The following is a 576,716-nucleotide window of genomic DNA, read 5'->3' on the forward strand; positions in this document are numbered from 1 at the left end:
ACAGATAGACTAGTAGTTTGGAAGGATGTTGCCAAGTGAAGTCATTTAAAACACCCTTGAGTTGTTCACTATTGCGGTTCAACCCAGCAGGTTAACAGCACACAGCTGTTTGCTCAGCGCCGGCGCTGGGAGGGACAGAAAAAGAAGAGAAAATGATAATGATAAGAAAATATACAAAACAAATGACACAGAATGCAGTTTCCAGCAGCAACTGCACCCCCCTCGGCCACCTCCGAGTTATACACTGATCCTGACATCATATGGTATAGAATATCCCCTTGGCCAGTCCGGGTCCCCTGTCCTGGCCGTGTCCCCTCCCCGCTGCTTGTGGAATGCTGAACAGTCCTGGGCTTGGTGTGAACATTGCTTAGCAACAACCAAACATCAGCCTGTTAGCAACACTCCCCTCCTACCAAACCCAAAACGCAGCACTAGTCCAGCTACTAGGAAGAAAATGAACTCTATTCCAGCCGAAACCAGGGCATTCATTAAAAATCTTGAGAACAAATTATCTTTTTGTTGGAGTTTGGGGTTTCATGCAATACGTATAAGAGCAGAATTTGGATCTGGCATCTTTGAGGGCTGTAAAGTTTATCCAGATTGTTCTTTCCATATGTGATGGGCACTGTAAAGAGAAGTAGGAGGAATGCAAGGGAAAATCGAACTCAGGAGACAAATAAGTAGGTCTGCATGTTTCCATTACCCATCTCAGGGAAGAAGTGGAGTGCACCATATGCCGCCGCAGTGATGCATCGTGACGCCCATGGCCGTATTTTGTGATCCTTCGCAGTGACGGGGAGTATAGTGCAGCTTACCTGTGGTGCTACCTGTTGCTCTCACCTGTAAGAGGAGGAGGAGTTTGGAGGTGTCTTGCATCAGCTGGCAGGATGGCTTGTCATCCATGTATTCACACACTACGAATCATGTATTTTTCTGGGAGTTTTGCCTTGACACCTCAGCTGCCAACATGTGCATCACATCTCTTTTCCCTGTTCTTGTGTAGGTGCTGTCTGGTGCAATCAATGAACATCCTTCTGTGCTTTGGGGTGGAATCTGCACCCGTGTTTTCAGCCAAGAGTAGAGCACAGCGTGTAGGTGTTGTCTGGTGCAGTCAATGAACATCCTTCTGTGCTTTGGGGCAGAATGTGCGCTCGTGTTTTCCGCCCAGTGTGGAGGGGTTGTCTGCAAACCCCGGCGTTTGTTCCCCAAAGCCAGTGGAGGTTTTCAGGCAGTGTCTTGCAGAACTGGGGACCCCACTGGGCTGATTCCGTACGATGTTGCGTAAAACAGTCTGAGCAAGAAAGCAGCATCTCTGAGAGCTGGGCTCAGTTCAGGAAAGGGTTAATGAGCTCGCGGGGGTGTTTTGGCTCTTGAGTGTGCATTTCCCTGCTGACATCCCTCACCTGCTCAGCTCCTCTCATCCTGGCTCCTGTTGCGCTGAGCACAGCTCATCTGTTACAGCTCCGACAGCTCCTTCCTTTCTGCCGGCTCCGGCTGCCCCGCGGACACGTGTGAGCAGCCTCTGCGCCTCTGGCTGAGCCAGGAGAACGCGAGGCTGGTGCAGAGGAAGCCCCATCGCTCTTCGGGATGTTTTCTTGCCACGTTGCATCAATGTGCTTTGGCCCGCAGGTGCAGCAGGATAAAGGCCGAAAATACTTTCCTTGGTGATCATTGGAATAAATTGCTAAGATTTCTTACATTGATAAACTGAAAAGCAGGCGTGAGCTATTAGGTTAATAAGTCAGACTTTCTCGTAGAAAAGAACTTATTTATACATATACTGCAGCAACCTCGGTGTTGTTTGCAAAAATGGCTAAGAGCCCATCTAAATGTTTCCCTTAAACACAAGTGTGGGAGCGCCTCTAATTTAGTTATTGAAAGTGCATCTTGTGTTATGGAATGTGGCCCTGTTGTTTTCAGTAAGTTTTCCATGGTTTATAAATAATAAAGCTAATATATCCACAGCGGAACTAAGCGAAGGATGCCTGTTGTTTATTATGTGTGTACAGCACAGTACGGGCCAGAGTCCTCACTTCAACCCCGTTTCACAAAGGTGGAAAGTGAGTGAATGGATCACAGGTGGTCACTGGGGACTCCTGAACAGATAGGAACCTGGTTCCTAATTCCCCCCCAGCATGTAAATATAATGGTTTGTGTATCTTAATGAGTAAGCCAATGTAAGAGTGAAGCATGGCGCTCAGTGTGGGATGTTTTATGATAGCGCTGATCCGCTTTGACCCACGTGAGCACAGAAATCTCGCCCCTTTTGAACCTTTGTGGAAGGTGTGAGGGTTCAGTGCGTGTTTTATGGCCTGGCGTGTTTGAGCTGACAGGACTATGTGTGGTAGCGATGCCCCAAGGCAACTCCTGCTTAGGAAGTGGCCAAAAACAACAGCATCTTAACTTCAGTCCCAAGTCTTGAAGCAACTGGAAAATTGAGCAATTCTATTTCTTTCTGTTGCTAGCTACCTATCCTATCAATTTATTTCTTCTTCCACACTTGAATGTTTTGTGTTTCCTCTTCCATTGTAATTGCCAGCTCGTAGATTGCTCTCTAAGGTCATTTTTGAGTTAAAGCACTCCCTGCTATCAGATAGCTTTGTCTGACTCCTGTAATTACAGTCTTTAATGTTGTGGTTCAGCTTTAGCTTTGGAAAAGCGCTGTAGACCACTCTCTTTTACTCTATGTCAGTTGAGACAGATGTACTGAGTATCGGACCAGTTCTCCAATTGAGCAGTGGAGAAGCTCTTGTTACTGGGGTGTTAATAGACCTTTTAAAGAGACTGGGCAGGGTATATCATGTGCCTTTGTTATCCAGCGCAGCGGTGTTACTGGAACCCTCTGGAGATGGATGGTATTGAGGGAAGGAAAGAAAGAGAGGGAGTATTGTGTCCAGAATGTGTCGTACATGGAGGATTTCTTTGTCACTGACTCCCTTGTTTGGATCCTTCTCTCTATTAATGTACAACCCGATGTTCACGTATGGGACTGGACCAGTCTGTGGTCTGTTTGTATTGACTGATGATCCACACCTTGGTGTTTTCTGGAGGAAGGATGGATTTCTTCCTGCACGACCCCCCGAGACAGCGGCTCGGAAGCCTCCCAAGCGCCCCTGGGCCTCCGTAGCCCTTCTTAGAGTTCATCTTGCTGCAGAACTCACTTCAGCCTGCCTTCCTCAAATTTAACGATAGAATTTCTTGTCCTAGGATGTGTGAGTGTACAACAGCCTTTATGACCTTGGAAACTTGTCTGTACCCGTCTGTCTTCTCCTAGTTTGTTCATTCTTTCCTTGTAGGTCATACATACATTTTTAATTAATATTTGTGGCTATTATTGTATTATGCTTGTTGCCTTCCTTTGGCCTCGCTTCCAATAGTCCATGTTGTCATGTGTAGGGATAAATCTTCGCTTAGTTAAATGTTGTTTCCTGGCCTGAGGAAAAGAAAACAAACCAAAATCTATTCTCAGCCTTTTCCAGTGTGCAAGATAGTCCTGTATTCCAAGAGTCTGATCTTGGCAATGACCGTCAAAAAGCAATGCGTGAACATGATATTGAGGTTGTTAATAGAATTAATCCAAGATTGAATGCTAAGCAACTGGGCTTTTTGTTTTCCATGTATGCTCGTTTGAATACTCGCATCTATCCAAGAGCTGTCCGGCAGCACACAGAAATACCAGCCCTTTAAAGATGATGTATTTAAATGTTTTGCTGAGCACCCTGCAACTGTATTTTTATTCTGGACCTTCTGGTGTTCCCTTAGCTTGGTGCTTATTGAGAGGAGACTCATCTTGAGTGAGTATTAATCTGTTTTTAATTGTGGCATCTAAAATAATTTAATGTCTGCCAGCGATTTGTAAGACACAAAATTTAGATGTTAAAAATGTGATTTATGCGAAATGGGCGAGGTTTTAGTGTTTCAAAACATCTCAGTGATTCTGGCATTCTGCCCAGTACTAATGCTATCGACTGAAAACAAACGGTGAGAGAACTTCAATTCTGGTTTTCTTATGAAACGGAGGTCTTTTCACGTCAGGTTTGGTATAATTTTCTCATCTCAGTTAATTTTTCATATTTAGTTTGAAGGTGCTTATGATTCTGAAAGGAGAGAAAACAACCCCCGGAGCAGCCCAGTCCTGGGGAGTTCAAAGGGTGTTGGTGGAGATGCGCCAATCCAGCACACAGCTGGGAAACCGTGAAAGGAATCGGGGAATAGGATCAGAAGCTGACTTGCTGAGTCCCCACGACCAGCCTTGCTGCTGCGGGCAGCCACGGCACAGGTGTCCTCAGTCAAGCTCCAGCCCAACAGAGGTGACCCTCTGATCCCAAGGTACACGTGCTTCCTAAAACCAGAGCGAGGGAGCATGTTTGTAGGATTATTGATGTATTTTGCATTAAGGTGATATCACCAAGTCAACATCATTATTTTCTTCACCCAGAGCCTGTTTCCTTCCCTCTCTCCGTGGCCGTCCTTCCCTCTCTCCGTGGCCGTCCTTCCCTCTCTCCGTGGCCGTCCTTCCCTCTCTCCATGGTCCCCATCAGCTCTACATGTCCATCCTGCCTACTCTAATTTTCCTGTTCTCCACAACCACTGAAAAACCACATTTCACTGCTCACTCACCTTAGTGACCCTCTGTCCATCTACCACACTTGTCCCCACCACCCTGTTCCCCTCTCCCTTTTCTCTCTTCTCCTCACAACATTGCACAATAACACCCAGGTCCAAACTGTCGCACAGACCTTTCATCGGGTGCTGATATTCAGCAACTTTCTATTCCTCCCAGGTTTCACTGCTTCAGATGAGACAACCGTGCTGGTGACCTTGTCTCCTTTATATATTGTTTATCTCCGCTTCCAACTTCTTTGATTTTGATCAGCTCTGCATTTTCTTTTCCATTTTGTGCTCCCCTGTTCCAGTCACTCACTATCTCCTCTTTTCTTTCCCATTTTCTTCCTTGCTGCTTTAATGAAGCTCCTTGACATAGTTTCTGGAGGTAGGTGAAATGCATGAGCATCTCTTTTCTGCTGCTCGTGCATCTGGAGCATCTGGATGCTTAGAGGTGCCTGGAGCAGAAGCCTTGGACGAGAAAACCCCATGGCCGTGGTGCTGCCCGACATCTGCTGGGACTCTGCCACGGACAGGACCGTAAATGGCACTGGGGAGAGAAAACGAGCAGTGGATGAGCCAGAAAGAGAGATATCGGTAAAGGAGACAGACAGTCTGAGAGTTACTCGTACCTTTTTCAATTTACCATCATAAATTTCATACCTGTGGAAATGTAAAAAGGTACCAAGTGCTGTGCTTGGGCTCGTGCTGCAGAGCACTGGGCAAAAGCGATCCCCGGACTTGTTGTTTTTGGTGTAAATCCATATCCCGGGAAGGAGCGGGGCTGGTTACGGGAGGAAAAGCAGGAGCTGACAGGTTTTAGAAACTGGTGGAAACGTGTTGAAGTGATTGAACAAAATCAGGAAACCAAGTTTTTCTCGTTGTCATCTGGATGGAAGAAAAGAATACGCCCGGTCTGAAAAAGAGGGTGACAATTTTCTCAGTAGGTGCACGTACCTTTACTAGCTTACGGATTGTAATTTTCTTACTGAAGCTGTCAGACACTTTGGGTTTCCCTTTAGGCAGGATTAACGGCAGCTGCTTCTGCAGTGACTGTTTTTTCCCTTGTTTTATAAAATATGGACGAATGCTATGCTCGTGCATTATCTGTGTGCTCGGAATAGACATTAACAATAAAACCCTGTAAGACGGCAGGGTTGTTTAGAAGATAAAAAAATCACGCTGTCATTTTTCCTGTGTTTACAATATGTGCCGCATCAAGGCGTTTCAGTTGCAGTGGGAAGCCGTTCCCTTTCTCATGACTTTATGTATGACTGCAGTGCACTCTGGAATTCTCTAGTGCTGAGAAATAAGAGCTGAAACCATTTTTTTCACACAGAAGTTTGAGACGAAAAGTTTAGCTAAGATTCACAAGTATTGTTTTGGCTGTGTAGAAGGAGGTCGGTACAGCCTGGATATGCCACACCAGAGACAGCATGGCCAGCAGCAGCGTCAACTGGGCAGAGTTATGTGATGGACAATGAAGATCTTGAAGATGTTGGGGAGGTGTAAGTGCTCCTGCCCGTGGCTCGGTCGCAGAGGAACAGCTCAAGCACGTGCCTGCCGTGCATCTTTGATGTCATCATGACGTCATGGCAATGCCTATAGATCCGAGAGCAGCTGGGGCCCGTTTGCGAGGTGCTGTGCGGCCAGAGGAGCTGCGAAAGGGTGGAACGTTAACAAGCAGGTACTGGGAGCAACGTAGAGAGAAAATGCGTGTGAGGAGCAGGTGAACTGTTGGGTAGGATTAAACCCTGGGGGTTATTTTGATACTGATTGCTCTACTTACACATGGAATGGCTTTTAGAGTCATGTTTCAGTCAGAAATTGTTGTCTCTGAGGGTGGTGAGAGCCTGGCCCAGGTTCCCAGAGAGGTGGTGGCTGAACCATCCCTGAGACATCCCAGGCCAGGCTGGACGGGGTCTGAGCAACCTGAGCTGGTGACGATGTCCCTGTCATGGCAGGGGAACTGGGGGAGCTGGGAAGGCCCCTGCAACCCAAACCATCTGTGATTCTATCTGTATGCTGACCTGCAGTTGTCAGCCTTGCAGGCAAAGCTGTGCGTCCCACACCATCAATACTTGACCTCGTGTTTGCTTCCATCATGCCTGAAGTAAGGAGACCCCAGCCCGTTCCTTGCATCAGGACCCCTGGGAGATGAGACGGTGTCTCTGGGGGATGTGGAAGGTGCCCAGAGAGCAGCAGGGGAACATCCTCTGTGTTTTGCGGTCCTGTTGTCTTTGTGCCAGGCTCTTTGCAGAGCGTGTTCTCCTCTCGGGCTCAGCGGGGAGCGAGGAGCCGAGCTCACCCCGGCTGGTGGGAGGAGATAAAGGCAGAGCGACGGGGACATGATCTGCTTAGCGATCAAATTAGGGTGGGCAGGGCTTGGCTGGAGGCTTTCTTTAATCTGCAATACGTGCTTCAGGTTCTTAATGACAAAACAGGCAATAAAGGTGAGTTAGCCTTTCCTAAATGAGTCGTTAGGTAAATTACATGGTTTTGCTTATGTCTTACATCTGAAAATCGGAAGGTTTTCAGCTTTTGGCAGAGAAAAATTGTTTTATGCTTTTGAGTGTTTTCATGGCAGCAATATTCCTTTTGTTCTTTTCCTCTTCCGTATATTTTTGTTACCCCCTCTTTGCTCTGGTAAGAATGTCATGGCAATACGTTAACAGGCAGGAGGCGAATCTTTCCTAATAAAACCCAAAGGTTGGGCCTTTAACTACTTGGCATAATCCCAGCACATCAAGACGTGTTATTTCGTGTTGGCAGCGGGTTTGGCTGAATAAGCAGCTGCCGTGGTGTGGGGCGCGTGTGAGTCGCCTCCTGCTAAGCCCGGCTTAACTACTGCAAACTGCCCTGGGGAAGCTCCGTGTTTATGGCCTCAATTTTCTCTTGCTTCACTAGGCTCATTTTTAAGGCGTTTGAAATACGACAACACGGCTACAGAAAATTGCTCTCCGTAGCATACCTCAACATAAACGTTTCACCTACCGCTAATTTTTCCTGCTACTGTCATCTGGCAATAAGTCTTCCCTTTAACTTAAAATATTTTTTTAATAATTTTGCCCTTAAAGTAAAGCCAAATATAGATATATTTAATTAGGAAAAGACATGGATCTATATATTTGGATGGTTAAAACAGCCCTTACCAGTATTACAGGTCCATCTTCTCTGTCCGACCCACACCCTGATGGTCCCCAATCCATCCCCATTCTCTGCTTGGCAGACACGGGAGCGTCTTCACCACTCCTCCTTTACCAGAGCAATCTTTATAACTTCTGATAGTTTCACACATTAAAAGTAACCTTAATTACCTTTCTCTTCACAAGTTTAGGGCTGTGAAGTGAGCACCTTTGATCACATTAATAGGTTTTGGTTTTCACAGATGTGCGTTTTCACCTCACATGACATATTGAGTATTTGGTTTGCTGTACAGACTACGCTAGACATGAATTATGTTCACTTAAATATGTTTTTATCTTTGGAAAACCGTTAAGTAGCGTATCAGGGCTGAGGGAAATACGTTCCCTCTGCAAATGCCGTTTGTGCTGGAATTTCCCTGCCCCGTCCCTCCTGGGAAAGCTCTTTTCCTCCTTGTGGGCTGGTTTCCACCAATCCCCTGTTCTCAGCCCATTTTGCGGGAGCCACAGAGCAGTGGGGTGTTAGATACAGACGTTTTCAGAAGTTGTTTCTCTTTCCTCTCTCCTGTAGACGTTTGAGATGGAAGAGACTTTCACAGAATCACAGAATCCCAGAATGTGAGGGGTTGGGAGGGCCCTGGAAAGCTCATCCAGTGCAATCCCCCCATGGAGCAGGAACACCCAGCTGAGGTTACACAGGAAGGTGTCCAGGCGGGTTGGAATGTCTGCACAGAAGGAGACTCCACAACCCCCCTGGGCAGCCTGGGCCAGGCTCTGCCACCCTCACCCCCAACAAGTTTCTTCTCCTCTTTCAGTGGAACCTCCTGTGTTCCAGTTTGCACCCATTGCCCCTTGTCCTGTCACTGGTTGTCACCCAGAAGAGCCTGGCTCCATCCTCCTGACACTCCCCCTTTCCATATTGATCCCATGAATGAGTCCCCCCTCAGTGTCCTCTTGTCCAGCTCCAGAGCCCCAGCTCCCTCAGCCTTTCCTCACACGGGAGATGCTCCACTCCCTGCAGCATCTTGGTGGCTGCGCTGGACTCTCTCCAGCAGTTCCCTGTCCTGCTGGAACTGAGGGGCCACAGCTGGACACAAGATTCCAGGTGTGGTCTCCCCAGGGCAGAGCAGAGGGGCAGGAGAACCTCTCTGACCTACTGACCACCCCCTTCTAACCCACCCCTGTGCAAGTGCTGCCTCTGCCTTTCATGAGCTGAATTTTGCCCCGGGCAATAGGGAATGATCCAGAGATTCCATGACTCCTCAGGAGCACCATCTCTGTTTCCTGGGACACGTTACATCCGTAGCATGTAATACATGCAGTCACTTCCAAATTCAGGGTGCAGGGGGATTCTCAGCTTTCTCTGCTCCTGGCGTTCCTCCAGCTGAAGATGTGACCCAGGAGAAATTGGGAATGCAGGCTGGGCCAACACAGGGCTGAACGACAAGGACAGAGGGACCTTTGTCCCGGCAGAGCCCGCGGTCACCTTGCCGGGTGAGGATGTCACCGAGGGTGGGGCGGCACCCAGCAAACCCTGAGCAGCATGGCAATAGTGTTATGGCCACTCGTGAGCTCTTCTGCATCCCCCTGAGGTCTAGTGATCCTTCCACATTCATCTCTGTTCTTCTTTGCAGTTTCATTTTTTCTGGCACAGACTGGATATATTTTAGCTGTTTAATACAATCTTTTTTTCATAGTCTTTTTTTCCTGTAGCAGCAGCTGTTTCAGAGCGTTTCACAAGAGATGAACCTCCACAATGAAAGGAGAGTTAAACATTTCTTCCCAGCCGAAAGCTTGGCTTGAAATGCTGCAGCAATTAACTAAAATTTGTTAGAACACGGGGATCCTTTACTCCCAATTTCTGGTTAATGCCTCTGCTTCAAGCTCTCACCATTTATCCCTCCACGTATCCCATTGTTCTCTCCTGCAGACAGGGGCTTCATACAAACACCATTTTAATTACTTTTATAAGTCATCAGCATAATCTGTGATGAAACGCCTCATACTTACTGAAGTCTTTGCTGCTTTTTTCCGTGTATTATATACAGCTTCTCATTAACTTTTTCAAGTCTAATTAAATTTCAGTCATCATTCTTACTTTTGCCCCTCCAGTATCGCTCTTTGGTGATTCTTCTTGTGATATTACAGTCTAGATGACATCACAAAATCTCATTTGCTTGGGTGGAGAATACATTTTAGCAAAGGAAGACTTGCAGCAAGTTCTTTATTTCTAAAGGAGACTTCTTTCTGGTTTGCTGAAAATGAAATAAACAGCAATTGGTGGTTACTTCTTAGAAATGCTGCTGTCAGATGACTGAAATACTTTGAACAAAGTTGGAATATTATTATGGTGAATTCTGGGTTTTTTGGATATTTTAGAAACAATAATATTTCTAATAACAGTTTAAATTGAAAAAAATGAGCTGACATTGACTCTTCAACCTCTGTGGTAAGGACATGGTACATGCCAAGAGAACATCGCTCCAGCTGTGATTATTTTAGAAAGAAGAGAAAGTGTAAGAACAATTTCAAGTCTCCTCTGCCTTATTTTAAGGAGTGTTGGTGTGATCTGAGAGGAGCAGAAGAGTTGCTGGTCGATGCCTTTGGCGTCATGCAGGCTACGAGTGATGGTTTCAGTGTCACTGAAGGCTGTTCAATCACTTTAACGGTGGCACACGAGCAGCGCACTATTGCGTAAAGATGCACGCTTTGTAAATCCAGAATAAACAATTAATTCCCTATCCTAAATTATCTTCCCCTAATGTTCCTAGTGGCCTCTCACCTTAATGTACAATTTTCAAAGTCTGTTATTAATGAGACATCTTGAACAATCCTTTCCTGTTTGCTCCTTATGTTTTTGCAATTCACTTCCATGAAAAGGTGTTTTTGGTCCTTATTCATAGACAGCACATGGTAACTCATGTCCTGTGCTGCTCCTTGGCTGTATCTTGCCACTGGGTCGTCCTTCCTTGCTTACTTCTGGCACAAGGTGCTTGGAATGGTGAGTAGGGATTGAGCTGTGAGGTCAATGGGAACCACATCACTAAATCATCATCAGGGCTCTGAAAATTAATCCCTATCCCTGCTGGATTTATCATGGATAGAGAACTATATGAAATACCGTGGATAAATCTCAGTTTATCTTTGAAAACTTGCTGCTCTTCTTTTTGTCCCTTATCTGCATCTGTTTGCTTATCTGCAGCATTTATTGCTAATGCTTCCTTGTGCCTGTGCTTCCACATCTTTGTAGTGACTGTTCTTTAACCTTTGAGCACTTGATTTCAATCTAAAAGCCCTAAACCAGGGCTCAGATTAGAAATGGAAATGAATATCCCAGCCAGGGGCCAAACCAAAGCCATTTTCCCCTTGATTCTCTTAACTTGGCGTGAAGTCCTTCTGCACATTTGTGTGAAGTTTCAAAGACTGTGCAGAATTTGGATCATGAGGCGTGAGGGTTCACGTTCACCTTCAGGAAGATCTGCCGCAGCTTATTGAGGGCTGGAGAGCCCCAAGATCTGCTGAGGAGCCCCCACCGCAGGTGAGATCCCATGGGACAGCAGCCTTGGGGCAGAGGTGCCACCTTCCCGTCCCACGTCCCCATCAGAGCCACCACCAGGTTGTAGCGCTCCCTTGGTGCCAGTGAAGAGCTGCTCACAACCTGCTCCTCACTTCCCCATATAAACCATCCCATCCTGCTCATGGTGAGACTTGCCCGGCCCAGCAAGTTGTGGTGGCATCTTGACAAAATGAGACCTGAACTTGGAAAAGCCCTTCTGCGCATTTCACTTACGCTCTTGTTTTTTCTCTAAGTATATCCAATTCTGTGCATCCTTTGACAATTCCCACGTCCTTCCAACTTGGACCATACTACAAATATTTAGAGGAATACTCTCAAATGACCATGTTAGCAAATCTGCCTCTTGGCCTGTTTCCCTAAAGGATGTATTTGGTATCTAAAGTGATTTTTGGCATTTTCCCTGTGAAGAGCATCCCTTCCTTCCTGCTCTCGCGCACCTCTCGAGTGCTCCTCAACCTGTCAGCCCTCCAGCTCTGTCTGACTGAGCCCTGGCCTGGGCTGAGCTATGTGACATGACACTTGATTGCTTTGTGTGTAGAAGAAATATTCCAGTGATCCATAGTCTGGTCCAGTGATTATCATTCTTCATTTAAAAATCATTTTTTCCAGTTTGAATTTTGCTGTTTTTACCTTCCAGCCATTCCTTCTTACCATTCCTCTTCTTCAGGAAACTAAAGCGGTTTTCGCTTCTCCATGTTTGTAACATTCCCTCTCACTTTTTCCTTTTTGATGAACAAAAACAGTGAATTCTTTGAATATCTTCAAAGAAGATATTTTCTCCCATTAAGATAAAGCTCCCTACACATCTTTCAGCATTAGTTTCTCCAACAAAGTATTTTCCATTTAATCCTACTCTATCCTTTTCTATTGGTACGTCCACACATTTTTTTGACATATTATTATTGTGGAAGCTGATGTTACCTGCTCACCATGACATGTAAGGTCATGTAGTACGTCAGCTATAGTGAAATAAGAAAGATTCAGCAGAGAATTCACTTGTTTAGTATCCTATAGTTGAGGAGGGATGAGCCAGGACCTTCTGTGCGCGAGATGATGCTAATTCTGCATCCATCATGGGTGTTTGGGTCTGGAGCTCATCTCAAGGGATGTCATTCCACCACCACCAGTTAATGTTCATTTAGGTGAGATGTGGATGCGGTCGCAGGGTTCTGTTGTATGTAAATACCGATTTGTTACAGAAAGACTTCTAAATTGTTCTCTCTGATTTGCTCATTTGACGGTGGAAGTTACCTGCAAAGCGTTCTGCAAGCATGAAATTCTGATTTATGGCTGAAGTGCAGCTTCTCTAGTATTTTCCTCTGGTTTACATGGTCAACCCGACGGGTATTTGTCGGAGGAGGTTTAACACCTGGCTCACAGCCCCTGGGGAGGTTTCTGGCTGTAGCTACAGCCCATCCCAGTTCAACCTATATGGGGTCTTCCTGGCCCTTGTTCCCTTCTGATACTGGCCCAAGAGGTGAAGCTGTGGCACAGACAGGCTTGTAGCCTCCACTTCACCCTGTTCCCCGGGAGTCTTTGTGCTGTCTGAACTAATTCCAAATGAAATCCCTTTTGAGTGGTTGGTGTCACACTAAGTTGCGTTCAGGTCAGGATGAGTCTCTTCGTGTGGTCCTCAGTGTCCGGTTATCCTTGCAGTAGGATATCTAGCATTTTTGCTTTATTTTCAGTTGTACGTGACCCTCCTGCTCCTGCCCAGAAGCCCAGGGCAGTCTGTGCTGTGGTCTCTGCACCGTGCACTTTGAAGTCTGTAATTACAGTGTGAAGAGCTACAAGACTTGGACCTCAGCAGCTTTTCAAGCTTCCTCTGTGTTGGTGTGACCTGTGGTGTAAAGCGCAGAGCAGCGGAGAACCAGGCCTGTGCTCACCACATTGATGTGAACATTAAGGTTTCGTAGTAATAACGGGAAACAATACGTGTTCAGTGAGTATTTTATAGTGATGTGGCCGATGGCGTTCTGGAAAGACAGGTTTAGAGCTTTACTGACATTGAGTTTAATAGAGCACATTGTCTGAACTTGTTTGCATCGATAAGAGAGGTGTTGGGGAGATCTTGCTTTCCTGCATTGGACCTTCCTGCTCTAGGCATTGGCTATTTAATGTTTTTCCTCCCATGTAGTGTACGTGGTTTCTACACCACCTCCTATAATTCCAGCAAAACCCTGAGCTTGTGCTGGGAGGTACTTAAAGCCAACGAACAGCTAAACAAGCACAAATCCTGTCTCCTGCTACTTTCCTTATATTCTGTTGGCGTTCTGTATGGACACTTTCCACCCGGTGCAGAAGACATTAAGGATTTTATGACGTTAGTATGCAGGTTTATTTTTTCTTCTTGCCTGCTCTAGGAGTCTTGACCCTGAGAAGATTTTTTGAGGGAAGGAAGGGGATGTGCTGGGTGATGCTGAGACTGATAAGCAGAGACGGCCCGTGAATTATGCATGTTGTTGAGCGCTCACCTTCAGGAAGCAGCAGGACTGGGATAGTGGATGACCAGCAGAGAGGACCTTGAACAGTAGCTTTGTGAGGCTTATTTATTTATCTATCAGTGCAGTCTTCTAGAAAGATTAATTATCTGAAGGAAAAACCTTGAGGGATCGCTTTTTGTTCTCATTGTATACATTTTGGACCAATAAAATAATGCTTTTCTGGTAGTCCTGATGAGCTGTACAACAAGCTAATACAGCACACAAGCGAAGAGGATTATTTGACCTGGCTATGCAAATACGAACATGTTTCAGCTCTCCCTGGCTTTTACGACCTTCATTAAGCACGGGGGAGCAGTTGAGCGCGCATACATTGACTCACACCCAGCCAAGACCATAAAGAGCAGCGCGGCGCAGCTCCCTCCCCAGGGCACGCAGAGTGTGCAGAGCTCGCTCAGCCCCATGCAGAACTGATTGTACCGCTCCTGCAGCTCAGATATCGAGACCTCCTCAGAAATTAGCACGCCAGGAAGGGACAGATTGCGACAGGAAGAGTTTGTGAGCTGTATGTGTGCGGGAATTACGGACCATGACTGCCGGTAATTGCGCACCTGGCTTTGAGTCACGTAGCACATGCAATTGCTGCACAGGACTTGTAAACTACGTCAGCTCCATTTTCTGAACAAAGTATCTAGACCTGTTTAATGTGCCGCCTGTACACATGACTAGGAATTCCCTTCAGTGCATTTGGTATTCTGAATAAATGGGGGATTAAAAGTGCCCGTGGCTTATCCTTTTTAGGACTTCTCCATGTGTAACCTGGGATGCACTCAAAGGATGCCCAGAGTCTCCCGCGATGGTCAATACCTTTCCACATCTAGAATTGGCTGGCTCATTAGCCATTGGTGGAGGGAGAGAATAAAAGGGATTTCAGTGGATTTATTGAGAGAGTTTCGAGGTTTGAAAGTACTGTCTACATTGTGGGGATTGTGAGGTCTCAAACATCTGCTGCTGTTCCTGGAGCCGCGTCTATGGGAGGGAGAAGCAATTCTCACCTGCTGCAGCTGGCTGGCCCCAATTTCATCCACTTTGAGAGGATTAGCAATGCCAGAGCACGGATTCAGTTTTGAGTTTGAAGTTTTTCCCTCTTTCCCAGCTTGCATGTAGGTTTTGCAAACTGGTGATGTGTCAGATTCAGAAACTCCTGGAGTCGTCTGTTTTACTGATGCACGTACAGCAGAGGCAGCTGTACTCAGCCCCCTCCTCCAGAACTCCATCTCTAGTGCCCGCCAGGCTTGTGGAATTGCCTCTGGTCACAGAAATGTGGTGGGAGTTGTCCTGCCCCGGCGCCCACCGTGACTGCCACAACCAGGGGAGCCGCAGGAGGAAGCCAACAAACCAGAAGGTCTCTCAAAGTTGGAAGTTTGCCTCTTGTTTGAAAAAAAATATTGCAAGGCTATGTCTTTTTTTCTGCCATAACCACGGTATTCACTAATGGTAACATTCAGGCTGAAACCTGCAGATCTCCTTTGGGATCTGATGCCACAATAGCAGACACACTATGACTCTTAAGAAAGTTGTTGTCTTTTCCCTGAAGTACTTCAGTCTTATCAATATAAGTATCCAAAGAATGATGTTCCTGGAAAGCAGCTGGTCCACAGCTGGGCTCCGGGGCTGCCGCACTGCTGGACACAGCCTGGCTCGGGTGGAGTGGGTTTTCTGCGTGACCTGAGGCTGCGGTTCTTTGGGAGAACAGGTGGTGACAAGACGTGCCTTCCAGCTCTGCTCTCTGGGGGAGCGGGTGGGAGTCAGGGACGAGGAGATACCACGGGCTGCTTCAGGTCACTGGAGGTTAAATTGCAAAGCTGCAGTTTAACTCACCCAAAGCACGACCGTTGCACCAGTTTTCTTTCAACACTTATAATTTTTCTCATTGTTACATTAGAGACCCATAATTACAAATTCCAACTCGGGCCTCTTATTAATCATCAGCCCTCCACGCTTGGGAGCCTCAGTGTTTCGTGTTTCAAGGCACCGATGGCCTTTGTTTGATCTTCCATCGCTGCAGATAAAGTGCCGTTGCCCTGACGCTGTGGGTATCATCTGGTAATTGGAAGAGCTCCTTCAGGCGTCTTATCTGAGCTGCGAGCGCAATACTTCATCATTACAATGAGTTAAAAGAACGCTGCCTTCATAAATTGTAATTCTGTGACTCCTTTGAAAAGGAATTAGTATTTTCTAATATCTTTCCCCTAACAAGCACCCGCGGGTAGTTATTCCAACAGGATTATTTCTTCACAATTAATGACGCAGCTTTCCCCTCTATGAAAGAAGAGGTTTGTGTTAATATTGTTTTTTCGTCGATAATGGGTAGTTGTAAAGGTCAGGCTGTCTAATACCTGCAATGCCACAACATTTGAGTGGGGGTTATGAAGATTAATAGGAAAATGATTAAAAGAAGCATTAGAAGAACCTTTGTAATTTAAATAGCTTGTCGCACTCTGCTTCGAAGCCTTTGTGAGTGCTGGCAACCAAAGTTCGGGAAGGAAGGGCAATTAAGAACAAGGGATCAGCTTATCAATGGCAAGGAGGAATGTGACCCGCCGAGCATCGCGCTCAGAGCCCGGCGGAGGGATCGGTGCTTTGGGCTCAGGGGTAACGATAAAGGGCTTCTCCAAATTAGCGCTTTGGAAACCTTGCAGATGTTCAGTGGAGACGAGATCAATTGAGCATCGTAGAGAAAGAGAAAAGAAATAAAATAATGAGATGAAGATACCGGGTCTGTCTCTCTGAGCAGGTGGATTAGAGACCCCAGAGATCCTTCCAGCTGAAATGATTCCAGGGTTTTGTGATATCTACTTTGCAAAAAGAGAGTTCCAAACACAGCGGGTTGAATGTAGTACCCAAATCCTCTTGGAAGGAATAACCTATTTCCTTTCAAAAAAAATGAATTCATGTCCATGTCAGAGCTTGCATCAATATCCTTGTTATTATTTTTATATGTTGAGTTTAATTCATATATTTTTATTAAAAATGTTGCCTTTAATATTAGTGCTGATGAATGGCAGGCTGTAGAAACATCGCATAAGTAGGTTTAACTACAGCTGTGTTCATTCTGATTAAATGGCATTGCAGCGATGTTTTATGAGCCCAGTGAGCAGGCTGGCGGGGATCTTCAGAGCTCAAAATATGCTGAATCTCATACCTGCCATCTCAGAGGAGCAGCGGGGCATCTTTCTTCTGTACCATCGCACGGGGAGTTAATGCTAATGTTGTACATCCCCCCGTTGCTCCCGGATCATTCTCTGTGCTATTGCTCTCAGGGGCAACATCCTCCTGGTCTGTTCACCTGCTCTAACGCTCTTCGTGCCCACCCCTGTTCCCGTGTTTGATGGTGCAGTTTCACTTGGCGCTTCCCTCGTGGCGATGCTGGCGGTTATTAAACTTGCTTACGCCCTCCTCTTCCTTCCTCGCTTCTCTTTCCACACGCGTTGTGTTGTATCCACCGCAACACTTTTGATCTTGCAAATAGCGCATGACTATTTTTGACAGCTCAGCAAATTAATGGTTTTGAAGCACCTTTCGTTTTCACTATGAAGATGGAAAAAAGAGTATTGTAGCAGTTTTGTGCAGAAGCTGTTCAGAGGAAAGCTTGCAGCGCTGAAATCACTGCCTGAGGAACAGCTTCAAGGATGAGGCAGAGGGCTGACCGAGCAGCGCTTAAAGAAAATAGCGTACATTTTCCATTGCTACCCTGCAATGACTTTGTTACTTAACAGATTCAATAATACAGAGCCTCTGCTATAGGGCACTGAGCCACGGGAGATATTTCACAGTAAATCAACATTTACTTCCTTGAGTTACGGAGAGAATTTCGTGGCCCCGAGGCCATTTGAACAAATGGATGGGAATAGATGGGAAAGCATGGTGGGGCTGGAAGGGGTTTTTTCGGCAACCTTCTCGCTGTGTCTAATGTCTCCGCACAGAGGAATGAGGAGGGTGTTATACAAAGGGATGTGTGTGTTTGCTGCTGATTTTCATGTTAAATAGCTTAGTGTAATATATAATATCATGTGTAGTTATGGCTTTCGACAACCAGAACCTTCACTCTTAAATCCTTTTAACTTTTTATTTCATGAAGAGAGCAGAATAAGAAATACTTAATGAAACTGGAATTTCGAGAAATTGTTTATTGAAAAAAAATTAGCAAAATGTGCCACATAAAACCTGCATCTAAATTTTGAAAATGTGTGAAGTCCCTTTAAGAGAGATATTGGTTTTGATAGCAGATGGAAATGGAAAGGTTGTTAATAGTGATATTTATGAACCACTTCTGAGTGTTGCTTGGAGAGGAGCAGATGCACTCATTTAGTGTGAAGTTATTGTCCTTTGGTTCAATGAATGCTACACGATCCCCACAAATCAAGAATAGTTATAAATCAGCAGGACTCCCAAGTGTCCTAAAACAATTGAGTTAGGGGATTTTTGGTGCAACAATTTCTTAACTAGTAAAGCAAATATGTAAAATAGAGCTCACAATACTGAAGGGATTTTAAAAGAGTGAGGAAGGTCTAAAGTGCTGATGAACAAAAGGGACAAGTGCAGGTCCCTGCAAAAGTAATTATAAAGTACAGTAGAAGGAATCAAGTTCTTGTTGAAGATATTGTGAATGTAAGTTGTGGTCAGACACACAGTTCGGCTCTGTAGCAGGATAAAATGTAATGTGTTGTGCTACAGAACAGATCAGACCGAATGATCTAATGGTCTTCTCGAGGCTTAAAATTGGTCAGTAACTCTTCTGCCAGTCCCTGTGGCAAAGTGACGCGACAACCCGCAGGACCCACTATGAATCTCACTTGGAAAGAAGAGTTATCAGGCCGTTTATCTTCGACCTGCCGCTGTGTGACGGAGCCGTGGTGGGTCCCGGCTGCCCTGTGAATGGTGACGTGTCTTTAGTTAGAAACGGGTGTAAGATTTAATGGGCGTTCGGCAGCGTTGTCACCCGTGCCCCGCGATGTGCCGCCGCGGCGAGCACTCTGCACGCTTAGCGGTGGGAGAACGGATATTTTCCGAAGAATCAGTCGTTTTTGGGAGCGTGTGAAGGACAAGGGTCGTGTGGCGAGTCCGGCCAAGGGGAGCTGGGTGGGAAGTGCCCCAGCACCGGGCGATGCTCGAACTGTGGCCCCACCAACACTCACATTCACCCTTAAAAAGATTTTTGAAGATGGCATTTCCTGGAAGAGTAGCAATATTTTTAATTTTTGAGAGAAGCAGCATCTGGGCATCAGAAATCCTTTAGTGAATATGTAGCATTAAACCAATGCATGTTAAAGCTATGGAATTACAGAATCCCAGAAGAGCCCGTCCGTACCAAGAGCCCAGCTCAGGTCTCCTCTCCTTGCCCGTGCAGCCTTAGGACTGACTTCTGGCTCCCGTCCTGCTAAACGGCCCTGCAAAAATTCCCAAATTTGTAACATTTATAATATGCCGTTTATTTTATAGCCCTAATAAAATCCTTCAGTGATAAATTATTTACATTAGCATTGTTACTCCCTGGTATGACTGTACCATTCAAAGCGATTTTCTTATCCCAGCAGCCAGTGACGTACTTCAAGGAGCCCAACCAAACGGCAAGAACAGGTTGAATTTGTGCTGTATAAAGCACTTTTAGTATCAGTAATACCATTATTTTTATTTTCTTGTAAACGCCAGCGTCTTATGCTGCTGCAGAAATAAGTTTGCACGTTGACATGTTCCACCACAAGAGCCTCGGGAGTGTGCAAGCGCCAGATTCCAACCGCTGTGCTGGAAGTTGCAGCTCTGCTGGCGCTTCGACTCTTGGAAACCAAAGGAAAAGTCCAGGATAAGTGCTATAAATAACCTCGCCTTCTTTTTCTACGTCGTGTGCTGGTAGCTGCATTTTCATATATCATAGTCTTTTTTTCAGCAATGAATAATTTAGCATGTTTTGAGGGTATTGCTAAATAAATCCTAAAGAAAATAGAATATGAGGAGGGAGAAGCCTACCAAGGTTAGTCACCCATCGCAAATTGTGCGTGTGTGAACGTGTAGAGGTACGTGCGTGTTGAATTATAGTCAGCTCACGTTTGTCAAAGGCCTTTGCCCACCAAAAATCCAGTGTAACAGCCACCTTGGGCGCACTGGTTTCTCTCTCTGAGCTGGAAAAGCCGTTCTGGGGGTGACGGTCCAGGAGATCCACTGAGGTTCAGTGAAGCATTTTGCATGCTTGTGCCTTAAGGGTTTTAGGGGCAGAAATGCAGGAGAGCGAGGAGAAAATGCAGGTAGAAATGCTGCTGAAAACCACCAGTCAACACAGAAGAATTTGCCGCTGCAGTTTGCGGTGGTTTTGGCACTAATGGCAGGAGCACAGGCGGCAGCAGAGCCCTGAGGTTTCCACACAAGGAGGAGCCGGAGACAGAAAACCAGGTTGTTCTATTCTAACGTATGGGGTTTGTTCACCAATGAGTGTTTTACCAACTCCGGGCGCCTCTGAAACACGAGGAGCTGCTGTTGGGGTTGTGTTCTCAGCTTGGTGCTTGGGCTGTTAGGTTAATTATTGATCTTTTTTCTTCCTCGCTGGTGGGCTGGATGGGTCAGTGTTGCGACCTGAGGGGATTTATTTGCAATGAATCTAAGAAACTGCAGAACCTTCATTGTGTATCCAACTCTCCACCCTCCTACTCCGCTTGTTGTGGCTCTGAATTTATTGGGCATGTGGGTTTAGAAGATGAAGATCATAATATAATTCCCCACATGCGTAAGTGAGCTCAGCTACAGCAGCCAAACAGGATAAATCAGGCGGATAAATCCCCCCAGGTGAATCCCAGCTCTTCGCAGTGGTTTTTTGGCTGTAGTTTCTTTGCTGGTGGTTTTTGGTGGTTGGGGATTTTCGGCAGCCGGCCGTACCTGGTTTTACACCCGCTTTAGCGCATCGTTTCCCCTGTGTAAATAAGCATCTCAGGTACCGAGGGCTCGGGAAGGAGACGGAATGTGCCCTGGAGGTCAGAGACCCCGTCCTGATGGACGAGGTGGAGGCTCCATCCGTCCTGGTAAAACTCGCGCTCAGCTCTGACTCTTCTAAGACGTTGCGGCTGGTTTCTCATGTTAACCTGCCCATTCTGCCTTCCCCAGGCTGGCACGAGTCCTGTACCCGGCATTTTCCTCCCTGTAGAGGTGCTTATCCCCTGTAATCACATTTCTTCTCCAATCGAGCTCTCAGGCTGTGGCACGTTCACTAAAAGAGAAACTTGTTTTAAACAAACCCAGGACAAATGGCATTTTTCTTAGAGACTCTTTGTGCGGTTTTTGGCCACGCTGGAGAACTTTGCAGCTGTCTCAATGTTTAGCAAGAGCTTCCTTATTTATTTTTTTTTTTTCCCTGAAGCTGTACAAGCCTAAAGGAATTCTCTCTGCTGTCCTGTGTCCATACTCTCTGTCCCTTTTGCTTTGTGTCCACCTCCTGTCTCTGGACATCGCTCTCTCACAGGCACCAGCGGGTTGGATAAGAACCACCAGCAGTTGGCTTTGTTACCCAGAAACGCGGGAAGCTGCTCTTACGTTCTTTCTGATGTGCTCCAGCTCACCTGCTCAGCAGAGATGAGTCAAGCTTAACAGCCCTTCAAGCACTGATCCTGGCTTACGGGAGCTCTCCTGCCCGCTTGGCAGTCGCAGGCGCTTGGGACCGGAGAGGTCGTTGCCGTCGGGCAGCCCTTGGGCGTCTGGAGCTCTGTCCTTGCTCTTCAGTTCATAGGATTGACATGGAAAGTTTGCTCTTGCTGTGCAGTGAAGAAGCTGGGGCTGTGCTGCAGGGTTTTGGCCAGGCAGGGCTTGCAGGAGAAGGTGGTGGGACACATGTTCTGCTTCAGGTCCCTCTTGCTCAAACCTCTGGTAGATCAAAAGCTGCCTTTGTTTCTGAAACTGTTTTCATGCCCTGATTTCAGGGATCTGCTGAACAAGTACAGGTGAAAATAGCGTGACATGTTATGGTCAGCTGCCTACAGAGCAATGTGAAAAGGCAGCGCCTTTGATCTGCTTCAAATAATGGTGTTTCTCGTACAGATAACAGCGCAGCCAGGGGAGAATTTCACGTGTGACGAGTGTGAATGGAGAGCTTTGCACTCAGTGGAAGAAACACCTCACCGTGGTGACTGCCACAGCAAGGGTGGCACAATGATGGGTTTGGAGATCCCCAGAGCGTTGGTGGCAAATCAAAGAAGGGACTTTGTGCATAATACAGACTGCTGTCAACAGAGAGCAGCTGGCTTGTTTCGGGGGCGATTTGGGTCCGTTTTAAACTGGACTCGGCACCAGGGCAGGTTTGAGGAGAGCTGGGCATCCTTCCTTGGGCGCCCACCTCCCTTTTATTGGACATCTTAAAAACAGTTACAGCATCAGAGGATGGGGAAATCTGGGCGGGTTTGTAAATGACTTGGAGAACAAGGTGCAGAAAGCAGGACAGGCCTGGTCTGGGGATGCCGAAGCGTTGCTGAAGCTGCTTTTGTTCTCTAATGCCAGACAAGTCTGCCAGCCTTGGCTCTGCTGCGAGCTTCCCTCTCCGTAATTAAAAATCAATTAGTATGTTTAGCAATTATCTAATTAACTCACTAAAGCTATCATGTTAGATTCATATCCAAACATGCCTCTAAATTGTATGTGTTGGTAATAATGCAAATGATGCCTTTATTGCTCATGTAAGTTTGAATTAATTGGGGCGCGTGACATTTCTGTTAGTTTTGCACACACCTAATACGCTGTACTTGGGGGTCTTTGGGTAAGCAATTAGCATCACGAAAACTTCCCTGGGAACGCAGTTTTGCGAGTCAGGACTTGCTCCCTGAAGCTCGGGCATGAGAAACAGGGCAAAATTAATCCCGCCACATCAGCACCAGCTTGCGGGAGCGTTTAAGTCAGCGCGAATGGGCTGTACCTGGGCTTATTCTCAGATAACTGGTGGCCCAAAGGACTAAGCACCCTGAGCAATGTGTCCCACGCTTGGCAAGTGGCCTTTCACTTGCTCTTTGTGTTTCGTTTAGGCTGGGATGTCGGTGCGGTGAGGACCGTCCCTGCCCAGCTGTGTTCACACTGTGTGTCTGCGCCCAGCCCCATCCTCTCAACAGTAATGGGAAAAGTGCCAGGGACCCCGTCATGTCCTGCATTCAGAGGTAAGGTCAAATTCATTATTGAGTTAGCACTTAGAAAGCCATCTATTAAGCCAGCTTAGGTAATTTTCTCTGCTGCAGCTAACAGAGAAAAGAAAGAAGAAAGGAAAACATCCATCATTTTGCAGCTGGCTCTAGAATGGGAAGTGGGAGCAGTTTTGCAGTCTCTGTTGTTTTCTGAAGCTACCTGGATGCCAGCGCTTTCCTGGGAACCTTGTTGTTCAACATATTAATGAGCGGGGTGTACAGAAAGGTAGAATAGCTCTGTAATGTGCGCCAGCTTTGCAGAGCCAAACGTTTATTTAGTCAAGCAAACTTAATGGCTTGAGTGCTTGCTAATGGGAATTGGAGAAAATCCATGGGCAAATAATAAAGACCCTATTGCAAAAGGTGGTTTGGGACTATCAGTCTGGATGGCAGGGAAGGCTCCCTGTGTGTTCAGGAATGGTGACTAAGAGGTGACAGATACTGCTGGTGACTTTGGAGCTCGTCCGCTCTGCAGCCTTGGCATAGCTGCAATTGCAGGTGTTGCCAAACAGTAATAAAGGCAGAAACCAATGCTTCTGTAAAACCCCAAGAGTCTGAAAAACAATGGGTGAAGCTCTAGAGGTTTTGCAGACCTTAAACCAGCAATATTCTCTCCCTTTGGGAACAACAGCAGTTTCCAAATCAGAAATCTGTATATTCGGCAGTTTTGGCGCCGCTGAGCAGGACTGATGGATGGATCAGTGGGCGCTTCAGAGATGGTCACTTCTGCCTTATTAATAGCCAGGAACGTGGCCAGAGAGAGAGCACGTGGTCACTGAATGGTGGGCACAAAGCCGTCTAACAGGCTTCTTCAATTCCCTGGGAGACGTTGGTCCTGAGTAGACTTGGGTTGTTTGGTGACGTGGAAGCCAAAGCTGAGATGTAATGGTGTGCGTCGGGGGCCTGGGTGAGTTATTCCGGTCTGGAAGCTGGATATCTTGGATCCTTCCATCGGTTGGAAACCTCTGCAGTGAAAAAATACAATAGAAAGGGGTCTGTCTGGGAAGTATAAGCAAAACGTGACTGTGGGCCAGATTTGTGGAGGTCGTTAGGTGCCGAAAGGTGCAGATAGTTCTGAAAAACCTGCATCCCGCAGCAGGTGGAAAGGAGACTAGAGAAGAGATGAGTGAATTCACAGCACCAATAAGGAGCTGTGAGGGAGCAGGGTCAGAGCGGGGTGGGCAGGTGAAGAGGGGAACATCCAGATTTACCGGAGCAGAGCGGGCGTTTAAGCGTGTGCTGAGACCCAGTGTCTTCAACAGGGACGTGAGCCCAGGTCCTGCAAGCAAAACACTGGTCTGTTTCCACTTTATGCGAGGTGCATCATCTTTGCAAATAAATATTCCTTTCTGTACTCAGATCCTGACATCTTAAAGGGCATTTAATATTATAATTGTTATTGAGAAGGAAATGAAACGTTTCTTTAGTACAGCTGCCCTCTCACAGCACTCAAAGCTTTTGGAGTTAACAGCGGGCACTGAAACAGGTGACTGATTTCATCGTGCTTAACATCTTGCTGACACTCCCAGGCTTCTGCCAAATGCACTTTCTGTGTTTGGTGTCTCATAGCTACATGAGATGCTCTTAAAAATTTATAAGTGCATGTTACAAAAGACAGTCTTTCAAGCGCAGAAGCCCACTAACTTGTATTCCTGCTCTGCCACCGAGAATAGAAAACGCATTAAGGTCTGTTTAAAGTTTTTATTGCTTTACAACCTACTGGAGCTGCTGAACCGTGTTGTAAGTTTGGAATAATTTAAAGGTTGTCTCCTAGAAGTAAGCAATTATCCTATTTACAGCTGCGTATTTGCAGTGTGATCTCTGCTACAGCAGTTGGAGGAAATGCAGCTTTGTTTGTGGAAACACTGCAGAGGAGGATTAGAAACAATAAATTAGACCTTGAATCGTTTCTCAATTTTTAAAAAGTGGCCATGATGGAATAATCTCCTTTTCCTCTTCCTCCAGACCGCTGCATGGTCTCTTCTATTTGGAAAAATTTCTGTTGTGGGATCTTTTCCTGTAAGTTGTGGAGGCCGATGTCTGCAGCGATGTGTGGACAGTCTCTGAGCACCTTTGCAGCACTGGCTGCTCGGGCCCCAGGCAGCGCATGCTCCGCGTGCCCGGCAGCCAGCGGGCGTTCGCTGCACGGCAGGGGCGCGGTAGAGAGACACAGTGACTGGACTGAGGCCGGATCTCAGGTCGCCAGCACAGCTCAACCTCCTCCGCTCTTACTCTCCTGTGTTTGTTCCTCACCAAATGCTTCATTTTTTTTAGTGTAGCAGAAAAAGGATTAAAGAATCACAGAATGTGAGGGGTTGAAGGGCCCTGGAAAGCTCATCCAGTGCAATCCCCCCATGGAGCAGGAACACCCAGCTGAGGTTACACAGGAAGGTGTCCAGGCGGGTTGGAATGTCTGCACAGAAGGAGACTCCACAACCCCCTGGGCAGCCTGGGCCAGGCTCTGCCACCCTCACCCCCAACAAGTTTCTTCTCCTCTTTCAGTGGAACCTCCTGTGTTCCAGTTTGCACCCATTGCCCCTTGTCCTGTCACTGGTTGTCACCAGCAGAGCCTGGCTCCATCCTCCTGACACTCCCCCTTTCCATATTGATCCCCATGAAAGAGGTCAAAGGTGTAGGTGCTTGAGGGGGGGAACTGAGATTTTCTCTTTCCCATTTCCCCTGTCCATTAAGCCTTTGGCACACAACTGCTGCTTATTTTAAAAGTCCCACACAGAGGGTAATGTAAGGGTGAAGGGGAAATAGGAGGTGACTCCAAGAGGAATTAATTTCCTGTTTATATACCCAAGAAAGTATATAATTATAAAGAAGGTATATACCTAAGCAGGTATGTAAGAAAGCATATATCAGTACTTAAGAGGCCTACAAGAAAGATGGGGACGGACTTTTGAGCAGGGCCTGTTGTGAAAGGACAAGGGGTGATGGTTTTAAACTAAAGGAGGGAGATTCAGGCTGGACATGAGGAAGGAATTGTTGCCCTGAGGGTGGTGAGAGCCTGGCCCAGGTTGGCCAGAGAGGTGGTGGCTGAACCATCCCTGGAGACATCCCAGGCCAGGCTGGACGGGGTCTGAGCACCCTGAGCTGGTGAAGATGTCCCTGCTCATGGCAGGGGGGAAATGGGCAGCTGGGAAGGTCCTTCAGCCCAAACCATCTGTGATTCTGTGAAGGAACTGAGCGATTCTGCAGCAGACTGGTCCAGGGGCAGATGCTGAGATGCTGTCAGCTTGTCCCTGGGCTGTTGGTGACAAGTGACTAAGGGCTCGCTGTGATAACGTTTGTGGTGGCTTGGTACTTAACCACACTTCTGGCACCAGGCAGCCCTCCTCCTGCAAACCCCACAAAAATCCCTTCTCAGTTCTGCAACGCACCGAAAAATCAATGTGTTGGTTTCTCAGGCTTGCAAGTATCTGCACAATTATTATCCATAGGAAGGACAGCAAAACTGTGGGATTTTTTCTTTCTCCCTTCCCTGAAGCTCTGCTGAGCCATCCAGGAGGAGGTGGTAGAGCTAATATTCAGATATATAACTTGGCTAAGAAAATGGGAGCTTCCAGCTTTGATTCTGAGCAGCAGGATAAATTGACTGAGAACATGAAGGTAGAAGGTATCTTGTGAGCGTGACCATGAAATACAGAGGTCACACGCTGCAGGAAGGCTATGGAAGAGTGAGAAGTGCAGAAAATGGAAAACAAATGAATCCAAACCACAAACAGCAAAAAAGCACCTCCCCAAACCCACGGGAAAACCACCGGGGACCTTCAACGGGGCCAAGTTCAGGAAACTCAGAACTGGGGGGTAAGGTCCTTTGGGAACCAAGCCCGCATGAAACAAGGAGTTCAGGAAAGCTGGCAGTTCTTTGAAAATGCTCTTAAGGGCACACATAAAATCCATCCCGGTGCCGAGGAGCAATAACAAGGGTAGTAAGAGACCACAGTGGCTAAATCATAAGCTCTTTTATTGACTGTGAGCAAAAAGCAATCGTACAGAAAGTAAAAAGTGGACCAGCTGTCCGAAAAATAGAGCGTAGGAGAATACTGGAAGCACAGAGGAAAAAGCAGCAAGACAAAAGCACAAAGCGAGGGTCAGGTAGAAAAGCGCTGAGAGGTGCGGCTGCGTGGGCTGCAAGAGGAGCCCCAGGGACCCCTGGGTCACGATGGGTGGACGCAGGTGGGACGCGCGGGTGCTGCCTTCAGGGTGGCTGGAGCTCCCAGTGCTTCTCCTTCCTCCCGTCCTTGCTGGAACAGCAGCAGACACCACGGTTCGCAAAGGGATGAGCACTCGAGCTAAAAGACTTTTAATAAACAATTTGCATAAGGGAGATTTTGGAGAAGCAGGCTGGTTTGACAGCACCATTTTGTTCTCATTGAGCTCGCCAGGTGATCGTTAGCAGTTACCTGCTAATCCTCCAATTTCCAGTTTAAGATTGGAAAATGACTAGCAAGATCTGGATGAAATGATATATGGGGTCAGCTTAATTCTTGGAGCAGCGGGCTGACCACAAACAGGTCTCAAAAGAGCGGAACCCTGCACCGAAGGTGGTGTCAGGGAAACTGTCCCTGTCTGCAGCAGCTTTTGGGATTTCTATGAGTTTACCAGAAGCTGCAGGTAAATATAAATCAGTCTGTAGCTGTGAGCTTTCCATTCGCCTATCTTAGCTTTGCTAGATAAAAGTTATGTTTTGAAAGATCTATGCTTGTGCTTTACCAGTAAACCAAAAATGCCTTCCTGGACGAATGTTAGAGCTGTAGTTTACCGTTTACATGGAAATCATGTAATTCTTTGGGAGTTTCATATGTTCATGCTCACCAAGAAGGTTTCAGTGAAGCAAACAGCAGCGGTGCAGCGTTAACAACACCACCTCTCCGTTGTCAGGCATTCAATTGCAGCGGCAATTCATGGCTCCTGACCAGGTCATAGCTGGAGATAAAGGTGTTTTTGTGGCACTTTGCAAACTCCAGGCTCTGTTGGCAACTGTCTCCAGCCAGCAGGTCAAACCTCCCTCGCAAATCCTGCAGCTGAATGAGGGTTTGGAAACGCGGCTGCCCAGGGAGCGTGTGTGCAACGGGCTGCACGAGGCTCACACACGAAGCAGATGCTCGTTCTAATTGAGTAACCTGAGCAGAAATGGCCTTTATAATAAAGGCAGATGTATCAGCCGGGGCTGCACCGGGACGCTTTTCTGTGTTGTGGGGAGCACTGGCAAAGTGACTTTTCTGGCGCTAAGGTAAATCACAGCCCCACACTGGCGTTTCCTTTCCCCCGTGCCCCACCAGGTTCCTCTCCAATGTCATGGAGAGGCCCGAGAAGTCCCGATTTCTTTGCGCAGCCAGACACTTGTTTTGCTGGCAGGGATACTGATGAGCCGGTCGCCCGGTGGGCTGGCGGGCGCTCCGAGTGCGGGGGCAGAGGGGAGTGTCAGCACATGGGCCAACTTGGGTCTAGGATCTGTTTTCTCATCTTTGTCCCCACTGTTTTCCCCTGATAAAACAACTGAATAGCATGGGTGCTATTTTCCTCTGCAGAGGAGGTATAGAGGAGGGGCATGTAGAATTCTATTTAAACATGTCAGTAAATGGATGAATTTTCCAGTTGTATTTTTTTTCTCGATAAAATATGTTCTGCTTCCCATGGTGGTTTGGCCCTGGCTGGACCCGGGCACACAGGCTGCTTTTTCGCTCCCCTTCCTCAGCTGGACAGGAGAGAGGAGAGAAAATAAAACGCAAGGCTTGTGGGTGGAGATGGGGACAGGGAGGTCGCTCTGCAGGTGCCACCACGGGCTGCAGGGACCTCTGCTCCGGCGCCTGGAGCATCTCCTGCCCCTTCTGCACTGACCCTGGTGTCCTCAGTTATTTCTGTCACTTATTCTCCCTCCTCTCTCTGGATGAAGTTGCCATTGCACAGACTTTTTTCCCCTGCTTCCTAAATGTTATCCCAGAGGCAGCAGCACCATTATTGATGGGCTTGACCTTGGCCAGTGGTGGGTCCATCTTGGATCCAGCTGCCATTGGCTCTCTCAGACATGGGAAAAGCTTCTTGCAGCTTCTCACAGAAGCCACCCCTGTAACCCCAGCTACAAAACCTTGCCATGCCAACCCAGTACCCTCACAGTGGCACCAGGCTGTGGCGCAGCACCGCGGCACGTCCGCTCAGAGCTCCTCAGGAACTAATGTGGTCAGCAAAAGTGTCCCCAGGGTTACAGCTGCTCACACTTATGAAGAAGAGAAATTGGGGAAGGTTAATGGAGACCAAAATCAATTCTACTGAGCACGATGTTACTGCAAGAAGACTGCAGAGCAGCTGCTACGGCTGTTACGGGTGGTCTGTTCCTAGCGCGTGGTTGTGTCCCCCAGAGCTTTGATTTACCATCGCCCCACTGACCTGTTGTGTGGCCCTGACGTGTCGGGAAGGCGTTAAGCTGGAAGGAGGCACTGGACAAGCGAACAGGGGCTGAGTTATACCCCCTTGCTCTTCCATCCCTCGTGTCCCAGAGCAAGTCGTGCAGCCTCGTCGTTCCGTGCGTTGGAGAACAGACCTCAGCTGGTTGTCACCCTCGAGGTGCTGCACAGCGAGGTCCTGAGCTCGATTTCCAGCTCCAGAGCTACATAGGCTCAATGTCACCAGTGAGTCCACAACAGAAACGCACGTGTAGCCTGTTTAATCCGTTCCCCTCGTGGTTCCTTTCTGTCTGTGTGATGAGAGCAGGTCCGGCCCGCAGCACACACGGGGCTGGCGGCGTGCGGCCGTGCACTAACACACCCAAGATGTTTCCTCCTCTGCAAATCCTCCAGCATCTTTCTGACCCAAGCGTACAAACGCGATGCTGAGCAGCACTGCTGAGGGAGTAAATACCTCGTAACCAAGCAGGTGCCTCGATTCGCGTTTGTGCCCGTGTGAACATTTATGATTTCATTTCATAATGGCGTTGCAGTGAGCTACGCCTTTACAAATAGGAAATTAAATCAGCTGGTGATGTAAACCTGCAGAGGAGAACAGGCAGCTGTAATGGTTCTTTATTGCTTATTTCATCTGCTGTTGCATTTTGCCATCGTCTGGTGCTTAGTGAAGTGTATGATTTATTCATAGAAGGCACTGTCACAGCCAAAGGGTTGTACAATAAACCACTGACAAGGCCTATGCCAAAAGCCATTAGGAAAAGAGAACAATAATCTAGACACAAAGTATTTACAGACCAAGTTGTCTTTAATTTAAAATCCTTTACTAAGGCTTGATGATAATTACATCACATTTCAAACCAGCCAATACTGACAGGCTTCTGTGTTTTCCCCACTGGTATTAAAAAATCTGCTGTAATTGAAATCTACTTTAAGAAGCTGCAACAAATTAATGTCATTTTAAGGTCATTGAAGCACTGGTGCATGCTGCTGAGAGCCAGACTTTTCTTTCTTAGTATTAGTGCCAGGCTGGCAGAGGAGTCGGTGGGACAGGTACGTGCGTAATGTGTCTATTGGGCTGGATCCTGACTGGTGGTCTGTCTCCTCTTCCTTCTGCTTCTCTCTCCCTCCCCATACAGAGGTGTGTATATATATATATGTTTAAAATATGTATTTTATATATATAGATGTGCTTTTCCTTCTTTGTGAAGGGGTGAGGTATCTTACCAATGTGGGGATGGAGAGATGCTGTAAAGCCCATCAATGCACTGGAATTGCCAAAGGGACGGTGCCTCGAGGGCTGCTCTGCCCCTCACGCCTCCCTCGTGGCTGCGGCTCTGTCTCCATCACTGCACACCACCGATTGCTTAGGAGGCTGTGAGAGCTGACGGTATCTCTGGATTCAGCATGATCCAGGATGATAAAACATCGATGTCAAAAAGCACAGGGGCAGAGGGAGGGAGATGTCAGTTTGTCATCATCCCCATGGGCACCTACACACCAGTGCATGTTTGGGAATGTTTGAGGGAATAGAGTGACTGTCAGCAAGTTTGCTGATGACACGGAGCTGGGAGCAGTGGTGACACTGGAAGCTGTGCTGCCATCAGAGACCTGGACAGGCTGGAGAGCTGGGCGGGGAGAAATGTAATGAAATATGACAAGGGCAAGTGTAGAGTCTTGAATATGGGCAGGAACAACCCCAGGTCCTAGTGTAAGTTGGGGAATGACCTGTTGGAGAGCAGCGTAGGGGAAAGGGACCTGGGGGTCCTGGGGACAGCAGGGTGACCATGAGCCAGCACTGGGCCCTTGTGGCCAGGAAGCCAATGGCACCTGGGGTGGGTTAGAAGGGGGTGGCCAGTAGGTCAGAGAGGTTCTCCTGCCCCTCTGCTCTGCCCTGGGGAGACCACACCTGGAATCTTGTGTCCAGCTGTGGCCCCTCAGTTCCAGCAGGACAGGGAACTGCTGGAGAGAGTCCAGCGCAGCCACCAAGATGCTGCAGGGAGTGGAGCATCTCCCGTGTGAGGAAAGGCTGAGGGAGCTGGGGCTCTGGAGCTGGACAAGAGGAGACTGAGGGGGGACTCATTCATGGGATCAATATGGAAAGGGGGAGTGTCAGGAGGATGGAGCCAGGCTCTTCTGGTGACAACCAGTGACAGGACAAGGGGCAATGGGTGCAAACTGGAACACAGGAGGCTCCACTTAAATATGAGAAGAAACTTGTTCCTGGTGAGGGTGGCAGAGCCTGGCCCAGGCTGCCCAGGGGGTTGTGGAGTCTCCTTCTGTGCAGACATTCCAACCCGCCTGGACACCTTCCTGTGTAACCTCATCTGGGTGTTCCTGCTCCATGGGGGGATTGCACTGGATGAGCTTTCCAGGGCCCTTCAACCCCTGACATCCTGGGGTTCTGTGTGAAATGGAACTGTGCAGATACAGCTTCTCCATAAATGGGAAATTGGCAGGTGACATGGTCATGGTGAAGCCTCTGAACCATGGACCATGTGGCAGTGGTGGCCACACACGTCCCTGCCTGGCCATGGGCACGTCACAGATTTGCAGAGTGTTTGGGGTTGAAGGGACCTCTGGAGATCCCCCAGTCCAACCCCCCCAGAGCAGATCACACAGGTGGGTCCAGGCGGTTTGAATGTCTCAGAGAAGGAGACTCCACACCCGCTCTGGGCAGCCTGGGCCAGGCTCTGGCACCTCCCAGCAAACAAGTTTCTCCTCATGTTCAGATGGACCCTCCTGTGTTTCAGTCTGTGCCCGTTGCCCCTCACCCTGGCGTTGGGCACCACTGAACAGAGTCTGGTCCATCCTCTGACACCCACCCTGAGATATTGATCCCATTGATCAGATCCCTCTCAGCTTCTCTTCTCCAGCTCAACAGCCCCAGCTCCCCCAGTGTCTCCTCATCACAAAGATGCTCCAGACCCCTCAGCATCTTTGTGTCCCTTGCAGGACTCCCAAGTAATTCCATGTCCTTCTTTAAGTGTGGATCCCTGCACTGGACACGAACTCCAGATGCGGCCTCACCAGGCAGAGCAGGGGGGCCACCTCTCCTTTGGGCCTTCACGATCTCTTTTACATTTCTGGTTTTTTGGAGCCTGTGCTCCAAAACAGCCTTCCCAAGCAGCAGTCCCTCTGCTGCAGCCAGGGCAATGGCTCTTCCCCACACCGACCTGTCAGACAGGGCGAGGGTGCCCACGTTGTGCATTTCCATCTGGAAGACAGACCCGTTTATTATGTTGAACTGTATTTATTATTTGCTAGACAAGGGCAGCGGTGGCAGCGTCAGGCACAGGCGACAGGAAAACTTTTGGTGCCTGTATGACGTTAGTGACATCTTGCTGGAATAAAGCAGGTTTTAGCGATCCCTTTGTGAAAGGTAAACACCTGTATTCTCCACAAACGGTGTTTCTTTTTGACAGAGGCACTTAATTTCACTGTGTCATACTATTCCCTCTAAGAAATCGGGGCATTTTCTCTGATGGAGGGTCTGCCCGCACTGTCAGAGATCTGCTTGTCCTGTGCTTGTTCAGCCCAACTCCTGCCAACTCCTGGCCAGCCCAGAGGAGACTGGGAGCTCTGGTGTCCATACCAAGAGTCATGGGGAAATTAAGGGAATAAACATATTGTTAGCATTTCCAAGGCTCATATAACGTAAAAAAAAAATGTAAGTCACAGAATCCCAGAATGGCCTGGGTTGGAAAAGCCCTCAGAGATCATCCAGTCCAACCCTTGGTCCAACTCCAGCCCATTGACCAGATCATGGCACTAAGTGCCATGTCCAGTCTCAGTTTCAAACCCTCCAGGGCTGGTGAGTCCAGCACCTCCCTGGGCAGCCATTCCAATCCTGACCACTCTCTCTGCACAGAATTGCTTTCTCATCTCCAGCCTCAGTTTCCCCTGGCAGAGTTGAAGCCCATGGCCCCTTGTCCTATTGCTGATGCCTGGGAGAAGAGCCCAACCCCCACCAGTCCGGATATAGATTGTGGGTGGTGAAGAAGAACAATGGAATCATCCCGAAGGCAGCAGCGTTGCTTTGGAGCTAAAAGTGGACCTTTAGTTTTTTCCTTAGTCTGCTAAAGCTGTGATTTATCCTGCACCGACTATGTCCTTGGAACAACATAAGTCAGTGCAGATTGCCTGCATCTATAAGCATAGCAGTTTTGGGTAGGCGTAGTTTTTAAAGGGTTAATGCCATCAGATGTCTCTATGCTGTTCCCTAGTAATATATATTTAATCACGTTTTGTGGCTACTTTTAGGAGACAAGAGGAGGCCGATGCGCCTCGCGTTCTGCGGTGCGGTGCAGGTGTGAGCAGTTGCAGGGCTCTGCCGATGGAGAGCAGCATCCCCATGGCTCACAGCCCCGCGAGCCGCAGCGTCGAGCGCGGGCTCCTGCCGATATTTACATTTGCTATAACTCTGTTCTCGCTTTACTTCTTTGTGATCTCGGGTGTCGCGGAGCTGTGAGGAATTGTTAAAGGACTTTGAAAGAACACATTCTGCTTTCTCTGTGATGTACAATGAAAGCGGCAGGAGGAAGAAAACTGTTTGTAAATCCAGCGGTGTAAAAGCAATCCTTTAATTAGCAGGCAGCCTAATGAAAGCAGTCCACTTTGGAAACAAAATACATCTAGAGGTCTGTCTCTGAGTGGGAATGCATATTGTGTTTATAGTCCCTTGAAGGATTTGAAGGTACTTTTGTTGTAAATTACGCCACTGTTCTCCAAAGAGTTTAGACAGTCCTTATTATTCCCAGCAGTGTTGGAGAAAAACTCGCAGCCATTTAAATAAGTGTTGTAGCATATGGAAGAGTTTTGTCACACCTCCTGCTCAGGAGATGTCCAAGCAAGGAGCTGGGTTGGCCACGGCCATGCTTGGGGACAGGTGGTTAGCCTGGTCTAACCTTCGGTCTAACCTTTGGTCTGACCCAGTGCAGTCATTCCCATGTTTAGTCAGCTCATATACTATTTCCTAAGCGCTTTCAGCAGCTGATGTGGGCAGGAGATGGGGTTGTGAACACCTGGGTGACCATGCTTGCTCCTTCAGAGCTGGAAAAGACATTGAGGATGTTTAGTTAAAGAATAGCAATTTAATTTGGACATCATGAATTCCTATTCTTCCCTTCCAAATGGGTTTAGACAGCAGATTTAGCCAGGTGATGACACAGGAAAAGAATGAGCAGGCAGGTGTTTAGGCACACAGGCTCCTGGAAATGCAGAACGATGTTCCTGATATGAGCTCTCAAATCTTCACACAAGTGGGGAAGGTCCAGTTGGAATTTTAGTTGAATGTTGTTGTTTGGAGCGGTTTTGTTTTAAAAAGGCGAGTGGAAATCTCCGCCTTGTCAGGGTCTCCTCTGGCTTCAGTAGGAGGAGATGGGGACATAAGCTTCACCCAGAAATAAAGGCTCCTTCCCCTCCTCTCAGCAGCTGTTGCGGGTCTGCAGTGTCTTCTGCTTTGGGGGATGTTTTAGGGCCCCAGCAGAGATTACTTCTGGAGTTCATGGCACTTCTCCAATAAGAGGCAGCACTTACCTGTCCTAGTGCTGAAAACAGACCAGGAATGAACCAACAAAAGACAAAGGCATGAAAATGCTCCCACTTCTCTAGGAAATGTCCCTGCACCTCCTCGCTGAGGCTGGAGGAACCGTCCCCTCTCATGGTCTTCATCCCGTCTCCCTCCTACCTGTCCCCTGGGTCCCTCATGTGTCACCGTGGCAATAGAAGCAAAACGAGTGTCCACCTGCAGGGACGGAGAGTTGGCAAGATGTAAAGAAAGGGAAAAGAGGAAATAAATCATGATTTTCTGGAAAAAACTGCCGCCGCCTGAAGCCGGCAGGTTGCTAGGGGTGGTTTCGGTGGGGCTGATGATGCTGCCGCTGTTTGTCACATCTTGTCTCTCTGAAGCCGCTGGCTGTGGGATGGGATTAGGTGGGAACGCCAGCCTGGCAAAGCCCGCTCGTTGCTGGAGCTCTGTACCCGAAAATGAACGCCTGCCTCCGCTGGCTCCCACGCCGGAGCCTTGGCAGGGGACTCAGCGCCCTGCCATCGCTCCCCAGACTGCTCAGAAATTACACTCAACCTACTGTTCTTCATCCGCCAGCATCGCAGACTTTACAGGACTTTTCTGTACAGGGTTTCCTTCAGCCGCTGTTTTCAACAAGCAGGAGATGCTGATAGCTTCAAAAATCCTGCTCGGGATATGGCATTAATATTTGATCTTCATTGAAGCCAAGGAGTTGTCTGACTTCTGCAGATGATGCAGAGAATAATAAAGCTTTTGTTTGTTCTTCCCGCAAGGAAAAAAAGAAAGGAAGCTTGGTTTGTGCTGATGTAAAGTGAATGCTAATGAGGTGCTTGTTAGTGGAGAAGCTGCAGCCGAGCTCTCTGCTTATGAAAATTTTCCAGCTCTGAATAGAGAAGAAGGTGAGGGAGGAAATGTGAGGGGCAGCGGGGTGTCCGACCACCAGTTCACTTGTGCATCTCCAGAACGTACCTGGACAGGGGGGATGCAGCGGGGTCGGGGTGATGCTCCAGTGAGGACATGTTACCGTGTGGAAATCACAGAATCAGTTAGGGTGGGAAAGACCTTTAAGATCACCAAGTCCAACCATCAACCTCACACTACCAACTTTACCCCTAAACCACATCCCTAAAATGAAGGTATTCAAATAAGCAAATAACCCGTTTTCACTGTAAGTGATTTTTGGGGGGTGGGGGAGGTTTTCCTAGAGTTTGGTCGGCAAAGGTTCTTCTGGTTATTGCGATGTTTCTGTCTTGAAAAACTAAAGAAGCAAAAGCTGATGCACAGATTTACTCAGCGCAAATCCACTGTGGGGGCCGAGGACTTGCATGTATTCTGAAAATTAAGATTTCTGTCTTCTCACTGGAATTTCAGCTTGGCAGTCCGGGTGTACCTGTTAACAGATGAGGTTCTCTTTGGCCCGTCGCCCTGCGCTTGCCCCAGTGAGCCCCAACAACGGGGCCTCTCGTCCGGCACCGCTGCCTTTGGCCACGCTTGGGTCCCGGGAAAAAGGAGCACTGGGTAAGTTACGAGAACAACCTGAATTTTTATATTTTTGGTCTATATTCTTCCTGTTGTGCTAATGCTAGAAATGTTTGGGTTTTAATTACTTCCTTTTTATAATAAAAGTTTGGGGTGGGCGAAAAGCAGCTATAAAGACAGGAGTGGGAAGGCTCTTGGCAGGAGGAAAACAAGGAGAAAGAAAGTTACTGCCTACTTAGAAAGTAATGAGATGAGCAATTAGCACGCCGGTGGAAATGAGGTGATCTCAAATGCAAAAGTCACTTCTGAGACATCCTCAGCAAATGCACCTTTCAAGGATGGGACCTTCTCCAAAAAGCATTTTAACCAAGTATTTTTTATGGGAACAGTTTTATCTTTGGATTGGGAGAAAACCATGCGAAGTCTACTGTTTCCGAGCAGAAACATTATATTGTTGAACTAACGCTGAGCCAATTTTCTGGAAATCTCAATTATTTTCCCTTTGTAGATTGTAAAGGCAGCCAGGGTCTGCTCTACTGCCTATAAAAGTCAATGGGAGATTTTGCATTAACTCTCCAGAGAGCTGGATCCGTTTGGTTTTCAGCTGCAAAGCCTTTAAGCTTTGCTTTTCTTTGAGCTATGTGAAAGGAAGATTTACGTATTGGCAAATTGCACCCGTGAGTTACAGAAGGACGCTGCTAATTTTCCACAAGCATTTTGAGCAGAAATAAGGTATGCAAATAAGACCTAAAAATCAAATATAAATGACCGAGCGTATCCTTGGTGTTGTGCTAAAAGTAACGCCAGGTAAGTGCTTTGTTTCCTTTTGGTTTTTACATCGCATAGTTGAGACTGGGAAGTGATTTAGGACAAAGAGCTCGTTAGTGTAAGCAGAACGAGTTGCTGCCACAGCCCTGTCCCTGTGCTATTTAGTGGTTTCTTGAGTTTTAGGAATGAATTGTCAGAGTTTTCTCTCCAGACATGAAGAGGGACATTTCTCAGTTCTGCCATTGTATATATTGAGTAATTACAGGACATTTTTGCCCTTAATGAAGATTTTCACTTTATTATTCGATGCTTACATGGCTGGAGCGGCACAAGTCTCTAGCAAGAGCTGCTCCTTGCCCTAGAGTGTGAGTGCTAAAGAAACGGGGCTTTGGGGGCTTGTTTGGACAGATAGGAAATAAAGATACAGGATGCTGTAGCTGTCTTTGTAGCAGGAGATCCAAAACATGCCTCTTTACTCCTGGGTGTTTTGGCCAAAAAAAAGCAATCTCTACAAATCCGGCTTTAGTGATGGTTGGTTGGTGGTGCTGAAGTGGTTGATAGAATCATAGAATCTTTTTTTTTTTGGAAGAGACCCACAAGATCATCGAGTCCAACCATAACCCACCCCAGCACTGCCCCATGTCCTTGAGAACCTCCTGTCCGTCTGTCCAGCCCTCCAGGGCTGGTGACTCCAGCACTGCCCTGGGCAGCCTGTTCCAATGCCCCACAGCCCTTTGGGGAAGAAATTGTTCCCCACATCCAACCTCAACCTCCCCTGGCGCAACTTGAGGCCGTTTCCTCAATGCTTGAGGAGCTGACTTTCTCAGACGATGGTGGATCTCTAAGATGGTTGATGGTTTGGGCCAGATGGAGATGCAGGGGATGCGTGTGCATGGACGGGCACGCACACGCTGAACCACGTTGTAAATCAGGCTCCTAAAGGTGACGTTCCCCTGGGAACAGATGGGCACGGAGGAGCAAGAGCTGCTGGTGCCGGCAGAGCTCGACTGGTGATGAATTTGCTCCGTTATCTTCACCATGGTCTGGAGTGTGCTGTCGTCTCTTCAGCAGCAGGATTTGCTTCCCTGCTCACCGGCTTTTCGAGCTCTAATAAAAGCCAGCCTGCGGGTAATCCCGCTCCGATCCGCGTCCCCCGGGCTGGCTCCATTCTGCTGGAAACACGGGCTCGGTACGGCTCGGAAACATAAATAAAACCAGAGCTCTCTGCTCTGGGTATGGCGGCTGCAAGAACACTCATGGTGTTCCGCTTCATTTCTGCCTGGGCTGGACTGCGAGCGTGATCTGGGCCGAAGCAGCGGCGCGGTGGAAGATGTTCCTCTGTGCCCACTGCTGCTCAGCGCCCTGGCGCTGGAGTTGTTCTTCAACCTGCGCTTCTCTCATGTGCGCTGGAAAAAATGTGAGTTAAAATGAATCCCCAGCCCTCTTCCCACAGCGACAGGAGCCACCGGGCATGTCCTGTTTGCCCATCGCGTTGGCCTGAGCATCCATCTCTTTCCTTTCCGCTCCCGCCACCCTTTCACAATGCACCAAAAGACTTTGCTGCTGGTAGCATTGATAATTCTATTTTAATTGCAGCTGCTTTATTTTAAATGGCAATTATTGAAAAAAAAACGTTGCCTCCTTAAACTTGAATGGGAGACAAAGGCTTGCAGATGCCTGGGCTGGGCTGGCAGTGCCGGGGCCCTGGGCAGAACACAATTTATCAGTGTTCTGCTATATTGTTTGTTTTTGGTGTGCAGCGCGTGTTGAGGGGAGGAAAGCGCGTTGCGGGCCTGGTCACTGCTTTACGGGCGCATTGCAAGACGCGTGTGGGCGGCATAATTGCAAAGAGAGTCTTGCCGGTATCTCATAATGAGAAAATATCTTAATTTAGTAGCAAGGGGCCTTACAGATGTAACAGAAGTTCAAACGCCTGACATTTTTTCTATACAGAAACCTGTCTCTTGATAGCATGCGCTCCTATAGTGGGAACAGCCACTTCCATTGTTTCATTTCCATCTCAAAGGAATCTCTACATCAAAGGTCAAAATCATCAATAGTTAACCAAACTAATTAATAGCTCCTAGGATCATCATTAAACACAATTTCTAACATAATTTGTATTTAATTCCACTCATGGTCCACCAGCTTGATAAACTTTTTTACAAGTTCTGTGTTCTAGAAGCTTAATTGCACTTCTGTTGTTGTGTTCTGAGTAATTAAATAGCAAATCAGGTTTATCTCTTATATATTAAATCTAGCAAGTGCTCTTTTAACAATCAATTGATATTTAATTACAACAGAGAAACTGCCCTATTAAATCTGAATTAAATGCTCATTCAAGACCATTAAAGTGTTACCAGGCCATCGAATAGCAAACACAATACAATGCAGCATAAACCGTTATGCGGTTGGTTTTCTGGGGCCGCTTTGTAAAGCCGAGTAGAAAAGCTGACCTCAGATGGCACTTTCTTCAATTTTAGGTGAATTCCTTAGGAAAATTACAATTACAAAATCAATGTTGCTTGACGAATGGTAGCAAAACCACAGGGGCTTATTTTATCTTTTAAGCTAGTCATGATAGCTTGGAAGGGAAGGATTGATGAGAAGCTCGGAATTCTGGAGCACGGGAAGGCAGGAGACACCTCAACTCTCGGCCTGTTTTCCTCCTCTGACAACTCAAGAGGAGCAGGATTTTGCCTTTGAAGCCCTGATAATAGTGGATAACAGGTAGATATGGTGACGAGGATGCCTTTATGTCAAGTTAATGGGCAAATAGAAAGAGAAAGATAAACATTATAATGAAAATGTCAGAATTTGAATTGCTTAGTGGGACAGAGGCATCGCAAACACCAAAAAAATACGTCATATTTCATTTTGCATGGACAAGATTCTTATATAATTCTCAATCAGAAAAAAACAAGTCTAGGTTTGACTAATTACCAACGATAAGCAAGCCTGGAGGAACCATCTACCATCTGCCAGCTCCACAATCCATCTCTGGTTTCATTGTGGTGGCTGAGCCGCTGCAGAAAGACAAAATACACATGGGGCTGAATATGGGTGAAAAAGCCTCAAACTCCTTCAGTGTCTGTAACGCGATGGGAAATATCCTTGTTCATTCATCCTTTGTGGGTCCAGAAGCTTCCAGAGCATCCAACCAAGCAGAGCCATGTCCCCCACAGTATTGACTTGGTCTTAGCAAGATCCCACCTCCTTCTGCTGAGCCCATTCTTCGGCTCCACCTGCATGAGCGGAGCTGCTTTATTTCTAATATTTCTAATATTTCTAATATTGGGTTTTTTTTGCAGTGCGTTGCGGAAGGCATTTAAGTGACTAATGTTTCATGCTGAAAGAGGAACCTCTATTACTCAGTGTAAACTGTTACTTCTGATGAGTTACAGGTCATTCATCAGTCAAATCTGGAACGTCCCATATATATTCATGCCTGCACGCTCTTAGAAGAGCGATGTTAATTTTGGTTTCTCTTGACTTGTTTTCCATCTTCATTTACCTGCACGCCGTAAGCTTGTAGTTTAAAAAAAAGAAGTGCAAATTTGTGTTTGATAATTTTGATTGGGTCAATTAACAGCGGAGCGACCTGCAAACCGTTAGGAACACACTGATGCCGGTGGAAGGCGTTGGATGCACCGAGCTCAGCGCTTTGGGCTCCGCAGAGATCAACAGGTGAAAACTTCCCATTTAAGGTGTATTTACACTCAAAATACATCTGATTACAGCGGAATCTTGTCGTATAATATTGACATGCAAATAGGAAAAGGGAAGAAAAGAAAATTAATAGTTCCTAATTTTTCCCCTTGTATCTGCCGTTCCGATGTCTTGTCTGTGGCACGTTTAAAGGCTTCTAAAGCCCCAGATTAAACCCCGTTTTGATCTGGCCTGGGGAATGCGGCACTGTAGAGGCAGAAGCCCTGGCTGCTCTGCTTGGCTTGGCCCCGAACCCGCTGGGCGAGGCTCCAACAGCCTCTTTATTGCTCAGCCCCTGCGTTTCCCTTTGGTCTCTTCACACCAGTAGCTGGTCTGGGCAAAGACAATGGTTTGGGCAACATGGTTTGCTGTAAGTTTAGACCTTGAGGTGCTAAACTCTTTTCCTTTTAAGTATCAGGTTTTGTCTACTTTCTTTTTTTTTTCAATGAAAGAACAAAACTGATTCTTTCTTTTGCAATGTGAGACAAAAAAATGTCCTTTAACACAGCAGGGTAACGATGTGGGGAAACTCTTTGAGCAGAATAAGGAAGTCTGCTCCTTGCAAGAGCATCCAGGGAGTGTTTGTACTGCTGGTTCAGGAGCCAGACCTTTCACAGAAATATATCCCTTATGCAATGAGAATGTATTCCCACGTTTAGAAGTCAGGAAGAAATGGATTTAGCTCGTGATCCCCTTTCTTTTAATCAGCTTAGCGTCGCGCTCCCAGCAATCACCGAGTAACGGGAGACAGCGATCCGTCTGTCAATATTGACGGGCGTTAAACGGCAGCGGTGTGCAGAGCCGCCGGAGCGCCGTCGGGGGGTAATTAGCAAACGAGGGATGCACAGGGCCAGGTTTTCAAGTGCACAATCCAGCCAAAGCTCTGGGCAGCGAAGCCGCTTGGAGCCGGCGCCGCGGAGCTCACGGGGCTCTCGCTCCTCCATTCGCAGCCCAGTTTTCACCCGGTGGATTCAGGGAACGTGCGGCCGCATTCCCACCTCTCGGCCAGGACTTTGTCCACGCTGGGTGAGGAGTTCAGGAAACCCAGGTCTCCTTTTGGTTCAGACAATAACAAGTGGTAGGGCTTTTTGCCTTTTTTTTCCTGAGAAATAATGTTTTTCCTTAGAAATAATTATTCCAGCTTCCACCAGCTGCCTGACCTTCCATATTTGATTGCAGGCTGGCTTATCTTTTTCACCATGCGTAAGTGACCCCTGAAAATGATTCACACCATTGCAATAACTTTCTACTTTTCAGCCATAGTAGTACCAGCATAACCCAAAAGATCCCAAGTTATTATTTCCCAGTTGAGGTCTCTGAACTCCTGAATGATTTCACTTTACAAATCTTGGCTCAAAGAAAAGTCTCAGCGGTTTGGAGAACAGATGAGTCTTGTGGCCCTGCTTTATTTCCCTCATCTTCTGCCAAAGAGCCTGCTGTCATCTTTTAATTATTCCCGAAACTGCTTTTTGCTGGAACAACCTTTAAATGAACGCAGGGGTCTCCGGGCCGGCTCTGCTATGGATACCTCTGGCCATAAAGAGTGGGGTTTGTACCTTCCCATAGTGTGTGTGCTTGACTTATAGGAGAACAACTTTGGGAACAGTTTAGTTATTCCACCAGTATTTGTAGTAAGTGAGAAAACAGACTTTCTGCCCAAATATATACATGAACACGTACTTTAAGAGCAGTACTTGGCCAGTTTTTTTGTTCACGTAGTCTAAGCATGGCACAGTTGATCTGAGAATGTTTCTGGAGGGAAGAGGTTGGGCTCCTTTGGCCATCCTTCCCATTACGTGTCCAAGCATCTCCCCGGAGATGGTCCATACCGTGACAGACACTATGGCAAGGTCAGGCATGTTCTCCACCCATTGATTCGGAGGTAGGGAACTGCCCACATTCTGCAAAATGAATTTCTACCTGCTCCTAAAGATCACCTGCCCTTCCAGGGCAATCAATGTTGCTAGGGTAGGATTTCAAGTGTTTTGCAATGGTTAACTTTGAGGGATGGAGGTTTCTGTGCTGATCTATATGCTTTTGATGCAAAATAGGAAAATGGAACTTCTCATTCTACAAGTTTTAAACACCCTGGAGTTCATTTAATGAAAACTTGTGTATGTCCATGTGACTATATGGAGTCAAGCAACCGAAAAAACCCCTTGAGAGAAATAATAGTGGCTTGGGTCTTGTGTTTAATGTCTTCTGAAGAAGGGAAAATAATTGACTATAGGTTCTATCATGACGAACGTGTATTTATATATATATATATATATATAAAAATCATTTATGTGATGCATAATCAAGCATTCACTTGCCTCCAGGTTGCCGGGTGGTCACAGAGCCCATGGGCACCCGGGACCCAGCACCGTCCTTGGCGGCTCCATTTCCAGCAGTGCGGGCAGAACTTGGCCATGAACGAAGGAGCAGCTGGGGCTGGGGGTAGTCAGGGCTCCCCCCAAACACGTCCCACCGTGTCCTGCTGCTCACGGTCAGTGTATCTCCACCCACTTTAAAGGTTCACGCTTCCGTTGGACGTGTTTTCTTCCAAGCCTGTGTGTTACATTATTTTTTCTTAATTGAAATCATATGGGTTTTAACATCTTTCTGTAATATTTCCCTGTCTACAGCAGATAAAAATCTCACCCTATTAGATATTGCCACCAACCCAGCGCATTAATATTCATCATTACCTTTATATGCTGCCTTTCAATTAATTTCCAGCCCACATGAAAGTTCTTCTACCTAAGCGTATTTAATTAGTTTTCAAGGTAGAATTTCTCTGAGACAGTAACTGCCACTTCACTCCAGATATAATACAGATGCCCTGAATCTGCTTTGATAAGTCTATTGAAAAAAACAATCAGGTTTGGCTAGCGAGTTATGGTTTTGATATATTCTACTGTCAGTGCTTTTCTGAACTGCTTAAGAGTGGAAAGATCTCAATCATTCCTGCCTCTAAAATGTGGTTTTGTGGAAAAAAGTCTTGATGGTGTATCAGTCTCCTTGTGCAATCACCCATGGGAGCCAGAGCCGTATTTGCCATAAACCCTCTTCTTAGGTGCCAATTTGGGCTTCAAAAGAGAGCAGGGAGTGAACAGTGAGTATTTTTGGTGAAGATGCACTGTGCAATGTACCTCATTGTAGGGTGCAGCTGATGGAACACGAGGGGTTGGGCTGCGTATCCATCCTGTCTCTCCACTTGGAGCCTCAGTAGCCACATTTACAGTCTCTCCCTTGCTGGCCATGCTGCATTTGAACCCTTCACCTCAATCATCAGAGGATATATCAGTGCGCGACCACTACAGGGCCCTTCGTTCTGTCATTTCTCAGACAAAAAATAACTAGCATTCAGTGTCACTCCAGCTGGCTTTTCAAAAGATTTATGGGTTTTGTTGTTGAGCGGGATATTATAAATAATGACTTTAAGTAAAAAATTATTGGACAGATGCTGCCTTCATGTCAAGTTTGATTGAGTAAATGCCAATGAAAAGTAGTTCTTCATAACGTATTCATCTTCTGACATAGAGGATATTGTTGTATCCTTGACAACAAAGCTTAAAAGAACAGCAAAACAAATGTACTCGTTATGTTGGCTGAAAATTAAGTGGACCAAAGCTGGATTGATCACCTCCTCATCACACGGTTCAGTAGCTGATGGTGTCCTCTGCTCACCTTTCCGTTCAGCGTTCTCGTTATTGTATTTCAGAAATAACAACCAGAGCAATGAGATGGCCGGGATCAGGAGAAAGAAAACATGCCAAGAATGTAAGAAAAGAACATGGTACCGGCATCAGCCCGGTGAGCTTGTCTATAAAATGCGCCTTTGGAAGCAGCTGTGGCTGCTGCTGACGGACGTCCATGTGATGGGCACATCAGCACAGAGTTCTTGTCTTGATTTGGTTTTATATATATGCATAATCTGCAATACATATATACATGTGTATATATACATGTATAAATATGTGTTTATGTGCCTGTGTTTTATATATACACATAATCGACTTCTAAAACGTAAGTTGTTAAGGAACTGTCAGATTGTTCAGTCCCTAAGCTTGAAGGGCTGTACTAATACTCGGTTTTGGAAGCAGGGGGGATTTGTCAGTAATTAGTGATATGCTGTTTCCATGGACTATGGCTGTTTCAGACAAACATAATGAAGACAGAGGAAATCCAGTAAACCCCTTTAAAAACCCATATTTTTCGTAGCTGCCAGATGTTGGCAGAGTGAGATTTAGTACCACTAAATGTTTTAGGGGGAAAAGTAATGAGTTCTCAGCAAGGTCAGGATCGTTATCAACCTCCATAGCTGTGGATTGTGTTTAAAGTACTGTTTGTATCAACAAAAACTGTTGGTTACGTGGCTGGCCGTGTCAGGTCATCCAGGCAGGGTTAGCATTGGTGACTAAACTTCCCATAATTAAATTTTAGGGGTCAGTTCTGGGTCAGAAGGAAATCAGAGCGAGGGGAAAGGCCATTTTGAAACATGCAGAGTGTCCACACTTGGGGAATGACTTGGTGTCCACAAGGGTGGGCTGATTTGGGAGCTGCCGTGTCGCCCTCCAGGCTGGTTCCTACTCAGAGTCTTCTTGATAGCAACAAGCATTAAAGGAGGTCTTAAATTATTTACTGTTGACTAGATGCTGCAGATCAGAAAACCTCTGTGTTACTCTGCATTTCTGAGAGGTGCTTGCCAAGGCTTCTCCTGGGCTTTGATGGAGCCGCGCGTTCCTCAGGGAGACGCGAATGTCTCTTTGATGCTTTGCTCGCTGGCGGAATTTGTGATTCAGCTGTAGATTCTTTGTGCTACACCTTGGGAAAAGGGACAGAGCTCTTCCAAGCTGAAGGCTGTACGTTGAGTGGGTGCCAAGCAGAAGGGTTTATTTGTGATTTGCTCCCTGTTGTTGCCCATATTCCAGGAGATGCTCCGGTGAGAGGCAGCAGCCTGACGCACAACGTGTGTTGACAGGCAGCTCAACATGAGCCACCAGTGTGCCCAGGTGGCCAAGAAGGCCAATGGTGTCCTGTCCTGTATCCAAACCAGCGTGGTCAGCAGGACAAGGGCAGTGACCCTTCCCCTGTGCTCTGCACTGGGGAGGCCACACCTGGAGTATTGTGTTCAGTTCTGGGCCCTCAGCTCAGGAAAGAGATTGAAGTGCTGGAGCGGGTCCAGAGAAGAGCAACAAGACTGGGGAAGGGACTGGAACACAAGCCCTATGGGGAGAGGCTGAGGGAGCTGGGCTTGTTTAGTCTGGAGAAGAGGAGGCTCAGAGCTGAGCTCAGCACTCTCTAGAACTACCTGAAGGGCAGTTCTAGCCAGGGGGGGATTGGGCTCTTCTCCCAGGCATCAGCGATAGGACAAGGGGCCATGGGCTTCAACTCTGCCAGGGGAAACTGAGGCTGGAGATGAGAAAGCAATTCTGTGCAGAGAGTGGTCAGGATTGGAATGGCTGCCCAGGGAGGTGCTGGACTCACCGGCCCTGGAGGGTTTGAAACTGAGACTGGACATGGCACTTAGTGCCATGATCTAGTCAATGGGCTGGAGTTGGACCAAGGGTTGGACTGGATGATCTCTGAGGGCTTTTCCAACCCAGGCCATGCTGTGATTCTGTGGAGTCCAGGAGGGGACGTGCACAAGCAGCACGGAAGGAAGAACAGAAAGCTGCAGGGACAATCCAGACTTTCAGAAGTGCAGGAACCTTCACAGAGAATGTCATATATTTTATTAGGAATTGGGCAAAAAGATGTTGTCCTTCCAGCTGAAGCACTGGGGAAGGGTTTGCAGCTGTGCAGAGGAGTAGGCAGCTGCTTTGTTCTCTTCGGTTAAGAAAACCGTCACCATGGTGTTTTGGTTTGTGCACAGTTAATGAAAAGTGAGATAATGGCTAATGAGCCAGTTATAAGCAGGAGCATAAGCTTATCCCCAAAATTTAACTATGGACTTAATCAAGGCGATCTACAGCATCTATTTGAAAAATTATTTACAGTTCCTGTGGTGACTTGCTATTAATGTAGCTTAAATCAACAAGAAATTAATTGCACACTCATGGTTCCAAGACTGTACAAACTACAAAAAGGAGGCAGGACACAAGCAGGTGACGGGGATGTTCATGTGGGCAGCTGCAAGTTTCCGAACATCCATGGCGCGCAGAAGCTGTTGCCTTGGCCATTGACCTGCATTGGCAGGTCTTCTGGTGGCTGCTGGGATGTCTTGGGGGACCATCCATATGTGTCTCTGTTCTCCTTCCCTCCTGTACCGTCTTCATCCCCCATGTCTCCTTTTCAACGCACAGAGACCTAACGCAGTCCCTTGCAGCTGATGGACAGACTCCCATTAGCTCCCAGTCTGCTCTGGAGTAGACCCTAGAGGCACAATCTCGCTCTTAATGTCACTATATGAAAAGGTCATTCTTGCAAGGCTAATAATGTATAAATACCAATTCACTTCGAATGGCAGAGACATTTTCCATTGTTATTCTCAGATATTTGAAATATGTTTTGTGAAAGTCATGAGAACAAGAGCACAGGAACACGGAAGATCCTCCAGGATCAGCACCTCATTTATGGCAACACCTGCAATGCAAAAAACCCAGGAAAATGTTAAGTTTTTGGACTTGAGATGTGGCTCATAAAGATTGTAGAATGGCAGAAACAGGAAACTAAATCTATACATTAGTACCGATTTACTTGATCCTCATACAGCTCCTTTCTGAGCGTGGTTTGTGCCAAGTGGCGGCTCCTTTGGTGAGGACGGCGTGTGGAGCAAATCCGGCACCCCAGGACCAGGCGGTTTAAAGAATGGAGCTCAGCTTGGTGATTCGCTGAATTGCTGTTATGATTATTTGGAAAATCTGATAATGACTCAGTTTAAAATGCATCAAACGTTCTTGGAGCTTGCAAACTGATTGTTGCAAAAATAATCATTATGGCGCATTATGCTGAAGTGTTTGTTTTATACTAATTGTTCTGACCTTCTTCATCTGTATTTGATGAGATTTCTATGCATAATTAAAAGGCCCTCCAGGAAAAAAAAAACAAGTAGTCAGCAAACTAATCTATAGAACAACTGCAGATCATTCCTATCACCTTCGTTCATTTAAAATTCAGTCTTCCTTTAAGATTTTTCCTTCATCAGTGCTTAGTATGAGCTAATTACAGGCCACTTTAGCCTGTTATTAAGATGCACACAGACGTTTTTCCCCATTGTGAAGCTTAATTTTTAAGTTTCTATGTACTTTAAGGCAGCCAGATGTTTCTTTAGGAAACAGCGGTGTGTGGGGGCTGGACCTGCTCAGCTCGCAGGGACCCCGGGTACAAGCAGAGTGTTCCCACTCTTATTTCTGGCCGTGAGAATGAGCCTCGAGGGAAATATTTCATTGAGTCTGTAATAAAATAACAGTGCTGCTTGTATTGAGGGGAAATTTAATTTGCAATAAGCTAGCGATCACATGCCTTCAAGATGGGAGCTGGAGTTTGGCAGATCCTCTCTTAGGAGATTTCCCGTTCTCCAGGAAAAGCCACTTACGTGTGGATAGTGTATTGTGCCTTTGGAAGGAAACAACGCTCTTTTTGTGTGCGGTTCCCTGTGTCTCTAAGGGGTGTTTGCTCAATGAAGATGATCAGTTCCTTCTCAGCAAGGCTCACTGAGCACTGGTGTGTGACATGGGATGGGGATCTCCCTTGCATAGAATCACAACATCATTTTGCTTGGAAAAAAACCTTTAAGATCATGGAGTCCAACCATAACCCCCCCTGGCACTGCCCCATGTCCTGAGAACCTCGTCTGTCTGTCCAGCCCTCCAGGGATGGTGACTCCAGCACTGCCCTGGGCAGCCTGTTCCAATGCTGAGGGAAAGATGGAATTTGTGGAGATCACAGAACCCCAGAATGTGAGGAGTTGGCAGGGCCCTGGAAAGCTCATCCAGTGCAATCCCCCCATGGAGCAGGAACACCCAGATGAGGTTACACAGGAAGGTGTCCAGGGGGTTGGAATGTCTGCGCAGAAGGAGACTCCACAACCCCCTGGGCAGCCTGGGCCAGGCTCTGCCACCCTCACCAGGAAGAAGTTTCTTCTCGTATTTAAGTGGAACCTCTTGTGTTCCAGTTTGCACCCATTACCCCTTGTCCTGTCACTGGTTGTCACCAGAAGAGCCTGGCTCCATCCTCCTGACACTCCCCCTTTCCATATTGATCCCCATGAATGAGTCCCCCCTCAGTCTCCTCTTGTCCAGCTCCAGAGCCCCAGCTCCCTCAGCCTTTCCTCACACGGGAGATGCTCCACTCCCTGCAGCATCTTGGTGGCTGCGCTGGACTCTCTCCAGCAGTTCCCTGTCCTGCTGGAACTGAGGGGCCACAGCTGGACACAAGATTCCAGGTGTGGTCTCCCCAGGGCAGAGCAGAGGGGCAGGAGAACCTCTCTGACCTACTGACCACCCCCTTCTAACCCACCCCAGGTCCCATTGGCTTCCTGGCCACAAGGGCAGAAGACAGATCAGAGAGGACGAGAGGAAATGTTTCCAGGGGAAAGATGTGGAGACCCACTGGAGAGAGTTTGGCTTGAGGCTCTTTACATCACAAAATCCTATTGGGAACTGCTTTGTCTTGACCTGCATCCCCCTGAATTTCTGGAGATCATTTCATCAGCTTATCGATAATTTTACTGGATAATGGTCATTATTTTATTTAACTTCAGTTCAAAGAATATAGATATTTGAAGTGGTGGTTTCACCACCACTAAAGTAGATATTGTTATTTATGATAGAGGAGTTTGGAGGCTTTTTTCTCTTCTTTGCCTTTGCCAGCCTGAGCGAGGAACCAACACAAGCACAGTGCGGTAGTCCTGAGGCTCTCAGAGCTCTGCAGTTTAGTGAGAATTTCAGCCTGTTCTTTCTGTTTAGCAAACTACCGCTGAAGCGCTAGTTGCTGTACTTTCAATTAAGCGAACTACCACTGCAGTGAACAGTAATTTAGCTAATGTGAAGTCTTAAAGCGTGGCTGTTTGTCGGCATCCGATCTACACGAGTAGACGCTTCTAACCTTGAGTAATGTAGGTATTTCAGTTGTGCCGTTCTGCCCAGGTGGTTAAAAACCCAACCATTAGTTGCCCCGTGTTAATCAGCAGGTAATTACTCCAGCTGTTTGGCAGCATCAGCAGAAGGGTCTCCTGTAGCTAGAAAGTACATCTTGTTACGGGGAAAAAAAACAGTTAAAAATGCCGTGAATATACCGTGTTGGTTCATTTCTATCTGTAACGCTCCGCTGTGGCGGTGTCTTTGGGGTGAGCAGTGCTTTATCTTCTCTCTCTAAACTGCTGTCTTGTAGACACTGAGGAAGGAAAGGTGCAAGAACTCTCTGGTCCCTGTTAATGAGCAGTTAGGGAATAAAAACCAGGCTCAAGATGAAGATCTAAGTAAGGACTGAATCCTGGTCGGACTTTGAGTTTGCTGAGGAGCTGGTGGAGCTCAGCCCTAAGTAGCTGCACTTATATCCCTGAATGAAAGCAAAGCGCTGAGCCCCTGTTTAATTAATAAACGCTGTGTGTGACACATTTTTGTGTCTGTAACTGGAAATGCACATAAGCACACACATTTCTAAATAAGACTAGGATGTTTTCCAAGGTGTTATAAATGTGGATTATATCTACTCTGTTTGCTAAAGACAATTAAAGGAGATAAAGCTTTAAAAGACAGGAACCGAAGCTGAGAGCTGAGTGTTCAGAGTCAAGTGGCCAACAAAACAGTGGCTGCATAACAAGATTTGCATCTCTTTAGCGTTCTCTCCCACTACAACCTTGACATTTTAAATTGGTCAATAGATGTGAAATCGCATTGATTCATTAATTTTTAAAAGCAAACTTTGAAAAGCAACCGAGGTGCATTTTAAAGAAAGGCGCATAGTTAGAAAGGTTAATTGTCGTTTCGAGTCACTTGGTAAAATCAATAGGACTTGGCGCTGTACCGCTGTCTGTGCTGGGATTCTGTGCAGAGCTGTAAAGCGCAGGGCTTTGGGAACAAGGCAGCGGCTGTCTGGGGACCCAGCGCTTGGACTTGGAGCAGAACAGCTGCTCCAAACTCCTTGTGAATAATGGAAAATAAGGGAAATGTTATTTTTGAAAGGACGGACTAGGTCACTGGGTGTCTTCGCTTACATGTGTACCACCCAGGAGCTGTTTGAAAAGCCACTGGCGAAGGGTGCGGAGTCACTCAGGCAGAAGGGGCAGAATTAAGGGGCTTTATCTGCTCCTCTTGCATTGTGGCACAGTATTTAGGGCCACGGTCCCTTCTACCTCCACCGAGGACCCTTTGAAGGTCCAGAAGGGCCAGTGCTCACCCACCATCCGTGCTCTGGCTACTGTCTGCTCTTTGCATGGCCCGTGGCCTCAATGTTCATCTGCTGGGCATGGTTCAAACCCGACTTTAGATGGGAAACAGGTCACAATTTCTGGAGGCAGAAGGGCTCGAGCACTTACTACAGGGTTGAAGGGCTTCATAGATGTGGTTTTGAGTAGAAGATGACAAAACGGATGCTTTTTCTCTCCTTTGCACATGAAAAACGTGGAGGCTCGGCGGGATCAAATGAAAAGCATCCCCTAATTTTAGGCGCTGTGTTTGGGATGCCGCGGCCCTGGTTTTGCTGAGTTGGTCGCCCGTGCTCCAAGAACAGGTCCTGCGGTCCCATCTCCTCCCTTTCCTGCCGCCACCAGCACCATCCTGCTGCGCTCTCAGTGCCACCTCCAGCCGGGAGTGCAAACATGATTCTTTGAGAGAATTACTAGATTTAAAAGATAAAACACAATGGGGCTTTTGTTAAGAACGTGAGTGCGTGGCTCTGGAAAGACGAAGCTATCTAAAATTAAAGCCAGCCAGCAGCGATGTGGACGCCACTGGTGCTTCCAGCGTGCAGCAGTGCAGAGCACCCTCGTGGGGGCTGTTCTTGTCACCACCCCCACCACGCAGCGGCCTCGAGTGTCCCCATCGCAGAGCTGCTCGTCCGAGTCATTCCCCTCTGAGCATCACTGCAACTGTGCATCGAGCCCCTTCCCCCCCCTCTCCCCGCACTGAGCTTCTGTACATGCAACGATACAAAAGCGAAAGCTCAGGTTTGTTGAGCTAATGCAATGGATCAGAATTGTTTAACATCCTTGTGTTCTTGCTCTGTACAGAGTGCATGTAGCACATTCAGTAACTTTTTACGTACATATACCTCTTCGTATGCATGGGTGAAAGCTCGTGAATGCCAGACTGAATTCAAGTTGTTGCTAGTTGCCATTGAAACCTTGCATATGAGTTTTAATTAAATATTGCTGATTAGTTCTAGTGTACCTGGCTTTATCCCTTTTTTCCTTGGGATTTAGCAGTAATTTTTATTTTAATGGCCCAATACTGTCCTTTTAACAACTCTATAAGGCTGCTCTTAAATGTTGTCCCTCCCCCTCTGATGGTAAGAAAAATGTCACAGAATTTGCACAATTGAGGCATCACTCTGGGTTTTCACTCATTGTCCCGTATCTCAGCTTCCCCAGGCACCCTCTTGGTGAAGGTGGAGCCTCCAGAGTAACAGCAACTGTCACCTGTGTGAGCAAATGGGCTGGTGCAGTGGCACAGAGCTGTGGATTCAAACTGGTGCTGTTTTAACCCAGAGTGTGGTGCTTTGCATGGCAGCAAGCTCGCCCACCTTCACAGAATCACAGAATCACAGCATCACAGCATGGCCTGGGTTGGAAAAGCCCTCAGAGCTCATCCAGTCCAACCCTTGGTCCAACTCCAGCCCATTGACTAGATCATGGCACTAAGTGCCATGGCCAGTCTCAGTTTCAAACCCTCCAGGGCCGGTGAGTCCAGCCCCTCCCTGGGCAGCCCTTCCTTCCTTGGCATTACGCGTTTCCCGTGTCAGGATTAGTGCACCGCAGTCTTCCCGCAGGTTCTGCTGGCGAAGGGGAGGGCGCAGTGAATCGCTGCGGAAGGTTGTTCCAGTTTCCCTGCTCTGTGCTGTTGCTCACCGAGGTGCAGAGGGAAGTTCCACCCGGACAAGCTCCCAGAAGCAGGGAGCACAGACCACATCAGCTTCACAGAACCCAGCTCCGCAGAGCTGCTCTGGACCAAAGCCATCTTTTGGACTCAATGATCCTTTCCAGTTCCAGACATTCTATGTAATCGTTGCCTGTGAGGATGTTTCTTAGCACAGTCTGCTCATGCTCATCGGTCTTGGCCTCTTGCAGCGCTCAGAGATTTCCACTGCGTGAGCAGGGGCTGGTGTAGATAGAAGTTGTCTTCTAGAGAGCGTTGGATGGCAAATTAGAGGAGGTTTAACTGGAAGGATGAAGAGACACGTAGCCAAAAGGTTTAAAACCCCCAGCAGTCCTCAGATCCAAGGTAAATGCTATGTGTATTTGATAGCGGGTGGCAGAAGTATATGCCATCTGCTGGGATTTTTGAGAGAGGGCTGGTTTTGGTGGTTTGTGTTGTATTGTCCGCTGTTTTCTCGTGTCCTGACTCATAGCTCGTGTTAGCCTGGCAGGAAGGCAAAGAGAAGTGATGCCCCCACCAGAGCAATTGCATGCTGGCAGTTTCAAACCCCAGGTCCCACAGAGGTGATGAGAGCAGCTCCCAGATGAGAGGAAACAGCCTCAAGTTGCAGCAAGGGAAGGTGAGATTGGATATTAGGAGAAATCTCTTCCCCAAAGGGCTGTGGGGCATTGGAACAGGCTGCCCAGGGCAGTGCTGGAGTCACCAGCCCTGGAGGGTTGGACAGACGGACATGAGGTTCTCAGGGACATGGGGCAGTGCCAGAGTTATGGTTGGACTTAATGAGGGTCTTTTCCAACCAGAAGGATTCTACAACTCTATGGTGATGGCTGATCAGGGCCATTAAGGCATTTTAGTGCTCCCAGGTCCCTGGCAATAATGAAACGTATCATGGATCCAATCTACCATCACCGTGTGATCTGGGCTTCATCCTTTCATCTTATTCTCCTTTAAAACAGCAGTAGGGGCAGATCCTTCAGTCTCCTTCAGTCCCCTCAGTTCTCTGCTTTGGGTTTGTCTTGTATTCTTGCCTGGACTAACTTCATGCCTTGGACACTGCGCTGTGCGGTCGCTGCCAGAACAGACCAGCCCTGCTCTTGGTTAAGCTCTCCCTGGGTTGTCTTCCTGCTGGTTTTCTGCCTCTTGTCTCTCTCTCTGCTTCCCCAGCTGCTCTTTCCTGGTCCTTCTGGTCCGTGCATCTCCCAACACACTGTGGGTTGTTTTCTCACTGCTTCAGTTTCTGCTCCTGTCCATCCTCACTCCATCCGCTTCCATCACGCTCCTGTCCCCCCACTTTGCTTTGAAGCATGACCAGAAACGTGGGATTTGCTGTAAGCAGGCTGGGTGGGATTTTCTGAAGCTAAAATGGATAAAACCTGGCGCAGTGTTTTCCTGGTGCCTCAGACTAAAGTTGGTACAAACGCAGCCCTAAGAAATCCAAATTAATCCAGGGCAGGATTCTAACTTTGAAAAGGCTCAGCTCAGGGCTGGCCTTGAAAAGCCTTTTTATTTTGGAACCGTTGGGTGTAGCCGGGTGAATGATTCCCTTTGCTGCCAAGCGGAGCCGTAGCACGCAGTGCGGGTTGGGGCGGGGGTTCGGGCAGCGGGGAGCTGTGGAGCCGCTGCAGGCGCCGTCGCTGTGCAGTCAACGCGGCTGGAAGCGGAGCAGGAAACAAGACGGGCCTTTGCGGCTGCACACGTCGGGGACCATTTCTTCTCCGGCGTTCGCAGCTCAAAAAGATGCACTTGAACCCTCTCCTGCCCAAAGCCGCGTGTGGACCGAGAGCGAACGGCTGCAGGGGGGGTTCGCTGCGCTCCCCCCTTCTCGCGCGTTCTGATGAGCGTCGGAAACTGGGCTCCTACTGCGGCTCTCTGAGCCGTGCTCAGGAAAGACAAAAACAATCACCGCTCTGTGCTCTGAGCACGGTTCGGTTGGGATCAGGTGATTAAAAAATATATATAATATATATACATATATAGATATATATATCATGTATATATATACACACATATATATAGATGTGTGTATATATGTCATATATCATATATATCATATATCATATAGATAATATATAATACATAATGTATATTATATAGTGTACATTATATATTATATAATATATAATGTACACTATATAATATACAAAATATATAATATATAATATATAATATATAATATATAATATATAATATATAATATATAATATATAATATATAATATATAATATATAATATATAATATATATACACACACATACATATATATACATATATATATTTACTATACACAGACCCATAAACTATCTCATTCCTCTTTAAAAGAAAGGGATATGTGTGTATATAGATATATAATGTATATACATATATATATATACACACACATATATATAGATATGTGTCTATATATATAAAATATATAACATATATAATATAATATAATATATATTATGTATATTATATAGTATAATATAGAATATAGAATATAGAATATATAAATGCACACACACACATATATATATGCACGTATATATATTTACTATACACAGACCTGTAAGCCATCTCATTCCTCTTTAAAGGAAAGGGATATGCGTATATATTTTATAGACAGATATATTCAGCAGCCCGACTGGTGTGTCTCCAGGTTTAACCTGGGCTTCTGTGCTGTGCGCAGCTGCGTTCCTCTGGGAGCCGCGCAGAGAGCAGCGTCCGCGGTGCCTCCGAGGAAACGGCTGCCCGCGTGTTCTAAGGTGCGCGTTGCTGGAACAACAAAGCTACAGGTGGGAAAATGTGATATTTCACTCCTGTTTGTTCGGGAAACAGTGATTCCGTTAGCGATGGGGTATTAGCAGACAGCACTGGTCCATGCGGTAGCATTGCTGAAGGTTGGTTTTGGCAAATAACTTGTTTTGGCAAATATTCTATGTGGCCTCACATCTGGAAGTTTGTGAAAGAGGCACGAGGATTTTTGGCAAAAAAAGCCCCAAATAAATAGTTTTTTTCCAAACGGGCTGTCTCCAAAGCACTTCTGTCCTGGTTAATTCAGGAACATTCAGTTAAATTGGTCTGTGAAGTTATAGCAGCTGAAGGATTTAATTTTTGGTGTCATTTTTGTGTATTTGAAGAACAAGTGGTGATGCTGCCCTGGCAATGAACAGTCTCTCTGTTTTTCTGTGCTATTAGTGATCTTGCAATTAAATGTCTACAATCAGCAGAGACAGAATCAGTGAACCTGGCTCGCCAAAATGGTACTATTGTGGTTTCTATTGTGGTGAAGTGAATCTCCAGCTGTATATCTGGGCTTGTATAATACTGGAAAAAAGCTCTTTTGTAGACTTCAGCAAAAAAACCCAGCCCTTGAACATCAGGATTTGATGATGTGTAGGCGGCAGTGTCTTTTATATACCCACATCGGAGATAAATGGTGGTTTTTTGTGTGTCAAAGAGGTGAATAAGCCATTTCGCTTTGCCTACAGTCACGTGGAGGAAAATTAATGACATTTGGTCCCGAGACGTGGGTAATACTGTCCAGAAGGCAAAGCCCTTTAAAGTAGTGGAGTTTTTGAGTCTGGCTTCTTTGCATCTTATCCATCCCGCCCGTGGGGCTGATGGAGATGGGAGCAGGTCTGGCGATCCAAAAGCTCCTGGAGACCCTCTGCAGCACCGGCCCCGCGGAGCAGCGTCGTGCATGGGGACGTGTCTGAACAGAAGGTTTGGGAGGGGGCGAAGGTTGGATCGCTGTCACTCTTCACACAGCCCTATTCTTCCGTGAGTCCAAATGCTTGTAAATGAAGAAGTAACGGAAAAGTGTCTTTTTTAACCTCAGTTTCTTATGGAAATTGGCTCAGTCTGCAGCCCAGCAAACAGAGAAGCATGAGGATGGAAATGCTGCACATCCCTTGTGCACAGCGCTGCATGGATTAACACATGATATTGCACACCCTTGTGCACAACGCTGCATGCATTAACACCAGATATTGCACATCCTCGTGCACAACGCTGCATGCATTAACACCAGATATTGCACATCCCTTGTGCACAGCGCTGCATGCATTAACACCAGATATTGCACACCCTTGTGCACAACGCTGCATGCATTAACGCCAGATATTGCACACCCTTGTGCACAGCGCTGCATGCATTAACACCAGATATTGCACATCCCTTGTGCACAGCGCTGCATGCATTAACACCAGATATTGCACACCCTTGTGCACAACGCTGCATGCATTAACGCCAGATATTGCACATCCCTTGTGCACAACGCTGCATGCATTAACACCAGATATTGCACATCCCTTGTGCACAACGCTGCATGCATTAACACCAGGGAGGAGTGTGCCAGAACCCCCCACCTTTCATGGATTAATACTCAGGAACAGGCTACTGTAAAGTTGTTTTGGGCTGCCTGACCTGATGCTCCACTGGGATCCCTTTGCACCTCCACGAGTATTTAAACGATCCTTTAAGTGACTGAAACTCCATAAACCCGTAGTTTATCCATCTGTTATGGTCCCTTCATGCTGCCCAAGCTATGTAAAGCAGCTTTGACATAACCGGCTGCTGAGAAACCCGATGGAACTGTTGAGGCTGAATGGACCAGCGCACATCGGCGGAGCCCCGGGAGCTGCGCCTTTCACCATGGAGTAATTGGGCTTGTTTAACCCCCCACTGCAGCCCAAGGGGGGCTGGATTAGTCCCTTTGGTGCTGCCAAGATGCACCACCCATAAGGACAGATATTGGGGCTCAGCTGCCATAGAGCATCATGTGGAACCCGACCGAGCTGAGCTCCAAGAGTGAGTAGCGCCGTGTCTAAGCTGGATGTCACGGCAAGGTTAATATCTGGGGTCTTTTCCTTCTCTGCACAATTCAATCATCAGCTGTTTGTGTTCGTAGCCACAAGCACTAAAATATAGTTTATGGCAGCGCTGTAAGAAGGGAACGTGGAGAAAGGCCATGACAATAAACACCCTTCAACACGCATTACCGTGAAGAGCACTAAAGCCGAAGTGACAGCCTAAAAAGAAAGAAGTGTCATCTTTGATTCATGCTGCTGTTGAATTAAGCAATATAATCACTGACAAATCAATCATTACCAGCCATAAACAACCGGTTCGTTAGTTGGCCTTCCTAAGGCAAAGCTGTGGACCATTAATGTGTTACACATTGGGCTGTTAACAGCAATAAGAATCAGCTCAACGCCATCAGGAGAATTACCAACAATAAAGACCAATTTTGAACACTGTGCGATGTAAAGCAGGATCAGAATCAATCAGAATAAATCACGAGTAATTCTCCCAAGCACAAAGAAATCACTATATTGTAAATATCGTTTTGCGAAGTACGAGATTCTGGTGGAACGTTTTAAACTGCTCAAACAGTATTTTTAGGGGAATAATCCTGAAGTAAGCACAAGTGTCAGCACTTTAAAATTACCGTTTTATTGGAGAGGGCACAGACCTTTCTCGAGGGGCTCAATGATATATTTTAGTAGGACTGACAACTTTCTTAAAGAAACAGGGACACGTGGGCCATTTTCCTTTTGCTCAGTTCATTATGAGTGATTTTCACTTAAAAACCCCCACCTTACTGTATTTCTTTTGAGAGCATCCGTTGCTGCATGTTCACCTAAAGCAGAGTGGCACTATCTGCAGAAAAAATAGATGATTCTTATTAAAGGACGAGGGAACCTACTTGCAGCAAAGCTGCAGATTTTCAGCAGACCCTCATTGTGAGCTCCGGGGCTGCCGATCACTGCACACCAAGCTGGGCCTTAACAAGCCAGACACAATACCAGCATTTTACCTTTTCTGCTGTAAACAGCTTTAATTTCTTGATGGATGTGCCTCTGTCTTGCATCTTTCTCACATTTTGCCGCATCTCAGCACACCTGTTATGGCTGTATCTGCTTTTTATTCTATTTATTCCTAACACCACTTATTATTCGTAGAAAGAGGCAATAAAAACAGTCAGAAAAAGCAAAAGAACAACAGAACATGTATGTCCTCCCTCTTCCTCCTGTATCTGCTATTCTACCCCATCACATTTCCAGCCCTCTCCTTCCCTCATAAACCTACAGGAGCCAAGAAACCTGTCTCACTGCCCATACTTCTGAAATACTCTTCTCAGTTAAAAAAAATTACCTAGATGTCAACAAACCTGAGAAGATTATCACAGATAGTAGCATGTGATTCAGTGAGAGCCTTTGACAACGCCAGTAGACAAATACTCTTCATTTAACCTCTTGCCTCGATGTTACTAAGTTAGAGGAGCAATAGCACAAGGTACTCAGCGTGGTTGTGACCCAGGTGTCGTGAGCCCATGGCCAAGTTGACTCTACCTGCAAGAGAAAGATCAAAAGGGCAAATTCCAGTTGCATCTGGAAGGGAGCTGGAAAGCCACTGCGGATCTGGAGGGTGTGCACACTGTTTACTTGCAAGAATAGCGATAATGACATCTTAGTGCTCTTGGGAGTCAACTCTTGGGTCAAACGCTTGGGAATATTGGATCCCATGGAGGCTTCAAGTGCAAAGTTGTATGTGAAACCATTGAGGAAGATTGAAGATCAGCTCCCTGATCTTTTCCTGTTCCCAGTCGCCAGCTGGAGGGCTGGTGAAGCATTGTTTGGGACAAAAGAACAGGAAGACAGCAAAGCAGAGGTGCCATCCATCGGCCATGGCAGTGGCCACACCAGCAGCTGCCCGGGCCAACCAGGACTCTGCACTCACAGCTCATCCAAAACGTCACCCCCTGACCAGCCAGGTTGTTGACAAAACTCAAGAGCTTAGGAGCTGTTTTTCTTAAAGCCCACTGTCTAAAAGAGAGAAGAAAACTCATTGAGGGCAGTGGTGATGGGGCGTGATCTGTGCTGCTGGGGTGGTGGGCGGCTGCTTTGGATTGCCGCTGAAGCAATGATACGTCCAGGTCTCAAAACAACATCAAGACAGACAACCAGCTCAAAAGCAAAGAACCCTCAAACTGTGGACAGACCATTTCTGGATGATGGAGTTTGAATTTGCAGATTAATTCTGGAACATTAGCAGGGTTTGCTTTATTTATTTGTATTATTTACCTTTTTATAGCATAAGCTCCTCAGGTTGTCTCTGCCTTCACCTGTGAATGTACAGAGCCCAGCACAATGCAAATGTGGCTTAGTCTGGCACTAACACTAATGTGTTACAAATTATGCATAAGCCTTTTTAAAATCTAAAACTGTACCTCTCCCAGATATGAAATCTGTCATAGCTTTACTCTTCATTTTTCTACATGCACTTTATGAATACTTTATATCTTTCTCGTATCACTTTATTTACTCCAATGAGATGGTATTTGTATGAGGGAGGTTGTGAGCAGAGTCCCAGAAACGAGATGCAAGATTACTTTTGTATTTTGGAATAAGCAGTAGCAGGTTTGTCAGACGCAGAATGCGTCACGTTAGTGCCAACTCCAGCTCGGGTCCCTGTACAGCGATTATGTTTAATGCATGAGATCTCTGCTCCTCCAAGGCACATCAGAGGTTCATCGCTGACCACTGATAAACACATTCATCCTCATTTGAAAGCTTTGTTGTAAGCTGTGTTCTTTTCTTGTCTCTCCTAATGGTCTCTCAGCAAGAGACACCTCTCCTGGGAGACGCTGCAGTCCAGAGCGGCGTTTCGGCTGAATCATCAGCTCGCTCAAGGTTTTCTTGCTGTATTAATGGAATTTCAGGACTTCTGAGAATTTTCACATTCCTTACCATGTGCTTTTCTTTTAGCCCGGGAACATGAGTGATTCGCCAGGCTCTGCGCCTCTTAATGATGAGAGCAGCGCTGGAACTCAGCCCCATCGCAGAGGTGTCCAAAGCCAGGTGGGCAGATCCAGCTCATGGCTTCTCTGCAAAGCAGGGAGGTCCAGCAGTGCTTGGGGGAGGAGGGGGGAAGAGCTTAAATGCAGCCGTCTCCCCATGTTGTCCTGTGGTTGATTTGGGTCTTTCTGGGCACACTGGCACGGCCGCACTCCTGCTCTCATCTCCCTCAGTTCTTCTTCTCCCTGGTTTATGTGGCCACTGTGACGTGGAGGAACATCTTTCTTGAACCATCTGCTGATGGGTCAGTACTTGTGTTTTTCTCTGTTTAATGGCTGATCCCTCACTTCTCTGCACTGAAATCTATTTGCCTAACACACGGTGACAGGAGAAGGGCTGAGATGTTGCGCGTGATAAACCATATCGTGTCTCTTTTGATACAGGGGAACAGGGTCTACACAAAGGTAAGGGTGGAGAAAGCAAACATAATATGATTATTGAAATTCCAAGGTGTAGAGGTATATATATATATTTTTTTTTACCCTGGAAAAAATGTTGGGGCATTGTGAGATCACAGAATTAATGGAGGCCATCCTTATTAAATGGGTAGTTGCTTCTCATAGAAATAAACTAATTTATGGTAGACCGCAGCAGTTCAGCATATATCAGCTTAAAGTATGTTGAGAGGCTAATGACACAGCTGCCGGAGAGCTGTGCAGACAGTACTGAATTAATCAGGCGCTTTGGACTATGAAACGCTGCAAAAAGGGGAAAAGACAAGTGTGTCTGCTCACTGAACCGCCTGTAGCCGAAATGGTACCCAGGGACCCCTTAACGGGAGTCAGCAAAAGAAGTGACCTTCATTACCAAAGCGCTGACTGGGCGCTTTCCGGCTCTGCTTCCCAGCGTCTCGGGTGGAGAAATATCGGGCAAAACCGTGTGCTCGGAATAAACAGCGATTCACGGCCTGTAAATGGACGGGTTTCAAAGGAGGATGGTGGCAGCATCCCATTTTGGGCCTGTAAATGGCAGAAGGATTTGTGCTTTGTTGCTGACTGCCTGCCGTGTTATTTATTCTATTTATCCTCGACTCTAAAAGGGAAAAATGAGTGTAATAATTCTTCTTTTTTTCCCAGTGTCTGTCGTATCTATTGCGCTTGAAAGCACTTCAGTGCAGGAATAACTTTCTTTTTGCTATAACTATACCCATACTGGGCACGTGGTGTGTAGAGACCCTGCAGAAATACTGTACTATTTGTCTCAATAGTAATAGATAGGTGTGTTTTTGCTTGCTTGACCATGCATGTAAATTCAGTGTAGGGTGACATATGTGATCCTGTATCCCTGCCAGCATTGCACAGAGCTCATAGGGTGCAAGCGGACACGCGGGGCTCCAGGGTGCAGCTCTTGGGCGAGAACCCCTGGCAGTTCTCTGTTCACGTAGCAAGCGCACTAATTGCTCACAGCGCAGCAGATTTACTGCGGCCAGGAGTGTCCGTACAGCATGACACGGGAAGCTGCTTCCAGAGAATTCTGCAGAGCAGCTGATTTTGGCGCGGCTGCTGCAGCCCATTCCCCGAGCGAGTCAGCGGGGCTGCCGTCAGGCCGGGGTCATGGAGCCGCCGGCCTCGCTGGAGACAGCTGGCACAGAGAGCCTGGGGCTCCCGGACACCGCAGGGTTTGTCCAGATCGCTGCCTGGAACAAAGCAAATGAGTCCGCAGGTTCGTGTCGTATATTTGTTTCCCCGCTTCCCACGACATGATCCCCAGGGTGACTTTCAGCAGTGTGCAGCAGATGCTTTGGGTACATCAAACAGCATCTTCTTCTAGGGGTCTGGAGCATCTTTCTTATGAGGAGAGACTGAGAGAGCTGGGGCTGTTCAGCTGGAGAAGAGAAGCTGAGAGGGGTCTGATCAATGGGATCAGTATCTCAGGGTGGGTGTCAGAGGATGGACCAGACTCTGTTCAGTGGTGCCCAACGCCAGGGTGAGGGGCAACGGGCACAGACTGAAACACAGGAGGGTCCATAACTTTGAGCCAGCACTGGGCCCTTGTGGCCAGGAAGCCAATGGTACCTGGGGTGGGTTAGAAGGGGGTGGTCAGTAGGTCAGAGAGGTTCTCCTGCCCCTCTGCTCTGCCCTGGGGAGACCACACCTGGAATCTTGTGTCCAGTTGTGGCCCCTCAGTTCCAGCAGGACAGGGAACTGCTGCAGAGAGTCCAGCGCAGCCACCAAGATGCTGCAGGGAGTGGAGCATCTCCCGTGTGAGGAAAGGCTGAGGGAGCTGGGGCTCTGGAGCTGGACAAGAGGAGACTGAGGGGGGACTCATTCATGGGATCAATATGGAAAGGGGGAGTGTCAGGAGGATGGAGCCAGGCTCTTCTGGTGACAACCAGTGACAGGACAAGGGGTAATGGGTGCAAACTGGAACACAGGAGGTTCCACTGAAATATGAGAAGAAACTTGTTGGGGTGAGGGTGGCAGAGCCTGGTCCAGGCTGCCCAGGGGGTTGTGGAGTCTCCTTCTGTGCAGACATTCCAACCCGCCTGGACACCTTCCTGTGGAACCTCAGCTGGGTGTTCCTGCTCCATGGGGGGATTGCACTGGATGAGCTTTCCAGGGCCCTTCCAATCCCTGACATCCTGGGGTTCTGTGATCCCTCTGCAGCTCCGGAAAGGCCAGGGTGTAAGTATTGATGTATCCTAATTTTTTTGAAAGCACATAATGCGATTCATATCACTAGACTTTATTCAAGGCCCATAGTTTAACAGTAATTCCATGCTACACTCAGCAGTAAAGATGCTTCTAGAGAAAAACATGTCTTATACAGATCCCTTGGGAGGAGATGAATCGCCCACACGGCCCATCTGCTCCGCAGTTGTTTCAGAGCAGCCCCATCCACCCGAGCAGGATTCTCACCCTGGGCCTGCACAGCTGACGCAGCAAAGAAGTTCTGGGGAAAGCGCTGGTGATGAGCAGAATCCTCCCCATAGAACAGCAAGACCAAGCCCTGCTCCTCTAAGATATATTTAGACCTCTAACTCCCATGGCAAACAGGAGTCTTAAGGGACTTGATAGAGTTACAAAAGCATCAAGATCAGACAAAGATGTGTTTGCTTTCCTTTGATCTCCTGCATTTGCAGAGTAAAGCTGAGGCCTTCCCAAGGCTCCTTCCATTGCTTCCCTGCCAGACGCTGCCCGCAGGCAGCAGAACCGCGGCTCCTGCTCTCGGGTGGGCTCTGCAGGACGCATTAGGACAGAAACCTGGGCGAGGACTCATGTTTGCGGTACCACCCATCTAGAAGTGGGTCAGGTTTGCCATTTAGAGACAAACAGCACTCCTAAAAAACTGCCCAGCCATAAACCAAAGCTCTGCTATGCTTTAAAACTGCTTTACGCAAAAGTATTGGTAAGTAATTCAAAGTTTTGGTTTTGCACATTTTATTTCCTCTACAAAAGCCAACATTTCAGCAACACCGCAAAAACAAAAAGCTTGGAGAAAATTAACTCATGTGGGATGACAAGCACCTCTCGGTGTTCAGGACTCACTCATTATGTGGTGTCTTCCTTCAGTGGCTCATCCCCGAGAGGCACATGATGGACAAACTGACGTGGGTATGATGATGTGGATGAATCCTGAATTTCTAGCTCCTGTTTTTCTAACCTACCTGTTTGTGAAGCAGTTTTGGGGTTATAATCTGTGTGGGTGCTCACAGAGCCTCTAGAACCAACAGTGCTGGTACCACCAACACTTAATAACCTGGTACGAACACTGGGCTAGAAGTCACACGAGAAAGGGAGAAGTTTAATGATTCCTCTATGCTGACTGCCATCTTCTATATTCCTCAATGGTTTTGTTGTGGTTGTTGCAGCCTGTACTGTTGCATCTGCTGGAAGAACAGCTGGTCAATTATTTCCTGCAGTCAGAGGCAATGTTAAGGGATTCAGAAACTGGACATAAAACAAAATCTGGACAATGCAGGACTTGGCTCATTTGTGTATTGTGTACTCAGAACTAGCACCAGCTGCCAGTTGATCCTTCGAGGCATTATTTTAATAAGTAGATTAAAGAAGGGAACCCAGGTGCAGCATAGATGTGGAAAGAAGGTCTCCTCTGAGCGATCACTGTGTTTGGTGGCATCAAAGCTTCCAGCAGATGGGTTTGTACAGCGCCGGTCGCGGCTTCAGCTGCCACTGATTTTGCACGTTGTTTGACTTCCAGTTTGTCGCCTGCCAAAGCCCAACTAAGCTCTTCTGACAAACGGCAAGCGGAAGAGTTTGAGAAGTGGAAAGCGGGACAGTAGCGAGGTTGGCTGTGATGGAATCAGGACCAGCCTCTTACCATCATCTGCAGGTATCAGTGGGGCAGCACAGGTCAGGTTTTGCTGTGGGCAGTGGGAGGGGGAAGGAGCCGCAGCAGAGGCAGCCCCAGCAGCCTGAGAAGCACCACTCCGGAGGGGAAAACAGCTTCAGACGGAAAATCATTACCTAAAGGGTAATTAATTGGCCACCATTAAATTTTCTACCAGCTGATTGACAGCGTGGAATAAAGGACAAAGAAATCCAATGCCACCAGTGTAGCGTTACAGACGTGCACATGGTGGAATGGCTGTTTCTGAAGAGCCATAATTTCATGCATTTTACACGGTCTTTGTGAGGGTAACTCTTCTCCTTGAAGCAGGGCCAGTGTTTCCTTCTCCAGCTTCTTTCGGAGGAATTCAGCACAGCGTGACCATGTCCATCACACGGGAAAAGTGCATGGCTGCTGCTCTGCTCCTCCTGCTTGCACAGGTGCTCTTTGGGCTTCCCTGCGTGTAACACGAACACTGGAGGCAATGCCTTCAGGTCCCGTTATGCAGAACTCACTGAATGTGATGCTTACACACTTTATCTGATGCTTCATAAACACAAGGCACCTCCTACGAAAGAAGGTAATAGGGAAAGTTGTGCCAGTATCAAATTTTAGAAGCTTCATTCCTCTTGTGGGAGTTAATACAGATTTACATGGGTGTTGCTGCTGAGGGGAAATTGTGGCTCACAAGGAGGGTGCTGGAGTTCCCGCTGTGAAAGGAAGAATTCCAGTAAAAATGACAAGTTACACTGGGTAATCAGGAGTGTTAAATTAAGAAACAGATATTGATAAGATTTCTGAGAATGGAATGGGATGGAATGGGATAGAATAGAATAGAATAATAGAATTGGAATGGAATGGAATGGAATGGAATGGAATGGAATGGAATGGAATGGAATGGAATGGAATACCAGGTTGGAAGGGGCCACAAGGATCATCTGGTCCAGCCTTTCTTGGAAAAATTAATTTCTGACTGATTAGAACAAATGATTTGAGAATACTTTATGAGGTAATTAAGCACCTATTAGATAAGAAGGGTTCAGTGCCAAAGACTGAGGATATAACTGTGTCCAGGTGCTGCGTTCCTGCATTATGGCTATTGAGCATTGTGTTCACATTTGAAAGGTGTCACTCCGGAGTGTCCCCAGCCTGTCCCCATGGCTGGTGGTGGTGGAGCAGCACCAGAAGGGCTGCTGCTGACAATCACACCTCATTGTACGGAGTGCCCAGATAATACCACCTTTTGGCCATTAAGTGAATTCCTAACATCCCTTTTGGAGCTTGATGCAACCAAGCTGAGCCCTGAACAGGTCAGAACATTCACAGCAAAGAATTACAGTCTGTGTCTTCAAACGGGAAGGAAAAATTCCCGTCTCATACAGCTTGTGTTTCTCTGCTGTCCTGAGCACAAAGCTATTTCTAGGGGTTTGGGTTGATTTTTTTGTTGCTATTTTGTAAAAACAGCTCCTTTGCCTATGCACCCTTAAAGCTGTTTAAAAATCCTCTTCTTTTACTGCTTTTCCTATGACAAAGAAAAAAAAATACACACCATAAAATCAATTTTCATTTAAAATTTTACCATTTTCATCCACGGGATTTTTCAAGCAGATCAATGGGTTTTAATTAGCTTGAGCTCGCCTTGTAGTTTCCATTTTGGTCATGTAGAAATATTTTTAACTGCAGCACAGGGAGGTCCCCCGAGGTGCAGCCTGAGCCTGCTCGAGAGGGCTCGGTCGGGTTTGCGTCGGGAGAGCTCCGGGGAGACCCGTGATCCATAAATGAGCGGTGATGAAGGAAGAAGTAAGTTGTGTTTTGATGCTATGGAGTGCAACTCCACTAATTGATGATTTAGATGAGGGGATTGAGACCATCATCAGCAAATTCACTGATGACACCAAGTTGGGAGGGAGTGTGGAGCTGCTGGAAGGCAGGAGGCTCTGCAGAGGATCTGGAGAGACTGGAAAAATGGGCCCATTCCAATGGGATGAAGTTCAACAAGGCCAAGTACCGGGTCCTGCACTTTGGCCACAACACCCCCCTGCAGCGCTCCAGGCTGGGCACAGAGTGGCTGGAGAGCAGTCAGGCAGAAAGGGACCTGGGGGACTAATGGACAGGAAGCTCAACATGAGCCACCAGTGTGCCCAGGTGGCCAAGAAGGCCAATGGTGTCCTGTCCTGTATCCAAACCAGCGTGGTCAGCAGGACAAGGGCAGTGACCCTTCCCCTGTGCTCTGCATTGGGGAGGCCACCCCTGGAGTATTGTGTTCAGTTCTGGGCCCTCAGCTCAGGAAAGAGATTGAAGTGCTGGAGCGGGTCCAGAGAAGAGCAACAAGACTGGGGAAGGGACTTGAGCACAAGCCCTATGGGGAGAGGCTGAGGGAGCTGGGCTTGTTTAGTCTGGAGAAGAGGAGGCTTAGAGCTGAGCTCAGCACTCTCTAGAACTACCTGAAGGGCAGTTCTAGCCAGGGGGGGATTGGGCTCTTCTCCCAGGCATCAGCAATAGGACAAGGGGCCATGGGCTTCAACTCTGCCAGGGGAAACTGAGGCTGGAGATGAGAAAGCAATTCTGTGCAGAGAGTGGTCAGGATTGGAATGGCTGCCCAGGGAAGGGCTGGACTCACCGGCCCTGGAGGGTTTGAAACTGAGACTGGACATGGCACTTAGTGCCATGATCTAGTCAATGGGCTGGAGTTGGACCAAGGGTTGGACTGGATGATCTCTGAGGGCTTTTCCAACCCAGGCCATTCTGGGATTCTGTGATAAAGTTACCTGCTAAACTCCAGCAGCCCAGGAGATAATGGCCTTGGCTCGTTACCCATGAACAAGAAATACATGATACAGGTCTAGGTGGGAATCTTTGCGTCTAGCAGCCTCTCAATAATATTTTTGCACCAGAATCACAGCATGTGTCACATACCATCATTTTTTCCACATGAAGAGAAAGCATGGCCACCTTTGGGCATTTGCCACATTTGGTAGATTGAAATTTACAATTCATTATTCAAGGTACTCATTGAATTGCCTACATTTCCGTTGACTTCATTACTGGTTATTAGGATATTTGTGGGCAAACAGCAGCTACTCCATTTGCACTCCGTCAGAGTTCCTGCCCTGTCCATGCAGTGACGTTACAATCAGGTTTTTGTGACATTACCCATTTGTCACCATGGGAACAATTTTTGAGATCACAAATAAGGGCTGTGGCACTAATGAATAAATAAGGAGGAAAGGGCGCTGATTACAAAGAAGGCATTAAAAATCTTTGCAATCAGCAGTAATAACAATAGCGAAAAATGCATGACAGATAATAAATGAGAAAATTCTCAGCATTACAGTGGAAAAACTCTGCTCGACTCCTGCCAGGTTTCTGTGCTTTGGGCCGGCGTGAATCTTCCCGAGGTCACCGTCTGCCTCGCAGAAAAATACCTGCTGATCAGAGCTTCATTTTGAAGGACGTATTTTCATTACAAGAATAACACTTCACCAGTATCACTTGCCAAAATCTTGTGAAGAGAAATATAAACTTGAAAATGCCCATGAAAACAAAAATTCTGCTCCACATTTGTTTTTGAAATACTTAATACTGATGGATTATTATTTTGTATTATTTGACAAAGTGACAAGAAACCAAGTAGGAGCCTCAAGCTGAAATAGCTTCTTATTGTGGTAGAAGAGTTTTATTATGACCAGATTTCCACTCTGTCTGTCTGCGGGATGCAATGATGCTGTGCTGGTGGTTGGTGGTGTAGCAAAGCTGTCCTGTCCCTGCAGGCAGCGATGCTGCTTGTTCCTGGGCTGGACCAGACCTGGTTCTTCCAAAGCCTTCAGGATCCAGAGCAGCGAGTGGGTCGGGGTCCTGATGCTCATGGGGTTTGTGGTTCTTCCTTCATCCATGTGCACACCTGGGGGAAATCCATGGGGAGACTTGTCAGTGATGTCATCCATGTCACCAATGTGTTCAGGTGTCAGCTGAAGGGCCTGGTGTCAGTTGTACCCAGGTATGGGTACATGCCACACCTCCATGGGTCAGTCATAGAATCCTAGAATCATTTTGGTTGGACGAGACCCTGAAGATCATTGAGTCCAACCACAACCAGACTCTGGCACTGACCTATGTCACTAAGTGCCTCATGGCCACATCTTTCAAACCCCTCCAGGGGTGGTGACTCCAGCACCGCAGATGGAGTGGGAAGCTGGAGGCTGCTTTTTCCTCCCTGCCAGCAGTCACTCCCAGCTCCGCTGGGGCCACCGCGATCACTGGGCTGGTCATAGCAGCCAAAGAAGACCAAAGCGCTGGCTCGTGTGATGCACAAATGCCTCCTCCCCACCGCTGCCCGATGCTCCCGTCCAGCACTTTCTCTTCATTTCTCATTATGAAATAGAACAGCTAGTTCAGGCCACAGATCCTTTAACTCATTCTCATGGGCAAACATTTGCAGAAGGCTTGTGGTTTTTGACTGTCAGACAAGCCGTGGAAAGCTGGTGTTTCTGACAGCGCATTCAGTAAACGTCCTTCCTCCCATAAGGGAGGGAGGGAACAACCACATTTTCCAGCTCTATTAAGATAAAGACTTTTAATAACAGATTTTAATCAAGAAGGTAGGCAGGAGAAACCACATTAATATATTTGGCTGTCATGCTAAGCCCTGGCTAATGTCCATTGGGATGGAAGAGGCCAGGGAGGGCAGGAAAACATTAATATCGACAATTAGAAGACTCAATTATGCCAAAGCATAGAAGAACAATGGAGCAAAAGCAGCTTCTGAGGCTCATACGGGATAAGCACTAACAGCACAATGGAATTATGTCTCCCTGCATTTCACTCAGAGTTAGCGTTAATACTAAGGGTGTCCCATGAACTCCTGCACCGAGTTCAGCGTCCTGATGCTTTAGCACTTCATTCCAAAATCCCTCCTGTAAACTTACTCAACACAGAGAAAGTGCCGTTCGTACCATGGTGGGAGTTAAACCTTCCTGCTGCCTCTGCTGGAGATGAGGGGGCTCCAGACCAACCACCTCCAGCTTTTGGAAAGTACCAAAGCACAACTGCCCCTCAGGTCCCTGACACCATGGCCGTGATCCTTGTCATTCCAGAAACTGTTTAGAAGGTTTTGCAGTAAGCCAAATCTCCTCCTTCCGAGCATTTTTCTTGGCCAGGCCACACACTTCAGTAGCTTTTCTAACAAGGCCCGGGCCTTCTCTCCCGGATTAGGCCAAATAGTGGAGTTTCAACCCTGTCTCCATCTTTCATCGTAAATTCAGAGAAAATAAGTCCAATTCTGCAAACACGCCATGTGTTGATTAAATTAACAGATATAACTGTGTGTACTTTATTGTTCAGATACACAAATTGCCAAAATCATACTTTAAATATACTCAAATCTAGAAATCACATTTGGAAAAAAACATCTACCAGTATTGCGGAGGAGACCTACTCTTGGATTTTGTGTATTTTGTGCTTTTCTGAGGAAGAAACGAACATGAACGACCTTCAAATCTTACAGAGAAAACCACTTTTCTCAAATGTTTAAACAACAAGTGTGTGTAGAGTTATCTGTGCTGGACAGGGACAATTCTGCAATATGCAGTCAGTGATATCGAAGTAATACACTAACATCCATAGCTTATTTTATGTGTCTTTAAAGAAGTTAGCATTGTAGTCCTCTTGTGTATCATATCTCAACAGAGCAAAGAAATCCGACTTTATTTCCTATTATCCCTATTATTTTAGAATTTGCTTCTTTCAAACCCTCAGAATTTTTGCTCCTGAGGGTTTAGAGCTCTGGAATATCTTACGCGTTTCTCACGGGTTCCTCCGAGGCTTCGGTCTCTGTGAAGGTCTCATTCTAAGCTCCCACGACAAGTGCCCTTGGATAAGGAAATTTTGCATTGTATTTTAAATGTAAAGGCGAATCAAAATGCCATCATTTCACTTTCCAGCTACTTCACCATCCTTCAGTCAATACATTTCTCCTTCCTTATCAAGAGGTCCCATAGTCATCCAGTACATTTTCATTTTTACTAGGAAGGGACCAGGTGAAGCAATCATAGAACCATAGAATAATTGGAAGGGGCCTGCAAAGGTCATCTAGTCCAATCCATTTTTTTTTGTAACTTCTTTTTGTTTGTTCGTTTGGTTTTTCATGTGTCCCTGTACTTCGTGTCTGAGGGCAGAATTTGGCCCTTCCCAATTTTTTCAAATAAAACACTTTGGCCACAGGAAAACCTTTTTGATAGCTGCCCCCCTTCAATTTGGTAGCATATTTTAATGTAGTCATTTTCCCTTAACAGTCCTATATTTTCAGAATTAGATTTTGCAGCTCTAGTGCACAAAGTTGGCTACAGTGTTGAACGGTGTCTTTTTAGAGTTCATCCCATCTTGCTGTACCATAGGACACCAGGAGATGTTTCCAAGCAAAACACAAGATCTAATCGTTATTGTCCACATATTTTCACCATCATTTGTACACTCATCACCTTGCACCTGAACTAACCATGGCCTTAGGTGATTTATTTGGGTGTTTTGTTCGTGGCGCCGGCTGCTTGGACAGAAGTCCTTACCGCACGTATCTGTGGTCGGATGCTCATTGTCATATCTCGTCCCAAACCCGCATTAGCACTCTGGGAATAAATGTGACAGAGTCCAATTTACACTGTGTGGGAAGAAACCAAAACTTTACACTGTTCATTAAAGTGCATCTGAATAAATTCATGTTACACACACACAAAAAAAAAGTGATTCCGATAAAAATAATACTTTTAAGGTAGAAACCTTGATGCCAAAGATATTTAAGGCTACAAAATGATTTATTTTTATTGTTTAAGGTTGAACCAGCTGAGCATCTTTGGGTTGCATAAATTTTCCACAAATAGTAGTTTATGTAACATTCTGTAATATTCATCATATCAGAAAAGATACAATCAACCCATTTGACCATTATTAAAATGTGAATTATGTGCAATCTCTTCTCTCTTATTATTACAGTTCTTTTGTATTTCTTAAGCCACACAAAATTTAATAAATCTTCGCAGGACTTAATAAAGAGCAGGAGATTTATATATGTACTAAGACATTCATTTGGTCCTCGTAGCCACGCTGAATTTATTTCCATCGGATTCCTCATCACCTGCTCGTTACCATATTTATTGCATTCTCTCGATTGCTTCTCAAAGCACGTACACATGAAATGTTCTCGGAAGAACGTCTGCACAGATGTTGTGTTCGTCAGGTAAATGCAACAATGCCGTCTGATCAGTAGTGAGTAATTGAGCAGACTTTGAGTAATTGAGAGGTTGTGGGTTCAAGCCGTTGCTCTCCATCATGGGACAGCTCCTGGAAAGCTCACTTACTTGCTCTTTTTTTTTCCAGAAGAAAAGAATATTTCGAAGAATAACCAGAAAACTGCCTGAATTTTAGCAAGAAACAAGTGTTGCCTTTGCACATGTCCTGGGTTTGTTAAAAACAAGTTTCTCTTGTAGTGAATGTGCCTGTCAGCTAAAGCTTCAGATCAGCTGCATTTTCCTGAAAGCCAGATCCATGTTTGGTAGACACAGCAATGGAATGCGAGGTCATTGATAAGGATGGATGGACATCTCGGGAGAGGGGCAACGAGAAACAGGTGACCAAAAACTGACCAACCCAGTATAACATCCCATTCACCTGATACTTCATAGAAAAGGGGAAGATCACGAGGATCTCGTCCCTTTTCCTTATGGCGACATTAGCAGAGGACCTTGCGAGTGGTCCCTGCGAACCGAGGCCAGGGACAGACTGAATCCAGCTCCGGTTGGCTGCAGAGTCCAGTCCAGGACTTCGGCGGCCGGCTCTGCAGTTGCCGGCACTTTCCAGATTGGTTGGTAGAGTTTGTATTATTTTCTCTATTTTATCAGCAGCATTAGTAAAACATTTTGAATTTTCCCAGCTCTCTTCTCTCTGTCCTTCTTTCCCTCCAATCGCCTGTCCTGAGTGGGAAGGGGGAGAGGGGGTTAACAATACACCTGCCAGGGTTTTATTGTCACCCCGCAATCTAAACCCTCGACAACATAGCACATGCATTATTTGTGATGGTTCAGGCCAAATCTCTCACCCCTTAATTCCTCATCAATCCCAACGTGTGGGTTTTTCCAGAAAGGACAAAGCTTCCATCTGAAACCCCTTACAGCAGCGTCGCCTCTTGCGTCTTCATCAAATAACACTATTTGTCTTCCTTTTTTCAACCTGGATACAGGGCAGGACCAAAAGCCCATCTGGAAGGGAACTGGAGGTCAGTCCCTGTTTGGTGTGTCGTGGCACTGGAAAATGTATTAATTGCCAGTGATCTTATCTCTAATCAGCAACGGGAAAGAAAAGCAGATGACCTGTGTAAAACTCCTCTTGATGACATAATTTCAGATCAAAATTTCAGTTCAGTGATCCCCGCTCGCCTGTAAAAGCCCTTGAGCTCTTGACATTATTACATGATTTGAAGAGATAACTCTAAAAACAAACATCGTACCACACAAACTTCTTGCCACTGGAACGGGTGATGTTTCAAAGCAGCTGAAATTTTCTTGAAACCATTAACTTGTCCACTTGTTTTATCCAGATGTGTGGCATTAAATGTTTTGGGGAAATTTGTTTTTTTTTCCTATTTTTTGATACCACTTGTCCGTGAAAATGCTATTTATTCCTTTGTTAATGTAGAAAGTGATCTATTTATTTCTTTCTTTATTTTGCTGCCTGTTTTCAAAGATACAATCCCAACTCGGAAAAAGAACTGTTCAAAATATTGGCTGAAGCAGTACCAATGAAAGCATAGAGAATATGGTTTGTAGTTGTAAAAAGGGACTTTTATTCAGAGAAAATACAACTCTGCTAACACCGTGGAACTCCACATCTGTCTGAGCATCTCCAGCACTGTTCCCATCCCTCGGAGGATGATTGCAGCACGCCCCGCTTGCTCCAATGGAATAAATACAGCCTGGGAAATTGTATTAGAATAGCCCAGATGGAGATTGTCAAAATATCAATCTCTGCAAGTAACTGAGACATATCTCAGGGAAAAAAGAAACAAACAGCACATGTAGGCCGCTGCTAATGAATCGCATTATTCATAATGTTGTTAATGACTCGGGCACAGATACCTTGTGTAATTAAATTATAAGGAAGCACGGTTTAAGCAGATGGAGCTTGTCGGAATGTTAATATGCTGCAAACTGCATTTCATACTAGAAACAGGACTAATGGTTTTGCTAAGATTTATATTCTAGTGCTATTTCATCCATTGCAATCCAGAATTTCAGGTTTCATCTGGCCGAATAGCTGTCTCCTGTGCATGTTACCCTGAGGGGTGTTCACATGGTGTTTCCTGATTTGTTCTTGTTTTGCTTCAGCGATGTCTCCTGAATCCTTAGTTTAGCCTTTATTTCTGCGTTCATCATCACACGGATAGGAGCGATATTGGAATAGAAGGTTTATTCCAAAGAGCCGGACCGCCTTCCAAACCGCTCCTTGGTGCAGATCTTCAGTCTTGTCGTGTAATTTACTCCTCCTCCTTTCTTCCCCCACTTATAACTCACAGTGTATGAATCTAATGAAAACAAGATTTTGGGACCTCTGAAATAACTTGAGAAAGTTGTTCTTCCATCGCTCTGATTGCGGTTTGCAGACCATGATCCCAAGGACCATCATTGCTGGGAGTCCCAGGTGTGCTGTGCTTCTCCCTGGGAAACTGATGGAACGACTTGTCCTCGGTGCCATCTCAAGGCATATCAAGGAGAAGAGGGTCAGCATGGCTTCAGTATTTAGTATTTTGTGCTAAAAGGCCATGAAATCCTACATGTTGAATTGCCCGGACATTTTGTAGTATGTTTTCAAAGTGCATACAAACGGTGACATCCAGTGACAGGACAAGGGGCAATGGGTTCAAACTGGAACACAAGAGGTTCCACTTAAATTTGAGAAGAAACTTGTTTGTGGTGAGGGTGGCAGAGCCTGGCCCAGGCTGCCCAGGGGGTTGTGGAGTCTCCTTCTGTGCAGACATTCCAACCCGCCTGGACACCTTCCTGTGTAACCTCAGCTGGGTGTTCCTGCTCCATGGGGGGATTGCACTGGATGAGCTTTCCAGGGCCCTTCAACCCCTCACATTCTGGGATTCTGGGATATTCCTGCCCCAAACCTCCATCCCTCTCCTCCCCAACACAGGTTTTCAGCTCTTCAGTGCCTTTTTCTCTTGTTTCTCAGATCGCAGGCTGCTAAGACGTGGCCAGAACACACCGATAACTCATCCCTGTTTGGAGTGGATGCTGTGTGTATACTGATGCACTATTTCCTTGGTTTGTGGTTTGGGGTTTTTTAATGTGTTTTTAGGTGTGTGCATTGCTTTTATTTTTTTGCCTACTTCCACGTTTCTTAAATAAATCATACATTTACATAAAAGTCTTACATTCCGAGGCATAATCACCTCACTGTACAGAACAAGTCACAGCCTGCACTTGGATTATTACATAGCTATTCCATATTAAATTATAGTCACGGCTATTAAAGGTGAAAGAAGGCTACTGCAGGATGGCAAGAGCCTTGCAGAGCCATTAGAAGCCCCACAAGGTCATTTGCAATTCACCATGCCTAATTAAGCTGTTCTCAGTGTTAACAGCTCAAAAAGCCATTCAAAGTCGTTTATGTGTCAGCTTTGTTGAGTAGAATATGAACTGTATGAGGTAAAAGCAAATAATGTGCAAGGGAAGATTCCTCACACCTGAAACAATCAGAACACGGTCTAAAGAAAAGCTAATTATACGGATGCCTTTTTGTGCTCATTAACAGATTTCATATGGGGAAAATACACCTCACCATGGCAGCTTAGGGGACCCAACAAAGCCAAAATGACTTTTGCCCTGTTAGCTCTGGAGAACAGGGGATAGAGGAGCTTCACGCGGCACTGACTGTTCCTCATTACAGCCCAGCAGGTGCCCGGAGCTACAGTCCATATTGGGGCAAACCAACAACATTCAGGCTTTTAATGCTGGTTGTCTGAATGCACAAAGTACCGTTTCCATCACTGTGAGTTTTCCCACATTCCTTCCAGGCCAGCCCGTACTTCTCCCCCATTCTCCCCACCCGGGGAACCTCAGTAAATTCATCAGTGAACCGAAATTACAAGGAACTGAGCAGTTCCACTCTCAACCAAGACGTTTAGACCATCTCGGTAGATGGTATTGGGACATTCAGCATGAAAATGGCAGAGATCCCCATGTTTGCTTTGGTTTATGCAAATGCAGGAAATTAAATGTCTCTCTGCCTGGAAAAATAAAATAAAAAATAAAATAAAATAAAAATAAAATAAAATTAAATAAAATTAAAATAAAATAAAATATCAGTTTTCCCACACTATTTCCCCTCTTAATACGAGTCACTGTGACACAGGGAAGGGAGGACGTGGTGGTAAAGCCCAAATACAATTGCTCATTGAAGTCAGTGGCTTTTGTAACTTATATAATTGTTTGATTTGAGCTGTCCATTTGAGAAGAGCATATTAAACAGATAAAAAATAGTGACTTAAAATAATCTAATCAGTTATTATTAACCAAGTTCTGCCTGTTTGCAGCTTTATCTGTGGTGTCTAGAACACTTGACAGTACAAAAGATGTTCCAAAAAATGAAGCACTCTGTTTGTTCTCCTTCCTGCGCAATGATGTATTGTACTTCACAGCCGGCAGTATGGTGTCGGGAGGTTGTATCTGCAGCTGTTCACTGCAGCCCGTCTGACACGCTGCGGTTGTGCCTCCGGCGTGTTTGCGCTGCCTGCCCATCCTGCTTGCGAATTCTGGCGAAGCTCCGACTTGTGAATTCTTGCGGGTCTGCTGCTTTTCCTCACCCTCCTCCGCGAGCCCCTGACAGGGAAACACGCCTCGCTGCCTTGGATATGGCATTTCTGTGCATTTAACGTCACGTTTCAATGCTGGTGCTCCATCAGCAGCCGAGGCAAGGAGAGCATCCAGCGCTGACGAACGGACGGTTCAGCTGCCTCTTTAGCTCTGGAAATGCTAAAACAGCTGCAGCAGGTGGAAGATGCCAAACCCAGGGGTGCACTGTCTGCTTTTCAATTATTCAGGGTATTGCTCACAACAACCTGAAAGGGCTTCACGGATGTATCAAAAATAGCGTGGTCAGCAGGACAAGGGCAGTGACCCTTCCCCTGTGCTCTGCATTGGGGAGGCCACACCTGGAGTATTGTGTTCAGTTCTGGGCCCTCAGCTCAGGAAAGAGATTGAAGTGCTGGAGGGTCCAGAGAAGAGCAACAAGACTGGGGAAGGGACTGGAACACAAGCCCTATGGGGAGAGGCTGAGGGAGCTGGGCTTGTTTAGTCTGGAGAAGAGGAGGCTTAGAGCTGAGCTCAGCACTCTCTAGAACTACCTGAAGGGCAGTTCTAGCCAGGGGGGGATTGGGCTCTTCTCCCAGGCATCAGCAATAGGACAAGGGGCCATGGGCTTCAACTCTGCCAGGGGAAACTGAGGCTGGAGATGAGAAAGCAATTCTGTGCAGAGAGAGTGGTCAGGATTGGAATGGCTGCCCAGGGAGGTGCTGGACTCACCGGCCCTGGAGGTTTTTAAACTGAGATTGGACATGGCACTTAGTGCCATGATCTAGTCAATGGGCTGGAGTTGGACCAAGGGTTGGACTGGATGATCCCTGAGGGCTTTTCCAACCCAGGCCATTCTGGGATTCTGGGATTCTGTGATTCTGTGATTCTGTGATGTGTCCTGCAGTATTGCCAGGCTGCACGTGTTAGGGTAGAAATCCTGTCTTTGAGAATATCCCCTGAAAACAGCACTATATACAAGGATGTATGGATCATACATCACTTGGCTGGCATGGAGGGTGCTCTGAGGACAGGTGAGCTGAAAGCAAACTGGTTGATCTTAACATGCCAGTTTGCTATTTCTGTGGGTTGTCATTCTTGACAGTGTAAAATGTGTTTTGCTGCTCATCTGGTTTCACAACCTCTTGGAGCTTCTGGAGGAGAGAAAAAATAACAAAATTTAAAAAATTTTTTAAAAAGGAAGCTTTTTGCCCATTCCTGTGATCTCGGCCATGCAGAATGAATGAGCTTTGCCATGGGCGATGAGAGGAAAACAGCGCACGTCCTTCACCCGCTCCCACCCGCGGCTCCACGAGGCGCTGCACGGCTCGGAGCGTGTCCGCACGCCGCTTGCACTGAAAATGACTAAGCAGACTCTATATAAGTGGTAAAGTCAGGGTGGCTGCCCTGCGTTCGTGGCTGGTGTCAGTACTGCCTTCCACAGGGAGGATTTCTCATAGCACTGTTAGGAAAAGGCTGGAATTGCTGACCGCCAGCTGTCCCCAATCAGTCCCTGCAGGATGCTCTGGGGTCCCAGGCCCGCCCCCCGCCAGCCCAGCACACAGCGCTGTGTGTAACGAGCTCAGAGCTCATTGAGAATTAGGACATCAAATTTGCAGAAAGCAAGCAGTACTTGTTTATTCTTTCTTCGCCAAAGCTCCGATTCGTTGTGATTCTGGGAAGGGAAAGGGGCCACGTTTACTGACAAGAAGGGTTTGCCTCTCCCCGAGCAGCTGGGAGGGGGATGAGTAACGTGGAGATCCCTTTGGGCTCTGTCCTGACGGGACACTGCGCCGTGTCAGCTACTGCCCTGGACCAGCACAGCCATTCTGAAACCTGGGATGGTATGCGGGGACGCATTTATATTGCAACACAGTTAACTGAGTGGGAAGGGGAGAGGGAGAGCAATGAAGAGATGTTAATTCCTTTTAATTCCAGTCCACTGCCAGAACATGCTCAAACAGTAAAGCTATGATGTCCATATTGTCAGGATGTGGGGCAGGGTGGGCAGCAGGAGCTCCTCTGGAGCCCAAGCCAAGGGTGTCTCCCGAGGGGTGGGCTCACTTTTCTAAGGGCAGGCTGGGAGGGTTTACACCCATGTGCAAAAACATTTTAAAAATCGATTCGTAAAGCTGTCAGCTACACCAAAAACCTCCCGATGTTCATCCTGCCCCTGAGCTGAGCCAGCAAATCAAGGACCCAGCTCCCAGCTCCTCTGAGGTTCCTTGTGCTCAACAACAAACAGCTGAAGCCAATGAAACTACATGGGTTTATATGCATGGAGGCTCTGGGTTGCTACTGATAGATGAGTCTGGGCAGCCGTGGCCATGCAGGTTCTTTAAGCTTTGAATCCAGCCTTACTACTCTCTCAATTACACACTAGATGGGCTTGTTTTCAACCAAGCGCTTGAAGTACAACTCAATCTCTTGTCCCACCCTCTGGCTACTTAGGTTTCAGCTGAAGTGACTTTACGCAAGGAATTAGCTGGGATTTGACGAGGGAGGTGGACACCAGCCAGGGCAGGAGGCCAGTGCTCACTGCTGTGGGTCTTCGGTGAGCTTTGGTGTTCGGACCGTGATGTGGCTCTGCTGGGCTGGCTCCGTGTGCTGCGGCTGCCGTGAAACACGAGCGTTCGCATCAAGAAGAAACGCGCTCCTATAAATCTGGTGAGGAAAGGGAGTGGAATTTACGCTGCGCGTGCTTTGGTTGTAGAAGCAGCAATTCAGCCAAGAGCTTTTCTTCGAAGAATAAAGCACGCCAAAGAAAATTAAAAAATAAAAAAAATGCAGAAAACAAGAAGCTCACAAAGGCACAACAGGTGCTTTTTCAGCTGGGGGGGTCGATCAGCCCCAGCTCCCACACTTCACCAGCAAAACACGCTGCTCTCCTAAATGCCAGCTTGCTGCAGTTTTCAGGTTGTTCACAGGAAGAGGAAGCTGCCTTAATTTCTGCACTGTTATATTTCACTCATTATATTTATTGTTTCTTACTGCGCTCCTTTATTACAAATGCGCATTGTGCCTTGAAGCTGATTTTTCTCGGCAATTGGTTATTCCTGGAGCTGCTTTGCTTCCTTTAGTTACAGCCCATCTGAATCGCTTCTCTTTTGTTATTGACTTCACTTTAGCTACAATTCCTTGCAGCAGGCTGGTGCTGTGAGTGCGGGGCCGTCCCCCCGCACAGGGCCCTGTGGGCTGGGAGAAAAGCTCTTCAGGATCTGACCCACCATCCAGCACTGAGCTGAAAAGGTGCATTTACGTCTTTGCAGAAGCCTCATTTTCTGCCTGTATTCTTTGAATGCGGTATCTTGGGGAGAAAAGTGCTCTTTTGAGATGGCCGGTCAAGAATTATAGCTTCTTACCTTACCTGAGTGCTGCTTTTGTGCTTCTCTATGTTTATTTCTTCCCTTGGAGGATGGATAGAGCAGATACTCATCAAGTGAAACACTTGTCATAGGAAACTGTAATGTTAGCCAGAGTGCCTGGACTGCTCTGCGTTCACCCCACGGGTACCGTCCCTTCCAAGTGCCACATCTCCCCGGGCTGGCACCGGAACAACCGGCACTTCACCAGTAGCTTTCTGGTGAAATGTAGCCCTTCCTGTCCAAAGCCATGATACTGAAGATGGTTCAGCTGTTACTAAAGGGCAGAAGTGTCTAAAATCCATCAACCTTTTTGTTTTTAAGGCAGGAATAAGTGTCTCTGTGTAAATCAAAACAAACTCTGGGGGAAATGAGTTTGGTTCCATCCTTACACATAAATACAGTGTTCAGTTCTGGGCCCCTCACGACAAGAACACCCTTGAGGTGCTGGAGCGAGTGGAGAGAAGGGAACGGAGCTGGTGAGGGGCTGGAGCACAAGTGTGATGGAGACTGAGGGACCTGGGGGGGTTCAGCTGGAGAACAGGAGCTGAGGGGAGACCTTCTGATCTCTGAACTGCCTGAAAGGAGCTTGGAGCCAGGGGGGGTCGGGCTCTGCTCCCCAGGAACAAGCGCCAGGAGCAGAGGAAACGGCCTCAAGTTGCGCCAGGGGAGGTTGAGGTTGGATGTGGGGAACAATGTCTTCCCCAAAGGGCTGTGGGGCATTGGAACAGGCTGCCCAGGGCAGTGCTGGAGTCACCATCCCTGGAGGGGTGGACAGACGGACATGAGGTTCTCAGGACGTGGGGCAGTGCTGGGGTGGGTTATGGTTGGACTCAATGATCTTGAGCGTTTCTTCCAACCAAAATGATTCTATGATCTCTCAAATCTTTCATATCAAACCAGTGAAATACTTTGCAGGTTTGTGGTTTTTTTTCCTTTTTTGATCTGCTGTCTGTCACCTGCAGAAAATGAGATTTGGTTTGGGTGCCTCATCTGTCCTGCAACCTGTCCTGGTGCGGATTGTGAAGAACGTCCCACAAGCCATTATGGGCATCCACTAAAAACCAGACTTAAAATTAATCTGCAAAAGTGGTGGGGTTTTTTACTTACTTGGAATTGGTTTTAAATATCAGCATTGACTTTCAAAATCATGGTAGAATTAAAAAGTTTGTAAAAGTTGTTCCAATGAGTGCCCAGAGAAGTGAATCACCGTGTGCCCCTAGGAACAAAACCCACGGAGCGCAGGGAGCACGGGACCATTTGATTGCTAAAGTTTGTTTTATTATTAAATATTATTATTAAATCCTGTGATAAATTAAAGTAGACCCATGTTAATAAGATAGAAAACTGGTTATTTCACCAAAAATCTTGCAAGCTCCTGATCCTGCCCATGTGGCTTAGGCTGGACTAAGTGCTCTGCCCAGCTCCCAGCACCAGGCTTGGTGCTGCTGCTAAACCGTGGCACCTAAACCATGAAAATCATCATTATAATAACTTGGAAAGTAGAGTCTAATGAGTTTGGGTTTTTTTTAATTAGCTGAATTTCTATCCTACGCAATCCAACAAGAAAATAGTTGCAGGAAGATACAAAATGTTAATAAAGGAGCATTTAATCTGACTTCTGTGTGACTCCATTTTAGACTTGATTGATCTAAGCATGAACATGACTTAGTGTGTTGAAACCAAACTCACCAGCTGTAATGAGAAGGACGCTGGTGTTGGTCTGTGATGGCTTTGTATGTTTTAATGTCAAATTAAACCTGTGCCCGTTCTCCCAAAGTCCGTGGAGCTCTGCCCAGCAGCACCAGCTGAGTGTCGCCTTGCGAACCTCCTACCCGTGGGACTCGCTAACAAAGAACAACAGGCTTGGGCTTGTTCACGTCCCCCCGCTGTTTTAAGAGGAAAACACACAGGAAAGCAATCTAGAGTGACAGAACACTTTTTAGTTCAAAAAAATATTGTTTTATGGAAGCCTAGAGCGTCAGCTGAACTGTGAACCCGAGAGGAGACGTTATGTTTTATACTCACTAACATCTCCCGTCCGGCACAGCGCTGTTAAACACCTCGGATCCACCAGGAAGCGAACATCTCCAATCAATTAAAGCAAGCTAATTCAAGGCAGCAGCATATGTCAGGCCTTTTTAATAAATGTTTCCATGATCTAGACCTTTTTATATACTGCATCTAAATTGTGTGCATCACTTCACGGCCCATTGACAACTCCGCTGCATGAGCAGCGATTTTCTGCAGTTGGTTCTGTATATATATATATATATTTATTTATTTGGTTTTTTATCTATTGATTAATTAATTGGGTATTTTCCCCCTACTGCAACAAAGCGAATCGTGTGGGCAGAACCGGGAAGCCTCCCACCAACATTGTTGCCAAAATTGTACTTGTAGCTTTCTTAAGTCAGGCTTTGCGCCCGAAAGCATTTGTGTAATATATAAGTGTAAACCCTCCATGGATGTGATGGGACCTGCTGTTGTATTCAGTCACCGGCGCACGGTTTGCTGGAGAGCTTCTCATCTTGGGTATTTTAGGAGGGGATAAGAAATGTTTCCAACCGCACTTATGGATGGGGCGAAACTGAGAAAGTGCATTTACATCAGTTGTTTCCAGTGAGAATTTGTCCTCCTGTTGGTGAATAGAAATTAAAGTAATTCATGATGTATGCTGATTTTAATTATTCTTTCTGTTTGAAGACAAACACGGAGGAATGAAGTGGTGTTGACCGTGTAGCTTCTGTTTCAATCCACTTGTTCCAATGTGTATTTAAACAGGGGAAAAAAAATTGAAATATAGTTTTCAGTTTACTCCAAAGACACTTGTGACAGTTTCTCTTCAATACCTTTGTCTGTGTTCTGTTCAAAACCAATAGTTTATAAATTCCAGATGTTCTTTAGAAGCCAATGCTGCTTGGTGCCAGTCTGGCTGCTTTTCCAGGGCAGTGAGTGCATCCCTTTCTAAATCAATGCTGCAAAACATAAGAAATATTAATATTTTCAGCCTTTGTGCAATATTATGTCCTCAGGCTGGACACTGATACTCACCAGCCTTGGACATCGTAGGGCTACCAGCACCTGAGCACAGTTAATCCCTGAGCTGGAGGAACCTAAAAAGTCCTATTGGCACCCAAGCTACTTTGACTGGGAAGGATCAATAGCACTTATTTGCAAGTGTTTAGAGTACATTATTTGCATTTGTGGAGGTAATGAAAAGACTATTGAATTTTAATGAGCATTATCTGGCTCCTCTGGAGAACTCAGATTCAACCCACAGATACTTTCGGGATGTTTCAAGACAACATTGTGGGCAAAATTCAGAGTAATTTCTGATGTTCTGCCGTTACAAAAAAAATACCTCTAAAGCCTGGATTTCCATAAACCACCCGCTTCCACAAGTTATTACAGAAACATAATAATGGGTCTATTGTACTATAAATTGTTTTGTCATTTTAAATTTCTAGTAACTGCTGAGAAGAAAAATTAAATAAATAAAATGACCTATTTTCCTCTATGAAACCAAACTTCGCTGTGAAAATGATTTTTTCTCCTGCACGTAATAACATTTAGATAAATAGATCAGCTTTTTCTCTACTACACGCTTCGGAATAAGTGATTTTACTAAATGTCCATGTAAATGTTTTAGATGGAAAAATACACAACGGGAAGTAATAAATACTGTAAGTCGGAACGGCCACATAATGCAGGATTGCTGTTCATCCCATGAGAATGCGTGTGCCGTGAACAGGTTTTGCAGGTGAGAAAGGTAGATAATAATACGTGGATATTTTAAAATAGATCTTGTAAAACAGCAGCAAGGTCGTGTTCACAGAAAAAATGCAATGTCTCAATTGCAGTGAGTTGTATTGATGTGTAGACAGAGCTGAGACATTCACATTCCTTAACTAGTTGCCCTCTTTCAATCCATTTGTATTGTTAACTGTTCTCGACTCTGCACTCCAAGAGGTTTTAAATTTTTATTTTAAATGCATGTTTCCAGACTAGTAATAAGCACCACAACTCCTTTTGTATTGATCATAATCATTTCGGTATTGAGAATGAAGCAAAGATTTGGACTCATCAAGAATCCTCCTCAACTTCTGGTAGGAAAGACGTGACCCAAGTGAATGTTGGAACTATCAGCCCCCTGTGCCTGGCGTGGAAGGTCTCCAGGAAGGAAGACGGTCAGCAAAGCTGATGTGGTCCTCACCCAGTTCTTAGTTTAGAAGAGCAAACCCTTTCAATCCGGTCTGGTTGGTTCTCTAGAAGCTGGTAGGAATAACTGGTGTTCTGCATGTGTGTGTGGTTCTTCAGGATTAGCAAATATGTTCCTATTTAGGACATTAAATGAGAAATAGTGGTGAAGTCTCCCTCTAAATAACTTGGCCATGTAATGAACAGATGCTCTGAGCAATAATCTAATCTGAGGACCAGAACCGTGAGAAAATGTAATAAAAACCGTGAAGATAGATGGACAATTACTGCGACAGGTGATGGCCAAACATAGCTCATGCCAGCAAATTGCAATTGCTTTTCCTGTAACAGCTAATTCTATAGGCAACAATAACATGGTAGGGCCCGTATGTTGGGATTTTGATGTATCTTCTACTGTAGTGACACATCACTGGTCACAACAAGGGATCACAACATGTTACAGATGCTCTTCCCCCACCCCAGAAAGCACCAGAACCTTCCCAACCAATAGATTGCTATGGTCATGCACACACCTGTTGGTTGACAGACAGGGCCCTTGACCAATGAGATGCCTTGGTTGAGAGACCTTTCTAGGCCACACCCATAAGTGGCCACAGCTCAGGTTCATGGAGGGGTAAGTGGAGCTCATTGGAGCTCCTGTTTCACTCTTTGGAGTTGGTTTTCCTGGGGCAGCAGGTCTGCAGTGGAAGACTCTTCTCCTTAGACTGGCCACTAAGCAAAGTTCCTTAGGGACTGAGACCCCTCACCAAACTGGTAAGTGACCTGATCCACCCTTGACACTCCTCACTTTGTAAGAGTGGGAACATGCACATTTTCAATCATTACTTTAGAGTTTTGGGATCCCTTGAGTTTCAATCAGCTGCATAGTAACTGAACTGACTGATATCCAACCCTGTGTTTTATGATGTTGTCAGAATGCTGAATAATTTTGGATATTTCAGCTGTTTCTCGTTGGTTTTCTGCTAAGCAGTTCTGGTTAGAATAAAGTCTGTTTGGAGCTTATTGTCTGTCCACATTGACTTTTGGGGTGCCTGCATGACACAGTGTAAATTCAATTAGAAGTGGCTAGTATGAAATATGCAATTATACGTATGGCTACAGGAAAGGATCTGTGGGAAAGATCTCAAACCAGGTACCTCCGTGGCCACAGATTGTGTGGTCCTTGCAGAAATCAGGCTGGGTAGGGATGTTTTGAGGCTCGGTCTGGGTTGATCTCAAAGCGGGTACCTGATGAACCAGCTGGGCCCTAAGGGAAAAACTCAACATCCGAGTACTTATTTTTCCCCGTAAACCTCCACAAAGGGTGTCTGAATGCACCACGGTCCCGTACCACATGTCATTTGGTCCCACAGATGGTTTGTGACATTTACAGGGTGGAGTTAAGAACCGCAGTGCAGAAGTTGGCATGTCTGGAATTATATAAGACAAAAACCCAACACCAATAAGTCTTTGTGTTGCCCGACTTCCAAAGGTTACATAAGCACTTGGTATTCTCTGTCGTTACCTTGAATGTGTCTTGCGCATCATCTGCGTTACCTGCACATGGATAACACCATTCAGCACCGCATTAAACTCTGAGAACTTTGGTGCGTGGCTGGAAATAGGGTGTCTGCCAATAGATTGACATAAACAGCGCTGGCTCTACACGTTGGAAGGTGATTGTGGGTCATCTCTGCTCCCTGCTAAGAGCGGCTGGCGCTGTTGTTTTAAATTCCTCCATTGCAATTCAGCCCCAGCTCCCGTCCCCTCGTTGCGAGCAGCCCATTCATCAGCTCGCTCATGCTGCTTCAATTAAATCCTATCGCGCTCCCAGGCAATGGAGCATCCGCTCCGGAGAGGAGTTTCAATTTGGTAAACAGGCCTGTAAATATGCTGCTGGGGATAAATTTGCCATCAGCGTGAGAGAAGTGAAGTAAAATGTGTGATTGCAGCTAGTTTTTATGTGCTAGGAGGCTGCTGAGATGTTACGGGGAGCGGGATCAATGTTTGTGCACCCTGTGCTTATCTGGAAGTTTTGTACCTATTTTATATTAGCTATTTTCAGGCAAATGTTCTGTGTCTGACTGATACTTCTCACTTGGAAAGCTACTTTTAAAATAATCTTGACCTAGATTTCTGTAATGAAAAGCAGCCAACAGCGCCAGAAAATGTTGTGCTCTTAGGGCTGTTTCATCTCCATTCCTTAAACACAGCTCATTTGAAATATATGAATTTAATCCATGTGAACGACTGATGGACAAGCACTGAGATTTTCAGCTGGTGGATTTTGGGCTGAAATGTGGTTTTGCTGGTGGAAAAAAGGGCTCTTCTTTGGCAGAGGCGATTTCTGGTTGCATCCTTGCTTGGTTTTGGAGTCGTGCTGAAGGCCGTAGCGATGCAAAGATGGTTTTTGGTGGCTCAGCATCATCCGGGAGACCAAGACAACGCTCTTCTTGCTCCCTATAACGCTGATCTTGGAGCCTCAGCAGTGGAACAGGATAATCCCTTTATTCCAGCTCACTGGCTGGGGATCAGCACTTTGCTGCCTCATTTGGGCACCTCAGGGACTGAGTGGGTGCAGTTTGGTACCTTACACCAAAATATTAGTGAGTATCTGAACCCCTTTCCTGTCTCCTCGGAGAGATCTGGATGCTGTACAAATTACATATATCAAATCAATATTCTGCTGCATCCTCATAATAGTTTTTTCTTGATAGCAACATGTCCAAGAACGAGGAAAGAGCACTTAGGAGCAAAAAGCTCTTAATTTTTAACCAGTGAATCTTGCCGTGAGTCCAGATAAGCACAGAAAACTACCAGAGTTCTGACACATTCAATGGCAAACAGAGCAGAAAACCCACAAATACAAAGAAAAGCATCTTGCTCCTAAGCTGAAGTTGTCTGGTGAGTCTCCTTCAAAACGCTGAGTTCAGCTGAACTCCTGAAACCAAGCAAATGTGCAATAAATAATTAAATTACTTCTTTATTGTCGAAGTGAGTTACCCGAAATAGAAATGTTTTCAGAAAGGATCAGCCGTGTTCACAGGAGGCAGGTGCTTCGGAGGGCATTAAAAACGCTGGTTTGGAAATAGCTTAAACTGCTTATTGCTGGCGCTGAGCAGAACGTCTCGGGGGTGGGGATCCCTCAAATGCAGCGTCGGGGGGGTCGGAGGGGTTGAAACCCACCGAGAGGTGACAAGGGGACCCGACGTGCCCAAGAGCACGTGCCGTCCCTTGGGGTGCTCAGAGCGTGCGGGACTGACCGTGTGTTCATTCAACCTACTGGATATTGGTCCGGTTTTCTCATCCCTTGGGATGCATTTCTCCAGAAAAAGAAGGAAAAAAATAATTCCAACATGTGAATTATTTCCTGGTACCATCTGTGCTCATCTTGAAATAGGCTCTGGTCCTGTGTATGTGAATATCACAGAAAGGGGAATTGAATTATTCTCTTTGCTGCTGTGCTGTTAGTGGATTACCCTGAAATCCACTGCTGCACGTTGGTTATATTTGAACATGAGTTTTCTTGTCTGTGTGTTATCCTCACAACACCTGGGGGGCACGGACAGTATGTCCATGAAGAAATAAAACAAGTTACATTAAATACTGGGTTTTTGATAGTGATGAGGTTCTCAGGACATGGGGCAGTGCTGGGGTGGGTTATGGTTGGAGTCGATGATCTGAGGTTCTTTTCCAACCAAAATGATTCTATGATCTCTCAAATCTTTCATATCAAACCAGTGAAACACTTTGCAGGTTTGTGGTTTTTTTCCTTTTTTGCTCTGGTGTCTGTCACCTGCAGAAAATGAGATTTGGTTTGGGTGCCTCATCTGTCCTGCAACCTGTCCTGCTGCGGATTGTGAAGAACGTCCCACAAGCCATTATGGGCATCCACCAAAACCAGACTTAAAATTAATCTGCAAAAGTGGTGGGTTTTTTTACTTACTTGGAATTGGTTTTAAATATCAGCATTGACTTTCAAAATCAGGGTAGAATTAAAAAGTTTGAAAAAGTTGTTCCAATGAGTGCCCAGAGAAGTGAATCACCGTGTGCCCCTAGGAACAAAACCCACGGAGCGCAGGGAGCACGGGACCATTCGATGGCTAAAGTTCATTTTATTATTAAATATTATTATTAAATCCTGTGATAAATGAAAGTAGCCCCATGTTAATAAGATAAAAGGAATAAATAAAAAAAACCAACAACACTGAAATTTGCCATCAGGCTTTATGTTAAAATCTTTCTGTGTGCACATATACAGATGCCCTGAAAGACCTAAAGACCTGTCCTCGTGTATGCTCTTAGATTTTATAGGAGATGGCATTATCCGATAGAAAACACTCTCAGCTAAGAGGAACTAAGTGCTTATGTTGTTTTTAATAGAAATCTTTTAAAGTTATAGGGCTGCATTTCACAGTTTGGTGCCTGCTGGTACAGAGCCCAACACAACCGCGTTTCATCTCCGCAGTGATTTGCAAGTGCTGCTGCAATAAAGAGAATAAAAATGCTGCCTTTTATCATAGAGCTAAAAAACTATACTTCTGATCTTTTTTTCACTTTGAGTGCATACTCCAAATGATACTAAATTACTAACATTTTGAATTATTAAAAAACCAATTCCATAAATTATTATACTAACGGTTTTTCTCACCGTGTGGATTGAGCAGGCTGTTGGAAATGCTGGAAATTGAAAGAATTGGTCTACTCCAATTCTGGAAACTAAATCAGTGGTCATCTTTGCCAAAAATACTTTTCTTTTCCTCCTTTTCCATGCATGTCGCAGTAGAACAGGTAGAACAAAAGCGCTTTTCCGGTATTCACATGTTCTTGTGGCAAATATTTGCTGTAAAAATGCACCAGAAACTTGTAAAGAAACATTGGGGAGAGAAACTAATTCTTTGCTGTATTTCCCCCCTGATTTTGAGAGCAGGCTGTGCTGCGCTTAGTTCCTACATTACTCAGCCCCATTTCTCAGGTGCGGTGATGTTGCAGACTGTTAAACTGTGTTATTTGCTTTCTGCCATTTGTGGACCCGAGTTTCCAGTCATAATTCACTGGTGTTTCCTTTCACACCCCAGCGGTATTGATGAGACAAGTAGTTCAGCGTTCCAGCTGTGAGGCACAATGCCCGCAACCATTTACCTGCCAGGAACGAACCCAGCGCTGCTCCTCTGGCCAGGATTTACCGTTCATTTCCTTGCTGCTAAAAGCCGGAATCAATAACCTCTACGCTATTTTTATCAGCCGGGTCTGGCACCGATGGGCAGATGAATCCACTCCACAATCATCAGAAGTTTTTGCCTTTTTTCATCCTTTATTTTATGGGAAACTGTCTCCAAAGGAGCAGGAAGGCTGGGCTGGCGACGCGGCTTAACTAAGCTGCCTCGGTGCTCTGGGTTTGAGGAGCAGGAAGGCTGGGCTGGCGACGCGGCTTAACTAAGCTGCCTCGGTGCTCCGGGTTTGAGGAGCAGGAAGGCTGGGCTGGAGACATGGCTTAACTAAGCCACCTTGGTGCTCCGGGTTTGAGGAGCAGGAAGGCTGGGCTGGAGACATGGCTTAACTAAGCCACCTTGGTGCTCCGGGTTTGAGGAGCAGGAAGGCTGGGCTGGAGACGTGGCTTAACTAAGCCGCCTCGGTGCTCTGGGTTTGCTGGGGGGGTCACAAAGAGAACAGTCACAATTTCACGCTCTCCTATTGCGATGAAAATTTGGAAATATGGCGAAAGACGTATTGCTGCTTTGTGAAGTGTGTCCGCTTTATCCTTTCAGCATTAGGAGCAGAAGGTACCGAACTTGCCCCAGGAGACAAACTACTGTGGTTTTTTTTACCTGATCTCTACTGGTTGCATTTATTGCATCTATTTTTCTGTAGCTACATCTAAGAAGACTCCAACAATGCATTATGGAATAGTCATTACGTCACAGCTCTGCAAATCTCAGTGTACATTAAACTGCATATAATGTAGAAAATATATCTGTCTATAGAGATATGAAATTTATTTGGGATGTGTATATATATATATGTACGTGTGTATATGTACGTGTGTATATGTACGTGTGTATATGTACGTATATACACGTATCTATACACGTGTATATGCGCGCGCGTGTGTGTATATATACGCGTGTGTGTGTATATACACACACATATATATATATATATACACACACACCCCCCTGTAATATGGGAGAAGCGGCCCTGACATTCTGGAACATGAAGTGAGAATTGTAGTTGAACCAGACTTGGGTACTTCATAGATAACTGAAGTGGCGCTGTATTTATGGGTTTTGTTTTTCTGTAGCACCAAACAAAATCCGTTTACAGGTGAACCTTTGGAAAGGTGGGTATGTTTTGCCACCATTTTTTCACTTGGCATCTTTCCTCTGGACCACATTCCTTCATTTGACTTGCACAAGTATCATAAAAGTCAGGATCAAAAATGTTCACTGAATCACAATATAAAGTGTTCCTAACTTGTCCCCGCTGTGGAACCCATTGCGATGTTTTAGAAGGAAATTAGCCCAGCGTGACGTGATCTGACAAATCCATATTGACTCTTCCTTCCTTCCGAACTCTATAATGTGCTCATTCCAGTATCTTTGTGGGATTTGAAGCTGGAGGAGGTTGAACTATAAAAACAACATTATTGAACTCATTTGTTTGGTGGTTGGTTGTTGGGGGGTTGGTGGTTGGTTGTTGGGGGTTTGGTGGTTGGTGGTTTGGTTTAGTTTGGGTTGTTGTTTGGTTTGGGGGGTTATTTTGTGGTGTTTTCTTTCTTTTTCAAACACGAGATGACTAAATTATCCCTTGAAGTAGCAAGAGAAAATGTGTGGTTTTTATTTTTATTCGAAGGCGAAAGAGCTGTTTGAATCAGTGACTGAAACTGTAGACTCAGAAGGATTTTTAAAAACTGTATTTCTACATAATCAGCTAAATCAGTCAACGAGGTTGATTTCTGATTGTGTAAGGTATTTAAAACACAGAGCAAGAATATCGCAACCATTTGCTTCTCAGGCTGAATTACTTTGGTATTTTCATTTCACTGCCTGTGTTTGACTGACACTAAGATCTCTTGCTCTTATTTTTTATGATTTTAGTATTATTGCCATTATTGCCATCTCCTAAATGGCTTTAGCATTTATTTTAAGCACAACTTACTGCTCTTTAGTTTTATTAGGAGTGATTTGAAGGCAGCGATATTGCAAACTGTGTAACACTGCGGGACAACTTCGTCCTTTATTGGCGGGTCATTGATGTGCTGGATGGAGAAATGTGAAGTAGCAAGAATTATCCAGCTGTTGTGTGTTTGCAGCTGTTAGTTGTTCAAAGGCTGATGTGGGGGGGTGGGGGAATAAGGAAAGGCTACAAATTCACAGTATTAAACCAAACACGGGAGCTGAGCCTTAGGAAACCTAAAAAGATTGAGGTAAGTCACAAGTATAGAGAGGAAAAACCACATCTATTCCAGTTGGGCTTCTTGGTTACTCTTTTAAGCATCATCTGGCTGAGTCAGCTGGATGATTTTATCTTCTTCCTTTTGATATAAAAAATAAAACTGAACTAAAAAAGTGATATAGTGTTGTATTTATGAGCTGTGCAGTTCCTGCTGGTCCACGTGCATGTGTCTCCAGCCTCAGTCACATCCACTCTGTCATATATAGATATATACACATACACACGCGCGTGCTCACACGCGCACACGGACACATGCGCGCACACACACCTGCGCTCACACACACACGTGTGCACGTGCACGCACATGCACGCACACGCACAAACTCACGTGCACGCACACACTCGCGCGCAGACGCGCACGCACACACGCACACACACACGAGCGCGCAGACGCGCACGCACACACGCACACACACGAGCGCGCTCACATGTGCGCGCACAAGCGCACACATAGGCAGGCACACACACTCACGCGCACAGACACAAGCGCTTCGGCGTGCACACGCACGCGCTCACACACATGTGCGTACACAAACTTGCACGCACACGCGCGCACACACACGCGCGCAAACACGCGCAAACACAAACATACACGCTCATGCGCTCACACATACGCGCGCGCTCACATGTGCACGCGCGCACACACACACAGACACACACATACGCGCTCACGCGCACACACGCGCGCTCTCACACACATAGATGCGTGCGCACACAGATACGCGGGCACGTGCTCACACACACGCACACACACACACATGCACACGCTCAAACGCGCGCGCCCACACACCTACTCGCATGCACACACACATGCACGTGCGAGCACACACTCATATGCGCACACACACACACATACACGGGCACGCGCTCTCACACACATACGGGCACACACACATGCATGCACACACGCGTGCGTGCACGCACGTGTGCACTCACATGCGCGCGCACACACATACACAGGCACACACACTCGCGTGCGCACACAGAAACGCGCACACACACGTGCATATGCAAACTCGCGCGCACGCACTCACACACATGTGTGCGCACACACATCCACGCAAACACACACATACGCGCACACACGCGTATGCGCTCACACACACGTGGGCGCATACACATATACGCACACACACACATACACGCGCACGCACTGTCACACACATATGCGCGCACGCACTCACTCGCACGCACATACGCGCGCACAGGTGCGCGCTCGCACACATACTCGCGCGCACACATAGGCGCAAACAGACACATGCGCGCTCACAAACACATATACGCGCATGCACACACTCGTGTACATGCAGATACACATACGCGCACGCACACACACGCGCTCACACACGCACATATACGTGTATGCGCACGCGCACACGCATACGTGCACAAACACGCGCGCACGCACAAACACACTCACTCGCACACACGTGCATGGACTCATGCGCGCAGACACATATACGTGCGCACGTACTCGCACACACATACGCGCCGGCACACACATACGCGCCCGCACACACGCGCGCACGCACACGCGCACATATACGCGGGCACGCACTCACACACACGCGCGCACACATATACACGCAAACATACACATACGCGCGCGCGCACACTCATATACACGCACTCGCACTCACATACACATACGCGCACGTGCTCACACACACACGCGCGCACACACTTTCGCGCGCACACAAGCGCGCAAACACACTCGCGTGCACGCACACACACGCGCGCACGCATTCAAACACGTACGTGCACACGCACACACACAAAAATATACGCGCGCACTCACACAGACATACAAGTGCGCATGCACTCACACAGGCATACGTGCATGCACGCACACACACAGACATGCACGCGCGCGAACACGCGCGCTCACACGCGTGCATACTCACACACATACGTGCGCGCACACAAACACGTACGCGCGCGTAGACGCACATACGTGCGCGCGCACACAGACATACGCGCGCGCACGCCCAAACACGCTCGCGCACACACATACACGCAAACACAGACATATGCACGCACACACATACACACGCGCACGCACTCACACACATACAACGCGTGCGCACACACACGCGCGCTTGCACTCACACACACTTACGCCCGCACGCGCTGACACACACATGCGCACACACACATACGCACGCACTCACACAGACATACGCGCGTGCGCGCACATACGCGCAAACACACGCGCGCGCTCACACACGTGCGTACTCACACACATGCGCGCGCGAACACATACGCGCGCGTACACGCACATACGTGCGCGCACACACACGCGCGCACACAGACATACGTGCGCACGCCCAAACACGCTCGCGCACGCACACGCGCGCACGCACAAACGCTCGAGCGTGCTCACGCATGCGCGCACACACAGACATACGCGCGCGTGCCTAAACACGCTCGCGCACACACGCAGACGCACACACACGCATACGTGCGCGCACACTCACAAACACGCTCGCGCGCGAGCCACACAGGCGCACACGCATACGCACACACATGTACGCGCGCGCGTAGAAACAGCTGTGAGGGACCATTACAGTCAAACTGTCCCTCTTCCAGTTCGCGTGGGCATTGTATAGTCTTTCAATATTAATAATGGTATGGAATTAATTATTCTAACAACCAAGCTACTGTAAACACATTGTGATATGCAGTTCTCACATTCTTTTGTAATGGAGTTAATTATATTTTGCTTTGAGGTCTTACGTAGCTAAAATTAATGATCCTCAAGCAAGAAATTCCGCAGGTGTCCTGGAGAAGACTTGGCTCTTCAAGCAGGACTTACCCTGTGATCCAGCAACTCTGGTTTACCTGAAGAAAGAGTATACGTGAACTGCTGCATGTCCACAGATTGTTCTGTTACAGCCAACAGAGCAGGGGCTGTTCTCCTGTGAAAAGTCCATACTGCTTTGTTTGTGCGCTGGTTTTCATTAACACACACATAGAAAGACAAACGAAGAATATGTCCAAAGCTGCTGCCCATGAAACCAGAGTCTTCTGTCTAAGCATGTATTCCTCCTTTTTTTAGACCTACCTTGCTGGTCTCAGTTAAAAACAAAACCCAACCCTAAAAACCCAAACCAACACCAACAAATGAAGCCAACAACACCAACTTCCCCATTATTAACCTTGCTGGCTTCTCTGCTTTCCTTTAGATGACCTCTCCAACTTTCTAAAAGTATTAGGACAACGCTGGAAACCAGTTGCCATGAAGTGTTAACGCAGCTTCGCTTCAAAGTGCAGTGGCGGTTCACAAACCTCCCGAGTGTCGTCCTCTGGGACACTCGGCTCCTTTCATCTCTGGTGGTTGATTTCAGCAGATTCCATCGTCTCACATCTGTCTCGCTGACAAAGATAAAATCCTCATTCCACCTACGGCAGCAAAAAAAGTTCCCTGCTGGTTACATCTGCATTTTCCACGTGCTCTTCCTCCCACTAAAGCCTCGTATTCTGGTTTTAAGACATGATGCTGCTGCTGCTCACTGGGCCCTGAATCCTCCTTGTTCCGTTTGCCTTATCTATCTCATTCCCATATTCCCTTTTTGCCCTGCTACCTCACTTCTATTGCATCTGTGGGATGATGTGCGTGCACGCACATCCTTGAACATTTCCTAAATCTTATAAATAATTACATTGGCACGCTTAATCACGCCAAAGATCACTCTCCGCTTTAGACGAGAAGTTCTGGTTATCCAGAGCCTCTGGTGTGTTTGACAAACACGGTCCAAGTATGGGAGTGAACACCAAAGCCCACGGGCCATAAAACACCTTTGGGTTCTCACCATGACAGTGCAAGGGTCAATGAACTTTACATTACAGACTTGTTCTTGCTTTCAGACACCTCTCAGAGAGCTGGGAGGTTCCACAAGCTGGTGTCGGTCATGACAAATGTGCGCGCTGAGCGGAGCACTCAAACTATACACGAGAAATCATGGCTCCAGGAGCACCTTGATGAGTCTGGGGAACACCAGAGATCACCTGCTGTCCACGTAGTCAGTGAAACAAATTAATGGAAAGGTTGCTGGAATGATCAAAATCTGTTAAATATGTTTTGAGTAGCTAATAATGTCCCTTCTTTGTTGGAAGTGATTCTTTTTCATTGAGCAGATCTGAACAGTTAATAAGGGGCATCTTTGCTCATTCTGTTCCTCAGCACCAAGTCACAGTCAAAGAGTGAAATTATTCTGTGCTTAAAAAGAAAACAGAACAATATGTTAAACTTGAGTTGTAAGTAATAATGTGTTTTCTGAAACAGTCCTTTTAGAAATTGTGTTTTCTCAAATCCTTGAATTATGCAGCATATTCAAAACGTGAAAGCAGCCACAACTTCATGCTCTGACCAAATAACTGCTATTTTAGTAACAAACAATCTTCACATCAATGGGACAAAATAGACACTTACAAACATTCTAGAGTGAAATTTACAGATCTGAGTTAGGGTAAACTAGGAATGGCGTGTTAGTTATAAAGAACCATCAATTTGCATAAAATGACATCGCATAGTAATTGCTTTTTATGCATTTGTGGTGTCACAGTTCTCACCATATTAAAGTTTTTATCACTTGTTTTGTTGTCTGAGCTCGTGCCACAATTACATTTGCAATTATGTACCTGCTGCTTCTCACCAATAGTCAACATCTATTGCTAATACTCCATGTTAAAGTTATCCTTTGAAATTATCATCACCACTTCTATTTTAGCAATAGTAGCATCGGCCCCAGCTTAGAGGAAATGCATGTGAGCTATGGGAAGCCTGACCTTGGAGAGGGGAATCTTAGGTCTGACTAATCGAGGCTTTTTACGTAGACATTCTTGCTCATTTTTCCTGAAGAAATCTTTGGTCAGGTATCTTTTCAGAAGATATCTGAGCAGCAGCATCTCCTCCTCAGGTCTTAGGACCACAAATACCTGTTTCTAGTCTGGGCAGAGAGAGACTTTCTCAACCCTCACTTTAAGATGTGCGATTTTTCATGTGATAAATTTGGGCTTTTTGCCCTTCTTACCGCCTTTTCCCGTTGACGTATCCAATGTGAGTATTGATTCCCGGGGACAGCTGCTGTCAGTTCAAGCAGACAGCATGGGTTTTCCTGATGTCCTTCAACTGCAGAACGACAAATGCTTCTTTCTTTGGGGTCCACCAGAAATGTCTGTTTCAAAAAAATGGATGCAATTTGTAATCACTGTATCTTTGAAATTGGTTCCCCCATCATTACAGAAACAAGATGATATCAAATTAATGTGAAATACATAGAATTAAATTAATCAGAGATCCAAATACGATCACATGCAGAAAAACTTTAAACTTAAACAAGATGAAAATCCATCTAAGCTTTTTGCCTGTATCACAGAACCACAGCATGGACTGGGTTGGAAAAGCCCTCAGAGATCATCAAGTCCAACCCTTGGTCCAACTCCAGCCCATTGACCAGATCATGGCACTAAGTGCCATGTCCAGTCTCAGTTTCAAACCCTCCAGGGCCGGTGAGTCCAGCCCCTCCCTGGGCAGCCATTCCAATCCTGACCACTCTCTCTGCACAGAATTGCTTTCTCATCTCCAGCCTCAGTTTCCCCTGGCAGAGTTGAAGCCCATGGCCCCTTGTCCTATTGCTGATGCCTGGGAGAAGAGCCCAATCCCCCCCTGGCTAGAACTGCCCTTCAGGTAGTTCTAGAGAGTGCTGAGCTCAGCTCTAAGCCTCCTCTTCTCCAGACTAAACAAGCCCAGCTCCCTCAGCCTCTCCCCATAGGGCTTGTGTTCCAGTCCCTTCCCCAGTCTTGTTGCTCTTCTCTGGACCCGCTCCAGCACTTTAATCTCTTTCCTGGAGATATGCTTTAGATATTTCCATTTACCAGCCAGGTTACTGCTGCATCAAATTAACGTGAAATACATAGAATTACATTAATCAGAGATCCAAATTCGATCACATACAGAAAAACTTTAAACTTAAACAAGATGCCTGTACGTTTTTCTTCACGTAAGAAGTCTGTGGTTTCAGTACAGCGAACGTTTCAGCTTGGGGGAACCATAGTCACCTGCAGAGGGGACGGGTTTTGTCTCCATGTTCCAGGAGAATCCATATCTACTTTCCTGAATTACCGGCTGCATTAAATGCACTCTGGGAAAAAACTACACCAATTTCTCCTGCAGCAGAGCATGATAAATTTCACTTACCCATAACAAAGCCGTATCTTAGGTATCAATTCCCATTCTCTCTTCTGGATGATCCATCATTTTCAGGACAGGCCAATCTTGCTCAAAGATTCTTCTCCCTGCCAAAGCTTTCGGATGCATTGCTCCGGAATTTTGATAGATGAATGCCTGTAGGGTATGAAGCATTTTCATCCTTTAAATGTTAAAAACTACAAAACAAGGTATATTATACATAATAACTCCTCCACTATCTCCTAAACATTAAAATGTAGAGAAGATTTATGCAAAAAATCGCACTACTAGTATTACTGAGGCTAGTAAGCAATTCTTGGATAAATTATGTTTTAATATCATATAGTCTTGATAAAAAGGGATGACAACTCTCTCCCAAGCTTAGTTCTTAGGAGGCCTGGCTTTCAAAACCTGCCCAGGGGAAGAGTTTATCTTCAGTTAACTTACGTGGGGGATGCTCTGTAACTATGAGCCCTTTATGTCATTTTAAGGTACGTTTGGCTGGAGAAACCTTTCACAGCCAAATAAAACTGCTTGTAGAGCAGTGCTGGTAGCCAGACCCACTCCACAGAAAAGCATCTGCTGCTCCAGTCCAGGCTGCAGAAGCCAAATGAGGTTCTAAAGCCAAATTTAATGACTTTGTGGGAATGGAGCAATAATATCCTATGCAAATATTTACTGTTGGGTTTGTATAATGAAGTTATTCATTCTAATTTATTAATCATGGAAAGAAAAGAGAAAGTAGCTGTAAGACACCAGAAGTAACGAGACAGAATAATATAGGTTTATGATTTCATAGGCAAGAAGAAACAGCGAACAAGAAGGTGCTTAAAGCTGGTTTTTCTAAGTCTTCATAAAAAAAAAACCCAAACAAACAAAAAACCACCCATGAATACAAATTAGGTTCTCCTGAGAATTAATATTAACGTAACTAACAACACCACAATGCAGAATCAGTGCAACACTATTTATCTGAGTTATAAATATTCAGCTCATCAAGACCCGGCGAAACCCATCTGAGCACTTCAGGAACTAAACACAGCAATTTCTAAACCATTAGTGATTACCTTGGGAAACTCAGAACAGGCTGGAAAGGTCCCCAAGGAGCAGGAAAGAGCAAATACAGGACCTCTCTTTAAAAAGGGAAAAGATAAGGAGAAAGCTATAGACTTATCAGCATAACCTCTGTAAAGACGGCCACTGAAACACTGCTTAGAGATCTATTTATGAGCTCTACAAGAGGAGGAAGATGATCAAATATCCACTGTGATTTTCTCCAAGGCAGTAGTGTCAAGCCAACACATTTTCTGTTATCATAAGAGTAATTGGAGGGAGAGGAAAGAGTCACTATGTTTGCTCTAGCGGCTCTTTTTACATAGTTGTACCTGACACCCCCATGAATGAAACACGATGAAGGTGAAACCATCGGACTATTGATGGGCCATCAGCTAAAACACTCCGAGATTAGTTCTCAGCATCTGTTTTAGGGCATGTGAAATGTGTCTTGCCAAGGGTTGTCCTGGATTTAGTGGTCTTAAATACTTCCCTTAGCATGCAGATGAAGAAGCAGAAAATCTGGGACATCATAATGTGTGGTTGTGAAACCATCGCTAGTGACGCCACTAAAGATCTTTAAAATGCCTGACAAAAATATCCTGAGGATTGCTTAAAGCTTTTGATCCTGTTTTAGAGCAGAGAGATAGAAAAGATGACCTCCCAGGGTCCCTTTGAGATGCGGCCATGTCACTCTTGAACTTGGATAATTTATTAAAGTGGTTGGAAAAATCTGTCTTGTCATGACACTGATGGGGATTATCTGCTTTGGGGAAGACTGTTGTTCATATTTATAGAAATGATGACATTAAGGAGACAGATACATTCCAATAACGCTGCCGCTGCAAAGGGGGAACCGGGTTATAAATGGAGAGCCACCAGTTCATGTGATTACCCCGACAGACATGGTAAGAAATGAACAAGAACATAGAAATTATTGGGACAACGAATCAGGGGAGGAGATAGGACCAGTTAAAATTAAAGTCGGGTGTTTATACATCTCTCAAAGGTTCTATATTAAGAATATATTCTGTTTCCTTCATTAAATGGAAGAAGTTTCTTACTTGATTAGTAGCTGTCGGTGATCTGTCTGGCTGCAACAGAGCAGACGTAGGGATGTGAAGAACTGGTCCCAGCAGGGGGGCAGCAGAGTCATCTCTGCCCACCGATGAGCTTCGGGGTGGCCAAACACCAGAGGGCACCTTTTGGAATATATACAGAATTCGCATGGAAGGATTTATTTGTGTGCTCGTTTCTAAACCACCCAAGCAGCCTCTCTTCTTCATGGGGTACACGGTAGCTTATTAGTTAACATATTTAACATTTCTGAAATCAGATGTGAATAATGGTCTTGGATTCCTACGCTACTTCTTTACATACTGGAAACACGATTCAATTTTAATTCTATTTCAAATGTCTTTTCTCTGACCTTGGATGAATTTCCCACCCACGTAATGAGAAGAGCAGCATTTCTTACCTGTCCCCTTGTGCTTGAGGTGCAGAACAGGTCGCAGTACCAGGAGTCGCTCCGGTCTCCGCTGAGATGACTCGGTTGCCTTGGCTGAGGCATCTGCAGAATTGCAATAATAATTATTGATATTAAGTAAGAAAAATTGCTATTTGGCATAAAAAAAATTCTGAAGCATGAAATTTTAGCTGACGATCTTGAACTCCGTTGCCATTTTGGAACTTCTTGAGACTTGTTTTACCATTTATTTTCCTTATTTGCTTATCATATTTTGCGTCAATAGAGTCATTTACAGGGGCCTAGTAGAATTCTTGGCCTTTACAAATTAGTGTTATGGAATATCACCTACTTCTTTCAGTCTCAAGCAGCAATCTTCATGATGAATGACATTTAATGAGACTTAATGGCATAACGCACTTATTTGTTTTATAATCTCTGCCATGCAAAGCACTGCACGATGGAAAAATGACATTTTTTATGGTACCTACGAGATTCAGAAAGAAAATGTAGGAAACCATGCTACTTCCATTCTGTCAGTCACATTCATTAAAGCAATTACATTGAATTGAAATCAACTTCAGAAGATCTTCCACATGCTTCAAACAGTGTATTTCCCTACAGTCTTTTGTTGTTGCTATTCTTTTGACATTACTGCCTGATCCGTTAAGAAATTATTATTAATGACACTTAAGAAATGAGTTTAATAGCCCTGAATGCTTGAACTGATTATTTATTAGAATATCGGAAAGGTGAACACAGATTCTTGATTCTCTTTCATGAGGAGAGACCCCAGTCCCATCCACACAACGCTCGTCACTGCGGTGCCAGGATAAATAATAATCCCTCAGTTTGATCACCTCTCAAGGCTCTTCATAAATGTGGCTTTATCTCTTCACATTAATGAAGCAGGTTAAGCAAAAGGAGCGTTTGTGCTCCAACAATTTAGCTGAAATCTAGTGCTGAATAAAGGGGAAATCACACACTCTGCATACCCTCAGTTCTGTTTGTCTTCTGAGTCAAGACCATTTACCGAGAAAATGTGTTTTTGCTGACCAAAGAGCTGATAAAAAGGTCTTCTGATGAGCAGATTAATGTCTGCGGTCACGGCGATCAGCAGTGAAACGCGTCTCACAAACATGCGTAACGCAAAGCAGAGATTTAAACGTTAACTCGAGCAGCGACAAAAGCGAACATTAGTGACAATCTTTATAGCTGCTTTGGTATCTGAAGCATTTGCAGCATCTGGAACAAACATAAGCTTTTAAAGTAATGAAACTATGGGCAAAGACAGATACCCAGATTTCAACGATTCTCTTGGTACAAATATTAATTAAATGGAGGCTAAGAGTTTCCTTTTTATTGGCTATTAGCTGCAGATTGCAGTTCTAGTTACACTTTTTGGTCTATAGCTGTTACAGGCCATGGGTTTTGATGCAGGAAATTTCTATTAATATATATTATCCCTATATAGAGCCATAGATAGAGCCATAGCTCTATATAGCCTATATAGAGCACTGGGTACCAGAGGCCTGAACGGGGACGCAATAGCTGCCGGGCTGCTGACCAGCAACCCAGCAGCAATAGAACAACGGTGAATAGAAGGCAATATTTTGGCCATAATGAACACTCCACTTCCAAAAACCAGGTTTGGAAGTCGAATAGAACAATGGGATGAGCTGTGTTTTACCCTCTGTCCATGCTTCCCCTCGGAAGCGTTTCCAAAGCAACACTAAATAGCACCCCTGTTGAGACAACACTATATTGCACTCCCGCGGAGAGGAATTTGCATTTCATTTGCAGATTATTATACCTGAGGCTTAGTCTAAACTGCTTTCAAATTTCCTTTGCTCCTATTGGGTATTCATGTCTGTGCCCAGATAGAATTTAGGAACTTGAAATTATGCTCCCATCACGTCCATGGCCATATGTTTCACCGTAAGAAGTTGGAAATAAGAAATGCCCGTCATTTTGCACAAATAGCTCATGTAAAATGGACAGATTAATAAGTCCAGGAAGAGCCACATTCTCTCTCATCTACACGGATATACTTCCCGCGGAGCACAATGGGGCTGCAGAAAGTAACTGGCTATCACATTTAAAAGTCAGGTTGAGTTTGTTTGGGGAAAATATATATATTTCAGAGAAACTCAGAGGATCACGGAACTGCTGAGGCTGGAGGCAGCTCTGGACATGTTCCTTCAGCCAAGAACAGCGAGCGCAGTTGTTCAGCTCTGTAAGATGCTCAGGACTTACAGCAAGTTTAACATTCAAATTACTTAAATGATATCACCCTACACCCTCTGACAACAGCCTTATATTGTCCCCAAGTGGCCAGCCCCTCCTTCCATGATCTATAAACTCTCCTCTTCCACTTGAGCTTACCCAGCAGTCCCTGTTTAACCACACGGGTCTCCTGGCTCCCTTCCTTGACTTCCTACATGTCGGGATTCTCTGATCTTGTGCCCGGTAGAAACAGACCGTGAACACCAACCAACTATCTTAGACCCCTTTACATTCAAGCAGCCTTGCCCATGGGATTTCCCCCAGCAATTGCCTGAAAAGGCCAAAGTTTGCCCTGCTAAAGTCCAGGGTTGCAATTCTGCTTGCTATCCTGCTCCTGCCACATGAGATGCTGAACTCCACCATCTCATGGGCGCTGCAACCCAGGCAGCCCTCAACCTTTACTGCTTCGACCAGACCCTCCTTGTTAGTGAGGATGAGATCCAGCAGTGCTCGTCTTCTAGTCGGCTCCTCCACCCTTTGCATGAGAAAGTTATCATCAAGGCATTGGAGGAACCTCCTGGACTGTGTCTGGCCAGCCGAGTCGTCCTTCCAACAAACGTCAGGGAAGTTCAAATCCCCCACCACAACCAGGGCCTGTGACTGTGGGGCTGCTCTCAGCTGTCTGGAGAGGCCTCATCAACTTCCTCACCCCAATCTGGTGGCCTGTGATAGACACCCAAACAGTATCACCCCCACCAGCCTGTCCCTTAATTCTCACCCATAGACTCTCAATTTGCTCCTCATCCGTGCCTGGACAATACTCAATACATTGTAGTTGCTCTCTCACATAAAGAGCAACTCCACCACCTCGCCTGGCTGGGCTGTCTTTCCTGACAAGGACACAGCCACTAGTTTGCTGAACCACTTGGCGTTTGTGAATAAGTGCAGTTAATAAGCCTCTGTTTTCCCAGTGATGTGCAAAACCACCCATCAGGTGAGGCAAGTAACTCCTGTCTTGTTTATTTTATTTTTTATGTCATCACAATAACATGATTAGGAAGATATTCTTTTAATAGTTGATACCCTATCGAATATTTTAAAGGGAAAATGGCTGATTTCACATTCTAAACCATGCTTGGAATATGTCCATTTCAACAAAGAATTTCATTAAGAAATCAAAAAAATGGAAGTACTACATCTTGGGTAACTAAGTTCTGAAATACGTGAGTGCTGTGGGAGGTTGCCAAGTCAGGCGCTTAGTTTGGTTTCCATTATGGAAAACTAAATGATATTATTGCTGCTGTTCTGGCAGGTTTTCGCATCCAAGTGAAAATTCGATACGTGCTGGAGAAAGTAGGGAAAATGTATTTCTGCACTAGGTGTGTTTTACGGTAAGAAGCCTGTGCACTGTGTTCGTTACTTTCTCTTCAATACAGAGGTAAAGAGATATTAGAGTGAAATTTCAGCTGTGGGAGGATGAATTAGGATGATGCTCCTTTCTCATCCAGGCTGGGCAGGACCCAGGGTTTGACAAGGCAGGCGATCAGTTCTATCCTGAACTTCCCCCGAGATCAGAGTGGTTGCTAAAATGCAAAAATGCAAACTCCCAAGACCTGTTCCAGTCCCAAATCCGCAGGATTTCAAGTGGAATGAGCGAGGAGGTGGGATGTACATGCTGCCACGTACGACACGCAGGGACGCAGGACCGAGTCTCTGCAGGGGACACAGACGTGGACGTGGCCCCTTGTTTCTGAGACCTCCCCACAGATGAACCAGTGCGCTGTTTCCCTAAGCTATAAACATTTGGACTCTGACAATGATAGCGGTTGTGTTTTGCTCTTCAGCTGACAAAACTGCAGCCAATTTAAAGACTGAGATACAGTGGTTTTCCAAAGTAGCAGTGGAGACCTCACCTATATGAACTGTCATCCCTTTACAGCTGTTTTCCTTAGGAGAAAGAATGGTAATATTTGCTCTGTAAGATGCCCAGGACTTACGGTAAGTTCAACATTCAAATTACTTGAATGATATTTCTGATCACCCTTCAGCTTTCCATTCTGTACATGACACGGACATCACCGTGTCCTGCCACCGCCTGACCGCGGAGCAAGGGACATCTGCAGAAATAGAAAACATCTTCCTTCTCTAAGATAAAGGATAGAAAATGGAACCTATTTAATTCACAATAATTATCCCTCCCCTCTGTGTGGTTGTGGCTTTGTTGTTTGTTTTTTAATGCAGAGAAGAACTAGATCCTATTCCACGAGAGAAGACTCGGGTTCACAGTTATGTTCCTGAACCATAGGAGTGTTGTACAGCTTTATGGACCTTAATTGAAAGGAAAGAAGCCAAACGCTGCTTAACTGCACAAAACCACGAAAGCTTATTATTAATAATAAGCTATTAATATAGTTACACACCAGCTTTTAACCCCAGGTATAGCTGGAGTTATTTATTGAGGTAGCCAGTCTCGTGAAATTTCAGTAGGGTTTGGTGAAAAATATAAGATAGCCCTGAAAAGGAAGAATCCCCCCGCTCCTTATCTAAGGGACAGTCAGCGGTCAGATATGAATTATTCTGTCCCAGTGACTCCCCATGGTTTTGTTTTTAAGGTGCCACAGCTTCCATGGAAGGAACAAATGGTGCTCCCAGAACTCTGCCAGCCTGGAGAAGATCTAATGCACGGTGCTACTGAAAACCTGTTAGAGGTCCTATGACAAATAAATAGGGTATACAATACTAAAAGTACATTTTCTCATTCCCCATTTACTTCCCAAGGAAAGTGGGTTTTTAATCCCTTCCCCAAAATAATCATGGAACATATAAACCTACTGAATCACTGAAAGACCATTGAACACCTTACAAATGAAATACAGAGATCTAAATAAATTTGGAGGAGCATTATTCTAACATCTTTTAAAAAATGTGTCAAGTATAACATTTCTGTCTTACTGCCTGTTACATTACCCGGCCATTAAAGATGTGTTATCTTTTGAAGGAACAGCAGAGATTAATGACCCGAACGAGAATGATGAATTCACTGCAGGATGAGGCAGACTTCTGAAACAAGCTGGCAAACAGAGGACAGAAATACTTAAACTAGATAAATAATGGAACAAGAAGGTCAAAAAAGGAGAAATTAACAGGCTGTTATTTTAAATTATTTGAATTCCATGCCTTACACTTAAAAAAATATATTAACCCATTATGTATATATTTATATTTTCTCTGTGCTAAATTTCCCCCACAAGGAAATCTCTTCCTTCCGCAATGTTAATGTTGTATTGAAAAAGATCTATATTGCAGTAGAAGGCGAGGCTGCTTCGGATGAGACCTGAGATGGAGCCTGTGAATTGCAGAGGGGACACCAGCATGGGGACGAGGGGTTCGGAGCATCGGGCTTGTCCGTCTGTCCCGCACCCGTCCCGCCGCTGCCATGGGGGGTAACGCGCCAGAGCAGCTGCTTCCAGACAACCACGCTTTGCTTTTGGTGTTCAATCATCTTTGTACGCTGTACATTAACTGCAGTAGCTGAAACTGAAATCTGTTACATAAAGGATATTAATGTGGTTAATAAGACAAGCAATTGCCCACCCGTGGCCCTAGACATATCCAATAAGTCTTTAATGACTTTTTTCTTTATTATTATTGCAATTTGCTACTATAAAACCACTAGGCCAATTTATGTCCATTTCATCTTTATCAGGAGGATTTCTGATGCAAGCAGTTTTAAATACTGGCAGTTTTTTTGTAACGTTTGGGTAAGTGATCTTCCCAAGTGGCACCGACCAGTTGCAGGGTCAGTTTGCTCCCAGATTCATTTAACTCTGTTCAGAAGAACCTATTTGCATTTATGGCCAGGAGTGTGCACTGTAAGGCCATAAGGTGCATAAAGCTCAAGCAATTACTGGGGCTTAAGGGCGAGCGGTGACACCTGCAGGTGACACAGGTGACACAGCCGTGTCCCGTTGCACAGGGACCTTCTGCCTCTCCGAAGCCGCAGGAGCCGTTCCAGCTGGACAGGACACACGTTGCTCCATGACAAACCAACACTCTACGCTCCTCCGCTAGCACTGGATACGGATGCAGAACAGTTCACCGGCGGCTTTGTTCCTTCAGCTCAAGCCCAAGACTGGAAAAGCAGGACTTTGTTCCCTTGCTGGGAACTGCAGTGAGGAGGAACAAACATCAGGAGAACAAAAATAAATAGGTATAAGTAAGTTGGTGCTGTGATGGAGTCAGAGCCAAAGGGAAGCGCGATAGCGGGAGAGGAGGGGTGGTGAGCCCGGCGCTGGTGCTGTCCCGTGGATCTGAAATACCCCCGTTTAAAAGAAAAATGAGAGGGGTGCTCAGCAGGAACGCCGGTGCAGACCGAACCTGCTGTACAAAGAAACATGGCAGAGAAATATCATCCCGGAACCGAAGTACATTCTGAAGGTACGGAGTGCTACGCACACGAATGATGCTAATTCGGTGAACTGCTGCAGCACATCTGACGCTGCCTTTGGAGTATTTAAAATATAGGTTGGGTTTGTAAGCCTGTATTTGCAGTTTAGTCAGGCTGGGACACTCCAGTGCTCCAGGCAGTGACTGGACATGCTGGGCAGGGCAAAGGGCAGTTAGTTATTCATTCCCTGAGATGAATGCGTTTTGTGGTGTGTGAGTACCACCTGAACTTCCCCCAGCCCCCTCCTGTCGGAGCACCCCCAGGAGAGCAGATCTGAACAGCAAATGCAGCGAAGCAGAACATGGTACAAAGCGATAAGGCTGCAAACACGGGATACATCAAGATTTTGCAGTTCCGAACAAGAAAAAAAGCAAGATCGCAATGCCAGTGCTCTTCCTTCGTAGCTGAAAAAGTATTTCACTGCTTACTGGGAAATATGCCATTTTCTACTCAGTGTGCACAGCTACTGCATGGTGTGTAACAGAATTACTACAAAACAGAATTAAAATGTTTAAAATTAGCAACCTCCGAGGGCTCAAGCGATAAAGATTCAAGCTCAGGAATGACACGATGCAAACGAAAGGCATCTATTGCAGCATCTGTGAAGAGCTCCCTGGCTCTGCGGGTAGAAAAGGAATTAGTGATTTAATTTATACCACAAGAAAAATGCCACGAGTATTAATTCTGCAGAGCTGCAATGGCAGATCACAAGTTATTAGAGTCCACACTTAATAAATCATTAAGAACAGAATCCGCTCGATCAGAGAACACTATTGCAATTGAACAAGGATTTCTCTGTGTGGTCGCTCCAGGACGGGGCTGCACGGTGGGGGACAAAGGCACACGCTGGCAGAAAAAGAGTGATTGCTTTTAGAGTAATTGAGACACTTGACAAGGGGATGAGCTGGGAGCTGCGGTGCAAGGATACAGAATGCTCATCACACAACCTCACGCGGTATTATTAGTAACAGTGGGAGAAAAGACACTTAATAGATCGTGAGACATTATCTAAGGGTCCAGACCTAACCCGAGGTAATGAAGAGCAGTGGTAAGGGAAAGGAGTCCCTACTGAGCACTCAGATTTGTGTATCGTGTTTGGATGCTTCGTACATCAGATTGAACGTCTTGTTTCTTGTAGTAATTACATTCTCATCAACATGTACGAGTCTCACTCACAGATTCTGATGTTTCTCTTCTACTTTCCCTTCTGGTCCCTTCAACCTACACCAACCCATCTTTCCACAATCTCCCTCATATCTTATTTAACCCCCTTATTTTCTGCCTTCACCCCTCTTTGTCCACTAGCTGCTTCGTTACATGACAGAAACAAACTTTAAGTTCCGATTTCTTTTCACCCCAAGCCCAACAAACACTTTTGTCCTTTGTGACCTCACAGCTGTCTAAAAATACTCAACGATGACCTTTTTGCCCTTGTGTCCTCCCTTGTCTCACCAGTATCTCCCAGTATCTCTCAGTGACCCAGGACACCACCTCAATTACTAATATCGTGAACAACCAAAGCAATTAGTCACCACATAATCTGAAGCAAAAAGAACTGAAGAATGAAATAGAAGATTTCTGTTAGTACCTTGTGTCTCATAACATGTACCCATCCTAACCCCCCATCTATCCCCAGGAAGAAACCATCGCACCAGAGGAAGGTTCACCTGGCTGAGAACCAAAAGCTTTTAAAAGGGGGATGAGTAGTCCAGGAGTATCTTGGCTATAACAAAATAAAGTGTAAATATATTGAATGCACATTATGTCGGAATGCTGACAGGTTATAAAGAGCCGTTGAACTCTGGGAAGATATATCTTTTGTGGGAGACAAAACCCTACACACCCATGATGACAAAACCAGGGAAATGCCATATTTTAATGGTAGACCAGGGAACACGGGAAGCACATCTAGAAATAATTTCACGGGGGAGGCAGTTTGTCACAGAGAGAGAAATGAGAAACCTGTGTTACACATTTTTCATCAACAAGTCTGCCCCATGACTCTCATCTTTCACCACTTTTACCTTTCTTGACTAGAAGTCTGGTCTCTGGGGAAAGCTCTTCTCTCATGATACACTGAAGGAACAACAACATCCTTACACACTTTCTTCTTGTGGTGTAAAGAGGGAAAAATAACCCCCAAACTCAGCTGCAGCTGATGAATCAAATCACCTGTTTTCCTGCAAGCAATTCGTTTAAGTCTTGAGTTTGCTAAGTATGACACATGGGTGGCTTCTCCACCAGCATCTCCATGTCAGTTCTGACAATCATTTGTGTGATTTTGCTGCTCGTCATAGTGGAAACAGTAACAATGGGCACCTTAGGCCTTCGACTGCCTCTGGGTTTTAGCAGACTTGATAATGGGGAGACTAGAGAGGAACAGAGATTGGGTCAGGTCAGAGCTCTGAAAGGCCATCTCCAAGAACCCTTTGCTCAGTCTCCTGCCCCTTCCCCAATCCCCTTTTCACCACTGACCTCTCGGAGGTAGCTTAGCTTGTAAATACACCAAACAGAACCTGCTGATGATCCATTTGGAGCCTTCCTGGCATTTGTCTGCTGTCCTCTCACAGGCTCCCTGCCATCTCCCCAGCCTGGAGCTGTGTGTTGGTCAGGCACCTTAATCCACGTGGAGGAGGATCTACTGGTTTAGGTCACTGACCACTTACAAAGGGATGCAAGTGTCCCCTGTCATAATGGCACCCCAAAGTCAATTTAGGTAGGCAATAAGCTCCAAACAGACTTTATTCTAATGAGAACTGTTCAGCAGAAAACCAACTAGAAACAGGGTTTATCCAAAATCATTCATCACTCTGACAACGTTATAAAACACAGGCTCAGATTCCGGTCAGTTCAGTTACTACACAGCCGAGTTGGAATCAAGGGATCCCAAAACTCTAGAGCAATGGTTCAAAATGCACATCTTCCCACCCTTAAAAATGAGGAGGCTCAAGCATATCCAGAACATCACTTACCAGGTCAGGGAGATGTCTCATTCTTCTATGAATGTTCCTTGCATGGTCAGTAAAGCAAGAGAGTCTCCAACTGCAAACCCACTGACCCAAGGAAACCAGCTGTACTGATGGCCTCCATTTATACCCTAGTTGAGTCAGCTGTGGTCAGTTATGGTAATGTGCCAGAAACATCTTGCAATCAAGGTGTTTAATTGGTCAAAGGCCCTGTCTGTCAACCAAAGGGCGTGTGCATGGCCAGAGTGGTCCATCAGGTTTCTGTTGCTTGGGGTGCATCTGTCACACTCCCTCAGCATTGACACTATTTGGCAGAAACATAGAGATTTCTAACTGTAATTAAGGCTTGCAGAAATGTGGAGTAAGAGCACTATGCTTGCAAGAGTAGGACAAGCACTGTGAGCCCCAGAAAAAGACACGTCCAACAATGAAGGGAATGCATCTCTACACTGTAGTGTGTAAAGCTTAGTAATGAGGTGTCTATTAGCATGGGCATTGTATGTTTTTAAAACCCTCTGGGCAGGTTTTTGATAAGTGCAAGCTCACAGCATAGCTTCCTCTTGTGCAATGAATGCCTGGGTCAAAATCCCTCCAATTGGCACTAAAATTTCTTCTTTACTAACTTCTCTTCAGCTGGAGGCTGAGGAGAGGACGGATGTTTCCAGCACAACAGATAACATCAACCAGCCCGACAAGAATTTATGAACGGGAGATGTGGACACCTTAGAAATGAATAATGACAAAGCACAGCTCACTAGAATGAAATCACATCTCTCCCAGAGAGCCGGAGATGTGCCGTTACCTCTGTCACGATGAAGGTAATCCACCTTTTGTTCTGTCAATACCCAGCTTATTAATACTGCTCTAAATTGCTTGTAGTCATACTCAAATCGTGGCCATTCCTACACCTTCTGTAGTCTGCCATGGCAAATCCAACGTGTCTTAGATGTAAACGCATCTCAGGAGAACAGATGTGGGAGAAAGGGACATCAGCAGTAGGTCAGACAAGGGGCTGCTCCGGTTGTACCCTTGATTTCATGTGGGAGATAAGGACAGAGCATTCTTTCAACTTTGAACGAAGAAAATAGTTAATTTAGCTGAAAAACATTTATAGCTGGCTACTGTGACTTTAAAACAAGTGCTTTCATTTAATAATTAATCCATTGAAATATAATGAGTTTCCAGAGGAAGCGGAAAAAAAACCCAGATGAGCACTAGGATAAGGAAATATAACAAATAACGTTTGGACAGGAGACTTCGGCACAAGTGAGGGCATTTAGTTGATCCGGCAGTCTCAGGATCTTTTCTAATCAAATATTCCCCATGATAACAGACATTTTTCCTTGAGATGAGTGTCTAGTAAAGACACCAGGAAAACAATCTGTAACTTCCTCTCTTTACGAAGAGAGTTCCACAGAACAGGGGGGCGAAGGGGCATGGCGGTGACGACTCTATCAGACATCCTGAAGAAACGCGTTGATGAACCGGATTATTTCTGCAGCAGCTCATCTCCTCAAAGCTGTTATTTTGAAGGCTTCTTTCAGCTATTGACAAGATCTTGACCTCAAAGGACCTGACTGATAAAGATGTGGATGTAGCTACTGTACTGTGGCTCCAGTATTCACAGTATTGACCGTTCACACGGAAGAGCGCTCTCCAGGAAAGGGAGATATGACCAGGCTCAAGCAGACCTGCAGTACAGCTGACCAAAAAAAGGAGGAAAACAATTTTGGAAGAAATCAACAGGTTTTGGCGCAGCAGGATGTTGCCTTGCTGATCAGTGCCGGCACATGGCAGCGATCCCCCAGTGTCCGTTCTGCAGTGGAATGCGGTGACAGAATCTTAAACGGTGCCTAAATCTCCATCCACCTTGTAGAAATACATCTTGCTGAAATAAAACATTCCACCCGTCTCTGTCCCAGTTAGACAGTCATCTGCAAAAGTGTGTTGATGGGGATAAAGCAAGGGAAGCAGATACTCATGGCTTGTCTGTGAAATGCAGCAGTTTGCATGCAGCACTCTCATGGCAATAAATGGCACCAGTTTCTTCTCACCTTGGGGCTCTGTGCTAGGAACTCAGGATCTATATGCCCAGGAACAAAGGCCATATAACCTCATGAAGATCAGTGAGGCCAAGTGAGAGGTTCTACACATGGGTCAGGTCGATCCCCAATGTCAGGATTGGGATCAACTGCTGGAGAGCCACCCCACAGAGAAGGACTTGGGGACACTGGTGGGTGAAAAACTGGATATGAGCCAGCAATGTGTGCTTACAGCCCAAAAAGCCAACTGCATCCTGGGCTGCGTACGAACAAGTCTGGGCAGCAACTCAATGTAGGTGATTCTCCCCCCCTCTATGCTCTCATGAAACCCCTCCTGGAGTCCTGCGTCCAGCTCCGGGTGCTCAGTACAAGAACGACATGGACCTGTGGGAGCAGGTCCGAAAGAGGGTCACAAAAATAACCCCGGGGCTGGAACACCTCTCCTTAGGGAGAAAAGCTGAGTGTTGGGGTTGTTGAGCCTGGAAACAAAGAGGGGAGACCTGACTGTGGTCTTTCTTTATAAGGTGGAGAAAGACTTTCTATCAAGGTTTGTAGGACAAGGGTAAAGATTTAGATCTTATGTGAGAAAGATGAGGGGGGTGAGACCCCGGAACAGGTTGCTCAGCGAACTTGAGTATGCCCCATCATTGGAAATATTCAACGTCAGGTTGGACGGGGCTTTGCGCGACCTGATCCAGTGAAAGACGCCCCTGCCCACCACGGCTGGGGTTGGAACTAGAAGGTCTTCAAGGTCCCTTCCAACCCAAACCATTCTGTGATTCTATCACAAAAGTCAAAACAGCGTTTGACAGCAAATGAAGCATACCAGTTTTTGTATTAATTCTTCCCAGCCCTTTCAGGTCTGTCACCCCGGATCATGCATAAAGCTATTAGTTCATTTATTCTCTGAATCATTACTACCAACTGTGCTAACTAACATAAAAAAGACTAATGGATTCCTTGAGAGAAAATTTATATGCAGGGTCAACTATTTGTTCTTTTTTAAAAGAGGCAGGCAATTATCACTACTTCCATTTAATGATGCCTTCTTTGAATATATGGCATATTTCTTGGAATAAAAGGCTACAAATCTGAGCATTCACTTGAAACAGAATTATTGATTCATCCAGCGTCAAATCTACTGTCTCATAATTACAGACAGTGAAAAGCTTCTCTCTCTCCCCTAACAGTGTCAAGCTGTTAATGTCAATCAAAAATGTCAGACAGCATTATAGAAATTGAACGCTGCAAGATGGATTTTGAGACTTACGGTCCAGCCCAGGTCCGTGAGGTGCTGAATGTCATCAGGGTGCACGGCTAAATGGCACTGCTGTTTCCTGTAATCTGTAAAGGAAAATGGCTCAATTGCTGTGTTAGAAGTAAGATTAGTGTATATTTTGAGTGCAATTACAGAATGGACTGTGTATCTTGAGCTAGTATTAAGTGTTATGGACAAGAGAGTTTTTCTGGTAGAATACTTTTGACAGAGAATGACCTACAGCGGCAAAAATCCGTACAATTTTCATAATCTTAAAGGTCTTTTCCAACCAAGATGATTCTCTGATTCTATTTGAGGAAAATGTCCTGATTTGCACTGGGAAACAAATATGTAGTTTCAATTTAAAAATCCTAAATTGTGCTTTCTTCACTGCTAGGAGTTGTTCGTGGAGGTTCAGGAGAGGCCACACTTGCACTTCTTTCTGAAGCACCAGTGGCGGTGCGCAGCGGTGTCACAGAGGCCCCCCAGGTTAATTTAAGGGACAATAGGGTCCAAACCAACTGTTATTAAACCGGTGAGAAACAGGGTTTAGCACTCCAAAGTGACTCGAATACAGGTTCGGATATCAGTTGAGGAAATGATGAAGGGGCAGCAATGAATCCAACAGGCGGTGCACAGAGGGCATGCACGGGGTTCACCAAACAGCGCCGGAGCCGCCCTGAGTCCGGGAGGGTCCACACTTGTCTGATACGGTTGGGGTTGTTGTAAAGGGACACACGTACTTGTACTGAATACGGAAAGTGCACTCTTGCAATCCTGCGAGGGTGAATTTATAACACACTCGCAATCCTTCGAGGAGAAATACACGTGCAAATGTGCACGGGATATTACACGTGATTATGTGGAAACACAGGAGGAAAATACACCCGCGATTCTGCGAGGGTTAATTTATACACGTGCTCGTATTGAGCACGGAAAGTGGGCGTGCAAATGTGCACGGAAAGTATAAATACACATGCAAATGTGCATGGACAGTAGATGCAGTCGCAATCCTGGGGATCAATATGGAAAGGGGGAGTGTCAGGAGGATGGAGCCAGGCTCTTCTGGTGACAACCAGTGACAGGACAAGGGACAATGGGTGCAAACTGGAACACAGGAGGTTTCACTGAAAGAGGAGAAGAAACTTGTTCGTGGTGAGGGTGTCAGAGCCTGGCCCAGGCTGCCCAGGGGGTTGTGGAGTCTCCTTCTGTGCAGACATTCCAACCCGCCTGGACACCTTCCTGTGGAACCTCAGCTGGGTGTTCCTGCTCCATGGGGGGATTGCACTGGATGAGCTTTCCAGGGCTCTTCAACCCCTGACATCCTGGGGTTCTGTGAGAAAGAAAGATTTTAAATTACATGTGCTAGCTTTTAAGCACAAGAGGTCGAGGGTATGAAATTAAATGAAGGAAAGAAAAATAACAGCCGATCTGAAAGGTTTTAGTAGGGAAACATTCTCACCTCTGCTCCTGCAGAAAGAGTTTGTCCTCAGCCTCCAAAAGAAAAAGCAGCACAGAAGAAAGGAAATTTCTTCCAGGAGGAGTAAGTGCATCATGGATGTGATTTTCAGAACAGCACTGAATGCTTGTTCTCAATGCACTCACTGGAATACAAGTGAAAATTTCCATAACCGCTGTCAACAAAAAGGAACTCACCTCTTCTGCATCTCCCCTCTGTGACCTGCTGCCTGTGCTGGATTCCTGCTTTCGGAACCCAGATCAAAGTGCATTAATTACATTGGAGACAGTGAAATCACACAACAGCCACCAGGCCTGTGTTCAAAATGAATAGCGCTTGCTCAGGAATGGTCGCAGACTCAGTGCCCTTTTACACAATAAATACTATGAGCTCACAGAAACCCATTCAAGCAACTCAGCAACACAACTCCAGATCTATAGTACTGGACCTGCACAAATTACAGATGCTGCTTGCACGGATTTCACTGAAATCTGGGATAAGAGCAAGCAAACGTGCACCAGTGGTTTGTCTCTTGAATACAGATGGTGCTATGGGCATCCTGGACGTGACATTTTGCCTCTTTTCTCGTCTCCTGCCTTCTATATTCCCTTTTATGCTGGAAATTGCTTGGATCGGGAATATTTTATCAGAACAACGCTCTGCACCTGGCATTGCAGAGCTGCCATGGCTGCAGGAATGCAAGCAATAACGATAATAATAGTCATAATAACAGCAATGATAGTAACAGTAATAATAGTATCAATGACAACATGATGATGCTCTGGACTCATGCCAATGGATGCTTTCTTAGCAGCTGAAACAAACTCCCCAAAACCAAGTCAGCAATGCGAGAAAGCAGAACCTTCACTCATCCAACACATCCCCTATTGCTAGCCAGGACGTGAGAAACTGCAACAGTAATTCATTAAATAGGGTCTAAATTAGATAGAGCAAATTAGTATTGCACCAATACTTGTGCAGCTCATGTTTTGGAATGCTTGAGGTAATTAGCAAAGCATTGGAGCAAATTTGCCCCTCACCTCATCATTTTAGTTTGGAAGGGAAGTGGGAGGAGTAAATGATGTATTTACTGCCGGCCCCTGTTGCTGCCCAATTGTCTGCTGACAGCTTTTCTTTCTGTTCTGACTCTGTATTATTTATGTGTGGTGAAGAACAGCAGGCGGTACAAAAGGACTTGGCCCTCGGCTGCTCTCTTAGAGCAGCAAAAGCAAAGGTCATCTGCAGATTTCATAGTTAACAGCTTCATGTGCTAATTCTGTGGGCTGGTAATGCAAACTGAAGCATCTTAGTATCCCTTGCACCCACAGCAAGGTGGAGCATGATTATTGTACGTTGCATTTTGGTTTGATACTGCATAATGTGGGGAAAAAATGTACTTCATTCCCTATTTCCTCCCCGCTACCTGCTGCCAGAGACCTGTAGAAACTTCACGATGAAATTAATACTGGAGACATTTATTTGGGTTTTGCTGCTTCTGATTTAATTGGTTTGGGTCTGTTTGTTAATTGAGGCAGAATTATGTGGCAAATGATGTGGATAGAAACATCTGTCGTGGGGGGAACATGGGTGCAAAGCAGGTGGGTGTGGGCAAATGCACCAAATTGAAGCACATTGGGCCCCAAATCTGACCATGATATGGAGAGAGACGACCATCATCTAGATTAAACAGCCAAGGTAGCCATCACAAAAGGCTTTGGAAATGAAGCTTGAGAAGAGGTAGCGAAGCAGCATGAATATTTGTAACAATGGGAAGAGACCGTGGGGCAGAAAGAGGTCAAAGCTGGTTTGATGCTACCAGAAGTGGCCCAGATGCCAGCAGGACCTCTCCAGGGCCACCCAGGACATCACATTCGGAGAGGGCTGTACACACCCGCCCTCTGCATGTTTGTGCACATGTGTAATTAAAGCTTTCTGAGATTAAAGGCAGGTGTTCCGGAACCTGTAGGCATTTATCACCATTTTTTGTGAGTGTCTGGTCTCGTGGCTCCCCTGTGCTGTCTCCAGTATTGATCCTGAACATGCGGTTCACTGATTGCCAGTTAATTAAATGTCGTTAATAAATCGATAAGCCACTTCAGCCCTGATTTGGTTTGAATGATGTGAGCCAAGCAGTTTTTTCCCTGCAGGTAATTGTGCTGGGGGGACCCGTCCTTTCCAGCAGGTGCAGAAAGGAATGGGGGAACCTGGCTGCACCTGCGGTCATTCCTGTGTGCTGGTCTACAAAACACCAAGTCAGACAAAGACTAAAGCTGTGACAGATGGATGGAGCTGGGGACCCCAAAACTGCCCGTTTTTTCCTGCAGCATGAGCAAAGCCAGCAAAGAGAAGCAGCTTCCTGCAAGTGATGCCTTGGATCACAGAATCCCAGAGTGTCAGGGGTTGGAGGGCCCTGGAAAGCTCATCCAGTGCAATCCCCCCATGGAGCAGGAACACCCAGCTGAGGTTACACAGGAAGGTGTCCAGGCGGGTTGGAATGTCTGCACAGAAGGAGACTCCACAACCCCCTGGGCAGCCTGGGCCAGGCTCTGCCACCCTCACCACAAACAAGTTTCTGCTCATACTTCAGTGGAACCTCCTGTGTTCCAGTTTGCACCCATTGCCCCTTGTCCTGTCCCTGGTTGTCACCAGAAGAGCCTGGCTCCATCCTCCTGACACTCCCCCTTTCCATCTTGATCCCCATGAATGAGTCCCCCCTCAGTGTCCTCTTGTCCAGCTCCAGAGCCCCAGCTCCCTCAGCCTTTCCTCACACGGGAGATGCTCCACTCCCTGCAGCATCTTGGTGGCTGCGCTGGACTCTCTGCAGCAGTTCCCTGTCCTGCTGGAGCTGAGGGGCCACAACTGGACACAAGATTCCAGGTGTGGTCTCCTCAGGGCAGAGTGGATGGGACCTCCTGGTTTGTTGCAAAGAGCTGGTGGTACCTGGACATGTCCTGCAGCCTCTGATTAAATCAAGATGCAACTGAGATGAGGGGAAACAAGAGACCTGTAAGTGGGCCACGAGTTTCTTCTGAGAGGGAAGGGGAGAGAAATATCCCCAGACTGGTAGGAAGCAGAAGTTACTTTAGCAATTAATGCCACTTTTCCCAATGAAGAGAGGGGGGGAATAAAAAATAAGTAAGAACCAGGTTAAGGAATTTATAAAATAGAAATTGTTTATGAATTAAATATAAGCATGCTAAGAAGTCTTATAAATCAATTCAAAGGAAAATAGATATGTTGAATGAATTTAAAGAAAAGCAAAGGACACGATTTGCATTCTGCCACTTCACTATAAATTATGAATCTTTTTGTTTGATGTCACTGCTTTGCTTGGGAAAGAAATCAGCCAGGCAAGTGAATTAATGAGAGTCCAAATATGTAAATACAGTGCAGACGCTGTGATGGAGCTGCCTCGCTGCTCCAATGGCACCGGGCGAGCACCCATCGCTTTGGGAGAGCACGCACAGCCACTTCGCTTTTACTGGGGTCTGGCGGGTACCCCAGAAAGATGTGGAGATGCTGAATTAGCCTGAAAAGCAGCTTTTTCTAAAAGGAGAATGTTTTCTGGCACAATGCAGAGTCATCCTAAGAAATTCACTTCAGAAGAGACTCCGGGGAAAAAAAGCACTAAATACGGTTAGGAAGAATAAGAAGATTTCAAGTGACAAGATCCAAAATCTGAGCAGAGCCTCCATTACAGAGTTTTGCAAGCAGTGTGAAATCCTCATGCAGGGTGCATAAAGCAGCTTGAAATCCACGGTGATGAGAGGAAATGAAGGTTATTGCACATCTAATGCATCCTGCCCTGTCCCAACCCGGGGGACATCCCTGAGGTCCCATTTGCAAACCCAAACCTCCACCCAAAGAGCCCAAAGACATGTTGTTGCTTCCTCCCAGCATGCTAACTAATGCCATTAATCACAGGTCCGTGCAATCTAATTGGCGTGCTGCTTGTGTGACTTGCGGCTCCCTCCTCTCCTTGCATTCTGCCCCACCCAAGTGTATTAAAGTCTCCCTCTGTAACAAGCGTCCCACTCAGGTGCATAAATCTCAAGTTCCTAAATGCAACTTCACAGAGAAGGTGGTTTATGTATTAATACACATTTATATAAAGTGCCAGCCGCTGGTTTAAATCAACATACCGGTCCAACAGTGCCAGCCAGCAGATGGGGCCAGACCGCAGTGCTCTGGTGTGCACCTTGCAAAGGCCTCAACGCCCACTCGGAGACGTCCTGGCCTTGGAAGGGGAGCTCCTCATCCTTGTTGGAGGAAGGCTCAGCAGCAAGAGATATCCCTCTTCACAATTTTACCCACTGGCGCCAACACCCCAACTTCAGCTCCCTGGGCTTGGGTGCGAGCTCCCCAACAGCAGGTGGGACACAGGCTCTTCCAGTGCATCCTCTATAATCTGATCAGAAGTGGTGAAGAGAACAAGGATTACGTTCCTAATGGGAAACTCAAGCCCAGAAAGGTGTAGGCAGAACTGGAGAACTGCTTCATTAAGTGTGCACAAGGATGCGGGTCTTACTGGGCACAAGAACTTGACCCGGTTGGGTCAATAAGCCTCAGTCAAGCGAAGATCCTTTCTTGACCATTGCAGATCCCACTTGTGCATCCTCCAGCATCTTTAGCTGTGATCTACCATTGAAATACAACTTTGGGAACCCAGAACTGACATCAAAGGATGTGAGATGCCCAAGTGAAACCTCCTCCTGCGTGCCACAGCCTGTTCCATCAAAGGACACCTTTGGCATGGACAATATTGTATCATTCTACATTACATTGCAATATGTTGCAGCTTCATAATAAATATATGCATTACACACCATAATCGATACCAGTTATATCATTAATAATTTATCTTACACTGCATGTAAAATCTACTAGAAAAATATAGCAGAACATAGCAGTAGCCACAGAAGGGCGGAAGTTTTTATAAATATCAAGAGCACCCATAAATAGAACACAAAATATGAAGAGAAATAAAGAGAGTTTGGGACAGTCTATATTGGATGTTCCCTAAATATGCACAATTGGCTACAGGCCTGTATTTGGTGTTTCCTAAAGCTTCAGACTATGAACAATGAACAAGTTTGTGCCCATCACAGCCCGGTGCTCTTGTGGGAGCTCAGCAAACTGGGATTGTACCTGAGGAACGAACGGGACACCTTTTCCCCCATAAAACTGCTTGAGATATACAGACCGTCCTTTTCCTTTACTGAAGGAAAACCTCCAGGGAGGGCGGAAAAAGAGTTAGATGGTCATTTGCAACTTCCGTTGTTTTTTTCCATTTAAAAAAGAATAAGCAATGAAACAAATATACCGTGTTCTATGAAATTGTGCTTAAACTGATCAATCTTTTCAAAAGCATTTCCTTTCCATGAAAAATTAGGTCAGTCACAGGGTATACACTCCCTTGATAAACATCAGAATGTAACTGATCTCTGCTTTACCGACTTTTTGCTGTATATTGGTGAGAAAATGAGTAATGCTACCCCGACTGGACAGGTGGAAAATGGTAACTGTACCTATGGGTCTCCTGAACTCGTTTCTTTGCTCTAGGAGCCTTTTGAGATATAATTTGTAAAAATGCTGCAGTGCATGAGCCTTCGCTGGGAAAACACAACCCAGGAGGGTGAGGAGCAAGGAAATAAGCTAAAGATGGTGTTTCACTGTTCTGTGAGTGTGACCTGGGTTGCCGAGGTCGACACGTGGCCCTGCTGTGGAAGGGGCGGCGGCGGGAGTTCAGATCTTTGTCCTTTCCGTTGGCTTCTCAACGCACCAATAAATCTGCCATTTGGTAAATTGGGAAGTGCATTAAAAGCTGTTCTGAGAACGGCTACGTGAGTGAAGGCAACCAGGAAATAACGCTGAACACAGACTTTGGCGTGTGCACTGAATTATATACAGTAAAGCATTTATTGCAATGCAAACCCGCTGGAGATGGAAGCCCAGAGCTGCCAGGCAGCCCCCGAGTCACCGTAATACCAGACTTGGGAAAACCCCCAAATCCCCATCATTGCCATGAAACTGGTTTTTGCTACTGAAGCAGCAGGAGATGAAATCAACACCTAGCGCTCCTTTAATTAATAATTTTCTGCTGTCTCCAGTCAATGGTAAGAGCGTTTGAAAGGGATGCAGTGGGGCATTATGGTATTGGGAGTTCTTTCAATTCTGCTAATCTGTCTATTTTAACTCCAAATATTTTTTAATAGAGATGACAAGAATTGATGTTCATCAGCCTCACATGGGCTGCCAGGCAAAGCTGGATCTCCAAATTCTAATCTATGGATTGGGATGATTGTCTGCAGAGAAGGAGACTCCACAGCCTCCCTGGGCAGCCTGGGCCAGGCTCTGACACCCTCACCAGGAAGAAATTTCTTCTCAGATTTCAGTGGAACCTCCTGTGTTCCCATTTGCACCCATTGGCCCTTGTCCTGTCACTGGTTGTCACCAGAAGAGCCTGGCTCCATCCTCCTGACACTCCCCCTTTCCATATTGATCCCCAGGAATGAGTCCCCCCTCAGTGTCCTCTTGTCCAGCTCCAGAGCCCCAGCTCCCTCAGCCTTTCCTCACACGGGAGATGCTCCACTCCCTGCAGCATCTTGGTGGCTGCGCTGGACTCTCTCCAGCAGTTCCCTGTCCTGCTGGAACTGAGGGGCCACAACTGGACACAAGATTCCAGGTGTGGTCTCCCCAGGGCAGAGCAGAGGGGCAGGAGAACCTCTCTGACCTACTGACCACCCCCTTCTAACCCACCCCAGGTACCATTGGCTTCCTGGCCACAAGGGCACAGTGCTGGCTCATGGTCACCTTGCTGTCCCCAGCACCCCCAGGTCCCTTTCCCCTACACTGCTCTCTAATAGGTCATTCCCCAACTTACACTGGAACCTGGGGTTGTTCCTGCCCAGATACAAGACTCTACACTTGCCCTTGTTCTATTTCATTAAATTTAATAAATTTAATGCAAGTAAATGAAAGCAAGGACTGGTGTGATGCTGCTCTGGGCTCTGAAATGATGCAACAGACATGGCTCATAGGACACTCGCTCATGGGCACGCTCAGTGTCCCCAGTGCACAAGGAAACACGGCTGGAAATGCTCATAACCATTGCAGGTCTGAGGGAAAATGTGCCATCGGCATTGCTCATCAATGCTCTTCTGCTGCGGTACAGCACAAGCAGCCCCTGGACCCCACAGAGAAACAGCATCATTTTCTCTGATGGCTTTTCAGAACAATTTTCTTGGGTTGGACAGTGATTTTCTTAAGGATGTGAAAGAGGAAAAGAAGCAAAACAAAGCAGCATCTCCATCAATGCATGAACTACAAGATCTCAAGCAAACTGTAAGCCCCACATTGTTTACTTGCCTACTAAGGATTCAAGCTCATTGAAGAATGTTCAGCTAATTAAATTTCTTAATTGGCTGAAAGTTCTGGCATGGACATAAGGAAAATAATTTTCCATTCCCAAGACAGATTATCTAACAGAACAGCTCCTACAGCACTGAGGAGAAAGGCTTCGAGAGGCATAAACTACCTCTTCGGTCTCAGGGTGTTCCCTATGAAGACTTTATGACTATTTAAATGTCCACTTCTCAGACTATTTACTGGATTTTAAAACATGCAGCTGGGCAGCATTGTCACCCCTTGCTGTCAGCTCTACCAGTCCATATGGCCGTTGTACAGATTGGCCAACTAACCGTATTTCTGTGGAATCAAATCTATGTTGCCCATTTAGGTACAAAAATATCAGCCACAAAACTATCATCACCTTTACCTGTACACATGCAGACTCATCTAAACACCTTGATTTCAGTCCCGCTGCTATCAGCCTATCAAGTCAAAAGGAGAGTGCAAAATGCATAAAGTAACAATGATGAATTAAGGTATGAAGAGCCTTTTGTATGGGCAATAATTGAATAGCTTCAGCTCGGCCTGGAAGGAGGCGCATGGCAGAAGTCTATAAAGCCATGTACAGCCTGAAGAAACTGCTCAGGGAATAATTGTTCTTGTCACTGTCAATAAAAGAACAAAGTGTGTTTTCATTTATTTATTACTTCCTACCGACATTGCCGAAGACAGCACGTTCAGCCTGATAAACCGTAATTGGGGCCTTAGGTTTGGGGATGTGCACCAATCGCTAGAAGACCTCAACCCACCACATGGTATTTAAATGGAATTCTTCAACAGCTCTGTGGGTGATTTAGTTTCTACAGGCCTCAGAATATTTTAAGTTTTGCAGCCACTTCAATACATTCCTTTTTTCCCCTGGTCTGACCTGCAGACTATTAACTGTATTAATTAGGAAACCATTTATACCTGCCTATTACATGATGTAAAGGAAAACAAACTAGCAAACAGCAGAAGATGAGATGCGGGTCTCATTCTGCTCCCGCACTGACCAGTGGCAGGAAGACGTAGTTTGTTTTTTGGTTACAGAATCACAGAATCCCAGAATGGACCGGGTTGGAAAAGCCCTCAGAGATCATCCAGTCCAACCCTTGGTCCAACTCCAGCCCATTGACCAGATCATGGCACTAAGTGCCATGTCCAGTCTCAGTTTCAAACCCTCCAGGGCCGGTGAGTCCAGCACCTCCCTGGGCAGCCATTCCAATCCTGACCACTCTCTCTGCACAGAATTGCTTTCTCATCTCCAGCCTCAGTTTCCCTGGCAGAGCTGAAGCCCATGGCCCCTTGTCCTATTGCTGATGCCTGGGAGAAGAGCCCAATCTCCACCTGGCTGGAACTGCCCTTCAGGTAGTTCTAGAGAGTGCTGAGCTCAGCTCTAAGCCTCCCCTTCTCCAGACTAAACAAGCCCAGCTCCCTCAGCCTCTCCCCATAGGGCTTGTGTTCCAGTCCCTTCCCCAGTCTTGTTGCTCTTCTCTGGACCCTCCAGCACTTCAATCTCTTTCCTGAGCTGAGGGGCCAGAACTGAACACAATACTCCAGGTGTGGCCTCCCCAGTGCAGAGCACAGGGGATAAACCACAACTGAAGGTGCACAAAGGGCTCTGATAAGCAACACATGGACATTACTGCAAGAACAGAGGTCACGTCTCGCTGGAGCACAGACCGGTCTCCAGAAGGACCCGTTTTTCACCTGGGGTGAAACAGAACAGCGCTATTTTATGCTTCACAGCAGCTATTACAAACTCAATTAGGATTCAGTAAATTATTTATGTACTTGCACTTGCACTTTGTACTTATGCTTGTACTTGCACTTTAAATCATTATTAATCAAGAATTAAGGGGCATGTATTGATCGACAGATAAAGGGTGAGATTTTCTAGCAGTTTCCAGGTTTTGCAAGGCCTGAGCAGACTGAGGAGCTCTGCTGGGGGTTGAGCCAGAGCCCATCTTAGACCAGGCCAGCTAAATCCTCAGGCTGGCTTAGGCTCTCCTGGCTTTAGTCCAGTTTCTCCCTAGAGGTATCAGGAGCAACAATCACCATGCAGCTCATTCCACATTGCCGTCCAAACTAGAAAATTAAATGTTCTTCTTGGCAATGCCTCTCACATTCAACAATGACATCATAAGCCTAAGTAAGTAGATTAGTTTTTTAAGCTAAATTTGTGTGGAACTAATCCTTGCCTTAGTTTACTTCAACAGTGAATCCTATTACTTACAATCATAGAATCATTTCAGTTGGAAGAGAACCTCAAGATCATCGAGTCCAACAATAATCTAACTCTGGCACTAAACTGTGTCCCTAAGGACTTCATCTATACATTGTCTAGAACTATACCCAGTGGACGAATCAGTTTAGGTTGTACCATATTCTTTCACTGGCAATTATTTTTTCTGTCACAAACTGTGTTTTGCAGAATGGTTGAGGTTGGAAGGGATTGTTGGAGGTCACCTAGTCCAATCCCCTTGCTCTAATACAGTTAGTTACGGAAGGTTGCCCAGGGATGCTTCCAGACAACTTTTGAATATCCCCAAGGATGGAAACTCCACAACACATTAGGCTGAGCTTATCCGTCAACCAGAATACTTGGTAGCAGTAATAAGAGAAATCTAATAACTTTGTTGTCTGACACCAGAAGATAAATGGTCAAAAATCACTCTGTGGAGATGAGAGGGAAAGAACTGATGACTGGACAGAAAGACGAAGACTGACCACGTTCAAGACAAAGCTCTCTAGAAACTCATGTCATGTGGGATTGCTGATCATGTTGCTCATGTTACACTGCCTACTCTTTTATTCTTAAAACAACAACAAACTTCTTAGTGAACTGAGTGCCTGGTTACATGGCAACCTGTATTTACACTCCATGCTGCTTATTTATACTCGTGGCATTGCTTCATGTAGCATTTGGCATCCAGAGCCAGTTGTATAAGATTCTGTATGTATAGGCAGGAAGAACAGACAAAACACCTGATTATGATAAGAGAGAAAAAACAATAATAATAAAAAGAAAATAAAAACCTATGGTATTTATACGTGTATTGGAGTATGTTTGTGTATCCCTATTAATAAAGAATGCAAGCCATACAATGAACACAACTTTGTATCTCATTTCCTTTCTGTTATGGCATTTTCAGCTGCTTTTAGGCAACAAGGGAGGCTGAAACTTGGAGAAGTTTGAAGGGAGATGAAGAGATAGACACGATTTTCGACCTCTTCCAACCGATCTGGTTTTCAACGTAGTCTGTGTCTTAATTACACACTTGGGTTTTTCAAACAAATACAGATTACTTTGTTTTAGAAGGTATTTTAAACACTAAAGCATGCAGGTGCTGGGCAGACTATTCCCATTGGTTATTTTAACAGCACAAAATACAGCTTTGCCAAGGTGTTAGTTCAGTTTGAAAGACTAAATCAAGTTAGCCAGATTCATAGAAACAATAGAGTCAGGAGGAAACAAAACCTGAGTTTGCAGAGCACTAGATTACTAGTTTGGAGGGCACTAGACTACTACTTACACACCAAATTCTTTTGGTTTAGGTCCACTTCACCTTGGAGACAAAAATTAAAACCTGTTTTTCTTCAGCAGTTGGCCAGGAACTGTAACACTACAGATATTGCCAACATCTACTGGTGTTATTAACAATTCAGCTACTAAATGTAAGTAAAACCCCATTGCCAGCATGTACTGAGCACTCACATGGAGACTCACAGGGTGCATTTCGCTGTCAGACTGTGGGGAACCATCCAAAGAATCTGTAACACATTTCATTCACTCACAGGACTTTGCAGGGAGCAGCATCTTTCTGTCTTGGGACCCCTTAGAAGCCGTGACCCCATCATTCAAACCGCTCGATAAAAGAGACGCTCGATGTTTGGGTGGGTTTGTTTTCCAGGATTTTAATGGCTCATTCGATGCACAAGTTGTGTTTCGAATTTGGTACAAATCTCCAGAAGAGGTTTCTTTGTTAAACAAGGTATTGAAGTTCAAACTTGCATCTCACCTCGGCATTTCTAGCCTTCCAGTATATTTTCCTTCTCTGCCTATGTATTACCTTTGAAAGAAATAAAAAAAGATGTTTTTTAAGCTGATTTGACCTATTCTGTGCATACCTCATCTTACACCTAATGCATTTCTTTCTATATCTCCTACAGCTTGTAACAGGGTAGGAAACCAGACAAGACACTGATCTGATTTGCAACATGCAGAAGTGCAAAGTTCTCACCCAGAAAGAAAGCTATATTTAAACAATAAAGTACATTATCGGTTTTAAATTTGGCTCACAAATGCATAGTTTCTCATTTGAGGTGTAATGGTGTGTGGTTGAGAAAGTCAGGACTCTTTCATAATATAGGAAGCTGATGCTCGCTGGCCATCCATTAAATTCAAAATTTCACCTGGGCTACAGGTCCCTTGATTAGAGGCACATGGTACTTTCTACCCATAGAGATATAAGACAGGGACAAGACTCCAGATTTAGCTGGTTGGTGGTTTCCTTAAACACACAGTTGTAAATAATTTGAATTCTTATCCTTTACAAGGCAGACATGCAGAACTATGTTGGCTTAATTTACAAGTATATTAAGTGAATAAACCACCTGTCTGTCTGGAAGCTGGCAGACGTGGTTGCAACCATCCTCTCCCCACATTCAGCAGTATTTCATGGCTATTAAATCAGCCGCCTACTTGGAGCCTTTGGTCCTGCTCTCACATGCGTAGATTTTAAGGCCGTGCAACTCTTTGCATTCCAGTGATAGAATAATTTCGCTGCACTGAAGCCATCTTATAATAGAATAGCAGATTTAAAGATTATGGTTTAGTTTGCCCAGAAATAGTCTTGAATTGGAGGAGACCCAAGACTTACCAAGCTTCAAATGGGTGGTAAGTGGAGAACATCCAATAGGAGTGATCTTCTTTGCATAGCAGAGATAAAGCGTAGCAAGATTTCCCAGCTGAGTCTAACAAAACAGGAGCTGAAGCAAATCACAGAATTATCTGCATGGTGAGAGTCAACAGTACAGATCAACTGCCAGGTTTTACCTCAGCCTAAAAGCCTTTCTTGATTAAAATATATCTTAATCACAATTTATAAGGCAGAATTCAAAGGTAACAGAGGAACACAAGACCTTCGACAGACAAGTTGCCAAATTAGAGCACTTCAAATTTCTGCTTCAAGTTACAATAATTCTATTTAAGATTTACCCCACCTGGATTGAACCACGCACAAGGAGGATTAACTGTCCGTGAGGCTCAGCCCTGGTGAAACTGAAAGCACACACATAAGGAAGGCTGTCCTTGTTTCCCATTTAAATCAAAGTGAAGTTAATCCAGGGACAATGTGGAACAGCTGGGACGGTCAGTGGTCAGCTGAAGGCAATCCTCAGATCCCCGGGACACAGGGTGTGTTGGGTGAGGGTTTCCCTTTGTGGCCATCATTAGTTCTCTATGACTTTCAGGAAAACAATATGATAAAAAGGCAGAGCAGCTCTTCAATATCTGTAAATCATTGTTGCCCAGCTGGCTGGTTCCCAACATCTTTAGATCAGCAAAATCCCAGGGCATCTCTTACGAGCTGCTGTGCCTACTGGTCCCTCTAAGCGGCTTAGGGGCCTTGAAAATGCTTCCCATTGTTCTTGCTTTGAGTAATGGAGAGTTTTTCACAAAAGAAAATGCTACCTTGGTTTACACTGAAGTCAAACACCTATTTCCATTCACAGGACATATATCCTTCAGGATATGGCCACTGAACTCGCCATTAAAAATATGTTAGTTTGAAGAGTTGTTACCAAACTCTCTTGAAGAGCTCCAAGCCAAGCCCTGGAGAAGGCAAATCCCCTAAAGGACCTGGCTAGGAAACCAGACAGCCTTCACTAAAAACAATGAAGAAGGCCAACGGTGTCCTGTCCTGTATCCAAACCAGCGTGGTCAGCAGGACAAGGGCAGTGACCCTTCCCCTGTGCTCTGCATTGGGGAGGCCACACCTGGAGTATTGTGTTCAGTTCTGGGCCCTCAGCTCAGGAAAGAGATTGAAGTGCTGGAGGGTCCAGAGAAGAGCAACAAGACTCGGGAAGGGACTTGAACACAAGCCCTATGGGGAGAGGCTGAGGGAGCTGGGCTTGTTCAGTCTGGAGAAGAGGAGGCTTAGAGCTGAGCTCAGCACTCTCTTTTCCAACCCAGTTCATTCTGGGATTCTGGGATTCTGGGATTTGCCAAGTTACTTCAAAGTGGAGCATAGTGGGTGTTGGTGGGATGCCAGAGACTCATCCAGAGCTGGGAGGATTGGAATTGCCGTCAGTTTTCCATTGGATTAAGGTAGCCAAGGTGAAAAGAAACATGAGCACGTGGAGGTGTCCCCACAAAACTGATCAGCATGCAGAAAGAAACTTGTCTGCAGAGGTGGTTTCTTATGAATCGTGTCTCCTTTAAGGTTAATCAAAAGACCAAATAAATCTAATACATCCTGACTAATGTCTACAACTCAAAGTGAAACGCGGAATTTAGTCTGGATCTCAATATGATCATATTCCTTCAGGGACTAAAATTAAAGTTTATTAGAAAAATAAATATGCTACTTAAAAGTGAATTGGAACATGTACTTTTGGTAATGAAATTAAATTTCACCACGTACAGCAACGGTGGAAGCAGGAAGATTAGTTGTTCAATTAATTTTTCATCTTAAATAAAAAAATCTCTATATTATAGAGAAAATACATTTAATATGCCAGCTGGGTATATAATATACATCCCAGATGTGAGCAGACTTTCATTAGGAATGACAACGCCAGAAAATACAGTCTTCTGCATATCAGCAAAGGAAGAATTCAATCCAATTAATAAAAGCGAAGGAAGTTTTAGCGAGGTACCAATTCTCCAGCTTCCTCTGCGGGGATTTTCATTGTCCCAAGGAGCGTGTCCATGAATCACACGTTCATTTTGCAAATGGAGGCAGATCCCCACGAGGAGCACAGGCCATGCAGGTGTTCTCGTTTCAGGTGACGCACGGGCCGGCACAACCGCGCTCCCTCCTGTTCTTACGCTCGTTAACGCTGTGGCTTTCGTGGTTCTTTTGTTGATGAGGCCAAACGCAATCAGCAGAAGAGCCGTCCTCTGGACTCACCCGGCCTCTCCATTGCAGAGACCATGATGAGAAGCAGCACGGTCCAAGGTGAGGGAGTTCATTAGGAGGAAACAATTCCGTGCACATTTGCATGTGTATTTATACTTTCCGTGCACATTTGCACGTGTATTTATGCTGTCCATGCACATTTGCACGCCTACTTTCCCTGCTCAATACGAGCACGTGTATAAATTAACCCTTGCAGAATCGTGGGTGTATTTTCCTCCCGTGCTTCCACATAGCACGTGTAACATTCCGTGCACCTTTGCACGTGTATTAACCCTCCCAGGATTGCTCTGCCCTGGGGAGACCACACCTGGAATCTTGTGTCCAGTCGTGGCCCCTCAGTTCCAGCAGGACAGGGAACTGCTGGAGAGAGTCCAGCGCAGCCACCAAGATGCTGCAGGGAGTGGAGCATCTCCCGTGTGAGGAAAGGCTGAGGGAGCTGGGGCTCTGGAGCTGGACAAGAGGAGACTGAGGGGGGACTCATTCCTGGGATCAATATGGAAAGGGGGAGTGTCAGGAGGATGGAGCCAGGCTCTTCTGGTGACACCAGTGACAGGACAAGGGGCAATGGGTGCAAACTGGAACACAGGAGGTTCCACTGAAATCTGAGAAGAAATTTCTTCCTGGTGAGGGTGGCAGAGCCTGGCCCAGGCTGCCCAGGGGGTTGTGGAGTCTCCTTCTGTGCAGACATTCCAACCCGCCTGGACACCTTCCTGTGTAACCTCATCTGGGTGTTCCTGCTCCGGGGGGGATTGCACTGGATGAGCTTTCCACGTCCCTTCCAGCCCCTGACATTCTGGGATTCTGGGATTCTTGGATTCCTATCTCCAGACCCCTCTCCTTGCCCTCAGCTCCAGCATCCCAGCCGACCTGCCACTTCAGCATCCATGGAGTCACCACAACATTCAGTGCTGTTGGGAAGGGTTTCACAACCTCCATCTGCTCCAAAGGCATCTTGGTGCCTTCTGCCCCAAGCTGCTTTAAGCCTCAGTGTCACCCCACGTCCCCGGAGGTGCAGCGGCAGTGGCAGCAGTGCTGGAGATGGGATGGGGAGAGGAACAGAGAGTGATCTTGTGGAGAGGGGTGCAGTGATGGAACCGGTCCCAAAAAAGCCGGCAGCCATGGCCATATTTATTTGGAGTGTTCATATCTCAGCCTCAGCCACGCTGGAACAACACATTCTGGTCATTAGATGACAGCAGCTCACAAAAACAGATGAATTGTGATTGTAAATTCTCCACACAAAGTGACTTAAATATTGTTATATCTCCGAAGTCGCATTCAGCTGCCCTACAAACAGCGGTGCTGTGCACGTCTCCATTCCCAGGGCAGGATGGTGGACTTTGAGGTTTAAATCCTGGCATTAGATAAACAGAGAAGTCCTAGCTAGGTAGGGCCTCATTTCACAGGTCTGTAAAAGACTGAGTTACCATGAGGAGGGCACCACAGTTTCCCTTTAAACACATAACAAGTATAAAATCTTGCCTGATCACTCATTTGAAACATGCACTTCTGCTACAAGGCTCGTGTCCACACCAAGAAACAATTCATACAGCTTAAGTGCCGATGAAATTCTTCGATCACCTGGATCATAACCTGAATGTCACAGACCATTAAACCTCATTGAAAAGCCCTATATCCACTGTCACGGCAGTAACTAAATGGCAATACTTCATTCTTTGCAGAAGGACAAGCTGCTCTGTGCCATGAGACACCAACATGCCGTGGATCTGCAGGGTAGAAAAGCTTATCTGCTATGGGATGTTCGTCAGTCCAAGAGGAGCTCCTGAGGAGGTGTCCAAGTGTGAATGTCCCGGTCCAAGTCCTGGACTGCATTTGCAACAGTCAGTTTGCTCATTGCAAACCAGGCAGGGGAGGATGTGTGTGTCCTGGCTTCGTTAAAACCAGGTTTCTCTTTTAGTGAATGTGCCTGTCAGCTAAAGCTTCACATCAGCTGCATTTTCCTGAAAGCCAGATCCATGTTTGGTAGACACAGCAATGGAATGCGAGGTCATTGATAAGGATGGATGGACATCTCGGGAGAGGGGCAACGAGAAACAGGTGACCAAAAACTGACCAACCCAGTATAACATCCCATTCACCTGATACTTCATAGAAAAGGGGGAGATCACGAGGATCTCGTCCCTTTTCCTTATGGCGACATTAGCAGAGGACCTCGCGAGTGGTCCCTGCGAACCGAGGCCAGGGACAGACTGAATCCAGCTCCGGTTGGCTGCAGAGTCCAGTCCAGGACTTCGGCTGCCGGCTCTGCAGTTGCCGGCACTTTCCAGATTGGTTTGGTAGAGTTTGTATTATTTTCTCTATTTGATCAGCAGCATTAGTAAAACATTTTGAATTTTCCCAGCTCTCTTCTCTCTGTCCTTCTTTCCCTCCCGATCACCTGTCCTGAGTGGGAAGGGGGAGAGGGGATTAACAATACACCTGCCAGGGTTTTATTGTCACCACGCAATCAAACCCTCAACAGTGTGTTCAGGGGAGGACAACAAACTGGCGATGGAGCTGGGAGGAACGTCCCATGAGGAGCAGCTGAGGACTTCTGGTTTGTCTAGTTTGAGAAAAAGGAGGCTGAGAGGCAACCTCATGAGTCTCTAGAGCCTCCGGAGGAGGGGCAAGGAGAGGGACGTGCTGAGTGCTTCTCCTTGGTATCCAGTGATAGGACGAGGGAAAGGCCCTCAAGTTGTGCCGAGGGAGGTTCAGATTGGATATGAGGAACATTTCTTTATGGAAAGGGTTGTGAAACAGTGGAACAGGCTGCCCAGGGCAGTGCTGGAGTCACCATCCCTGGAGGGTTGGACAGACAGACATGAGGTTCTCAGGACACGGGGCAGTGCCAGAGTTGGGTTGGGGTTGGACTCAATGATCTTAAGGGTCTCTTCTGACCAAAGGGATTGTATGATTCGATGGTTTCTCACGCTCCTGTCATGCCTGAAGAGCATTGACTTCATCTCTGCCCATGCAAAACCTCTTTGAATCCTCCCACCATCCCCTCTGCCCCTTTCTCTGGAGATGACAAAGGCAGGAAGGTGCTGGACCATGAGCCCCCAGGGCTTGGTGCTGGGGAGCCTGGCACCCCGCTTTCAAATCTGTCTGCTTGAGTAATTAGGCTGCCTTATCAGCACCTAATTAGCAGTGTAAGTATTAGGTAATGCCTGATCCTGTCCTTAGAACAGAGTCCTCAGCTACTAATGAAGAACTGGATGCTGGTGACTTCAGTGACCCCAGGAGACTGGGGGCAAAAAAGGGAAAAACAAAACAAATCAACCAAAACCAAAACAAATCAAACAAAACCAAACAAAACCAAACAAAAATGACAAACAAAAAACCCAAACCAAAAACCCCACAAACCCAAACCAAACCCCAATATGTTCTGACTTTCCTGTGGTCGCTGTTCCTCGATGCACCTCCTGCCTTAGTTCAGCTATTGCAGGATCGAACCTGCTGGTATTTTTGGGCCACTGCGTGACCCCAAATTCCCCTCGATGTGTTTGTCCAGCAGGATGTTCCACCGGCCCCTCAACCGCCGGGGAAATACCCACTCCAGCCTCACCCCCGTGGGGAGCAACAACTACCCAGCCTCACCTGGCAGCTCATTCCCAACACAGCCCCCATAAACACACCCTCTTTGTGATCTCAACTGCACTTCAAGCCCATTTGAAATGGGACAAACATTTCAGGGCTTATTAAAACGAAAGGACAGGGTTGCCCAGAATGACTCCCAGGAGGATTGGGTAAACCTTGTTCCCCGAGGGGCTGGGCTGGAAACGTTGAGTATTAGTGAACAGAGCGGAATCACACATTTTTCATGCACCCAAAATAAACTGGGATTTACATTCCTCGCCAGAATGTCGTTTTTGCAGCTTATTTTTTATTAATTTTCGCTCCATAAGTAAGGAATCTGAGAGAAGCGTTGTGTTTGGGTGGGATTAGAGCAAATCATGAGGATTGTGAAGGGCCTGGAGCCACCACAGTAATACTTTAATCCTTGCAAATCCATCCCTGTCCTCCTGTTGCTTAAATAAAAACAACAACGTACTGAACAAAACTCCAGCGGGAATAAAATGATTCCCCAGGAATAACCAGCTGATGGGGAGCAAGGCTTGACCTACACATGCAGTCTAGCTTATAGGCTGGGCTTGCCACTCGGTCCTTGACAATTTTACTTTCAAACGGCCCAGTTCCCACAGATAAAACATTTCCACAAACCCAAAAGTCGGGTAAAATCTCTCCAACAAACTTAATGGTGTTTTTGTTAGGAAAACCATCTCCAAATCAAACATTTGGCATAGATGTGTTGGGCTTACTGACCTCCACTAAGCCTTATGGACTTGGGTGCGATGGGGAAACTGAGGTTCAAGTCTTGGTCCCTGCGGCGAATTTGAGACAGGGCGGCGATTGCAGGCGAGGATGCTGAGCACCACTGCTTGACGGGGACAGATACTCAGCTGGTGTGTAAATACAATATATATTTTGTATTTGATATATGTATATAATGCTTCTAACAGCAATATATGCAATGCTGGCTGTGTTCATACTCTATGGTATGTGCCCTTGGATCTCCTCTTGGCCCAATGTGGAGCTAAGACACAACAACCATGAGGAGCAGGTCAAGGTGTTGACCATCAGTGGGAATATTGAATATCCTAATGATCGGCTGAGGGCACGCAGAAAGGTTTCGGGTTGTGAGATCCAATGGGATGACGGAATCTTTTAAGCTGAAAAACAAGACAGCAGGTTGGTTTGTCTGTTTGTTTTTCAGCTGTGGATTGACCTGTTGCTGTTTGTCACGGTCTGTGGTGGCCACCGGAGAGCAAGACTTGTTTGGCAACGCTGAGCTGTATCTCGTCAATTAACTTGAACACGCGCTTAAAAGCTGACAGTCACAAACCTGATCAAGAGAATGACGGAGGCAAGAACCATACCTGAAAAGAGCAAAGAAATGTCAGCAAAATGTAACAAGAAACAAAAAGTATGCTTTTATTTATCCAGATTATAGTCCTGCTTCATCTACAATGAAAACAGACTTCCATCTTGGAAGGGTTGTAAAAAGAAGTTATGTTCATGAAGGCCAGCCGGCACAGAAGGAATGGCCATCCAGGGCTCCCTCTTCAGTGCTGGTCGGCCTTTTGCACGCTCATTTCTCCAGCAGCACGCCACAGCCACGCATCACGGCCACGCAACACGGACACGCAACATGGCCACACCAGAGCTGCGCTTTGCCCTCGGTTTGCTCCAAACACCATTCAGCACTTTTCAAAATATTTAGTAGCTCCAGTGGAAAACTGGAGTCTTCATGTTCTTTAATGGGCTAATACCGTACTTGAGGAACAAAGAACTCTTGTAATTCTACGCACTCTGGAAGCCCCTTGTTTAAAATGTGCCTGTGCTGGACACACACAGCTGGTGGCAGCTCCTGGACCCCTCTGCAGTCTCAACAGATGAGCTGGACAAGAAATGGAAATGCCCAGGTCACACGTGCAGCAGAGAATGGGTACCATGATTGCTGAGGTCTATATGGGCAACCTCCACATTGGACCACGTAGCCATAGACTTTGACAAACCTGGACTCGTCACCACAGAATCACGGAGGCCTGTGGTTAGTTGGGCTCCCCAGGGGTCAGTGTTAGGCCCAGCCCTGTTCGATATGGTCATCAATGACCTGCATGAAAAGACTGAGTGCGCCCTCAAGTTTGTTGATGACCCCAAAGTGGGCGGGAGGGCCGACACACCAGAGGCTGCGCTGCCGTCCAGAGACCGGGACACGCTGGGCAGACAAGAACCTGATGAAACTCAACAAGGGCAAGTGTAGGGTCCTGCATCTGGGGAGGAACAACCCCAAGCACCAGTACGGGTTAGGGGTGGACCTGTTGGAGAGCAACATTGGGGAGAAGGACCTGGGAGTTCTGGTCGACAACAGGTTGACCATGAGCCAGTGTTGTGCCGATGTGACTGAGGAGGCCAGTGGTGTCCTGGACTAGATGATCTCCAGAGGTCCCTTCAACCCCAACCATCCTGTGATTCTGTCACGCAGGAGGGTCTGGGTTGGATCTGGAGATGCTGTGCTATACCCCACCATGACAGCAATACACTGAATGGCTCCCTGCGCCCGTCACGTCTCCACCAACATGGCTGGTGTGGGGAGGAGGGCTCTGAAATAACACACATCTTCATCCACGCTTCTCTTGTTTTGCTTCACAGGACTGTGGTTGGGCACTATGGGAAGTGAAAGAAATGGGCTTCAAGCCTCAATTATCTGTAGAGCTGGGTAAAACCTTGTTACTCTGCTGGCAGCAGGGAAGGCCTCAGAGAAGAGGATTAAATGGCCCCTTTGTGGTCTAGTCAAAACCTAGAGAGTGGTGGAGGGATGGCATGGCATGGCATGGGATGGGATGGGGAGAGACAGTTCTCCTCTCTTACATGTCTCTGGATGGCAGGGACACATCGAGTGAGAAGTATTGCCCCCCAACCCAGTCCCTCCCAGCTCCCTCCACTCTCCACCTGGGGGGCAGGAGGAAATGTGGTATGTACCCAAAGAGGAAAGGACAGAAAATACCGCTGGTAATTGAAAAGGTAACCAAAAATACCGAGTGGTTTTCTTTTCTTTATAAAATGTACATAAAGAACATAAACCCTTTGAGGGAAAAGTGAGACCAGTTTGTAATTTAACCAGATACATTAACAACAATGACAGAAAAATAAATCTACAGTGGGTGTGCTAGTAAAATAAGAGACCAAGTCTGGCTATATACAATACTTGAGATTGTTAAAATGTAATAATCATTCTATGTACATTACATACATACAATTACAGTTATTTATATGGTATTTACACACACAAACGCACAGAATTTTTCCCTTTGCAGTTGGTGGTGTGCAAGCAGAAGCACATCTGATCTTTCCTGAGAAGGTGCTGAGGCTGCTAATTCTGACTCGCAGTAATGTGTGTTTCTCCAGCCTCTTTTGTGGTCATATCCATCAAAAATGATTCCATAGATTCTACAGTTGCAGTTGTTGGTGTGTTCCTGTTTATTCTGTATAGGGGGAGGACTGCAGACCTCCAGCCTACAGAAGGCCAAGAGTTGTGGCATGCAGAGGTCCTGGATCCCAAGGAACCAGCGGTGACATTTCTCCAGTTGCCGGCCATGACCTCACCATGAGCAAAGCCACGTTCATACTCATTTGTGCAGCACTTGCCAAGTGTCTTTCTCAATGGAAAAACAAAAATACAGTGAATGGAAATGGAAGGAAATTGGTTGCAAGTCACCTGTCAAAGGTCTTAAGTAGGCGCCCATAACGTGACATCCAACCTGCCCACATCACACCAAGAATCAGCTAGGAGAGCCCGCCTTAGGTCGGGCTACCAGGACCCATGGAGACACATCTACAGAGGGGATGCAAGCGTGACCATCCTGGTCAAGTTCCAGTTTCTTATCAGGCGTCCGACACAGATTCTATAATTACAATACCAGGGTTGCTCTCGTGAGTTACAAAATGTGCCAAATGACTGGGAGCTCAGTGCTGAACTTGGGTGGTTTGGGGTGTTTGAGGACGGGCACTCCATAGTGTCACCGCGTTCTCTGGTGACTCCATCAGTTTGTTCTCACTTGAGTAGCCTCTTTGTAACACAACTATTTATCTGAGAGAGATGGCAAGATCATATTGTTATTAAAGGAAAGCCTTGGTGTTACCACCCAACCCTCTGGCAGACCTGGTCTCCAGAAGCACTGAAGTTTAAGTGGGACAACATCTTCACAGGCTTTGGACCTGGTGTTCTGGGGAGAAACACAACACCCTTCCCTCAATATAATGCTCAGAGTACAAGCTAAGGATAACTACATTGTGGTTTAGTATGTCTCACCAGGACGGACTATCCCAAGTATCCTCTATTTGGGTCAACAATAGCTCCTTTTTTCCCCATACATACCTTTTCTAACTCAGAGATGCACATATTGCAGCCTGGACAAAAACAGCCAAAAGGGACTTGGAGGTAGTCTGGGGTACCAGGGAGAGGAGGTGAACACCAGAAAGGGAGCAAAACGTGTTTTAGTGCTCTGGCACAGGAACAAATGACTCCAAACTGGCCGTGAACACATTTACATTGGGAACGAGAATTGTGGTGGCAAACCTCCCGGCAGCGACATTTTGCAACAGCCTCATCGGAAGCATAGAGGGCAAAACTCAAACGTATCCTCACTCTTCCACCTTTAAAACTGGTTTTAAGATGGATAAATGTGTTATCAGGGGCATGGTGGGAGCCCAGCACATGCCAGGGGCTCCTGTGGAATCTACGGGCGACACTGGGGTTGGGAGTTTAGGGAAGAATGACGTAAAACTCCTGAAGAGCAAAGGTCACAGAATCCCAGAATGGACCGGGTTGGAAAAGCCCTCAGAGATCATCCAGTCCAACCCTTGGTCCAACTCCAGCCCATTGACTAGATCATGGCACTAAGTGCCATGTCCAGTCTCAGTTTCAAACCCTCCAGGGCCGGTGAGTCCAGCACCTCCCTGGGCAGCCATTCCAATCCTGACCACTCTCTCTGCACAGAATTGCTTTCTCATCTCCAGCCTCAGTTTCCCCTGGCAGAGTTGAAGCCCATGGCCCCTTGTCCTATTGCTGATGCCTGGGAGAAGAGCCCAATCCCCCCCTGGCTAGAACTGCCCTTCAGGTAGTTCTAGAGAGTGCTGAGCTCAGCTCTAAGCCTCCTCTTCTCCAGACTAAACAAGCTCAGCTCCCTCAGCCTCTCCCCATAGGGCTTGTGTTCAAGGTCCCACGGCTGCAGGATCGCACGAGCTGTGGGTGCTCGGGTGACTTAAAATCCAGTGGGTAGTACATGCTGGTTGAATTCTGTGCTGCTGAGATGGACACCAGCATCGTGCTGGGCGGCCGTAAACGAGGGCACACACGTGGTGTTGCTTCATTGTGGGAAAAACCATCTGAAATGTAATAATAAGCTTTTTTGTAGCTTTCTAAAGTTTTATGGGAAAATACTACAATGAATCCAGCTGGCAGCCAGGCTCTTTATTAGCACATACAGGCAGAGAGTACTTATCACGTCAAACTGTGGCTTCTTGATGGAGCTGCTCTAGAAAGCTGCTCTAGAAAGCCATTCTTCTGATGGATCACGTTCTTCTCGGGGAGGAAGAGTTTCAATTACCCTTTGATACATGAAAAAAGCATTACTAGTGAGTAAACCCTCCGAAAATAAACCCAGGTATGGCTCTTCCAATAAGGGTGGGAAAAAACAGGATCGTCCTGACTAAACTACTCACTATAAAGGGATTTCACTGACCTTATGGGGCGGTAAAAGACAAATCAAACTTGAACAAAAAGCTGATGTCTTAACTGATCAACTGATTTTTAAAGTCTGGGGATTGTAATTGCACGCAAAGCTGCTTGAACTAAATAATGCCAGTTACATGGGTGAGTGCAGCCGAGATTCAGGTGCTGGTGTCGAGAAGGAAAAGGCTCTGGCACCCGTTGGGGTCGGTGCTGGTGCGCGGGGCTGGCGGCTGTTTGAGGCTGCAGCTCCATCTGGGTCAACCAGCAGCTCCTCTCTCACATTAAGAGGAAATTTCACATTTCCAAGGGTTTCCGTGGGCCTGACAGTCCCACACCCTTAGATACTCGTCTCCAGAAACTGGCTGATGGAGCTCAATGTGAAGATCCTCCACTAGTTAACACATAAGCCATCGCCACTTGGATGGGCTTTCGAGGGGCTGCTCCTGCCTTCAAATCCATTTGTAGAGTGATTTGTGTTTGTCCCCATCCAGTCTATGCTCTTTTCCCCACCTCGTGTCCCGTCAGGACCCAAGGACGGCTGGAGAAGTGATGGGTTGGTAGCCCAGTGAGATCAGAGTTCTTTGTAATCGTACGTGGGCTTTCACACCCAAAAAACAGGCTTTGTGAAAGAAATGAACTCGCGTGGCTTTGTTGGAGGCAACAGAAAGGGAGAACTCGAATAACGTCCTTGTCCTCATAGATCACTCTGAGAAACTGGTAAGTTTATCATGGGCTCTACCTACCAATGCCTTGGGAACACCCATCAACCTCCCACGGAAACCATGGTCGCTCATCCCAAGAGCCAAGAGTTGCAGTTGCTGCAAAGTCCATGTTTACACAATTATTTCATGTCCAGTTTAAAAATACATCAGAAACATTAATAGATTGGACACCCAAGAACTGAACCAGCGTTGAGCAAATTTCATAGACGAGCTCCCAGTTCAAACTCAACACCAGGAAATACAGATCTCAGTTCGTATTTCTTGCTCATGGCCCAAAGTAAAACCCTTTTTCAGCGGCGTGTATTAGGGATGTGAAAGAAGGTAACGCTGCTCCTACATCAACATCTGAAAGAGAAAACCGGCATTTCTTAGCGCCTTCTTCTGTACCAAGCAGAATGAAACTGAAATAGGCACAGGAATCAATTCCCTTTCGCACAAAGACCTGAGATTTCAGGTTATCCTGCCTCAAAAGATGACAACTCTGATCTTTGCTGTCAATTGAAAAGCGAACCCAAACCTTTATGAAATATTCAGCGTGGTTCTTGAACAAGGGAAAGACAAATCAAAACACAAAGACGAAAAACCGGTTTCAGTTTGCAGTCTGGGCTCGGGATTTAAACAAACGATCACGATCTCCACGTCCTTCTCCTCCCAAATCGTCCCCGTCCCAGCGCTGCCGTCCCCACGATCCCAACGCGCTCCTCCTGCCGGTCAACGGCCACCCCAGTTCCAGTGACTGGGCGTCACAGAGCAGAACCAGGTTTGGCGAGGCGAGCGTGTCCCGAGCGCCGGGGACCTCGTGCAGCACCCGCCGTGGCTGCAGCGTCCCCCCGGCTGCTGCGCCAACCCTAAATGAGTGAAACTGAGCCGCATGGAGCTCAGGGACAGAGCGGGACACCCGGCGGGAGAATCTGCGGCAGGAATCCCGTGTATTCACTCCTGGGGGCTCCTGGGAGCCACCGAAAAGGCTCTAGGACGGTCATACCGCTCTGTGGCTTCCACCGGAGACGAGGGGAGGACACGCACCCCAAGGTTTGGTTTCCACAAACCCTCAACATTGAGATGCGCCAACCTCCTAAGCAAAGAATCTGCATCAGGGTCTCACCTGGCCCTGCGTTCACAATTCCAATCCAGTGCCTGCCAGCGGGAATTTCATTGCATTTTATTTTATTGTATTTTATTTAAGGGTGTCGAACCGCACGGTTCATCCAGACTCAGAGCTCCCGCTCCTCCGAGCATCCCGATTCCAGACCGACAAACCGCCTACAAACCACAGAGCACCCTCGGGAAGCTCCGTCCCCCGGCACCACCAGTAGGAAGCACTCTGCCTGCAGACAGCGGGGAACGGCGCCGTCCCGGCCGCGCGGGCGCTGCTCAACAAACACACGCACCACGCCGCGTTCCTCACCCGCAAAGAGGCTTTATTGAACATCGCTGTAAAATCATCTCCTCAGGCGGATCACTGAATTCGCACAAACAGTTCTCTACAGAATTTATAAAAATCAAGCCTTGTCGTTGTTTTACTGCATCTCGTTGTGCTTTTTGTACTCGTGTTTGCAAATATTATACTCGTTTGTTTTAATGGTTGTACTCCAATTACTTGCATATCAGGGTTTTTTAATGCTAGGGTGCCGAGAGAACACAGAATAATAATAATAATTATAATAATAATAATACTCTCCTTTAGACAAAAGTCTTTTTTGTTTTTAAATGAAGTTAAAAGCTGAGATAATTTAATGAAAAACGTCTTCAAATTGTCATAACCAACCATAAGGGGACTTTACAACGCGGTGGAAAACCGGCTGGCTATTGGGTGTTCGGGCGGCTCAAAACCATTTGTACAACTTGCTCTTGTAAAAGTGGATTTGTTTTTTTATTATTTTTATTTATTTTTGTTTAATTTCGCTACGATAACAAAATAATCTCTCTGGATCTGCAGAGTCTGGCTGCAGGGCAGGGGCTGGGCCCCGTCCCCCCGCCGGGCCGCCCGCCTCGCCAGCGGGGGTCTGGTACGGTAAGAAAACCTCCTTACCACCTTTTGCGCTAAAACGTTATCTCAACAACCCTTTTCCTCCGGTCGACCCACTCGATAACCTGAAAATAAAGAGATAAAAACGTAACGACGCTGCTCCCATCCCCAGGGCCAACGGGAGCTGTTTGCTGATGGACAGCGAGCTGAACGGCCGTGGCTGGCTGGAAGGTCGAACGACACGCGTCTCATCCCAACGGGCTCACACAGCAGCTCAGGTCCATCCGTCCATCCGTCCATCCATCGTCTCCTCGCCTGCATCCGCACCCCCGGGCGCCGTAGTTCGTTTAGAAAATAGTTTGCACAAACCACGTTTCAGCCGTGCGAGCTTCTCTGTTGAAATCATCATTATTATTATTATCTTATTTATTATTTGTTTTAAATCAGGCTTGTTTCATTGAAGGCACTTGGTTTCCATGGCGATTCTACAAAAGACGGTGGTTTGGTTTCTTCGCCCGGCCGGCCGGAGGGCTCGGGAGGGCGGGGGGTGTGCGGGCGGCCGCGAGCGAGCCTGGGGAGCCGGTGTGACGTGGACGAGCCCAGGTCGCGCACCCTGGATCGCGATGCATGCAGGAGGAGACAGCGCAGCCACCGAGCACAGCCGTGGGGAACGGGGCAGGAACGGCCTCAACCGCTCCGACTCGGGGTTGTTCTCTAGGGGAGGTGACAGCCAAAGAAAGGGCCTACAGTTACTGAGCTCTAGACTAAAAACCTCCTTGAAGGGAAGATGAACGCCAGCTCTTCGCGTACCCTGTTTGCAGTGAGGTGTTTCTCTCCCGCTTTTTGTTTCTGTTTCCTCTCTCATCCTTTGTTTTTTTGGCAGGCCGTTCGGTTTCCATGGTAACAAGCAAACTATTCATTTGAAACAAAACCAGCCGTGACTTTGTGCTTTGACAAGGGTTCTATAGCTCTTCTCCGAGAGTCCAACCAGACGACGCTGTGTTCGTTACTGACCACAAAAGCACCTGAAGGTCCCGTCCTTCCTTAGGCCAGGTCTCGTTCTCAGGCGTGGTTCATAGTGAGTTACACTCCCGTGATGCCTTTTAGGTCCCCAGTGCTTTTTAATTATTCTTTAATTATCTATTTACGTATTTATTTAACTTTTGAGTCAGTCAGTGGAGGAATCTTTGGTAGTTTGTTTTTAAGCGTCCGTTTTACAAAGACTCTTTCTTCATGCCGGTGCCTGGTGAATCTTTTGTAGCCTCTGCCAGGATAAGGTCACCTCTGATGACTTAGGACAGACATGAGGATGACAACGGGGATAAGTCGTAGATGCGCTAACGTCCCGGCAGCACCTGATCGTAAATCTACAGAAAGGGGGGAAAAAGGTAGAATTAAAGAGCTGCCCGGACACAACATTGCTACAAGGATCAGAAGACAAAGGGTTTGGCCACCAGAACCTGCTCTGCTCACCCAGGTGGAGGCAGCTGGGGAGGACAAGGGGGTGGCGATCGACTGGGTCACAGAATCCCAGAATGTCAGGGGCTGGAAGGGCCCTGGAAAGCTCATCCAGTGCAATCCCCCCATGGAGCAGGAACACCCAGATGAGGTTACACAGGAAGGTGTCCAGGGGTTGGAATGTCTGCACAGAAGGAGACTCCACAACCCCCCTGGGTAGTTGGTCCAGGCTCCAGAGCCCCAGCTCCCTCAGCCTTTCCTCACACGGGAGATGCTCCACTCCCTGCAGCATCCTGGTGGCTGCGCTGGACTCTCTCCAGCAGTTCCCTGTCCTGCTGGAACTGAGGGGCCACAACTGGACACAAGATTCCAGGTGTGGTCTCCCCAGGGCAGAGCAGAGGGGCAGGAGAACCTCTCTGACCTACTGACCACCCCCTTCTAACCCACCCCAGGTCCCATTGGCTTCCTGGCCACAAGGGCCCAGTGCTGGCTCATGGTCACGCTGCTGTCCCCAGGACCCCCAGGTCCCCTTCCCCTACGCTGCCACCAGACTCCCTGGTCTCTGCAGGGACAGCTCTGTGCAAGGTCACCTCGCAAAGAGACGATGAGAACGGTGTCACCAACTGAATGAAGCAGGAGACGTTGGGATAAAACCCCACCTGGCGTGTGGTTAAGGTCTGTGCTGTAACACACACGTGGGGCTGGAGGGGTGACACAAGGTCTGTGGGGAATCACAACACTGATACTCAATAATTCCATATTGTTTGGACCCCCGGATGTATTTTTAATGTTCTTCTATCTGTTTGCCCATCTCAAATCACAGCCACCCAACGCCCATCGGCCCTTAACTTGCATTTCACTTTAAGCCTCTCCAGCTGAACCGACAAACATATTGTTCTCCGGGAGAAAACCCATCCTAGAGGTGTCTCAAATTTATACCAAGATGCAAAAGCCACTTACTGTTGGCCGGCTGGTCTGATTTCATGCACTCTCCTTCCACAATTGATACGTCATCAATAGCAATATCGCCTTCGATGCCGGGGCCCCGGATGCCCTCGAATATGAGCTGCGAAAACATAAAGAACAAGCAGATCAGAGGGCGACGAGTGGAAAATGTCCTGCGGTGTTTTGCGCGGCATTAAACCGCACCGGTGGGCTTGGACTAAGTTAGGAACGCTTCCTACAGCTTTTACGTTTTGGAACGAGCTGGAGAATAGCACAGCTGCTGGTCGTGTCCCTCGTCATCGAGCGGGTGTCCCCAGGTCAGCTCCGCCGCCGTGCCGACTGCACGTCTGTGTGTATGTAAGCACGACAATCCTGGAGCCAAGAGCGGCATTAAACACACGAAATGCTCTAAGGAGCTTTGGGGTGTTTTTCTCTTTGGGTGTTTTTCTCTTTGGGGTATTCTTCTCTTTAGGGGTTTTTCTCTCTGGGTGTTTTTCTCTCTCTTTGGGGTGTTCTTCGTTCTGGGTGTTTTCGTCTCTCTTTGGCGTGTTTTTCTCTTTGGGGTGTTCTTCTCTCTGGGTGTTTTTCCCTCTCTTTGGGTGTTTTTCTCTCTCTTTGGAGTGTTTTTATCTTTAGGGTGTTTTTCTCTTCGGGGTGTTCTTCTCTTTGGGTGTTTGTTTTTCTCTCTCTTTGGGGTGTTCTTTTTGAGATGTTTTCTGCCTCCTGAAGCGAGCAGCAGGGGCACATTTAGAAGAACAGCGTCCGCACGGTGTTGGAGGACTGAGCATCCACCCGACCACGGACCACATGAAAACACACGAGCCACAAAATGCCCGCAGTAAAACTGTTTCTGGCTCTTGAAGGTGGCCCCACCAGTCCCTCCCACCTCACCCCCCACCCTGGGCTGTCCGCCCCACAATCTTCTCTTGGGGGACGTTTCCTGGCCCATGAAAGCTGGGGAGAAACCTCTGTGGAGCGGGGCTGGTGTCCCCTCACCCTTAACTCAAAGCCAAACTTATCACACGGGGTTGGGAAGGAGCTACGGTTGGTTTGGATGCCCCAAGGTCCCACAGTGATGTCCTGTGACCACCGGTGTGATCACAGATCTCCTGCCATGGCGGGAATTGATGACAGTGACAACTCCACTTGTCTCCTACCCCGTTTAGTGGCTCATCATCGTTCCTTTGATCCCTGCTAGGAATGGTTTCATATTTATCAGAGGATATCGTGATGTCTTTAATCAGGGTAAGGGTTTTATTCCTCTTTAAGGCTCCAATCTGCTAAATGTCCACCTGTGATTTCAACCACTTTCTGACACACATCCCAAGCGTGAAGCCCAGCAGCTCCAGCTGGGAAGGGAAATGGAGTCAGGATGGAGGTGGGCGCATTGTTGCACGGTCAGTAATACTATTTCCCATAATGCTCATTATTACGTATGGATTTCTACGTACTAAAGAAACCAAGTCATCCGCTCTCCTTCCCCAGACCTGACGTGATGCTGTTCTGCCATTCTGCTGCTTAATTAGCTTTGTGGACTCATTCTATGTCGCGAGAAATTCATTCACTAGAGAACTTCAAAGCACTTCTAAAGAGACGAAGGGATTACGTGAGGAATCTGTTTTCCAAGCAGCACCATGTGCAAAGTTCTCTCTCCCTTCCCCACCTGGCCCTCAGGCCTTTGAGATATTTTTGGTTAACAATGACAAGTTTTTTAACTTTAAACTGCAACGATATATGATAATTTTATAAGGGCGTGCTGTGGTGACAGTAATGTCTATTTAAAAACAAATTTTAATTAAATCTGGAGGAAATACTTAAATTTCACCCCATAATAACTAAATGTAGCAGGGGACGTCGGGGGCGCTCGGACAGGCTCCCGCTGTTGTCACTGATCCAGCAGGACTCAGATCTGAGCCTCTTCTTTTGGCAGCTCCTTTGCCCGTTAATACAGTTCAACCAGAGCTGGTCATTTGAAAGGAGAACCTTCCATTAGAAATAACGAGGGGCGGTGGAAAACGACCCTGTACGTCGTGGGGTCCAGCCACTGGTCCCGCCGGATGAGTGTCACCCAGGGACCGCGGTGCCACCAGACGCCATTGATATCCCTCAACCTCGGCCATGGATGCGTCTCGTCCTTCCGCTGAGCACCCCCAGGAGGCGCCTGCCCTGCAGCGCTCATCTTGTCATGTAAGGCAACTATTTAAACAACATAAAGCATATAATATATAATAATTACATAAGGCGTATATTTAAACCACACATAGATGAGGTTCTTAGGGACGTGATTTAGTGCCAGTGTTGGGTCATGGTTGGACCTGGTGATCCCGAGGGTCTCTTCCAACCCAAATGATTCTGTGACTGTCTCCAGCCTGCCTGGTGTGTCCTGGGCCGGGCAGAAAGTCTGCGCTGGAGCACTAAATAAGCCGAAAACCTGTGCATCCAGAGCCGGACATATCTTGGTATTTTATTGAAGTGCCACGCTGTAGGTTAATTACTATAATATTAATATATTAATGCAACGGGAAACTCTAACTGGGAAAACAAGTTTTCCTGTAATTTACGCTGTTGTCTGAAAACAGCGTCTCAGGTAATTACCCCCTGACAAGTTTTCAGCTCTGCCTGTGATAATGGGATGTATTCAGTGGCTCCTCTTGTCCCCAAAGTCCAGCTTGTCACAGAATCACAGCATGGCCTGGGTTGGAAAAGCCCTCCGAGATCATCCAGTCCAACCCTTGGTCCAACTCCAGCCCATTGACTAGATCATGGCACTAAGTGCCATGTCCAGTCTCAGTTTCAAACCCTCCAGGACGGTGAGTCCAGCACCTCCCTGGGCAGCCATTCCAATCCTGACCACTCTCTCTGCACAGAATTGCTTTCTCATCTCCAGCCTCAGTTTCCCCTGGCAGAGTTGAAGCCCATGGCCCCTTGTCCTATTGCTGATGCCTGGGAGAAGAGCCCAATCCCCCCCTGGCTAGAACTGCCCTTCAGGTAGTTCTAGAGAGTGCTGAGCTCAGCTCTAAGCCTCCTCTTCTCCAGACTAAACAAGCCCAGCTCCCTCAGCCTCTCCCCATAGGGCTTGTGTTCCAGTCCCTTCCCCAGTCTTGTTGCTCTTCTCTGGACCCGCTCCAGCACTTCAATCTCTTTCCTGAGCTGAGGGGCCCAGAACTGACCACAATACTCCAGGTGTGGCCTCCCCAATGCAGAGCACAGGGGAAGGATCACTGCCCTTGTCCTGCTGACCACGCTGGTTTGGATACAGGAAATACCCAAAATTCATGTATTTCAAGAGACCATTGTAAATGTTTTTTTTCACAGGATAATATTGCCTTCCAGTTGCTAATCTGAAATTAAAAAGCACTTTATATCGACTACCAGCATCTTCTGGAAACTGAAAGACATTTTGTCTTCAAGCAAATCGCCGCTGTTCCGCCATTAAAATGCGTGTTACTAAAATCTACGGTGCTCACCTATTTAAAGCGAGGAAAGCAATGATCTGTCTGTAAAGCAGCTTTCAGAGCTGAAATGAAGCTGCGAAGCCCCGTGTCAGAGGGAAAGCACCGGTGTCCCCAGCCCCGTCTCTGAGCTCCCCGTGCCCCACAGCCACGTGTGTGAGCTGGGGAAGGAGCGATCCAGACTGATCGTGGTTGGGGAAGGAGCGATCCAGACTGATCGTGGCTGGGGAAGGAGCGATCCAGACTGATCGTGGTTGGGGAAGGAGCGATCCAGACTGATCGTGGCTGGGGAAGGAGCGATCCAGACTGATCGTGGTTGGGGAAGGAGCGATCCAGACTGATCGTGGTTGGGGAAGGAGTGATCCAGACTGATCGTGGTTGGGGAAGGAGCGATCCAGACTGATCGTGGTTGGGGAAGGAGCGATCCAGACTGATCGTGGTTGGGGAAGGAGCGATCCAGACTGATCGTGGTTGGGGAAGGAGCGATCCAGACTGATCGTGGTTGGGGAAGGAGTGATCCAGACTGATCGTGGTTGGGGAAGGAGCGATCCAGACTGATCGTGGTTGGGGAAGGAGCGATCCAGACTGATCGTGGCTGGGGAAGGAGCGATCCAGACTGATCGTGGCTGGGGAAGGAGCGATCCAGACTGATCGTGGCTGGGGAAGGAGCGATCCAGACTGATCGTGGCTGGGGAAGGAGCGATCCAGACTGATCGTGGTCTTGCAGTGAAATGAACCAAGTTGAGGAAACGTGGGAAAAGGAAGAACTGTGAGGTCAGGCCAGGACATGGAAGTGAGTTAACACCATTTGGCTGCTAAATGTTATGCAAACTAGCAGTAGATTAAAACATAAGCGTTAGGTTGACAATACTTTTAGCCAAATCTGTTAAGCATTAATTCTGAATTTGTTTGATTGTTGCAAGCAAGCAATTCTACAGAAGAGTCCCCAGAGCCAACAGTGCTCTTCCAGTTGGCAGAAAGTGCTGCTGCCGAAGGTGAGCAGCTGTGTCCTGCTCCAGTAGGACAGACAAGAACCGGGGCACCCAACATTGAAGGCCTTGGTGCTAAAGACACCTCTGTTCCACTCTGAATAAGCACAGGAGGGAGGACACATGTAAAGTCTGAAATGAAAGGGTCCAGGCTGCTGTATTTTATCTGGGTATCCCAGGATAGCCCTAGAAGTACAATGCAAAAACTGAACTAATAAGTAACATTCGTATAAATATTTCATTACCTGTTCCTCCCAATGCTACTTTTTGTCATCTAGCTTTGGTCTGTTCTTATAAGCATCAGGTTCAGTTTTCATTCCAATCCTGTTCTTAAGCTTAGGTACTAGAAGAAGATAGTTTGCCCATAGTAAAAAATGGGGCAGATGTGTCAACAGCTAACACTTTGCACTGATGCAGCTGTACAATTCTGAATTTTTAGCATGTATAAAATCATAAAATCAATAACAGTCTGCCGGTAGTAGTAATTTTTAAGCCATTAGCCATCAAAGCCATGCTGTGTCTTACAGTACCAAAGTCCGCATTACTGTAGCCCAGTGTACAGACAAGCCTGTGCATGTGCTAAGGCCACATCTTCTGTGAAATACTCTAGATGCAAATGTGTGGGTTCCGTGCGCCGTGCGCGAGCCGTTACCTGGAAGGACGTCGGGGGGTTTATGTTGACGCGGGCTTGGTTCCAGTGCTGCCCCTTGTTCCCGCTGGAGGACCAGAGCGGGTTGTCCATCGCCGTCTGGCCCTTCAGCCGCAGGTAGACGTTCAGGCTCCCTGCAAGAGAGGTGGGGAACGGGAGCTGCTTGGGCTGCGGTGGCACCATCGCGCACTCCTGCCCGTCCTTTGCTGGGAGGGACACGGCCTTCCCGAGCTGACAGGGGCAAAAGGAGCCTTGTTCTTACCCAGGATAAACAAGCAACGTGGTTGCTTTAGGCTCAGCTCTGGCTTGTGAAGCCTGCCCAAATTCTTGCTTACTCTGTGCATCATTTCACTAATGGAGATCACAGAGCTTGGCAAATCCACCCCAGAGATAGATACGATGCGCTTAGTCCTGCTAAAGAGTATTTCTGAAGGACAATATAATGCTCTGAGTCAACATAACCCTGGTAAAGTTCAACCCACAGACCTGGTCTTTCCCCCTGCTGGCCTTTAAGTTACTCGTTCCGGCATGGACATTATTTGCAGCAGGTAACAACGGATCACCTGCATTCAACAGCCCTTTGGTTCACCTCGCAGTCTCAGACCATGAGCGGAAACCAGAGACAGCAAATGCATCAGATTCATCTACCAGGGTCAGTAATTCACATCAGTTTGGGGATTCTGCTCCTCCTTGCCCTGAAGTGCCATCTGCAGAGGTGTGGGCAGGGGGTCTCTGTACCGTGTAAATCATTGCGTTTGCCCTCCGTCAAGAACACTCAGCAAGTCGGGTTCCCACAAGACTACAGTTCCGGAAGCTCTTATGGATTACATTTGCAGTGAGACCACTCAGATGTGGGGCAGCTGCATGGCCCCATAGCTCCTGATAACGCAAAGGTCTTATTTCCAGCAAGGGCGAAGCTCAGCGCCTTGAAAAGGATTGAATGTGTGACGGAGCAGCAAACATCCTCATCACAGCTGTTTGCACGAGGCACCACACGTGTGTGACAGCCTTGGAGCGCTCCCCCATCCTCAGCAGAACAAACACCTCATTATGCCTTAAGCGTCTGGTTTTTGTTACTTTGGGAGGAAGAGATAGATGACACCTCATCTTATCTTTCCCGAAGTTTTATGGCCATTGAGGCAGAAGATAAGGACAATTAACGGTGTTGCTGTGAAAGGCCTCATGGCTTAATTGGGATGATGGAGATGAACCATCTGTCGGACAACCAACTACCAGAAGAAACCACAACCAACAGCTGCCCCTGATGGGCAAGACAGCTCACTCCTGGTCAATACCATGAAGAGCCCAGACCCATTTCCAGAAGAGTCTTCCTAATGAGCACGAAGAGCGAGCAGAAGGAGGAGACGAACCGCCCTCTCCTATCTTAATGTAAATGAACTGGGTTGTAAAACAACGCCACGTATGGTACGAGTCCCCTCCAGAGGCTGCCGCAGGACCGATGGACCCACAGGGTGGTGATGTCTGACTCTCCCTCTCTGTCTCTCTCCCTTTCTCTTTCTGATATCTTAGTTTTCCTCTTCTCTGTCTCTCTTCCTTTTTCTTAAACATATAAAGTAATATCACTGTAAGTTCTGCCGCTAAAGTCTTGTGAAGTTTTGCATTACAGTTACTAATTGTTGCCAATCCACTGCTTTTAGAAGGGCTTTTGCTGTCAATGTATTGATAAGTTCCGTGGTACTATAACATACCTTTGCCGAGCCACTGATCGCTGTAATTTGTATACCACCATGTGCTTTTAGTAAATCCATAGTTGGACCCCCGTTGCGATTGTCTGTGATTCACTTCGCATTGCCGTGCAGAATTACCCGGAGTTGTCTCACACCTGGTCTCATCTGCTGATCAGAGCGTGTGTCACGGTCAGAGTGAACTCGTCCCCCACCCACCGGTGGGGACAGGACAACGTGTCCGTGGGAGGAGGTGGCATGTAGGCTGATACAGCCCATGCCACAGGGCTCTTTGCAATAACCGAATAATTTCGCTATCAAAGCCAGGTAATTCTATCACTGCTGAGATTACAGAAGTTTAAGATTTTTCATATCATACCCAACCTCTCTTTGCCACGTAATTTATTTGCATTAATAGCAGAATGATACCAGTCTTACTGAAAACACAGAAGAGCCACTACCGCGGCAGAGACGCTCGGCTGGTGCCCAGTTGGTGGGTGTGGATGTACCTGCCTGACTCTCTTTGCTAGATAAGCACATAACCTGTGCTAGATAAGCACATATCCTCTGCTAGATAAGCACATAACCTCTGCTAGATAAGCACATAACCTGTGCTAGATAAGCACATATCCTCTGCTAGATAAGCACATAACCTGTGCTAGATAAGCACATAACCTCTGCTAGATAAGCACAAAACCATTGCTAGATAAGCACATAGTCATTGCTAGATAAGCACATAACCTCTGCTAGATAAGCACAAAACCATTTCTAGATAAGCACATAACCTCTGCTAGATAAGCACATAACCATTGCTAGATAAGCACATAACCTCTGCTAGATAAGCACATATCCTCTGCTAGATAAGCACATAACCTGTGCTAGATAAGCACATAACCTCTGCTAGATAAGCACAAAACCATTGCTAGATAAGCACATAGTCATTGCTAGATAAGCACATAACCTCTGCTAGATAAGCACAAAACCATTTCTAGATAAGCACATAACCTCTGCTAGATAAGCACATAACCATTGCTAGATAAGCACATAACCTCTGCTAGATAAGCACATATCCTCTGCTAGATAAGCACATAACCTGTGCTAGATAAGCACATAACCTCTGCTAGATAAGCACAAAACCATTGCTAGATAAGCACATAGTCATTGCTAGATAAGCACATAACCTCTGCTAGATAAGCACATAACCATTGCTAGATAAGCACATAACCTCTGCTAGATAAGCACATAACCATTGCTAGATAAGCACATAACCTCTGCTAGATAAGCACATAACCATTGCTAGATAAGCACATAAACTGTGCTAGATAAGCACATAACCTCTGCTAGATAAGCACATAACCTGTGCTAGATAAGCACATAACCTCTGCTAGATAAGCACATAACCTCTGCTAGATAAGCACATAACCTCTGCTAGATAAGCACATAACCTGGCCAAAATGTCACCAAAACCTTCCCTAATGACCCCTGCGACAGACGCTTGTCCCTGAAACGCTGCCGGAGGAGTTTTGCGATGCCGATGCTCTGGAGATGTGTTGGCCGTGGGGTTCACACTGAGCTGTGTCCAGCAAGAGTTCACCCCCAGGTCCAAACTACTCCAAACCCCACACAGAGGGGTGACGAAGCGACTCTCAAGCAGGAGACGAAGCCATGAGCAGGAGTGACAACTGCGAATGGAGGAACAGAGTGTACTCTCCGACACAACCTGCCAGGACTGCGGGGGTTTGAGCGTCCGTCACCGCGACAACACCAACAGCAACACCGTGTGCTACAACAGCACGGTCGCCTTCTGCATCCGTTTCTGTGATGGAATGTTCATTAGAAATGCCCTTTTTTTGGAGTGAAGAGGGGAAAATCAGAAATACAGATTGTTTTAAGACAGTGACAGCTATAGAACTACAACCTCTTTCCGCCTCAATGTAGAGACACAATAAGGACAGCGACTCTTCATTTTCTTGCTCCCCAACAATGGCTTATTGTTTGCTGAAAATCAAGTAATGGGGACTTCTACTTCTCCTGTGCTTTAGGGCTAATCTACGCTGTTCTTCTGACGGTGGGATGAAGCCCCAGCACTTTCCGGGCGGCGGGCCCCTCGGACTCAGTGCTGTGACCGCTCTGGAATCGCAATCTGGCCTGTAAATACATACCATCTATTGCAGGTGAAACGACCCACTTCATCCTTCTGAATCCGACTGCTGTGGCATGGGGTGAAGGTCCCCGCTTACCTTATTTCACCAGAGCTGTGCCTAAATGCTAAAGGTGGATCTGTGCTCTGCTCCCAGTGCCTCTCCTATCGCCATGGAACATTCCAGCCCATTCCCCAGAGACCCCGAGCCCCCCAACAGCAGGCAGAGGAGCTGGATGAACCCGTAGCCTGTTTGCTTTCAATACAGCGCAACAGCATTCCTGCCGCTGTTTCTCCCCAGGCGCGAAGGCCAGGTCGCTGGCTGCCTCTCACCTATGTGCTGTCCATACATGTGGTAGTAGAAGCTGAAGCAATACGCTGTGTTGGTAGCTCCGTAGGGGTTTTTTGGCGCGACGCTGAAGACGGGACTAACAAGTCTGGCCTTTTCTCCTTCCAGCCTGGGCCGCGACGTCTCGATGTACATGTAGAAACCTGGGGGAAGTCCAAACGGAAACCGTTAGGTTGTGGTCTTCAAAACCCAACAGACACACAGATACACCAGGACATCAAGCATCTCGATTAATTTTTCACATCCATCTGGCATCCCCGTGGATTCAGAGACATTTCTTCTGCATTAAGCCCACGTGTTTTCTACAATTCCTTCAAAGACGTTTGCTACCAAGAGTAAAATCAAGGCTCAGAAACAACTTCAAATTGATGTAACATTGCACATGCACATGAGAAGAAAAGAACCTTTATGATGGGGCTCAGAATTCTGACTCAAGGTTGCAATTTGTTCCTATAAACAGCTAGGACTCATAAAATAGAAAGAAAATACCTTGATGGCAACTTTGGAAGGAACATTTTTAACCCCCTGCGTCAATCACAACGTTCGAAAGCTCCTTTCACAAAAGAAGATGATATTCATGTATTCTGACCCTGGACCACGCCAACAACAGAGACTATTCAATGCAACCAAGCACATACAATGCGGTGTGATTTTTATCCCCTTTGGTAGTGCAAGCAGGGATATAGAGTAAAATACCCTGAGTTACTGCAGCACCTGATGGGTTCAGTGCAATATGTCTGACTTTTCCAATGCAAATATCCACTGCAGTCCAGACGGGACGTTTCTGTTCACCGGGGGAGCACACTGAAAATCACACATTTTATCAACACCCTAAAAACGGGGCAAAAAAAATCTCATTGTGACAGTCTGAGCCCAAGTTAGGATCTAAATGACATAAACTGGAAGAATATTGTGCCAGAGTATTTCCCCACTAGACTGTAACGCTTTGAGAACGCACAACAGGAACAATCCGAGCTGGCCAACGGGCCTGTGGGTGGGTTGTGATTTGGGACCAGCCGCACGCCTCCCACTGGCAATTAGAAGTCCTTGAAGTCCTTGGTATGACTGGGAAAAATGATAGAGCTGGGTGATGAACCCCAAGGGACGTCCCGGACGTGTCCCGCAGCCCAAGGGGCGTCCCGAGGCCACCAGCAGCACTCACCCTCCTTGGAGCCGGTGCGGTCGGCGTTGGGCCCGGTGTTGGGGGTGTATTTGGTGTCCCTGGTGGCCGTGCTCTGCTTGGTCCAGTCGAAGTTGTCCGTGTCGTCCTGCGTGAAGAGGCAGATGTTGCCGTCCTCAAAGCCGCAGTGGAACTCTCCTGCCAACCCAACGAGCAGAGGTTTAGCGCCTGAAGCTCGTCAATGGACTCATCAATGATAACGAACGCATTGTGGGGTGACGCTTATTGAAAGCACTGAAAAACAGATGTACATTTAGTTTACACCATTCTAGCCTTGAGTGTGTGCTTTGTTTTGGAGTAACCCCCACGAAAAAACATCATGACCATCAACGTGTTGATGTTGGCTGAAATTACATCCAGATCTGAGTGCACAGCTCCTCCTCGCATTCTCAGATGTATAAAAGGGACGCTGCAGCTCCTTATCCAGCTACATTTCTAAAAAGCTGAGGAGAACAGCGTGTCCATAAAGCACGAACTATAGGGGAAAAAATAAGTGCAAATTGGGGTATTTTGTTTGAGGGATAACAGCATCAGGGAAAAGAGGATGGCAGCTTTTTTAGGATGAACACATGATCTCCTAGTGACATATTCAAAACTACTCTTGGTTTTCAACAGGGGTAGGAAAGCACGTAATGGCTGAGCGAGAACAAAGGAGCTTTGGGTTGGATATGAAGCAAACGTCTATAAATCAGGACAGTGAAGCACACGAGTGGATTGCTCAGGGGAAGAGGTGAGTCTCCACCCCTGGGTTATAATGACCAGCTAGACCAATACCTGGGAGGAAGGTTTAGGTCTGGTCTATCTGGTGACTGTATCACGTCCTGAAGGCATCTCTTAGGCTTCCCCTAAGATCTCTGTAATGTGTTTGAGGTCGAGTGGTAAAACTTAGGTCTAAAGAATAAAGACACCGAGAACCCCAGGGAGGATTCCTGGGCTGGTGACACAGGTTGGTGGGACACACAGCCCCGGGATCCTGCCTGCTGGCTACGATGGGATGAGAAAGTCTTACCGCCAAACATTTAGCAACCAAAATCAACCAAAACCTCAACGTTCAACTTTCATCTCCGAACAGAATAAGGCCCCATGCAGCAAAATGTGCAAAAGCTTAATTTCATGCACACGAGCAGTTCCTGCTGAGTTTACTCTTCCAGCAAAGTCAATTGATTTATCTGAGAAAACAAGTAAATCCCTTTTCTCCAGGGAGAACGCAGCCGTCTGCACGCGCTGTCCCCTTCTTTATGGGGGGCAATTTGTGTTCATTGTGATGAGGAGCTCGAACACCAGGCATCGTGGGACTACTCGCCCACATTCAATTGAGAAGGTGTATAAATGTTTGCAGGTTTGGGCTTTCGGTGAACTGTAAATCCCCTTAAGCCAACCGGAGCTTCGGTGTAAATCAGTGAGGACAGAGGGACGCAGAGCTTAGCTTGGGTATGTACAGCTAAACAGGGACCTGGGCTGGAGCTTGTTTAAAATATAATAAATAATAAATAAATATTAACAAATAATAATAAATAACAAGTAATAATAATATAACAATAATAAATAAATAAATAAATATTAACTAGATAAATTATAAATTAATTATGAATAATAAATAATAAATAACGTCCACAAATGGACATTATTTCAGAAAATCAGTGTTTTCCTTTAGATTGGGCAGGGGGGAAGAAAGATGAGCCGGAAGCGTAATCTCTCCTTCCTCCATCTCTTGCTTCAGCGGCTCCACAGAACAAGAGGAACGGACCAGACTTGGACCAAGGGTTGGACTGGATGGTCTCTGGGGTCTTTTCCAGCCCAGTCCATTCTGTGATTGATCCTGTGTGTGTGAATGACGCCGTCACCCCACACGAAACCGCGGTGACCCCGCAACGCGCCGGCTGCGACCGCACTTAAAACACTTGTCATCTGCTTTGAAACGTGAGGGACAATGGGTGCAAGGTCAGTTCTTCACACACGTAAGAGCTAAAGAGATAAAGGAATACTTACGGAGATGCGGGTTCACCGGAGCTGTGAGACAGAGCAGAGAGAAAATTAGCACACAGAGAAACTCTGACCCATCAATATTCAGATTACCCTCAGTTTCCCCTTGTCTGTTTGTCCCTGGGTCTGTGCGATGTCCCGCACGGCACATCAGGACCGATGGGGATTACTGGGGGGAGCTGATAAAATGGGCACTTCTATTTCACACAAATGACAAAAACCTCTACGTCTGTAATTATTTACTATTGAACTTCACCTACTTAACATCTTAACAGGCTGGAACAGAATGAAAGCCAAACTTCACTAGTGCCTATAGATATCTGAACCATGGGACTGGCCACCCGGGTTTGGGTCCAGAGCCACCCAGGCGACGCTAAACAAGGGAAATGGGCTTAGAAATCAGTGTGTGGTTCTGTGATACCTGCTTGCAGGTAAACGTGAGCATGGATGGATTGGGAACTTCTGCTCTAAGAGGTTTGTGTGAGGAACAGAAGGATGATAAGGACATGTTGGAATTGCACGCTGTTGAGGGTTTGATTGCGGGGTGACAATAAAACCCTGGCAGGTGTATTGTTAACCTCCTCTCCCCGCTTCCACTCAGGACAGGCGATTGGAGGGAAAGAAGGACAGAGGGAAGAGAGCTGGGAAAATTCAAAATGTTTTACTAATGCTGCTGATCAAATAGAGAAAATAATACAAACTCTACCAACCAATCTGGAAAGTGCCGGCAACTGCAGAGCCGGCAGCCGAAGTCCTGGGCTGGACTCTGCAGCCAACCGGAGCTGGATTCAGTCTGTCCCTGGCCTCAGTTCTCAGGGACCACTCGCAAGGTCCTCTGCTAATGTCGCCATAAGGAAAAGGGACGAGATCCTCGTGATCTCCCCCTTTTACATGAAGTATCAGGTGAATGGGATGTTATACTGGGTTGGTCAGTTTTTGGTCACCTGTTTCTCGTTGCCCCTCTCCCGAGATGTCCATCCATCCTTATCAGTGACCTCGCATTCCATTGCTGTGTCTACCAAACATGGATCTGGCTTTCAGGAAAATGCAGCTGATCTGAAGCTTTAGCTGACAGGCACACTCACTAAAAGATAAACCTAGTTTTAACAAAACATGCGATTAGCAGAACGCTTGCAATGAATTGTTATATGGAAGTAGCGGGTATATCTGCAATGCCGTCAGCACGGGTGTTGCTGTGTGTTTCTTGCTGCCCTTCCCGTGCCATATTTGTATTTATAGACGTGAACTCCAGTGTGTGACCCCCCGGATTCTGCTGCATTCGGGGTTCAACCCCAAGAGTTCCCAACAGCCCCAAATCAGCAACTCGGCTGTTTCATCTTCCCATCACTCAAATAAGCGATCAGCGATCTGCCCCGGCGCCATCTTCTTCAGTCACTTCATCATCACACTGTACTGGATAACCTCATGGCTTTTACCTCCCAGTGACCGCTGGTTCTCCAAGAAACACCCACTTTGTGAAATCCCTGAGTGACCGAACTCAGAATCAGCTGAAATTGCTGCAAAACGCATTTACCGAGGGTTTATTTGTAGCTAAACTCATGAGGTTATATGGAAACCACCACCAGCGTGGAACCTTGACTCAAACTCTTTGGATTGTCCCCAAAAAAGGTGCCTCGCCAAACGACCTTCACTGACTGATTGACAGAAGAAGAACAGATTAAAGCAGTTAGGCTGGGCTTAGCTCCTCATGTCCCCATTCCCTCCATGATTTTAGAATAACATAGGCCAACCGCAGCGGCCAACGTGTTTCCTGCCCGTACCTGTAAATCCTATAAATTGTCCATGGTGAATAAAGAAGGCAGCCTAGGCCTAGGTCAGCTCTCTGCTAGGCCCGGCTCTGCGCTCCTTCCTGAACAAGATCTCTGCCTCTGCGTGAATCCCTGCCTGCGTCCCGGTGTGTGTCGTTCCTAATCACCGCAACCAAAATCTCTCTCCAAGTCTCTCTCCAAAAAGCGAAATGTGATGAGGCGAAGGCCTGAGACCGTTGGGGGCTGCTGTGCCGCTCAAACCCAACGCACAGAGACGCACAAACCACCACAAATATATAGAAATTCAAGTGTTTTCTCCCTGCAATTAAAATAAATGTAATGGGAGAAAAACGTAAAACAATTATCTTAGTTCTCCTTGTAAGATTCCTATGATGCCTTTTATTTGCTGGGTAATGTCTATAATTATTTCTTACATCGACGCGGCCCTGCTGCTGCGCTTCCCGCCAGCCCATTAACTGCTGCGCTAAGACACCAGCGTTTCAGATTATAGTATCGGCTTTGCATTATAATAATGTACATGATATCATGATTTTACAGTTGAAGCTACAACATCCTTATAATTTGCCTGGCGATTGTTTGCTGACACTACAGTCGTTGGATAGTTGGATACAGTTGTTGGGTGAATGCTGCGGTAGAACTGCCGGTTGTAAGCACAGGAAGCATCAGCCGCTCTGGGATCCCTCCTCAAAGGGACGTCGCTTTAGGTTTATCTTATGGATCAGCATCTGGCCCGTGATTCCTGAGGCTGCAAATTGGTAACAGCACTAAGCTCCAAAGCATCTGGGGCTCAAGCGGCCACTTCTTCCCTCCTGGGTGCTGGATTTGGCACCTCATGGGCACGTTTGAGATGGGGATGTTGCTCGCAGCTGCACCAATGGCACATTCACAGAATCACAGAATCCCAGAATGTGAGGGGTTGGGAGGGCCCTGGAAAGCTCATCCAGTGCAATCCCCCCATGGAGCAGGAACACCCAGATGAGGTTACACAGGAAGGTGTCCAGGCGGGTTGGAATGTCTGCACAGAAGGAGACTCCACAACCTCCCTGGGCAGCCTGGGCCAGGCTCTGCCACCCTCACCCCCAACAAGTTTCTTCTCATCTTTAGGTGGAACCTCCTGTGTTCCAGTTTGCACCCATCGCCCCTTGTCCTGTCACTGGTTGTCACCAGAAGAGCCTGGCTCCATCCTCCTGACACTCCCCCTTTCCATATTGATCCCCAGGAATGAGTCACCACCACCATTAGCACAACGTGAATTCAGCGCAGTGTTAGAATTGATGTTTGCAACTGCTTAATGCAATGTTTTCCCTCGCTATTAACGCAGTGATGATAATTTATGACGAGAGCGAGTAGGGCGGAGCTAATCGCTAATTATGAAGAATTGCACATGACATTTAATTCCTTTCAGATTTGTTCTGCTCGGCTGTTCCCATTGCAAACCACACAATGGTATCACGGGTAGACCTTCCCTCCCTCTAAGGTGCCTCTTGCCCATTCGTTACCGTGATCCAGTTATTCCTTAAATAAATACTCTAACAAAGGTATTTTGAGGGATTTTTCGGAGCTCTAGGAATTAATTGCTGGTAATGCTGGGAGACGGAAGTATTCCATCCCATAATTGTCATACCCCCTATATAAGAAGGTGCTCATGAGGGTCACTCTCTTGGACCATGTCTGGCATCTAGAGAGGACCCTGTCTGTCTGTCTGTGATCCACAGGCCTCAGGCCCTGCATCCTGCACCCAGGTTCTGGTTTGAGAGTTTGTGAGGGACCCAGGAGTTCGGGAGGGACCCAGGAGTTGGGAGGGACCCAGGAGTTCGGGAGGGACCCAGGAGTTCGGGGCGCCTGGCCTGCAGCTGCTGGAGCCGCCAGCTCCACACACCCAGCTCTGCTGCTGAGTGACGCCAACTCCACATCGAGCACTCCAGATTGGGTTTGTATAGTTTGTATATATATTCTCTATTTATTAGTAGCATTAGTAAAACCCTTTAAAACTCTCCAACTTGCAGTCGCAGTCTCTCTTCCTTTCCCTTTATCTTCCCAATCATCTTTCCGATCTAAAAGAAAGAGTGGGGCGAGGTGAGGGGACAACAGGGAGCGTCTGCCATGGTTTATTGCTGCCTTGCCTTAAACCGTAACAGAGCTATTTCACAAAGCTAACATTAATTTGTTCTGCTTTTCTCCCTTATTTCACACAAACTTCAATAGGATTTTGCATTTTGGCTTTTTGGAGACATTTCCTGGGTGGAGGTTTTTGTTTCTATCCAGTTCTACATAGAATTTGGAATCCCCGCCTCATCCTTTGCAGCGTTTTGCGGGACTTGCCGCCTGTTCTCTCCACACAACCCCCGCACAGCGACAGAACGACGCCCAACGCACCCCCACGCGTCCCCATGTACCCGAACATGCTCTTACCGCTGTACTTGATGACCCGAATAGTTGAGTCCCCCTCCCCGAATCGGGTGATGGGCGTCAGGCGCACTTCGTAGGCCTCCGGCTTGATCAGCTCGGTGAGGTTGTAGGTAATTAACTCTCCCTTTTGGATGTGGCCGTTCACCGTAATTTCCTGCTCCCACCAGCGCTGTTGTCCGGCCTACAATCAGAAGAAGGATGCGATGTCAGAGCTGTTGGGACAGGTGTTGTCATCACCTTCAGAACCAACGGGAGCACACGGAGCAGCCCCAGGAGCCTCCTCCATCCTTCCCATGACCCGAGAGGGTGAGAGACACAGCGAGAACGTGGATCACCCTGAAATAACCTTGAGCACCCAACCTTGGGCATCCAACCTTGAGCACCCAACCTTGAGCACCCAACCTTGGACACCCAACCTTGGGCACCCCCAACCTTGGACACCCAACCTTGGACACCCAACCTTGGGCACCCAAAATGCTCCAGATTTGCTGTATGCAGGAAAAGCGCTGTGTAAATTCAACTTCGGGGGATTTCTGAGCTGCCTCCTTTCGATAGGGCAATACTGAGCCAGAAACTTCCGCAGATACCTTTGATAATTAACACTTCACGTTTAAAGTTTGCAATTACCACAACGAGTCACGAATCCATATCCAATTCAGGTGCTGCTCTGGATTATCATCCTTTTCTACATCCGCCCAAACACAATTGATAACGAAGCTCCATTGTTTTATTCATTCCGAACACAAACCAATTTGATCTCTCATTCCGGTGTTACACATCCCGAGCCCGTGCTGGACATTGTTATTTCCCCACAGGAACAACGCGCATCTTTTTGCCTTGAAATCAACACCAGCCATGTGCTAATTCTTATTTCCGGGGTGTTTATTAGCGCTATGGTGTTCCTAACCTGTAATTAATTAGCAGAGCACGGCTGTGTTCGGTCAATGCAGAGCACAGGAGGCCTCACGGGGACTCCTTTGCCTTGCTCACCTTTGGGTATTTAGAGTATTTAGAATACTTAGAATATTTAGAATACTTAGAATATTTGAATATTTAGAATATTTGGATATTTAGAATATTTGGATATTTAGAATACTCTCTGTGTGCTCAATAAAAGGACATGTATTCCATGCCCATTGTTGAGAAATGTTATATTTTCTAAAAGACTTGGACATATAGATTTCTCGAGGAATGAACCCTATGGGATGATTAACCACGGATCTCCTGTACGCACGGTTGTGTTCATAAAGAACCAACACGTCCTTAGGCCATTGTACTCGGTCTATCGATTTCAACCGTAAACTCCTTAATTGACCCCAAAGGTCAGACGAGCGTCTCTTTAATTAACGACAACTGAACGCCATGTAAATTAATGCATTGCACACCCCATAAAGAACTGCAGAAAGAATTACTTTAAGGTAATTTCTTTGCAATTTATAACAACTACGACAATTGATTTTCCTTGATAAATAAAGATGTTTGCTTAGCAGTTACATATATAAAATCAGAGTGTTCGGTGCACAATGCACAGGGAAAGGTCCCAATGAGCGTTGGCCTCATTGGGGACCTAGTGGCTGCTCTTCAACGCTTTGCCCACAATACAATCTGGTTCTGAGCACAGGGCACGCGGCTCCTGTGTCACCGTCACTTCAAAGGACAGTTGTACAGCCCTAAAGTGACTCATGGTGACAAATAACCTGTAATACAGACGAACCAACGGGTTGTACCGCGCTCACCGCCAGTTTATTCCCACAGCGCAGGTACCATCGTTCCTGGTGACACCTCTTCCCTCTGCAATGGTCTCACGGGCACAAATCCTGCCCTGAAGACACAGGATGTAAAACTCTAAGTATCTATAGTATCTCAAGTGGTTCTGGTGTCAGAACATCCGCCCGTGATCCCAACGTACAGCCGGGTGTTTGAAGAACAACCAGACAGTGTAAGGGAAGCCGGTGTGGAAACGGGATGGTCCAACAGCCCCGTCCTCTGATCACAGGTTTAATCCCGAGTTTTACCAGCGGGGTGGGAAATAAGGGAAGGAGAGAGGTCATTTAGACCAGAGTAAAATCAAAACACCAACAACCAACTCACTAAAAGCTTTGGAAGGTAAAATACACTTTTCCTTCTGTTTTTCCATACAATTGAACTATTATAACAACATTAAGACGTGAATTAGGGCACTTCAGGTCCATTGGCTACATGAGTTGTAATTTGGGCTCTCTATCTCATAGCCGGAAGCTCGTTGTTCCTTCGCTTTTCACAACTTTACACAAAGGAAACTCTATATTTTTAATTTATATGTAATTTATAATTTAACCAGAAAGGCAAAAAAACTTATCCCCGTTCACTTTTTCCTTTGCAGCAAATTTGCTGTCTAGCGGTAGGTGTCTGGTACGAGAGCTGTGCTATGGTATGGACAGAACATTATATACTGCATTGTGCAGCCATGCGACCCGCACAGGAATCCCGTTCACCAGCACATTATATATGTTTGAATACACCTGACCCTATAGCTACTGAAATAAACAGACATTAACAATACAATAAAGGCCAGTGGAGCCCAGGAGGGAGCACGCGGAGACGTGAGCTTCTCATCACCCACCGGGGGGACCATGGGCACCCACAGGCTGGGAATAAAGGAAACCGGGGACGTTAATCCTGCAAAGAGCCACAACACGTGAGTCTCCGCTTCACAGGCACCGCTTGGCTTTCCATCAGTTCTTTAAGATCTATGTTCTATCCAACTTGTGCAATGAGCCTGCGTGGTGAAACCAGAGACCCCAGGCTTATAGTTCCCAAACTTGCTGTTCCAAGGGACCCAGGCGTGCGGGCCCCATAGATGCCAGTCCCAAATGTCTCTGCCTCATAGATTCCAGCCCCATAGATCCTGGAATTTGCTGTCCCAAGGGACCCAGGCGTTTGGGCCCCATAATGCCAAACCTGCTGTTCCAAGGGGCCCAGGCGTTCAGGCCCCATAGATCCCAGTCCCATGGGACTGCTGGCACCCATGGGAGACACCTGCACCCCTGCAGTCCTGCTGATAGCACAGCACCCACTGCTGGCACCCATGGGAGACACCTGCACCCCTGCAGTCCCGCTGATTGATAGCACAGCACCCTTCAGAGAAGCCAGAGGGTGTTGTTAATTGGTGAATTAATGGGGACGTTACGTTCACTTTAACAAGCGGGTCGATCCCGTCACGGCGCCAGTTCCCACTGGAGTTCACGCTGAACCCACGAAGACACACCGTGGTGGGTTTGATGGGGTCCACGTGACGTTTTGCTCCTCGGGGATCAGCACGTGTTCCATGGGCCAGCTACAAGCGTCCCTACACCCACCTGTTTCCATGGGAGACCCAACCAAAGGTAATGCAGGTGAATCCCTTTCAGGTGATGTTTGTGGGGCATCTGGAGCCACCGCCTGAGGAACAGCTCTTGAATTCCGTGTTTCACACACGTGCTAATGAGTCTCCAGGAGGGTTGTTCGTGCAAGATGGCAGCAAACCCGTGCAGAACCAACGCTAACAACTCAAACTGGGATGGCACCCAAACACTTTCCTTATTGCCATCAACACCATCAACACTAACCGTGGTCTCTCACGTCCACTTCTACGCCGTTCCTTTAGCCACAAGCCCCCGAGATTGTCCTGCCCACCCAAAAGCTTTGTCAGCTCCCCCAGCGCCGTGTTTCTTTGGGAGGGTTTGGGTCCAGCCGAGCGCTCACTCACCTCTAAGATCCTCGATACGTGCAAAGAATACACTGCATTTTCTAATATATTGGTGACACGTGCGAGCTACGGTCAGAATCAGCGTGTTATTGCCATTAATAGATGCAAAAGAAAATAAAACGAACTGGAAAAGGAATAAGTGGATGTAGAAGAGCGCTGCGGCGCCCGCTCACCTGCCGGATGCCCAGGCGGTAGGCCAGCACGCGGTCCACGGCGTCGGGCTGCAGCTGCGTCCACTGCAGGCTGTACGAGTACACGCGGGGCCGGTTCTGCCACAGCGGGTTGTACGTGTCGTAGTAGAACTCGGGCGCGTAGGCTTTGCCTGCGGGGAACAGAGAGCAGAGCAGCGTCAGGTGTGGGGCGAGCGGGGACGCTGGGGCCACCGCCCGCTGTCCCCGAGCCTCGTCTGCTCAAGTGTCGCCCTCCAGAAACACATCAGCTCAGGAAAAGGACTGAAGTGCTGGAGGGTCCAGAGAAGAGCAACACGACTGGGGAAGGGACTGGAACACAAGCCCTATGGGGAGAGGCTGAGGGAGCTGGGCTTGTTTAGTCTGGAGAAGAGGAGGCTTAGAGCTGAGCTCAGCACTCTCTAGAACTACCTGAAGGGCAGTTCTAGCCCGGTGGGGATTGGGCTCTTCTCACTGCAGGAACTTACAGCGTGATGAGAAATATTCCCAGGTAACATTTGCATTTTAGGGCCGGATCTGACGGGCGCCCCGGTTCTGCCGCGCGTCGCACAGGGACTGACCGGCCACACGGGCTGGATGCGGCTACGAGCGAGCCATTTGTTCACTGAACAAACTGAGCAGCTATTCTCACTGAACGGCTCTTCATCTCACTCTCGGGATCTATGGGGCCCGAACGCCTGGGTCCCTTGGGACAGCAGGTTCAGCATAAATGGGACTGGGATCTATGGGGCCCAGATGCCTGGGTCCCCTAGGACAGCAGGTTCCGGGATCTATGGGGCAGGGACTTGTGGGGCCAGGATCTATGGGGCCCGAATGCCTGGGTCCCTTGGGACAGCAGATTCCAGGATGTATGGGGCCCGAACGCCTGGGTCCCTTGGGACAGCAGCTTCAGCATAAATGGGACTGGGATCTATGGGGCCCGGATGCCTGGGTCCCCTAGGACAGCAGGTTCTGGGATCTATGGGGCAGGGACTTGTGGGGCCAGGATCTATGGGGCCCGAATGCCTGGGTCCCTTGGGACACCAGATTCCAGGATCTATGGGGCCCGAACGCCTGGGTCCCTTGGGACAGCAGGTTCTGGGATCTATGGGGCAGGGACTTGTGGGGCCAGGATCTATGGGGCCCGAACGCCTGGGTCCCTTGGGACAGCAGGTTCAGGATACATGGGACTGGGATCTATGGGGCCCGGATGCCTGGGTCCCCTAGGACAGCAGGTTCTGGGATCTATGGGGCAGGGACTTGTGGGGCCAGGATCTATGGGGCCTGGATGCCTGGGTCCCCTAGGACAGCAGGTTCTGGGATCTATGGGGCAGGGACTTGTGGGGCCAGGATCTATGGGGCCCGGATGCCTGGGTCCCCTAGGACAGCAGGTTCCGGGATCTATGGGGCAGGGACTTGTGGGGCCAGGATCTATGGGGCCCGAACGCCTGGGTCCCTTGGGACAGCAGGTTCAGGATAAATGGGACTGGGATCTATGGGGCCCGAATGCCTGGGTCCCTTGGGACAGCAGGTTCAGGATACATGGGACTGGGATCTATGGGGCCCGGATGCCTGGGTCCCCTAGGACAGCAGGTTCAGCATAAATGGGACTGGGATCTATGGGGCCCGGATGCCTGGGTTCCCTAGGACAGCAGGTTCCGGGATCTATGGGGCAGGGACTTGTGGGGCCAGGATCTATGGGGCCCGAACGCCTGGGTCCCTTGGGACAGCAGGTTCTGGGATCTATGGGGCAGGGACTTGTGAGGCCAGGATCTATGGGGCCCGGATGCCTGGGTCCCCTAGGACAGCAGGTTCTGGGATCTATGGGGCAGGGACTTGTGGGGCCAGGATCTATGGGGCCCGGATGCCTGGGTCCCCTAGGACAGCAGGTTCCGGGATCTATGGGGCAGGGACTTGTGGGGCCAGGATCTATGGGGCCGAATGCCTGGGTCCCTTGGGACACCAGATTCCAGGATCTATGGGGCCCGAACGCCTGGGTCCCTTGGGACAGCATGTTCAGGATAAATGGGACTGGGATCTATGGGGCCCGGATGCCTGGGTCCCCTAGGACAGCAGGTTCTGGGATCTATGGGGCAGGGACTTGTGGAGCCAGGATCTATGGGGCCCGAATGCCTGGGTCCCTTGGGACAGCAGGTTCAGCATAAATGGGACTGGGATCTATGGGGCCCGGATGCCTGGGTCCCCTAGGACAGCAGGTTCCGGGATCTAGGGGGCAGGGACTTGTGGGGCCAGGATCTATGGGGCCCGAATGCCTGGGTCCCTTGGGACACCAGATTCCAGGATCTATGGGGCCGGAACGCTGGGGTCTCTTGGGACAGCAGGTTCTGGGATCTATGGGGCAGGGACTTGTGGGGCCAGGATCTATGGGGCCCGAATGCCTGGGTCCCTTGGGGCAGCAGATTCCAGGATCTATGGGGCCTGAACGCTGGGGTCTCTTGGGACAGCAGGTTCTGGGATCTATGGGGCTGGGATCAGTGGGGCTGGGACATGTAGGGCAAGGATCTATGGGGTTTGGACCTATGTGGCTCGGATGCCTTGGTCCCCTAGGACAGCAGGTTCTGGGATCTATGGGGCAGGGACTTGTGGGGCCAGGATCTATGGGGCCCGAACGCCTGGGTCCCTTGGGACAGCAGGTTCAGGATAAAAGGGGCTGGGATCTATGGGGCCCGGATGCCTGGGTCCCCTAGGACAGCAGATTCCAGCATCTATGGGGCAGGGACTTGTGGGGCCAGGATCTATGGGGCCCGAACGCCTGGGTCCCTAGGGACAGCAGGTTCAGGATAAATGGGACTGGGATCTATGGGGCCCGGATGCCTGGGTCCCTTGGGACAGCAGGTTCTGGGATCTATGGGGCAGGGACTTGTGGGGCCAGGATCTATGGGGCCCGGATGCCTGGGTCCCCTAGGACAGCAGGTTCTGGGATCTATGGGGCAGGGACTTGTGGGGCCAGGATCTATGGGGCCCGAACGCCTGGGTCCCTTGGGACAGCAGGTTCAGCATAAATGGGACTGGGATCTATGGGGCCCGGATGCCTGGGTCCCCTAGGACAGCAGGTTCAGGATAAATGGGACTGGGATCTATGGGGCCCGGATGCCTGGGTCCCCTAGGACAGCAGGTTCCGGGATCTATGGGGCAGGGACTTGTGGGGCCAGGATCTATGGGGCCCAAACGCCTGGGTCCCTTGGGACACCAGATTCCAGGATCTATGGGGCCTGAACGCTGGGGTCTCTTGGGACAGCAGGTTCTGGGATCTATGGGGCTGGGATCAGTGGGGCTGGGACATGTAGGGCAAGGATCTATGGGGTTTGGACCTATGGGGCCCGGATGCCTTGGTCCCCTAGGACAGCAGGTTCCGGGATCTATGGGGCAGGGACTTGTGGGGCCAGGATCTATGGGGCCCGGATGCCTGGGTCCCCTAGGACAGCAGGTTCTGGGATCTATGGGGCAGGGACTTGTGGGGCCAGGATCTATGGGGCCCGAACGCCTGGGTCCCTTGGGACAGCAGGTTCAGCATAAATGGGACTGGGATCTATGGGGCCCGGATGCCTGGGTCCCCTAGGACAGCAGGTTCCAGGATCTATGGGGCAGGGACTTGTGGGGCCAGGATCTATGGGGCCCGAACACCTGGGTCCCTTGGGACAGCAGGTTCAGGACAAATGGGACTGAGATCTATGGGGCCCGGATGCCTGGGTCCCCTAGGACAGCAGGTTCCGGGATCTATGGGGCAGGGACTTGTGGGGCCAGGATCTATGGGGCCCGAACGCCTGGGTCCCTTGGGGCAGCAGATTCCAGGATCTATGGGGCCTGAACGCCTGGGTCCCTTGGGACAGCAGGTTCTGGGATCTATGGGGCTGGGATCAGTGGGGCTGGGACATGTAGGGCAAGGATCTATGGGGTTTGGACCTATGGGGCCCGGATGTCTGGGTCCCTAGGACAGCAGGTTCTGGGATCTATGGGGCCCGGATGCCTGGGTCCCCTAGGACAGCAGGTTCCGGGATCTAGGGGGCAGGGACTTGTGGGGCCAGGATCTATGGGGCCCGAATGCCTGGGTCCCTTGGGACACCAGATTCCAGGATCTATGGGGCCGGAACGCTGGGGTCTCTTGGGACAGCAGGTTCTGGGATCTATGGGGCAGGGACTTGTGGGGCCAGGATCTATGGGGCCCGAATGCCTGGGTCCCTTGGGGCAGCAGATTCCAGGATCTATGGGGCCTGAACGCTGGGGTCTCTTGGGACAGCAGGTTCTGGGATCTATGGGGCTGGGATCAGTGGGGCTGGGACATGTAGGGCAAGGATCTATGGGGTTTGGACCTATGTGGCTCGGATGCCTTGGTCCCCTAGGACAGCAGGTTCTGGGATCTATGGGGCAGGGACTTGTGTGGCCAGGATCTATGGGGCCTGAACGCCTGGGTCCCTTGGGACAGCAGGTTCAGGATAAATGGGACTGGGATCTATGGGGCCCGGATGCCTGGGTCCCCTAGGACAGCAGGTTCTGGGATCTATGGGGCAGGGACTTGTGGGGCCAGGATCTATGGGGCCCGAACGCCTGGGTCCCTTGGGACAGCAGGTTCAGCATAAATGGGACTGGGATCTATGGGGCCCGGATGCCTGGGTCCCCTAGGACAGCAGGTTCAGGATAAATGGGACTGGGATCTATGGGGCCCGGATGCCTGGGTCCCCTAGGACAGCAGGTTCCGGGATCTATGGGGCAGGGACTTGTGGGGCCAGGATCTATGGGGCCCGAACGCCTGGGTCCCTTGGGACACCAGATTCCAGGATCTATGGGGCCTGAACGCCTGGGTCTCTTGGGACAGCAGGTTCTGGGATCTATGGGGCTGGGATCAGTGGGGCTGGGACATGTAGGGCAAGGATCTATGGGGTTTGGACCTATGGGGCCCGGATGTCTGGGTCCCCTAGGACAGCAGGTTCTGGGATCTATGGGGCAGGGACTTGTGGGGCCAGGATCTATGGGGCCCGAACGCCTGGGTCCCCTGGGACAGCAGGTTCAGCATAAAAGGGACTGGGATCTATGGGGCCCGGATGCCTGGGTCCCCTAGGACAGCAGGTTCCGGGATCTATGGGGCAGGGACTTGTGGGGCCAGGATCTATGGGGCCCGAACGCCTGGGTCCCTTGGGACAGCAGGTTCAGCATAAATGGGACTGGGATCTATGGGGCCCGGATGCCTGGGTCCCTAGGACAGCAGGTTCCGGGATCTATGGGGCCCGGATGCAATCACAATCCTTTCCTTTCTGGGTGACCCAACTTCATTCTCCTTCCCCCCCTAGGGCGGACCCACATTAACAACGAGTCTGAAGCTCGGTGAGAACCTCCGATAACCCTCCCTCTGCTCCTCAAATTAGACGCTCGGGCCTCAGGGTGGAATTAATTCACTTCATCTTGGGGAACGACAGGAAAAGCGCAGCTGAGATCCACTAACAGCACCTCAGCACCCTGGTAGAGGGTTGTATTCTGCTCCGCCTGCTCCATGGGGGACCATCCGCTTGACTATGCATTGGGACATGTGGGGCATTGACTCCGTAGGAGTCAATGCCCCACATGTCCCAATGCATAGTCAAGCGGATGGTCCCTGGCTCGGAGTCTATTACTGGGCTTTGGACCGGGATGGGCGAAGAAAACCCGTTAACGCAGTAAGAACCACCCTTCAGCTTTGACTTCCCGTTGTGTATTCCCAGGAGATGCTCTGGGTTCAGCGGCGCTGTTATAATCCCCACCGCCTTTCATTAAAATCAAACACCTTGTTTTCATTTAAATGGTGGTGATGTGCAAACCGCCCTCTCTCCCCTCGCTCCATCATGGAAGGAGGGGACACAGCTCCCTCTCTCTCTGCTGTTTGAGGCCAACAGCTCCTGTTCGGAGGCCAGGGCCGTTAGGAGGAGAAGCACAGAATCACAGCATGGACCGGGTTGGAAAAGCCCTCAGAGATCATCCAGTCCAACCCTTGGTCCAACTCCAGCCCATTGACTAGATCATGGCACTAAGTGCCATGTCCAGTCTCAGTTTCAAACCCTCCAGGGCCGGTGAGTCCAGCCCCTCCCTGGGCAGCCATTCCAATCCTGACCACTCTCTCTGCACAGAATTGCTTTCTCATCTCCAGCCTCAATTTCCCCTGGCAGAGTTGAAGCCCATGGCCCCTTGTCCTATCGCTGATGCCTGGGAGAAGAGCCCAATCCCCCCCTGGCTAGAACTGCCCTTCAGGTAGTTCTAGAGAGTGCTGAGCTCAGCTCTGAGCCTCCTCTTCTCCAGACTAAACAAGCCCAGCTCCCCCAGCCTCTCCCCGTAGGTTCCAGTGCCAAGAAGGGAGTGCAGAGGCACCAGGAGCCGCTGGGCCAGTGTGGGGGATGTTTGGAGGCTTCAGGGGCACCCACAGCCAGGGTGGGGGTGCAGAGAAGCTTCTGGACACCCCCCAGCCAACGTGGGGGATGTTTGGGGTTCCAAGCGGAGCCGCGGCCGCCAGGAGCCGCTCGCCCCGACGGAGACTGCGCTGGCCCTGCGCACGGTGTGCGTGAACGAACCCCCGCAGCACTGCGAGCGCGTCTGCTGTCAGCGCACAGCCGCACCTGTATTTACACTCTCCGTGCACACTCACACGTGTACTTTCCGTGCTCAAAGCGAGCACGTGTATAAACTAACCCTCGCAGGACTGCGACTGCATCTACCGTCCATGCACATTTGCACGTGTATTTACACTTCCCGTGCACATTTGTACGTGTACTTTCCGTACTCAATACGAGCACGTGTATAAATTAACCCTCGCAGAATCGCGGGTGTATTTTCCTCCTGTGTTTCCACATAATCACGTGTAATATCCCGTGCACATTTGCACGTGTATTTCTCCTCGAAGGATTGCGAGTGTGTTATACATTTACCCTCGCAGGATTGGGAGTGTGCACTGTCCGTACTCAACGCGAGTACGTGTGTCCCTTTACAACAACCCCAAGCGTATCAGACAAGTGTGGACCCTCCCGGACTCAGGGCGGCTCCGGCGCTGTTTGGTGAACCCCGTGCATGCCCTCTGTGCACCGCCTGCTGGATTCGTTGCTGCCCCTTCATCATTTCCTCACCTGATCCCCGAACCTGTATTCGAGTCACTTTGCAGTGCTAAACCCTGTTTAGTAACAGCTGTTTTGGACCCTCTGTCCCTACAGCGAACCTCGGGGGCCTCCTGGACAATCACTTCTTGTGATGTTTTTGTAGTGTTTTTGGATTGGGGTTGGACCACCAAGTCCCACCAGCTGGGGGAAAACAACACAATTCCACAGTGCCGGTTTGAGACGCGCAACGAGGACACGACGCTGTTGTCATCGGTGACACGGTCAGAAATCTTCTCCCGTCATTGGGAAAAATATCAATGTTGCTGCAGCCATCATTAAACTTTACACGAGATTGTAATTTATATAGTTGGTTTATAGCCTGTAACATTCACTTAGACTTACTGGAAGCGTAATAACTTATAGTTAATAACTTATAGTCAGCTTGTAATCAAATGTTCCTTAGAGAAACAGCGCTGTGGACGGAAGGTCTGCAGGTGATTTGTAGGGGCGTCTTCATAAAGAAATGAATTAATTGTAACAGTAACTCAGGTCACTCTGTCCATATTTAAATCTCTTGGTCCCGCGTGCCAAAGGGGCTCAGCTCCATACAAGAGCTTTGTCTGAAGAGATTTAATGGCACCTCATTTCTGGATTCATATGAATTACTTAGATTGGCACAAACATGAATTCCACAGTTGAGGAACAAACAAAACAAACTATGTTTTACTGCACTAAAGATGTTTTGATGTTTCATCAGGTTTTCTTTGGACTTGGTAATTTTTCATAAAAACACACCCCATTTTGCTGGATTTAACCTCTCGGAGTTCATCCTGAGGGTCCCCATTTCCTCCTCATTCTGTTCAACAGCCATAAAGGGATTCGTTTGGTTTATTTAAAAACCAAAAAGTTTCTCTTCTCTTAATATTTGGGGTGAATATTCCTCTTGTCCAATGTGAAATGTCACCACGAAGCTGCTTGTACCCCGCGGCTCACAACAAACCAGAACCAACAACCGCGGATCTCAGTCGGGGCACGAACAGCATCGCGACCACGTGTTGGACACCAGTGTCCCCACCACACAATGGTAGGGTCACCGTGATACAGGGAGTTGACAATTAACTAATTAACACTTAAAAACTAACACTTGACACTTAAGAACTAACCCTACCCACATCACTAAAGACACTTAGAGAGCCAACCCTTCAACCCACATCACTATTGCCCAGCCTTGCTTAGCTCTGTGTAACTTATTGTACGAGAAACAGGAGCTCACTGATCCTTACAAAGATAATAATCCTTGGTGCATCCTTGGGTGAACTAGAGAACAGAACCTTGGGCCCAGGACAGGAGATTCGCCAGTTTAACCAGCCCAGCAGTCTGAGCCCAACCAACTCATCACACTGAGCAAAGGTGACCGTGCACAGAGCAGAGGACCCGGGGTCACGGTCACTGCGACCACAACCAGGAGGAGCCGGAGGTGCAGACTGTGGAAATGTCTCCTGAACTCATTGTAATAAGAACCGCCTTCCGGGGACAGGTTATGAATATGTACAGGCGTTCCTAAAACTGTCATGAATATGTAACACTTTACTGCATTTAACCAAGCTCACAGCTACTGGAAATACACACGTATGAGGTGAAATGACTCCCTGTGTGTCCGGTGTCATAAATACAGACCTTCCATATAACCTCAAGGGTTGTGGGGTCATTCCACGCCTCATTTTAACCTTAAAACACCGAGGGAAGCATAGAAGTCATAACCCAAAGTGCTGCTTTCAGCATCCTTAACGCAACTGTACGGCGTAAACCCGCATAATGCTATCGACAAAAAATGGGCAAAGCACGCGGCGGGACGTGAACTGGTCTATCATAGACCCGTTTTAGTACTAATTTTCAGTTGTATGCCTTGCTTTGGCATGGTAATAAATCACAGAAAGCCGCACAGATTGTGCCAGTCCTGGCGCAATAATTGCCCTAGAACGGGTCTGCACAGCCTCGGGGCCCAGGCGGGATGGGCAGCAAACCGAGCTGCGTTTGGAGAACGGCTGCTTTCTGCGGTTGCCTTCGGAGCCGCGCTGTGGATTAAACTGTGAGGATGTGAAGTTGGTGCTGTGGAAATGCCCCCGGTGGGCTCAGCATGGGGAGCCAGCCCCGGGTGCGGTGCCGTTTGGGAGCAGCGGAGCCGCCCGTCGCTGGCGCTGCCACGGGTGCCGCTGCCCCACGCAGCCCCGCCACCCTGAAACCAAAGCACTGCATCACAGCAGGCATATATGTTCATCCTATAAACCAACATATTACTGGGAAACAGCAGGAGATGAACTGCTGCTGTTCTCCCCAGGACGGGTGGGCCGGAGGGTCTGCCCTGTACCCGCGGAGCAGGGAACCAGAGGTTCTGCAGCTCGCCCATTAAACCCACGCACCTAATTGAAGCCGTTCTGCTGGTAGCGGTGAGGCTGATAATAACGCCCATTTTCCTAATCAATGGCAGGGTTCGGGAAGCTGCCAGCGCCCCAAAAGCAAAACCTCCTTTAGGCCAGACTGCAGCTGGAGCCAAGAGGGTTAAACAAGAATTAAATCCTGCGTAAAATGAGAGAGCTTTTCTTTTTTATATAACTCTATATATTCTGAGTTTCCTTTTTATTGGTTTCCTTGCCCATCATCAAGACTTGCATCCTAAAAACCCAGTTTAACACTCAGATCCAAGATATAACAGACATCTAAAGTTTGCGTTAATTACACACCATGGGTAGATCAGTGCAGAGGTTCCACGTGCTCCCCAAGTCTATGATCCTGTGTACGGACTCCACAAAGCGCTTTGCTTTTGGTGAAAGGGAATGAATTTCAACATCCCTTTGTACTCGGGGAGTGTGCAGTTTCTAGAGACCACGGGCAGCCTGTGTCCTGGTTTGTTAAAACCAGGTTTCTCTTTTAGTGAATGTGCCTGTCAGCTAAAGCTTCACATCAGCTGCATTTTCCTGAAAGCCAGATCCATGTTTGGTAGACACAGCAATGGAATGCGAGGTCATGGATAAGGATGGATGGACATCTCGGGAGAGGGGCAACGAGAAACAGGTGACCAAAAACTGACCAACCCAGTATAACATCCCATTCACCTGATACTTCATAGAAAAGGGGGAGATCACGAGGATCTCGTCCCTTTTCCTTATGGTGACATTAGCAGAGGACCTTGCGAGTGGTCCCTGCGAACCGAGGCCAGGGACAGACTGAATCCAGCTCCGGTTGGCTGCAGAGTCCAGTCCAGGACTTCGGCTGCCGGCTCTGCAGTTGCCGGCACTTTCCAGATTGGTTTGGTAGAGTTTGTATTATTTTCTCTATTTGATCAGCAGCATTAGTAAAACATTTTGAATTTTCCCAGCTCTCTTCTCTCTGTCCTTCTTTCCCTCCAATCGCGTGTCCTGAGTGGGAAGGGGGAGAGGGGGTTAACAATACAGCTGCCAGGGTTTATTGTCACCCCGCAATCAAACCTCGACAGCCCGCCCCGCTGTCCGAGCTCGCTTGGCGCACCAAGAGAGAAGAGCAAATTCAAGCCGTATTGCAAACCTCCAACAGAAGGAATCTGCTGCCTGACGACTCTCTCAGGCTTTTCTCCAACAGATGCCTGTGGACAAGGCGTATTTACATTTTGCACATGAAAATCTTCACCCTCAAATCACTGAAATGAGCTAAATCTCCTGCTTTGTTTCCAGCCCCAGAATCCAAAGCAGACGCCTTAAGCCATGGTTCTATGGGATGTTTCAAAAAGACGGACCCAATTTCACGGTGGCAACACGCCACGGTTACACAAAGATTTACAGGTGGTATAATGAGTTATCAAGTGTTAGTAAGCATTTTATAAACGCTCTGTGTTCAATCCACCTGCTGCGGGTGATAATTGAACCAGTCCCAACTAGTCCCGAACGCCCGTGCGTTGGCACAGTGAGTCCAAGCCTACCTGTGACGAGGAAGCTGCAGCGCCCGGCGCCCGCCTCGTTGATGATGTTGCAGTTGTAGAGGCCGTAGCTGTCGCGGGCGAGGCTGCTGACGGTGTATGCGGTGGAGTCCTGCAGGTCGAACTGCCCGGCGCGCAGCAGCCGCCCGCCCAGCCGCCACTCGTAGGTGAGCACGCGCGTGGGGTAGGCGCGCAGCACCCGGCAGCTCATGGTGACACTGCGGCCCTGGCCCTGCCGGATCTCCAGGAAGGCGGGCTCCACGGCCGGGGGGTCTGCGGACACAGCGAGAGAGAGCGCGGTTGGTATCAAACTACAATGAGAGATCCCAGAATCATAGAATGTCCTGAGCTGGAAGTGATGCACCAGGATCACGGAGTCCAACTCCTGTCCCTGCAATGGCAACCCCAAAGGTCACACCGTGTGTCTGAGGACGTTGTCCTGTCTCTTCTTGAACACTGTCAGGTTGGGGCCGTGACACCTCCCTGGGGAGCCTGTTCAGTGTCCAGCACCTCTGGGGGAAGAACCTTTTCAGAATCAATCCCAGGATGTCAGGGGTTGGAGGGCCCTGGAGAGCTCATCCAGTGCAATCCCCCCATGGAGCAGGAACACCCAGATGAGGTTACACAGGAAGGTGTCCAGGCGGGTTGGAATGTCTGCACAGAAGGAGACTCCACAACCCCCCTGGGCAGCCTGGGCCAGGCTCTGCCACCCTCACCCCAACAAGTTTCTTCTCATATTCAAGTGGAACCTCCTGTGTTCCAGTTTGCACCCATTGCCCCTTGTCCTGTCACTGGTTGTCACCAGAAGAGCCTGGCTCCATCCTCCTGACACTCCCCCTTTCCATATTGATCCCATGAATGAGTCCCCCCTCAGTGTCCTCTTGTCCAGCTCCAGAGCCCCAGCTCCCTCAGCCTTTCCTCCCACGGGAGATGCTCCACTCCCTGCAGCATCTTGGTGGCTGCGCTGGACTCTCTGCAGCAGTTCCCTGTCCTGCTGGAACTGAGGGGCCACAACTGGACACAAGATTCCAGGTGTGGCCTCCCCAATGCAGAGCACAGGGGAAGGGTCACTGCCCTTGTCCTGCTGACCACGCTGGTTTGGATCCAGGACAGGATCCCATTGGCCTTCTTGGCCACCTGGGCACACTGGTGGCTCATGTTGAGCTTCCTGTCCATTAGTCCCCCAGGTCCCTTTCTGCCTGGCTGCTCTCCAGCCACTCTGTGCCCAGCCTGGAGCGCTGCAGGGGGTTGTTGTGGCCAAAGTGCAGCACCCGGCACTTGGCCTTGTTGAACTTCATCCCATTGGAATGGGCCCATTTTTCAGTCTCTCCAGATCCCTCTGCAGAGCCTCCTGCCTTCCAGCAGCTCCACACTCCCTCCCAACTTGGTGTCAGCAGCAAATTTGCTGATGATGGTCTCAATCCCCTCATCTAAATCATCAATAAAGATGTTAAGCAGGACTGGACCCAACAGTGACTCCTGCGGGACACCACTCGTTACCACCCTCACAGCCGGCACTGGAATAGACTTTGAAATCCAGGTCACATCTTCACCAGCCTGGAGCTGGACACGGATTAGCCTATAGAATAATACAACATAAGGTTGCTCATGCAGCATCCTCCGCTGGTCCTGAGCGCCCGGGGAAGCGGGAGAGCACAGAGGGGACCAGAGAGATCTGGGACAAGGACTTTCCAAACGCTCTCTGTGCGATGTGTAAAACAGCCCTTAACCAATGATTTCACTGTAACGTTCTCCCATCGCTCACAATTCGCACTAACGCCCTCTCCTGTTTGTTCTGCCGTTTCCGTCCGAATTACCGTATTCAATGCTCTGTTCACCTCTCCACGGCAGCGCTGCTTTCATGACTTTACCATGTTGATATTCAACCTGCTCTTTCTTTCCCCAACTGCTTTATTTGCTTATAAGATACTTCAGCCTCATAAACAGCTTTTAAATACAGTTTCCTCTGTCTTTAAGGTCAAAATAGACTTTACAACACAGTTTCCATCCATCCATGAGCAGATGACACCCAGGGACACAAAATCAGCTTGGGTTGCTCGTGCTTTTGCAGGTAATAAATTGAATGGAACAGGATGATGAAAAGTACAATAGATGATGGTAGCGAGAGCTAACAGCTTATTTTTGGTGGTATTCTCGCTGTGTTTTGTTTGTACAATAGTGACTTAGAGCCAGCGAAGGTGCTGGTGTCTCGGGCACCTCCTAAAGTAACGATGCCCATAAGAAAACTTACTCTGCAGATGTCTGCAGCTTATATGTGTTTAATTCATTTGCATTAGCTCTTCCCCAAGGCTTTAGAAACTTGATTTAATTTACTTAGCCCTATCTTTCATAATTCCCACATTAGTTTTTGAAAAATATATAGAAAAGCCGCAAAGGGAGCACGATTCATTCTCTTAAACAATTATCTTCGGGAAGCAAACGGTCTGAAGTTGAAAACAGGCGCTATATTAATGTTTAATGAATTTTTTAGCCTAAGTGCATTCATGTCTTAAGGACTGTAAAATGGAAAGCGAAGGCTGTGCTATCTGGAGCAATGACAGCGAGGATGCTCCTTTGTTTGCAATCAGACGGCTGCTCCTCGTGGATCACATAAAGGTCTTTAGTGGGGGATTTGTTAAGGAGAAATCACAGCGTTCAGTGAGTTTATTTCAATGTTGTGGCCTTGGGCAGATGCTCCACCTGCTGATTCGGCTCTTCCAATTTGCATTCGAGCCCAAGCAAATTAATTATCTTCTCTGTCCCAGCTCTAGAAATTATGAAAAACTGATGCCTCTGTTTAAGCTTTACTGTCTTTGTGGTCACTTCCAATTTGATTCGCCCAACAGAGATTTTATCCTAACAAGCTATAGAGAAGGAATAACCTTGACATACTCTTGGGGTCAGGGTTGCACCACAGGAGACAAGAGCAGCAAAGGGCAGATCGGGAAATGCGGCATTTCTGCACCAGCACCGGCAGCTTCGCCCCCCCACACCGGCTGTGGTTTGTGGGTTACAGAAGAGATAGCACCGGTATGTTGTCGGCAACGGGGTCTGCGTGCTTGTATAGCAAAACATGATCTGCTAATACACACATGTGGATACACCAGGATTAGATGCGTGGAAAAGGGCTCTGATATGTGCTCGTATAGATGAACACAATCAATATAACATATTGAATGTCTATTCAAAGATTTTAATGGATTTTGCCTTTCTTAAGTACCATTTGTTCTGAACTTGAAAATAAAGCAACTTTTGGCTGATATCCGAGCCTGCAAAGCCGCTCTGGGAACCCTCATAACCGACCATCATGGACTTGACAGTAAAGCTCCATTTTTATTGCATTTTCCTAAGTTGTAACAAGGCACCTCATCAAAAGCTCTTGCAAAAACAACCCTCAAAAGCTCGGGGTGCACAGGTGGGGCTGGGGGGGCTTCTTGTGACAGACGTGGAGACAAGAGGGATGGGGCAGGAAAAGCTGCTGAGTTCCAGGTACCTGGATGTCACCGGCTCTCGGCGTGGGCTCCCAAAGCCACAAAAGGCACCAAAAGCCGCCCATTGCCCACCTGCACCGGGATGCTGCGGGCACCGCTGGGTTCACATCTGCAATACGGCGTGAAGCAGTAACCAAACCCACGCACACAACGGATGGATTGGCTGCAAGGGAAAACCCCGTTCCTAACGAAGCCAAACCCAACGGAGCCCCATCAAGTGGTGCCTTTTGGGAGGGGGATCGTGGAGCTGCTGGGGATATTTCTCTGCAAAGTGTTCCTCACCAGTGCCAACAGCAGCAACGGCCAGACTGAGAGAAGAGACCCAGGGAAGCTGCAGCGGTAAGGCAAACGGCAGGAATTAATCCTGTAGACAAAGCACCGTTTGAGACAACCGACTGGCGGTTTGTATATGGAGGTGAAAGGCCGGAGCGAGTCAGAGCAGAACGACGTGGCCGCACGAGGATGCGGCCGCGGGCACATCCCGGGGTGCTGCACCCCCTGGGAGCGCCGCTGTGCTCATCCGCACCGCGGGAGCCATCGCGGTGCTGGCAAAGCCTGGCACGATCCCCGCCCTCCGCGGTCATTATTCCCACCTCTCCATCCTCCAGCTGCTCATTCCGGGCACCTCCAGCTATTCCAAGGATTATTTTTACGTGCAATTGAAAACTGAAATGAAATGGCAGTTTAAGCTTTCCGGGTCCTGCCTTGGTTTTGTTTAATGCGGTAGAAACAAAACGACACCAACAAATAAATTTAACTCAGCTTCCTGGCCACAGCCCGACGGCGAGGGCTGGAGAGCAGACCCGCAACAACAGCGCTGCAGTCCAAGGGGTCTGCACAAATACTCAGCCAGCACCATTAAACTGCCCTTGAGCCAGCTCAGCTAAAACCAGCTACCCAGCAAAATCCCCCAATGGCAAAGAACAACAGAATGGCAGAACGTGAGGGATTCGAAGGGCCCTGGAAAGCTCATCCAGTGCAATCCCCCCATGGAGCAGGAACACCCAGATGAGGTTACACAGGAAGGTGTCCAGGCGGGTTGGAATGTCTGCAGAGAAGGAGACTCCACAACCCCCCCGGGCAGCCTGGGCCAGGCTCTGCCACCCTCACCCCAACAAGTTTCTTCTCAAATTTAAGTGGAACCTCCTGTGTTCCAGTTTGAACCCATTACCCCTTGTCCTGTCACTGGTTGTCACCAGAAGAGCCTGGCTCCATCCTCCTGGCCACAAGGGCCCAGTGCTGGCTCATGGTCACCCTGCTGTCCCCAGGACCCCCAGGTCCCTTTCCCCTACGCTGCTCTCTAATAGCTCATTCCCAACTTACACTGGAACCTGGGGTTGTTCCTGCCCAGATTCAAGACTCTACACTTGCCCTTGTTCTATTTCATTAAATTTCTCCCCGCCCAGCTCTCCAGCCTGTCCAGGTCTCTGATGGCAGCACAGCTTCCAGTGTCACCACTGCTCCCAGCTCCGTGTCATCAGCAAACTTGCTGACAGTCACTCTATTCCCTCATCCCAGTCATTGATGACTATATTGCTGGATGCACCGAGCGCCGTGGGTGGGAGCAGACCCAGCTGCACCCGGCCAGCCCTCCTCCAATGGGGAATCCACCAAAACCCATGAAACCCCCCAAAACCCCCGGGCCCTTCCCCAGGAGGTGGAAGGAGCAGCACCCTCGCATGGAGCGTTCCCTGAGGACCGAGTCAGCCGTCCCTTCTACCATATCAAACCGCTCTCAGAGGTGAGAACGGTAAAAGCACAACATGAGCCTAGATGGGTGAATTATTTAGTCTTCACGAGTCTTAAGTGATATACAGCTGCTCTTATCGCTTTACACAGGGCAGGATTCCCACCAAAACGCCGCTCACAGCTTCCAGAAGTCGCTGCATAACCGAGCATCTCGGTCTCAGTCTGTCTGTATGATTTTAAAGCTAAATGAATGGTTGATTTTTCTACAGAAATCAAAACCATCTATGCACATGTTTAAAGATATATTCTACAAACTATAAATAGCTTTACAGCTGAAAGTGAACGAGCGTGGGGTTTGGCAGCAGAACTGAGATTACAGGACATGATACTGGTTCCAAGAGAGCCCTGCAGAAAACAAGCATGTATATATATAATATACAAGTGTATATCTACTTAAATAAATGAGAAAAGTAAGCACAGGCTCTATTTGGTGAAGAAGCTGAGAGAACTTAAAAAGGCAGAAGAGTTAGTGAAATAAGAATAATTCAAATACTCTTTAGAGGCAATGGGGAACTTCCTATAGCGCCCGCCTTATAGACCGTGCTCCATCTTCTGACCAGACAATAAACCCAAAAGGATTTGACCAAATTGTAAAAGTACCCTTCGGAATGTATGTATTTCTGGGATATATGCTACAGTGTGACGTGGTTTTGCTTACGTACCGAGTGGGACGTGGGGGTGACCGACACCTGACGGCCAGGACACAGAGACCCGACGGGCGCTTCAGGAGACTCGGGGGCGTAATAATCGTGATGCCCACGAAAACGACAACAGCAATTTCCAGCCAGCGCTCACAGACAGATGTTACAACCTCAGCTGATGGATTTATTTTGGTGAAATGAAAATGTGATGTCCAGCGCTATAAAAACTCATCTGCGCACCTGCCTGTAAACGAGAATAGAATCGCAAACCCAACCTGGCAATGCGCGGTCGCCAACCAGCCCGCGCACAGAACACAGCGCACAGAATGCAAGGGGATCTCTATTTGCGTCACATTTGCTTTCCAGATGTGACACCAGTGGTTTCTGACCCCTTAGGACCAAGGGACACCCACTGGGTTTCTGACCCCTTAGGACCAAGGGACACCCATTGGGCAGAGCCAGGGCAGGGACGGGCCATTCTGATGGGGCCTCCATTTGTTGTCTAGGTGCTGCCTACCCTAATTAGCTCTAATTGTTATTGTTTGTATCTACAGGCCCATCACCATCATGCAGAACAGCGGGAAATGAGCTGTCTTGCTGAAGCACACCTTATAAATAATAACAATTAGAGCTAATTAGGATAGGCAGCACCTAGACCAACAAACGGAGGAGGCAACATCCACCATATTTCCAGCATTTCGGAGTCACCGAAAAACACCCTAACAGGCATTTTTAAAAATCCTTACACCACAAATCGCTGTATTGCCACCAGTGCTTAGAAAACACCTCCCAGGTGGGAAACAGCCCAGTTCTCGGCTGGGAGCAGCACCCAGGGCGCTGGGCTCACCAGCCCCAGCTCAGCACCCGCCCCCAGCTCTATTCCCTTTCTGTTTCCTTCCCTAGAAACCCCCAGGAGCAGCTCTCAGGTTCCTTTATTGCCCCGAGACTGCTGAACAAACAGAATTTAAAATCTTTACGTGGAAACAAAAAGGAGAAGGGAAGATGGGCGTCCATCCGCGGTAGAACTACTCCAGACTAATATCAGAACACAGGCCTATTTTTAAATAGATAAATCACTGGCATTTAAACTTAAAAAACAAAAACAAACATGGAAGATGAAATGGATAACTCAGCATAGAAAATTTAAAAAATCTTCTATGTGCCACTAAGTGCCATGTCCAATCTCAGTTTCAAACCCTCCAGGGCCGGTGAGTCCAGCACCTCCCTGGGCAGCCATTCCAATCCTGACCACTCTCTCTGCACAGAATTGCTTTCTCATCTCCAGCCTCAGTTTCCCCTGGCAGAGTTGAAGCCCATGGCCCCTTGTCCTATTGCTGATGCCTGGGAGAAGAGCCCAATCCCCCCCTGGCTAGAACTGCCCTTCAGGTAGTTCTAGAGAGTGCTGAGCTCAGCTCTAAGCCTCCTCTTCTCCAGACTAAACAAGCCCAGCTCCCTCAGCCTCTCCCCATAGGGCTTGTGCTCAAGTCCCTTCCCCAGTCTTGTTGCTCTTCTCTGGACCCTCCAGCACTTCAATCTCTTTCCTGAGCTGAGGGGCCAGAACTGAACACAATACTCCAGGTGTGGTCTCCCCAGGGCAGAGCAGAGGGGCAGGAGAACCTCTCTGACCTACTGACCACCCCCTTCTAACCCACCCCAGGTCCCATTGGCTTCCTGGCCACAAGGGCCCAGTGCTGGCTCATGGTCACCCTGCTGTCCCCAGGACCCCCAGGTCCCTTTCCCCTACGCTGCTCTCTAATAGGTCGTTCCCCAACTTACACTGGAACCTGGGGCTGTTCCTGCCCAGATACAAGACAGAACATCTCTTAAACTGAGCATTCTTGTCCCAGCTCCCAGCCGGAGCCCAGGAGGAGGCGTCTCATCAGGGACCCCGGCAGAGCTGAATTTCATCTGAAAGTCAGCGGTGAAGCCCCAGAACACCAGGGAACGCTCCCAATGGAGCTGCAAGCCAAAAACATGTATTACCATTCCTGGCCATTATGACAGAGACGCACCAGTGGATCGTTTGGCTATCTCCATTGTGAAGGTGACCTCTGTCCTGGGCACAGACAACACCCGCACATGTCAGGCGACCTGACACCACACAGTTTTATCGCTGGCACACAAACGGGTTGAACTCCAGCTCACATGGGACTGAGAGCAACGCTCACGCTTCACCCAGATGGATGGCAGGCACTGACCCACATCACAAACCAATCTAAAGCTTTCCAGCTAATCTAAATATCAGCCCTAACAAGGCGTCCATTTAAAGTTAGCTGGGTTTTGAGTTAGGTAGATTGCAGTGTAATTCTTCTTCCATAGGCTGCAATAGTGTGTGTTAGTGCGCGGTTTGCTGAAGGATTTAGAATCGAAACCTGGTCACCGCTCTGATAAGTTTGATTTTGCAGCTCAAATTGCATGGTTACAGATATCTGCTGGGACTTTCCTGGCCGAATCCTTGGTCCTGGTTCACCGTCCTGACCGCGCAAGGAACATTCTGAAACCACAGAACAAGCAGCACGCGCCGCACAGCAGCCCGAGCTTTATACGATCAAATATTGGTGCTAAAACAAATGAAACTTTGCTAGTGAAATATATATTCAAATGAGTAAACAAACAAGTAATAACTTTTGAGTCAAGCTGCAACATTAATTTTCCCACATATCTGCAAATCGTTATTTGCTTTATTGGAATAGCTCTGGCGAGAACGTGATTGTTGAATAATGATAAGCTTCTTTAAAAAGCCATGAAATGGGTATAATCCACAATCTTTTAATAAAGTCTACTCTGCTGATGATCTTTTATGGGCTGCTATTCCTTATAGTGTGGAAAATGAAAATGGGAATGTCTGGAAATATAAATCTTGAATAATACCGTGGCAATAGTTTTTATCTGACAAGACATCATGAAGGAAGCAGCATCTTAACCCTTGAGTGTTGTCCCCCCCTGCATGGGGAAGTCACAGAATCACAGGATGGTTTGGGTGGGAGGGACCTTCCAGCTCCCCGGTGCCCCCCCTGCCATGACAGGGACATCTGCACCAGCGCAGGTTGAGGAGGTTGAGGTGGGGTTGAAGTTGGGTCAAGGAGGTTGAAGACGTTGAGGTTGAGTGGGGGAGGTTGAGTTGAAGAGGTTGAGGTTGGGTTTGAGGAATCTTGGAAGGGTTTGGGTTGAAGGGACCTTCCCAGCTCCCCAGTGCCCCCCCTGCCATGAGCAGGGACATCTTCACCAGCTCAGGGTGCTCAGAGCCCCGTCCAGCCTGGCCTGGGATGTCTCCAGGGATGGTTCAGCCACCACCTCTCTGGCCAACCTGGGCCAGGCTCTCACCACCCTCAGCCCCTTCTAACCCACCCCAGGTCCCATTGGCTTCCTGGCCACAAGGGCCCAGTGCTGGCTCATGGTCACCCTGCTGTCCCCAGCACCCCAGGTCCCTTTCCCTGCGCTGCTCTCCAGCAGGTCGCTCCCCAGTCTCAGAGGATCCTCCCTACCACAAGCACCTCTCATTGCACCGTGGGGTGAGCCCCTCACATCCCATTCCTGCAGCCCAGCCCCCCCCAGCCCACCGCTGATCAAATCATCCCCTTCTCTGCTAAAACGAGACTATTCTCCTCTTCAAATCTCTTCACAAGCCTCCTGGATAGTTAATCATGGAACATAAGCTCCTTGGCTGGGGAGAAGCTCAAGACTCAATGTGACTTTAAAGAAACTGGCAGCAGAACGACCCCATTAGACACGGGAGCTGTTATTATTATTATTATTTCAGCACCAGACTCGCTGTCTCTGTTTCCTGAGCTCTATTTGCTTATTTTCCCTGCTCTATGCAATGTGTCCTTCCAGTCATTAGGAGGAACTTTCTCTTGCAATGATCAGAAAGATCTCTGCTTCTCCTTATCGGACAGTTCATAACCACATTTCAGAGCTATATTTCCAGAGATCCTTGCAAGAAACTCCTGACAAGTGTTGCAAATGTGGCTTCTTGTTTCTTTTTTGGCTTTTGAAGACAATTTCATATTTCTCTTCCACTAAACAGAAAACTCACCTAAACAGAAAAGAACTAATGGAAATAGCAGGTAGTGCTTATTAAAACATATTGGTTTAACTGCTATTAATTCATTCGGCACAAACGCAAATCCATTTAGGACAAACGCAGGCTTTGGAACCACCGACACATAACAGCCATTTTGGTTTTTTACTACATTATTTTTCTGGTCCTTCAATAAGAGGAAGTTCTGTGTATATATATATATTTTCCTTTATTTCATTAAGAGAAGCACTAACGTATTTTGGTGTTCACAGGTCTTCTTCTCTATGCTTTCATATTTTTAGTTAAGCTTCTTTGGCAATATTAGATCCTTCTGCAGAAATTTCAGGCTGCAAAACTATAAAGGAAGCCACTTTGAAACAAATCTCTGCAGAAAGGGCCTCTCCTGATGCTGAACAATAAAGATCTTCTAGTTCTTGTAACAAAACCATCCTCCTCCACCATATCCCGCAGGTTTTGGAAACCCTTTCCTCACATTACTGTGATATCACAGTATCATGGTTGGATTTGAGGCCAATACAGGATGAATTGTGCAGAGCAAGGGGACCGTCCCAGGCAATGGGTAATTCCTTTAGATACCTCCTACAGCTCAAGTGACATCGGATCTATGACATTTATATCTCTGGCCAACTGAGCAGAGAGACGATTGTGGCTCTTTCCCCCCTGAGCTTCTCCTCACCACCCTGGCCCAAAAGGCTGGACATGGGGAAGGAATTGTGGCCCTGAGGGTGGTGAGAGCCTGGCCCAGGTTGGCCAGAGAGGTGGTGGCTGAACCGTCCCTGGAGACATCCCAGGCCAGGCTGGACGGGGTCTGATCAACCTGAGCTGGTGAAGATGTCCCACCAACTACAGAATGAGTTGATGGTACGTAGCAGAATCATGTTTAAAACCAGATTTGCCAAGAGAACTTTTATGTAGATGGTGATTGAGGTTTTTGGTTGTCTTTTGCTTTAAAAACCCATGAATAGAAACTCTTCCCCTTGGAAGTGCCATCACATTTCACAACTATTATTCTCACAGGAGCCACATTTAAGCGTTGTTATTGCTCGGCCAAAGCCAGGAGCACCATGGCGCGTTACGCCAGCCCAGGAAAAGCTCCATGAAGCCCACGTTGCTTTGCATCGACTAAAAATACCCTGCAACATTCATACATGATTCCAACATGTTTCAACAAGTGCCTTTTCCAAAGTACCACGTCCTTGGCTTTTGGATAAAAAACAACAGAAGATTCAAAAGGCCAAATAAGACAAGTCAATAACATCAGCTCCAGATGTGTGAGGCTTTACCCACAAGTTAAGTTCTGCCATTGTCCTTCAAGCCCTGGCACGCAAATCAAAGTTCAGGACTGAAGCAGCAAATCATTCCCCACAGCGTGTACTTTATAATGAAATCTTACAGAGCAATTTGCTACTAATTTATGTCATGTAGCAGCCAGAATCAGCCACTTATGTTTAATTTCCAACAAATTAGAATTGTCCGGGGTAGTAATTCCACCTGTGAAGCAATTCCTTTCAACGTAGCACATGTATGTCGGTATGAACACATGGCCATTGGAATTTGATACCTATAGAAACCCCGGCGTTTTATTTGTGCGTTGGCTGATAGATCCTCTTCAGTGAATGAAGATATGCAAATTTTTATCATTGTGAAGATACATTAGGAGAATTAAAATGCAATGCCCACATGGAAATTAAACGGGGTATAAAAATAGCTGCGACGGGTTCTTTCTAATGACTCCTGTGACAGATGCAGGCATGATTAATGACGATGCAATAACGCCTTGGCTGAGCTTAATCACTAACACATCAGTTAATATTGACAGAGAGGAAATGAATGATACCGAGGCATCTACGCCCAGAATCACCAGAACAGAGAGAACATTAACTGCTTGGGGAGGTTTTGAGCACAAGCCCTATGGGGAGAGGCTGAGGGAGCTGGGCTTGTTTAGTCTGGAGAAGAGGAGGCTCAGAGCTGAGCTCAGCACTCTCTAGGACTACCTGAAGGGCAGTTCTAGCCAGGGGGGGATTGGGCTCTTCTCCCAGGCATCAGCAATAGGACAAGGGGCCATGGGCTTCAACTCTGCCAGGGGAAACTGAGGCTGGAGATGAGAAAGCAATTCTGTGCAGAGAGAGTGGTCAGGATTGGAATGGCTGCCCAGGGAGGTGCTGGACTCACCGGCCCTGGAGGGTTTGAAACTGAGACTGGACATGGCACTTAGTGCCCTGATCTAGTCAATGGGCTGGAGTTGGACCAAGGGTTGGACTGGATGATCTCTGAGGAGATAATCCAGGAGATTTCCAACCCAGTCCATTTTGGGATTCTGTGATTCTGTTTAGCACAGGCAGAGGTGACGTGTCATTCATGGCGTTGGATCCAGCTCTCCCGCGTGACCACCCAACAGGAGTCATGCTCAACCCATGTCACCAACCACAGTCATCCGGTGGCTGATAAACCCTCCAGGAATCAATCCTTAATCTGTCACTTTTTTTGTTTATGTATAGCTGAACTATTTAGATGCATGAAACATGCCAGGACCCTTGAGTCTACAAACTCTCTTGACCCGTTCTGAGATCCAAGGGATTAAACAACACAAGGGACAATCACAAGTAGCTGCTGTGGCCGCATACATACAGTGTTTAACTCCAGTATGTCCACCTCAGGCCCACAACTTGACTCTGGGCTGGAAGACACAGACTGCTGCAGAAGACACTCCAGCTCAGTTCAAAGCTTTCTGGCAACCAACATGACTCCACAAACATATCTCAGTTGCCTAGGTGATTAAAAAAATACATTGCATTTCTGGATCTTCCTCTACTTGCTTTGGAAATTGTACACTCAAAAAGTCACATACAGAGTACGACCTATTAACGGATTTGATTTTCTTGAATAAATTAAATAGAATTAGCCTTTTAAGTCTTGCACAGCGAGGCAGTTTTCCCAGGTCTTGAGCAGATTCCCAGATTCCTTGCCAGATGTACGTTCTAATGCTGCATTCCCTAATGAACATCGCACCACAGAGCTGGTCGTGGAATCACAGAATTGTTCAGGTTGGAACCTTTAAGGCCAAGTCCAAGCACTGACCTCACACTGCCCAGTCCAGCCCTGCCCCATGTCCTGAGAACCTCATGTCCGTCTGTCCAGCCCTCCAGGGCTGGTGACTCCAGCACTGCCCTGGGCAGCCTGTTCCAATGCCCCACAGCCCTTTGGGGAAGAAATTGTTCCCAGATCCAACCTCAACCTCCCTGGCACACCCGGCCTGAGGGGGGATGTCACGGAGGAAGAATTACACAGGGCAACTTCAATTAACACGGATATTAGTACTACAGCCTGAACAGTTTAATCAATGACCAGGAAGGGCACACAAACCTTGCATTGGTAAAGAGGACATACAACACAAGGATTAAATGACTATTAAAGGACTATTAGATGACAAAGCAGACGATGCAGTCATAGCTAGAGACAGGCGAACTGGAAGTTGGGCTTGTTCAACCAAACCCCAAGTTTCTGTATAAAAATGAATTGCAAAGTCGTACAGCACGTGCTGGAGAGCAGCACAACGTGGTGTCAGCAGCCCCACAACAGGTCTGGTTTGGAGAGACAGAGACATTGGGAAAGAGCCTTTGAGCAGCAGGGCAGGGAAGCACTGGGACCCGTGGGGGTTCTCCAGTCCCCACTCCTGCAGGCTTTGAAACTTGGGTGGAAGAGTCATGGTTGATCAGGTCTAGCAATGGTGTCAGACACACTCCAGTGTCTCTGCAGAGTGAATGGAGCCTGCAAAAGTGATGGAGACAGCGACACACACGTATGTGTGCACCATGAGCTCCTGGCAAAGCAATGAGCAGCTGGGCAAGCAGATAAAGGGAGAAAGGAAGGGAACGAAGCTCTGTGGACAACACCAGCACCATCAGCTCACAAATGCTCCTGCTGCCTACACGGTTAACAGGTTGTTAGGGGAGAATATAGGAAAGAACCAGGGAACTGAGCTGGAGACACAAAACGGCTTCCAGAGGCATAACAACAGAGTTGGAACTGTTTAACTTCCCAAAGCAGCGATAAAGAAGTGACTGGCTGGCACCTGTAAACACATCCACGCTGAAAGCGCTGCATCCTGCGCTCAAAGGCACGGGAAGGCGAAACAGAAAGAAGAGGTCCCCCCAGAACGTGGGAGCAGGGGCTGGTGGGGACACTGCTGTGCCTGGGAAGCCATGGAGAAAGACGCTGCCGCCTCAGGTACCAAACGCAGCAGGGCTAAACCTGGGAAAGGAAGAGGCAGGAAAGCAAGATGTGCGGTTCCAGCCACCTGGATGATAAAGGAAGATCAATATTAACATGACCATTTGGATGGTCAAAGAGAACACTAACATAATAACATATAAAGGGCCTTGGACAGATTACTTTGAAGTACATTTCTCATAATTGTAAAAAGTTATAGCCCAGACTCGTGAGAATGGTATCTCGGGCCGGAAAACCGCCCCCTAGCGCATGGGATGTGTGAATGTGCTTGGCCTGGTCTGTGAATGAGTGGAAAAACAAGTGAGACAAACATCACCTGAGTTTAGTGTGTTCTTAATAGCAATTTGTGGAAAAACACCTTTTGTAAACATCTTAGTCCAGGCTGTACCTGTAAATCCTATAAATTGTCCATGGTGAATAAAGAAGGCAGCCTAGGCCTAGGTCAGCTCTCTGCTAGGCCCGGCTCTGCGCTCCTTCCTGAACAAGATCTCTGCCTCTGTGTGAATCCCTGCCTGCGTCCCGGTGTGTGTCGTTCCCAGTCGCCGCAGCTAAACGTGACCAGCAAAGCAGCAGGGAGAGGAGGCCGAGCAGAGCCAGCTGTGCGGAGCAGAGCACATCTGGAAACACCCGCGGGAGGCTTCTGCGCAAGGTTTTGCAATGCAAAGCATTTTTTAACCTGGACAGGGGAGACAAATAGATGTGCTGGGGAGAGCAGAAAATACAGAAATGTGAACATAAAACAAGCCTATGGGCTTAAAACAACCCAGAACATTTTTTTCCTGCTGCTCTGGACAGCGTTTGCAGCCACCTTTATTTGGCTTGAAGCAGACACCAGTTTCTTCCACTATGTACTTTATTTCTCCTGTGGGCAAGGTCACTTCATAACCAAATGGGCTTTTCTTTTGTTGATCTGGAGCAAAGAATTACCACTAAGAAAGCAAATTGACTTATTTCTGTGCCAAGGCCAACTGTGCCCTCGGGAAACCTGGGGCCATTTCATGTGCAGGAGTCACAGCATTAAGCTACATTATGCTCGTACCGTTGGGCCAGGCTGGGCTTTAGAGCCTGGGACATACAGCAGACTAGAGCTGCACTGAGTCTGACTGATCTGGGCCTATTCCTCATGCAGCCAAGGTCAATGCTTTTAAACCCAGAGGTCAGGGATTTAAACCCTGGAGAAGGCTCAGCCTGGGACTTGGTTACAGCCGCGGAAAATGAGAAGGAATGGGCTCCGAGCTGGAGGGCAAAGTGCCTCGCAGGTTACAAAGCCAACTTGTGGCAAGTTTAGAAGAAAACGGAAGAAAATAACAAGTGGCAGAAGAGAAGAGCTTAGGGACACCCCAGCAGGATGGGGCAAATGAGAACTCAGCGCAGCCAGCCTGGTCTCAGCGCAGACGGCCACTCGAGTGGAGTCAGCAGCCCCAGGGGGTTGAACAGATGCAGAGATGAGGTTCTTGGGGACATGGCTTAGTAGGGGACGTGACAATGTTGGGTTAATGGTTGTACTCGATGATCCTAAGGGTACTTTCCAGCCAAAGTGATTCAATGATTGTCCCCTGGACCAGCAACAAAAATAGGACAAGATGTTCTCAGCTGAGGCAGAATGACCTGGTTTGGGTGCGTTTACCCTGGTTGAATGAGTTACCCTATGCTTTGCAAACCTTAAGTGGTGACACGCAAACAAGATAACGTATTTGGTGCCTCTAGTTTAAACCTGTCTCTGCAGCCCTGCTGCAGGAACCCACCGCTGAGCACTGAGCCGCTGAGCCGAGTGCTGAGCACCGACGGCACCGGAGCGCAGCAGCACATCTTGGCAACGAGGGAATGAACCACTTCCCCGCTCCAGGTACCAAAATCCCTTGAGAACTGGCCCAGGACACCCAGGACACCCAGGACACCCTGCACACCCAGGGCACCCAGGACACCCTGCACACCCAGGATACCCAGGACACCCTGCACACCCTGGGCACCCTTGGTCAAGCTCTTCAGAGACAGAAAACTCCTTTCGCTCCTGCCAGAACACCCCAGATCCCATTTGTTCTTTGAGTGTATATGGCTGGAAACCCTTGGGCAGAAGAGGGAAGGACATTACAAATGAAGGTACAATTACGGCTTTATAAGATGAAAGGGAAAAACTACTTCTATAACCATGCAGATGTCGTCTGAATTTGTTTTTTTTTTCTTTTCTCTTTACTTGGGCAAAACTCTTTGGTACCTCTGCTGGAAATCCGGGATTTGTTTCCCCATCCGGCTTCATGGGAGTCCTGACACTTCCAACTTTTCTTCCAGCTGTAGCTGAACCTCTGCATCCCCGCTTGAACCCTCCACTCAGTAATACCTGGATAACGGATGCTGAGGCTGCTACAGCATCGCAAGGTGAACCTTCCAGACAAGCCACTCGAAAACACACGGGTCTGAGAAGGTCAAGGGCAGCGCTGGGTCTGCGCTGGGGATCTGCGGGGCAGGAACCGGAGAGCGGGGTCTTACGGCGGGTCCCGAGAGACCTCAGCACAAAGCAGGTCCCGCAAACGTTCCAGTCTGCGGGCAACGGCAGCACATGGGGCACGATGGGGATCCCGGACGGGAGCGACCGAGGGCTCGTCCTGCGGCAAACGCCAGCAGCACAGCCCGTGTTTCTAACTGCATTCCATGCACAGTGTGAAACCCATCCTGAGCCTGCAGGGTCCCTCCTTAACCCGGCCAGAGCAGCTCACGGTGACTTACAACAGCGCAGAATGTCCACGTGCTGAGAAAAGACTGAGCAGCAGGGACAAAGTGGGCTGAGTAATTTCCTGGCCTGACAGGGGAAAGATGCTGCTCTCCCCTTACACACTCTGTATCTTCCCGATGGTGTTTTCCTCTAAGGGCCCTAAGAAATTGATATCATTTATCATTTTATTATTCATGATGGTAAATGACCGGAATATCATGTTGGTAGAGGCTACACCACTTTTCTAATTAGACTCATTCTCTCCCCCCTTTCAGGTGACCTGGAAGATGCAGAGCAGCTGGGCCTGGCTCGGTGTGCGTGCCAGGGCTGAAGGAGAAACGTCTCCTCCCAGGCACCGTGGTAGAACAAACTCCTTTTAAATCAACTTTCAGGCTTGTTCAGTTCTTATAGCAAGAGCTGCAAATCATAGAATCATAGAACCATTTTGCTTGGGAGAGACTGAGACTGAGAGATTGACTGGGAGAGATGGAGTCCAACCATAACCCACCCTGTCCCTGCCCCATGTCCTGAGAACCTCGTGTCCGTCTGTCCAGCCCTCCAGGGATGGTGACTCCAGCACTGCCCTGGGCAGCCTGTTCCAATGCCCCACAGCCCTTTGGGGAAGAAATTGTTCCCAGATCCAACCTCAACCTCCCCTGGCGCAACTTGAGGCCGTTTCCTCTGGTCCTAAGTGACACTAACCTATGAATGTCTTTCAAAGCAGGTGGATAAACGCTCGGGTGAACCAGACTGTTGTTCCGGGAGGGGCTGCGATCAATAACCACATAGACCAGGTCACGGTGATGGTGAAAACGTGCGAGGGGGCCCAGGCCAGTTGCCAGCGCTCAATTCGCTGGTTCTGTGGCTCCAGCAGGGCAGAAAGGAAACTGCCTCAAAGATATTAACTTCATACAATTTTAATGAACAAAAAGAAGTTGCTAGAGAAAGAATCAAGATCCTATTAACATCCTCACTGATGGGAAGATGGAAGCGTGCGCTTGGCTTCATCAGCCATGGGAGGATGCGGATGGTGCAGCGGTGAACTCAACACCATATTGTAAGCGCAGCTACAGCTGGAAAGCATCTTTATGAAATAAAATATAAGCTGGAGATGAAGCATAGGAAGCTGTGCTGCTGGCTCCCTCCTCAGGAGCTGGCTGATATTTTAATGTGACTATACATCACTCACCCTCCAGCTTTCACTTCCTCCGCTGTCCCCAGCTCCAGTGACAGCTCACTGTTTAAAATTTCAGGATGCCCATGAACTACTCAAGGTGGGGGGGTGTGGAAATTTTAAGAATATGCTAACAACCTTAAAAAAAAACAAAATCCAGAAAAACAGATTAAGAGTACCAATTTCAAAGGAATTTAAGTGTGCTGTCCAATTGCAGGCTAAGCCAAGCTAACTACAGGCTGTTCCATTCCTGCCCCCTCCTTTGTACCAGTTCTGGTACCTGCCATTTCTGAACACAAACCTGGCAGAAAACTAAAATGACCAAAACAAAACCAGTAATTACAGCCCAAGTATGGAAATGCACTACGTAAAACATTAAAATAATATGTGACTCTGCCTGATTTCCACTGATCTTCCATTTTAAAATTGATGGCATCTAAGTTAGCAAACCCTGCTACAGTAGTGACATAGAACTAGGAGCTGTGTTACCTGCTTAAGCATTACTGGTGGAGCACTGTGGGCCACAACCCAGTATTTTAAACAGCTTGTCATTCTGATTCATGTTCCTTGACTCTTGATCAGATTTTTGAAAAGTTTATAGCATCAGACTTGAAGATGACTACTCTGGGCTACTTAACAATATTTGAAAGAGGTGAACTTCTGGAAAATTACTCTATCCCCCCTTTTGGTGATCATGTGCTCAATATTTACCATACTGAAGGCTTAAAGATGGAGAGACAGGTGAAGTGCAAAATTAACGCTACTATACAAGTGATACTCTCAGTGCTAAGTCTCAACACTCACAGGAGATGTACCCTGTTAAGGAACGCCGTTATTTCTTTGTTCTGATGGTGTCCAGTGACAGCTCCTTAGTCCTGCTACACTGACACAAAAGCAGAGTGAACCCCATTCCTGTCCCGCCCCACTGCTCTGCCCCGAGGTTACGTTTGGACCCATGCAACAGCTCCATTATCTCCCTACTGCTGGAATGCCCCTGCTAATTAATTTTCACCACATTTACAGAAAGGGAGGGAAACCATCACCTGGAGACTTCAATGCTGTTTCACTCCTCAAGGCAATTTCTTAATGCAGTTGTGTTTTCTTAGGGACAAAGGAAACCCTGCGGCGCCACTGGGCGGCTGTCGAGGGGCTGTGTTAAACACAGCTGGAACCCTGAGATAGCTCCTAATTAATGAGCCTGCCCAGAAGACAACAGATCCCGTCCCGCAATAAACACCGTCTATTGAGGCTGCTGTTCTATCCATGTTAGAATAAAAAATGATGGAAAACGGCCACCTTTTAACACTTTAAACCTTGTAACACTCATGGGAAACAAAGAAATAAACCAACCTTGACCCCCAAACCTATGAGGATGTTTCAATATCTAGATGTTGATTCCGAGCAAAATCCAGGCATCTGTTTCTAAAAGATTTGTCTTGAGAAGATTTCAGGTACTTGTATCCAGCTCCAGTGATTCGTGTTCCAATAGTTCTGGTTGGGTTTGAAAGGATCTGACACCAAAATAACCCTTTTGGCTCTGGCATTGCCTTTAGTCGCACACATCAGGACTGTGTAAGCCCAACAGAGCTGCTGGAGCTGGATGTTGAATTAGAAGCCGTTGTTCTGGTTTGTGTAAATATTAATGATGCCATTTAGAAAAGGTGCCCAATAATGAGGATTTCTGTGCGAGGTTGAACCCTCTCTCTAAACCGAGTAAATCATAGACTTGAAAATCTCAGCCTTTGACGCTGTGAGCAAACGTGATCACCGTTACCTGTGGAAGGGTGGGAGGCTTCTGGAACACGGTGGAAAAATAAAATGAAATAAAATAAACCAAAACCACGGCAAGGCAACCCAGAAATCAGTTCCTAAAGCTTTAGTGGCACTTTAATCCACCGCCAGTCTTGGCTTTGACAAGATAGCTCGCTGGAAACACCGTATTAGATCATCTAACGAGCTGGGGCAGTGACAGCTCCGCTTGCGATGGTGAGCGCACTGCAATTCAACTGGGAAACCAAACACAACACGCACCGCGGAAACTGTGTCTGCTGCCTTCCCTAATGGAACGGGGGGCGCCCCAAAACAAAACACAGCGAGCGCCGTCACAATGCACCCACCCGATGGGCCCAAGAACTGCGGTACCATTAACGAGCTTTGCTACCACAGGAAAATAACTCAGTCCTGACCGGCCCAACAACGGACCAGTCGCTGGATTTGGATCATTTTTGGTGACCGGTTTACATGTTTTGGAAAGCACAGACACTAGAGAAAGAGACAAACCCCCCCTCAAAACGCCTCCTCCCCTTAACTCGCTCAAGGGTAGCAAAGAGCAAACGGAGCCGAGTCCGTCAGATCCGGGAGAAGCGGGCGCAGAAATAGAGAAGCCAAGCTGAACAAATCTTGGCAGCTACCGAGGACTCTGAGCGCGGGTGTGCACTGGGTTCCTGACTCACACTGACACTGAGAAATGGACTTGGAACAGTTCTGCGTGTTTATTTCAAACCTTCGCCCTATTCCGCTCCCCGGAGGAGGCAGAGTTGGCAGCAGCAGCTCCGCTTTCCATCCCGCGAGAAACCGGCCCCTCGTCTCCTTCGCCCATGGCTCCCACATGGTTCATCCTCCCTTCTGCTCTTGGGAAAATGCTCGGAGGGATTTGCCACTGCAACTTTGCTGTTGTTTTGGGGAGGGTGGGATGAGCTGTTTGTTCAGTTGTTCCTTCTGATGAAAACGCCCTCACACAAAATGAAGGCCACGGCGTTTGCTGGATGCTCCCTCTTTGGACACCCCTTTCCTTGAGATGCCTCCAGCCTGGCTGGCAAACGGGAACCTCAACACGGGGAGAAAAGCGATTTCCGTTTCCCACCCATCTGTGGCTCTGAGGGACGCTGAGCTATGAAGACCCAGGAAAAGAATTAATCAGCTGGCATGGTGAAACAACACTGATATGAAATACTTCAGTGGCACAGGCAGGTGCGAGTCACACAACCTCTGCATGCTGGTACCTCCCCCAAACAGCAGCGTCTCACTCCGCCGTGAGACCCTGAAAGCGATGGGGCTGCTGTGGTGCTGGTGGAACAGAGCAGTTCCCCCCAAACCCAAGCCAAACCAACAGAATGGTTTGGGTTGGAATCATGGAATCACAGAATGGTCTGGGGTGGAAGAGATCTGCAAAGCCCATCCAGTCCCCCTCTGCCATGAGCAGGGACATCTTCACCAGCTCAGGTTGCTCAGACCCCGTCCAGCCTGGCCTGGGATGTCTCCAGGGATGGTTCAGCCACCACCTCTCTGGCCAACCTGGGCCAGGCTCTCACCACCCTCAGGGCAACAATTCCTTCCTCATGTCCAGCCTGAATCTCCCTCCTTTAGTTTCAACCATCACCCCTGGAGCTTCTCTTCTGCAGGCTGAACAATCTCAGCCTGCGCTCATAAGAGAGGTTCCATCCCTCTGAGATGGAAGGGACCTTAACGACCATCTATTAATAGTTCCAGCTCCACTCAGCAGTGACCCAGACCAGCGAGCCACAAACCTCAGCCCTGGGGCAGCAACACGAGCAAACGCCAAGAAAGAAAGAGTTACAAGCTCCTAAAAGGAAATAAGCCCGTCTCAAATGCGGCTGAGGCCAAATGACTCTGCGTTAAACCAGAGACGCGCTCAGAAATGAAACCACTGAGGGCGGACCTGCCATAACACAACTGAAGAACCTATTTTTGAGGTCATTTGTATTTTCCCAGTGAATACTGTGAATGATTTAGTCTTGATTTGGAAGGCTGCTAAATAAGACACCGCCTTTGGAATGGAACAGGCCCTGCTTGTGAACCTGGGGCTGGGATTTGTATTCAGAGACAATTTGAAATAAAGAAAGAAATGCACAACTAAACAAATGCACAAATAACTAAACAAATGCATCAATAAAGCATACAGCCTCTGTTTCTGGGGCTGTTTTTCAGGCAGTTGGATTTGTCTTCTGTGTCCAGCAATTTCATGCAGAAGGGAATAAAGTCCAACATGTAATTGTTTTCCTCCTCCCCAGGATTCCACACAACTGTATGTGACGTCCTCTTCCCACCTCCCCCAGTGCTTTACACATAATTGCCTTTTTGTTTTCAGTAAATCCATATATTGCCGTTCTCCTTCTTCCAGCTGTTTCCTCTGCTGTTTTAGTTCATCCACCATCCCAACCAATTTTATCCAGCTCTGGTTTATCTCCAAAATTGAATTTTCGAGGTTACCGAAGGAATATGTTTTTCTCAGTTCTCATTTCCTCCCTGAACCCCGCCAGGGCTGGTGTTGGGTGCATTTGGAGTCTGCAGAGTTAGTGCTGTTGCTGGATTTATTTTGCCTTGTCGCTATGAAAAATATACTGGTGCATCCTTGCCGAGTTCCTCCTGCTGTCTCTGCTTTCCCATCATTTTACCCCACAAATCTTGCCCCTTTTTTCGCTAGAGATGCACCAGCCTGGCCACAACTCCACCACACTGATACCAACTGTCTCCCGTGGTTTGTAACGGGAAGGGAAAACACCTCATTTCAATCCATACCATTATCTCACATACATTATCTCATTTTGAAAGGTTAGATACTGCATAATGCCAATGAGTTTGAAAGTGCAGCAGATATTAATTAATATGCCTTAGGATACTTTTCTCAGTACCTCTGGGAAAGTGCAACCTGGTTTGATCACAAGATGAGAATGGTCCTTTATCAAACATCTTTATCTTATTTAAATACTACTATAAAAACAAATCTCACTACTAAACTAAGAACCTATTGGGTAAGTCCATGGTTTTTGACTCTCCGCTACTGGAACTAGAAGCAGAACAGATTCCCAGGACAGGACCAGCATATATGTATCTATGTATCTATGTCTATATGTTTTGTACGTGGCAGTTGTTGCACACCCGCAGGCTCAGAGAGGAACCTCATCTTTCATATTTCTGATGATTCCTGTAGGAAGCCCCTGGGTTCCTGCAGCATTTCGAGACACGGTGCCATCCAACACTGAAGACAATTCCCAAGCATTGACTTATTTTTGGACATGCTTAGATGATTTTGAGCTCCACCTCAGCCTTGCTCCCTGGACACTTCTTTCACTGACCCAGTACGTGCAGAACTGGAGACCTTTTGAGTCCCACGTTCTATTGTTTTATGCAAAGCCCAACTCCAACATGGACCCTGGACCTTTGTCCAGGCACTTGTGGAGCCCCGATATAACTTACTTCGCTGAACTCCCCCTATAAACCACTTGAGCATCTCAAAGCAGCCACAGACCCACTTGTGGTGGGAATCCTGTCCCAGCAAACTTCAGTCCCATTTCTGGATTGGCAAACAGCCCAACTAACAATCCTAATAACTAAAATTCAGAGGAATTTTGGTTCAAACACAGATGTCCGAGCCTACACGATGGAAACGGGGAGGCACAGCATCCCCACCATAAAACCAGCACATCTAAACCACAGTAGAAGGGCTCCAAGCTCCTCCACACCCCATGAGGATTCGACATCAGCCTAAAAATAATGCCCTGATGAAGCGAATCACCGCGTGAAGAGCAGAAGCCATTAAACCTGTTCCTCGTGCACTTTCCTCTATGGATTCCCTGGTGCCCAACGTAGCTTCTGCAATGGTTTCGAAATGGGGAGACAGATAAAAACCTCTGCATTCTGTACCACCATCTATTTTAACATAATGCACTTGCTCGAGCTTTTTAGTCCTCCATCCCTGGGGATAAGTCAGTAAAAATTGCATACAGGACTTAGAAAGGTCAGTCAGGCCACAATCTTCCTCCCCCCAGTAACGCCAACAACAACAGACTCAGAAAAATCCTGATTTAGCTGCAACTAATGGAGAAATACTGTTATCCTAGACCATGCTGCATGGCATGGCATCCAGGGGACGGCGTGTAAATACGGCCTCTGGTACGCCAAGCCATGAAGATGACATTACCCTACTGTCCTGGCTTTGTTAAAACCAAGTTTCTCTTGTAGTGAATGTGCCTGTCAGTTAAAGCTTCACATCAGCTGCATTTTCCTGAAAGCCAGATCCATGTTTGGTAGACACAGCAATGGAATGCGAGGTCATTGATAAGGATGGATGGACATCTCGGGAGAGGGGCAACGAGAAACAGGTGACCAAAAACTGACCAACCCAGTATAACATCCCATTCACCTGATACTTCATAAAAAAGAGGGAGATCACGAGGATCTCGTCCCTTTTCCTTATGGCGACATTAGCAGAGGACCTTGCGAGTGGTCCCTGCGAACCGAGGCCAGGGACAGACTGAATCCAGCTCCGGTTGGCTGCAGAGTCCAGTCCAGGACTTCGGCTGCCGGCTCTGCAGTTGCCGGCACTTTCCAGATTGGTTTGGTAGAGTTTGTATTATTTTCTCTATTTTATCAGCAGCATTAGTAAAACATTTTGAATTTTCCCAGCTCTCTTCTCTCTGTCCTTCTTTCCCTCCAATCGCCTGTCCTGAGTGGGAAGGGGGAGAGGGGGTTAACAATACACCTGCCAGGGTTTTATTATCACCCCGCAATCAAAACTCTCGACACCTCCATATATATGTGATCACACACACCTCAGCAGACAGACAATCTGAGGGAGCTGCGAACCGGGTGCACTTTTTAGCTAGAAGCAATCAGCAAATATACGTTGTTGAACTCCAGTTGATGGGCACTGATTATATATCAGACGTGGATAATTCTTTTCCGCAGAAACCCTTCTTGATTTGGGAAGGAAATCAGAGCGGCCCTGAAGAGCAGCCATGAACTGCTCATTTGCTCCTTTTGCAAAAGAACAAATAAAAATGCAACTCTCAGAATTCCTTTTCGAGGAGGCTTCATGAAGGACTAGTCCCGGACTAAGCAACGTCCCAAGGGCCACAGAGTTGGAGATGGGTCATGGCAATCATCCTGAACGCTACATCCAAGAGGAACAAGCTGCTAATTACCAATTTTCAGAAACAAAGCTGTATGAGCTTCTGTGAGGGAGTGTGATTAGTTGATTAGTGAGATAGGGCTGGAGACGAACAGATTTGTTCTGCGTGAGCGTCCAACACGGCACAACCCGGGGAAGATATTTCTTACTCATTTCTGCAGATCGTTTAACATCTATGCTCCTGTTCTATTTTGCCTTTCCACCATAAAACCCTTTCATTCCATCACTGCCGTGGGCTGGTGAGAGGGAGCTCAGCCGGGGAAGGTCGGGCTGCTCGTGGTGCTGGTTCCGCATCTTCGTTTTCATTTGACCAACAAGTTCAGTCCGGTCGCCTGCAGATCCGACAGCAAACAGGCTCTCACGTCCCAGACCGTGACCAGAAAGAGGCGAGCCAGGTAACGGAACAGAATCACAGATCTGATTGCACCTGCACTCATTAACATCCAGAAGTCCAGCAAGGATCCAAATTAATTTGCTCCATGGCAAATATTCAACTGTGGACCCGTGGGAACAAATTCCCTTCTGGTTTATAAGAACAAAACAGGAGAATCACTGGAGCTATCTCCATGTTCATTGCTAGGAAACCTGCCTTTTGGATCTTAAAGATACGTACCAGCGCAGCACAAAATGGCTCAAAATAAACTACATCAAGTTGGGAATATTAAATTAAAAGGGATGTTTCTTCATGCCAGGATTTATTTTGCTTTCTTTTTTTGAGACATGAATTTCCCGGCCCAGAGAAAACCTGAGTACAATGGTGAATGTGCTAAAGAATGGACACAATGAAGAAATTCAGGGACAAAATGAGAATTATATATGTCCAAACTATAGGAGGCCTCTGTGGATGTCTGAGCTTATTATTAAGTCCTTTTGCCTTCTTTCTTCTCTAATCCACTACAGACAGGAGACAGTTTGCTCTCCGAAGGAAGATGAAAACAATAAATCTACAATAAATAGAACTCATCTGTGTGGCCTATTTCATGTTGAGCTTGGGTACTCAAAATACAGCAAGAGCATACAAGATGTTTTGAATAAAATCAGTGGCTTTCTTCAAAAGGGCTTGTAACGTGGGTAATCAGGCAAAGAAACGAGTTGACCAACTGTTGTGTGGGCTTTGAGCTCCAACGCGTCACTTTGGGTGAGAATCTCCAGCTGGGCAATCAGACACCAACAACTACAACGGCAAAAGCACAATTAACGGAGCACAGGCTGAACTTCACAGTTGAGCAACGTGACCCTGTGAAGAGCCTAAAGAGAGAGAAGCAAAGAGGGAGGTGGTGGGAACCTCCATGGTTGGCAGCTCCGGGAACTGAGCGGTCAAGTCCTGATGACTCGGTGGTTCAACAGCCAGTGCCTGAGAACTCACCAATTCGAGGCCTTCCACGAAAGATGGGGACAGAGTTTAATCTCTTTGCGATTAACGAGAAAAGGCTCGGGTGGCCTCAGATCAGGGACAGAGAGGACTCGCAACTAAACTGACCTCGACGTTTTGAGGAGGAAAACAGAAGAGAGCATCTCCGAGGCCGTGACCTCCACCTGGAGAGCAAAAAGCCAGCCCAGGTCTGCACGAAGGAGATGAACAAAGCACATGGGAGCTTGATTGCGGTTACTCTCATTCTCCTCATGGCACTATGCAACACCAACACTTCATTTGCAATTCATTAGAAAGAGAATATATTTTCATTAATAGAGTCATGGCACGCAAATAATATTTGGTACAGCAAAGCCAAGCTCTGTCACTCCTTAGGTGCCACAGGATTTTTCTAAAAGACCTGACCCTCCTCAGATGTCAAAAATAATTCATACCTATAGGAAGAACTGAGCTTAGAAAGATGTAATGAGTACATGTATGTTCACACCGGAGGGGTCTAAAACACCACTGAAACCTCTACAGCAAACTGGTGGGGAAGCAGGAAGGTATAAAGATGCCGTCCAATGACAGACCCAACGTCCACCCTGCAAACAAGGGGGTGGGAGATGGAGCTGGAGAGGACAGCCCAGACACCTGAATGTCAGTTCCCAGAAACACTCTGCAGCAAACAACCTGATCATTTGTGAATGCCTGGAAGAGAATTCTACGATGAATAAATGTCACTAGGGATTTGTCAACAGCACATCACGTCAAAATAATCTGATTTCCTTCTTTGAGGGCGTAAGAGAGACAGGTGGCTGGGGAGAAATTGCTGGTATCCTGCATCTTGACCTGAGTCCAGCACTTGATGCTGTTTGCTGTGACAGTGGCATCAGCTGGTCAGAGAAGCAGGATCCAGCGTGGTGGGGACAATGAGCATAGGGTGGTGTAAAACTCATCAGCCAGCCATGCTCAGAGTCCCAGACAGAGCTTCCTGGCCAGATCCAAAGCCCTGGGGTCCAGCTCTATCCAAACCACCTACTTGGATAAAGAGCTGGACAAAAACATCATGAAGAACCATCAGGTGGGAAAGAGGTCCGCAAAATAACATCATGGCTTCACAACAGATCACAGCTGAATGGGAATCAGTAGTGTCATGCTGCAGTGCACCAGTCTGCAGCTGAGGAATAGGTCTGCATTTGAGGAGGACATTGTTGCCCCTGAGGGTGGTGAGAGCCTGGCCCAGGTTGGCCAGAGAGGTGGTGGCTGAACCATCCCTGGAGACATCCCAGGCCAGGCTGGACGGGGTCTGAGCAACCTGAGCTGGTGAAGATGTCCCTGCTCATGGCAGGGGGGGCACTGGATGGGCTTTGAAGGTCCCTTCAACACAAACCCTTCCAAGATTCTTCAAATCCAACCTCAACCTCTTCAACTCAACCTCCCCCAGTCAACCTCAACCTCTTCAACCTCCTTGACCCAACTTCAACCCCACCTCAATCTGAGCTGTTGAAGATGGTGAAGCTCATGGCACAGGGGCATTGGGGGAGCTTTGAAGGTCCCTTCAACCCAAACCATCCTGTGATTCTACACTGCAGAGCTACACTTCTCCTCTGCCCAAAGGCAGAATGGACTGTAGCCTTGGAGCCGCACTTCCAGCAGACGAGGGCTCACCTCAGAGAGTAGCAATGACAACAACAACAGTGATCCTGTCCAGAAACCTCAGCACACAAGGCAAATCTGCAGGAAATGGGTCCACGTAGTTTAGGGAAACCTGAAAGATGACAGGACAACAGTCTCACTAGGTAAGGAGCAACCAGAAGAGGGTGAACCCCGCTGTGGGTTGGAAGATGAGCAGCAGGGCTCAAACTGGATGAACAGAGGTCTGAATGGGTAAGAGCTGCATGGCAGGGGTGGACGGAGGGCACAGCGAGGCTGGAGAACACGAATGCTTTGGATCGATGCCTTTCAGGAGCCAGGGCTTAGGGCACCTTCCACCAGTGCACCACAGCCACCGACAGTTCCAGAAAGCCCCATGTATGCACACGTTGAGAAGAACATGGGTTTTGCTAATCCGGCTTTGCAATGTTGACTCCAGCACAGCGAGATGTTTGGTTTTCAGGTTCAGAACCACAGGGAAAGGATAATAAAACCCAACAGTCTCTGCTGTCATGCCACCAAAGACTCAGACAGCGGAGATACGTACAGATGTGTACGTCTTCCCTCTGTAGCTCTCAAAGTACAACAGCGTGCGTCGAGGGCACCAAAGACAACACAGGGAAAGCACGTCTAATGAGACCATCCATAAATAACACCATCAAAGCGCTTGGCGTGGTTTTGTGCTGTAAGCAAACACGTCGTAATTACCCTTAGAAACCAAGTTACAGAAGGAAATGCATCCGTTAGCCTTTCCAGTGCAACCCAGGACCTCCAAGGGGAACCATAACCACCCCTGTTGCAGAGGTCAGGCCCCTGTCATTTAATTTAACAAAGAGCTCGCGCCCCTCCGTGTGCAAGCCAGTCCTGCCACAAAATGAGGATAGAAACAGGCTGTTAGTTGTTGCAGACTGAGGAAAAAGGAGAAACTATGCCAATAATAAATACAAATGATAAAATAAATCCATACAAGCTGCTACATCTTGAGGGAAACGGTCAATTAAAACAGGGAACAAATGGCTTTATTGATAGGAATATGTATTAATGGGCATAATAACTACAAAGGAGCCTGGAAAAGTGAGAAATATGTATCAATCAGATGGTTTGAATATATTGTCAAGGGCCTGGATGACCTAGAAATAACAATTCCTCCAAAAAACTGTAGGATATGCCTCCTCTCTGTTTATTCTCCAGAACTTTGATTTACTGATCCAATAATAAATGAAAGGTGTGAAATATCCCTTTTATTATGTAGAAAGCTTTTGAATGTAAGGAGGAGAGCATGAGAAATCCTCTTACTAGGAAGTTTCTATCACAAACTTTCCTCAATAAAGTAACTTGTGTGGTTTCCTGACGCTGCCACCGGCCCAACCAAGAAAGTCCATCTGGTTGGAGATGTCCCTGCCCAGGGCAGGGTGGCTGGAAATAAATGATCCCTAAGGTCCCTCCCAACCCAAACCACCCTGTGATCCTCTGAATACTTTGCAATAACAAGCGTGTTTCTGCTCCAGGTCCTGGAGCACTCGCTGCTCCGCTGCCTTTTGGAAGTTCTAACAAGGAAAAGATACATCTCAGGAGCTTCTCTTGGCAACTATAGATTTAATATGAAATGAGCAAAAATTCAAATGATCTCATTCTCCTGTACAATTCTCCATGTTGCCAGTGTTGTATATTCATGAGCTCTGCGGGTCACCAGACACACGTTGCCTTTGACCTTGTCAATGTCAAAAAGCTCCTACTACTTTGCTTTGCTGATCAAGCCATCAATTATTTCCATATATTTTTCCTCTCTTGCTCTGTTCATATAAATTACATAGAAAGGCGTAATTGCTTATGCACTATGCTGAAATTCATCTTTGAGTGAGGAGTTTATAGAAGAGATTTCTACTGTTGTTTTACATGAAAGCACCGAGTTTTCTGGAAAACATCTTGTCTAAGAACCAAGGAGCTGGGAACTCTACCCATCGGTTAAACACGAGGCCAGTGGCAACAACATCTGGGCTGCCGAAAGATCTATCGCCATAGGGTAGGCTGAATCTTTAGGTAGGTAACATATATCTGTGCCGTATGAGAGCAATCCTGGGGAAAACCTTCCTCCACCAGCATGGGAAAAGCAACGTCAACAAGCAAACCAAAATTACTAAGGCAAATGGGAACAATTAAGTTTTTAAGTTGTTAAATTCAGTTATTAATTTTCACACTCCAAAAAGACATGAAAAATGGCCCAGAAATATAAAAGTAGCAAGGTCCAGTTCTAACGCTCTTTATCTTGCCCTCTTTCCCATAAACTGCTTAAATCAAACCCAAATCCTGCCTACAGAAAAGGAAATCGTTCGAGAAGTGATAAACATTATGGGAAGGTATTGGGTTATTATAACAATTGGAAAGTCGTTTTCCCATTCAATGACTCTTCTCACCTATAGAGGTTCCCTGACTGCCGCCTTTTCAATACATCTGCACAGTTAAACTTTCCCAAGGTTTCGCTCTGGCAGCTGTACTTGCACCCACAAAGCACCAGTGACTCTCCCAGCACTGGAATGAACAACCTGGAGTGCTAATTCTTTCTAATTAACGAGCTGCTGAATGTTCCGGGAGCCAGAACTGCCCGTGACCGTCTCCAAACACGAGCCGTGTCCATCCATGGCCGCACAGCCCGTCCACCGCCCCGCAAATCACCGCAGGGATCAACCGCCCCACCCGTGACAAAGTTTCTCGTCATTACTTTCCTAAATCTCCATGAGTTTTAAGCTCATTATTTCTAGTTCCGTGTCGGGTGGAGAACACATTCTTTTCTTTTGCAGCAACCTTTCATTTAACTATTAATATATACTATTTACAGATACCTATTTCAGCAGGCTCGTATTTAGACAGTCACAGAGTGGATATGGCAATTTTGGGGAGCTGCCGAATTGTGGATCTAAAGCATAAAAGATGACTTTTTGCCATCCTCAGCTGCAAATCCCATCTACAATCAAAGCAAGCAGACCCTGAACTCTCCTGGCGATGGAAAACCTGAACAACTAATTTATGCCCCACCGATACACTCCAGATTTGCAATGATGCACCTGAGATCATAATTCAACCTCGTATTTCTTACTAATTAGCTCTGTTCCATCTCAGATATAATCCCTGAAGAATGTTCCCCTTCAGCACAATTTCATTAGATGTTTAGAATTTATTACTGAGCAGGAATGACACATATAAACTGGAACTCAGACTGAAAAGTCGGAGCATCGCAACATGGCCAACGGCTCTGCAACCATGTAACCATGACATCTCTCTGATATTTTAAGGGATTTTACAAGTACTTGGAGACCGATGCATTTGGAAAACAGTTTATATTGTAAACAATATTTTATGTAGCACCAAAGTCAAACTGGAGCGTATAAACCGCAAGCCCAATAAACAGCAATGTCCACTGTGAAAAATGCCTCTGTCCTTGGTGCTATCATCACTTGATAAGGTACACGATGTAAACGTTTCATTATGTTGTACCTGATGGCATTTTTATTTCCCGAGCATTCTCTTCCAGCAGTAAAAGTGGTGCATTTAAATTATGACTGGGTTGCATCCCCTCTGCAACAGCAGGCAAGTATTTATTCATTTTAAGTTGTATTTATCCTGATCCGCACTCAAGGAAACGGTCGGCGCTGCGAGCAGGCGCGGGGCTCCGAGCACCACCACCACACGTAATGCCCGCTTCCACCTGTCCGTCTTGGTGTCCTTCTCAACCCGAACTGCGACGAGCCACCCCTAGGAGCACGTGTCTGCAGCAGCCCTTCCTCTTCAGATGCCACCTCTCAGAAAGCCACGTCCTATTTTATAATAACCAGCCACTTTCTCTCCTCATTCATGAGGACCATCACTCCACTGTTTCTCTAGCGGCTCTTGTTCAGGGATTCACAGGGGACTCTGCAGATCAGTTCTTACTGAGTTTATTCATGTTTCCTCCCTGCTGCTCCAGACCACCAAGGCCTGCAGCCACCACACGTGCCCATCTCTAGTCTGAGCTATCCGAATATTTTGCTCATTATCACAGAGAGGTTGGGGTTGAAGGGACCTCTGTAGATCCCCCAGCCCACCCCCCCTGCTCACGCAGGGTCACAGAGCAGATCACACAGGTAGGTCCAGGCGGTTTGAATGTCTCAGAGCAGGAGACTCCACACCCGCTCTGGGCAGCCTGGGCCAGGCTCTGGCACCTCCCAGCAAACAAGTTTCTGCTCATGTTCACACGGAGCCTCCTGTGTTTCAGTCTGTGCCCGTTGCCCCTCACCCTGGTGTTGGGCACCACTGAACAGAGTCTGGTCCATCCTCTGACACCCACCCTGAGATACTGATCCATTGATCACATCTCTCTCAGCTTCTCTTCTCCAGGCTGAGTCTGGTCTGCAGTAGGAGACTAACCCCCCCGTGATCCTTTTATGATCTACATGGAAAGCCAGACCTCCCGTAGCATGATCTGACATCCAAGCCATTTTCTGCAACCTCTACAGACGCAGCCAAAGACCCTTCTGTTCCCAACTTAGACACATCGGTACAGGTGGGATGAAGCTGCTCCTAACACCGATGGACCCACAGCCCAGGCGAGAAGGCTCCAATTCACAGGTTTGACTCTTGGGAGTTTCTTGGTGTCATTAATCCTGATTAATCCCCCGACTGCTGGCTTTTTTTGATAAAAAAGCTCTGCCTGCACCCCAGTAAATAGCTCTGATGAAAGTGCTGCAGATACCACAACATGTAAATCAAGTGCATAAATGTTTTGTTATACAACAGACACTGGAAAGAAACAAATCAGTTGATTATTAGTAATAACTATGTATACTGGAGCATCTCATCCCTGGAGGCCCCAAAAGAGGTCAGTCGTGCTGAGCACAGAACACCGATAAAACAGCAAAACTGCCGTCATATTTGGGCATCTGAAAGCAGAATAAATGTGGGCTGCACAAGTCACTCCGTAAAACAGGGAAAATGAGTACCAACGATACAACAGACACAGGAAAGTCATTTAGTGAGCATCTTTTTCAGATGCACAGCAACAAAGAATGGCTTTTTATTTCCCATCAACCGTATCAAATCAGACTTTTCATTTTCCAATAATAAACGCTAAGCATTTTCACAATAATTGATTTCCCCATAGGTTTTCCTTCTCGTTCCTGATGCTGATGGTTTACGTTCAGAGTCAGAGCAGAATATGCAGATTGGCTCTTTGTCTCTTTTACTTTTCTTGTTTTACAGTGTGAACAAATGAGATCACTATCAGATCTGCATTTATAGAAATATATCCTTCTATCTCATGTGCTTGTTCCTGTGTCAAGAAATGTAAAGCTTGGCGTTGGGAAAATAATGACTGCCTCATGTTTTTTGTTTAAAAGTATAAATGGGATTCCTATGTCATTTTTACTCCTATATTTACAATAAAATCATGGATTTGGGGACCTGAAGAGCCCAACAACACAGCATCAAAAACGTGACAACCATGAGACTCTTGCTGCTGTGAATTTAGGGGAGAAATAAATCAACTTCTTTTCCTCAGCAAAACCACCCGGCAAGAAAACAAGGGTGTACTTACACTGCACGATGAGCTGCACCAACGCTTCTCTGGGCTTCACGTTGAACCCGTTGTACTGGCTGGTCTGGCACCGGTAGGTCCCCGTCATCTCCCTGGACACGTTGACGATGCGCAGGATCCCGTCGTAGCTCTCGGTCTGCATGGCCCCGTCCGGCATCGCCACCTCCTTGTCCGCTCGGGACCACAGGATGATGGGCTTGGGCTTCCCGGTCACCTGGCACTGCAGCTCGATCGTGTCCCCTTCGCGGGTCACCAGCGGGGACTTCTCTTGAGGAACAGTCAGGTTGGGTGGGACTTCAATGGAGAAAGAGACATGGTTCAACAATTAGCACCAGAGAGACATCAGGTGACTTTCTTGCTGGCACAATAGTAATTATATAAGAATTAATTTATACACAGATAGCAATGCATAGTAACTATATATACTGGAAGACGGCGCAACGCTGCTATATTTAAGAGGAAAGGTGCTCAGCTGCTTGAAGTGGTTAAAATAAGATGTAACAGCCCCAGGCAGGACACTTATTTGCCTCCCTGTGCATATCTGATGTACCAACATGCTGTAGCAGCGTATTATACACCAGCGTATATCTGACATACCAACATGCTGTAGCAGCGTATCATATACATCAGTGTGTTCGGACCATCGGTCACGGCTTGCACTTTATCACTGCAAGTTCTGGCTTTCCTTTTTATGAGTACCTGGCACTAAAACCCCTTTTTTATAACAGACTGGCTGCTGATTTTATCCAGCCCGTAACGGCCACGCAATGAGGGAGAACCGTGCCAATTCAGAAACTCCGCTCAGAATTCAAGGCCTGAAGCCGAAATGCAGTTGGCGTCTCTCTAGCACAGGAGGTTCATTAAAATGGTACATTTTTCATAGAGATTCGCATTAATGAATCCGGAAGGAATATGCGAACAACTGTTTTCTGCAGGAGCCAGACATCCCCTTGGAGCAGCAATACCTGGCAGGGCCGCACGCTGGCGGTGCCCATGGACCCATGCTTCCTCCTCTCCAGCCTTGCAAGGGCAAGATTTGCTAATCGCCTCTCCCGATTACCATCCACGGCTGAATCACCAGTGCTCAGCGGTGATGAGAACAGCGAGCTCACCGTGCAGAGACGCTGCTCTGCAAGTGCTTGATCACAACAGAAACGCCTGGCAAAGGCCTCGGTGTTTGTGTGATCCGTGACCATCCACCACAGGTCCCATCGGGGTGGTCCCTCTGCCTCCATCGTTTAGGCGACAACACTTGATAATTACAAAGCACCGGGAGCTCCGCCAGCCTGACAAGAAGGGTTTTGCCACATCCTGTTATCGTTCCTGTCTCACAGAATCACAGAATCCCAGGATGTCAGGGGTTGAAGGGCCCAGTGCAATCCCCCCATGGAGCAGGAACACCCAGCTGAGGTTACACAGGAAGGTGTCCAGGCGGGTTGCAATGTCTGCACAGAAGGAGACTCCACAACCCCCCTGGGCAGCCTGGGCCAGGCTCTGCCACCCTCACCCCAAACAAGTTTCTTCTCATATTTCAGTGGAACCTCTTGTGTTCCAGTTTGAACCCATTGCCCCTTGTCCTACCATTGGTTGTCATCTCATCACATATTTATTTGGTTTATAGCCGATCTCTTCCTCCCCTCTTAGAATCATAGAGTCATTTTGGTTGGAAGAGACCCTCAAGATCGTTGAGTCCAACCAACACAAGTGACAGGTCCATCCCTGGAGCCGCCTGTGACCTCCAGGTCACACGTGGTGCCTTTGGTGCCGAGGCCCCGTGTTTATGGGGCTGCTGTGAAGATACAGCAAAATTTGCTTCAAACACCGCCCACCCTCTCTTTCCTTTTGCATCTTCTGAACACTCAGCTGCCCTTAGGGGTGTCCTGTTCTGCATCACCCAGAGATGCTTTCTGCGTGAACACCGCTGCTCCTCGGAGCATTACCTCCCCACGCTGGCCTGGCCTGCAACTGCTTTGCTTGAATGCCTGGACTGACAAAATACAGCCTGAACTGCAGCTCCCGTCTGCGGGAAAATAATCAAAGGCTGTTTTCAGGCCCCCAGGGACAGAAACGACAGACGTACACCAGTGAGAAACAGTTCCCATTTTCCCCTGGGATCTAGAGATCACAGACCTGACGAGCCTGCTCGGAATCAGAGTTTAAAGCAGGGATTTCGTGGGGACCAAAATGCTGTTTTCAGCTGTTTTGAAAGCTTTAATAACTCCTGAATATGGTGGAACAGGAAAAAGTGGTTGGGTTTGTAGAATCTTGGAAGGGTTTGGGTTGGAAGGGACTTACAAAGGTCCCCCAGTGCCCCCCCTGCCATGACAGGGACATCTTCACCAGCTCAGGGTGCTCAGACCCCGTCCAGCCTGGCCTGGGATGTCTCCAGGGATGGTTCAGCCACCACCTCTCTGGCCAACCTGGGCCAGGCTCTCACCACCCTCAGGGACAACAATCTCTTCCTCGTGTCTGTCCTAGTGCCCATGGGGTGGATGTGGAGAGGAAGGGCAGCAGGGATGTGGGTGCAGCTGCGGTCTCCCGCAGACACGCATCCCATGGGGAGGCTCCAGCGCTGAGCTCCAGCTGTGGGACCAGCCAGCGGCAAGAAACGGCACCTCAGAGCAGGGGAAGCTCAGAAATTTGTATGCTCAGAGCAAACATGAATCTTATAAGGAAGAAAACAGGAGAATAGACCCTGCTCCTCATGGTACCTGTGGCTTACAGAGGCATTTGAGAGGAAGGAGAGTGAATGGCACACAGGGTATGCATCGCTAGGAAAAAGAAGAAAACAGATGCATGTCAAAAGGTCCTGTGCAACTGTGAGCGAGTCACTTACCATCCCCTTAACGCAGGTTTCTTCTGAAAAAATAGAGATAACAGCACTGAAAGAACTGCAGACTGCGAGATAAGGAGCACAGACTGAGGGCTGATGAGACAGGCTGTGTCAGCACCCCAGATGGCAAGATACCTTAAAATACCCCGACTCATCTTCTCCTGTGGCCTTTTGCAACACAACCAGTTTGTCACGGTGTAAGTCAGTCAATATATCATTATGGTTTACCGTACTTATTAATGTTCTTATTACTGGAAACGGCGTAGGCGAGAGGTGGGACAAGGCCACCCATGAAAACAAATCATCTCATGGGTGATGCCTGACTGCAGCTTTCATGCACCGAATCTGAGGGACCGTGTCCACAACAGTGAGCTCCAAAAAGGGCGTCCCTGTGCCCACCACAGCGGTCATGGCTATGGGTCTCCCTTACTCACGTGTTAATTCTCTGTTGTCTAATTAGGAAGATGGACAGCACTGAATCTTTGATCAAGGAGGGGTTTCGGTACATTTTCCCTTTTTACACTCATCTATTTATTTTCACAAATGCACAGGTACTTAATTATCTCCAAGATGTCTGTTTTGCTGTCAAATTTGGGTTAAATTATCTACAGGGTCAAAACATTTCAAGGTGGGTAGGGGGCTGCCATGCACCGACTTACAGGCACTGGCACCCTGATCGGGTATGAATTGTTTTCATAAGCAATAAAGCTAAAGAAAAGCTACAAAAGAAAGTGAAATTAATGCAATACCCACTGTGGAGACTCCTACAGTGGTGCCCAACGCCAGGGTGAGGGGCAACGGGCACAGACTGAAACACAGGAGGGTCCATCTGAACATGAGCAGAAACTTGTTTGCTGGGAGGTGCCAGAGCCTGGCCCAGGCTGCCCAGAGCGGGTGTGGAGTCTCCTGCTCTGAGACATTCAAACCCCCTGGACCCACCTGTGTGATCTGCTCTGTGACCCTGCGGGAGCAGCGCTGGGCTGGGGATCTACAGAGGTCCCTGCAGCCCCAACCAGGCTGGGGGTCTGGGATTCTGTTGGTGAATGTGGGTGCACAAGCTAAAGTGCATGAGCAAAAGTGCACGAGCAAAGGATGCATGAGCAAAGGTGCAAATACAAAGGTGCACAACCCAAGGGTGTGGGAGCAAAGGTGCTGCCGGTGGGGGGAGCAGATGTGCCAAGCAGGTGAGCTGAGTGTTGCCAGCTGTGCCATTATGCCACCAGCTGTGCCCTGATGCTGCCTGCGGTGCCAGTGTCCTGCCAGCTGTGCAAAGGTGCAGCCAGCTGTGCCAGGGTCGTGTCAGCTGTGCCCTGATGGTGCCTGCTGTGCCAGGGTCCTGCCAGCTGTGCCATGATGCCACCAGCTGTGCCAGGCTCCTTTCAGCTGTGCCCTGGTGCTGCCTGCTGTGTCAGTGTCCTGCTAGCTGTGCCATGATGCCACCTGTTGTGCCATGATGCCGCCAGCGGTGCCATGATGCCGCCAGCGGTGCCAGGGTCCTGCCAGCTGTGCCAGGGTCCTGCCAGCTGTGCCAGGGTCCTGCCAGCTGTGCCAGGCTCCCGTTCCCAGCAGGTGCTGCTGTGGCACAGGCGGAGTCCGAGGGGCTCAGCCCTCCCGGCTGAGGCATCAGCTCATCTCCTGCAGCACCAGCTCCAGAGACTCCTGCAAATAAAGGTCAATTCTTTTCCTGCTTGTGCAGAATCATAAATCAGCTATAGCCTGCATTTGAGACAACAAGCATTAGCTTATTCATGCAGCAAGTGGCTTAACAAGTAAGTTAATACTCTTAGCAGTTAAATCTGTTTCCTAAAGCAGAGGGTTATCACTTGAAAAACAAAAGTGTTAGTAAGAGTAAAGTGGCACCTACTTTAAAAACACATCCTATTGTCCTTTGGCACGGGCAGAAGCGCAAACGTAAGAGGACTGCAGTTGATATATGTCCACTCCTGGCTCTTAAATCAAATGGTCTCAGACAACCTTGGCCTCTGAGAGCCAGTGACTCACCAGAAGGTCAGATGGCACAAGGTATCACTGTATCTTGTCCTTCTTTAAACTTTGCTTGGGTTAAACTGCTCCCCAGGCAGACGTGTGTCTGTACTGGAGACAGGAGACCAGACTAAACCCTTCCATCTGATCTCCTGGGGCAGTTCTACTGTAATTCCATAAGATCTTTGATCCAGCAGAGTCACCATGTCTACAGGAGAACGGGGACAGGACCAAAGTAGCTATTTCAAAGAAAACACCCAAAATGCGTGAGCCTAATACGTTTATTCACTGTGTATTCTGGGTAGATACAATCTAGTTCTAGTCTAGACCTTTGAAATCCTGATGGGTCAGGCTACTGTTCCTACTTTGAACCACCAGATTGCTTAATTAATTGCCAAAGAGGTAATGGCAGAGGCAAAAATCTGCTCACACTGACATCGTCCAAAGGGGCAGAAGACGACCAGCGTGACAAGGACAAGGAGGCCCCAGAAGTGGTGACCCCAGGGTAGGTTTTTGGGGACAGCACCAGTCCCACCTCTTTGCTGGGAATTACACGTGGTACAGGTGAAATCGGGGCTTCTGTCCCTCCTGTATTTCCTCAGGTGCCTGAAATGGCAGAAATTTAAGCTCTGGCCTCAAAGCAATGACCGTCAGTCTTAGCGGTGATGCTGGGAGGAGCCGTGGGCTGGTGTGATCAGGCTGCTTACGACGGACTAATTGTAATAACTGCTAATTACAGGATAAAGTGGAGCAAAGGAGTGTTTGAGCTGCATAGCAAGAAATAATCTGTACTGGAGATTACTCAGAGATAATCTTCCCAAAGAAGTGTTGGAACTCACGTAGTTCAAGTAATTTAAAACCAGCCTGGATAAGGGATATTGAAGAATCTGCACTGTACTGGCCAGGAGACAGAGGCACAATTATTTGTGTATTCTCCTTCTCTAATATTTATGAACTTGAAGGTCTGAATCTGTAGTATTAATCATTCTCTGCCCGAGACATGCCTTTCGGTCCCTATTCATGATTCATACTCCTTATGCGATGGAGGGGTTCTTCAAGACAGGGCAGACTGAGCTTTGGCATAGGGCGCTAAGTTGGTATACAGAACATATTGGAGCAAGATCACTTAGCCTTTGAAGGGCAGCAAGCCATAATTATCCAGGTTCTCTAGACACTTCAGTAAACAGAGTCTAAAACTGCTCAGCGTCCCCTTAACGTGCATTTCTTTTAGTAGAAATGTTGGGGAATGCCAAGGAGCGGATGCTGAAAGGGTTTCTGGAGGTGAGAGAAGAGCCATGGGGGACAATTCTGAGCCAGCCAACCGACCGGAAAAACAGCTGAAGTTGAGAACTTACTTTAACCTTTCCATGGCCTTTTGTCACCTCGAAAGAGGATTTATCCAGTTACTCGCATGGCAGGTGAATGGAGTGATCTGTAAGGAATTCACGTCGTGATTTCACAGTCCATTTTGTTCTCATTCCCCCATGTGCTGTCCTGCCCGTACGTAAAGGAAAGAAATCACTGCAGCCCATGTTTCCTTGGGCACAAGTGGAGACACCAACATCAACCACAGATTTCATGGTGGGGGCTTGGATAAGAGGTCTCTTAGACAATAAAATAATTCCAGAACCAGTTCTTAGACCTCAACGCACTTCTAATATCTTAAAGCCCCGCCTTACTCTGCAGCCAGACTCTGAAGAGGCACATTTTAAACCTAGGACATACACAGCCAGTGGTGAATGAGCCAAACGAGCTTTCGGCGCTCTCGCAGGAGTCGTGCTGAGGAGCTCCATAGGCAGCGAGAGGTGATGAGCTGACTCCACGGCCCTCCGGAGAAGCATAAAGAGACTTGCAGTGCGCGGCTGCCAAAGAGGGGGTCTGCTCCCACAAAGTCAACCCGTGGCGCAGGAACACGTCCCCAAATCCAGATTGCTGGGGGGAGCAGGTGCGGGCAGCCAAGGCGCTCGGCCAGCGCTGGGGAGCGACCGCGGCGCCCGGCCGCGGAATCCACAACACAAATCTCTGCACATTAAGCACTAAACCAGAGCTATAAAAGAAAAGCTTTTTAACTCAATCCAGCGTTTATCTGTCCCTTCTGTCCACCTATTCCTTTCAAAGATAAACTCCAAAAAGAATGGCTCACAACAATAATCAATTTGCTGCAATAATGAAACGGGTATCTGTTTTCTGGTATGTCTCAGGGTTGCCTGTGAATGATCACTCTGGACAGTGCTTAAGGTTTACAAATATCCTAATTGGACCACTAATTATCTCACAAAAGGCATTTTTTCATTATGCAAAGAGGTAGCACTGTGACTTCAATAAACATTTAGAACTAAAATGAAGGTCTCCTTTATGTATCATCAAAGGAGGACCAGAGGACAAGTACCTCACAAGCAGATCAAGGCCGCGTGTCTTAACACATCAGCCTGGACGTTTAGTTAATTCATTATTGAACAGATAGCTGATGAGTTGAACAGGGAAGCCCTCTTGCACTGCAGGGAGGATACACAGCCTCATAGGTACCACTCTCTCTTCAGGAATTTCTCTGTCTCTGGTAGCATTCATATAAAACCAAATCTACGTGTTGACATGACGAGCCTCGGAGGTGGGACAGGAGAGCTGCAGGCACCAGCCTGCCCTGTGCTCATGCCCAAAGTCATAGAATCATAGAACTGTTTGGTTGGAAAAGACCCTTAAGATCACTGAGTCCAACATCCCCCCGGACGTGCCTATCCCAGGTACCCGCGGTGGCACTGATACAGGGAATTAACAATTAACTAACTAACACTTAAAGCTAACACTTAGAGGGCTAACCCTTAAGCCACATCACTATTGCCGAGCCTTGCTTAGCTTTGTGTAACTTATTGTACGAGGAACAGGAGTTCGCTGATCCTTGCAAAGATAAAAACCTTGGGTGCATCCTTGGGTGAACTAGAGAACAGAACCTTGGGCCCAGGACAGGAGATTCGCCAGTTTAACCAGCCCAGCAGTCTGAGTCCAACCAACTCATCACACTGAGCAAAGGTGACCGTGCACAGAGCAGAGGACCCGGGGTCACGGTCACTGCGACCACAACCAGGAGGAGCCGGAGGTGCAGACTGTGGAAATGTCTCCTGAACTCATTGTAATAAGAACCGCCTTCCGGGGACAGGTTATGAATATGTACAGGCGTTCCTAAAACTGTCATGAATATGTAACACTTCACTGCATTTAACCGAGCCCACAGCTACTGGAAATACACACGTATGAGGTGGAATTATTCTCCCGTGTGTCCAGCGCTGTAAATAAACATACTTCTTTACAACCTCACAGGTTGTAAAGTAATTTCTGTGCCTGAGCACGTTCTCAGCACATTTTCAGGTTCACCCAAAGACGAAGAATTTCGTTGGCACATTTGCCATGTAGAATGTCCAATAGTGCCCATGCTGGGTAGGAGTGAAGCAGTAGAAAGGACTCTCTGAGGAACAGAAGAGTCCCCAGCATGTCCAGCCCAGGAGCACCAGCCGCTTCCACCATCCAGCCCCTCCAGGAGCGACCCAGAGCGGCAAAGCCAGAGAGAGTAAGAAACCAGACCCTGAAACACCAATTCCCTGCACAATCCCACCTCCGGGGGAGATGAACAGAGAATAAGCCACAAGTGACAGATGTTACATCTCACCCTGTACTGATACCGATTTTAGGGGGATAAAGATAGCAAAAGAATCCATAGTGAACTGAGCAGACTATACATCGCCTCGAGCCTTATTCTTCCTGCTTTGAATACAGTATTTAAGAGAGAAAGATCACTTACAAAGAGTAACACACTCTCCTGATCCACCTCTCCTTTTTGCCCATTTTACCTTGTTTCTGTTGCTGTGACATGCACACAGACCCAGAAGAGCCACCCAGTCTTTCAGTGACATTTGCCCAAGGTTGGTTTTATGGATGACAGGGCTTTTATAGGGCAAAGATTCAACATTTGAGGCTTCAGTTCCACCACTCGGTGACCTACTTTATGAAGTGGTGGGGGGGAGGCTGCTAGGGGATTACTTCAGGTCCATTTATGTAAGATACTCAGGATGTAAATCTGTGCCTTTCTGGCTGAAAGTACAAAATGTCAAGGGAAAAAATGTTCCCGCTAAACAAGTGCAAAGCCGAGGATGCCGAGGGGCTGGCGCGTCCCTTGCGCTGCCATGCATCCCCTTCCAGTGTGCTGGAGGGACAGAGGGGACCCAACTGTCCCCTCCCTCCCCACAGGGTGACACAGCCCCTCCTGCCTCATTGTTGACTCCAGGAGGAACCTCATGCACATCAGAAAGAGAGAATTCTCCCCCAAACCAGCAAACACACATACAGTGCGATACTAACACACCCCTGCAAGTCCTGGCATTTGGAAAACGCAGTTGTGCAGAGGCCTCATGTTCATAATTACCACAGCAGTAATGAATCTTGATGAATCAGTGATGACCTTCAGGATCACACTGAAACTATTTCAGCTTCTACTTAATCGGGTAATGAAGTCATGCAAATAGGCAGAGTTGCTTTTAAGATGCTAAATAAGACTGACGCTAAATGCTTCTTTTTCTTCCCCCTTTCTGATTTTCTTGAGCGTTACGGGACAGTGAATTTCAGAGTGGACATAATTCATCACTGCCTGCAGGAATTGTGACGAGCTCATAGGTACAGCCATCTAATGGATGTTTCCAATAAACCCCATCAATTTCCCAAATGATTCCCCAGCAAGTACAGATAACACAGTGGTCACTGTCCGCCAGATGGGCGTTCACGACTGCACAAACATCACTGTCCACCTCACCCTGGCAAGCAGGTAACGAAGTTTGCGTGGAACTGCCATCCATCATGGCAAACTTGGCTCTTACCCTAAAATAATCCCCTCAGTTCTTTACCTCGTAGTAAGATGTGCATTAATAAGCTTGAAGAACACATTTCATTAGGCCAAGAGACAGGCTGTTCCCTTGTTCATGAACCTGTTGGTGAGTGTTTCTATCCCTAGGCTCTTCATGTGATAACTGAGCTGGGAAGGGAGCCCAGGAGGTCTCTAGTCCAACCCCAGCTCAAAGCATGGTCAGATGTGAGGTCAGACCAGGCTGCTCAGGGCTTTATAAGGTCTCCAGAACCTCTCAGGATGGAGATTCCACCATGTCTCTGTTTCCCATTTGGACATCCTCATGGGGAAGAAAAGTTACTCCTTACATCCACTCTGAACTTCTCATCTCAACTCATGTCCGTTGGCTCTCACCTTCCCCGTACACCTTGCTGCGAAGAGCTCAGCTCCCTCCTCTTGATACATCCCTTACGGGCAGGGGATGGTTGCTGCTGGTGCTCCAGGGCTGTCTCCAAGATGGACAAGCTACTCTTGACCATCTTCATGGCCTCTGCTGGGCTTGCTTCAGTTTGTTGAAGCCTCTCCAGCATCAAGCGTCCAAAACTGGATACGGTAGCCATTGATCACCATGCTGCTGCCCACATCTACTCGCTGCCCCATGAGCAGCCCCAGCCTGGACCACTGCAGGGGAACGGCCCCACAACCACCTCCCCAAGCTCCTCGTGTATAATAACTAACTAAACAAAATGAGGGGTCTCCTCCTGTCTCTCAAGGTTTATGCATCTATGCATTACGTTTCGGAGTGGGACACAGCAAAGGTGAACGGCATTAATGCTGACTGCTTGTTCATTTATAAACACATATAATTTGACTCCATCAGTAAACGCAGCTCTGCACCTCATTTTCCAAACATACCCCGTTGCCCAGTCCACCTCTCCAAACTGTACTAGAAAAGACTGTGTTGAAGGCTTTGCTGAAGTCAAGACAAACAGCTTTCCTTTCCCTCTCCTTGCCCATAAAACCAGTCTGTTTATCACAGCAGGAAAACAGGTTGGGTTGGGCACAATTTGCCTCTAGTGACCCATGCTGGCTGCTTCCATTCACCTTCTGGTCCTTCACAGGGGTTGACATGGCTTCTAGAACATGCTCCCTGACCTTCCCAGGGACCAAAGTGATGATGACTGACCTCTGCTCCCCTGCATCCTTTTGTGTTCTTGGAATATGGTCTAAAACATCAGTTTTTCCAGTCTTTGGTCCTTTCCAGGGACCAAAGTGATGATGACTGACCTCTGCTCCCCTGCATCCTTCCGTGTTCTTGGAATATGGTCTAAAATATCAGTTTTTCCAGTCTTGGTTGGATCTCTGATTTGGGTCTGCTTGGACATCCCTGTGGTGAGAAGTGCTCCACCTATGCACCTTTTTTCCATTAGTAAAGTCATAGCTTGCCTATATCGCACTAAAACTGGTATTAAAGAAAGCCTCCTTACCTGTACTGCTGGAGATGTTGACGTCAATGCTGATATCCGATATGCCACCTCCCTTCAGAGACGCCACGCAGGTGTATGTCCCAAAGTCAGTGAATTTCAAGTCGATGATGTCCAGGTTTGTGGTGCCAGGTGAAACATCGGGGTCAGTCTGCGTGATCACCATCCTCTCAGAGCTCCGCAAGGGACGCCCGTTTTTAAACCAGCTGAAGGTGAGCTCTTCGGAAGGGATGGCTTCTACCTGGCAGGAGATTTTCACCTCTCGCCCAATCTGGATGTTGTCATCTTTGTGATATGGGTCAGGGGTGATCCAAAAACGTCCTTTTTTTAAGGCTGAAACATGCAAGAGAAAAAAAAAATACTATCATGAAGTACAAATTTTGCATGTTCAGGCTTATGCTTCACTTTATGCCTGATGATAATAGGACCTGTAGTGACAGGACAAGGGGCAATGGTTTTAAATTAAAGGACGGTAGATTCAGACTAGATATAAGGAATTGTTGCCCTGAGGGTAGTGAGAGCCTGGCCCAGGTTCCCAGAGAGGTGGTGGCTGAACCATCCCTGGAGACATCCCAGGCCAGGCTGGACGGGGCTCTGAGCAACCTGAGCTGGTGAAGATGTCCCTGTCATGGCAGGGAAGGGCCCTCAACCCAAACCATCCTGTGGTTCTATGATGCTCAGGAAGTCTCTGAAGCTTCCAACACACACATTTACCACACGGTTAACTCTTTGTAGGGTCAAATCTTAATCAAATATCATCACAGAGTGTAAATTGCTAAAGCACTGTCATTTCCAAAATGAAAAACAGGAAGTCACATCACCTAAATGAGGCTGAGCTGCTGAAAACTGAAGAGTAACCAAAATAATTCATGAACCTTCAGTGTTATCTGTCTCTGGAGGTATTTACAAGCCCTTCCTCACCGCCATGCTATCAGAGCACTGAGAGAAAATAAGAGAGATCTGTCTAACATCACTGACACAACCAGTAGTGTCATCTCCAATCCATCTGGAAACAATCACGGCCATGCAAAATAGCTTTGTGCCAGCCGGTTAAACAAGAAGAGGTAAGCGCACACCTGAGGCTACAGCCTGCGATGGTGTATACACTCGGCTCCTTACCCAGGGCAGCCGGGAGGGCTCCCCATCCCCACAGTTGCCTGGAGGCCGGAGGCCCTAACCCCCAAAGAGCAGAGCATCTGTATGGTCTGTATGGTCTTCTTCAGGTGGGGAAACTACTGCCACTGCCAAAAAGTAATGGGGCTGGAAATACCTCTTTAGGCCTTATCAATGGTCAACAGTAGAAGGATGCTCTTCTGAACTGGAGCGAGTGGAGAGAAGGGAACGGAGCTGGTGAGGGGCTGGAGCACAAGTGTGATGGAGCGGCTGAGGGACCTGGGGGTTCAGCTGGAGAACAGGAGCTGAGGGGAGACCTTCTGATCTCTGAACTGCCTGAAAGGAGCTTGGAGCCAGGGGGGTCGGGCTCTGCTCCCCAGGAACAAGCGCCAGGAGCAGAGGAAACGGCCTCAAGTTGCGCCAGGGGAGGTTGAGGTTGGATGTGGGAACAATTTCTTCCCCAAAGGGCTGTGGGGCATTGGAACAGGCTGCCCAGGGCAGTGCTGGAGTCACCAGCCCTGGAGGGTTGGACAGATGGAGATGAAGTTCTTAGGAATATGGTTTAGAGGTGGACTTGACAGTGTTAGGTTCATGGTTGGAGTCGATGACATTGAAGGCCTTTTGCAACCAAAATGCTTTGATGATTCTATGAGATGTAACCCCAAAGGAGAGCCCATCATGAGCACCTTGGTTGCACTTCCCTGGCTGGGTCTTGTCAGATGAGGAAAACCCATCCTGTACTTGCAGGAGCAACCTGAAGCTGAAGGTTGAACGCAGGACTGAGAGAAGAACATCATCACTGAGAGAGGCACAGGATACCCAAGCATCTCTACACTATTCCCCACCGTCTTGCTGGCGAGATCAGCATCTTGTCCCAGCATTCCCACACCCATTGCACAGGAGCAAAATATTCCTGCTACTCACTTATCTGTTTTTTCCTTGTCGCTGTTTAAACCAGCACAAAACTATCCAGAAACTATCACCATTTACATCAATAAAGTGATTGCTCTAAAGTAGCGTTACTATGATACTTATTTTTGGAAGAGTGCTTCAGACTCAGCCATTAAGTCTTTCAAATACCCATGTATTTTGATGTACTGAATATAAAATGCTACTTATACAATCCCAACATCTCTTTCCCCCTATATATTTGTGCATAAGTATGTATGTATGTTTATATATGCCACCTTCAACTGGAAAGTCCCACAATGAAAACAGCGGTTAGAAATGTTACAAGTGAATACTCAGATTGAATGCAAGAGTTTTCCTCTCCCACTCTATCCCATTCTGCCCTCAGATATTTACACACCTACAGCCAATGAACCGTGATATTGTTGCAAATGGCAAGGGCTATAAGCTGGGAATTTCCCTGGATCCAGCGCTTTGGGTAATGTGCACTTTGTACTTGCTGCATATAGAAAGTGTACCAACGTCAAATGGAAATGGATGTACGAGCACCAAGGAGGCCAAAAGAGCGCGGTGCGCCGGCTCCCCGCACGTCTACGGGTGATGAAAACGCTAATTCAGACTCAATTTTGTCAGCTCGGTAGCTCCTTGAACAAAACAACTCTTTGGAGCTTGCAAATCCCATGCTGAATTAGCACTTCCACAACTTAGCAAAGGATTAACATTTAATTAATAATTAGGAGGGTTTTTTTTCAACGTGGGAAAAGCAGCAGAAAATCTGGCTGCTTGTGGACAGCCCATCACACGTGGTGTGAGAAACTTCTTCCATTGCACAAGTCTTCACTGAGCATCTCTCGTCCCTTTCAGGAGCTGCAGCCGGTTCCCCAGGAAGCAGAATTAACATGCACTTTGATTCAAGAGGATGAACATACATTATACGACAGCTGGAAACAACACAGCAAGTCATTCCGAAACACCAGCCCAACTTCTTTGTTTGAAAATGGAAGAACAAGCACTGCTTACATACACAAAAATGAGCAAATCTATTATGCTAACTATTTTCAGACAGGCAAAAAGAAAAAGATAAGTCATGATAGGTACGAGCAGCACATTTCTACCAGAATTAGTTGCGAGTAACCTCAATAAGTTATTTTTTTTTCTGAATTTTTCTCCTTTGCTTTGAGTGCTCATAGAGAACATTTCAGCAGTTTCTCATTCCTAGAAAGGGAAAACAAGGTCTAATAGAAAACTCACAATAACTTTAATCCATCCTTAATTATGACCAGTGCTGCATCATCATCCACCAGCTCACATGAACAAACACGCTACATTCATCATTAACAGCCATGAAATCCCTACAGCAAACAATCCAACAACTGTGTAACTACAACCGACGGTTGAAAGTCAAGGTACTGGTTTTATAACCGCCCCATTCACCAAGATGCCACCAACTGCACAGATATCAGCATTTTCTTCTGTCACCAACCAACTCAACAGAAAATTCAGACTCTGAAATACAGTGTTTTTCAGAGTTAAGTACGACCATTAAGCAACCCATGTCTGTAAATCCCTAATCTCACTTGGCAGCAGAAAAAACACAGCGATCTCTACGATTTAGCTGTGTACATGAAAATCACCATCCGTACCTGGAAGATGTCCCCAAGAAACCAACCACAGGTGCCAAAAACATGTGATAGCTGCAGGGATGTGGAGCTGGAGGGCAGGGGGAGCAGCATGGGGCCACTTCTCTCTGACGCTGGACTACGGCCAGGACTGTCCCAAGAGCGATCATGTTGAGTTGCTCAATCTTTGGGCCAGAAGCAGCTCAATAACTAGAGTGTCTCTCATTGGGCTTGCTCCACCATTCATTTGAAAGCAACTAAAGCACCACAGGGTGCTGTACTGCTAGCATCCCTAGGAAAGAATAAACCTCCCTTCCTAAATCCTGAAAATCACAGAGCGGTTGGGGCTGAAGGGACCTCTGTAGATCCCCCAGTCCAACCCCCCTGCTCACGCAGGGTCACAGAGCAGATCACACAGGTGGGTCCAGGGGTTTGAATGTCTCAGAGAAGGAGACTCCACACCCGCTCTGGGCAGCCTGGGCCAGGCTCTGGCACCTCCCACCAAAGACATTTCTCCTCATTCAAAATGGCAGTGGCACCTATGGTGCAAACTCCTCACCTATGGTGCTACAGCAACTTGGGAACTAGTGCTCTTTGTAGGAAATGGCGATTGAAGCTGGAGCTCCCACTCCATACAATCAGACTCCAAATCACTTCACGTAGTGGAAACTTCCTGACCTACCACATCTAAAACCCTTCGAGCAGATGAACCACACTCAGGTACGCTGCGATGGAGACGAGGACTCCGTAAGTCAGAGTTTAGAGCTGGCAGAGGCAGGTGGGGCTGGGATGACCCTGCTCAGGTCTTTGAAAGAAAAGTTATTACAGCGAAGGAGGGCCCCATTAAGCTAGTCTCAGACACAGAATTAACAGAGTTGCGCTTGGCCAAATGACGTGGGGTCAGTAGACCTCTCCAGAGAGACTGCGCCTTCAGCAGGCTTGGGAACACAAAGCTGCTGCTTGTCCTCTTAGATTCACATGTCTTGGATTTGGTCTTCAAAAAGACTTCAGATCTATCTGATTTACACCTTGTGTCATGTAGTGACCTCTTGGGAACACCTGACTGGAGCCAGGTACAAATCCACCAGGTAACGGAAAAGTGATTTCTATGTGTATTCTGCACACGGGTTTGCACGCACGGTCAAGCGCCATGAAACAGAGCTTTGGATTATCCTCACGTGTAGGTTCTTGGACCATAAATTCCAGGCATGTCAAATATATTGAAACATGCAATAGACTGTGACTCTCTTTTCTCACTGTACTACTGGTTACATTTGAGGCAGCACTGGAAGGTTTCCATGAGGTTAGATACAGCAAATAAAAGACACAGGGTTAACCACCAAACATGGGAGATGCTGCTGCAGATGTGCTAACAAAGCTGCATCCCAGCAGAGCTTTCAGAACATCATCAACACATAAAGCTACGAAATAGCAGCAAATGTGCAAATAAGGCTGTAACTGCATTCTGAGATCCAGGAAAGTGCCAGTCTTACTCCAAAGAGGCCCCAAAGAACTATGATGTGATCAAATAAAGAAAGATGAAACAGTTTTCATCCTCAAACTCCTCACAAAACTGTCTTTGCCCTCCTCATAATTACAGCTCAAAGTAACAAAATGCATTTCAGTATCTCAACCAAGGTCTATTTGCATTCATCAGGTTAAGTCGTTATCTTCCCACACCCGCCCGATCGACCCAAAACGCTCCTCTAATGCATCAAAAGGTTCGTATCTCACAAATGCACATTTTGTGACATCTGAATGGCATCAAATGCCACAAGTGAATCCATCAGCTGCCGCACTGCTTGCAGGCTTTGACAGAACAACTGTTGGCCACTGGCTGGTTCCTGAGCTGGCTCAGGACACCGGGGAACGCTCAGCATCGTCTTTGCTGATGTTTGCATGGACGTGCAGCCCCCGGCAACAGCAACATCCAGTACCAGAACTGTGCAGGTTACTGATTTCAGCCTTCACTGAGCAGCTGGATGCCACATGAGCTCTGACCTCCACGCCCTCACCACAAGTGGCTTCTACTAATTGTCATTGCTGCCCTTTCCATTTGGTGAAGGCGTGTGAGTGATTTTGTTTCAACCTGTTCTCAGTAAATGAGAATGTCATCTGATAACCGGCCAAGCAGATGTAAAGATCTGCACTTGTCTCACAGAATCCTGAACGTCAGGGGTTGAAGGGCCCTGGAAAGCTCATCCAGTGCAATCCCCCCATGGAGCAGGAACACCCAGATGAGGTTACACAGGAAGGTGTCCAGGCGGGTTGGAATGTCTGCACAGAAGGAGACTCCACAACCCCCCTGGGCAGCCTGGGCCAGGCTCTGACACCCTCACCAGGAAGAAGTTTCTTCTCACATTTAAGTGGAGCCTCTTGTGTTCCAGTTTGAACCCCCTGCCCCTTGTCCTACCATCAGCTGCCACCCAGAAGAGCCTGGCTCCATCCTCCTGACACTCCTCCTTTCCATATTGATCCCCAGGAATGAGTCCCCCCTCAGTCTCCTCTTGTCCAGCTCCAGAGCCCCAGCTCCCTCAGCCTTTCCTCACACGGGAGATGCTCCACTCCCTGCAGCATCTTGGTGGCTGCGCTGGACTCTCTGCAGCAGTTCCCTGTCCTGCTGGAACTGAGGGGCCACAACTGGACACAAGATTCCAGGTGTGGTCTCCCCAGGGCAGAGCAGAGGGGCAGGAGAACAAGGGAGTGACCTTATTTTTAAGGCCAAGAAACAGCAAGGAAGAGACCAACGATCTGACCTAAAGTTCGCCAGAGTGAATGACGCTGCTTCCATGGTGCTTTGGATTAAGCCCTTTGCCTTGATTTCTGTTTCACATCAAAGGATAAAGAGACAGAAGCAGCACCGCGGGAACGGGTCGCTTGCAAAGCGAGCTGCAAACCCATCTTCATTCCCTAGAAACTGCCGTCTGTTAATCCAGACATCGGCTGCTTGCTTTGAAAGACTGAGAAGCCACTCTCCACGTTACTGCTGCGATCTTTGTCCCCAAAGATGATTACCGGGGTGATTCATTGGTCCTTCAGAGAGATCTACGGCAGGCGGCGCGGAAAGAAAGTCAACCCCTATCACACCAGGTCCCTCATCTCCTCAGAGCCTTCTGGATGGGAAAAGCAATCCTGCTTTCGCACGACCGCAATTCAAAACATTCGCAGCCTGACAACAAAGATTTTAGATAGTCGCTAAAAGACTTGTAGAATGTATTCACAAACCTGGACCTTTTTCCCAACCTGCCGGGACACCCTGAGAAGCCACCGCTGCCGCTCGCACTCGCGGCCTTCGCTGCGTCCCGCGTTTTGTGGAGGGAAATGAAAACTCACCTTCCTGCCCCCCGAGGAGCAATTTGGGGGTTTTGCTTGTCTGAGACACCGCTCACCTCTGCTGGGTTTGAGGAACCAGCTTTGTAATGTAGATAAATCCAGCAGCCGCTTAAACACACCAGTGCGACATACAGAGTGGATGTGCTTAATATATGTGGTGCAAGCACCTGGGTGTGCTTTGGTGGATTCCATGAGAACACATGATCTTTACTAAATCGTAGGTAGCTCATCAGTGAGAAATAAGGAAAAAACAAAATTACTTAATTCACTGTCATTAAAGGCACAAAAATGTATAGAAGTACATTGAGTGGTCTTTTACTGCAGGAATTTACGTTCCCTTAAAATAATCTGTTTCAGACGTAAAACAGCAGAGAAAAAGCCCCATTTCAACATACGTCGTTACGCTGATACGTCATTTCTGTGACTTGAGCTTTGCCACATTACAACAATACATGCAACTAATTGCAAAGCAATCACGAACTTGGACTAATACGCAGAATGCACGAAACAAAGGAATCCTGAAGCTGCAGTGCGGTCCGTAGTGTCTGCTTCCTTTATTTTTATGCCCAAGCCCAGCATAAATGGATCTCTACTAAATTAAAGTCACCCCCACTGAAGAAAGAATGATGGAAATCCCTCTCTGGTGTTTCTTTCTCTATTGACACATTCACCTCTATCGAATCAACAGCAGCAAAACAAAGTTCCCAACATAAACTCCAAAGAAATGCGAAGTCTCTGTTTATTTTGGCCATGAGCAACAAAGCTGCATTGTCTTTAATATTCTACAGGATATTGCCTTAAAGTATATCATCAAACAGCTAAGCTGATAGAGACTATTTAAGGATTGTCCAAAATATCTTTCTAACTGGTGAGTACCACAGTGTGGTATTATACAGTATATACAGTGTGGTGTATATAAACTTCATCCACACGTTCTGACATTATTTTGTCTACGAGGAGCACTGAAAACTCAAGTTTGCTTTTGCCAACCAACAAGGAAAATAATGAAAAGAAAATAATTCAGTATTACAGTCCTCTGGCCCAATTCTAAAAGAGAAGAGCAGAACCATACTCCATGTAACAGAGTTTGCAGATACCAGCTCTCCATGATGAAAGTTTATCTGGAGGGGGACGTCAGTACAGCCTGCACATCAATTCTGGACACAGATAGAACCTCTGTTCCTTTGTGATAAATGGTTATCATCCATCACGTTCAGCATCGTTATGGACACGGAACCATGTATGGAAAATGTCAATAACAAGCAGGAGATGGGAGCTACAAACTGATGTTTTGAGGCCACACTGTTCTGCTGTGAACATCACGGCCACATCTGGGCTTCATGGCCAAACATACCTGAGATCCAGCCTGGACATGCCAGGGGTGCAAAACTTCGCTTTGGTGAGACTGGATCTCAGGATGTGCTGGTGGGTTTGAGTTTGGAGCCGGGGGTCCCTCGTGGACAATAAAGAAGAGGAGGCTTTACTGATGGGATGCAGTTGGTGAATGGTTGGATAAAAAGTCCAAATACAGAGGTACTTATAGAAGATACATTTCAAAAAAGGCTAAAATATATGGTTAAATGCTCATACATCTGCTGGCCACTAATTAAAATAACAGATAAGGAAAAGAAAAGCCGCGGCTGACAGTTCCATCTGCTTGTCCTCATTGTCACCGTGTACCAAGCACTTCAGGCACACCAGCAGCCTTGGTGCCTGAGCTCTTCCCTCTGGGTACCCCGAGGCTTCTCAAAGTCCTTCTGTCTCCTCCTCCCACTTCTCACCTTCGATTTTTCGTGCTATTCTAACACACAGCTACTATAATCACGGCGTTTGTGGGGTTTTTGATCAAAGAGTGACTGCGGGGCAATGGACACCTCTTTGCATCCAGCTTGTGCTCTTCATCTCTGAACAACCTTGAGACCCATCCTGCTCCACAGGTCTCAAGAAGCTGCCCTGGGGTGTTCAAACTGGGTCTCAAGTAGTAAGTCATGGTAGCTACGGCCTGCAGGGTTTGCAGATCCACCATACAGAGCAAAGCAGGGCACGTTTCCCTGTGTTTCAGTAAGAACAGCCACCCTCCCTGCTTATTCTTGAAACCAAACAAAGCAATAAACTCTCCAGAAAACCAAAATTGTAGAAAACCACCAATGCGTGCTTTGTCTTCCAGCCAGTTCATAGGACCCAGAAACTCCCAGAGCGACCACCTTGTGTCCAGCCATGGGCTTCACCTTTTTCTCATATAGAAAAGCCGAACTGGTTGAGAAGAAAGTGGATGGGACAGACCCCTCAACATCTGCATAGCCCACAGCACTTCTGGAATGAGATCCTCCAAGTCCTGCCAGCTTGCCCACACAGCGGTTGCATCTATGTTGTTCTCTGCTATTCAGATGAATTCTTGGCTGATGGGAACCACCGGGTCTGCCAAGGGCAGCATCATACTGTGCTTTTATTTCTCTTCTAGCAGGGAAATCTCACTTATGGTTCATCTCTATAGCCCCATCACCGCTTGGTCCACTGCAGGATAACGGTGACGAAGTTCTGCTGCCTGAGTGTTCCCTATAGTCACCTTTCTATCCAAAACCAGACTTGCTAAAAAAAAGACACATATTCTCAGCATTTCACCAACAGTTCATTTTGCTTCTGTCAACATGGCTTTAGTTTAAAGTCTTTTTAAAACCTTAACCGTCAGTCGCTATCGGAACAATTAAGTTGTCAAGCATCTTCTGCTAGCGTATCTCCAACCTTTTTTTAATATCAAGTAATTATTTGGCACTTACAAGACCAGATGCATTCACATTTTCAATTTAAATGCAAATACTGTGGAGAGGTTTCAAGTTTTGTCTCTATTTTTATAAATGCTGCTAATTTTTAAAGGAAAATGATTTATTATTCCGGAGATGCCGTGTGGCAGGTGTCTGTTTTCACCTGTGCTCTAGTTAATTAGCTTCTAGTTCTTTAAGTGCTTTGCTTTTGAAGGAAGGGGAGGAGTAAATTTCTTTGTAATGAAGATTTCAGTTTACAAGTTACTCGGTGTAGGATGCATTAAAGAGATGAAGCTGAGATCAAAGCAGGTGAAGCACAGCATGGTTTGTCTTTTAACTGCTTCAGAAGTAGATATTCAAGAGAGAGGAAGAGGAGGAAAGGGAGAGGGAAGGGAGAGGAAAGGGAGACAAGAGAAGAGAAATTCAGGTGGGTATTCAAAATATTGAGGTGGGAATGGAACTCGGGACATTTCCAGACCAACGTCCTGCTCAAAGCAAAGCAGGGTCTGAGCTGAGCTCAGCCCAGGTTGTCCAGGGCCTGCAAACCTCCATGATGGAGACATTGCCCAACCTGCGGTTGCCTCCTTGTGCAAACCCGGAGTGGTCCCAGTGCTGTCACACCAGTACAAAGCTGCTTTGGGTCCCACAGCACAGCCCCAGCTGTGCTCATCTCGGATGGCAAGCACAGGCAGGTAAGGATTCAAACACATCAACGTGGGTACACGAGGGTGAAACAGCAAATAAAAAGAAGGAACAAAGGCTGATGACTAAGAAGGGGTGACAAATTGACAGCTGGCATTTAGTACTTTCTGAAACTCCCAAACAGAAAAAAAGAGAAAAAAAAACCCTAAATTTTTATTATGCTACGAAATGCCTACAAATTCCCAATTCGGGGAAGCTGACGCACTCCCTGGTGGGCTGTGTGCTTGCCAAACAAATTATAAATCCTCTGAACATTGCAGCTGGGTGTTTCCCAGGGCCAAGGCCTTTATCAAGTTTAATTCTTGTGCCAAAGCTGTCAAAAACAAGCCTTGCTGAGTTTTCCTGAGTGCCCAAAAGTAATATATTGTAAATCTTCACTCTTCTCTTTGCCCACACGCTGCAAATTAAACTCAGTACTTGCCTTTCTTCCAAAAGCCAGAGCAAACCAGCAAACCCCCCGTTTCCAAGGTTTCCACACCTAATTGTCCCCATCTCCTGCGCCTTGTGTGGCTCCGGAGCTTCACCCACTGCAGGATTTCATTAGCGCCTGGATTTGTTCCAACATGGGGTGCATTTCCCTTCAACACTTGGTTTCTATTCCACAGCTGAATGCCTCAAAAATTAATCAGGGTCGTACAAAACTTTCCAAAACGATTTGTCGGACTGGGCAGAGACCAACCAACCTCATTCCCAGTTGCCTGATACAATACAAGCGCCTTAAAACACATCTCAAGGTCAAAGCACCTTCTGCCGGGGTCAGAAGGAGCCAGATGGAACGCAAACCATCTCCTGAAATCCCTTCTGAGATATCCGTGTGGTACGTGCTGCCAAACAGGCACCACCGGGTGTTTCGTGGAGCAACAAACCTATCGAAAAAAATCAAATCTCTGTACGTAAAAACTTCTGGGAATTCCTAGTGAAAGGGCAGAAGAATCAATAAACCATCTACATTTTTCTATGGAAGCATTTTATGAACTCATCCATGATACAGCCCAGCCTGGGAGAGAGCCCGTGTGCCCGAGACTGCTCTTGCAGATGATAAAGATAAATGGACTTATTAAACTCTGAAGCTCAACTTTCTCACACATTCGTTCTCAGAGCTGTAAACTTTTAGTATAGTGCACTGGTAACCTGTGATTGTAGCAACATGCTGCGAGATCAGGCTTTCCAGCCTAAAACCTGTCTCATTGACATCTCACTCACAGGGTGCGTCTCTTGGTGGAAGAAGCACAGTTGGTATTATTCTTCTGGAATAAAGCGTCCTCATGCTCAAAAAGCCAAGTAAATTGCTTAAGATTAAGAAATTGTTCCCCAGATCCAACCTCAACCTCCCCTGGCGCAACTTGAGGCCGTTTCCTCTGCTCCTGGCGCTTGTTCCTGGGGAGCAGAGCCCGACCCCCCCTGGCTCCAAGCTCCTTTCAGGCAGTTCAGAGATCAGAAGGTCTCCCCTCAGCTCCTGTTCTCCAGCTGAACCCCCCAGGTCCCTCAGCCGCTCCATCACACTTGTGCTCCAGCCCCTCACCAGCTCCGTTCCCTTCTCTCCACTCACTCCAGCACCTCAAGGCCTTTTTTGGCGTGAGGGGCCCAGAACTGAACACTGGATGCTTGAAGAAGACAATCAAGAGATTGTATGACCACAGGTGGAGCTGGTCATAGAACAGATGAGATGAAACGAATGCCTGGGGGATAAAGACAGCTGGATTGGATGACCCAGAAAAGGCCCTTGTGGAATATGAATTTCACAACCTTGGCACTCTGATGAAATCACTCTTGGTTTCTAGTCTACCCCAAGGAAAGCACGACCATCAATGGATGATAAAGCCCAGCACGGGGGCTGCTGCAGTTCCACCCTCCTGGAGCATCCCATGGACCTCCCCCCTGCCGGTGACCTGCAGCCCCCACCAACACAGCTCCACGCACCCACACAGTCCCTCGTTAGGAAGTCAACGGTGATCATCACTTCTCTGTGGTGTGGTAATGTCTGTTTTATGCATACAGATACTTGCCAAGGCCTTGGGCATTCTCCAGCCATGAGAAAAGCACTAGTACCACCAGTCTGCTGTGAGACCTGCCCAGAACACAGACAGAGGGGGAAATAATGAAGGGAAACAAAGGTCCTTCTGCTCGTTGCACAGAAAACCCAACATTTATGCTTGGAGTCGGCATCCCCAACCAGCGCTGCACCGACACAGGTGACACCAGCAAACGACACGCCAACTGTCACCAGGGCCGCTAAAACTCAATTTCCACCTCTTGGATAAGACTTGGGGGCTTTGCCTCCATTCTGGCACTTGAAGAGGTGAGAGCAGGGGTGCTGATGTACAACCGGACACTCGTCGTTATCCCTTACGGGATCCAAAGCTCTAAACCAATTGGGGCAATTCCTAAATAAAGCTCCGGGATGAAGAGCCATTGCAGGAAGGCAGATGGGTAAGCAGGTGTGTGAGAACGGACAGCAGTAATACCACATCACAGGATTTTATTTTTTAAATCTATCACAAAAGCAATAAAAATTTCATTTATTTCACAATCTGCGTCTTTTTTTTTTTTAATCTTCTTTTTAGTAATCACCACTACACAGTTCACATGCATTTTTAAAGGCATAATGGCATAGGTACTTTCAGCAATCTCAGCCTTCAAATGCATTTCCCCAGAGTGCTTTTTGTTCAGCAAAAGCTTTTGTGCTCATGTCGAGCACGGGTCATTTAAAATTATTATTTTATATTTAAACTGACAGGGAATCCCACCCCTTTGAAAAATTAACTCCAGACATTACGTTGCTTCTTCACAGAAGGGAAAAGTTGCACAGTCGGAGTCAATTGGCATTAAAAACACCCATTGCAGTCACAATGGAATCTACTTAAAGTAATGGGAGAATCTGCTGACGAGGCAGCAAATCTGAGCTGGCGCTGACACCCAAATCATTTTGGTGCTCTGTACTTTAAGACCTGGCTCTACCTGTTTCCCCATCTGAGGCTCAGGTGTCCTTCAAATATGCAACCCAGCAGTTTTTGCTCTCTTGGTGGATGGAGGAGACACCTTACATCCTTCAGCATTAACAGTCTTTAATTTTTCATTGACATATTGGCAGCTACAGCGAGGTTTTATTTTCATTATCCCATTTGCGGTGTCTTTGGAGCATTTGTTCTGAGTATCCAGTTTGAGTCATGTTTGAAAATGTATCATTTTCTAGAAGACATGTGATTATCTTGATTCCTACCTCTTTTGACATTTCCAATTGTCACCCCAAATCTGTACAGCAGCGTGACGATCATGCTTTTATGTAGTATTTTAAGGATTACAAGGCCAAAATTACCGTTTCTCTAATGCTTTTTGCTTTAAAGGAGTAAAATAACCTCCAAGAGCAAAGTCTAACAGATCTTCCTCAGGCTAGAAGAGTTTTCTGGGACGTGGGATAAGCTGGATGGTCAACGTCACATGCCAAACCAAGGTGAGGAACTGGGCCTGGGGTCCCATCACAGGTGACCCCTCTACCTAGCAAGGCCCAGCCAACAAGGCCAAGTCCTCCCGCCACAGCTGGGCACGAGTGGGACACGGAGAAGTGTCCGTATCACCATGCGTGTTGGCCCAAGGGCTGCAAGTCAACAAAGTTCTAATTCTAATCAACACAATATCCATAGGAAGACTGATTATCATTTACCTCTCGTTGAGACCGACAGAGGTATATGGTGATAAATTCACGATGAAAGCAAATTAACAGCAATATTTTGGGTGGGAAAGAACATGGAAGCAAGTGCACCAGATTTCCCCCATCCTGGCTTTCACAACAAATTATTTCCATCGCAGCAGAACAACATGTTTTTTCCTCTCCCATAGAAAAACCAGAAAACCAGAACATCCTCCAAACAAGCTCAGCAAAAAATACACACATCAGGTATGGGAGGTTTTCTTCGTTTTAAGAGAAGGAGAAAAGTATCAAGTTTTTCCAAGAGGAGTCAAGATTCCCTCAGAGCATCCTCTGCTTTCTAATGGTTTGTCTAGAAATACATTCTGGGAAGCTGATGTAATCATCAGTCTGAGAGCAGGACGTGAAGACGCCACTGATGAGAACACCCACCAATACTCAAATGCCAGCAGACTCGCAATCATTTAAAGAACTCATTAATCTAAAGAAAATACTGAGAAAGAAACTTTCATAATTAGAATTGGTGAGCAGCCAGCTTGGCTGAACTAGAAGAGAATTTCTTCTTTCTCTGGTTTGACCTGAGACACCTCGATGGATGACAATGCCCCTGATGGAATGAAATATTTTGCAATAACTTTGGGTGCAGTTAACACGATAACGGCGTTCTTTAAAATGGATGTATTTCACCAAATCTCACTAAAACCTCGACAGGTAAGCAGCACACGGTCACTGGTTTGCCTCTGGTGAGCTCCTGTTCAAAACAAATGGAGGAAATAAAAGCTATTGCACGACACCTGTGCCTCTTAAGGAACCTCATCGTGGTACCCAAAACAATTTCTCTCTATCATCTCACCTCATTTATAATTATTTTTAAGTTATACAGGCCAAAAGAGAAAGAAAAATAAAACATTTAAAGACTGTTATGCCTAAATGGGTTCCTGACTGCAACGGCAGCTTTAGTGTGGTTTGTTTTGTTGTTTTAAGAACAAACATCTTCCATACCAATGCTCCCTGGAAGGGGAGGCGTTCAAGTGACAGCAGAAGAACAGAGAACATATTAAACGCGTATGCATATTTGGAAGCTTCCAGATAAATCTTGGGAGCTGACAAATGGAAAGCAACACCCTAACCCACCCCAGGTCCCATTGGCTTCCTGGCCACAAGGGCCCAGTGCTGGCTCATGGTCACCCTGCTGTCCCCAGGACCCCCAGGTCCCTTTCCCCTACACTGCTCTCCAACAGGTCATTCCCCAACTTACACTGGAACCTGGGGTTGTTCCTGCCCAGATAAAAGACTCTACACTTGCCCTTGTTCTATTTCATTACATTTCTCCCCGCCCAGCTCTCCACATTTAAAAAACCAAGAGTTGCTGGCGGTAAGGCAGCATCATGGAATGACACACGTACAATAAGGGCACGTGTAGATAAATGCACAGTGAGATTTAGTGCATTTTAAATGGAACCAATTTCATCTGAGTCCTGACGGTGCTTTGAAACAACTTTACATTTCTGGCTGGGTGAAATTAGGGGATTATTGTCTAATCCTGGACTGGTTGTCCACCTGCTGGAAGATGGGAACTCCATTTACCAAACGCTTCTCTGATACAAATTTCTCTGATATTTCCCTCCTAAACTCAGTATCAATTTAGTAAAGATAAATCAACCAAGACTGGAATAAAGATGTTTTTTCCTAAAAGACAGTTTTTCCCCTTTAGCAGAAATACTAAGGGGAAATGCTGGCAGGTAGCAATGCACGGGGCTAGGAGAGCGCTGTGCTTCGTTTATTTAATGGATTGCTCCTCGTTGCGGTCCCTCTCAGAATTAACGGGGCCACACAGCAGAGGAGAGAAAGAAAAAATGCACCTCAAATGCTTTAATGATATTTTGTTGAACATCTCGCAGCTCCTGGGCATCTCACAGACACCGTCTTCTAGAAATAAAAGCGCGAGGGCATATTATTATGCTGTGACTCATGAAATGTGTATGTGCAGGGAGTGAGGGGCTCTGCCTTTTCCTCTGGGCTCTGCGGTGCTGTCTGCCGGGTCAATTAAAATACTCAGATTTCTTTTCACACAAAGACCGTCTTTTCCCTTTGCTTATTCCGAGCGTGCGTTTCGCTCGCGTGTCCCCTTTGCCACCTCATCGCCACTGTGAATCACAGCAAATGGAAGTCGATGCGGTGTTCCTGAAACACGGCTGCTTCTGCCTCTTGACAACAGCGCCCCAGAGCCAAATGTCAGAAATTCAAATGGAAATACGGTATCACAAATAAATCCGGGGATGTCTCCTGATAAACCTCTGCAGCCCTGGGCTGACGCAATGTTCCCTCCCTGACCCCCAGCACCGAAATAGCTTCTCATTCCTCGTCCTGCTGAAGAGTGTGATATGTTGGGCAATAAGAAGTGAACAGGGGTTATGGCTCTCATAAAATATTCACACCACTGGCTCCTTATACAGCAGTTTCTCCTGAGTATGATTAATCACCTGCTATTATTTAAGTTCCTATAAAATGGGAGCTTATGTTTCTCTACCATTCGGAGATTAGATTATAGAAAATTGGTTTCAGATGAACTGTTTAGTTCAGGTAGATTAATCCACTCTGACGATGCCCATCAGGCAATCGAACTCCTTCTCCAAACCAAGCGCCCATGTCCCTGGGGTTATCCAGAACGCGATAAACAACCGGGGAGAGTTTCCCTCCACCTGGCAGTAATTGTTCTGCAAGTACTCTTCTCTCACTTTTATCTCAGACAGACATTTATCCCACTATTCAGTATAATTAAAGCATAAGTACTAATCTAAAGCTCCTACCCGGGGAGCAAGTCGTCTGATGGCAGCAGATTCACAGCGTGCACAGCAGCCTTAATTTCAATAACATGTTCAGCGGATGAGGAGGAAGATGAAGGTGAAGTGGGTAATGACATCTCCAGGAGCGTGGGATGCGTTTGCTGCCAGGACAGCTTGTCACAGGCAACGTCCAGGAAAGACGGTGCCTTTGGAGACCATTTGTCCCCGGTGTGGATGGGAGAGCTGCTGCACCTCCATAATACAAAGGGGCACCATGCCACTCATGTTCCAGCTAAGATGTTTGAGCTAAGCGCAAGGGCCATTGGCTGTTTGAAACCAGCACTAACTCAACTCATACCTTATTAGAGATTACCAGAAATACGTTTGGAAACATAGGACTGCTACCCTGTCAGATTAGGATTCAATTCACCTTCCAAGGTAAAGGCCACTAGTTGGCCAGCTCGGCTTACCTCTTACAATGATGTTGGTGGACTTTTTCGCAGGATTTCCAACGTTGTTGTTGGCGATGCAGCTGTAGGTGCCAGCATCTTCTGCGGTGATGGCAGGGATGGTTAAAGTGCCGCCGTTCAGGACTGTCTTCTCAGGCAGGACGCCGGCAGACCTCACCCAGGTCAGGCTGGGCACTGGCTCCCCTCCCGTCGTCACGCAGACCAGCGTGATCGCTTCTCCAGGGTTCACCACTATCGGGTCATCCACAAGAAGCTTAATTGAAGGGGATGCTGCAAAACACAAGAGGAAGAGGAAGGTGTAGCTGGGCTATGTCTGTGGTATTGCCCAGTCCCACCCAGCAAACTGGGATGAGCAAAGGCACGTCAGCTACAACGCTCTTTGCACAACTCCGTGCCCTCTGAGAAGGGTGCTCCCCAGCCTGATGCTCCCCCCGACACCACGTTTCTCACCCTGCTCAGTCACTGAATCATAGAACGGTTTGGGTTGGAGGGACCTTCCCAGCCCCCCAGTGCCCCCCCTGCCATGAGCAGGGACATCTTCACCAGCTCAGGTTGCTCAGAGCCCGTCCAGCCTGGCCTGGGATGTCTCCAGGGATGGTTCAGCCACCACCTCTCTGGCCAACCTGGGCCAGGCTCTCACCACCCTCAGGGACAACAATTCCTTCCTCATGTCCAGCCTGAATCTCCCTCCTTTAGTTTAAACCCATCACCGTTGTCTTATTGCAACAGGTTCTGCTAAAAAGTCTGTCCCCATCTTTCTTCTCAGCCCCTTTTAAGTACAGAAAGGCCACAGAAAGGTCTCCCCGGAGCTTCTCTTCTCCAGGCTGAACACTCTCAGCCTCTCATGACCTCTCACCTTGCTGTCAAACTGCAGATGGGGATTTACATATGGACAACCCTGCAGCTGTGCTGGGGAAGTAACATATAATGTACGGGACAGGTGCCAACACGCTGGTTTTTAAACCCTGGAAGAAAGGAATTAGTAACAATCTCCTTGTTTGGCACGGAAAGCATGTTGTTCTCTTCAAGTCAGATCCTACCCTTTGAAAACCAGCCCTCCTAATCCACCTGCCTCCCCAGTGAGCTCCTTGGGACTTGGCTGCCAACTGAGCTGATTTGTAGAGTGTGAGCTGGGTCTGTTGAATCGGGAAGAGCCGTGTCCCCTGGGCACCATCTCCTCGCACACCGGGACGCTGCAGAATCCAGCACAGAGGCTTTTTGCCCTGCACGGGCTGACAGACAGTGGGACCGGGGCTCCAGCTCCCATGGACACGCGCGAGAGCTGCAGACTTGGGTCCCTATTCATAACAGAGTAAGAGAAGCCCCATAAAATATCCTATGAGCAGCTGGAGGGGCTTCCCTTGGGCAGGACCACCAAACCAGCTGAGCTACATTGCAGCACAGGCCAATGGGAAGATGATGCTCAAAAGGAAGAAAGTGGTTAAGTTTCATTCTCTCTTCTGTTCCATGAAATACTTGCAGAAGACAAGCACCAGAAATGCTCGGTATGAAGGGACAGGGCAGGGCAATTCATTTTGGATGCTGGAATTTAAAATCATAACCTGAGCCGTGACATCCCCTGTCATTTGTGTTGAGGGCTCTGCCCTTGCCGAATTCAGCCTTTGCTTGAAGGCATACCCTAAACTGCATAAGCATGAGCCAGTATATAAATACATATTACTAGGACAGGAAAAGCTGCAACACTAAATAAACACAGGCAAAAATGTGAAGGATTGAAAGTCTGGGCAAAGAATACCAGAAAACCTGACAATAAAAAAAATGGAAATAAAAATGTTACACCCAAAACCGATATCACTCTCCTCATTATTACAGAGATATTCTCTTGTGTGCTCTGCTTTATATATGAATCTTATTTCAATACTAAAGGAATACACACTAATCACTAAAGGCAAATACATGAGTCAACTAGAAAACATGAGTTTGCTCTATTTGGTTCAGCCCAGAGGAATCAGCTTCCTCGGGAGCACTTCACTGAGAGCAGCCCTTGCACACAGGGAACAGGCTGCGAAACACCTGACGAGAGCAAAGGCGCCTCTTCCAGCTCCTCCCGCCCCGACACCCCACATATACTCCCCACGATAAATTACTGGGTTCATGTAACCAACTTAAAGGTGAAGAAACTGGCTAAAAATACAGACAGAAAACAAGTCAGCCCACTAACCGTGTCCCTTTGCTTGTGTCCCCGACCTGATATTCTTTCATCAGTTGATGCATCCATCAGCTGATGGACCCCTGTTTTGGGATTAGAGGCATGAAACCAGGCAGTATGTCATGTTTTGTGCTTAAGAAGATTTTGCTTGGGTGAAGGTGGCAGAAACGGGGGTCCAGATACCTGCTGTGCGACCAGAACTGAGCTCCAGACCTGTAGGGTCATCACCAACCAGGAGGAAGCACCCATCTGGCCCCTCTTTGTCCTTCCTGCCCTCTCCAGTTTAACTATTTTCCTGAACTACTCGGGTAAGGAACCCTCTCGGCTCCCACTGAACATCGAGTCATGAGACAGGGAGCAACAGAACCACAAATAACGCTTCGAAACTTAGAACGAACAATGAAAGCTCCAACAACGACAACCCAACCTGGTGCTGCTGTTTACCGCAATGGCCTCATAATCCCGCAGATGAAAGGAGGCCCTTTACCGTCCTTCAGGTAGACAGACAGAGCAGCCGATGTGATAAAATGCTGTGATACATCCTTTTCATCGCAGCACTCAAAACAGTAAGTACATGAAAATGATGGTCTGCATACCGCAATTCCTCTTTGTTTACACCACATGTTTCCCTTAAGTACAACCTATCCCACTCAACTATTACCGCTAGAAGCCTGATTTCAACTAAAGAATATTAAGAAATTCACAAGGGATGTTAAGGTTTCCAGCAAATGAAACTCAGTGTAGCATATAAAGGGTCAAATACCTATTATGAATAGAATATGAATACAAGCAACAACGAGCTATTATTTTGATGATTGTCTCTGCTTGAAGCCCTATAGATAATCAGCGTGATATCACAATGCACCAGTAACACAGAACCTCTTATTTTCAGCTTTATCGTGAAACTGAGGATAGAACAGGGTCTAGTGCACTGTTTGACTGACTTATTGTCATGTACACACTGCCAAGTTCTGGCCTAGGAATGCAGAGACTGGAAGTTCCCTGGTGGACATTGTCCTTCCACTGCTGAAATACGCCTGGTCCTGTGGACGTCCCCATGTCTGCTCATCTCTGAGAGCACAACCTCCACTCCCAGTAAAACCAGCATCGACCTCTCCTCCTTCCAGCCAGGGATCACGGAATCACAGAATCACAGGATGTCAGGGGTTGAAGGGCCCTGGAAAGCTCATCCAGTGCAATCCCCCCATGGAGCAGGAACACCCAGATGAGGTTCCACAGGAAGGTGTCCAGGCGGGTTGGAATGTCTGCACAGAAGGAGACTCCACAACCCCCCTGGGCAGCCTGGGCCAGGCTCTGCCACCCTCACCCCAAACAAGTTTCTTCTCAAATTTAAGTGGAACCTCCTGTGTTCCAGTTTGCACCCATTGCCCCTTGTCCTGTCACTGGTTGTCACCAGAAGAGCCTGGCTCCATCCTCCTGACACTCCCCCTTTCCATATTGATCCCCAGGAATGAGTCCCCCCTCAGTGTCCTCTTGTCCAGCTCCAGAGCCCCAGCTCCCTCAGCCTTTCCTCACACGGGAGATGCTCCACTCCCTGCAGCATCTTGGTGGCTGCGCTGGACTCTCTCCAGCAGTTCCCTGTCCTGCTGGAACTGAGGGGCCACAACTGGACACAAGATTCCAGGTGTGGTCTCCCCAGGGCAGAGCAGAGGGGCAGGAGAACCTCTCTGACCTACTGACCACCCCCTTCTAACCCACCCCAGGTCCCATTGGCTTCCTGGCCACAAGGGCACAAGGATGGGGAAAGATGGTCGTCAACACCCAACTGCTCATGGGCCAAACACGAAGCAGGTGATCCACGGTTTCTCATCATGGCTCTGGTTATTTCAGAAATTAAAGGGAGAGGGGAAAAAGCAGCAGGGAGAGTCAGCCGGGGAATGAAGGAGGCAAATGGTGAAAATCCCAAATGCTCACTAACTCCAGCAATGCCCACGTACGCCATGGGGTGGCAGAAAGCTCCAAGTTGGAGGGTGCTTGTGTTCACTTCTCTACATCTGCCCAGACTTAGATGTGGAAACACATGGGGCTAAATCACAAGTTTAGTCACCTGCTGGAAGACCTGTATTAATTGACTTGGGTTAATTAACAGCTTACAGTGATTCTGCAGGTCTGCTTTCCCAGATGCTTCCCTGTTTGACTCCATCCGGAAAGGCTTTTCCCCCCAAACCACAGGAACACTCTAACTGCTCCCCACAGGATGCTGCACCAGTGCAGCTGCAAACAGCTGCTTCTCAACGCAGAGCAGGAACACAAAGCACAGAAAGGAGTAACAAAGGCACAACGACAAAATTCCATATAGCAGCAGGGACAGTGCTGGCCTGGGTTGCTCAGGGGTGCTGTACAATCTCTCTCTCTTCCAGATTTTCTGAGCAATCATCTGTTAGACGCTACGTTTAGGAGCAGCTCATGTCAGAGCTGGGGGAGCAGAGCTCGCTGTCGTGTGAGATCGCTCCCTGTTCGAGTGTCAACGACAGCAGGAGGTCCTGCCAAACTCCAACTGCTCTGATCTACCTCGAGCTATCTTCTGGGCAGAGCCTTCCCCTGTGCTGTCCAGCTCTCCCTGCTGACTGCAGACAGAGCCCAAAGATCAGCTTAATCCACACAGGTAAGACTCAGATGGCAGAGGATGGGTGACATCAATCCCACCTTTAGGATGAGGATCTACAAATGCATCAGGAGCCTACAGATGGGAATGGGCAGAAATGGTTGTTTTTAGCAACGTCCCTGTGCTAACCTCCCATTGATCCCAGTGTTCTGCAAATCCTCTTAGATCCCGGCACCTGAAGAAAACTGAAATTTTGACCTAATCCCCCTCTAAAATGGATTTGTTGTCTCTTCTATTTATTTGCAAACTTTCGGGGCTAACCATGATATACAGCATAAATCTAAAATACGTAATTCATTTTTTCGTGGGGCAGCATGATTAAAAAATGGGGCAGACATTTATAAAGATGACAAGATGATCCCGAGCAATTATAATAGTTGATGATTATACCAAAATATTGTTGAAGGATGAATAAAACTCGTGCTTCAGGGCATAAAATGGTATATTTTTCTGGACTAGGAGGGCAGACTATCCTATATCTGTCTACTGCAGCTTTTCTATGCATCTTCTGAAACGTCTCCTATGGGCTGCTGTTAAGGACAAACATGAGACCTGATTCAAAAGGACAATGTATGCGTTAATACATTCTTTGCATTTGTAAAGCATCTAACGTGATTGAACTCCAACCAGGAGACCCACTATTAAGCCCCAGCTCAAGCTGTGATATTTGTTTAGATAGACGGAAATCATGTAATTGAGTCAGAAGGAAGAGGAGATAAAGACTTCTCCCACGGATCTGACTCTTACTAAATCACACTTGTAAAAACGAGTACATGCGCTTGTGTATTCCTGGTACGAGTCTGCAATGGGCTGGGTTGGCCGTTCCTATGTACACCGCTTTGGGGATTCAGGCTTCAGCCCCCACGGTGCAAGTGGTTCTACCCAATGGCATCCGCACCAACCAGGGGAGCAGGAAGACAAGCGTGAGGCTCAAGAAATCACTCGCATCCTTACAAACAAGCTTCCACACGGTCCCAACCGAGAGCATTTGCAAAGACATGCATTGCAGTGACAGTAAGGCAGCAATTCATGCCTCCAACCTTGATTCTGTTTAACAAAAAGTATTTTTGCTGAGGCTGGTGGCCACGTGTACACAGGGCTCTTCTCCCATTGCTTCAGAGCCCCCAGCGCTCAGCAGGGGGACGTGCCATCAAAAGACAAGTTGGGCAACTGCACCAGCCCAGAAGTTCCCTCTGCTGCCCAGCTGCCTCCCGGCACAAGGATGAGCCCCTCGGCTTTTGCTTAGATCTTGCAGATCCCACAAAATTCCATCGAAAGGTAGGGATGTATTTTATTCTTTTCCACTGCTATGTTCTTCTGGATTTAGTTTAATCTCGCATTGTCATTGCTGTCTTCCTTCCTATTCATCTCCTCTCCAAACTAATCTGAATTTTTGCGTTTCCCCCCCCATAGCCCCAGAGTTCCACCTGTTCACATCACAAACCCCTGGGCACGGAGACACACTGACACAGATGGGCACACACAGATACAGGACCGACATCCTCAGTTTCATGTAGAGTTGAAGAGTGGCGGATTTTGGAGTTTTAAGCATTGATCAGTACCGATTTGGAAAGCTGAGCATCAGAACCAACACAACTGTGCAATAAAACTGACAGACACACAGGAGGTGCTCACCTATGCAATCTGATACATTTATACAGAGTTCCTAATGCACCCAGAATGTCCCTGCCAAAGGGAGACAATATTAAACGAAGTGTATTGTGACCCTCACAGCCACTTCCAAAGCTTCACCCTGGCTCAGGTCTGGCTTAGGTGACCACCAGCCACCAGGATTGAAATGAACCCGGGGACATCCAGTTGGACAAGCAAAGCATCTCCCAGCCCGAATTTCCACCCTGGCACCAGCAGAGACCCAGCCTGGCAACCTGCCCAGCGGATACTTTCTTTCGACTCTTTGATAGGAATGTTAAAATTAATTATCAAACGATAGCAAGCTTTGGTAAATATCTGCACGGGCGAGTGCACGGAACAAGCTTTCCAAATATCCTATTTGGACATGGCAATGGGAACGGCAGAGTGTTCAAAAGCCCTCCGCATCTTTTCTGCCCTTTCGAAGTCGGGGTTTCTGAGCGCCGGCCCCACATTGCCAAGCGGTGGGTGGTTTGGGGGGGACAAAGGCGGCCACAGAGCGGCGGCGAGCTCAGCCGCAGGAACAAGGCGCCACTCACGCCCAGGGAAACCGCGCGGGCCCCATTCACGTTGCAGCTGCATCCTCGGTGAAGCGACTTCAATTCACAGGCTTGCGCGGGCAAGTTTTGCTCCCGCGTCCAGTGCGTTTCACGGGCTGCGGAGCCGGCTGGGAACTCAGCAGCGCGGGTGACAAAGAGCGACGGGAAGCACACGGGGTCACAACACATGGCCCTGGTAGCCATGTAACTATGGAGAATTTAGATCAAAATTGCATCAATTTTATCTTTTTTCTACCTACTATTAACATGTGTGCACAAGACAAGTGAGGCACTGATGACAGAGGTGGAGATTAATTATAAAACGTGGCTCCAACACACACCAGTCCTCGCAGAGCAGTAACACAGCATGCAACGCTCACTGGTTTTGATTAGTGACTGGGGCAACAGCTCCTCAGACGACTAAGTCATCATTAACACCCTAAGATACACCCTTACCAATGTCACTTTACCAAGCACCTTTGACCTAAGAGCCCAGCTCTACAAGAAGATGCTTCCAGTTCAAGTGGAGCTGCCGACGCATCATGGGCAGAGACTGGAAACGTCTTCTAATCAATGGCCCGATCCTGAGCTTCGCTGAACGGTGGAGAAGCAAAGTGCTGCTGCCTGGGAGGAGTATCTGAGGCTGCTGCTACACTGGGAGGAAAAAGATATCTGTCGTCAATAGCAAATGGGAAAAAATCTGGCACCAATGGACGTTACCATTACAGTGAGATAAATATATGTATTTAGAGTGGGTATATGAATTTGAGATAATGTCACAATTAGCTTTAGGGATTACTGGGAATGCAAAGGAAAACTAATACTTTAATAGCAATATCAAAGTAGAGGCAGAAAGTCGTGTCCTTGACAACTGACTCATCTACGATGAATAAAAATGAAAAGACATTATTTCCTCCAGTTTTGTGAATTATTTCATATGCACAACTGAAGTAATAGAACGTAATTGAATTATACTTTCATATATACTTGTGTGTATGCATCTGTTTAATTTACAGCCACAATTTCTTGCAGGAATACAATGCGTATACTCCTAACTATACACATTATGAATAGTCCCTTTCAAGTCAGAGCAGAAAGAGAGAACATTTGAGGTCCCTGCTGGGCTGGGAGCACCATTTCTGTACTTATTTACTCAGTCAAGTTCAAAAAAGAATAGATTATAATTCCCAGCTGAAGTCCAGATTTTAAATTACAGGGTAAAAATACACTTTTCATTGACCACACTGCCACACCATGCTGCAATACGGTAGGTCCTTTCTTTCCATCAATAGTCCTTAAAAAAACCCAACCAACAGCGCCCTAAAAAACATCTCCAATCAAAAATGAAACAAAAATACACCCCAAAACTGAACACCAATGGAAATAATTTTTATATGCCCACCCTCTTCTGCTTTACCCAGAGAGGTAAAGCAGAAGAGGGTGGGCATATGAACCATCCCTGGAGACACCCCAGGCCAGGCTGGACGGGGCTCTGAGCACCCTGAGCTGGTGAAGATGTCCCTGTCATGGCAGGGGGGGCTCTGGGGGAGCTGGGAAGGTCCTTGCAACCCAAACAGTTGTAATTCTACCCTCTCTGTTGCTACTGAGACAGCCGTAACCTTCTGACTGCTGACAGTCCTACTCACTGGTTGAGGTTGGAGGCATCTCTGGAGGTCCGTACCACGGGTTGCCCAGGGTTGTGTCCAGATGGCTTTTGACTTTCTCTGCGGATGGAGACTCCACAACCTCTCTGGGCAGCCTGTGCCAGTGCTCAATCACCCTCACGGTAAACGTACTTTTTACAGTCACTGTCAAGTAGTGACCAGGCATGTAGAGCTCTTAACTTCAGTGGCGTCTTGTCCAGGTGCTGCACGTAATCCACGGGCAAGAGTAGCAAAATACTCCTGCTCTAATGACTTCCAGTTCTAGAAAACTTTATGTTTAGACACAGCAAACACATTTACTATCCACCTCAACCTTTGTTTTGTTTTACTTGCTCTTTTCCCCACCTTTAAAATGCCAGCACTCCCAGAGGCAGAAGATAGAAAGGCAAAGTTCTCAAATCCCGGTTCTTCCAGGCATATGTGCTTTTTTGACTTAATACATACAATTAGAGACATGACACGTTCCCAAAACACCCTTCAGTATTGCAAGTGTTTTAGGGTTTACTCTGACACACACAGGGTGGATTCTCATCTTTGCAAAAGCCCCAGACCTGCTGTAGTGCCAAGGGATAGTTTGTTCCCCCCATGACTGCCAGAGCCGCCCCTTAGTCTGCGTGTCTTAAGCTCAGCCTGGGGTGCACGTGCCCCCCATGTACCAGCAATCACTGCTCAATCTGAATGTGCTACCTGGTCAGAGATAAAACAAGACCAACCAACCAACCAACCAACTCACCCCCACCAAACCAACAACTTACATTCTTCAGTTTCCCCTGGGCTGGCCACCACAATAAAGAGCCTTAAAAGTTGAGTAAAGTACAAGCTCATTTTGTCCGGGCACACTACCAAAACTGGAAAATTACGACGTTGCAGGGGAAGCAGAGAGGGGACTTACAGGAAAGAAATGAAGCAAATAATTAGATTATATTTAACAAGGCCCATTTTCAGTTCAACTTGGTGTTTCTATGCTCACGTATGTGCGAGTGAGCTGGCCTGGAGAGCCAGGCAGGTAACCCTGAGCTCCCCCTCTATCCTCAACAGCCTTTGCTTTCCTCCTCCAAGTTGTTTGTTGTTTTTTTCCCTGAAATCCTCAGTTTTTCAGCCAGCGGGGACGCAGCTCTGGTGACTCATCCCTTTATTTCGGTCTGCCCGGCTGCTTCCCCCCGCAGCAGCAGCGCTTTGATGCCTGGCGCTCTGCTCGTGCTGCCGTTCACGCACAGATGTGGCATTGATGGCTCTGCCGGGGAGGGAGGGAGGCGGGTACGTTTGCTATTCAGAGCACTTCCTCGCTGGTTACGCTCTGGAGACAACTACAATAGCTCCCAGCTCCCACACTGTAGGAGCTATTCATCCTGTGGACGTTTTATCAAGAGGGTGCGAAGGGAAGGCAGGATCCTCCCTTGAGCGGCAGAGCAGCGCTCAATCAGCTTAACCCCATCGTGAAACCCTCCCCTTCGTCACTATATTTAGATGCAGGGTTGTACACGTAGGCTTAAATTCATCCCGGCTAACGTCAACCATCCGAAAGTCAGGCAGGCAATCTGAGTTCGTGTGTCTCGATGAGATACAAGCACCCCCAAAGCACAATTCCTGCTCTCCAGAAATAGATGGGCTGAATTGCTCTTTGGGGTCCAGTACTCCCTGAACAGCCAGTGCACTACAGACACCTCGGCTTCCAGACTGCTCTTTAGGTGAGAAAAACCCCATCTCACAACAGCAACAATCACCCATGCAATTAGTAGACTGAGAATGACTGGCTAATGAGGAGAAAGGCCCCTCAGGGTTGTGGACAGCGATCTGGACACAGAGCAAATATTGTCCATGTGTGCTCGCTAAAAGGGAATTCTCATGCACGGATGCATAAACAAGAACTTTGTTGGGAAATGTATGGAACAAGCCCTGTGTTGAACCCCACGGTTACGGTGCTGGGTGCAGTGGAGTGCTCTACATGTCCTGAACTTTACCGAGGAGATGGGCAGAGGAGACCAACAGGAACAGGGTGAGGCAGAGACGATGTGACTCATAGACAAGAAGAAGGAGCCAGCTTCACTATCCAACAGAAGAGATGGGACAAGATAACCATCTTCACATATACAAAATGTTATAGAATCAGAGAATAATTTCGGTTGGAAGAGACCATCAAGATCATCAAGTCCAACCATAACCCACCCCAGCACTGCCCCATGTCCTGAGAACCTCATGTCCGTCTGTCCAACCCTCCAGGGATGGTGACTCCAGCACTGCCCTGGGCAGCCTGTTCCAATGCCCCACAGCCCTTTGGGGAAGAAATTGTCCCTAAATCCAACCTCAACCTCCCCTGGCACAACTTGAGGCCGTTTCCTCTGCTCCTGTCACTTGTCCCTTGGGAGCAGTTGTTCAGTGCAGGATCACACCTTGTTGTCTCACACCCTGACAGTGCCAGGGGATGCTAAAAGAAATACTGCTTTTCAAAATGAGATAATTCTCTTTACACTGTATTGTCTGAATGAAAGGAAACAAAGCGAGTTCATCGTGACAGACAACTGCTTAATGAAGAGATTAAAAGTGAATTAAGCTTTTTCCAATTTGCTTCCCCACCACATGCGCCAGACAGAACACCAGCTTCAGCTGTGATCTGAATGAGCTCTGTCATACAGCTAAAATATCACATATTGAAATACTCATCTTTCTTGGTAAAAGTTACTGTTGTGGATTAGTTCTATATTGGAGGCTGCCAAAAATCAGCCTCAATATTATCTATCAATGATCACCTGCACTAAGCAGCCTGAACCAGCTGCTAATATGCAAATTAATATTCATTTTCAAATTAATCTGTGCCACCAAAAATGCTCTGTAGATCAAGGTACAAGTTCTATTTGCTTTTACTCAGTCATATTAGAAGAAATATCAGAAGAAGCCCTGAATTTCAGTGGTTTTCTTGGTTAACATGATTCCTTTTCTCTGATACTTTGAAACAATGAATGCTCTTCAAAGGATCCATTCATGTTATTGTTAGATCCAGGCATTTAGGTGATTCAGAGTTGGCTATATCTGAAGTTACCTTTCCCAGCTCAGAAGATTAATTAGTGAGTCACATGCAAACTGGTGGCAGATTTAATATCACCTGTCAATAACTCCTATTTGACACAGAGCAGAATTACGCTTGGAATAACACAGCTCCTGTGTTTTCAAAGGAGACCGTACCTGCTCCCGCTGAGCATCTTCAGAAAGCAGCACCTCCCGACCAGTGTGTGGTCCAGGCTTAGGCAGGGCCATCGGTCTTTAAGCCGTACTTCAGTTCTTACACAGACAACGATTTCCATGACACCATTTTGCCTTTTAGTCTGCTTGCTTTAATCACAGAAGCTGCTTCACCTTTTCTCCAGCCTGTCAAGACCCCTGTTTTGGCCCTTCATAATTATTTTGTACATTATTGTTCCCAGTTTGGATCCCCGAGGGATGACGTGAGCAAATAACCACCAGTTGGACATCATGCCGCTTTTCAAGCTCAAAGTCCAGACAATTGTCTACTAATCATTCACATCTCATAAATCTGGATATGAGGAAACCGGGAGGTCATATCGAAGGTCTTATTAAAGACAAGGCAAGAGGATGAGAAGGTATAAGAGAGAAATCAAGGTAGTGATTCCAAAACACTCATAAGTGGGAAGAGGGGATGTGAAAGGTGTTGGGGACTCATTCCTATGAGAAGACACAAAGAATCACAGAGCGGTTGGGGTTCAAGGGACCTCTGTAGACCCCCCAGTCCACCCCCCCTGCTCACGCAGGGTCACAGAGCAGATCACACAGGTGGGTCCAGGGGGTTTGAATGTCTCAGAGCAGGAGACTCCACACCCGCTCTGGGCAGCCTGGGCCAGGCTCTGGCACCTCCCAGCAAACAAGTTTCTGCTCATGTTCAGATGGACCCTCCTGTGTTTCAGTCTGTGCCCGTTGCCCCTCACCCTGGCGCTGGGCACCACTGAACAGAGTCTGGTCCATCCTCTGACACCCACCCTGACATATTGATCCCATTGGTCAGACCCCTCTCAGCTTCTCTTCTCCAGCTGAACAGCACCAGCTCTCTCAGTCTCCTCATCACAAAGATGCTCCAGACCCCTCAGCATCTTTGTGTCCCTCCCATGGACTCTCTCCAGTGATTCCTTGTCCTTCTTGATCTGGGCAGCCCCAAACTGGTCCCAACCTGTAACACTGTGCCCTCCTGCCAACTCTGACTTCTGCGCTCCTTGCCGTTTCAAACTGCAAGAACTGTTTCGAGGAAAAAACTTCCCTGATTTCAGGAATACAAATACACTAAGAGGGTGAAAAACTTGAATGGGGAAAAGACACGTGTGAGTGCCCTGCCAGGCATTGGGCAGAGACGGGACAGCAGCAAGAAAAGCCCAGTGGGTAGAACAGGACCCAGAACTGGATCAATTTCATTTCTTTTTGGGTAGAGCATGGATGTAGTAGAGCAACAAAAATAAGAAATATAGACAGAAAGTATGGAGGTCATGACACAGTGTGACACCCCTCAAGCTGCTCCTCTTCCCAAAGCCTGGATCCCAGCACATCACCTGGTTGCTCCTCTTTGTCAGAATAACCCCAAGATTTTGTTGCACAGCAGCTGCGTTTGCTTTTACAACTCCTGCTTGCATTAACTTGTCCAAATTAACTTCTACGTGCTGATTTTAAAGGGGCTCAGCCTACTAAAAACAAACGAGCGCTGCAAAATTAGCCCCTTTGCTGTTCTTCCTCACGTCTTGGCTTCTATTTCTGTTCCTGCCACTCAGCAGCAATCTGCCAGCAGGTGAATCACTCCACGGCGTTGCTGCTTCCCTTCAAACGTCTCATCTATTTAGATAATACATTTGCAGAGTAATAGCTGCCTTCAGATACAAAGCGGGCCTGTGCTCAACAAGTGCCTCTACCTGCTGCTGTACAATATTACTGCTAATTGTCATCTTGGGCTTCGGCATATGCGCGGTCACGTGCTCCTGAGATGATCTCAGCTTCTCTCATTACAACATCCACTTTGGTCTTGGTATTTTCAGCTGGTGTGCACTGGAACAAAGAAATCCACGCGTCTGAGAAATGATGCCAATGCACCCGAGCTCCTGCGGCACCTCCAGACGTACGATGGTGCATCTACGGCTTCAGACTCAGAATAGGTGCAATTAAGACACTGCTGTTAAATGAAGGGGGTGTGAGTGTGCCTAATTACATCTATGCATAACACTTTAAACCTGCATCAGGTCCAAAGGATACTGATGAATACGTGTTCATCTGATGGCATCAGCTTAATTATCTCTCTAATTATTCAAGGAGAAATAGGCAGAAAGTTTCCTTCGGATGGGTTCTATCACAGTCATTGATTATTACTCTGGCAATGCCATGACGTGCAATCAAATAATCAGCTAGACGGAGCGAGCACAGAAAACAAAAAGATGACAGGGACAGGCTGGCAGGCGGCAGCGAACAGAAACCTGAGCTATTCACCCAAAGACAGGGCTGGTGCTCCTCAAATCAAGCTCTCAGCTCGGGTGCGTGCACGGAATACACGTGTGGGTGACCCTGCGGTTCAGAGAGCACCAGCAGAGCTCCTGGCTCTGCAAGGCTCTCCATGAAACGAGTGTCTGTGCTCAGGCCTGAGTCACCTACAGCTGCTGCTGAGGGAATGCGGGAAACTTGAGAGCGTCTGAGAGAAAATAAGAGGAAAACGGGTTTGTGTGCCTCTGACACCGAACTCAAACAACACAGGAAGATTATCAAGCAGAAGGTTCATCAGGTGACTTGACTGTCATATGTGAGAACCTTATAGCATCCTGGAATGTCCTGAGCTGGAGGGACCCATGAGCATCATCAAGTCCCACTCCTGTCCCTGCAATGATAACCCCACAGGTCACCCCGTGGGTCTGAGGATGTTGTCCAGTCTCTTGAACACTGTCAGGTTGGGGCCGTGACACCTCCCTGGGGAGCCTGTTCAGTGTTCAGCACCTCTGGGGGAAGAACCTTTTCCTCATGTCCCACTGACCCTCCCTGGCACATCTCCTGCCATCCCCTGGGCTCTGTCACTGTCACTGTCACAGAGCTCACCCTGCCCCTCCTGCTCCTGCTGAGGAACCTGCAGCCCCATGAGGTCTCCTCTTAGTCTTCTCCAGGCTGAACAAACCCGGGGATTTCATCCATTCCTCATACGGCTTCCCCTCCAAACCTTTAGCAACTTCATGGCCTCCTCTGGACACTCTCCAGTAGCCCTGGTGGCCCTGGATGCAGAGAGCAGGCAGGGCAGTAGCAGGACACCATGAGAGCAGTAAGGGGCACACAGCAAGAGTTAACTCATTGCACACCTCCTCCAGCACGAGCTGCCGCCGATCACCCGCGACCAGCGCCGGTTCCAGTGAGCAGAGGTCCTGCTGCATGGTGACAATCAGTCCCCGCAGCGCAGCCGCTTCCCCGCCAGCGCCACGTCAATCCACGGAGGTGAATGATGAGCCACCGCACACCGATGGTCCACGAACCCTCGCAAAGCCCATCGGGCTGCTGGGCCAGCCGATGCCCCTGAGCAACCCAAGCTGGAGTGCGCATCCAGGGCACGGAAAAACCGAGCAAGAGGAGCAAGAGGAGCCTGACAAACCACGCAGCTGTCCCTGTGTCCAGCGAGCCAAACCACTACTGGAATGAGAGGGAAACCCACAGCTGCCGCAACCTCAGCTGTCCCCTTGGTCACCTCTCCCATCAGCGAACAGTCACGTTCAAAAAAACCTGCTCACACCAGTGGTTCTCACAGACCTGGTACACGCAGAACAGACAAACCGCCAGCAACGTTACATCATGATCCCAAAACGTGCAGCTGAATTTAAACTGACTTTCAGCCAGATTATTTACAATAAATATTGTGCATGTTTGCCACCTTGCAGACGCTTCTGTTTGTCTCTGTTTTGTTTCCATTAGGTGGACATCTCCATAACATGCCTCCAGCTCTAAATCAAAACCACATCGACAGGTATCAAGTTCAGGTTCTGATTTTCATTGCTTGGGATTTATCCTGGATTACACTGGATTTACAATACACGTAACTTCTGTTAAGTTACACCAGGTGGAGTTCTAACAATGAACTTCTATATCAGATGAAGTCATACCCAATGAGAAAAGTTGTGTCTCAGAGTCATCAACACATCAGTCATTGTCTTTAATGAGTTGTCGCAGTAATTACTGTACATATTTAATCTTGCCCTTGATGATGGTTGCCACCAATTTCTTCATGAGAAAGTGTAAATCTTTGTAATTTTTCAGGCTTGTTTACTTCAGAAATTACTCCAGAAGAGCAATTCCTGTTAATGTACCAACACACCCTTCTCCCAAAATAAACACGACATTTGTAAGTTGGAAATAATTCATCCTTGTTGCAAAATTAGATCATGATCACCTGTCCTCAGTTTTGAATACTTAAGCTATTTGATGTTCCCCCATTACTGTAACATAAACTCCTTTTGCAGATGAGGTCCAACGTGGCCAGAGACCGTTCTGGCTCCAACAGCAAAACTATTGCTCTGCCAAATGGGACTGGTACCAATTCTCATCCTTTGTCCTCATGGATGAAGGTGGATGAGTTGTCACCACCGGTGTTGAGAGAGAAGCTGCTCCCACCTACCAGCTCCACCTCTCCATGGCAGACAGGATTTCACGCCTCTTCTGGTAGGAAATCAGAGCAACTAATGAAGAACAAACCGCACATTACGATTTTCTTCTTATTATTTTTCCCTGGCAAAATTAATGAGAAAGCAATTTAAGGGCTTCCAACCCATTTTGCCAGGTACCTTTGGAGCCAAGTGCAATTCCCCTCCTGCTCTGAAGCTGAGCTTGGCTGTGCTTTGCGTGGGTTTGTACAGCCACGGTACGTACCGCGGTTTGGACGGCCCTGCTCTCCAACCAGAAACTCAGCAAAAGCTGAAGGCAACTCCTTGGACAAAAGCCACGAGGACAGAAATAACGTGAAATGTGCAAGTGCGAATAAAATTCATAGTTCATCTGAGACGCGCTCAGCATGTTAATGCCTCAGCTCTTGTCTTCATTCACTACCTGTTCTCATTGCCCAGAGGCATATGCTACTAAGGCATAACCTGGAGTAATTGAACCTGAAGTTTTCCAATGCTACAACATTTGCTGGAGGACTGTTCTCCAGAAAACACTGCTCTGAAATTTCTAATTAGTTAGAAGTCTAAGCTGAGGACTTTGCTCTTTGGTGTCGGGTTTATAAACTATTTCAGGCTCTATGTCCTTTGTGGATCCTGGACACGGAGCCTTCAGGAGAGTTAAAATCTGAAATATCCATCCTCCTGGAAACCAGCATTGCCAATGGACCTTCTTGGGAGCAACTGCTGGCACGAGGCTCTCGAGACACACAGCACTGATAGAACTATGGAGAGAAGGAGATTCACAACTGTTTGCTTGGTCAGGGACAAGGCCAAAGAGAGGAACAAATGCACAAGAAATGGCACAGCGTGAAGACAGCTCGGTCAGAGACTGCAGCTAAATGCCTTGTTGTCCTCCTGCAAAGCCTTTTGACACAACTGCTCAAGTATTTTCATTTGAGCCAATTACATCTGAAAGAAAACAGTTGTGTTTAAATCAATGGAAGAAATCAATGTTTAAATCGATGTAAGAATATATCAAACCAATCATATAAAACCGACTGTTTAAATCAATGTAGGAATAGAAAAGGGTTGATTTTTTCCCTAAAATATTTTATTGAGCCAAACTAATTAGCTTTCAACAAAGCATTGAGAGCAGCATTTGAGTATTTGTTTTAATATTTGACTGAGATGGCCCTTCCTCTTCCCTTGCTGCAGAATCTCCTTTGAATTCTATACATAACCACGAGCCTCCCTGACACTGGGGGAAAACGTAAATCCCGATATAAAACCCAGAGAGCCATAAATATTGAGAGCGATAAATCAAAACTCCTGTTCGAAGCCCAACTTGGGCAATAAAAAGTAAACCACTTGCAAACGGCTTCTACAACTCGCTCCTGAACGGCTCCTACCTATCATGTCACGTGTGCCTGAAGAGAACGACACCAAAGCTGAGAAGACCATGGGGACATTGAACGAGCGGCGAAGGCGGCTGCGGGGACCCACCTGTTTTATTGGAGAGGCGGAAGGAGACCATCTTGTCGGGGATGCTGCAGACATTCCTCACCGAGGCGATGCAGCTGTAATTCGCGTAGTCCTGAGGGCGCAGGTTCTTCAGCTTCAGGATCTTCGTCTCTCCCTGTGTGTGCAAGAGATGTACAGATTTGTATGTATAGAAGATGTATAGATTTTCTTCATTGCTTTGGATAATTAGAGCGTGAGGAAGGGACCGAGGCGCAGGGACAAGCTGGGGTGGGATACACGCAGACCGGCTTTAGAATCGTACATCATTTGGGTTGGAAGAGACCCTCAAGATCATTGGGTCCAACCATAACCTAAATTGAGTGCTAAATCATGTCCTTGGAGGCAAAAGGGAGATGCAGAGGTGGTTAATTAGGATCAGATGCTGAAGTGGTCTAGAAAACACATTTTATTTAATTACCTAAAAGAAAGGCAGCATAACCTAAAACTGTAGCCCCACTTATATATTAAACGCGGAAGAAAAAGAGCAGCAAGACGGAAATCAGTTTGACAGAGGCTTTCAAATCGCAGCATTATTCAGGATAATATATCTTAGGGTACAATCTACATGATGAAAAAAATCACAAGGTACAGAAATCCTGCTGTTTTCCTTTGAAAACGAGCTGCTGATGGAGTTTATTTTTAGCCAGCGGTGTAAATGATGGAGCAGGGACCTGAACGGGATATGTAATGAAGGAGTTCCTTCGGAAAACTGGAAAAGATGAGTTTTCCACTGCAGTGCTACGTGAAATGGGCGCTGCAGAACCAGAGGCTCGGGAGAAAAAGTGAGTTGTGAAATATGTATGTAAAATCTTCCAGTATCGTTAGCAACAACAGTAGCAAAAGGCAAAGGGAGCGTTGGACGCACATTCCTGAGCACGCAGAGATGTCAGAGCACAGAGCAGAGCAAAGCCCGTTGGGGTGGCCGGCGCCAGGGCTGCAAAAACATCAGACAAATCCATATGTGTCAATACCTGCACATTATTCACTCCAGCATTAAAATAACAAACCTCCCCAGGCTTTCAAGCTGTTTGCTTTCAAGTCTTTGCTTGCGTTTATAGCGATAAGCTAAAAATGCCTCGTGCTTAGACAAGGTGATGGCAAAACCCAGCCCAGGGATGCAGATGCTCTGAATAATGGGCTCACAAAGCAGCGGAAGAGCAAGCTTTGGAAAATGTTCATTATTGTGTGTCCTGTTAAGGCTGAGCAACTTGTAATATTACCACAGCTTGAGTAACGTATTTCATTTCTTTTAACAATTTCACGTGTGCCAACTGCCCAGGTCTATATAAGGAAAAAATACAGTAGTTTGTGAAAATGTATGTATAGATCCAGCAAAAAAAAAAATTACAATGAAAGAGAAGCTAGAGCTAGCCAGAAAAGAAAAGAAAGTCCTTGAAATCAAGCTTGGTAGACGTTTGGAGTATTGGAACTCAAGTGCTTTGTACGTGCAATCAGTCCCACAGAAATTACGTGATTAAAATTAAGCACAGGCCGATGGAGTGTTGGCAAGACCAAGTCTTTGAAAGGCTGCGCCTAAAGACATGGATCCTACTTTCAGAAGAGGTTTAGAAAAGTCTGACCCAGTTTAGAAGAATCAAAGTGGGGGAGTCGTGGAAACACGGGGCGGCCGCGTCCCATCGATTCAGCCCTCGGCACTGGACTCCCAGCTGAACTCACAACGCTGTTCTCCATCATGTCCCCAGATTGCAGAGATTTATAAAAATGTATAGATTTTCTTCATTGCTTTGGATAATTAGTCCAATTATGCCTAATTGCATAATTATTGTAAATCCAGCAAATTTAATCTGGTACTCAGGCTGCGCAATTACAACGTGCGATGGGGACGATGCAAACTCTCAGGATAAAATTCTGCATCAAGATTTGTATTTTGCAAAGCTGAGTGTTTCAAACGCTCCCACAGAGGAGAATGCGCGTGTTTGTTCATTTTGTTCTTCCTCATGGCAGATAAAATAAGTAACTGACATTACCCGACTCACCAAAAAACCCCTGTTCCAAGTTCAAGAATTCATTGGCACATGCCCAGTTTTCCAGGTGCATTACGACTTAATACAAAAAGTCAAATACCAGAAAGAAAAACTTGCCTTCTTGAGGTACAAAACCTTAGAAAATTTAGTTGTGTTAAAACTTGTTTTCCTTTACGTTTGATTTTCAGGTTGATAATCCACCTCAAATTCCTATTTCTTGATGCTCTGAAGTCAAATCCCTCCATCCCTCTTCCCATCAGCTCTTACTGTTTTCTGCCCTACCATAAACAGAATCTATTATGCTGAGATGTGTAGTAGACATTTATGACTCCTGAACCTTTAATTACATCTTTTCCTCTTATAAACGTATATCGGATCTCGTAGGCACACCGGCAAGATACACTCACTCAACCTGACCTCCAATGAAGGTGAAAAGGTTATGGATAAGCTTTCGTCTATCAACATGAAAAGCTGATTTATCCATTAATTCAGCCCAGACAGGGAGAATGCTCCCGGTAACCAAGAAATAAATATCTTTTAAAATCTAATTTCATGTGACATATTTCATAAGTTCTTATTAGATGATGGGGAAGGTAATCATCAGCATTTCCATATTGAAACACAAAACAAAAAGCCTCACGTCAAAGGAGTTTCTCACTTTTTAATTAAACTCCAGTTTACACACTTGAGTCCAAGCAAACAAGCCCCAGTTTTGCTAAACTGGGTCCATACATGTGAAATTAAAAATAATCTCATCACGTTGAGGCGACCAATAACCTGCGTATGTAACCTAATTCTCATCTCTGCAAGGTTCCGGGCTCCACGGTTCTGGGTACAATACCAAGTCACCGCAGCAATATAAAGCTGTCAAGTACAATAAAAGGGAAAAATGAAGGTGCTCTCAAATCATTAGCTGAAAATTATTTATGAAAGTTGCAGGTTGCTTTGTGCTACAAAGACCAAATTACCAGGCAGTTTTCACCTCTGTCTTTACTTGTTATTGCTTGAGATTTTCCAAAACAATTTCTTCTCCTTTTTGCCTTTTTTCTTTTGCAAACGCACTCAACGCACTTTTGTCCACAGACAATAGGATAGGCCACCTTTTGATTCGGAGACTGTGCAAATGTGCTAACAATAAATTAATCTGATCTAATCTGGCCCAGTCTGCCTTTGTGGCTTAGAAAAGCACTTCTTTCCCTTATTGCCACCTCATCTTTTAAGCGCGTCATTCTTTCACAAAAACTTATATCCAAAGAAGTGGAAGGCAGAATAAAATTAAAAAAAAAACCCAGAGAGTTGCTATAGAGTTTAACCTTCTTGAAAAGCTTTTCAGGCTGCAACTGCTCTGCAGAATCACTTTGCATTGTGTTGGAAAAGATTAGGAAAGAGCAGCCAAATCAGAGGTTTGGGCTGGCAGAGCCCAGGCCAAATGGCTTCCAAGGGGCTCCTGCCGGTAGCGCTCACTGTGCATCTCCCCGGAATTCCCCATTTCATCATTTTACCAAAAAATTAAAGACATAATTTATATTGAAAAGTCTTATGATAACATATGGGTGCATGTGCTGAGGTGTAGTTACCTGGAGGGCATGGACATGGACACTTACCCACACCACAAACCCAGCAGATCCCGTTACAATAAACCTGGTGCAAATGGAAAACCAAACGCCACCTCCTCATCCGTACCTGGGTGAAGAAGGGCTCGTAGATCTCCACTCCCTTATCCGAGCCCTGCAGCAGCACCTCCTGGCCGCGCCGCCAGCTGTACCGCACGGGCGGGTTGGAGTTGGCGACGCACCTGAGAAACACCGTCCTCTCATAGTAAAACTGCTCCTTGGCTTCCCCGATGCTCTGGTGGACTGTTACTATTGGATCGTCCAGATCTGGAAAAGACAAAAGGAATAACAAATAAATAATGAGAAGAAGTCAAGCCTCAGCTGACTCTATGACGGTTCAACATTGGAAAGCATGTGCATAATCTTGTATACACACCAAGAGCAAAACAGGCAATACAGCTCTAAAAGCTACAAAATACCCGTTAGGACTCCTGCAGCAGAATCCCAGCACAACTAGATCTTCATTTACAACCCAGGCTTTCGGAGATGACAATACACACGGTATCTTTTATACGATAATGTCAACTGTATTTCTGTTATGTTTCCACTAATACTCAGGTTTCATCTGGTTTTCATCTTTACTACTTGTTTCTTGTATGGGATGTTAATTTAAATATGTCACTTAGACAAAATAGTTTATAAAGCTTTGGAAATAAATAGACAGACTAATTTGCATCCTAATGGTAGGATCCACTAGAACATAGATCACATGCATGCATCTGTTTTCCTTCTTTCCTTTAAAGCAGCAATTTAATAGAGTAATTTAATGCATATCCCCTTATTCCAGTTACAACCATTTAACTTCAAGAAGGTAAATTCATCACAGGGTTTAGAACACACTTCTCTTGATTAAAATACAGATATCATATAATTACTCCCACCACATCAGCTCAAAGAAAATTAGATCCCCATAACAGAATTCACTCGTATAGGGAAGAAATAACGATAGCCCTTGTAATGCGGGTATGTCTAATTAATGAATCTGGGCTTTATTCCATCAGGAACAAGTAGATTCTTGTTTGCAGCATTTCAGTCCTGTTTATTATGAGCTTTCCCTGAAGGTATAATTATGATGAAGAAGGAAAGATTAAAAAAAAAGCACTGGTCATCTTCACTATGTACTAGTTAAAAACATGCAATCTCCAAACAACATGATCAGTAATTCTCTAGTGAGCTTTGGGCAGGACTTAGAGCAGCTGGAGGCTGGACACCAAGAGGAGGTTGCTTCTCTAAGTCTAGTCCCTGTGGTTCAAAGGTACGTCCAGGTTTGGCTCCTGCAGTCACGACACTGTTACCCATATCGAGGGGGAACAATTTGCCTAATTATCTCTGTACCAATCCAGTCTGCTCCACACAGCAATGCCACATTCCCATGTGCAACTCGGCCTTGACTGAAATCATTTCAGAACCTTATCAGCAGTGCTTTTTCCTCAAAACAAAATATAACTTACGCTTTAAGTAGTCCTTAATTAATCACCCATACATTTAACCCTATCTTTGCAAAGTCTCGTGTAACTATCCAAAGGTCAATTCATCAGATTTGAGGCCACGGTTCAGGGAAATGCAGAACGAGGTGCTCAAACCTCAGCATGATCACTGGTGCCAAGGGCAATGCCACCCCCAAACCCGAGTGCCTCTGCCAAGGTCTTGGAGACAAGGACAGTTGTGAACTGCCATGAGCCAACAGTGTGGCCAAGAAGGCCAACGGTGTCCTGTCCTGTATCAAAACTCACATGGTGAGCAGGACAAGGGCAGTGATCCTTCCCCTGTGCTCTGCATTGGGGAGGCCACACCTGGAGTATTGTGTTCAGTTCTGGGCCCCTCAGCTCAGGAAAGAGATTGAAGTGCTGGAGCGGGTCCAGAGAAGAGCAACAAGACTGGGGAAGGGACTTGAGCACAAGCCCTATGGGGAGAGGCTGAGGGAGCTGGGCTTGTTTAGTCTGGAGAAGAGGAGGCTCAGAGCTGAGCTCAGCACTCTCTAGAACTACCTGAAGGGCAGTTCTAGCCAGGGGGGGATTGGGCTCTTCTCCCAGGCATCAGCAATAGGACAAGGGGCCATGGGCTTCAACTCTGCCAGGGGAAATTGAGGCTGGAGATGAGAAAGCAATTCTGTGCAGAGAGAGTGGTCAGGATTGGAATGGCTGCCCAGGGAGGTGCTGGACTCACCGGCCCTGGAGGGTTTGAAACTGAGATTGGACATGGCACTTAGTGCCATGATCTAGTCAATGGGCTGGAGTTGGACCAAGGGTTGGACTGGATGATCTCTGAGGGCTTTTCCAACCCGGTCCATTCTGGGATTCTGTGATTTGGGGAAGAATCACATGTATTTTGCTCCTATGTCCTTTCTCCACGTATCACTCAAACACCAGTGTAACCACCACAGTGTGTTGTGCAAGATGGACCATCAGCACAGCAGTTCTTAAAAAATGTGGGGGTTGATAAGTTTTTAAAAGCTAGAGCTGAGGCATGTGGGATTATTAAAGGAAGCCCACTGTTAACATTCTGAACGGATGAGCATGTTTCAAACGTCCACACCAAGAAGCAGTTTGCACTTAAAAATGATGCTTTAGATGCTTACATTTTGATTTGCATAACAAGAATAAAGCCTGAGTGTCTCTTGATTAATTAGAAACAAAACATGTTCCAAAATTTGGAATAATTCAAGCAATAATATCTTTTAATAATGCATGGATTTTAAGTAAATGTTACCTTCATTCTGCTCTACAAAACATTTAATTTAATATCAGAGAAACAAATTATGAAACTGTTGCTCCAAATTAGGGTGGCATTTTCTAATGAGATTTCATTTTTGTTTTAAAGGTTATTTTAAATCAGAGTAGCATTTGAAAAGGAATGAGACAGCTGAAATGTTGTGTCCTCTGCTCATGTAACAGAAAATAAAATGAAGGAAATTAGCTTGCTTGAATTTCTAGGCCAAAGCACCTGTTCCCTGTATTGTGACGAACAACAAAACATTACACACACAAGTGCTTTCCAGTGTCTGCCTATTAAAGCTCATCCTTAGACCAGGAACAAGAATGACTGGCAGCCAGGAGTCTCCAACGCCGAGTCGGGGGACTGCTCCCCAAATATCTCATCCTTAGAGGAAGGTGCATCCCCTGGGTGAAACATGCAGAATCCAAGTCTTGTCCCACCTTCTTTTTTATGAAGTTATTAAAGACTGGACACTCTAAATCACCTAAAGCCAAAAAACAGGACCTAAGTCAACTGCGAGACCTGCTAGTGTAAGGTGGTGACCAACACCTCGACAGAACGTGCCTTGGAGGGCCCAGTGAAGAAGCTCAACAGGAGGAGAAGCTCAACATCTCAGGCTACAACAGCAAGAATGAGGCCAGCAGGTCCAGGGAAACGATGCTTCTCCTCTACCCTGCAGCTGCAAGACAACAACCTGAGCACCCGCCCAGGGCAAGACGTGGACGTACTGGAGCTAGAGCGAGTGCAGAGGCCACCAAGATGACGAGATAGCTGGAGCAGGTGCCATACAAGTAGATGCTGGGGGAGCTGGGTTTGGCCAGTCTGGAGAAGGTAAGATGAAGGGGAGATCTAATTTATATCTTTGAGGTTTTTAAACTGAGATTGGACATGGCACTTAGTGCCATGATCTAGTCAATGGGCTGGAGTTGGACCAAGGGTTGGACTGGATGATCTCTGAGGGCTTTTCCAACCCAGTCGATTCTGTGATTCTGTGACTGACTACCAGGAATTTGTAGAGAAGATGAAAGCAAATTCTTAGAGGTGCAAAGCAAAAGACCACAAGCCAATAGGTATAAGTTGCACCCAGAGAGATTCGTCCTGCTTGTAAGTGAAAATGAACTCCCTATGAAATCAGACAAGTGCCCAGACAGGCTGTGGGACACTGTTCTTGGAGACTTTCAAAGTTTGACTGGACACAGCCCTGAGCAACCTAATTTAACTATCAAATTGGCCCTGGTTGGACTAGGGGGTTGGACAAGAGGTCCTTTCCAATCTAAAGTACTCCATAACACCACAAGCTATGATGCCATCATTCTATGAGTCTACTGAGGGTGATGGCCCAGGTTGGCCAGAGAGGTGGTGGCTGAACCATCCCTGGAGACATCCCAGGCCAGGCTGGACGGGGTCTGAGCAACCTGAGCTGGTGAAGATGTCCCTGCTCATGGCAGGGGGGGCACTGGGGAGCTGGGGAGGTCCCTCCAACCCAAACCATTCTATGATTCTATGAAATCACCCATGCTATGCGCTCTCTTGCAATGGGTCCATGCTGGATGTGTGCTCACCATCTCCAACACAGGTTCTTCTCTACACCAGAGAGGCAGGCACCCACTTTCTGCATGGCACTGTACTATGATGAGATGGATTTTGGTACGAGCATAAGGAAATCTCAAAGGAATTCAAGTTGGGAATGCAAATGCAGCGAGCCCTCTGCCAAAGCATTTCATAATGGTCAATTAATACAAAATTTGCACTGCAGAACTTGACTGATTCATTATTTTTTTTTCTTTCCATCGACAGCTGCATCAAAGCAAAAGCAACAGCGCTAATAGGAGACAAAATAATGCTTGCAATTGTTGGGAGGTTTGAGCGCACGCGGAACCGTCTGCCCTGCTGCCGGCCAGGGTCAGACTCATGTTTTACTGGGCTGTTATATAAGACTATATTTTGCTCAGGCAGCATGAGAGCTGCAAACTTAATACAAAAGATGCTTTTTTAGAATGCTGCCAAGGTATTCTGCAGAGTTATTACAGCAGAGGGATACAGCTGCCAAATTCTTCGCCTATAGACAGGCGGTTTGAAAGTCACCTGGATTGCGGTGGCATTCACGTCCACTTGTGAAAGCTCTCCAGAGCTGTGTTTTAATGGCTAATTGAATTGTTACCAAATGACACTCAAATTTCCAATAGACTTTTAAAAAGCCTATCTAAAGCTCTGTGCATGTGTGTGAGTGTCTGTGGGTGGTGTTCCCTCAAAGCTCTGGAACAAGCAGGGGCTGGGAGGGAAGCCATGGGCTCCAGGTGCTGCACAGCGAACCTGGCACGAGGAAAGAGGAGAAACCACTGGAGAAACAGGGAGATCGTACTGCAATGGGGAAAGATTGAGCACTGGGAAGCTCAGCAAGATGAATTTCTTACGTGCTTCACAAGAGGAATCAAAAAAATCCTAAAAATTTGATTTTGGGTTGATCAAATTCTGAAGAGTTAACTAACGTAATCATTCTTTAAGTTGAACTGAAGTCACGGGTGTTGCTATGTAGTCAAAGTCTATTAATCAAAATGAAAATAATTACAGAAGTATGTTTTCCACAGAGGTTTATGCCACCATTAGGTTCAATTTTTCAGTCTTTAATCTTTGAATTGAACCAAAAAAAACCCAGATGGCACGCGCATGCAAAACACTGTATTGGAAGAATTCCCTTCGCACATCCCCAAGCTTGCAAAAAAGAGAAAAAACATATAGAAAAGCCAGCAGAAGCTGTTCAAAATGGGTCTAATCTAAATGCACTGTGAATTGCATCACCACGGTCAGAGATGTTGGTGTGGGAGATGCACAGAAGTGGGGCAGATCCTTTAATATCCCCTTCAAGCACTGGAGGCATCACGTCATTGGTGAGCAGGACCCACGGACCATGTCCTGCCACCCCCGGCTGAGCTCCAGGGGTCTCACACCTCCAAACGGAGAGCAGGACCACAGGCTACATTTGCTGCCTCATCTTTTCTCAGCTGCTGGGACTACACAGCTTGCTGATTTCATTTGTTAATTAGCTGCCTTTGTCTTGGGATGTTCAAAGCAAGCGATGCTTTGGAAGTCAGGATAATAATAAAACACGCATCTGGTAAACTGATTGAATCTGCTTCATCAAGACAGCCAGAGAGGAGACAGCAGTGATGCATATATTTAGTCTGCCTAACTCGTAAGTTATTCTTAAATAGAAAAGCGCCACGTTTTTCACGCTATTTTCCTTGCTAGAGCTTCCTTGACCCAGCACAAGCTTGAAATAATTCCGCAGGTTTGAAGCGCTTTGTGGCACTGCATGATATAAACCAGTTACACATGATCCAGAAAACGCACAAAAATTCAACAAATGTCTATTTCTTGCACACCTATGGAAAGGACAATGAGCTGGTTTACATGCCACCTGTTAGTACATTCGGTATGGAGACACGAGCTCCAAACAAGCTGTATAATGGGAGCCGAGTTACCTAGAGCTCCACGTAAGGTATTTTTCCCTCTACAGCCCTTTAAAAGAGATTTACAGTGCATCTGCAGCGCTGCACCGCATGTGAGGTGCAGATACACCAGCAGGAAAGGGGGAGCATCGACACGGCCAGATGCTGTGAGACACACAACCCTCCTGAATGCTCCCCTGAGACCAAGAGTGTGACCTTGGGAGAGCCCTGACGCACCTCTATTGATTTCCAATCCCTGTTTGGGAAGATCAAACATGCTACAAGGCTGCTAACATGCTCAAACACAAAAGGACAAATGGAATGACCTTAGTAGTCAACGATACCAATGGTGAACGAGACCATTCCTACCGGCCACGCTTCACCCAGGGCTGGAGCCTTTCAACAAAGAATCCAAGAGGAGACGTGTAATCACCACTCGGTGATGTTTTACAGAGCAAACGTTTGCTTTGTTCTTCTGATGAGGTTATAAATTGAAATTGGTATAAACTGGTCGTATGAGTGCGTCCTAACGACATCAGGAGGATGGCACAGGGCACACAGCCCGGCCAGAGGACACCAAACTGAGCCCATCCTCGGTATTTATGAGGCTGAGATAGTGTTGGAGTCCCTGGGCAGCAGATATGGAGAGTTTTGCATATACAGCAGAAAACAGCGAGAGTTACTACAACATTGAATTTCACACGCGCGTCCATATGCGTACATGGATAAACATCAGTGGATTTTCCAAAGAATGAAGAGTCGGACGCTCGCACAGAACAATATACATCTAAGAGCTGATAACAGAGGTTAACAGCCCAAGACCATACCCTGGCATACCCTGGCATGGTCTGAGACAGCGGCAAAGCCCTCTCGGCACAGTCCTGATTAGATGGGGCTGTTGGGATCAGTACACGCAGTAAGGATAGAGTTCCCAGTCATCTATAGAGCTGGTGAGCCAAGTACAGGATCCTAACCTGGTGTCAGCCACTGTTAAGCAACATTAAGAAATTAAAGAGCAAAGAAAAGAGCGACAGAAAAGTACTTAATGCACTAGAGAAAGCACTTGTGACTTCTGCTCGCAGTAAAAGATGTAAAGAGACGCATTTAGCTTCTCAGAAAAGGCGACTGAATGGTAACTGTATCATAGGGTGTAAGCACCTCATGGTGGGAGAACAGCAGGTACAAAAGAGCTTTTTTGGCTACTGGTAATATATACAACAGGCAACAATGGCTGGAAACTGAAGGAAGCCCCATTCGGTATGGGGAAGAATCAGGCTTATTTGTTTGAAGATAAAGCAGCTGAACAGAATACCTGGGTTTATAGAGCATTCCCACCTCTGCAAACCAAGAGCAGATGCTTTTAGTGGAACACTAATTATTACATTCCATATAAGAACAGCTGCAAAAGAATCCCCAAACAGAAAGGTCTGTAAGATAAAGGAGGTCAAACTAGACCGATGTCATGGTCAATTCGAATATTACATTTTATGAAAAGAAAAAAAAGTAGAGTTGATTAAAGAATTCCAGATCATTATCATTAAATCAAGGACACTTGAATCAAGAAATTGAGTTATTTAAACTATCTTTTCATTGCACTTGCGTCAGCACCCTTTGGTTCCCCAGCCTACAGACACAGAGTGAAAAATACTGATAAAGCATCACTACCCACAAATCCAGCACATAAGAAACAGGAGTTCAAGCTGTTCACACACCCAGGGGTGGAAAGGAGAGCTCGAACAGGCCAGCCGTTCCAACAGCTCTCAGGACGAATGGCTCCGCTACAAGATTGTCACTTCCCGGTGATTTAGTTCCCTTTTATGAGCTAAGATTCAGCTATAAACACAGAGGACTTGGCCCGTCTTCGAGCAACACCAACTCTTATCGTGATGGGTACGACTGCTCGAGGAGGAATTCTCCAATAACTGCCTTGTTATTAGCCCTGGGTTTTAAACAGGTAACCTTCTTTTTTTATTAGTTTCTGCATCCATAAAGAAACAGAACAGAAGATTACATTATCAAAGCAAAAAAGGACTTAGCAATCCAGCCAGGAGAAACAGGCACTAATACTAAAGGCCGTCTGACCTGCATGGCACAGGGAATATCTGTCACAAATAGAGTTTTTAAACTAAGTAATTTTGGCTGTATAATCCCATACCTAAATAATACTTGCACCTTCATTTTTTAAAGAAAATAAACTTAATTTTAGTATCTGACAGACCACAAAGTGCTGTTTCTTTCCCCCTGCTCTGTGTATGTTCTGCTCTTCCACGACCCACATTCATTTTCCAGTCTTAAACTCTTTACCATTAAAAACATCAGTTTAGAATTCTCGCCCATGCTCCGCATACTTTGTCACCATCTCGACTTCTAAAGAAGACCATATTTTTCCCCAGTTTTACTTGAACAGAATACAAACATGCATTTTAGGGAAAGAAATAAAAAGCAAGCCAGGACTAGAGGACATAAATAACAGTGAGCGGGTGATGAAAAAAGGAGGGCATGTAAGAACCTCCTTGGAGGCAAATGAAGATAACAAATCAAACAAAACCATAGCAAAGAGGAAGAGGAAAGTGAACCTGCCCAGAATATTTAACTAACCCCAGCCAAATGAAGACTTTCTGCTGACTTGAAGGAAATCCCCAGCCAGTCCACTTGAGCAGCATCACCTACAATCCCATCCACCTTGGACGGACCCTTAGGAGGCCACCTAGTCCACATCTTCCTTCTCTCCATACTGATGATGCCTATCAAATTTGCAGCATCAGCAAAAATTCATACCAAAATGTTATTATAGCACGTGAACGCAGCTGAATCCCAAAGAGCAGCTGCGATTCGCTTCCTCAGATAATTGCATTTGACTGTCCATCTGCTAAACCCGCTTTCCCTAAATCTTCCTGGCTTTTTAGCTTCTTCTTGCAAAATTTCAAATGGGGATTGAGATCCCAAAGATAATTAACCTCCAGCGCACCCTATAAATTGCTGCATGCACGTGGGGGAAGCAGGTGCTGGAGCAAGGGGTCGAACAGACCGAGATGATGTTCTCAGGGACATGGGGTAGAGCCAGGGGAGGGGTAATGCTTGAACTCCATATCAAGGGTCTCTCACTTCCGTTCAAAATGATTCTATAGATCCAAGATACCAGGGAGAATATGGGGAACAGCAAGTCTCGGGGAGAGAAGGAAGGGAGCTGGAGGTGCAGGGAGGAAGGACACGTGTGTCCTGGGTTTGTTACAAACAGGTTTCTCTTTTAGTGAGTGTGCCTGTCAGCTAAAGCTTCACATCAGCTGCATTTTCCTGAAAGCCAGATCCATGTTTGGGTAGACATAGCAATGGAATGTGAGGTCATTGATAAGGATGGATGGACATCTCGGGAGAGGGGCAACGAGAAACAGGTGACCAAAAACTGACCAACCCAGTATAACATCCCATTCACCTGATACTTCATAGAAAAGGGGGAGATCACGAGGATCTCGTCCCTTTTCCCTATGGCGACATTAGCAGAGGACCTTGCGAGTGGTCCCTGCGAACCGAGGCCAGGGACAGACTGAATCCAGCTCCGGTTGGCTGCAGAGTCCAGTCCAGGACTTCGGCTGCCGGCTCTGCAGTTGCCGGCACTTTCCAGATTGGTTTGGTAGAGTTTGTATTATTTTCTCTATTTTATCAGCAGCATTAGTAAAACATTTTGAATTTTCCCAGCTCTCTTCTCTCTGTCCTTCTTTCCCTCCAATCGCCTGTCCTGAGTGGGAAGGGGGAGAGGGGGTTAACAACACACCTGCCAGGGTTTTATTGTTACCCCGCAATCAAACCCTCGACAACATATCTGTAAGAAACTAATTTTTCTTCATTCTGCTGCTCTAATTCCACACAATTGTGGACAGCTCTGCAGGTACAGGACCTGAGAAGCTGCCACAAAACAAACCACATACCAGGGCAGTTTCTGGATACAAACAGCTGGCACAAGGGGAGTATTCCAGTTAGTGATTTCAAAGCCATTCTCAGCCATAAACTCAGTGCTTTATATAAACCAGGCCTATTTCTATTGCGGCTCAAAGCAGATTCCTGCAAACTGAATTTCCAAGCCATTAATACGGTCTAGCTTTCCACTCGAGGGATATTTACAGCATCAATTATCTTGAACCTCATCTGACATGTACTCATCTCAGCCTGATCCAACTAGAGCTATTATCATGTGTTACAGACAGGTTTAATTTGGAAAAGCAACAGCATAAAAGGCATTCAAATAACCTTACAGCACTCGTACTACATTTTTTGTTTAAGGAGGAAAATAAAATCTGCATACGCAGCCACGTAATACTATAGAATTACTACTCCATAATTAATAGCCAGCTATTTTATTTAGTTAAAAATACTGATGTCTGGAGTATTATACTGAACAAATTGTGCAAGGTACTTCCTCAGCAGCTCTTCAGGGCTAATTAAACATCAACGTGAAAATACAAATCTTCCTTGGCTGGTCCTAATAGAAATTCTGCATTTCCATTCCTGCATGCGTGCATATTTCATCTTCACTTCTTAATGTCCACAACCCAGGTTGTCAGGATGTGTTAAGGCAGCTGTTTCAGTGGTTATTGTACAAGGTCTATGTCTCTGGACATGCAGAAACAGCAAGTGGGTGGGTGTGCTGCGGCCGCTCTCGCTCCAGCTGACCAGCACCATCCCCGTCATTCACTGGTTTTCCGTCTACTTCTATCTATAACCTTTTTATTCTCAATGCAAACTCTGTCTGTCAGTGCTCTGTGTTAATACAGCCCCTAGAATTATAGTGCCATAACTGAATTATTCTCATGACAATATTCACCTATAATTGACATAATCACATGCATGCACATATTTTATCGCAATGGAAAAATAGTCCCACTTCTGAATCATTTAAAAACTGCCCCTTTCAGAGCATCCCTAATCCAGTAAAGCCTTGAACAGAACTGCAGACAGAAAAGCACAAGTCAATACCAGCAGTGAGTGGGTTGCAGCCACAGCCAAAGCCCCCGTGAATCACAAAGCAACACAGATGGAGCGGCGACCCCTAAAGAATAACAATCAGAGTTTGCAAGAATCGTGCATTTGAGTTGGGGTGTCTAGGGGAGATATCAGAGGGGAAACACCTTGGCATCCCAATGGGAATGGGTTACCAAACACGTGTTTGTGCTTTCGCACATCTTTCCAAAGGTGATTTTATAGAATCATAGAATGGTTTGGGTTGAGGGGACCCCCCCAGCTCCCCAGTGCCCCCCCTGCCATGACAGGGACATCTTCACCAGCTCAGGGTGCTCAGAGCCCCGTCCAGCCTGGCCTGGGATGTCTCCAGGGATGGTTCAGCCACCACCTCTCTGGCCAACCCCAAACAAAGGAGGCGAGTGCAAGCGATGGCAAGGCACAGGTGACAATCTCAGAAAGCGCTTCATAACTTCAGCTATGCTGCTATATTTTCATCCTCCAGTAACTTATTATAAGCAGAGTGTATTTTACACTACTCAATGGCAAACACAGACCAATATGGTGCCGATGACCAAGGCAATGAAGCTAATGAAGGGGCTGGAGCACAAGTGTGATGGAGCGGCTGAGGGACCTGGGGGGTTCAGCTGGAGAACAGGAGCTGAGGGGAGACCTTCTGATCTCTGAACTGCCTGAAAGGAGCTTGGAGCCAGGGGGGGTCGGGCTCTGCTCCCCAGGAACAAGCGCCAGGAGCAGAGGAAACGGCCTCAAGTTGCGCCAGGGGAGGTTGAGGTTGGATCTGGGAACAATTTCTTCCCCCAAGGGCTGTGGGGCACTGGAACAGGCTGCCCAGGGCAGTGCTGGAGTCACCATCCATTTGGACCAAATTAATCCTGATGATGACACATGCTGTTATTAAATCAGCAAACAATATTACTTTTTCCCCCCTGCTTCAACTCGTGCTCTCAGCTGAACGCCCAGGGCTCCTGGGGAATTCGGTGGGTGCGGTGCCTGGTTCTCAGGCCCATGTTTCCATCTCCTATGAAATACAGGATCTCCTCAGCCCCCAAAAGCTTCAGGTGTTTCACCTTGACATTCTTACCCAGAATAAACACTCCTGCTTCAATTGCAAAATCAAATAGGAGTCTTTATTTAAGCCACATAAAGCACCTTTTTTAAACAAAATCCCCTGTATCAGTTGCATCCTTCTGATACGACAAGCTAAGGACAAAACCACTAATGTGTGACTACTGACTTCACTGCACCTCCCATTGATTTTTGGTAACACTGTTAGAAAATTCTTTTGACCAAGAAGGGATCAGAGCACATCGGTGGGAGCTGGACAGGCTGGGAACCCACCACAGCACATAAATCTGCCAGAAACAGACCCAAAACCCCTTTGTCCTACCATTGAACCACCTTGTAACTCGCTCTGGCGAGGCTTGTTTGAATTTCCATAACCGACAAGCACCAATCCCACACTTGCCAACACATACAAGTAAATAGCCCAAGGAAAACTTCATGTTCTCCACCGTCTCTCCAGAAGATAACGAGTGCCAGGAACACACTGGGATGCAATCAGACTGATGGAAAATGGGAATAGGAGAGTTAAGAGCCCTTTTGTGGGAGCCACAGGCTCGACCTCACATCTGCTTTATTCTTACCTTGCTTTTATTTAAATTGCTGTCATTTTAATAACATTTTCCAAAAGTTTCGTATGGCTGTTCTTACTGCTGGTTTGTGCCTCCTGTGTCTTCATCATACCCCTCGCTTTGCAATAAACAAGCACACACAAAAGAAACCTTTATAATCCCTTTTATAACACTGTGTTTTGGTGATATTTCAGGAGAACAACCCACGGATTGAAAAAGTGCAGCATATTTATGGTCAAGAGCAACGGTCGAGTCAAATCAGAGTCTTCTTGTAGCGGGAGTGATTGCAAATGAAGGCAGGGCAGAGCAAGCCCTGCGTTATGGACAAGTTATTTGGTGTAAATAATCAACAGACAAACTGCATTTGACAGATGCAAGTCACATCGCTTAGCACAGTCCTGCAAAGCACCCAAATACCCCCCGTCGTACAGGATGGAAAAGAATAATCTCTTTTTAAAGGCAATATGCACAGAAGTATCCTAAAGTGATGCCGTGGCAGCAGCCTTGTGATTATTCCATGATTGTTTAAGCTAATGAAGAAAATGACAACTTCACTGCTCCATCCCTGGGTGACAACAGTGTTATAGTTGTGTGACTGAGGCCCCATCGAGTGCAGCAACGTTGCTTCCCCGTCAGTTTTTGGAAGTGATTTTTGGGGCCACCCGACCAAACTAATGCTGGTCAATGGGAAATTCTCTTTGGGGCTCTTCAGTCGCTCTCTGCGGACCTGCTGTTGTTTTCTCCTGATCCTTCAGAAATTTCAAATTCAGACTAAATTAGCTGGTTCCTCATTATGAAACTGCCACAATACACTTCATGTCCCGTGGAAATGAACACATGTAAAGCAATGTAGACCACAGGATGAATTAAAGAGCAACACTTATTCCATCAATACACATCCAGGCCCTTATTCTGAGATATCTGAGGTTTAACCATTCTCACTCAGTTTGTAACAACTATTTGCTAAATAGTTTCCCAAGAATGATAAACCTTTCGAGGTGCTTTTATAGCTCCTCCGGTCAGAGAGGAAAAAGAATCACAGCAAGTCCGAACTCCAACACCAGCGGCACGACCTACACTGGTGTGTTAATGCACAGCTACCAAATCAACGCTCATTAACCAAAGATCACTCGGAAAATTAAATTAAGCTTTTCCTTGCAAGAGGTTTGAAACTGAAGTGAATGACGCTGAAGTTGACAAAAGACTGAAGAAAAGTGAGATTTTTATTCATGCTGCCCTTATAGATATTATAATTACTAACAGCACCATTGCATATCAGTTTATATAGAGGGAACTGAATGACTTATTTGTCCATTAGCATTCTAATTAGCATCTACTACAGGGAACGACTTCCCCTTATTCCAAGACATTTCCAAGAGCCCCCCAACACGCAGGATTGTAGCTGGGAGCCTCCAAAGACCTATATGGGTATTTTTCCTGTACAAAACTCCTGCAAAGGAAGCCAAGAAGGAGCCCACTATGTCCTACGCATCAGAACTTCTGTCTTGCTCTCCTCCTATAGACTCCAGGAGTCTCTCACAACGTTGCATCCACATGATGGTGACATTGCTGGAGGCTCCTCAATGAACTTGTGCATCTGTAGCAATGGCTCAGGGTCCGAGTGTCCACAGGGCAGGAGCTCTGTCACCCCCAGATTAATTAACACAACCAAAGGGTCCCATTGATGAGCAGGATGTACAGAGGGTGACCCGTGCCTCTGAGCACTCAAACCAACCGTTAGCACATGGGGTGAGCTCCTGTTAGGAGTGAACTACAGAACTAGTCTGGTTACCTTGAAAAACATGCTGCTCAAACGTAGTGTCTTCTGTGTCACCATCCAAATAGGGATGTTTAGTTCTACAGCGACAGCAATGGCAGCAACTCCCAGCTCTGCTGAGCCATGCAGACACAGAATGAAGCTTCCTGCTCTTCTTCAGCTCATTTGGGTAAAAAAATAGCAAATAGAGTATTTATTAGGGGTTTTTTAATGGGACTTGGGCCAGGGTTCCACAAGCCCTGGCTGCACACATGCCAGGAAGGAGCCCCAACGTGACAGCTGGCTGCAAACGTGCCTCCCAGAAAGATCTGGTAAATGGAGGAGGTTTATATATAGAGTTTGTCAACTCCCATTCAAATCCTTCCGAATCAAAGTCAATAAAAACCTTCATCAGGATGCTCAATATCTGTCTGCTTGGAATAGGGGGGACGTTTATATTTTAACATTATTTCTCCACCCATCCCGCTTACACAGACTAAGAGCAGCCACACGAATGGCCACATCGGGAGGATGGAAAGCCGTGGTGTCAGCTCCTTTTCCTTCCACGGCTGAAGCCAAGAGAAGGTCTCTCATGCTGAACAGCGCACGTCACGCAAGCACAAGCCTTTCGGGTTGCAAGACTGATTCTCTTTGATGCCGTGCAAAGAAACAAGGAATCTAATCCATCAGCTACTTAATCCATGACCAGCTGATGCTACTACACGCTGAGCACGTAAGAGAGAAGGTTACGTACAAACCTCTTTGGCCTACTGTGAACAGCGAGTTGTTTTGAGAACACATAAGTCATGAGCTGAGTCTGGGTGTCATTGTTCCTGCCCTGTGTCACAGCCATTTCGCTTTCTCCCATTCAAGGAAATTTGAGCTGAGTAATCAGTGAGGATAAAGATACGGGAAAGTTGTTTGATCCAGTACGTATAAAACCAGTAACAAGAAAATCTTGAAACGTGGCATCTTAAAATCTTCAAAGACAGTTCCATTCTATTTATTTTCAATCTACAACTTAGTCCAGTTTAAAAACAAAAGTGTAATGTACATTTTGCACCAATTTAGTAATTAGGAGACTTCACAGCATCACCAAAGAGTTGAGGTGGCAGAGATCTCTGCTGATAGCCCTTATCGACCATTCAAAGGTGGCTGAACTAGAAGCGCGTTGCTCAGCACTGTGTCCAAGTTTTCCTAAGATACCACCTCCAAGAGGTCCTTAAAAAACAAAACTACACTTGGATCCACATACTCCTTTGAGTAATGGATCCCTTGGTCCATTGTATCCTTATACCACATAAAGGTATCCAGTGATAGGACTCATGGGAACGGTTCGAAGCTGAGCCAGGGGAGGTTTAGACTGGACTTAAGGAAGCATTTCTGAACCGAGATGGTGGGCAAACACTGGAACAGGCTTCCTGGAGAGGTGGGTGATGCTCTAAGCCTGTCAGCTAATAAGAAGCATTTGACAACAACATGCTTTAAATTTTGGTCTGTCCTGAAGTGGCCGGGCAGCTGGACTCGATGATTCTTGTAAGTCCCTTCCAACTGAAACAGTCTGTTCCATCCTGTCATAAAATCAGTCACGGAATAGGTTGATATTTATTTTTCCTCAGTTATTTAAAAATAAGAAACAATGCTTAATAAATTCTTTGAGAATAATGAATAGGCTTGAAGATGGTCAGCAAACACTAATGGGCTGTGCTGGAACCTTCAGGAAGTTATTCTATTTTAATGGAACTGTTCTATTTTAATAGAACAAAAACGGTCAGCATTTTCTAAGTAAAATGAGACAGAGAAAGCAGCAGCACAAGCAAGTGCAGCCACTAAGAAAACGTCGAGAATGGGATGTGAGGGCAACGACAGAGCAGTTTGCAGAAAGGCTGAAGAAACAGCACTGGGAGCCGTACACCCCTCGATGCGTTTCAGTAAGCGGTTAATTCAAATGCACAGCCAGTTGAATTGCTCCAAAGGTTCCTTTCAAGATACTGATTTCATTGAGTTATAGGGATTAAAAAAAGCAACACTATGGGGGGAAAAAGAAAAAGAGTATTTTTGACTAGTATTGACTTTCCTCAAGGTGACTTTGCTTTCAACAAGTTCCACCATAATTAAGTTACGGAAATAAATAAAATCATAATGCAAGCATGTGGCTAATATATTTCATAAATGCTATTTAAAAACACTAGAAATGTTGATAAAATACTATGTTTCTTTCGTTTTGTTGTTGAGGGATGTTTGTTTCTTGGTTTGGGCCAGTGGGGTTTGTTACAAGGCCAGAGATCAAATAGTCATTCAAACAAAGCCACTGTTTCCTTTAAAATATTGATAGTCCAGGATCCTTAGTATTCTAGACTAGTCTCATACAGAAGTAGAGGGTTTGGGTTTTTTTTAAGATGGCATTTATTTTGCCTGTGTTCCTCATACACAAAACCCACCAAAACAGCAATAAAGGTCACAGCTTGATTCCAGAAGATCCTGGTTACTCCAAACACACCATCTCTTTCAGCTCCTGTTACCACCTACGCTGCCCCTACCTAACGCATAACGGCTCATTTAAAAAGTTACATCTAATGCCGGTCTAATCCAGAAAATAACGCCCATATTTGTAAAACTCGGGTCATCACCCATATCGCAAACGGGCGAGATTTCGATGCGGCCGAACGCTTCTGATGGGACTCCAAGCCCCTCGCTGATCTCCACGCCGAGGACAGGAGGCCATTAAAGCGCAACATCTGCCATCCCATCCTGCCGACACGCTGGAGAAATCCCTCGAGTCAGGGACAAAATGCTGTGAATAACGGCAAACACGAGAGGAGAGAGGGACGGGAGGCTGAACTCCCGGTGGTACCCACCGAAGCATCTTTAGGATGCAGTTTGTGATTATTTAAAGGGGCAGTATTCTCACAGGCCCAGAACTGTCCTTTTAGTTTTTTCATTCAAAAAATGAACAAAACCCCCCACCCTTTTTCTAGTAATTGATTTCCTTGGGATCTTTACACATTAGAGTGGTTATTTGTCTCCTTCTGCTCAACGTTTCCCAAAGCGCATCCACTTTTTCAGCATAAATTTCACTTCATCGAAGCCTAAAGACCCCAGGGCTTGTCCATCCACAAGTGCTGGTGTGACGCTGTGCCAGTGCCACGGAACCTCACAGAAGGAACAACTCTATTTTTTATACAGATTAATTCACACAAGATGAAGGTGGTCTCCATGTGCTGTTGATAAACTGCACCTTTCCTTAATGCCCAGTAAATCTAAGTTTACGAGTTACTGCAGACTTACTAAAAAAGGAGGAAAACGCCACCCACTATATGCAAAACTGCCAGTGACACTGTAAGAGATGCTGTACCCATTTTTTTTCTGTAAGAGATGCTGTACCAAGTTGTTTTTTTTTTTCTATAAGAGAAGCTGTACCGAGTTTTTTCTGTAAGAGAAGATGTACCAGCTGTTTTCTGTAAGAGATGCTGTACGGGGTGTTTTCTAGGCAATGCTGGCACTGCCAGCAAAAGATGCTGGAGGGAGTGGAGCATCTCCCGTGTGAGGAAAGGCTGAGGGAGCTGGGGCTCTGGAGCTGGACAAGAGGAGACTGAGGGGGGACTCATTCCTGGGGATCAATATGGAAAGGGGGAGTGTCAGGAGAATGGAGCCAGGCTCTTCTGGTGACAACCAGTGACAGGACAAGGGGCAATGGGTGCAAACTGGAACACAGGAGGTTCCACTTAAATATGAGAAGAAACTTGTTTGTGGTGAGGGTGGCAGAGCCTGGCCCAGGCTGCCCAGGGGGTTGTGGAGTCTCCTTCTGTGCAGACATTCCAACCCGCCTGGACACCTTCCTGTGTAACCTCATCTGGGTGTTCCTGCTCCATGGGGGGATTGCACTGGATGAGCTTTCCAGGGCCCTCCAACCCCTGACATTCTGGGGTTCTGTGCTGCAGGAAGTACCAGCTTAGGGCACAGGAGCTAGAAAAAGCATGTGAGTGAGACTCATCTAAACACGATACCTGCCTGCATCAGGATGAGTTAAGGGCCCATTGCTCTCTACCTATTGCTAAAAGAAAAAAAAAAAAAAAAAAAAAAAAATTAAATAAGTGGTTCAGGCAAGAACATCTGCACATGGGCACATGGACCCCACCACGTACAAATGGATCAGCTATGGTAGCATTCACAAGAAAACCATCCTGATCTTACTGATGGAAGAGAAACACAGTCTGCATGGCCAGTGGTCCCAAAAATCTCTTGAAGATTTCTTCTATAAGCATCCTTGTTTATCATGGGTAAATTCCAAACGTTCTTCTGTGACCTCAGAAGTTAAATGCTACCACGCCTTTGAAGAGCTTCTTGTTCCGTTTGCTTAAGAAGGCCTAAATACTTGATCCGAGACTTGCTTTGCCGATACCCTCCTGACTTGTGCAGCCCAAAACATAGACGTAAATACCTAGCGTCCGAACTAAACGTCTAAGGCTCATCAGGAAACTCAACAGGGACAGATGCGGTTTGGTAGGATCTCCAAATACCAGTGCTACCAGTGCCCATCTCCTGGAAACTCCAGCAGGGGACAGTGCCAAAAGCAATAAACCAATTTCCCAACACCCATTGCTTACAGTAATTACTCAAAAAGCGGGTAGTGGCTGATGACTCCTGTTTCAGATCCTCCCCTTCCATCCCCAGAAGCCCAAAGGTGGTGCTGGGAAGCAGCACTATTCCAAAATTACTGCATCTGCAGAAAATAACACAATATCGATTGATCCGCAGAGAGATGGCGAGTAATGGCTTGGGGCTGCAGCGTTGGGAAAGGGAAGATCTGTGTCTCTGTCCCTACATTAAGGTTTTTCACACAGTTTATGTTAATAAAACACTGGATTAAGTGCTGAAATGAGGGTCTCTCCTTTCAGAAAGGTGCCTGCAGGAGGAGGGGGCGACAAGGATCTGCCAGAAACTGGGTCCCCCAGACACCACTGGCCACAATGGACAAGAATCTGCAAGTAAACACCAGGTAGAACATGAACAGCATGCGTGGAGGACAAGGCTCAGCTTAAGTCAGACGGAGGACTAAGAGCACCCAGGTTATCTATCTTATCCTCATCACAGCATCTGAAAACACCTTAGAGAAAACAAATAAATCAAACCCAAACACAACTGGGGCAGAAAGTTTCCTGGGGTCTTCCTGCAAACCACGTGTTTCTTTTTTGGGGGTGAATTACTATAAAATTCATTGGCAGAGAAGCTCCCCAGGTGCAGGGCCAGTGCTGTAAGCATTTGGTTTTCAGGGGCTGGTGGAAGTGGTGGAACCACCATCCCAGGAGATGCTTAAAGGGCGTTTAGAGGAGGCTCTTAGGGACATGGCTCAGTGCTAGTGTTAGGCTGGGTTATGGTTGGACTCGATGATCCTGAGGGTCTCTCTTCCAACTGAAATGATTCTACGGTTCTATATTGGGCTGCTCCTGCTCAAACCATCCCTCATCGCACAGGGAATGGCTTATTTTCCCATTAACTCTTCAGCAGTTCCCAGACCCAAACCCAGCGTCTCAGCTTTACTGGGCTGTGCTTAAACTGAGCCAAGGGCCCAGCTCTGCATGGACCAACACCCAGGATGAGCTCCACGACAACTGCTCTTCCCTCTCCCAATCTACCTCTTCTCGTCTTGGCAGCAATGATGGAGAAATGCTGATTCTCCAGCCCTGCAGAATTGCTTGGCCACCAGCAAAGAGACAGATACACCCCGTACTGCTCCATGTAAATGATGGGCTAAAACTTCTTTTAAAATTGCCTCTCTCTCAATTTTTATTATTATTTTAAAGATGAAGCGGGGGGAAATGAACACACAGAGCTAGTTTAAACTGACACTTCAGTCAAGGATGCAGACGGGATGCGGGATTAGGAGGATGGTAAACAAGCCTCCTTTTTTGAAACCCAACCTGCTTTGCTGTTGTCCGTATTGTTGATTCCAATGTTGCTACTTCAATGCGCCTTAATTAAAACGTTAGTGGTCAATATTTCCTTGAAAGCGCCTCGAGAAGTTTTTATTCATGCGTAATTGCTTTGCAGATAATGCCAGAGGAAAACAATCAAACAGCTGGCGAATAATCCCTCCGTTGGGATATTTTAACTCGTTCCATGCTCAGCGGTTTCATTTAAAACCCGCCCGTGCCATTCGCACACTCGCAGACCACACTGGTGTTGGGCTGTTCCACAAACACCGGGGGCACTATTGTGTTTTAATTCATTTCAGCAGATCTCCTGGATCCGACGGGAATATAATCAGCAAATGAGCAGTGTAAGTACATGGGAATTCACGTCCAAAGCTTAAATAACATGTACAGATTCCTCTAAGCATTGGCGAATTTATGCAAAGATAAAGTAAATAATGGCCTCTGCGCTGGTTTGCATTTTCTGCTTTCAAAAGAAACTAATTATTATTTCACACACAGAAAAGAAATAACACCAGCGGTCTATCTGCAACTCTCTTGAGCTGTACCCTAAGAATGCATAATGCTTAATATAACCCAATATGATATATGCTTATGTTTTGCGGGGTTTGGGATATTTAGGGGCAGGGAGGGGTTGGGTTTTTTCCCCAGTTCAGTTATTTAATTACCTAATTTCTGTGTGTTCCCAATGGATCTTTTCTAATGTTGCAGAAATGCCACCTCAGCTGTGTGAGGAAACCACATCCCAGCCGCGCTCAGGACCAACGCTGGGCCCAGAATCCTGGCACAAGGGGTCAGAAAAGTCCTCGTCAGCTCTGGCTGATCTTTCCTGAGCCCCAGAGCCCCTCCGGCCCGGCCCCTGCCACACACGCTCCCTGTCCCCTGCAGCTCCTGTTCAGCGTCTGCCCGTCTCCCCCCTCAGAATGCTTTTCTTGCTGTCTAACCTACATCTCTCCCTGCAATTTAGGCCAATTACTGTCTGTCTGATCCTCTGGAGATCTTCAGAAAAAAAATTCTCCTTTTCTTTTGCCCATCTGAAGGCTCCTATTACCTGCCCCCTTCCTTGGCCGCCTCCTTTTTGCCATGAACAATCCTCATGAATCATTTTACTCTGGCATCAGAAACCTTTCCTGCTCATCTGTCGCTCCTCTGACCTTTTCCATCGATTCCCATCTTCCGCGAGGTATGATACAGCACTGCCCGGACCACAAAGCCCTAGAATAGAAGAGCTACTTCAATTCTTACAACAACACCTCCTCCTCTCCTTCCAAGTGCTGCATTTCTGCTCTCCAAACCCGCACAGCACGATCGGGCTCAGGGCAACTCGCAGCCCCTCCTGCTATTTGCCTTTGCAGAAGGTAAAGACACAGATCCTGCCGCTTTCTTCCCAAACACACCTCACAGGTCACTTTTCCAACTCACCCATCCTGTTTCTGAGGTCAGAGCTGTCTCCTTATCATCAGCATCTTGGTGGCTGCGCTGGACTCTCTCCAGCAGTTCCCTGTCCTGCTGGAACTGAGGGGCCACAACTGGACACAATATTCCAGGTGTGGTCTCCCCAGGGCAGAGCAGAGGGGCAGGAGAACCTCTCTGACCTACCGACCACCCCCTTCTAACCCACCCCAGGTCCCATTGGCTTCCTGGCCACAAGGGCCCAGTGCTGGCTCATGGTCACCCTGCTGTCCCCAGGACCCCCAGGTCCCTTTCCCCTACACTGCTCTCTAATAGCTCATTCCCCAACTTATACTGGAACCTGGGGTTGTTCCTGCCCAGATTCAAGACTCTACACTTGCCCTTGTTCTATTTCATTAAATTTCTCCCCGCTCAACTCTCCAGCCTGTCCAGGTCTCTGATGGCAGCACAGCTTCCAGTGTCACCACTCCTCCCAGCTCGGTGTCACCAGCAAACTTGCTGACAGTCACTCTATTCCCTCATCCAAGTCGTTGATGAATATATTGAATAACACCGGCCCCAGCACTGCCCCCTGAGGCACTGCACTGGATACAGGCCTCAACTGGACTCTGCCCCATTGACCACGACTCTCTGGTTCTTCCCTTCAGCCAGTTCACAGTCACCTCACTGCCCGATCGTCCAGACCGCACTCCCTCAGTTCAGCTGTGAGGATGCTGTGGGAGACTGTGCCAAATGCTTTAGTGAAGTCAAGGTAGACACATTAAAGTCTGACACTAAACATGGTCTTACATGTCATGGGTTGCTCCAAACACCGAATTCAGTATCAGGGTGTCACAGGAGGGTATGTTACAACTTACTTTAACTGTAGTTTTACTAAGCACAGGCAATGCAGATACTTCCACAAAGGAAAGGAGACGTGAGCAATGCAAGGATTTTCTTCTGAAAATCTGCATGCAGTAGAAGTTCCTATATGTTCCATTTCAGTGACCTGCTAGATATTTGCATGTGTAAACTGAAAAATAGCTGGCGAGGAAAAAAGCTCCCCTAAAATCCTACCAGCAAGTAGCAAAGCATTTAATTCATGGGGACATGTGCATAACCACAACTGCTCTCTGGCCTCTCCTTTATTGCGGGGAGATTATGTAAAGCTATTTTCCCAAGCAAAGCATACTCTCTGGGAATGCAGTTTCAGTTTTATACCAGGAGCTGCACAGAATGAGGTTTCCAGATGTAAAAGCCCTAAACCCCTCCTGCTCCTTCTCCCCCATCCCACCAAGGATGCTGCAAAGGTCCTGTTGCCTCCTGGTGCACGGAGCTCAACACGGTGATGAAGGCAAAAAGCAGGGGAGAGTGAAAAGGAGGGAAGAAACATTGAAAACTGTCAATCAGTAGGTAACCAGGCTCCTATTTTACTGGAAAACGCGGATTACAGGAAAGCCTGCCTTAATGCAAGAAGGCTATTTAAAAATCCATCAGAACTCTAAAATATGCTATTAGGGACTCTGCAGTCCCAACACCTACTGCATAAAAATCCCAGGCTATTAGGCAAACCAACATCGTTTCAGATCAGGCCATCAGCAGGTGGCCAAGTCTTAAAATAGCAGCTGCATTTAAAATTATCTTTTAACTAGAAAAGTGGGAAATTCAGCTCTGATGAAACCCAGCGCTTGGCCTGCAAAAGGTGAGCTGGGACCAAGCTGCCGGGCATGTTGGTATTAGAGGGATGTCTAAAACCTTGCGGTGGTCCTCAGCTGATGGGGCTGTAATTAGCACCTGGAACACACCTCGGTGTAACAAGGCAAGAAAATAATGAGGCTGTGCACCAAGAAAGAGCTGCCTGGAACGCTGCTCGCCAGGTTTCCTTCCTGAAAAAGCTACGAAGATGATGGGGGGTCTGGAGCATCTTCATGATGAGGAAACGCTGAGAGAGCTGGTGCTGTTCAGCTGGAGAAGAGAAGCTGAGAGGGATCTGATCAATGGGATCAATGTCTCAGGGTGGGTGTCAGAGGATGGACCAGACTCTGTTCAGTGGTGCCCAACGCCAGGGTGAGGGGCAACGGGCACAGACTGAAACACAGGAGGCTCCATCTGAACATGAGCAGAAACTTGTTTGCTGGGAGGTGCCAGAGCCTGGCCCAGGCTGCCCAGAGCGGGTGTGGAGTCTCCTTCTCTGAGACATTCAAACCGCCTGGACCCACCTGTGTGATCTGCTCTGTGACCCTGCGTGAGCAGGGGGGTTGGACTGGGGGATCTCCAGAGGTCCCTTCAACCCCAACCGCTCTGTGATTCTTTAAGTCTAACTCATCTGCTAAACACTACCACCCAACTTCTACCAGACCGCTTGCAGCATCTGCCGGGGTTCCACATTCTTCTGGCTCTTTTATTTGCTAATCAAGGAGGTGATGGGAAATGCAAACCTCACCCCAAGCATGGCTGGCAATTAAAGTACTGGAAAATGAACCCATAGTAATCAGACTGTCTTCCCATGGTGTCTGGAAGGGCTGTCTTTCACAGGGCTGCTTCATCACACAGTTGCCAACAAGTGCAGCAGACATTAGAAATGCTCTTCCTTGTTCTTTGTTACCAACACCCAGAAAACACCATTTTTTGTTATTAAAATGTGATACAGGCACTGATTGCCACAGTACTGGTGCTTCTGGCTTTCAGCTCTTGTACTTTTAATTCAGCTCTCTAGCTCTAATAAAATTAGCAAAGATGGGAGGCATGAGACCGACAATAAATTCCTACAAGCAGAACCATTATGAATTCAGCAAAATGTACATGTAGACTCAGTGGCTTAAGGTAAGTAAGGATTGTATCACCTCTATTCCTGGGCTATATTATTCCCCTTTCCCACCTGAGAAATGTTGAGGAGGCTCCAACATCAGGTGTTCACAATAAATCCCATTGCTCAGGAGTACCCGGGGTTCAGATTTGGGAAACCTCTATACCAACCTACACCATCTGAGGTTTGCGTTCTCAGTTGTGTGTTTCTACCAGCAAACTGAAAGGATGCAAATGGTTTGCGTTATAAAACCGGACAGACGGACCTGGCACACCGAATGATGCTCTCCTTTTGGACAACAAAGTCGTATGTCAGTATGCTTATAGAATCATAGAATCATTTCGGTTGGAAGAGACCCTTAAGATCATCAAGTCCAACCACGAAGTGGGACTTTCCATCAAGCACTCAAGAGTGAAACACTTGGAGAAAAAACAATCACAACCCAGCACAACCTTAGGGAAGGTGAAGAAAACTGCATGGATCCTTTTCTCTTTGGGATTCAACTCAAACACACCAAAAGGGATGGGGTGCGGTGCCATGGCTCAGGGTCATGTCCCAGCATTTCCAGTTTGAGTTCTCAACAACAAAAATTATCTTTAAAACCTGTTCTCTTGTTATTTTGTTGTTTCTAAGTCACAACAGAGCATCGTATGGAGCTGCCTGGCAAGGCACAAAGTAGCAACAAGGGGCTCAAATACAGTTTAGGAGAAGGACACATAAGTCTTTGGACTCTACGGCTTGTCAGTTCAGGGGTTTCCACATAGAACTGAGTATCAGACACTCAGTTATGAAGTTTAATAAGATAAAATAGAATGAAATCAAAATATAGAGTAAAAAGGAATTATAAAAACCAACCTGGTCTCCCCGAAGGAGAAACCCAGTTGCTCCCTGCATCCCAACCGCCCCTCCAGCCCCATAGACCTTCCTGAGCTGAATTAAACCAGGAAAGTTCACCATAAAATATTTGATTGAAACTGTACCACAAACCAGGAACTGTGCAGCTCGCAAAGTATTTTATCATTCTGGCTCCATTCTGAACGTACAAGCATTTTGTTGGCATTTTAGCAAGCATTAAGTACAACCTTTCATCAGTGAGAGCATCAGACTTGTTTTCTTTTTTCCTCTTTCTTGTACAAAGATTTTCATTGTGGAAATTAAAAATGCACACAAGCCAGTAAGGAACTGATAACATTTAACAGTCACTGCAAAGCTATTTAATTCGGTCTGAATTTGTCTGTTGGGGGTGTAAAAAGCTATTGAGATTACTGCAAGCATTCCACATTTGCATTAATATTTTATGGTCCAGCTGCCTCACTTGTTTGTTTGAAATTGTCCCAGTCCAAAATGCACCATCAGTCACCCACCATCAGCTTTCTCATCGGCTCACAAAAGCATCAGATCAGGACTCCCAGGCACTTGATATTGAACTTCCAAATTACAGGAACAAGACAATAAGAGTAAAGATCTAAACCTAGAAGGAAACAGCACCGCGTTATGTCAGAGGCTCTCGTTAAACACATTGACACCATTTATAGTTCTGCTTTTGTTGAGAAGAGCTCTGAACGCCACCCACCAGAGCTCAACTGGAACCAGCACCAACACGCTACCCAAGAACATGGTTCTTCCCCACCCAGGGGAAGCTGAAACCGTTATACTCCAGTGGGTTAGAACAGTGCAAGAAGCAGGAACAAACCAGGTCCTGGGCAGCAAAAAGTATTCAGTCTTCAGGCGAATTCTTTTCCATCAAAAACAAAAGGATGAAAAGTTATGGAAAACGTCCTGAAATATATATATATGTACCGATTTTTTTAAAAGACGCACACAAAAGAAGAAGAAAAAAACCCCAATCTTTACAAAAGGTGATTCTGCTTGTACACCTGAGGCAAACGTCTTCTTGGATAATAAAGGGTAGCTCACTGATTTTTCATTGCTCTCATTCTGAAATTCTGCAGCGCTCCTGCCTCGTTTGGGCGCCTTTCCCGCCCTCCTTTGGGCGCCTTTCCCGCCCTCCTTTGGGCACGTCTCCTTCCTCTCCTGGACCACGTGCACGTACACAGCAGGAAACTAAATTCAGCCAAATCCCACTAAGCAGCCTCTGGTCTATTTGTGAGACACATCCCCTGCCCTTCAGCTTCCCAGACTCATCCTCCACCGCAACCTTGTACCTCCCTGGGCAGTAATTAGGCAGAATAATTCCCTGTAATCCAAGCGTCCAGCCAAAGGGTTCATTAGAAAGATAGTGAAGGATAAGCAGACTCTCCCATGGTCATGGAAAATACACAGGCACAGATACTGAACAAAGCAAAGGCATGGAGAGGAAATTTACCCCTTTTACATTTCCTTCAGAGTTTTACACATTTTCCCCTTTTAGACAGGGGCTTGTGCAAATTTGACCTCAAAGAGGGAACAAAGACCTGCACATTAAATTTGTATTGCTCACATTCAACGATGACAATTATCAATATTGGAAAGCTTCTAAATGCTTTCCATCGGCACAATATCTCATTTGGGAGCGTCTTCTTTTATTGTGCCATGCAAAAAACTGATGAAAGATAAATATATTTGCTTTCCTTCTATGCCAATGCTTGTGCTATTGCTTTATATTCATTTTCCTCTTAAAAAAATAAAATTGCACCCATTATTTCTGGTCTTTCATCCAATCATGTAAATGAGGCTTTAAACATGTCACTGGGCTTCTAATGAATGAAGGGCCAAAAGAGAAGATCAAATACCATATTAATGAATATCGGCAGACACCACAGATGGAAATTAAAAGTGTCATTACAATAAGAACGCGTGATTCACGGCAGCCAGTACAAGGCAAACACAAGCCAAAGAGGCAGCATAGAAAATAATGAAGCAGCAACTATATTTTCAATCCCTGACTTATGTCTTCATTGCTGCGGCCAGGAGACTGATATAAATATCTGCACAAAATATGTGCCACAAGCATAATGTGTCACCCGAGCAGGACACATTCCCGGTGCAAAGCCCAACAGGAGCTACATGTGTCCAACAGCTACATCTGTGTTATCGAGGGGAAAGGAAAATGAAACCAAAGGAATACTGCAGTTGTCAGGACAGAGGTCCAGCTTGCACACGTGCACCACGCACCCCCTCCCAAACCATCCCAGCACCAACAACATCTGAATCTACAGAAGCGGATGCTGCCAGTGCCTGTATTTTCAAATCTGGAGGTTATTTAGGATGGAGAAAGCTGAGCGAGTGAAAGGGCTTTCTTTAATACTCCTGTGCAATAGCAACTGGAAAACACGGGATGCTGGAAGACTGAAACACGGCAATTATCCCAGGAGGTGCTTTAAGGTTCACCAGAAAGCACAATACTCGCTTCTACCTATGACCATGAGCCAGCACTGGGCCCTTGTGGCCAGGAAGGCCAATGGCATCCTCTGCTGTATTACAAGGGGGGTGGTCAGTAGGTCAGAGAGGTTCTCCTTCCCCTCTACTCCGCCCTGGTGAGACCCCATCTGGAATATTGTGTCCAGTTCTGGGCCCCTCAGTTCCAGAAGGACAGGGAACTGCTGGAGAGGGTCCAGCGCAGGGTGACCAAGATGATTAAGGGAGTGGAGCATCTCCCGTGTGAGGAAAGGCTGAGGGAGCTGGGGCTCTTTAGCTTGGAGAAGAAGAGACTGAGGGGTGACCTTATTAATGTTTATAAATATATAAAGGGTGAGTGCCACGAGGATGGAGCCAGGCTCTGCTCGGTGGCAAACAATGATGGGACAAGGGGTAATGGGATCAAGCTGGAACACAAGAGGTTCCACTGAAAGAGGAGAAGAAACTTGTTCCCGGTGAGGGTGGCAGAGCCTGGCCCAGGCTGCCCAGGGAGGTTGTGGAGTCTCCTTCTCTGCAGACATTCCAACCCGCATACAGTACATCATCAGTACTTTGCTCTGCAGGAGTAAGCGTATCACACAGGCTGCGTGCACACGTGTGTATGTGCTGTTTAAGAAGAGATAAAGCAAATTTGTGGCTTCCAGACACGCACATTCAAGCCCCATGGTGCTGCACCATGGCAGAGGTCGGAGCCCGATGCAGAGCACTTATGCAGTTATTGGGAATTAAACAATTATCGACACTGCATCTGATTCTGCATCCTAACAACGGAATTTGTGCAGCGGGCAGAAAATGGGGGTGAATGAGGAGTGTTGAGTGTGGGATGGGGCGGTACGACTGCCGGGAACACCGGTGACAGAGAGTGAGATCAATGCAATTAAATCCCTCTGCACAACACTCAGCACTTCCCTGCAACATCCTTTACCACACTGATTGGGGAAATTAGTGTCACGATCTCCAAATTACAGGCCCTGTGCTCCCTCTGAACAACACTCCTGCAGACTCGTGCTTGCACGTGCTACCAGGAGACACACTTGAGTGCTAAAGAAGATTAGCAGTTTGGTGGTGGTGTTATTTGACACATATTATCTGCAGCACTTTGTGTCATCCCAAGCCAGGAAAGCTGTGACGCTCCTTGTTTGCTAAAATAATCTGTCAACACTCGACACGTTTCAGTCAATCCCGCATGGTGAACGTTGAAGCCCGGAGATCCCATCCCTCCTGATTGAGGCTGTGCTGCATCAAAAGACCTGGGAGACGAGTACAGCCACAGAAATTGTTCTGTCACAGAAAGGCTCTGGTCTGAGACAGGAATTGATGAGGTCTTTAGTGCACGACACCTATGAAAAGGGCCCTCTTCAGAATGAAATGTTTCCTATTGATGAAGGGCATCAAAATTAACCCTGGAATTGAGACCAAAGCTAGAACTTGCTTTGATCTCTCTCTCACTGAAATGACAAGATGAGGATGTAACCCTGAGCGCTTGCAGGCCTTGCTAACACCGGTCCTAAAGCTTCCTGATGATTTTCACAGCTAGTCCAGGGCAGATGCTGCAGTTTCAATGATAAAACCTTCCTCCTCGCAATAGAGACAATGGACAGAAGAAGAAATTGTTGTCCCTGAGGGTGGTGAGAGCCTGGCCCAGGTTGGCCAGAGAGGTGGTGGCTGAACCATCCCTGGAGACATCCCAGGCCAGGCTGGACGGGGTCTGAGCACCCTGAGCTGGTGAAGATGTCCCTGACACCTACAAATACTGCACAATATCCACACCCATTAAACAGGTATTTAGCAGGAATAGCTAAGGGTTTGCAGAAGCCTTACCATTTCTGTAGCTGTGCTGGTGTTCCACAGAGGACTGGAACTGGGGCAGGACGTATTCCCAAAGAATCCCAGAATGTCAGGGATCGGAAGGGCCCTGGAAAGCTCATCCAGTGCAATCCCCCCATGGAGCAGGAACACCCAGATGAGGTTACACAGGAAGGTGTCCAGGCGGGTTGGAATGTCTGCACAGAAGGAGACTCCACAACCCCCCTGGGCAGCCTGGGCCAGGCTCTGCCACCCTCACTGAGAAGAAGTTTCTTCTCGTATTTAAGTGGAACCTCTTCTGTTCCAGTTTGAACCCATTGCCCCTTGTCCTGTCCCTGGTTGTCACCAGAAGAGCCTGGCTCCATCCTCCTGACACTCCCCCTTTCCATATTGATCCCCAGGAATGAGTCCCCCCTCAGTCTCCTCTTGTCCAGCTCCAGAGCCCCAGCTCCCTCAGCCTTTCCTCACACGGGAGATGCTCCACTCCCTGCAGCATCTTGGTGGCTGCGCTGGACTCTCTCCAGCAGTTCCCTGTCCTGCTGGAACTGAGGGGCCACAACTGGACACAAGATTCCAGGTGTGGTCTCCCCAGGGCAGAGCAGAGGGGCAGGAGAACCTCTCTGACCTACTGACCACCCCCTTCTAACCCACCCCAGGTACCATTGGCTTCCTGGCCACAAGGGCCCAGTGCTGGCTCATGGTCACCCTGCTGTCCCCAGGACCCCCAGCTCCCTTTCCCCTATGTTGCTCATAAGTAAACCACATGCTGTGAATAAACTGCATCGGGCTGCTCTGACCTCCCCCTTGCTGCAATGCCATTGCAACACAAAATCAGCCCAAACCCAGCACACACAGCAGCAGTTGATGGTGGATGGACTTAACCTAACATGTTCCATGCAAACAGAATACCCTGTGGTGGATCTAATCTGGCATAAAGGGACGGTTTCTGGAAATAGAGCTGCTAACAAAGATTTAAGTGGATCTCTGAGCAGAAGACACTGTTGTTTCCCCTAAGCCCTCAGATGGACCTCTTAATCCTGCAATCGCAGACTTCCTCAGCAAGCAGTGTTTTCTGCACTGTGTACATCTCTTATCTACCACACAATAAAATCTTAACATATCTGTGCACTAAACCTGTTTGAGAAACAGTTTTCATCCTGACTTCCAAATTAATTTCAGAGAACTTCTACTATAAACCTGACCACCATTTTCTATACTCGAGCTGTGCAGCCTGCCCTTGTGTCCGTACGGAATGCAAAAATATATTGTCAATGGAGCAGTTTGATAAAAATCTGGTAAACTATCCCTTGGGAACAACAAAAAAAAAGTTGACTCGTAGGAGCTCGGCTTCTTTAAATAAAAATACTTAATTTATACCATAAGTTTCCTTCTTTATAAAAGGAGAAAGCGTCCTCCGTAAGTCAAGCAAAAGTTTTCCTAGGAGTCAAGTACAAAAGCTTTGTCTTCAAAGAGGAAAGATAAGATGTACTTTAAAGAGATGCTTCCAGAGGAAGAAGAACAAGAGTTCAAGTCGGGGCTGAACACAGCTTGGATGTGTGAGGCGGTTTCTTCTCCTGGTGGCTCTGCAAGAATGGAAACCTCCCCTGGGAACCCACTGCCACGGGGACCGAGCGCGCTGGGTTTCATCTGATGTGAAAGACGAGCATCTTCAGCCAAAGCTGCGAGAGGAAAATGAAAACGCTTTTCTTAGACATACAAAGTAGAAGGACAGAAAGTTGTCTTCTAACAAAGAGATTGTTACCAGTCTATTTACTATTCCAGAAAGCAAACAGGAGATCTCCCGATGAGAAAACCGAGGTGATGAGTTGCGAAGTGGTGGAAGGAGGTTCTGGCACAGGCACAGACTTGAAATGAGACCTTTGGCATTCAACTGTTTTGACACCAGCCCATGAGGGACCGCTCGTTTTCAAAGGTTTGACTTAGATCTGCCTATGTTGGAGGAACAGAAGAGATTGCAGTCTAGTTTGGTATAATCCATGATGGCTTCAAATAAAGCCGGGGTGGTACCAGCGCCATCACCTGCAGCAGCGAGTGATGCTCTTCTCCTCCTCGGAGCATCGCTGAGAACTGCATCACCGCTAAATGCAGCTCGATGGGACTGAAGGACTTTCCTTGAGCTCTCGGAGGTTTCGTCCTCCAGCAGGCAAGCCTGGTGGCAACCAAGTAAATGCAGCCCACCGGGAGCCACGGCTTCACGCTTGGCTGTAAACACCCTGAACTACTCATTCTTCGCAAGACGTTTTTTTCCCCTTCAGCCAACAGAGGATTTACCCCCTGGCTATTTTCAAAATGATTGCATATCTTTATTTTAACTCCTTAGCTGTGATCCTTACCCATAAATGGGGTTATAAAATATCTGGGGTTTTGTTTAACTTCTCAGAGCGGAAAATACTACTACGCCCTCAAGCAGCATATAATTCAGACTAATAGCCGAATACTATTTAGAAAGCGGTAAATTAGAATTACAGGGTACACCAAAATAACACCAAGGAACCTTTATGCCTGCATTGAACTTGGAGAAATGAAAGGAGGTTGGAGTGAGGGGGGAGTCAGTCTCTTCTCCCAAGGAACCGATAGAACGAGAGGGAATGGCCTCAAGGAGGTTTCGGTTGTGTATTAGGAACAATTTCTTCCCCAAAGGGCTGTGGGGCATTGGAACAGGCTGCCCAGGGCAGTGCTGGAGTCACCATCCCTGGAGGGTTGGACAGACAGACATGAGGTTCTCAGGACATGGGGCAGTGCCAGGGGTGGGGGAATGGTTGAACTCAGTGATCTTGAGGGGCTTTTCCAACCAAAGTGATTCTACGATAAGTACCTCTTGAACACCTAGGATAAAGTGGTCAGAAGGTTTGATCAGAGTCGCCCAAGATAATGAGAAATCAAGAATGAGACTTCGAGACTCCTTTAACAGACAAAGCCACCCAACACGTTCAGATCCATGCACAGTTTCTGGCAACTTCCATAGAGCCTTCCTGCAAAAATAAAACTAAAAGCATTTTCAAGACTGCAGAAAGTCCCTAGGAATAATGTCACCGCCCCCTCTCCTCTCACGCAGCCCAACACTCTGGATCCTTCATCACTTATATCCGTATAATTAATTATTGCAGTAGCAGCAAATGTGGCTCCGAGTGCTGCTGAACGCCAGAGTCAACTGGAAAATGAAAACCAGGAGATGACTGGAGAGCAAGATTTCCCATGCAAACGTTGATATGAAAACTTCCCAGCCGGCCAGCAAGTCAATAAGAGACATGAACGGGGAAACAAAGATTTTCTGGGGATTTTTTTTCAGCAATTCGTTCTCAAGCTATACGGATACAGTGCCTTCTCTAATTTTAAATAGGAGGCTGAAGACTTAAATTAGCCCTTTAGAGAGCTCTTGATCCAAAACTGATGTGGAACACGACTTTAATGCTGTTTTCTCTCTTCAGGTTTATAAGCCAAGATGCTTCCAAAATGATTTTTCCCTCACCCAGCTTTTAAGAAATATAAACCTTTTACTTGTTGTTTTAAATGCATTTGAGGGTTTCATAAACAAATTAAAACTATTTCTTTCTTGCTCTAATGGCAAAGCTTTGCTTTCAAAAGGGAGCATCAGCTGGTTTCTATAGGTTTGGCTTTGATTGTTACCTCAAATCGGTAACATCTTTCTCTACGTAGTTTCACTAAGTAGATGTTCGCTAAACAAACAAAACCACAAAAACAAAGGAACATAAAAATATTGATAGAGAATGCTGGCGAAGTACCTGTGATCCTTCATTTTCGGGTCTCTGAGCAGAAGCGCCTCATGGGCAATTACTCAATAAAACCACCTGCCCCCAATATTTCTGCTCAGAGTTCTTGACGCGCACACACAACATCTCATCTATACAGTAAATACTCAACAAAGCAAAATGCAAAATAGAAAATTGCAATTAAAAAAGACGTTATTATTTTAGGCTAAGTGGAAGTTTCAACAGGACCATTTCAATTTCCAATACTTTGATTTCTTATGAGCTTTTCTGTGGGGTAGAGGAGGTTTTCTCCTGTATTTCTCAGATGCAATCCTTGCTGGTACCTTAAGCTTACTGCAGCAATTCTGCCTGCGAATGTTTGATCATTAACAGATGAAAATACCCAGAGAAATACCAGCCTGCATATGATGAGAAACCACCCAGGATTTAATCCCAGCTGGAACCTGAAGTTTGTCGTGTTCCAGAAAGACATCATCTGTATTTGAGGTATAACAAGAAGCGGCGTATGTTGTAAAAACCAACTTAACCCCATAATAAATCCCAGACAGCAAACCCAAGAGCACATGTTAATAGCTAAAAATACGATACAAGGAAGAAGATGTATTCCAGAAGAAAGTCTCAATGATATATAAGAAAAAAACAGAAACTTCAACACAATGTTTCTCAACCCTTATTGTTCAGACCACGTAAGATCACATTCTTAAGAATGCTTTTCCTCCCACCATCAGTGGCTGATTATAAAATTAAGAAGGAAAATCTAATACATTGCTGCTGGAGTAGGCGGCAAGAGCTTTAATGGCACCCAGAAGAGATTTAGGTATTTGCTCACCCCCCTCTGCAAACCTTGTACCAGCCCCCTACAAACACCGACCGCTCTGCCTGGTGTGCTCTGTGCTGTCATTAAGGGTGCCTGTTCGTTTATTGGGCTCCAACAAGTTAATGAGCAATTACTGCCTAATTCAGTTATCGTTCATAAAGGATTTGCAGATTTGGCAGTGGTGTGTTAGAGCTCGTTAAGCACATCATGAAGCTGAGTGCTCACACGAGGCAAAATAATCCCCCAAAAAGGCAGTTGCCAACCTTCCCCAGTTCCATAACGAACCCACAAAAACTGTCACTGCTTGGGTCTCTAAATGAAGATATTTCCTGACATTCACCTCATGGAGAGAGGGAACTTTTGGGAAACCAAGCTCAGTGTTCATATAGTCATAAGTCAGGTTTATCTTTGAAAGACTCAAGACTGAAGAACTAACTTCAAGCTCTAGCTTGAAGTTAATTTGTTTTATTTGATTTTATATATAATTATTATTTGTTTAATTACATACGTGACATGTAAACATATTTATTTACACAACACTACTTGCATTAGAAGAGTCTCCAAACGCATATCACAAAGACTTTCTATCTTTGGAGCATTTCAATGCGATTTTGAGCGGTTTTTCTCAATCTGAAGTGCACACAAAACCACCTTGTTTGATGCATTCAGCTCTTGTCATTTTCCAGCACTTCAGACCAGTCACGGAATTTACAGAGTCAGATGCAAAGTTCATCGCTGAACCAACAGCATTGTTTTAAATCCCATTTTGTGCATTTATTGCACTACGACCTTTTCAATCGTTTCCTCTTCCTGCCAGCTCTAGTGACCGATTGCACTGAAATCCCAATACTTCATATTTTTCACCCAACGTTTTAAGTAAAGCTTTTAAAAATGTGTATCACAGGAATATAAAGAGATTGCCATTAAAAAAAAGAGGCCTCATCTTTCAGCAGCAATTTTAAAAGTCTGTACTTACTCCAATATCATTTTTGAGGGTAAATGCAGGCAAAAGTACAGGAGATTAATGGTTCTGCTACACGGTAAATCTTCATCCTATGCAAGCTGGAGACAAATATTCTTCTAATAACTAAGCAGGTTAAGTTCTACCTGAGCTTCATCTTTCTTACAGCAGTATTGTGATTTTGTTTAAAGATATTTGATACACGAGCAGCCCCACCTGACTCCACTGGGAGTAGCCGCAAGTCTTCTGACTGTATATATTCCCAAAACCTGCCGAATCTCCCCTAAAGTAAAGTTGAAAACTGGACTTCACAAAGAGACAGTCACTTCATTGGAACACCAGCTACTATAAGCTAATCAAAAGCACAGTAAGAACTTTCCGAGCGGTTTACTTACAGTACACGTCCACTCTTATGGACTTTATGGCTGGCGAACCCAAGCCGTTCTCAGCCTTGCAGTAGTAGCGTCCTCCTTGGTGCCGCTGGATGTTGGAGATCCTCAGGGTTTCATTGAAGACGCTGGAATCCTGGAATCGGTCAGAGGCACTTCCTGCTGTTTTGGTCCACCTGATCTGAGCAAGCACCAAGAAAGATTGTTACTTTAAGCCTGTAAAAGTGAGCAGGGTATAGATCTCTTCACCAAACTGAGAACCAGAATTTTATGTTGGAGGACTTGGGGACCTTCGCTAGAAAAATGAATAGCTCACACTTAAAAACACCTCACCCAAGAGCCCCTCAACAGTAATCACAGAATCACAGGGTGGTTGGGGCTGAAGGGACCTCTGGAGATCCCCCAGTCCAACCCCCCTGCTCACGCAGGGTCACAGAGCAGATCACATAGGTGGGTCCAGGGGGTTTGAATGTCTCAGAGAAGGAGACTCCACAACCTCACATTTATCACCCTCTATTAAAAATCATTAAATACTTTTAATGAAAATACCCCATCAAAAAGAAATAAAAGCCAGTAGCAGAGCCATGGAGAACAACTCAAGTCGCCACGAGTGACGCACAGCTGGAACAGCTGCAGACAAATTCCCCAAGAACCGCGTCAAGTGGAGCTCACCAGAAATCACAGCTCTAGTCCTGCACTGAACGTGGACAGTTTTCATTGAAATCACACTCACGAAAGATAAGGGCACATCGGAAAACACCATCAAAAGAACCGACGGATTATCTTTCAGCCATGATAAAAATGCAAATTTAAGGAGTCAAATGTTCAACATCAAACTGCAACAAACTACTAACATCTGCTTCTTCAAACAGGTGTTTTGTGACCAGCGGAGAGTGCCTGAGATGGACACACTGTGCTTCCAACCTTCTTCCACACAAAGGTCCCATGGCTGAGTTGGGCGGCTCTTGGATGCCAAGGTGGCCCCAGGGGTTGTCCTGACTGCGGGAGATCATTCCCCCAACTGCAGAGACACTTGAGTGGCACCATTCCCAGTCCTGACCTAAAACCAGGGTCCAGATGCCAGTAAACCGCACAGGAGCACAAGGTGGACAAGGGTCAGTCGTCTTCTCGTTGGGAACTTCTGGGCTGGAAGGACCTTCTACAAAAGGCAACGAACTGAAAAATTCATGCCCGGCTGTAGCCCTTATAAATTCTCCTGCCCTTGTAACGAGGGCAAGTGTGGCCGTCAGAGGCTGAAACTGCAGCAAACAACACTTCCGAAAAATTGTCATCTCTTCCTGGCTTGTTAAATTAATCAACCCGAGTGGCTTTGCCCTCTCGCCAGGTGAGCAGCAGAACTCGCATGGTTCTGCTGCTCTGGGATAAAGCAAATACACCAGACTCCGCGTCTCCAGCACTCGGGCGCATGCGAGAGGGATGTGATTACAACTGCTATATTTACCAGTCCCAATCTGTCTGTACTTCTATTCTAAACTCTTGGCTCCAGGGCTTTTTTAAATCATCCACATAAATGTGCTGCAGGATAATTTTGGAACACGCGCTCAGCTCCTGCGTGCCGCAGAATACGGTTTCATCATATACATTTCAAATGTTTGAGAAGTATTTTTAAACAATATTTAAGCTGTTCGCTGAATCTCTTGCATGTTTTATTTCCCTTCATGCAATCAGGACTGTAAAAACAGCTTTGTTTGAGTTTTTAAGTGGAAAAAAAAATGAGCAGCATCTTTAACATTTACTTCTCTTTACTTCTCTCTTCCTCCCTTTCCTCTCCCACAAAAAGCTTCAAGGGGAATGCAGTCTGCCCTGTCTAACAACATCACTTACGGAGATGCTGATAATACTTACAAAACATTATTTAGTTGGTAATGTTACATAACTTACACAAAAAATATAGCTAAGTTTAATTAGATACTATCAGAGTTTTATCTTTATGAATACAAAAGCCTCCCCATTCCACCACAACTCAACACTGGTGTAGCCATCTTTATCACAAGAAATTTTAACGGGATGCTCTTTGGCTGTACACAGAATCAGACACTTCAGCTTAAAAAAACACACATACATATATGTATGTTTTAGAAGAGTAATTTTAAGACGTTAAATAATTTTGCAGTGTATGTAGAGATCCCTGAAGAATAAAAGGAATACTGTTGACTAGATTCTCTCATAAAAGTAATCCTCCAGGAATGGCACTGCTCTGATTTAACTTCAGTTCATTATTTACCTTTGCTTTAACTCCACACACACACACCAGAGCCTGCTGATCGATACTGCATTGTAATTTATTGAACGCCCGCTGAAGAAAGATGACTTTCCAGTGCTATGCTAATGCAGTAATCAAAACATTGAGCACAGCAAAGCCAGATGGCTGAGGCTGAAAACCTGTTCAGAGGGGTCCCCAGCAAGCCCTAGTCCATGCCTTGGGGTGACCTTCAATGACTTTTAAGAGACTGAGACCACCAAACCCATCCTTAAAGAATTACAGAATCATTTTGAGGCCTGTATCTAGTGGAGTGCATCAAGGGTCAGTGCTGGGACCAGTATTATTCAATATATACATCAATGACTTGGACGAGGGAATAGAGTGACTGTCAGCAAGTTTGCTGGTGACATGGAGCTGGGAGGAGTGGGTGACACTGGGGGTGGTCAGTAGGTCAGAGAGGTTCTCCTGCCCCTCTGCTCTGCCCTGGGGAGACCACACCTGGAATCTTGTGTCCAGTTGTGGCCCCTCAGTTCCAGCAGGACAGGGAACTGCTGGAGAGAGTCCAGCGCAGCCACCAAGATGCTGCAGGGAGTGGAGCATCTCCCGTGTGAGGAAAGGCTGAGGGAGCTGGGGCTCTGGAGCTGGACAAGAGGACACTGAGGGGGGACTCATTCCTGGGGATCAATATGGAAAGGGGGAGTGTCAGGAGGATGGAGCCAGGCTCTTCTGGTGGCAACCAGTGACAGGACAAGGGGCAATGGGTGCAAACTGGAACACAGGAGGTTCCACTTAAATTGGAGAAGAAACTTGTTCCTGGTGAGGGTGGCAGAGCCTGGCCCAGGCTGCCCAGGGGGTTGTGGAGTCTCCTTCTGTGCAGACATTCCAACCCGCCTGGACACCTTCCTGTGGAACCTCATCTGGGTGTTCCTGCTCCATGGGGGGATTGCACTGGATGAGCTTTCCAGGTCCCTGCCAACCTCTCACATTCTGGGATTCTATGATTTTGGTTGGAGAAGACCCTCAAGATCATCAAGTCCCATCACTCCCCTACCCCTGGCACTGCCCCATGTCCCTGAGAACCTCATCTCCATGGGTTCAACCCTCCAGGAATGGAGCACCTCAGGGCTGTGGTCCCCAAGTCCCCATCTCCACTCAACACAGGGCCCTTCAGCGCAGCAGCTGCCACACCACTGACACTGTCCCACTTTCAAGGTGGCGAGCGGTGGCAAATAGGGACCATGGGTTGTGTGATACCTTTGCAGGTATCAGCCTCATATCCCAAAGCAGCCTCCATGCTTTACAGCAGAGAATTCAGAAAGCCTCTCGATTGCGAGCTTTTTATTTAACAAACAAACAAAACAAAACAACACACACAAAACATGAGATTGTGCATTCACGTATTTCAGATCCTCCAATAGTTTCAAAGTAACTTTGCACAAAGCAGTTGCTCGCCCAGATGCTTGTCTGCTCAGGGAGTCTTGCTAACATGGCAAGTCAATACATTCTGTTCCTCTGAGAACTCAGAGCCATTCTTGCTTGTAACGCAAAGTTTTAATTAAAAAGTTTGGTCTGCACATCGCTGTGTGCACAAATTGGACTAATAAACCTTAATTCGTTGCACAGATATGCACCTGCGGCCTCCTAAGGATGCAGATTTCCAAAGTACTCACTCCACTGCACATTTGGGAACCCCACCCGTGTATTGTCATCACTCTGCCATACAATTATGGTCTTTCATCATCAAATATCTCTTTATTTTCCTTTTTTTTCCTCTTTCCTTTTCGTTTTTATCACAAAACATATGCAGAAGTGAAAAATGATTTATGAACTATGCAATTAAAATTATTATATTCTTTAAAATGAGTAAGTTACGACCTGTCTAGCCGTATCATGACCTATGTACTTGTCTGATTTGTATATGACCGTAATTTCTCTCACCATCAATATATTTGACAGTATTTTATTGGCTTGAGCAGATGCCCTGAGACACACGGTTGTATTTCACCCCACAGCCTCAGTGCTCAGTGACTCTTCCTGCAGCTTCAGTACAAGTCACTTTAGATGTAAAAAGAACCTCAGAACATTTTGCCGCACTTTGCTCAGTTTCAAAGTACTCATGCCCAAAAACAGTGAGAAAAAGATGCAGTTTTGATGTTACAAAAATGAAATGCTTCTACTTAAAATGCCAGCTTTGCCTAAGCCCATAAACATCACAGTATCTTTTACTCTGAATATAGAACGTTTTGCTTGTTTGAAACGAAACTTACCAACAACCACCCCCCCGCCTCAAAAAAACAAACCAACCAATCAAACACACCTCCAAAAAAACACAAGAAACCACCCCCCCCCAACCGCCCACGAACCACTTTACAATGGAACTGATTTTTTCTTTTGTGCAAATACATGGTGGAAAATGCGGTTTTGACAATCCCACAATTCTTATCCCACGACACTGAAATCTGCCTCACACAGCAATTTAAAGTAAATACACATTCCTCAGAATGTACCCAGTGCCTGCACTGGGGGGGGGAACCGCTGCCCTCTGACCCAGGGATGAGAACATCCCGATCACCCCTGTAATCCCCAGATCCTCAGACTACAGTCCCCCCCTTATATGCAAAGAGCCGGAAAAGGGCTTTCTGCAGCTCGACGGGTATGTGATGGAACACTTCTTCATGCCTAAAGACATCAGACGCTTACGGCCGGGGCAGCAGCTACTGAAGGCAAGAAGGGCACTGAGGACATGGAATCACAGAATCACTTTGGTTGGAAGGGACCATCAAGATGATTGAGTTCAACCGTTAAACCACCCCTGTCCCTGCCCCATGTCCTGAGAACCTCAGGTCCATCTGTCCAGCCCTCCAGGGATGGTGACTCCAGCACTGCCCTGGGCAGCCTGTTCCAATGCCCCACAGCCCTTTGGGGAAGAAATTGTTCCCAGATCCAACCTCAACCTCCCCTGGTGCAACTTGAGGCCGTTTCTTTGTGTCCCTGTCTCCCCTCAGCTCCTGTTCTCCAGCTGAACCCCCCAGGTCCCTCAATACATACAACACAAAAGACCCTTTTTGGCCCAGAATAAAGAGACTCCTGCTCCTTCAGTTAAGGAGACTATCGGAAGCAGTTTGGAGCACGTGCATCTCCCCTGACCTCTTCCATCTATTCAGAGGAGACACCCAGACCTCAGGGCCCTGGTGAGATGCATCCAAGTCCATTTTAAATAGGGGTCTAGCCACAGTCCACAGGAGATCTCCATATGCTGCTCTGTTTGATAACAAGCCAGATGTCATAAGAAACTACACCATATATTTAAAAGTCTTCTATAACTTGGCTCCTACTCATATTTGAAGTTCCAGTACCCTGTTCCTATCCTCTCATTTAAAAAATAAAAATTCCTAAAAACTCTGAAAACAAAACAAAACAAAAACTACACCAATAAAAACCCACCACATAAAGGAAAAAGCCCAGAAGAGTACATTGGATCCAAGTTTTCATTGTCTGACACCAGGAGAGACCATTCACGCCTACATGCAGTAAGTGGAATGTACTTTGAGCCAAAATATCCTTTTTTCACTGAGCTCCTCCTCTTTCCTGCGAGTCCCAGAGGCAAATGAGTGTAAAGCAGCTGTAAACCAGCACGGTGGGACTGACGGGGATGTCCACCCAACTGCTCAACGTCCTTGGCACTAAAACCATCAGCGGGTGGCTCCAGCAGCTCCTCGTCTCCATGGGTGCCCTCTCACTGGAGTCCATGCAAACGCTTCCACGCGGCCTTTTGACAGTTCACGGGACACTCAAATCAAATTTACACCTCCAAGGGTTTTTAAATATCCTTCCCGTGTCCACCTAAACCAAATCACAGGTATTCCTGCACCATGCCCACAAGACAGGAGATACAGCATGAACTCAAGCACCGCTGCTCTGCAGGACGCCACCTTGCACACACTGTCATAGAATCAGACAATCATTTCAGTTGGAAGAGACCCTCGGGATCATCAGGTCCAACCATAACCCAACTCTGGCACTGAACCATGTCCCTAAAAACCTCCTCTAAACGCCTTTTAAACCCCTCCACAGATGGTGACTCCAGCACTGCCCTGGGCAGCCTGTTCCAATGCCCCACAGCCCTTTGGCGAAGAAATTGTTCCTAATAATAATAATTTTTCCTAATAATTGTTCCTAATATCCAATCTTTGCAACAATATGTTGACTCTAGGAAATGTGCCATGTGTTCATCAGGCCGCGCTAACCGTACGAGAAGGGAAATAATTCACATGGCTAAATTACAGGATTAGCTGCCCCATCACGAAATTTAAAGGCGGAGGGGGGGAAGATGCACTTTGATGTTCAGTAAAGCAGAGGCAGCGTGATGCAGCACAAGCTGTGAGACGGAGGGTCCAAAGCATCCATTGTTATTGGAATACATATTGCTACAGGCTACCAATATGCAACAGGGGTAGAAAAAATTCTCGTCCTATTTATTTCATAGGATAATATCCAAAACGTTGGGCTTGAAAATGGCTTTAGGTAAAAGTATGGTTCATTATTCACAAGTTCTTACACGGAATATTATTTGTCAACGCAAAGTAAGCCCTGCTGACTGTCAGAAACAATGACTCTGGTTTGGACAGGGCTAGGAAGCTGTTATCAGTGCAAAACCAACTGCAGAGTCTTTGGTTTTCAAATGTATTTCTTCAAGTTCGCAGGGGCTGGGGTGCAGGCACCTGGGAGCGCTGGTTTGAAACGGGCTGTGCCAAAACTGCTCATACTCCCCAGAAACACGAGGGAGAAAGCTGAGCAGCCTCCTCGGGCCACACAAACAGGCAGGTGACTGATGCTCTTGCCTTGATGGGACGGCTTGTGTGCTCCTGTTCGCACACACGCTCATGCTTCAGTGGGCTGGCGTGCAAAAGCGCAGTTTTTAACTCATCTCACTAAGAGCAGCCTGTGACAGCAACTGTTAACATGCAGGATGTGATCAGTTCTGATGCAGTGCCAGAGATCACAGAGAAATTGTTATTTTCCAGCTTGTTTGCTATAACACATAGGAGAAAAGAGACTGCCTTTTATTCTCTAACAGAGAAAAAAAAAAATGGTTATTAATTACAGAGAAAAACAGCGTTAAAACCACAAAATTATAAGGAATCAAGCAGAACAACTTTAGCGCTTTGTTCACAGTTCCCTTCAGCCCAGAACACACCAGTGAGAGCAACGCTGTGTGTGGAGGCTATGGATGAAACCATGATGATGAAGGACCATGATGGATGGAGGAGCCTTGTGACTCCAGAATGATAACTTGCAAGAAATGAAAGGGTCAAGCAGAATAACTGAAGACCTCAACACCTGATAATGTGAGAAATACTATAGTAAGTTGACTATTCCTTCATCTCTGAACATCCTGCACTTCCGCAAGAATCATTATTCCTATATTATACCTAAACCCGAGGTACCCAAGAGGTACCCCAGAGGTACCCAAGCCCCACTGGTGTAACTCAGCATCCCTAAGTCAGTGTGAACTGACTAAACTTGTTTTAATTCCTATTGGCACTAATAGGAAGCTCCCAGATGTGAAGGAACAGAATAACCACCTCAAAAAAAGACCAAAGCTGGCAACAAATCCAAGTCCTACACTTGCCATACATTTCCCTTTGGAGCTGGCATTGATTTACTCCCTCCAAATGCTGCAAAGGCATCTGTGGACCTTTTCCACACCACGGCTCAGAGCCCATGAGCTGGTAGAGCAAACTCCATCTCACACACAGGGATGGGGCCATCCAGACCAGCATGATGGAGCGAGGGAAGGAAGTGGTTTAGCTACAGATGTGCCCCCCAAAAAAGAACAGATTTCATATGGTTTTGCTCTTTCAGGTTATTTGTCCATGAGACTCTCAGAGTTTTTCCTCAACAAAAACTACATTTTCAAGCACAATCTCCCCAGTACCACAACTTCAAGGTAGCAAAGGTTACTTCACTGCTCATAAGTTTAAAAGGCTCGTGTCTTAGTTGTTCCCCCCGGACTTGTACATGTTGTCATCAAAACTCTTGAAAAATCAGGCACCACACGGGTCTAAAAGTACTGAATACCAGGAATTAAGAATTTGTCTTTAGAAATGCAGAGGGAGAACTTCTTATGCTCAAAGGCTGAAAACATAAAGACTATCTCGATATAAGTGAAGAAGTTTTAAGTGATCACTGACTAATTTAGGAGGAAATTAATGACTGGATCCTGAGGAAAAGAATATTGCGATCATTAGGTACATTGGTGAAACAGCCGTAGCTTCAGATCCTTCCTACAGCATCTCAGTTGAACCGGTCTGGGTTTCTTTCTGAAGATGCAGCGGCTGGGGAAATATCCATATGTACTTTCTCAAAACACCTTTGAGTAACCTGCTAAATGATTAATTGCAGCAATTTATCCTAGTTTGACTATAATGTTTTTCCTTATGACTTTCAGATGTTTCACTGCTTCAAAAAATCAGCACTTTTCTATTGAATGATCAATACACATTTTACTATAAATACCTCACTGAAGGCTGGGGGGTTTATTTCCATTCTGCATGGCAGGAAAACACCTTCTCTAGGGTTAAGTGGGAAGGACTGAGCTCAATGAATTTCATGGAGCCTTTTTACTACTGAAGTCAGTACCATTTTAAAATTGTCAATAGCTGCAGGACTTACGTGGTTGTGCCTTCCCAACAGGAAATTATTTACTGTCCACTAACTAAAATATTCAGTGAGTTTCATTAAATGATCCAAATATCTATGAATGTTGTATTTCTATTATTCTCTCAGCTTTTTGAATTCAGCAGCATTCATGTGTTTCAAAATGAAACACGACTTTTCACTTTCAGAATACAGAACATAAATTAAAGGCAGAATGAAGCAGACATAGCATCATTTGAATTTCTACTTATTCATTTTTCTGGTGGCTTTCCAAGGTTGCTACACCATGTTAAACCACAAACACATCCTCATAACTTAAATGCAAGGAAATTAATTCGCTATAGTCCTTAAATGGTTTAAAGAAAATAAATACAAGGTGGTTTGTGTCTTGTAGCTACTGCAACTAGTGCAGAACTGAGGTTGGTGCTGAGACTATCAGAGAACCTGTAAAATCCACATCTAGACTCTTATTTGCCTTGTGGGCCAATCTAAATCATAGTTCTTTTTTGGTTGTATAAAGCTGAAAATAATCGGATAGATGAGGAATTGTATATTGGCTCTGCCTGAAGCTCCTGCAACCGCTCTTGGAATCAAGTCTAAGGCGATAGCCCCATTCTGCAGGTTATACCCCAGCAAGATGGTGAAGGACTGGCAAAGGTACAAAGAAAACCCACAGAACTCATTAAAGTAACAGCAACTTGCTGCAGAGCGCAAGTGATGAGCTCAGCACATTTCCAGTATCAAAGGAAAAGTCAGGAAAAAGCAACCAACACCTTTCAATCAGCCACAAGGGTCTGAAATTCAATAGCGGATCCATTTTCAACATAAAAGGCAGGGATAATGCAGCAATAAAACGGGTTCGAAATCACTTTCCGTTTGCTCAGACTAAGATGTTTATGCAAAATATTTTCTGTCCAAGACATTGTGTTTAAAGCCAGCAGTGCGGGGATGGGAAATCTGGTGCTCCGTACCAGGAACCAGCTCTATGGCCCAAAGCATCAGCCGGGCCTGGACATCTCCGGGACTCCTCCACAGCTGCAACAGATGCACCGTCCTCATGGCATCCAAAGACATACAAACCCAACCGTACCCTAAACAAGCCTTTCTAGGCCAGTTTTGCAAGCAAAGCACCTTACGTCTTCCCCATGCAACCTTCCAGAGCTCAGCTTTACCCAGATTTGCCTTGGCACAGCACAAACCTCACCTCCTGGGGCCCTGGGTGATGCCTTCATCGAGTTCATGGGTGAAGATGTGAGAGGAGTTAGTACCACAGCTACGTTACGGTTGGATTCAATGATCTTGAGGGTCTCTTCCAACCAAAATGATTCAATGATTCTATGAGGAGGACGGAGATCTGAGCAGCTTCTCTTCAACCAGAGCACAAGGAGCAGCTGAAACCAGAACCACCAGCTCCCCCGTTCCCAGAGCTACTTGTTTCCTCCAAGAACAAAAAGGTATGAAAATGTGTTTCTGTCATTAAACTCGAAGACTGGAGTCTAAACAAGAGAGAGCAAAAAGTGGCTGCCGAACAGGATTTCTCTACTTTAAAGTCACTCTCTATAATAGAATCGCGTTTTGAAGTGACAAAACCATCTTGAAATCCAGGCAGCTCAAAACTGATGCTTTTTTCCTTTGATGACAATCCTTTCAGATATTACTTCTGCTTCTCGTTCTCTCCATCTCTCCCCATTTCATTCCCCTGCAAGACCCCAGGAAAAAACAGAATATTCAAGAGAAACAGCTTCACACCCAAAATGTTGCCAGAGACTTAACAAGTGAACTGATGTAGTCAGAAGAAAACGTTTCTCTTCTGGTCTTTGGGTGATACGCATCTTGAATAATTCCGGCAACAATCACTATAGGATATATTTTTGGGCAGACATGCTTTTAAACTGACTGACAAGAAATGCGTCTGTAAATGAGAAAACAAAAGCAGCGGATGCTATTTCTGCGCAGATGGCGAACGTGACAAGGCTGGGACCTACGTACTTTTAGCCACCAACACCTGAGCCATCAATAGACAGAAAAACTCACTTGTTTTCTTTCTGTGTGAAAGTAAAATATGCAAAATTAAAAGACAAAGTGAAACCCATGAGTTTGTTTCCAGAACACGCTTGTACTTCCAAGGGCTCCCATGCAAAGTTTTGTGGATGCGTAACTTTGTCTGCAGCAAATGCCAGCGCTACCCCATCCTGCACCCCGACAATAACCCCCGCACGCTTCTGGCCCACCTCTGCTCCAGCAAATTAAATCCACTTAACTGAACATCATAAAACGCCGCTTTAAATGGCTCTTTTTCCACTATATTATCTTCTGCAAATAGCACCGAGGTTATTGATTTCCCACAATGCAATATCGGTCCGTTTACTTAAACTAGTTCCCATTTTAGAAACTTCATAAAACGTAAGCTGGAAAAAAATCACGCTGGACTTCAAACAGCAGCGGCAGCAGAATTGGTGCATGAAGAGGCTCTGAGAAAAACCCCTTCTAAGTATTGAAAGCTGGTGACCACCCGGCTCTGCTTTTCCATTCGCACTGGACTTTATCAGCATTTCCTCCAGCACAGCCCGTGCTGCGTCCCTCTGAGACCTGGAGATGCGCACCTGCCTGATTTCCAGACATCTTTCTGAATTTAACTCTAAATCTCAGTGATCCAGCAACATCAGCTGCGCTTTATCTTCCTTCCCCAGGAGCCACCGCTCGGACACGCTGAATTACACCTCGCGGCCGCATTGAGCTAAAAAGGAGAGTGAGATGCTGAGATTTAACGCGTTCTCAGCCGCGATGACAAAGAACGGAGGTGACATTTGATTTTGCTTGGAGAGCTGGGAAGGGAGGAAAGAGGGAGAAAAAGGGAAAAGAGAGGAAACATTGACAAGGGAGAGTTGGCAGCTCGGCTGAGACGGCAGCTGGGGATGAAACGTTACCAACAGGACTTGGGGCCAGGAGAGATCAGCAGCTGCTGAGCACAAGTCACACATACTGCGTCAAGCCCAAATAACAAAATTAAAGAACAAAAAATCAGAAGCATACACTGAAATTATCCAAACTGCATTTTTTTTTTGTCTTTCAAAATACAACATATAATTGTGTTGTGTAACCAGGAGTCACAAACTATTAAACACCACAGTGACGTGAAGCCCAGGGGGTCTTAACTGATTCCAAACAGAGAATATTCATTCATACGGACTAAATCTATCCGTATCTTGTTACTAAAGTCATCAGATTCAACCTTTTTCCTCAGGCAATCCCAAAACACCAGAGACTGGTGGACAATTAAGCACATCATGTAATACCTGTATGGTCCAAGTGCTGGACAGGAGATGGGACAAGGGACATCCGGGCTCAGCCAGGATGGAAAATCCTGGTTATTTCTTGAAAGTGCCAGTGACACCAAACCCCACCTTTGTAGGCACTTTTTTGTTTCTGTGTACACTCTATTTTCTTTGCTTCAGAGGATGAAGTGGCCAAGTCTCCTTTGGACAGCAAGTAAGTCTAGAACAATACTAAACAACACTGGAGATGGTCTGAGTCTCTTCGGCCCTGCAGAGCTGAGAAAGGTTCTGCAAGACCTTTGCTCAGAGAAAAGAAACTGAGCCTATCTTTGAATCCTACTGACTCAGACGTTTTAGCTTATTTCCAATTCAGAACCCAACCAGAAGAAAATTTACCCAAAAACACCCCTCCCGTGATCACAAATAGCATCATTCATGTCTTGTTGAGCTTTCCTGGCACACCTTTAAATGACTCCCACGAGTGCCAAGGAAAGGGATCCGGGCACAGTTCCCATATGAAGAACTGCAAATAGACATTAAAAAAACCACCCAAACCAAACCTGGTTCAGCTTGCAACTAGAAATAACAGGTTAGGATTACGGGAGCAGACTTGTAAAGGCTAAGGAAATCATGGCATTATTAAGCAACAGAGAACAGAGATGATTTCCAAAGGGAAATGAAGATAGCTTCAAATGATGGAATGTATAAAACTTGAAAAGTTGATAGCACAGGGAAAAGGGACTACAGCCACTAACTCAGCACTGCCCATACACAGTGATGATCCATCCCCAAATGCTCCTCTGCACCGGGGAGTTTCCTGAGGCTCTGGACATCTCACCACGTTTCTGCTGTACATGATTTAACCCATTTTTGCAGTGGGAAAGGCTGTGCAAGGCAAGCTGGTGTGTCCGGAGAAAGTGCATTGCAGGGCTCGTGATGAGGCTTTAATGAGCTTGGTCTTCATGTATTACGGTTGCACTGTTGCATTGAAATAGGAACAAACATACCAGCTTTGAGCTTTCTCTTTCTTGGATATTAAGAACCCACAAACACAACACAATTACCACAATCCAATGAACCACCAAAACCAGAAAAACCATTGCCAGACAAACACAGCTACAGCTTTTTGCTTTAAGATCCACTTTCCTTTTACAAGGAGACTACGGAACAGAAGCAGCAGCTGAACTCGACTTCAGCTCCCCAGAATTGACACGACCAGGTCATCTCCAACCATGCACTTGGTTGGCTCTTGGAGTTGTCAGCCTAAAGGGTTCTTTGGTTTTTATTGTCATTTCACTTTCTTTGGCTGTTGTGCAAATTTCCTTGATTTTACAAGAGATTTTTAGTTAATTATGTATTTACCTAGTTAGCATAATTGTCTTCAATTATGTAATTAGTGTTCATATGTGGAATCATTTGAACATATGATTAGATATAATTACACCATTAAAACGTGCAAGTCATAAATATCTTTATCATTTTGATTGATAGACACACAAGGAGGGGAAAAATAAAAATTGCACTTGTTATTTTTATCTCCTGGAGCCTGAAATGTGCCAGAGAAAGAGGATCCAGCCTATAATGTTGCTATAAGTATTTATAAGGACCTATCAAGACTGTGCCAACTTGTACCTTTGAAGCAGAGGTAGAATGAGTCAAACTACTCAAAACTAAAGTGCAAAGAGTCACCCGGTGTAACGAGATTTTTACGTACAAAGAAGAAAAAACACACTAATAAGAATAATCTGGGCAATACTTGTTGTTTAGAGTCTAAACATTCAATTGCCCTTATGAAGAATAACGGCCCACTCAGAAGAATGTAATTCAGAACAAAACACGCAAGTTGTTCCTGCTCGTTCTGATGGAGGATGCTGCTGCACCCTAAAAAGGGGTTTTAAAGCTCCTTGTACTTTTTATAGCTACCTCTACAACAACCAATGTACCTGTACTTGTCCGAAAAGTCACATTTTTTAGTTCTGTTCAGCTTTATTTCTGCAGCTGTAGTACAGTGCCAGAACAAATAATTGCCATGTACCAAATGAATTAGTACAGAGACAGCTGAGTCTTCTTTTTAATTGCTTTTGGTTGGGAAGGCAAACATTTACACGTAGATTAGTTAAGCTATTTAAAGCTCAACTTCTCCTCGTCAAGTTCAGATTTCTTGCTTTTTCTAACACACAGAACAGTTATCAAAACCAACCAAACAAAAAATAAAGCCCCACATGTGCCTAAGCTGACTCCAAAAGCTTGGGGGGTGGAGGGAGAAGCCCAACACAACAATAGAACAAGATCTCTTCAGCACCTCTTGGGAATAAACCACAGAGCAGCCCTCAGCAAAAGGCACCTGGTTTTTCCAGCCCAAAAACTCACTCGTGCCCTGCAAAGCATCCAGAGAACAACGACAGGAGGGTTGTTTCCACGGTCTGACCAGAAACAACCCAACTTGTTCAAACTCTGTCACCATCAGACACCGCAGATGCACGAGGTTTGTGAGTAGCATTTATTTCTTCAAAATGCAAAAGCAACCATCTGGCCCCTCAGTTCCAGCAGGACAGGGAACTGCTGCAGAGAGTCCAGCGCAGCCACCAAGATGCTGCAGGGAGTGGAGCATCTCCCGTGTGAGGAAAGGCTGAGGGAGCTGGGGCTCTGGAGCTGGACAAGAGGACACTGAGGGGGGACTCATTCCTGGGGATCAAGATGGAAAGGGGGAGTGTCAGGAGGATGGAGCCAGGCTCTTCTGGGTGACAACCAATGGTAAGACAACGAGCAATGGTTTCAACCTGGAACACAAGAGGTTCCACTTAAATTTGAGAAAAAACTTGTTGGGGGTGAGGGTGTCAGAGCCTGGCCCAGGCTGCCCAGGGGGGTTGTGGAGTCTCCTTCTGTGCAGACATTCCAACCCGCCTGGACACCTTCCTGTGTAACCTCATCTGGGTGTTCCTGCTCCATGGGGGGATTGCACTGGATGAGCTTTCCAGGGCCCTTCCAACCCCTGGCATCCTGGGACTCTGTGAAGGACCTGCCTCAGGAGATGAGGGTTTTGCTCCTGTTCCTCAGGTGCCATCAAGGCATTGCTGTCACAGCTCTGTCTTCAAGACCAAGCAGATACATAGACCACAAGACAGTAACTTCACTGCACAGAGAATCATGGTGTTGTAGCACCATCTTCCCTCTGCTCCCTGAATTTAGTGGGATATAATAAGGCAGCTTGGAAGAACTACCAAGTCTCTGATGTTCAACGACTGAACTGTCAGTCATGGAAGCTCATGCTGGTGTTACAGAAACCTCCACGTGAAGGGCATCAGCTCTAGATACAAACTGTGGAGTGAAGTGTAGAAGGCACCAGCATCAAGTTTGCAGTCAGAGTCACTTTGGTTGGAAGAGACCCTCAAGATCATTGAGTTCAATCATTAACCTACCCCTGGCACTGCCCCATGTCCCTGAGAACCTCATCTCTGTCCAACCCTCCAGGGATGGTGACTCCAGCACTGCCCTGGGCAGCCTGTTCCAACACCTGACAAACTTCTCCATGAAGAAATTGTTTGCAATATCCAATCTGAACCTTCTCCGGCACAACTTGAGGCCACTTCCTATCATGCTATTGCATGTTACTTGGGAGAAAAGACCAACACCCTCCACACCTTCTCAGAAGCACTAATGTATGTTTGGACTTTTGGATCTAACTTATATCATTTTTGGAGAAGAACACAAAAGAACAGCAAAATGAATGTGGTTTCCAACCAAGAACCCTAGGAAAAGAAATATGAGGAGCTCACCGCTCTGAGGTTTTATTGGCAGATGTAGGAAAACATCTTTCACTATGTACACAGCAACAGGAACGGTTCCCTATTCTGCTCCATGAAAAGCACCTTCAAGTGTTTCTTTGGGAGATGCCTTTCCACAGACCAGCTACCAGAACGTCCTTCTGCTTCAGCCCCAGCAGATCTGCACGTGCTGCATGTTTCCCTGCGTTATTAAATAATCTCTTCACTCATTAAATACATTATTTTTCAGCAAGACCTCACAGCAACAGACCTCATCCCCAAACCACGCACCCCCTTTTTTATTATGAGACCAGCACGTTCATCAGCGATGGGAAATAAAGCCACTTCTGCAGCCTTTCAGTCACTGTCCTACCTTTTAACAACCACCAGAACAAATGAAAAACAAAAGCTGACAACAGACAGACAGAAATCAAAGACCAGAGAGCACAGATTGGGAAAATGCAGAGGAAGGGGAGAAGATGGATACAATCTGTTCAGAGATGCATCCATATTTCAGAAAGTGAGACAATATTGCTGTTTTCCTTCCGATGATGGGAGATCCGTGCTCTGCGTTCATCGGAAACTTTCTGTAAGGGATTTCTGGCAGCTTTTAAGCTTCCACAAGGGTCAATATGAGGCTGCTACGGTAAAAATCACCACCCTGGATGTCATTCCCAGCTCCGCGTGATCCTCTGATAGTCTCATTTTGGTGATTGCTGATGCTTTCGCAGGCCAAGGCTCAACATTCTCCAACGGAGAGACTGTGACAAACACACACTTCGCTTGCCCCGATGCTGCGTTTATCGTGATTTAAGTCGACCTCTTTCCCCACCACTTTGAGCCCATTTTAGAAACCTGCAAACGTTTTCCTTGCCAAGAGGCAGCAGCCTCCTGGAACCAGGAGAGTCAGCAAGATACGACTGCTCGGATTATTCTGAATAAAGCAACTGAAGAATTCCATTATTTTTTAATTAGCTTGCAAAGTATGTGTCTCCTAATCCAGCTTCCTGCAGGCGATGGGCTCAATTATCATCACATGGCTTTACGCTTCTTTCAGTGACACATTCACAACACGTTCCATGGGACCACGTGCTGTTTGCAGCATATGATGGTGGTACCATAGCAATATGGTGTTGTTCAAGACAATATTATGTTTCAATAGTTACAGAGGGAACACAATTGTTGCCACCCTAAGGATGAAAGCCCCAGGAAGGTCACCAGCCATCCTGATGGCCCCAACCATAGCATCCAGCTCAGGGTCATGGTGAAAACCTGCATCCCAAGGGGATGATGGACGCGAAGGATGCTGGACCTTCCTCGTTACTGCTGCCCAAAAAGTTCTGTGCTCCACAAAGAAGAGGCTACAACTGCCACTAAACCAGGACAACTCCACAACACCCTTTTATTAATTACAATTTAAGTGTGAGGTTTTAGGATTAGACTGCCGCTAGGCAAGGACTCCATGTCCAATAGAGCTTTTGGGGGTGGTTTGTGTTTTCTCCTGGTTCGCTTTTTGGAAGTCTAAAGTCTTATAACCTTCACCATCAATTCTATCATCAACAGAAATGGCTGGGTCTCAGCATCCCCAGACATCCTCCTTCCTCACTGCTTTTACCACCTCTGCCTGTTCTTCCTTCAAAGCTCCCACAGTCATCCTCAGGAAAGCCCTTCCTCCCACAGCTGAGCCTATGCAAGATTTACCACTGAGAAAAGATATATATTTATTAACAATATCAATAAATGAGGTCCAGAAGCAAGCAAAGGCACCTTTTCAAACACCCATGGTCCATCAGGATATCACCAAGCACTGCAAAACCCCGATCCATGAGCATTTGGAGGTGACAGGCGGTGGATTTGTATTAATTAATTGGTATTAATACCATTCAGTGCTTCACTCATCTCCTTCCAGCTCCAGCAAACGAGCTCCTCGCCAAGCAGCGCGGTATCTCCATCAACAGACACGTGTAACTGCGGCACCTTATAGAAACACCTTCGGTATTTAAAATGCATACCACCTTAATTACTCAGTGTGATTAGCGGAGCCTTCTCTAACGTTTCAGAACAGAATCCCACCTTCACCTTACTACAGTGCACAAAGAATTAACATTTGCCGGCACTCCGTCTATTAAAATACAAAAAGCATTTTGCATAAACAAACAAAAAACCCCACCCGTGATGTTCTCTTTGAAGCACAAAAGGCTGCTCTGGAGTAAAGCGAGTGCTACATTTTCTATTTTAATTGATAGGGATTCTTATTAACTGCTGATGTGGCCAAAGGAAGCGATTTGTGGGAGGGGGGGTTCCTTACACGGGAACAGCTGTTCTCCTACCGCATTCTGCACAGCCTTATTACAATAATTGTGTTCTTGTTAGGAAAATTGATGATGATTCCATATGACACTCCTCAGTTCATGGGAAGACTTTACAAATGTTCAGTGAACACCTGACAAAATCCAGCCTGACTCATGACTAAATTAGCCTGCATTTTATGCTGGAAAAAACCCTGCGTAAGTGTTTGACTCAATAAAGCTCACATTTAGCTACAAAAGTCGCGTGTTCCCATCGTCGTTCAGCATTAAAAGAAATCCGTAATTAAACTTTACATGCCATTTTTGCTGTTGAGGCTGTGAGCAGCTCAGATCTGTTCTTCTTAAAGAACGGCACCTCAATTCACAGCTCTGCTGAGTCCTGCAGATGCAGCACAGAATCCCAGAGTGTCAGGGGTTGGCAGGGCCCTGGAAAGCTCATCCAGTGCAATCCCCCCATGGAGCAGGAACACCCAGATGAGGTTACACAGGAAGGTGTCCAGGCGGGTTGGAATGTCTGCACAGAAGGAGACTCCACAACCCCCCTGGGCAGCCTGGGCCAGGCTCTGCCACCCTCACCCCAACAAGTTTCTTCTCCTCTTCCAGTGGAACCTCCTGTGTTCCAGTTTGCACCCATTACCCCTTGTCCTACCATTGGTCGTCATCAGTGCTCACGACCACCCTCCCCCTGCTCTGAGAAGAGAAATAAGCGTTAAACGTGGGGAAAAAAAAAAAAAAGAATCTACAGGTCAGAAATCACAACGAGGGGCAGTATTGACAGACAAACAAGCAAGAGAGTCCTGAAGTTGCACCAGGATTCTTGGAACCGAGACATTGGCGCATCTGGGCACACCACAAACTGAGACCACAAGCACAGATTCACAGGATGGTTTGGGTTGAAAGGACCTTCAAAAGCCCATCCAGTGCCCCCCCTGCCATGAGCAGGGACATCTTCACCAGCTCAGGGTGCTCAGAGCCCGTCCAGCCTGGCCTGGGATGTCTCCAGGGATGGTTCAGCCACCACCTCTCTGGCCAACCTGGGCCAGGCTCTCACCACCCTCAGGGCAACAATTCCTTCCTCCAAGGAATGCAGAATAAGCTCCATCCCTCCATAGGCTGTGCAGGAGAGCCTCACTAGTCTAACTAAAAGTCACCTTCCCCTTATGCCCAGACAGCAAATGGCTTTGCAGAATTTTGTTCAAAGATCCAAACCGAGGGGTTGTATTTGGTATTTGCCCACCCACCATTAGCTTCACCTGAACATGGATATGGCAGTTTAAAAACTTCACCAAGGAAAATTAGTTTCTATGGCAACTAATGGCACATTTAATAGATCAAGTGATGAGTGCTGTGTGTAAGAATGCTGCAAATTATGAATTGTGGTGATATATCAAATGCTACACAATCATTGCACAGATAACATAATGCAATGATATACTGGGGTGCTCAGAGCCTTCTGTATAATTATGAGTGTGGATAAGTTTTGGGGAACAACAGCATGTGTTTGTAATTCTGTTCTGCAATAATTACTGTAGCCTTACATTATTCTCCCCAAAAGCCTCATTGATACCGATTAGACCTTAACAAATCGTAAAACAAAGTTTCCAAACAGTTTCCAGTTTGAAAGCGCAACCACCGCTCTGAACACATGAGTTTCCCCATCTCCCGCCTGTAACCGATCACAAGCAGGATTTTGCGGCGTGTGGTGAGAGGCCAGTGAATCTGAAGACACGTTTTCAAAGGGAGGCCCCTATAGAGCAGCGTCACTTCAACACGACTCGGAGCAGATCACAAGGCAGCACATACGAGTCATCAGCCTGTTGCAGAACTACATCGATTGATCAAAAAGTTAAAAGCAACGCTCCGAAAGACAAAAAGGCATAAACGTGCACTTTGGTAAAGCGCGCAGGAGCACTGCCATGAAAGAGAAAATAAAACAAACCCATCCGTTTCTCCTCCTAGAGGTAGAAAGGAAAAGAGATGGAGACTGTGCTGGTAAGAGCAGTTCTGCAGAGCAGGAGGCTGCAGCAGAGCATCGGCGTGCTCTCCTCTCCTTGGGGCTGGTCCACGGGATGGTGGGGCTTGAGGAGAAAGGTTCTTAGGCTGCCAGAACACATAGAGGAGCCTCTGGAGCCTCCCTGAGGACCATCTCCCCTTGCAGCAATGGCATCACCTCAACTCGCTGTCACCTCCCTAAGGCACAGAGCCACCACGCTCCTTTAGGCCAACAAGAAGGCAATGACCGGACAAACATCAGACAAGTCCTGATGTCCTCTATGGTCAAAGGGCTCAGCTTGGTCCTTCTGTAGGCTCAGCTTCTTGAGCTGCCCCATCTGGCTGAGACTGCAGAAGGACCCAGAGGAGAAACATTCACAGGAGATTTTCCTCTACTAACCATTAGATACTTGGCTTTTGAGCTGCCTCTCCATGGTTCTGGAGACCTACTGTGAGCTCACAATCAGGAAAGCAGGCGACTGCAGCTAATTAGCCCCCAAAACAAGAACAAAATTCTTTGTGGAGTCCATGATTTTAAAGAGAATTTAATTTTGCAGCTGTAATTAACTGCAGCTCCAAACCCCCAGCTATTAAGGTGCTCAATTACCAAACTCGGTGTGTAAATCAAGAGAAGAACTTCCCGCTTTAGCATTCGCACCCGCTCTTAAATGCTATTCCCAAAATTGAAGGCTTGTAAACAGTACTACCACAGTTTCACTTTAAGGACACTAAATAAAGCTAATTACTAACACCAGCCTTATGGATTTAAGGATCTTTTCCCTTGAGTGCTGCTCCCAGCCCTCAGCGGGCAGGAGCAGAAGCCCCGTTAACCAACCAGCACAAGGTTTGTGGAGTTTGAAACCCCAAACTGAGCTCTCATCTCCAGGCAACGGGGACCACGCAGGTGTCGACCTGGCAGCCTGTGTTTAGCTTTAATGGCATCACTTGTGATGGCCAAAGCAACAACCATTTTTCTGCCCACTCTTGACTTGGGGGTCAGAAATACAGCGAACATCAATGGGGGATTTTATCTATGTCTAGGGAGAGTTGCCAACTTCTTACAGCATTTACAAAAAGGACTTTCTGTGTATGCCAATAATTGAAAAAAGTTTGAGAGACACATGCAACTTGAATAATATTCTTAGAATAGATACATAATTACATATTTTATAAACTCACTTCCCAGGGTCTGATAAAATAGCATTTTGAAAATAATTTCCATAAAATTTGCAAACCAAATATAATAACCTTCTGTGCGAAAATCGGTAAAAAATTGAAGTACTGAAAATGCTGGCAATTACTACCAAATGTGGATGGGTCTCTTGCAGAAAAGAAGAAAGATAAAACTCTATTTTCACCACCTCCATCTGGAAGAATAGGAAGAATACTGCCAATACTTCCCCTCAAACCCACCTCACATTGAAGGTCGTCTGAACTTGGGAAACCAACAACAATATATTACCGAGTTCAATACAGAAATTCTGCACATAAAAAACAAATACTATCAGTCTTTAAAATGCCCAATTATTGGCGGGTCAGAATAATTCTCAGACAGCTGGAAACATCAAGCGCCATCCTGCTGATCTCACACCACCCTGAGCTGCTTCACCTCCATCGATGCTTTTCCCCAGCAGCTCCATTGACCACAGCAACGCCGAGGTTGGTGAGATCCATGGCGTTCTTGTTTAAGAGAAGCCCAATTTCATGGGCAACAAGTCATAGAATCATTTTGGTTGGAACAGACCCTAATGATCATCAAGTCCAACCATAACCTCACTCCAGCACTAAACCATGTCCCTAAGTCCAAAGGGCTGTGGCTCCCACAGTTACGTGTCAAAGTTTAAATACAGTAACGCAAAAAGTTATGCTGTCTTATGGTGTCTTAGCCTTTTTTTTTTTTAACTTTCTGGAGCTTTAAAATTGAATGGAAATTTAATAGGAAGGTGATGAAAGGGCTGATGTTCAAAAACAGCCTGGCCAAGCCTCCTGTATTTCACTCTGCAATCACCCGCCTGAGACCACCACAACCATCCCCCCATTCTCAGGCAATTAATCTGTAAAAAATATGCCGAGTCTCGGAGAGCTGTAACATGACAGCGAGCGTGAGAGAGCAGACCGAGCTGCGGCTGGCACGGAAAATCTATAAACAGGTGAAATGAAGAGAAATCAATTTTCCAGCCTGAACCCCAGATGAGAAAAAATGGATATTTTTATTAAAAGAAAAAAAAAGCAGCAGATACGTGGTTGGGTTCTTGTTAAGACATTTTGGTTTAAGAGGGTTATTTTTTAATCAGCAGCATCATGAGCTTTGTTACTCAGCAGCATCATGAGCCCTGTTACTGATTGAGCTGGCAGCTTTCAGAGCTGGCCCACAGCACCTCCTGCGGATGACAACAGCCCCGCTCGCTGGAAAGCTGTTCCGGGCAGGTTTGAGGAAAAGCTGGGATTTGGGCTGCACCAAAGCTCACAGGCTGCGGGTCGGCTTTGCTGGAGCAGATGGAGGAGATGGTTTGAGGAAGAAATCTTCTCTTCTATGAGGTAAGACTGAGAGAGTTGGGGTGTTCAGCCTGGAGAAGCTCCAGGGAGACCTTATTGTGGCCTTTCTGGACTTAAAAGGAGCCCATGAGAAAGATGCAGACAGACTTTTTAGCAGGACCAGTTATGACATGGACATGGGGTGATGGTTTTAAACTAAAGGAGGGAGATTCAGGCTGGACATGAGGAAGGAATTGTTGTCCCTGAGGGTGGTGAGAGCCTGGCCCAGGTTGGCCAGAGAGGTGGTGGCTGAACCATCCCTGAGACATCCCAGGCCAGGCTGGACGGGGTCTGAGCAACCTGAGCTGGTGAAGATGTCCCTGTCATGGCAGGGGGGGCACTGGATGAGTTTTGAAGGTCCCTGCAACACAAGCCATTCTATGATTCCAAGGAAGCTCACTGGAAGTATCAGTTTCAGTCTACCTGCTCTTTTCCACCTGCACACGAATGTGTATTTACTTCCACTCAAACATACTGCACACCAAAAACTGCTCCATCTAGAGCCAGCTGCTTTGGGGCTTAAAATGATGTTCAATAAGCCCAGATAAGAAAATGTCAGGAAGGCAGAATGAACCCAACGTTACTAACAGGCACTGAGAGACAGGGACTTGTTTCAGAGGTGGGTGGAAGAGGCAGCCAGCCCAGGGCAGATCCCATCTCCACCACATTGAACAGCACCTTGTGCCACAGCAAATCTGCTAACAGATCCTGCTTCAACCAGTGCTTTGTTAAAACAGCATTATAATAAGTTTGTGAACATGGTGTGTATCAACTCAGAGTCTCTCACTTGGCTCTTCCAACAAGGAGCCACCAGCATCGTCCCCTTATCTCCCCAGCAACGTTCCATGAGCCACCAACCTCCTGTCGAAGCAAAGAGGACAACCAGCCACAGGAGAGAGCACAATAGCAAGGCAATAAATAGTTTTCATACCTCGCGAGGCACTGAATACTAAACTTCATAAGAACAGCAGTGATTTTAAGATATCACTGTTCTCATTTGGGGTGTTATCAAAACATCTAGACACTTGGCTAGGTTTTGTGGGGTTTTTTTGTTCTTCTTCACCTGGCAAAGAACAGACAGAGATCACTTAATTTAAAAGAAAAATGGCTCATTTTATAATCTGGCTTTAATGTGCGATTGCAGCTGAGAGAGTGCAACTGTGTGCAGTTAAAGCAGAGCTTTCTAAGGCAGAGCCTGACCTGTGCCTTCCCTGGAGACAGCACAGGTTAAACTTCAGCTTCTTTATTCTTAAATCTTCTAATTAAATTGGAAACAGCTACAGAACAAATAGCAGAGAATGGGCAAATCTTTCCTTCCTGGGAGGAACATCACTTGTCTGCAGACCTGAGGTCTCCGGTGACTCCCCTTTCCCCATCTCCCATCGCAGATCCCTGCACTTCACAGCTCCCGCCTGTCCTATGTGATTGTATGAGGGAGATGTTTAATTCACCACCTTGCTAAGAAAACCCTTGTGAGGTTTTCTAGCAGTCAGAATCTCATACAAATATCCACACTGTGAAACGTGGGGATCTCAGGTCTTTACAGACGTGTCGTCAGCTCTCAGTACTCAACTTGTTGGCCAACAGAGCAAGATGAGAGGAGACAGCAGAAGACAAAGTGGCAGTGGCCACTTCGAGGCAACAGAGAGCGAAGAAGAGATGGAAAGGGAAAAGCAGGGCAGAGGGGGAATAAAGCACCATGTTTGCACAAGTCTTATATGGTCCTGACCTAAAATAACCTGTTAATGGGGCACCCTGGGCAAGGGGGGATGGTGATGAGGGGACAGAGCAGGGCAGCCGTAGTGCAGATTGACAAGATTTTTTTGCTCTGAAGTTGATGCTGTATGATAGTTAGGCCTAGGAAAATGGTAACTTATTTCTGGTTAACTTGTGTTTTCTGCAGGGCTGCAGTTCTGTGGTTCCAATGACATCCAAGACCCAGGTGCACACTGAGACTCCCCGAGCCCTCATGTGCCCCTCTCCAGCCCTTCACTCTGGTGTGGAATGTTTCCTCCAGCTGTCCCTGTCCTCGCAGTAGTTTTCCTTTCCCTTCTACCAACCCCCATGGATCTCAAACATCCACATCAGGACACCACATTACAGTACAATACAGGACAAGGGGCAATGGGTACAAACTCAAATGCAGGAGGTTCCACTGAAATATGAGAAGAAACTTCTTCCCGGTGAGGGTGGCAGAGCCTGGCCCAGGCTGCCCAGGGAGGTTGTGGAGTCTCCTTCTGTGCAGACATTCCAACCCGCCTGGACACCTTCCTGTGTAACCTCATCTGGGTGTTCCTGCTCCATGGGGGATTGCACTGGATGAGCTTTCCAGGGCCCTTCAACCCCTCACATTCTGGGATTCCGTGATTTGTCTATTTTAATCACAGAATCATTTCATCTGGAAGAGACCCTCAGGATCATCAAGTCCAACCATAACCTAACCCTAGCACTAAACCATGTCCCTAAGAACCTCGTCTAAACACCTTTTAAACATCACCGGGGATACGATGTACCTAGCCAGCCATTCATAAAAAGCCATGAACTTTTCTATCATTGATGTTTCTTCTGTAACATCCCAATATAAAACCAGCAGCTGGGCAAATCCCCCCACCTGGAGCCTGTTGCATTGATCTCTACCACCCCGCACCAGTCTCGTCCTTAGCAGAACGTGAAACCAACCTGCAGGGGGACAGGGGTGACAGGGACGGGGACTCACCTGTGGCCGAGGGTGGCCGGTGACCAGGCAGGTCAGCTCCAGCGTCTCGCCCTCGCGGATGGTGTACACCCTCTCCGAGTAGCGCTCCTCCTCGATGTTGCAGGCCAGGCCCGAGTGCACGATCCGCACCGTGGGGGGCGCTGCAAGACCCAGAGACAGAAACCAGGTGAGCACCTGCACCCCAGGGCCACCCCGACCCACGTCCACCCCGACCCACGTCCACCCCCACGCACCCCGAGCTGGCATTTCCACCATTTCCACTCTATTTCTCACTCAGCACACATTTGGCGCCAGAAGAGATTACCACCCTATTTATTAACACCTGGCAATCCCCTGAATGAAACCTTTGCAAACTCATTTGCATTGCAGTTATTTTTGTTTCCATTTCCAAATGAACTCTGCATTATTGTTTTTTTTTTTATTATTATATATATTTCTAAATGTATCACACTACTTATGCAAATGAAAAGTCTTAATTAAACTATTAAAATTAAGCAGGAGAAGCAGTGGGACCGATGCTACTTCCTCTCAAAGTCGATACCAAAATCCTGCTGCTGTCACGGTGGGATCAGGAGTTGGAGCAGAGGTTAAGTTCAAGCAGAACACTTACTTTAATTTTCTTGTATGTGCAACCTGAACTACAGGACTTTACGCTGTTTTACATGTTGTAGATGCAGGAAAAGCACAATGTCATTGCTAATAACCACATGTACAAATTACAGCTGTTCCAACAAGTCTCCAAAGCACGTTGCTGGCTTTACACTTCTCTTTATTTCTGAACCATAAGAAAGGTGATTTCCAGTCCTACCACCAAATAAAGTAACAAACTAAATATAAGAGATAAAATGTCATTTTGGTGAGTTTTCAAGACACAATAATTCACCTTTTCTTCTCAAAAGTGCACTGCCCTGGTTCAGGAGGAGTGAACATGTCTTAGAGTCCTCACTGAACTCTTAAATCACAAGCAGAACAATTATAGCTGAGCCCAATAGGACTCAAAGCCATTGAGTCCCACCCCTGCCATGAGCAGGGACATCGTCACCAGCTCAGGTTGCCCAGCTCAGCCTGGCCTGGGATGTCTCCAGGGATGGTTCAGCCACCACCTCTCTGGCCAACCTGGGCCAGGCTCTCACCACCCTCAGGGACAACAATTCCTTCCTCGTGTCCAGCCCAAGTTGCCCTGACAGTGTCAGGTCAACTAAACGAACAGGAAGAAAGTAATTATTTTAGGCTATAATGACTAAGTCCGATATTCCCGGCTACTTTGCATTGCCCGCGTTCGTCTCAGTCTACTATATTTAGTTCATTTTTCAATGCGCTTGGCCTAGCTCAACCTCTTCAGCAAGTGTTTAAGAGAGCTGTCCTTGGCAGAGCCTCTCTGCAGAGCACCGGCAGAAGAACAGATGTTTCCTGCATTACTGGTGTGCTCACAAGCCTAAGGGTACAAGGTGACACAGGTCACATTTAGCCAGACAAGCTCAACCACCTGCCTCCCTACACAGAAGCTGCCTCAGCTTTGCTTTCCTGCTGCTCAGGAGACCTGTTTGACAGCCCCAGCAGCCTCCCCATGCACAGCCGGTGCTTTGCAAGGTTAAAAATGCTATTTATTGCTTAGAAGAAACAAATCTAACCTATCCTTCTTCCCTTGGTACCATGGCTCCAGGTTGCTCTTCCCGTGGAGCTCTGTGCCATGACTGGGGCTTCCAGCATCTCCCACAGTATAAATAATAAACCACGGGAACGCTACAGCGGAGCCACGGAGCAGAAAGGTAAAATAAGGTTCAGCACAGATCAGGAGGCTTACGATAAAATCAGAAGAGTCAGCAACATTATGCCAACATCCTGCTGCCTTTTAAATCCGTATTACATTAATATTACATTTACATTCATATTATATTCATATAACTTCAAATTACATTTGAAATGTCCTTCATTTTAGTGTCTATGCCGCTACTCTGTATCCATTAGGTTTGGGAAGGCAGTACAGAAAAGAAAAAATACTCCCCTGTGTATTATTATGGCCAAAAAACACCGTTTTAAGAGGAGATTAAACCAATAAAGGAAAATAAAAAATATTCTTACTTCTTTAAGTTTTAAAGTTTTATGGTCTGGAAGACATTGCAGAATTATGAAATGTCACCTCCCTCTGTACCGCAGGAATATTCATTACAGCTGCTTCTAAAATACGCCTCCAAGGATTTACTACGTTAAAGTAATATATATCTGGCATTTATTTGGTTTGCGGCATTTGAGAAGAACACGTCTCGTGATTATACACGGTGAATATTACACGGAAGGATCCGTCGCAGCAACGCGCACACGCAAAAAGCCGCAGCCACGAAAGCCAGAACAACCCCGCCTGCTTACGCTGCAAAGAGAAGGTGTATGGTGTCGAGATTCCTTCTTGCAAATGAAACACGGTGCCAGCCTGACCTTCCACCACATCCCCCGACATCCCGACGCTCCGCGGGTCCCCTTGGTTGGCTGCTCTTCTCCAGCAATTCCCATTTATTTCCCTTCTCCGCCTCCTGCACACTCGTAGGCACCTACACAAGCAATTGGGTTTCAACTTGCAACAAGCTCCCCAGTCTAATAAAAGTCATAAAAATTTCTGCGAAGGCAAAATCAGAAATGCCCAAAGTGGAATATGTATGCAGGCACCTAGACACACTTAATGAAAAAGCCCAAGTACAAACCAGACGCTGTGATGAAGGGAAACATGCAGAATAAATTTCATTTTCTAACGCAGTGCAGGAGTGTAGAAAACGGTGCTTTTTCCAAACCAAGCTGCTCACCCAGCAAATGCAATAACCAAGTGAGTTGGGACAGTGCTCAGAAAGAGACGCTGTACCACTTGGTGTTTCTGTACCTCTGGTGCAAATAAAAGGCCTTGGACAACAGGAATGCTCCTGTCTGACCTTTTATTTAATGTGTTGGCAGCTCCTTTGACCTTAATCACAACATTTACCATAACGTATTTTTATATAAAAAAAAAATTCTCAACTTCTGTATTCTTATTAATAAACAATCACTCTGACTCTTATTGGAAAGGGTTTTAGACGATGTGATTGCACTGTTCCCTAACTGCTCGACAAAGTATTTATTCATGATATCTAAATTAATCTCTAAAGTTTCTAGGGCACAAAATCTGTGTTTATGTGTGACTTTGACATCGCCAAATTAAAGAGACCAATGAATAAATGGTTGTTTTGATGAGGGTTGAACATCCGCAAGGAGCATCGTCAGCTGCCAGTGACAGCTGGAAAGCGAAGCCCTTCTCTTCTCCTCCTCCTTCCTTCACCTTTTGGTACATTTTAATTTGTTCGGGATCTACACGCTTGGACTTGTGTGCAGACGCAGAACAACAAAAATTGCACAAAACCTTGTGCTTCACCAGCACAAAATGGGGTCCGTGCCGCCTTCAGATGAGATCCCGCAACGAGCAGGAGAGAGGAGTGCGGCGGCTCAGGAGATGCAAGCGACCGCTTTATTACTTCAAATCACTTTAAAATAAGAAAGGAGTCCTTAAAAGAGACAAGGATCTCAGCCCACATTCACATCTGAAGAGTTTTCATGAGGTTTCCCCATCCTCCTCTCAACTCGAGCATACCCACTATGTCACAAAGAGACCACATGCCATAAATCATACATTTTTAATATCTGCCCAGCAGGAGGAACAATAAACAGCAGTGTAATGAGTTGTAAGGGGAGGGGGGGGGAAATAAATCTATCTGTTCCTAGAAACAGCATTACAGTTCCCTTAACTCAATAGATACTCTGCTGATAAGCTTTGTAGTGTCAAAATTAGGTCAGGCTGTGACAGGAAGCAGCAGTGTGATTTAATTAGCTCGGTGCCTTCTTCTGTTAGTGTTATCAATCACGGAGCCTTCCCAGTTGAAGTCATAGAGATATTGGGTGAAGATTGGGCAAAAATCAGTCCAAAGAGGAAAAAAAGTTGACTCCATCCTTCTCTTGGTGGTCACGTCAGGGCTGGCTCAGAAGAGGTGACTACACAATAGATGCTACTATGTGCATAACAAATGTACTCATCATAGAATGTAATACTAAATAATACTGATAAACAGGAACCTTTTAAAGTCTCCCTGCTATCACTTATTGCTTCTCTCTCTACCTCAGTGGAGCCATCAGAGTCCTCACTGCAATAACCATCTCTGCAGGAGCAAAGGGCTCCCAACGCAGCTGCCGTTGTGGGTCACGATCGCCTGGCTCCGCAAAGGCAAAGAATTAAGAATCATTTCCTCTGCGCTTTGCAGGAATTCAACTCCTGACTTACCTCTTGCTCTTTCTTTCCCCATCAAAAGGGCAGCTAATTCAATTGGAGGAGACAGACCGCTCTTCTCCACGGATGGCTGAGATTACAGATGTCGGTTGCCAAGTTATTCCCCCAAAAGAAATGGGAGGACAACATGGGTAACTCCAGCCAGTGCTGCACATGGGACACAGAGCAACAGGCAACCTCAGACATCAAAACTGGATTGTCTGGGGTATCAGCACTGAGAAAATATCCCTCTGGTCCAGGGTTTCCTGACAGCATCTCTGAGAAGGTGTTTCTTTGGGCTTTGTTTTGTTTTTAAACTGGGTCCTGGCTGCAAGTCAAAAGAACATCATAGAGACACAGTGCCCTGTAATTCTTGCTTCTGCTTGACACCCTTAAACTGGCAATTAAAGCTTAGCACAGCACTCATATTCTCCCACACCACAGAAAGCGCATGTTCTGCCCTTTCTGTACTGAAATAGTGGCCCATGCACACGGTACTTCTAAATTTCCCAGTGACACCGTCATGACTTGTTGGTTAGTTCACAACACGCCAGGTTGATACATCCTTTGCAGACAAACATGGAATTTTGCCAGGATCGCACCCATTTGGGGGGGAATCGTAAAGACAAGTGTAGAAGGAAACCTTCCTACACTGCACCTTCCTCCCGGAACTGCTCTTGGAGCAGTTTGCAACCCACAGACTGCAGACAGTGGGTTCACCGAATCGTCTAAAATAAGAAAAGAAACCGTCTACAAGTGGTAGGCTTCATTGAAGCAACGCTTTGTTGTTCCTGGCTTCACAAAACAGATGATTTTGCCAGACCTGTTTCAACAGGATTATAGTCTAGCAGTAAACATGTCTTACTTTTTTGGCTGTTTAGAGTGTACAGTAATATGTTGGCTTTCCCCCACTTAAAATAGTAGAGACATGAAAAAAATCACACACATTAAAAATCACCCTCAAAATGAATCCTGAATTCTTAACCGTTACTCCCATTCACGCACTTGGATAGAACATCTTTCAGAAATGGGTTTTAACCAAGAAGCCTCCGGTAGGACAGTTTGCGACAACCAGCACCAAGGAGATGGGTTCAGCCTTCAAGAAACTACACATATCTAATATCTAATGCTACAGAAATTAGCTGCAGGTCCCAGCACAACATAGCAAGGTCATGTCCCTCTTAGGAAATCTGAAGCTTCACTAAAGCTGAGATTGTGATAGATCACGTACATGGGAAGGAAGGAGTCAAAACCCAGGGCAGGAGCTCTAGGCAGGCACCAGACCCAGTTGCCAACTCCGAACCTTCTCCCCACAGTCCATGGAGTTTCCCCATCCCACTGTAACAACCGAAGCCTCATTTGCTGTGAGTACAAGCTGGAGGAGAATGAGCCCGTCTCCACCTGCCAAGCACAGCAGCAAATGAAGCAAGGTCCATTAAGATTCACTCCGAGGTGCAGAGGCACCTGTACCTGTGAATTCGGCGGTGCCACTATCACACTCCACCTCACTCAAACCCACGCTGAGGTCCACGTCACAGCACATCCGCAACAGGGCACGTGCTGATGAACCAATGGAGTGCAACCAAGAAGAACAAGGTTGGGGCTGGAATCTATGTAACATTAAAACACCTTTCCCCAGGCCTGTTCTTCAACATAACACTAGGATGTAGTGAACCAAAAATCACTGTCTGCTCCATAGACCTGTTTATACCTCCAGGATCCATGAGGGGTTTGGATGACTTTAGGTGGAAAAGCTCCACACTCCAGCATCCCTGGAGCTCACTAAGCGGCTGGAGCCCATCCCATCCCAGCCTGACATCATGAAGCACAGCTTGGCAGCACCAGCACTTGGAAGAATGATACCCAGCAATGCATGCCCAGCCAGGCCTCACCGGGAGGACTACAGCTGTGCTCCACCACCTGCAGATGGGCCATGGCCATCTCATGAGGACAAAGATGGAAATGTTTAAATGGTGCAGAGCATTGCTTAAACTCAAAGGAACTGGACCATGCTTGTATGGGAGCTGCTGGGTGAGCTCTGGGAGAACACACAGCCCAGAAGGGTTGGCTGGAAGGAATACTAAAACCATTTAGGATGGAAAAGACCTTTCAGATCAATGAGTCCAACTATTAACCTAATACTACCAAATCCATCACTACCACATGTCCCTGAGAACCTCATGTCCGTCTGTCCAACCCTCCAGGGCTGGTGACTCCAGCACTGCCCTGGGCAGCCTGTTCCAATGCCCCACAGCCCTTCGGGGAAGAAATTGTTCCTAAATCCAACCTCAACCTCCCTGGCACAACTTGAGGCCGTTTCCTCTTGTGCTATGATTAACCACAGTCAGCCTTCACCACACATCCAGCCCTCGGCCTCATCTGAAGGCCCCACACAATCTTTAATTTCTCCTCAGCACAGGCAAAAGCAACAAAAATACAGTTTGAGGGCGTCCCGAAGCAGGAGGATGTGCTGTGGGTGCCACAAAACCCACGCGACTGCCAGCAACGGGGATCACGTTGTTCTGAAAAGAGCCCGTGCTTGTTTGGCTCGGCAATGATAGTTCCATTAAATGCCGTACAAGCCTCAGAAAGGATTTCATTTTAGCTTGCTGACTGAAAAAAAAAAAAAAACGACAGTTTAATATTAAAGAGGAATTTTAAAATACATAACCTTACATGAATGCAAATGAAAAAAGTGCTGCTTTATAGTGTTAAGCAAGAATAAACAGCTTTTTAAACGCCAATTTACATTTCTTGTGAGATAGCACAAATCTGTCCCAGTGAGCAGCAACTATCAAGAAAACAAACCTCCTTTCAAGGAAGAAAAATGATTTCTTGAATTAGAATTGTGTTTTCTGTACTTCACTGTCTCACACCCAGTTTTTGCATCTTTGTTTTGAAATACCGAGTGTAGGAGTAACTGCTGAATGACTGGAATCTCTTCCATTATATAAAGCTAGGAACCAATTACACTGGGGTTTACAAATTCCAGGCACTATCAGAACTTGTGCAATTCCTTTTGGCTTCAGTAGGAAAAGACGAACACAGTTTAGAAACAAAACAAAGTGCCCAGCAGCTCCTCTGCTCGGCCTCCGTAAGCTACAGCTTAACACCAGCCTGCCCAGAGTAACCAGGATTAACCGCGCAAGTTCTTACAGCTTGTGACACATTAGCTCAGCCCTAAAAACCAAGGAACAAATAATATATATATTTTTGGGAATGGATTTGTTTGAAGCAACTGCCTGAATTAAATAATAGATTTGTGCAAGAAGTTGGGCAGGTTCTTGTGGCTGAGCCCAATCCTCCCGCTCCCTGGAGAGGTGGAACTCTCTTGATGCTCCATGAGGAGAGAGGAACCAGAAGATGAGGTTTAAATTGGCCCAGTTTCCAATGGTTTGTCTTCCAGGGAGAGGGTCTGTAACGGCTCACGCTCCCACTGAAGCTCTGCGGACACTGTGCAATTTAAAACACCTCTGTCATTCAGTCCTGTCCTCTCACCTTTGGGATTTGTTGATGTCTAGTAGGAAATGACCCCACATGGCCATTTTTCTCCTGGAAGTACCCTTAGGAAACTCCCTTGTGTTCAACCATCTCTCTCCACAAGACCTGGCAGCTGAGCAGACTTTGAGGCTTCTCCATCCAGTGTCCTCCAAACCGGGCCGACCCTTTTGACATTACTTGGGATTTGGATTGACAGACAAACCAGCAGAAGCAGAAACCACCTCCCCATACAACTCATTTCCTTGGGAAGCCCAACTCATTACTTGGTATCGATGTGCCATTGACCACACAACTTGCCTTCGGAGTTAAGCCAGCTGTCAGCACTTCTGTGATTTATTCCAATAGGCATCAATGAATGATCAACAAATCAATAAAAATTAATGATGAAAATTATTAAACGCCCCCCTTAGTACTCAGGCAACGTTAGGTTGTGTGTTATTGTTTCTACGATTTCCCAATCCCTTTCCAGTGGCTGATGACATCTCCAGTTTTATTAACAGAGTGCAATTAGCCGTTAAGTTTCATTACAGAGTTGCTCCTTTTGTACAAAGTTTCTTTAAACCTGTTAAAGCATTTAGGGAAAAAGATGAGGATACTCCTTGCAGCTTCTCTATTGCCAATAATACCCTCTGGCATATTTTACTGTGAATCCACTAGAGGTCTCAGCAGTGCAAAGGCAAAATGCCCCAAGTGTGTGCCAGTCAAATACATCAACCTGCTCATCTAACCCATATTGTACCCTGCAAACAAACCTACTGACCCAGTGCTGATGCAGGACTCTGTGTCACCGAAAACTCTGGCCTAAAAATGGTTTAGGTTCCTTGCAAAAGGCATTTGGGGGCAAAGAGGGGGCAATTCAATTCAAACTGACTTTCGAATGCAAAACATAGTGATTAACCTTATGCTTCATCAGATTACTCATTTTTCTTTCCCTTCAGGAACTCCACCAAAATGTTGTTCAATTTTTAACGGGAACTTGAAACATTTGCAGCAGATAAGTAATGAATAAGCAGCATCTGCCCGCAGGGATTCGTGGGCAGCCACTGAGGCACAGGGACGCGGTGACAGGGCAAGTCCCCTCTGAGGACACCAGCACCGCGAGAGCCACAGATTCCTGTCCACATCCCCATCCTGGTCACTGGTCTTTCCATCAAAATACAGAAGATATCTGTGTTGTTATGAAAATATAAAGAGACATTATCCCCATCGAATAATTTGCAGCATCAAGTACCAATTGGCATTTCCATGTGAAACAGGTTCTGGTGACAGCGAAGGTATTTCCAAGGACATTTCCCTCCTTGCATCTATCACAAAGTGTATTTGCAGGTGAGCGAGGCCTTGGTTTGAAGATTTTAATGGTTCTTTTTGCATATTTCCCCAGGCAAAGCAAGAAACTCCTTGTTGCAGAACCAACTTCAATCAATGGAAGAACTTCACAGAATAAATACGAAGCCAGAGCAGTTGAATTCTTGATGGTTGAGCTTTGGGGACCGTATCCTCAGCCAGAGTAATTCAGCAGCATCCAAGCAGCTTCACTTTGATTTCCAGCAGCTGACAATCTTGCCCTTATACTGTGCTGTGATCTCCGAAAATAAAATGCTTGAGAAATAACAGATGAAAGTGGAAAAAAAGCATAAGCAGATTTCTTCAAAACTATTAGATTATTGGCTCTTTAAATGCACTCCTAATTAGTGTGTCATAAGCTGTCCTTAATACATTTCTCAGCACAGCAAACTCTGTCAGATTATACAGACTCCCAGAATTTGAAATTAATTGGAAGAGCTAAAAATAGCTCTCAATAATGAAAATATCCACATATGCTTTATAATGTTTGTAATAAAAATAATGATTGCATAAATTCTTTTCCCCAACCTCAAAAAACAAGAATATGGCCACCTAATATCCTCGTTATCTAGGTCCTCATAAGTCACAAAAGTGTTTGATAGTTTTAAATTAAAGCTGATTTTATAAGTGTCTGTTTAATATTAAGAGCAAGATCCAAAAGGCTTAACATGTCACCACACGGACACGCGAGCACCTAATCTACACGGAGGAGGACGTAGGCGCAGAAAAAGGTTTAAGCCATTGCCCAAGGAACGGAGGCTTTGATCAAACTGTACAGAAAAACAACACATCAAAGGCAGCACTAATTCCCCTTGGTGTGAGCTGCTGCCATGGTGGCACCACGGGGGACAACCCGGGAGCTCCTGCTGCAGCACCGGGGCTGCCCTGCTTGGGTTGGTGAACCTCCCAGCCTTGCAGCGCCCCGGGATGGGTCGTTCCTTGGATGGAAAAAGCCACACAGAGGAAAAACAGCACCATGAGAGGGGTTTTTCTGGGTTCTGTTTCCCTCTGGAGCAACGCCAAGTGTCTCTCTTGCTGCAGAGGACAGGGATGGTCCTCAATAAAAACCAGGGACTTCCATAGCCCAACTCTTCTTCGGTAGCCAAGACCATCTTGTACTGCAAGTCTGGGCACCCTGACTGAATAGTCAAGAAAACAAGATGTTTTCCTCCATTCTTCTGCTAGAACTTGGCAAAACCAAACCCCTGTACTGACTGTGCAGCTCCGAATCCTAAACATTCACCAGATGGTTCTTCATCGACTGAACCCAAAATGGAAATGAAGCGGCAGGAAAGGGAAAAGTAGCAGGTTGCTTGGTCTGCATGACTGAAGTTCACTGCCCACACACGCTGGTGGTTCATCCTCATGAGCTTCATCCCACCCCGTGTCAACACACGGATGGAGGCTCAACAGGGCTGCTCTGGGCTACGGGGACCAGCCTGACACGAGCCAACTTTGCTGCTTTCCAACAGAAAACCAATTTGGAAGCTGCCCACGTAAGCAGAGAAGATCCAAGTGTTCTGCTGACAGAGGCTGAGACCAAAAAGAAAAGGCCTTTTCGGCCTAATTTGAATGAAATTTGCGCTGAAAATATTCAGCCACATCAATATTTAATTTAGCAAAATTCTCCACCAATATTAATGGCAAAAATCAAGCCGCGTACATTTTCGTTTTCTTAAAGGAAAAAAGATTTCTCGACCATTTTATTTGCACACGCACAGCAGGGGATGAAGGAACTGTTTAGAATTACTGTAAGGGTCAAACAATATAGTATAAGCTCTTTTAAATTATCTAGTAATAAAGGACTTGCTCTTTTGTGATTTACAATAAGAATAAATGCCAACAGAGTAAAAACTGGCATAAACAGGAAGAAAATACAGCCTTGTATATGTAGTATAACTGTCAGGATAAATTCTCCCTTCACCTGCACATTTACATCAGGTTCCAGGGAGGTCTCAGCCTATAGGAACAGGATGCTCAGCTTTCTCCCCTCTTTGGGGCTTCACAGGTTCATTTAGATTATAAATTGCACAGTGAACTCATACTTTTGCTGGTATTCACACTAGATTCTAGCTCCTGGCTTTTGCTAAGCATATTCCAGATCCCAGCTGGGATGTGCCATCTGAGTGATGCAAAAAGATGCTCATATCTCCCTCCCGAGTCCTCCGCTCCCCACCTGCCCTGCACAATTCCCACCTCCCCCTGTCCCACAGGGCACCTGGAGACGCAGGTTCCCCCATTTCCAGCCAAAACACCCCATGTGTCCCTGCAAGAGGTGGCCGCAAAGTCCTCCAGCGACTAGAAGTGAGCAGCAACTTAAAACCGGAGCCACCGAGCGTAGAGCAGGATGATGGATGATGCCACAGGACCTTCTTGCTCTGGGATCACAGCCCAGGGTGAGCCAGGAACTGCTCACTTGTCGTGTGCTGAGAGGAGGGAAGGTGCAAACATACCTAAAAACCTGCCCAAGCCATAATGGAGCATTCGCTGCCAGGCTGAGACTTCTGCTTCACAGCTTTTGTGAAGCTTGGGTAAAAGCTTGGAAAAAATGTTCCATATTCCAACAAGACCATTAAGCGGATGGGAGGAAGGAGAAGGGGAGGGACGAGACAGTGATTTTTAAGCTCTGTCAAGCATCTGTGCAGCTACAACCATTCTTCAATAGTTTATCTGAAGGCAATTCTGAATCTATTAAGCTAAACCAAATGAAGTTATTCTTAAACAAACAAACAAAAAAATTGTCCAGACTGACACCTGCTGTTCAAAAAGCAACTCATATTCCAGAAGATGTATTTCTGATGCAGCAATTTTCTCGATCACCTAATAGTGTTGCATAAGAGAGATTTCCAAGCTCATACAAGCAATGCCTAGGAAATTCAGATGATGAAACCAACCAAAACTGAGGTGCTGATGGAGGAGCAGCTGTCTCCGCAGGCTCCACGAGATCCATGAGCCCTTCACTCGGAAGGAATAATCTTTCCATGGACTTCTACCTGGGGCATCTTAACCAGGTCTCTCTATATTAAAAGGCAGCATTGATCCTCTAAGCAACACGATTTAATGCAATGAACAAACACGATCCCAACATATTTTTGCCTGTGTTTCATCCCAGAAGGAAAACCTTCCTGACTTTTACAATAAAGATGCCACTGAAAAGCTCTCAGAAAGAAGATCATCATCCATTGAACTACTGATGTCACCCCTTGAGCATCCTGGCTGGCAAGGAGAGGCAGGGATGCTGTCCCAGCACAGCTGTAGCATGGGCAGCATCCCTGCCAGGAAGCATCCACAACACACACAGCACCTCATCCCACTCCCATCGCCAGCAACACGAAGGATTCTGGGTCCTGGGTTTACCACCACAGAGCCCACCAGCTGCCATCTGCGGTGGAGCATTTTGGGTGGGATAAAATTTAATGAAATATAATCAAGAGAAAGTGTAGAGTCTTGAATCTGGGCAGGAACAGCCCCAGGTTCCAGTATAAGATGGGGAATGACCTGTTGGAGAGCAGTGTAGGGGAAAGGGAGCTGGGGGTCCTGGGGACAGCAGGGTGACCATGAGCCAGCACTGGGCCCTTGTGGCCAGGAAGCCAATGGTACCCGGGCTGGGTTAGAAGGGGGTGGTCAGTGGGTCAGAGAGGTTCTCCTGCCCCTCTGCTCTGCCCTGGGGAGACCACACCTGGAATCTTGTGTCCAGTTGTGGCCCCTCAGCTCCAGCAGGACAGGGAACTGCTGGAGAGAGTCCAGCGCAGCCACCAAGATGCTGCAGGGAGTGGAGCATCTCCCGTGTGAGGAAAGGCTGAGGGAGCTGGGGCTCTGGAGCTGGACAAGAGGAGACTGAGGGGGGACTCATTCATGGGATCAATATGGAAAGGGGGAGTGTCAGGAGGATGGAGCCAGGCTCTTCTGGTGACAACCAGTGACAGGACAAGGGGCAATGGGTGCAAACTGGAACACAGGAGGTTCCACTTAAATTTGAGAAGAAACTTGTTGGGGGTGAGGGTGGCAGAGCCTGGCCCAGGCTGCCCAGGGGGTTGTGGAGTCTCCTTCTGTGCAGACATTCCAACCCGCCTGGACACCTTCCTGTGGAACCTCAGCTGGGTGTTCCTGCTCCATGGGGGGATTGCACTGGATGAGCTTTCCAGGGCCCTTCAACCCCTCACATTCTGGGATTCTGTGATCCTTCCAGTGGCCATGGGATCAAAGCTTTGCAGAAGCAAAGCCACATCTATGTAGGTTCCTTATAGTTTTTGTGTGTTATTTTTCCTCAAGCATCACAATGTGTTCAGGGCTGGATCCTACTCTCATGGGCAAGTGCCTCCTGATTTCAGCCAGAGCAAGACACAGATTTTCACAGCACCATTTAGTTCCCAAGCTGCACAAATGTGTGAACATCATGTCAACCTACAGCCTGTTCTCGTTCCGTGATGTTCTCCCACTCCTTCCTTTCCTCTTTTTATTTCTCTGGGTGTATTGAGGCCAAAGAACAATTTACAACACATGACAAGACACAAGCCCAGAGCCCTTCAGGACTAGAATCATCAATATTAGGTGTTAACACAGAACACCCTTGAGATGCTCAAGTTCAGTGTTGCTGTTTGTACTTATTGACAGCAGAAATCCATACTTTTTTTGTTAAAATAACCGAGATGCATTCATTTGAGCCCGTTCTCTCTCACCGATGTTTCACATCCTCTCACCCATCGTTCTGCAATGCTGCTGTGCGGAGCCTGTTTTCCAGGATCCCCTCCTCACACAACCCATCCAGGCATCTGCTTTTGCACTTCTCAGCAGCATTTCAGCCACCGAAACTGCTACAGAATATCAGCTTTTAAAGGTTTCTCTTCCAGCAACCTTAATACAGCAAGAGCCATTTATGAACCGATTCAGTGTGTCTGGAACCTGCTTCTGCTCCATCTTCCCTGCCAGTTCAGACACCTGAATGTTCACAGTCACGCTTGAAACCTGCTCAACTTACCCCCGCTAAAAACAGAGCTCCAAAAACCTGAATGATCAAAGTGCCAGCAAATACATATTTTATAAGATGATACAGTAAGAGAAACATCCTTATGCAGGCAAGATCAGACTAGGAGGATTTCTGCCCAGATACTTTGCTATGGACGGAAGCCAAATGGCACGAAAATCCCTTTGAGCTGCGTTATGCAGCCATTACTGTCTTCGAGGATGAGTTAAGCAAACTTTCAAGAGAGCAACTTTGTCCAACCGTAGGAGAACTGTCATCTGGCTGGGACCGACCATCCCCACCAGCTTTGGCTACGGGCAAAGCCAATGGCAGAACCTCCCTTTCCACATCACCGGTTTTCTCAGCTCTGCAAGCCAAAGCACCCCCACAGCCCCAAGCCTTCGGCTAAAAAACATGATTGTGCAAAGGGTAATTTCCACCAATATCACTTTTCTTCTTCCTATCAATGCACCATCAATATCTGAGTGCTCACCCATCTTCAAATGACTGTAGCCCACAGAATATTTACTAAAAGAGGATAAACAAGAAGCCCCACTGTCACTTATTCTGCATCACTTTGGAATAGGAAAAAGACATCCAAAACCATTATTTGATATCATAATACTGTTAAAATAACACCGACACACCTATCAACAAATGTTTAAATTCTTCAGATTGCCCACTCCACACTCACGTCTCAGACTGGGAACCTCACACTCCACACTGCAATGCTCATTGCATAAAGTTGCAAGAAGATAATTATTAGTCATTGGTAATGTTATAGTTCATTAGGAATATAAAGCAAACAAGCCCTGTGTGCTCATTATTTGAGCATCCATAATCCAACCATCATCAAGAGGCACACTGGGCAGGACTGAGCTTTGACCAGACTCAGCACAGCAGGTCAGAAGTTCCTGTGAACTTGACCATGAATGCACAAAAGAGCAAGTTTGGAATAAGTGAATAAGGATGCTTGTAACAACTGTGTCGAGTGAGGATACAGGCGAGAGCTGCAAATGACCGAAATCACCTACGCCAAGCACTGAACGCACTGCATGCTTAAAGAGGAATGAATTACCAAAATTCATCTGCAAATAATTTCAAATCAACAAACTTGCGATGACCGAAAGCTGTTTACACACAATTAGCAATCAGAAAACAAGAAGAGCAAGCAAACAGCTCTCATTAACTTCAACAGGCTCTAGATCAAGTTCTGTGAATGAGTTGGTTATTATCAAGTTAACTGAGTTATGCACCCAATTCCATTGATGCTTTTAGCCAACACACTGATAACCCTTCTCTCGGTAACTGATGTAACTGTGTGAGTTACAATGGGACCTCACAGACTCCAACGGCTTCACCAGCCCCTCTTCTCCCAGCACCACAAAGCACATTGCTGCTCAATCAGTCCCCTCCAAGCATTTTCCACCCACAAGGCAGGACCCAAACCACGCTCATTAAACCCAACCTCGTCACGGAGGCTCCACCGGGCACGGCGGCAGCTGCTCCAGTCACACCAAGACTTGTACGAGATCTACTGGGACTTTCAGCCAGAGGCTTTGGGTAATCCAACAAAAAAGCAATCAACTTTGTATAAAGAGTGTAAGAATAATGAATGGGGCCTTTAGCATTTTCTGTTAAAGCTGTCGCAAACAAAGCGCGCTCCATCAGCAAATCACCTGCCGCCCAGCCGAAAAGTGACATCTCTGAATGAGAGCTCAGTTGGAGTTTATTAGCCAATAACAGCTAAAATGAGGCTGCAGAATACCAATCTAACAGAGCTTTCTGCCTCTTAATTGACTTTGTCAGAAGACAAGCAAAATGAGAAAATGAGGGCGCGCGGCTTTCAAGCAGCATCGCTCTCCTGAAGGACCATCTCTGGAGGGTTGGACAGACGGACATGAGGTTCTCAGGACGCGGGGCAGTGCTGGGGTGGGTTATGGCTGGACTTGATGATCTTGAGAGTTTGTTCCAACCAAAATGATTCTACAAGCCCCTTCATTCACCTGCTCGTGGGGACCTGTGTGCACCAAGAGGATCCTGCTCACCAGGAGATGTCATCCCTGCTCCGAGGCAGCTTTGAGGGCAGCCACCAATGAGACAAAACAACACGGAAAAGCCTATTCCTTCTGAGAAACAGATCACCCCAAGCACAACGAGAAACGTTGGGATTTAAAACAAAAGAGAAAAGAAGCAATTCGAGGTTACAAATTGTAAAGTTTCTCAGAACTAGGAAATTTCTTTTCAAGCAAATAGGAACATGACTCAAAAATTCTTTTTTTCTGCAAAATCCATAACATTCTGTTCATTAACAAACAGAATTGGTTTGCAAAAGGTAAGTTTATCTTACCAAAACTTAGACAAATAATATTAATTCTCCATACAGTTTCACCTGGATCTATGAGCTGTAGAAACTGGGTAGGGAAGGCACCACCAAACCACACAGAATTACTGACGTATCTCAATATTTTCCTTCTGGCAATCTAGTTGCTCCAGGACAGCACAAGCTCCTCCATTCTTGGCAATACTATCACATACGCAGTTATTCAATTCCACCCCTCCCAGGGGAGACCGATTTACTCATGCACCATTCAGACCACCACCCCCAATCGGTAATACCCAAATCAGTAATACCCAGGTTCTGCAACACATTTTCTGAAACATCATCTAATTTGGCTCAATTTATTTTAGGTCTGGTTGCCTGGTTTCAATAATCCTAAGGCTAACACAAGAGATATTGATGGAGAGAGAGATTTTAATCCAATTGCTGTGGATTTTTTGGTCCCTTTAACAACATAACAACCCACTTAGGATTCTCCATGGTTTGCAGAAAATACAACCATAGAAAAACCACCATCTCTATCAGAGATCAACAAGGACATGGGCTTGCCCTTCCCTTCAGGCTAAACACCTCGGAATCCAGAATGACCGCGATAAAGGCTATAAAACAGATCCTAAATGCACATATTATGATAAAGCACAATGAGACGGTATCAGTGTGAGCTGCAGACTTCCCTGCTGCTGACAAACAGTTGTCACTTTGGTCCAAAGGTGGTGTCTTCAGCTGGATGTCATGAAAAGGGACAGTTGATCTCAAAAGAGACGACTGGCTACTGTAGCTTGTTGAGCTACCAAAGCAACAGTCAAGCAGGGACACAATGATTGCCTACGGATCCATGCAGGAGATGGATATTTAAAGGAACTCCTTTTACTGCATAAGACTGGCTGGAAATTACCCTAGGATGTAAATGGAAGGTTTTTAATCATCACAGAAGGTCCTAGAATATCCCGGAAATAATGGGAATGAGCGTAAGAGAGAAGCATCAAGTTGAAGTTTGATCAGTTTATGAAATTATTAACATATGAGAGATCTATCTGCAACAACAAGTCAAAAAAACTGGTAATTTCAGAGAACCATTGTGGTCCCATGTTTCTCCCTGGGTTATATATTACCGACCACAAAGCGGTCAATATAATACATGTATTATTGACTACAGTGGCTGTTGCAAAAGGGCTTTCGGGGCTGCTCGCTGCTCCCAGCAGACACAGCCCTGCCGGGGACTGACGGTTTCCCCAGGGGTTGGGCGGACCCGGCACCGGCTCGGGCGCTCGGCTCCCGCTGCTCTGGACTCTCTCCCAACCTGCCTCAGATTTGCTGCCATTGCTCTCATCGGCTTATTATCCATCACACCAACTTGCAATGGATTTTGTCACCTTTCCAAAAGGTAATTCTTATTCAACAGCAAAACTTACATCTCTTTAAAGAAGAAAAGGAAAGAAAATAATCTAAGATGGCTGATGACATTCTGTTGGCAGGATAGAAGAGAAACACTGGTGTGACTTTTATAAATTGCCATTCTTGATCTCTTTTCCTCCCTCACACATAAAACTTTCATTTTCAAAGTGCAACTTTCACTCCAATACTAAATCTGGACACCACTGTGTAATTACTCAACCAAATTTTATCCCACAATCCAAACAAAACATGCCTATGTACATCTAGAAACCTTGGCGATGATTTATCCTGGTGATCCCTCATGAAAAAAGATGAGAATGTTCCCAATATATTACTGAAGCATAAATACAAATTAATCATCAAGATGTTTGTTTGTATGCCTTTGCATATCATGTACAATTAATTTTTCTTTAAGAATGACTGAGCCAGGCTCTCTCAGCATAAATCAGGAGTAATTCCATCACCTTACAGTTCAGCGTGAGGCTGCTTTGTACTTGCACATTGGTGTAAGACTGTCTTTTTACTATAGAGGTATGTAACCAAAATTTGAAGTTGCAGTATCAATTTTTAACATATCACTATACTAATCACAGGGTAATAACCTGAAACATTTAGCCATTCTAGCACTACTATTTCTTGTGGTGCTTCTGTGATTCATTTGATATATATTTTTTTAATATATGCCTAATCACGTAGAAGCTCATCAGTGGAAGAAAATCCGATTGAGGGCTCCCCATTAAACACAAAGATGCCAGCCCAAGTTGGGAGGCTCAGCACCAAAGGGTTCTAGGATGGCAGATGCCGGGCAGCATCCCTGCTCTGTGCGTTCCCACCACATCCATCACCTCCTTGTCTGCGTCCCTTCAAAACAGCGACAGTCCCTGGTCCCCTCAGTGGCTGACAACGAGATTTGTTATCCCATGGCCTGCAAAGTCTCTGGATCAGCGACCTCACCCCAGATCCCAGCAGGAGACCCCGCTGTGTTCTAATGACCACAGGCTCTACCAGGGGCTGTTGGTTACTTGCTGCAGTGGGGTTCCACCACCCCATCGGGGTCTGCAGTCACATCATGGAGGAGAATTTATGAGAAATACCTGGAAGCAGATGCTTGTTGCATCTGGAGGATGAATTAGAAAGTAACAATTATTACTTCCAAAGGATACAACATATATACATACAATAATGTAACCCAAATGATCAGACTTGACAAGGACCTGCTGGAGAGGGGCCAGAAGAGGGAATGATCAGAGACTGGAACTGGGAACACAGGCTGAGAAAGTTGGGGTGTTCAGCTGGAGAAGAGAAGCTCCTGGAAGACATTATTGAGGCCTTTCTGAACTTAAAAGGGGCCAATAAGAAAGATGGGGTCAGAATTTGAGCAGGGCCTGTTGTGATAGGACAAGGGGTGATGGTTTTAAACTAAAGGAGGGAGATTCAGGCTGGACATGAGGAAGATATTGTTGCCCTGAGGGTGGTGAGAGCCTGGCCCAGGTTGGCCAGAGAGGTGGTGGCTGAACCATCCCTGAGACATCCCAGGCCAGGCTGGACGGGGCTCTGAGCAACCTGAGCTGGTGAAGATGTCCCTGTCATGGCAGGGGGGGCACTGGGGGAGCTGGGAAGGTCCCTCCAACCCAAACTGTTCTGTGATTGAGCACTTTGTAGCCATGTTGGCCTCCTGCCCCTGTGCTGTGGTCTTCCCTAAAGATTTTGGGGCAGTCTGGAGGGCTGGGATGGAACTGGGGGAGCTGGGAAGGTCCTTCCAACCCAAACTATTCCATGATTCTGTGACTTTTGCCCCAGATGAGCTTCCGCATCAGGCAGCAGAACTCCCAGGTTCGGCCCAGCAACACACAGCAACGCTGCCAGACACATGCAGACACCACGGAGCTTCCAGCCCACTGGGATCCAAGCACCTTCAGCCTGCCAGGGACAATTACCAGCACAAACTTCGAAAAAAGCTGCAAATTTCCTCCTCTGTGGACTTGCCGCATTCCTCTGCCACCACCTCCAGCCTCAGAAGGGGGCACTGCTCCCATTTAAATAGCAACGCACTGAAAAGGAACCACTGCTAATGGGATTATCCATTTCAGCCCATTTCAAGTAACAAGGAGTAATTATAAAATGCTATTGACAACTGAGCAACTTTCAGAGCATCAGCTTAGCCTAAGACATTCCTCACGCTGAACAGCTTAAATTAAACATGACTGAAAAGCTGAATATTTTACTTATTTTTAAACAGCTCCATTGACATCTGCCCAGGTGTTTAAACAGCTCCGGCTTATCAGACATGGCCTGGTTTTGCTTTTTCTACATAAGATTATTTGGACAAACTACATGTATGCCTAACATTTGCGGGCTGAAGTCAGTGGGAGGTTGTTTGATCTAATTAAGGTATGGATGTGATTTTCTTCCCCCCACTCTGTTTTAAATCAGTTGCAGCTTCTGGAACTCTTTTTGCAGGATGCAACACCTTTCTGCTCACCAATATAGTTCAATACTTGTTTCCTCCTCATTTCTAAAGCTGAAAATCTGTGGTGCCGGAGCCATTGCATTGGTCTGAGGGCTGGGAGAGATGCGAGCAGAGGGACGCAGGGATTTCACTGCTCTCCATGGCCATCCAGGCAACAATCTAAGCCAAAGCCACCACTCCCCTTGCCAGGACCATCCCGCTCTGTCCCCAGGCCCTGGCACTTGTGCTGCCACCCCAGTGCCACCTGCTGTGACCCAGCCCTGCAGGGGGACAAGTTTTCTGGCCACAAAAAACAGGCAGCTAATAATAATGTGTCAGGAAAGCTTAGTGTTGTTGTGAACACAGACAGGCAACTCCAGACAAATGGACTTTCTTCCTGCTCCCATGATCAATAGCAGCAATTAGTGCATGCATATATATATATATATATATATATACACACACACACACACATATACACACATATATTTTTTTCCCCACTTCTGGTGCTCGCATGGGTTTTATTTCACTCACCCACATCTGGGCAGGAACAACCCCAGGTTCCAGTATAAGATGGGGAATGATCTATTAGAGAGCAGTGCAGGGAAAGGGAGCTGGGGGTCCTGGGGACAGCAGGATGACCATGAGCCAGCACTGGGCCCTTGTGGCCAGGAAGCCAATGGGACCTGGGGTGGGTTAGAAGGGGGTGGTCAGTAGGTCAGAGAGGTTCTCCTGCCCCTCTGCTCTGCCCTGGGGAGACCACACCTGGAATCTTGTGTCCAGTTGTGGCCCCTCAGTTCCAGCAGGACAGGGAACTGCTGGAGAGAGTCCAGCGCAGCCACCAAGATGCTGCAGGGAGTGGAGCATCTCCCGTGTGAGGAAAGGCTGAGGGAGCTGGGGCTCTGGAGCTGGACAAGAGGAGACTGAGGGGGGACTCATTCATGGGGATCAATATGGAAAGGGGGAGTGTCAGGAGGATGGAGCCAGGCTCTTCTGGTGACAACCAGTGACAGGACAAGGGGCAATGGGTGCAAACTGGAACACAAGAGGTTCCACTTAAATTTGAGAAGAAACTTGTTTGGGGTGAGGGTGGCAGAGCCTGGCCCAGGCTGCCCAGGGGGGTTGTGGAGTCTCCTTCTCTGCAGACATTCCAACCCGCCTGGACACCTTCCTGTGTAACCTCATCTGGGTGTTCCTGCTCCATGGGGGGATTGCACTGGATGAGCTTTCCAGGGCCCTCCAACCCCTCACATTCTGGGATTCTGTGATTCCCCAGATTGCTGACCACTTCTGCAGGGCTCCAGTCAGTCCAGCTCGACACATTTAGTTTTGCCAGAATAGCTAATCTATAGCTAATCTTTAACACAGCCTTGGATGCTGCGTCCTGCCCTCAGCCCTGCTGCTCTGCACGCCTGCTTGTTCTGCTGATAAAAAGCCCAAGATCCTCACTACTGCTTATTTAAATGCTAATGATCACCTACTTATTTTATAGACACCACAGCAGATAGGAGATGGGATAAAAAGGATAAAACAGGGATAAAAAGAACTGTCCTATGATTTACCTCAAACTCCTGCAATGGCTGATGAATGAAAGAATCCTATCTGATGCTTGTCACCTATAAATCTACCTGAAATCAACTGGTTGCATCACATCTTGCAAAAAAAAAATTGTTATGTGAACTGAAATTTATCTTTATGTATATATACACACACAAAAAATGGAAATATTTATACTCTAATGACTCCCTAAGCACTGGGAAAGGCAAACCTGTGATAAAAATAATCTTCCATTCCTTTTTGCCCCAAGTCAAAAATTTGTATGCACATTATCTTATTCTATGGGTCCAGGGAAAACACCTCACCTGCTCCTTCAGCAATTTCAGCGTCTGGAGAGCCAAAGTTGCCACCCAGTTTCCGCAGAGAGGAGAACGCAGAGCTGGCACACCATCCCGGCTCATCCTTCCATCCCAAAGTCAGGGCTGTGCTTGTTCACATCAACACTACAGGTTCCCCCATGAGGCATCAAGGGCAGGTGGTGCACAGCAAAGGAGAAAGTGGTGAGAGCCTGGCCCAGGGTGCCCAGAGAGGTGGTGGCTGAACCATCCCTGGAGACATCCCAGGCCAGGCTGGACGGGGCTCTGAGCACCCTGAGCTGGGGAAGATGTCCCTGCTCATGGCAGGGGGGGCACTGGGAACATCCCTCCAACCCAAACTGTTCTACAGTAAGATCCACCACAATGGTGTAACATCCCCTTACTCACATGTCAAGTGAGGAGGCTCACTGCGGGCTGGACAGGGTAAGGAAGTGATGGAGGATGGAAGGAAGAGCTTTGCTTTTGTGCGGCCACAATGAACAAATTAGCTGTGCAATCTCCTCAGGAAAGCCATTGACATTGGCTGAAGAGGCAGCTGCTCACCCATCTTTGCAATGCAAGAAAGGTCTTGGGTTGGAGCCATGAAAACATGTGACAGCGCTAAAATCCAAGCAAAGGAAATAAAGGCAAGACTGTTTCCAATGATCCACCAGAAACAGCTTAATAAGGAGGTCCCTGTTCCTCTAAGGAGTCTCGTCATTGCTTCAGGAAGCTGCAATGTGGGACTGATGACAGCAGGGTGAACAGGAGCCCAGGAGACACTTCTGTTCCTCCGGGCTGTGAAGGTGGCCCCAGTGACACCCACAAACACCAGGGAAGGGAAGGGCAGCCTTGAGGAAGAAGCACCTTCAGTGGTGGCATCTTCCATGTCTCATATTGGGTTTCAAGAAAATCAACTCATACAGAGCTGACCTTGCTTACTGTACATTAAATAAACACCAGCTACTCCTTTACAAATCCATTTGCCTTCTGCTAGAAGAATACGGAAAGGCTTGTAAATATACAGCTGCAAGAAACTGTGAAGAAACAACAGCTCTGTAGGTAATGAGAAGTCCTATAGTCAGGTCAAAATATTAGCATATAATAAGCCTTCACTTAAGCACATGGATGCCAGCATTATCTGAAGGAAGGAGATAATACAGATACAGCTGAAAATTGAAATATTAGGGGAAGTGAACTGATCTTGAGATCTTAGAAAAAAAAAAAAAAGCAAACACAAAACCTGACTTGTTATACTTCAAAGCCAAGTTTGTGACATGTAATAACTACTTAAAACAAAGCGTAGTCAGCACATCCATTTCCAGATCAATGAATCCAAAGATCTTGAACTGCTTCCCTGAAAGCTTTTTATCTGTCTGCCACTTTTGGGTTTTGCATTCCAGTTTACAGCCAGTTTTAACCACTGAGCACGGACAGAGGAACAACAGCACCTACAAACCATGACCAATGGATCAGCTCCTTCTTTTCCCAAAGAGCAAGAGATAGGATGAGAGGAAACAGCCTCAAGTTGCACCAGGGGAGGTTGAGGTTGGATGTGGGAACAATTTCTTCCCCAAAGGGCTGCGGGGCATTGGAACAGGCTGCCCAGGGCAGTGCTGGAGTCACCAGCCCTGGGGGGCTGGACAGACATGGAGATGAGGTTCTCAGGGACACAGGGTAGAGGTGGCTAATGGTTCAACCCAATGATCTTAAAGGTCTTTTCCAACCAAAATGATTCTACAATTCATCACTGTGCACTCAAATTTGTTTCCAGACCATCACACCACCATGGTAATTGGTGGCAAACTCAGTCACCGGCAGCCTTCATCACAACATTAACACTAATTCCCCCCAGTGACCGTTCCCCATCAGCTACTCCTGCCCATGAGAGCTGTGAGTCCTTAAGCCATCCTGTATGTCAGGCTGCGATGGGCTGCAGGGACCACTTTTTAATTAGAGTGATATTTAGCTCTGGGTCAAATAGCTTCTAATAATCTAAGTTCAGTGTCTCAGTGAATTTAGCTTTGGCAGCTAATCTTGCAACCTCCTAGAAGGAGGAAATTAGAACTGAGTGACACAACTGCTTCGCCATGGTTGGGTAAATGCCATGGATAACATTCCTACCCTCTTCATCCTCACTGATGGATGCCATGCCAGACCTACATACAAAATCAAACTTCAATTTCATCTTCAAAAATAAGCATTTTCAAGAAAACACAGATATTTTTCAAGAAATTACTAGCATTGCTTAGTAAGAAATATTTGTAGAATCAACGCAAAGCAGATCCATTTAGAGAAAACAGTAATTATCATGCTATTGGAAACAATGGACGTACGGAAACATTTTTGTTCTATGCTAAATGCCACGCTAAATAATTGCAAATACATTCACGTTTACACAGTCCTGATCCACACTCATGGCTTTGCAAGCAGCAATAATCAGGGAATTTAGTCCTGGTTTAGTGTTTCACTGTTAAAGCTGGAGGGTAAGTTGGGATGGTGGTTGTGTAGATTCAAACAGATCTATGGAGAAGCCAGAGCAGGGCTTTGGAAAAAAATGGGCTGTTAATTTGTCAGCAAAAATTAAAACCACACAACAGTACACACAGCCAACCAACCCAGTTAACTGAATAAAGTCCATAAAACAAGAACGTGGTTGAGATTAATGACAAACAATTGTGCAAAGCCAAAACAGCTCATGTGCTGGAGGATAGGGCAGAGTATTCCACATCGTGCACAATAAAGGGATATAGGGTTAAAAAAAAATATGGCATAACCGCAAAGATACAAAGGGAGAAGAGTGGCAAACAAATTTGGGTGACATCTTAGTCATTATAAGAGCATTTTGGACCTGGCGCCATCACAGAATCCCAGAATGTCAGGGGTTGGAGGGACCTGGAAAGCTCATCCAGTGCAATCCCCCCATGGAGCAGGAACACCCAGATGAGGTTACACAGGAAGGTGTCCAGGCGGGTTGGAATGTCTGCACAGAAGGAGACTCCACAACCCCCCTGGGCAGCCTGGGCCAGGCTCTGCCACCCTCACCAGGAAGAAGTTTCTTCTCAAATTTAAGTGGAACCTCTTGTGTTCCAGTTTGAACCCACTGCCCCTTGTCCTGTCACTGGTTGTCACCCAGAAGAGCCTGGCTCCATCCTCCTGACACTGCCCCTTTCCATATTGATCCCAGGAATGAGTCCCCCCTCAGTGTCCTCTTGTCCAGCTCCAGAGCCCCAGCTCCCTCAGCCTTTCCTCACACGGGAGATGCTCCACTCCCTGCAGCATCTTGGTGGCTGCGCTGGACTCTCTCCAGCAGTTCCCTGTCCTGCTGGAACTGAGGGGCCCATATTTATAGATATGCAGACAGCCTACTAACTAGATGATCAGAAAACAGCATTTCAAAACTCTGCCATTTCCCACATAATCTGAGGCATTTTGGACCCACCAACGTTCAGGCCAAAGTCCAAAGTATTGCCCGCTCTCGCTCTCTCCAGAGGGAATGACTTGCGTTGATACCTTAAATATCAAGCCTCACTCTTTCTGAAATTGGTCATTTCCTTAAAATAAACCAAACTAAGTGCAATAAGTTAACACATTGGGGGGGGGGGGAACGCACCTACATGTCATTATTCATATGGGTCTAATATCAATTATCTTCCCAACACTCCTGGAGTCAAACTCTACAGAGAAAAACACCATGTCATTTACAGGAAAAAATACTAGGAGTAAAGGAAAAAAAAAAGCTTTTAGCAGGATTTATAGGATTATAAGTTGAGTATGTTGTTCTTAATAGCAGCGCTGCACATTACTACTGAGTTACTTGAGGGCTGAAGACATTAAATAGTAGCTCACAGGTACTTTTTGCACAGGTAACATGTAACAGGAATTGGACTTTCGGGCTTTAGAACAGCAGAAAAACCTCCTCTCCTCATCACATCTCTTAAAGAGAGAAGGTAAAACTCCTTAGCAGGTAAAAACATAACATAAAATCAAAATTTTTAGCTTTTCCCCTGCATCTGTCACATAATTACACATAATCCTCCTCGGATTTGAAGCACAGTACAATAGAGAAAGGACTTTAGATTATAAATACCTGGGGTGAAATAATGACACTGAGGGAAGTGGGTCAAATTTAATCTGTGGATTAAATTATCAGCACTGGAAAATTATTTTCTACAAAATATCCATAAAAATCACCTTTTCTAATCAGCATTCATGAGAAACTGAAGGGTAAACAAAACCATTTCGAGATTTCCACTATTAATGCTCTTTCTCAGTAGATTAATAGTTGTGGGCAATTATCAGCGCACTATTTGAGATGATCCTAGAGACTTGCCTTGGAGGGGAGAACAGAACTTATTCCACAGCTGGTAAAGCAGGGAGGTTTGCTCTCCCCCGCAGGAAAGGCAGAGATTGTGCAGGAAAGAGAAAATAAGCAGTTTTGCTGGATTTCATAACCTTTCTGAGCCAAACCTGGGATATCTCCATTCCCCAAATCCTATGAGCTACGGAGCAGACCATCCCAGCTGAGTGTTTAAGTACACACTCATACAATAAATTGATGAGTCTTGTGCTAATTAAACATCTTCTATGACTCAGAAGGTAATTGCCAGAGGCACCACTTGCTGCAGTGAGGCAGCCCAGAGCATCCCTGATTTTGGGATGGTCACCATGGCCACCCCGGGCTCGGCGGCTGCTCCCAGCCCCTTCTGCTCTGCATCCCCATCCCATCCCAGTTTGCCCCACGCGTTCCTTACCCTCTTCTCCCCAGCCAACCTCCCTGGCCCTTGTGTGATGCTCCTGAGCCACCCCGGGCAGCCCACCACATGCAGGCATTTCCCTGCCCAAAAATATTACTATAACCTTCATCTTAAAACATTACGTTTCTGTTGCCTATGTTATATAGTACATTACCTTACATATTCTAACCTTTATCTCAAAACATTACGTTTCTGTTGCCTATGTTATATAGTACATTACCTTACATATTCTAACCTTTATCTCAAAACATTACGTTTCTGTTGCCTATGTTATATAGTACATTACCTTACATATTCTAACCTTTATCTCAAAACATTACGTTTCTGTTGCCTATGTTATATAGTACATTACCTTACATATTCTAACCTTTATCTTAAAACATTACGTTTCTGTTGCCTATGTTATATATTACATAGACAACAGAAATGTAATATTGTAAGATAAAGGTTAGAATATGTAAGATAATGTTATATAGTGCATTACCTTACATATTCTAACCTTTATCTTACAATATTACGTTTCTGTTGTCTATGTTATATATTACATTACCTTACATATTCTAACCTTTATCTTAAAATATTACGTTTCTGTTGCCTATGTTATATATTACCTTCATCTTAAAATATTATATTTATATTGTCTATATTATATATTACCTTAAATATTCTCGCCTTTATCTTAAAATATTAAGATCAACTTTCTCTTAATACTCTTCCCTCCTAAACCTGCTGCTCACAAGAGGGAAAGCAGAGGAACCAAGGCAAGACTCTGATTCTATAGGGGTCCTGCTGCTCCCATCACTGTATCAGTTACAGCCTGGGAATTGAGCAAATGGAAAGCAGGAGGAACAGACTGCATCTAGGTTATGGTTGGACTTGATGAACCTGAAGGTCTCTTCCAACTGAAATGATTCTATGATACACCAGCCAGTGCCAAGAAATCTCCTGGTTGGTACAGCTATGGGAAAGTTATTCAAATAGGAAAATTAACAAAGCCGGCATAGGAAAAAAAAGGTGGTTACAACCTTATCTCCTGGATATGAGTCACTGGGACAACAGCTGCAAGAAACCTTTGGCATGAACTCCAACTCATCAACAAGGTGGTTTGTTTCCACGGGGAGCCCGGGATGCAGCTCAGGACCACTGGTACCACCCACTATGAGGACTCTTCACACAGCCCTGGGGACAGTTCTGCTCAAAGAACTTCTCTCCAGTAAGGTGGGGACTTTCAAGTAGATGCAGAGAGCGAATGCACCACAAAAGGAAACCATGACGCCAACATGTTGGTGTACCACCCTCATTCCCAGCTCTCCATCAGCCAAATCTGATTTGACTGTTGGCTTTGGGGCTTTTTTTGGTTGGTCAGGGGCTTTTTTTGTTGTTGTTTTTGTTTCGTGCGTGCACGTTTTCCTTCTGTAGTAGCATCACAGTAGTAAGGATGGTTTAAGACCATCAAAACCAGGGGAAGGCTGTATTCATAAGGGGTTTTTTTGGTTGGTTGGTTTCATTTGGGTTTTTTTGTTTGCTTTGGGGTTCTGTTTTTGTTTTGGGTTACAGGTTTTGTTTGGTTTGGGGTTTTTTCTCATTATTATTTTCCATTTATTTCTTTCTGAAGCTGAGAGAGCCAGAAGACCTTCTAACAAGCATCCTTCAGGTCCAAAAGTGAAGGAGGAGACTTGAAACTAAGTCTGGAAACCATTCCTCTGAACCTAAGGTTTCTATAGAATCATTCTGGTTGGAAGAGACCCTCGAGATGATCAAGACCAACAGTTAACCCATTGCAGAGGGGAGTGTTCTCAGCCTTGTTTGCAGTGATCAGGAAAATCCTCTGGGAATTAAGAGTTTTGGTGGACACTTCCACAAGATGTTTTAGGGATGGGAGCTGAAGTGTGTAAGGAGGTATTTTGGGAAGCACAGGTGGGTGGGGGAATCCCAGGGAAGCGCAAGACTGATGGAGGGACTTGGTCTCTTCTCCCAAGTAATAAGCAATAGGACAAGAGGAAATGACCTCAAGTTGTTCCAGGGGAGGTTTAGAGTGGATATCAGGGAAAATTTCTTCCCCAAAGGGCTGTGGGGCATTGGAACAGGCTGCCCAGAGCAGTGCTGGAGTCACCATCCCTGGAGGGGTTAAACAAACACATAAATGAGGTTCTCATGGACATGGGGTAGTGCTAGAGTTGGGTTTATGGTTGGACTTGATGAACTTGAGGGGCTTTTCCAAGCAAAATGATTCTATAAGCCCAGGCAAACAGCAGGAAGGCAGCAGAGATGGAGCAGGGGGAGAAGGGACACCCTCCAGCAGCTGGATGAGGTGACTGTGAGCACCCTCCTGGCACTATGGACACCTCGGTTGCATTTACTCTAAGGAAGGTTTGGCTTGTTAGCCATGATGGCCATGTCTAGTGGCTCCCAAAAGATCATCTATCAGAGAGAACACCAGGCTGCCACGTCAGCCTGAAACATCTGCTCACAATTTCTTCCTGCAGCTCCTCCTAACCCTCAATAACGCACCATGTCTTTTTCTTTTCATCCAGCCTCAGCAATGTTCCTAAATTTCTTTCAACGTCCCCTTGTTCTCCTTCTCTAGGAAATCCTCCAAAAACTTCTCCTTAGGTCTTTTTTTTTGGTGTCTTTGCAGTTTTTGATAAACAGAACTCCAGCTGCTCAGACCTGTGTGAATAACACCCAATGACGAGGAGTCAACGCCTGTTTTCCACTCTCGTCTCATCGAAAAATGTAACGAAAAGCAGCACACGACTGTCCCTATTTTTAGCTCTTCAGGTAGGGTTTCCAGGATGACTTATGCACCGTGACACCCCAACGGGCCTGCGGGGCACTTATCTCAGAACTAATTATTTCACTTCACATGCCTCGGATGAGGAGAAGCATATCTGAAAAGCGGGTCCTTTTTTCCTTCCAAGACAGCATTCAAGAGACAGACAGCACAGCCGAGGTCACGGAAAAAGCAAAGAGATGTTACCTTTCAAGTCACCCTTTCAGATTCAGACAACTAAAATACAGCCCTCCTTAAAGACACCAATTAATTTCAAACATAATGAAGCATTATCTTACAGCATCTCAGCAATTTCTTTTGCTGCTGGGGGAGACTTAATGACACTGTAACTCTTGCACCACTTTGGGCCATCACATTTGTTTGTAACGCACGTATCCTGGAAATCGTGTACAAATGCAGCTCTTAGTTTGGAAAAGATATTTCTAAGGCAGCTCTCTGCACCAGTGGTTTGATATCAGATCTGCATCTGGCTCGGGTCTGTCTTTGCACTCCTGGAATACAAACACGTGTTTGACTCGAGAAGCAGAAAGCCCCTCAGGGTCTGGCAGGGACAAGCTCATCTCTTGACTGACTTTCTAATAATTCAAGGTCAAGCGTAAGTGTTCATGAATGAGGAGATCACATACATCTCCCCCAAGATACATCGCAAACTAAAGCAACAGGGTGAAAGCACCATGGAAATTCAGTTCTTCAGCAAGAAGCTGAGAAGAACCAACTCAAGAAGATGGACAATGTAGGGTCGCCAGGGGACAGCTCTGGCTGAGCTGGGTCTCAAGAGGCTTTGCCAGCATCCTTGAAGAACAAGCTGCGATAGCCCTTCTAGAGCAAGACCTTCAGGACCAGCTGCTGGTCCATCATACCTACATCTTTAGATGCTTCCTTAGGGTGGCTCATTTTGTGGTCCAACTTTAGGCAGTCCTGACCAAGCAAACTGCTGTTTTCCTGCAAAAATACAAGGTTGTGCATCGATAGGAAGGAAAGAAATGCAAAAATATTTAAGGAATAAAATGGACACCAGGCGACGGCTGTTTGGAGAATCAAAATACCACGTGGAGCTCTCCTACATTTCAGGAATGATTTTTAATTACTTAATTGCGCACTTCACACACATGCGCCTTTAAACATTTGACCATTATTACAATTTTATGAAGTTCATTCCTGACTTAAATTGACACGGACATATAAAAAAACCCAGCAGCACCACAGACACAATAAAGCAGACGCTGAGGAAAGCCAAAAGTAAGTGAAAAAGATATTATTAAAAGCTTACGTAACACTTTATTTATGGACCTTATTCTCAAAATACAGTTAATTTTACTGCACATAAAATGAGAAAAGGTTATCGCTGCCGTGGCACAGTGCTGAATGCAGAGAACAAATCTACCCGAGCACTGCACTACTGGATTATCCACAGATAAGCCAAACTATATTGATCCTAAAAACCCATGAACAAATAAGCCTGAGTAGTAGGTTCGGTGCAAACTTTGGGCAAAGATCTGTATTTCTCCTGCAGATGATGCAGGTTTAAGATTATATGTTAAATATGTATTACTTACGCATACATGCTTTATTTATTGTGCTGTGACATGGTGCATATATTGATACAAAAGCCATGCACGCTTACAAGAATGAGTAGTTGCAGGTCATCACTCTTGGTGACAAACCAGTGTGGCTCTGGGGTTGAAATATAATAACTATTCCTTGCTGGATTAAAACAAAAAGCAGCAATCTTGTGCTTTCTGTGTTCAGCATTAAGGTATTCAACTGATCTCCAGAGAGCAAAGCATCCAGCCTATTCTTACCTTCGTGCCAGAGCTCAGAGCTCAGGCAAAGCTTAATCTCCCAGCTAATCCCAGCAGGAGCAGCGCCCAAGCCTAAGGGAGATGCCAAAGTGCTGAATAGGAGATCAGTCCACGGCAAAATTTGGGATGTGCCCAAACAGCCTGTTTGTTCAAGGCTGCATTTATTTTAAGTGGTCTAAACCACGGCACTGTGGCTACATCACCTCTCACAAGAGCCATCACAAATTTCCAACCATGTGTATTTGCTACATCAGCTTCTCTGTTAGATATTTCTTTCAAATTCTTTTTAAAAAATCCCTGGATTTTGAGCTATTTTGGTATGAACTGGAGCACTTTACACAACACAGACGTGTTTCAAGACAGCTGTGTTTCCCTATTGTGCTCCTCTCTTCCTTGCAGCTCAGCTTCACCCACGACTCCAGGTAATGTCTTTCTCACTGGGCACACTGAACCCACCTGTGAGCATCCTTTCCAGGTTTAAATGTCTCCAGAACAGTCAGCTTTGCCAAACAAGAACACAGACAATGTCAAGCTCGTAACCCATCTCAAAGCAGAAACTACCCCTGAGCAGAGCTCCCTGCAAACCAAGATGGGGTTTGGCTGCGCTTTGCTGAGGAAAGAGAAGAAACTGCTGAAAGAGACTGAACTAAGGCAAAAATCGAGGACAATGTTCTCACTTGTTTCTCTCCTCAATCATAACCCTCTTGTATCTGGCACAAGCTACCAGCTGCCTTTAATTGGTGTATAACTGCACACTAAAGCAGTCTGGTGTTACACCTGCAAGGAGCTGGAAGATTTAAGAACAATCTGATAATGACAAAATATTGGGGACTTCAGGACATGCAGTAAATCCCAGATGAGGAGCTGCAGCAGTGAGTTTTATTATAACATCACCATGCCCTGAGCCGAAGATTTTGTTGTTCTGCTCCAGGGAACATACTCGATGGCAGGGCAGATCTCCACCCTGCCATAGCAATGACACAGACGTAGCACCGAGCGGTCAGCCCAGCACCAAGAACGCCTTTTAAACAGCGGGGAGAACATGGAAGCTGCAGCTTAGCTGCTCTTAATCCTGTTTTCTTACCAGGCCAATCAAACCATCAGCTGCCCAAAACTTCAGCCTCACACTTCCCAAGGGGCTTGAAATCACACAACTTTTTTCTGACATATTATTTTACTTGTTGGCATGTGGTGTACATGTTTTCATCTACTTTTAATTGCCTATTTCTGTCTCCTAATTGAATTTGTACCACTATCCAAGATTTTTTTTTTAAAAACACACATTTTTTGTGTTCATGCAGCTTTGGCAACCCATTTGGCATGGATATATGCTTTGTTTCTTTATGCTGATGTCTTCTTTGTAGCAGTTATTCCAATAGAGTCTCTCAGTGGGACCCTTTCCAGAATATAATGAAAGTGTTTCCCAGCTCGAGTGGCAGTAGATGTATTAGGATGGAAAGAGGCCAAGAAGGTAGATGGAAATGAAGGGGACTACACAGCTCCAATCCCTCCCTTTCCACTGAAGTGCAGCTAAACCACTGAATCACAGAATGATTGAGGTTGGAGGCACCTCTAGAGATGATCTGATCCAACACCGCTGCTCCAAGCACGACATCTAGAGAAGATTGTTCCAAGGATAATCAGGTTTTGACTCTCCCCAAGGATGAAGACACCACAACTTCACTTGACAAGAATGATACAGGGAATTGACAATTAACTAATTAACATTTAGAGAACTAACTCTACCCCACATCACTAAAGAGCCAACAGAGAGCTAACCCTTTAAGCCACATAGCCTTGCTTAGCTCTGTGTAACTTATTGTACGAGAAACAGGAGCTCGCTGATCCTTGCAAAGATAACAATCATTGGGTGAACTAGAGAATGGAAACTTGGGCCCAGGACAGGAGATTCGCCAGTTTAACCAGCCCAGCAGTCTGAGCCCAACCAACTCATCACACTGAGCAAAGGTGACCGTGCACAGAGCAGAGGACCCGGGGTCACGGTCACTGCGACCACAACCAGGAGGAGCCGGAGGTGCAGACTGTGGAAATGTCTCCTGAACTCATTGTAATAAGAACCGCCTTCCGGGGACAGGTTATGAATATGTACAGGCGTTCCTAGAGCTTTCATGAATATGTAACACTTTACTGCATTTAACCGAGCCCACAGCTACTGGAAATACACACACATCTTGGACAGAGCTATCCCTGTGTGTCCGGCGTCATAAATACACACCTTCTTTACAATCTCAAGGATTGTAAGGTCATTTCCACGCCTCAAGAACATGGGGGTTTCTGGCATCCCAGCCAGTAAAGGTCTTCCCATCCCAGAGTCCACATATTCTCAACCCACAGGCTCACAGCTCATAAAAACCAAGCTGAACTACCTGTGCGTACCATGTACCATGAGAACCACCACCTACAGAACATCCTGAAGCCACATTAACACCACTCAGCAACTTCCCATTGAGGTCTGTCAAGCCTTGGAGAAAAAAACAAGGGAAAAAAGCAAACGTTAGCAGTTGATATTTTCCTGAGGGGAAATGCTTTCTCAGGAAGGTTTCTTCCTTTCAGCGAGAGTAACACAATCATCTCTACTTTTCTGGTGACCTCCTTTTTGCTTTAACCTGTCATCCAAATATAATATGCCTGAGATTTTTTTTCCTTTCATTTTTATTCTTAAAATTCACTTAACTCGCTTCTATCACATAAATGCATCCTGCCTCATGCAGCTCAGATTCAATTTACACTTATGCTGAACTGCCAGCCATAGGTTGCTGAGGCATTTGGTCTGTACTTTATTCTATTTCCCACCTTAAATCCCACAAATGATTAGTAAAATAGCCTCAAAGCCAGAGAAGTACAATGTCCCTGCAATTTGTGGTCATTTGGTGCTTTATGATGCACTCAAATCATAAGAAAGGGGCAGGTATCAGGGATGGTGAGACGCTCTTGCTATAGGAGGGTTCTGGTAGGGTAGAAGGAGGCAGGGAACTCATCCGTCACTACAATGATCATTCAGAGGTTGCCGCATCTGTTGTACTTTTGAGTTAAAATATGAAGAGTTAATGGCTTGCACCACCTTGGTGATGTGCATTTAGAAGAGGTTCTTAGGGACATGGTTTTGTGCTAGAGTTAGGTTGGGTTATGGTTGGACTTGATGATCCTGAGGGCTTCTTCCAACCCAAACGATTCTGTGATTCTATGAGATGCAGTAGGAACACAGCAGGAAAAGTCTCAGACTGCAGCAAAAGAGAAGGACCCACCGCCTTTGCTGCTCTACCTGCTCCTGCACGAGTCATTTGTGGGAACTGCTGCTGGCTAAAGGTTTAAGACTAAGAGTCCCCAGGGGAAATCAGAGCTCTCAGCCCAGGCAGTTTGTTGCAATCCTACTACCAACCCTGACCTTACCAAGGAATCTGTAAATCTGAAAAGTATAAGGCAGTGGAAGAATGAGAAGTCAGAGAAGCCAGATGATCAGAGGTGCAGAGGACTTGGAAGTCAGTTCCACTGACTCAATCAGGGCTTCTCTGAAAATCAGTTTCTTCATTAGGAGGGGAACGGAGCTGGTGAGGGGCTGGAGCACAAGTGTGATGGAGCGGCTGAGGGACCTGGGGGGTTCAGCTGGAGAACAGGAGCTGAGGGGAGACCTTCTGATCTCTGAACTGCCTGAAAGGAGCTTGGAGCCAGGGGGGGTCGGGCTCTGCTCCCCAGGAACAAGCGCCAGGAGCAGAGGAAACGGCCTCAAGTTGCACCAGGGGAGGTTGAGGTTGGATGTGGGAACAATTTCTTCCCCAAAGGGCTGTGGGGCATTGGAACAGGCTGCCCAGGGCAGTGCTGGAGTCACCAGCCCTGGAGGGTTGGACAGACGGACATGAGGTTCTCAGGACATGGGGCAGTGCTGGGGTGGGTTATGGTTGGACTCAATGACATTGAGGGTCCCTTCCAACCAAAACAATTCTATGATTTTCCATCTTCTTCAAGAGGAAAAGACAAGCACAGTGAGGGAGATACAAGGATTGCACATGTTCTGCATAGAAAATAGTCATACTGTGCAAAAAAAAAAAAAAAAAAAACACATTCAGCTACACAAGGGGAACTCAGGACCTGTAGTCAGCTCCAGAGACTCCCCAGCTGCTGCAATTACCATTCCACCCACCATCCCCTTCAGCTTCTCCAAAGGTCTCAAGCAGAGCAGCTCCAAGCTCCAGCTCATCTTACTTAGAACACAAGATAACACATAAATCTCAATAAAAGCCACAAAACCTTTTGGCCATCAGAAATGATGGGCACAAATACCCAAGACATGACGTGGCATGAGAACTGCCTTCTGTTCTTCTCTTGCAGAGTTCCCAGCATATGCGTGTCTGTGTGTGTGCATAATCATATTTTCTCTATGCTGTTCCTAGTACAGCCCTCTCAGCACTTTCTCAAAGCAATAAATTACAGACCACAGCCTTTCCTCTGCGAGAAAAATCTCTACAGGCAAAAAGCAGGAACACGAAGGCTGGTGTTGACCTTTCAATTCGTTTTTATCTCCATGGGCACACCAGATACCTTAGACTCCTTTAAACAGAGCTCCGATACACAAAGCACGATGTAAAAACGAGATCACCTCCCATGAGGCTTTATTAGTGTGTCCCCAAAACCTCCAGGCGACTTAAGCCGCAATGACCTCCACTGCAAATAAAGCAGGAGAGTCCTGAGAGCGTTTGGAGCGGCGCTGTCAGAGAGAAGCAGCAGCCTGGAAATTGCTGCGAGCAAAGCAACGGCCCAGCAGGGAGCCATCGGTGCTTTAGGAGAAGTATCTGCGGCACTCTCTGGTTAACTGATCACACCTGGAGCTGACGCCGGAGGGACGCCGGGCAGAGACCAGCCTGCCGCACGCCCGCGGTGCTTCGGGGGATCTCAGCCGGGGGTAGGGATGCTGGGCGGGTACGCGGAACCACCACCCACCGCTTTGCCACGTGTGGCTTCTTCACAGACGCCGGGTTGTGAAGCAGTGGGGCTGTAGCTGCTTTCTGGTGTGGAAAAACAAACCACCACCACGCAAACACAACAGGTGATTTTCAGCCTGTTGCTATGGGCAGCTAAGAACACAGGAGGCAAAATGCCCATCTCTTCCTAACTTTAACACCCTATTCCCAGCAACAGGAGAATGAGACTAATTTAAGAGCTAATTCAAGCTGAGGAGCAGGAGGGGACGGAGTCGGCTGTGCAAGATGTACAAACAGAAGTAAATCTGCCCTACAGCAGAGATTAAAGCTAATACCAGAAGATGCTATTTTGAACCTAATGGAGTCTGAGCCGTGTATTAGCGGTGGGTAACCGGGGGGTGCAAATGTACCTCCTGGAGGTCAGCTTGTCATGAACCAACAGCACGGGAGGCTCTGGAAACGCCGGCTGTTTTCTCTAGTAAGGTAAACCCTTCCCTCCCAGGAACAAGCCAGTTCTCATTAAAAAATAATATACACATCCCTCTTTCACTGTTGTATTTGTTTCATTTCCTGCCAGCAGAATGTTATAGTTCTCCAGACAAAGACTCCGGTATAAAATCTACAGTCACACACTGGTAAGTGGCAACACAGGCAAGTTTTTCAGCTAAACAGAAACTGAGGATACACAGGGTGTTTCAAAAAAATGGACACAATTTCAAAGCACTATATTTCACAATGGCAACTTGTTACAATGACACAAAAATTTACAAACAAAAACCAATCGCTTGAAACAATATATCCCGCTCATTCAAGTGGGAAGAGTTTCATTCATGGGCGGTTCATCACTGCAGAGATATAGTGATTTCAAATTGGGTCCATCTTTTTGAAACGCCATGAGCTGGGTTCATCTTTTTGAAAAACCCAGTATAATAGGGACAGAATTCTTTACATACAAACATACAAAGAGCAGCTGGGGAAAGGAGGAGGTGCCACAGCACCCCTCTGCCTGCCCGGCTTCATGCAGGACCATTTAGGGCCATCTGGATGGAAACGCTGGAGTTGGAGAGAGCAGACACCAACAGCCACACTGGGGCACACCATGTATACAAGGCAAATTCAGGTGTAAGTCTCCAAATATAAAGGCAACAGGAATAAAAGAGGTTGGAATTTCACTGTCCTGGGCTCCAATTCAATACTACAGGTATCTCCAACACACGGCCCTTCCATGAACCTGCAAAGCCCTGAGCTGTTTTTCACCCCACCACTACTACGGAAAGATTGCTCCAGAGCCTCACTGTCCCCATCATTATAAACCTCTGGCTTAATTGGAGTCTCAAACGCCTTCTTGCTTTGTTTTATATTGATTTGTTCCTGTCCAAGTGCTGTCCTCTGGCTTAAATATCTAAACAGCCACATTGCGCCTTTTCTGCAGAGAGCTCTGGACCCCTTGCAGCTCTTTGCTACAGAAGCCACAGCCAGAGGACAGGAAGGCTTTTCCAGCTCCTGGCTCTGCCCGGTCATCTTCCTCTCCCAACACAAGCTCAGCGCCCTTTTGGCATTGAGCAAAGGCAGTTGTTAGGTGAGATGTGCAGGTGGAAGATGGACCAGATTTAGTGGCAGACATCTCACTGTAGGTGGTCCTACCATTGGCTAAAATATTCAGTGTTTTAGGTTTCCCAATACAAGCAGGCTTGGTGCATTCAGGCTGGAGAACGAGCTGGAAAACTCATAAGGAATAACTGTAGGTCAGTAGGGAAAGGTAAGTTAATAGAAAGTGATTTGAAGAGCACAGGACTTCATCCCATTACCCACTAGCCAGTATCAGTGCAGGGCAGTATGACTGGGAAATTACTGATATTCTAGTGTTTTGTGATACATGAGCATAGAAACATCTAAAAAAGAAAGGCTGGGCATGCCCAGAGAGATGCACGGCCTTCTATAGGGAGTGCTGTGGGAATGGCTATACCCTGGCTGGGAGGTAAGGTGACCTAGAGATGCAGCAGGGCGCATTCAGCTCAAAATGTGTCTGTATCTGCTGGTACCCACATGGGGTTGGGCAGCAAACGGTGCCCACACCTCCTCGGGCAGCACAGAGCCCAAGGTGGCAAAGGGAGAGGCACCCCACCTTGTGTCTAGAGGTGGAATTGGGGCTCTTGTTGAGTTCATGCCAGAAACCATTCTTAGTCAAATCAGATGGAAACACATGCAGGTCAGCTGGGCACGGGTACCCAGGCAGAGGCAGCGGTAGCCTTGCTCTCCCACGTGTATGTACCACCAGCTGCTGAGCATGTTGGATCTTCACAGCCACGTGGGCTCGGCTGGCGCCGTGCTGCTGTTCCATACAATCGTACAACAGTCTGGGTTGAAGGGACCTTCCCAGCTCCCCAGTGCCCCCCCTGCCATGACAGGGACATATTCACCAGCTCAGGGTGCTCAGAGCCCCGTCCAGCCTGGCCTGGGATGTCTCCAGGGATGGTTCAGCCACCACCTCTCTGGCCAACCTGGGCCAGGCTCTCACCACCCTCAGGGGCAACAATTCCTTCCTCATGTCCAGCCTGAATCTCCCTCCTTTAGTTTAAACCCATCACCCCTTGTCCTATCACAACAGGCCCTGCTCAAAAGTCTGTCCCCATCTTTACCAGCCCCTTTAAGTCTGGAAAGGCCGCAATAAGGTCTCCCTGGAGCTTCTCTTCTCCAGCTGAACACCCCAACTCTGTGTTCCCAGCAGAGCTGTTCCAGCCTCAGATCATCCCTCCTCTGGCCCCTCTCCAGCAGGTCCATGTCAAGTCTGTCTATTTGGATTACATTATTGTCTATACATATATATATTTATCCATTGGAAGTAATAATTGTTACTCCCTAACTCATCCCTCCAGATGCTACAAACATCTAAATCCAGGTGTTTCTCAAATTCCCCTCCATGATGTGACACCAGACCCCGGTGGGGCCACCACAGTGTGAGCCGCTCTGCACACCACGCAGCTGCCACCAGCCCTCGGCATGTCCCCATCCCCACACACAGCCCCGATGGCAATTTCCCCTTGGGAAGGCTGCCAGCAGGTGTCTGATACGAGGGATCTGTGATGATCACGCTGTTTCCCACGCTGGCAAACTTTAATAATGACTGATAAGCTTTCCATTGAGTGTGTCCCTTTCTCATGCTGTTAGGAGCTTCGGCAAATTTCTACATTAGCACATACATTAGTTTGCTCCCCAGAAAGACAAGAGACTTAAACAAGCACAGAAAGCTCTAACCTTGCTATGAATAACAAATAGATGGTTTCCTTCCCCCCCTCGGTATGTTTGCAACGCAAGGCTACGAGCTTTGTTCACTTTGCAGAGGACAAGGATGTAAATGACAGTGTCACCTCCAATCCTCCACAGACCTCAGCGTTGAATGCCAAATCTTTCTACAGATTTAACTTCCCGGGTGTCACAACAGCCACATCTAGGTTGCAGTCCTTCATCTTCATGTCACCCAACAGCTATTTTTCAGGCGACAAAAGCATACTTTTATGGAGAAACAACACACCGAGACTGAGATTTCTGTCCCTAAGAAAGAAATACCTTTTCGTGCCTGTAAGGAAGCAGCACAGAATAGGATTCACACTGAATATTATCAATATGCTAATTTGATCTTCTTCTCCAGAGCGGTATCTAATTTAGAGAGGAGCAAAGAAGAGGCGCCACTGTTTTTACCAAGGGAAACCCAAATTTAGAGGGTTTTGCACTACTGTGCTGCAATTGGGGCTGCAGAACAGCAGCTTTCATTGAAAAACTGATTGCAGAGAGTATTCCTACATAAATCAGAACACGGTTTTGCCTTCCCATCCACATCCTTGTAACCAAAGGCTGACAAACATAAGGAGGGACTCCCCCATCTCTGGGGGGTCAACCACCATTGAAGTCACTGCTTCAAGACCGATGGGTGCTGCTTCTCACCCATAACTGGTGTCACCAGGTCAGCTCGGTGACCCTTCTCTGTGTAACCCTCCTTCTAGCACTGCATTTTTGGGGGGATCCCACCCTGATCACGGCTCCCACACCTCCAGGTCCATCCCCTGTGAGAGCAATGTCCCCCTATCACCAAGCACCCAACCAAACACCCTTCTCCAACCTGCTGCCACCCTCAGCCAAACCCCCCAAAGTGACAGTCCTGCCCAGGCGTCCGTCTGTCCTGTCTGCCTTTCCTGTTTCAAAGAATAACGACCATGGAGGGTGGGTAGAGACAGCAGCTCACTAGGAGTCTTAACTCTTCATTTTAACTGTATTTTAGATGCCCCAGTGTATCATACATCTGCTAACCCAGCCTAATAGCAGTTTAGGCCAAGTTTTAATTCTTTATTTTCTTCCCCATAGCTGTGTCACTGTAATGAATGACAGATAATGTGACACCTGACAGTGCTGGCGTTGTTGTTGGGATCACAGAGGCTGCAGATACACAAGCCATCCCCCATAGAGATGCTGTACAACCTCAGCCTTCGGGCCTTGGGCAGGAATTCACATCCAGCTGCCCCTTCATACCATCACTCCTAGAAAAACCCAACCTGTGTCATTAGAGAACTTCCCTCTTCATCTTTTTCCTTAACATGGACTAATTCATCACCCAACCTCCCTTGACTCCCACCTGCCTCATCTCCAGACCTACATCAACACCATCCAAGAGGACAAAGTTGCCCAGAGGTCCCAAGTGGTGCTTTGGAAACTAAGTTGAGGTCTTTCCACCACTTTCTTCTACTCTTGACCATCTGTCATGACTTTGGAAGAGACACCATGGCCGCAACTTGCTCCTGATACAGGCCATGGGTGGATGCTCCCCCAAGCACAGGTCTGGATCTCCAGGATCCCCAGAAAGTCCTGGCTTTGGACACTCAGGATCCGCTCAGCAAAACCAGATCCCGATCGTGGTGATTTTAAGCTGTAGCACACTAACAGCATCTTGATGTCCGTTCAGTAATCGCACTACTTGGGTTCTGAATTTAACAGAACTCAGACAAAAATCCTGGAGGCAGACAGAGGACCTGGATACCTGACGGTTCCTATTTTTAAAAGGCACTGACAAGTCGCTAGATTTAAAAACTGACCTACTTTAGTGGCTCTTTCATATTGAATTTTTTCCCTTCAGGATGCCAGCTATTCTTCTTCTGCTTTTTCCTTCGAAAAGCATTTTAAAGCCTTGAAATAAATATAAATATATATATAAAAAAGAGACACGCCATTCCAATTATGGCAGTTTTCCTGCCAGGTTAAGTGCAAGCTATCAAGTGTTTTTGTGGAATATAGACTAGAAAAGTACAAGACATACACAAATGGTTTCCACTGTCAAGTCTCTCATTTCACACCTAAGCATTTACATATTAAATAACGACAGACCTTAGTGACAGGCTCCTGTGCACAGTTTAAGAGATGAGATACTCCTGAGTGCTTACAATAACCTGGCAATCACAGCTGCTCAAAGGCAGAAATACTCTTAGAAATAAAGAAATACATCCTCCTCTGTCAGAGGATCAGACAACCCACCCACCAGCAGTCAGTGCTGTTCCTCATCATCACCTGTTCACTGCAACCACCAGGACCACACCAGTTTAACTGGAGTGTAATGGGAAGCACTGGTTATCCCCCTTCTATTAATGACACTAATGGTTAAGGATGAACTGAGCTATCAACAACAGCAATAGCATCTACTATAAAACAGATATTGTATACATATATTTACTGTAAATATAATTTCCTTAAACTGAAAACTTTTATTGTAAAAATGCCTGTAGGCAGTTTCAATAGAACAGAGAAGCTGTAAGGATTGGTTCAAATATTCCTCCCAGAAACTTATACTTAGTTTAGCACTAGCAGAATATCAGTCTGTTCCATCACAAGCACCCAGATTGAAGACATTTGTCTGTCGTCACGCCATCGCCATGTTTTATAGCCCAAAAGTCTTTTCCACAGAGCAGATCTCCATCCAACACAGCACGAAACAACAACTGAAATCACAGGAGTTGTTCTAGAGCCTTGGAGTAGGTGTAGACCATAACTCCTCATCAACCGGTGCTCTAGCCTTTGCTATTGGACTCCAACCTGCTCCAGGATCTTGGAAATACACCATTTAAAAATTCATAATAATATATGATTAATAATGTAACCACTACCCTTGCTGGATTTGCCCTGGTAACGCGCTCCCTCGGCTTCTCCACTGCAGACAAACCACGTCCCGGTGCCCCCACAACAACCCCATGTGCCCTGGCAATTGTTTAAGGAGAGTTTGTTCTGTTCAAGGAATTGCTTTGCAAGAGGAAAATGGTTCAACTCCGTTTTCCAGCTCCCACCCAAAGCACAACACTTCAAAGACCATCAGCATGTTGTTTCCTTAAGCAGCTACACTTGTTAATTAAAATAAATAAAGACACTAACCAAATAAACCCCACGACACCACCCTGTGGAAGCCCCTTCCTGACTTAATTCTCTCAAGTACCCTGGATGAAAATCACCCCATTTTTCCAGCAGCAACAGAAGGTTTTTGGCTAAACCCTCGTGTCCGCAAGAAGCAGCAAAGCAACGCGGTATGCGCTCATTAAGATACGGCTTAATTAAAACTGAAAAGGAGATCAATTGCATTGATATTTGGAGAAGCGTTTTCTTGAGCTATACGACTGCACGTTTCTATTAACAAAGCTTATCTAAGGAGTTCTATGGCTCCTTAAATTAAACCGCAGGCTGCCCTGCTGAGCGCGTCTGAATCCGCACACCTGCATTTAGCTGCTTTTTGTATTATAGATGCAATAGGCAGGTTGGTAAGAGCAAGCAGGTGCTCTATGGCTGTGCAGGGAAGGGCTGAAGGACTCTTGTATTCTGGGAGAGAAAGAAAACAACCACACCATTCAACAAGGCACTCAGATAATCCAGTGATAGACACCGTTATAGAACCACACCAGACACACCAAAAGCACAACAATTCCAGATTTATTTTGTCATTATTAGCTGTGGGTAACAGTCGGCCTAAGGCAACGAGGCGCCGGCGCTTTGTGTCTGCAGGAGGACCGCGCGGCATCCTGCCTGAACGCTCAGCAAAACATGACTCAGATCATCAATTAACGTTTCGTTTAGAGAGAGAAAACCACGCTAATGAAAAATGACAAACAAGGACAACAAGGAGGGAAGGGAGAAAAGGAACAGATAGATTTGCAGAGAGATTAATTAAAGAATGCATGATCTGGCAGGTAAAAATCAGATATTTTGCAGCTTTCATAGTGGTTCAAGTGCAGGAGTGTCCACTAGTGAGCTGCTACATAATTTCTCGTTATGTCCAGATACTTGAAGCCTTGGTAGAAACAGGGAATAAAAGCAAAGTAGAAAAGTACCTGGGAGGTTCAATTGGACAAATTTGAGATGGGCAGAACTTGAGCACTGGGCAAACTGTGTGCAGAGACCCCCAGTGCCCCACAGCCTCTGCTGTCACCCCACGCAGGGACCCACCACTTTGCTCAGCTGTTGGTGGTATGAGATAGAACGGGAGACACAGAACCATAGAATCAGTTTGGTTGGAAAAGCCCCTCAAGATATTTGAGTCCAACCACAACACACCCCTGGCACTGCCCCATGTCCTGAGAACCTCATGTCTGTCTGTCCAACCCTCCAGGGCTGGTGACTCCAGCACTGCCCTGGGCAGCCTGTTCCAATGCCCCACAGCCCTTTGGGGAAGAAATTGTTCCCCAGATCCAACCTCAACCTCCCCTGGCGCAACTTGAGGCCGTTTCCTCTGCTCCTGGCGCTTGTTCCTGGGGAGCAGAGCCCGACCCCCCCTGGCTCCAAGCTCCTTTCAGGCAGTTCAGAGATCAGAAGGTCTCCCCTCAGCTCCTGTTCTCCAGGATAAACAGGTACATCTCACAGGACCTCTAAAACACAGACCATTCCCTTCATCATCTCTCCAGCAGCCCTAATCCTTGATTAGAAACAACCAGAGCAGATACTTATAATATAGAAAGTGCTCAAGCCAACAAAGACAAGCTCTATGAAGAGGCAGCTTACGAGTAACTACAGTAACCCTAAAAGCTTCCAAGCAGCTGCCCACTGTGGCAAGTCCCTGATCTGCCCCTCTTGCCATTCAGTCGATCAGTTGTCCAGCTGAATGGGGAGTCAGCACATCCTGAGCTGGAGCAGCTCAGACACATCTCAAGCTGCACCACAACCAGTTACAGTTCATAAGGAGCTGCAACACATGAGCTGATTCATCACACTAAACATCATCTTCTGGGCTTGACAGGGACTTGTTAAGCCACAGTAACATGGTCAGAAGGCTTATTTTACAAGCTAGCCCAAGGCTCGCTTACAGTCTGAATTCAGATCTGAGCTTCGGTCAGTCTTTTCTCAGATTCATCCCACTGAGTAGAATAAAAATAACACCATCTATTCATTTTCAGAAGTAATTTCTTATTCTGGAATAGGCACATTACGAACGTGTCGAGCATTATGCAAGAACTAGGTTTTCCTGGTTGCTGTGGATGACTATCGCAATAATCTTCAATTACATGCCCTCGTGCTGCTCTTGCACAAGCGCCGTCTCAGTCGGCAAATGAGAATTTACCCTGCATTTCTCCGGGTTCCCTTCGTGCTCATGTACCTGAGCTGGTATTTCCACTCCATGCCCACATTTTCCACTACACCATAATATTCATATCCTTGTGCGGGTTTTTTTTGTTGTTGTTTTAATTGCTTGTTTGCTGCTTTATTCCCCCCCTCCCCTAAGATGGTCTCTTACTGTAGCTGATTAAAGCTGAAATGTTAAAGGTCTATAAACACACACATAGTTATCTAGCTGTGTCAAAGTAACCATTTTTACACTGAAATCAATAAAGATTGGACAACTAAGTGCTTCTAAAAACCCTTCTCTACCTGCGTGCGTCTCCTTTGGGCCAAATCCAGAAATTCGGCATTCTGCAGCACCCAGTTCAAACTATTTCACCCTGGAAAGATACACAGTGGAGCATCTCCACTCATCACACATTTACATTCTCAGACACTTGAAACTTGGTCAAATATGAGCATCTTTTACAAGAAAAGCATATATCTCCATTAACTATCAAGGCATTGCTCCACAGTACGAAGGTGCCAGAGCTGCCTCAAGGAAATGGCTCTAAGAATATCTTAAGATGAGTAAAAGGACGTCATTTTCCTTACTCGCATTTTCTCAAATGGCTGAAGCATATTAGCTAGAATATTCCTGAAAACCGAAGTCCTACGAGGACTCTAAAGAGAAAATTGAAGCCTGAAGAGTTGAAAGTGTCACTTGGTTATATGCTATCAAAACTCCAATGTTATAATGGGATGTATCAGGCAAACTCAACCACCTGGGCCATTAGGAACCGGTCAAGCAATCAAGCTGGAGGAAACTCGAGCACATGCTCCAGACCAGCATGGTGTGGATTTAGTAGAACCGTTTTGATTTATCCCACTGAGAGATCTCAGCTGGATCACAAAGCGGTTGGGGCTGAAGGGGCCTCTGGAGATCCCCCAGTCCACCCCCCTGCTCCCGCAGGGTCACAGAGCAGATCACACAGGTGGGTCCAGGGGGTTTGAATGTCTCAGAGCAGGAGACTCCACACCCGCTCTGGGCAGCCTGGGCCAGGCTCTGGCACCTCCCAGCAAACAAGTTTCTGCTCATGTTCAGATGGAGCCTCCTGTGTTTCAGTCTGTGCCCGTTGCCCCTCACCCTGGGGTTGGGCACCACTGAACAGAGTCTGGTCCATCCTCTGACACCCCCCCTTGAGACAGTTACAACTGCATTTCATCCACCTGGTGGATATTCCCATTAAATGTGAACTGTGATTTTTCTGAATACACATAAAACATTAGGTCATCTTTGTCTTTTTGTATCCATATCCATCTGCCACACAAGCATCACTTTATACTTCACAATGGCAGCCACGGGCTCTTTTTTTCCCAGAAGCATCATTAATCTACAGATAACGCCTTCCTGAAAGCCCATATCTGGGACTTAAATAATATTCCAGCATAGCAACTATGCATCAGACTGACTGCAGCCCTGACAGTGCTGGCCAATGCGCTCCATCCTCTTTACAAAGCCACTGAGGTGGCTCCCAAGCACAATGACACAAACCTCAACACAACCTCACACATCACGCTGGCACAAGTATTTGGGTTTCTGTGCTTCATCCGTCTCCAGCTGGCACAGGGGATGCATCACACAAAAATAGTCATTTTTATCCAAAAATAGGTAGGACCCGCTTCCTGAGAGCACATGGGAATATTATCTCAGAAAAGCTCCTGGCAGGGGAAGACTTATATTGCATTTTCCACTCTGGGGTGTTTCATTCCTTTTGCAAGTGCATGGGGGAGCCACAAACACGGAGCATCACCTGATGCAGGTGCCAGCACACGGAGCCCGGGTCTCCACATCAGTGCCAGCAGGTTCACCTCTCCTATGGACCTAGAGCACTCCATCCATACCTCCTTTAAGGGCTTCATTACTTTTTTCCCCTCTCCTCCATCTACTATATTCATAGCATAAACTGCCACAAAAATCTGTGACAAATATAGTATCTAAAGCACACATATATATTTTAAACAGCCCAGAACCTGGGCTAAGAAAGGACACTGCATGGAGAGCTTCAGCAACACCAGGGACTGTCAATCCCTCGTTCTTCCCTTGGCTCAGAGAACAATACACTTGTACTATTGTACCAGCAGACGCTTTGCACCTTGATCACCCCAACTATTCAGGCAGAGAAATGACCTCACTCTCTAATTAATTCTTCACATCCGAGAAGCGTGAGGCTCCTGTTCCCAAAGTCCTCCCGGTGCACATGCCCCTTCTGCAGGAAAATCTGCCCACTCCATACACGCCAACAAAAATCTTTCTACATGACTAATTTTCAAGTTGAACTGTCTTGATAAATAGACTGACTCACTGCAGAATTTAACTATGCATTAGGTCCTATTAGTGAATTAGGCCCTTTTGTTTTGCTCCAGAGTGCTGTCAAGAACTGTAACAGCTTTCCTGATTAATGAAGAAGGGAGAAAAGTTATTTCAAAGACAAGGACAGACTGGATTTTTTTTTCTCTCTTTTGTATCTTTAGAAAAATGAAGTATTCCTCCAGTAAAAGCAGCAGATACTGCCGATGCAGGACAGAGGGGGGTGGGACGTTTCATTCACCCCAATCCTGGAGCTTTGATTCACGTCACACGAGCTCTGCCACAGGGCTTACCAGTCCATAGGATAACACATATTGCCTTACAGCGTTTATTTTCACAGCAGAGACTTGTTACAAAGTCAGAGCATCTTTTAGTGACTGCACAAAATGGCCTGTTTCACAATATGATGATAGCATTGATCTTCAGGGCTCCTGGTATTGGAGAAACTCCATTAGCTAAGTCAATCTTCTTTGTTTTGCTTTATTTTTAGCATTTTCTCAATTGATCTGATACTGATTAGAGGAGGGTTATCTGCCTGGGACTTCTCTTTGAGAAAGGAAGCGATTCTGAACGTAAATCATCAAACCAACCTCACAACAAGACCACACTGAGCTACATCTCCCCCCTGGGACATCCATATCTCCCTCCATGGTGATGTGCTGGAGAAGAATGGGATGAAACTCAAAACCGTGACTATGCAGCAAAGCCACAGCCAAACCAGACTCAAACGGGACTAAATCTTTCTCCAAAGGGCAATTTATTGACGTGCTCAAAGCCGATGCTGAGTGGTGGCAATAAGAAATCAGTGGAGTGACAAGTCTCCTCCCTTCCAACTACGCAAAGGTGACCACGGATTCTGATCCAAGTCAGGGGTGTAAGCAACTTTCATTTTTATTAATCTTGCAACTTTATTTTGCAAGTGCATTGCAATTCTTCCGCTTTGTGCTTGAAATTTGGAGTTCCAGGCATCGCCTGAATTTACTGGCACTTTAAACACTCTTTAAATACTTCATGCAATAAACAATTCTAAGAGTTACGAGATGTTTGTTCATTAACGCTTCTTAAAAGGAAACGCTCAGGGGTTATTGTGCAACACGGGAAGCCCCTGCCCTTTGTTATGCAATTGCCTTAAATGTTCGATGCTCTAAAGGTGGGGGGCAGGGGTAGGGGAGAAGATGGGAGATCGACGGCCTGGCGGCAGAGGACGCATGCGCAGAAAGAACGAGTGACGTGGCACCCTGAGCAACGAACCGTCGGCCCTATAAAAAGCCGCGAGAAGTTTTTCCCGCGCGCGCCACTGGAGAAGCGGCGTCTCCCGCCCGCCCAGCGCTGGTTTTGCTTATTGCGTTGAAACCCATCGGGAATAAATTTCTGTTATGCAAGTTAATTTCGAGTCAAAATTTATGACACTTCACTATAGTACCAAGTGCTTTAGACACGTTGCTATTGAACCTACAAACACCAGCTGGGGTGTGACAGTAAGAGCAGCAGGGCAGCTGGAAATGTTCCACCTGGTGGATGTTCTCCTTCCATTAAAGTTCTGATGGTTGAAAACCGGGAGTCAGTGCTCAATTACAGAACTTGCTCAAGTTGTATTAACACTAAAAAAGTATCTACTGTAGTTACCTTTAACTTGTATTTAAATTAAGTATAACCTTATTTATGGACACTTTTGTCCATTTGCATTTTTACCAGTTCTGGTCTTTTGCCTAAATTGCTTTTTTCTTACCGCATATTCACACAGTGATGTATTTATAGACATTAAACACATCTTCCAGGCCTAATAACCACAGGCTCTAATTCAGAAATCCCTCATCTCCTGCTTTGCACATCCCAGTCTAAAGGTCCACACACAGAACTCAGCCTTTGCAATGCTGATGAATCTTATTTAAAAAACACCAAAAAGTCCAAAAAAATGTGGCCACATCTTCCTTCTGCCACTTCAACAACAACATTTTTTCTGTATAGACTGTTGCTTACCGCCAGTTTATTTTGTGTTAAACCCAACCTGTGTCTTCATTCACATCTCAAGTCCCAGGCCCAGCTCCGGTGCTACATAAATAATAAATAACAACAGCATGCCGTCAAATAAAGGCAGCTTGAGAAATGCAGCTGACAGGTTTTTCCTCTCTTGACATTTTTACTATGAATTTCTTCGCGTTATGTCATTTGCCTTAATGGCATTGCAAACTACATAACCGTAATTACTCTTTAGTTTCTATTAAGATAGAAGCCTGATGTTTCACCAAGAAAACACCTGAGAGAGGGAAGGTTTTTCCAAGCCAAAGTGGTTTCTTGTAGGTGGCTGTAACAGTGACAAACAGGAAGAGCAATGTAATGAGTCAGAAAACAAAAATTCAATTTCTTGGGCCTGTAATAGGAAGATATGTGATAAATAGAAGGGAAAAGACAATACAATCAGGATGCAGTGATTATATAGACAGGCAACTTAGGACCTTCCAGCGCTAAAAGCTTCAAGCACTTAATGAAGTGACCAGATTTCTGGGTCCACCTCCAGCACAGCTCCCCAGTGATAACATCCAGCTTTTGGAAACCGGTTCTGATCCAGATTGAAAAATCACTAAACACATTTAACACCTCCCTCCAAACACTGGGAAAAACCTCCTTCTCACCAACTATCACAGTAATTCATTATAAATCCCAGACTGCCCAGAAACGCTCTGACCAGACAGAATTATTGCCGAGAGCACATCTGAGCTGCCTGGCAACGTGCCACGGGAAGCAGGAGGTTTTATAGGAGACTCTTGCGCATTTATGCACACAGCATTCATTTATTATGTTTTAGCTGAAACAAGGATAAATCCTCATTGGGTTTAACACAATGAAGATCCATGACGCTGAAGCTCTGCCACTGCCGAGCAGGTCATGAGAAACGGCGCTGTAGCTCTCAGCTTGGAGAGACAAATGAAAATATAGTCCATCAACCTATAGAGCACTGGTAAGGTCAGGCATTAAGACTGAATAAACTGGATAAAGTGAACTCAAGGCAGTGCTCATCTGAAGATGACAAAGCAAACGTGCTCCAGTTGACGTTCCTCAGGGACCATGTGGTTTTGGTGCACGTTATCTGGAGTTATTCCCATGCACCTGAGAGCCCACTGGTTTCAGTGAAGTTATTCCTGATTCACTTCAAGAATGGAAAATGGTCTTTTGGCTTTCAAGATTTGACCTGGAACTGTGGGTTTTTCAAGCTACATCATTTTCACAACTCCAGTTTGCAGGTTCCCATCTTCAAGTGGACAAAGATCATTTTGACTTACAGCACTGCTCCAACAAAGAGAAGGATTTAAGGGGATAACAGTAATCCACCAACACCACAAAAGCACCAAGAGTTGTCCTTGGGAGACTTGCAGAAAGGTTCCCAGTCTCCCACAACACACTCAACTGCTTCTGTCAGCACAGAAACTGAGATTTCCCATCGTGAGACGAACATGGACCTTGTGACTTCTGACAAATTCCACCTCACTCAAACTTTGGCTTCTTGAGTAAAGACCAGTTTTTGTTCTCCCCACAATCAGGAACATCTTTTGAGAACGTTTTGAAAAGACAAATGGAACTCAGAGCGTGCCTGAGGGTCAAGTGGAGAACAAGCAAGCATCCATCACATCCCCTCACTGACCGTAATTACCAATGATTTCCAGAAAACAGCACACAACATTTTGTAATAATACGGTATTTTCATGCACACTTGTTGCACTTCACCCTCGTCCTGTGATGATGCACGTGTTTATTCCACAACTCATTCTTGAATCAACACATAAATCATGAGGTAAAAATAGAGTCAAAATGACCCGTAAGACAACAACCCATCAGCTTATGAAACCGGCCAAAGCTGCCCGTGCTAAATTGGCCCTTTAGCAGCAACTATCACTTCACTCCCTCCAGATTCGATGCCCCATGTTGTTCTCACAAGGATTTCTGCAGGTGTTTTCTCCACCACGTCAGGCCACGTTCGCTGCTTGTTGCAATTCCTGTTGTCGGACTTCGCCCCAGGGTACTATTGCAATAAGTGCCTTGGTGTTAAGTGCCACACACTCTGTTCCCAGCGTGGATTAGCCCTGTCCCCCTCGGACACAGCTGTCCAGGTGGGTTATGTACGACACGTGTTCGAGTGAAAAACGTCCATGTTACTTCTGAGAAGTTCTCGGTCACCTTTGGGCTCTGGTGTCAGCTGGTGGGTAAATTCACTTTGCGGTAGAAGCTACTTAAGACAGCAAAGGACGCTAAAAAGAGTGTGTGGGGCTCATTGCCCTTAATTTTAGCCATCCAAAATTTGGGGTTTAACCCAAGTAGGTTCCTACCCCTATAACCAACACAGAAAAGGGGCAACAGCAGGGGCTGATTCACCCCACCTGTTTGAAATAGAAACACTGCCCTGCTAAGGTCAGAATCCAAAGAGAGAGAAGACGGCAGCAAATCCCAGAGGAGCGACGGGCAGAATGAATGCAGCCTGACAGCCCCGGCCATAAACCTCCCTTTCTGTTCTGTTCAGCACAAACATGGCAAAACAGCTCTTCCCTTATTTATGAGCAAACCTTCTACTAACTCGACCTTGCTTCCTTAATATCAAGGACTCAATCCCTCCACAGCGCTTCTTATCAAAGGAAGGGTAACTTTGGCTCAGTACTCATATGGAAGCTCGTCTTCTCCAGTTAACAAGGTGCAGAATAACCAATCAACACATCAAGCACCATTTGATCACACACTTTCCAAGTTCCCCAAATATCCAAATACATGCCCCATGTCAGTGTGGTCAATCTAAATGATGTTTTCTATAACTGAAAGTTATTGCATGTACCTAACTGAGCTGGACACAGTGGAAATCTTACCGGCAAAAAAAAAAAAAAATACACAATAAGACTCAATGGAATTACATGCCCAGCTAAAGAGAATGAAAGGACTTAATTATCGCAACATGAACGAAACAAAGGAAAAATAAGACATTTTCCTTCTCAGGCATTTATAAACTTTTCTTATGGGAGAACATCTAGTGAACTTATAGATGCAGGGAGAAGCTGAGCCCTTCCACAACCTCCTCCCACAGGTCAGGGAGATGGTCCCTGCTTTGCCGCTTTAATTTATTATTATTATCTATTTATTATCTGAACATCAGCCACAACCATGTATTAGGCCACTAAGCATGAAACAGAAGCGTTAGCATCAACCCCAGCTCTTCATTTTCTTTTAAGGCTCTGAACCTCCTTCTCCCTCCAGCAGAGCAGCACTCAATTATTCTCCGCAAAAAGGAAATAATTTGGCTATAGCTATTTCTCTTCCCATCCACTGCTGCTTCTTATAGCTGTTTTTATGTCCCCATGGGTTACTCGCCTCTTTCCTTTGATGCAAAGACATATCAGATAATGTTAAGTGCTCTGAGGTAGAGTTCGGGGTGACTGCACAGGAATGTTTCATATCTATTTATCTATATCTATATACTTGTATATGGTTTTCAAGGACAAGAAAAGAACCCATAGGTGGAGTTCAGTAATATGTCCTTATGCTGCTGGGTTTCCTTGGATCCATTAAAATTTGTTGCTCTGAAGTGCAAATATCTCATTCCTTAAAGATCTTGGTATCGCTTACTAACAGCTGTTATCTGTTTCTCTTGCATTACTTGCATTGAAGCTTTTAACAAATGTTTTCTTTCAATTCTTTTTCATCTCTGTCCTAGTACATGTTGGATGCTTCACAATTTCCTTTACGCATTTATTTTTAAGCTTGGATGTACTTTTTATACTCCCATATTTTCTGAATCAATTGATTTTGAGCCTGAAAGCTGCACATTACATTGAGGGATCCATGGACGTCTTTTGCCAAAACTGTTTTCATTTAAATTTCAACGCAATCTCATTTATCTTTCACTGAAGATTCCCTTCTGGCTTATCACCTTGAACACATGAAGATATAATGCCAACAGTGGGCCAAGACAACCGCATTCCTCCTGGATAATCTAGTTGTTAGAAGCTGGAGCCAGCGCCTTATCGGTTGTGCTGGGAGTGACCTTCTGATTAGAAAGGACCAGACTCAGCATCCTTAAAGACAACCACAAAACTGTCCAGTTGGATCAAGCTTCTCAAAAATTCATTAGGGACTTGAGCAGACCATTTGGATCCATTTCTATGGGAAAACATTCTTTTCAGGTAGTGCCATGTCCAGGTGGAAACATGTGGGACACTCAGCAAGAACATCCCCAGGGCACAAGAGCTCCACCCTGGCATGGTTTGGAGACGCGCAATCACTTCATATTGAAATCTCAGTGCGATTGCAAATACGTCCACTCCCCAATTTTAATAACAATCACACTTCTACTTCAGAAGCACAACCCGCCCCCGAGAACATCTCCACCAGCAGGAGCTTCACTGGTATTTAAAAGTACTGAGGAGCTTCAGCTTTGTACTTAAAAGGAGCCCATAAGAAGGATGGGGACAGACTTTTTGGATGGGCGTGTTACGACAGGACGAGGGGTGATGGTTTTAAACTAAAGGAGGGAGATTCAGGCTGGACATGAGGAAGAAATTGTTGCCCTGAGGGTGGTGAGAGCCTGGCCCAGGTTGGCCAGAGAGGTGGTGGATGAACCATCCCTGAGACATCCCAGGCCAGGCTGGACGGGGCTCTGAGCACCCTGAGCTGGTGAAGATGTCCCTGCTCATGGCAGGGGGGGCACTGGGGGAGCTGGGAAGGGCCCTTCCAAACCAAACGATTCCTTATTTTACCTTCTTTGCACCTTCCTTACCCAGTTGCAGCACTATTAGTCACAGAAAAGCATTGTTGCTTCCTACAAGTGCCACACTATCAAGTCTACTTACGTCCATAGGATCTACTGATAGAAGCAAGAATAAGAATTGTTCTCTTTGTACAGAAAACAATTTACTTCGCTACCCAAGTTTTCTGCAGCAATATTCAGGACATCTGTATTTAACGTTGCTCCTTCACATAATCATTTACTCTTTTTGTGATCTTGTGAGCTCACTTATCCTTTTGTAGTTGATCCTGAGTTTAAACTGCATTTTTTTTGTTCCGTTTTCCATTCTTAGCATTTAAAACTATGGTATTTATTCTACACATACAAGCACATCACGTAGTTATATATTAAAAGTAAAACACCCAGCACAAGCCGAAGGCTATGAGTGTAATAAATGACAGCAAAGCCACAGGGATACTGCTGCTAGAGTAACTGAAATTTGGGAGCAAACTGGTTTTAGGTTTCCTGCAGCTAATTAATTCAAGAGTTAAGAACATTCTGTGAAGGACATTGAGGAGAAACCTGTGTTTGTATGTTACTCTTCAACAATATGCGTGAAATGAGGAAAGAAAGGTGGTGTGACAGTGCCAGGGGGCACAGCACCCCAAAAGGAAGGTTCTGCTCCCTCCCACCTTTCCTCCCAGTTCCCCCCACAGACAATGGGCTCCTCCACCCCATGCTGCCCCAGCCTCACTAAAGCAACCAAGTAGCTCAGCCAGCTGCAACAAAAACAGCCCAAGAAAGTAGCGTTTTGTTCCCCCCAAGAGCTGGGATTGAGATTACTCATGGACATCTGAATGCCCGTTGTGCTCATTTGAATATCATGTGCGGAAAAGAAAATAAAAGTTTGATTCCACATTTTGCAGGGAAGCAGCAGCTGCAGCTACAGGGAGATGGAGACGGGTATTTGTGCAGCAAATGTGTTCATTGCTGGCTCAGAGGGGTCAGGGCAGCGCAGGGAGATGCTGCTCAGCCCCATGATGGGGGAGGAAAGCAATTAGTCTGCTCAGATAGCACAGGGCATCCTTAATTATCAACCGCAGCTTGAATGGCAAAGTGGGAGAGAGCAGAGAAGCCAATAAATGGACAGTTGGTCTGTCAGGTCAATGCAAAAAACACACAGCAAAAAGATTGTAAAGTCCTTTAAAATAGGGAACTGGAACCAAGGAAATAACATACAAAAGCTTAAATAAGCCTTGTAATCAGCAATTTTAATTTAACACTCCCTCCACAGCAGGTTTCAGGCTGCAAAAAAAATGTCCCAGGAATATCTGCAATGTCTGTCAAGTGCAGATTTTACCAGTCTAAGTCATAAAAAACCCAGGGTGATACAGAAGCGTCTGAACTGAAGATCCCAGCACAGTCTGGTAACAGCACCACACTCCTTGCATGGGCAAAACGCAGATTGTCAGATGATATTTTCTCAGCGATCGCTACAGCGGTTGGGAACACAGCCTCACATCAATAAAAAACTTATCACGAAGTGCTCATAGTAACACAGAGCTGGGTTTTACAGCTTTAAGTCATCTACACAGAGCAGCATCTTGGACATGGCCACCCTGAAAACCAGCTCCTCGTTGGCATAACCCAGTTAACCAAGACCACTTGTACTTGGAGCAACCCAGAGGAAGGACCTGAGAGATGAACCACAAAATGTTCCTTAGCCCCGTGTTTTCCCCAGGTGGAGTTTCAGCCATCAGGAGGCTGTAAACTCAGCTTTACATGATATACAATAAGGAGAGGAGGTTCCCAGGGATGCCTGGAAGAACACACTTGCTGATACCCCAATATACAGAGAGAAAACACACGGCCAAGGGGCAAAGCATCAAATATCGCAATGGTCCTTCGCTACATCTGCAGAGCCGAGTAGAACAGGAACCTTTCAGGGGATCAAACACATGCCCCTTTATTCTCCACTGAAGAATTTCTAAATGAAAGCAGCTGTAGCAACAATACAGCATCCACTAAGACAACAGGGCTGAGGGGACACGGCTCCTGAAGGCAGCACTAACCACACTTCATGCCAACAGGGAATTTTGTCCAACTGTTCTGATCCGAATCCTTGTTATACAGGCACAGCTGTTTGGGTTTTCAGCACAGAACAGTGGAAAAATAGCATATATTTCTAGTGTGCAGAGAGTTGTTGCCTTGGGCACACGGTGCAGTATTGCAAAATGCATCTCTACATTCACAGGAATGGTTCTGTATGAATAGGCTTGCAGAGCACTAGTATAAAAAAACCACCATATTTTTCTATCAGAAAAATAGGAAATTTTTATTATTTTTGTTATTATTTTTTGCCCTTTTTTAAAGTTCCCCTGATAACACAACAAATTCACCCCATGGGGAAACTGAAACCCATGAAAAGGAGACATTGGATCCCACAAAGCGGGGAAGTGGTGGGGTCACCATCCCTGGTGCTGTGTAGATGAGGTTCTTAGGGATGTGGCTTAGAGGTGGACTTGCCAGTGTTGGTTTAACAGCTGGACTCCATGATCTTAAAGGTCTTTTCCAACCTCAATGATTCCATTAAAAACTTATTTTGCGCAGATGTACATTTAAAATGCAACAATATGAACATAACATCCCTCCACGCTGGAGGATGATGCTCCCTCGCACCCACTTGCTGCCGGCCATGCTCCCCAGTGCTCCCAGTAGAACCAGCTCCTGCCCACCACACGCACCACAGGACTCTTTTCCCATCCCCTTCCACACATGCAGACTACTGCCAAAATATTACATTGGATTTATAATGACTTCACATTACCGGTGGTACCAAACGACATCCAAGTCTGTCAAGAACTTGGCCCTTGCAACATCACTCAATGAAACCCAAAGCTTTGCGCTGCTTTGCACTTTTTTAATGGGAAATGGGTTTTAACCACTTAAATTAAGCTTGTTCAGTGCAAACTGCCAAAAGGGGATGCAACAAAAAGGAAGAGAAAGAAGGGAGGAAACAACTCCATCGCAAGAATTAAGAGTGAATACAACTACAAGGTTTTGGGGCAGGCAAACTGTCCTGTGCCCTTCACCCTGTCCCCTAAGCAATTATGTGTCCCTCTATGCCAGAAAGCTCTTCATCAGAGCTCAGAGAAATAAGCAGTTTTTCTTCCTAAGGCTTCTTCAGGACAAGATTGACAAACACCCTCGCAGCTGTGATCTTGTTGAAGCGTGGGCAGTTTAGGCCAAAATGAATCCGGTCCCAGATTAGAGTTAATAAATCAATTTAAAACGCAGCCTCGCGTGCTCAGGTGTGGAGAGCAGGTCTTGGGTCCCCACCACGAAGATGCCTCTAGAGGCAACAAACGCTGGCAGGATGAGCAGACCACACAAAAAGCGCTTGTGATAAAACCCCCATGGTCCAGGGGCACAAAGATTCGTACAACAGGGGAAAATCTTCCCAGCAGCATTGTTGTCCCACACCATGCTGCTTTTGAACCAGTTTATCCTGCTAGAGCAAACACTGTCCACACCGGCACCATTCAGCTCAGCCTGGCAACCTGCCCTTTAATAGCGCCTACTCAAAAAAAAAAAAAGCGGCACAAAAACCACCACATAATTTAGCTTTTCAGAGATGTTTTTTAAAGGAACACATTATTCACCACATTCTTGTCACCTGGAAGGTTTCAAGCCTTTAGTCTCCAAGACTTACACAACCAGAATCGCACTTTCAGGCTCCCAGATGCTCACAACTGGACACCTACTTGAGAATATGTATGTCAGATAAAGATTTGTGTTTGCAGGAGGCTGTATATGAACACATACAGATTTAGTGGGACTTTTATACCCGGTGCACCACAGTGACAACAGCATCTCTGCAAAGGAGACAATTTGGCAGGGCCACTGCATCTGCATGAGGGACATCACCTGCACACCATCCCACCTACTCAGCATTTCCCTTGTGACCTGGTGATGTTTCCATGTCCAGCTCTGCTTTCAGTGGTCCTCAAGTCCTGGTTTAATTTAAAAAAGAAGTCATACCTGGCTTTTAAACCTCCCTTCTCTGCTCAGGTACCAACAGCAACACATCAGTCCTGAACTGACAAGAAAGTGTTTTGCTTTTTCTACCCAGAAATTGTTTCTTATAAAGCCCTCTCTATTTTATTACCAGCTTGTACTACTTCTAAGTGCCCAGCCAATGCTACAAAGTCAAGTAGCCTGCAACGCTCCTTTAGCATCGGTATCCCATTTGTACCTTTTCACCAATGTTATCTCTGCCCCATCTTAATTAACAAACTACTTCTGGCCTCCCTAATTGCTGCTGCACTGCCTGCAATGCTCTCCCCCAGGAAGAGGCTCAAGTCTGGTTTCAGTTACCATCTTGCTTGTGTTGGCTCTGCCATCATTGGGTTCCACGCTGCATCTCAGGCTAGTCACTGCCACAAGTGGGCCTTTTCTTTATTCCCCCTCAAATACACAACATTTAGCATCAAGCTCTCAAAAGGTGCTGTTGATGCTGCTCCATCAGCATCAGCCTTGCTCCCACCTTAATGCAGGATCCCAGCTTCTCCTCCACCCATGGGTGCCGTGCAGACCCGCAGCTCAATGTGGCCAAGTATGCTTGAGGGTGCCAACCACCGCTCCCCTGGGCACACGGTGACTTCGGGGACATACTCTTGGTGCTGAGCCTAAATGAAAATAACTCTTGACACCACACAGAAATGAGTGCTCTTCAATGTGTCATTGCAAAACAACATGCCCAAGACTGAGTAGCAAGTGATAGGATGAGAAGAAACAGCTGCAAGCTGCATCAGAAAAGGTTCAGATTGGATATTGGGAACCATTTATTCACAGAAAACATTGTGAAGCATTGGAACAGGCTGCCCAGGGATGTGGTAGAGTCACCATCCCTTAAGGTGTTTCAAAGACACATAGATGAGGTTCTTAGGGACATGGTTTAGTGCTAGATTTAGATTATGGTTGGACTCTATGATCTTGAGGGTTTCTTCCAACCGAAATGATTCTATGATTCTAAAATGTTGCCCTACCACCCAACCCTGCCCATTGGAAAAGGCATGAAGGAACTTCACCACCTGCTCCACAGTGCTCAAAGTCCAAAATGTCGGGCGTGGTCAGGGAGACAAGTTCACAGTGTCTTTTCCCTTGCGGAGAAGAGACAAGCCATGGGGACCGGCTGTCCTGGGAAGGCAACAATGCCCCCCTGGAGCCAGCTCCCGGATCCGCAGCACTGGGAAGGACGGCTGAAACCAACCACCACGTCCAAGGTCTGGCACAAACCTCCCAGTTGACCCAAAGCCCTTCATCCCACAGTGAAAGCACTTCCAGATATCATGGTGTTCCTCAGCTCCCTTGAAGCCATTCAAGCACTTTCTGCTAGAGCACACAGTAACTCTCTGGAAGCACCAGATTCACATTTAATTTCATTTCTGGGGGGCTAAAGACAGTGTTAGAGCATCTCCTGCCATGGGCCACCCAACTCTAGGAAAGCACCTGTCTAGGTACCAGCACAGCAAGGGTAAAATTTAAAGAAATGGTGATAAAAAGCAAATAAAAAGATCCAAGCTGCAAAAACGTAACACTAAGCAGCAGAACAACTGTTTGCTAATATACCATTATCTCAACCCCAAAATGTTTTTAAAGTAAACTTAGTCATACATGACAGGCTACATCACATTCTCCTGTACAGAAGGGCTGTGGCTCAAAATGCAGAGACAGCGCAGTTGCTAAGGTAACTCCTTTCTTTCTGCAAATACACCCTAGGCCACTATGATAAATTCAGGAGTTGTAAGATATTAATTGCTCCAGGAAAGAAGCAATTTTCCAATGGAAATGCCAGGTTCCAGGCTTTATGGTGCAAATTATTATACATATAATATAGTGCTTTTGTAATCAATCACATTTTCCAAAGTGGATCATAAAGGTCAAGCAGCAGTATCTCCATGCATAATTAATATTTGTGTTGATATAGCCACAACTGGCTGTTTGGTTATTAAAGTTTGTTATTAACTATTAACCTTGGCATACAGCTTCTTCAACACGTAACTAGCGGCTTCTTTCATTTAATAATTGTATTAAAATAGAAACTGTGTCAACCACAGATTAGCTTTCAAAGCCTCAATGGGCTAAAAATAATGAACTAATCTACATTTAGCAAAAGAACAGATTTCAGATGATTATTACCCTTTTCAGGATGCAGGGGGAGGGCAGGAAAAGTTTGATTCTCCATTTTAATTTTAACTGCGATGAATTTGCACTTAATCCAAGGTCTGCGGGCAACAAAGACTAAAGCGTCCAAACTCAACCTACCAGAATTGTTTCCCAAGGGCTGTAGTTTCTGTGAACCCCATCTGAGCATTGGGGTGATGGGACAAGCAAGGCCAAAGTCCATCAAGTCTAAGCTGCCACCTATTAACGTGACTTTTGAAGGGCTGGAGCTCTAAGTAGGACATTTGCTGAAGGATCTGCTGCAAGTTGCAGAATAATTGAGTGATTTACACCCTTGAGATCAGCCAGGTAATTCCAATTATCTTTTGATGACTCTTCCCATGAGAACACCAGTTGAAAGCCAGCAGGGATGCTTGTAAGGAGATGTGGGGTCTTCTACACTTGAGTGGCACCTCGTATTTCTGAGTTTTCTTGCCCAGAGAAGCTGTTGAGCAATCACCTGGATTTCGAGGGGGCTGAGCTGAGGAAGGCGACACAGAAGCCTTGCATGGCAGGTTGTGGTGCATGAGAACATCACATCAACACAAGCCACGTTCCCTTCCTCCCGTTGCCACCACCAGGAACATGGCCATACTGTGACAAAAAGAGACTCACTCACCGCAGTGCAGTTAGTCTGGTAGAAAAGCAATAACCTCTATTGTTCACTTGGTAAAAGGCTCCTTTCCACTAATAAAAGAAGAAATCAGCAACACCCGGAGGAGCAATTATCCATTTAGGTACAAGAATGATGATGTCACTATAAAATGTCTGTAAAAACAGTCTGAAAAGAATGGTAAAAAACCCAGGAAGCTCCACATCCATACCTCATCCAAAAATAAGTCCCATGTACAGAAGGAAACCTGCCCCACGCAGGAGACGTCCCCGTCTTGGGACAAGGAGCATCTTAAGCCCAAGCTGCTGGGTGCTTCCCAAAATGCAGGAGACAACAACTGAGATGGAACAAGGTCTACAGATTCACCCATTTGTCTCCTGACACATAAGGCAGCACTTTAAAGCAGAAAACCACTCATCAGCCCTCACCCAAACCCTCCCTCCCTCCGCAGCTCTTCCAGCACATCACAGTACCCGCTGTAACTCCATCTCATAAAACAGGGGGAGTTATTTCACATGTGTCCAAGGATTACGGGGATGCTGCAGGCTCAACAGCTGGGGTTGAACCCCTGGCTGTGACTCCCACACCATGACCAACTCTTATTTAAGAGGTGCCCTTAACTATCATTGCTCCTGAGAAAAATCATCTGAGTAGCCTCTCCAGTGGAGCGGATACCTATTATAAACTAATATAAAAGCAGCTGTGCCAAGATCACTCAAACACTGCCCATACTCACTTGGACCTGCAGGACTTCTCCACCAAGCTTAAACACACAGGACACAAACCTTTAGGTAACCAGCATTAATAACAGTTGTATGAAGGCATGTGTGTGGAGAAACAACATTTTCTGTAATTTGCTTCTCTTTCAATTCCTAACTTCAGGAGTAAATGCTACATGGGATTTAACTCCTTATTGTGGCCTCTCCATACTTAAAAGGGGTTGATAAGATGGGGACAGACTTTTGAGCAGGGCCTGTTGTGATAGGACAAGGGGTGATGGTTTTAAACTAAAGGAGGGAGATTCAGGCTGGACATGAGGAAGAAATTGTTGCCCTGAGGGTGGTGAGAGCCTGGCCCAGGTTGGCCAGAGAGGTGGTGGCTGAACCATCCCTGGAGACATCCCAGGCCAGGCTGGACAGGCTCTGAGCAACCTGAGCTGGTGAAGATGTCCCTGTCATGGCAGGGGGGGCACTGGGGGAGCTGGGAAGGGCCCTTCAACCCAAACTGTTCTATAATTCTATGTTTCCCAGCTGCAATCTGGGATCAGTACCAGCTGGGTTCCCTTCAGCAGAACCCTTGGTGACTCCCATGGTGCTGAGACACAGTGCTCCCCTCTCAACCTCGCCAGGAATAACCACACATCTACACTCTTGCACAGCCCCCAAAATCTGCAAGCCGTTTGCAAAGGAGGTAAAGCCCCAGAAGTCCTTTCCTGCTGTAGCTTCCAAGGCCACGAGCATTGCAACAAATCCACAGCATCAGGGCAGCCTCGTGACACGGGAGGAGCAGAAGTGCTGGCATCCCATGGCTTTCCCAACTCAACACCAATAGGGAAGTGGTGGGGTGTCAATGTTCAACCAGGCAGCACTGAAAAGCTTCACCTGAAAGGGCACTCTGGGTGAACCATCTCACCTCGAACACTTGCCCTGTCTCAGGGTTGAGACAAATGAGTTATCTGCTGTAGCTTGACAAATTTAACCCAAAACATATTTTTCCCAGACACCCAGGCTGAGGTGTCAGGTATAAAAATACCCAGATCCAGCAACCTCCTCACTTGCTGTTTCCAGAGCTGCTCTTCACCCTCACACCTTCTCCAGCTCAAAGGTACAAAGCAAATGTCTCCTGCTTATCCTGGACTGCACTTAATTCAACTCTTGTTATCAACTTTTTAACTGAGAAATATGTCTGATGCAACACTTTTTATTCCAAGAGAGATGGATAGTAGGGACAATAGTATTGCTTATTCCTTCTAGGGACCACCCTGGTGTTAAACCAATGGCTTGTTTTCCAAGTCCTGTCTGGTCTGCCATACAGGGAGCCACACAGTGCATAGAATCCAAGACACAACATTAAAATGTCACAAAAGAAACTATTCTTTGCTATCAACAGCCCCAAACACTCAGGCTGGAGCAAGTCACCCACTGGCAAGAGCTGGGTGCTCCAGCCAGACACAAATCAAAGGCTGATCCAAGCCGTTTCCAGAGTGGTAACATGGCTAAATAACTGTATAATTCTTAGGAAAGATGACTCTGGGCTCTGCGTGCACAATTGCATACACAGTGTCTTGCTGCCAAGAAGTAGCTGATGAGACACAATCTGTGGGATGGCGAGACAGACAGACCGGCCCATGGAAATCTCTGCTGAATCCCGTAGTTCAAAATAACAGACACGAGCTCTAGTGCCTGTCCAGCATCACCCCTGAGGGACACGCTGCTGCAGCCCCAGCCAGCTAACGTCACATCTCACCTCTCTGTGGGCTTTTGTCAGCCCTCGTTCCACTCCCAGGAAAGACTGGCTGCTGTTTAGTAAGCCCTTCTTCCAAAAACCGCTGTGGGAGCAGAGGTGGGATGGACACGGCTCACAGGGGCTGCTTCTGCATCACCCAGCGCAACAGCAATTAGGAAACTTCTCCAGGGCACTAACGGAGAGTTCCTTTGGGAACATCTCCGAGCTGCCGAAATCACGGTACAGAGCAAAAACATTAAGAGGAAAGGAAATAACTAGTCATCTTCCAAATCCATTAGTGGCTGGAACCAAGAGCTTTCTAATTTCTACTGAAACGTGCACAAGACTGTCTACAAAGCAGAATTCACCACCTGCTGGCTTTGTCAATGATGAAATAAAACCAAGCTTCTGTTTTAAAACGTTTAGTTCTTTGCTAAGAAACTTGTTAAATCATCTCAAGGACACTCAGTTTCCCAACACACTCTTACCCAGAGTCAACTACAGTCAAATGGAGCATCAGCCATAATTTTCCTGTTGCCACCAGCAAGAAGAGAGGAAAACCTGTCTCTGCCTGGTGTCGCTTGGCCTTGCCATAATCACATTGTCACAGCAAAGCCCTGCACAGACTTGTCCCTTCAAAAGGGCCAAAACCAACCTGGTGATGAGAGGTAAAACTTGTCCATGAAACAGCAGCCATGCAGGTAAAGCCTTGAAGGCCTGGACACAGCAGCAGCCGCTGCGCAACCCTCACCTGCTGCCAGGTTCAGAGGAAAAAGCACAAAGACCCACAACTATATTTATAGAGTATGAAATGCAAAGGGTATATTGCATTTTGACAAGGCTGAGGGGCCTGCCTCGTGGCTTGCTCATTGGAACTCAGTCATTTCTGCAAGCGCCGCATTTTTCTCCAACAGCCGTTACTTTCTATTTGGGCAAGAAGGGGATGGAGAGGAAGACTGTGGACATCTGCGTGGCTTGGCCCTTGATACCACGCTCTGATCCCAGCTCACGATGCCCATCCCCAATCGCAAACAACCACCCTCCTGTCCCCTGTCCCTTGTGACGGATACTCTACCAGCACCTCTGCAACATGCAGGGGATGCGCTCGCAGGGATTAGGATCCTATTATTCTATGATTAAATCCTAATTTCATTCCAGCCCACATGAACACACCACAACAGGCAAGCGGTGTCACCTCCCAAATGCACATTTCCATGCAAAGTACAACCCGCTATTCATTCAGAAATAACAGGCAGGTGGGGTGATTCATGGCCTTGCCCTCCACCACACAGATCCCACTTAACGCAATGCTTCCTGGGGTCTACATTTTATTTTGCCTTATCTGGTAGAACACTCTTCCCTTTATTTCCTTATTTTTGAGACATTTTTGCATACAATTCCCTTCACATCTTCGCCAGGCTTAGTTGGGCTGTGTTCACTCCGCCCTTCACTAATGCCATTTTCACATCTAAGTCCTATGAAGACTGCTCGGAGGATGTTCTTTGATATCTTTCTAATATCTTTTATAGCATTTATTGTTTTTGGTGAGGAGAGTTGCTGTTTCTCTCGCAGTGATTCAGCAAACTGCTCTGGCTCTGTTGCAGGAAAGCACACGAGCAGTTTTAGCCAGACTGGGCACCCGCTCAACACCAGGACTCCCTAAACTGGGACGTGCTCATCGCTGACGCAGAATATTGGAAAGCTCTGCAAAAAAAAAATATTCCCCTTACTCATCTGTCTCCATTTTATCACAGCTATCACCCGTAATTTGTAATTGTTTAACCAAATTAATCACTCACTTGGAAGCAGGGGACACCTGAACCTCTGCTTTCCCTCTTTGAAGGCAACAACTGCCAACAGTTGATGCTCTGTGATGGGGAACCTACTTGCTTATGTAAGACCAGCTCTGCCTATTCAGTCTCTAGTTCTTGATCTAACTCAAGACCAACTGTGCATCTGACACACATGTTGTAGCCCACCATAAGGAAGAAAACTGAAGCTGGAGGAATAGCTCATAGAAATACTTTCTGGTCTTTAAAAAAAATTATTTCTGGTGTTAACATCTGCTAATCTCACGCATCTTGCACTAATGCAAGGCCTATTTAGAGACATGCTATAAAATAAGTTCAACAGAAATAATATTTAAGCTGTACTGTACTCTGCTTCTGGACAAGGTTGTTTCTCTGAGTCCCTAAAAATGGTTTCATGATGACCAGCCATTTTAATTAAGGTCTTCATAAACAACCCGGGGGAAATGCGGCAGCTCCAGAGACACCCAGGCAGTTTGCTAGAAAATTGATCCAACTGCACAGAGGCAAGACACTTGTTAGGAGTCAACAGAAGCTGTTTCTACAGAAGCAGAAGTGGCCATATAGGACAGTGGTTTTGTACACTGTCTGCAAAAGGTTGCAGAGAAATCACTGACAAGGTCTTAAGAGCCTAATAAAAGGTAGGTTTTGCTGACAGTCATTGGGAAGAAGCACCTACAACCATCTATCTTGTAAAGTACCTTACAGAAGAGGCAAAAACCGAAGCACAGAAACACAAAGAGAGACTAACATTGGGCTATTATAAAAAAAAAAAAAAAAGAAAAATATTTACTGGGCCCTTATGATGTAAAGATTCCACTTTAAGCTTGCCTATCTCCTTGATTAGGCCTACTTGCAATTCCAAAGGCTTGGTTGGCATTAAACAGGTGAGGAGCAGCTGAGGGACCTGGGGGGTTCAGCCTGGAGAAAAGGAGGCTGAGGAGAGACCTTATCACCTTATCAGCATGAAGGGTGCTGGTCTCTTCTCACAAGTAACAGGAGGAGAGAAAACAGCCTCAAGTTGCACCAGGGGAGGCTTAGATTGAATATTAGAAAGATTTCTTTACGGAAAGGGCTGTCAGGCTTAACAGACAGAGATGAGGTTCTTAGGGACACAGGTCAGTTGCAGACTTGGCAGCACTGGATTATCGGTTGGGCTCAATGATCTTAAGGGTCTCTTCCAACCAAAATGATTCTATGACTATGTCACTGTTTTTCTCTGTACAGCAGTGGATTGTCCTAGAAGTCTTTGCTATCCCTGCGGCAGCTTTTTCTAGTGGTTATAGCTGGTCTCCAAGTTCAAAAGACTTCTGCTCAAGCAGGATGACAAGGAGACAGATGGATGCATGGAGAGCAGGCCAACTGCCTTGCTGAGCCAGGCAACAGAGAGACAGCAGGTTAATACAGGCTCCATCTGCCAGGCCATGGCTCTGGAAAGAAAGAACAGGTAGGAGAGCATGTAAGCAAGCTCTTCAACTAGATGTACATGATGGTATTTCCCATGCAGCATTAGGGCTCACACAGCAATGAGCTCTTCATGCAGGTGATGGGCTGGAGACCCTCCATAGCTGCGGGCAGACGCCTCCACCGCACTGGGAGAGCAATGGCTGCACCGCTGGCTGGTCACTGGAGGAAAGCAGATGCTCTGCTCCAGACTCTGGACACATAGTGGAACCTGGGCTTCCAAGGACAAGTCGGGGAATGACGTATTAGAGAGCAGTGTAGGGGAAAGGGACCTGGGGGTCCTGGGGACAGCAGGGTGACCATGAGCCAGCACTGGGCCCTTGTGGCCAGGAAGCCAATGGTACCTGGGGTGGGTTAGAAGGGGGGGGTCAGTAGGTCAGAGAGGTTCTCCTGCCCCTGTGCTCTGCCCTGGGGAGACCACACCTGGAATCTTGTGTCCAGTTGTGGCCCCTCAGTTCCAGCAGGACAGGGAACTGCTGGAGAGAGTCCAGCGCAGCCACCAAGATGCTGAAGGGAGTGGAGCATCTCCCGTGTGAGGAAAGGCTGAGGGAGCTGGGGCTCTGGAGCTGGACAAGAGGACACTGAGGGGGGACTCATTCCTGGGGATCAATATGGGAAGGGGGAGTGTCAGCAGGATGGAGCCAGGCTCTTCTGGTGACAACCAGTGACAGGACAAGGGGCAATGGGTTCAAACTGGAACACAGGAGGTTTCACTTGAATATGAGAAGAAACTTCTCCCTGGTGAGGGTGGCAGAGCCTGGCCCAGGCTGCTCAGGGGGGTTGTGGAGTCTCCTTCTCTGCAGACATTCCAACCCGCCTGGACACCTTCCTGTGTAACCTCATCTGGGTGTTCCTGTTCCATGGGGGGATTGCACTGGATAAGCTTTTGAGGTCCTTTCCAATCTCTCACGTTCTGTGATTCTGTGGACCACATCCCCCAGCACCCAACTGCCAACATGAGGCGTCTGGAGTCCCCCTGCCACGGTGGCATCTCCTGCTGCTTCCCACCCACAGCACAGGTTCCCTCTCCTCCACTCCAGAGATGTTAAGTTGACTTCTTCAGACTGTGATGTCCATTTCTTAAAAGCCAAAATTAAGACCTATAGGTTCCCTCAGGAGTCTTGGGAGAGGTTCTCACAACTACCAAGTTACAAAACCTCCATCACCTCCTTGGTGAAGCTTTTTCTACTGTAACTTTTACTGATATATCAAAAATCTATAAAGCCTTTTGGAAAGCCCAACATTTTGCATTAGGGTTGAAAACGTTTTAACACATATGGGAAGCTACTTCAGAGACCCCCCCCACGGAATCAGCCCCATCTCAGAAATCTTGGTCCAACTCTACTGCTTACAACTCCTCTTTCTCCTCTGTTTCCAAAACATCGACTTGGGTGGAATTAAGTGCTGGGTTGACAAAAGCCTCATAAAAGGCTCATGACTAATACAGGCAATCACACTGGTGTCACCTATTTGTCATCACTTTAAGGTAATTTAGCAAGCCAATGGCTTCGTGTGAGGAACTAATGACATTATTTTAATCTGTAAAAAATCAGGTACAGGAAAATAAGCTTTTGGCATCATACAAAGAAATAAAATTAACGTCCAGGTCTGTATGGTGCCATCACCAAGCTGAAAGAGTCTTTTTGGATGCGGTTTAAAGCATTCAAGTATTACAAATTTCAAGGGAATAGGCATTTACACTTTTCTTTGCTTACTAAAGGATTTCTTTGTGCTGCACACTAGGGGTCTGCCGGGGCAACCAAAGGGGAGGTGCAAGTCTTCCCAAATTCAGTACTGATACCCATCCCAGAAATAAAACTCTTACAAAGTCTTGGGATAAATTAACTGTCCAATTCTCCTCCTTCTTATAGTGCAGTTATTTGTATAGTTGTTACATTTCAGTATGTTTTTTTCAGCTACGTAATACCTATAGAAGAAATTATTACAAATGTGTTGTGGCCATTCAGTTTAGTTCTTATTTTGTTCTTCCCCACCCATCTCTGCTATACTGCTCTGTGCTATTAACAGGCTTGTCCCCAGGCTACAACTCCATTCCCTGCCTGGTGGATCCTACTATTCCCATTCTGGAACACAGGGCTGTAGTAGTTTATCCCAAGGATTTATGTCTCACCACAAACCTGCAGCACAGGAAGGGACTGAAGGCACATTTTCCCAATTCAAAGTGCTTGTTCTAACCTTGCCGAATTTTATGATACGGTTATGTACCTAAAAATATAAACCTAAATAAACTTTTCAACATCAAGAATTAACACGCTGCATATTGTGCTTCTATCTCTCTTAAAACAAGTTTGAGTGATATATATTTTGTTTTCGGATGCAGTTTAAAGCATTCAAGTATTACTAATAAACCAATAAAGATGTCTTTAAAGTCTAATGCACGATTCTTAGGATGTGATTTAGCTTGATGAAAAGTCCAACGTAAATGAAGTAAAATTTCATCTGAAATTAAAAGAAAACAAATTGCCTTTTATTATAATTAATGGAGAACACGCCTAGAACTGCTCAGTTCAGTGCACGCTGACCCCGTGGCAGACTGGCACAGCACCAGGTTACTAATCACTGCACTAAAATACTTGGATGTTTTTACTTCTCGAGTATTTTGGAGCAAGCCGAACTCTTGGATGCCCTTCTTGGCTCAGTCTCAGCCTGGCCTGGCACAGAAACTGCCTCCACAGTGACTCTGCAAACAAAACCACCAACAAAATAAAGGCACAAAGGCCTGTCCCTCTTCCCAGGAGATTCTGGCTCCACGACTCATCTCCCAAACACAGAAAAGCAACTTTGGGGTTTAGGAAATGCCCCGTGGGATCCCCCAGCCCTAGTGCAAATGTCCAGAGGTTTAACACAAAGGAAAAAGTGCTATTCCAACTAAAAAAGGGTGTCTGCAAATGGGTGAAAACAGGACGGCGAATTAAAAGGGGAAAGCAAGTGAGAGCAAAGAGAAAACACAGGAAGACCCTCGAGGAGCAAAAATATATGACCTTTGATATCAAGCTTCCTCATCTATTGCCATAAGGAGCTACCAGAATAACTGAGGCTTGCTTCAATTTACTGTCACACACCAGAACCCGAGAAGCAATCAAAAGCTGCTTTGGTTCTCTCAGCAAAAATAAAACATGGTGATGAAAACAGTTTCAGGCAAACTGAAGTGTTCTCAGCAATCCCAGACTTATTCTCTACCTTGTTTTCATTCTTGGGATGACTTGAAAAAGAAAAGCTCATTTCGATATGAAAAATTAATGTGTTCCCCTTCGAAACAGAAACAAAATCGCACTTTTAATTGCTACATTATTAAGTTTGTCTTGCTGTTTGTTGAAAGTAATATGAATGTGAGTAATTTGTTTTGCTTCTCATGCTGAAAGCTCCTTGTAGGAAATAGTTCATTTTAAAAAATTGCTCAGCTACAACCAAATATACATGATTTGTATCAGAAAGGTGCAAGGCAGAATTTGCTTGTGTCTTGGAGAATTCTGTTAAAAGTAAATAATTTTTAAGTTTCTGAGGTCGAATTGCTGGGAATTACAGTTTGTGTTCTATTGCTGGTCATCAGCAGTTGTGGTTCATCAGGGAAGCCAAAGGAAAGTCCCTGTCAGCAATCAGCTCTGTGGGGTGGCAGGGGGATGGTAAAGGATTTAAACCTGCCCTGAAACGTTGCTGAGTACAATTGTTCTGCGCTAAGTAGAGAAAGGAAAGACAAGACCAAGCTCTACCTATTGTCTCAGTTCAACCAAGACTGAACAAAAGGTAAGATGATCAGGGAATGACATTATGAAAGTTATTTCAGTTGGGTTCAGGATGTATTTCAGAGTAATTCCTCCCCACCCACGTGTGCTAGAACTGCATTTACCTACAGCCACCCTCTCTCCTCTGCTGGTTTTGAAATACGAAGACCTAAAACCTGCTCAGTTTCTCCATTGCAGAAGGACAGCACCTTCCTCCTCCTCCTCTCCACACCACTGTCCAAGGAAAGCTGCTCATTCCAAGCTCTGCCCATGGAAAACACCACAAATCCTGAGTCACAGAAGGATTTCCTTAGCAAATCATGAGGATTTATAGAGATTCCAGGGCAGGGAATGGCAGCGCTAACACGTAAAGCAGAAGAAACAAAGGGGACCCATAATCCATCTGCATCAGAGGCTGTTCTACTAGCAAAAAACTAGAGGTTGGAACAGGAAAGAGATAAGTGATGAATAAGAGTGAAATAGTAGCAGTAAGCGTTTAGGGTTTCACAAGCTTTCCTGCTCGTGCCATCAGGTTTCGTCTGGCTGGAGAAGGGTGAACCCACAGAACTGCTGCTCTAGATGCCAGAATACACAGATTCTTGTCCTACAGTCAGGACTGGGCTAATCCACTCAAAATACTCACATGGTTTGCATACAGGAGTTTTCTGTGCATCAAAGAGGTTGCAAATAAATCACTGAGGGACCTGGGGGGTTCAGCTGGAGAACAGGAGCTGAGGGGAGACCTTCTGATCTCTGAACTGCCTGAAAGGAGCTTGGAGCCAGGGGGGTCGGGCTCTGCTCCCCAGGAACAAGCGCCAGGAGCAGAGGAAACGGCCTCAAGTTGCGCCAGGGGAGGTTGAGGTTGGATGTGGGAACAATTTCTTCCCCAAAGGGCTGTGGGGCATTGGAACAGGCTGCCCAGGGCAGTGCTGGAGTCACCAGCCCTGGAGGATTGGACAGACGGACATGAGGTTCTCAGGACATGGGGTAGAGGTAGATTTGGCAGTGTTGGGTTAATGGTTGGACGCAATGATCTTAAAGGTCTTTTCAACCAAAACAACTCTATTCTAATAGCGGGAAAAGTAGTTCCTTGGCTCATTAACAAGGTGCCTCCTCACCCAGCACACAACTACCACCTTGGTTTCCCACACCCCGTTTTCCCTCCTGTTCTCCTGCCATCAGGTTTGCAGGCACAGGACCAGAGGGCACAGGCTCTGCACTTCTGCCCAAAATTACCCACAGCCTTTCTCCTTTCAAGCTCAAACACTTGGGGGTCCCCAGTATCAAGAAAACATACTTCTATGTGGTTACATGGGCAGAGGATGCAATTTTTGGAAAGTACTCAATTCCTCATGATGAAGCCAGGTTTCCACAGATGCTCCAAGCTATAGCAGATCATGGAAGGGTTGGGAAGAGTTTTGAAAACTTGAGTGACAAAAATCAAAGCTACTGCTATGCAGGACAGTCAGGAGCTGGACACAAGGGACACCAACGACTGTTTTATGAGCTGAAGCTGTGTCTGCTACACCAAGTGAAACTTTACAGCATCCAAGTGAACACTGGAAGTGCACATGCTGGAAAGAAACAAATTAGGATGCAAAAGAACAGCAGTTTTCTGGGATATCAGGGAGCACCACTTTAGTAATATTGAGCTGCACATACCCACACATACAAAACAGTCCAAAACAAATCCCTTGGACAAGTGCAATTTTTGGTGAGTACTGGCTGCTTTGTGTCTAGTCAGGCCCCAGAATGTCTCCCGTCACGCTGACTGATGGCTGTCCCCAGCAAGAGAAGGAAATTAAATACAAAAACCTGCTCAATTCTTGTTAAGGATTTAACTGCATTGACAGAACAGCGAGGCAGCTCCAGCTCAAGGTTGTTCTTCTGTCCCTAAATCCCCCGCTCGGCATCCAAGCGCATCCGGCATCCAAGCGCCTCTCCCGCCGTGCCCGAGGCAAAGGCTGAGTGGAGCACACTTCACTCTGCATTTGCTTTGCTTTTGCCCAGTTTATTTAGCCCCACAACATTGTGATGTTGATTCCATGGCTCCCCACTTGTCTTCTGCTCCTGAGTGTCACCAACTTTATTCTCGGTAAAAAAGCTGCCATGATAACGTTGCTACAGCTCCCAGAGCAAGCCCCATCCCCACAGCCCCAAGGAGGAAGGATCATCCCCAAAAAACTCACCCCAAACCCTCTAAATTCTCCATTTTTTGGTAATAATAAGGCCACATTCTGGCACAGCTCTGTCAAGCCTCAGCAGCATTCCTACCAAGGGGCTTCTCTAACACTATTGTATATGAAGTGGCCTCATTCAGCCACTTTATAGACTTACCTTCCTTCCAAACCCTCTTCTTGACTTGTTTTTCTTCCCCCAATGAGAAAAGGAACAGTAAAAGAGAAAAAAAATATATATTTTTCTTTGGGCAGCTGTCAGAAAAGCTGAAAGAGTGGAGCATATAAAGCATTTTCTCTTCTCTCTTGCATTCAGGAGCATTTTCTGTCAACGTGATAACCCCGACCCCAATTGCAGTTGTCACCTCCATCAAACTGGGACTCAGCACACGGAGACAAATCCCTCCACTCTCCTTCCAGACAACAAATCTGAGACCCACACAAATTTCTGGCACTTGCAGAGACCCAAAATGAAACCTACTCCCCCCAAAATGATGGGGATGCTGGCTGGATGGGGCAATGCTGAGCAAACATGCAAAAAGAGACTTTGTTTGCAAATTTTGGGGGGTTTCTGCATTTTTTGATACTAAACAGAGACAAGTTTAGAAGTTAAACCTAATTTCAGAGTGACAAAGTCAAAAAGTTTCCATTAGGAACCATCAGAATGGAATAATCCATGAAACAGGTTTCCTCTTTCAGCATTATATTTTTAAATCAGCTCAGGATGAAGTCTTAAATAATTCAGAGCACATTGATTGAAATATTCCACCTCACCCTCCTCCTGACGTGCTTAAGGTTTCACATATAAACAGCAAGATGCAGCCAGAATCTTATCCGGTTTCATGAAAATATCACCCAAAAGGTGAAGAACCTTGAGCTGAGGCTGGAGAAGGGCAGGACCAGCCGTCCCCATCCACACCGTGACCTACGGGTGACAATATTTCAGCTGAGGATGCTGATTCAAATCCATAGCTCAGTGGTTCCCTCAAGAGATGACAAAATAACACTGAAATTCCTGATAGGCAGCGCTGGTACAGGAGCTTTCCCACCAGCCGCATCTCACCAAATGGGAAGGAATCGCCCATCTTCGAGCTGGTTAAAGAAATAAAGAAGTGGAATATGTTTCACAGCACTTTTAACATGTTCTCATTTTCTTCCCCAAGCTCAAAAAATACGCAGATTTTTAAGCGAAGACTTGAAAGGACATTCATTTTTATAGCAATGCCAACAAAAGCTCTAACAGTAACTTGCATTTCCAATGACTAAAGCGGAGCTATTTCAAGGGTAATTGAGGAACATAATGAGGAATAAGTGAGTCCTGAGATGTCTTAAGTAGAAGGCATTCAGCAAAGAAAGCAGCCCTAACTAGAGCTGCAATTAAGTAAGTTTTCCTTCATTTACATCCCAAAAGTCTCTCTTGGCCCCAACTCCACATGCAGCAGGACCCATCTCAGAGCAGAATAGTTCAAAGAGACATTGACACAAAGCTCTGGCTGGGAGAAGCCATGGCCGCAAGCTTGAGAGCTCCCACTGTCTTGCACTGTTAGAAGGGGAAGAACGGCCAATTCCTGTGTATGCTGGTTTGGGGTAGGAAACTACATTGCTGCATCTAAACCAAACATGTTAACTAACAGAAAAGAGTCTAATCCAAAACCCAAACTCAGCTCAGAGCCTGTGACAGTCGATGAAATCCAAGATTAAAGGATGTTCGCGCAGTTTTCTTTCCCCATCTCTGATCCAAACCTTTGTGTTTTGCCATAGAAGTCACAGAGATCTGTCTGATGCAGCTTCTCCATCTATTTGCCCTTTGACAGGGGACACCTCGCTCCCTCCTCCTTTCTGGGGACTTCAAGGAAAGCCAATTATTCATTTTGCAGTGCTCCATCTCTATGATATTATAGCTTGTGGTTACAACCACAGTTGTAGAGGGGATGCAGACTCCTTTAGGAGCTGCACCTGGAGAGAACATCATAGACAACAGGGATCTGCTCCTGTCCCTCCCCAGGCAACCAGAGGACACTGGGGTCACCTCAATTGGCTCCAAGCAGAGTAAGGCATCAGCAACCTCATTTGGTTCACAGAAGATCATGAGTGTCTCCTGCTCCTCCCCGGACCTCTTTCCGTCACATTGGGGGGCTGAAGGACTTACAGGGAGAGTGATTGCCCATATACCAAAATATATCACTGACTGCTCTCATTGGGTACATTTGCTTCTCCTGGAGTTATATTACAGCATGCTGGACTTGATCCACAGGTTACCAGGTGAAATCTAAGATCTTTGAAGTTTATATAATACTAATACTTATGACCAGGGAAGATTCAGATGGGACATTAGTGTAAGGAACGTTTAACGAGGAACTGTTGTTTGTACGTAACTGAGGACCTGGTGCCTGACCCCCAGCAGGGGAGAAGGACCGAGAGACATCGGACTATGAATCCTTAATGTAAAACACAGTCTCTTGCTGCAATATATACTGATATCTGTATACATACTGATACCTGTATTTACAAGTTAATTTAGGGGGAAGGACTGAGAGACATCAGACTATGAATCCTTAATGTAAAACAGTCTCTTCCCAGAATATATACTGACACCTGTATACATACTGATACCTGTATTTACAAGTTAATTTAGGGGGAAGTGTAGCCAAAGCACCAGGAATCCATATAGATAAGCAGAAGGGTATTGTGTGGGTCAGGGCAGCCCGTAAACCCTGAAGTACCAACCAACGGGGAACAGGGGAAGGAAATTGCAGCTGGGATTTTGGGGGATATAAGCAGGGTTTCTTTTCCCTATTAGGTGTGCCTAACCTTAGGTAGAACACCTGGTCTTCCAAATCATTATTGGAGTATGCTTTGCTGAGAAATCCTGCCTGGGCCTATTAGGAACAATCTTTCCCAAAGGGCTATGGGGTGTTGGAACAGGCTGCCCAGGGCAGTGCTGGAGTCACCATCCCTGGAGGGTTGAATGCACATTTAGATGAGGTTTTTGAGGACATGGGTTAGTGCCAGAGTGAGGTTATGGTCAGACTCCATGATCTTGAGGGTCTCTTCCAACCAAAATGATTCTCTGAGTCTATCTTGTCCACATCTAGGACATGCAGAACACCATGAGACAGACACAAGCCTCAATCTTTCAACCTCTCTTGCCATTCTGCTACATTCCAGCTGAAAGAAACCACAAAGTGCTCTAAAAAGTTCCTTTCTTTCATTCTGCCAATCCAACAACCCATCCTTGATCCCACTTTTGTCAAGAGAAAGGATCCTCTTCTCACCTACCATGAGGGAAACTCAACATGAGGAGCCGGAGCAGAGCAAATTCACAACCAGGGCACTCCGAAGCCATCAGCACAGCTCCGATATCAGCAAATCATCTTCAAACATCAACAAATGTTTTCCTAGTGTGAGTTTGCTGACTACTTGTCAGACTGAGAAAACATCAAAGCTCAATTGCAATTCATTTGGAACAGGACTTAAAGTACACACTGAAAAAACGTCTAGAAAGGGTGTGTATATATGTGTGTGTGCCTGTATATATATATATAAATAATATCTATATATAAAAAAGCATGCCTGCAGCTGCATTTTACAGATAACAGAATCTGACTGAAATGTGGGAGTCAAACAGTCATTAAAATCATGAGAAGGCAAGTAAAAAAACAGCCGGGAGATGTTTAGGGAAATTACAACATAGAAACACATCCCACAGAGGATGATGAGGGGTGAAATTGTTGAAGGTAAAAAAAATGCAGAGGGTCATGATGTGCTTTTTTAGCCCTATATATAAACCTCAAACACAAGAAAAAGCAATCCGAGGTGGCAAAGAAAATGTAACCGAGGAGCAACGCAGTTCCGCGCTACCAACATCTTCATGGCGTCTTTCCCAATCAACTCCGCAAACGAGATGCACGTTATCACCGCAATTAAACCGCTTTGCTATATTTCAGTCAAACCATTTCTTCCACAAAGCATATGCTCAATGGGGATGTCTGAGCACATACTCCATTTCAAAGAAAATAACCGCACAATCACCATCAGCAATTATCAGATTATCTCCTCCTTCTGAGTCCCATTAGCAATGCTGCTGCTTATGTAACATATCCAGGCCTACATTTGGAAGCATAGGGGTCTAAAATCTATTGATTTCATGAATTTGGTGGGAATTAGGTACTTATATACCCTGGTGGGCATCACTCAAATGGTCTCAACGCCCAAGAGCTGCTGGGGACATGAACGGCGTTCAGGTTTCTAGAAGTTACTCCCTTGCTTTGATCAAGAGTTTCTTGGAAAACCGTATTCGTTTTCCTTGACCAACTGTGTCAGAAATAAAACCTTTTAACTAAAAATAACTGGGCTGGACTACTTGCTAATTTTAGAGGGTGCATTTGTGGAGGCTTAATAAGGCGATCAGCAAGCAGCACAAATGTGCTTCACTCATGCTAATAACCGAGTAGAACATTACACAGACTGACAACCACAAAATCACCCGACTACTGTCTGTACATAGCACACAAGTTGCTCTCCAGATAACATATATATTCATTTACAGCTCAAAATATCCATTTTTAGGCATAGCCTTTGCATAACAATCAAAGTGTTCGTTTGTTGATGCTACAGGATTTCTTCATGACTTGTTCCAACCTACATCTCTAGCAAACGTTTCCCTTGTGTCACATTTAGGAGCAGCTGCAGAGGATGCTGCGTTATGGTGATACCGAAACCACCAACTGAAATGATGTCCATCCCTTCCATTTTATATGCAAAGGATGGTCCTCTCACCTTCTGCACCTCCTCTCAGCCATCTCCCTCACCTTCTGCATCGACCAAAAGTCTGCAAAAGCAAAACCCAGCCCTAGCGAGTCTTTCCATTGGGAAGTTTGGTTGTTCAATACAGCTGAGCTACGTTTTTCACCAGGGATGCTGCAAATCTTCAGGGACCAGAGAGCTACCAGTCTGTATTTTCTGATCCTCCTCAAGTGCTAAGTGCCTTACTTAAAACATCAGGAGACAGCATTGCCATTGGGCTCTCATGAAGAGCTTTGGCCACCAACTGGGAGGAACCATAGACACAGTTGGCTCCTCTTCAGCAAGGACCCATGCTCACTCCCCCCATTAAATCACTTCTAGTACAGAGCTGGTTCCCACCTGGGCTGCTTGAAAAGATCCTGGCACAACCAGAAAAAAAAAAGACACAATCCCACTGGCATTGGTTGGGAAGCAAAGCTGAACATCATCTTGTTCATCAACTGAGGTCACCCATGCCCTTGAGGTTGCAACCCACACTGCGATTTGACAGAATGGTCTGCTCTATTTCCTTATTTCCTTTTAATAACTTTATTGAAGAAAGGATGAGCAAGCACGCATGCACTAGCAAGCACGTTCACAAGCTAATTCAAGATAGAAAAGATAGACGATCAAATTGTGGTCATAACAGATTGAAACCAGTAAGTTTAAATACCTCTCAATCATCAAACCACCAAATTAATACAACACGCAATCAAACTGAGCTGAGGATGCTCTATCGCGCCTTCAGCTCTCAATGCATTTGAGGCCACCAGCAAAAGTTATTCTTTGAAATGTCTTCACACTTACCAAAGCACTTACTAAAAAGGTGTTTTTCCATGACAATTATTCCAGCCACCTTACTATTCTAGTAAATATCCTCTTAATAGTTTTGTTCGAATGGTTGTGGGGTTTTTTAGCTAAGAAACAGCAACAACAACAACAAAAAAAAACTAGTTCACAACTATTCTTTGAACTCAAATATCTAGATATTTGATGGGTATAAAGACTTAATCCAGAGGAAGCCTTCAAGTCCTCTCATGCACAAAGGATGTTTGACATCCTTCTTATGCTGGAAAACACTGAATAAATTCACTCCATCCGCCCCCCAACAGGGCTAAGACAAACTCTTAAAATGTCCAAAAAAATACATTATTTATAGAAAAAAACTCTGTAAAAATAAGTATCTAAAAAAATAAATGAGCCTCTCAGTGAGCTGTAGCTCCTGATTTGGTAAGACGCCTATGCCAGGTTGAGATTGAACCAGCTTTTATGTTATTTAGAGAGACAACCTTGGCCATGAGCAGAGCAGCCTCAGTACCAGCCTGAGCTCTGACCCGCTGTCCCAGCCACATTCTCCACCCCAATTCCCCCTCTGCAAACCAGGGGAAATTACCCTTTTTAATACATTTTGACACGCAAACAGCTCATGCTACAGCACCACAACACTGTTGTGTTTATCACTGCACTGAATGGATGCTGTACCTGAAATACTTTTTCAGTACAAGATGGTATTTCAGATGTCAGACGGGGTTCACTCACCCATAAATATGGAGTGGTCTCTAAAAGGAGCACATTGGCACCAGGGAACAAAAGGGTAAAAATAAAATTAAATTTAAAAATCCCTTCTGATTCCTTGATCTAGAGAGACTATTAGAGGTTATACATTGAACCATGTGTTTTTAACCTGCATTTGTATTTATATCAGTAATTAAAGAGCACACGAGCAGCCTCTTGCTGGGATGCTGGGACAGGTTTCCCTCGGCCCCCCAGCCAGGCTGGGCCTGAGCAGAGCAAACACCATAGTTGACATTTTATTAACAGCTGCATTAAAATAAGCAGGAGCGCGTCCAAGCAAACGGCCCCCAGTCAATAGCAGAGTTTAAATTAAGAGCTTGGCCGAGTCGGGAGGTGGGGCCGGACTGGGGAGCAGCCAAAGCAGCAGCACACGGTGCCACCCCTGACTCACAGCTCTGCTCCCAGCCTGTGAACAGCTACTACGAAATAATAAAAGCAGCTCAGAAACTCACCCCGACATGCTATGGAGGAACAATCAGTGGCAGGACTTCTAGACCAAGCTTAAACACACAGGACACAAGTCTTTGGGGAACAATCATTAATAGCAGTTGTATGAAGGCATATGTGTGGAGAAACAACGTTTTCTGTACTTTGCTTCTCTTTCAATTCCTAACTTCAAGAGTAAATGCTACATAGGACTTCATTCCTTATTGTGGCCTCTCTGTAGTTAAAAGGGGTTGATAAGAAAGATGGAGACAGACTTTTGAGCAGGGCCTGTTGCGATACGACAAGGGGTGATGGTTTAAACTAAAGGAGGGAGATTCAGGCTGGACATGAGGAAGGAATTGTTGCCCCTGGGGGTGGTGAGAGCCTGGCCCAGGTTGGCCAGAGAGGTGGTGGCTGAACCATCCCTGGAGACATCCCAGGCCAGGCTGGACGGGGCTCTGAGCAACCTGAGCTGGTGAAGATGTCCCTGCTCATGGCAGGGGTGGGATTAGATGAGCTTTGAAGGTCCCTTCAACTCAAACTGTTCTATGATTCTACGAAGAAAACATTTTGTTGCTTTTTCCAACATCAGCACACTAAATATTCCTTTATTTATTGTCAGCAATGCCAATGACGTTCTAGGTTAACACAGACAGAAGGTGAGAAAAGCCCTCCAGATCTGTACCCCCCTGTTTAGAGGCGCCGATGTGCAGGTTTGGGGCAATCACTTAACGAACCACACAGCTTCTTTTTCCTTCCACCAACACCCAGCCCATCACATCAAGATTTTAGATGGAGAACGGAGAGACATCCCCAGCCTCATAAGAGCCCATCACATTAGAAACAGGCTTTTCCTTTGGAGAAGAAACAGAAGCATCCCCATTTCTTCCTTCAGCAGCTTACAAACTGTATCAAATGGGAACATAATGCCACCACCAAAACATTTACTTCCCTGCAAACAATCTCCATGCAGTGGAACTGACAATGTTTTTCACTAACACTTGAAGACAAGTCAAGGACAGATTAAAATAAGATGCAGTAGTCTGGGGTTTCTTTTCCTCTCCAGTAAAAAAATACTTTCAAATGTAAAATATCTACTCCACTAACTTTGTTATACAAAACAGATTTGGGAAGAAACATGTGATTATCATTTCAAATCAGAGTAAGTGCAGAGCTTCAAGCCTGGGCTATTACAAGAAGCAATTGAACACTTGCAAACACTACAACATACAGAAAGCATTTTTATAACAAAAATAATTATACAACATACACTGAGAGGAATGCCAAGTGTATGGAATAGTTAATATTTTAAGTATAGATGGGAACCATATAATAAGAATGAGTCCTTGGAACCCTCTGCTTAAGATTTGCTCCTGCAAAAGCACCCATTTGGCTGCTTGGTACCACCAGCCAAGAGGATGGACCTACCACAGCTTCCAGCCCTAATTCTGCACTTGGAGGTAAGTAAAGGTATTTGCATCCCATATCAGCAGCTGTCAGTGTGCTGGCAAAGCCTGAGGATGCTGCCCATTGGATTTAGGTGCTACAAAGGGGCACAGATGAGATTTAACAGCAGCACATCTGCCATTGATCAAGATATTGAAATAATCTCTCCAAAGGAAACATTTTTCCCCACTTACTACACGAAAGACACCATTGAATCATCCCTTACCGAGATCAGACAGGAGGTCCCGGAGCATTCAGGCTGGTGTTAAACCTCTGCCCCCACAGTTCAAGAGCTCTCACACCAAATCCAAAACGTGCACCATGACTACCAGCTCCAGCAACCTCTGTGCCAACATATTTTCCAGCAGCAGTATCTTTCCTGCTTGCAAACACCAGATCTGCACAGTTCATCTGCCTTTGCATCCAGTGTTTTTCAAACAAATCGATGACCGGCTGGCTCTGGGTACTCTCCTTGGGACACAGACTGTGCCCAGCGCACTGTCACCCCAACAGATTAAAGTATGGTTGCAATGGAAGAAACAGTCAAGACATGGACCTGTTGGAGAGGGACCAGAGGAGCCACAGAAACCATCCAAGGCTGGAACAGCTCTGCTGGGAGGACAGAATGAGAGAGTGGGGTGTTCAGCTGGAGAAGAGAAGCTCCAGGGAGACCTTAGTGTGGCCTCTCCATACTTAAAAGGGGCCGGTAAAACAGATGGGGACAGACTTTTGAGCAGGGCCTGTTGTGATAGGACAAGGGGTGATGGTTTTAAACTAAAGGAGGGAGATTCAGGCTGGACATGAGGAAGAAATTATTGCCCTGAGGGTGGTGAGAGCCTGGCCCAGGTTGGCCAGAGAGGTGGTGGCTGAACCATCCCTGGAGACATCCCAGGCCAGGCTGGACGGGGCTCTGAGCACCCTGAGCTGCTGAAGATGTCCCTGCTCATGGCAGGGGGGGCACTGGGGGAGCTGGGAAGGTCCATTCCAACCCAAACTCCATTATTTTATATATTACCAAAATATGTAGAAAACTTGATCTGGAGGAGGATGTCCTCCTGACGGACATCTCGGAGCCAGGCAAAGCTCAGCTACTGCACAGCAATGTGCCACATGAGTGCATCAATTCATCACAGGCAAATGGCTGATTTGACTAAACCAGCTCTAGTTCACCCTGGAGCTGATCCATCCATCCCATGCCAGAGTTATGGCTCATGTCAAATTCGGCTCCGTTACTCCATAATTTCCAGAGAGGGACTCTCATGATGTTAACCTTCACTTTTCCACATATTCCCTTGCACGAGCAATGGGCAGGAGCCCAGTGAACAGCTGGAAAGCAGCCGTGAGCAGAACAACGTGCAGAGGACGTGAGGACAACCAGAGCTCAACGCAACAGGGAGGGAACACGAAGCCGATGCCTTTGAAACGCAGCTCTCGCACTGTTACGCAGCTCAGGTTCTGCATCTGCCATTTGAAATTCAAATCGCAGCACTCAGCTATGCAAATCCATATAGAGGAGAGGCAAGAGGAAAGTGTTACGGAGGCTCTCGTAGAGCAGCCTGAAGCTTTAATAGTATATATTTAAGTATATGCAAATATGGGAATCAATGATGCAGTGAGTTCGCATACAGAGGCATGTATCATGCAGGTCTTGTTCACACCTCCATTTCCTCACTCATTCACTGGGTGTTGAAGGTTGTGTAAAGGGATGTGTGTACAGATACAAGCAAAACAGACCTTAAAACTATGGGGTTTTTTAAATTTACCATTATCCCTTACAAATACATGTGATTCCAATGGCATACATCCACATGAGTCATTTTTATTCAGTGCCTCTCTTAGCTCTGTTTAATTTCACTTTCTGAATTTTAAAGTCCACTGCTTTCAGGAATGACAGCAGTGGGGAAAAACCTTCATCAAAAGAAACCTAATAGCTTTTTTCTGTATTCTTTTAACTACTCCATCACTATCCTGCTGGATCGCACAAGTCATGATCAGTCCTCGGACACACAGTAACAACCTGGAAAGACGCAGATGTAGCTTGAATTGAAACACTTGTAGCACAACAAACGGCTTGAGCAGCATCACAGACCTCCCACCAACACTTTGGACACTAAACACAGTTGCTCAAGAGCATTTGTCACCACTCCAATGTCCTTCACTAGAGGGACAATCACATCACCCCTTCCCACTTCCAGCCCTCTCCAGTTTCATGGTATTGTCTTTTAAAATTCACAGTATCACAGTATGTTTGGGATTGGAAGGGCCCTGGAAAGCTCATCCAGTGCAATCCCCCCATGGAGCAGGAACACCCAGCTGAGGTTACACAGGAAGGTGTCCAGGCGGGTTGGAATGTCTGCACAGAAGGAGACTCCACAACCCCCTGGGCAGCCTGGGCCAGGCTCTGCCACCCTCACCAGGAACAAGTTTCTTCTCCTCTTTCAGTGGAACCTCCTGTGTTCCAGTTTGAACCCATCGCCCCTTGTCCTGTCACTGGTTGTCACCAGAAGAGCCTGGCTCCATCCTCCTGACACTCCCCCTTTCCATATTGATCCCCAGGAATGAGTCCCCCCTCAGTGTCCTCTTGTCCAGCTCCAGAGCCCCAGCTCCCTCAGCCTTTCCTCACACGGGAGATGCTCCACTCCCTCCAGCATCTTGGTGGCTGCGCTGGACTCTCTGCAGCAGTTCCCTGTCCTGCTGGAACTGAGGGGCCACAACTGGACACAAGATTCCAGGTGTGGTCTCCCCAGGGCAGAGCAGAGGGGCAGGAGAACCTCTCTGACCTACTGACCACCCCCTTCTAACCCACCCCAGGTCCCATTGGCTTCCTGGCCACAAGGGCCCAGTGCTGGCTCATGGTCACCCTGCTGTCCCCAGGACCCCCAGGTCCCTTTCCCCTACGCTGCTCTCTAATAGCTCATTCCCCAACTTATACTGGAACCTGGGGTTGTTCCTGCCCAGATGCAGGACTCTACACTTTCCCTTGTTAAATTTCATCAGGTTATTCCCCACCCAGCTCTCCAGCCTGTCCAGGTCTCTGATGGCAGCACAGCTTCCAGTGTCAGCCACTCCTCCCAGCTCAGTGTCACCAGCAAACTTGCTGATAGCCACTCTATTCCCTCATCCAAATCGTTAATGAATATATTGAATAATATTGGCCCCAGTACTGACCCCTGTAGCAAAAAAACAGTAGTAGCCAATGTAAACTTTGAGGAAACTCCACATCTGGAGGAAGAACACCATATGCATTAGGACAAAGGATGGAAGACGGCACTAGTAGCTTATTTGGGTTTTTTCCCCCCCACTTACTGTCTGTAGTTACATAAAAAGTTGCCATTCTAGACCCAGCCCAAGGAAGATCATAAAGTAGCTCCCACTTGTGTCCAAATTATAAGCTAGACTTCAGTTCTAAAGCACGGGTGCCTTTTGCTGGTCATTTATTGGAGCGTGTGGCTGCTCGGGCTCACCGTTCATCACGGCTTTTGTGACCCCGGCTCAGAAACCATCCGGGAAAGGCTCTGGCACACCAGGCCGGCCCCGTTCCGGAGCAGATTTCGTGCCTCGTGCTGACATCTGTTACAAGCCCAGGAATTTCTCAGGGTCCCTTACCCACTCCCCATTTGCCATTTCGGCTTCCAGTTAAAATCCAATTTGAAATCATGCATCTCATTTCCACAGCCTTTACTAGTACCCCATGGCCAGTGTCCCCAAGCCCACAGCTTGGTGGGACAGTCCCGTTCCTCACCCTGGGACACCAAACAGCAGCCACCAAACCATATCAGGGTGCAGAAGGAGGAAAAAGAGGGGGTGACATGACAAATATCTGAGATTACTCAAACTCCTCTCGCAACCCCAGCCATAAGCAATTGCTGGACCAATCCACCCATCTAACCACTTGAAGACACTGCAAAACACAATCTCATACCTGTGTTTAGAATTATAAGCCACACTCATTAACCCCACCATATATTTTAGTGGAGATACAAATGGTTTAATTATCCTAGTGAGGCTGGGAGCTATTTTAGCAAGACATTAATATTGGTTTTCATGTTCCTTTGGACTGGGCTTTGTGTTTTTCCAGTGGAAATTCTGCAGCTGTTCCGAGTTACACAGTATCACAGTATGCTTGGGATTGGAAGGGACCTCAAAAGATCATCTAGTCCAATCCCCCTGCTGGAGCAGGAACACCTAGGTGAGGTCGCACAGGAACATGTCCAGGCGGGTTTTGAATGTTTGCTGTTTCCAGCTCCTCCATCCCTGGGGAGATGCTTTTGGAGGGCACTGAACCTTTTGGGAGCTGTCGGCACTGGGAACATACACGGCCAGAAAGGCCACTGCATTCATGAGAACAGCAAGTGAGATGACATCTGCTTTCCACCAATAAAGAGCAACCAAAATTCAACCCTGGAAAAAGCAAGATGGACTGTGAGCTTCTTAAGAAGCCATCAGTGTCACTTGCCAGACCACAGACTGGGGATGAGTTAAATGCTGAAGCCACCTCTGCTGCATTTAGCACCCAAACCTGACCTAGGACCCGGAGATAGTCCACAGAAAAGCTGATTTCAGAGATTTAGTATTTATTTCTAGCACTAATGTGATGGGCTGGAGCCAGTTTTAGCTACAAACCATAAAATCCATAAGAATTAATTTTTGTTTCTAGAGGAAAAAAAAGCAGCTTGCCAGCCAGGGCAATCATTTTAATTTAGCCCATTCTGCAGACACAGAGATTAGGTGAGATTACAGTGAATGACTATGGACACACAGAGGGAAACTAAGTGGGCTTGGGAGCATTCACTCCTTCAAACATTAAACCAACATCAGTTTCTTAGACTGTAGCATCAAAACATGTGTCTGTGCTCTGAGCTTAAATATAAAGGTCTGTGTCCTCCAATAAGCGTAGAAAAGTCTTTTGCCCTGTTTATCATTTGCTATGTATACTGAGAATTTGTGTCTCACAGACACGCGAGTTGTAGGAATAATATTTAGCAACCGTGAAAAAACAAAATAGAAATCTTGAAATCCCAGCATCTTTAAATGCAAGGGCACTGCCCTCTAATTGGGGACTGAATACTAAATAAACCTTCCACTCGCTGGAGTCTGCCAAGTCAACACAAGCAGCAAACAGCCCCAGCAGCCAAACACAACGGCTTGGTGGGTCCAGAACCACCTGCAGAAGGTCCAACCCAACACACGAGTCACAGAACCACAGCATGGACTGGGTTGGAAAAGCCCTCAGAGATCATCCAGTCCAACCCTTGGTCCAACTCCAGCCCATTGACTAGATCATGGCACTAAGTGCCATGTCCAGTCTCAGTTTCAAACCCTCCAGGGCCGGTGAGTCCAGCACCTCCCTGGGCAGCCATTCCAATCCTGACCACTCTCTCTGCACAGAATTGCTTTCTCATCTCCAGCCTCAGTTTCCCCTGGCAGAGTTGAAGCCCATGGCCCCTTGTCCTATTGCTGATGCCTGGGAGAAGAGCCCAATCCCCACCTGGCTAGAACTGCCCTTCAGGTAGTTCTAGAGAGTGCTGAGCTCAGTTCTAAGCCTCCTCTTCTCCAGACTAAACAAGCCCAGCTCCCTCAGCCTCTCCCCAGTCAACAGGACCTACCCAAGTCTCCCCATGTTCACAGCACACAGGGACATGCAGAAACCAGCATCCCACCCCCCACACTCAACCCTGGGGATGCTGGACCAACCTGCACCCCCCAGGAGGATCTCAACCCTTCTGCCACCATTAATTCAAGTATTTAAAAAAACTTAGATGATACCAGCTGCTTCTGTAGCTCTGATAAATGTTCACACACCCTAATTTAGCAGTTACTTGCCTGGTATTAGTTTTTATTTATTTGTTGTTCTGGGGAACAACATTAGCACCCCGCAGCGCTGTCTGCTGATGGATGGTTTAGTGGCTGTCACCAGCGGCGCTGACAACCTAATGCCTCCAAAACCCAGGAAGAGAAGCACAAGGTGTCACAAGGGAAAGTCAAGCAGAACCGGAATAGCAGATGCAGCTCTTGGGAGGCTGCCGGTGGATTTTTCTCTCCCCTCCACAAGTCATTAATGAGCAGCCGGCTCCTATGGTGATAAGATGCAGAAATTAGCAGCTGTATATTCTGAGCAGCACCGTGGCCCTGTGGTGTGTCTGGATAGCAAGGGGCACCTGTGGCTCCATGGCTGGTTGTGTTCCTGCCCAACAACCACTCCAGTGCCACCACAATTTATTTATCGTGCTCTTAATGAAGCGACGGAGAGCACAACCAGCATCAAGCATCTTTTTCATATTCTTTTAAAAAGGTTTAAAATAATGCAACAGAAAATACCGCGGAACAAAGAGAGAAGAATACATCAAACAATATTCCTGCTCTGTGTGGATGGGTGGGGACATGGAGAAAGCAATTTGTGCTTGTCTGATTAAAGACCACAGCAATATTAATTTGGAGGGCCTGATCCAAGGCTGTCTGAACAACCCTTCTCCAAATCATAGAACCATTTCAGTTGGAAAAGACCCTCAGGATCATCGAGTCCAACCATAACCCAACCTAACCCTAGCACTGAGCCATGTCCCTAAGAACCTCATCTAAATGCCTTTTAAACACCTCCAGGGATGGTGATTCCATGGGCAGCCTGTTCCATGCACTATCAGAGGCTGCAGAGATGCAATTAGAGGTACCACCACCACCCTCCCGTCCCAGCATGTTCCTCTAGCAGCAACCACAAAGTGGGGCTGTTCACAGGGTGAAGAGACACCAGCAGCTTCAGCCTTAATTAGTCATGAATAAATAAAGCACAGCCTGCTCCAAAATTTGGCAGCACTAGAACAGAGCACAACTATTCCCCAATACTTACTTTACCCACAGCACATAACTAAGTCGCCAGCTCAGTTTAAAGGATAATAATTGTTTTCATCATAGTTCCTCCAGGCCAGACACGAGGAAGAAACTGTTGTCCCTGAGGGTGGTGAGAGCCTGGCCCAGGCTGGCCAGAGAGGTGGTGGCTGAACCACCCCTGGAGACATCCCAGGCCAGGCTGGACGGGGTCTGAGCAACCTGAGCTGGTGAAGATGTCCCTGCTCATGGCAGGGGGGACCCTTCCAACCCGAACTGTTCTGTGGTCGAAGTCCTCAGCTGCAAAGGAGAAGGACATATGCACAAGCTGCTGTCCTGACCCACAACCACTGCAGAAGAGGCTGAAGCCACATGGAAGCTTTTGAGAACAACCACGTTCTTGTGGACCCTCCTCTATCCAGCAGAAATTGCCAATGCCAGCAAGCATCCGTGACAAAAAGGAAAAGCTGTTGTCTCAGAGATACAAGGGCACGTTCCTAAGCAAGGACAAAGCTCCAGCAGACGTACTTTAAGGGTTAATGCTGGATTCATCTCTACCTGCAATAATCCAGTTGGCATCTCTGAGTGTTCCAACATTTCTGGGTTCACACCAAAGATAATGGGGTCCAGTTCTGATGTGCAAGGGCCAAGCAGAACTGGCCAACGTCTCATCTGTCACTGAGAACCAGAGGACGGGAATGTAATGTGCCAGGTGGACATGTATATATCAACATTATGCAGAAAGCTGAATGACAGGTTGTTTTTTTTTCCTGTCATCACAAGTAAGCCATAGCTACTCAATGCAAAATAAATACAGAAAATATATGGTTATTTTTCCTAAACGAATAAAAAATAGCCTATTTATAAATCCTAGATACAGAAGACATTAACCTAGTAGAGCCTCGTTATTTCTCCAGCCAGCCCCATTTGTATCGCATCTTATCTGAGACACAAAGCTTTGAGCAAACCAGTGGTTATGAGAACCCTGAAACGTGGATGAACCTTCACGCTGTTCACTCCCTACATCTAAAATACTTTACTTTTTAATTGCCGCCTCCTGCCCTGTACAAGCGCAGCCCCCTGCGCACACCAGCACCTCCCAAAGCAAATCCCAGCCTCATGCCTTCAGAGACGAGTTGTTTAACGGCCCAATACCTCCCTGCTGCCCCCCCCACCAAGACAAATCCAAGGTTGTATCGCAAAAGCTTATTTGGAATGGACAATATTCAGATATTTAGTCTTATCCACACAGCCTTGCATGTAAAGGGTTACTATAGAAATGAATAAATGAGATCATGGAGATAAAGAGCAAGGATGCGCCATCATTACTCCAGCTGGAGGTGCCCAGAGCTCTGACCCACAGCCACACGCCTCACCCAGCCGCTTTCTTTAATGGATCTATAAAGGGAGCAATTAATATACACCCCCCTTCTGCTACCACAGCCCTCAATTCTAGATATATTAAAAAATATAAACAAGCATTCAGTTATTCAGGAGGAGATGGGTGCACTCAGCATGTACCTTCAGCTCCCGGTGCTGCCACTGACAGTATGTCACAGAAATCATTTAATCTCTTTTTGACCCAGTTGTAGAGCTGGACAAATATTGACTTTTTGGTTCACTTGCCAAACATGGGAAAAAAAAAATATATATATATATATATATATTTAGGCTGAACTGAAATGGTATTTGTTGTTACTGGGTTTTTGTTAAAACATCAATATTTTGGATCCTCTTAGTCAAACCCAAAATATTTATGTTGTTGTTCTATGCTTTAATCTCCTCATTAAATATGAAAAAATATAGAGGCACGACAAAAATATTTTAATAAGGCATCAAGTGAAGGGAACTCTCACCCTTCTCCAGGTCCTTTCCCCATCTCAGCTGCAGCTCTACCCAAGAGCTATTTTCATGGGAATAAGTTATTCATGTAAAATAAACCCAAATGAGACCTGAACTCCGCCCTGCTGGCCAGCTCCAAATGAGGCAGCAAAGCCTTCTGAACCTTCCGTCTATTTCAGTTTAATGCCTTTAGGTACATTAATTATGTATTTGTAGTATATAAACTACATGATATATATATATATTTAAAAAAAAAAAACCTGCCTTTAGGTAGGTATATAAGCACTGTTAACTTCTAGGGCCCTAATTTCAACTGGTACTTTAAGAACGACCATCGTATTGCATAATTATATAATTATTAGTTACATTCTATATTACATATAGAATTACCATCATAATCCACCACCCAGCACCATGACTGCTCCGTCTCAGTGACCACCAGCATCTCCATAGATATATTGGGTATTTGTTGCACATCCCAGCAACGCGAGACTGTCGTGATCAGACCCCTCAGAAACAAACCACTGGGAACCTTTTAATAAATATTCATTATCGTGGCACTCTTTAAGAGGGAAAACTGCCGAATAATTAACAATCCTCGCATGCAAGCTCAGGATGTCAGGCAAGATGCGCAATTATAGTTTGCCACGGCACTCAAGGGGTATTTAATGAGTTTATTTGGCTGAACATTTGTTGTTTTCTGAAGCAGATGTCAACGCTTCTATTTCAAGAAAATAATTCCCCTCCCCATGATTATCGAAATGTCTCCAGTTATTCCAGACGCCAGGAGGGAAGTAACTGCCCTGCTCAGACTTACAGAAATGACTCAAAAAGTGAAGACAGGATGCTGAAAAATGGCAGCAGAGCTCCCATCACACTGTGATATTCGGGAGAGGAGCAGCTTTGGAAAACAGTGGAAGCTTGGGGGTGGGAAAACACAAGTTCTGTCACCGGTCGTTTAATGTCATCATTAGTTTTCACATTGATTAATTGCTCCTCAGCGCTGGAGTTAGAGAGGAACCACACAAGGCTGCCAGTGTTCTTAGCTCTCTTATTGCATGATGATTTCCATGGTAAAAAGAAAGAAGGAAAAGCATGGAATACCCTAAAACTGCATTGTGTTGCTCAGCCCTCTGGAGTGAGACAGCTGGTGTGGAGGTTCGAGACCAGGCTGCGGCTGGAGAGCCCGACCACAGCGGTGTCTGCACATCTGGGTCAGGCTTTCGGCACAACGCTCTGCAGATGACACAGATGCACCCAACTCCAGCGGGTCAAGCAGCAACAGGGGACATTCCTGGGAAGTCACCTGTATGAGTTGTTTAAATTATAGAATAATTCTGGTTGGAACGGGCCCTCAAGATCCAAGTCTAACCATTAACCCACCCCCGCACTGCCCCATGTCCTGAGAACCTCATGTCCGTCTGTCCAACCCTCCAGGGATGGTGACTCCAGCACTGCCCTGGGCAGCCTGTTCCAATGCCCCACAGCCCTTTGGGGAAGAAATTGTTCCCCACATCCAACCTCAACCTCCCCTGGCGCAACTTGAGGCCGTTTCCTCTGCTCCTGGCCCTTGTTCTTGGGAGCAGAAGGATTTGGCCTGGTGCACTCATGCTCTCCCAGCCACCTGGGCACAGCTCCAGCATCCCCAGTTGCTGGGGAACCATCCCAACAGGCAGAGCCACACGTGCCACCCTCTTCTGGGGAGGAGCAGAGTTCTGCATGTTGAATCACCCTGCTCCGTGCTGGGTGGATGCTCCTGAGCACACTGAATTTCTCTGGAGATATAGACTGGAAATCAAGAGAGCAGCCAAACTGGAGACAGGATTTGGTGGGGTCCAGATGTCCTCATAAAGGATCTGAGCACCTGAGCTGGGGTCATGCATTTGCTTTGAGCTCTGCCCATCCCCTCCAGGTACAGCACGATGCTGGGCTCTTCCCTTCTACTCCATCCACTCCAGAAAGATTTTTAGCCCCTACTTGTGTTGGGAACCCTCATTTCATTCCCCACAGCCATCAGCTCTCTGGCTCATTGGACTGAGCTGCTCTTGGCACTTCCAAAGTTTCACCTTGTTTCTTCACCTGCATTGTTGTTTCTGAAATCCCTCCACCCCAGGGAGGATCCAGGCCAAGCAGGGGCTCTGCTGTGGCTGCTTCTGCAGTCTTCTCTGGATTGTGTTCCTTGCTCCTCCAGGCATTTTGATTTCCAGCTTCATCCTTTGACCTCAAGCTCTCACTGACTCCATTAAATCCAACTTGATGGGTTTTGGGGCATGTGTACTGCACTTTGGACAACACTCAACCCATGGGAAGAGCCAGTACATCAAGAGTTCTTAGGAGTAAATTCAAAGTTATTGCTTTTCAAACACAAAAGTCACATTGTCAAGCTCTTCTATGCTATCATGAGAACCATAAAATTACTTTAAAAGCAACTGAAAGCTCAGATGCTATCTGTGCCACCATCCTGAGCCTTTTGAGTGCAGCTGACACAGCCTCGAGGAGAACAGGAAAAAAATACTGTTAGTTCTTCAATAAATTCCTCAAAGTTATCACCAGCAATAACTACTCACACTCATTTATCCTGCCAGGGCTCCAAAGCACTTTGCAAAGAACATCAACAACTTCAGAACTTGTGTTCAGGAGGGGAATGCGCACAGAGACATGAAGACTGCGAGCAGTTTGGAGCTCTTCTCCATCCCTACATCATTTGATAAAACTCTCATGCAAGTAACTTAAAAAGAAAAATGACCATGAGCCAGCACTGGGCCCTTGTGGCCAGGAAGCCAATGGGACCTGGGGTGGGTGAGAAGGGGGTGGCCAGTAGGTCAGAGAGGTTCTCCTGCCCCTCTGCTCTGCCCTGGGGAGACCACACCTGGAATCTTGTGTCCAGTTGTGGCCCCTCAGTTCCAGCAGGACAGGGAACTGCTGCAGAGAGTCCAGCGCAGCCACCAAGATGCTGCAGGGAGTGGAGCATCTCCCGTGTGAGGAAAGGCTGAGGGAGCTGGGGCTCTGGAGCTGGACAAGAGGAGACTGAGGGGGGACTCATTCCTGGGGATCAATATGGAAAGGGGGAGTGTCAGGAGGATGGAGCCAGGCTCTGCTGGTGACAACCAGTGATAGAACAAGGGGTAATGGGTTCAAACTGGAACACAGGAGGTTCCACTTAAATTTGAGAAGAAACTTGTTGGGGTGAGGGTGGCAGAGCCTGGCCCAGGCTGCCCAGGGGGGTTGTGGAGTCTCCTTCTCTGCAGACATTCCAACCTGCCTGGACACCTTCCTGTGTAACCTCATCTGGGTGTTCCTGCTCCATGGGGGGATTGACCTGGATGAGCTTTCCAGGGCCCTTCCAGTCCCTGACATTCTGTGAATCTGTGAAAAATAACTTTGGATCGTTAAAAACCACAAGTGTGCACAGAGCTACAAAAATGTGTTCTGAGAGCATCACTCTGCTTCACAGGGGTTTTCCATAGGACCACATATGCATCTTTCGAGGCCCCCATGCTGCACTGGAAGTAACCAGAGAATTTCACAGGTTGCTTCTAACCTTATGGTCCAGGAAGCTCATTTTTCCTAGAGATTTGCTGAAGAATGCCCACAAGTCCATGCCATCCAGTGTGATGCTTCACAAGCGCTTCTGTCATCTGCTGGAAGAACCAGCGCCTGAGTTTGTCATATATACTTTGCAATGGGAAACAGCAGCAGTTGTTCTTCCACTCAGCTTCACCTGGTGCTGCAGTCTCATAAAAATCATTCTCATGAGAAGGGGGCACAGTGAACTTGCGCTGGTTTTCATAACACAAGAACTATAGAGGCAGCAACAAAGTTCTGCAGCTGCTTCACACCATGCAAAGCAATTCTGGAGCTCGCTCTCCCAAAGAATGTTTTGAAAACCAAAAATAGATAGCGCTTCAAAAGCGGCACGAAGAATCGAAGAACGAAAGGCTCATTTAAGACTGTTAAATGTACAGATACGCCTGCAACCTCCATTTCGAGTTCTTCAGAGGTGGCAGAAGTCAGGAGGACCCAGTGGCAGAAAATACATCCCCAGAACAGACATTCTACTCTGTCTGCAGCCACCTGCCACAGGTTCTTGTGAAGGGACGACACTGGACATGGTCTGACCTGGGGAGGCCATTCTCATGCTCCTGCCCTTGTTCAGGATTAAGTCACAACTTCTGTTCTACCTGTTGCACATTGTAGAAGTGGGATGTTTCCTCTAAATACATACAAGCAACAAAATTCAAAGCTGTTCAACCTCAGCACCTTTCTGCACACAATAGGGGCAGATGATGCCAACTCATCAGCCACACCAGCTGTTCAACCACCCTCCCAACCTGTCCCGGCCACAAGGTAAGTGGGATGAGGTAGTTTTAACAAGGCTAGATGTCACCTTTGGGTGAGTTCATCTGGGTCCTGCAACAGACCCAGGTTGGGGAGCCTTGACTTCAGGATGACCTTAGAATCATAGAATCGTTTTGGTTGGAAGAAACCCTCAAGACCACTCAGTCCAACCATAACCCACCCCAGCACTGCCCCATGTCCTGAGAACCTCATGTCCGTCTGTCCAACCCTCCAGGGATGGTGACTCCAGCACTGCCCTGGGCAGCCTGTTCCAATGCCCCACAGCCCTTTGGGGAAGAAATTGTTCCCAGATCCAACCTCAACGTCCCCTGGCACAACCTTGAACTGTTGAGAGTGTTGACCCATAAGAGCTTGGTGTTAAACATCAGTGCTAAACCATGTCCCTGAGAACCTTCAAATCTGAAAGCATATTGTTGACTGGAAAGAGCTGGAAGGAGCCTGTTGGGAGGAAAAGGTGGTTTTTCTGCAGGATCAGGGGTGCAGATGGATGGACAATATAATCACACTTTGTTTAGACAGCCAACTGTCTGTGGAAATTCAAAGTAACTCCTGCACTCCATCTCATCATCTGAACTATTTTCCTCAAAGTCTTAGTCTTGATTATATCCTTTATATAGCACTTATGTAACAGGATGGTAATTTTAATGTTCAGTCTCCCTAGTTTCACAGCCCTGCACTCCAGAGCACAAAACAATGTGCCTTAAAATAATCTTAAATTTCACTTTTTTCCTTGCTCACCCGCTCCATTTAAACTTTAACACGGACTTTTCAGAACGGATTTACCTGAAATATGCATGGTGAAGAACTCTTCAACTCACAGCTGCTCCAGCGAGCAAGTTCATTCATGTGCTATAAAAAGCCAACGCGCTGAACTCGTTCGACTTTTGCTGTTGCCATTTGCTTAAGAAGCATGATGTCATTCCGCACATTTTTATTCAATTCACACAGAACGAAAGCTGTTTCCCTCTGACAAAGCAGCGTGTCACACAAACAATTCCACAAGTCCTACCTACCAGAGCCAGGAATACAGGGAAAAACAACGTGTTTCTAAAACTACCATGCTACGTAGTGACAAAGCAATTAATGATGCACCCAACGAGATTCTCTCATGGTATTTGCTTGACACATGAAAAGCACAGAGTTGTGAAGCTCCTGCAAATGTCCCAAACCCTGAACAAGTGGTTAAGTCACATCACATAAAGACATTTATAACACTGGATACCTCCTAAGTCTTTCATACTCAGAGCAAAAGGAGAACAAGCCAAAGGTTTCCAGTCCTCCTACCACCTATAGCTCCACACAGAACTCAGTCCCATCTGGGAAACCTCCTAAGATGTCCAGCTCAGAGCGTTACGGCCATAGACCAATATCATTTAGATTAAGTAAGGAGCCCTGCTACATTTGTGAAGAATCTCACAAATGAGGACACATGCAGGAGATGCAGCACATCACTGCACTGCCTGCATAGCCAAGGGGCTGCTATAAAGAGATAATAAAATATCAAGGATGCTCTTTAAAGCACTGGGGTCCTGCTTTTGCTGTGGGGGAAGGGGAAACCCTGCTACAAAATAGTATTCCTACCCCCTCACTGCTTATTTTGAGATGCCCACGAGGAGCACCAGAGCAGACAAGGCCAGGAAGGATATTTTCAGCAATAGCAGGGAAGAGGCAAGACCAGCCCATGAATGCTCACACAAACATCTCGCTGAGCTGTGGGCCACCTCGCTCTGCAGCTGCCATGAGCAGGGAATCAACTCTTGGACCCTGTCATCTTGAAAGTATCTTAAAGCCTTCGACCCACAAGGAACCCCCAAACACTCTTGTACTTCCACAGCAGAATCCTCAGAGCAGCATCTCCATGCACAGACCATCCCAGCCCTCAAGACTGCCCCAAAATCCTTAGGGAAGACCACAGCACAGGAGCAGGAGACCAACATGGCTACAAAGTGCTCAATCACAGAACAGTCTGGGTTGGAGGGACCTTCCCAGCTCCCCCAGTGCCCCCCCTGCCATGAGCAGGGACATCTTCACCAGCTCAGGTTGCTCAGAGCCCCGTCCAGCCTGGCCTGGGATGTCTCCAGGGACGGTTCAGCCACCACCTCTCTGGCCAACCTGGGCCAGGCTCTCACCACCCTCAGGGCAACAATTTCTTCCTTATGTCCAGCCTCAATCTCCCTCCTTTAGTTTAGTTATAATATATATATGTTGACCTTATCCCAACAGCTCTCTCCTATTACACAATGAGTTTTAACTCAATATCCATACACCAACGGCACCGCCTGGTTAGCTGCCAGAAATTTGGAAAGGATCAGTTTTCCCAGATACATACATAGCTAGGCAAACCATAAAGGAAACCCTGTACCCTTCCCAGCAATATTACAACCCTTCAGAAGATCTATAGCTTCCCTCCTGCATCTCAGTCCTTGCAGCAAGGACTGGAATGGACTGTCTAACCTCAAATTTGAAGGCAGAACATCTCCCATGAGACTGTTAGTGCCCATCACATCTGCTCAGCAGCATCATCCCCACACCATCCCACACTGCCCTCCCTTTACATCATTTTCAGCTTCGACAAAAGCATCTGCAAGCGAGCAGAACATGTTTTCCAGTGGCACTGGATTAAGCAAAGCCTTTCAAAGAGAATTTGGTCCCCGCTGCAGGGTGACATGAGATTTTCGCAGTGCTCTGCATTGACAGTTCAGACAACATGGGATGTAAAGCTTCCACCTGCGTGCCCCTTCATTTAACATACTGCTTTTGCAAGGTCTAAAAGCCTGCCTTACCTTAGGGCAAGTGTTCAGGTTAGTTAGATGGAAGTCTAAATCTAAATCCCATTAGCAAATAAGAGGATCTACATACAAAAGGGCCCCATGTGGCAGCTCCCATGTTGTGTAGCTCCCTGCTCTACATCTTCAAGGACACACCATGAAAAAGCACTACAGCATCTCATGCCAAGACATTTCTAACACTGCACTCAGCTGTACCTGCTGGGATGCACTTGCAAAACAAACAAACAAAAAAATAGAATTGGAATGACAAATGGGAGCAGGGGTTTCCCTGACTCTGAACTGGGACTGTTGCTAATGGAAGTGAAGGTCCCCAGCGCCCATCCCTCCTCCTCCCAAACTCATCCAGACCAGCTCCAATTCAGCAGATGGAGAGAGCCAGAGGCACCCAGGCTTGGACCACAGCTCAGACAGGGGAACTCACTCAGCACCTTTCACAGAACCCCAGAATGTCAGGGGCTGGAAGGGCCCTGGAAAGCTCATCCAGTGCAATCCCCCCATGGAGCAGGAACACCCAGATGAGGTTACACAGGAAGGTGTCCAGGCAGGGACATCCTCCATAGGCACAGCTCCCTCAGCCTTTCCTCACACGGGAGATGCTCCACTCCCTGCAGCATCTTGGTGGCTGCGCTGGACTCTCTCCAGCAGTTCCCTGTCCTGCTGGAACTGAGGGGCCACAACTGGACACAAGATTCCAGGTGTGGTCTCCCCAGGGCAGAGCAGAGGGGCAGGAGAACCTCTCTGACCTACTGACCACCCCCTTCTAACCCACCCCAGGTACCATTGGCTTCCTGGCCACAAGGGCCCAGTGCTGGCTCATGGTCACCCTGCTGTCCCCAGGACCCCCAGCTCCCTTTCCCCTACACTGCTCTCTAATACATCATTCCCCAACTTAACTTTGCCAGCAGCTTCTGGACATTTAACATGATTTCACCCCTCGCCCTCCAGGCACCACATGCAACAACTCAGCACAGGGTTCTGCACACCCAGCACAGCTCCATGCAGGTCAGGCTGAGAACAGGGTTTGGTTTCACTACAAACTTAACACACAGGAAAAAACACTCAATTTTATTTTTTCCTGTAATTTTCTTTTCCACATATAAAGAAGCAAGTGGGGAAGAGCAGGAAAAAGAACTGTAAAGATGCAGTTTGTTTTGGTTGGAAGAGACCCTCAAAATGATGGAGTCCAACCATACCCTAACTCTAAGACTAACCCATGTTTTCCATTTGCTGTGAGTATGAAAGATTTATGAGGCATCCAGCTTTATAAATGTCTTTATGCAATGTCACTTAAGCACTTGTTCAAGGTCTGGGGCATTGCAGGCACGGGTTCAGGAGGAGATCCTGTTTATGGCATGGTAGCAGCACGGCTGGTTTGAGTCAGATACCTCATTGGGGACTATTTTCCATTCTCTGCATCTCCAGTTTAAAGCAGCCCCATGCCCATCTGGTGAGCAGTCCACACTCAGCTAACTCCACATGTCCCCTGGACATTTTATCCCTCCCTTCCCTTTAAAATAAAACCTGCCCAGGCTCTGAGTTAGTGCTCTCAACCATCCATGGGTGATAATAAAAGATACCTTCTAGTATCTTAGAGGAAACGTTAAATCCCTTTTTTCCAGCAAGGCCAGAGCAAAAGCTTCCTATTGTGTCTGTGCCACTTTCAAAGGGAGCTGCTTCAAAGCTTTTTCCATTTTTCAGACTTGCTTTGTCCAAATACAGCTGCTCTGCCGTTATGCACTCTCAAGTCCCCATTCCACCTTCTGCAGGCTCTGCATCATTTTCTCCCCTAAAAATCCATAAAAATAAATGTATGGTCGAAAACACAGAAGACTTCCCGAGTTGTTTTGCTCTATATGCCACTGCTTTTGCTGAGGCAGAGCTCCCTCCTGCAGGGGCCAGAGGTCTATGGGGTGTTTTAGTTTAAGAAGTTTAAGTCTGTGCCAGACAGCAGAGCAAAATAAATCAGTGCAATAAAACAGTCCCCAAACCCTTCGAGGGGAGCCGGCACTCAACAGAACCAGGCTCAGAGACTAAGGAAGGGACATGAACTTCAGGATTCATCTTAAAACAAAAGCACAAGCAAACTCCGAAGATGGTTATTTTCTGAACACATCTCCTAGACCTCTTTCAGCTCCCACTATTGCAGGGAATCAGAAGAGAGATATCATGTACTTACCCCTGAAGAGCGCATACCACAATATCTCAAAATGTGCAATAACACAGCTTTACCGTTAGCATTATTTGTATTTCATCATTTCATAAGCTTTTAGGCTTTTGAAGAGTTAAATGTCTCTGTTTCTGGGCTGCTTTCCTTATCCTACACAATACCTGACCAGACTCTACCAATGTATAACATTACTGTATCACTAACGCACTAGACTGTTCTAGTCACATCCATAATGTTACAACACAGGGGTCAGATGATGGAAATTGGAAGAGTTTGGTTTGTTGTGCTTTTGGTTTGTTTCTTCCCAGGCAAAGAACAATGGATTCTGCTGAATTACAATACCAGCACATGTCGAGTGTGGGTTTTTCCTTAGAAGAGCATGAGAAAGTCTTTCTCCATGAGCTAATTAGAGCATATACTGAGCACTAACCACCTGTGACCTGAATCAGATGCCCAGACCACTTCATCTCCCACCTCTTCTCTGCTCAACTTTTGAGAGGATTTGCTCTGTATTTCTTTGATGTGCCTACAAGATACTCCAAGACAATTTAAAAAGCTATTGCCATCCTTCCTTCAATTCCCACTTCATTTCTCCATAAAGCTCATTTTCACCTCCCTATTTAAAAAGCCAACAATCTGACAAGCCCTGCAGAGCCCGTTGGATTTTTAACTTTAAAATTTCATTGGGGATTTTTTAAAATACATAAAAATGGAAAGTGTTCCACAGGACGCCCTAGAAATTACCCTGAAGTCGGGCAACAACTTAGAGCTCCCCCTGATCCCAGTATCACACCGTCTGCATTCACCAGGCCTTTGTGAAAGGCAAGTGATCCTCTTACAATAATTAACAACACTTCTTTTGTTGCTGGGTTATTTTCCCTTAAACTAAACATTACCATGACTGCTTCATAAGGACGTGCTAATTATTATTATTTACATTGCAATACAGCCTTGGAAACTCCGCCAGGAGCTGCGATCCCACTGTGAGGGGGGATGCACAAGCACAGCACAGTCCCACCCTCAAGGCTTTGGGACCAAGTACATCTGTCTCAGAAAGAAAAATGGGTCTAGATTTCTGCCCCTGCTAAAGCTATTTATTGGTCTCCTTGGCACACTTCTCTCCCTTTATTTCCATCTCTCTCCTCATCCTCCCACCAGACACAGTCCCCCGGTGACTTTTGCATCTCTCCAAATGGCTTTTAAATTGTTAAACCAGCCTCCTCTTTCCAGACCTTGAGAGCTTAAATACTCAGGGAATCCTATTTCCCTGCACAGGGATACCCGAGTGCAGACACCTCACAGGGAGCATCCAAATTAAGGTCCATACACAGATAAAATAGCTTACCCTTCCTGGTCCATTAAATCACCAGCCTTGTACAGCCTGGCAGAGTTTTGCTTTAAACCCCCATGCTTTAAGTAAGTCCTATTAACATTTTAATGTGTAATAACACAGTCTTACAATTATGAAGTTAATGACACAACTGTACTCTTAAGTAGAAAAATGCATTTCCCGCTCTAAGTGAGCAGCTGTAAACTTGAGATTTTAATTGAGGAAAAAAATAATCAACCCTAAGGGGATCTTAATTCTGTATGTGGTTTTGTTGTTACTTCACAGTGATCTCCAACTAGTTAAAACTAGAAACGTTCCTAACACAGACACACAACAGCATCTCTGCAACGCAAGAGATTTGATCCTTTGGGGATATTTTAAATATCCTGCACAGTGCATTGGTGGTCAGGCAAATCAACTCCATGGGTTAAACCTCCAACACAGAGCACATGGGAAAGGTCCTGAGTAGTTTGTCAAAGATGGGATTGGAGAGAGAAGGCAAAAAACAAGAAGAGATGTAAGATGAAATAACACCAGGAACTGCTACTACAGGTGTCCCAGGCTCAGCTTATCCTCATCACATCAGCACTGAGCTCTGTTAGGCTCAGCCTAAACCCCCCAGCTGAGCATCAGTGCCACACAGCTGGACCACAGCTGGCAGGCACATCCCCCATAGGCACAGCTGCCTCCTCAATAACCTCCTCAAATAGGTGAGAGACACACAAAAGCATTAGCCAGGGTAAACTTCATATTCCAGCGCACAACACAACAAGCACAGCAGCTTTTTTAGTCAACATCTTCTATTTAACAACACCAGGGAGTCAGGGCTGAAACTTTAAGACCTGTAATAAATTGTTTCTAAAAAACCCATAAAAATCATCCTCATCATCCATCTACTACACATCTGATTTGCTCCACCAGTGAAGTTATTACTTTTAACATGACTGAACTAGGCACATGTTCTCACATACATCTAATTTTTGTTACCGAATATTACTCCTGCATATGTAACTGGAGAATTTGGGCAAGGAAAAGGTAGACCCAAACCCAGAGATGCATTTACTCGTACCTGCATCAACCCTTCCAAGACGTGGCATAAACTCCATAACAGAAAGGAGAGAGACGGCCAGAAAAACAACTGCCATCCTCAGCAGAACCAGCGCTACCAGCTACCATCCCCCAGAACAAACCCGTGCTTTATTTAATATTCTTCCATATGGCACTTTATAAGCTATTAAGTGCAGAACAAGCAGCCAAGTGCTGTACATTCGCTCTCTGAAGGATGCGAGGAAGGAAGGAGCACATTTCCATCCCTGCAAGAGCAAACCCACCAGTGAGTCATTACAGGCTTATGAAATAGACACCGTCTTGGCCAAGAAACCAAGTGGGCCCACAAGAGACCTGATGGGCTTTGCCCACGTTATGATTCTAAGACTGATTCCTTAATGTGCAGCCCATGGGCTCCCATCACCCTCCGTGGACACGGCACAAGGGGTGCCCTGGATATCAGCCCAACCTGCCGCACATCAAACCCTGCAGGAGCACATCTGGGCACACACAGCTTGATAGAAACATCTGTATTACAGTCATGAAGCAAGATTCCACATCAAGAAAAAAGTGTAAGAGAAGAAATCTGTTTAATGGATAAATAATAAAACAATGCTAGAAAGATGTGGTTTTTTTACAGCAGAATGCCCATTCGCTGAGCCCCAGCACAACCAGAGCACTTCCCCACACATGCTCACCTTAAGACTCACTTTACAGTTCTAACTCAAAGATACGTAACATATCGTTAAAATTAGTTTGCCAGTGTGATTTTAGCCACCAATTTTTTGACAGCGTAAGAAAAACTAAAAAAGCAGGATTTTCCAGTTCTTGTCATCCTGCGCGACAGCAGAAAACATGCCGATACCTGCTCTTCCATTTCTTTGGCTTGGTCTTCCAATGGTAAGGTGGACATTACCTGTATTTGCTGGCTTTAGAGGGAAAAAAGAGTGAATAAAATGGAAAAGCAGGGCTGTCCTTGCAAGGACTGCAGTTGCTGTCAGGCCAACACTGATGGAGAATCACAGGATGGTTGAGGTGGGAATGGGTCTCCAGAGGCCATCGCCAAGGATGGAAATGCCACAGCCTCTCTGGGCAACCTGTCAAAAGGCTTTTCTGTGCTGAATTCTCCCCCTTGTTGGCACTGGAATAGTTAAAGTGCTTTTAACTGCTTTTTTAAAAAAAAAAAAATCAAGATCCTAAAAACAAACTAGGCTTTAAATAGGAACAATGATAGACAGGTGCCTCTCTCAACATATTTCACTGCACAGCCAATTTGTGGAGCAGGATTTCAGCACCCATCCTAACTACTGTTGCAATTTAATTTATCCCTGTATTAGCTACGGCTGTGCAACTCTCAGTGGTGGAGCACGGCTGACCCACTGATTAATCTTCAGCTGTCCTCATTACTGCACACTCCCATCTGCTTTATTTCTGCCTGTCTGTATTCGCAACCCCCATCAGAAACCAAAAGACCAACTGATGAAGACCAGGATGGCTCCGAGAGGACACCCTGCAGCCCAGCATGGTTATGTAGACTGTTGTGCTAAGACAAGGGGTGATGGTTTTAAACTAAAGGAGGGGGGATTTAGTCTAGATATAATGAAATTGTTGGCCCTGAGGGTGGTGAGAGCCTGGCCCAGGCTGCCCAGAGAGGTGGTGGCTGAACCATCCCTGGAGACATCCCAGGCCAGGCTGGACAGGGCTCTGAGCAACCTGAGCTGGTGAAGATGTCCCTGTCATGGCAGGGGGGCACTGGGGGAGCTGGGAAGGGCCCTCCAACCCAAATCAGTCTGTGATGCTACATGAACTGGAGATGGCCAACATTGGGTTTGACACACTTAGACCATTCAAACATTACAGACCACTGAGACATCAGGATACAGAAGTATTCGGTGGAAGCACAGCAGATACTGGGCAGTATCGGCAGTAGGATACATCAACGGCAGAGATTATTAAATCAGTGCAAGGGCTGAATCATAGCCCCACAGTTCAGATATCTCCTGCTCCCATACACAACTGCCACGTTTCCAGTACAGCTGTTCCCCAACACCTTTCCAGAGACATCACCCACCACAATTGTGCTTCATACCTAGAGGGAAAAGGGAAACCTGGGCTCCTGCCTCAGAGCAGAGATGTCATAGATACAGCAGCTCACAGCTCCTCCACAGCCACTTTCACCTCCAACCAAGAGCGTGCTTCCACACCAACAAAAACACAGACATGAGAAACCTTGCTCACCCATTGCATTGGTGCTGGAGAGACTTGGGGTTCAGAGCAATATTTTCCCTCCATGAACTACATGTGCTGTGTTTTTAACCAGCAGTTAGAGAAACATGAACAGAAACCAGCCGAGCCCAGAGCTCTGAACTTCCATCAGCCCTGGAAGATGCCAGGAGCGCCGGTCACGGCACCTCGCAAGCCAGCTCTGCACCATCCACACATGATCCAGCCAGCTGCTGTGACCCATTAATAAAGAGAACAACGCAAGAGCAAGATCATTATTTTGTTCATAGCAAATCTGGAGTCACTCAGAAGTATTATTCATCATTATTCCACAGTTCTATGGTGGTGTGATCTGATGCAGTGCAGCAGTGCCCAGAGGTCTCAGCCCTCTGCCACCCCCCTCTCGGCTGACTCACTGCACTGACTCAGGTGGCTTCAAGGTTTCTTCTCCATATCCTGCTGTGCTGAGACAAAACTCGTGTCTCCCATGGGACGGAAGTCCCCAGGGCTTACTGCCTCAAAGGGACTTGCTTAGAGTCTCTGGATATGAATCCAGCCATTTCACAGCAATGCATTTCAGTAAAACTTCTCCCAGCCTGAACACCGTGCAAATGTGGCACCGCATCAAGGAGCATATGAGCTTTGGTTCCATCTAGAAGAGCATCCCAGACAGCAGCAGGGAACCAAATCCTGGGAAGAGAAGACCACTATGCATCTTCCTCGCTCCCAGTTATGAGGAGTTTTGCTGCAGACAGGGGACTGGACATTTTTGTACCAAGACAACCATACAATTGCTTCAGAGGTTGGACCTGCAAGTATCTTAAACATAAATTCTGTTTGCCATATGAACACTGGGTCTGCCTTACCTTTGCAACACACGGGTGGGTCAACAAGATTACACTTGCACTCGTGGATCCATCTGCCACATTCATCTCCAGCGTAACAAATCTGGCTACCAGCCCACGACACTAGAGGGAAGGAACCTGCCAACTCCATTTCAAGTTCTTCTTACCCATAGCAACCAACCGAGAGGAGGAAGATCTTCAGAACCAGCCATACCCACATCTAAACATCACCCTGCTGTGTTTCCACACTTGGTGCCCACCAGCTCTGTCCCAGGGTTCACCAGATAGCTTAATTCATACTGCCAAGGTCACACTGTCCATAGGTAGCAAAACATCCAGTTTTCTGGTTTCCCCACCCATATGCACCATTGCCTGAACAGCTCGGGCAGAACACATGGCACTATTTCTCCAGAACATCAGCTGTGAAAGGAACATCATGAACCACCCAAGAATGACAAGTTCAGACCTTGGCTGGTAAGCACAGACGGGAAGGACTCGCACCTACTCCTCAGTTAAACACACTCATTTCTAATGCTCGCCCCAAGTCTGTGCATCACGCCTACAACTCATCATCGTCCTTAAAGCAAAAATACCCAGAAACTCCGCTCCCTCCTCTCTGACTCATCGCACCACGCTGGGGAGGTGCTCTTAGGGGGCTCCTACGTGAGTGCGGGGGGACGGCAAAGCCCATTAGTGAAATCCCATCAGACTCTGGTAGATGGGAGTTTAGTTTTAGGGTATTGATATTACGCTTCTAAAAGCCCCAGAAGTTTGACGACTCTGCCTGCAGCTACTCTGTGCTTGAGCAAGTAACAAGACATTCTCTTTATGAGAATATTTAGCTGCAACAGTATTTTTTTTCTTCAGATGCCTGAGGTAAAGTTAAACTTTCATATAAGGCAAAATATATACATTAATTAAACTAACTAGAAAAATGCAAGAGCTTCTGCCTCAGACGAGCAGCCTCACTGCTTATTAGTGAAAAGCTCTTTAGTCTGGTTGGCCACAGATAAAGCAGATCTTTGGTTTGTATGGAAATATGTGCTTGGCCAATAGCAGACAGTGGCTGGACATCCACAGGAAAGCATTGATACCAAGATTCATTCATATACATTAATCATCTTAGTCCCATTTTCTGCTGACACAGGCAGCCCAGCTTCTGCATGGGGACACCTCAAACAATTGTTCATCCACAGCTCCATTAGCATTTGGAGTCACACACGATGGATTAATTGCTCATCAATTAATCGGTGCTGCAATACAACAAGGCAAGACAAAGCCCAGTTGGCATCATGAGTTGGATCTGACCACCAAGTAGCAACAACAGCCTTGCTTATTTAAAACAGATCACTCCAAATGTCAGAAAAAAAGAAGCCAATAGCACACGTACAACCATATTATAAAAGGAGAAATTACTGAAAAGGGACAGGTTTTCTTGTCTATTATCAGAGATCAGCTCGTTTCTCATTGACCTAAGACTTAAGACACAACACACCAGATGGAGCCGAGTGCTGTGCAAGCGCAAGTGGGACATTTCTTCTCTCTCCTCTCACAAAACATCAATAAAAATGCTAAATTCCAAAGCCTGACATGTTCCTTGAATTCCTGACAGCATTTTTTGAATAACTGGAAAACATTTAAATGTTTTGACTTTTTAAGTGAAGAAGTTCAACTTTTCATTTTGAAGCGCCTGTTTGAAGATTCCCTTCTCCCTTATGTTAAAGCACTCATGCACGTTAAAACAACAACAATAAAAAAATACAATAACCCCCAGCATAGCTTGACTTCGGCAAAAACATTCTGAGCACTTAGAGTAACTCCAGCAACTCCTGGAAGTTACAACTTATCCTAAAAAGAGAAAAATATTCCATGTTTCCCCTTGCTACAGGTCCAGCCCCAGTGAACTCAGACCAAGCACAGCCCAGAGACTCTTCTCTCCTTAAATCACCATTTTTCTCTCTGCCTCACCAGGATTCAGTAAAACACTCACACAATAACCTAGAGAAGGACATGGCAGACCAGACCCCAGATGCACCTCTAGGATGAGAACATTCTTGTAGACCCACCTCAAACCTGCTCTGTGACCTCCACTCAAGAGCCCACAGAACAAGCAACCACCACAACAAAGAAACCACCTCCCTGACCAGTTTTAATTCATTTATACAATGCATATAAAAAAAACCCACTGGCTTCTCACACATACCTTTCCTTCCCCCCGCAAAAAATGAATAACTTTAATAAAATAAAGTAAAAACCACTCACATTTAGAAGAGAAAGACCTCAGCTTTGCAAACTCACTCCAGGGCTGCTCAGATCCACTCTGAGAAGAAACTTAAAGCGCCAGCCTGGCCTTGCTTTAATTAACAATCAGAATTAATTGCAGCTGTGGGGCAGCAGACGTGCAGCTGTGGGGCTGCAGACGTGCCCCTGTAAACAGCTCCACCCACTGACTTTGTACTGGCAGCCTTGCTTATGTGCAGAGGAAAGAAGTCAGGCCGTGCTAAGTTTTGGGGTGAGATTGCAGGAAAAGTGGCTGATTTGCAGCATTCTCTTTTGCATTATTTAGCAGTGATGTGGAGGAAAGGGGAAAAGAAATGAGGGAGTGGAGAAGAGCCCTGGCTGGGGCTGCACTAAGGAGCTGCCTGCATGGTGGGGGGTGCTGCCAGCTGTGCCAAATCATGGTGTTTAGCTCAATTTGCACCTTCGCCCTCTGCCAGAGGAGCTACAGCACCAGGCTTGCAAGGAGAAGAGGATGTTGTCCCATCATTTGAGAGACAAACATTAGGGCGAAACTTGCATGAAAACTTCTCCTCCCTCCTCGCTTTGACCCTTGCAGTGCAATGCAGCCCAGACCGCCTTATTGCTTTATGTTCCATCAATGTAATGCTAAGCAAAGAGAAAAGCAATGCAACACCCAGAAGAGCAGAGTAACTCCGCCTTCGGGAAAAACAGCCATTAATCAGGTGGGCAGCCTAATGCAGAATCCAATTCCTTCAGCTCCTTCCACCAGGAAATATTCATTTATTTGCTAATTCATAATCTGGGCCCCTGAGCCCTAAACTGTAATGAGCTTTAATTTTTTTAGCTCAAGGTGAAGCTGGAAGCTGCTGGTGGCATGTGCGGGATGGGCAGGGACATGATGGACGTGGATGATGGGATGGAGGCGGGACGATGGTTGTGGTCTATGTGTTGTTGTTATGAACATTATCTCCAGGACTTTTTATTTAATCAGTTCCCTGGATTGGCTCATCCTTCTCCAAACAGTTTGGTTAGTCTAATTACAGAATGCAAATCACCACCGTTCTCTCCACCGCCTCACTCCCACCAAGCACATTTCAACAGCCAGCACATCTTCCAGCACCCATCACGCTGCCAGCATATTCACACGGATTTTTGGTTTAATGCCGTTAAACTAAGATGCCAGATATTCAAGGGAAAAACCTGTATGAAATACTGCAAGACCGCCTGGAGATGCTCTGAGATGTGCCACCTCCGTCAGGTTGGTGAGCACTTCTCATGCCACCTCAACCAGGCCCAGCGTGATGAGCTGGGAAGGCAAAACTGACTTTTCTTCCCAAGCATAGGGCAAGAGTCAAAGCATCGGGCTGCCCTAGTGATTATGATACATCATCTCTCTAATACTTGTAAGTTCAGCATTAAACTTCCCCAAGGCTCAGATATTGATGAAACAAGAACTGCCCCACCAAGAATCACAGAATCATTTTGGTTGGAATGGACCCTCAAGATCATCAAGTCCAACCCACCCCTGGCATTAACCCATGTCTCTAAGCACCACATCCACATATCTGTCCAACCCTCCAGGGATGGTGACCCCAGCACTGCCCTGGGCAGCCTGTTCCAATGCCCCACAGCCCTTTGGGGAAGAAATTGTTCCCCACATCCAACCTCATCCTCCCCTGGCGCAACTTGAGGCCGTTTCCTCTGCTCCTGGTGCTTGTTCCTGGGGAGCAGAGCCCGACCCCCCTGGCTCCAAGCTCCTTTCAGGCAGTTCAGAGATCAGAAGGTCTCCCCTCAGCTCCTGTTCTCCAGCTGAACCCCCCAGGTCCCTCAGCCGCTCCATCACACTTGTGCTCCAGCCCCTCACCCTCCATGTGGATGGAGACTCCTCGACTGGAATGAAGCACCACAGCTCACCCCGCCACAACGGGAGAATGTCTGCTCCTCAGAAGGCTTTTATCTCCCTGCCTCTTTGATTCCTATCTCACAAATCCATAAGCCACCAGACAGAATTAGTCAGTGAAACGACGTAAGGAAGAAAAGTCCCAGCAGTTTCATGTTCAAGATGACAGCGCAGCTTTTCTGGTTGTCTCCTGAGGACTGAAGGCTCTGGGTTGGTGCATCAAGGACAGTTAGCTTTGACCTTCACTACATCAGAAAAGCCTGCATCCAGATAACACCCTCAGACAAATGGTGTGAATTTTGGGGTGTTCTTATGCAAGGACAAGAATTGGAATCAATGATCCTTGTGGGTCCCTTCCAACTCAGGGCATTCTATGAAATATTAATTCTATGAAAATTATCGAATCATAGACTCACAGAATAGTTTGTGTTGAATGGACCTTCCCAGCTCCCCCAGTGCCCCCCCTGCCATGAGCAGGGACATCTTCACCAGCTCAGGTTGCTCAGACCCCGTCCAGCCTGGCCTGGGATGTCTCCAGGGATGGTTCAGCCACCACCTCTCTGGCCAACCTGGGCCAGGCTCTCACCACCCTCAGGGACAACAATTTCATTATATCTAGCCTGAATCCCCCCTCCTTTAGTTTAAAACCATCACCCCTTGTCCTATCCCAACAGCCCCTGCTAAAATGTCCCCATCTTTCTTATCAGCCCCTTTCAAGTCCAGAAAGGCCACAATAAGGTCTCCCCGGAGCTTCTCTTCTCCAGGCTGAACACCCCAAGTCTTCCAATGCATTTTGACATATGAGAGACAGCCAGCTGTTTCATCTAGCCACAACAACACGTTGCCAGGTTAGAAAGCGATGCTCGAGCAGTGGGATTGCTCCATGGGATGGTGCCATGATCCCAACGAGGTGGCTCCGGCAGAGCATCCAGCACTCAGCGAGACCCTGTCATACACTGTACATCATGTTTTAATCATGTAATGTATTAATACCATAATTAAAGTCCACACCATTTGCTAAGTAACATATATTACTCCCATCACTGCTCTGATATATTAAAAATAGATGAACTGCTTCCTGGAGTGTGAGGCCAGGAGGGGCAGTGGGTCTCACTGGGGTTGACCTCCCACACATCCACGATCTCCCTTAGCAATGCCCACCTCTGTCAAGCTCGCCAGTTCAAGCAGCAACATCTGATTGTATATCAAAGACATTTGACATCAGGGAGTCCAGCACATCTCTCGGCAAGCTGCTCCAACAGCTAATTACCCCAGCTGTTAAAAAACCCTCATCCTTATTCCCACTGTGGGCTTTGGTAACTTCAAATGATTGTTGTTGGCTCCTCTAATGCTTTCGGTGGCTGTTTGGAGCTAGTTCTTCACTGCTGCCTGCTTCTTCCTTCCCAAGATAATTAAAATATACTTTTTTTTTTTCTCCTTTTTTAACTACCTCTAGTCAGTCTTAACCCCCTTTATGCATGGAGCTTCTCTAGCTCCTCTACATCACAAACCTCCATAGTACTCACATGTGCTGGCAACAAGCAACCAGGACAAGCAGACGTCAAAATCAAGCTTACTGCTGCCAAGAGCAATGTTGGCCTGTAAGGATGTTCAAGGCAACCACCTGGTCCCCCAGCCTTTGTTAGGTACAAGAAGCACCCATGGAGGGAGGGATCTCTGCTCCTCCCAGAAGATTCTGCCTTCAAAACCTGAGAACAGCAAACGGACTTCCCTCCACGTTCAGCTATATTTAGCGAGGCCATTATTTATGGAGATGGCAGGAAATAATTCAGCGGGATCCAGACATCACTCAAAACGGCCAAGAGGTTCTATAAAAAGATAAACCGAAGGACCTAAGGGGGCAAGGGACGGCTCTTCAGCCGGCAATGGAGCAGCAGTGCTGCGAACACCCAACGCCTTCGCTGGGTCACACCTGGGTGGTGGGGACAGCTGCTCTCAAAAACCCCTTTCTCCAAAAAAAAAGAGTCTTTTCCGGGTTTAAGAAACACAGTTTAAGACACAATGCAAGGTCCTGAGCCCATCTGAGTAGGGAATTCAAGTGACAATGTCCTGGCACGGGCAGGAGGAGGCAGGGAGCATCCTCCCCGCTTGCATTCGCTTTCTGCATGGCCGTGGCTGGGTGTCTCCCACGCAAAAGGGGTTTGTTCCACTGGAAGAAAGGGATATACTGCAGAGGATTGAGTGCCCTACAAGAGTATACGTATATATACATGCATACACAGGCTGGCACTGCAATGCATGCAGGGAGCAGCTCATCACTGAAGAGGTCCCAGAGAATATTTGAGGAGGGTACAAGCCAGAACTGAGCTTTACTCCTTCACCTGCTTCCTTCCTCCCCAGCACTTCATCTGACTGATTCTAATTAAACTGGATTTTTCCCTTCTGAGCCAAGAGAGCTTTTATTTTATTTGTTTAAACACTTGTTTCCTCGCCACCAGGTTTCCTCCAAATCTCCCTCGCAGAGTCCAAGGCACCGTTTGGAGCAGGGATGCGCAGAGCACCAGCTGCTCCCACAGGGCGAGACGTGCCGCGACGCCCCGAGCGGAACGGAGCCAACTCGCTGCTCACCAGGACGATTGCTCCGACCTGCCTCTCCATCCGTTCAGCAGACCTGCATTCAGCTTTAATCTCTGTCTCTGAGCTTCTCCCACACATTTACTCGCAAGCATTTTAACAGTTTGACTCTACCCACTTGCACCCCTCGACCCCAAACTGTTGCACCCCAGGGCAAAGCCAGCCCCCCGAATGCACAGACCAGCACATGCGGATGCCGGGTGCTGTGCAGCCCCTTACCTATGGGATAAATAAGAACCACGGGAGCAGAGCCGATCCTGATCGCTTGGCTGTCCGCAAAATGCACGGCGGCTGCTCCCCCGTCTCCGCACGCTCTCAGTTCAGCTGCACAAGCTGAAGTCCATGTCAGAGCGCTGCCGAAATCCCAGTGTCAACATCCGCGGCGTGAGAGGGAGGAGGAGATCCCTCTCCAGGGCTCAGTTAAGAGTTAAAGCTCTGGATGATCACTTGGCTCCTGGACGGGGCAGCGGAGGAGCCCACAGCTGCTCAGAAACGCCAGCCCCTCCAGCACCGCATAATTCCTCCCCTGTTCCCGGGGCCGCCGCGCTTCCCGCGCACAATGTCCCGAATTGTGCAGGGTTAAACCAGCCCACACAACACCCGCATTCACACCCGCGGAAATACCCTCTCGGTCCCCGCGCCGCCGCCGTGACATCTGGGGCCGGTGATCCAGAGCCTGCCCTCGCCGGCAGAAACAGGCAACCGGCCTTTCTAACGGGAAAACGCTCTTAGTGTTGATTTTTTCCCCTCCTTCCCTTCTTTCATCCTCCCAATCCACTCATTCAAGCAGGGTGAGCATTAGGGAAAGGCCGGGTCAGCAGCGGCACGCAGACACTCTCACTCCAAAGCCGGCTGTCATTAATCCCTCCGAGGAGCCGAGCGTACCACAATATCATCATCATCATCATCATTATAAAGAGGCAGCCAGAGGTGCTGGAAGATCTTTCCCGACACTGCGTGACCTGCTCCACCTCCCTGGGGACACAAAGTGCTTCACCAGACCCCAACCCAGCTGCCATCTGGGGTGCAAGGGGTTTGGGTTCCCTGTTTCCAAACCTGCTTCTTTATACGGCTGGGATACAAATTCATCTGTTGGATAACATTTGATGCTTGGCAGGAGGAACAAGGACAATCTCTCTGACGTTTAATACAATAAATACCTATGCTTCCACATTACTTTGCATCAGCAACAAGAAGCTGGGTCGTTCCCTCAGCTACAGCTGCTTCTCCCAACACTTTGCAGAGCCCCAGGGAGACTCCGGCGTGGCTGAGCACAGCAGAAACTCGTTACATTTGTGATCACTTGCTTTCATGAGGCATTCACAGCCATCCTGATATTATCTGCATCTTCATGTGAGACGCTCAGCACTTTTCCTTATAGGAGATGGTTTAAAACACAGTGTGGGGGTGCACAGAGGGACGAATGTTGCACACACACAATTTTCCCTGTGGCAGACCTGGCGTTTACATACAGAAAAAACTCATCCTTGGTAGCTGCCCTGCTTATTTCCAGCTGAATTCATGGGAAAGGAACTAAAAGCTCTGCAAAGAGCAGGTAAAACATGCTCCTGTGGCCACGGGGAAATGGTGCTGCAGAGGGGGCTGCACCCCCATGCATAGCACCCCATGGGTGCAGACACCTCACCCAGCAGGTGCCATGGGTGCTCCCCTTTATTGTGGTACCTCGCGTGTTTTGGAAACATGCATCTAAGCCCCAGGTCCCCAGCGAGCCCCCCAGCTGGGGGAACGGGTGGGAAATCGGCTCCCCACTATCATAAAAGTCCCACATTTGGATGAGCTGCAACTCATCTGCCGACCTCCTCATTTAGCCACTTCTCTGGCAATGTGAAGTCTGGTGAAAAGGTAACCATCATGATCCAGGCACTTGCATCTTCAGCTTTATTAACCATGCAAGTCACGCAGAATTTAAAGGGGAGGGAAAGTGCATGCTGCACTTGGAGTTTGAGATTATTTTAGCCAAGAAAACAAGCTGCGCAAAGCAGAGCTGGGGAATTGTACATCTCGCCAGGGATTTGAGTAGCTCTGCTCTGTCCCCGTCCCCTGGAGCAGCAGAAGGTGGGACTGCGCAGACCTGCACCTGCTCCGGCTCCACCACCAACCCTGGCGAACTGTTCCCCGCGCCAGTGCCTCGGTTCCCCCGCAGGTTCAGCTGTACCGGCTTTTTAATCATAGCTTTACTATTCAGAAGCAACAGGCGCGAGTTAACGGCGAGATGTACAGCCAGACATCACGGGACATTAATTTGCTTTTTTGCATTAACTAAGAATACGCAAATGTGGATCATTTATTGTGCATTTAAAGGCAGCAAAGCAGCTCTCAAGCGCTGCTGTTCTGGGGGGATGTGCTGAGCGCTGCTTCTCTGCACCTTCTGCAGCGTCGAGCAGCCGCGGCGTGCAGGGAGGTGTGCAGGCAGGTGTGCAGGCAGGTGTGCAGGCAGGTGTGCAGGCAGGAGTGCAGGGAGGTGTGCAGGCAGCTGTGCAGGCAGGAGTGCAGGGAGGTGTGCAGGGAGGTGTGCAGGGAGGTGTGCAGGTAGGAGTGCAGGCAGGCACTGCTGGGAGCAAGCAGGAGTGCAGGCAGGAGTGCAGGCAGGAGTGCAGGGAGGTGTGCACAGGCAGGTGTGCAGGCAGGAGTGCAGGCAGATGTGCATGCAGGAGTGCAGGGAGGTGTGCAGGCAGGAGTGCAGGCAGGAGTGCAGGGAGGTGTGCACAGGCAGGAGTGCAGGCAGGAGTGCAGGCAGGCGTGCAGGGAGGCAGTGCCGGGAGCAGGCAGGTGGAGCTCGGGCAGTGCACATCACCAGTGAGACCCTGTCCCAGGGACACAACCGCAACGGGAGGAGCTGGAGAGAAGCCGGAGCGGCAGACAGCACCTAACGACAGGTCTGAGCAAGCTGCAAGGCGGCAGGTTCTCCATGCAGGACCGGAGAGGGCAGCAGGGCACAGGGAGGGTGCTCGGAAGAGACACCAATATTTCAGATTGGTGGCACAAAAGCAGGGAACAAATGGGTTAAGTCAGCAAGACACCCTCCTAAATGCTCCACTCCTGAAAGCTGAGCTGTGAGGATCTTGAAATCTTCAATAAGGGACAAAAAAGTTGTTCAAATCCCACAAACGTATTTTTCCAAAGCAACAAGGACTGAGCGGGGTGCCTCTCCCAGCCTGTTTGCTTTTGCTAATGGGTGCTACCTTCAAAATCTCCTTTCTCAAAATGGCCCTGGTGCTCCAGGCTGCCGGGTGACATACCCTGGGCTTGGCTTTCTTTTTTTGGCTGAGCACCGTCTGCTTTCTCAAACCAGCCTTCAGGAGTCAATGAAGAAACACAAATTCACATGAAACAGGTTTCAAATACAGTGCAGCCACATCTGCCTGACTTCGCACCACTTCCCCCCCTCCCCTCTCAGCAGCCCTTCACCAATCGTCCTTAACCTAAATAAGGTGTTACATTTGACAGGATGAAAATGCAGCATTGCCAAACAAAAGTCTTACTACAAATCTGCGTGTGACATCTCCTGTGCATAGATGCTGATGTTCAATCCAGGGCAAGAGCTCCCTTTCCTGCAGGCCCCCACAAAACACACTCTGCCTGAACAAGCCCTCTTCTATTCATGACAGCGGTTGCTATTCCAACGCATCCAACAATATGTGCCTGTGTGTCGGGGAAGGCAAAGAGCCCCGGCGCTGCCAGTGCCAAGATCTGCACGTTAGTAATCCAGCTGCTGGGAGCAGAACCCCCCAGATATTTTCAATTACACTGAAATTTCGCAAAATTTAAAAAAGCGGGAGGGTGGGGGGTCGAGAGCATCTCTGAGGCTGCCTTGCTGATGGGGAGCAAAGATTTTAGTGCTGAAACAGGGGCTTCGAAGGAGAGGATGTCAAACGAAGCATTTACTGGTAAATTCATGAAGTCGCCTCAACATCGAGTATCAGAGGCAGCGCTCCCAGCAGCTCCGCACCGCCGCCGAGCCGAGCCCCGCCGTGCCGCTTACATAACCCCGGACCGCGGCCGGAGCATCACCGGGACCGGGGCATCACTGGGGCCGGTGCATCACCGCGGCCGGGGCACCCCCGAGGCTGGGGCCGGGGCCAGCGCACCGGGCGGCGTCCCCACTGCGCAGCACCGCGGTCCAGCGGGGTACCCGGTTCTCCGCTTCTCGGGTCCAGGCTTCGCGGTAAACGGGGCCAACTTGGCGGGGGTTAGAGGGAGAAGCAACAAGACCCGAGGCCCAGGCAGCCGCTCAGGACCCGGGTGCTGAGAGCGGGGCAGATGATGCCGCCGGCTCGGCCCCGGCCGCCCCGCTCCGCGGAGTCTCCCGCGTCCCGCTCCGCGGCGGCGATTTGCAAGTCACTGCCGGGGGCAGCGGGGCCGCGGGGCGCTCCCCTGCGCGCTCGGCCGCGGGGACTGCGCGCCCCCGGCGGAGCGCCGGGAAGTTTGCGGTTCGCCCCCACCCCTCGCTCCGCGGCCGCGGGCGGGCGGCAGCGCCGCTGCTAACAAGTGCGGCAGCCCCGCGGAGCTCCGCGGGCACGGAGAAGCCCCATCGCGGTGGTGCCCATCCGCTCCGCGGCAGCGGCCAGCCCGGGCCGGGACCGGCCGGAGCCCCCGATACCCCCCGCCCCCGGTTTTCGCCGCGCAATGTCAGCGTCTCATGGCAACGGCGCTGCCTCCGCCCTGGCTCCGCCGGCTCCCGCGGCGCGCAGCGCGGGCCCGCCGCCCCCACGACCGCGCGGGGGGACACCCCCCCTCCCGCCCCGGCGACAGTCGCGACAAGGTCACGCCGCGCCCCGGACTCACCGTACACCCCTTGCCCGGAGCTGCCCTCCAGCAGAACCGTCAGCAGCCCCAGCAGCCCGATCGCTACATCCATCTTCACGTGAGCATCCACATATCCAGCCCGGCGCGGGGGGGGGGCCGCGGGGGGGAGGCAGCGCAGCGCCCACCGGAGCCCCGCGCTCCGCTGCGGCCGAGCCGCGCACGCCCGCGCAGGCAGGGCGGCGGGGGGCAGGCGGCGGGCACCGCTGCGGTCCTCCTCCTCCGCCTCCTCTTCCTCCTCCTCCTCCTGCGCAGCGGGCGGCGCGGAGCGGCGCGGAGAGGCGCGGGGCGAGCCCCCCTCAGAGCGGCAGCCCCCTCAGGGCGCCGGCCGCCGCCGCCGCCGCCTCCCGGGGCCGCCGAGCGCCTCCCGGGGCCGCCGCAGCCGCCTGCGCCCCGCGGCCATCAGATGCCATCGCAGCGCCGCGACCCCCGCATGGTGCGCGGGGCCCCCCGCGCGGCGCGGAGGTGGCGTCGGGGGGGAGGGCGCGGAGCCGCGGAGGTGTGTCCTGCTCTTGCGCGCCGGGAGCGGCCCTCACCGCGCCTGCGGAGCGGTGGCCGGGCCCATGGCGGGGAGGGGGGGGCGGCGAGGGGGGGCGGCGGGCTTCCCTCTGCCGTGCGGTGGGTGCGAGTGTGCGAGTGTGAATGGAGGGCGGCGGTGTGCGGTCACGTTGTGCTATACGTGCCGCCAGCCGGGGCCGGGGAGCCGCAGCCCGGCGACGTCAAAGCTGCGTGGCTCGCTGCTGCGCGCCTTCCTCCGCCTCCTCCTCCTCCGCCGCCGCCGCCTCTCGTGTCCCCGTGGCTCCGCCACCGCCGCCGGGCGCGCAGGGCTGCGGGCGCTGCCAGGCTGGGGCGCCGCGCTCCGCTCTGCTCCGGGGTGCGCGGTGCGGTGCGCCCTGTTCCGCTCCCGGCTGCGCTGTGCGCTCCGCTCTGGGATGCGCGGTGCAGTGCGCTCCGCTCCGGGATGCGCGGTGCGCCCTGGGATGCGCGCTACGGTGCGCTCCGCTCCAGGATGCGCGGTGCGGTGCGCCCCGCTCCCCTCCCGTCAGCGCGGTGCCGATGCGCCCCGCTCCGCACCCGGCCACACAGTGCGGTTCGCCCCGCTCCGCTCCCGGCTGCGCGGTGAGGTGAGGTGCGGTGCCCCCGCGCAGTGCGGACGGTGAGGAGCGCCGCGCTCCCTCGCTGGCTGCGCGCTCCAAGGGTCCCCGCTACGCGCCGCGGCTGTGCCCGGTTGTCACCCGACCCTGGGTACCGGTCACACGGCTCCGCGGGGCTGCGCGGTGCGGACGGTGCGGGGCGCCCTGCGCCCGCGCTCACTACGCGCTCCGCTCCCGGCTGTCGTGAGGAAGGGGGGCGCCCCGGCCGCGGGCGCCCGCGCATCTCCCGCTGGTCCCGGGCAGAGCTGCGCGCTGCGGTGGGGCTTCCCGGCCGGCATTCGTGCTGTCCCCTCGTCACCTCCCGATTCCAGCCGCTCCCTCTCTGCCCGCTGCGGGGGACACCCCAGGGCTCAGACCTGCTCCCAGCCGTGCTCTGTCCCACTGGTGACACACACTCGTGGGGTGCCGGGGGGCAGCAGTGCTGCTCTCCCCAGCCTCCACTGACTGAACACCCCGTGCTTGCTCAAGGTTGAGTGCCCCAGGGCACGGGGCTAAGGACACTCACCATTCTGGGGGCTCCCACACCTTGGTGTGATAAGCAGGGAGGGGGCACATAGGGGACAAGCTGCTCTGTGTGTCTGGCAGGCAGCAATGCAGCTGAGCACACCCCAACTGCTGCCCACCACTGGGTTCTCCCCTGGTCATTGCCCCCTTCAGCCGTGTTTGGCCTCCACCAAGTATCTGAGATACCTCACTGGCTCCCAGCACCTTCCCAGGCTGCGCTCAGGCTGCCTGGTGTCCATATGTTTTGGGGTCTCATGGGACTTGTGCTGGTGAAGGTCTCTTGCCTCCAATTCACCAGAGCAAACCAAGGACTTGTTGGGAAGTGACAGCCTCTGTCTTCTCCCCTTCGTGCTCGGTTCCTGCAAGGATTGCACCAAAACCAGGGGCACTTTGGACACAGTTACATTCAGTTTCCTCCTCTGCCTGCACCAATTAAGGATTAGCGCTCCATGCCAGGACCAAGTGACATGCTCTGGAAGAAGTAATTGCGCTGTCAGTGTTTCTTGTGACCCCTCTGGCACGAAGCAGGACACTGTTAACAAGGCTTGGACTCTTCTAGCACTTTTTAGCACTCTCCTGGCCGCTGGTGACAGGGGCTGAACTCCTCAGTGCTGCCCTTCTGAGACAATCTGTTGAGCTTCCATCCCCAAAGGGCTCAGAGCCATCCAATCCATCGGTTGGAAATCCACTGAGAGGTGCAAGGGGCTGGATTCAGGTCTTGCTGGGGCTGCTTCCTTGTCTCAAACCAATAAGAAGGCGGAAGGTGGAACAAGGTATGGGTGCAATGTTTCTCACGCCAAAATTCATGGGGTAGTTTTTTCCTTGCTAAGGCAGACAGCAACACCAGCAAACACAGGTGGTGCCTCCAGCTGCACCCACTCCTCAGGACAGACTCTCCAGAAGCCACGGGCACCTCTGGACGATGGAAAGGAAGGTCCTCAGCTGCTGTTGAGGATTGCTGACAGACTAGTCAGAGCCTAGCAAAGCCATTTCCTCCATGAAACCATCCAAACGCATCTCATCACCTTCAGTGGTTGGTCTCCCTATTTGAAGGGAGTCCCATATTGCATGTCTGTGTCCGTCTGATGCTCCTTTTTGTCTTTCAGTTGCAAGGAGCATTTCGGGGAATGTGCCTCAGTAGGTCTTCAGAGGTTGCACTCGCAGCGTGGCTTTCAATAGGTTACATTCAACCTTGGGTTGCCTTTTGTCTTTACCTTCAGCCTCTCCACCTTGCCACACCTGTGCCAAACTGGCCCTCAAATCAACATCTGTGCCACATCTTCTGGGCCACGGAGGTCCCAACCCAACCCAGACTTGCACCCAGTGCTCTGGTGTCCTTCCCCAGCTATTTTTCCCCCCTGACTCCTTTCTTACTCCCGTGCCCATTGGCCCCAGAGCATGGGACATGAACAGACTCCAGAAGCTCTTTTGACTTTGTGGGGACAGTGCATGTTTTCTTCACCTGTAAAGCCCTGTCCATGGTCTTGGCAGATCTTGGCAGGAGAAGCCCAGAGCCCAGCCCTACCTCTTCGTGTTGGAGATCATTCAAGTGGAGGTGGAAGGAAGAGGGACCTGTACCTTATCATCTGCTTTGTAGGCTCAACATCAATAACGCCTCCAGGACTGGTCCTTTCTCACCCTGTTTCCAGCCCTTACATGGTTAAATCCAAGATCCTCACAGCAGAGAGAGAATTATTTGATCCTGAAGGCTGAAATCATTAACTGGCTGCTGCTCTAGCCTGTGGAACAGCCATTAGGAGGGACGCAGCGTTTTGTTAGCGCATCATTGGCACACTTTCTTGCAAGTTCAAGCTTCGGTGCTGCAGAGGCTAATGCACCTAGTAAACCTTACCACAAAAGCACTACACTTGAAATTTGTGAAAATAACTCGGTCTGAAATTAAGCAGGTGTGTAAATTTCTGTGGGATAAGTGCCCAAATGATTTCCACCGAACAGGATCATCTGACATGGCTTTTTAAAAAATATCTTGTCATTAAATGTTTAAACACTACAGCTACTGCTATGGCCTGCTTGATGATATTAAGCTCTGAACCTGAACCTGACCATCTCCCTGGGTAGTTTACTGAAGAAAAAAGAGGAATTAAAATAACTCACCAAGGGAGAGCTGACAGCCACCGGAGTTTGCTGAGTTTCCCACATCACTCTCTATTACGGCATTAAATAGCAATGGAGTAGCTCCTCACTGAAATAAGGTAGCTGGGGGTGGTTCTGGGGCTTGTGAAATTCAGCTGGTGTCATTCAGGTGTTCCCGAGGCCAGGACTGAGATTTGCGGCTGGGCTCCATCAACTCCAGCACTTGCAATTTGCTTCAGGAAGGAAAACATGCTGTCTGGACGGTCCCCAAAGGCTACTTACAGACCCCACTTCAACCTTTGACCCCCCCGGTTCATTTTGTAGCTTTCCTTTATCACTGGAAAGGCTCATCTGTTGCTTTTAACCCCCAAACAGTTCCTGTTTCAGTACTACCCCCTTCCCCCTGCCAGCTGCCAAAACCGTGAAGACTCTCCTCCTGCTCAGATGATGCAGAGTGACCCACCAGCGCTGGCAAAGTGTCCTCAGAGGTTGCCCAAGGGGGCCATACGTCAGACAGGTGATGCATCAATGGGGTCAAAACCTGGAAGAACAGAAGGAGAGCAAGGTCAATCCAGCGGCCTGGGTGTGCCCAGCACAGGCTCCTGGACCCTCTGCTTGGGATACCTTGGGTGAAATAAGGACCTTTGGGTCCCATTTATTGCAGAGCACATCTGTGTGCAGCCTGAGCTGAGTGGTGTTTTGGTCATGGGCAGAGCACAGTCCAAGCTCCCAATAAAAGGTCACTTTGTGCCATCCACCCTGGAGGCGTCTGCAAGAGTCGGGTTGCTCTTACTTTTATTAAAGGGAAAAATGTGAATAGTCTTGTAGCAGACACAGGGGCAGGTTTCTAACTGCTTGCTTAGCTTCGTTTTAGCCAGCCCTCACACTTCAAGAAATTCTAGGTTGTCACAGCTGGGGCTGCGATGATTTGGTCAATCAGAATATCAGTGCTGATTATAAAAAGGCATCAGACCCCAAGGAGATTGACTGCAGAACTTTCCTATGGGAGGTAACGGCAACATTAGTCCCTCACTGTTTCCTGGCACAGGTCTGCAGCTGGGCACGGGGCATCATTTCAGCCCAGGCATTAAGTGCCCTGTGAGAGCAACGCTGCCTTGCTAGCAATACTGCTTGATGCAAAATATTCCTCGGTAAATAAAGCTGACGTTACTCTTCTGCCCCTAGAGATAAGGAGCCATCAGTGAAGCACATCACAGCGGGCTGGTTTGCATTTCTCAGTATCAAGAGGATTGCACGGTGGTGTGTGGCACCAACTGTGTGTTATACACCCCTCTGTTGCTGAAGGGAGCGAGGTAAATAAAATAAAATGAAATCAATCAAACTGAATTAGGCTAACTGCTTGAATAACAAAAGTTCTGGGACTCTAATGCTTCCCACACTCCAGCAGCCATTTATTTGAGAAGCTCTTTTCTTAGCAGCATTTTCATTTCATCCAACACCAGACAGAAGCAAATTATTTTCTCTCTCATAGGGAGCAAGTCTACAAATAATCGAGATTTGACTAAAGGAGACCATTAAATAGCATTAACATTCTGAGTAATTTGGCAGTGTCGGTGAGTTGTGTGTGTTACTCTAGTCCCTCCTTATCAGTCACACTGGATTGAAATATCCAACAAAATTGAGGCAAAACTAAATTTACCTCAATCTCATCATTCTGCTGAATTTGAGAACTGCATGTATCGTGTGAGGCATGTTTAGAGCGTGAAAAGATTATACAGAATCAGCAAATCGACCTAGAAGAAGTGTCTAAAAAGGGGAGGAAAGTATTTGTCAGGTGCGGGACTCAAGCCTGGACCGTTTACTGTATGAGTTCACGTAAAGGTGTAGACGGAATTGTGTGGTGGGACAGCACCCCTCCTCTAGGGTGGCCCGGATAGAATCACAGAATCACAGAACAGTTTGGGTTGAAGGGACCTTCCCAGCTCCCCCAGTGCCCCCCCTGCCATGACAGGGACATCTTCACCAGCTCAGGTTGCTCAGACCCCGTCCAGCCTGGCCTGGGATGTCTCCAGGGATGGTTCAGCCACCACCTCTCTGGCCAACCTGGGCCAGGCTCTCACCACCCTCAGGGACAACAATTTCTTCCTCATGTCCAGCCTGAATCTCCCTCCTTTAGTTTAAATCTCCTGTCCTATCCCAACAGGCTCTGCTAAAATGTCTGCCCCCATCTTTCTCATCGTCCCTTTGTAAGTACAGAAAAGCCACAATAAGGTCTTACTGGAACCTTCTCTTCTCCAGTAATACAGGAACTATATTACTCCATCAAAGCCAAATATTGCATTTCCCAGTCTTTCTATTTGGGAGGAGTTTTTTTCCCAGAGGCACAAATTTTGCACATGAAGGTGCTACAGCCAAGCACACCCAGGAATGTCCACCCAGAGGCATTTGCAGAATAAATGGGACCATTTGCCCTTATCCACCTCCAGCCTGGGGCGCAGAGTCAATCCTTGTGTATGTCATGTGCGATGGGCTCAACCAGCGTGAGATGTGCATGGGAAAGTGTTTCACGTTGACCGACTGCGACCAACCCTGTTCTGATGGAAGCGGACATGGGGGATGCATTGCCAGGCTCAACTATTACAAAGTGGCACAAAAACGGGAACATTTCTTGCTGTGGAAATATTATTCTTCTTCACAGACAGACAAGTCAACTGTCAGCTCTGCTTGTGCATGGCAGCACGTAGAATTTTTGTTAAAGCTCCAGTTTCTGCGACTGCAGCCTGACAAGCGCCCCTCCGTTCTTACGTAATATCTACATTTCTCTCAGACTCACATACACATTAAATATCCACCCTTCATACCTGCAGAGGAACAAGTTAAGAGCACAAACACCAAATGCTCTTTTTTTGGACAGCACAGGCTCTTCCCAACTTTATTCTTAGCTTTCCCTTCCTTGGGGAAGATGCTGGAAATGAAAATAGCCACCGAAGACCCATTTGAAGTGATGGTCCCAGATCCTCTGAAGGTTTCAGCAGCATCTGCCTTGTGCTTTTTCACACTCTCTTGATAAGACTTAGTTTGTTCTGAAAATTGAAACAGGCTCATTTAACAATGTTTAGGGCCAAACCTCCAAGGGATGGAATTATTAGATAAATAACTAAGTGTGACGGACCCTTTAGACACACCTGTTATCTTCACTGGTGCAGTTTAAGTCTCAGAACTATTACAAATTACATCAAACTACCTAATTTCAGGCTATGTCTGCTCTGCAGGACAGGTGTGAAGTGAGAATAATCCTTCTGGCGTTCAAGAATTTACATGGATGAAACAATTTGGGCCACTGGTGGCCACTGGTCTAAGGCCAAGATAAATGTTAGTTTGTGCCTTGGGCTTCCTCTCCCTGATGGGCTTCTCCTATGTTCAAATGCAGTCACTTCTGGTGTCCATACACCCCAGGGTGGTGTCAGTTAACAGTCTGGGTGATGATTCATGGCTCAAATTTGTTGTCTGGGTTATTGTTCTGGATGAAAAAAGTAACTCTGTGGTGAGTCCATGGCGGTGGCTGCAGCACTATAGGCCTTTGGCCCAGCCACTGGGCCCTGCCCAGTAACATCGAGATTAAGGTCCATCTTCTCCAGGACTGTAGCCCAGCACAAGCAAACAGGCAAAATAATGCTTCTCAATGAACTTCACTAAAAGGCTTCATCTCGTAAAGAAGTGGAAAGAGATAAATTGAAGGCGGATGGGAAGCAGGGACCCCTCTCCCCCTCCTCATACCCGGATGGAGGCAACACCAAGAAGCCACAGCACTTTCAGGGGGTTTTTTGGCTTTTTGCCTCCAAAAAGCTGTCATTTTATGGTGAATGTACTTACTGTTTGGATTAAAGGGAGACTTTCCAACCGTCCGCCGTGTGGTGCAGGAGGAGAGAGGCAGTGATCCGTAGGTATGGGTTTGTCTATCTCGTTGACTGGAGAGATCTCTGTGCCCACGTGTTCAGCTTGTTTTACACCCCCCTTGTCTTGTCAGAGTGGCTTCAGGTTTACCCTCCTGGGACAGAGAGTTCAAATCCGTGTAACATCCCTGTGGTCTTTCATTCTTTCTGTAATGCATCGCTTGCTCTGTTTCGGTCTCAGAAATAAAGCCATAGAGACTGAAAATGAAAACCGTTAATACTTGCCGTGAGAACAGGGTTTTGCCATGTTCTTCGAACTTTAATGTGCAGTCGAAGCTTTCATGTGCATCAAGCTGTGGGGCTGTACAAATGCAGTAATAACATCTAAACCACGCATGAGCCTTCCTGGGCTCAGTGAGTCCAAGGGCAGCAGAAAACACCTGGAACAACAATTCTGTGTAATTAAAATGTGACGCTCTTTGTGCATTTGCTTCCTGGATAACTCAGTTTGCTGTAAGCCCATGAGCTCTTCATCATCTTTGTGAAGGGAGGGAGGTCTCTTTTTGGGGCTCCAGGCCCAGCAGCCATTTTATCCAAATAATCATAGAATCATTTAGGTTGGAAGAGACCCGTAAGGTCATTGAGTCCAACCATTGGAACAGTGCTGGAGTCACCATCCCTGGAGAGGTTTAACAGACACATAGATGAGGTTCTCAGTGACATGGGTTAATGGTTGGACTCGATGACCTTCAGGGTCTATTCTAGCCAAAATGATTCTGTGATCACACCTGGAGGGATGGGCCAGCTGAATTAGCTTAAAACCACTACATGAAGACACATCCACTCTTTGGTTTTTACTTCCTACAAGGGCAATATTGTTGCACCAACAAGATGCGTGTGTTCTTGTTTGTGTGTGTGCACACACGTGGTTTTGGCTGCAAAACACCATGCTATTGTGTCAAATAATCAAAATAACATTCTGCCCTGCTGCGCTAACACTGACTGGCATGTGAACCGCGATTCCCCGGAGAGGAAGGGAAGGACAGAGTGAAAGAAATGGGTCACATTTAATTAACCAGTGACAAATGGGGCTGCTCAATGTATTGGCTCTGTTGTGGTCACAAGCTTCAAATTATAGGCAACAGAAGAAGTTGGACGTCCTGGCAATAATAAACAAAACACTAAAAATGCAATCCTTACCATAGCCTGGCTATTTTGCAAACAAGTAGTTCACAAAGATAACTCCAATAAGGCTGACATTCAAAAAATAATGAGTGTCTTGTGCATTGTCAGCGAAAAAAAGAGGAAAAAAAAAAGGGAATTCTTGTTAAGTTAAAGGGAAATATTAATACACAACATTCCTGCTGGTGAAGTTGCCCCTGTTGCACTATGGAAATGAATCCTGGGAATTATTTAAAATAACGCAATCAGACCGAGTTTATTTCCCTGAATAAAATGAAATCCCATTGGAGTGTCTCTATTCTTCTTCATAATGCAGGGGAAAACAATTAAGTTTCAGTGGCTTCTCTCTACACCCGCTCCATATTAAACACAGGATGGATGTTCTTAGGCGGGGAGGTTTGCAGGAGCAGGGGATGGTTTGAGTGCACTCTGCTGGCCGTGGGCCGAGGGATGAAGCATCTCGGGCTCCAGCTTTGCTTTTTTTACCCCAAATCCTTGTAGGAAGGCAGTTCCTCCTCCAGAAAGAAACAAAAAACAACAACAAAAACCCTGCTGCAGTTTTTAACCCGCTGTGGTTAAGGTTGAAAAAGCATACACTTGTTTTAATTGATTTTGGGGCTTTGAGGAGAGCGGATGGGATGCTGGGCATCGTCCGCAGGGCTCAGACATGGTGCTCCTGGGCCACCTGGGATGATACCTCCTGGGAAGGCACCAAGGGGTCTGCTCGGCAAGTCTCACACTTCCCAGGGATCCTGGAGGTGAACAAATTAATTTTTCGCTGGGCTATTACACCGCGAGCATCTCTGATGATTCACGGCCATGGACAGGGAGCTTCGAGGAGCCTGGAGAAAGTGTTAATAAAATTTCAGCAGGGTGAACACTGTGTAACTACATTGGAGTTGGGAAGATTTTTCATCTGAGGGGACCAGCTGGTGCGAATCAGTGTGTTATATCATTTACACCTGCAAAGCTGCTGCTCCTGCAGTGTTATATTGCTGCCAATAGGGAGGTTGGCTGTGGATGGCTGAGTGTGGTCCCACCTGCGCAGAGCCAATGGCCTCTGTATCTTCCTGCCTTTCTTCTGGAGGGTGTTGAGTTGCTCGTGTTGGAGAGGTAGGTTTCAGAGGTTACAGTTGCTTTACTCTGGAGATACTCAGAGGGTGTGTGTTTATTTCTAGAGGTGAAGCTTTGGAGTTGCTCTGCATCTCTCTGCACTCTGGTGGCCAAACTGTTCCAACATCGCGTGGCCCAAAGGACAACGTGTTTGTTGTGCTCATTGGATTGTGTGCCCCCAGTTTTCTCTTGTGTGACTCTCCAAACGAAACTTTTCTATTTTTGGTTCTCCCTTGGTACTGCTCTAACCAAAGCAAAAGAAATTTAGGACAGAAAACTCTACATTAAGGACAAATACCCAGAGTGACCATCACTTCTGGCAGCTCCTCCATCACCCCACTGACCCACAGGCTCCTGCACCCTTCCCAGGTGGGGACTGTGATGCTTGACCACCTCTTCCAAACAGAATCATAGAATGTCTTGAGTTGGAAGGGACCCACAAGCATCGAGTCTGACTCTTGTCCCTGCACATGACAACAGCAAGAGGTTTGAAGCTGATCTCCACTCTCAGCTGGACCTGAACAAGCATATTGAAGTTGCTTATGCTAAATAGAGCGTTCTGAAAGGCAAACAAAAATATAGTTTTTCATGAATGTGGACGCCCAACTTGGTGTCATCCTCTCTAAAAGAACAGCTCCCGTCAGGCAGAGGTGTGGCAATGCAATAACAGGAGATACCTCACAGATCTCAGACCCAATAATTGCTGTTCATGTCAAAGAACAGCAATCAAATCAAGACCTCCTCTTAAAGGGTTATATTGATTATTTTTTTTTTTAAGTATAGCTGCTATGAATCTCGTTTTGCTTGTCTCTCATTACCTGCCCCTCCTTGAACCCCTGTCTTCTTGCAGATTTTTATGGTGGTTTTAGTTTTTTGGGTTTTTTTTTTTTTGAGTTTTGTGGTTTTGGTTTTTTTTTGTTGGTTGGTTGGGTTTTTTTACTCTCAAACTGAGTAATCCTGTCTCGATTATCACTAAGAAACCCCACAGAAACCAGTTTCATCAACTGGGCAATGTGCTTTGTTGCCTGAGAAGTCTCATTCTGGCAGCAAACGTGGCTTCACCTCTGTCAGAGCTTCTCCTTAGAAAGTGCTTGGAAATACTTTGCTTAAGCTAAGATTTGTGGCTGACACACAAGGCTAAAAATTGGCATGACAGACATGAAAGGAAAACAACAAACCAGGAGATGCAATGACTTGACTTATTTCCCAGCCATACATTGATGCCAGGAGAGATGGAGAGCAAGAGGAACCAGTATCAGACACTACAAAACTCTTCTGCATTGTGAATCTAATTATTTGTCCTGATTCAGGCCAATGAAAGGGATTTGAGATTAAATAGCGTGGAATTTGGGAGCAGATGCAGTCTAGGTTAAATCAATGGGAAAGTCTCCTGGATTTTAAAAAGGGTTGTAATTGTCTAATAGGCACTAAGTTTTCTGAAAGATCTGTCTTTTAATTTATATCCAGTTTATTAGGTACTTCACACACTTGTCTAATAATTGTAACAGTGAAAGGCTGTTCACCTCAATACTAGCTTACGGCAATGAGTTTTGCAGGTGAATTGAAGACAAAAATTGCTCCTTGTTCAACTATTTTCGGGAAAGATGCTTTTCTATTCCTGTTTCAGGTGAGTCAGGTTTTTCTTCCTCTTCTGTTATTTTCTAATGTCTCTTTTTCATCTTTGCAAACTGCTTAGCGAGGTGGGTTGAAAAATGAAAGTGATCTGAGCTGAACCACAAACCTATTTCAGAAATCCAGCGATGGGAGGGGGAATACATCCCCTGCAGAAACCCTGGCGACTGCTGTTTATCTTCTGCTGGAGTCACATTTATTTGTCATTTTGTTGAAAAGCCTGAATGTCAATGCAGAGAGAAAATGTGCGCCAGTCTCTGTATGGTTGAAAAATTAATTAAATAAAATTCCAGGCAGCTCAAGAGCATTAGTATATTTGATTTCTTTCCACTCATGTTTTCCTTGTGTCTTTAATCCTTGCTCAGGGGTTTCTAGGACTGTAGAGTAGAGTAGAGTAGAGTAGAGTAGAGTAGAGTAGAGTAGAGTAGAGTAGAGTAGAGTAGAGTAGAATAGAGTAGAATAGAATAGAATAGAATAGAATAGAATAGAATAGAATAGAATAGAATAGAATAGAATAGAATATAGAATAGAATATAGAATAGTTTTTGACTGGTCTTGCAACCACCGATCTTGCTTGAGAGGCAGGTTCATAGGAGTGGAAGGAACATGGCATAAATTGGTGGCAGGTATGATGGAGGACCAGGGGTGTGAAGTCTAATTGAGGAGTTCAGCTATTCTTGTAAGAAATTGCCTAATAAATTAAAATATCAAATATTCATCCAGTAATCTGTTTGACATTCCATTCAAACTCATGCATTTTGAAGGGAATATATATTTGGCCGTTTCATTAATAACATATTTATTATTTATGTATTTCTGTATTATTCATAAAACAGAAAAATAAAGAGTGTTTTTCTATTGAAGTGCACATGTGGGAGTAGAAAGAAAAAAAAAAAGTCAACCATACAATAATTATATGAGAATTACTGGGACTTTTAAAGATATGCACTGTAGATCAGATTTCAGATGGATCAACTCTCTGTTCCTCAGGAGATGGTTTTGACTATTTTCAGTTTGAACTAAGAGTTTCAAACCAGTCGCTGAGATGAAAGGGTTTAATTTAGGATCTCAGCCAGCTTTCAGCGGAAAAGGGCTCATAGCTTGCTATCCTTATGTCATTATTCAGCCTTTACTGCTTTTTCAGAGTATCTTGAATTCCTTCTCAGACTTTCCATACGCTAGTGAGGTCAAGTCTGCACAGAGAGGTAGCACTTTTAATTGGTTTGATGGGTACAGGTAGATAACATAGAGAAGTCTTGAGTACGAGCGCATTTTCAAATCTGAAATATTACCTCTTCCAACAAATGTCTTTCTTTTTTCCTTTAGACTGACTAAACTTTGCTTTTGAAAAGCAAATCAGCAGCAAAGTGTGGGATTAGTTCAGGCACCACTTTTAGTGCCACACCGTAGAATTACAGGGTCATAGAACAGTTTGGGTTGAAGGGACCTTCCAAGGTCACCCAATGCCACCCCTGCCATGAGCAGGGACATCTTCACCAGCTCAGGTTGCTCAGAGCCCTGTCCAGCCTGGCCTGGGATGTCTCCAGGGATGGAGGGTTCCTTAAAAATTGAGGGTTTTCAATGAGGGTTCCTTAAAAAGGTTGCACTTTGACTTTCACAGAAATGAATGTGAATCTCTCCCTTTCTCTCTTCTCACTGCAATGCAGGTCTCCAATATGTAACAATGGCAGCTCTGTATCACAGCATCTTCCGCTGAAACCGAAATGTCGAATGACTGTATCACATAGAGACAACAGGAAGAAATCGTATAGAGTGTACGAGTTCTCTTATGTTACTGCTTATTGCATGTTTCTTGGTGATGAAAAAACACAAGGGGGAATGGTTTGCCCTATGCAATGAAGCTCAGAATTGGACCTTGTGCTCCATATCTAATTTGAAAGCACCATCTCACCATCAACAGGATGGCAAAATAGCTCCCATAGCTTCAGTTCTGTGAGCAAAACAAAGGCTGAGTGGCCTCATTCACACCTTCGTCGAAATACTTGGAAGCAAATCCAAAAATAACCCCATCCACTAATGCCCAGAAAACTGGGCAAAATATTTTAGTGAAAATATGTATAAGGATAAAACAGTAAGAGCGGTATTGAAGGACAGATTGACTTAGCCATAGGATGGTTTTGCCTCATCTGTCTGTGACTGAAAGGATAATAAAGGATTTTAATAAAAGATCCTCTCAGGCTCGGACTGATAAATAATTGTATTTGACTACATTCTGCGCTCGTGAATTCCCTGTTGTGACTGAGGGTGGAGGTTGTGATTTTCTTTTTTGCTTTAATTATACAAATACGATAAGAGGCGCTTGTTCTCCTCTTTCCCAATAGGGAGAAGGAAGGAGCTCAGAACATTAAACAGTTTACCAAAAGTTGCACCTTTGATTGGCCTCAGGCAGCTACATGACTACATCCAAGATTAAAATAAGCATTAGAAAACAGGCTGTATGTTTAATAAACCCAACCCAGAATTTGCTTTCCAGTCGCAGTTTGAAAGCAATCTGAAGAATTTAACTGTGTGTGTTGATGTGGAACCAGAGGCCACATTAGGATGGCTCAGACCATGGTTGCAAACATGGGGTTACCCAAGATGGGCAGAGTAGGACACAGAGTTACGAAATCCATTGTGGTAAATTTTGGTGAATATAATGATACCAGCTCAGGAGGTCATACTGAATGTAATAATATAATTTCAAATTACAGAAACAAGTAGCTTTCCTAATTACCGTAGATAGTATGCTCATAAGCCAAGGTGATGTTTATCTTGAAATATGAAATAATCTCTGTGGAATCTCTTTGGTTTAACCAGAGTTAATATTTAATTATTGGAATTAATCCCATAGTGTGGTGGTGAGTTTTGAGAAAGCTGCACCGTGCTGCTGAGCCTTCAAGAGACCAGATGAGACTCCTGGTCCTGGAAAAGCAGTTGGGCACTTGCTCTCTTCTCCTTCTCAGACCCATTTTCTCAGTCCTAATCATAGACTCATGGAATCATGGAATTAGTTTGGTTGGAAAAGACCCTCAAGATCATCAAGTCCAGCTGTTAATCCAACACTCACTAAACCATGTCCATAAGAACCTCATCTACATGTCTTTTAAACACCCTCAGGGATGGTGTGTATATAAACACATGTCAACAGGTATATACACTGAATATACATAAATACAGACATTCACAAGCACATGATTTAATTGTACTCTGCTGCCATAATGTTTCTGTAAGCTTCCAATCCTTTCTTGAATCCTGTAAATTCTTTTGGTTTCTATAACATTTATCAACAATTAATTGCCATTTGTCTCCAGTGTAAGGAAAATCAACTTAATTGTGAGGTTTACAGAGGCTTCATTCTTTCTTTGTAATTTTTTCCTGCACTAATTCTTCCTTTACATAAAATAATCAATATTATATATACATAAGTCACATAGCAGCTTGCACATTTTGTCTGCTATATTTTCTTTGTGTAGTCTGGTGTTTTACTTGCTCTTTCCCTCATGTTAAGCAGAGGACTCTGTTACACTCTGTGTTAACCCTGTTACCATTTCCACAACTGACATATTTAATAGAGCAGCTTTGGAGGGTGTGAAGAGACCTCACTCATGCAAATGTGGAGGAGGCAAGAGGTGCTGCAAACTCCATAATCACACCAGGAGATAAAATAAACTCAGCACCACCAGCTGGGTAAGGCCACAGACTTCCCTGGTCATACAGGAACCTCAGAGGAGATACTGAGAATGAGCAGAGATTTCCCAGCAAGCAGAACAGGGGATGTCAGGGAAGGTAAATTTTGCCTCAGAGGTCAGAAAATAGAAGAGGAGAACAGCCTGTATAAGTGATGTGATTGTCCACATAAAAAGACCTAAATAGAATGAAGATTCAGCAGTGGAAACAAAAGCCCACAAGATTTCGGTATCAATAGCCAGGCTAGCCAAGGGGCTGAGAGCTTGGGAGCCAGGTCTGGGTGGGTTTAGCATATACTATACTAAAAAATACCTGTATGTGTGAAGGGACCTGGAGAGCTCCAGCCTTGGTGGTTCAAACTCAATATTCTGCTCAGTCTCCAAACACTTTCTGAAGGAAAGAGTAATTAAGGATGTGAAAGACAAAGGGTAGACAGGAGAAATTACATCATGTTTTTATTGATGTTTGATTACAACAGAGACATTGCCTGTTTGTTTGTTTGTTTATATGTATATGTATATGTATATGAATACAGTTTCTTAGATAAGGAAAATAAAACAGATCCAGACTATCTAATTTAAGTAAAGCATTTGACTTTGCTCCCCACAGGAAATTCTTGCTCAAGGTGGAGATGCTGGGGATTAGTACCTGTATTGGGAGTTGGCCAAAGGGAAGGTGTCTCTGTGTATTGAGCAGGGGTGTCTTAGGGTGAAGTGGCTGCTTGACATTACTATAGGTATGTCTTGGACAGGTCCTGTTTAATATGGACGTTAATGGCACCAGAGAAAGAACTACAGATTGCAAAAAATTGGGGTATCGAACTTAGGTGCTTGTGCTAAGGAGTTTGGCTCCATGTGCCCCTGGGAGAGAATCACAGAATCATTTTGGTTAGAAAAGACCTTTAAGATCATTGAGTCCAATCATTAAGCCACCATTGCCAAGGCTTTAGGGATAAGCAGAGTGCTCTGGAGAGAAGACAACCTGTTGCAGACCTGCTGACCGGGATAAATGATGCAAATCCCTCCCAGAGTTGCCAGGTCATGGACCACAGGGAAGTTTCCTCGGCGGGAGGTACTGCTGGTACTGAAGAGGACCAGGTTGTTGTAAAGGCTTTAGATGACTTGAAAAGCCAGAAGTTTAGCAGAGGTCAGTGTGACAATCTCAGAGGGCATCTTTGACCAGCCCAAGCCCAGGGTCTTTGCAAGGGTCCTAACGATTTCACATTTATTAGCACTGAACTGAAGCAGCCATCATGTTGCCCATCTCCCCTGGCTTATCCAGCTCGCAGTTCCTCCTCACTCATCTAGATGGGACTTGGAAATTATTAATTACTTCCTTATTAGATTAACTTAATATTTCTTAAGACCCAAGTGAGGTGGCTTTATTATGATTTCTCAGTCAGTGGTATTTGACCAGATATTAAACTGACGGAATCAGAGGGTGATTTAGGTTGGAAGGGACTTCTGGAGGTCACCTGAACCAACCTCCTTCTCAAAGGAGGCCAGATGCAAACGTAAATGAGGTAAATTCCCAAAAAACACTGGGAATGTGACGTCAACAGGGTGTGAAGATGGTCGCTGCTTGTGTACCCTGTGTTTATTGCTTGTCAGGCAGAGATTTCTGCAGAAGTGCAAATTACAATAGTTATAAAGCCACTTGTGAAAGCACAGACCTAACGTGAGAATATAATGTTTTGGGTTTTTTTTTTTTCTGCATTGGAAATGCAAATATTACAGATCATTCAAAAGAATTGTAATGTATGTCTAGGTTTTTGGTGCAGTGCTCATCCCAGAGCAGAGAACTACCAATATTTATAAGTTTTGCTTAAATTAAATCCTCAGAAGTGGAAAATAAACATTTTGCTGCTATTGTGGCTCTGCACTGGGGTTCGCATGAACTTGCTTTGCTTCTTGCTCCTGACAGGGACTTTCTGTGGGACACCAAAGTGTCCCTCTGCCTCCTGCCCCCGTTCTCTCAGCAAACCCAGCACAACTCTTCTCCCCCTCGCAGGGTAAAATCACACAAGGCACATTAAGGTTAATGAATTCGTTAATGACAGCACTCAGGTAACTATGGTGATGAAGGCCTGGTAAGTAACTAAATAAATTAGAGGGGCTGTGCCAGAACACTGCCCTTTTACTACCATTTGTAACAGCATTCAGGCATATTATGCTCCTCCAGGACTGATGAATTGTGCTTTGCAACGTTAAATCTACTGCAGAATACAAGGAGGTTAAATAATAAAATTGATGTTCATTATCCTGAAATCAAATAGGCCTCAAAGCCACCAAATTCTTGAGCTATTAGCAGTTGAAACCAATGTAATTCTGCCCAAAAACCACCCCAGCTTACTTTCGTGGCTTGCAAAATCAAGCTTACTTAGGTGAAAGCTTCCTTGCTGGCCTTTTTGCTGGCCCACCTCGGCTTTGCTTTGGGAACAACGGTGCAACCGTGAATAACGAGCTGTGACAAACCGCGAAATTAAACAATACCAACTTGCATAAACAGCTAGAATGGCCAAACGAAGCTACTTAAAGCATTCGCAGTGACCTAAACCCTGCCCCCCATTTCAGGTCCCTGTGTTTTCTCTTCACTTTGGTGTCGCTGATGCCGCTGCCGAAATGCGATGATTTAGGAACCTGGTTGAAATATTGGCTCACATTTCTTCCCTGGTTGCCTTGAATGCTTTCAGCATGCTATTCCTCAGCAAGTCTTGTCAGAAGGATGTCTTTCACTGTATTATATCTCCCTGGAAGTGAATGCAGCAACAGATTGTTATTGCCATTCAGAAACCTTCCCTCTCTGTGGTTATGGATGAGGAAACTCAGAGGCACCTTCCAGAAATGAAGCTCCTTTGAAATCTAAAATAATTTTCTGGTCTGCTGGTACCTTTTAGTATAAAGACAGAGTAAAGCTGTGAGTGGGACTGTCTTTGTTACACAGCACTCTTAAAGGGGAAAGGCTGAAGAGCTTTGATACTTCCTATACCAGCCCTGCTGTAATGCAGTTATTATTTTATAGCTTTAAATCTGCACCGCTTGAAAACAGCAGAAAGCAACAGCCTTGTTCAGAACAGAACGGCTCAGTCAGAGCAGTCGTTTGAAATGGAGCTGTGGAAATTATAAGTATCTCCAGTGTGGGTGTCAGAGGATGGACCAGACTCTGTTCAGTGGTGCCCAGCGCCAGGGTGAGGGGCAACGGGCACAGACTGAAACACAGGAGGGTCCATCTGGACATGAGCAGAAACTTGTTTGCTGGGAGGTGCCAGAGCCTGGCCCAGGCTGCCCAGAGCGGGTGTGGAGTCTCCTTCTCTGAGACATTCAGACCCCCTGGACCCACCTGTGTGATCTGCTCTGCCTCTCCAGGTCCAGCAGTGCTCCCAGTCGGCATGGCAGCAGCTGCCATCCCCGTTCCCACCAGGCTCTGCTCTGTGGCCAGTCCTTGGGCTTGTTCAAGGGCACCCATTGCCGCATTAATCCAGTTTTGGCTTGGCCCCCATGCTTCCTTATAAGCCAGGTAATGAATTAGGTGCTGTGATGAAGATGGGCTGCAAGCTTTGTGCATGTCTTTAGTGTGTCTCAGCATCATAGAATAGAATCATAGAATCATTTTCATTGGAAGAGACCCTCAAGATCATCGAGTCCAACCATAACCCAGCCCTGTCCCTGCCCCATGTCCCTGAGAACCTCATGTCCGTCTGTCCAGCCCTCCAGGGCTGGTGACTCCAGCACTGCCCTGGGCAGCCTGTTCCAATGTCCCACAGCCCTTTGGGGAAGAAATTGTTCCCCACATCCAACCTCAACCTCCCCTGGCGCAACTTGAGGCCGTTTCCTCTGCTCCTGGCGCTTGTTCCTGGGGAGCAGAGCCCGACCCCCCCTGGCTCCAAGCTCCTTTCAGGCAGTTCAGAGATCAGAAGGTCTCCCCTCAGCTCCTGTTCTCCAGCTGAACCCCCAGGTCCCTCAGCCGCTCCCATCACACTTGTGCTCCGGCCCCTCACCAGCTCCGTTCCCTTCTCTCCACTTGCTCCAGCCCACAGGCAGAAGCCCGTGAGCACCATGAGCAGGATGAGAGCAAGCGCCAGGGCTTTCGTTGGAGCACAAAATGGAGTCAGCCCGAGGCTGGTGGAGAAGGGAGGTGGGATGAGGTGTGGATGTCCCACCATCTGCACCCAAGAAAGGCTCCAAGAAGAGCCGCTCTGCTCCAGACAGCGTGTTGCTGTGCTCCACTCAGCGCTGGAAGCTGCGAGGTGGTGACGTGTGGCATTTTGCTCCTACAGCTGCACGACTTCAGCGTTTTCGGGAGCGTGAAGGAGAGTTGTGTCCCCAGCAGAGAGGCAGGAGCTGGAGCCGCGGTGGAGGTGGTGGGAGGAGAAGATGCCACACGGCTGAAAGAGGCTCTGGCATGGATTTGACTTAAGATGACGATTTGAGATCTTGTGCTTTGCTGTGAACAGCGCTGAGTTCTGGTGAAGGAGACAGGGCCTCCTCCAGCAGCGCGGTCCTGGTGGGTGGATCCAGATGTGCAGAGCACAGCTGGGCAGTGGGCGGCAGCACGCTCCTGAGCAGCTCATCTCCATGTTGTGTAAAAATGCAAATACTGCTTCTGTTTGGGGCACTTTGGGAGCTGTGTGCCTGCCAAAGAAGAGCATAGGAGATTGCTGACAATGAAGGAGAATATTTTTCTGAATGTCACGACGAAGCTGTCCTTTGATGGACTATTATAGCGGCCATCACGGTGCTATTCAGATCCGTGGACCTGCCTTAAATGAGCATAATCCTTGTCCCAGGATCTCTCTCCGCTCCCCTAGTCCTCTCTTACAGCTCCTCCAGCTGGGACGTCTCGATTCAGCTCTCTCAGGTAGTACCTTGTGCCAACACAAGCAAAACTCTCCGCGAATTTAGCAGGAGTTGTCTCCAAGCACAAAGCTACCTTGCTTGGCCCAAGGAAACGAAAATAACGTATCAAAGGGCAATTCCGCTTCATTAATCAAAGCCTTGCCATGAACGATGTACTAGGCTAATGAAGAGAGACACTAGGTAGGCACTGGGTGAATTAATATCCAAATGACATTATTGCTGAACCAAGGCAAGCTTCTCAGCGAGCGGCGGGCAGTGGAAATGCAAAGCAGCAGCTCATGAAAGCATCTCAGAATCAACTTGATTCATTTAGACCTGGTGCTCGTTACAGGGGTGTCCAGGCACAGTTTACTGAAAGAGCCGTGTGCTGGGAGACACCGGAGCACTGAGATACTTGCAGATCTTGTGGGTGGAAGCAATTCCTCGCTGCTGGGGGCTTCTTGGGGAAATGCCTGTGAAATGAGCATAGTTGAAATGCCAACTGGGATTTCTGGGAGATGTTCTGGTAGAAAGGGAACGTGTTTATCGGCTTCATCCAGCTTGGGCTTGCGGTTGTCAAAGGGAAAGTCAATGTTTGGAGCTGCAGTTTGGTCACTGGTTCACCAGAGCTGCCGGCCCGTGCTCCTGCAAGGACACCTGGAGCAGAACCCTTTGTCAGCTCCTGTTTTGCTGCTTTTTGGTCCCATTTTCCTAGCCTGAGCTTCCCCTGCAGAGGTGCTGATGCTCCCCCTGGGTCAGACCAGCCCCAGAACCTTGCTCGGATGTGGGGGACAGCAGGTCCCCAGGGCCACCCTCCATCATGGGTCCGTCACCTCCTCACAGGCTCCCAGACCTGTGGGCACAGCCAAGCCCAGGGATTTCCAAATTTAAACCTGCTGCAGTAGCAAAGCAACAAGTGACTGACTGCCCAGGAGGTTTGCAGACATCAATGACAAATTCAGCCCTTCCCTGCAAGACCATCTGTCTTTAGCTGGTCTTAACATGTGTCTCAAAAAATTATCCCCATACTGAGTTGCAAATCTGCTGGCAGCAAACTAGACACCAGCCACACAGCTTGAGGTGGTGACGCTGGAAGTGTGTGCATGAGCAAAATTGCCAGGAAGGGACTTAATCAGTTCTTGAAGGACTAAACCCAGTCTTGACAGTCAACTAACAGGCGCCTGGGAACGCAGGGGAATTGATTCATCTCCCATTGCTGCCAGTGCGACGGGGCAACGCTTGCTATATTTCAGCGGGGAAGCAGACATGTAATGTGGTGGCACGTCAGCAAGCAAGGCTGAAGCCATTTGCTCTGTCATTTTTAAGAATTCAGCAAAACTTGTTCTGACCTGAAATTTGATAAACAAGGACGTTGGTGCAGCATTTGCAAAGGGCAGCGGTTAAAAATACCTGGCATTAAAAAGGAGTTTAACCCAGCTGAAGGAAGCCATGGGCATGATTAGAAGAGAAATAAATGTCCTGGTTGAATTCATGCTAAGTGTTGGATTAACTATATCTGCGAATATGGCATTTTGGTGCTGCCCTCCACTCTTTGCACGGGCCCCTCGATGTGCCCTGGAGCTGTTAAACTCCAAAATGGGTCTTGATCCTCAGTGCTCACATTCCCAAGCAGATGACAGGACCTGGGAGAAGATGCTGAGAGATCCCTCCCTGCACAGGGGTGTGAGGTGTAGAGTGAAGCTGGAGACAATGACACTTTTATTTTAAATACAAATTACACCAGCAAATGGAGGGTCTATTGTAGGAGGCAACTCGAACTTCACACCAAGTCTGATTCTTCTTTCATGCGGCTGCTTCTTTTCTCCTCTTTTCTCAGACTCCCTGCTTATTAATCATCAGAGAAATGACTTTCTTTGGTTATGACTACAGAAATTTTCAATTAGCCCGTGTGATTGGCTGCATGTAAGAGAATTAATGTAACATATGCTAAGTGTATGCATGACCTATTTAAAGTGATGGATAATCTTTCCTGGTAAAACTCTTTTAATGGTATGTGCCTGCTACACATCAGTGAGTGTAAAATTTTGATTCTAAGTGGCATTACAGCTTGTGCCACTGCATAGAGGAGCACGGGAAAAATAAGAGCCAGGTGTTTAACTGATGCAATTCAATGCTATTTTTTAAAAAAACAAAGAAATTGTAGAAATAACCTGAAGGTACCTTGGGTTGAAGGTCAGAGGATCACAAATCCTGAGGGCAGCCAGCTGGCCAAGACCTTTAGGAAATTTGCCAATATAGTGACATCTATATTTGCCAATATAGCGACATCTATAGTGACACCAGAAGCTGAACTTTTCAGCAAAAATGTTGCCCTGATGTTGGGTATAGTTGAAGCGCTAAAACCCCAGGAAAAAACCTCAAGACTTTTTCTTCGTAATTCAAGCCCCTTAGATGCATTGCGGGTCTTTGTTTTAAAATATTTATTATATTGCGTAAATTTTTCTGTTGTTTAAAATTGCTAAAAATGTGCCATTTGGGGGATTAGAGAATCAGCTGGCGATGTGGGTTATCTCCCCCCTGTGTCAGAGCCCCCGCAACAAGCCTGCAGCTCCTGCTCACAAAAGAGCTTCACACAATCATATTCAAACTTGATCTGAGGCCTTCAAGTAGGGTCAGAGACAGTAAATAAGTTGTTTGAGTGGCTAACTGCTCTTCTTAAAAATTTCACCGCATTTCAAGGCTGATTTTTTACAGCTCCGGGTGCTAAATATGATCCTTAATTATTCCTTTTTCTGCTGGATGAAAGAGCCATCTCACATCAGAAAATGTGTCACACGTAGGCACTTGTAAATGGTGAGCATGTCACCTCTATAACTTCTCTAAACAGACCCGTCTCGAGTGTCGTCATGAGCCGGTTGTCCAGGTCTCACGCCGTCCTGACGCCCACGAGGTTTTTCAGTGCAGACACCAAAATTGCATCTCGTCAGTGGGAAGGATGTCATGAATGCTGGCTGCAAATGTGACACCACCTTCCTATTAGTGCTGTCTCCTTGGCTGCTCGGTGGCCATGGTCGTCTCCAGGCTACCAGGCACTGCGGCGGGTCCTCAGTGGCACCTTTTCAGGTTAGTGCTTTGCAGAACACCGTCTTTTGTTTTATGAACGTTGCTTACAGCAGTGATTTGCAGCTGTAGAGGTTCTGGCTACTTGTTCTTGAAAGACAGACCTGAATTAGCATTGGAACAGAACCATAGAAGCATAGAACTGGTAGGAAGAGACCCTTGAGATCATTGAGTCCAAACATAACCTAACTCCAGCACTACCCCATGTCCTGAGAACCTCATGTCCGTCTGTCCAGCCCTCCAGGGATGGTGACTCCAGCACTGCCCTGGGCAGCCTGTTCCAGTGCCCCACAGCCCTTTGGGGAAGAAATTGTTCCCCAGATCCAACCTCAACCTCCCCTGGGCAACTTGAGACCGTTTCCTCCTTTCCTGCCAAACTCTCAAGCACTTTCTCTCTTTGAGGCAGCAGGTGCAATTTGGTCAGTCCCAAAAGGCAGGAAGGGTTTGTTGTAAGGATCAGAACCCTGGGCTCACGTGGCAATAAAGGGCACCTGTGGGTGACAGCCAGGCTGTCGTCTACTGGCTGCCTTTTACATAATGCTGATTTTCTTCATATGATAAAGCCTATTTTTTTTTTTTCCCTTAATATGCTTGTCTGAAGCGCAGAGTCCAACCTCCTTTGGCTCATGCTGGAGGTCTACCAAGGAGAGACAGATTTTGCAGAAAAAGCCCACAAGAGAAATGGGTTTCTGCCAGTGTTTGCAACTCCAGAAGGAGACTGCACAGCTTCAGGGGCAGAATGGACTAATTACTGGAGCAGAAATTAATTGAGAATCACTGGCTACATGGACACTACCTCTTGTTCAGTTCCTGAGTTGCAAATGGCTGGAGGACGGAGCAGCCAGGCAAGGATAACATGTATTTTCCTTTCCCTGGACATCCACCTTTGGCCACAATGAGGACCAGGACACTGCATTCGCTGGACCTTTGGTCTGAGAACTTAGTTGCTGTTCCCAGCATTGCACATGGGGCAGTTTTACCACAGGAGGGTTTGGTTTTGGGTTTTTTTTGCTTCATTTAAGTATAGTATGTGAGATAGCATGGGTAACACTCTTCAGGACAACCTCCATACTGGCTGTGGTGAAGCAGAGACCATTGACAGTCTGCTTAAACAGAGAAGTTTAATGTTTCTCTGCTATTAGACAAATCTACAGTTTCTTTCCTAAAGGACAAAGTTAACTTTAAAAGAAACAACTAAATAGCTCTAGTGGGATATTAAATTTCTACCAATATGAGAGAAATAAAACAGCTGTAACTGTAGCAATTTATTTTCGTGTTATTGTTATTTCCCTTTACTGTGTTAAGGCTCGTGTTCTGGGAACTGATTGCACCAATTTCCGATGCTGTTACCTCTTGATGTTATAAGTACCACACTACGAGCAGATGATGAAGGACTTGTCTTTAGTATGAATATAATAGATGTGCTCTTGACTTTACTCCAGTTAAGATTCTAGTGAAGATAAGGCAGTTTTTACCTTTTCTACCTCCTTCCAGAGGCATTTTCACACAGCCCAAAAGAGACAACCCTTCAGTCTCAGGCACCAAGGAGCACTTGTGAAATTTCTGTTGTGAAATTCGGGTAAGACACGGCTCTGTATTTATTACTGCCATGTAGCTGGTCAAACCTATAGCTAGGGGTACAGCGTATATGTGAAAACACGATACATCACACTAATGGAAGTGTCTTACTACATGAAGATATTACAAAAAGTGGGCTGAGAGGATGGACTCCTGGTTGAACATGACTGTGTTTGGTGGCATAAGAAGGTACTGCAGGGATGTGAAACTAATGCATTTTATCTCTCATTTCAGGAAGGCTATGTCATCAAAACTCAGTGGTGCTCAGTGGGTGGTTTAAGATGTCACTTTTTGTAAAAAAGAAAATTATTTGAAACTTGTCCACTGGTTTAACGCAGGTATAATCTGCTCCTTGACTCAGTAGCTTCCCCTGAAAGCTAGGAACAGCTTTGTTTTCTCTAAGATTTTATTTTCGGCTATTTAGCTCAGTCAAATAATGCATGTTAAACCAGGTGAAATTGAGGATGTGCACATGGAAACCTCCAGACTCAAGAGTGTGACACCAAATTCCTGAAACTACTAGAAAACAGGAGAATTTGTGTGAAAGGGAAGATTGCTTTTGTGTTTGATACAAAAACAAAAAGGAAAAAGTGACAGGACTAGAGGAAATGGCCTCAAGTTGCACCAGGGGAGGTCGAGGTTGGATCAGGGGAACAATTTCTTCCCCAAAGGGCTGTGGGGCATTGGAACAGGCTGCCCAGGGCAGTGCTGGAGTCACCATCCCTGGAGGGTTGGACAGACGGACATGAGGTTCTCAGGACATGGGGCAGTGGTAGACTTGGCAATGTTAGGTTACCAGTTGGACTAAATGGTCTTAAAGGTCTTTTCCAACCAAAATGATCCTATGGGGGCTCCAGCAACTGGACTCCCCTAAGAGTCCAGCATCTTGCTTCACTTCATCCTTCAGTGAACCTGATCTTTCACTGACAGCCCCTTCCAGCCATGGCCCAGGGGTTCCTGGCTTTGGCTTAAGAAAATGTTTAACACAGCAGAAAAGAGAAAGCTGTGTGCATGGGTGAGAGGTTAAAGCCAAATTATAGTATAAAATGAGACCCATCCTGAGGGAAGTTGCCCTCTGGAGCAGCTTGGCAGGGGTGTTGGCAATGCTGGGATTTCTCTTTCTCGGGTCTGGGCTCCTGCAAGGGACTGTGGACAAGCCCAAGCTGTTGGTCACAGCATGAGGGCAACAGCAAATGATTGGTATGTCATGCAGAAGGAGAGACACAGTGATTAAACATCTTTTTGGCCATTTCCTCGCAGGAGGTAAATCAGCGTGGCTTTGCTGACTTCATAGATTTATGCCAGCTCAAGAAAATCGATCCGATGTATTTATGTTACTTTCTGCTGGATGTTGTAAGTTCTCCACAGCAGGGACTGAAGGGACGTCTTGTAACTCGGCTGCATGGTCTGGTCTCAGCGTACTGGGTGTGTGGCTGGTGGCTCCAGGTGCTGACTTTGTCCTCAGGGCTCTGCCACCTTCCCTGGCATCGCTGTCAGGGGACACCTTTCATGGTCATGTTTCCTCCCATTTATCAGACATTTCCACACTGGTTATCTTCCTTTCATTAGGAGTCTGTCATGCTGTTCATCACTGCTTAATTAATTACTTCACCTGAGTGCTGAGCTTGGTTCCAGCTGTTTTCCACATGCCATCAGCCGGGGACACGTCTCCCCGCCGCAGAGCTGTGCTTCATTCTGCTTTCTCCATCCTTGGTATTGGCCAAGTCAGAGGTACCATTTCTAATCGAACACAACTTTTCTGCCTGCTTAGATCACCTCCAATGCTGTTCTGTGGGCTCAGCCCCCTCCAAAGGTGTACGAGTTTCACACCAATTCCAGCTCAACTCAAGCATGGAAGGAGCTGGACTCGCTGCTTCCCAGGACACACATCTACTGCGCCACTTTAAATCACAGCCTTGACTCTTGAGTTGCCTCTACAGCACAGCCTGCAAAGAACACAAGCACCAAGAATCTAAACTGCCACTTCTTCCTATTCAAAGTATGTTTTGTAAGTGGCTATTTTCAGTGGTTTCTTATCAGCAAGAGAGGGCTTTGGGAAACTCAAGCACTGCCATGTGGTAGTAACATTAGTGAAACACCCAGAAATTTGCCTAATCAAGATTTCAGCCCTTCCATTCTGATGGCCAACACCAGGCACATGCAGCAAAGTTCAGGGTCAGCTTCTCTGCAGAGGAACACACGAGAAAGCGGAGATGTGGAAACCCAAAGCATAAAGAGTAGCCCAAAGAATGAGGACTAAGCTCAGTAATCTTTAGAATGGCATGGAGCAGAATGGAATAGAATGGTGTAGAATAGGAGTAGTTCAGTTGGAAGGGACGCACATGATTATCTAGTCCAACTGGCAGCCTCCCTGTGTGGATGCTCTGATTCAGAATTAGGACAATTGTCATTCACCATAGACCCTTGGAGAAGGTAAAACTAAGCCACGGTGAACATGGGCCTCTGAGTGTCCACAACTTACATATTATATATTAGCTTCATTGTGTTGCATTTACATTTCACATTAATGTACCTGGAAAGCATCCTTGAGGTATTTACTGACATCAAAAGTTTAGACTAAATTTCATGAGCTTTTTCAGGATTCTTATCCAACAAATGGCTTACCCAAGAGACAGGCACTCATTTATGGTCATTTAAATGGAGAAGTTTTAATTAGCCTCAGCAATACAGTTTTGCCACCAGCCTTAACAAGCTATGAGGTTAGTCCTCACTTTGCTGGAAATCATGGTGGGTCTGGGGTTGGGTTTAACTCTGCCAGAGACTCTCAGAATGAGCATGGCCATGCACTGTATCCGTGCCTCAGTTTCTCACTGAGACAGTAGAGACGATGCTTGTATTCATCTAATGTTCTCCCTCATCATTTTTGAAAAGTAGAATCCTAAAGGCAGGAGCTGCCTGCTGATGTGCATTTTAGTGCTTGACCCATTCTCTTAGGGGACAGTGTATTTTAGTAGAAGTAATTACTGTTGATAGTTATTTTGTGATATTTCAGATTAAGGTTTTACACAAGTGCTGCTGAAAACTGTCAGTTATGCTGTTTTTTCCCCTCGCTTTCAGAGAAAGGTGGATCAATTTTTATTATTGAGGAATGAAATCAGACAACTGTAAAGTAGTCTTTAATTCTATTTCATGTAAGCAATGTATTGATTTCAGATTAAGTAATAGTGACTGAAGATGTTTCTTCGAAATTGTTTGTCTTCCATATAAAACCTTGTACTAAGACATTTTATAAGATTAACTCTGGAATTGCAAAGTGCTGAACTATTAATCTTTTGCACACTTTCTTATTTATTCATTGATATAATAGAATAATTGAGTAGTTGGGTTGAAGGGACGTTCCAGCTCCCCCAGTGCCCCCCCTGCCATGAGCAGGGACATCTTCACCAGCTCAGGGTGCTCAGAGCCCGTCCAGCCTGGCCTGGGATGTCTCCAGGGATGGTTCAGCCACCACCTCTCTGGGAACCTGGGCCAGGCTCTCACCACCCTCAGCATAACATTATTTTCTCTATGTAGAGCAGAATAGAAGAGTCTGCTTTAGCCCAAATCTTTCATCTTTCAAATCTCTGGGACAAAACCTAGAATTTCTGCACTGATGGCAGATCCGTCCACGCTGGCTCTGAGCAGTGGGCGCAGGGATGGTCCCTCTGCTCACTCAAGGGCTTTATTCTCATCCCGAAAGGGGAAAAGCTGACCTGGAGCACAGTCTGGTCTCCAGACAGGTATGTTGTGTGTCTTGTGGCTGAGTGTTTGATGTCAACTAAAGACATTGATGGTCTTTCACGTGCCTTAGGCATGAATGAAGCCAATAGCCATCCTAAAGCTTTCCAGCTCTGGTGTTTTCATGCCACAGAAACGAGACTCTCCATGAGCTGTTGGACTTGGTCTCAGAGCTCCCCATCTCAGCTTCAGGGAGCAGCAACATTTTAATCTAGTAGCTGGCTGCAGTTTGCTCCTCAGCCCTCATTAACAGCAGTCAAGTAATCATGTCGTTCCTGTGGTGAACACCTCCTCCATTACTCTTATTTTCCTTAAACAGACAGTGCTTTAAATACTGGCAGTGTGCCTAATGACTCGCTGCAGAAATTAGGGCTGAGCCAGAGAGGTGTCGCTTTAGACCCTCCGCATGCCTCATGCCCACTCCTTAATCCCAAAGGAGACACTTATTTACAGAAAACCTCAAAATAATAATCATATCCTAATATTTCATTGCAGCGAGAGTCCAGAGCAGGTCAGTCTGTTCAGATGAACAAAAGGAAGGTTAAGAGTTGACTTGAACATGGTTCAGAGATTCCTGCACAAAAATTTATTGTGAGAGTCACCTTAAATTCTGTAAAAAAAAAAAAAAAGTAGAAGGAAAACCCCCCAGCAATGGCTGGAAGATGAAGCTTGACAGAGAAATTCAGACTAGAAACAGGGCACAGGGGAGTGATATTACTCTTTTTTGGTTTCCCAATGGAAGCTTCAGTTGCATTAATAATTTGCACAATAAATAGAATAATTTTGGTTGGAAGAGACACTGAAGATCATTGAGTCCAATGGCAACCTAAATCTAGCACTTAACCATGTCCCTAATATGTCCATAAAATGTCTATAAGCTCTCTACACCATGACTGAGAGCATCCCAAAGGCCTTTCTTATGCAAGGAAGTCTGTTTGAGAGCCATGGAAAATCTTTTCCACACATTAATATTCTGCTTCCATTTTTTATCACCAGCTCCTAAGTTAAGAACTTTGTCGTCCTCCTTTGGCTTTGCTGAACCAGAAAAAACCCTTATAGCCCTTCCCTCTGTTGTGATGGATGTTTCATGTATGTAGAGTCGGAAGAGCCCTGGAGCTCTACAACCCCCACTTCTTGGTACCCATCTGCAATGGCTTGGTAAAGAGCACTTGTTTGGTCCGTAGACACAGCTATACCAATCTTGATTATTGCTTTGAATAATGTGTAGAGAAAGAGCAGTTCTGCCTCGATGGAGCTGCACAAGTCCTGATCTGGGAGCAGATTGGGTTTTAGTGGCATTTATTATTTACTGGCACCTTGAGATGATTCTGGGCTTGGTACTCTACAAAGACATAATGTTAGATGGGAGCCATAGAGTTTCCCAGCCTATTTAAATTATGATAAAACAAGCAATTGGGACAATAAGGAGGGGAGACATTTTAGGTGCTGGCAGTCACCAGTATCATTACACTGCAGCAGAGAATATAAACTGCTCTTCGTAGCCTGATTAGTGTGGATATAAAAAAAAAAATTAAAAAAAAAGAGTTACTAATACTTTCCACGCTCATAAACGTGTAAGTTGTAATGAAGCCATGAAAATTGTACCAGTGCAAGGCATGCTTTCTGGGAAGAATGAAATCATATAAAATGGCAATTCAATTAACTATCCAGATGAGGAATGAGTCTAGTGAGAAAAATCAACGTATCACTGGACTGGTGCATTTCAGAAGGCAAGACAGATGTAAACAGTCTCAAGCTATGTTTTATTTATATTCTCACGAATCTCTGAAAGCAGCAATATGTTTCACCGAAATTAGTAAGGAAGGTGAAAAGAAGGTGAGAGCTCTGATTAAATTAATTAGTTCACTGGAATGAGAGCTGGGTCCCAGGTGCTGCTCTGAAAACCTGTATTCATCCTTCTGGTATAAACCATGGGACAGGGGGACCTGAGAACTAGGGCTCTTCTGAAAGGCAATATCTGTAATGGGACCTATTTCTGAACTGCCCATTAGCCCACTGTGGTTAAGAGGCTGCCCCAGGAGGACATCCAGGGACTTTTAAAAGCCAGGTTGATGTCAGGAATAGTTCATGTTTGAATTCACTCATTTCTACACTTTCTTGGTGTAACTGATTTGCTATTCCAGGGCTTTACCGCTTTGCCTCACAAAAAATAACATGCGTGGCTTTCCTTTGAAATTGTGCAGGTTTCTAAAAGCTGTTCAGATGAAGCTGGTAGGGGAAGAAGGAAGATGTGTTTTCTGAGCCCATGTATCCAAACATCATGAAAAACCTACTGCAACCCGACCCCAAGGAGTGGTCCAAGAGTGAATTTGGGTGATATTGCTGGGTGACAAGCATAAGGACAGGAATCTCCCTCGCCAGCCTTGTAGTGACATCGGCGGAAAGTTTATTTACAGCTGGAGGACCAAAGCCCTGAGAAAAGCTAAAGAGGAGGAAATGGGATTAAATGAGTAAAGAATTTTTACCAATAGGGACCTCAGCAGATGGCCTGTGAGCACGAGCCAGTTCACTAACTTCCCTGTGACACAAAACACATGGACCCGACCCAAGACAATCTCATCTATGCTAACAAAGGCAGCATTTAAAAAAAAAAAAAATATGATGTTTCTCCTAGAAATATGTTATATTTGACTTGCTTGCTGGCAGGAGGGGGTGTCTATGTGTGACTTGCCCCCTGCCTTCCAAAGTAAAAGCTCTTTTTAGAGCAGGTCAGAACAGAACAGAATGGGTGCTCTGTGTTCTCCTGGTGGGCTCCCTTCCTCACCTCTTCCTCCTCTCCCAGCACCGGTGCTGAAGATCAGCAGGTTCCTTTGCTATTTGAGATTTTTGTGCTCTTCTGGAGAGAGGCATCAGCTTGAACAGAAAGCTAATAAGTGCTTATTATATTGATTATCACAGTAGGATTAAACTAATCCTCCGAGGGATCAATTCAATATTGTTAACTTCCCAGTTCTGGACAAACTGACAATGTCTGAGCCAGGTAGAGTGATAGTCCAACCTGGGAGGTCCAGCTATTTCCCCTGAAAGCTGCTCACTTCTCCCTTCACTCTCATTTGCTCACCTTCACCCCAGGTTGATTGCAATGTTCCCTTCCATGGGCTGGCATCATTCAGAGGTATGAAGCTGAACAAGAAAATGCAAATGTTGAATAGAATATAATGCCAGTCACAGAGCAGGAGGAAAGAAACCCCTTTGCTGTGGCTGCTAAAGAGATGCTTGAATTCAATACCGGTAAAAAAGCTTTGTTTAAATAGGTATGCTAAGCCCAGCAAGTTCTGCAAGGAGCCTGCATTTCCCTCTTCCTCCATTGTGTAAATATACATTATTTTGGAATATTTCTGTGCAATAACGGTTGTCCTTTAGATGGTGCCCCGATATGTGAAATCTCTGCCGTGCAGCTCACTCCAGCACTGCTTGAGCACAAGGAAACATCACGAGAGAAACATTATGTGGCAGGACACAGGCACTAATTGTTGCATTAACTGAGAGGGAGCTGATGAGCCCTATGGAAAACTATTTAGGACATATGTGAGAGGTAACAAACCTCCTATGGCAGATGCAAAACCACAGCCAGATGCTCAGAATTTCTCTTGCTGCTTATCCCCATCTGCCTGTTCCATCCCTAAGGGCCTTCACTCCTGTTTTTGATGCCATTTCATGAGTTGTTTGCTCTGGATCCAGGTGCCACGAAGAAGCACAGCCCGGAGCTGGCAGACGTGGGGGTGTCTGATGGGATGCAGTGACAGGACAAGAGGAAATGGGCCCAAGTTGCACAAGGGGAGGTCCAGATTGGATATCAAGAGACATTTCTTCCCAGAAAGGGCTGTCGGGCATTGGAACAAGCTGCCCAGGGCAGTGGTGGAGTCACCATCCCTGGAGGGTTGGACAGATGCAGAGATGAGGTTCTCAGGGACATGGGGTAGTGACAGTGCTGGGCTAATGGTTGGGCTTGATGATCCTCTCAATGATCTTCCAACCAAAACAATTCTATGATTCTATCTCTTGATACAAATTCACTGTTCACTGTCAGGGTGGCCCAAGGCCACCCTGGGACATGAACGTGGGCACTGAGGCCCCCTTAGTAATAGCAGAGCTCTCATTTTGACATAAAAACTGTCTACTGTCAGGAAAGAGAGGACACTAAGTGCCCACAGAGGAAATTTCCCATATTCCAAATCCTTTCACCAGCTCTTAGGACAAGGAAGACATAAATCCTAGATGAACATTCATTAGGGTCTTCCAGCAAATATGAACTAATGGGTTTAATTAATCTTGTTGTTCTGTAAAGTAGGTTATTTAAAGTGATGATGAGAAGTGTAATGACAACATTACTTGCTATAGATGGCATTACAAAAAAATCACAGTGATACTAAGTGATTAAACAGGTCTTTCTACAACCTTCATAATTCCGTCTTTTCATTGTGACTTCTGGTTTGGATTCACACATTTTATTTCCCTGGAAATCTTTGCACTCTGCAAAGTTTAATTGGAGAACTGAGATGAGCTATTGTGCCATGTCTTAGTGCGAAGACACCAACTCCTCTGGTCCCTGGGAGCTGGTGGGGCAATGAGTGGGGGTCACCCTACCCAACAATAGCATGTCACCTGCTCTAATTGGCTTTGCCCTCAACTTAGCTGCAGAAGAGACTATAACTTCCTGAAGCCATTGTGTTGCCTTAGTCCGACAAGAAAAGGCAGCTCAGACTGTGGTGGTTGCTCAGTCTGTGAAGAAGCTCCCTGTAATATCTATCAAGTGCATCAGAGGTTGTGTTACCTTCACTGCAGAGAAAATTCATTGTACCCTTCCCTGGGCAGGGTCAGACTGAACAGGCAATAAGCAAAATTTCCCTTTGAAATTTCCCTTTAGCTGGGTTGTAGATGTTAGAGGGGCTGGTCCCAAGTGCTAGGAGGGACCAGCTCTTTATTTTGCAGCATTGTGTTGTGTTCTCCTGGAAATAAACTGTCTACAAGTCTCAGAGTTTTGTCTGGAGCAAGGGCAAAACTTTCTGGAGACATAAGGACAACTGAATTTTTGTGATTCAGGGTGGTAGCCAAGAAAGGAGTCAGGATTGGACACAGAGCTGGAGAGGAGACAAAGTGAGTTTGCTGCTCCTGGGTGGGTCAGAGAGGTGGGACAGCAACTGCAGAGAGGAGCCAACTATGGATCATGAACACCAAAGTAATGGGTTGATCAGTAAGCTCTGAATTCACTTTGCTTAGTGCTGTGAGAAAGAGTCTCTGGGGCCTTTGAATGGAGAGATGCTTCCCAGTCATGATGGAGTTCACAGAATCACAGAATGTCAGGAATTGAAAGGGACCTCAAAAGATCATCCAGTCCAATCCCCCCATGGAGCAGGAACACCCAGATGAGGTTACACAGGAAGGTGTCCAGGCGGGTTGGAATGTCTGCACAGAAGGAGACTCCACAACCTCCCTGGGCAGCCTGGGCCAGTGTTCTGACACCCTTGCTGAGAAGAAGTTTCTTCTCAAATTTAAGTAGAACCTCTTGTGTTCCAGTTTGTACCCATTACCCCTTGTCCTGTCACTGGTTGTCACCCAGAAGAGCCTGGCTCCATCCTCCTGACACTCCTCCTTTCCATATTGATCCCCATGAATGAGTCCCCCCTCAGTGTCCTCTTGTCCAGCTCCAGAGCCCCAGCTCCCTCAGCCTTTCCTCACACGGGAGATGCTCCACTCCCTGCAGCATCTTGGTGGCTGCGCTGGACTCTCTCCAGCAGTTCCCTGTCCTGCTGGAACTGAGGGGCCACAACTGGACACAAGATTCCAGGTGTGGTCTCCCCAGGGCAGAGCAGAGGGGCAGGAGAACCTCTCTGACCTACTGGCCACCCCCTTCTAACCCACCCCAGGTCCCATTGGCTTCCTGGCCACAAGGGCCCAGTGCTGGCTCATGGTCACCCTGCTGTCCCCAGGACCCTCAGGTCCCTTTCCCCTACACTGCTACGAGTTGAAGAGAGAAGACGCATTTCACTGGGACCAGTTTTCTGTGAGTAAGGGCAGCAATTCAGGCCGGTGTGTATGGTCTTTGGAGACCTTGCTCAGCAGTATGAGTGCCAGAGGCAGGAGCGGGTAGATGTGAATGAAGTTAAAAGTTTATCAAACTTGGCTGAACTAGAGCATCCCGCATCTTTGCTTAGCAAGCTCATGAAATTCAAGCAACCAATTAGTAACACAGTTGTGCAGCAGGAGCTGACGAGCCGTTCAATAAACAAGCGATCCTCTCTGTACATGGAGTCAAAGGCAAAAATATTTCACATGCAAGCAAAGCTGGGGCTTGAGGCAGTCCTGCAGCAAGAAAGGAATTCTCAAGTTTTGCATTAATTGGATTTGTAATGGGTTTCAAAACTGACTTGATCTGTGAAGTACTCAATAATTACAGAAGATTAAGGTGACGCTTTGAAAAATGAGTGGAACAAGAACATGAAGGAAGCAAACCTTGCTTTGGCCTAATTACAGATAAACAACAGATAATGCAGACTTGATAATCCTCTGGAATAAACAAACAGGAGAAACAGGCTCTACAAATCCTGTTTCATGCTGGTGAATAACCTTTCAATATTGGTATTTGCTAACGCTTACCTCCATTTGGTGGCAATGGCCAGAGACTGCCCTGCACTGCCCACAGCTGAATGGACAAATCCACCATAATTCACTTTAACTGCACCATTTCCAAGAAGAGATAAAATTATTGGTCTTTCTTCCACAGAGGCAGGCTTTTGCATGGGGAAAATGTAGCATTTCACTTCCTTGTGAAGGAATAGATATAAAATAGCTGCTGCCTGTATGGGGCTGCCGTGCAGGACACCAAGGACACTTGCACTAGTTAAGCCTATAAAAACTTTTGTGCAAAATATTTACACTCCTGCCACAGTTAAATGTGCAAGCTATCAGATTGTATCCACACACATGCCTGATTAGCCATTACACATGCAATTACATGATTTTAATGTGCTCTCATCATAATTACAGCAGCAAATTAGGGGGCATAATTGCACACGCAAATGTGCATGCCTGGCTTTTTTCTTTCTTCTCTAATATGTTAGGATCACAAAAGACTATATCTGTATAAAGAAAGGTCAGAGTTCAATTTCATTACCTGTTTTTTTCAGGAGCATTTACAATATCAATAAGCAACTCTTAAATATTGAGAAGGTTGCTTCAGCCCTTGCTCTGGAACCAAGTTAGCAACAGAGCAGATGTCTGAAGATGGAGCGAGTTCCCACTGCTGAGGATGGGTATCCCAAACCAGCTATCCACGCTGATGGTTTATTTTGTGCACCTGCTTTCCTGGTGAATATTTTTTCTCTTTAATAACCTTTGCTTCTGTGGTGTTTGTTGTTTTACCTGGTGCTCAGAGTGTGATGATAACCAGCCTGTGCACACCACCGGGGCTGCTGCTCCCTGTCCGCCCAGCAGCTGCATCCCAATCTGCAGCCCTGCTTCTGAGAGATGACCTTTCAAAGTCCTCTCGGCTAAAGGTTCCTGTGTTTTGCCTTAATTCTCTTTTCAGCTCCCAGAATAGTAATTTTCCAGATTAAACTCTGGTTACTGGGTGAGTCACTTTGTTTATTTGTTTCAAATGCATTTGCTTTATTTTGCTTTCCTAAATCTAGGGATGGAAAGTGCGGATGGGCAGATTATCATGCAGGATATTTTTATTCCTAGAAGGAGATTATAATGCACATTTCTGTTGTGCTGTGGCTGAGAGATATTGGGATGCCGTACATTGCAAGCTGTGATTGAAAGCCATCACCAGCTCTGCACCGGTGGAATTACTTTCCACCGCTGAGTGGGTTTTGTTCTGGGTGCTGTGGCAGCACCTTTTCTTCACACTGTGTGATGCTCTTCATGCCGGCTCTGGCTCCATTTTTTTCAGAGCTGGGAGCTGGAACAATAATAATAAAAAAATCAAATTAAAAAAAAAAATCACAGACAAAACAAAAACGTAACATGAAAGCAGAAATAGTGGCCACCTCCATCCGAGCTTGTGTGGTCAAATACAAGATACATCCTTAACCCTTCCTGGGGAAGCTCAGTTGAATTGCTGTCCCGGTGACTGAGAAGAAAACAAATAGAAACAAAAGCATCCCTCCATTTTCCTCCGTTTGGTGGGACACGTCTTCCCTGCTCATTCACCCAGCGAGGCTGCTGTGAAGCTGGAACTTTTCTTTCTGCATGGTAAAGGCCCCTGGTGCACTCTAATACAATTCATAAACAAAGGGAATATATGTATTTCTTAAACCCTGAGACAGCCCCTTTGTCTTTCCTTGGGTGTCTGGTGGAGTCCAGCTGTTGCAGCAGCAATGTCACTTTCATAATTCCATCTTCATGGCGTGGCCTGAGAGCAGCAGATCACTGTTGAGCTTTAGAAATCAGTCGCTACCCAGGGATTTTGGAGCCGAGCTATGAGAAACAAGGCAACATTTGATAAAACTTTTCCTACCCTGGTTACACCTTGGGGCCAGCCAAAAATGTTGCCTGACACTTCCGAAAGGACAAAGAAGAGGTTTAAAATTGTCAGCTCCCCTCCTGGAGAGCAATGCTTTCAGACATACCCCGATTAATCAAAAATGCCTTTTGCTTGAGTCATGGGTTACATCACCAGGGCTACAATAGCGTTTATTTGTTCTATGTAGCGTGTGCTGGAAGATGCTCCGCTGCTCCACCACTGATGTCCTGTGCAGAAGGAACTATCTACAGAGGGGTCTCACCAGGGGTTTCCCATTATAATCACCTGAGCGGTCTCAGAGGTGTCTTCATTGTGGTTTTGAAATTAGGATGTGATGCAGTGAACCCTGAAACGGGTGGAGGAGAGGAAGGGTGTACATGTGCTGGGTCTGGGCTGCTGCTGGCTCCATCTTCCACCCGCACCGGTTCAGCACAACGGGATGTCCCTGTGAGAGGACGGTGATGTCTCACAAACCACACGTCCCACACACCCGGGTGCTTGTGACAACATGAAACACACGAAACACAGTCAGACTGGAAAAGAAATTTCAGAAATATAAACACACTATAAATTATAGTACAGAAGGGAAGACAGCACCATTACTTTAAACATAGAAAGTTAATTTACAACCCCACCAGAACTCTTTTTTTCCCCTTTTCTTGCATAGAAATGCAACCCTAGAGCTGCAGTGCAGCCTCCTTGCTGTCTTGTGAGGTGTGATAGGAAGGACAACCCCACGTGAAGACTGAATATTAAATATTCCTGCTCCATGCAAAGCCCCCAATACTCATTTTGCACTGGAAAAGTGAAGGAAGGGGCTGGAAACATGGAGCCCAGGCAGAGGTGGGTCCATGGCAGAGCCCAGAGCCTGGGCCATGTACCTGCACTGGTGGGACCTGCACTGGGGATCATGTCCCACCAAGGCTGGGCCAGGCCAGGGACAACACAAGGCATGACCCACGTTTCAAGAGGTTTTCTCTATTGGAAGGGAAGATCCTGGTCTTGCAGCAGAGCAGAGCTGCTCCGGTGAGGTCTTCAGACCTGATGGGGCTTGTTGGGGCTTCTTTTAAACTGCAGCTGTGTGGACCAGCTTTGCATTCACTAAAATCATAATTGCGGGTGTCCCTTCTCTGGGATGCCGCAGGCCAAATGGATGTGTTTCTCCTCATTTTGATTCTCAGGTTCCAATGCTTTTTATTAAAAATTCCTTTTCTACTGTGGCTGCAGTGCTGAGCATCCACATTTATATTAATGTCTGTGCTCCTGACGCCCTTTCTGACAGCAACGTTAGTCACATTCTAATTAGAGAATAATAATGTCATAATTTCTTTTCTTATCCCCATAAGCATCTCTTTGTGCAGACAAGAGATGCTTCGGTGTATTGTTGTGTGTATTGGGGAGCTCCTTGCCCTGCCAGGGCTTCTGTTCCCTCCAGGATGCTTCTGAGTACTGGGATGTGAATGCGGAAACTTTGGGGACTGAAGTTCACCCACGAGGCCCATTTTGGGTCCTCCTGCTAAGGATGATAATGCAAACTATTTTTGTGGCCTTCAGAGAAGGGTCCTGCTGCTTTCTGCCAGGTTTTTGTATTCCACTGGTTTCGGTTGATTGTAGATTTTATTCTTGAGCTGTGCAATAGGGACTTGACAAGGCTGCTGGCATTTCCCATACACACGACTAAAAACTCTTTAACAAGCTGTTAGTGACATTTGTAAGTAAACACCGCCGCACAGATGGGTACAGTTTTACCTAAATAACCAAGTCCCCGCTAGACAGAGAGCTCAGGCGAGCACGAGGATCAGAGCACTCGCTGAATGACATTTAAAATCCCGGCCAGATTTATTGCGGGGTTTATTGCAGAGCTAATTTTAGTGCTGCCACAGCTGGAGCAAGCAGACGATGCGACCAGAGCTCTCCCGGATTTTGGGGGGACAAGGCTGCCTGTTGGGTGCTCTCAAAAAGATTTAATTATTAGATTTATCACCATATTTTCCTATGCAACACGATGCATTTCTCTGGTTGGTTGCAAACAGCCCCAGCCTCACTCTGTGCTGGGTTTTGGTCTCATGAGCAGCAGACTTTCCCCATCCATAGACATGTCACCAGCTGGAAACATCTCCGACTGTTTGTTGATAAGGTTTGGAAAGGGCTGAGACATCATCTTCTCTCTGTTCCTGGCAGGAGCAGCCAACTCCACCTGTACAGCAGGTTCGTGCTAAAATAAATAACTAAATAACATGAGTCATGCATGTGTTATACTGGAAATCTTATTCAAATCCATTTATTCACTACATTTAAATACGAGTAAGAGCAAGTAAAATAAAAAAATGGCATCATAAAGACAGTGGTTTTGTCGTGTTTTCTGTGCATCAGATGTTTGTTTTCCTGCAGAAATTCATGGGAAGCTTGCTGCAATCTGTCAGGGAATTGCCAGCAATTATTTCTCTGGTATTTGCTTAAATAGCCCTGAGGTTTAACATTGTTTGATGCCTTCTGAAATGCCCTGGGAAGACAGAACTCAGATGTGCACTTCTGCCCAGAGATAAATCTTATTTTCCAGAAGACGGGGAAATAAAGCCACATCTCTCACTCCTGCCAGCCTGAAAGGAAAGGAGAGATCTGGAAAAAACTGAAATAAAACCCCCCAAAACACGGCAAATCCACACTTATTCCATCCATGTGTCCCAAGGTGTTTCTTTCCTCCCCAGGGGCATCTGGCCCATTGATCTGATAAAACTGTCCCCACATGGTGACCTGTGGAGATCTGACCCTGCTTAGCGACTTCTGGAAGTTCTTCTGCATCGTGTGCAGAGTCTGTAGGGGCAATGTTAGAGTTTGGAAATTGTGAGTGCACGTACATGCACACACAAATTTAGTGTTTTGGGGGAATGCTCCATTGGGTCTCTGCAGATGGAAATGACTTTGCATGAAATGATCTTTGGAACTGAGGCTGTGAAAGAAATCAAACAGCCTGAAACAGCATTACCATGTGTGTAATACATGTATAGTTGTGAATAACTTCCTGAGCTTTTCTGGCTCTTCTACTTCACGTTTTTGAAATATATATGATGAATTTTCCTGCCACTATTTTTACTTGACATTGGAGGGTGAGAGAGAAGGAAACATTGCATGTGGATGCTGAAAAGGACATCCCGCTTTTTCCATAGTTAAGAGTTTAAAAATCTTTTTAAAAGTCTTATTAGTGTATATATAGAATACATATAAACAGTTTATTTGAGATTATTTTAAATTGGGACATGGTTTAGTGACAGTGTTGGGTTTACGGTTGGACTCAGTGATCTTGAAGGTGTCTTTAAACCAAAATGATTCAATGATTCTCTGGTTATTTAATTCAAGCTTAGAGTATTTAAACATTTAGATTATTGAATATATGTTGTCAATACTACTGTGGGGACACAACTGATTTCGATTGCATCATTCTGTGCAACCGTCTGCGGAGGAGCCAGGTCTGGGCAGTGGCAGCATCACAGCCTGAATGCACACAGCCGGACTTTGAATTATATTTAAATAGTAACAAATTATATGTATTGTCCAGTTAAAAATTATGTTTTTACTTGTAATTGACCAGAAGTCATTTCTGGCTCTAGAACTGTAGCCTGCTGCCATTAATAGTTTGGAGTATTAACATAAAATACCCCAATAATTGCACACAGATTTGAGATTTTGTTGGTGACCTGAGGTTTATACTTTCTGCAATAAATTAGAGCCAATCCAGAAAGCGCATATTTATTACTGTCCTAAGAACCATTAGTAGTGCTTCAGTCAATAAAGGATTATAACTCTAAGCCAAGGAAGTGGTATAAAATCACAACAGATGATTTACTGGGTTAGGAGGGAGGAAAACAATGTCTAGGGGGGGGAAATCTCAGCGAGATGCTCTCACTGGGAGATTTAGCCTTTGTAATTCAAAACAGATTATCGGCATTTTGTGACATGAACCTCATCATGAATAAATGAGCTCTGAAAATGGATTCTGCTCAACACATTTCCAAAACCCAATCGCACATGAAATTGGTGGTGCTCACACGACACCCATGAAAGCAAACCTACGCTGTGATATAGACATGCACGGCCCAATTTGCAGTTGACTTCCACAATTTGCAGAGGTTTTTAGTTTTAGTTTGAGGGCTGAAGTCAAATCAACATTTTTGTGTTGGTCTTTCTACCACAGCACCTCAATCAACCTTTGTTTTCATAGACTGGGCAGTGAACCTGGCAGGGCACACGTGGCACATCAATACGGTCCCTGTTGATCAGAAAGGTCGTGGAACATCATTTTGCTTCCTTAGCTGCTGCTGCATTTGAAATAACTTCCTCTGAACCCAGCTAGGTAATTTTATAATAAATGTTTATCACTTCATCTAAAAAAAAAGAAGAGTCAAAACCACTAGAAGGTCTCAGCTTTGCAACAAAAGGGAGAAAAAACGAAACGAAACCAAACCAAACCAAACCAAACCAAACCAAACTAAACCAAACCAACAACAAAACAAACAAACAAACAAACAAACAAAAATGAAAAAGCAACCAAACAAAAAATCCAAACACATAAAACCCAATAAAATAGGAAAAAAACAACATGTGAAATAAAAACCTGAACAAGTAGACAACCATGAAACAGATGCAAGTTGCGTAGCTGGGTCTGGCACCTTGCGCACCCACAAGCGATCCAGCTGATGGTCTTTCTCAAAATCATTCAGATCGCAACATTTTCCCATCAGTGGGGTAATTTTGGTGCAAATTCCAAGTAGCAGCTTTGATTTATGCAACTGAGAGCCAAGACCTTCGTCTGCACTGCACATCATGCCCTAAACATCCAAATATAGATACAGATGGATAAATACTATATATTGGTTCTCAGCCAACTTGGACTTTGTTTGTTAACCTATGTAAAATTGCTCGGGGCAGGAAGGGCTGCGCAGTTCCACCGTGACCAGCATTCGTTCCTACGCACCCTGCCAAAAAATGGGGGAAATCCACCCTATTTCTGGCCCGACACTGCATTTGCTATCAGCTGTGCAAAGCTCCCATGGCACAGCACAAGCCCCCGCGACGCCAGCTTGTTTTCAAGTTCATGGGCACATTTCCGAACCAGCTGAGCTTTAGCGAAGCGAGTTTTGATCCTGTTAACTTTTCTTTGAAACTCGAAATGGCATCTGGTTCTGGCTGGGGAGATGCAAATTGCAGGGGCCAAAAATTTTCACACATCTTGTGTGTCCTCGCCTGGGAAACAGTCCCTGCCTCACCTCCTTTGCTGCACTACACTGCGCCTTCTTGCTTTACCCTTCTTAATCCTCTGTTCTCCATCAGAACAGTGTAAAGAAATTAAGCTTGCTCTTTTTTCTTTTTTATCTTTTAGAAACACTGAGGATCTATATGTTGAAATCCACAGAGTCTGTCACTTAACTCCCTCAGGTTTCTGTAAAAAATGGCAGCACAAATGGCTGTGGTTCAACTTAATTGGGCATCTCATTAAATACCTGAATAATGAAGCTCAACAACAGGTCTCAGCTCAGCCAGACGTGGGCCCAGAGAAGTGCTTTATTTCAATGCTATCAATGTAAAGGGAAACAGGTTTACAATTATTTTATACTAACATCAGAGCAACACAACCTCAAACACTCAGTTTTGGGGAAAAAATGTAGACTTGTTTTTTCAGAACAGAATGAAATATAAACTGCCTCCTCGACCAGGTTTCTGGTTTTGTGCAGTTTCCTAAATCTGCTAATTCAGCCAGCGAACCAAAGACCTCAGAAAATGAGCTCGAGGAACAGGGGATTTCCAGCCATCCCAAGGAGCAGAATCTCACCCCAGGCTGCAGAGCAACTTGGCAACACCACTCACAAAACCACCTCCTTTTGCATTTTCTCCTCTGCAATACAGGGAATTGTGTTACTCAGCATCCCATGTACCAATTGCATGTCACAGCAATGGAATAGAAGCAGTTCTTGAATAATGTGGGTTGGGTTTTGTTTGTTTGTCTGTTTTGTTTTGGTTCTGTGTATGTTTTTTTGGTTTTGGTTTGTTTGTTTGTTTTTTATTTGACTTCTCTCAGAGCTTCCACGTCTCGACCTCTGAAATTCTGGGCAGAACTCAAGGGCTCTTTGGCTCCAGCAAACCCACATGCATGCAATGATTTTAGCACTCCTAGGTCTGGTTGCTGTGTGTGGGAAGAGAAGCAGATGAATATTTGAACAGCTAGAGAAAATCAGAGCCCTGGGCACCGGCCCCAGCAGTATTTATGGAGATGTCAGCTCACCGTGTCAAAAGAGCCTGAGATCACTAATGGTGTGATCTCGCTGCTGCTGGGTTATCCATCACGCTGTCTCCTTGCCCTGCCAGCTTGCTCATGTAACCCCGGAGTGGTTTATAATGGAGAAAGCTGTTCACGGTGGGCTGTGAGCCAGAAGTGGCTCTTCCTTTCCATGGGGGGACAGATCCCTGGGTCAGAGCCACTGGTGGTCATGGAGAAGATGAACTGATGGCTGTGGACAAGCTCAGCTCAAACACAATCTGACAGTCATGCTAGCAAAGAGACCTTGGGCATATTCACTGTCACTGGCAGAAGAAACTCCAGGTGGACCACAAACTCCTCTCAACCCATATAGAAGAGAATCGCATACTAGCAGGACAGGGCGTGAAAAGCATGTTCCCTCTGCTCGCAAAGACGAGCAAACACCTTAGAGAAACTAAGAATCACAGCATGGTTTGGGTTGAAGGACCTTCCCAGCCCCCCAGTGCCCCCCCCTGCCGTGAGCAGGGACATCTTCACCAGCTCAGGGTGCTCAGAGCCCCATCCAGCCTGGCCTGGGATGTCTCCAGGGATGGTTCAGCCACCACCTCTCTGGCCAACCTGAGCTAGTGTTTCACCACACTCATTGTGAAAAAATGTCTTCCTTAAATTTTGTCTAAATCTCCCCTCCTTTAGTTTAAATCCATCACCCCTTGTCCTATCACAACAGACCCTGCTAAAGAGTCTGTCCCCATCTTTCTTATCAGCCCCTTTTAAGTAGGGAAAGGCCGCAATAATGTCTCCCCGGAGCTTCTCTTCTCCAGCTGAACACCCCAACTCTCTTAGCCTGTAACCTTGGTAGAGATAAATGCCTTTGGCACAGTGGGTACATTACTCTCTTATCTTCCTGAGGCTATTCAGTCCTTTGCTTTTCTCACTGAAACCTTCCCAGGTTTTGCCACTGCCATCGCATGGTGGTGGTGACAGCAGGGAAGGGACTGCTATTTCTTGATGCATGGGATTCCAGATGATGTAGGGGACACATATTTGGTCTGCATGCCCTCCTGTCACCGTGGATCCACAGGGACCTTTGTGGGGACGATGAGCACAGCTGGACCCAGGCTCTGTCCCTGTCTCCCTCCCACTGGCTCTGGCGTTGTGGTGGCCCATGGTCCCCACGTCAGGGAGGCGCACTTGGCCACCAGCTTGAAATATTGTGCCTGCCCCCTGGAACACTGCGGTAACAGCTTTCCAGGGTGTCAGATGGCAGCAATGCTTTTGCAAAGCAAGCCAGTGTGTGGTTAAGCAATTCCCATGATTACAGAAGAACTGTTGAGAGGCTGTGAAAAAAATATAATTAACTCTTCTTTTCTTCGAAGAATCTCACAGCAATCATCTGTGTTTCTGTTTCAGGCTGATAGTGTTTGTCGCAAGGCTACAGCCCAGAGTGCGATGAGGGGGAACAGAGCATCCAGGGCCCCCAAATTCTTCCTCAACCTTTGCAATCTGGTTGCAACCACAAATGAGCCCGTTGGGCTGGTTTTCCTCTCTGAATGATGGTGCTGTTGGAGAATCCGATACATTAGATTTAGTAGCAATAGCCAGGGCAATGGCTAAGCTTAACTGCATCAAAAATGAGGTGTCAGGATCAGTGTCACACGCAGCTGCACATCCTGGTTTCCCTTGCAGAGACCGAGCAAGGCTTTGCGCACCTCATGGTGCTCTGCAGCACCCACAATTGCCTTCCTGCACCTCCATCCCCACCCAAAAATCCCCCGCGCCGGGTCCCTTGCACCAAGTCAGATGCATTTTGGGTGATGTTGCACCAAACCGTAACAGCGGCTTGGTCCAGGCTGGAGTGTCTCGCTCCTAACCTAAAACACAGACACTACTTTTAATTACTAACGAAGCCAGAGAGCTGTCTCAGAGCTGTGTGGTGCCAGAGGATCTCAGCCGGTACGTGATCTGGAGCTCTCATCAGCATGTACAAGGTGTAGCGGGGCCGGTGGAGATGATCTTTGTGGGTGACCGAATGACCTACATCATTATGGCGCTTTCTGTTTAAAATTAACTCAGCTCTAGCAGCTATATATTAACAAATGCATTGAACTGTGTGCGAAGGAAAGGAAAAAAAAAGAAAGGAGTGCTTTGATTTTTCTAAGAGCTGGCTGGAGAAGCCTTTGAAGGAGGAGAAATGGGAAAAAAAATAATGGGCATTTATCCAAATAAACATTGAACCTCCCATTTTGTTTGCAGTACTGCACAAATCTAAGTGTACTGCTGGGATTACCAGGAGGTTGATGATTCATTTATCAAGCAAACCAAACTTATGTGATAATCCGGGTTTATTTTGGGATCAACTTTATTGTCATACTATTGACTATGGTCATGAAAAAAAGCCGCTGCAAAATGCAATTAGAGATTCTGTCTATTTTTATTAGATTTTGATTCACAGAGTGAAATGGCTTGTTTCAGTCCCCGGCTTTCCATTTACTGTGCTTCACCTCCAGCAGGTCCACAGGCACCGTGTTTTGTGAACCTAAAGCCATTGTGAAGATGAAGATATGAGAAACAGTTGCCAGGAGCATGGTGTACCGTAGTAATTGGGATAAAATCATTAATGAAGCAAGGGGTGGAACAAATGTAGCACCAGGAGTAGCTGGAGCAGAACGAAGGTGTCAGAGGTGCCATAACAAAAAGATGGCGCTTACTCAGCCGATGGAGGTTGTGCTTTGGGGAAAGAGCAGAGTGGATGAGCAAGACCTGCTGTGCAGAAGCGCTAACTTGCAGCAATCTTGACTTACTGAGCATGCTGCACATGCCTTGTTCTGAATATTTCCTGGTTTGGTTTCACATTCAGCTGAGCTTCCGGAAGGGTGTGAAAATCTCAAAAGAACAAATTTTTGAGACCTTATGTAGGGCCTACCTTCTTCAAAAAAAGGTTTCATTTTGGTCTTAAAACAGCTTAGAACGTTTCTGCCCAAGGAACTGTTTCAACGCAACACAAAACTGGGGCATCACTTTGCCCAGGGGGCAAAGTAATTGCCCTGAACCGGCAAACATAAAATGATTTTCGTAAGCTTGAGCTGATATGTCTCTGACACAAGCTGACCAGGATTATCTCAGAAGTCAAACCAGGAGAACATCATGTGAGGTGTTAGTTGGTGGATGGTGTCACCATTGGTCCAGGTGTCTGGGCCATGCACACTTAATGCCCTTGGACTCCCCTGCCTTGGGCATCTTTCAGTGAGCTCCTGGGAATCACGGACAAGAGGATGTGAAGCCGAAGTTCACCCCTGCTCCCTTCTAACTACACTTGCACCCTTCTAACTATTGCAAACCATTTCCGAACTGGCTCATGTGTTTGGGGAAGTGGATTTTGCCTTTTGCCTCTGTCCAGAGCTGCTCCTTTGTATGCCAAGCTCTGCACATTAAGGAAAAGGAATTTTGGTCTACAGCAGCAGTAGGAGATAGGAGCTCTCTCCACCTTCGGACCCATCTGGAAGGGCAAGGCAGGGTAACAGTGGTACTTTGAGACTGCAAACCACAGTGCATGGATGTCAGGCCTGAATGGACATTGCACTGTCAGGCCCAGATGTCGCCAGGGTCAGCGGTCAAGCCGGCGTGCCTGGCAGGATTGTGTGGTTGCAGCTGACACGCCGTTTACTTGGCTTTTCATGGGAAACAGCTGTTACGAGCAGGAACTGTAATGAAACTGCAAAAAAAACAAGAGAGGAAACAGGTTTTCTTGGCACAACCTGACCTCTGACTGTTGGAGATGACTCTCCACTACTGGGAGTGCCTACCCCTTGTCTGCCTTCACATGGGTGCCCACGGGATGGACCAGCTGCTGCTTACGGGTTGGTTTAGAATTACACTGGGGCCTGATCCAGTGCTGGTGGAAATCAGAGCGTCTCTGAACGTGACCTGTGTGCACAGCCTGCAGAGCTGCACGTGGAGAAAAAGGTCCGATTCTGTGCTTGGTGGGAGCCCTCACACATAGACACGTACTTGCAAGAGCTGACATGACTGGGTGCTGTCCAGCACTCCATGACTGGGTGCTGTCCACCAGCACTCCACTGAAATTCCACATTCATAATTGCCTTGGAGTGATGGATCTAACAAGCCGCATATAGCAGCACGTCCTTTTCCCACTGTCCTGACTGCATCCTCCACTCCATCTTGCCTGGTACCTTAATGCTCTCCAAGAGACCTGCCTGGCTGTGCTGCTCAGGGATGGGAAGCTGGCAAATGTTTGTTGTGACAGTGCAGTCAAACCTCCCTCCCCAGCTGGAGAAAGCTTTTTGGAAAGACACAGCACATAAGATAAATATGATATGTTACTTACAGTCCCAAAGGGACAGCAGCTTCATAGAATCACAGAATCACAGAATGGTTTGGGTTGAATGGACAGCTCCCCCAGTGCCCCCCCTGCCATGAGCAGGGACATCTTCACCAGCTCAGGTTGCTCAGACCCCGTCCAGCCTGGCCTGGGATGTCTCCAGGGATGGTTCAGCCACCACCTCTCTGGCCAACCTGGGCCAGGCTCTCACCACCCTCAGGGACAACAATTCCTTCCTCATGTCCAGCCTGAATCTCCCTCCTTTAATTTAAAACCATCACCCCTTGTCCTATCACAACAGGTCCTGCTCAAAAGTCTGTCCCCAAAGCCTCACTGCCCTAAGGGTTTAAGAAGGTACCTATACAGGACAACCCAAGGTGAGCCATAGAATAAAATCCCACCAGCCTCACTCCTCTGAGGGATCTGAGCCCCATCCTATATCTGCTTACAAATTCTCCTTGACTTTCTCTAGTGGATTGCACAGAAATGTGTGGTTAATCAAATGAATCCTACTGCAGTTCTTGCTTGGTTAGAGGAAATAAATATTTACAAAGGCAAAAAAAATCATAGCTGTCTTGAAGAAACCAGAGAGTGCAAGTTGTCTTTGCTGGAGGCTCGTGGCAGTTTGTTTTCAAATAGCGAAGCCTGCCTTAGGCTTGACCACAAAAAGCAATAAAAGCTTCATTTTCGAGGGGAGGAAAAGAGAAATAGTATTTTTTTAAAGCCTTCCACAGTAGTTTTTTGTTTTCTTTTTCTGAATAAGGTTTCTTTTGAACAGAACAGAAAATGTTGTTTGTTTTTCTCCTCCTTTCTTTCAGAGCTTCATCCCTAAGTGCCTTGTAACCCCATTAGATCTCTTTTGCCAGGGGTAGGTCGGTTACAGGCAGCTAAGCCTGATGTTAATGTGGATGAATTAATGGTGCAAATATATAAATGACTCATCTGTTTTAAAAAAAGAAGAACCTGTAAATCAAGATTCACCACTTCTCTGCACCTCTTACTGTTTCAAAGATGTCTCTGCTCTTAGGGGAAAAAAACAGCCAGAGGTTCTTTGTTTCTGGAAAAAAACGCCTTGGTCATGTAGTGATAATTCCAGACAGTGAAGGTATCAGGTGCTGGGGGAAGAGACTCTCAGGAGTAACATTGCAAAACCAGCACAACCATTTCTCATCTGTTACACCTGGATTTACGTGTGCGGCGCCCAGAACTGCCCCACTCCATCAGTCCCACCATCAGATGTGGACAGGGATGAAGTTTCTCCTCTCCAGCCCTTTGTGTAGCTGGTGAACAGAAGTCAAATAGGGAAGAGAAGCACTTCTTTTTTCTTGCCAGGGAGAAGAGTCCCTCTGTGTGGGCAGGATGCTGAGCAGCAAATTAAGAAGAGTCATTCTGAAATTTCTTTCTGACTCATTTTATTTTGAAATTTGGAGCTTTTGCAAATCAGACGTGTGTGTGGGAAACCTGGTGTTCCCTCGGTAGGTGTCATCTCAGCATTCAGCATTTAGAAATACCAAAAGCTCATACTAAACTATACATACGTCAGGCCGACTGTGTGCCCACTCGTAGGCTGCTGTGGTTGGTTTTGGTTCATTAAAGTCTCAGCTCCTGGCAAAATAAAGCTGAATGTGAGATGTCCTTGCAAAGCATGCTGGTGCTGTTTCATCAGCACTTCAGAAAAAGCAGTTTGTAAAAACTCTGTCCCCCATCTTTAACAATAAGTAGAGTTTTATTGGTTCAAATGAGGGTTTTATCTGTGCACAACAGGGGCTGGTGAGTAGGAAGGGGTCCAATTAGGTGCTTGCAGAGAAAGAATCAAAAATCAAGTAGAAATCTTGCTGAAATAAAGGGGAATTTCACTCCTTGCTTCATGTAGGAGCGAGGCTCACTTAATCTCTTGCAGAACCTGCATTGAGGCTTGACTGCGCACCAACCATTCCCGCCTCCAACTTTTGGCACTAATGAAATATCCACAGCTTAACAAGCAGGTCAATAAAATGATCTAAGGAAAGTTTCAGGGTCTAAGTCCATGTGTGAATGGTTCATTCACTAGTCATCTGATTTTATTTTCCTTCTACCCTACATTTAAGGAGGGATGGAATAATCAATTTATTATGAAGTTTGTGCTGTCCAATATTCTCAGTAATTTGGTTTGCCAGGTGGAAGCATCCAAGTCATTAATCATCTGTTTTGTACTTGGTACTCTTTTAATATTTAACAACAGAAGAATGCATTTGTTTGTTTACCAATGTCAGGGAGAAAGAAGCTGTGATATCAATTCAATCTAGACAAGAACGATGAAAACATCTTTTTAAACAGTACTTTAAAAAGGAGTCTGTTTCTCTAAATGTAGAAGAGCCACAAGGTAGCTGGAATAAATCAAATCAGACTGAAGCTTCAGAAATGAGAAGAGCAAGTAAGAGAACAGCACTTTTCACTTTGCACTGCTAATGCCTGCAACAGCATTCTCTAAGCCTGGAAGCGCTGTATTTCTTTATAATTGCATTGAGATGCCGTTGCTGGCTTGGGTTGGTTTGTTGCAGGAGCTTTGCACCAGCTGCAGAAATAGTGTCTCTGGGGAGAGCATCCACAGTTGTCCCAACGCCAGTGACCACATCCCTTGGTTGGGGGTTCCAGGAGGTGAAACACCCAACATAGAATCAAAGAATGTCCTGAGTTGGAAGGACCCACCGGGATCGAGTCCAACTCTTGTCCCTGCAATGACAACCCCACAGTTCACACCATGTGTCTGAGGACATTGTCCAGTCTCTTCTTGAACACTGTCAGGCTTGGGGCCGTGACACCTCCCTGGGGAGCCTGTTCCAATGTCTAGCACCCTCTGGGTGAAGAACCTTTCCTAATGTCCAACCTAAACCGCCCCTGACACATTTTCCTGCTCGCACCTCCAACAACAATTGTGTCCTCCACCCAGAGAAGAGGGCAGCGAGCAAGGGATCACCAAGCAGGAATTCAGAGCTCTGCACTGCTCCACACCCACCGTGTGTCCTCCAGCAAGCTGCAAACCCTCCTGCAGCCTGCACAGAAGCTGTTTCCTCAGAGAAGAGGGCGTACTCTTATCTCCTTAATTAGTCAGTGACACCCCACCCTTCACTTGCAAAAGCAGCCAGGATGCAGGAAGGCTTTGAGGAGCTGTTTTGTTCTTGCTTCACTTTATTCAAGGAAGAGCCTCGAAAATCCAGCAAATCATATAGTATCAGAAAAAATCATGTTGGGCCATCAAAAATTCTGTTGCATAAATAGCTGATGCTCATGAAGATCGGTCCTTCTGCCCTGTAGAGCTACAGCGCTTGTGGGTATGTTTGTGCACATCAAGATTGGTCCTTGAAGGCACACGTTTGAGTGTTGTGTTGAATCTGGGCCTTCACTGTGGTTCATCTGAGGACAACCTGTGTGCAGAAACCACAGCTCACGTTTAATTAGCTGAGTTCCAGACTTCATTATGGATTAGAAATTCAAGCCAAGCCCATCAAGAAGTGTTTGAGAGAACACAGGCTAATGTATAGGCTAGCAGTAAAATTAGTAACACCTTCTGAAACTGGTACCAAACCTGGGAAGGCATGAAGGAGACTGCTGGATTTTACCGCTTATTAGTGACTGCATGGAAATGGCCCCATTATCTCCCAGACCTTCAGGTGCTGTTTGGGCACTGGGTGAAAGGCCAGTGCCAGGGTGCAAGGAACTGGTCCCGCAGGTGCCAAAATATCACCCCATCAGTGTGACATCAGGGTAGACACACTGGGCTGGTAACAGGGATGAGATTTCCCATGAGGACAAGCTGAGAGAGTTGGGGTGTTCATCCTGGAGAAGACAAGGCTCTCGAGAGACCTTATTGTGGCCTTTCCGGACTTAAAAGGTACTGAGAAGAAAGAGGGGACAGAGTTTTTAGCAGGGGCTGTTATGACAGGACAAGGGGTGATGGTTTTAAACTAAAGGAGGGAGATTCAGGCTGGACATGAGGAAGGAATTGTTGCCCTGAGGGTGGTGAGAGCCTGGCCCAGGTTGGCCAGAGAGGTGGTGGCTGAACCATCCCTGGAGACATCCCAGGCCAGGCTGGACGGGGCTCTGAGCACCCTGAGCTGGTGAAGATGTCCCTGTCATGGCAGGGGGGGCACTGGGGGAGTTTTGAACGTCCCTTCAACCCAAACTATCCTATGATTCTTTGATTCTATGACATCAGGCAATGCCCAATGCAGCAGCTGCTGCAAATGCTGCTCGGCTGCCCCTCCCTTGCTTTAACTTTGGACGACAAACCCAGTTATAACACGTATGCTTCTATACACACATAGGTAGGTAGCACTGACTGCTGACATTTTGTTTTCAGGGAAACAGTTTTTACTGGTTCACTGGTGATTATTTTTTTCCCTTTGTGTCTTCTTTTTTGCCTTTGTTTCTCCTCCCCACCAGCAGCCAGGTGAGGGACATTCTGCAATGAGAGCTCTGCTGGGGACAACACATCTCAGGGGAGAGCATCTGATCTCTCCAAAGGAGACTTCTATTTTTTTTCCTGGGGGAAAGAATGTAATAAAAATATGATAATACAATTAACATAGTAGGTTGTACTGCAGGGAACACATCCAAAAAAACAACTGAGCAGACTACCCCCAGTAGCGTTAAATGAGGCAAGAAACAGGGGCATTTAATGTTCTTCACTTCAAATTAAAATCCCCAGGAAGAACAATGATAATTTCTTAATTCATCATTAAACTATCCTAAATATTCCCAGCCCTTCTATTTTGTTCTTAAGCTAGCAGATTTTTTTGTCATATTAGCAGCCGCATGAGTTATTATATACTATTTGGAAGCCTTGATTTAAAAATCTCTATGTAATTAGTCTCTGAAAGTTCCATTTTTTTTTTGCTGTGATTTGTATGGATGGAGTAAATGACTCATCTTAGCTCTTTCTGCAAAAATATTCACTGTGGGTGCTCTCCCCAAAATTGGAAACCTTAGCCAGTACAAAAGCAATAAAAGGCAGGAAGAACAGGGAAAACATTTCAAAATAAAACTCACTTTGAGAAAAAACAGATGAAGTTGCCCAAAGATTTTACCCTCGATTCCTGTATTTTGAACAGTTGATTAAGACACAGACAAATGAATTGAACTTGTCGAGCTACTGCGTAAATCTCTCAGATTTATGTAGAGAGATAGATTTTTCCCATTCTCCCTATTAGGAGAAAAGCTTCTCCTAATGAAATAGGCCACCTGCTGCCACAATACTAATCCTCTCTGTGGGTTTTGACCCATAAGCACAGGGCAATTGCATCAAAAACTGCCAGTGAAAATGGTATTTGTACCTTTCCCTGCTCGCCCATGCCGCCAGCTTTCCTCAGTGCAGGGAACGGTGATGCTGGGGATGAAACAAACCTGATCACAAAACTTGTTTCTATCCTACCAATATAAAATATTTGGGTGTTTTTTGGTGTCCCCAGATGTGCTGGGGGTGGTGGGAGAATTGGGAATGAAGGAGGAGATCCGAGTGCCTCTGCCAGTCCCCTGCTCTTGAGTGACTTGAAGAAGAACCCAAACCTTTGCCATGTCCCATCCCTGGGCAAGAGATTGCGCTTCATCCAGGACAAGGGACACTGATTCCCCTCCACTCTGTGATGCCTGAGGTAGGAAGGGGCTTTCACGCTCCTCTGAGCTGATGGGCACATCTGACTGAGCAGTCCCTACCGAGGAAACCCTGAGGACCTGCTCATTTTAGCCATTTAGACCTGGGAGAGATTTGCTGTACCCCAAGGGCCTCAAAGTCCCAGGACTTGGCTTAACCAGGAATGTGCAAACTCAGTCCATTTTGTTTGAAAAACTTCCTAGAGGCGAGCGAAATATGGAAAAAGTTCAGGAATTTCCAAAACTCTGGAAATTACAAATGCTGACCTACAGTCAGAAACAGTCAACAGGAAAATGCCATCCTCACCATCTTCCCCTTCATTTCAATCATACCTCCCAGAGCTGGAGAGCAGATTACACTTCCCATCTCACACACACTTTCTTCGTTTCAGTAGGAAACCAATGACCGGTTATCCTCTCGCTATCTGCACATCCCATTATGGTAACGAACAGAAGTCATCAAATTATAATACTCTTAATCACACTAAATAATGCCTCGCACTACAAGTTGCCCCATTAAAATCAATGGCCTATTTGTAGAGCAGAGAAGATCTCAGTGTGAGTAATGACATTAAAATCCTTCTCTGGCTGGGAACAAAATTTAAAACTCCCCGGTGTCTCCCAATCTACCTAGCAAACAACAGGGGAAAGGTATTGACTGTTAATGTATCCATGTATATGATGTGTGTTTGTAAAATAGAGCTGTGACTCAAATTCAGTGGATGAGGAGCATTTAATAAGAGGGGATGGACGTCTATGTCAGCCTTATTGATTGGGGGCACAATGGTGTCTCCTGCTGACAAAGTAAATTGCTTACTTGGCCACTGCAGCTAGAAGAAAGCTCATGCAGCCTTTTCCATTTCAAACGATTTTTAATTTTCCTTGGGGGAGAGGAAAAGGGTTTTATTCACAGAAAGGGTTATAAAGCACTGGAACAGGTGGCCTGGGCAAGTGGTGGCATCATCATCCCTGGAAGTGTTTAAAAGACATATAGATGAGGCTCTTAGGGACGGGGGTTAGTGCCAGGTTTAGGTTATGGTTGGACTCGATGATCTCAAAGGTCTCTTCCAGCCAAAATGGTTCTATGATTCTATGGAAGCACAACTGGGTGGTTTCAGGGGGAATGAAGGGGCCCAGTGGCAGATCCCAGTGATGAGCCACTTACCTTTCCTACAAACCAAACAAGAAATAACGAAGAGCTTTGCTTGGATCCTCGTGTTTTGGCAAAGCGTTCCCGGGACACCCATGTAGGTTGGGAAGTTCTGACTGCTCTTAAGATGTTGTCCCCAGCCAAGAGAGACAGGCCAGGTTATATCATCGTTAAGAACCCCCCAGCAAAGCCTGCCAAGTTAGAGACACACACATATACGCATGTGCACACATATTTTTCCATCCCGCTTAAGCAAAACAGATGCAGGAGAGCAGCTCACAAGGACTGAAGAACTGTGAATGCCAAATCCTAGGAAAAAATGGGACAGGGGAACTGAAGGGGGGAAGCTTCCCAACCCCAGTGTTTGCTCTTTTTTTTTTCTTTTTTTAATTGAATTTGACTATAAACCACAATGGGTCACTAAGTTCAAGGAAATAACAGCTTGAAATGCCCAATTGTTCTTGAAGAAATCACCTCTTCACGCTGTGTGAGCAACACTTACCACCGTGCACGTTCACGTGGTCCCCAGGGTCATGGAGGATGCTCAGCAGCATCACAGGCCACCAGGGCTGGGGGGCTGCGAGGTGGTAGGAAAGAAATGGTGCCAGCCGACAGTCATGCCTTTTCATTATCCTAAAAGCTTAGGAAACTAATTCAAAACCCAAAGAGGGTTAAACAGGATTAGAAGCATTCTTCTCCTCTGAACGCAGCTAAGAATAATCAAATTGTTATTCAAAACAGGGAGTGGAGAGTGTTTAATATATCAAGCATGCTCTTCACAAGGGTTTTTACCTCCCACATGCACTAATCTCTTGGCTATCAGGCTCACTGCTATTTCTATTTGAAAACATCTGAGGTGAGACATGGGACACCTCACAAGGGGACCTGCCACTAGAACGGCAAAGCCGCAGAGCCAAGGATGAAAAGAATATGTGAGTGCATCATGCATGGGAGAGCAATGAATTTACTCCGGTGTGCAAGAAATAAGGGTATTAATTGCATTTCTGTTGTCTTGAACGAAAGGAGCTTTTTGTCTGTTGCTTATATCTGTGTACAAGATGCACCTCGCAGCCCCGTCTGCTCTGGTGTGATTTGAAGAAGCTTCGAGAAGAGCAAATAACCACTTCCAATGCTGCCCTGCCTTTCCAAAAAATAAACCAGTTCCCAAATCAGCTCATAAACAGAGCAACAAATCTGATTCTCATCTGCTATGCTCAAGACACCTCATGTCTGTGCCTGTCTTGATTTTAAAGTAATACCCATGTTTTTGAACACCTACTGCAAAGGTACGGAGGCAGATGCATTTGTAGTGCACCAGGCCCCACACAAAGGGCTCACAGTTAAAGAGAGACTGGATAAAATTCCATCCGAAAACCAAATCGGTGTTTCTTCCTCTTTCCTTCTTGTCTGTGTTTTTCCCTAAAGGAGTCAATGTTGTGGCCTGAAACTCCTACAAGGTATTTGCACAAAAAAACATTGGAGAGGAGGTTGGAAGGTATGTGTCTTGAATACAAATGCTAAAGGATGGCAGAAGTCTCCACAGGATACCTGCTTGTGCCAGGGAATTCCAGTATCATTTATTGGTCAGACCTGGTTTGCCCACAACAGAAAGGGAATCCTGTGGTCAGTACAAGAATGAGTCAAGTTTTTCCAAGCTGTACATTATAAATGTTGCACATGAGATATAACTCCATCATTTCCCTGGACTCTATGGCCACTGGTGTCCCTGAATTTCCATATATCTTGGTTCCCCCAGCAGTGAAAGACTTCCATAATTCCAGTTGTGAAATTAGTTTGGAAAGGAGAAAGGTGATATTATCTCACAAGGCATTAGTGTTCTCCTGAAAACAGGTAGATGATGTTGATGGTGATTGGGCCCTTGTTTCACAAAATACCTTGAGTCCTTCAAATATCGTCTGCTCAAATATGTGCTTTAAAACCTGTACATTTCCTCTAGTGGCCCAAAAGGAGATGAGTATCCCCAGATCGTATAGGGATGGGAAAAATGGTCAAGCATCAGCTCCCCAGGTTCCTTCATCGCTGTGTTGATGCAATGCATTAACTGCCAGCAACATGAACTCTGAGAACCTCAGTGAAACAAGATTTTCAGCCCATGCATTTGGCATGAAGAGGTTTAGACCTGGATTTTCAAGGCTGTCCAGCAACTCATGGGCCAGGTGACTCAAACAAATGTCTGTCTCTGCTATGCTGTCTCAGCAACTGCAAGTCATTTTTAATTTCAGAACAGGGGACTGGGTTTGTTGTAGGAAAGGGCTCGGGTATTACTATAGAAACAAGTAGAGGAAGGTCGCTGTTGGACATTATTGGACTTCTTTTTTTATGGACGAGTGAATTTGACCTGACAGTTTGGGTTTCTTTCTTATTGAAGCACAATCTCAGCATGCCCCTTCACAGCCCTGTGAAATAGGTAGCCACAGAAAAATTTCTAATTCCGAACCTGGTGATTTTCTCTGATAGATTGCTTATACCTGGCCATAAAACTACATGTTGATCTCTGCAGGGTATTTTTCTGGAAAAAAAATGAAAAAAGGAAACAAGACAAACAGTGAGATGCTCTGGTTGCAAACATCATCTTCTTTGACTCAGGCACTGGTTATTTTGGAGTCACTGAAAAAAATCTTCCCAAAATTTCTTGGCGTCAGCTGTAAAAGCCTATAAATGATGTTTCTTGTTAAAAATTTATAGTGAAACAATATTTGTGTTTGGGTTTGATTGTTCACAGTGTGGAGCCTCTGAGTTCTTGGTTTAAATCCCAAACCCTTTACCAGAGTCAACTTCTCACTCTAACATGAGTTTAATTGGTGAAATAATGAGCTCAAATTAAAATATTCCAACCTGGAGGACATGCAGAGCTATTCTCTCCCTCCACCTTCTCTCTCATGTTCATCTCCATCTCCAGAGCACTGGTTTGGGTGGATGAGGACAGCTTTGATCAGTCATTCACACACATCTTGTTGCTCCCCACCGTGTTGCTCTGCTCCTTGGCCAAGGCAGATGCCCCGGTCTCCCCAGGACCTGCACTTTGGGTCTTCAAACCTGGCTCATTTTCTAGACACGTAATTCCAGTCATGATGCAGTGGCCATGCCCTCTCCTTGCTCTTCCAATGGGGGAAAATGCAACTCATGTAATTCCCAATACAAGTCTCATCTCCTGGGTTGCAGGGAGCCAACTCGCTCTGTAACATGCTGGTGCAAAGGCCAGGTGACTGCTGAGCCTTTTGGTACATCCTTATGCTTTTTGTTGAAAACAGCAAATAATGAGACAGATTTTAGTCAACGGACATGCACTAATTGACATCAGTTGTGTTGTAATTGGTAGAGGGGAAAGTATATGGTTATTAACATTCAAAGAAGAAAGAGGCTGAGATTTTTCTGGCCTTTTCTAAATGATAAAACTCTCATCCTCTTTGAACCTGACAAAAATAAGCTGCAGAACTGGAGAAGAAGCACTTTGTGAGAGATAAAAAATTACAGCCTTAAATGCTAACCTGGTGATTTTTCATTTGAATCCGTGCATTATCAGTGCAGCTCAACCCTCACACAAGAAGGTCTGGATTATAAATGGGGCTCAACAGGAGTTTTCAAAAGCATCTTTCTCGGTGGATAGCATCTGCCAAAACCAGAGCCTTTTCTGGGCATGTATGAGTTTTGACAGGTTCCAGGTGTGAAGCGAGGACAGGTGTTCGATTGACAGCTGACACGTTCTCCAGTAGACGGGAAGCACATTTTCAAGTTGGTGCTCGACCTCATTCATAGTGAAACCTTGGACTCGACTTACTCTTGTCATGGAAAGACCAAGCTGCTGTGTGCTCTGCTGCAAGTTTTCTTTAGGAACGTCATGGACCTGCTGGAGAGGGGCCAGAGGAGCCACAGAAATGATCTGAGGCTGGAACAGCTCTGCTGGGAGGACAGGCTGAGAGAGTTGGGCTGTTCAGCTGGAGAAGCTCCAGGGAGACCTTAGTGTGACCTGTCCAGACTTAAAATGGGCCAATAAGGAAGATGGGGACAGACTTTTGAGCAGGGCCTGTTGTGATAAGAAGGGATGATGGTTTTAAACTAAAGGAGGGAGATTCAGGCTGGACATGAGGAAAAAATTGTTGCCCTGAGGGTGGTGAGAGCCTGGCCCAGGTTGGCCAGAGAGGTGGTGGCTGAACCATCCCTGGAGACATCCCAGGCCAGGCTGGACGGGGCTCTGAGCAACCTGAGCTGGTGAAGATGTCCCTGTCATGGCAGGGGGGGCACTGGATGGACTTTGAAGGTCCATTTCAACCCAAATTGTTCTATGATTCTATGATTATAAGTCCCATACACTGTAAGAAGGTTTTAACATCTTCCCAGTCATCTCACTGAAGATCAGGAAAGATTTTGTAACACAACCCCTCACTGCCATAAAATCCCATTTTCTGCCCACTCCTTCTCCCAAAAAAACAGTGATGGTGACAATTTCCCTGCACCTCTCTATGACAATATTGCATTTGACTTCGGGACACATTTTTCCTATTTTAAAACAAAATAGGATAGCTTTATTTCAACCTCATTTCAAGGCTATAAAATTGAAAAGAATATCAATAGGCTCTCCTTCCCTAACCTCTCTTAAGCTCCAAAGATAATCTTCTTATGAATACAGGGTCAGACAGAGGCTGGAAACAAAATGGCCAAAAATAGTAACAAAATATTCTTCACTTCCCCCCCAGTTCTGCAGAAGTTTTAAAGAGCTGCATATGCCTGGCAATGCTGATGTGTCACTTAGGAGAGCCTAAGTGACACAAAAGAACGAGGTTTTTTGGTGAGGTTGGTTTTGGTCCTGAGGGATGTGCAGTTGTTTCTCGCTCACATAGGACGGATGTTCTCAATGTCTGGAAGCACCTATTTAATTCATACCCTTAAAGAGACGGCAAATTGGTGAATGAATTTGTTTCTTTCCTTGTTTTACAGGGAACAGCTTCAAAAGAAATCACATCCAGTACTTTCTCAGGGAATTCAGGTCAGGCATGCAAACAGATTCATCAGATGATGGGTTTCTCTGTCTGACATCAGAAAAATTGCACAGGGTTTCTGACTGGGTCGTGATAGACCTTTGCTATTTTTGGAAAGAAAAGAAAAGCCTTATTATTTTCTGCTACATATACCTTTCCCTGTACCACTCATGAGTGCATGGTACCATTCATATAAAATGGAAATAATTGCATCTGCTGCCACCAGATGCCAAGGAAGTCAGCAAAAATAACGCATAGGAATGGGAATATGATAAACAGTTGCATTTCAAGACCTCATCTTTTTTTCATCTTTTATACTTGTGTCACTGTGGCACAAGAGTTAAGAGGGTGCTGCTCATGTTTGGGAGGACAGGATCCTTCTCAAGCTGTGGTAGCAGAGGGAGAAAAGCAGCGGAACATCCCTCACAGGGGCAGGATGTGTTGCAGGCTGGTTTGTTGTTGTTTTCTGTTTGTTTGTTTGTTTAACTTTCAGCATCTCTTAACACTCCCTTTTTGGGGGAAACATGCCCCCAACAGCCTCCAGAGATGAGCACAACTTATTGTGCCTTGGGGTTTGCCCTCCAAAAAAGCTTAACAGTTCCCCCTTGAGGAGGAAATGTGCTTGGCTCCTCAAAATGTTGCTCAAAATGTTGAAGAGCTTCCTCTGGGGAGAAACTTGGGAGCTTCTGCGATGAGAAGAGCAGCAGTTGTGGCACCTCCAGCTGTCTGGGTTGTGGTTGCACACTCAGAGCAATGTAAACACCTGCACATATCCATGGGTGGTCCAAACCCTTCTGCAAGATGGACATGGATGTGGGTGCCTGCACAGGGACCCTACACTGTCACCCTGCTTAGCTGGGGGCTTCTTTAGAAAAAAACCCACCACTACAAGTCAATTTCTTGCTGCAGGAAACTATCAAGGTGTGAGCAAAGTCTGGTGATTAGTGGCATTAAGTTGGTTGCCAGACCTACAACAGCATCAGGATGGCCATGTCTCTCTGGGAAACCAATACCACTTGGGATCATCTATAACATCATTGGGATTATCCACATGGCCTCCAGCACTGAAACCCAGTGGCACAGAGCCTCTGCATGCTGAAGACACAGAATGGTTGGGGTTGAAGGGACATCTGGAGATGACCTAATCTGATCCACATGCTAAAGCACGTTCACCTGGAGCAGATCACACAGGGTCGCATCCAGGTGGGTTTTGAATGTCTCCAGAGAAGGAGACTATGTTGACGCATGCTCTTGCAGTTCTTGCTGGTGAAACAGAGAGTTGATTCTGAGCGCAATGTTGGTGGATTTTGGTGGACCTTGGTTAGCCTGGATGAGAAGACAACTACGGTGTTAACACAAGCAACACACAGCTTTCATGCAGCTGAACTCTTTTGGAGGCAGAAGGAAACAAAGTTCACCTGAACAGTGATCTATGGTACATATGGGACATCCAGCCAACATCCCTCTACTTCCATGTCCTTCACCCTTGCAGTGGGTTTGGGAGAAACACCCCAGCAGGTGGGTGTTGAGGGGGAAAACCCAGGAGTTTGCGTTTCAGGGAAATTTGGACAAACTGTTTTCCCCTGAGAGCTTTTGTAGCTAAACTCTATTGCTTGGTAAAGATCAAAATGTTTTGTGGGAACATGTCAGTTCTGACATCATTTTCTGAAGAAAGGAGTTGAAATGAATCATTTCAGCTCCATCATTTTGGTAAAGCTAAAATGTGTCAATACTAGTGAAATGTTTTGATAATCTCCAAAACACTCCTTTGGATAAAACTAAAAATGTTTTGACTCTCTTAGCAAGGATAAATGCAGATGTTATTCTTGCATGCCTTTTGCCTGTTTGTTATTACCAACCTCTAACATGCTCTTCTCTCTTTCTTATCCTTGCAACAGTGAGGTGAATTCCACAGATCACTCAAGAAACCCGAGTGTATGTCAAAATTCCCTAAAAAATTCTCTTCCCTCTTTCACTTTCTCTTTCTCTTTCTCTTTCTCTCTCTTTCTCTTTCTCTCTCTCTTTCTCTTTCTCTCTCTCTTTCTCTCTCTCTTTCTCTTTCTCTTTCTCTTTCTCTTTCTCTTTCTCTTTCTCTTTCTCTTTCTCTTTCTCTTTCTCTTTCTCTTTCTTTCTTTCATCTTTCTTTTCCCCTTCCCTCTTCCTCTTCCTCTTCTCATCTTCTTCACTCTCTTTCCTCTCCAAATATATGTTCAATGCAATTCTGTTATTTTCCCCCATACATTCAGTAGTTTTCGTTTACCTTTTTGTAGCGAATGTCTGATTTTGAGATTCAGTGGTGCCTCAGTGGTACCAACCTTTTCTCTTCTCTTTGGAGATGGACCTGAAGGGTTGTCACTGGTAACAAGGGCGAAGAAAGATGATAGTCTTTAGGTTTAATTTAGAGGGTAATTGTAAAGAGATTGCCTTAATTTAAGCACATACTTGAGTCAATAAAGTAAATAGTTTCAATACATCCATAGCCTGAGTTTGGATGGTATGGATATCTGTGTTTGGGCATGTGCATGTGTAGGTACAGAAAACCCTTTTAATAAAAACATGTGAAGCCCTTGAATGTAAACCCAGTTTTTTAAAAAATATGCTATAATAAGTATATCATATGTTTATATGTGATGATGAATTCATGTCTTTGCTTAGCATCAGGCACTTGTCTGAATCTTTACTCATTTTTAAACCAAAATATTCACGCCGGCAGCCCCAGGCACACGGATCCCTTTGAACTCGCTGCCTTTGCAGCTGCCACATTGGCAGTTCCTGGGTGTGCAGCATCACAAGCCTCAAAACCTGGTGTAAGTTTCAAGCTTCTAAAAGATGTAGAAAAAACAGGTGCAAAGCCATTGCAGGATCAGGTTCTTTTCTCTTGGTGTTTTCCGTCTGTGCCGCAGTGGATGCGGGGTGGGATTTTTATCATGGTTTTTCCCCCAGTGAATGGAGATTAGGTAGTTGCAGTGAGTGGTTATTTTTCCTGCTGTTTCAGCTGGGAAAGTCAGCCATACTTTACGGAGCTAACGCTGATATGTGCCATAGGAAAAGGCTACAGGCCAGTTAATTTATCATGGCATTTATCTCATGATCATGCCACTGATTTTTAGATGTTTTACAGAAGAACTTGTGCTCAGCTAAACGAGTGGTTTGATGGTGCCTGGATTTCTTTCCCCTTGGGCTCATTGGTAAAGAGGCATTGCTTGCATGAATGTGGCTTTAATTAATATTTTGTAACATGCTGAGATGTAATTGTATATCACTGGTGTTAAAGGCACTGGCTCCTAAAGAAAGAATGGAAAAGCCATCACTGTAGGGCTTTTTTTTTAAACAACTTCTCTAATTAAGAAACCTGCTGAGCAAAGCGCACAAACATATGATTAAGTCCATCTGTATTCAGCCAGGCACATAAGCACATGCATAAAGTTTGGCACGTGCTTTACTCAAGAGGAATTGTCTGATGAATTGGGACCTAAAAGATAGCAGGGGAGATACGCTGCGCTCTTCTCTTAATGATGCAGTATTTTACATTCTAGTAACCAGCTATTTCACAATATGGATTTTTTTTTTTCCTTTCCTTTTCTTTTTCCCTAGGAAACACCTCAACGTAATATTTCTTGGCACATTTTTGTCAAACTTAGTTTTGAATATCGAACGGCTTGGTGAAGAAAAGGAGCTGCACATTTCAAACTGCCCTGAGCTCTGGGAACCCGGAGTTCAGCCCTCTGCTCCTGACAAGGATGACAAAGAGGCTGCCACCAGCATCTCATACGTTTCCATCTAATATAAGACTTCACATTCAGCACCAAAGTGGGAGTTTTGCAAGGAAAAGCATCCCAGTGACAACACAACGTCCTTCATAGGCCAAGTCAGTTTGAATTCTTTAAGCCGTTATTATTATTAGGCAGCAAAATGTGTGGTGCATAAATCTCATCTGTTACTGATGGCTTTTGTTTAATGAATAATCAATTCAATTCAGGAACAGGCAAAACAAGATAAGGATGAATATTCTTTGCAAACAGCCACATATACCACAGGTATGCATATACCACAGCTCCATGGAGGTACAGGAGCTGCTGGGTCCCCATCAGACCCAGACTGATTTTCACCCTCAGAGGGTGCAAGAGCCGCTTGATATCCCAGGGGGACACCCTGGAGATCCTCCTGGAGGTGAGATGGCTTTTCTTTGCCATGGTCTTGGAAATCCTTTTTTTGAGGTCCAAGGGCCAGCAGTATGTCATGATGGAGATGTGATACCCCTCACCACGGCTGGGTTTAGGCTCGGTGGGTGCTGTGCTCGGGGGGGAAACGTCCCAGGGCTACAGCAATCCTGCTGGCACCATGACCTCCTTCTGACCACCTGACATTCACATTTTATATTCCCCATTTCCTTTTGGACGACGCAATTTCCATAAGCCTGAGCCATTATTTCGCTTTTGAGAGATTAAACCATCACCTTCCCAATTTTAATTCCTATAATTTATTTTTATGAGGCCATGCTGAAAAGGGCAAAAATAATGAATATTTTGAAAGATGTGGAAGCCAGCCCTGTGTTTTCCCTGAAAGCTGTGCAGGAGGTACCCGTAAGAGATGCAGGAATAATAATTATTTTAAAAAAGAAATGTAACCACTCAAATATGTTTCCAGTAGTACTGCAAATCCTAATGACCAGATTTTGAGATTAAAGCTCCTAGAGAACTACACTGGCTTTTTCACTTCCTATGAGGAAGATCAGATAGAATCCCAGAATCACAGAACCATTTTGGTTGGAAAAGACCCTCAAGATCATCGAGTCCAACTGTTCCCCCACCCCTGGCACAAACCCCATCCCTGAGAACCTCATCTCCATCTGTCCAACCCTCCAGGGCTGGTGACTCCAGCACTGCCCTGGGCAGCCTGTTCCAATGCCCCACAACCCTTTGGGGAAGAAATTGTTCCCAGATCCAACCTCAACCTCCCCTGGCGCAACTTGAGGCCATTTCCTCTTGTCCTAGAGAGATTAAACCATCTTGTTTCAGAGAACTACGACTGCCTTCTCAACATGAGACTGTGATGAGAAGAGACCAGTAAAGAAAGTGATCGGGATTTCCTGGATAAGCTGTCCATTATTAAAAAAAATGTTTTAAAGCAGTGAAATGCAGAGTTAAAGTCCACAGCGGCACATCACAGTCCCTCCTTCTCACCCCAAGCACCATCTTCAATGGTCATAGGAAACATGACTTCTATAAAACCGAATTGTCTGTGCAAAGAGAGGAGGCAGAAGAAGGGGCAGCCTCGTCATCCTGTGCATGACTGGGGCAATAGGAATGCGGGAAACAATATTCACTCTGTATATAGCATCACTGAGGCCATTACTGTAACAGTGACTCCAGTTCTGGCATCTGCGCTCTAAAAGGAGATTGATAAATTGAAATGTCTGCACAGAGCTGCTATCAGAGGGTTCTTTACAGAGAGACACTGCATGCATTCAATTGCTTAAAAAAAAAGAAAGTTTTGAGTTAGCTTGAGCGCAGTGTATAAAGGATCCGTGAAAGGGCAAAAACATTCCTCTTCCTGAGCAGCTCTTTAGTTCAGGACTCCGAATCCAACAACTATAAATAAAAGCCAGCAGAGATGAGCTGGTAGAAAACTCTCCAGGTTCACGCCTGGCCCCAAACACAGAGCAGAGCAGCCCATAATGGTCACTGCAGCAATTTCTGCACACCAGAGCTGCCCGTCCTTCTGGTCCTTTCCAGATCTAACATTTATGAACCCGGGAATCCTCTTGGCACTTGTAGGCTGGGATGTGAAAATGCCAATGCGAGACGATTTTCTGGCTCATCATTTATGCGATGAATATTTTATAAACCGGCTTGTTGGCTGGGATACAAGAGACTTAAAGAAGTGAAACAACCCACTTCATTCACAGGGAGCTTCTTTAGGCAAACATAATGCAATTCGAAAGCCTCAACACCAGACGTGAATGCGGGTTTGACTTAAGGGCTCAAGCCTTAAAATCACAATGAAGACATAAATCTGACAGTGCAGAGAAGCAAACTGCCCAAACAGAGTCGTGAGACGCCGTGATCAGCGTCAAACTGCTGCCGCCAAGGTTTTCCTCCCTTTGGACCTGGCAGGGGTCAATTGCTGACCCATCACTTGGACACCATGGGGTGGAGGTTGTTTCTACTGATCCTTCTGGAACTGGGATCAGATCCACTGCCATGAAACAGCTCCAAAACATAAGAAGGGAATGGTTTAAAATTAAATTCCCAAAGGCTACTCTGGTTTGAGGAAATCATCTCTGCAGTGGTAGAGTGTTTTTGACCACGGTCTATCTGAATTTCTTGCTTCTCCCTGGTGTAATTGTGCCAGAACACACTTTGGAGTGTTGATTCTTTTATTTTTGGAATATCTTTTTCACACCTGGGTCTTGAAAGACCTGCAGACCCAAAGCGCTGTGAGCCGAGCTGCCTCCCACAAAGTGAGAATTGAAATGGCTCGATTAGTGCTGTGAACATTGTTAGAAGGAGCAGAAGGCCAGCAGGTTAATGGTGGCAGCTTTAAAGATACCTTTTAAAGTTCTTAAGTAAAAAGAACCTCTAAACCCACGATATTAACAACACAGAAGGCTTTATTTGCGCTTACCCTAAGGTCATTAATTCCTCTGGGTCCTGCTATGTCTCGGAACTTTAAAACCCTTTGTACTTTCAGAGTGGCGTAGTGGGGCTCTGCAAGTGCTCTCCAAAATTAGACACATCATTTCCTGAACCTTATTTTTGGTTGCAAATTAACAGTTTTCAGCTGGACCAGGAATGTTGTGGCTAGTGAAAAAAAGAAAATCACAGTTAGCAAAATGCATGACCAAATTTCAGAAACAACATATTGTTTTTGAAATATGAGGAAGATATGGACCCAACTAGACGATGGCCATGAAAATGGTCAGAGGGGTGGAACCCGTCTCCTTTGAGAACAGGCTGAGAGAGCTGGGGGTGTTCAGCCTGGAGAAGACAAGGCTCTGGGGAGACCTGATTGGAGCCTTTCAATATATAAAGGGAGAATTTTTACCAAGATCTGTAGTGACAGGACAAAGGGCAAATGTTTTAAACTGAAATAAGGTAGATTTACATAGAATTTTTTTTTATAGTGAGAGTCTAAAATCTAGAAGGCAAAATAGAAGGTCACTGAGAAACAGGGAGGAGTATTAGGATGGATGTGCCCAATGCTTGACACAGCTCGCTACAAAGCAATTTAACCCTCCCGCTTTCAGGAAATCTGTCTCTTGTTTATATTGTGGTAACAAAGAAACATCAAGTCCAAAAATCTTGTGAGACAGCGGCACAGCCTCATATTCTGTGTGAAAATGTGTTCATGTGTTAAATCTATTAAAGTGTGCGGCCGCATTGAAATCAGAGGGAAAATGTTGCCAAATAAAAATAAAGATTATAAAGAAATGCTTCTAGGAGGTGTGAAAATTTTGTCAGAAGAGAAACAGAAGTGTTTTTAAAGCATCAAAGTCCTATAGTTTGGTCAACAACTTTTATTTTCAATATCCTTATTTAATAGAAATGATTTCTTTACAGAGATACCTTAGCTCAAGCGCAACATGCAAATTTATTATAGGAAATCTTGCATTGAATTACAGACAGAGATGAGAAGACCAGCCTGATGGACAATAGCACTTTTTCTCACCAAAACGATGTGGCTCTTTTGGGCTCTTAGCAGTGTTAATTAGTGACAAGCAAAAAGGGGAGAAATTTCTCTTTGTAAAATTTAGCCCACTTTTTCACTAAAATTTTCTGAATGATGTTGGTCATTTTATCAACTATGCTTTTAGCTTTAGAGCCAAGTACCAGTTGTCTTTTTGATGACAGTTTAAATAACAATTATTGACATTTAAGATAGGAGCTTCTTTTTGTTCATTACCCTTTCTGGTGCCATATTCTCTCTGATCCCAGCAAGAAGCCAAAACAACATCTTCTGCACCCTTTCCATCTCTTTCCCTTAAATTCCTGTTAGTCTTTTCATGGATGCTGAGAACAAAACCTCAGTCATGTTCTGTCACTATCCCAGTCAAAAGTACAATGGAAATCCAGCTAGTAGGCACTGTGTCATGTCAATACGCTGACATTGAATTAGTTCTGAAGATGACGTGCTCAGTATCATGTAAGCTTCCCAAAATATCTGTCAAGCTGTTTCTAAATTTTCTTGGAGATTCTTCTGCTATCACTAGGTCATTCATTAGCTTGTAATGAAAAGACTTGTATGACAAAATTGGACATAAAGAATAAGTGCTGAAAGTTGCAACATATATTAATGCTTTTGCTGAAAACTTTGTAGAATGAGGGCTTTTTTTTGCAAAGCAAGAGAAGTCGTTCAGATGAAAGGGATGGTACTAAAATAGGCTGTGGGAAATGTAGTCTGATTAATGTACCAAGGAGCAAAAACCTTACGTCGATACAGAGACCACTCAAGAAGAGGGGCACAAATGAATCTGTAGACAAGATGGAACGTGAGATGAGAAGTTTCAAAAACAATACCTATGAAAATAGTAGCTGATAAATCACATCATCTGTTTTTTAATCTGACCATATTTCTGTTAGTCAGTTCATTTCTATTAAAGGTATGGACCTTAGGGTAAATCAGAGGCAGGTCCATCAATCTCACTGGAGTAACATCATTGCAAAATTGGTCTGAAATCTGAATCAGATTCAGGATTTGCTGTGTAAGCATTAATCAGTTCTTACCATCAATTTCTTGTGCAAAGCAACAGCTCATCTGCTATTTCTGATAACACCATTGCTAAGGGAATGGTGAGAACTTGCTTCTCTAAGCCCAGAGCAGAAAGTCAAACAAAAGGTACAAGGGAAGGCAGGGCAGGAAAAACCTGGATGGTGAAAGGGGCAGAATGTCCTTCAAGAAATACCCTTTTCAAGTTTTTGAAATGTCACTCTAAATAAATTATGATGTCAGATTAGAAGATTAGGCAGAATGAAGATTGTGAATAAAGGTGGTAAGAGGTTCAATTGTTTGTTTGTTTGGTTTTTTACCAAACATCATTAAGAATTTTAAAAAGAGGAGTAAGCAGACCCTTCATTATTTGGAAATAACATACCATCACTTCTGACATTAGGGAGGATTCAGAACTCCCACAGCACATAGTGTGAGCATATAACTAGTTTATCAAAAGTTATAGCACAGCTTTTATATACTCCTTGCTCTAACTGGAGTTAGAGCTGTATAAGCACTGAGGAGCAGGCACACAGAGGGAGCCATAATCAGTTTTATAGACTAGTTTAAACTTATTCTCCTGAATTTGTCATTTTGAAGACCAGTTCAAATATACATCTAAAATCTACTTGGCATTTTTATCTCCACCATCTTTTAACACCTGGGTGCTTAAATCGCATTTTTTTTGGTGCATTTATTTACCTGGGATGCTTGGCAGCTGTTGAACTTTTAATTCCACTCTATGCTGACCGTTGACTTTGAACATCCAGCTATGACCTCGCTTGAGAGTCTGACCACCAAACAAAGCACATTCCTTTCCAAAATCTCAGTTTGTAACCCGTGTGCACCTTCCCAGCAACACAGTCCTCTCCCTATGTCATCCTAATGGAGACTGAAAAGTTGCTTTTGTCCCCCAGAATTGACACCTCTGACCTGCAGGAAGCAGCAACATGATCAGCAGAGGATTTCCCGAAGATCTCTGGTTTCCTGTAATTTCTGTGTCTGCCTATGGTATTAGATTTAGAAGGTAAAAGCTAATCTTGAAGGGGGTTAATTTTATTTCATGAGTGCTGATTTCATAGCGAATGAGGCAAGTTACCAAATTAAAATAAAATGTAATATAGCTTCCACTTCCATTTCCCCTTGCATTCCCAAGCAAGATCTTTGCTTTTCCTGCTCTTTCATATATGTTGTAAATAAAAACTGAACAGCTGTCAGCAAAGGCAATGGGAGCTTGCAAAAACAATGGGTTTTTTTGGCTAATGTCATGTCACATCAGTGGCTCACGAACTGATTTTTGATTTGATTCTGTGAAACTCTCCCATTCACAGTTCTGAAATATGCAGCTCTATCCGGTACATGTTCCATGTGCTTTTGTCTCTGGCTTTTTATCTTTATTTCAGCCAATATAGATACAAAACAACCGTCCCAACAACGCTTTTTGGATACAGGTACAGCTTTTAGGCAGCGTCTGTCCAGGCTGCAAGGCTCCCAAGAAATGCTCCTTGCCAGGTCTATCCCCACCATCTCTCATCTGTCTCCGCAAAGTTCCTCGAGTTAATGAACAGGGATAAATAAGCGGTTCTGTGCAAAAGGAAGATAAAGCACCACATGAAATCAATTCAGATAGCCTTTCTTATGCGCAAGAGTAAATAAGAATATGTTTAAGCTTTTTGCAGCCCTACATATCAAGCCTAATTCCCAGAACCAGCTGTTTTGCTGCAATTTGTATCAGACAAGCAAGACCAGTCTAGGGCAGCAGGTGTCTCTCGACATGTCCAGGTGAGGGAAGAAGGAACATCTGATGTTATTCTTCATTCCCCGTCCATATAATAATTTCATGTCATTAAAACCATTTCATATCGTCAAGAGCTCGAAGTGATTTTCATTGAATTGGATTTCCAAAATGTCCCTTTCAGTCCCTTTTTAGTTTATTTGCTTTTGCATTAAGAGTATAGTGATTTTAATACTATCCAGTGTCTCAAGATTGATGCATGACGTATATTGGTGAAATGCACATTATCCATCTGCCGTGCCGGGATAGCTCTCAGCTTCTCTGTATTAATCAGTTTATTATACATATATTTATGGTACTACTCTGCTACCTGGTCAATGTTACAAAAGCAGCAGAATATTCTACCAGAAAATAAGGAAATATTTTGTGCCCTGCACTTTTCCACTTTGTAAATGCTTTTAGTGGACATGCTTATAATATTTGCAATGAATTCAAAAAGCTGGACTGTTTTTAAGAAGAGCTCTGTGACTGTTACACTGCATTTACAGGTAATTTAAAGCTGGGAAAAATATTAGAACGAGTAATTTTCCTACATTAACTTCTTCCCACACATTTCTTTGCAACTCATGTTACATTTTAGACCATGCAACTCAGAACACAACATGCACCTCAGAATGAGATAAATGGATTACTTGTGTTATATGGGATTATCCTTCATTTCAAGCTGGTATCTCTACAGCTGAAATACAGGATGCTTTCTGTTTCAGATTGCAAATATTTGTTGATTTAGCCAACACCACTCGAATTCCATGGGAGGAAGACAATGAAATCCTGGTGCTGCTGGCTTGAGTTATGCTGGTCATTCCCATCTCTTCTGCTATTAAAATAATCCACATCTGGTCCAGGCTTTACTCATTTATGGACTAAGAACATTTATCAGGGTGCTGGGAGAACTTAATAATTACTCTACTACCTGTGAAAAGGATGAGTCCTCTCACTTAACTATATTAATGGTAGTTATGAGTATGACACTCATCAGAAGTATTACATAGTAGTATTTTGGTGCTCAGCACTGAAAATTATGATGGATCAGAATTCTGTTCTTTGACAACAATCTACCACTTCTGATCACAAAGCAATGTGGAGCAAAGATTTTTACAAAAGAACAAGGTAAAACTCTGAAAATGAACTTAACACAAAACCTTACCAATTATATTTCAGCATACTATTTTAGCCCACCTCATATACTTCTTTCTTAATTAATGTCCAAGGATTTTCCCCAAGGGAAGGGAGTGTGTGAGCTGCAGCAGCAATTTCCTGGTTTTATCCATCCATCCATCCATCCATCCATCCATCCATCCATCCATCCATCCACTTCCATTTTCTATCCATCCATCCATCCATCCATCCATCCATCCACCCACTTCCATTTTATATACATCACTCTACACTGAACAGACCAGATCGCATGTGGTTTTTTCCCATCAGTTTGTAATAACTCAAGATGCAGAAGTGCAGGTTCCCTTCATAAATAGCTCACAAATGATGAGGGGAAATTAATTAGGTGTGTACGTAATGGAGATAATTTATTATTACTAATTAATATTTAAAAAATAGTAGGTCTAATTTTTGGATGGTGTAAATAGTTCCATCCTTGTTGGTGTAAATAATTACATCTGAGACAGATTACCCAGGTTTTTAATTTTACCCATTGGGTCATTCTAGGGGAGCTGAAAGTGTGCAAGCGTCGGCACATAAAGACATTTTGAGGCATTTCCTTAGTTCTTGAGAAAATAAGCTCAGTCATTATACTTAAATATCTTCTCCTTCTGTCTCAAAAAAAGAGGTTGGTGTATTTACTTTCTGTTGAAAGCCCTCCTTTATATAAAAAAGCTTCAGGGCAGTTTACTGATGAGACTGTTCGATGCATGGCTGTTCTGCAGTGCTGGGACCAGCCAGGACATTCCACAGAGCTGGTCACAGCTCAGTTGTGCCCAGACCCAGCATCGTGCCCTATGTCCTTTGGACCTCCTTGCCCGGAGGTGACACAGGAAAGACTTTGGGGGCCTTTTCTCCATGCAGAGTTTCCTTGCTCAGCAGGCAGACCTGCTCTGCAAGCATGAAGATGTCCAAGGACAAGGAAAGTTCCCAAACCCTAGCATTTAAAAAAAACCCAAACCAAAACAACAACAACTTATGAACAGATAAAATGGGGACATCTGTTGGGTCCTAAAAAGGAATTTATAGCCTCAGGAAAAGCCACTGAGGTTTCAAAGAACATAGAGATCATTTATTGCTTCTTGCCTTTAAGTAATAAGTGTTTTATGGTGTCTTCCTCCTTCCACCTATTACTTCATAGTGGGAATTGGGCGACAGCTGATATTTACAGGTATAAACCAGATCATGAAAACAACAGTTCTTGACCCCTCCATTTCAAATCTAATGAGATTCACAGTAACTTAATTAGAAACACAGAGAAATAAGATCAGAAGAGGCAGCTGACCTCCAAAACCATTGTGATAAAAGAACCTATTTTATTAAATGTCGTACAGCAAGAAAATTTTCTGAAAAGGAACAATACTGCTATCTAGAAGATGTATTTATGCTCCTGGCTCTGCCATAGCTCCCTGTGACCTGGGTCAACACGTAATGTCTGTGTTCCTTACGTGTTCCCCTGAAACTCCTTGCCCAGTGTGTTGCACCCTCATCAGGACATCTTCTCACCCACCTTCATGCAGCTTCTATGATTCAGAAGGTCTCTGACATCTGATGTTGGCCATGGAGCTCTCACCATTGTCTTTATGGAGATAATACACTGAGTTTTTTAGTAGCTATAGGATGTGAGTGGATAAAGGGGTTGGCAGGTGCGTTGATTCTGCATTGACAAACACCAGTCAGGATACAGATGATTAAGGGAGTGGAGCATCTCCCGTGTGAGGAGAGGCTGAGGGAGCTGGGGCTCTGGAGCTGGACAAGAGGAGACTGAGGGGGGACTCATTCCTGGGGATCAATATGGAAAGGAGGAGTGTCAGGAGGATGGAGCCAGGCTCTTCTGGGTGACAACCAGTGACAGGACAAGGGGCAATGGGTGCAAACTGGAACACAGGAGGTTCCACTTAAATTTGAGAAGAAACTTGTTCCCGGTGAGGGTGGCAGAGCCTGGCCCAGGCTGCCCAGGGAGGTTGTGGAGTCTCCTTCTGTGCAGACATTCCAACCCGCCTGGACACCTTCCTGTGTAACCTCATCTGGGTGTTCCTGCTCCATGGGGGGATTGCACTGGATGAGCTTTCCAGGTCCCTTCCAACCCCTGACATTCTAGGATTCTGTGACACAGCCCCAGCACAGACCAACTTCCTTGGTCCAGGGAGCTGGAAAACTCTCTCACCCTAAAAATTAATTAATGGCCAGGTCAAGAGCAGGATACTGGGGCAGATATGGCTCTGGTCCAACCCCAAATGATGAAGTTGAGTTCCTGCTCATCCTAACATGGGGCTGCTGGAAGAACGTGGCTATTTATTACTGATTTGGTGGGGGCTGTCTCAAAGCTGCATGTAAAGGCAGGGGAGCACACAGAGAGCTCCTGACCAAGGGTCACCAAAGGGTCTGCAAATCCCTTATCACCCAGGGAGAGGTGGTAGTGGCACCAGTGATCTAAGGAGGAATGTTGCATTCCAGTTAGACAATATGTTGGGCAACTAATTGAGTACTGACCAACATTTAAAAAATGGGGACCTCTCTGTAGGAAGAAAAATTCTGAAAGTTTCAGTGTTCTTGGGAAAAAAAATTCTTAAGGGAAAAAAAAAAAAAATTTAATTGAATATTTATCATGGTTCCAGCTGCAGATTGAAATTACTGCCCTAAATTAAACCCAAGGGTAAGTAGGAAGGCAGATTTAAAGGCAAGTATGACTGTTAAACTGTGAATAATGTGTGAGTGGTCGATGACCAGCTACAGGTTGAGATTCACATCAGAGAGGGGTTCATTACTTCAGCGTTGCGTTGCAGGTTTTTGGGTGCTCCCAAACATCTACCTGTTCTGATGGGGTGCTGCCTACTCCCTGCTGCATGTAGGGTTTGGAGAACTGCATTGAAATTTATTTCTTATTTGAGGCTGTTCGAGTGAACTTTTGAAAAAATGAACCCAAATATCAGTGATACCTCTCGTCCTCAAGTGCACAATAACTTGATGCTTCGGTAGTACTAGGACCTGGATTTTCCAAGGATCTGGTAGGTAAAAGAATTGCTCACTGAGTAACTTTTTTATTAACAGATTGATTTTTCTGTGGCAGTTTTGAGTCAAAATATATAGCTAATGTTTCTAAGAAAGCCATAGGACCACTACAGCCTGATGCTCCTTTTACATCAATCTTTTTCACAGAGATTGTAGCACTTTGATTGGTAAAAGTTAATTGCTCAGTGTACTCCTTCAGTTTATATGAGTTGGGTGAATTATTGTAGCAAGCTGCCATTTGTTTCCAGGGTTTGTTTCTCATGATAAATGTAAATTACTGCTTAGATTGATGACACCATCCTGGCACCTTGTTCTTCAATGTCAACCTTAGGGCAGCCCTGGGAATAATGTTGCTGCTTACTGGTCCATTTCCCAATGTTCAGATGTTTTGAGAATGACACTAAGCAGAACTGCAGCTTTCTTCCATCAGACTCTCTTCCATTCTTCAAAAGGTGGCCAAGAAATGTTCAGCATGATTGCTTTTGCCCTAATAATACTATTTATGAAAATTCTTTGTCTTTCCATTTTCTGAATACATTTTTTTCCTCCGGACAGTGTTCATAAAATAAAATGTGAGTCTGCAGTGTGACTTCAGAACTTTTTCAAATTGTCAGATCCTGTGTCAGGACTTGTGATTTAGGGTCAATACTATGGTCTGTACCTAAACTGTAGAAGCCACACGTACCTCTGGGTTCCTATTTCTGGATGTGCATCCTGGTCTCATCCTGACTCCATGTAGAATTCTTGGCTGTCCACCCTGCCTTTCCCCTGCCATCTTCTGCTTTCCACAAGAAAACAAACATGTTCAATACACAATTTCTGAGTGAAAGCAAGGACAGGACTTCCACCAACCATGGACTGATCATTTGAGGTCTTAAAAAAGGTGTTGGAAAACTCAGGGTGGTGCTGTCATAGACTAATTAAAGTGGCTAAAATAGAAAGCCACCAGCCAAATTAATTCACAGTTGGGTCATTGACTTGGCTGCCATCTTGGTTGCATGAGAGGATTTGAAATACATGAGAAAACTAACAATTGTTAGGGTGCTGAGAAAAACTAGTCGAGAAATAGTGAGCCAGTGTCTGGTTAAATATGAGTTCCTACTGCCAACAGGCTGTGAAGAAATATCTAAACAGGGCAGTATTTTGATAAAACAGTAATTTCTTACCGCAGACTTAGGATTAAAAAAAATCAATGGGCGCTCTTCTGCAAGGCCTCACTGGGATATGTTTCACGCTTTAATTTATAAGAGGGAAAACATACTGTCTCCTCATCTTGGAACATGGTTGCAAAACCCTTAACATACATTAAAAAAACAAATGCACATGGGATCCCAACACAAACAGCGGACGGGCTGGATCTGGACTGTGCTTGCAACCTTAATTATGGCATTTTCTGATACGTGGCTTGGCAGCACGGAAATGGCTTTTTTGGGGACAGAGTCGGTCTCCACACCACTGGTCACCAAAGCTGAGCTGTGCTGCCATCAGCAGCCACCCCCATGGAGAGCGAGCAATGCTGAGTCTGGGCCACCGTTATTTCATGTCAAAACACACCGCATTAATCACACGATATTTAATTAATAGAAATGATCTGTCTGATTAAATTTCAATTAAGCCCATGTTTGAAGCAGTGACATTTTGGATGTTGTTGGACAACCTTGCTGACCACACAGATGGCAGGCAATGAAAACATTAGCCAAATATTTTTACCATGACTGGTTGAACAAAATAAAGTACATCCATTATAATGATCCGTGTTATAGCACAGCCCTCTGTAGTACAGCAAGCAGTGAAATTACTACCATAACAGATTGCTGCTCACTCTAACATATGCTGACTCTCTAACTTATTCTGTATTTCTGTGCACAAACAAGGATATACAGATGAATTAAGTTCTTTGATCTGTAATGAGTGCCATGAATACACAGGTTCCCAAAGAATAGCGTGGAAAATTCAGTAGTTATTATATTATTCAAATAAGGTGATATTTTTCCCCTATCTGTCTTTCTAGATTCTTATTAAAATACCTTTCCAGAGAAAGTTATTAAAGAGCCTATTTGGCTAATTCATCAATAAGAAAACAGCAGCCAAAAAAAAGTCACCCTCAGTACTTAGGCACACAGACATCCATTGTAGTGACAAAGCTTGAACATAATTACTTAGCTGTGTGATATGATGACTTTATTATACGAATCTGAATTAATCTGACTTTGAAATGACAAATTTCACAGCAGTTTATTAGGATATGACTGCTAAATGACTGATATGACAACGACATGTGTAGTAATCATAACCTCCTAATACAATTGTACTTTTTTATCCCCCAGATGTTGCCCTCATCATGATGCTTTGGATGATTCCAGGAATCTAAAAAAAATGATACTGTATTGTACTAATTATGAACTTGCTAAAAGCTTTTTTTTTTTAAACACAGTAGACTCACACTATGCTGTGCTGTGAAACTACACTGGTGGGTATTGATGCTCAAAGTATTGCCATGGGGCTTTACAGGGTAATTGAGCAATAACATTAATAGAATAAGACCTTACACCAGTAGTAGCCTTTACCACTGGTAAGTAAACACAGGGCAAAGCTATTTAATTTTGAAGTGAGCCAAGAATGGTGCTGAAGTGTGTTGTCATATGGCCTGCAGGCATCAGCAAACATGAGAAGTCCCAATTGCTCTCTCCAAATGCTCCCTGTGTGCTGAAGAACTGCTGTAAACCCAGGGCAAAGCCTGAAGGTGGGACAGGAGCCTCTTTGGATAGCATAGAGCTGTCACACACCTTCTCCCCTTGCTTTGGATGGTCCCAGTCCAAGAATGACATTAGCTGAAATGCTCCTCTGGACATCGGTGGGTGATGGTTTTGGAGGTGGTGCTTCCTGAGAATGTGGAGACATCTGCCCTACCATGGGCTGTGCTCTGGGGTGAGAGTGAAAAGGAGAAGAGTTAGGGTAGCACATGTCTGAAAAGTTCTAGGTTAGATCAGTCTGAGAAGATCCAGGTTAGACCAGTCCTCTCCAAGGCAACTTCCTTTCCAGTCTCCCCTTGTGTAAATATACCTTCTGTGAGTTGGAAGGAATAATCCTGTGGCAACAAAATAGCCCCTGTACCACTCACTGCAAGACCAGTCGCCTGCTGTCCTGTCCACACTCGCTGTCATCGCTGCCTCCTCCTCCTCCCTGGCCATTGCAGGCACATTTTGGAAGTTGTGCCATAGAATCATTTTGGTTGGAAGAGCCCCTCAACATCATCATGTCCAACCATAACCCACCCCTGGCACTGACCCATGTCCTGAGAACCTCATGTCCGTCTGTCCAACCCTCCAGGGATGGTGACTCCAGCACTGCCCTGGGCAGCCTGTTCCAATGCCCCACAGCCCTTTGGGGAAGAAATTGTTCCCCAGATCCAACCTCACCCTCCCCTGGCGCAACTTGAGGCCGTTTCCTCTGCTCCTGGCGCTTGTTCCTGGGGAGCAGAGCCCGACCCCCCCTGGCTCCAAGCTCCTTTCAGGCAGTTCAGAGATCAGAAGGTCTCCCCTCAGCTCCTGTTCTCCAGCTGAACCCCCCAGTCCCTCAGCCGCTCCCCATCAGAATTTTGCACCCCATGTTGGGGTGCACCCTGTATGGACTGGGGCATCTACTCAAGCAGCCCATTGTGCAACACCAGGGCTTTGCAATTTAGGTAGAAAAGAGCTTCTGTATGGAGTGAACACAAAACTTCCTATTATACCAGGTTTACTTCAGGGGAATTAGTTCTATATTTAGTTAAAATTTCCATTGCTGCTGTACCTGTAAAAGAGCGTTAGTATTCTCATTATTCAATTAGACAGATACACTGGCAATAAAATATTCATTTTTTGCAGCAAAAGCTGAATGATATTTCTTTGAATACCTGCAGACATATTCCCTAATTGTTGCCTCGTATATCTTAACTGTATTATTTCTGATTTGCAAGTGTAAATAAATGTACTGCTTGGGATGATCATATTTCACACCAATTTATTTGAATGACATTAATGAGCTCTCTCTACCTGTGACACCTTGCTTTGAGAACTAGGCTGTGTTTTGCTACCCATAATTTAAAATAAGATGGTTTCCCACCACCGTATACTAACATTAAATAAATAAATAAAGATCAGCCGTGCAAATGCCTGACAGGATTAAATTTTGTTAGTTATTTGCATTCCTCAGTTATGACACCATTAACAAAAAAATAATAATCTTATTAAAATGATGGAGACTGGGAAGTGATCTTGATACATTTGAAGGTTACGATTGCTAACAAGACCCACTTTGCTGTTGGAAGAATTCCCCGGTTATGGCAAGTTTAACGTTGCAATCCTGAAAGCACTGACAATGACATTTGGCTAGTTTCAAAAAAGGACATAGATTTAAAGGTGACGGAGATGTGCGCATGTTTTGTTTGCTATACTTAGTATTTCTAAAATATTATACAACTGTTGCCTGAAGACCTAAGTCACATTCGCTATAGCTTCTTACCAGAAATGTCTCAGCTGAGTTCCCATTGCATTTGCCTCCCAGTTTACACAATTCCCTTAAAAATACATCTGGAGATCACCACCCCTCCACGGTGATCTGTGTATTCCCTCATGCTATGAAAAGATGTCTCCAGGGCTACATGTACCTGCGACTCCTTCTCATCTTCATTCTGTGGATGCTTCGGGTGTCACCTCGACATTGGAGGAGGGTCACGATGCCAAGAAAAGCAAAGGTTGTGCAAATAAAGGTACCAACTTTATGAGCTGTTGTTCAGAAACCGAAGAGCCTGACTTGGGAAAGAATTTCTCTGTGATGACTGTGAGGGATGCAGGAGCTGGTTGGGGTATCAGTGGGAGATGCCGGGCATGGCGTCCAATTCCTGTGCTGCTTTCAGCGGGACTTTGTGCCACTGTCTCAGATTCGGGCATTTTTAGGTGAATAAGTAGGTACACTTGAGAGCCAGGGCCTCAAAGACCTCTGAGGAAGGGAGCCTAAGACATGAAGGATGAATTGTCCTCTGAATGGACCTTTTTGTCCACTTTACCTATGGGTGAAACTGTGGTTGGTCATTTAACCTAGAGCCCTGTCTGCTAAATTCTTGGATGCTGAGATGACACAAGGTCACTCTTCGTTTTCTTCCTGCTGCACTGCCCTGTCCCCAGGGGTGGGATGATAAATACATTAAAGTCTGGAAAGCATCCATATTTTACAGTAATTACTGTCTGTAACTATGACTGAGAGGCAGATTGGCTCTAAGAGGTGGGTTATGTCCAAGCCAGCTTTTTCTCCCATTCCGATTTATTTTAGGAAACCACCATCACTGTAGGAAACGTTGCTCCTTTTGGAAAATCCTCGTGATATGTGCTGGTGGCAGCAATGGCTCAGTGACCTTCAACCCGCACTCTGCTCCATTTACTCCGTTATTGACCTCACAATTTAATCTGGGGCTTTCCTCCTACGTACAAAAGAAGCCTTGGATAAATGAGATGCTTGCACAGACCACATGGGGTTTATTTGTACCTCAGACTGAGAGATCTTCCTCGACTGAGTGGACATCACTGCCCAGCCTCTGTGTAGCCACCAGGATCTTCCGGTATAAACATAAGAGCATCCCCCCAGGCTAGTCCTTCCTTTATGGACCCACAAGGCTGTTCATGTAACACAGTTTATCAGCGTTGGCTTTTCCGCAGGGCGTCTGCATCAACATTCCTGTGCCACCAGCCTGCCCGCTGAAGCGTAGTATATTCTCCACTTTATATTCAAGGCAGCTGAGTGATTCTCCTTCCTTTGAGTGGCACGCTGCCACCCATACATTAGAGAGAGAGCAAAACTCGGAGGAATCATTGAAGCTAACCATACATTACATGCATGATGGGCTTACCAGATGTCATTTCTTACATTGTTATGGTTTCATAAACTGCACTGACATTGTCATTATGCTCAAAAATTTGATCCCACTCTGCTATTCTTAAAATGGATGATTCTGAAGGTTGTTGCGTTAACAAATAAGAGTTTGCAGGAAGGCGGATTTGCAACAGGAGTTTGTGAATGACTGGGTTATAATACTTGCTGGAAAATGGCATGACAACTGATTCATTGCCAGAGACAGTAACAAAAAAAGCAATGCTAATTCAAAGGTTAGAGGATCCATAAAGCTTTAAAAACAGATTTATTACAGTAGTTGGACTTATTTTGCTCAGAAACTGGAATTACAGACGTCTTCCCTGTATTTATGAGACATTTAATTAATCAGTCATAATAAGAACGTTAAAAACTAAATCCCTCTTATTAAGATCTACATTATTCTTGGTGCTTTCTCCATTATGGCTTGTTTGTGATAGCAGAAAAATCCATTTCAGAGACATGACAAGGGATGAGTCCTCCCCAGCAGAGCTTGCAGCCAAGAGCACCCAGATCTTGGGAAACACTAAAACCAGAGGGATTATATGCAACATAAAGGAAAACACTGTGCTTGCTTCCTTATAGTATGGGAGGGGAAGCTCTGGATCTGGCTGTTCTCGGGGGAGGCAAATGGGCAAGTGATGCCATGAGCAGCGGCAACGTGACGTTGCTCTTCACTAGAAATGGTGAATTTGAAGTAGGATGGTGCAAAACTCTTTGCTAAGTGCTATTAACAGACAACTACAGCTGGAAACTCAGTCTTGCTCCATTTTCTAGCAACACATCACAGAATCGTCTGTCAGCCCCCTGACCTCCGTGGAAACTGAAGGTGCTCAGCATCTCTAAAATAAGACCAGGACGCCTGCAGGCAACAGACAAACCCAGAACTGGGGACAGTTTCTCAACGGGTTTGCCTTTAAAAAAGCACTGATTTCTGCAGGTCCTTCCCCATTTACACAATTGGGGAGTTTGGCCTTTTGCCCTTCTAAGAGGACAAGTACCGGGTATTTTGGGTTCTTTTTTTGTCTTTTCTTCCTTGCCTGGTTTCCTCCCTCCCTTGTCTCACAATGAACACACAGAGGACTGCGACAAGAAAAGCAGAGACAATAGAGGACCCCAACAGCATACATTATTAACCACGTCTGCATTCTTTAGTGTCCTTGCTGCTAAAATTAACACAGCCCTCGTGGCACCCTGCCAAAGCGAGCAAAGTGCATGTCATAAACAATACAGGTGGGCACGATGGTGAACCATTTATCTGTTCCTGTAAATGCCCCATCACGTCCTTCTTGGCTTAATAATGCCTTCGCTAACTAAACTGAGTGATAGTTTTCACAGGCTAATAATGACTCATTTGTCACAAAGTCTGACTTTCATTTGCAATAGCATCGTAAATTTTCTGCGCTGTATGGCATGCCTGAAAAGCAAATGCTTTTTTCTCCTCCTCTTCTATCTGTAGTATCATGAAGGCTTTTTTTTTTTTACAGGTGTCCAAAAAAAACCTATTTTGAAAAATCCTACATCAAGAGGAGCACAGAAGTAAATCCATCGCATGATCACGAAGGACAGGATAAACCCAGTAAACTCTTTATTTCTGGAAATGCTGACTTGAGCCTGTTAGGGACGCTGGAACAGAAGAAGGTAACAAAGTAGGTACAAAAATATGTACTAAAAAAAAAAAGGCTTGCATCCCATTTCTTCATTGCTTTCCACCATGTTTTGCTCCTCAGGTTTCACTGGGGAGAACGGTGTTTTCTGAGTTTTCTGCTGGCTCATGGCCTCAATCTCTGAGCTTGATCACTCCCATAATAAACCAGGCGATATGTCCTTACCCCCCTCAGCAGTTTGCTCTGCAGAGGCCACCACTCGTGACTCCTCCGCGGTTTGTCGCAGGACAGCTGTGCTCTGCCTTCAAGTCTCCAGGTGCTGTCCAAGCAGACGCCTCTCTTCATGGGACATGTCCCCAGTTAGAAACCGTGGAGGACCCAGGAGTGGCTTTAGGCTCAACTGCAGGTGCTCCCTCTGTGTCCTGTCTCCATGGTGGGGCAATAGCACATCACAGCATCTTTCTTTCCCAAATGTCCCTGTTTAAATGTGAAAAAAAAGGGTTATTAAGCCAGCTGGGAGCCAGGGCTTCTCTGAGAAGGTCCCATGCTGAGTGGTGCACAGTGCAGGACCATTAATGTGGCTTAAATCTGTTGATTTTTGGAAGAGTCCCACCTGGCCAGGGACGAGGTACAGGCCGGGAGGGATCATGAACCCTGTTATCCAATACTATTAAATTCCATGAGTGATCTGTAAGTCATATCATGAAAAACAGACGGAGGTGCATGGACGCTTGTGCACAAAACAGAAAAATGATGTGTAAGGGCAAATTCTTTATGTGCCTCCCAGACATCTGTTCCATGTTTGGATTTCTTTCCCCATTTTACAGGTGCTGGTGCAACTGTATGAAAGGAAAAGATGTTAAACTTACCCTGACAGTCTGATTTGACACGTAATTCCCAACCATTGAGCTCTGCCTGTTCTCATCATCGTGGATGAAAGGTAGAGAGGGATGTTGAAGATCAGACCTGGATGAGCAGGGAGGAGTCATTCCCTGGAGCATCTTCAGAAGAGTTAGAGAACCATTTCCATCCCTGTGCAAACCCGTGTGCTCCCGAAGCTCTCAGGGCTTGAATTATTGCACTCATTTCAGGCTCAGCAAACTGTGCTTAATAGACTTACAGCCTCCAGTTCTGGGAGAGTTTTGGGCTCCCCGGACAGGCAAAGGACATCCCAGGTAAGAGAGATGCTGATTGACAAAGGTAGAGGATTCTGCCCAGGCATCAGGGGCAGAGAAACAGTCTTTGGTCTTTGCTGATGGACATGGCCTTATAGAATGCAAGACTTGAGCTTCCAGACAGTAAATGTCAGAATTTGCATTAAATTAGTGGGACGGATATCGATTTCAGCCAATCAAGAATATGATTTAAAGGTTTTACCATAACAATGCAGATCCGACTGATTTCAGTCAATCGAGAACAGGATTTAAAGGTTTCACTATCCCATTGCATATCCTGCAGCCTATGCATAATACAAGGAATAACAAATCACATACAAGCACATTACATTTAGGTACATGATCTCTGAATTATCTTAAGAAAACAGAATATTCCACAAGTGCATTCAGGCATTTATTTCTATTATAGTAGAGCATCGCGGAATTTAAAGAAGGTGAAAATTATGCGTGATGGCGCTTCTTTAGATGAAAACACACCCTGGCTGTTCCCAAAATAAACCTCACGGTAGCAAAGGAGCCAGCAGTTTTTAAGCCACAGAAAGTAAGCAGGTGTAAATGGGTAAAGCTTCCCTGATATCCGAGATGTCCCTGAGTTCATTCCAGCAGAGGATCTAGACTATATTTTCTCAAAGCCTGGGGAATACTCGTTAGCTTTTGTTGTGCTGTATATTCCACTCTTTAACATCCACTGCTCTTTCAAAAAATGAAACAAAACAAAACAAAAAGTATTTGTGTAACTCTTAGACCCAGAACAAGGTCACTCCAGTCCATCTGCACAGCAGATGCTTTGAGTCTTCTGAAGATGGAGAAGAGGCTCAATCTGCCTCTTTGCACTGCAGCTTATATTGGAAAGCGCAAGGGACTCACGTTTCATTTGCTCTGTGTCCCTTGCAAAGCATCTCTCAGTCCTCAGAGAAGCAGGAGGAAGTGTAAAAAAATAATAATTAAAAAAGAAATAAAAAAGACACAACTCTCAGCTTGTTGCAGGCATACAGGAGAAAGGGAAAGGCAGGATCTAAACCTTGTTCTGCTTGGAAACAAGTAAATCAGGTTATTTGATAATAACACTTGCATCTCTGGAGCTGGTGGCAAAGGGTCTATGCTATGAATGGAAAGGAGCTATAAACTTTTTCTGTAATCTTACAGAAGGGACGTTTCCTAGTGTCACAACGTTATGCTAAGATACTATACGACTCGTCTGTAAAACTCAATAAGATTAATTAGTGACCAAGCTGAAATGGCTGTTGTTGCGGCTGGCAAAGCTCTGTACTCCATTCCCAGATCACTGTCACCTTGCAAAGGATTTCAGCCTTTGTATAACTTTGAACTCATAGGACTACATCAGTCTTTTGAGTTTCTCAAGTGATTTCAGCAAAATTACACTAAATTTGACACTGGCCCATCTTATCGTCTAAATATTCTTCTCTGAAAGATTAGCGAGACCCTGGCTTTATCCTCCTGTCATGAGAAAGCTCCAGTTTTGTCTTGTTCTGTAATTGCTGGAAATAATTTTCTGGCAGTTGCCCTCCTTGCTTTTGATCTCTTTGTCTGATCACCCCATTAGTCATTTTCTTCTTCTGTAACATGAATGTCCAGCACAATTTCATTCCTATGCTGCTGATACCTAACTTTAGTTCTTATTCTTGCCCTCATAGAGCTCTCAATGAACTTCCATGGCCCTCTACCATTAGTAACCGAGTATCTCTACATTTTTAACAATTCTTCTCTTTTGTGCTGTAGAAGCGAGTTGACCCTCACTTTCTGCTGCAGTGCTTTCCGCACATGATTTGCACTTGCAGTGAACAAGGAGTTTTGTCTCTTGCAGAAAAACTAAGTAATCTGGGATGAGTTAATCATTGTGGAAGAAAGATTTGTCAGGTCAGCTGGTGTAGCCTCTGCAATATTGCTCTGATTAGAAATTGCCTGAGTTGGATTCCCAAGTTTTGAATTTAATTCAGTTCAGTTTATTACTTGGTGTCTAAGGATGTCCAGAAATCTGGTACTTACAGGCATCAGATGATGTTCTGTATCAAAAATAGCGTGGTCAGCAGGACAAGGGCAGTGACCCTTCCCCTGTACTCTGCATTGGGGAGGCCACACCTGGAGTATTGTGTTCAGTTCTGGGCCCTCAGCTCAGGAAAGAGATTGAAGTGCTGGAGCGGGTCCAGAGAAGAGCAACAAGACTGGGGAAGGGACTTGAGCACAAGCCCTATGGGGAGAGGCTGAGGGAGCTGGGCTTGTTCAGTCTGGAGAAGAGGAGGCTTAGAGCTGAGCTCAGCACTCTCTAGAACTACCTGAAGGGCAGTTCTGGCCAGGTGGGGATTGGGCTCTTCTCCCAGGCATCAGCAATAGGACAAGGGGCCATGGGCTTCAACTCTGCCAGGGGAAACTGAGGCTGGAGATGAGAAAGCAATTCTGTGCAGAGAGAGTGGTCAGGCATTGGAATGGCTGCCCAGGGAGGTGCTGGACTCACCGGCCCTGGAGGGTTTGAAACTGAGACTGGACATGGCACTTAGTGCCATGATCTAGTCAATGGGCTGGAGTTGGACCAAGGGTTGGACTGGATGATCTCTGAGGGCTTTTCCAACCCGGTCCATTCTGGGATTCTGTGACACTATGGTGATTTGTTGGCTTGGAAGCTTGGTAGACTACAAGTAAGAATACAGAAAAGGCAAGATTTCAGCCCTTGAAAACAAAACTAAACAAAACACAATATTATTCTAAATGCAGTGAAATAATTATGATAATATAAATTTTGGAGGAAATTAACCCTGTGAATGCCCTTATTGAAATCTGAGTGGAAAGAGAAAAGAAGATAACAATCACCTTACATGAGTCCATCTGGATGGGAAAATCCCCTGACAGTCAGTACACAGGGATGGATTTTCTATATTCATAATTTCCAGATCACCTAAACAGAGTCAAATCCTGGTGTGTGTCTTGAGAGAGTTGTGTCCAGTCTTAGGTTTCTGCTGACGGTTGTTTTCCTTTTCTCCCTTGGAAAGAGCCCTTTCTTATACGTAACATTCACTAGTCTGCAGTATTCAGGATATTTATTTTATGATTTTATGACAAATCTTGTGATCAACTTTAGTTCATAGCAAAAAAACCCTCCCAACAATTTGTTTTTACAGAGTCATCTCTGCCAACATGCAGATTACCATTCAGTTTATTCAGCTAAAGCACAGGAATATGCAACAGCTCTCGCATTTTATAGGCACAAGAACACATAATATGCTAAAAATGTCTTACTCTGTGACACAAAAGGTAACGTATATGTGGATGTGTTTGAAGGATGTTTGTGCCACAAGCACTAAAGAAATTTTGCATCTACTCTAAGATTTTGAAGGTTCTTGCAGAAATGTTTCCTCTATTCCCTCATATTATATATGCAGTTTTTCTTAGGAACACTTGAACCTTTCACAGAGTGATAGGCTAATCTCTTGCTGCTTGTCATGTATTTTTAATAAAGCCCGGACAAAGCCACAGCTGAATTTTGTTATTGAAGAAAGCTGAGCAGAATGATTTAACACAAGATATTTAGCAACTCAAGCCTTGGGAAACAGAGGAAAGTATTGAAGAGCCAAGCGAAGGTTGATTTCCACATCAGAGCGCTAAGCAATGAACAATGATAAGGCAGAGTTTAATTTAGTAATGAACAGAAGTTATCAATAACCTACTGGTTTTACACCAGCGATAACAATATAATTAGATTTGAAATCAAAAGATGGAGATGAAAAAACTCAATTAGTAAGATAAAAACTTTAAATGGTGGAAAGTGCAGTTTACTGGATTAAAGGAAGTATGAAAGGTTAATTGGGAGCAAGAACTGAAGGAAAACTCTTAGCGTGAATCTGGAAATGTTCAAAACAGTGCTGGGAAAATTACATGATAAATCTGGGAACTGCACACCTAGGAAAGATAAGGAAATCACATACAGCCATACCTCTTCACATAGACTAAGGAGGAAAGATATTATATAGGAAAAACTATATTTCTGGTGAGAGGAGGGTGGCAAAGTGCCCAGCCAGGGAGGAGCATCCTCATCCTCCCTCTGCGAACCCCACGGTGATGCTGCCCCCAGCCCCACCAAACAGCTTTGCATGTGGATTTAAAGATTTGGAACCACCTTCTTAATAAAACAAACAAACAAAAAGAAAAACCCGCCACATACACACACAAAAAAACCCAAACCTATCATTGCCTTCCCCAAAGCTGCCCAAATAAAGCGTTTTGTGAATTCAAATCTTTCACAAGGATACTGAAAATTATTATTAGTGTTGCCCAGCCTATAGAAAACTTGTTCCATGTGATGTGGGAAAAATCCAGATGTAGCTGAACTGAAGCTGCTGGGAAAGGGAAAATATGAAATCAGTCAAACAGGACTCGTGTCTTACTGTTGTTTCCCTCGGCTTCAGAAATAAATCCTCCTGTATAACTGCAAATGGACTTAGTGCATGCAGAGATTACAGTAAAATAAACATTCAACCTGGCTGTGAAGCTCCAAACACACTTGTAGTTGTGGTTTGATTTGTGGACAGTAGCTTTAGCATATAGTGCAATAAGGCAAAATTCTTGTTTCATAAGGCTGGGCTAAGCAAAAGACAAAAACGCTTTTAAATATAAGGCGCAGTTTCACTTCAGTCATGAAAAGAAATAAAGAAGTAAATGTTCCCTGTATGCCACACATACTGAGAGTCACTTTGCAGGTATTTCTCATGTTAAGATGTACTTCTTAAGTTTGAAAACCTCAAATTCATAGAGTTAGAAATAATGTTCAGACAAAGAAGCGCTGCTTCTGATGACAAGAATTTATAATAAATGCCTCAAAGGAAGGCTAGAGCCTGAAATAAAAAGATGAGGAATAATCCACTACATAAATGAGGGTTTACCTTTATAGCTAGGGATTGCTTTGAGTGCTAAAACGTGAATTTTCATCTCTTCCCCAGCATTTTTGATGTGACTAATTGCAGCCACTTTGGGTATTCCTAATATTCGTCTTAGCCACTAATTCTGGGTCTTGCCATGTTCTTAATGTCATTGACAGGCTGAAGTGGTGAGTTTCACGGGGAAATCGCTGTTTTGCATATAGAAATATTTTTCTTTTTTTGGTTTCTTTGAATGTCTTTGTGCCCTAGTGCTGAGATGGGAAAGGCACAATTTCCCAAGCTATTTTCTCCAGGCCATTTATTACCTGTTAAATGCTGATATTTCCATACCGTATATCTCTTTTTCCAGGTAATCTATCCACCTTTTCAGCCTCTGCTCACTAAATCTGTTCTTTTCAAGCCAGAACCCTTTTTTTGCCTCCTTTCCTTGAATTCTTGCTGGTTTTTGCATCTTCCCTCTGCAATGAAGTGTGCCGGGCACATGCCAGGTAAGAGTCACCGATGCTAAAGTGTTTGATCAATTGCCTCGTTCACCATTCTGGCCATTACACATTTCAGCCTATATATTTCAACCTAAATCTGCTTTATGGACCACAAACCAGCATCACACAGAGTTTTTCACTATACTTCCTCACAGGTTACTCTGTTTGTTTTTTTTTTTTAACTTCTCAAGATATATCAATATATGTTAATTTTTAAGTGCTTTTCAAATGAGTGTGGTACGATTTCCATGAATCTGTGTCAAAAGAAGGAATTTTGTCATTTTCCAAATGAATTGCCTAGATTGTGACAGCATGTTTTATAGGTGCTCAGTGGCTCCTTTCGTTATATAGGAGTCAGAGTGATTGTGGAGGGGTGGACACTAGTGTTTGGGCATAAATGAAACACATTCAAACATAACAGCTACGTTAAATATACCTTTTAATTTTGCATCATGAAGCCCTTTGAAAAGTCCTTCTGACCTTTCTGACATCTTCTAACATCTTACTAAAGGAGTTGTTGTGAGGACCAACTTTTGCCTTTGCATTAGTAAACTTCTTATTTTGAAAGGTTTTGTCCTAGGATGTTTCAAGCAACCTACCAATTGGGCTGGTCCTCCTCTTGACAGGTCACCATCTCAACTCTGTGAGCAGAGCTTCATGTCTCCTTAGGTGAGGAGCATCCACCCCAAATGGCAGCAGCTTCGGTACATCAGTTGTGGCATCTCCAGCGAGACATGATCACCCTGACACCTTCCAGGGGTGTTGCAGCCAAAACGATTCCTTCATTGGATTGCACCGAGGCAAAGGCAAATTTGAGCTTCATTAGTAAAACTTCCATCTTATTTCTTCTGCAGACGTTGCAAATATGATTAAAGAAGAGAAAATATAAGTGATGTCATTATAGGTGAATATGCTGAGCTTAAATAGATGCAAACCCCAGCGTGTGATGCAACAGGCAATTTTTTCATTATTTAGTTGGGCCTGTTGGCTATTTACATTTAATTTGTCCTTTTCCTGGTAGACAGTAATTAACCCAAACAGCCTTGCCAGCCGAGTAGTGAGGACTTTGTACTGGAGCAGAGCAAATTAAACTTTGATGCGATGATGATGACTGCCAGCTACTTAAAGGTGAATCATAAAGGCTTTAAACATCCTGCTTGCAAGATTCTCAAATGTGAACAGAAGCCTTTGGCTTTAATGGTAATTAGCGCTGTAGTTAAACAGAATTTGGAATTAAAATGAGGACCCACACATTTTCCTGGAAGTTGATCTTCACTTCTCTGGCCAAAACAACCATTTCATTATAAACCTGCTGGAGTTTGAAATAACTGCCCATTCCCAGCCCAGTGTTTTCCATGCCTGGAGAGTAAATCCTTCAGTTGCATGAGTCTTTTAGGACTTTTAGGACCAGCTGCTCACTTCATCTGAGCACCAGCCTGTGGTGCACAGTGATTCCTTGCTTTGTGCTAATGGGCTCTGCAGAACTGGGTCCTTTCCTGCCTTTGCACAGCCAAACACCCCTTAGGCCCCTGCCTAAACCTAAAAGATTAGCCCACCAGAGTAAAAGAGACATTACACAGAAAGCAGCACTGCAGAGAGGGACCTGGGAGTTCTGGTTAATGCCAGGTTGACCATGAGGCAGCACTGTGCCCTTGTGGCCAAGAAGCGCAATGGTACCTGGGGTTCATTAGGAAATGTGTGACCAGCAGGTTGAGGGAGGTTGTTCCTCCCCCTCTACTCTGCCTTGGTGAAGCCCTATCTGGAGTTCTAGGTCCAGTTCTGGGGTCCCCAGTTTAAGAAAGACAAGGGATTACTGGAAGGATGCTGAGGGGTCTGGAGCATCTTTGTAATGAGGAGACACTGGGGGAGCTGGGGCTGTTCAGCTGGAGAAGAGAAGCTGAGAGGGATCTGAACAATGGGATCAATATCTCGGGGCGGGTGTCAGTGGATGTCAGTCTCAGGATGGACCAGACTCTGTTCAGTGGTGCCCAACGCCAGGGTGAGGGGCAACGGGCACAGACTGAAACACAGGAGGCTCCATCTGAACATGAGCAGAAACTTGTTTGCTGGGAGGTGCCAGAGCCTGGCCCAGGCTGCCCAGAGCGGGTGTGGAGTCTCCTCCTCTGAGACATTCAAACCGCCTGGACCCACCTGTGTGATCTGCTCTGTGACCCTGTGTGAGCAGGGGGGTTGGACTGGGGGATCTCCAGAGGTCCCTTCAACCCCAACCACTCTGTGATTCTGTGAAATGACAATTTGACTGTGATTCCTGGCCTCCTGTCTGTGCTGCAGCCCCTTGAGATGCCCTCAAAGGCAGGATTACCCATGTCTACATACTGAAGCTCTGGCTACAGCAAACAATGGCAACAGTATTAATGGAATTACTACAAGTAAGAGGTTTACAAGTGAATATCATGTCCATTTTGACCCCTCTGAGAGCAGCACTGCAACAAGGCTCAGACATTTCCAGTAGGCTGTTGCTGTGTCCCCACGTCAGGTTTGCAGTGCTTGCAGATTGCTGGGTGGACACCTCATCTCCTGCCCTTGCAGCCTGACTTGGGTTAACCAAACAGGTAATCTAAACAGGCATCGTTACTAACAAGGTTATGTACAAAGTGACAGTTCGCACACTCTGCGAGTCTTCCATGAATCCTGCTGCCTCTGCTATGCAACAAATAAATACTGCACAGTTTAATGAGTGATAGCTGAGGATGATAGAGCAGACAGCACACTCAGCCAGGAGACAGCTTGTTTCATCTCCAGTGTGTGCTGTAATTTCCTTTGGGCCTTGCAGTCTTTCATATTAGCTGCGATGATAATAGCATCTGAGAATATTTTTAGTATTCCTTTGTTACTCTGATAGTATTAGGACTGTGTTGCTTCCCATCCAAAACTTCATGCTGCAGGCAGTTTAGAATTAATATTGTGCTTATTTCTTGGAACTTTCACTAAGACTGTGCCAGGATCGATTCAAACAGTTATTCTTTCCATTGCGTTTATCACCTGAAGATCCAGTCCTGCAGATGTTTCTGTCTGCATGCACTGGGTTGTGTTTTAGGGCTTGGAGAACAAGTTCTAGAGCTCCAGACCTAAGTGTGGAGGGAATGATGGTTTTTCAGCCCCAAAAGGAGCCCATTGACCAAAGTGGCTGCCGTGGCAGTGTTGAGTCCAGAATGACAGGTGGAACTGGGGTCCCTGATTAAAGAGAAGCCAGCTTTAGGAACAGTTGTCTTCAAAAGTGTGAGGGGCAGATGAAAAAGCAGATGGATGCAAAGCTGGCCACAACATCTCTCTGTGCTGGAGCTTTCCAGAGCAATGGGCAGATGAGGTCAGGCTGGACCACGAGCATTCAAACTCTGTTTGCAAGTGCAGCTCTGCTGAAGTGACCCTTGATTTTCTGAAATGAGAGTTTCAGTGTTAGGGCCAAAAATGGCAGCAACAAGGTAAAGAAAAGGCACGTGAGCCTGTTTGAAAAGCAACTGTAGAGCCAGCCGCTGGAGACAGTCTTGGAACTTCCAGATCCCACAGAATTTGGCATTACATCTGTGTTTTCCTGACCTGCTCCTCAACCCCATCCCAACACTGATCCTGTTGTGTCAAGAAATGGCGCCAAGATATGGACAGGTTGGCAGGACATTTGCTGATTGTACATCAATTCCAAGCATTTTATATGAACACATTTGCATTTTTTCCAGTGTACATTGTAAAGGAGACTTTCTACAGAAGGTAATCCGCAGACTTTTTCCCAAAACAGACTCTAAATCTGACAAATGAAATATCCTGAGAGTTACATACCATGAATTTCAGAGATTTACAACATGTGCTCCAGGCTGACCGGGCTCCAGGAATATTTGAAAAAGATTAGGGAATATAAAAGAACTAACATTATCATAGGACGTAACAGCTTACTCCTGCCTTGAAGCTGAAGTTTGACACATATCAGTAGGGTTTGGGTTTGTTTTGTTGTGGTTTTTTTGTTTTGGTTTGTTTTTTTTCCTTCTTTTTTCCTTCTTTGGAGTTCTTGACAGTCAGCAGAGTTCCTGCATTATTTATATCACCAGAAACAGTTTTAGTTGGATACACCGGTGACCCTAAATCCAGCATTTGGACAGAAATCAGACTCGATGATCCTTGTGGGTCCCTTACAACTCAGGACATGCTATGATTCCAGATTTTTCTGCTGCTCACCTTCATGAGGACTCATCCTCAGGTGAAACACCATCCTCCCACAGCCCATTGCTCAGATGTGGTGCTCTGTACAACTCTGGATGAGGTTTGTTGAATAGTATCAGCATAAGAGCCGCCTGCCTTGCTGCCCTGGGTGCCGCAATGTCCAGGGGTGGTCACAGACTCACAATTGCCTTTTCATAGCTCATTTTCCTACATGCTTTTGGAAACCACCTGGAGTCACCTCCTCTGCAGCTCCAGCACTGTGGAACAAAACTTCTGTTCCCTCATTAAACTCTGAAGTCACAGCACACACACACCCCCCAGATGTTCACTGAGGGGAAAAGCAAATATTTGTTCCCCAAAAATGACTTTTGCCCTTTGATTGAAATAGCGCAGCTCCCCAGCCGGCAGGATGGAGTCTGAGCCCCTGGCCTGCTACAAGCAGGTCTGGTCTTTTCTGGGTGTTGAATATTTTGGGGAGGTGACCTCAAAGCACATAATTTTTGGGATCTGCAAGGCAGATCCATGTTGTATAAAGGGGAAATGTTTGCTAACCCCAGAGAAAACTTCCCCGCACCAGACTGTCCCATGATATTCTTTACTCCTTAGATTATTTATCATACCTTGGGATCAAAGAGCAATACGACAACCAAGATGGAAGGTTCTTCCACCTCTCACCAAGCATGGTGGGATCTTGCCTGGGTTCGATCCACGACACTGGTGTATTCCAACACCCTCATACAAAGAAGGCAGAGAGTCTTTAAGCATTAAACACCCATTAACTCACATTTGCAGGTACAGCCAAACCAAAACCTTGTTCAGTAGGAACTAGATTGGGACCAAGAAGAGGGTTTGCAGAGTTTATTCAACACCCACGAGTGCTTCAGTCTACAGCTCAGATCATGTGCGTGGCAACCAGAGATCCAGGCGTTAAAAAAGGAAACTCTCTCCCATTAACAGCTTTCCTGATCTAACATCTCCTTTCATGCTGCTCTGCCTTATGATGCCTGCTCTAAGGTCAGCATTTAGTGTTCATCATTGTAGTCTAGTGATATCCTCAATTATCCTTTACTTTCACACTAATGATCTTTGGAACTGGCACTCGGGAGATAAAATACCAATTTAAATACATTCTTTTTGTCTGTGGCTTTCAGAAAGAAAAGCTTCTTTGCAGTTTTAGTGACTTGCCACCCCACACGCATTTGAATCAACTTATGGATTTTTTTTCTTCAGCCTCAGGAGTTTATGACAACTGTAATTCTTGTTTTTAAATACAGATTTCCTTACAGGTGAAGATAATTTAAGATGTCTGTCTGGGGACTGAGGGATGAAATAACTTGCAAACAAACAGTAAGTGAGAATTGAATTTATCTCAGGATATCTGAGAACTGTGATTATCTCCCATACGTGTGACTTTTGTACCATCTTTTGTACCATCTCCAGTGTTGCATTTGCTTGGAACAAAAACATTGCACTTTTAATTACTACTTGTTCCCTTTTGTCCTCATCTTTTACTGGATGTAAAATAGTTTATCTAACAAATTAATTTTTATATATACCTCAAAGTTCTTGCCCCTGCTTTTGGTAATTAAAGCATCCTACCAAAAATGGATTGGGATATTATTTGCTAATTGTGATCTTATTTTCACTTGGAGTTGAACAATTTGACTCGCCAATAAAATAACCACTTTATCATAGCTTCTTTCATTAGGGATTGAACAGTATTTTCCTATTTTGAACGCAAATATTAGTTTGTCTAATTGTTTTCCATTGCTTTATTTGAAAATAGAGCACAAGCATAAAATAAGAAATAAAAATGGTTTATTAACTGTCTGTTCTAATAGGAACAGCATTTACTATTCATAGCGATACTCATAAAATTACTTATCCTAATTCCTCAATCATGCCCTATGCAAATGCTTGGAAAATGAATGAGCTAATTAAAGGAGATGCTGGTGGAACAAGGACATTGGGGCTCACTTTGAAGAAGGGAGAACACAGAATTCATTAAAACCCTGTATTTCAAACATGGCTGGGGGAGATGCTGCTCCCTGAGGGCATCTGCAACACTGTCCTGTGGTACCTTCACCACACAGATAATGTGTGGGCATCAGGAGAACATCGGTAGCACCTGCGACAGGTGAATAGTAACAGGGAACATCCCTGAGCATCCCCTGGGCTGCCCTTCCTTAAAAGAAGTTTGATCCCAAATACAATTACAGGTCATTTTACAACAAGTTAACAGTGTAAATTAAAGATACCACTAGCAGCACTGGAAAAAAATAATCAAGTAAATGAGTGAAATGGAAGGAGATTTAAAACACGGGAGGACTGCAGCCTCTCTAGGTTTGTTCTATAAATGCCTGGAGGGGATCAGAGCCAAGGGAGGGGGATTGACAGCTGTTGGTTCAGCGTGAGCGCTGCCCAGCTTTTGTTCTGCTTGCTAAGGACAAGCATGGATGGAGGAGGGTGACGGGTCACCCATCACCATGGCCAGCCTGATGGACACTGGGCTGGCACAGGCTGTGAGTGCAAAGACCCACAGGGAAATCGAAATCCAGCTCATCTCCACCATCAGAAATCCCCACAGACGACATGTCAGCAGCAGCCTTTACATCTTCAAACGGAATTTAGAGACAGCTAAAATAAATTTCTAGAATGACGATAACATTTCCCAGGGCAACCCTGTTGCTTTGCTATTTACGCTGCTTACCAGGAATAGCTGCTCCCATTGAGGAAAACCAGCCCCCATGTCCACCAGAGAAACCAAGCTCTCTCAAAACCATCTCACAGGCTTTGTACCTTCTTGAGCTCCACCTCCTGTGGGTCTGGGCCAACAGCTGATGAGGGGATGGTTTAACACAGGTTGCTAATTAACCCTTTGTGAAGGCAGCTTCTTCTGTTTTCTTTTGTGGCTGAAGATACTACAAATAATTGTTTAAATCCAGTGTAGGATTGTCCTCAAAGAGTCATCTTGTTGGCCTCAATTCTTTATTTAGTCAGTGGAGAGAAAACACATTGAAAGTACTCTTCAGTTCCACTGTCTATATTTGGATGAGAAGCATTTCGTGTCAGGATTTCTCATTCTACTGATTCTAATGGATATCTAGATGGCAAGGTGTGATATATATATATATATGATATGATATATGCATATATGTAGGCATCTGCTTTTGATCAGATGAATCCCATATTTTGTGCTCAAGAGTGGTACTTTTATAACATAAATATTTTGAAAATTGTCCTCGATAGGAACACACTTCAATATGGAATCAGATGATCTTTTGATGTGAAGACCTCTCTGAAAACTGAACATGAAGAAACTTGCAACTTATTGCGGCATAACCCACAATAACTCTTTTGCAGAACTCCCCTGCCTGTACACATCTTTAAAACAAAATAAGAAGAGTATCTATTTCTTTCCAGTCTACAGATCACAAAAAAAAAAAGAAAAGGCAAGAGATATAGGAAGCTGGTAAAATAGACATTAAAGCAAACCTAAGGTATGAAATGGTGAAGGCAACTCAAAGAAAGAATGACCTTCATTTGGTCGCTGCCTGGTCAGCACATCTGGGACTTCATCAAAGCGCCTGGGAAATGCAGTCTGGACTTCCAGCATCTTTCTGAAAGATCCCTCAGCTCCTGCGAAGAGACGCTGTCATAGCAAAGGGGAAGGAGTGGGCTGAATGATAAAATATTCAAAATGCCATAGATAATTGAATAGTTAATATGCTCATTTAGTCGAGTTCCGTAAGCCTCAAAATAGCATTTTCAAGTGTTTTCAGTTTTTCTTCATCAGTTTCACGTAGGCTCCTTCTTAGACTCAAATATGTGCTGAGTATTAAAGGGGAATGAGTGGGTTGCTGAGCCCATGACCCCACAGCCCTGCCTGCATGGAGCCGAAATTCCAACCTTCTCTGACCTGCTGCTCTCTGGCAAAGGTCCATGTGGTTTGGTGCTCTGCTCAGAGGGTCAAAGGGATTCATTTCACATGGCTTTTCAGAGCAAAATTCTTCTACCAGTGATGTGAATAGATTTCCTAAACTTTATTTCACTTTTATCTATATATATAAAAGCCCCACTTGCACGTGAAGATAAAGTAACTGTGCCTTGATATAGCACTTCAATGTGCAGATGATACTTAAGGATGCACTTACCAGGCTGCTCCTCACCAGTGAGCACCGTTCCTTCATCTCACACGCCTGTTAATGGCAATATAAAGCACAAATGGGATATATTTAGCCCTTTATCATAGAGAATAATTATCTTAAGGTATCTGAAATGATGGTGTCTTGTTTTACTTAAATCTTTCTGCTGAATTGTACGGCAAAAAGCTTTGGTCTGCAAGGTCTCCAGCTTTGTGGAGCAGCCTAGGAAAGTGCTCTGCAGGCAGATATATACACAGCAGTGTGCCTGTGCCTCCATTTAATTGCTCTTTGCTTCTTGAAGGTTTAACCCATTAGAAAAACAAAATTCTGCTCTAAAATGGAGGCTCCTGTGCCTTTCCAGAGCAGAGTTACAGTTGAGGTCTTGGCTGGTCCCTTTAGCCCATCTCTGGGCTGGCACCCAGCAGCTATGGAGGCATCTCCAGGGGTTTGCACCGCCCAGGGATGGGGGTCAATACTGTCCTATCAGACATCAAGTACCTGGTTTGGAACAGCCAAAAATCAGGGGAAACTTCCTAATTCTTACAGAAAACACCACGTGCTTGAGAGGCATGCATTCCATCCCCCTAAAAGCTGCACGATTGGTGTAAAGCTAGTGGGATTTAACAAAAAATCCACATGTATTCCCTTTTAACTGCCTCGTTCTCCATGTGATGAATACAGTTTCTATTTGAAGTTTTTCCTCTGTCCAAAAGTAGAGGCCCGGGAAATAATGTGACTCCAAAAGCTGGAGATTTGAGGAAGAAAAACGTCCCTCCACTTTTCAGGAGGCTTCCAGTAACCTGTGACCACAAGCGAGGCAGAAGGGCTCAGTGCCAGCGCGCCATTCACGGCAAGGTTAATAGCATTGGGGGACGTATCAGGCTGAGAGCTGAGATTCATCTGGCACAGATTCAAATTGGATTTAAGGGTTTATACCAGAGAGAGCTGGTGAACAATTCCAGCCGAGGTGCTTTGCACAGGGAAGAATTTCATCTCTAAAGCCAAATGCCTTCGAAGTTTCGGTCGACTGCAAGTCTGAGTAATATTAATGTCTTCAGACGCTGTGGTGCAAAGGGAAAGAAGCATTCTCTGCTGTGCTTCTGTAAGAGATTTCCTTCTCCTCTGATGACATAAAGATATGTAGAGGACCATAAAGGAGGATGGATGTGCTTGAGCAGAAGGCAAGCCCAGCAGAAGGCTCTTGGCAAACCCTGCTCGCTGTGCCTCTCCATCTTCCTCTCGCATCGATCACTGAGGATCACTAACTACAGCTTAATGCCCTGGATGAGAGGTAAAGAGCATTGAATCTGCCGGCAGCGGTGTTCTCCTGGGCTTCGAGTTCCTGGAATAGTTCAGTGCAAGAGAATTTCACTGTGTGTAAATATTTACCTGCCTATTCTCCTGCTTGGCAGGTGAAAATTAAACCAGCAGCCTGGGTGTATAACAGGCATCTCCAGGGTCTTTTACTGTTCATACAAGGGTTGTCTGTGAAACAAGTGGCTCGCGTAAAGATGTTTTCCCCACAGCGTGGAGGAAGGGTAGGTTAGCCAGGCAGAGAACAAGGCTCTGGCAAGTGTTCCATGCCCCTCTGCTCCCCTCCATGTCCACCAGCACCGTGAATCAGCTGCAACCCACCCCTGCTGAGGAAGCACTGGGGACCTCCACGGCACAGCATTTGCTCCCAAACCCACAGTCACCTCCAAGAGGAGAGGAAAGACCCCCCGGGCGCAGGGAATGAAGGAAATGCATTTCCAGCCTCTAGCACAGCTCAGGAGCATCTCACATGGGAGAAGCCTGTGAGAAGAACAGATCAGGTCTTAGGCACTTATATATGGATTTAAACTAAAGGAGGGAGATTCAGGCTGGACATGAGGAAGGAATTGTTGGCCCTGAGGGTGGTGAGAGCCTGGCCCAGGTTGGCCAGAGAGGTGGTGGCTGAACCATCCCTGGAGACATCCCAGGCCAGGCTGGACGGGGTCTGAGCACCCTGAGCTGGTGAAGATGTCCCTGCTCATGGCAGGGGGGGCACTGGGGGAGCTGGGAAGGTCCCTTCAACCCAAACTGTTCTATTATTCTATATATAGGAATACAGGCAATGATATCCCTTTTTTCAGATTCCCTGCAATTCTTCTGCATGGGTGTGTTTGCATGAGACACCAAATGCAACAAGAAAAGGCCCTACAACTTGCTCAGGGTAAGAACAGATCCACCCAGCAACAGGGGCACCCACAGCCCAATCTTCAGGGCAGGCTTTTGGAAGCTGAATTTTTAATCTCATGGGAAAGAGACTTAATCCCTGCCCAGCTGCACTGAGGTGTTCTTCTTCCCACCTCCCTGACACATACCTGAGGAATGATGCTCAGTGTACACCCAGCTGGTGAAGCCTTCCAAATGCTCCCTTATTACAGGGAAATGGGAACAACTAGAAGAGAGAAATTCAGATTTGTCTGGGATGGATTTTTTCTTATCACTAGCCATGGGGGTATGAAGGGGGAACAACTGTCCTACCGTGTAATGAACTATGCCAAAGTGATTGCTCAAAAATAGTACAAATAATCAAAATAGTTAATCTTCGAAATGACAAAATGAGCTGCATTCTCATGTCCAGGATTCATGTTCATGTTTTGCATGGCTGAAGCTATTTGCTGAATTCAGCTTGAATTGGTAAATAACTTTGGCTACTCTACGGTTGCGTTCTTCTCAGAGACTCAGTGATAAATGAGGAGGTGAAAACTGCCTGGCTGCAGGAAGGAGGCGAGGGTTGTGCTCCAGACCCGAGCTCAGAGCTGCAAACCGCTGCTGATGGGTATCAGGACTGCTCATTTTATTACTATGCTTTTTCAGGTATTGTAATTTCTGTTACTTAGACCTTGCAGGGAGCAGAGCAGTTGTTAATAGGAACAGCTTCACAAAGCTTTTTGCTTGAATAGTCAAAAAAAAAAAAAAAGCCTTAAGCAATATCAAAGAATGATTCTGATGTGATTTTCAGCACTTATTTAAAAAAATATATTACCAAACCACCATGCAGAGGAAACTGCACCTTGACTGTAGAGGGACCTTTGCTTCATTCTCCACCAACCCAACACCAAGGAAGATTTGCGTTCTGGACATTTCACAGGACAAAGATAATGGCACGCTCTGAAACACGAATCAAAAGAAATGCTGGAAGCAGGGTTTCAGACTTCTGACTTCTGTTGCTGCTGCTAAATATGGGGGTTTTCTCACCTATTCCCTTTGATTCACCAGCCCTGCCTGGACAGCAGACCCAGTTATCTCCAAGCATTGTACATAGGATGGGACAACAACAGAGTTTGAGCATTTCTATTAAAATCTCTATTTTCTTTTATGCATTACTGGAAATAATCATGCCAATCCTCACTGTTACCAGCCTGATCCCCTTCTAATAAAGACTCTGTTCCTCAGCAGAAAACAGTTTGCAGTGAAAAATATGTTCCCAAGGCTGAGATTTTTAGAGTCACTACTGCCAGCAAAATATGCAAATCCCACCAATTTTTGCCTAACATTGCCAATGCCGTGATTTGCATGGTGACACTTGACATGATGCATTTGAATCCATTGGCCAAATGCAAATACTTTTTAAAAGAAGTAGGCATCTCAGGGATGATCTGTGCCTGTGTATTTGTGTCAGATTTAAAGATCAGATAGAAAGAGTTGTGTCAATAACCACACTGGGAAAACAGAGGCAGAATTGCTAGAAATTGTGTGATTTCTTACCTGGGATTTTACCTGGGAAGTGCCAGCTGGGGAAGGAGATGTATATGAACGGGTTAAACAGTACCAGGCTGTTTCAGAAAAGTCATCAGGTTGTTTTTTCTGGCCATTAGGGCTGTCAAGGGAAATATAAGATCTTTGATCAATACTTGACTGGGCTAGTTGTACAGGACACCAACCATTACAAATCCTCCTGCTCATAGATGAGAATGATGACCAGGATGACTATTATTGTTATTAGTGTTTGTGGTGCTATTTTGCTATTATTCCTCTAAGAAGAGTGGAAAAATACATCCCTTGTCCTGTATTACAATCTTGATGTACGACACAAGAGAGAAAGAAATGGTGGGGAAAGGAAAAGACAGGTCATTAATAATATTAATAAATTGGGAATAGACATAAGTGTCCTCCAAATCTTGCGCTGATGTACCGCAAAGCTTCCTTTTGACCTTAATGGTATTTTCTTCAGAGCTTTGTATCCCTGGGTGGACCCAGGCACACTTCTGAGTACTCTGAATAATAATAGCTAATAATAGCCAGATTGAAAAGCTATGAAAAAAGGGGAAAAGCAGTTCATTGTGTTCACTCCTCATCATGTATTATTAGAATATGCCATTGATAATGCAAGAAAAGAGCTTCAGTTACAGAGGAGATGAAACAAATCTGGATGTGGAAAGGACAAGCATAATACCAAATGCTTATGGTGTGCTCGGAGCCTTATACAACCCCATGGTAACACCTGGAAATTAGCTCTGCTGTAAGAGCACAGAAAGCAGCAGCGGTGCCACCTGCAGCACCCTGACGGAACCCCGGGCTCACCCTTGCTATGATCTGCTTTAGCATTTGATTTCCAGGTTGTCGAAGGGAAATAATAGCCACGACAGGACTCAGAGCTTAGAAATAGGCATTTCTGGAGCCTTAACCAGCAATCTCAGTAAGAAGTGCTTCACGTGGCTGTAGCTGCGCTGATATTCATTGAGCAGAAAGGGAGTGGCCTGTTGGGCAGGGATGCTCAGAGGTCACTTGCACATCCCCAGCAGTTCAACAGTGTCAAGCCAGCAACCATTGAATGGACACACCATAATGTAGCTGGTCTCAAGAAAAAGATGGTTGTCACACCTTCCATAAGACTGACAACCAGGACTATGCAAAGCAGGGATTTACAGCCTGTGCGTGCTCACGTCTCATTCCAAAATAGAGATAAAAGCCTGACATTTCCACAAACGCCATGATTTTATACAGATCCCAGGAACTTACCCTTCAGATAGCTCTGCTACATGCTGATGAGACAATCTGTTGCGTTGGATGTCTTTGGAGAAGGACAGAAATAACACTCTCACTGTCCCGTGAAGAAAGCTGGAGTGGAAATGTCAGCCAACGGCATATGCGGGGTACGGAGCGCGAGGGGACCAGACGGACCTGGGCATCTGCTTGCAAAGATGAGGCCAGGCAGAAATGAATGCTGGCAGATGGCTGGATGGGATGCTCTTGTGTGGTCTTGGCTGGACGTGGTCTTGCTGGCCACACTGAAGCAATGGACAGAGTCTCTGGAAGACGAAGAAATGAAGCAGCTCAGTAGTAGGAACGCACTGCTCCTGCCACCGGCAAAATGGGTCAATTACTTAGCATTTGTGTTCTAAAGCTGAGCACAAATGTGTGCGCCACTGCGTTGTTTAGCTCACAGGAAATTGTTTTCTTGAGTGACACATTGAAGGTCATGGCTTATCAATCCTGTACAAGGTAGAGATGATACAGTTGGTTGTAGCAGCTTCCTCCTGCAAAATGCATTCTGAGGGAAAATGATTGTTTTTGCCATGTTCTGTGGGAAAAGTGGCAGACTAAGATCACTCTGCTCCTTTGAGTTGTGCTTTTAGCTCCTCACTGTCTTTCCAAGTTTATTTCACACTTGCTGTGTCTGGATCCCCTGTATAAAAAGCAGCACGTTGTAAATATTTTAAAATGTTTATCATGTTTTCTTCTGCACTTATTTTCAAAGTCTTCCTTTTAGTGTCTTACCTAGAGGTGATCTGGGTGACTGTGCAAACCTCTCGTACCGAAAACATCACGGAGCACCTTTGGAGCAGTCAGTAACTGAGATGGTGAAAATATGAAGCTTAACAAGAAAAGTCTCCTTGAATAATTCTGACATGGAACAAAACGAAATTGGAGCAATCTGTGTTCAGGAAAGGACCAACATGAGCAGTCTGTGTGGTGAGGGAAGCATGAGATGATGACAGAAATGGCAGACAAAGCTAAAGCTCTGTTTGCATTCATGTTGCAAAGAGCCAAAAGGCTTTTTATGGACCTTTGCTTTAAGGAGTTTTTCTTTGCTTTCTACTTATTCTTGCATGCAGAGAAAAGAATTAACAACGTCAAGAAGATGATGACCATATTCTAGTGTACTACTTGCATCCCATCAGGTTCCTGTTTCTTGCAGATAGTACTTAAGGAGGAGATCATGTCGATTTTCTGGCTTTGACAAATTGCTTGCCCAAGCCTGACCATATTTGAACATGGTGTGCCAGGGATGTTTATATGCACAGGAGAGCTTATATCAAACTCTTCTCTGGTGTTTGTCAGGAGCTTCAAGGTGTAAAAGTCACATCACAGTTAGAACATTATCTCCAGACCTATCTAGGCACTCAAATGTCTTCCTCTGTGTGAGGACTTCACAATCATGGATGGATTCTTATCTCACAGTAAGAGCCCAAGATACATCCCTGTGGTGTTAGCACCAGTCTACAACAGAAAAAAAAAAAGAAAGAAAAATGAAAACAACAACAACAAAACCCAACACAAAAAACCCACATCAAAACCCCACAAAACCAACCAACCAAACAAAAAACAACAAAAATACCAAAACCAACAAACACAAAACCCACAAACTAGCAAATGTTCTAATTGTCTGACTTCATTAATAACACAGCATTGGGTCTTCCTTGCCTTACTCCCTATTTGAATACAGAGTATTATTTATTAAAGGTTGTAGTCTCATTTTAGAAATTTGCAGTTATAGGGAATCCAACAAAACTCTCATGAAATTGTTCCAGGATTGATTACATCACTGATCAAAAGTTGTGCCGTATTTCTAAATCTGTCTTATTCATTTTCTAGCTACCAGAATAAGCAGGAAAACTCTTCCATAGATATTCAACAACTATCCAATATAAAGAGATAGCATACACTCTTTGTTTCTTGATGTCTTAGAATTTATTAGGCTGTATTAAGTCATTCAATGTTTGTTTTTACCTTTTTTAACAATCATTGTAATAGCTGCTCATTAACACCCTGTTCTCTTTGTAATTTACTTGTCTCCTAATTAATGTCATCTGCAATCTTAATCAGTGTGAATTTTTGGTTATTGTTTCAAATATTAACATAGTTAAGATGCAATATTAGAGATATCAGCTAGATAATAACTTCCTGACAGCTAGAAAGCCTTTAATTCACATCGCAGTTGATGTGCCAACGATGCACCATCCTAGTCATTGATCTGAAGGTCAGGTGGTACCAAATACTTTATGGAAATCTAAGGATACATCAATATAAGTAGCTGTATAGACACAGCTAGCTCAGATATTTCTAGCAAGGTAGCCGGAGAAGCTATAAAACTTATCGAATAGGCTCCCTCCATGTTCAGACTACTGCCCTCTCAATTTTTAATAGTCTAGTTACTGCTAAAATATAGTTAGAAGGGAAAGTATTTAATCATTACATGACACAGTGTAAGATTAGCTAGTTGTCAGTTGGGTGTTTTTTTTCACATTAATGTAAATCACCTGCTAGTGCTGCTGTCTGATGACTGGGAGGGGACAGGACTGAAGGTGACGGTAGGTGAGCAAAGCATGCAAAGTCACAATGACCGACCATTCATATGGAGACAATTTAAACTATGATCCTACCCATCTATTCATCCAGCTAACATCCTTCTCAAGTCAGCTCACCGACTCACTGAGGATAAAGAACAACCTGAATTTCTGAAATGCTTATAATTCTCAAACCAATGGAAACAAGGATAGTTGCTGTACTCAGACCTTACATTTCCAAAACATCCTCACATATCAAACTCACAGCCATCAGGTAACTCTGGTGATTCTGGATGCAAACAAGAACTCAGTGTGTCCCTATTCTCTCTATCGCAGGTTGAAGATTTGAAAGTTGCCCCTGTAAACCTCTCCAAACTTCTTTGGAGAAGAAGAGAGATTTCAACATCAATTGATCCCAAAGTGTGGCCCAAAAGCCTCTAAACACAACAAGTCCAGAGCTCACATAATACCAGTCAAACGGTAGATTTTAGACAGCGGTGGTTCAACCCTCTCCTAGAGATGTCTTGGCAATATTATGTCCTCTGTGATGCCCTTTGCAAAGCTGAAGGAGACACAGGGAATGCAGTTCTCAAACTGACCAACATAAAGACTCTATTCTCAGTAATACACACACCCAGTGGCATTTTCTTAGCAGGAGGTACCATCTACCTATAATAACAGTTGAAAAGCATATTTTTCATCCCTTGCCTGTCATTGTAGCATCATTCATGTGGATATGCAACATCCCCAGCATGGATGTATTGACTGATTCTCTCTAAAAGCTAAAGGACAAGACACCTGATTGTAATGGATCCATTGAGTCAAAGGAGGTGATGTGATCCACCACGTGACAGAGTTTTCACCAGGGTGAAATCACCAGAATTGGAGTGAAAAAGACCTGAAAAAGTCCCATCTTGACTGTGGGTCACAGAGTCTATGGGACAGGGACCAGCCCTGCCTGGATGTCCACATTGTGCTGAACACAGCTGAGCACTTGCCTCCAGGTGCTGTTAATATCCAAGGATTAATTAATAATCATTTTAACAAGATAGCGGGGGGAAAGAAGCCTGTTTTCTTCTAAAAACAAGAGCCTTCTATACACGTTCAGATTGGAAAACCTGCTTATGTGGGTTTTTTTTCCTTTTTTTTTTTTTTTTTAACAGCCTAGTTTAATCCTTATTAAACTTGTCTCCAAAAAGTTGGAGGTATTAATCTCATTTCCCCCCTGCCAGATATAACATTTATCCCTTGGCAAGTCTGAAAACCTCAGGCGGTTCTAATGAGGGGTACATCTTAGTTTCATGCAATGAGAGAGGCAATATGCTTTGGTCCATTTCAAGATGGACTTGTTTTCAAGCCTTCTAAAGCAGAATTAATCAATAATTACATCCCTCATCAGTGTGTGAGCCCCTGGAGTTTTATTTATACTCCAGTCACATTGCTCTATGACCTAGAGCAATATACAGTAGTTTCGTCTGTTGGAAAATAAATCATATTACATTTTTGCATGCACATATAGTTAAGGCTTATCTTCTTTAGTCGTGAAGGAACAGAAATTTCTTCTGGAATTGCTTCTTTCATCTACATTTAGTAATCTTAATATTTGGGACACAAAATGATTTTCAAGCCATGTTTGCCAGTTGGGTTTAATCCTTTGAGTTTTTAATTTTGAAAACTATATGACTATGTTAATTTGCAGAAGTGAGATTAAAATAAAAACATCTTTGTGTTTGTACTCAAAGTGCAGAGATTTCCATGCCTGAGTATCTGAATGAATAAATATGTATTCATTTGAATTTCTGATCAGGAAGTTTTCCACAATGGGGAAAGTCTCCTTTCTGCTTAACTTTCTTAAATAAGTTCAAGTGTATAATCAGGATAGGAGGTTAAAAGTCTTAAAGCTGCTTTTTCAAACATTGGGGGTGGGTGGCCAGGACAAAGAAAAGCAGCTGCGACTGCTGAAAGAGAATTGGAATTGTTGCAAGAGGTGACAAAGTCACAAGTGAGTGACAGGTTTAAATGCTGTATCTGTTTCAAATGTAGAGAGAATTAATATGTAATGAAGGTCATTAGCAGTGGATGCCTATCTCATTCCGCTGCCAGAGATGAAGCTCAGTACTACCTACATCGAAACACATTGTAGGAGGCTTAGTGGGTTTGTCATGGTCATTGCCAAGGGTAAGGTTATCTGGATCGATAAATGAGTGATAATAAAAGAGAAAGAGACAGCGCTGGACTTAGGCTCTACAAAATATTAAGTGCTTAAGCCTGCTACAGGGGTTTGCCCTACTCCAGCATGGACAGAAGCATGGATGAGGACAGGGACCCAAAATTGCTGCTGTAAGGATCAATGGTGGCTTTCACTGTCACAGCTGTCCTGGGGACCTGAGGAGCGCAGAGAACTGGTTATGTTTGCTTTTTTGCAACAGCAATATTGCAGTGGAGCTGAAGGTGAAGAGGGAAACTGTCAGAGAGCTGTGTCCTGAATACTGGAGACAACAGAGCAAAATTACAAATATTTGAGAGCAGCTACTCCAGGTGACTACTTGAGCGCTCAGCCAAGCATGCTGATGGTCTCTTACCTTCTGAAAAAAACTCATGTTCTACTTTTCTGTCTGATGACTTGTGCGTTCTCCGTAGGTTTGGCCTTCTGTAGTGTGAATGAAATTGGGTGGCCCAGCAAGGACTGTGATCTCCATGCTGTACTGGAAGTATTTAATGATCCAGCATCATGACCTCATTCCATCTCTCTGTTGATGCTCTCACTGTGAAGCCAGGACGAACTTCAGCTTCTCGTGTTGAGGCTTTTCCACATGATGTGTAAAAAGTCTTCAGAATCCCAGCTGCAGGGGAGCTCTGATACGTGTCCATGTAATTCCCTGGGTGACTCACTGGTGTCCATGTCAGCCTGGGACATCCACTGATTCCTGGTGGGGAGGACTCTGGTTTTCAGGGCAGGGACAGGTATTCCCTAACATGTCCCACACTCCTGGGCAGTGACCCCTCTGTCCCAAAGCACTGACTTCTCCTCATTGGTGTCACCCCCGGCCCTTGGGGCTGAGAGTCCCCTGGGTCAGCCCAGGGTGGCTTATCCTCAACATTCATCCTTAATTTGGGTTCCCCGCACCTGCCTTGGTGCTCCCATGGTCCTCTGGGCTTGTGGAAATGGGCCTGATGGGTCCTGGCATGGGCCTGGGGACAGATGGATGGGCAGGGTGTCATCTGAGGTACCCCCATGATTGTCTCTCCCTGCTCCTTTGTGGATGTGCAGATGATCCTGTGCTCAAGACTATGTCTTGGAAAACAAAATATGGTGCTATAGTGTTCAAATAAAATATGTAAAATCTGGCCCTAAACCAATTGGTTGCACACAGGTAGTTAAGATGTCCTAGTGTAAAACCATGTAAATTTGATAGGACGTCTGTAGACCCTCATCTTGAGAAGCCTTAAATCAATGTGTCACCATTTGAAGCTTTGAAGCTCCCCAGCAGCTCTCTTCAGGTGATCCTTTGGTCCATGATAAACCTGTTGCAAAGTAGTTTTAAACTTTTTTATAGCAGTGGAGTCTACAGGCTTGGGGAATCATCATTTTCCATTGTTTTTAAAAAGGAGCCTTTAGGGAGGGCAAGTAAATTTTCACATTTGACAATATGAATAGCAGGATTTGCTATAATTCTCACCTAATCTGGGCTATGCACAATCATTAATGCTATCACCAAATGCCTTGATATAATATAACTTATGAAAAGAAGCTTAGTTATCGATATAATATTATTTTCAGCAAATGAAAGCCTTCTGTGCTTCAGGAATATTGGTACATGAAAGTTCACGTGGAATAGATGATTCAATATCCTACAGCAAGTGTAGGAGCAAACAATGCTTAAATATTTAAAAAGCAAGAAGATAAGAATACTAAAACACACTAATATGGTATGCACATATCCCACATCTCTGATTCGTGTTCTTTAAGCCTGTAAAAATAGCTATGAATTCTTTTATTTACCAATTTAAGAGAGAGCTGCATAAAACCTTATTTAACTGCTAAATGTTGAATGAAACTCATATCTATACTCAAGCAAAGGCCAAAATTCCTGTTTTCTATGCTCTCCAAAATAATTAACAGAAAGAAATCTGTGCTGTATGTTATCAAGTGCCTGGAGTGTAACGGGGGAGCTGATAAAGGGTCTTTCCCACAGGGTCTCTTCTTGTAACTCTGATACCCGTTTCCACCTGATTTCTCAGTATCTTCCAAGTCACTGTGATTTATCTACGATGGTCAGATGAAGCATGAGTAAAAGGGAGATTTCTTATGCTCTGTTGATCCTGCCCTTACACCAGATAAGAAGGAAAACCAAGTTTTTACTTGAAGAACAAGCTCATGCTATGACACTGAACTGAGATGCAAAGAGCCAAGCAAGCACAAGAGGTTTTCCACCTGCACGACCTCTGGCAAGTCACTTATTTTCTCTCTGCCTTCATCTGTCAGCAAATGGAGGTGACATTTGTTCCCACACCTCTTCTGTGGCTCTGATTTGCCTCTTAACGGGGCACTGATGGCTTTTTCATGCAGGCAATAGCACAGTTGGGAATGGCTTTGTGTTTAACCCCACACCTGCCGCAGAACTCAAAAAAACAATCAGTAACAAGACCTTGCTTGGCCCACATGCCAAGGCTGCTGCCCAAAAAAGACGAGCCCTGGGAGACAACTTCTGAAGCTGCAGTTTTTCCAGCTGTTGTGATGATGCTATTGCTTGGTTGGATGCAGTTCTTCCAGCTGTTGCTGGGTTTGACCGGAGCACACAGGCTGCGTAGCAGATGCTGCATTGGCAGGCAATCACACACCTGAGCACCACATTCTCCCCATGGAGAGAAGCTAATTCAGCACGGGATGAGAAGTCTCAGGATTGCTTGGCTGATTCGCAATAACATGCAAAACTCTTTGACTGAATTCATTTTGTTAAACACGTGTTTACTCGCACAGCCAGGGAAGGTAGGAGCGCCTTTGTAGCTACAACAAATTGAAGGGTTTTAACAAATCAAAGTCTGCTCGTTTCTGTGAAAGCAAAATGAGTCATCACTGGGTGTCTGGCCCTCAAAGAGCCACCAGCGGGTGGTTTCTGTTGTGGCTGCTTGCAAGGCTGGGAGAAGATGGGGTGGTTGGAGGAGACCAGCAGCTACAGCTGAGCATCCCCTGGAGCAGGACACAGCCCAGGGAAGACCCTGTGTCCTTTCCCACCATTGCAAGAAGCCCAGGAGGGCACGCTCAGAAGGCTCAAAATTTGGTAATCTCGATCACACTGGCAGTCAGGAGCAAACCCGACACATCGCTGCTGAAACTAATCCCAGGAAAATCTTAGCTCTGCTTTAAACTGGTGCTGCTTTTAAGGATACACGTTTCATCCTAATCAATGTGAAAGCTGCATATTTCATGAAGTATATTGGCAAAAGCTTCTCAAGGAAAAAATGTTAAATGAGGTTTCTGAGAAGTGCAATTTTTACATTTTCCTTCCATCACACTTAGTGACAGGAATACGTTTGGAAACTCCTGAATGTTTTCACTTCCCACCTACCACACCAGTGGTTGATCTCTGAGGGTCAGCAAGTCCAACTTTGTAAAATGAGCCCAAATCACTTATAAAAGCCATGCTTGTAAACAATACTAAACACTTTTATTGCGCTTCTCTGAGCTGTAAGTTGATCACAAGTTTTGGCAGCTGAGCCACATACTGGACAGCACACATTTAATCTCAGAAATTTTCTTAAGAATGAAGTCACAAAGACATGAATAAGGGTCATTTATAAGAAAATACTGCTGCTCCTAATATGGGCTATTTGAATTTCAAAAAAAAGAGATCAAAAGAAAGGAAACATTTTCAATCTGCTTCCTTTTCATTTTTTTTTCTTCCTTTTGATGTTGGATAATTTTCTTCTGGCCAATGTCCTTATTTGGTTGAAGATAATTTAGATATCGCTACCTTTCATTTCCTGCATGGCAAAATTGAGTGAGAAGTTGTGCCTTGGTAAGTGAAATGCCAGCAGAGGTGCTGAGGGACTCGCCTGGGAGTGGGCAGAGCTCGTCATTACCAAACTCTGCTCCCTGTGAGTTTTTGCACCGTGCCTTCCTATTCTGATGAAAGTCAATTTACTGATGTGCCGGACAATCATCTCTCTGCAGAGAAGGGCACAGCGATGCCCGCTCATGTGCACATAAAACTCCAACACATGGAGCTACCAGAGCTGCTTGGGCCAGGGCTCAAGCTCATTAAATATTGGGATGTCTTCATTACAGTCAGCTGAGCCCCTGCTGTCCTGGTTAAACCACCCATGCCTTGTTTTTTGTGGTAATTGGGAATTTTGGTTCACTGATGCTTCATCCAGGTCAGGAATGCAGAACTTGGCGCTGACTCGGTTGCCATTGAACAATTTTGTTTGGGAGTGATCAGCAACAGAACAAACCCCACGAGATCACCTCCTTAGAGGCTTTAAGTAATGAGTCATTAAAAAAAAGTCTTGGTTTGGTTAAAGAGAGCTGCAAAACCCTCTTGTCTTTTTATTGTTGCTATTTTTAGTTAATAGGTGATCCGGTTAAGCTCCAGAAGCCTATATATCTTGGAAATATTTAACGAGAAGCAATCAAGGCTGGAGTAGCAAACTTTATTTCCAGCAGTGTTTTCTGGTGCCAGTGGAGGTTTCAGCCCTTAGCAACGATTCCTCAAACTAATGATGTGATGACTCACCTAATGGATGCATGACGATGAGCCCTTAAAACAGTCATCAAGAAACTAATCTCTAGTAGTTCATAAGAGTGAATGGATGGCGGCTGGTGGTTGTTGAGTTCAGAGGAAATTTTCTAATAGATTTAAAAAACAAAACCAACCAAACACACACACAAAAAAACCCCAACAAAATAAAACAAACCCAAAAACTGGAAAGAAGAAGAAAGAGGTAAGCATTTCTTTATTAGCAATAAGGCTCTAATGAGAATAAATTGATTGCAGTTGCTGAAGGAAGATTGGGGTTAGGTATGGGAAAAACGGTAATGGAGTGGTGGAAGAGATGGGTGGAGGTTGTTGAGTCTCTATGCTGGAGTTCCTGGAGCACAGGTTAGATACGTATCTATCAGAAGAACAGTTATCTGTGATCCTTCCTTAAACTAAAGGGGCAGATTACATGGCTTCTATTCGACTTTGTGATACAGGATAAAATGAGAAGATCATGGGACTCAGGGTTCTCCTTTGCTTCTTCATTTCCTTAAATCTTGAGCCTTTAAGTGTGATTTGGGATTTCTGAGACTTTTGAAAGCACAGTGTCTGAGATGAAAACAAAATTGTCTCCCTTTGATCAAAACAGACAAAGATTTCATTATTCCTATTTCCTACACCAAACCTGTCACCACGTATTGTCTCCAGAAAGAGCCGAAAAGCCTGGAGACCTTAAAGGCCCAGTTTCAAAACATCTCTCAGTGCGTATAACTATTCCACCCGAGCCTTTGCGTGCACTAATACCAACCGTGTGGTTCGAGCCCTTGGGATATGTGTTCCAATTGCTTTTGCTTCGACAATGAGCTGATAAAACTCCCCGATAGCTGCTTACAAGTCCTCTCCTATTAACAGAAACCTTGTCACCGGGCTCCCTCCATTGTGCTCAGCCCTGGAAATACAGAACCGTATTTCAGGTCCCACGGATTTTGTGTGTTGCATGTTCGTGTTTGAACAATACTATCACTCTGCTCATCCATTTCGAGTGTCACCCGAGACCATAACTCATCTTTATGGAGCACTCACCCTTGTATCTTTTTTTTCCTGAAAACATTACCCTTTTTTTGGCTCAAAGGCCACATTGCCTTACAGTTTTTTATGCCAGCTGGAGCAGGTATTCATTCCCAAACATCTGACAACTGTGCTCTGCTGTCAGAATATATTACTCAGGAGCTGAAATTGTGGATTTGAGCAGAGGGATCCCAGGCAGTTGAAGCAGGACTCTGTGTCCACCGCTCCACATCTCCATGACATTCACACTCTTCTCTTGCTCAGAGGAGTGAAAGAGGTGCCCTGGGGGCAATTCATCATTTTTTAGATTCTGAAGGGAGTCTTGATAATTAGCTTGGGATGCCAGCATCCACATTTCTTATAAGTGAAACTCGCCCTAAGCATCTGTCTTGCTAATGTGAGTAATTGTGAAATGACACCACATGGCATCACCCCAGTGCACGCAGGGGTATAAAGTGGTTGGTGATGGGCAGGCGGGGGAAGGGGATGGAGTCTGTGCGTTGCTTTTAATCCTAGTGATGGTTTTAATTTGGTTGATGTGTCCAAGACGTTTTGGGCAGCTTTTGTCTTAATGTAAATCAGTGTCACTTCTTTGCGGTTAGTGGAGACTGATTTATGTTGATGGAGGTACTGGTCCTTATATGTGTAAAGAAATAGGATGGGAAACAAGGGGCCAGCCCTGGAGGAGGCCACTAATCGTTTTAATTATGATTCTGCAGCAGAGCTTCCCAGGTAGAGGAGCTTTTAAATTCTTTTGTAAGGTAACACAGGCTGACGACAAAGTACCCAGTTAAATAAATGTTGTCAAGCCAACTCCAAAAAAGCCAAATGGACCATGATTGGACCGGGAATGCAGCTCAAAACAGGAATTGATTCTAAGAATCTGCTACAGTATCTAATGAAATTTTGGCCTTGATACTAATATGTGTATTCTTTATGAATGCACGTGTGTGCATGCACATTTGCATACATGTGCATTTTATTTATTAATATCATTATAGAATTCCACAAATAATCGAGTCACACAGATGGCAATATTAATTGAATGGAAATGGTTTGTTTTATTTGCCATATAATAAAGAATTAATAACACTACAATCACTTGTGTTTGAAAAGCAATACAGATCAGATGTTATTGCTTTAAGTAGGCTAGGCAGAGTTTAAATTAGACTCCAGCTACACACAAAGACTATTTCAATTAGAGAAGCCTCTTGTGATCTAATGTTCTTAGCTTTAAAGTCATATTGCATAAATATTTTATTACATATTTAATAACACTTATTCATAATCAAGAAACCAATGCATATATCTAAAATACGTGCATTTAAAGAGCTGCTGACATGACATGGGGAACCTTGACTGATATTCTATTTGGGAATTAATGCAGCTCGGGGCAAAATTCAGAAATAATGTTTAAGTGCAGGGAGCTGAATACATTACACATTCCCACACAGGTCTGAAACAAAAACCTAGTTTTGCTCCACCACTTATTTTAAGTGTAAGAGTGTATTTCTATGCAGTGAATTCACATTCATAGTGCTACAAACACTCCTGAGCAGCCCCTGAATCAACAGCTGAAGTGAAATTTCAAAGAAAAAAACAGGTCCAGACAACATAATGCAGCATAAATATTTTGTTGGGGGATTTTTATTTAAGTACCACATAGAGAGCCCTTTGGGAGAACCAGTGAGGAAGTCACCACGTAATTTAACACGGTGAGAAACGTAGTGCTGGGAATCGGCCAGATAGGCGAAAGCAGACATAAAATTTAAAGGTGTCAAACTGTCACATTTCAACGTTTATTTAAGATTTGTTGTTATTGTTAATGCTAATTTTATTGTTATCACTACTGTTAATACTGTTATTATAGTAGTAGTAGTAGCAGTAGTAATAATAATAATAATAATAATAATAATAATAATAATAATAATAATAATACTTTGTGTGGCCTCTTTTAATATACAGTAGAAAAAAAACCCCAAATCACAGAATCCCAGAATGCGAGGCGTTGGAAGGGCCCTGGAAAGCTCATCCAGTGCAATCCCCCCATGGAGCAGGAACACCCAGATGAGGTTACACAGGAAGGTGTCCAGGCGGGTTGGAATGTCTGCACAGAAGGAGACTCCACAACCCCCCTGGGCAGCCTGGGCCAGGCTCTGCCACCCTCACCAGGAAGAAGTTTTTTCTCATATTTAAGTGGAACCTTTTGTGTTCCAGTTTGCACCAACTGCCCCTTGTCCTGTCACTGGTTGTCACCCAGAAGAGCCTGGCTCCATCCTCCTGACACTCACCCTTTCCATATTGATCCCCATGAATGAGTCCCCCCTCAGTCTCCTCTTGTCCAGCTCCAGAGCCCCAGCTCCCTCAGCCTTTCCTCACACGGGAGATGCTCCACTCCCTGCAGCATCTTTGTTGCCCCAAATGGTCACATTGATTTGAGGATGGGTGCGATTGGACTGAAACCTGCAGGACTAGATGAGTGCAAAGCCCAGACCAGCTGGTGTGCAAACACCAAACGATTTCAGATAATGATATTGGTGAACCTGGAAGTGTGGAGATGAAGATGTTGGCCTCAACTGACTCAAGGCTGACTCAGTTTCCAAATATTCACCACTTCATGCCTTTTTTTCTAAGCCACACTGGAGGAGTCGGCATTGAGTGGGCAATATAGTTCCATCTTGATTATTGTTGGAAGTCAGATTTTTATCCCATTTGCAATGTTTCAAGAAGACAGATGTCTAATATTATACCGGGCTCATTCAATGTGAGAAAAAAAAGATTTTACTTAGGAAGCTGACATTGGATATATTTAAATGAGATCTGATGGACACATTTATGTGAATAATTGTTTTTTAGAGCTAATGTGGTGGGCTGTAATGGTCGGTAGCTTTAAATCAAGAAAGAATTTCTGATATAAAAATATTTTGGGTTCACCTCAAAAATATTATTGTTCATGGCTGCCAGAAGGAAGCCGATGTCCTCTCATGCAAGAACAATTCACCGCAGTGTAGGAGCATGTTGGTGTCTCTGGTTAAAACAAGCCATTAATATAAATCTGAAAAGAAACAGCGGCTGCTTAATTAGGATAAGAGTTTCACATTGTACACAGATTAAGGAAACAACCCGGCTTGTTGTGGGCAATTAGTAACCCACTGCCGACCCTCCTGACTCAGGTGAAGCCTTTTCTCTCAGCCAAATGAGATTGTTAATCCCTCTGATTTGTCAAATCCTCCAGTCCAGGGGTGTCAAACTCATTTTCATCAGGGGCCACATTGGCCTCGCTGTTGCCTTCAAAGGGCTGAATGTAATTTTAGGACTGTATAAATGTAACTACTCCAGTGAAAATGAGTTGGACACCCCTGCCCTAGTCAAATGCATCATTAAGAATAGTTTAAATGGGTATTTTGGTGTAATTAATTCCTGATGCAGTCACAATCCAGGCTAAAATGAGTGGTTAAACTGGGTTATGGAGTGAGCTAAAATCACAGAATCACAGAATAGTTTGGGTTGGAGGGACCTTCCCAGCTCCCCCAGTGCCCCCCCTGCCATGAGCAGGGACATCTGCACCAGCTCAGGGTGCTCAGAGCCCCGTCCAGCCTGGCCTGGGATGTCTCCAGGGATGGTTCAGCCACCACCTCTCTGGCCAACCTGGGCCAGGCTCTCACCACCCTCAGGGACAACAGTTTCTTCCTCATGTCCAGCCTGAATCTCCCTCCTTTAGTTTAAACCCATCACCCCTTGTCCTATCACAACAGGCTGTGCTGAAAAGTCTGTCCCCATCTTTCCTATGGGCCCCCTTTAAGTTTGAAAAGTCCCCAATAAGGTCTCCCTGGAGCTTCTCTTCTCCAGCTGAACCCCAAAATCACTTCTATCACAACAGGGTTCTTTGCTGAGATGTTCTATATACTTATTTATTTTAGTGGTAAGGTGGGCATAGCATCCTTTGGGAAGAAGAAAGCAGTTAGTTGTCCACATATTCTGTCCCATCCAGCGCATCAACAGTGAAGCTACACAAAAAATCTGGGAGGGAATGGGGTCACCTTTTCAACAAAACATTTTAAAGTAAATATTTCAGTCCATCCCAAGATGTGCAGGTAATCGAGCATATGGAGTTTGTCTCAGAAGTTGGAATTTCTGTAGATATCAGTAGCTCTACAAAGGATATGCACATGGAAACATAAATAGTTCTGTCTCTTCCTGAGCACCTACATGTCTTCTCACTTCTCAGCAAAGTTATAGACCAAAATATATCATATCACCTCTTCTATCGTATCTGTCTTATCGCCTATAATTTCACCATGTAAAAGCATAAAGCACAATTTTTGCAGCAGATATACAAATGCCATAACTCTCCTGAGCATCCTATGTACAGCGCCTTCCATTCCCTTGTTTTCAATGTCCTTCACAGCAGTTTGCTATTGGTTTTCATTTCAGTGTGCTGCTTTTATTACAGGTCATACTCTACAGCCATTCTGCTGCTGGTGAAACAGAAGGCTACTCAAAGGAGACAGATAATTCACATATTTTCATTGTTTATAAAGTTAGACAGAAAAATCAATTTCAATGAACATTTTCAAAGCATTTCTAGTGCACTCATGAGGTAAGAAAGGGTTAGTAACAGGAGCTGGCAGATGTGAAATGACAGACAGAGACATTTTCTGTAAATAACTGCACAGATGCTAGATAAACCATCATCTTTACTTTAACAAATATTTTGTAATGGGCTTCTATATACTGGGTACTCCAGTAGGGGTGGTTTATCACTTGACAAAAAAGGCGTCTGAGATTGAACAGCTTGCACAGTAAAATTCCTTATGCACCGTGGATGGAAAAAGCAATTTGAACTAGACAACTATAAAATGAGAATTGTGAGACAGTATTTTGAGAAACAGCCGTCTTTAGTTTTGTTTTAGTCTGGAACTTCCTGAAACATCTTGTTCCTGCCTCTTCTCTTTCTCAGGATTGAAGCATTGCGAGAACTGTCACACTGGGGAATTCATTAAGCAAGAGTTTCATAGTGGGGTTTAACTTGGGATCCGTTTGTGTCTGCTGCCTTTCTGTTTGTGGGTTGGTTTTGTTTTTGTTTGTTTGTTTTTGACTAAATAATGCAATTTTGAGTTTTAAATATGTCTTAAAATACTTAGAATTTAGTTAAAATAGTTTTTTAGCATTTTGGATTTCTATCAATGAACAGCAGCAGTCTCAGATGGTCAGATCCTCTAATAACTGAGGGATATAAGAAAGAAGCAGAGCAAAAGGATTCCTATCACCCTAATCAGGAAAACTTTATGTCGAGACTCCCTAAAGAGCCTGTGAAAACTCAAACCTCAGTTCCTCTTGGGAACTGAGCACCAGACACTCAACTCCATTGAAATTATGGTAAGATAATGGTTGATTTTTATTTTGAAAACTATAGTTATTGAAGGCATTACGGCCTCCTAAGTCTTTGCATCTCCTTGGTTGCTTGATGTCAACATTAATGGACTTGCTTGCAGTCTAATACCCCACAGGACAGCCAGGCAGTAGAACGTCCTTGTAAATGAAAATAGTAGCATCTTAACAATTCATTGATGTCAGTGTTAAAGAAATATCAGCATAAAGTTTTCCATTAAATCAGTGTTTTCAACAACAGAAGTCAGAAGACATGGTAAATATAAGGGCTAGATGTGTTCCAAAACTCATAGCCCTCAGATGACCAGTTTTTGAACTTTCCCATGGAGGTGCAACCCAAAACATTGGCATTGCAGTAACCACCACAGAGATGTATTAATGCACCAACCTCCAGCCTCAAGAGCTGTCTGGACCTCTCGTGGCCTGAGATAATTTCAGTTTGTTTTAGTTGTGGCAGCAGTTGTCACACTGTCATGGATTTATTGCCAAAATATGTTTTAGGTTTAGTTTAACTTAATGTAGTATGATGCACACCATTCACTAATAGGTAGCAACTTGCAGTTATTCTGCATGAAGTGAACTATCCACGGCACCTGGATCTTATGATAATGTTTGATTTTCCCATGAATTATGGCACAAGTGTGACTCCAGGGTAGCTGAAGTCCCAGATTCCCAGTGTTTGGTTCTTGTAGCACCCTCAGCCGCCTTAAAGCACAAAACTAGCAAAGTCCCATGAAGTTTTCTTCAAGTTTTTGGTTGTTGTTCCATAGCACAGGAAATTGCTGTTCAACCTTGAGAGAGGAGATCATCGTGTGAACTCTCAAACCAAGAAGAGAGAACTGAAGAGTTGTTGGGAGAATAATTTGTTCCCTAATGTAAAATATTGAGAAAGTGCAGAGGCAACCAGAAAGGAATTAGAACAAGTTATCCAACAGCCATTCACACACACAAAAACCTAAAACTAAAAATCCTGAAAACAGGGTACAACAGAGCTGTTATATTGACAGGGAATCATTCCACAGCCCTAATCCAGCATCTGTTATCTCTAAAAACATACTGCAGTGAATTCCCTGTGCTCTGGAGAAAACTGCGATTTGAAAAATACCACTATTAATTGATTCCACAAATTAACTGCTAATCCAAGAGTCCTGATTATGATTAGTCTTCTAATCAATTTATTTGATAGAAAGCTTTTTTAATTTTCCAAATTACAGTTCAGCTATTCTCTCTCTCACTTTCACTTGTTTCATCTAATTAACTATTTTTCCTAGCAGTGAAAAGCAAGATCTTCCTTTCTTAATTGCCTCTTGACCCTTTCTCACTCTCCAATGTGGTTGCCTTTAGAGGTTCTTCATCATGAGAACATTAAAATGCTATCAACGAATTAAAAATATTGTTTGGCCCAGAGGAAACTTCCCAGCATGTCTGTGAATCCTTTGGAGTTATATTTACACAGCTTTGCTGAGGAAAGTCTGACTCCCCAGTACACTGGATTGCCCTTCAGTTAATGCATGCAGATGAACAACCTCCCTGGTGACTCCGCAAAAAACTGGTTCAGTAATTGCTGATTGCAAAACCGGCAATGAGGAGTCTGCAGTGCACGAGCGAGCTGTGCGGCCACCAGAGCAGCGCAGATGTCCCCAGCTGGATGAGTAGTCATTGGGAACATCACAGAATATTTTGGGTTGAAGGGACCTTCAAAGTCCATCCACCCCTGCCATGAGCAGAGACATCTTCACCAGCTCAGGGTGCTCAGAGCCCCGTCCAGCCTGGCCTGGGATGTCTCCAGGGATGGTTCAGCCACCACCTCTCTGGCCAACCTGGGCCAGGCTCTCACCACCCTCAGGGACAACAATTCCTTCCTCATGTCCAGCCTGAATCTCCCTCCTTTAGTTTAAAACCATCACCTCTTGTCCTATCACAACAGGCCCTGCTGAAAAGTCTGTCCCCATCTTTCTTCTCAGCTCATTTTAAGTACAGAAAGGCAGCAATAAGGTCTCCCCAAAGCTTATTTTCTCCAGCTGAACACCCCAACTCTCTCAGCCTGTCCTCATAGCAGAGGTGATGCCTCATCATGCTGCAGGAATGACCTTAGACACACACTGTGTGTGCTGGAGAGCTGGGGCAGCAAGAGGAATGCCCCAGGAAGACATACAGACAGATTAAACAACAAAAAACCAAAGCACAGTGCATTTCTGCCACATCCATGTCTGATGACTGATGGTCCCTCTCAGCTTCAGCCTTCTACCAAATGGGTGGATTTCCAGAGGGCTCTAAGGCTTTACTTGCTGTTCCTCAAGGTGAGATTTCTGAAGCAACAACATGTTATGAAAAGCGAGGGAACAACTATCTTCTTCGAGTGACTGTCCATATTGCAACATCCTCTCTCCTTGTCCATAATTAAGGGTTAGCTATGAATCACAAACACAAAGGAATAAAAGAAAAGAAAAAAGAAAGAAAAAAAAAGGCAAACCTCTACGTGGGCTGCTAATGCTTGCAATGAAAGGACAGGAGTGGATAAATGTCTTTTTCCTTCCTGTCATAATGCAGCCAGGATGAAGAGCTAAATGTGTGGATGGACAGGTAGGCCCTGTCTGTACGAGGTTTTCAGCCACTTCTGTGTGTATGTATTATAAAACCTGTTTTCACACCCATGAAGAACAGCATGAACTCCCGCCCCTTTGCCATCAGACCCCAGGCATTCACACAAGCGTTTCTGACCTTCCCAGCCATCACATCAGGCTCATGGCGAGACCATTGCTGGTCTTGCTCCCATTTTTCCTACTCAGCTGCTACTTCCAGCATCAACAGGCTGCAGCTCCAATGTCGTAGTGCTGTGTCTTTACCCCTCACCGTGTCTTGAATCTGCAAAACCTGCGTATGTAGCACTAAGCCTATGGAATACATATCGTCTTCTCGTCTCTTCCCATTACTTCAGTAAAACACTTCTATTCTGAGCAGAACCCAGAAGGTTATTGCTCAGCCCACATCCTCACGCAGGGATACTTTATGTCTGTGAATACAGAATAATGAATCATGGAATTATTTAAGATGTAAAAGTCCGCTAAGGTCATCCGGTGCAACTGCTAACCTAACACTGTCAAGTCCTCCACTAAAGCATGTCCCAAAGTGCCACGTCTACATGTCTTTCAAATACCTCCAGGGATGGTGATTCCATGTTTAACTGTGCAGTTTGGCTGCTTCTCCTCCCTCCCCTTCATCCTCCTTCTCTAGAGACTGGAAGATTTCCACGTAGGGTCTCCTGAACACTGACGTCTTTGGGAAGAAGGAACTTTCCCAGCTCTGCCCAGCCCTCCTCTGCTCTTTGCATCAATGCAAGGACGCTTAGTCAGAAATCCCTCCTTAATGTCTTAATCTTGTGCTTTCAGCCTCTTGCTTGGTCTGGGTCTCAGCTGATCCGAAGAGGGAGTCCTCAAACACCAGGCACTGCTGTGTAATTACACCGGGGAGCAACGTTGCAGCTGGAATATCAGATCTTTGCCTCCAGAAACATCATTCTTATGCACAGCAGCTACCCAACAGGGCTGCAATCTTTCGGTGTCAGTTTGATGCAAGTTAGCAGTGACAATCATCATGATTAAAAGGACTATGGATTTTTTCCAAAAGTACTAAGTACTCCCTCCCTTTTCTTCACAAGTGGCTTTATAGTAGGTGGGCAATTGAAAACCCATGTGAGAACTATATTTTATATATAAATACACTTTTTAAAATAGCAGGTTTTAACAGCTGAGTGATGCCAAGTTGATACCCATGGCTTTCAGAATATTTAAAATATTCTCTCAGAGCAAAGCCAAGGCAGCCATGCTGTTTTCCCCATGAATGGAGAGCACAGCTGATGACAGGCACAGACTTCAAGCGCTCCGTGATCAATTACAGCTGAATGGAAGTTGAGTCATCCGATAGCTGTAAAAAACACGCACTGCAGAAACATGCCAAAATGATTATTTTTTTTTCCTGTAGCACACAAGCCAGTGAACTGTGATGTACAGGTGAGCAAACTGTGGGCTACTCTGCATTTATGCTTGCCAGTCTGAGACAGCTCTGACACTCTAGGAAGAAAATGGACATAGAAAAGAGTTTTCCGGCACAGATTTTAAAATAAGCAGCCATAGAAACAGTGGTTATGGTTGGATGGACTCTTGGAAGGCAGGTTGCCTTCCGTTCAGTCTAGATCTGTGTTGGTGATGACCAGGCTCACTTCTTCCCCAAGGTGTTTCTTCCTCATCCTCCAGTTCTGCCTTCCCGTGGAGTAACCATCTCCAGCCTTCCCCAGGCTGGAGTGGTACCCATCGTCCTTACCACCTTTTTGCCACGTATGACTTCCTCCTTGGAGCCTTGTCACTTTGCTTCTCGGTGCAGGATTTTGCTGCTTTCTTCTAAAAGCAAAACAACAAGAGGAAGATTAAGCTTCACCTTTTGTTTTCTTTCCTTCAAATGCTGTTTTTCAAATGCTTCTCATTCTTTCATGTGCTTCTGCTTATTCTCTTTCCTCCCCATCACTGCACAGCCCTCCCACCCCCTCTTGTACAACTCCCAGGTCTCCTCTGGCTCTTCCCTCCGGCAATACAAACACAATTTCTTTTCTGCTGTCTCAAGACAAGGCAAACCCACACCTCTGCCTGTGCTTGGTTTCCCAACCGCTGCTCCATGTCTCTCTTTTTCCACAGCTTGCTTTCTTCTTCAGTGCTTTGTCTGCAGAGACTGTGATTTCCTCAAGACATATACTGGCTCCAGCCAGCGGTGACAGCTTTTCTGAGGCAAAGAGGTTTAATACTGGTATTACACAGGATACCTCCAAGTTGTGACTGATTACCTTCTGTCTTCATCAGTTTGTCATTAACTTAACTGAACTCCGGGACTCATTATTTTTACCATAAGAGGCTTTTAAAAAAAGATCCAGAAGGAGAAGATACATTAAATGCATTAGTTTAGAGTACAAATGACTGATGTGTCATTTAAGATTAGCCAATGTGTATAAACTTGTTTTAAAATTCTAGGTGAGAACCACAAATTTATGTTCCTCTCAGGCAACTTTCCACCCGTCTATTCTGTTTCACCTCCCCTTAGTTTCAGCTTAAAGCCAAATACTGGAGTTGCAAAGTGTTCACCTTACGTATTTCTCAGGCAGGGTATTGGGTTTTCCATCAATGTTAGGATTGAAAAGCCACTCATTGATTTAGCTTCGTTAGAAAGATAACAACTAGGTATTTTTCATTCAGATATTTCTAATGAAGAATGGCTTTCCCATTCATTAAACTGTCAAATTCTAATGGACCTGTAGTTACAGGAATCTCACATACAAAAACCAAGTCCCTGCTGGCGTACTTGCAGGTATACAAGGTAGAGGATGCCACAACAGCACACTCAGCTCTCCATGAGCTTCCTTGGACCCTGGAGCAACAGCACATTGGAGGAAAACCCTGCCAAGGCCAATAGACCCACCTTATCCTTCTCAGGTGACACATTATGGGCCCTGTAACCGATATTGTAACCGATGTAACATGATATTGTAACCGATGTGCTGCAATCATGTTTGTTGTGCTCTGACTTAAGCTATCTCAAAGAACCCCAGATCAAGTCTTTCCTATTATATTTAGGCTTGGAGTGGTTCGCAGAAGCGTTAGGACCTGTCTGTCATGCTGCTGCATCAGTGGATGGTGGGTAAAGGTTTATGCAAACACAAGCACAAAGTAAAAGTTGCTGAAAGAGTAGTAACCTAGCAAGTTAGCAAAATATTTAGCAAACAGCTAAGGCTGTGAGGTCCAAACATACCCATGCACACCATTCTCTGGGTGAAGGGACCACAGGATGAGAGGCTGTCCTAATGGGATGGTTGCTATTGGTGTCATCGATCAAAGGTACCTTCTAATAGAATAGGGGGTGGGAATCAGATGCAATTTCTCTCCATCACTTCTCTGCAAACGTTTATTTCATTTCATGGGGATTGGACTGGATGATCTTTCATGGGTCCTTCCAATCCCTGATATTCTGTGATTTAAAAAAATCCACAAGACAAAAAACAACAAGAGACAAAAACCAACCCAACCCCAAGCCTACTTTCCTCTGTTGTCCCTTAGACAAAGAGCTGTCCACCCAGCATTAATAACAGCCTGGGGTGAGGTCTGCTCCTGGTTCAACCAGTATCGCTTGGAAGAGAAGAACAGAGTAATAGTTTTAATGATCCAAATCCTCTGTATTTCCAAAGGATATTAATTGAATGGGAGACCTTAAAAACAGTGTTTCATGGAGAAAGTGACAATTCTTTTTCTGTCTGTTCTTCCTTTTTCCTGTGGGTCAGTCTGTCCCTGAAGAGAAGAGACAGATTCTCCTCCAGTCCTTCTGTTCCCATGATGTCCCCTCTGTCCCATGTTCCCCTCTGTCCTGGACATCCCTTTAGATTCTCTTTCCTTGTCTCTCTTGTGACAGCAAATGCCCTCCTGTCGTATTTTTCCAGACAATTCTGTAAATATTGCTGTTTTTAAAAGAATATCAAATCGTTCCAGGGAAGCGGGACTTCCCGAATAAAAACGATAATTTTCCACATAAGTCTCTTGTTCACTTGCTCTGACCTTGCCGTTATTTCAGCCCCTCTCAGCATAATTTCTGAACATGCGGATCGTGTTAGGTACCCAACTCTTCTGCCTATTTTGCATGCAGTCCTTTGCACTGAATTAAATAACTTCTTACTCTGGTTCTTTCTTCCTCACCTTTCCAGGCCTGTGCATTGCTCGGCAGCTCTTTTCTTTCCCCTCCTCAATTAACCTTATGTTATTGCTTTCCTTGGGCAAAAATACCTTCTACTGCAAAACAAATGTCCCTTCTGATACTGTTTGCTCTTCTAATAATTACTTCATTAAACCTTTTTTCTTTCATTTTTATGGGATCACCAAAATACTCCCCAAAAGCAGTCTAACATTATTAATTAAATGCGGCCTTAAAGAAACCCTATAAAACTTTAATAATATTTTTATGTGCAGAATTTAATTCTTATTGATTTTCAAGTAGTTTATGTAAGCAAAAGTGAGCTGCATGGCTTTTAATAGGAATTTTATTGTTTTGCAGTGACGGTGGTCCAGGAATAGAAAATTCTACAGGAAATGTTTTGCTGATTTTTTGGGGGAAAAGAGAAAGGCACAAACAATGCACAACAACAACAACAAACTTAAGAGCGAGGCAAAGAGAAGGAAGGAAATGAAACAAATAATGATGCTTCCCAGAAGTACATGTGGGAGCCTAAATAATTATTTGCAGCCACATGTAATTAAAAACAGGAATAAGACATTACTTTTTGATTTGACTTTAATATAAGGTTGGAGGACAGACGCAAATGTAGTAACAACAATAGGTAAATAAATCAAAAAGCAGCCTGTTGAGAAATTAATCAAATTATTTTATAATTTAGGGAATAATGCCACAGCATACTTTCAGGACCATTAACACTATGTGTTTCAGGCATCTGACCTTTTACTTTTACCTCCATCAACATTAATCCACAAAGACAAGGAAAATGGCAGTAGGGTGGGATATGTTTAATAATATGGATTGAGAGACCTACACCAAGGGATATTATTCAGTGCTTGAATCATGATTCCTGTGTGCTGTGTATAAATATGTGTACATGAGGACAGAGCTGATGTATAATGCCATGTGTTTGCATTTATAAGAAGACCTGGGTGTTAACTTCACAGAGCCCCAACAATTCACACCAGCTGTGAATCCGCTTGTAGTTATATATGACAGTAATAAAAACGTGAAATACACTGAGGCTTTTCCCTCGAGTAAGCGTTTAGGCGACAGCAGCATCAGGCGATGTAAATCCACAGAGCTGTACTGACAGCAGGGAGGCCAGCTATTAAAAACTGATATTAGTTGCAGCTTATTCAAGCTTTTAAACCGAGTTTCCAAGTCTACAAGGTGGGACATGTCTGGGTTCTCCAAGCTTGGAATCTTGCTTTGAAAAAACATAAACTTTCTTAATAAGTACTGACATGGTTGCTAATCACATCATAGTGTTACTTGTATAAATATACATAAATATACATATATATGCACCTCTTTCTATACATATACATTCATATATATAAAAATCTACACCTGCTGATGGAGATCTTGGCTTCAAATGCTGAGAGCTTCCCACATGGCTTGTGTGATCAGGACTCATGTTTTTGCAGCTGGGGGAACATTAAAACCTTCTTTGTGGCTATAGGTGAATGCTGAGAAGCGCATCCCACTTTTAATTCACACACACACTGTCGTAAAGCGCACGCCGGGAGAGCGTTTGCTGTGCAAGCTGATGAGTGATTAGTTATACATGGGTGTTTTTATACTTCTGAAGAGATGTTAGATGGAGTGGCTGCAACTGCATTTTGATTTGATAATTGGGTTTAAAGGACTCTTAAATCTGTGAAAATGCTTTTCAGTCTTTAAAAAGGTGGTTTAAAGCCCCTTTATGTTTGATTTTTGACAGCTGCGAGAAATCACTGCAGTAAGACATCAGATAATCAGCCAGGGAAGTTCTTGGGAAGTTTGATACTGTTGTTTACCAGGGAAATGCTGTCCACCAAGAGTGTGTCTTTTACATCTATTCTGTATTACTGATTCACCATAATAAAACTGAGATTAGTTTTTTGTATAGAATCATAGAATGGTTTGGGTTGGAGGGACCTTCCCAGGTCCCCCAGTGCCCCCCCTGCCATGACAGGGACATCTTCACCAGCTCAGGTTGCTCAGAGCCCCGTCCAGCCTGGCCTGGGATGTCTCCAGGGATGGTTCAGCCACCACCTCTCAGGGGCACAAATTTAATGAATGGGTTCAAAGCCAAAGGCCACAGGGAAAAGTTTAACTGAAAAACAGGCTGAAAAACCCTACTTACCATAGAAATTTTGGTTGGGAGGGTTGGCTTTGCCTACCTAACATGTAGCTTTAGAGTCCATTATAGCTTGTTCTTCATCAAAAACCCTTCAAAACTGAAAAGAAAAAAAAATAAAAGGGTTAATGGGATTAAGATATTACCACTAAAATAATCCTTAAATAATCAAAGTTATTTATCATTGATGATATGTAAGTAGGTAGTTTATAGTGGACTGTGAGTGACCAGGACTCCCAGGTGTTTTGCGGTCCTGGTACCTCAGGTCTCAGGACAATCTTTACAAAGCTGGTTATTCTCCTATACTGCTTCTACTGGAAACCATTCATTTATGTTCATTACAATAAATAAAGCTATGGATGCCAATTTTGTGTGAGGAGTCACAGACACCAGGAGCCACAAGGACAGCAATGAAGACACAGCAGTGCCTTCTGGTATAATTGCGATTATACAGCCCAGTTCCAAGGGTCAGCTGGAGAAAATCTCTCAGAATATGTTGTACAATAGAAAAACATCAAGTCTTTAGAGCCACAAATTCTCCTGATGAAGTTTTGCATTTGTTTTGTACCGTGCAAACTGACATTGGTAGCTGTGGTTTTTAGCCTTTCCATTATGCTTTCCTATCAGAAAAATATGGGATTCTTCTTTTTCCAGAAAGAACAGAAAACCTCCAGCCTGTGGAAGAATTAGAGCAGTAAGTCACATTGCATGGCTGAAATAATTCAATCTGATCACATTTGGACCTGCTGCATTGGGCTGCCAGCAGTCAAGGAAGGACGGTTACAAGAAAAGCCACCGGTGTGCTGTAAACCCAAAGGCAGGCAAAGAAACGTGACTTGATTCCAAATCTTACAGGATCCGTGCCAGACCCTCAGCTGATTAAACTAGCAAAACTTCATCAGCATCCTTGACAACAAGGATGCCTGATCCACTTGAAATGAAGAGGTTTGTCAAGTACCGTATGAGTGTTCCCAGTGGGTCTAGAAGCTCCACCCTGGAGAAGGAGAGAAAGATCCTGAAGGTCAACTCATGGTCCTGAGCCTCAGGGACAAACTAACCCCCCTGTCCAGGGACTTCATCTGAGGGATGGAGACCAGTCACCCACCAGTGACCTCCAGGAAAGAGCTGAGCAGGGGTTAAAAGCAGGACTTGCCTTAAAATGATGCCTGAGTAAATTAGCTGGATTTATTTAGTGCTGAACTTCATGTAAGAACAGCTGTTTTTCTTAAAATCAAACATTAGGAAGAAAATCCCATACAAGGATAATATTCTGCTTAAATCCTCAGAGAAAAAGAATTATCATTTGCCAATTCTGCAGCCAAACAAACTTAGTGTACTCCTAAACATTAGAAAAGCAGGCTAGTGGTAGGATGGAAATTATTCTTATAAAATTACCTGGGGAGGTGGTAGAAATTCCGTCATTGATTACCAGGAAAATATCCAACATGTGTCTGTAAGGAAGGACATGGGGTGGAACTGGTTCTGCTGGAGGTGAGGACAGAGAGAGACGGATCAGATAATCTTCTGAAGTACCTTCTGCATACACGTCCCCAAATGTTTTGTGTTGTGACTCCTACGCACAGCTGCCAACTGAATAATCAAGAGCAAAATAGCATTAAGGTGATGTCCCGTGTGCTAGTCCTTTCTCGGCTGATACCTTTAGAAGCTGTTTTATGTGTAGAGAAGACAGTAATTCGTACAATGAGTTAGCAGAACACATTTCTTTCCAGTGCTCGTACCCTTACCAGCAATATATCAGCTGAGGCATGCATTATTTTATATAAACCACGGTCTAGATGGATGACTGGTCTGCCATCTTCCCGAGCCCTTCCACCGAAACCATCAAAAATAGCAGATTGCTTTGCCCAAATTAAAACAATAATGGTGCAGCCCTGGATCAGAATTTTTATCAGTAAAAGCATTAAGAGTTTGTTTAAATTTTCTTGCTCTTCAGAGTTAAATTACAGTCCAAATAAATTACTTTCTTGGCTGCTGGGATGTGTTCTTTCTCTGCATTTGACAGCAGGACAAAGAACGTTTCCCAGGCCTTGTCTCTGTTCACTATAAAACTTTTCTCCTTATTAATAAAATGGGGTAACACAGCAGGTGAGAAGTACAAACCATTCCCCAAATTTTCAGCTGTTATTTCCACAGAAAAGGGGTGTATCGTGTGTTACCTTTATCTTTTCCTCTGGCCCCGGTAAAAGTAAAATTTGATAAAATCTGGTTTTGTCCAAGAACTTATTGTGCAGTGATATATATATATTTTAGGTAGAAAAAAATAAAATCATTCATAATCTCATCTTCTCTGCCCAGGTCCTCCCTGGGTTCCTTCCTTATTTTCAGCCCTGACTATTTGCTTAGTTTTCAGTTAAACCAAGACATTGGTCTCCACACTCCCTCCTGATGGATGTACTGGCTTTATCTACCTGCCTGGTCAGCAACACAAGTTGTTAGGAAAATTGTCCAGTCCTTAAATTGCTATAAACACAGATTAGTAGCTTAATTATCTGCTTAGCATATTGTAGCAAAATAATTCTTTATTTGACAGGTGAAACAATTTTTCTGCTTGAAGATTAAAATACAGAGAGGAAAATTCAGAAGATTATTTCTGAGGATTCTTGTCAAGGATATCACAAAGGAACTCTGAAAAAATGTAGTTTTCTTTAAAAACTGGGTTCGATACTGTTCAGTGGGTATTTAGCAAAAACTGGTAGTGTGAGGCTGTGCTGCTCATTTCAAATTGGTTTTTACTACCGAACTGTTTGCTATTGCAGACAGTCATAGACAAGAAAATCTGTAAAACAATATTGGTTATTAGGAAAGTGGACTCTAGCTTGTCTGTTTTCTGTCTAAATAAAGACTAGACTTGCACATTTTGTTACTAAGACATAACGTGTTGAACTACTTACGCTCAGAAACAAGACATGCTATGATAAAGAAACGTCTCACACTCCTCTTGTTATTTCCCTAACACACATATCGTGCGGTTTTGTAGCTGTTCTAATGGGTTTTGTTTCTTGGCACTGAGCTATCACTCAAAGTCAATAATGGGCATGTCCACCCTGCCTTCAGTCCTCTGCCATCCTTGAGGAACAGCTTCACCAGCAATCCCTCAAAAAGAGTCATTAGACAAATACTCCATAGTTTCACACTTGTATTGCTGTGTCTATAATCAGCCTTTTCAGTCTGTAGGCTTTGCCTTGAGTTCAATTACACTCAACAGGTCTCTCAAGCCTTGTGCATAGGATTTGAAAGACCCGATGATGGTGTTAACGAGAATATAGATGTCCACATCATATTCAAATGGTTCTGCTATTTCATTGTAACAGACCAGTATTTGATTCCAAAGAATTCTTTAAAATACTGATTCAAATAGCTTCTCTTTTTATTTTTTTATCTGTAATTTAACGCAAGCTCCATGGGTTGAGTGGGGTTTTTTTGCTGAGTTGATCGTTGTCCAAAGAATCAAGGCTGCTTTAATCATTTCATAGCTCAGCGTGAGCCAGCCACCAGCTATTAGAAACAACTTCACAAATACGTGACTCATGCAAAGAAAGGAAACGAGCACATTCTGGCAGGAGAAGACTAAAGAAAAGCTTTCTAAAAATTTTTCACAGTGAAAACATTGCACCCTGTGGAACATATGCTCCCCAGAGAATATTCCATTCAAAGCCACGCAGTGTGTGCTGTGACTTCAGACTTGTCAAGTGTCCTAACACTTTTGATAAGGGGGTAATCCAATTGATCCTGACAATCTGATATAGATTTTCCTTTTAAAAGAATTTTGCCACCACTTCAAAACATACTCAACTCCGAGGCCACGACTGATGATGAAAAACCACCACACACAAAAAGAAACAGCCCTCCATTGGTATTTTAATTAATTATCTATTGTAAACTGATACTCAAGTGATAAAGATGATGTGTATTTTGTATGGAGGCTATAAAACATGAACAGTACCTGAATACTCAAAATAAATAATACTTCTTGTCTAATGCAAAATATTCCCTCCTCGTTGGATACTAAATCCTCTTGAGATGAGAATTGCCCATCTATTTGCACACATTCTTCTGTTGTTTCAAGCAACAAGTTATTTAAGACATGATTCCAGATTTCAGAGGCAAAAAGCATTGTGATTTCCTGTTGGATTGTCTCCTCTAATTCAAATAACTCTAAAGCAAAAAAAAAAACCCATCAGTCCATTGATAATTGTTTTAGACCATTAAAAATATTGAATCATTTACCTTCCTTTTTAAAAGAACTGCTGTTTTTTGCCCATCTCTGCATCTAGACATGTTATTTTGAAATTTGGGATATTCTTTAGCTTACGGGCATGATTAGATTTATTCTTCATGACACTAAAACCATTCACTGGGAATATGGAGCCTTTACAGACAAAGCGATAGCAAATGCATTCACAATTCACAGTTGTGATGACCACCACATTTTCCCCTTTCAAAACAGCTATCATTAATATCTGATTTTGATTTTCTAAAGACTGAAAAAAAGCAAACGTGCATAACTAAAGTTGCATTCTTGATTCCAGCAGATTTCGCCTCCTCCAGAAGCCACAGATGATGCACCTGATTAAACCAATTCTAATATATAAACTCAATTTGACTTCAACTGATTTTTATCTTTTCCATTTAGCTGTTTTCTTTTTCTCTTTTTGTGTGTCTGCTCGCATGTGCATGTGTGAACTAAGGTGATATCATGATATGCAAACGCTGATAAAAAAGCAGTAAAATGAGAATGATAATAGCCATATATATTGTACGTGCTACTGGCAAAGAGTAAATGACTGCAGGCTACAAGGGGATCCTGAGCAGTACAATTTCCATGACTGGGTACTTCTAATCATTTGACCATTAATAGAGCATGAGCACATAGGAGCACAATTTTAGTCATTTGGGTAATTTTGGAATTACCCTTTTCGAATGCTGATGCACTCATGGGTTCAGGGCTTCTTTTTCTCTGCCCTACACGCCGGGTTATTTTTATTATGTATTTGTCAACTAATTCTTTTTTAGTTGGGATAAGCAAAATTTCCAGTTTTTATCTCAGAATGATGTTTCAGAGGTTTTTTGGAAGAGTTCATTTTATTTGTATTTTGGTCTGCAACAGGATGACCCAGGTTCATCCAAAACTGTATATCAGTATTTCACGCCTTTCAAGTAATTGCACTGACTTATGGGTTTTTCCACAATGTGTAAAACTAAATAAGTGGCTAAAACCTCATGAACTGGTATTTGATTTGGAAGTAAGACAAAAGACTTTATAATGAATGTAATGCTAGTGAAATAAAATGCTAGTTCTGGCTCTTTGTGCCGGTGCTGAATAAGTATGGCTGTGAACATTGCTTCAACATTAGAATTTGATGTCTGGCACCTAAAAGAAGGAGAAAAATGTAAAGGAGAGTTTTTACAGCTTCTCTGTCTTTTAAAGCTGTTTTCTAACTGCTGCAGAATAGAATCACACAAGCAAAAACTTCAGAAATATAGTTGCAGTTTCAAATTTCAAAATATCAGTGGAATCTCAAACCAACTTAAAATTTTTCCTCAAATTTTGATACCTCCTGGTTTCAGATGATCTATTATTTTCTCTGCCCTTTTGTTCAGAAGTTTAATCATCTGCACACTTGTTTCATCTAGGTTTTTTTTAATGTTGTAAGCATGATAGATTTCCAAGATTTCTAGAGGATTCCAAGTCACTGGGCTTCTGTGTTTATCTGTTTGCTTGCTTCAGTTGCCAACTAAAGGACAATGTTTCATTTAACTTAGTCTGGCATTGAGGTGATTAGACTAAACCGTTCATGACCCCTCACTCTTCACTTAAATTACACAGTTTCTTCTCCATTTGAGTACTTCAGAAATACTACAGCTGGAAGACATTAGTCCCTTTGCATTCCCCAAGCATCTTCCTTTACAAGACACATCTGCAACATGGGAGGAAGAATGGAGGGGGCAAATAATGAACAAATAACTTTTTCTACTTAAATGTAAACCGATTTTATCCTAGACATTTTAAGAGTAAAAAAATCACTCTAAACTACCAAATCTGGGTGAAGAGTCTGAAAAGATTCAAATAAAACCTGAAAATTTGGCTAGTCTGAGACTCGGAGCTTGTAACTTGAGTTGACGTTGCACCAGGAGCACGTAGCTATCGCTTTTTAGGCTGTCACTGATAACATGGAGTGAAAACATGTTTAACAAAAAATAGTATTTCAAGGAGCAACTGTTTGCAAACCCATTTTGAATACACCAGTCAACTGACAATGGGAGTTTAACTCCTTCCTGATCACCATGGGCTAAACCAACCTGAAATACCCGTGGTCACCACAGATGCTGGTGCGAACCCCAAAACTCTTGCCATGATCCCATAAACATTGATCCAAAGGGATTTATAGAAGACATAGTTTTTAAAGATCTGAGCTCCATCTAAGAAATAATAACCTAAAACTAATGATGTGTTAACATCTAAATAGCTGCATGTGTCTATGAGGATGTGTGTATATATATGTATATATAAATAAAGGTGTGTGTCTATGTTTGTATTTATACAGATACAGTACAGAGTTATCTTGTCCTATTCTATATTCCTCCAATGCAGTCCTTGCTAGGCAGTTGTGGCAGTCTCAGTTTTCATGAGTTATTTTCAGGCCATGGGCACCAAACTAACAATACTCCACCACATATTCGGAAACATCATGGGTTTCCAAGGAGTTTTATTACTATTTTCTTCTGGTGACATGGGTTTAGATAAGAATTTCACTTTTCTTGTGCCAACTGTATTTGTTATTCAGTAAATCTGAATTTTTTTTCCTTTTTATCTTGTGATGCTTGAATAAGAAAGAAGATTAATGCAAAAAAAAGTAAATGAGATTGCTGCTGTTTCACATTTCGTGCCTTATTTATATAAATAATTGAATAGGTCTAAGACTACTTTTATTGGGGAAACAATAAATGTTTAATAAGTGAGTGAGCAGTCCATCATAAAAATAAGTGCTAGTTATAAGGCTTTTTCAGGGGGAGAACTATTTTTGCTTTAAATCATCTTAGGGACGCTTTGTTACCATTGCTGCGTCATTAACACCGCACATTATTCCGCAGCGGGATGAGGTAACTACAAAGACAGAATGAGATTTTAGTGGGAGACAATATGCAGTATCATAAAATGTGTGAGCTTTGGTGCTCAAATTGAGCTCGGAGGCTGATACACAGTAATAAAGCTCTTTATTTTTTTACCAGTCTGCAGACGCTTCAGCTTTCGGGCATGGATGGGTGGTACCGCCAGCCTCAACTCGAGCTGCTTTTCAGGCTGGAATTAAGGAGATGTTTCTTGTCAAGGCATCGCATAGAAGGTCTGAGACCTTGATTCAGTGCAAAAGCAACGCAGTTAATAATTGAAGAGGTGAGGAAAACGTCAATACCTCACTGAGGCCAAGGCAGGCGCCGGATTTTGAACCGGTGTTAATGTCAGGGAACAAAAGGATGAGCTGCAGCCAAACAAAGCCGCAGCCAAACAAAAATAAATTAAAAGCATATTAGCAATGTAAAGGAATCAGAAACACACGGATAAGGGAAAAGCAAACATACTGGTGTTAAGTCCCTTGCTAATGCCTTTGAATAGGCTCTAGGAGGATTTATCCTGTCGCTTTATGCCACTACATAAAGAAAATACCCACTTCTAGCAGCTCTTTGGTAAGTAATGAATTCAGAAGGGAAAGGAGGTGGGTGCCATTGCCTCACCTCTCTCTCATTAAAAGTATCTAGTCAAGGGTGAGTGAAAGACCTGCTCATGGGGATGAATTGATCCTATTAATTGATTTTCAGCGTTTCACACGTTCCTCACATGAACAAACCAGTGCACAAAACCAGCCCTGGTGCTGCAGAAGGACCAGGCTCTGCCCCAGGGAGCTGTTTGGGAAGGGCCGGGTTTGGTGCATTCCAAGATGAGATGTTTTCTGCTTTTATGCTGCTGATTCTTCCAAGAGCAACAACGGTGTGAGAATTCAGTCCAGCAAACCTCGGGCAGCCTACACAGTGGCAGTGTTGGTGGCCAAAAGTGGAGAAGCGTGGTGGCCACAAACAGCTTTTAGCCTGGTGTCTGCAAACTGGGGACCAGTTTTGTACCTGGTGCCACTAAAACTACTCGACAAGTGCTTCAAATACCTACTCTGACTTGACCCCAGGAAAATAAACAAGATGTTTGTTACCAGAGCTAATCACTCAGGAAACTGTTGCCTAGGGTTGGATAGTTTAGAAAGCCAGTGACTTCCCAGAGAGAGAGAGAGAGGGAATAAGAGCAGTGATTAAAATAAAACAGAAACTTCTCCCTGCTGTGTCTCCTCAGCAAAACGCAGAAAGGAATCAGGTCATAGCATCATTTGGGTTGTGCCGTGGGGAGGGTGGAAGCCCATGGTGAGAGGAGATGCTGTGAGCCTCGGCGGGAGGCCTCGGAACGTCTCCTCACTCGGCACCTTCATTACAGCAAGGAGTTCTCTGCTGAAAACCCATCCCTGCATAGAATCACAGAATCGTAGAATCATTTTGGTTGGAAGAGATTCTCAAGATCACAGAGTCCAAACATAACCACTACCCCATGTCCCTAAGAGCCTCATCTCCATGTCTGTTCAACCCCTCCAGTGATGGTGACTCCACCACTGCCCTGGGCAGCCTGTTCCAATGTCCAACAACCTTTTCTGTGAAGAATTTTTTCCTAATATCCAGTCTGAACCTCCCCTGGCACAAGTTTAGGCCGTTTCCTCCTCGTTACTCAGGAGAAGAGACCAACACCCTCCATGCTACAATCTCCTTTCGGGCAGCTGTAGAGAGTGAGAACATCTCTCCTCAGTCTCATTCCCAGTTCAGACCTTGGGACTGAAGATTCAGAAGGACTGCTTCATGCTTCAGCTTGGCAAGATATTCCAGATCCCAAGAATCACCTCTAAGAGTCAATGAAAGATCGTTGTGGAGGACAAGCCTGTGATCAGGAAGATTGAATTCCTGTGGTTGGGGCCTCTGAGTCCCAGGAAGCAACAAATAAGGTAGTGAACCCATATCTTAGTGTTACTGGTTTTCTGATTAGCTAAAGCATCACTAAAACAAAAGTTTTAGAAGTAAAAAAATGTGCTTTTGTAATATTTAAAGATGATTGCTGCAGCCCACCACACATCAATACTTAGATCACTTTCCTCGTGATCTGATTCAGTGAACCCATCTTCTACAGAAAGTCCTCTGCAGTCAAAGAAATGACAAGATGGTGTTGTGGGTCTGCAGGAGATGAAATGTGCAATTTTAGGGCAGGGATACAGGACAGTGGGACATCCCTGTCACCCTTCCATGGCTCTTCTGTCCCCTGTGACTCTCCTTTGCCATGAACGAGGTCCTCACTGAGAGTCCTCACTGTCTGGAAACAAAGCCACTCTCAAGAAGCTTGGTGTGCAAGCCTGATGGGCGTACATACATTCATTACCCTCTAACACAGGGCATCAAGAACAGCCCTTATTTGTCACGTGGATGTCCCTTAGACTGATGCTGGGGGCCAGTTTGGTGGTGACATCCCCCTTGGAAGGACAACTTGGCTTGTGCAGTGGTTGGTGGGATCTGTAGGAGCTTTGCATGCCCTGGGGAGTCTGACACAAGGAGCAAGTGTCCTGCCCATGTCATTGTGGGTCCATGGACCATGTCACAGGGCATGCCATCCTCAAACCCAGCCTGATAGCCTCTGCTTTGTTGACAGCCTCCTCCTTCTGCCTGTCAGTCCATACAGCTATTTCCTTCTAGCTTCTCTCCTTCCCTGCCTAATACATAAGTCAAAGCCTCCTGATGCAGTGGGAACACGAATGCTTATTTAAAAGCCCATCTTCACACACAGTTTCTTGGATGTGCCTTGCCTCCTGAACATTAACGCCAGATTAGATCTGCTTGGGACGGCTGAAATTTGTGACAGATGTCTCCTGATGCTATGAACATGAGCCCACATATGCTGCTCCACAGGGACTTCTCCAATATACTCTCATCACTTATGCCAAGTTCTAGATTTAACTACCAATATGGAGTTTTTAATGGATCCCATAAATATGATTTCACGGCCATCAAACGTTGCTATTGGTTTCTATAGCTTTGGAAAGTAGTATAAGAGTGTTATGAAGATGATAAATCTGTAAATCTGCTGATCCATCTAAAAATGTTGGAAAAATAAGTAGATGTGATATATATCTCCTCTTGCAGAAGAATTCACTGCCCAGAATAGATGCAAGTGCTGCTGGTGGTTCCTCTTATCCCTGTGGACTACATGAATAATAAGGGAAAAGTACTCAAAGTGGCAGACGGAGTTGGCATCCTCTGGCTTTTCCATTTCGCAAGGCTGAGCTGCTCCACTCTGCGTACCCTTCTCTTTTTCTCTCCACTGTCTGGAAGAGAAAAGGAGGTTTTACTACAAAAAGCCCTTTTCCCACCCCACTCCCCACCTCCAGAGCACTTGGTTGTGGTCCTCCTCATAAGCGGCACTGCAGAGAAGTGCCACTACCCCCTTTTTAACATATTGCAAAATTAACTATTTTCCAAGAAAACCAATAACACAGAAGGACCAAAATCTTTATTCTCTGCTACTGTTTATCCTGAGCAATTGCTGTCATGACTGACATTACAGGACATTGAGCTGCAGCCCTGATTCAGCCAAACCCCTCCAGGCCCAAGAGACATTTCTTTCAATGAATTAAGACCACGCTTCTCTCCTGAATTGATTTGTGTTTCACAAATTACTTTCTGTCATTCAGAATTAACAGATTCATGTGTGAAAGGAAAATTCTGCCAATTCACCTCCTGCAGATGATTACTGGATGTGGTTACTTCCAATCTTCATAATCTTTAAATCGATACAGGTGCTATGAAATTGGCCACCTCAACTGCTTGATAACATTTCTATGTTTGCTTAAACAAATCCTTAACCCAGGAGGAGCTTTTGCAATGGCAGGTGTGGACAAACCTGTGTAAGAACACAGGCCACTAAGGTTGTATAATAAAGTTTCTTTGGTTTTCAGAATGTCACATTCATCCACAGGGATCTTTCAGCTCCACTGTGGGGGAATATTTTTCTTTTCTGCCAATATCTGTAATATTCGGTACCTCCCTGTAATCCAAAGGGTGTTGTCTGGCCTCAGTGTTTATGGATTCAAACCCAGCAAATATTTAAAAATGGTTTGACGTTTGTATTTTGCTTTAGTTGCTAAATACAAGTAGTAGAGACGTTACAGAAAAGTGAGGGATGTCAGCTACCTCAGGGGAAGACTGAGGACCTGGAAATGAAAGTAAGAAATGGGTTTTAAGAGATAGATAAAAAATTAAGATTAAAGCCATGCACAGGTGGAAGTAGAGTTTGTAATGGGAGGAGATAGTGAATGTACGTTATTAAGGGCAGGGTGATCTGCTCATGCTCCTTCTGACTCTGTTTTTTGTAAGGCTGTGAATGCAAAGATATTAGAGGCTGAAGTTTCTGCTGTTCCTGTTTCTAGTGTGAGTATGTTATTGTAGCTGTGACAGTACAAAGTGATGGTGTTTTGGCATGATGCTGTGACCTGCAGTATCTTTTTCCATAAGCTGTACCAGGAAAACCTGTTATATTGTGGAGACTTCACATAAAAGCATAAAGGGAAAAATTAGTTATTAGAGAGGAAACTAGTTTAGTGGAGCATATCCAGAAAGCCATGTGGTACTTCTTTATACATAATTTCAGCCCTTCACACTTAGTAAGGATTTATTACCCAATATATCTCATTTCAGCCTAGTGGTTTCTGACTCTGAAAGACGGCAATGAATCTAGCATTGCTATTTTCATGTTTTGTGCTATGAACAAGTATCTTTAGCAAACGGTAGCCCAGCTTTGGAGATTGGAGTTTGAAGCCATGGAACAATGTTCAGAGAAGCTTGCGGGCATGGGCAGCTGGTTTTGGTTTGAAGGGCTGCCAAAAAAATTTTGTTCAAAACTTGGCGCTTCCCAACCCCATAAATCCTTCACAAGCTTTGCCTTCACTGCAGAAATATACAAAAAAGCTTCAATGGATTCACTAACTTGAGGGATAAAGTGGTATAATCCTTTCATATGAGTAACTGGTACTATTAAAAACTCAACCAGGGCATTCATGTGAAATTTCCAGTCTGTCCATTACCTACCTGGACATTCTAGGTAGCTAGCGCAAAAAAACCCACCCTATAACTCTTTTGAACATAAGGAGAAAATTCCTAAGAGTTCACTCTGGTATGATAAGGATTTTTCCTTTCTCCTGGAGAATATGTGGCCCACTGCCTTAATTTTGAATCAGAAATTCCTGCATCCTGACCCCATTTCTGAATGTGGGGCTGCTGAATCTACTGCTGGAGCTGTATTTTCCCCTAGAATATGTTCATTTATCTCATTTTATGTAACTTGCTTCAGTTATATCCACACGTTATCTTTTCCACCACAACACTCTCAATTTTCCATCTGTGTCTAGAACTGGTCCGTGCTGTGATTTATGAATTAGTCCTGGGTTACCGTGGGCATCTGTTCCACAGCTGGCCTGAGCCAAGAAACAAAGATATTGTCTTCCTAAACACAGTGTGTTTTTAATGCAGATCTTAAGCTCCTTTCCTCAAGTCTGGCACGTTATTTTCCTCCTGTCACCTTCAACATGTGAAGCTTGAGGTTGTGACTTCTTGGAGTTGGACTAAAGAGCTGAAGGTGAGACTTTCCACAATGTAATGTTTGCAATCAAACTAAAGTGCATCTATCTCCACTTGTGAATATTTGGTTTCACCAGGTCCATAACCACCCCAGGGCAGTCGGTCATGGATTACAGAAAGACCACAGCTCCTGCAGATGTGCACGAACTGAGAAGGATGACGGTCACCTTGTCCCATGGCCATTATGACTCCACGTCAACTCATGCCACTGGTGGCTGGTTTTGAGCTGCCCTCAGAGGCTTATGTTATATTTTAAGACAGTTAGTCCAGCTACTGTGCTTAAGTTATTCCTGGAGCACTTAAAGATGAAACTCCTTGGACGTTTCTTAATGTCAAGAGAATTTCCCAAACTGACAGGGAACGATAATGGATTTTTTGCAATTTTTTCCCCATTCTCCCATTCTGATTTTTTTGGAAAATGTTTCTGGAAAGAACCAATAGGCCGTGCGTACCCCTCAGAGACATTTAACTGAACAGATACTTCTGGCTATGCAAGTGAAAACTTAGACAAACACATTTAATATTCATAAAACCAATCAAACTTTCCTCAAAAAAGCCCTGCATTTCCTTGCTCTGTTTAGTAGACTTGATGGCATCCTGTCACTGGCTGCTTTTCGATGGCATTTCTAGCAGCAGCCCAAAAAGATGACTGAAAATAACTTACACGGAAGCATTACTGAGGAACGCCGAATAAATTCACTGAGGCATGTAAGCAGAGGTATCCCATGAATTTGTTGATATAATTCAATCTCATTTCTCCAATGTAAGACATACAGTAATAACAGACAATTCTCGCTATGTGCTGGCCATGATTATTTTTCTCAAAAAGATGTTTACTGCATCCCGTAGCCTTTTTTTCCTGAGCTACTCAGCACGCTGGATAAACCCAAGGTAGGGTAAGTCAGCGGTATGTGCTCTTGGCTTCATTGAATTCAAGTCCCTGCAACTCCTTCTGTTAAAAAAGCACTGATTATTTTGGGAAGAAGCGTTACAGCCACCACATGGTTAGCCCTGAAATCACGCTGTAATGACCACTACACCAGCACAACCTTTTCCAATAAGTGCAACAAACAGTGTGGCCTCATAGGAGCATCCTTAATACGTTTTGGGGACATGCAATCAACTTGGCAGGAGTGTTTGCTTCTAGTGAACATCCCGTGCAATTCAATTTTTCAGTTATGAAAAGAGATCATGTAAATTTTCCATTGCTGATTTACATCACAAAGGTGCAGCCTTTCTTTGTGTCTCACTGAGATGATACAGAATTTCAGCGATTCCGATGAATGAGAGGAGAGATTAGTCTATCTTGTCAGTCTATTTGGCAAATAAGGTTGTAGCTACTTGTACATGGCAAACAATCGATTGTTGTATAATTAGTTGCATTTTGCACCATTGGCATTAAAGTTCACCAGATCTGAACTTCGTCTCTGTCCTTCTCTGTTCATTAGAGCTTCATTCACATTCGTCACAGAACAGCTTAGTTTGCTTTTTACTTTTAATTAAAAAGGCAAACTTTTGGCATCTGCATGCTCTGAAAGTGCAAACAGTTCTTAATTGAAGTGCAATATAGTGCCAAAAAATAAGCATAATTAGTTGGGCAGTGCAGCAGTTAACAATGTACTTCATTCTGCCTATACAAAACCACAAGAAATTGCATAAACAGGAGCAGAGTTTAGCAAAAGGAATAAAATAACCATAAAAACACACTGCTGTACAGTTTTAAAACCCTTTATTTCCCTCATTGCAATTATTCCTATGAGAATCATATCCATTCTCTCATGGTATTGCATTAATATCTTGATAGTGTGTCTTCATATTTGGTGTTATTAATAATCATGCAACTGTGTATTTATCATTGCTTATTCACTCACATCTAATAGAAAACCCCGATGCTGACTGTGTTAAAGCGTTGTATTGCATTGCATTACAGCAGTAATCATGTCTATAATTTCTGCCACAGAAGATGGATCTAAGTTGCAAAACTGAGATCTGGGAACTGAATTTCCAAAGCCCTTGATAGATGGATTCAGGGCTTTACTTGGACTTACTGGTGTAATTTAAACACCTCCTTTAGATGTTAAAGATTGCTTTGAACTTGGTTATCAAAAGTCCGGGGATAATTGTTCATCTACTCAAATAGCAAAATCCTTCCAGAAACTACATTATCTATGTGGCTCTAAATATGCAATTTCTATTCTTGGTTCTTCCAACTCTGAATTCAAACAACAGTAAAAATACTGAGATTCTTCAAATGCAGTTAT

The 576,716-nt window shown here is 46.0% G+C and overlaps 1 protein-coding gene and 1 long non-coding RNA gene across 2 annotated transcripts; one reads left to right on the forward strand and one right to left on the reverse strand.

Annotated features, from left to right (window-relative positions):
- Positions 1 to 22,817: 22,817 nt before the first annotated feature.
- Positions 22,818 to 44,715, forward strand: LOC309442426. The gene is made up of 3 exons (XR_014184608.1): positions 22,818 to 22,948; positions 43,189 to 43,355; positions 44,574 to 44,715. It is a non-coding gene; the product is annotated as an uncharacterized lncRNA (long non-coding RNA).
- Positions 44,716 to 142,782: 98,067 nt separating this feature from the next.
- MDGA2 (MAM domain containing glycosylphosphatidylinositol anchor 2) lies at positions 142,783 to 435,840 on the reverse strand (the record flags this gene model as incomplete). Its single annotated transcript, XM_082058279.1, has 17 exons — positions 142,783 to 142,871; positions 143,923 to 144,028; positions 149,001 to 149,131; positions 153,156 to 153,314; positions 154,334 to 154,489; positions 156,341 to 156,361; positions 160,537 to 160,714; positions 164,434 to 164,582; positions 175,453 to 175,722; positions 208,991 to 209,284; positions 220,122 to 220,451; positions 237,459 to 237,728; positions 255,221 to 255,353; positions 258,907 to 259,103; positions 294,581 to 294,755; positions 320,050 to 320,189; positions 435,768 to 435,840. 17 exons carry the CDS (start codon positions 435,838 to 435,840, stop codon positions 142,783 to 142,785), a joined length of 2,871 nt encoding a protein of 956 aa, XP_081914405.1.
- Between the last annotated feature and the right edge of the window lie 140,876 nt (positions 435,841 to 576,716).

This window comes from Streptopelia decaocto (assembly GCF_964273445.1).
Source record: "Streptopelia decaocto genome assembly, chromosome: 7".
NCBI classification, from domain to species: Eukaryota; Metazoa; Chordata; class Aves; order Columbiformes; family Columbidae; genus Streptopelia; species Streptopelia decaocto.